General features: G+C 34.1%; 28 protein-coding genes and 1 non-coding gene across 58 annotated transcripts; 16 read left to right on the top strand and 13 right to left on the bottom strand.

Annotated features, from left to right (window-relative positions):
- Window positions 1-227: 227 nt before the first annotated feature.
- On the top strand, window positions 228-19428 carry LOC125048709 (probable ATP-dependent RNA helicase DDX56). 4 transcript variants are annotated; one of them, XR_007116862.1, is made up of 13 exons: window positions 228-463; window positions 2609-2833; window positions 2973-3235; window positions 3314-3574; window positions 3982-4177; window positions 4766-4915; window positions 5638-5735; window positions 13830-13971; window positions 14567-14791; window positions 15650-15721; window positions 16137-16167; window positions 17110-17202; window positions 19287-19428. XR_007116862.1 is itself a non-coding variant. In XM_047647544.1 (12 exons), exons 1-10 carry the CDS (start codon window positions 404-406, stop codon window positions 15713-15715), a joined length of 1686 nt encoding a protein of 561 aa, XP_047503500.1. In that variant the 5' UTR covers window positions 228-403; the 3' UTR covers window positions 15716-15721; window positions 16137-16167; window positions 19287-19428. The 4 variants fall into 4 exon arrangements, 2 of the variants coding, with proteins under 2 accessions (XP_047503500.1, XP_047503498.1); XR_007116863.1 differs by having other exon boundaries at window positions 17142-17202; XM_047647544.1 differs by lacking the exon at window positions 17110-17202.
- On the bottom strand, window positions 17044-17210 carry LOC125049258. The gene has a single exon (XR_007116980.1). It is a non-coding gene; the product is annotated as a U1 spliceosomal RNA (small nuclear RNA).
- Window positions 17569-18618, bottom strand: LOC125048891. The gene is made up of 5 exons (XM_047647845.1): window positions 18577-18618; window positions 18327-18482; window positions 18168-18263; window positions 17954-18096; window positions 17569-17777 (listed from the first exon to the last, which is right to left on the bottom strand). The coding sequence occupies exons 1-5, from the start codon at window positions 18616-18618 to the stop codon at window positions 17588-17590; spliced, it is 627 nt and encodes a 208-aa protein (XP_047503801.1). The 3' UTR covers window positions 17569-17587.
- Window positions 19187-22154, bottom strand: LOC125048710. The gene is made up of 7 exons (XM_047647545.1): window positions 21982-22154; window positions 21392-21577; window positions 21154-21249; window positions 20592-20794; window positions 19994-20125; window positions 19598-19790; window positions 19187-19379 (listed from the first exon to the last, which is right to left on the bottom strand). Exons 1-7 carry the CDS (start codon window positions 22015-22017, stop codon window positions 19266-19268), a joined length of 960 nt encoding a protein of 319 aa, XP_047503501.1. The 5' UTR covers window positions 22018-22154; the 3' UTR covers window positions 19187-19265.
- A 442-nt stretch (window positions 22155-22596) lies between these two features.
- On the bottom strand, window positions 22597-39504 carry LOC125049231 (sodium-dependent serotonin transporter). The gene is made up of 13 exons (XM_047648384.1): window positions 39391-39504; window positions 33988-34125; window positions 33722-33878; window positions 33172-33306; window positions 29314-29533; window positions 29006-29144; window positions 28800-28934; window positions 28552-28730; window positions 27856-28025; window positions 27665-27789; window positions 25197-25381; window positions 24467-24650; window positions 22597-24385 (listed from the first exon to the last, which is right to left on the bottom strand). The coding sequence occupies exons 2-13, from the start codon at window positions 34069-34071 to the stop codon at window positions 24314-24316; spliced, it is 1785 nt and encodes a 594-aa protein (XP_047504340.1). The 5' UTR covers window positions 34072-34125; window positions 39391-39504; the 3' UTR covers window positions 22597-24313.
- Window positions 39505-42694: 3190 nt separating this feature from the next.
- Window positions 42695-47402, top strand: LOC125048894 (odorant receptor 49b-like). Its single transcript, XM_047647847.1, has 7 exons — window positions 42695-42845; window positions 43234-43450; window positions 43813-43935; window positions 44587-44785; window positions 46390-46494; window positions 47056-47211; window positions 47281-47402. The coding sequence occupies exons 1-7, from the start codon at window positions 42695-42697 to the stop codon at window positions 47332-47334; spliced, it is 1005 nt and encodes a 334-aa protein (XP_047503803.1). The 3' UTR covers window positions 47335-47402.
- A 1618-nt stretch (window positions 47403-49020) lies between these two features.
- On the top strand, window positions 49021-52077 carry LOC125049213 (odorant receptor Or1-like). Its single transcript, XM_047648364.1, has 6 exons — window positions 49021-49137; window positions 50009-50207; window positions 50436-50612; window positions 51065-51169; window positions 51598-51753; window positions 51960-52077. The coding sequence occupies exons 1-6, from the start codon at window positions 49043-49045 to the stop codon at window positions 52017-52019; spliced, it is 792 nt and encodes a 263-aa protein (XP_047504320.1). The 5' UTR covers window positions 49021-49042; the 3' UTR covers window positions 52020-52077.
- Window positions 52078-52657: 580 nt separating this feature from the next.
- Window positions 52658-60852, top strand: LOC125048895 (odorant receptor Or1-like). Its single transcript, XM_047647848.1, has 10 exons — window positions 52658-52661; window positions 53695-53804; window positions 57481-57587; window positions 57667-57777; window positions 58086-58140; window positions 58549-58692; window positions 58799-58978; window positions 59294-59398; window positions 60007-60162; window positions 60684-60852. Exons 1-10 carry the CDS (start codon window positions 52658-52660, stop codon window positions 60744-60746), a joined length of 1035 nt encoding a protein of 344 aa, XP_047503804.1. The 3' UTR covers window positions 60747-60852.
- A 1792-nt stretch (window positions 60853-62644) lies between these two features.
- LOC125049153 (multiple inositol polyphosphate phosphatase 1-like) lies at window positions 62645-67512 on the top strand. Its single transcript, XM_047648283.1, has 7 exons — window positions 62645-63041; window positions 63533-63690; window positions 64080-64367; window positions 65187-65285; window positions 65785-65994; window positions 66174-66421; window positions 67127-67512. Exons 1-7 carry the CDS (start codon window positions 62876-62878, stop codon window positions 67368-67370), a joined length of 1413 nt encoding a protein of 470 aa, XP_047504239.1. The 5' UTR covers window positions 62645-62875; the 3' UTR covers window positions 67371-67512.
- Window positions 67513-68440: 928 nt separating this feature from the next.
- Window positions 68441-72521, bottom strand: LOC125049220 (multiple inositol polyphosphate phosphatase 1-like). Its single transcript, XM_047648370.1, has 7 exons — window positions 72224-72521; window positions 71837-71985; window positions 71183-71455; window positions 70631-70729; window positions 70236-70426; window positions 69327-69590; window positions 68441-68769 (listed from the first exon to the last, which is right to left on the bottom strand). The coding sequence occupies exons 1-7, from the start codon at window positions 72366-72368 to the stop codon at window positions 68604-68606; spliced, it is 1287 nt and encodes a 428-aa protein (XP_047504326.1). The 5' UTR covers window positions 72369-72521; the 3' UTR covers window positions 68441-68603.
- A 1698-nt stretch (window positions 72522-74219) lies between these two features.
- Window positions 74220-92915, bottom strand: LOC125048536 (myosin heavy chain, muscle). 25 transcript variants are annotated; one of them, XM_047647243.1, is made up of 25 exons: window positions 92625-92915; window positions 91968-92111; window positions 90575-90759; window positions 90235-90430; window positions 90062-90125; window positions 89809-89907; window positions 89011-89114; window positions 87749-87886; window positions 87387-87656; window positions 86910-87080; window positions 84997-85176; window positions 84666-84825; window positions 84099-84157; window positions 83055-83142; window positions 82485-82602; window positions 82040-82157; window positions 80709-80845; window positions 80494-80620; window positions 79874-80083; window positions 78497-79383; window positions 77873-77951; window positions 77116-77361; window positions 75156-76991; window positions 74980-75022; window positions 74220-74584 (listed from the first exon to the last, which is right to left on the bottom strand). In XM_047647243.1, exons 1-24 carry the CDS (start codon window positions 92829-92831, stop codon window positions 74999-75001), a joined length of 5847 nt encoding a protein of 1948 aa, XP_047503199.1. In that variant the 5' UTR covers window positions 92832-92915; the 3' UTR covers window positions 74220-74584; window positions 74980-74998. The 25 variants fall into 25 exon arrangements, with proteins under 25 accessions (XP_047503199.1, XP_047503197.1, XP_047503190.1 ...); XM_047647241.1 differs by lacking the exons at window positions 74980-75022; window positions 77873-77951; window positions 84099-84157; window positions 86910-87080; window positions 89011-89114 and adding exons at window positions 78138-78216; window positions 83756-83808; window positions 86221-86391; window positions 88270-88373; XM_047647234.1 differs by lacking the exons at window positions 74980-75022; window positions 82040-82157; window positions 84099-84157; window positions 89011-89114 and adding exons at window positions 81635-81752; window positions 83756-83808; window positions 88270-88373.
- Window positions 92916-105401: 12486 nt separating this feature from the next.
- On the bottom strand, window positions 105402-112942 carry LOC125048896. The gene is made up of 10 exons (XM_047647849.1): window positions 112919-112942; window positions 112084-112200; window positions 111247-111378; window positions 110268-110415; window positions 109606-109806; window positions 108952-109100; window positions 108256-108383; window positions 107528-107681; window positions 106926-107021; window positions 105402-105792 (listed from the first exon to the last, which is right to left on the bottom strand). The coding sequence occupies exons 1-10, from the start codon at window positions 112940-112942 to the stop codon at window positions 105637-105639; spliced, it is 1305 nt and encodes a 434-aa protein (XP_047503805.1). The 3' UTR covers window positions 105402-105636.
- Window positions 112943-115066: 2124 nt separating this feature from the next.
- LOC125048748 (protein yellow) lies at window positions 115067-130377 on the bottom strand. 2 transcript variants are annotated; one of them, XM_047647607.1, is made up of 3 exons: window positions 130244-130377; window positions 117365-117636; window positions 115067-116836 (listed from the first exon to the last, which is right to left on the bottom strand). In XM_047647607.1, exons 2-3 carry the CDS (start codon window positions 117627-117629, stop codon window positions 115734-115736), a joined length of 1368 nt encoding a protein of 455 aa, XP_047503563.1. In that variant the 5' UTR covers window positions 117630-117636; window positions 130244-130377; the 3' UTR covers window positions 115067-115733. The 2 variants fall into 2 exon arrangements, with proteins under 2 accessions (XP_047503563.1, XP_047503562.1); XM_047647606.1 differs by lacking the exon at window positions 130244-130377 and adding an exon at window positions 130137-130183.
- Window positions 130378-132394: 2017 nt separating this feature from the next.
- LOC125048674 lies at window positions 132395-134425 on the top strand. The gene is made up of 5 exons (XM_047647480.1): window positions 132395-132851; window positions 133084-133222; window positions 133400-133554; window positions 133995-134142; window positions 134268-134425. Exons 1-5 carry the CDS (start codon window positions 132697-132699, stop codon window positions 134415-134417), a joined length of 747 nt encoding a protein of 248 aa, XP_047503436.1. The 5' UTR covers window positions 132395-132696; the 3' UTR covers window positions 134418-134425.
- A 1097-nt stretch (window positions 134426-135522) lies between these two features.
- Window positions 135523-181696, top strand: LOC125048673. Its single transcript, XM_047647479.1, has 2 exons — window positions 135523-138781; window positions 180559-181696. Exons 1-2 carry the CDS (start codon window positions 136116-136118, stop codon window positions 180614-180616), a joined length of 2724 nt encoding a protein of 907 aa, XP_047503435.1. The 5' UTR covers window positions 135523-136115; the 3' UTR covers window positions 180617-181696.
- Window positions 181697-183289: 1593 nt separating this feature from the next.
- Window positions 183290-191211, bottom strand: LOC125048981 (ankyrin repeat domain-containing protein 13D). Its single transcript, XM_047647968.1, has 7 exons — window positions 190777-191211; window positions 189465-189777; window positions 187968-188665; window positions 187178-187564; window positions 186469-186578; window positions 185252-185461; window positions 183290-183906 (listed from the first exon to the last, which is right to left on the bottom strand). Exons 1-6 carry the CDS (start codon window positions 190876-190878, stop codon window positions 185254-185256), a joined length of 1818 nt encoding a protein of 605 aa, XP_047503924.1. The 5' UTR covers window positions 190879-191211; the 3' UTR covers window positions 183290-183906; window positions 185252-185253.
- A 1951-nt stretch (window positions 191212-193162) lies between these two features.
- Window positions 193163-343618, bottom strand: LOC125048843 (metabotropic glutamate receptor 2-like). The gene is made up of 19 exons (XM_047647762.1): window positions 343535-343618; window positions 304557-304578; window positions 266712-267334; window positions 266308-266450; window positions 262975-263061; window positions 259022-259105; window positions 247702-247846; window positions 235796-236047; window positions 235174-235348; window positions 216605-216711; window positions 215803-215952; window positions 210140-210273; window positions 209428-209594; window positions 205630-205788; window positions 204019-204181; window positions 201378-201591; window positions 196116-196267; window positions 195016-195121; window positions 193163-194090 (listed from the first exon to the last, which is right to left on the bottom strand). The coding sequence occupies exons 3-19, from the start codon at window positions 267259-267261 to the stop codon at window positions 193909-193911; spliced, it is 2970 nt and encodes a 989-aa protein (XP_047503718.1). The 5' UTR covers window positions 267262-267334; window positions 304557-304578; window positions 343535-343618; the 3' UTR covers window positions 193163-193908.
- On the top strand, window positions 212471-215213 carry LOC125048846. Its single transcript, XM_047647766.1, has 2 exons — window positions 212471-212893; window positions 214205-215213. The coding sequence occupies exons 1-2, from the start codon at window positions 212722-212724 to the stop codon at window positions 214795-214797; spliced, it is 765 nt and encodes a 254-aa protein (XP_047503722.1). The 5' UTR covers window positions 212471-212721; the 3' UTR covers window positions 214798-215213.
- On the bottom strand, window positions 212891-215563 carry LOC125048845 (protein ALP1-like). The gene is made up of 2 exons (XM_047647765.1): window positions 215211-215563; window positions 212891-214129 (listed from the first exon to the last, which is right to left on the bottom strand). The coding sequence occupies exons 1-2, from the start codon at window positions 215561-215563 to the stop codon at window positions 213253-213255; spliced, it is 1230 nt and encodes a 409-aa protein (XP_047503721.1). The 3' UTR covers window positions 212891-213252.
- On the top strand, window positions 242751-246937 carry LOC125048844. The gene is made up of 2 exons (XM_047647763.1): window positions 242751-243040; window positions 243754-246937. Exon 2 carries the CDS (start codon window positions 243787-243789, stop codon window positions 246163-246165), a length of 2379 nt encoding a protein of 792 aa, XP_047503719.1. The 5' UTR covers window positions 242751-243040; window positions 243754-243786; the 3' UTR covers window positions 246166-246937.
- Window positions 343619-389592: 45974 nt separating the features above from the next.
- LOC125049200 (nose resistant to fluoxetine protein 6-like) lies at window positions 389593-399830 on the top strand. Its single transcript, XM_047648347.1, has 13 exons — window positions 389593-389655; window positions 390243-390383; window positions 391478-391757; window positions 392483-392677; window positions 393241-393320; window positions 393784-393977; window positions 394727-394841; window positions 395672-395886; window positions 396415-396605; window positions 396986-397121; window positions 397968-398154; window positions 398741-398883; window positions 399692-399830. The coding sequence occupies exons 2-13, from the start codon at window positions 390257-390259 to the stop codon at window positions 399803-399805; spliced, it is 1977 nt and encodes a 658-aa protein (XP_047504303.1). The 5' UTR covers window positions 389593-389655; window positions 390243-390256; the 3' UTR covers window positions 399806-399830.
- A 1626-nt stretch (window positions 399831-401456) lies between these two features.
- LOC125049199 (nose resistant to fluoxetine protein 6-like) lies at window positions 401457-414801 on the top strand. Its single transcript, XM_047648345.1, has 14 exons — window positions 401457-401613; window positions 403088-403229; window positions 403864-404128; window positions 404829-405002; window positions 405372-405448; window positions 406316-406512; window positions 406865-406979; window positions 408098-408312; window positions 409360-409550; window positions 410389-410524; window positions 411373-411559; window positions 411892-412034; window positions 413935-414037; window positions 414686-414801. The coding sequence occupies exons 2-14, from the start codon at window positions 403100-403102 to the stop codon at window positions 414757-414759; spliced, it is 2007 nt and encodes a 668-aa protein (XP_047504301.1). The 5' UTR covers window positions 401457-401613; window positions 403088-403099; the 3' UTR covers window positions 414760-414801.
- A 2388-nt stretch (window positions 414802-417189) lies between these two features.
- On the top strand, window positions 417190-423876 carry LOC125048752 (putative inorganic phosphate cotransporter). Its single transcript, XM_047647612.1, has 11 exons — window positions 417190-417286; window positions 417660-417802; window positions 418586-418765; window positions 419207-419345; window positions 419526-419743; window positions 420829-420978; window positions 421424-421556; window positions 422273-422397; window positions 422654-422776; window positions 423423-423567; window positions 423762-423876. The coding sequence occupies exons 1-11, from the start codon at window positions 417256-417258 to the stop codon at window positions 423821-423823; spliced, it is 1449 nt and encodes a 482-aa protein (XP_047503568.1). The 5' UTR covers window positions 417190-417255; the 3' UTR covers window positions 423824-423876.
- Window positions 423877-427515: 3639 nt separating this feature from the next.
- Window positions 427516-445028, top strand: LOC125048751 (putative inorganic phosphate cotransporter). The gene is made up of 11 exons (XM_047647611.1): window positions 427516-427698; window positions 428357-428493; window positions 429250-429429; window positions 430972-431110; window positions 432231-432445; window positions 432881-433030; window positions 433637-433781; window positions 440953-441074; window positions 441535-441654; window positions 443896-444037; window positions 444909-445028. Exons 1-11 carry the CDS (start codon window positions 427623-427625, stop codon window positions 444950-444952), a joined length of 1470 nt encoding a protein of 489 aa, XP_047503567.1. The 5' UTR covers window positions 427516-427622; the 3' UTR covers window positions 444953-445028.
- On the bottom strand, window positions 435752-439126 carry LOC125048753. The gene has a single exon (XM_047647613.1). The coding sequence runs from the start codon at window positions 439055-439057 to the stop codon at window positions 438080-438082; it is 978 nt and encodes a 325-aa protein (XP_047503569.1). The 5' UTR covers window positions 439058-439126; the 3' UTR covers window positions 435752-438079.
- Window positions 445029-458719: 13691 nt separating the features above from the next.
- LOC125048750 (putative inorganic phosphate cotransporter) lies at window positions 458720-477317 on the top strand. Its single transcript, XM_047647610.1, has 11 exons — window positions 458720-458859; window positions 459496-459737; window positions 467324-467503; window positions 468107-468245; window positions 469263-469480; window positions 471393-471542; window positions 471777-471909; window positions 472544-472662; window positions 474807-474926; window positions 475808-475931; window positions 477230-477317. Exons 1-11 carry the CDS (start codon window positions 458802-458804, stop codon window positions 477283-477285), a joined length of 1539 nt encoding a protein of 512 aa, XP_047503566.1. The 5' UTR covers window positions 458720-458801; the 3' UTR covers window positions 477286-477317.
- A 13628-nt stretch (window positions 477318-490945) lies between these two features.
- LOC125048829 (putative inorganic phosphate cotransporter) lies at window positions 490946-500722 on the top strand. 2 transcript variants are annotated; one of them, XM_047647744.1, is made up of 10 exons: window positions 490946-491021; window positions 491706-491923; window positions 492194-492379; window positions 493009-493147; window positions 494901-495124; window positions 495505-495657; window positions 496350-496482; window positions 496967-497088; window positions 498450-498569; window positions 500464-500722. In XM_047647744.1, the coding sequence occupies exons 2-10, from the start codon at window positions 491774-491776 to the stop codon at window positions 500659-500661; spliced, it is 1425 nt and encodes a 474-aa protein (XP_047503700.1). In that variant the 5' UTR covers window positions 490946-491021; window positions 491706-491773; the 3' UTR covers window positions 500662-500722. The 2 variants fall into 2 exon arrangements, with proteins under 2 accessions (XP_047503700.1, XP_047503699.1); XM_047647743.1 differs by lacking the exon at window positions 490946-491021 and adding an exon at window positions 491033-491161.
- Window positions 500723-502294: 1572 nt separating this feature from the next.
- Window positions 502295-515892, bottom strand: LOC125048830 (putative inorganic phosphate cotransporter). The gene is made up of 11 exons (XM_047647745.1): window positions 515722-515892; window positions 513011-513243; window positions 512003-512182; window positions 511733-511871; window positions 509909-510126; window positions 508883-509032; window positions 508468-508600; window positions 506518-506636; window positions 503505-503627; window positions 502819-502942; window positions 502295-502444 (listed from the first exon to the last, which is right to left on the bottom strand). Exons 1-11 carry the CDS (start codon window positions 515765-515767, stop codon window positions 502401-502403), a joined length of 1509 nt encoding a protein of 502 aa, XP_047503701.1. The 5' UTR covers window positions 515768-515892; the 3' UTR covers window positions 502295-502400.
- A 6713-nt stretch (window positions 515893-522605) lies between these two features.
- LOC125048831 (putative inorganic phosphate cotransporter) lies at window positions 522606-539087 on the top strand. The gene is made up of 12 exons (XM_047647746.1): window positions 522606-522735; window positions 525950-526071; window positions 528430-528609; window positions 529923-530061; window positions 530226-530443; window positions 530843-530901; window positions 536505-536595; window positions 536857-536989; window positions 537294-537418; window positions 537711-537830; window positions 538390-538519; window positions 538921-539087. Exons 1-12 carry the CDS (start codon window positions 522699-522701, stop codon window positions 538947-538949), a joined length of 1383 nt encoding a protein of 460 aa, XP_047503702.1. The 5' UTR covers window positions 522606-522698; the 3' UTR covers window positions 538950-539087.
- Window positions 539088-541404: the final 2317 nt, after the last annotated feature.

The following is a 541404-nucleotide window of genomic DNA, read 5'->3' on the forward strand; positions in this document are numbered from 1 at the left end:
CAAATTAAGGGCTTTCGTGCAATAAGACCTTCTAAATTCGTATTTTACTAGTTTTATATAATGTACACCACAGATAGCAATGCAGATAATTGCCAAATCTTTCTAGTTTGTGATGACTACAGACAATCCTTACATTATTTATGTACAATCTGTGATCTATATAAATCTATTACCTATAATCTATATTAAATATCTGTCGGCTGACGGCTCACGCCTCACGGCTGTCCTTGAAAGTTAAAACGCAGAAGTAGTAAACATAGTAAATAGTAATGTTTTAAAAATATATTTAACTTCCGAATTATAACAGTTATAACTTTTACTGCTTAGTAATCAGATTAGTGTATTTGAATTTCTGTTGCTAACTATAAATTTTTACAAGCGTAGTAGTGAACATAAAATAAATATGGCAGGCGAAAACAAGGTTATGTTTCATGAAATGGAATTAGATGATCGTTTACTTAAGGTACGCTCAGCGTTATGATAAATACATACCCTTTTTATTAGGTAAAATGAATTAAACGACTCGAAAGAATCTTTTTATTTCGAATATGACAATGTCAAGCACATTTATTTTTTATATACATAAGGGCAAAATGCCACAACGTGTGTTATGAGTTCCTCTTGACGAAGGTAGCGCCGCTTAGCAAATTCCCATGCTTGTTCTTAGTTTCCCCAGCTGTCAGCTATGCAGCTGCTTTGTCAGAATATATGGTCCATATTTTCAGTGCATAGGTACTTCACGTCTATTACACCTTGAATCAAATTCCGGGTGTTATAAAGTTTTAAGTCGATATGTTTTGATTTTGACCTACCATATAATTTTGACTTAGCTTAAATGCTGCTTGGTTATCACTTAGGTTATCAATTATCATTTTTCCTGTCTAGTTACTCCAGTCGGCATCTGCCATCACATTTAAGCCATCTTTAATCTTTTTGAAAGTTAACTTAACTCTTTGTTTCTTTTATGTACTTGTTGCGCTTTTGAGATACTGTTCTCCGTAACAGTCACCAATTTACGACAAATGACTTATGGCAAACATTGTCTGATCTTGTGGCTATTGTTCCAATTATTAATTATTTTTTATAGGGAAGCAAACTTTTCTTATAATTTTCTGTCACATCAAGGGGTGCAGATGATATTTTAGCCTCACATTAAACTTCTTTAAGTTGTCTTGTAAGAAAGTCTTTAGGTATAATTTGATTTGTCTTGTGTAGTCCATACCAAGCAGTTGTTTCACTCTTCCCAAGTGTTTCATTTCTGCCTCTGTCCATCTCTCCCATATCCAACCATTAATGAACTTTTTACACTTTTTGTAAGTAAGCTTTGTCATTTTTGAATGTTACCTTGTTACATTATCACTGCCTTTATTTGTTGAGATTCCAACTGAGAGCAGATTTGTTGCTAAGTCTGGCACAAGGTGTTTTAAAAATCAACATTTGTGTTGTTATTTAGTAAAAACTGATCATTGTACAGAAGCAGTATTTAGGAAATCAAATTAAAAATACATAATATATTGAATGAATATGTCACAGCCTTCCACTTCAAAAGGAGGAAAACCAAAAAATTTAACAGCATCATTGACTCCGATACACTGCTGCCAATTAAGGATGCTAATAGGCCAACACTTTAACTCAAGCTTGAGCTCAAGACATTTTCTTTTCTTTCCTCGATAATTTACATGTAACTTTGGTTGATTAATAGTAGGTAGGTAGTGCAACCTACACAGTGAGAGCTAAAGCAGGCAGGAAACTATATTCTGAGTATTATTTTCCTTGTCACAATGTATATCTCTCTGGCAGAAGGTCAGAGAGGTAGAGACCAATGTGATTAAAAAGACGAAAGATGCAGGTCCAATACATAGCATATGGTTGACACTGAGAAAGTATATAATATATAACAAATGGATTGAGACATTGAGAAAGCACAAGAACTTCAGTTATTGCCATATTCCCTGTATCAACATGGACTTCATCAAAGTAACAAAAATTACGCTCTGTTACCAATTTGTTAGAATCACTTTATTACATTCATTTAAACATTATTAGAATGTGACAATGTCAAGCAAATTAATTTGAATATACATATATAGACAACATAGAATTATATGATTATAGCAAAAAGGTTGCAAGTAATGTGCCAGCTGTTATCAGCTACCAACATCTTTTTTATGAAATGAATATGAATACTAGTATCATTAATTGTACTTAAACTTAATTAACTTAATAAACTTAATTTATAATGGTAGACTAACATGTTTACCATGTTACAAAAATCCGATGTGGACTCTCATTTCTAGTATCAGTATTATGGTAAATAAAGGCATTATAATATCAGACAAGGCATTAACTTAATAAATTGCACAAAATTCAAAATTGGAATCTAAAAAATGCAAAATTCAATTTGTGTTGTGTAAACACATGTATATAACTGTACTGTGTAATACTGTTATAAATTAATATGAACTAGTGAAAATTTTGCATTCAATAATTTAAATTGTTTTGTCTTTTGTCTTTTGTCTACCCTTGTATACAATTTTCTTGCTGTATGTAAAACAAAGCAACATCATGGTATCTAAATGAAAATTATAGTAAGTTGAGTGTTTTCTAGGCAATATCACAGCTTGGGTGGTCAACTCCAACATTAATTCAGGAAACTGCAATACCTCTGCTATTGGAAGGAAAGGATGTTCTTATGAGAGCCAGGACAGGATCAGGCAAAACTGCAGCTTTTACTATTCCTGTAATACAAAAGATACTAAACTTAAAAAACACAAGTTTACATCAATGCATAACGAGTCTTATTTTGTCTCCCAGTAAAGAATTATGTGGCCAGGTTAGTTTCTTTTAATAATTCTATTGCTCTAAGTAAAAGTGCTTTGGGTAAGATTCAGAGTGAATACTTAGCACAACTTGATAAAAATCCACTTCCCATGTGAAAAAATTTGTGTGTGTATTTTTATTCATCATTTTAGATAGCTTCAGTTGTATCAGAGCTAACACTAAAATGTTCAAGAGAAGTCAGATGTATAGATATATCATCCAACACAAACACCCAAATCCAAAAGTCTCTTCTGTTAGATAAACCAGACATTGTGGTAGCTACACCGGCAAGAGCATTAGCACATCTTAAAGCTGGAAACATGAAACTTAAAGATGATTTAGCAATGCTAATTGTAGATGAGGCTGACCTTGTATTTTCATTTGGCTACGAAGATGAGGTGAAAGAGCTCTTGGGGTAATTTGCTATTAAATTATTTTCCCTATCCAAATTTAAATTAGCGCAGTATTATATAACCCTTTAATAATTTTACAGGTATTTGCCAAAGATTTACCAAGCTGTGTTAGCTTCAGCTACACTATCAGATGATGTAATCAACCTTAAAAAGATAGTTCTTAGGAATCCAGTGACATTGAAATTGGAGGAACCTGAATTGGCACCATCCTCCCAACTACAACACTACCACCTATTTGCGGAGGAAGATGATAAAGCGGCAATATTATATGCCTTGCTGAAACTTAATTTAATAAGAGGCAAAAGCATTATCTTTGTAAGAACTGTGGACAGATGTTATAAGTGAGTGTTAATTAAGTAAGAGAGCGTTCAAGTATTACGACACGCAATTTTTGGAGATTATTGACCCCTCCCCCCCATGTAACGCGCCGTAACGTTTTTCTGTACCCAATAGTAAATCGTTTCGTGACCACCCAGTCACTCTTTATACCTAAAAGTTACCACTATGTGGTGTAAAGTACTGGAAAGTCGAAAATAATATTAACAATAACGCGTAATTCAATCCCCGCCCCGCATCGTAACGTTTTACAAAAGGACCCCCCCCCCCCCGCAAAATTCGTTACATAATACTTGAACGCTCCCTAACCTTTTTCTAGACTTAATAATTATGTCATTTCTCTTTAAATAGTATTACACATTTAAAAACTGAATTCACTACTTTTAAATGATATAACTACTTTTCCTTTCAGATTAAAATTATATTTGGAACAGTTTAAAATTGGCTCTTGTGTTTTGAACTCTGAACTGCCAGCTGCCATACGATGTCTGTCTGTGGACCAGTTTAACCGAGGTCGCTATCAAATTATCGTGGCCTCAGATGAAAAAGCTTTAGAAAAACCCGATGGAGGATTACTTAAAGGAGAAGAAATTGGCAAGAAGAATAAGGTTAATACAATTGATTTTATCTCTTGACACACTTTTTATTTTGCCTCTTTAAGTATCTGTTTCCGTTTTATTCAGTCGGTCTGAAATAAGGGCTGTTGTTCCATTAGAAGAAATTTTTTCAAATTTAAAGGAGCGTTCAAGTATTACGTAACCTATTTTGGGAGAGGGGGGGTCCTTTTGTAAAACGTTACGATGCGGGGTGGGGATTGAGTTACACGTTATTGTTAATATTATTTTTGACTTTCCGGTTCTTTACAGCACATAATGGTAACTTAGGTATATAAAGATCACTGGGTGGTCACGAAACGTTTTACTATTGGGTACAGCCAAACTTTACGACGCGTAACATGGGGGGGGGGGGGTCGTGACGTAATACTTGAACGCTCCCTTAATACATTATTCAACATTCTATATTTTTAAAAATGAACTTTATACAAACATGATATGTGTTATTCAATCAAATTAAATACATTGGACAAAAGAATAACTATTATGATATGAATAATTTATGAATGGCCATGAAACAAGAACCTGTTTTCAGCTGTCTTTTCTGGTTTTAGTATTCTTTACAGATTTTTTTTGTTCCAGCAAAAATCTAAACGTAAAAAAGACAAGGAGTCCGGAGTATCTCGCGGTATTGATTTCCAACACGTAGCCAACGTCATCAATTTTGATTTCCCGCTGGATGTCACATCGTATGTACACCGAGCGGGACGGACGGCACGCGGACACAATCAGGTATATTATTTACCATTTATATTCATTGTTTTTAGGCTTTGAACTAACTAGCCCAGGTTGAAATTCCCACATGTAACCACTAGGGACGTGTTGCTTCTTAATATGATCTAGTGTTGCCTTATGTTAGAGAGGTAGACCCTTTTTTATGAAAATTTTATTATCATTGCCCCCCTTTAAGTAAAGTACCCCTTCATCTCTTTCTGTCTAGTTGTACTTACACTGTGAGACAAGAGACAACAATCATTAAATTACAAAATTAAGAAAGCCTCATGTACAAATGAATTGTGTGAATTTTATAATTTTACTAGTAGACTCGGCCAAGCGTTGCTGTGGCTAAGGTTTTTGTTATATTACATAGTAGTAAACTATTCAAGAGAAACGGCAGGAGAACACCAATCCACCATGCTTTTTTGGTGGTTATGCCATTAAATTGTAGCTTATGTGAAACGTTGGTACTTTCAACGCAGCGCCCTCTGTTAGAATTGTGACTATCAAATAATAAACAAATATTTTGCAATAAAATAATATTGCGGGTATAAATTGATATGTAAGCCTTTCTTTTAAGGTAGATCAAACTACACACGGTGTGCAAATTTGATTGATATCGGTTCGGTAGTTTAAGAGTCCATAGCGGACAAACAACGTGACACGTAATTTATATATATTAAGATTATCAATAATTTATTCAATTTTCTGTATCCTAATCAAAAAATTTTGTTTAGGGATCAGTGCTATCATTTGTATCAATAAGAGAGAAACCTTTACTAGAAGAGGTGGAAGCACACCTGTCCAAAGGGTTCAACAATCAGGAAGTGTTGCAGTAAGTTAACTTTATTTGCTACTATTATTTATATTTGTTCTTGGGATAAGCCTAACATTTTTGTTATGCTATTTTGCGTTAACTGCTTTTTTTTTTTTTTTTTTTTTTTTTTTTTAACTTGGGGAAATGCATTGCGCATACCCCACCATGCATGCGGTGCGACTGCTTAGTGCGGGAGGGTTATGTGGGACTCGCGAATGTGCATACCCACTAAAACCCCAAGGCGCCACCAACAATCGCCTTAGGCGGGATGCGGTAACAGCAGAGCCTTATCCGCTTCCCGACATGCGATGCGGCGGTTGTGTCCGCCTCTCCCCGCCCATTGTTGATTTGTGAAGATACTTGACACAGCAAGTATCCTTCACAGATCGGGCCATACGCTTTTAGGAATAGCTAGGGGAGATCGGGTCCAGTGCTTGCAGGGATGGATCACCATCCCTTCTTTTGAACGCATGGACCCCTGCTTCCCCGCTTGGGCACTCTTTAGGTGGCGAGGATTTGACGGGCCTGCGGTTTCTTTCGCCGCCGCGGACGGGTTCCGGGACAAAGCTCCCTGGTTCTTCCCGCTTCTTCTTTGACTTTCATGACCGACTCGCAGAAATTATAGAAGATTTTCCACGAGCCGTCATTTCCTGCGCTCAATATGGCTTTCACTACGTTTGGCAGAGTTGCGTCCTCGCCCTGGAGGGCATCTAACAAAGGTCTCCTTTCCGCTTCCCATGCTGGGCAGTCCCTAAGTGTATGCAGGGCGTCGTCCCGGCTGTCTCCGACACAGTGGTGACAGGTTGGTGACTCCTCACACCCTACTACTTTGTGCAGATAGCTACCAAAACATCCGTGTCCGGACAGCATCTGCACAAGTCGATAGCTGAGGTGACCCCAGCGCCTCTTTACCCAAAGTTGAAGCAAAGGTCTGAGGGCTTCGGTAGTATATTTACCGGCACTCGCATCCGCCAGCTCTCTTTCCCACTCGCCTAACAATTCCTGGTCTTCTAAGGCTCGCCACGCGTTTAATTGTTCCAGTGTGGGGTTATCCCCTTTTTCCCGAGCTTCGGCCCTCCTCCAATATACTTCGCTAAAAGCAGCCGCATCGAGATGCCATGGCGCGGTACCGGCTATAACACACACTGCGTCATAAGACACAGTGCGGTACGCCCTCGCAATCCTGGCAGCGACCACTCGCTGCGACTGCCTGAGTATTGTGCGATTGTACCCGGTCAGTTTGTCGGCCCATATGGGACACCCGTACAGTGCTTTTGCCCGGATCGCATTTGCGTATAAGAGGCGACACCCCCCACTCGGCCCGCCGAGGTTTGGCATTATGCGCGAGAGCATGTTTGCGGTGGCGGTGAGCTTAGGGGCAAGTGCCACGAAGTGTGGTCTGAAAGTCCACCGTGGGTCAAGGATCAGCCCAAGGTATTTGAGCGAAGTACCGACCCGGATAGATACTCCGCCGACGATGATGTCTACGTCTTGAGGTGGAGCTTTTCTGTGGCCGTAGAAGCATATAGCTTCTGATTTCTGAAGGGCGACAACAAGGCCGAGCTTCTTGATTTCCGAAACCACCCGAGCTACTCCAGCTGTCGCTCGGAGGCGCGCTTCCTTAAAATCTTCTCCAATAGCGACCACGAGGGTGTCGTCTGCATAGCATATAGTTGACACTCCAGGGACTAGTTTCGCTCGCAGCACCCTATCGTAACCTATGTTCCAAAGAAGGGGGCCAAGAACCGAGCCTTGTGGGACGCCGCACTTGATGAGGTGACTCCCTATGCCATTTTGTTTCGGGAAGATAACACGGCGGCCGTTGAGGTACGATGCTACACATTTTCTTATATAGGCCGGTAAGCCGTGGTGGCGAAGGCCGTCCGCGATACAGTCCCATGGCAAGGAATTGAAAGCGTTCGCGATGTCTAACGATACCGCGAAAACCACTCTGCCCCGTGACACCTGCTCCTCGCAGACGCTTCGCAGGCGCGCAATTGCGTCGATCGTTGACCTATGTTTCCGGAAGCCAAATTGAGCCTCATGTATGTTTGGTCCTATAGTTTCCAAATGATTGTAAATCCGACCGGCAATAATACGCTCGAAGAGCTTGCCGGCTTCATCTAGGAGAACTATAGGTCGATACGCTGATGGTGACTCTGTAGGTTTTCCACCTTTTTTTAGAAGAACTAGCAACCCAGTCTTCCATGTCGACGGAAAGAGGCCATTTCTAAGACATTTCGTGAGTAGGCCTCGAAAGCGCATGTCAAGACCAGCGTCGAGGGCCAGAGCTAACACTCGTCCGTGCATGCCATCGGGACCAGGTGCAGTTTTTTTAGTGGTCATGCGTGTTATTGCTGTCTTCAGCTCCGAAGGAGATACTTCAGACACTGTGACACTGTGTTCCGTGGTCGTCTCATGTGGGGAGCTCAGGGCGTCGCGTTCAGGAAAAAGTTCCGCAACCACTGTGCTGAGCAGTTCCGGCTCCATGTTTTTCGTGAGTGGCGGGGCCCACGAGCGCAGCTTGTTTGTGACAATCTGATACGGGCGTCCCCAGGGATCCCGCTCCAGGGTGTCAAGCAGTTCTTGCCATGCTTTCTTTTTTGCTTCGGCGATACCTATTCGCAGCGCCAGTTTTGCATCTCGGTATACGCTATATGCTTGTTTTTCCTCTTCTATGCGAATTGGTCGCCTTCTGCGAGTCCTGGTGTAGCCTCGACGAGCTGCTACACAAGCAATCCGCAACTGGGCGAGTTCTGCCGACCACCAGAATACACTGGTCCGGTGAGCTCCAGGGCGTCTTCTTTGCATTGCAGCATCCGCGATGCAAGTCATTGCGCCACGAAACCACTCTGCCTCTTCCTCTGGATCTACGGAGGCTGGGATCGGGCACCAGGCCTGCACAATCGTAGCCAATTCCGCCTGTTCCTTGTTAAGACTCCCAAGTGCCCATTTTGGGCCCAGTTCTGACGGGTCCGAGCTAGGATTGGCCGACGGAGAGAGAGTGCGGAAGCGGATATACCGGTGGTCCGAAAGCGTCTCAACCCCCGTCAGGACCTCCCAGTCCTGAACACGGCACGAAAGATGGGGGCTCGTGAACGTCACATCCACAATAGATTCTCCGTTTATTCGAACACACGTAGCTTCAGAGCCCCTGTTAGCCACTACCAAACAATGCGCTGCTGCCCAGTCCACCAACGCTTTTCCTCGTGGGCTGGACACCTGTGAACCCCAGGCCACAGACTTTGCATTCAGATCCCCAGCGATGACTAAATGTCTCGGATGGCTCCATTGCACCAGGCTTCCCAGTTCGTTTAGGAAGGCCTCAAATTCAGCCAGCGAGCGATTGGGGGAGAAGTAGGTACTCGCGATACACATTTTGCTACCCAACTTTGCTGCCACATAGCCGTGGCCTTTTCGAACTGGGCCAATGCAGGGCGAGCCATCTGCCGGTGTAACGATAATTGCGGCCAGACCGTCGAGGTCGCCAACCCAGTTCGTTTTTTCGGGTATTAAGTAGGGCTCGGAAATTATACCAATGTTGATATTCCACTGCGCTAGACTCTGGTACAGTAGGTCTTGTGCAGCAGCGCAGTGGTTTAGGTTGCTCTGAAGAAACCGTAGGGCCATGTTAATTTGCTGCGGTTTCTATGACCTCCATACGCGCATTGTTGCGCGGAGACTTTGCGGGCGTCTTTTTTTTAGGTGACGAGCGGCGCCTGGGTACTCTCACACTGGGAGCTGTGCAGCTGTTGCCACCTAGCCTGTGATCCGCTTTCCTACCGGCCTCGTCGCAGAGTAGGCACTTGGGTTTTTCACTGCAGGAGGCTGCCCTGTGACCGGCTTGACCGCAGCGAAAACACAGTTGGCTACGATCAGTATCGGACATGCAGCGGCTAGCTACGTGCCCGATTTGTAAGCAGCGAAAACACCGTAGCTCTCTTGGCTTTGCAACACTAATATTTGCCGCAACCCATCCGACAAAGAAACGCCCTGCTAAGAGTTTTTTGGCGGCCGTTACGGGGCAGTTAGCCCACGCTGCGCCAAGACCCGATCTATCTTGTCGTATTCGGCTGATCCTTATTTGATCAGCCGGGCACTCTCCCTTCGCCGCAATCGCCTCGCGCAATTCATCCGCTGTAATAGAGTCGTCCAGGCCAGAGATGCGGACATCGGCGCATCGGACGGGCCGTGTAATCTTGATTCCGCTGTCACTCAGTACTGTTTTGAGTCGGTTGGCTAAGGTATCGGCTTTTTCCCCACTGCCGGCTCCGGGGATCTGAATTATCGTGGCTCCTGTTGCCGCTCGGCGAAACTTAACGCCCTCAATTCCAGCCTCCTTCAGATCTATTTTAGCCCGTGCTTCTTTTAGGGCAGCGGCGTAGGTAACACCCTTAGCTTCAGCGTCTTTAGACAAAGTGAGCACAATTGCAGCGGTACGAGGTGCCTTTAGCTTGGGCAGTGTCCTGGGTGGGGGCTTTTCAGCCTTCGATGTTGCCGACTTTGGAGCTCTCACATTTTTTTGCGTCGCCGTTGCCGCCTTTTGCCTTTTTTTAGTAACCATCGTCCAATTTTCTTCATTGGTGGTGGTCAGCGAGGGCCAGGAGTGTGGCAATACAATGGCACTAGCGGGAGAGGAGACAGGTGTATTTCTTTCAAACATTTCCATCCTCGGCGCGTTTGCCAAACGGTTTTGCTCATTATTTCCAACGGCAAGCGTCTGCACGGTTGCCTTTCCCCGTTTTGTTTTCGAAGCTGCAGCTGACATCGGTGATTTGGAAGGTGGTTTCGCCTTACCTTTTTTGCTCTTTTTACTCTCAGTCGGAAGGGGAAGGGCTGGCGTCTCCAAGTTGGGCCTTGACCCGAGATCCTTAAATTGCGCATTGATATGCTCACCTACCTGTCGGAGGATCCGAGCCTCCAGTTCGTCTACATTGACAGCTGGGTGGTCCTTCGGAGCTTGCAAGATCGACCTCAGCTCGCGCATCTCGCCTTGTAGTAAATTAAGTTGTGCACGGAGGCGTTCATTTTCTAGCTGCAGAGCTCGAGTTTCATCCGACAGCGTTTGCACGGCCAGATTATCAGCATCCGTTCTGATTGCTACAACTGCCTTTTTAAGAGCGGCTACAAAGGTACCTTTTAGGTTCATAGAACACCTGGCCACTTTTTCTACGGCAGCCAGGTTTTCTTCGATGCGTCTTCTGGCGTTTCCAACCGTACCTGTCTCAGTGGGTTTCTCGTTAAGAGCCGCGAGTTCCGCCTCGGCTTCACTTTCTCTCTCTACTCTCCGGGCTCTTTGGTATCCCGCTTTCGTGCGTTCGTGCGAAAGGATAGGGGTGTCGCTGCAGCTACTCTCCTCGTCATCCTGTCTCGTTCTCTTTCGGGGTCGCCAGAAGCGCGACTTCTCCCCTGGGGTGCAAGGAGCCTCACCTAGTCCTCGAGGACTCTGTTGATTGTGTGTCGAGCTTATGCTTAACATGGAGCTTGTTGAGTCTGAGCTCATATTGTCAGCCATGGCGAAGGTCCAGGTTGCACTTCGCACCGGTGATGGACATGAAGTGCGCTGGACGATCTCATTGCTTTCCCTTATTGCGATCTCTCCTTGTGTAGAAGGTGTTGCAAAAGCGCCTGAGCACTCATCCAACCGCCCGCTACAGTCCGTAAGCTTGTTCATTATTTCCGTATTATTGCCAGGTCGTGGGTTTTTGGGATCTATCGCATGGTCGTGGTCCGCCCCCAGAATACGATGCGGACCGGATGCCATGACCACTTGGTCATGGGAGGGATTTGACCCTCCTGGGGTAGTCTTTACTTTTCCGTTACTTTCCATGCTTTGAGGTGCTTTTAATTTTTAAGGAGGGGTAGCTCCCCTCTTTAGTGCCCTAGTGACCGGGTTTAAACCCCCCGGTCATGCATCCCATCGCCGGGAACCAAAACTTGGGATTCAGGTGACCTGTATACGGACAAAGTAGACATAGAGATACACGTTGTAGTCATAATAAAAGCGCGGGTACGGCAGACCAATGTAGGCCGTGGAAGGGTCAGCCGCGCATAGGACGCACAGTATGAATAATCGTTTGTCCTCCACCTTGGCTTCGCATGCAACGAAGCAGCACAAGAACATTATACAGACGGACGTAAAACACCACTCTCCGCCAGCCCATTCAAGGGAGGAGGAAACTCAGATACAAATAACACCAATACAAGTACACACCGTTGCCGGATAAAGGGAAGCGGGTAATACAAATAACGAGCACGCACACAACGCTCCACAAACCAGCCTGTTGAGGAGCAGGGAGCACATTGAGACACGAACAAGACAAAACACAAAGCGCCGAAAAACGCCCGGACAGCTAAAGCGCCCTCTACCCGGCCGCATCTCGCGTGGTTCTTCTAAAGAGAACCTGTCGGGAGCGGCTAATAACGTCGTGGTGGTCCCATTTGCTTTCCAGCAGCACATTCAGGCTTACGCCCCGTGCCGCCGGTACTGAGCCCTCCCGCCACGACAAGGCTGGACCCCGCGGAACTACATAGTTCCGCGGTGGGAGGGGTGCGTTGCGGTGCGTTAACTGCTACCACTGTTCGAAACAACCATTTTTATAGTCGTAGTAGTAAATTTGTATGAAAACTTTAGACTAGGGATGCATCCGATACCGATGCCGATACCGATATATCGGCGATACTTTGGGTTTGCCGATATATCGGCATCGGCGATATTTTCATTGCCGATTCACCGATACTTTTCAAATTTCACGCTTTAAAAAAATAATGTAAACGCGCATTTTGTATGATCTAGTTTGTTGCAAACGAGCCACGGACTATTGTTGCCCGAGAAATCCCCGCGTTTTATTCAGTTTGTTGTCTCTATCTTTCGCTTGGGGACATAGCATTATTATTTATGTATATATGTATTTCATTTCGCTAATCACTATTTATTTATTAACACTTTGTTGCATTACAATATAAAAATTGAACATAATTAAATGAAAAGGAGGGCAAAAATTCATATTACATATAAACTAAAAAAATTCTACATGAAAAATAAAAAGTGCACATGAATCACTAAAATTTAAGATCAGTCTCACGTCAGTTAGTAGTAAGTACGAAAAACTTTTGTTGGATTGATTAGTAGAACAAAATTTTTACTCAAGTCAACTATCTTTGCCAGCGTATAGTTATTAGATATTATGGCTTGCGGGAGATCATTGAGACTTTAATAAACGTAGATTAGAATATCATTTAGTTGGCTTTTAACTGCTATCGCGAGTAGTATTCTTTTGATACCATATTTTATAAAATACAGAATTACAACAATGTTATCATTGTTAATTTTAATTATTAACAGTTATTTATTTTATTTTAATTATTACTCTTAATTTTAGTAACAAAACTTTTAAAATTACTCAAAGTTTGTGACTATTTTTTGTATATATATTTTTTAATAAAAATTATAAACTTTAACTTAACTTGATATATTTTACCTTAATTAAATTTAAATTCAATAAGCGTTAGTATCGGTATCGGTATAGGTATCGACGATATTCCTATAAGTGTATCGGCATCGGTATCGTATCGGCAAAAAAGCGTATCGATGCATCCCTACTTTAGACCTTAACTGTAATTTCCATACAAATTTAGTTTTCGAGTTTCTACATACACTACTGTTAAGGCATCTTGACTAAGGCCCCTGTTCACAACTTGCGTTAAAAATATTTTTATTATTAGATGAAATGCCAATGTTTAGATGACTTGGTCTAGCAGAATGTATAGATGCTAGCAGACCCGACAGCGTTGTCCCGTACACGTTTTAAATACATTTTTTTAAATAAGTTGTAACAATCTGGACCGTTTTGATGAAAAATAATTATATAATTTTAAATCGAAATATTTTCGAATCCGCTTTAACACACAAAAAATTACATCAATGGGTCCAGCCGTTTAGGAGTTTAATTAATTAAAAACATACGCACAGAATATTATAAATTAAGATTTTTGTTTAGCTATTACTGTTATTTTTTTGGTAAACGACTTTTTTAACTGTGATTTATTGGTGTATGGTGTACAACATCTATGATTTCAAAGGTTTTTAAAAGGAAATACACGATGTTGCAGAAAGTACTCATTTGCGTTAGAAGAAGTGGAGGGTTTTCGTTACCGGTCTAGGGATGCGTGGCGAGCCGTCACTCGCATCGCCGTGAGGGAAGCACGACTACAAGAGATTAAGCGAGAACTGCTCAACTGCAACAAGTTAAAGGTGAGTTGTTACATTTTACGGGACTAAATCGCGTTCGTTATCAAGTTGTACTTATTTATTTAAAATTACGTAATTATGAACTAATCCTCCGCCCAAAATTATTGTAATTAATGATTTTTTATAATGCGTCGTCGCGTGGTTTCTCGGGTTTGAAAAACTTAAGACAATGGTTTGGTCAAAGCAAGGCATTGTTTAGAAGCGCGGGATCCAAAATTAATCTAGCCATGATGATCGCCAACCTTCGCAAGGAGATGGCACTATAAGAAGTGGTTTCTCGAATAATAAAAGCGATATCGCAACACACCTAAATAGTTTGTAGACTAAAGAAAATTATTACATTGTAAAAAGACAATATATGAAAATATAATGTGTAATTTAAAATTGCTACGAATCTGGAACAAACACATGGAAGCTAATATTTTAAAGTTGTTTGATTAGAAATGTTTCACTCACTGAAAACTATAAAATTAATACAATGATGACAAAAAAGCACATATCTCTTTGATGAATGACTAATCTTCTCCCTGAGTTCAGACAAATTCTAACATTCAGTCAACTTTGTATGAGCAGGTAAGTTATATTATGCCATTTACAGGGATTCTTCGAGGAAAACCCGGCTGAGCTGGCGGCGATTAAACGAGACAAGGCCCTACACACGGTCAGAGTTCAAGAACAATTGGCCCATGTCCCAGAATATTTAGTTCCCGGAGCACTTCGACCGTCTGAACCCGAAGCCAGCGCAGACCGCCCGGCGCCCCCACAAGCACCTAAAAGAAAGACCCAACACAGTTATGGCAGCGCTAAACGGCATAAGTACCAGGTGAAGTAATAAAATTTACATTAGTAAAAGTGGAAATTTCAAGTCATGAATTGTTTATTGAAATTTTGTATATAAAACATTGGTATGAAACAGTTTGTTCAGTGGCAAGCATCAAAATGTGTGGTCACAATCTCAAACTTATGCCAAGTCATTAAGTAATTAATGAAGTTAATATAAATTTAAATCATTATAAACAAACGTGTGTATATAAGACACGCGTTCGAAGTTATACTTTTTTGGCGTAACAAGATAAAAATCTTTTCAAAAATTTTATTCTACGTTTGTAGAAAAACGACACTAACAATAGAAAAAATTAAAATGTTGACTATAGCTAACTTCAGGGTGTCGGTTTTTTGTGCGCGTGCATCGTAAAAATTTACTCTCGTCATTTTTTCCTAACGCGCCAAACGAAGTATAACTTCAAAAATGTGTCGCTTTTTTAATATTATTTTTATTTGGAAAGAGATAGATAAGAATTGAGATTGGAAAGATTAGATATTCATAATAAATTAAGGAACCTGATTAACTATTAACGATAACTTAATAATATTTATTCTTAAGAGTGAGTTTTATTTCATTAATTCTTTTATCGAGAAGAATTAATTAAATTATTATTATTATTAATAAGACGTTACCTACCCAGACTACCACTGTTTAAATATTATTGTTCCCAATATAACTTCTAAAATTGCCACAGGGACAAAAGGTTTTAAATTTATATAATTTTTATTTTATTTATCTTTTATTATTGTTATTATGTACAGCTTACAGTTAAGATTATTGAAAATATATACATTAATTTTATTAATAAGAACTGGCTACGTAATTAGTAATATTAACATAACATGTATATTTCAGGCGCGACGCAACAACCCGCTGCAGAGTTTCGAACTAAAGACACTCAAGAAATCGACAGACACATAGCCCTTTGTTAGTATATTACGAATAAATCACGATTTAATATTTTTATATTGAAGAAAGGATTAATGTATAAATGGACTAATGTTTTTGATAGGGAATTGAATATTATAATATTATATATTGGCTGAAATTATTAACTAATCTTCTGTCTCAGAATTGATAAGGATGGAAAGATGCATCAAATATTCTAGTACAAAAATTTTCTACCTTTAACAGCCTTTTCAACCCTGTTTATCTATTCTGTGACGATGTCGTTTTTCACATGAACATACATAAATGTTAAATTATATGGTTTGAAGTAATTAATTTATCCTGTTTTAGAAATGATTAAGCTGTTTCAGTTTTGAAAATACCTGTATTTTGATACACGCAATTGTTGTGTTCGAATAAAGTATGCCTGATGTTGTGTTTTCTTTCCACACAGTGCTCCGGTGCCGGGTCGCGCGTTTCTGTTGGTTAGTACTATATTAAAATCCCTGTTATATTTCAATATAAAGATTTTATTTTATTTCTGCTTTTATTTTAAAAAGATATGTATAATACAAAACCTCTTGCAATTTTTATTAATAGGGCAGAAGCGTCCGCATATGTTCAATAACACTTGCATCATGGGTCTTGATAGATTTTACGTGACTGATATAACTTGTGAATGTAATCAAAATATGTACGTGTCATTCGCGATTGAACGGTTCAAAAGAACCAGATCTTCAAATCCTCGCTAACGAATGGGTCACTTCGTTGAAAATGATTCGTTCGCTCAATGAGCTATAAGGTCGCGGCGAGCCGTAGCGATCCGAGGGAATGTGAGCTATGAAAGAAAAGATTAACGAAGTATCGAACGAACCAGTAACGAACGAACCAAGCGCAAGCCGACGCGTCGGCTTGCGCTTGGTCGCGACGCGACGATGCGGTATTTCAAATTTACGATAGAGCCAATCGAATATGACTCTTAAATGTAGGTACATTGGAGCTAGAATCTATTTTATTCCTTAAGTTTGCTTCTACTTCAGTTTAATAAGCTATTTTATGTGATTAATTACGAAAGTTTATCTTTTTTAAAGTAATAACAGTATACGTTTAGAGCTATTGATTTATTAATTAAATTATTTCAATAATTTATATTTGTGTTGTTCGTTCTTTTTACAACCGGAACCTTGCAGTTCGAACTATCCTTTAGTTCGTTCGGAATTGAATCAATCGTTCGATTGAACGGGTCGAACGAACCAGATCTTTTTGTCAATGGATCAGTATTGATTCAGATCGAGCGAACGACACATGCATAGATAAAAAGGTTTCAGTTACTATTATTATCAGTCGTCAGAGTTAATTTAATAGGAACTGCGCAGTACGCTAGTCCCTAACTACCAAAAATTACGCGTACGACGTACCCTACTTAGGATAGTCACAGACAGGCTTGTTCCAACCTCAGTGCAATGGTTGGCGCCGGCCCGGGGCAACCGCCTTCCTGATCACGGTACACCCTACGCAAGGTTAGTATGCCTTAAGTCATGTACTCAGGTCTTATATAGATTGCTGGATTCACACTGATAGCGCGTTTTTGTGGCTTTGATTGAAAGGTTCCTGACATCTATTGAAAAATTTCTAAAATAAAATAACAATTGCCATACTTAAAAACTTGAAAATGCATAGATGCTGTCAATTTATGACATATCTTAATTAACTTGGCCGTATAAACTGTATTAAAAAGCCACTACAAAAGGTTGCGTCGTGCTGTTATATTTAGTCGATATTATCGTTCAGAAACATATACAAAATTGACATCGATCTTGTACCAGTTGTCTAGGGCTCAATTTTTCATTTCCAAAAACTATGCAATGAAACTTCACAAATTCAGACATTCTTTATTTTACAATCCTACACAGATTTAGAGTTTCTTCTCTTTCTGGGAGGTTCTTTGATGATTGTTCTAGAGTCGCTGTAGGCTTTTCGGAGCGCGATAGCCTGTTCCCGAACCGTATTAGCAGGAGTCTCCAAGGAGGGTGGCCGATGTAAATAATACCCATAAGGACCCATCTCGCGCCGCTGCCAGGGACTTGTGGTTATCCTACAGATTTAATTAAATAAATATAACGGTCATAGTACTGTACTATTAAAAAGCTAAAGATGATGTTATCTCATGGTAGGAATAAGTACTTTTAGACACCTGATATAGTACTCGCGAAAGAGGTTTATTTATTTATACAAGTTATTGAGTAATTACTATCAGCATAAATAGTTAACCATATCATCAGTGGTGGTGACGAAGGTCTAGGCCTCGTGTGGTAGTATAGCGCTAGTGGAGTCGCCCCGCACAACCAGATAATCCATTGTTGCATCACCTTGCGTCCTTCCAGCTCTTCACGAGTTACAGTCTCTACTTGTTCCTGTGAAAGAGCAGAAATGGCTATCATTTGTCCCAAAATTACATCCATATTTTCAATAATAAACTACTTACGTCACTGTAATAATATTCAACCACAATTTTTATTATTTTGACCACTAATGTCCAAAAATGAAGACTGTAAATAACCATCCAAATGAAGATGAGGTGCTGTAATGTAAAGGTATAATTAGAAGAAAATCAAGGCTGCGGCCTAAAATTTGTAATACAAACCTGTAGAATGATTTCCCAAAGTGGGATCCGGCGAAACATGAATCGTTTGAAGAGTGACGAGACGATGCGATGTGCAAATGCAGCAGAGCCCACTGCCCATAGTATTGTAGGTATTACCGACAGCACGTTGTCTCCGCATCGCGCCCATTCCAACAACTATTAGGTAATAATTGTAAAAAATACCTTTATAGGAAACTTTGTTACCAAAACTTCCAAAGACAATATAAAATATACCTATCTAGTTATTTACCTGAACACACTGGAGATTTATGTAATTTATGGAATGGATCATTCTGAATGGAATTGCATACTGAAATATTTCAGATTTTGTTTTGATATTAAAATATATGTTGTGACTGCGTCATGTCCGTCACGTGATTATAATAATAAGGGAAAATTAGGACTCGGCTGCATAGATTAATTGGTTGCACTATAGACTAATTAGGATGTAATCCCGACATTATTTGCTGTGCTTCGTCTAGACTCTAGACGAACCAGTTCTTAAGCCATAATTAATTGTAGAACAAAAGTTGACTCTTTCCTTAATCTTTCGGTCTCAAAGTATTTGATTATATCTATTTATTGCAAGAGCATTGTTGGCCTTGTGGCTTCAGCGTGCGATTCTCATCCCTGAGGTGGTAGGTTTTGTTCCCGGCTGTGCACCAATGGACTTTCTATGTCGCATTTAACATTTGCTCAAACGGTGAAGAAAAACGTCGTGAGGAAACCGGCTTGCCTTAGAGACAAAAAGTCGACGGCGCGTCAGGCACAGTAAGCTGATCACCTACCTACCTATTAGATTGACAAAATATGATCATGAAATAGATACAGAAATTTGAGGCCCAGACCGAAAAAGGTAGCACCACTGATTTTTTTTTAATTTGCAAGAGGTTTAGTACAAAAATAAAAGTTACTACTATAATTTATTTAAAGAAGGAATCATAAAGCTCGTTTCTCCAGGGTGGTTCCAGCGAACGAGCCCGTCGCCTCGGTTCCAGCGCTAGCACCAGTGTCGCAGGACTGCGATGGATCGCTACACGGACATCTGGTTTTCTAAATGAAAATATTAAATTACTTAATAAACGAATATATTCAGAAGTTTTATTAGATTCTTACTCTCTCCTTTCGTGTTAGTTGCAACCGCTATTTTATATTTTTTATAATTAGACAGAGAATTAAATTATTTCACTTCAAGTGCTATTTGGTAACAACTTGTCGACAATTATTAGTGCCAAAATATAGTTTTTTATTGTATAGAGCGCGATCAGTACCGTAACATATGCTCTGAGTTGGTCAAGTATCTGCGCCGTGGTCTCGCTTGCCGAGCTGACCAGGCGGGCACTAAGTTCCCTGCGTAGCGCCTGGCGCAAGGACGGATCGCTGGCGGCGCGGGCACTATACGCAAACGACACGCGGCTTCCTGCTCCGCTGCCCTCCACCGACGCGGTGCTGCCCAGCCCACTTCTCTAGGTCACAACGTAACAACTATCATTTACGCCCCCAATTTAGTGTTGGAAACATAATTAGAATAGCTTAGTTTTATTACTCATAGCAGGATTTTTCTCACTAAGATAAAGTTAATATAATGAGAATAACGAATAGATGTCATTCCAAAAAGTTAGGAGGTTTCCTATACGTTGGTAACCTGTAAGATTGTTACTAGTTACGTATGTGTGTCTGCGTCAGCTGGCGTCTGCGTGTAGCCGCGCAGTCGTGTGTGTACAGCTCCTACGAAACTGTTCACTTTCTGTATGGTTTGATGCACGCCGCGGGAGGCGCGGGCGTGCAATTCGGCTTGCCTGAAAGTTCCTTTAATAAGTACGTCTATGATTACACCTATCAAGTTTATTTTTCAACTGTCACTATTGTCTCATGTAAACAACTTATTCGGCCTATTTATATACATATTTTACTATTCTCCTCTAATATAAAATTGCAAGTTATGGCAACGCCATAATAAATGAATATTGTATATATGCAATGGACGCTTAAATAAAAAAGTAGATTGCTACATTCGTAGCTGAAGTTTTAAATGAACCTGAGTAACCTAGCCCTAAGCCTGATGTCACGTAGATGTGATATCGAAATAATTAGATCATTATATCATACACTTATTCTATAATATAGGAGAGAGAAGAGGGGTGATGTCGGCCAACGTAAACTTAAAAAGATGTTATCAATTGGTTGAACAGTATACGAGCAATTGTTAGTTGATTAGGAAGAGGAGTTCTGATTGAGAAGTGTTGTTACTTGTCATTTACCAACCACTGCTCCAAGTACGGCATGTTAAAGCGCGTGCAATAGTGTTTGCGGACGTAGTCAGCGTAGCAGAGTGACAGGAACCAGCAGATTGTGATGTGGATTTGCGGCTGTTGCTGCTTTAGAAACCGCGTCAAGGGGCCCAGCGGTACCAGATCCGACTTTCCCAGAAACCCCGCCGTCGTCATCTCCAATAGGATGTTTGGGCTCTGACGAGGACCTCATTCTGTATTATCTGGCAACCTTTTATGGCAATTGTTATGGACAACAATTTTTATAACAGAACTTGGAAATGTAATATGTTTTGTTGCACCTATATTTATTTGATGACGGCTCAGTGCTCTAAAATTGTAACAACTAATTCATATACATTCTTGTACCTATGTAAACATTGAGTAATAGATATTATATTATACACATTCTATTCTGTGAGTGTATCTTTATGGCAATTTATGAGTCAGTGCTGAAACAATTTTAGTTGAGATTTCGCTCTAAACTAAAAATATCGTACATTAATCTTTTCAAAAAGTTACATCGGCTTCAATCTAGTTCAAATAAGTATACTAACGTCTCTAATAAGGGTGTCAAGGTAGTACTGAAAAAAGCGCATCGAACAGACCCACAGATGTACCATCAGAGCCAGCATTCCGAGGACCATCGAGAACTGAAATATTTTTAATATTTTTTTTTTTTTGGGATCCTAGTAAGTACTTATGCAGGCGAATTATTAAAAGTAGTAAATACGATATAAAGTAATTCAGAAATCGATCAACATTGAAATGAAATTAGTAATAAGGGTGACGTACGACGAGGGTTCTTTCGAGCATTGAGACGTGCGCATGGTCACCGGCAACAAATATGGTGGCCTGCAATTCATTGAAAAGAAAGAGAGCGGCAGCGCTGGCGAACACGGCAGTGGGGCCCATACCCCACGCTTCGCCGTTGCAGCTCAGCCATCGCGCCACGCTCTCCAGCTGAGACTCCGACAGATTCTGTATCATCACACACCTTCAACTTAGAATAAGTATAGATTGATTTTTAGTTAGGAAACTCGCTACCTATACAAGCTGGCATATTTAGTAAATACTCCATTCTTAAGTTTTACGCAAAGAAATGTAATAGGAATTTTCATGATTAAAATAATTTAGAAAATCCATACTTATTCCATTATAAATCTACTTTATTTAATAAGTTAGTAACGTAATATGATGTAGTAAAATAAAGTAATGTTTTATATTCAATATGAAATGACGTTTCCCTTCATTATAAAGTTGCGGAGAAATAATGGGTTTTTTTTTTGGATTCCCAGGATTTGAAGAAGATATACATAAATAGATACTGTTAATTACGGGCATATGGAAATGTAAAATAATGGTATACGATTTTTTTTACTTACGCAGTGTGTATTGAAGCTTACAGTTTTTCCCGCCATACGCGAGGAACCTAGAGCCTGGCTCCGTAGTTCTTAGCATCTTCTCTATTATGAATACATTACTTACATCACGAGAATTTTTCCATATTTTTGGTTTTATGAAAATTTATTGTCAATTTTAGACATTGATTACTAATACGTCTAGTTGGTCGTGACGCTATCTGTCGTTAGTAAAAACTTATTTTGTAGTTCTTAATTTATACAAAATATTTATCTGCATAACATAACAGTCTCAATATTTTCATAAAAAATGATAACACACGTTAAATGAGACATAATAAATAAATAAAAATGGTGACATTGTAACAGGCTTACACCCATGTTTTTTATTTTAATACTATTCGTAATTGCTACGAGTAGATTACCTATTCCTTAGAAAAAACAGATACGTATAGAACCTATTAGATTTGAGAACTGGCACTAAATGTAAAATTGGAAGCATTAATATGTATTTCTTTAATGACAAGTCATAAGTGTACAAAATGTGTTACCTACATGATTAAATGATTTTTGAATTTTGATTCGTCGATTATTAGACTGTACTGAAAAAAATAGGGAGTCAATAAATAAAACAAAAAATAATTAACAAGTGTTCAGAAGACCTGTAATGGCTGACACAGGCCACTTCTGTACATTTGTTTTTATTGAACTATTATTTCACTATCACGCACACATTCTAACTGCAGAGTAGTAATTCAATACGTCCAGTGCAAACTGATTTAATATTCTTCTCTCTAAATTCATTACTGAGAGTAAATAATATTTGTATACATATATGTGTACCTTTAAACCGTTTTGTGATCTTTACTATGTAACTCAATCGTTTCAATACATTTATATTTGCCGTGATATCAATTAACGCTATAATAGAGAATAAAACTTAAAGTCGATAAAAAAGGTTGTATGGCACCTATATTTGTGTTTTTGTTTTGAAAATCGATTGCATTTCCACTCTTAAAGTAATGGCCGCTACGCACGGTGTACAGAGCGTAGCATATAATACTACGTGTAGCAATAAGTTTACGATACGGTACTTTTTTTTCATTAAACCAGTTTGCACATATCGTGATAACATATAAACTTTGTAATATAATGGATATATAAGCGTCTATCAAGTACTCATCTACATTTAACCCTTATTCAACATGAAATTCTATAACACAATACAAAAACATACTAACAATGTGGGTATATAAACGATTTTATATTATATTATAAAAACACTTAGACATCATCAAAGTTTTCTACGATTTAAATATAATATTGAAATATACGATTAGCAATGAATATAATTAGATATAATTTCATTTAAACGTTCTACAAATATTGTGTTACACCACACAAATAATGTATATTACGAATAATATCATTTATTATAAGCGAGTACAACTTTATTTACACTAAACTGCTTTCAAAGAAGTTTCTGAAGATTACCTAAACAGCATCTATATTTTCTAAAGTATTATACAGAACAATGACTACATCCACAGAAAAAGTTTTTATTCCTATACATATGTATATCTTTTTATTTTTATATTCATTGCCCAAGAATATAAAAATAATTAGGTAACATTTGATTGAATCTAAATATATTGTTTATTCAAACCAAGAATCATCTAAATCTAATATACACTTCTTATCTATTATTTTCCTAGAATGAATTTATATAGAATGCTTATACAATAAAATGATAAATATTATTAATAATTTTAAATTATTAATCCAGTAACATAAACAAGCTTCAATAATCTTCTATTATAGTCTGTCCAGCAATAATTTCAAATGTACAGCGTTATTTACTAACTATGTACAAATAATTAAATCTATAGATTAAATAATGCGTGTGAAAGGTATATTTTGATTACAACTATTATCAACTAAGAATATATAATCTTTCGTTGTCGTAAATAACATACGAGCCTAACAATCATATATTAATATTTTTGCTTAAAGCTTATTTGTAACCCGCTCGATTTATTTTACACATACAATATGAATAAAATGATTATTATTATTAATTATATTGTAGAGTACAGTTGCTAAAGTAGGAACACACATACGGTTATACAAAGTTATATGTTTTACTGAAATTATTCAATATATGTTATTTGATATAGGGTTTCTATTAATTTTGATTATTTTATACATAGACAAATTTCAACGAGACTTCGAATGGTATGATTTAGACAAGCCACTCGATTGTGCAGGCTTTTGTGTGTGGATGTAAAGAGTAAAGATGTGGGTTTTCTGATGGTGAGGTCAGTGGGGGGTCGCTTGGGACTGTGTGCGTCTGCGGTCACAGCGAGCACAGTGCGTGCTCCGTCGGCGGTATGGTCGTTATTAGCGGACGTTTGATGGTCTTCAGACGCTAAAACACAGTATTATATTTATATAAAAAAAACTTTGGAATAATTATGTGTAGTGCGTTTAGTTAATCTGGTATATTTACCGTACAGAAAGAGCCGGGTGTGATTATGAACAGGTAAACGATGTAAAGTGGTATCAGTGAGACGGTTGTACCGGTGAGAGCCCAGCCCACGGAGATGGACCAGGGTGGGTACACATACTCCCCTCCCAGCATCTCCGAGTGAGACAATAGCGAGAACACGAACAGCACCAGCAGGAACACCGGGCTGTAGGAGTTGAAAACAAGTATACAGCTTTGATAAATTTATAATTGAATTTGAAGTAGCGTAGTCTTTTTTGACGTGATAACGTCTTTAAAATCGTTTTAGTCGGGTGACATGTTCAGAAACTTGTGTCACACCAAAACCTCACGAGCGCGATCGCAGGTATAACGAGAGAGAGACGGACCGATCTCCCGTCTCATCTCGAGCGCTGCCAGTCATTCCGTGAAACTTGTATGAAGAAAAATGTATATCATAGTCGAATAAGTAAGCTTGTCATTTTACACCCGAAATTTATCATCAAAAGTGTGAATAAAACGATAGATGTAATTTAAAATTTGAAAAATTGTTATCTTCATTAATTCCTTACTTCCCAAAAACTTATATCACCAATAAGACGTTATCACGTAAACATCTCGATCGTAAACCTACTTTACAAACAACCAATATTTTTATAGAAATATTTTAAAGAAATTAAAAAAAAAATCTGTAATACAAATTGAATTTGTATAAGCAATAGACTGTATACTCATTCTAATTAGATTAGGATACCTTATGTAGACCCAGCAAGCGCGCCAGAACCAGCCAGGCTTGTGTCCGAGCATAGATTTGACGTCGTCAGCAAACCGGTCCACGCCATACACCCAACATACGCCGGCTGCCTCTGCGAATACCACGAAGAGTATGGCCAGCCCTGGACCGTATACATTCAGCAAGTCCACCAGGTATACGCCGCCCTGTATCCATAAATATATTTAAGGTGATTACTGAAACTTGTGTGAGATAAAAAAAATCAGTGGCGCTACAACCTTTTAAGGTTGATCAGATTTCTGTAACTGTTTCATGATCATTTGTTAATCTAATTGGCAAGTAGGTGATCAGTCTCCTGTGCCTGACGCACGCCATCGACTTTTTCGGTCTAAGGCATGCCGGTTTCCTCACGATACTTTCCTTCACCGTTTTCGAGCGAATGTTAAATGCGCATATAGAAATAAAGTCCATTGGTTAACAGCCGAGGATCGAACCTACGACCTCAGGGATGAGAGTCGCACGCTGAAGCCAATACTGGATACTTGTGAGAGATACTCAAACCTAAAAGCGATTTTTTTTCATTATGTCACAAAAATCCGTTCGAATGAAATCAGTAAAACGGAAACAATTGAACAGGGAACAACTTGAAATAGTGGAGTAAATGTAGGCGAGTGATAAGGTTGGTCATCTAGCTGAGTGGCGCACGATGAATAATGTAACCGAATACATTCACTCGCGATAACGCCTCCATGTTTATTCACGCGTTGGCTCCTCGTTCACTTGTCTTGCCCTTATGTTTGTCGTGTTTTGTTTCAAGCACTATATGTAATAAATAATATATATATATACTAGCTGACCCGGCTAGTATACCCGGCAAACGTATAATAAAAAATAGGGGTTGATCGTATGGGGGTGACAATTAAGGGTTGTATGTATTTTTGTATGCTGTATCAAAAAAAAAAAAAAAAAGTTTTGTCTAAAAATTAAAAATAAAAATTTATCGGTGGGACCACGCTTGACATTTAGGGGGATGAAAAATAGTGTTGTCCGATTCTCAGACTTACTGAATATGCATAAAATTTTTTATAAGAATCGGTCGAGCTGTTTCTGAGGAGTATGGGAACGAACATTGTAACACGAGAATTTTATATATGTAGCGATATGTATCATAATTGACGTTACTGAAATATCTGTTTCACGTTTTAAGATATAATTATAATATTGCAATTCCTATTTTCGAGTTTGATGGATAATTACAAATTTTATGGTTATTAATAATCTTCATATAAAACGGTTTACAGCTGAAAAGTTACTGTTAATAACAAGACTTCTTGATGATACAAGTCATGCTGACTCAGCATAAAGCCGCTCTGAAATAAATGCACGCCAACCGCTATTAATTTGGCTACGGTACATTGGTTGAGTCAATGATAAGAAAAAGTTTTCCATGATAATATATAAATCTTTAGGACAAACTCTAAGTTACGCATTGCATACGTAGACCAGTGCAGATAGCCTTTAAAATAAATAAAAAGTGAAAAAAATAATAGTAGGATGAAACCCATTAGAAAAGGAGGGGAATATGATCAAAATGAAAGGAAAAATAACCCTTCCTTACATCTCTATGAAATACGAAAATTTTAGCCCATCTAAAGGCTAAAATTTTTTTTTAGGTCATTCAGGTATATATAAGTTATCTTAAAATAGTAATAAATAGGCATCTAATTATAATTTAAAGAAGATTCATAGAGAAGTAGGGATGGGGATGACGGGTCTGGGCGTTACTGCATACGATTTTTTGCATTTTCTGAGAAGATTTACTATGGTAATATATATATATTTTTTTACCATAGGAAAGTAGAGATTTCAACGAACTGAAAGCCCCCAAACTTTTTGAAAAAAGCTGAAATTTTGACCTCAGAATTTTCGATTGAAAATTAGGGTGCTCTTTTGATATTATGTTAAAATGAGGCGAAAAAATAAATATTTTTAATCAAATACATTACAGTGTATTTAGGACATAATAAGGTAAGTTTTCACCAAATTTTGTAGAAAAATTTTTTTTTTTTGAAAAAGATATAAATAAAAAACCAAAAACTTGGTTTTTTGAATTTTTCACCTCAATTTTGAGGTTATGTGAAAAATCTGCAAATACAAAAGTTGTAGATCTTTTTATTGCCTACCACTATGCCATTTAACTTTCTTAGATAGGACTTTTAGTTTTGCCGGAAATCGAGATAAACCGTTTTTTACCCTTAAAATCACCCCCCTTCCCTTCCCGACCTCAGATCGACCGTAATTTATTTTTCCTTTCATTTTGATCATATTCCCCTCCTTTTCTAATGGGTTTCATTCTACTGTAATTTTTTTTGGTTTCAAAAATTATCTACCCTGGTCTAACATGCTTACCATCCTTTGCAATTTATGTATGTAACATACTCGGTTTGATTTGTATCATTCACAGTAAATATTTAAAAAGCTACACATACGTATGTCGTAGTGGGCAGTGCACAGATATATATGAAGACTAGTAGACCGGCCACAAATAGTTCGCGATGTCTTCCCAATGCCCGTGGGTATTCGTCGCATAACGCAGTTGTTACTGCCTCTAGACCTGAAAATTATATTTTAATGTAGTTTATATCTAGACTTTTCAAATTTAATTCAGTAACCTCGCTACCTCCAAAAGTACTATCCAGTCCTAGTGTGATAAGCATCAAGAAGAAAATTATAGCCCAGAAGACGGAGCCTGTCATGGTCGCGATGGCCTCCGGGTAGACGATGAAAACTAGCCCCGGACCCTCAAGACCTACTTCTTCAATGCTTTTGTTCTGAACATGTGCCATATATCTGAGGAACAATAGCAGGATTTATAACAAAGAAAGTTTGAGTTGATTAGATATTTAGATAAAACTAAGACTTTTTTACACGCTTTATATTAGCTTCACCTGTATGTATGTAACCGACTCCTTCGGACTCGATTTTGACCCACTTTTAACGGACAGATTTAATTCAAACTTTGCGCACCTGTCAAAGATCGATGACAATGCAATAATCCGAAAAAAAAATGAAAAAAATAAAAAATAAAAAATTTATAATAGTTAAAAAAAACTAGAACACACGCTTTTATAGCACATCAAACTAAAAAGTGAAAAATAATTCCTAATTTAGGCTGAAAATGGTAATGAACAAAAAATACTGGTATTATTGTGAAAAAGCGTGGGGCGCTCTGTGCCATATTTTGCGTCTATCGAGCAACCCACGCTTTTTCACAATAATACCAGTATTTTTTGTTCATTACCATTTTCAGCCTAAACTAGGAATTATTAAATAAGTACCTACACAACAATCACCATAATTACAAATAAATACTAACCCCAAGACTGAGAAAATGACGAATCCAGCCAAAAAGCTTGTAAGACAGTTGATAGATGAAGTGATGATAGCATCCCTATAACAGTTATTATTGAATTTATTGTAACTTGATAGAGCCAGAAGCGTGCCGAAACCAGGACCCAGAGAGAAGAAGATTTGAGATGCCGCGTCTATCCACACCTATTTAAAATAAATTACCTTAATTAATACGAATTATACAAATACTTTTAATCGTAGAATAGTTACTACCTTAGAATTTTGTAGTTTGTGCCACTCAGGAGTGAGATAATAGCGAATGCCTTCTGTTGCTCCGGGAAGAGTAACACCTCTCGCGAGTAGAATTAGCAAAACAACGTATGGTGCAAGAGCTGTGACCCACACCACCTGTGAAATTAATTTGTCTCATTGATTAATAACTCTATTTATGTTAAGAAGTGGTAATGTTTCAAGTTTACCTTTCCAGCACTGCGCACTCCTTTCCATAGTGAGAAGTAGACCAACACGAAAACTCCAAAAACACACAGAGCTAGAGACGGTTTGATAGGACCCATATCATCCAGACCATTTGACCGTTGTTGCTCCAATACGTTGCGTCTGTTAAACGTTACGTTTATCAAATATAGCTTAATACTGAATGTATATACGAATTTAAATAATAATTAATTGAGTAATGCCATATATTAACGTTTCTATCTTTAAATTAAGTAATAAGTAATCTTGTCGATGATGTTGACAATAAAATTCTATATAAGATATGTCTCACTCAAAGAACTCCTTTGCGGGGGTGCTTGAGCTGATGTTCGCCAGAGGGGAAGTGACGGGTGTGCAAAGAGGGGTGTTCCACTCGTTGTCGCAGCTAGTCCAGGGTAGCTCGGAATTGATGGAGGCAAGAGAGGCAATCAGGTAATATACGGCCCAACCGATGATCGTGTTGTAGTACATACCCATATAGATGTCGATCATGCAGATTGCGTAGCCTACGCCTATATAGAATATTATAAAAGAAATAAATATTAGAAGCCAAAATACACATTAAGACAAGCGATATTAGATAATATGTAAATATAGTTGAAATTATATAAAACCATTGCCATAGCGTAACCAAATTAATTAAGAGTCAAACAATTCATCAACTCTCAATAAATCTCCAAACACTTTAAAATCAAATTAATCGTGTCTCGCGGGCGCCAATTTCGCGCGCAAACTTGTGAGGAAGTCGCCATGTTTGATCGAATCAGTGCCATCTGTCGGCGGTAATCAAATGATATCGCAAGCTCTAATTGATTTAGCTGTCACGCGATGCCACGATTTATTTGCATTGATAACGTATAAATTGTGAATCGAGTTCACTCTGCCGCCTTGTGAATCGTTATTGCTCGGCTCGAGGGTTATAAAACCCTATATGTATAATAATAAATTATTGCTTTAACGTTATATTTTTTCTCTATACGTACACACACAGTAAAAGTTTGTTTATGCTTGCAATACTTTTAAAATATTTTAATTATCTGTGAAATGTTGGATAAAGTTTATTCATAAAAACAGTAACAACGGGACAGAAATTTTAAAGAGTGCACACTTATATTCAGAAAATCGAAATCATAAACGAAACAATATCCCGAACTGTAGGTAGATTATTAAAGTTAAGCGAAATCTTGGAAGATAACTGCGAGGTATCTGATTGGTCAAATTATCGCAAGGCGTGACTTTTATAGCATAACGCCAATAGATCACGAACGACTGCTCACAAAAATAATAGCTCTGTATTATTTCCCACTAAAGAATATATTTTGCGATCCTCATACTATCCCATAGTACCTTTAGAGCCTTTGCCCTGTTGGCAATCTTTTACGCATCACACTTAACTAAGTTAATTACAGATCCAACTGAAATGGATGCAGCTGATGTGTAATTACGACTCTGTTTAGCCTAATAATACGCTCACTACACTTACTGAAATACACGCTAAAACTCATTTTAGTTTACATAAACAATTGCGAATAAATAATCGTAACAGTATATTTTATTTACAAAAGACTTTTTGAAAAGGATTCTATTAATTGCTTTAGCGACTATACTTTTCATCACTTAAATTGAATTTCCTATTTCCTTACAATCGGTTTACAATGAAAATGACAAATATTGACGCAAAAGCCTTAGACGAGTCGTCCATGAATCGGTACATGCGCTAAGATCTTCCTACGAATAGAGTCAATATTTTGATGCGATTTATTATGTAATGTCTGACTGTCTATCTGTACTATGATTGGGACGAAAGTAAAAACTTATAAGTACTCTACTCACTGGATGAAATGTTTACGTAACATTAAAAAATATACTTTATTATATTAGGTTTTAATGTATCGTTCTATGTATCTAATTAGGATTCTTTTATCCTAAAGATATTTCTATAGTGCTGTTTACGTTTCACAGTGAATGTTAAATCCGCACATAGAGAAAAAAGTCAATTGGAACACAGGGGTGTACCTACTAGCTCAATTGACAAGGTTCAAACCTACGACCTCAGTGGCGAGAGTCGCACGGACCAGCCACTAAGCCAACTCTGCTCACGAACGTGTTATCTATATCTGTAGATATTGGTTGAGTCTTATCCACGTGACGAAAATAAGATTAATATAAAGTCATAGAACTGAATTATTATTTCAATTGTTTTAAAAAAGAAAGCATTTTAAGATTTGGAAATTGCGGTTTTTTGACCTTTCATTCGACTAAGATTAACTGTATAAAAGTTTCTTAAATTCAGTCCGGATTCATACATTTTAATACTTCTTAAGCAGTGGCCGGCCAACATCTATCTTCGCTAAAAGCATTGGCTATTGTATATTTATAAGGTGCCGCTGTTGCCGTGTTCAAATCGATTACATTTCCATTGTTTATTGGCAATCATTAATGATGGGCAAATAATGTGTCTTCACACACAGACATTCACAAATAGCTCACATAGCTTGTAAATCGTTAGAAACTGATTCTAGAGTCATTTGATTCTTCTTATCTCGAAAACATTTACACCCCATCCATTTAACCTTATTTTTCGTTCTCATTTAAATATACGTGTACGTTTGGCACGATACAATTGACCTTGACAAAGTGAAATGAAAGATTGTAATCTATAAAAAAATCAATCATTAACTATGAGTAAAATATGTTATGTTGATTTAGAATAAAATCTTTTTATTTACAAAATAACCATATCTAGTCTAGTCAAACAGGTGAATTGAACTGGATAACAAAAGGTACATGTGTCAGAATTATATATGTTAACGTAAAATTGTAAACACCGTTAGATTGTAATCTATCTCGCGAGATTATAAACTGTCGAAAGATTGTGAACTTCAACGAACTGCTTACAATTTAACGTATTATTATTCGGTAGATTGTACTACACTAACTTAGTTATCATTCAAACTTCTTTGGTCAATTACAGATTAATTTTACTTCCCAACAATTTCATATAACTACCGAATAATACTACGTTAAATTGTAAGCAGTTCGTTGAGGTTCACAATCTTTCGACAGTTTACAATCTCGCGAGATAGATTACAATCTAACGGTGTTTACAATTTTACGGTGACATATATATTGCACCTTACAAAACAGCCGCACTACTACTCTTGCGTTCTGCCTTGCGATTCTGTAACTTACACAGCGGTTTTCGCAGAATCGCAAGGCTGGCATCAGATTTCTGTATCATTGTTTTTCCAATATACAAGGCAAGTAGATGATAGAACCTTCTATACCAGAAACGCCGTCCTATAATATGGTAGCTACGTGCCCAGCTAAACGGTCAAAACCGTTAAAAACTAGGTATTTCTTGTATTTTTACTTTAATTTGAAAACAGGACAATGTGTAATTATTAATGTACATGCATAAATAGAATGCAATGGCTACTTTTATTTTTAATTGCTTCTTTAAATCTCTTCCCAAGTGAAATAAATACGGGAAGTAAATTCTTTATTTGCTAAGAGGCAGTGTTTCATCAACAGTCAATAAAATGTCTCAGCTCAGGGCCCCAACCCTCCCAAGGGTCACCGCCAGCCACAATACAAATACCTACTTCCATTAAATATTCTTTGATGTTTTTTGTCACAGATTTATCAGTTGCGATTTTCAAATTTTTCCACCAAAAAGAAATATTCAAAACAACATTGTGATTGAAAATTGCTGATGGATTATCACGTATTTTAATATTTAAATTTGTTTATAGTTAATAAACGCGTAAAAGGCACTTATTTTCCGTAAATCGGAACAGAACCTGTTATACGCGCCAGGTACCGTTTTTTTTTTTTTTTAAAGACAATTCACACCAATTGACCTAGTCCCATGCTAAGCTGGTGAACCTTGTGTTATGGGTACTAGGCAGCGGATATACATACATATTATAGATAGATAGACATATAAATACATATTTAAACACCCAAGATCTAAGCACAACACCAAATGCTCATCACATCGATGTTCGTCTCAGCCGGGGATCGAACCTCATGGATTCGTAGTCAGGGGTACTAACCACTAGACCAATGAGTCGTCATATTATTAAACAGAACTCGTGTTTATATAAGCTTTATAGTAAACTTTTCTACAGTTTCTATACAAAATTACCCTTAAGAGCGGGGCAAATCCTCTTCCAAAGTGTGAGACACCCGCAGCGATGGTATTGACCGAGTGCCAGCTCCATAAAGAAGAGAGGTAGACCTCCGAACAACAGCATCACGCAATAAGGAATCAGAAACGCACCTGTGACATCATCATACATATTACAAGTGTAAAAAATATTGTATAATGTTTGGTGGCTTCGTAGCATTGTTTTGTTTTATTGTTACGACATCAAAGAACGCCTAAAGGTAAATAAATTGAGGACAACTGTGTTTTTTAAATTCTTGATTAAGTCGTGTTTTACGGTTGTTTGAATAAAAGATTCTAAAGAATGCTAAATTTTAAGATCGTATCGTAGCTTCAAGCTCAGACTTTGAGTTGAATGAATTCGAAAATCTCGTAATAAGCATACAATGTCTATTTTAAAAGATTATTTCTTGGTGATATGCAGATCATAAACTGATTCTAGGTGATAAGGCGAGCAGCCGTTTCTTGGCTATAGCAGTTGATAATCAAGAGATAAAAGTGCTTCAATATGACAAATAGTTGTACGTACCGCCTCCGTTTTGGTAACAGATATAGGGAAACCTCCAGACATTGCCCAGATCTACCGCGAATCCTACCACAGCTAACAAGAACTCTGCCTTCTTCGCCCATGTCTCTCGCTCTCGTGGTGGCGTCAGCGACACCACCATTGACCGGCTTTTAGGCAACTGGTGTGGTAAAATATAGTTCTATTTTTAAAAAGTCACATAAAAGTATAATAATATCGCCAACATATGGTGGCGAGATAAACGGTTACTTATCTTAGTTTAAACTTACTTTGTTGGTTGTGGGTTGCGTGTTAGCGGAAGTAGAGGAAGCGGATGTGGTAGCCTGAGCCGGCGGCGGTTCGGGGGGTTGCATCTCGCCCGTTTCTTCAAACTCGCCGCTACGCCGTTCGGGCACAGGGCTTTCGCCCTGATAACAAATATTGAACATATCAAACTAAGGAAACATACTCAACCATTCGTTAATAAAAGCTATACGGTTAACTTTAGATACTCAGAAAGGACAGTAAAATATCTAACTTACACGGCAGTGTTTAAATTACCGGCATTAAGTTTTGTCGTTAACCGTTCTTTAGACATATAATTATTAATCTTCTACTACAGATAACGATTCTCAGTAGGACTGATAGTAAGCAAAATCAATTAAAATGACCTAAAGCAGTATATAGAACGAGGTGGTATCAACAAGTATTAGTCGTAGCCGCTCCATCAGACGCGGGGGTGCGGGGCTGTACAAACACGCGGACAATTTGTCGTGTTTGCGGCGGCACTGCGCTGCAGATTGCTTGACAAATACCAATAATGAGAATGACCCTTCCGAGCTTACTCACTTCATTTACTACGACTTTAAACACGACGGCTTTTTAGTATCTAATAAAACAGGTTGAGAAGTTGCACTTTCTGCTTCAAAAGTTATTTAAGACACCAAAGAAATCTTATGAATAGAAATAAACTCATACAGAAGCGAAGTTAAAACGTAAACAAATCGCTAATGCATAGATCAATTGTAATGAACAGTTAATCATTGGATCAGGTTTATTTCCCCTTACGTGTAAAAGCCGGTTTATGTCCAATTAGTTTTGAAGTGAAGGAATCTCTGTAATTAAGATAGGCGGAAAGAGCTTGAAACACTTACTTAGACACCTTTGTTGAGCATCACGTTTCGGTACTTCTGCTGCTAATAATACGATTTGTAGTATAGTCAAATTAAAATACTGCTGTGAACCAGTTAAGCTTAGACTCATAGATATTTTTATTTCTTTATTCAATTAGTTCCAAGCCGTTAAGAGATTATGGAGTAGAGAGAATAGTTTTTAATATACGCGTTAAAGAAACTATGATCAATTAAAGTTAAGTGTAAAAACTCATGTACAACAAAAAATACACAACGAAATGTGTAGGCGTTCTTATAATTGAAAAAAAAACGGTTGTCTGTAAAGTCGGTTTACTGACGATAGTTGAACGTGACAACGTCACGAATCGCTCACTCAAGTAAGAGAGAGACAAATGTCGAACGCTGAAGAGCGCGGAGTCCGATTGTGCCTCTCTGTCGCTTCGCGCTCTCGCTTGCACTTCAAGCCTTAAATGGAACGCCTCAGAGCGAGGTAACGCCTCAGAGCGAGGTAACGCCTCAGAGCGAGGTAACGCCGCATGAGTCATGTTTTTTCGTGCGTGCAGCCGGCTCCATCGATTTATAAGACGTTGTCACGTCAAAAAGACATCCTTATCGGTCTGGACTTTATCTGTTTTAAGAACATTTATTTTTTCAAATAGATAAGTAGGTGATCAACTTCTGCGCCTGCCACCCGCTGACGAGTAGAGGCACGGCGGTTTCCTCAAGCTGTTCCTTCAAGGTACGAGCGAGACATAATTGCGTACAGTGAAGACAGCCGCACGATGAATTTTAATATCATTTAATATTACATTGAATCACAAATTTTACATAAAACGCATGTTTTTCAAAGTCACATCCGGGGTTTGATGAGCCATTTAAAATATAGGGATTATAGTATCGGGGCCAGGGGACAGTAAACGTAACGGAATGAGATAAAATGCAAAGATTTCGAGACCGCGCGGGGCAGGGTCTCTTTTGTAAGTTTACGGCCCCTCAAATGTTATTGACAATAAAGTAGCCCGAACACTGCTTTCATGGCTCGATTTAAAATTAAATACATATCACACACTCCTTATTTGCAAATTTTGTCTTAACACAAACATAACATATAGTTACTAAGGGTCTGTTTCACAATGTACTGATAAGTTCTACATAAGTTCCAAATTAGCTATTTATTACTTATTGGTAGGATAAACAGTATTGTTGCGTTTCACGACTGTCAGATAGCGCTATTCGTCACATAAAGTCCATCATAAGTTATGAGTCCGATGAATGTCAAATAGCACAATTTATCTTCCAAATAATTTATGTGTTGCATAGATATTTGGTACTTTATCCATACATTGTGAAACAGGCCCTAAGTATCTCTTAATGTCCTAATAACCGGAAATAGATATGAGAAGAAGTGTTTTAGACATGTAACAACTATTCATGTTAAAATACAATATTAACAAACGATATTAATACAACAAAATTGAGAATTACTATACGCTAATAGGTTATAAATTCAGTTAAATATGGTTCATACCATTATTCGGCTTCGCCGTCAGAACAAAGGATTGAAAATATCAAAATAAAATAGCAAGCCAGTTTTATCGAAATGTGTATCAATATTCATAGAAATAAAAATGTAGATGTATAAATATACTTTTATATGAATATTAAAAAAAAAACACAATGTTCCATTAATCTCAATTCAACAGAGCTTTTTATAACATCTTTTATTCATTTTAATTTCATTAAGTCAACAGATCAATTTATTTGAATCTAAGGGTTTTACCAATCCACCTAACTTTCAATTATAACATAAAATGGGGTTAAAGAATTGTATTTATAAGTTTTTGAATAAGTAATGTTATTACTAGAGAGGTACGTTTATTAATTTAATTTTAACCGACTTCAAAAAACCGAAGGGTGAGGTTATCAATTCGACGTATAACAAACAGCATTGGAAAGGACTACAATTGTTTTCAAAGAAAAAATGAAACAAATGAACGATATCCAAAATAGCGTGAATGGCTTGCTATATAACCTTTACAAGTGCCAATATTATTTCCTAGACGATACGTTTCCTATTACTAGACAGCGTGTGTGTCGGTTTATCCTAACTTAAATATAGTTTTAACAAGGTTACTGAATATACCCGTGACTCAGGGAGATATTGTACTGTTAAGATATAAATCCCTTTCTTCGCAAAATTTAACCAATCTTAACTAATTCTTTTTATATATTATGGTATGCACTGATGAAAAGACAATTGATTTAGCTAAAACCGTGAACAGAAAACGGATTTGTTCTAAATTTAATAATAGATTTAATAAAACATAAGATCATAAAAAAATGTTTTTTTAACATAAAACAGGTTCACCTGGTATTAAGTGATACTGCCGCCTAACATTGCCAGAAGGTTTGCAAGTACGTTGTTAGAGTTTTAAGAATTGGTGGCTCTTTTCAATCATCAGAATCATCATAAATCAGTTATAATCCAAATTAATTTGAGCATTTATCGAATATGAATAAGGTTACGCTTACAATTGAAACCTTTTTGCATGCAGACAAAGCCTTTATCAGCCCTAGCTGACTAATTTATCATAAATAGTAATTTAAATATTCCCATTTCTCTTTTAATATGTACTTTCGTACATAATATTCGCATTTTTTTGGTATTTATTTTTAACATGTTTAGAAGAGATCGATTATAACAATTTTCTTAAATTATCAGACGATAAATTATAACAGATTATTTATCCATTAATTAATTAAAATTTACAATATTTTTCATTTACAATACCATCAAGTATGAAGCAGTTTCTTGCAAAATTACAAATTATATAGATATGTAATGTATTGTTCAAAAATGTGTATTGTAATTAAATTAAACAATTCATATTGAATTTTTAGTACAAAATAGGTATTATACTTTCCCCTACCTACCCTGAATTTCTTTAACAATTTAAAATACTTTCAAAGTCCGAGAATAAAAATAACATCCTTTTATGTCACAATGAGATTTTTGTTTTATCTCGGAATGTGCGCTCATTTTAACTGGAAACATTTTTAGAATTTCTGACTGAAGTTGTAATCTTGAGTTTTCACGCTTTGCGTAATACTTTTAAAAAATGTGGGAAGTTATTATTTCAAACATTCAACTAAGTTATAGAATAAGTATGGTACACAAAATGTGTATGTTGCTGAATTTTATTTAATAAACTTCAGCAACATACCCGAGCATATTGGTGTTGCTTTGTGTCCAAAGGCGGTGGTAAGCACTACTTTCTAAGTGGGTACCCAGACATGATTACTCTATTGGTTTTGACTTGATATTCGATTCATAACCAAACCAAATTGTAAATTAAAATCGAGCAATTTTCTGATAGATACATTTTCGTTTTAATGATTTTGGTATTATGTCGTAATTTAATATCGATTTAAATTAGAACCACGGTACAATGGAGCACCGTTTATGATCTAGAATTCGTTATAACGAGTTCGATTCAATCTAACAAAAATTGATGTCGGCTATTATTTCTTGAACATAGAAATTTTATTGGCATGAATTATTTACTGAAAATTACTACTTAAATTAAAAATATTGTCAGCATTTTGATGTTTACAAGGGACACTCAAAGCATTTAGTAGAAATAGGCAACTTGTCTCTGTTTGTGTAACCGGTATTCATGGAATTAAAGGTCGTGTCCCTTGCTTCACTAATAACGGAAACTATTTTCTTTTGCCGTACCATTATTACATCTCTTGGTAGTTATATTTTGATATCTAATATATTCAAATCAAACAATGCTACATTGTGTTATACGAGGAACATTTAATGGAAATTCACGTTTCTTGATTTCAAATATAAACTATTACTGCCAAGAGGTTACTGTAGCCTTACTACGATATTACAATAGAATTATTAATGCGACGGAATAGTAATATTGAACTTGCGTTAGACTAAAAAAGTTTTGCTTATGAGTACATATTAAAGTAGTAATTTTCGAAATTAAAATTTTCCATATTTGCTAGTCTTCGTCGTATCTAGTTTTAGTGAGAGTAATCAAAAGAACAAGTTTTTGTAGGATTATGATAATGTTAAAACACAAAAAGTATGGAACGTGTAACAAAAAGGGTTTTTAAAAAGATTTTACTGTGATCTGTGATACTGTGTGTATGTGAATAAGCATGAATTTCCATGAACATGTTTGAGTAATGTAAGTTAATCTATAAGTTACTATACAACTTACTCAAAAGGCACGTATTTAGAATATTTACACGTCGTGTCCTAAAACTATTTACAATTTAAAATAAATCTGATATCAGAATGATAAGCGTTTCGTATTTCAACACTGAATTAAATTGGTGCCTTGAGGAAATCATAGGAATAAGAAATAATAAAAATTATTTTGTGAATTGTAGATAATTTTAGGAAATTCAATATAATACATGGTGGATTGACAGGTAATGTTATACTGGATCGTTGAGCCACTTTTATTATGAAATAAAAATTGTGTAAAATGAAAAGAATTGTGTAGAAATAATGTATAAAACAAGTATTTTTCTTACCTTTTGTTTGAGTAATCGTCAGCGTTCCGGTGACAGGAAGCTGACGTCGAATCGCAGAAGGTGCGTCATGGCTGAACAGCGGAGTGGCCAGGGGTGCAGGCTCGCCGACTGGCTTTGAGACACTGGTCCCACTTGGCCTGCCGAGGCAACAGGCGGCAAGGGGCGTGGCGAGGATACGCCCACAGCAACAGGTGCCTCCCATTTGATAATGCAGCATTCGCTGAAGTTAGGATGAGAACACAAAAGTGAATTTTATTTAAAAAAAAAAGTTTGCTGGAAGTCATGGAATTGAGTCGTTTAAAAATGTTAGAAATATGGTTTAACTATTACTACACTTATCTGGAATGCAAACAAATGCATTCCAAGGGAAAAAAGGACAGACCAAATCACTAGGTGTGTGTGAATCCAACGCAACGTCTAATTAACATAATGTACGTTGCTAAGCATGGAGTATTCTTAGTAGAGTAGTAGTCTTCATTAAATATTGTAAAGGTATTCATAAAAGAAGAAGATAAGTTACTTGGGACATGTGTTTCGACATGAACGGTACCGACTTCTTCAAGTAATCATGATGGGCAAGGTCAAGGGTAAAAGACGCGCTGGCAGAAGGAGGAAGTCGTAGCTCCGCAATATTAGAGAATGGACGGGAGTGGCCAGCGTAGAACAGCTGATGCGCTTGGCGAAAAATAAGAAGGAGAATGACGAGCTGACCGCCAACCTCCAGTAGTGGAGAGGCACTTCAAGAGGAAGAAGAAGAAAAGTATTCATTGATATAAATATAAATCGTCGACTGTGTATCCGGTACGTAGCGCTTCAATCTGTGAGAATCACAGATGAGACCAATCGAGCCGCCCCAGTCTCTTGAGGCTGCACTCATTAATATACGGCACCATTTCTACACTTTTTATTCTTTAATTTTCATAAAAGGTTAGGATTATATATAAAACGTAGTAAAATATGGGTCTGTGAAAAATTTAAGTTGTAAGCTGAAGTTGTAACTGTTTTTAAATTTTAATGAGTCCAAAGAATATATCTGATATATAAAATTCTCGTGTCGCGGTGTTTGTAGTTAAACTCCTCCGAAACGGCTTGACCGATTCTCATGAAATTTTGTGTGCATATTGAGTATGTCTGAGAATCGGACAACATCTATTTTTCATCCCCCTAAATGTTAAGGGTAGTCCACCCCTAAATTTTTTTCTTAATTTTAAGATGAATTTTTAATTTTTTTATGATAATATATGATACTATAGCATTAAAAAATACATACAACCCCTAATTTCACCCCTCTACGATCAAGCCCTATTTTTTATTTTGTAATATATCGTTTGTACGATATACATGGCAAAACGACGTTTGCCAGGTCAGCTAGTTTGCACGCTAGCGTTGCCCTGATGTGTGCATGCTTAATTAAAAACTTCACCTAAAAAGCTAAATGCTAAAGCTTTATGTAGGTTATAAAATGTAAGTCAAAAGGGAGGCTTATATTTATATCGTATGTTTTTATTAACTTCAACAAAATATATCTACAGTCGGATTTAAATAGTTTAATAATATTTTGATAATTCTTTGAACTAGTATCATTTGACCCGCATCACATGCCCCATCCCTTGTCTTCATCCCTTATCTTCTTCAAAGCTAGCGATAGCCAGTGTACAGTAAAATCTTAAATAACGTGTTTCACTTGCATTAATTTTATTCCAGTCCAACACTCCTTTGGTCGAGAGTTACTAACTACATATCTTTACATTCTTTTCGAAACTAAAATTCGTTAAAACTGTACACAGATTTCAAAATAGTCATAATATAAAATGTCGTAAAATATATTTATAATTATTCTATATTAAAAGCCATTGTTACACTATAATTCCGAGCTTGGTTGAAAGGGTTCTAGTAGTAGGAGCACTCTATCCTATCCAGTTCCACCCTACTGCACGATGACATGCTGCATAGGCCATAAACTCTGTTCACGTCAAGCTGGATTGGAAAACTCAACGAATTAGGCGAAGGCAAACAGAGTTTAACGTACGGTTTTTTTAACGTACGGTTTCAGATTAGCCAGAGAGTCGAAAAAACTTGGACCGTGGTAAATGCAAAACTTGGCACGGAAAGCTATGGACGATTACTGTGGACCTCCTCTGCCCCTTCCCTCTGGATATTCATGACTGACTTGCTGACTTCATAGTACGGCAATCATGCTTTGTGTGTACACAAGCACATAAGTACATATTAATCGCTTGGCCATTTACTTATAGGGTTGTTTGTTTGAGCTCCGTGAGCCCCTTCACAGGATGTTTTCGCACTCCTCTACTGCTTCATTTAAGAATAAGTTAAAACTTATAATGTCTTGAGCCTTTTTTGATAGCTGCTAGTTTGTTTGTCATTCCCCTAATTTATAAATTTTGTGCTGTCATGTTTTGTCTTGTTTTACTTTGTATTGTATTTTTTTGTCAGTGAAACTTTTTGTGGATATTATGTCCAATGTGTTTATTTTGTGTTTTACTTTCATTTTATTTTTACTGTATAGTGATGTATCTGTTTAGTTTCCTTAATAAATAAATAAAAAATAAAATCATTTAAAATTTAATAGAGAACTATATGAAAGCAACTTTATATTAAATTTTAAACATAAATACCAGGCATCACGGCATTAAACAAGCCAAATACACATTTAGTTCGGAAAGCTAACAGTTTGCTTTAGTAAACATAAAATTATTATTGTATAAGCAGATAATTGCATGTGTCGTTGCTTTTCAGAAGTATAACACATTTTGTAATATTATGCTACTATTGCTTGAAATTATTAAGAATTTTGGCATAACTGAATTTTTATTTATGTCAACTATTTTAAGTTTGGAAAGTTTAGTAAATCCTAAAAATTTTAAACGATTATTTTAACTGATTATTTCTGGTCAATTCAATAAATCTAAATATCACTTATGTCTTATAAATTACTTTCTTATGTTGCGATTGCTTTCTATATCTTCTGTAAAGTTATCTTGCGAAATTCTAAAAGTCATCTATTCCGTCAATTCCATTCTGTACTACCCTGTCTGATAAGGGCAGGGATATTAGAGATGTGTGGAGACGGCAGTTCAGAGCTGAGTAAAGGCACTTCATGCATGCAACTAAATTTCATGTAAATTCTGAAGGCCAACAAAACCGCCCCATATCGATTACTAGGGATTTTTTTAGATTATTAAAAGGTTTAGGATATCTGTTTGTATACCCTTTAAGACAAATACAGCCTATAAAGTTCTTTATTACAACTGACACGTTACGCAGTAGAGGTTTACCATTAACCATGGCTATAGTGATTCCAAATACAAATTTTTCGTTACGCTTTTCGTTGACATATTTGAAAGTGTTTGGCTTGTGGCCCGCCGTAGGAATTGCGGGATGGAAGAAAATTCTTTTCTATACCTATTCTTTATTTATATTTATGTTAATATTGGGTAAGATAATCAATACAAATTAATTAGTAAATTTCACGCATTAACAAAGCAATCAGTACACTTTAAAAATATGTGTTTGATTCTATTCTCATACAGTGACTTTCATCAAGAGACTGGGATCAAGGAACTTAGAGGTTTTGATTCTGAAAACTTTTAGCAACAACTAAATCCTGTAAAGGTTGCCTCTTAAATCAAATTTCCTTTGCCGACTATAAAATGATTCTATAGTTATCTTTACAGTCGCTAGCCACCACTCTTTGTGGAAAAAGGTTGCAGTTCTCAGGACTATCTATTGCTACAATGACTATGTGAATGTTAAACTAAATTTTCTTATATGCTAATGCCCTATTGCTGAATGATTAACATGGCTGAAAATAACACGGTTCAGGTACATACATAGCGATCCAGCTGGTAGACCTTTGGCAGAACTGGGGGAATTTGTCATTGATGACGTCAATCGCCTTTGTGTTGTGCACTAATCTCGTGCACTGTGTGAAGATCTTCAACCTACTGGTGAGGAGACGTCGTATAGAACATATCATCGACCGAAATAACTATGTCCTAAAAAATGCTACTGGACAACAGAAGATCGACATCATTCGAAGGTGTGCCTGTTTTATTTTATATTATTTGATATAGAACATAACCGGAAAAAACTAATAAATGAATATCTTAAAAATGGCTCTATTCCTAGCACGCTTCTATGATACCAGTATTGTAACCAACGTCAAACAATCTCGGATATCATTTGACGTGAGTTTCTCCGAGTAACAAAATATTCTCTCTCATTAAGTGATGCGGCTATTAGTTAACTTATTGCACTCCGTAAAAAGAAAGTTGGTTCATAAAAAAACCTTTTATATTTTCATATGCTGCAACGCAAAAGATATACACACGAAAACACCGTGTTAAATTCTTAATCTTCTTATCATATTTGTATTATTCTAAACAAATACTAAATTTGCAGTTGCAATCGGGGAACAACTCTTCACCTGATGACTTTTCTTACCCTCACAACAGTGACTCTGATAGGTTTCGCGGTGGGACCGGCTCTTGAGTCTCAGAACTTACAGTTGCCACTGCAGGCCTGGTGAGATCTAAATACCTACTTTATTGTATTATGACACTCCTTAAAATAAATATAAATCTTAATTTTATAATATTATTTAATTTTATAAATAAATTATCTCATTCTCTTCAATTTCAATTATATTCGTTAGCCTATCATCACTTTGTACACACAAATATAACGTTCTATTGTTATTTAAAAACCGTCGGATTTAGCAAAGATTTCTCACAAAATGTATTTTCCAAAATAATCGTTTAATTTCTGATTCTTGCTTTCGATGGAAATAACAAATAATTAGTTCCTTCATTTCCGCAAAAAATTAAAATACAATGATTAATCGTTCCAAACCCCTCCAAGTCGCTGGAGTGGCTTTATTACCTCCCACTCGTACTCAAATTAAAATATATAATTAGTTAATAAAAATCCAATGGTGCTACAGTTCTCTTTTTGGTTGGGTTTCAGGTGGGTTTTCCTCTTTAGTAAGTGATTAGCCTTCTGTGTAATTCGATTGAGTAAGATTAATTTCTGAAATACAGGCATAGAAAATTACACATATAGAAAATCAATTGTTACATAGCCGGGCCAAATCAAAAAACCATTCACACACACTATTCAATAACCCCGCTACTTAATGTTATTTATTATTATTTATCTATAAGGTTTTATCTGTAGGTATCCATACGATTGGAGTAAATCTCCGGCCTATGAGCTGACATACTTGCACCAGATATGTGCCATTTATGCGGCGGCCTGTCTCAACATCAGCAAAGATATGGTGGTTGTATCATTATTAGCACAGTGCAGGTGTAGATTCAAACTTCTAGGATACGATCTCAAAACTCTTTGTTTGGATATGAGTCCTGGAACGATGGTAACTACAAAAAAGTGTTTTTTTAATCCCATTATACATTTTTTTCACAAAAACGCCGACTGGTTTGCAAGTGCATTTTCGGCATCCAAAGGTACGCCCTTTTGTTGAAGGCCCCTATGTCGTTTCGGTCCGGGAATACGTGAAATAGCTGATTTTATAAAAAGGTGGTGTGTGACAAAATTTGCATTAAAAGCGTTCTATCGAGGAATCATATCGAGGAATAAGCCTTTTAAGTTACACAAGTAATATAAAATCCATATTACAGGTTTTACACCATATGTGTTAAATGAATAACGGAATATTTTAATGAACAAAACATGCAAGTAATTAAGAGAGCAACGGGTGACTTGATCGCTAACATCTGGTCTCTTCCAGTAGCAGCCACTAATAAGTAATTACAAAAATTTAAAATGATATTTAAGATTTTGACGTCTTAATATACGTATAGAATCTAAATTTGTTATGAAACCGTACACGAAAAAATATAAATCTTATACCTCTTATTATTCAATCTCGTAGAGAGGATGTATCATGTAAGAGAAGCTCTTTGGTACGGCGAACAGTAAAATGTATCTGCCCCATCTGTTTTAACAAGGTAAATCGTCGTAGCGATCACTACGAGGTAGCAAGCTACGAACCTTTCTACGAGCTGTAGATTGCCGAGAAGCATGTATAGGTGGCGTTGTTCGATACAAATATAATAAGAATAATATTGTATCTTTATAGATGTTAACGTAAAATTGTAAACGCCGTTAGATTGTAATCTATCTCGCGAGATTATAAACTGTCGAAAGATTGTGAACCTCAGCTTACTGCTTACAATTTAACGTATTATTATTCGGTAGATTGTACTACACTAACTTAGTTATCATTCAAACTTCTTTGGTCAATTATAGATTAATTTTACTTTCCAACAATTTCATATAACTACCGAATAATAATACGTTAAATTGTAAGCAGTTCGTTGAGGTTCACAATCTTTCGACAGTTTATAATCTCGCGAGATAGATTACAATCTAACGGTGTTTACAATTTTACGGTGACATAGATACTCCTTAATTATTTATGTACTTAAATTTAGACGAAAAAGAAAATACTTTTAATGATTTAACTTAGAACATTTTATTATTACTAGCAACGTATGTCGCAAGAACATGATTTGATGGTACAGGCCAGACTTAATGAGTGTATTCGCGAGCATCAAGATATCTTAGACTCACTGAATGAGCTACAACGCTGCTTCTCAGAACCCACCTTCGCACAGTTCACCGTCTCACTCGTCATCATTTGTGTGACCGCATTTCAGCTCACTAAGGTACGCAAAGTAACTAATAGTTATAATGAGTTCTAAGACATTGCCAAGAATGAGTTAGGATTAAATGTGTCTAATAATAATGTGTAGGAATTTTATGTTTATTTACAAGTTGTATAAATAACGGAATGTAAAAGAATATTATTTTAAATAAACTAAACAAACCGCGTGGGACTCCACGGCCTCATCTATAGGTCGAAATACAATAAAATGGTTACATCAGTTTAAAGTTTCCATAATATTATTCAAATCTTTATAAAAATTGTATTGCAAAATGTTATAATATTTTTAGCAAATCGGTAACTTTGTCAGAATGGCTTCCATTGCAACATACCTTTTAAATATGATGGAACAAGTTTTTATTTATTGTTATGAAGGAAACGAACTGGCAGTAGGGGTAAGTCTCCGAATGTTAATTTGTTATTAAAGCTTTTAGCTAAGTTTCATGTTAGTTTCATTACATCCAGGCAAATTAGCTTTATAAAAAAAAACTCTATGTTGGATAGTGTTGTGGCATTTTTACTTCACTATTAAAATGCAGTGTAGGCCTACTGGCTTCAGCGTGTGACTCTCATCCCTGCGGATGTAGGTTCAATCCCCGGCTGTGCACCAATTGTTTCTATGTGCGCACTGCGCATTTAACATTCGCTCGAACAGTGTAGTAAAACATCGCAAGGAAACCGACTTAGACCAACTCGACGGCATGTGTCAGACACAGGAGGATAATCACCTACTACATATGTACTAAGAAAAACAAATGATCAAGAAACATACAGTAATATTAGGCCCAGACCTAAAAAGGTTGTAGCACCGCTGGTATAATTAATTATTAAAAATTTTAAACTTTACGCAAATACCCTTCTACCGTCTAAGGCCGACCTACTTATGAGCTAACTAAAATTATAACAATGCGATAAGGCATCCTGTTGTAACCTCTATGGAGTAAAATGTATTGCAGAGTGAGAATATTTCCCGTTGTGCGTACGAGTGGCCATGGTATACGTGCAGCGTGCGTTTGCGTCGGTCAACGTTGATCTTAATGACGCGTTGTGGCCGGACCGCTATGCTCACTGCTGGGGGATTTACTACTCTCTCTCTGGATTCTTTCATGAGAGTGAGTATATTTTTTTATAAATTAGTTTTGAATTGAATTGGAATTAAGATTATCTTTGAATTATTGCAGATCTTAAAAGCATCGTACACATTTTTTACGGTATTACGCCAAGTAAGCGAATAAAAATATGGTCCTGAATTGGGATCCTATGTAGTATTTCAAACTAGTTTGAGTTTTATTATTTATTATAAATAAATATTATAATTATTACTTTTTGTTTAATTATTTTATATGTTCAATGATTAAAATTCAATTTATAAGTATTCAATAATTGATAGACTCGTAAAAGAAATATTTGTAAGTGTATGTGTATATGTGTGTATTTAAATTAAATTCAAATTATTTATATTCATATTTTGAAATATTGTTAGCTTTTGTTTCACAAATATAAACGAAATACATAATCAAATTAATTGTTTGTTTTCAATAAAGAGTAAAGGTCTGTGTATATTTAATTGTCTAATTGCAAGTGACAACGCTAGATTGAATTGTCGATAATTGATGAAAATCGCTGTGTGAGTTACTCAACTCTGGGAACGAAATGTAACAATACAAAAAAAAAATATTTTCTTTTTTAATTTTTTTGACTTTTTGTAACGATTAAAGATCTTTGTATACGATACTGCTTATTCTGTTTATTGAAAACCTGAATCACCCAAATCCGGAAAAACATTTTGTGTAATACATTAATTCCGTAGTGCGTTTTAGTACATTATTGCATTATGTTTCTAATAAATAATGATAAATACGAATTCTATGACCATAAATAGAACAAATATGTATTTGTAGCTCTGAAGATATATACTAACTTTAAAAAACATATAAAAAAATCAAGTAAAGATAAATTACATTTTTCTTTGTGTGTTACATCCCTGTATACACAAATTAAATCAATTTTGTACAGTTATGTAATTAAGTGTGCGGGTTTTCTTCTTTTGTTTCAAATATATTGTAGGCAAAACAAAAGAACGACGTATTTCATACTTAGAAATGAGTTTTGTCGTTAATAATACTAACTATTCCCTTCGGGTATCGCTCACTTGGCTGAGGATTATGGGGTTATGGGCTCCAGATAATTTAGGATGGAAAAGAATGTTATATACTTGGCATACGGGCTTTGTGTATATGCTAGTTGTAGGTATGACTTAATTTTTTAAATTTGTTTCTATGAATCACAAAATCTATTAAAAAATACTACTACAGCAAAGTTAAAATTACTTCTTTATTTTAACCCTTATAAATATTAATTACATAAATATAACTATATTTTGAATAATATGTTCAATCAAAGCCTATAGAATAAATGATTAATACAATCTTTAGGCACATTCATCATAATCCAAGCTACTGATTTATTCATTATCTGGGGAGATATACAACTAATGACGGCAAGTGCGTTTGTTCTGTTAACAAATCTGACTCACAGCTTAAAGATTCTCAACATGGTGGTGAGAGCTGCTCGTATCAAGAGCATAGTTAAAAAAAATTATAACGTATTGAAAATGCAAGTTACTGTTGAAGCCAAGAAAGCTGTTAAAAAGTAAGCTTAATAGTAGATTTAGTATTTATTGTAAACTTATTTCATTTTCTCGTCATACACAAATTTCAATTCTTAGTTGCTAGAAAATGTGCACTGCGTTATTACTATTTTTATATCTACTATTTGTCATAAAGGTATCGTACCTTTAAATTATTTATAAAATTGTTATAATAACGCGACTTCATCTTATAACCCATATTTTTTTAATTATAATTACTTACCTTCGCTAACTGAAATAAAAAAATATATGTTGTGTTTTACAGATGTAACCGCGAAGTCAATATACATTCAATGTTATATGCATTTCTGACCGCAACAACTATATCACTATGGGCTCTTGCTGCAGCGACAGAAAATCAAAATAAACAGCTACCTATGAGAGCTTGGTTAGTTAAATGTACTACATATTTAAATAAAAATACTCCCGTAGCAAGTATCTATTATATATGAAACTTCTAAATCTCATAATTCTTAAATGATTGCAAGTAACAAATTTGCTCTTTGGTATTTCTAAAACAAAGACCTTATCCTATATTACTACACTATATCCCAATTTTTTTATCCGCGAGAAATAATGTTTTCATAAGCAGCTATGTATTAATACTCTTAACACATTAAACAATACTTTTATGATCACATTTTTTCTATTCAACTATATATAAACAAAACTACCGAGAAAACCTATTAAGTAAGAAAGCTTTACATCTTAGTGATCTGTTTAAGATATCACAAACTCCCAGACACATCTAAGAACAGACGTTTTTTATTCCCGACGCCAAAACGAAGGACTGTGTTTGACCAACGCTTCTTTGCATTTAAGGGCCCCTTCCTTTATAATCAAATTTCCCATCTATGGATTTTGAGATAGTCAAACTATCCAGATACAAAGTCACGAACCACATAAAAAGCGCTAGCTGGTCAGAGGCCTTACTACGTATCTTGACTGACTCTGAGGTGCCAAAAACTAACAAAGACACAGCGCACGCTTATCACAATTCTTAGCTACTCTCAAATACATTCACATTTCACACACTCACACAATCGCACATACTTAATGTCTTGTGTTTGATTAGTTGTAACTAAACCTACTTTATCTCTAAAAACTGTTTATTTGTACCATGTACCACTGACTAATTTTTATCTACTTACAGTTCACAACACAGGGACTCCCTAGCGATATATGAATTTTGTCACAACCTTATATATCATGAATAAAGTTTTTATTATTTATTATTCTTATATATTCTAACGCCCCAGGTACCCTTTCAACGCGTCCCAGTCTCCAATGTACGAGATCGCCTACCTACACCAGTCGATGTCTCTGATGCTGTCAGCTAGTATGAACGCCAGCAAAGATATTGTAGTAATGGCGCTTATTGCTCAATGTCGCTGCAGATTTCGACTCATTAGTATTGCATTAAAAGGGTTGTGCAGAGATATGCATATAGTTAACAACGTATGTTTAACATTTTATTTATCAACCATAATATTTGCCTTATTTTCTAGTTTACCTAGTTATCTACTACCTTGAGTGACTTTACTACTTTCTTTATATATGTTAGTAAAATTATATTCTTAAAATAGGAGCAGGCATAGAGGCAGGAGCATAAGGTCAAACGTACGAGACAGATTCTGTGTTCGATTTGTATGGGGTTATCTCCTTGACTGTTTTGAGTTATTTCAGCGTTTAACTAAGAAGCAAGAGGAGATTGTGACAGTTCGCCTCGGTAACTGTATAGCTGAGCACCAAGATACCTTGGAGACAGTGAATGAACTAGAACGATGCTTCACGGAGTCGACCTTCGCGCAGTTTACCGTGTCACTAGCGATCATATGCGTAACCGGGGTACAGCTTGTTTTTGTACGTATATCAAAACATTATAAATATATACGTTAGAAACATATTCTTGAAAAATAAACATATTTTTAATTTTCGACACTCGTTCTTCAATATTAAATAGTGATAGTAAGACACTAGTAATGCTTACTACAAGTGGTAGTTGTATCTATCTAAGTATCCTAGTTGTATTTAGACTACAACTACAACTAGGATAGATGAAATCATATAAAATGAAAAAAATAAACATTTCATATGTTTTAGACACTCGTTACTCGATATTAAATATTGGTAGTAAGATAATAGTAATGCTTACTACAAGTTGCAGTTGTATATATCTCTATCCTAGTTGTAGTCTACAACTAGAATAGATAAAATCAATAATAAAAAAAGATAAAAACTATTTTGTATAAAATGACGCCGGGAAAACTACATACTTTATTCATAATTAATCCATATTCCAAATTATCTTGTAGCAAACCGGTAATATGCTTCGAATGCTTTCTATGACGTTTTATCTCCTAAATATGGTGGACCAAGTATACCTTTACTGTCGCGAAGGAAACGAACTTACTATTGAGGTATGTAGCACAGAAAATCTTGATTTTAAATTATTGACGAAATGTTGTATGTTTAGCTTAACTATTGCATAGATTTTTTCGCGAGCTTTGAGCGCGGCGACCGAATCGAGAAATTCCGTAACGAAAAAAACCTAACACACGATGACTTAATATAGGTGCGGCAAATACGCGTTAAAGTGGGACAGAACGCATACTGCGCATTCCCATCTCTCTGACGAGATCGGTGACGTAGCGTGAGCGCGGCCGGTGCAGCCGGTACGCGTTAGAGTGAGACAGACTATATAGGCGTTTTAGTCTGAGTGGTAGATTGAAATAATATCAAAGAAAAACAAATAAATAATTATAACTGCATAAGTTGATAAAAAATGCTATGCAATAGCTTTACCGCGGCAATCCCCGAGTGCAACACGTTTTTTTTATAATTGTAGAGTGAAAACGTGTCACGTTCTGCGTACGAGTGGCCATGGTATACGTGTAGCGTGCGCGTGCGTAGGTCCGCGTTGATCCTCATGACGCGCTGTTGCCGGACCGCCAAGCTCACAGCTGGGGGATTTACTACTCTCTCTCTTGCTACTTTTGTGAGCGTGAGTTTTCTTTTAATACTACCATGAATAAATATTAAATATCATAAAATCAGTTTCAATTAACGTTTTATACTTGTATTTCGAAGGTTAAACATTACGAAGTGCCATTTTAGCTAATAAAATCTATACTTGATAGAGTACATATTAATACTTTATTTAGGCTTAAGAATAAAAACGTTAAGTGATATAATACTTTCCGATTTCAGATTTGCAAAGCATCGTATTCTTTCTTCACTGTCCTCAAACAAGTAGACGAAGACACATAAAAATATTATAACTTTAATAAATGGTGCACTTGGATTAGTTAATAAAGCTTACAAAATTTTTATATCTTGTTCTTTATGGTGTGGAACTGCTTTTATGAAAATCAAAACATGACAATCTAACGTTGAAATTATTATTATATTGGAATCAAAATAAACCTACCGTTACTGTAAAGCTATAATTTCTCCCTAAATTGGTATGTTTTAAGTGTCGATGTGGTGATAATTACCGTGTTATACGAAACATTTAATAACCAGTAATCACTGAATAAACACATGAGTTGCAAACTTGGATCTTCATTTTTAAAATATATTTAAAATATAAAAAAAGATCACCTAAATTGTAAGAACAATAGTATAAAAAAGTTAAATTAAGTTAAAAGTTAATTATTTATAAATTATTAAATAAAATAAATAAAAAATAAAGTATGTTTATGGGGAATATAAGATGTATTACTTATTCCACGTCATAAAATTTGAATAGGTAGACATCCCTACTCATCGGCAAAGAAGAAAGAGGTTGTAGGCCGAGAGAAAAAGCCGGCGTAAAAACTCTCGGTACTCTTTTAAAAAAAATCTTATTATGTAGATGTTAACGCTTTTATTAAATGTAGCTACAAAAAGCTATTGAACAACTCGATATGGGTAAGGAAAAATTTATATCATTCACATGTAATTTTTAGATATTTTTATACAAATTGAGGCTTTGAGCTATAATTAAAGTATTTAACTTATATTTCACGTATATAGATTTTGTTCTGCATCAAAAAACGCGTGGAAAAGGCAACTCAGTTTTCCGATTGCAGTTTGCAGTTTTTTTTCTATCAAGCGAAGTTATTTAAATCGTGTATCGATCTTTCAAAATGGATACATAAACTACTCAACTCCACCATATATATTTTCCATTCTCCCTAGAATGAAACTCCCTAGAAATACCCCTATTCGTCACTTCTCTCCTTCAAGAAATGATTACGAAAAATGGAAAGAAACAATGTACTTTTTTGGAGTTTGGCAACCAGATCGGTCCTTAACAATTACGAGCACGAGATAAAATCGAGATTGGTCGGCTACGTGTGGCTTAAACTTAAAAGTATTTTTAGTGTATTGAAATGTTTGTTATATCTGCAATCGATATAGGCAATGTTGTTAAAATTTCTGTGTTATATATATAAGTACGTGAAGTACTCAAACTAAGCAAAATGAAGTTCTTCATTGACCACACTTACTACGGTCTAAAGTTCTCACTCAATGTACTACAATTATCTGGTTTTTACAAGCCTGATACGTTATCGGGATTTCGGGGAACACTATACGCTGTATACTGCATTATGTTTTATGTGTTTATTCTGGGTATTGTTTATTTTTTTATCTATACAAATTATTGTTACTTGTGATTTGGGATAGGATAAAGAAACTCTCGTTCACAATCACATTTATAGTAGACCATTTTAACCATGTGACATTGCTGGAATTCTAATTTTTTCAGTATGATGTCATCATCATAAATATCTATTTAGGTTTGGCTATACATTTTTCGGAAACTATATCAGATGACTCCATGAGGTAATTCAGTTTCATCAAAATCGGTTGATGCATGTGTAATAGGTATCTAGGTAAAAAATTAATTCATCTAAGTTACTTGTACTCGTATGTATTTTTGTATTACATAATATTAAAGGTACATATATCGTGATCCAAGCCGGGGAGGTCGTTCAAGTCTGGGGTGACATTCCGCTCATGACGGCCGCGTTTTTTCTTCTGTTTACTAACTTATCACTCTCCTTGAAAGTAAGTACAATGAACTTATAGTAATAATAATAATAAAGCCTCTTTAATGCCATACTTTACCTTTACAGAAATTACAAATCAAATGGGTGTTAGTTTTGTTATTATGCGCTTGGTCTACGTTAGTTGTTGTTATTTCCATTACTTCGTGTTGGACTTATGGACTCATTTTGGGTAAAGACCTCTTCCAGAACTTTCCATTTGGATCTTTTTTGCTTCCTACATCCGTTCCAACCTAGATATCTTTACGATATCGTCAGCCCATAGCTTTTGTGGTGTTGCCACGTTTCTTTTCCTTGGAGGTATCAAAATCTTCCGCCAGCAGAACATTCTTACAATGAATTACCCATTATAAGTAATTTCTAATATGGCATATAATATGTAATGAATTTAAACACCATTTATTAATATTGGTATTCCTTTTTTTAGAAATGGCTACCTGATACAATTTGAACGTACAAAATGGACCTTCCCCTCTAATATAAGATTTTTTTTTCATGATCATACTTTAATTATTTTATTAATAATTACTACTTTAGTGATATATTTAATGATAAATTTATAAATCGATTTCTATTAGAAGGTACAGTGGGTGGATTCGGCGGTCCATCTTTTATCTGTACACCTTGCAATACGGCCTGCTCATTTGGGTCAAACTCATGGGCTAGTTCAGGTTGAGGATTGTTTAAAAATAATACTTTTTTTATGCTGATATATATTTTGATATATTATTCACAAATATTCCTTCATTTACGTTTGCTAAATATGGAATTATTTAGTTACTAATTTGTTGAAAAAAAAGAAAAGTTTTAAAATGTCCCCTTCTGTGGACTGTTCGTGAACGTGGTAAGCACATTTTGACAAATGCTGTTCTTAATTAACAAGTGTTATCTCATAATAAATATTAATTATCGATAATATGTATACTGAATGTTAAAATGTTACCAAGTTACTAAATATATATCTAGCTAAACCTACACAATTAGCAATAAACAGTTGGTTATGCAAAATCACGTCTTTTCTGTAGACCTTAAATTCAATCGATTTTATCGAGCTAACTCAAAATACTATTTCACAATTATTTTTTTGTACTGGCCACAATACACGGCTGGCGTTTGCCAGTTTGGATTGAGTGACTGAGCGCTCGTAGTTTATTACAACAGTTTTTATAAATTTTACTGAGTTTTCATCAAAGATCAGTGAGTCTTTCCTGTTCCTGGTGTATATTAGTAAATAATTAATGAATTTACCGATTAGCATGCAGCCATCGTTTCTTATTAGGAGTGGTTTCGAAATGTTTTAAATTGTTTGTATAACGTCAAAACTGATCGAGCAATGCTTACTTTTTTAATAAAAGTCCTTCCTGTGGACATATTTTCTGTGGACTGAGAAGTCCACACGAGAGACATTGTCCACAGAAAAGAGCAATATTTATTTGGAAAGTAACGATAGTGTATTCTTAATTTGTAAAATAATGATTTTATTGCTCGTGCTTTAAGCCAAGCTAAGATAATACGTTATTCTACCGCTACTGATGTTGCCAGGGCTTTCTGCTGTAACAACACTCTCAGTGTTTCTTGCCTGGAAAGGACGTGTTTGCAATGCTCTGAGAATACAGTAAATTTTAATGTGATCAATGGCAATGATACAATTATTTACCAAAGATGGATCACTAAAAAGTGTTAGAAGTCATTAAAGGAAAAGAAAAGCTATGCCAAAAAACTATTAAAGAATCCGTTAAAACTACTCATCAATTACTCGTTAATATTTTTAAGACAAAATTACCTACATATTTTCAACATCTTGCAAATAAAACCAACACAGAGTTATTCGATCAATCAAACAAAACTTAACGCCAACAGATGGCTTACTTCCAATTGATTTTTCAGAAAATTATTGCTGCAAATATGGATCAGAAATTCAATCAGCCCATTTTGGCGGATCTAATGCACAACTTTCACTTCATACATGTGTGTACTACTCGTCAAATAATCAGCCACCAACAAACCTTACACAAACCACATGTCTTTGCACTGTATCAGAAAACTTAAGACACGATCCCGTGTTCATTTGTGCACATTTAAAACCTGTTATTCAAAGAATAAAGTTACTTACACCAGATTTGAAGCAGCTGCATGTACTCAGTGATGGGCCTACTACCCAGTATCGTAATAAAACAATGTTTCATTTAATAGCAAACTATCTTAGCAAAATTTCAAAAGCAGAAATCATTAACTGGCGTTTCAGCGAGGCAGGACATGGCAAAGGTGCTCCTGATGGGGTAGGTGGATGCATAAAACGGACATGCGATAATGCAGTTACAAATGGCCAAGATATATCGAACATTGATAGTTTTATTTCATGTTTAAAAGGTAACTGTAAAGGCATTGAAATTATTCGTATTGATAATGAAGTATCTAATATACAAGAAATTGCAAACGTCAAACTTCGTCCTTTTAAAGGGACCTTCAAGATTCATCAGGTTGCATGGAGTGCAAAAGCACCTAACATTATACGTTGCAGACGATTGAGCTGCTTATTATGTGCAGCCCATATTGAATGTACCCATTTTGAAATTGGACAAATAGAGGTTGAGGGCATTTCGTGTAATTTTATAGAAACACAACTTCTACAGAATTTTACATCTTCTTCAACCCCCAGTCCAGCAACCACTAATAACACTACATCAGCCTCTACAGCCACTGGACCGACAACCCCAACTCTGCTTGAACCCTTGTTTAATACACCATCATTGGAATCATCACCAAGCCCAACCCGTCAACCATTAACCCCACAAAAGCCAAATTTAATTAATACACACTCTGATGACTCAGTAACTCCTAATAAATTCAGGTTCTGTCCAACCCTTGATGTAAGTGACTTGGAAAACTCAATTACACCACCAAAAGTAACACCCAAAAAATCCAGAGTCCGTGCATTCCCAGAATACAGTGACTCTGACGACTCAAATGCACCACAAAAGAAATGTAAAGGCCGTTCATTTTTTGATTCGAGTGATGATATCTTTTAAAACCCTTTTTTTACTTTGTCTTGTTTATATGAATAACTTTTTAAGACTAACGTAACGATTGTTTTTGTTTTTTTTCTATTCTGTGGAAGTATGTCCCTTCAGTGGTCACAAAAAAAATTAAAAGTTTAATATTTCAGTCAAAACTGAAAAACGATCTTGTTTTATATTGTCATTTAAATGCTATGATTATAAGGTAATAAATAAGACTGATTTCGTAAAAGTTCTATGTTTTTTTTTCACAAAATTCTGACTCGTTTTGTGTATGACCCATTTATGTTTAGGCTGTAAGGCAAGGGTTAGCGCGTCGGTGATCTTAGGTTTCGGCTCACTTTGAATGTGTTCACTTCGTATTTTGTGAATCTTTTTTAGGATACTCCGCTCCATTGCTCTCTGGGCACTAGTCACCTTTGACTTCACGCTTTCCGTAAACGTCTAGGTTTGGTTCCCGTAGACCAGGCATGGGAGAATGGTAGTGTTCATAACAGGGTTTTTTTTAGTTCTAGGCTGTAGTTTCCTTTCAAAAGTTTTGACCTGCATGGGAAATAAGAAACAGCTTTAGCCCTTTTAAGTGTAAGAGACCACTGTAAGGGCTGTAAAAATGTAAGATATTATGCCATTTTTATAATTGATAATTATTTCAATTTTCAGATATTTAATCTAGTGTTGAAAAGGGAGACGATCAGGACCATTGTCAATAACTGTGAACAAGAATTAATTTGTGAGAAGAGAGAGACTGGAAAGAAGATAATTGCAAGGTTACCTAAAGCGTTGGTTTTATATTTATGTAAAATGTTTACGTTGGTTTATGTGTGTTTTTACGAAGTATTTTTTTAGATTTAATCGTCAGGCGAGACTTCAATTGTTCACATACATTGCATTAGCTGCGGGCACGGTATTGGGCTGGGCTGCCAGTGCGGAAAAGAATCAGCTTCCTTTGAGAGCATGGTACAATATTAGTTTTGAAATAATAATAAAACCGTTTTTATTTCCATATCCTTAAGTTCCATTTCAAATGTTGTTAGTATTTACATTCATAGCTAAATGTTAGTCACCTGTGGATGAAAGCCTCCTCCAATCTTTTCCAGATGTACTATCTTTGCCAATAGTCTGCCAGTCTTTTCCTTCTATTACTACGCCCACCTTCTTTTTGGCCTGCCCACTCTTCTTTTCCTGAGGGGTTCCTTTCATTGTGTTGTCTTTAAATTACAAACTGTATATTGGTCTCATAATTTTATATAAGTTATCAATTACAGGTACCCCTATGACACGACTCAGTCGCCTGCGTATGATTTGACATACATTCATCAGGTACCTACTATAAATCGTTAAATTTTCATTGTACGTTATTTAAGTGATTTATTAGAGGATTAGATGTTGGACGAGTACCTCTTAAACGTAGCGTTAAATAAATAAAAATAACTTCAATCTGTTTAATAAATATTATCTATGTTTAAATTTTACAAAGAGATTGATTAATTGATAATTAAACGAATTTGATACAAAAGTAAAGAAATCACGAACAGACATCAAATTTACTGATACGGATCATGAAAGTGACTACCAAAGGATTTCTGTCAAGTTTTCGGACGCCACTCTTGTTTCGAAGCTATTAAGTTATGAAATTGTTACTTTTATTATAAATCTTAGATTAGTTAGTAAGTTCGGCTCAAAATTCTAGCTGTTTAGATTTTGGCTATAGTAATTGTTAACTCGCAGTGCGTAGCAGTGGGACTGTCGGCGACTGTAAATGTCAGCGTGGACACGGTGGTGACATCCTTGGTGGCGCTCTGTTGCTGCCGCTTGCAACTGCTGGCTCTCTCACTGCAAACACTCTTTGATGACTTGCCATTACAAACTACGGTATATTTAACTATAAAATATATATACTATGGAGAACCTACATGGAATATTTTAAGTCCGCGGAAATAATTATTTTTTTGTATCTTTACTAAACTTGACTGTCCAGGGTCTACTTCATCCGTCAGTAGAGCCGGTAGCGTGGGACCGTCTAAGGGAGTGCATACAGCAGCACCAGACGACGCTAAAGGCGACAGTTTTCCTGCAACGATGCTTCTCTTTGCCTGTGCTAGCGCAGTTCACCGTCTCCGTGTTTATTATATGTGCAACCGCATACCAGCTTTCTGTTGTGAATATAAATATGATGAAGTTTACTTAAACATAGAATCGCTTGCTAGATTAGAAATTACTTGGGGTAATCTGGTCTGAACACTTTAATAACATAACATTCGTTAATATTGAAGGTTGAACTATGTAATGCCTATTGAGAATCAAGCTACGTTACTTAAACAGCAATTCTGCTTTCAATATTACATTGTCGTGCAACGTAAATTCAAATTTGTAACATAAGCCACACATTATACTAAGAGCAATTGGGTTTCATTATGTTTCGACATGTGGTAGTTTAGTAGTAATTTTTAAGTTTGTACTGTTTATGTTATAGGAAACTGCAAACTTTATCCGTACGGCGTCAATGATTTTCTATTTGGTCGTGATGATGTATCAAGTGTTCGTTTACTGTTATCAAGGGAACGAGATTCAAGTCGAGGTATTATTAATTTATGAAATAGAAAGAAAAATCTCTATTATACATAATAAAAAACGATGTTTAGTGAAAAAAGAAAGTGCACTAGCATCCTCCATAAACTACTGTTGCACAATAAGAACAATTTTCGTTTCAGCATTGGACAGGATGAGATTTTGTTTAAGATTAGTAGTGAATGTATAAAGTTTTCAATCGTAAGTGAAATCTTGAACTAGTTTCCACTGGATTAAATTAATTAAATACCTTGTTATTGGCTGATAAATGGCACGATAAAACCAATTATAGATTTCAAATTCATAAAATTTCGTAATAATGGCAGGATTACAGGTTGTAAGATAGTAATTTCTTATCAATGTCTGGTGTGCGTTAGGGCTAGTGAATGAGGTGTGACTTACACGTGTGAAGGCCGGGCCGGTAACAACAATATTTTAACATAACACAATCTAAGCGTTTTTATGATAAAATATATACTGTTTTATCATTAGTTCAGACGAATAAATTTTTAAATAACCCTTTTGGGCCAATCTGCTAGTCAATGGTTGGTCTTGTTGGGGTCCTCCTACAACACGTTTGTAAATTATATTAATGTATATTCATCCTTTTCTCTGTAGAGTGAGGCAGTTTGTGATGCGGCATACGTCAGTGAATGGTTGGTCTGTACACCGCGAATGCGCCGCGCCTTGGTTTTGTTGATGACGCGTACACGCTGCCCCGTCATACTAAGCGCTGGCGGGCTTGTAAACCTCTCATTGAAAACTTTCATGGGGGTAAAAAACCACTTGGATTTTTTTTAATGCCAGCTATTCAAAAAATAGTCTTAAACAATGGAAATTCCACTCGAAGGGAAAGTATATTAAATAACAGTTTATTGCAATTCTTTAAATAAAATGTTGTTTTTGCAACAAAATTCCTATTTCCGTTTGGGAGAACTTTCCTACAGGTCAGCATCGAAATTTTCACCGATTTTTTTTCTTTTTTGGTAAATATTTTAAGCTTAAGATTACCAATGTAAGTGATCAGACTATGTGATATATGCCTGTTAACATTAGATGAGAATTTCCTGTTCTATCTTATCACTAAGAAATGTTTGCCAATACAGCTATCCGTTACAAGAAACAAACTCATCTACCCACATATTAACATATTTATTACAGTTACCGTAACAACTTAAGTTAATGCAACTTAATCATGCCTGCATGAAATGCATCTTTACACAAATCAAACTGTTGAGCTATTGTATAATAAGAAATGAGCATGCTTAAACATCTGCATTTGATATTTTTTTCAGATAATTAAAGCATCGTACACATTCTTCACGGTTCTACAAGGAGCTGGTAACGGAACAAAGTAGTATCATCTCTTTTTACTAATCCCGTCCCGTATTTAATCTAATAAATAATTATTTTAATAACACTCGTAATGATAGTATTTTTTCGAGTCTTGTTCTACTAAAATGGCTTTCCCTCATCACGCTAAACACTAGCTCATTCTTGGGTATGTACGGCCTCCTCGTTTCAATAGACGCCTGTGGTTTTTACGAATGTATTGAAATTATTATGTATTACGACTCATTGGTCTAGTGGTTAGTACCCCTGACTGCGAATCCATGGGTCCCGGGTTCGATCCCCGGCTGAGACAAACATCGATGTGATGAGCATTTGGTGTTGTGCTTAGGTCTTGGGTGTTTAAATATGTATTTATATGTCTATATATCTATAATATGTATGTATGTCCGTTGCCTAGTACCCATAACATAAGCTTCACCAGCTTAGCATGAGACTAGGTCAATTGGTGTGAATTGTCTTTAAAAAAAAATACATTTTAAGCTGCATTCATATTTACTGGATCTAGAAAGATCGAAAATCCTTTGTCAAAAAAAGGCATTCAGATATCTAAAAATAATTAAAGAAATAAAAATGTGTTTAACTGTAAAGTATCTGAAATAAATGGCTTTTATTATTTTTATCTATTTTTATCAAACGCGAAAAACGTGCGAGCGTGATAGACAAGTGCGTACGAAGTGCAGTGTTATCAGACCAATAGGTCCAGCTATCTGGATCCAATGCTATCGACATCTTGTAAAGGTGTGTGTACAATCACGTATATTGCCAAACTTTGCTATATTTAATTTAATAACGTAAAAAGAGAAATTTTATAACAAACAGTTATAGTTCTATACAACGATATTTAAATGACAGTTTTCATGGCTTTGATCTATACTAATATTATAAAGAGGAAAGGTTTGATTTTTTGTTTGGTTGAAATGAATAGGCTCCGAAACTACTGGACCGATTTCAAAAATTCTTTCACCGTTGGCAAGCTACACTATTCCCGAGTGACATAGGCATTTTTAAAAAAAATTAGGTTTGCTTACTAAAACTTGAATAATCTAACCCAAGGTGTAAAAAAATAAACAAAAAAACTTCCTTCAATCGTGTGCGCTGCGAAAACTATTAATGATAGAACAAAATGATGTATAAAAATTTTTCAGGACACATCACTATCTATTAAAAATGTCGCGACAGCATGTCTCTATCTTTTATAGATACGTCACAATAAGCGTCCTTTTATTATTATTTTTTTTATTAAAATACCACCGCTAGAAAAGGCTCTTCATTAGTACCTAGGTATTGATCCTTATCAAAATATTTACCAACGTTTCACATAAGCTACAATTTAATGGCATAACCACCGAAAAAGCATGGTGGATTGGTGTTCTCCTGCCGTTTCTCTTGAATAGTTTACTACTATGTAATATAACAAAAATCTTAGCCACAGCAACGCTTGGCCGAGTCTACTAGTAACTTATATAGATGATAGATATCTATGCTATTTGATCTGTTCGATCCGCTTTGGTTGCTCTGGATTCGAATATCGAGGGAAATTCTTTTGTGTTATAAACTAGAAGTGTTTATTTCCCGATTATAGAATTGATCGTATAAACCAAATGTGATTAATACAAGCAAAAAGTATACTACCTTATTAAAGTAATCTTCTACAAATTATAATAGGTACATCATCACCTAACCATAAAATCATCAAATTAATTAGAATTAGCAAAACATATTGTTTTAAAAACAATCTCACGGTCTTTTATTATATGCTACAAATATATTTTTTCTTATTCTATACAATGATGCAATGAGAAAATTGGTATTTAAACATTACAATAACGACCTTCAGTTCATTGCTTCGTTGTACACTCGTTATTATCAACGACAATACTTAGTATATGAATATATCTTTTTATCAATTTATACAGTAAAACGCGCGTATAAACCTGTTTTATAGTTATGTATTTAACTGTTCATGTGTTATCGTATTCCCGTTTTTATTCTCTGTAAACATCGCGCTGGAACAACATATACTGTTCTAAAGAAAAAGTCACCAGTGTACAGTTATCTTTAGATACTTCTTGATTCGGTTTTTATCTTTGCCTATATAAGAGATGATAGTGTGTGTTCTTTAAGACGATACGAAATGTTGTTACGCACTGTGTTGGTAGGAGTTTTGTGTGTTTGTGTGGGTGTAAGCACGAAAGATCGGTCATGCTACTGGAGGGCAGAATGCCAGGAAACGTTATTTGCGACGAGGACTCCCTATGATGCTGTACGAGGGGATATACGGGACTGGCCCTTACTTGCGGGTAAGATGTTATTCTTGGTTCAAGACAGGAGTCATTTTGTATGTGTTAATTACACTATTTATGTTTTTTTACAAACATGTAACCAATTTTAGTTTTTTTTATTTGGGAGTCGAATACAGCATTTCCGAATTGAAATCATTGAAATAACTAAGATTACGTACGCTTAAGTTTAGCATAACGTACGTTGTGAACATAAGGAAAAATAGTTTGAGCAAAAAAACTTATCAAATAAATTGACAATGCATCGGGTTAGTATATAATTAAAATATATTTGTATAACTTGTACACTACCTGATACTTGCGACTTAATCTGGGTTTGATTAAAATACCGGTTAACGTTTCTATTCGTTAACGTACTTCTTAGTTACCGTTAGTTTTTATCTTAAGTTTTCTGGTTTTGTATTCTAACATTCATAATTCATAAATTTGTCAAGCTAATCACTTACAGTGAATTAAATTTTTCTAATATCGTCTAATCAATTTGGTTAAAGGTTGTGAAGCAATCAGCATGTGGGCACTAGTTCGTCATGGCAACCGGAACCCTGGTGATAAAGAGACTATCAACATGCGAGAACTGCAGGCTCGGATTAAGGATGAAATCATCGAGCACTTTGATTACGAGATGGGATCCAGCCAATTATGTGCACAGGTTAATCTTGATAAATTAATTCAGTGTGAATTGAGTGACTCTTGCAGTCTAACTTATATATGCACTATTAGCGTTAACTGCTTTTGTCTTTTCTGTCCCTTTCCTAATTATCTCTTTTTTCACAATGTAGATAAAGAGGGAAAGTGCAGCTTTAGTTACATCACTGAAATTTGTGTTTTCATAGAAAATGAAAGTCACTTGACATATAGTTTTCTCTATATTAAAGCCTAGGACAGATGTTTTTTTATTTAATTAGTGTATATAATGGAAACTACCTACTTTTGTCATTCTTGACTACTTAGTCACTAGCACACCTAACCTTTTAGCGTAAGATTTTGTCAATTCTAAGCTTAAAGACGAGTTTGATTTAGAAATAATTTTACACCTAGGATATAGAAAACTTTCGCAAATGGAAGTGGAACGCAACAATGGAGACATCACAGAAGTATCTCACTGGAATAGGATATGAGGAGATATACCAGCTGGGTTCTCGGATACTGCAGAAGTACCCACAACTTTTGGATTTCCCAAATTTTTCCCAATTTGATGTGTACGTGCGACCCACATATAAACAGCGAACTGTCACCAGTGCCATGGCTTTTCTTCAGGCCTTCAATGAGGGCAAAGAATTAAACCTGACGGCTGACGTGCCTAGAGAACAGGATGACGTATTAAGAGTAAGGATAGAGTATAAGAGTAAATATAAGGCATTGTACTGTGGATGTTTCTATTGCGAGATAGAATAAATAATTTACGAACAGTAAATAGTTTGAATCAAAAAAATAACACTAATATCGTAAAGAAGTAAATTAAGAAATGTTTGCAAGTAAAAATTACATAGGTCAATTTTTATTTCATCACAATAATATTTATACGAGCAGTGTTGATCTAGTGGATTCAGCGTCCGACTCTCATCCCTGAGGTCGTAGCTTCGATCCTCGGCTGTGCACCAATGGACTTTCTTTCTATGTGCGCATAAAAAATTCATTCGAACGCTGAAGGAAAACATCGTGAGGAAACCGGCTTGCCTTAGACCCAAAAAGTCGACAGCGTGGGCACAGGAGGCTGATCACCTACTTGCCTATTAGATTGAAAAATGATCAGGAAACAGATACGGAAATTTGAGGCCCAGACCTAAAAATACAATTTTTAATAATAATAATATTTAAAAATGGTTTATAGGTTACTTAAATAAAGTTAGGAACTTATGTATCTGTGGCAGCGTACCTTTAATTACAATTTCTCGCTGCATCGCAATATTTATTCGTTTAGCGAGGAACGACACCATCTAACAGGCGCCAACTTAGATATTTATTTAATTTATGCTATACAAAGTTCGTAAGCAGTGGACTATGTTAGCTAGAATTTCTGACTCTATTACATCTACCGAATTCTATAAGGCATGTGCCTTCCAAATTAAATTATTCTTATAACGTTTAATCTTATAAACACTATGTGTGTATTACAGAGATGATGAATAATATTATTTTCTACAGCCTTACGACAACTGTCCGCAATATAAAGACGAAGTGAAAAATGGACAGCTCCTCAGCGACCAGCTTGAAGCCTTCTTCAAAACAACTGAGTATTTGCAAGTAATGATTTGATTGTTTTCATATATTTAGTAATAGAACATATAGATGTATCTTTTTAGTTAAACGCATTGCTTTCGCAATTCGGGCTTTAACCCTCTTCAGCTTCTGTAATCAGCACAAGGATGGGACAGTTATAATTTCTACTTGTATTTAACTGATAATTATTAATTATAAAAATTGGTATAAACATCTTGAGATAACTTGAGCCTTTAAAATCATATTCATATATTAACTTCTGAACTAATTCGATAACGCTCATTCAAGATAAGAGCGTACCAATACTTAAAAGGCCAGCAACGCATTTGCGAGCCTTCAGGCATAGTGAGTCATTGGCGGCACTTAACATCAGTTGAGACTCCTGACCGTTTGCCCCGTGTTCTATAAAATAAGTTTAAATGTACTTTTTACAAAATTGAGTCACAACCACCATACAACAGTTATTATTTATTTTGTTCATTCAAAGAAAAGTTTTAGAATCTTATTAATATAACGATTACAGGTACAGAAAAGTGTCACAGAACGTTTGGCACTATCACAGACGTTATCTGTAGAAGAAATTTTTACATTATACGAACTCTGCCGTTTCTATCGTACATGGTCTCCAGACCTTAAGAGCCCTTGGTGCGCTGCCTTTTCCTCTAGTGATCTGCTAGTTCTGGAATATAGAGATGACGTTCGTCACTACTACAAGAACGCCTATGGCTTTCCGGTAAGGCTGTCAAATATCACCCTACACTTATCTATCTCTTCTTCATCTGGAGAGTTTGTAAACATATTATTACTCTGGAATATATAAAAGTAGCAACCTCGACTTCATCCCATAATATTACACATTTATCACCATATTAATGACAATAAATTTGAAATATCTGCGGCTTATTTTTTTAGATCAACGCAAAACTTGGTTATCCAGTACTGAAGAATCTATACGAAAGTTTAGAATTGGCCAAACGAGGAGAGGGCAAAAGCATAGTAGCATACTTTGCCCATGATACTCTCCTGGGTATGGTCTACAGTGCCCTCGGACTATATAAAGATGGCGAAACTATTACAGCGCAACATAGAAACCCTTACAGGACTTGGAGGACCTCTCACCTCGCTCCATTTTCCGCTAATATTATGGCTTACTTAAATAGGTGAGATTGGGAAGCTTTTTTTATAATTCCGGTTTTTTTATAATTAAGAGACAATTTGTGACCATCTAGCAGAACTCATATCTGGGTCGTTTATTAATGATTGATGAAAAGTGTATTTATATTTAAAACTCGAATTTAACAATATTATATCATTGCGTACAAAATATATGCGTGCTTAGTTAACCTACGGTTTCCTAGAAAAGCGGTGCCGTTATCTAACGGCCGTAATGTAACGTTGGGTGACGTCACCCATACGTTGTCTATAAATAACTTCAGAGTAGGTTTTCTAGAGAACGTTGAGTGTCACCGCAACGTCAAATAGCGGTGCTGTCATGCAAATGACAAACATAAACAGTAGTTCAATGCTTTTCGCGTGTAGCGGTGCGCATATTTAATTAATACAAAGACTTGGACGAGCAAAAATGATGAACAATTAATTGATTTTGTTAAAAATCATGAAGCTTTGTACAATATCAAATGCAAAGAGTACAGACAAGCTCACATGAAGCAAAATTTTTGAAACGGAATTGGAATAAAACTTCAAAAATACGGTCGCACTACTTTCTAACCACAGCTTGGCCACCGTAAAGACGGCCGTTAGTAACAACCGTAAAATGACGGCCGTTAGTTAACGGCACCGCTTTTCTAGGAAACCGTAGCTTTTAATCGACAAAAGGGATAAGTTTACATGACGTTAACTTTCAGATGTAACGATGGCTCCTACAAGGTACAAATATTTAACAACGAGAAGCCGACAATCCTATGTCCTCTTGAAGGTTGCACCTGGGACCAGTTTGCCTCCATCTTCCAAGCCTTCACTGACGCCAATCTAGACTTTTGCAAACTAAAAGAATTAGGAATTCCGAATGTCCCTGGAAGTGCTGCGGAATTTACGTCGCTAACTGGTTTACTTTTTCTGACGCTCTCCATCATCATCCTTCGAATATGATAATGGTTTCCAAATATATAATTAGTGAAATTTTTGTATATTTTATACTTTTTATTACAAAAATGTGTATGTATGGCGTGTTTAGTATGGTAACTTTAAGATTTACTATATTAATTTAATAATATAAAATTCTTGTGTTCAACTTGTTTTTATTTTTTGTTTTTTCAAACAATACCAGCCACCATTTACTATGTTATATGTATATGACCTAGAGATAAAGGAATAGCACAGGAAGGTCAAGTAGATACAGCCACGTGGATAAAGGAAGGTTGAAAGTCAAAAGCAGTAACTGACATTGATTGATACCAATATTATCGTTTAATGACAGAAACCGATTGCTGACAAAGCAGCAAATAAGAACATGTATAATGGCTAGAAAGTACGGTCTAAATATTAACAAAACTCGACCTGCTGATAAATATTTAAAAATTAGTTTGTTGGCATTGGCCGTTTAATTTGGACATTAGAGTCTAGTCTGTAAAGGACCGTACAAACTAGTGCCAGTATTTATAGCAACCTAAATTTGTGATAGACAAGTTTCCTGACATTACGAGAATTCGTTCCACAGCTGAACCGACTACATAGTCAAACTGACATTCGCGTTATTGCTCCGATAATTGTTTATCCATTTGTATCTCTATAGAGGCCTAGGAAATATATTAGTGGTACTACTTGAAGCTATTTTTTAAATAAAAGTACTATCTATATCTAAAGAAAAAACTTTTTACCGAATTAAAGTTATGTATTATTATAAATTTACAATTATTTGACATAATTTTAAATTTATCCGACGTTTCGCGTGCTTTACAGCGGGCGTGGTCACGGTGACTAAAGACAAAAAGTGTTGGATGTCAAAAAAGTATCACAGCTGTAGAGAAAGTTGCATTACCTGTATTTATTTCCCGGAGTTGGTATCGACTAAAAGAAGACCCTCCATCTTTACTTTACCTTAACGTCGGATAATTTAAAATTATGTCAAATAATTGTAAATTTATAATAATACATAACTTTAAACCGGTAAAAAGTTTTTTCTTTAAATGTGTAAAGGTTATGTTAATCAAAGACAATACTATACTATCTATATCCTTAATCTCATTTATTCAAACACCAAATAACATACGCCATAACTTAAAATATCTTATTAAGACAACAAAATTCTTACTAAAACATTTTGAATACGATCAATATACCACACTTCTGTCGTGCAGATAAAAAGCTATTTAAAACACCAATTTACGAAGTAACGAGTGTCTCGTTGCAAAAAGCCAAGTCTTGTGTGAAATTGTTGAACTTCCTGTAGAACTGTTGCCAAGAGCAAGCGCGACGGGAACACAGATGAACTTCCTTCTCATTTACGAAGAATTGGACTTTAAAGATGCTCCCTGACGGGTCGTTGCATCTGTTTATAAAAATACAAAATATGACAAATGGCAATTTTGAAATTATGTATTAATGTACTTAGAGGCCATCCATAAAGTACGTCACATGTTAATGGGGAGGGAGGGTATCACCGAAGTGTGACATCGTGTGATAAGGGGCATGGGGGGGTCAATACTTTTGTGACGTCACATGTTAAAATTTAAAATACTAAAACGCAAAGTTTGGATGTGAATTAAAAATTTTAAAAACTTACGAACTTGATCTATATTTATTAATAATTTAGCATTCTCGCTATGCGATAATCTCTCATGCAACGTCATTTAACTTCTAGAGCGGCGTTGTAATGCAAGTGAGACACTCAAATTCACTCAAATTTTGAATGGTAAGGATTTAAAGATAAATTTAAAAAATGTGTGACGTCACAATAGGAGGGGGGGGGGGGGTCTTAAAATTCGTGTGACGTACTTTATGGATGGCCCCTTATTTCTAGTCTATGGTCGTTTATTTCAAATAATGAATTATAATGTATAGCACATATAGTCGTAGTAAAATAGGATCTAAATATGTAATACGCACTTGTTCAACACAGCTACAAAATTAGCCGCGTATGGAGTCAAAAAGCTTGTTCGCCAACGCCTCTTCTTGATCCTTTCATACCCAGAAAGAGCTGGCCGGTCCACGTACAGGCCTAAGGCGGCATAAAGCATCCCCATCATCGTATCGTGGGAGAAGTATGCCGAGAATGAGGTAACACCCTGGGTTCCTAACTCAAACTTCTCGTACAAGTCCATTAGACTCGATGCGCCTAATTTACTGTTTATGGGGTCACCGTGTCCATTCCTGTTGATTTAAATAATATAAAAGGGTATTATTAGAAAGCGTTTATATTAAATCCTAAAATTAGAACTGACTAGAAATGTGATTATTTTATAAATAGTCTTAAGCCAAGGTTAGGTGGTGACAAATTTCCTGTGATTCATTTGAATTTAAATAGCTTGGTGGCATTTGATTTATGGATTGTCCAAATTAACACGATGAGTAAAAGTGGACTAGTTGGTGAATCAAGTTGGATTATCTCCAAAATCAAATGTACTTGGTGTTAAAGGTATATGATTTAACTATTTAACTCATAGGAGTTATATAAATATAGATAATATAAATATTTTTGGTAAGCAACTAAATTATTACTCGTTAAACGAAAATTAATCAATTAAGCTTTTTATAAATTTGAGGAATACTTAAATGATCCTAATCCTTGGGATTGATTTGCTCCAGTTCAAACAATACTTGGCGATTAAAAAGAGTGGCGGAAAGTTTCTTGCCAGTTCTTCTTACCCGCTCTACGTCATTGACTTGCGAACTGGTAGTAAATGTAAATTTACAATTAATTTAACATCTTTCTGACAATTCATAGGTGTACTTGTACCTACTTGAATAAAGATATTTTGAGTTTGAGTTTGAAATGCCATCAATAACTGATCGTACCTATAGTAATGTTGTAGATCTTCGACGTACTCAAGAATCTTAAGATCGTTATCACTAAAGAGGCTGCACCACGCATCTGTCTGTCTTGGTGAGATACTGCGATGATACCGGCAGACATCGTAAATCAGAAGAATTGTCTTTGGACTCAGGGGCTCTTCCAGGCCCGTCCGTTTCTGGATTGATGTTTGTACCTATAAGAATCGATTTACAGAAATTCATTTTATTGTTGCCATTACTCACTTATTGATATTTGCGTAAATTAAAGTCAATCTTTTTGTACACTGCGGTTTACTTGGCAGGTGTATAGTTCTATCAATAACTTCTACGCTATCCATTTTTATTTGGTAGGTAGTATAAAAGCACATCATATTCTTATTAAAAGGAATAGTTCTCACCTTTTTAAATTCATGTGATTGTAGATATTTATCAGTTTCCTGTGGGATCTTAGGGCCGACGAGGATGTCATAAAACCTTTTCTTACAATGTCTATAGGGCTGAAATATGATTGTATTATATTTAATTGATAAACTAGTACAATATTAACATAATATAGGCGCTTAGCTTAATATAAAGTCATCTATCAAAGTAAATACAAAATTTGAACTATAAAGATACAGAATGTCATTAATAATTATAAAAATAAATGATGACTAAAACAAGTAATTTTTATGAAATTCGTATTAAATCCGTATAATTTATGTGTCTAAAGCGGGCCATAGACGGACCGCATGTTGCAGTCAAGACCGACTGCAATATGCAGTTTGCTCAGGAACTGCTCGAGCGGTCCGTGTATTGCGAATATGAATTTAGTATGGAAACTGCAGATCGCCATGCGGCGACCGCTTAGAGCAGTCGGTATCCGCTGCAACATGCGTATATGGCCCGCTTTAATTTAAACAAATATTACATTAATTTGACTTACGTAAATTACAACTTTGAGTACTCACTCTGGCTGTCAGGTCGTCACTTAGAGAACTAGAAATGTTCAAAGTCTGATTGTTCCTCATCAGGCCATCTGCGAAAGCATTCGCGCTCTGCTGGGTCCTCTGTTCAATGGAGGCTCTGATCTGGTACTGCTGTAAGTTCTTAAGAACATTTTCAAACTTATGCCCGAACCTTTGCCCTATGCCCTGCATCTCACCAGTACCAGTAGCTGTCAGTTCTGATTGCGATGCATCTAGCTCTTCATTCCAAATCCATTTTTCCAAATTTTCGATATCCTATTAAGTTTAAGTCAGTTAAGTTTTGTAGATAGCAGTAAAAAAATTACGTACATACGTATACGTATCGAGAGAGATCGGGAGAATTATATGAAAAAAAGTAAATTAGAAAATCACTTTTTCATCCAAAAACAGTTATAAGTAGATATTATTAAACGATGACAGTTCTAACAATTTTTGAAGAAAATTCTCTAGTCGAAAAGTTATTTAAGAAATTGAGTTAATTTACTATTTATCTTCGGATATTATAACGTCAGACCTCTCGTATAAGTACTAAAATCTTGAAATCTATGTTATCAAATACGTTGATTAGAATGTACCGTCCACGCTACACGAAAGTGTTACCTTGTTGTTTTCGCTGTTTTACTCTTATTTTTGTACCTGTTCACACATATCCCCACGTCCCTCTCGGTGTGCCCGCACCACCTCTGGCGCAAGTCCCACCACAGCCTTCATCTTGTCCAGCTCCTCTTGTTCGGGACTCCTCGTGCCATGACGGATCATCATCCAAACGCTTACCGCCTCGCATTCTATATATATGATAACAATCGTTGAGTAAAACCCAAAGTAAAACAAAAGAAAATATTTGGGAATACGCAATTTAGTCAGATACATTTTCTTTACCCATACCAAATTGTTGCGAAGAAAAATGCTATCATTAGTTTTTGTTCACTCTAATAATATGTATATGTTTATGTTCGCTATTTTATGAGACTTCTTACATCATCTTCTCTTTTCTCACAATTTATATACGTAACAACTACTTACTTTCTAATACGGGGACATCCCTTATATCTCCTCTGACCACGTCGTACGGAGTCTTGGTACCGAAGAGATTATATGGGCACTTTCCATTCCAGTAGCACTTTCCTTCCGCTCCGCATACCGACAGAATAAGAAGTAGCCTCCACATGACGTCTAGCTGAAACACTGACTATCCATTATCCACACTGAGTCGTATTTGAATACTAGAACGCGTGCTTATATCGCTAATTGGATAGATTGCTTTGTTTTTACGGTTCATTACATACTGCTTATAGGTCGGCCGTACATTGTGCTACTTTTGTCGTATGCATCCCTATCTGTTTAATTTTCCTATAAAAAGTGAAAGCAAGTTAACGTAATCATCATATTTCGGCACAGTAATATACACTCAGTTTCTACTAATTATTAAATTATTTCCTTTTTGTATTAAATTTTTATTTTATACTAGCTGGCCTGGCGAACATCGTACCGCCTAACAGTCGTTTCTTTATTTTTATTAAATACTTATTCTGCTATTCGGGACACCGGTCTAGCTAGTAAGATAAAAAAAAGAAAGTTGATAAGACAACAAATACATTATGTCAAAAAATAAAAATTTACCTTCCCGGAACCCCTCCACTAACACTTAACTTTATGATATGGTATTAAAGTTCAAATTAACTTTTAAGTATTATTACGAATATTATGTATGGGAATATAGAAAAGTGTTGTTTTTAGACTTTTTCACTCCATTTTTTTAATTTTTCTCTCCGTAAGAACCATCCTCGTACTTCAAGGAATATTATAAAAAAAGAATTGGCCAAATTGGTCCAGGCATTGTTGAGTTATGCGCTTACCAACACATTTTGCGATTCATTTTTATATTATAGATTCTACAATCCCTAGGCCAGAATTTTTAATTTATAAAAATACTAGCAGACTCGGCCAAGCGTTGCTGTGGCTAAGATTTTTGTTACATTACATAGTAGTAAACTATTCAAGGAGAACACCAGTTATGGGGACCACCATGCTTTTTTGGTGGTTATGCCATTAAATTGTAGCTTATGTGAAACGTTGGTAATTTCAACACAGCGCCATCTGTTAGAATTGTGACTATCAAATAATAAACAAATATTTTGCAATAAAATAATATTGCAGGTATAAATTGAGATGTAAGCTATCCTATCTTTTAAGTTGGATTAAACTACACATGGTGTGCAAATTTGATTGATATCGGTTCGGTAGGTTAGGTTAGTTGTTTGTCCATAGCGGACAAACAACGTGACATGTAATTTATATATATTAAGATTTTCACAGATTTTTGACGGAGAGATTGCCGACTACGGTACGATTTTAATAATCGCAGAGCCGATAAAACGGGCAAATGTGCAGAAAATATGTTCCGCCCTGTACGAGACAGGTGTTTCGAGTATTTTTAGATCATATCTTAAACATATTGTACATTATTTTGTGGCAAGTGTGCGGCTGGCATAGCATTGTATGTGCGTGTAATCGTGTGTCACATCGACAGCGATAAGGTTCACTAACCTCCAACTCATTCACGGATGTTACGAAAAGCTTTTGTTTCTGCAGAAACGATCAATTATAAATTATATGATAATTATGGTAATACAAATTATATTATTTCAATATAATTAACACTTAACGTGTACTATAATTATATATGGAGCTTTTGGTTATGTTTTTAGGTCTATATTTCGTAAGATTGGGAACCTACAAAAGGCTCGTATATGAGCATTTTTGTTTCCGCAAGCTTTTCATAGTTTCTACATCTTTCTACAATTCACATCCCAGGAAACCTACTGAGCTCATAGAAATATACAGATTGTGCAAAATGTATAGTACTTCCGTGTCATAAATATATATGTAGGTATATTTTATATCTAATATACTTTAAAAACTTTTCTAAAAAAACATATGTGAGGTATGAAACTTGAATATGGGTTCTTTTATTAAATATTGTAAGGTGAATTGTAAAGAAATAAATAAAACAGCGAAATAAATTTTCTGACAACGATATCGCTTTATTTGGATGTAAGCAGAGCGGGCGAGCGGCGCTCGGCGGCGGTGAAGGGGATGGAGGGTGTGTCTCTTGGAGCTCGGCGCGCACGCACCGCTCGCTCGCTCGCGCGATACAGACGGTAATCAATAAATAAATATCAACAATTACAAAATACTTCGTAAAAACATAATGTATACAGTTTTCTATATAAATCCTAACAGTTCATCGTTCACGCGAATACACTGGTGTTACATTTACAGTCCGTTTTATTGTTTATGGAACGTTTAGAAATCTTCGGGCGCTAGGTCGAACCTTGGTGGGAAGGTGCCGAAACCGTCAAACGCGGGGCGCGAACGTGGGGGCTGAAAAATAGATACAACATGAATAATTTGCTAACTATTTCACTTTAGATGCAACTTAATAGGATAACAAATATTTTAATAGCAAAACGTAACATTCCATTTAATAAAGGAAATTATTTTAGGGTGAAAATTTTCCATGTCACATTTTTTGGGGCTCTAGGAATAAAAAGGAGTTTTACTAAGACCATAATTTTAAAACAAACATGTTGGAAATATAGCATGCCTGGTTTGGACACAGACTATCCTAGACTTGGTAAAAGTTTCTCATGCAAATTATGATCGGACGTGCATTTGAACTAAATATAAAATCACAATCTAGCTCATATAGTCCTAGTTAAGTATGGGCACGGTACTCAGTGCAGTTCTTAATATTTTTGTTGGTCAAAACAACTTACATTTACTGCGGTGATGATCTTAGATACGTCCTTTAACGGACGCCTGAGTAAATAAAATAAAAGCGTCTTAGTTAAAAAAACCTACTATGACTGAATTATGGGATTTGCATAAAATTATTGGATATTTCAGTGGAAATTTCCTGTCTCTTCGTTAAATAATAATTTTGTCAACTCACCGCCGGACTGACTCCTCTCGCAGTGGATCCCGCACGTCCCTTGCCACGGAATTTGCTGATGGCTTGCTCGGCGAGGTCGGCCCTTTCCTCGGCTTCTTCCAACTCCTGCTGCGCTTTGCGGAACTTGGCCAAGTTAAGAGCAGCGATTTCTTCGGCTTCCTCGATCTGCCTCTTGTAGGTCTTGATCTTCTGTTGAAGTTTGTCAACAAGGTCTTGCATACGTTCGTGGTTCTTGCGGTCCTCTTCAGCCTGGAACGTCAACTCCTTGATGCGTCTTTCGGCCTTACGGAGGTTCTTCTGTGCATCAGCATGCCTCCTCTGTTCACCATCCAGCTCAGTTTCGAGTTCTCGTACTCTCTGTTCAAGTTTCTGGATAGCTTTCTTACCGCCCTTAAGAGCGTTAGCTTCAGCTTCGTCGAGTCTCACTTGCAGTTCCTTGATTTGTTGTTCAAGGGCCTTGCGGAGTTTCTCCTGTGTTTGAGCATGATCCTGTTCAGCGCGGAGCTCGTCAGCAAGTCTGGCAGCGTCAACCATTGCCTTCTTTGCCTTCTCTTCTGAGTTCTTGGCCTCGTTAAGGAGTTCGTCAAGGTCAGAGTGAAGGGTCTGTAATTCAGACTCGAGTTTCCTCTTGGCGGCAGAGAGTGATGCACTCTGGGCGGACAGATCATTGAGCTGTTCGTGAGCGTCACCCAGTTCTTGTTCAGCTTGACGGCGGGCACGGTCAGCTTGTTCTAGGAGGGTACGAGATTCCTCAAGTTCATTCTGGAGGGCGTTAGCACGACGTTCAGAGATTCCGAGCTGTTCACGGGCATCATCACGGGCACGCTGTTCCTCTTCAAGAGCGGTCTGGAGATCCTTAATCTGTTGCTGGTAGCGTTTGATGTTCTTCTGTGCCTCAGCGTTGGCCTTGTTAGCGTGGTCGAGAGCGATCTCAAGTTCGTTAATGTCGGCCTCAAGCTTCTTCTTCATGCGCAGCGCCTCAGCCTTGCCCTTGGCTTCGGCTTCGAGGGAGGCTTGCATAGAGTCGAGTGCACGCTGGTGGTTCTTGCGGGTGTTTTCGAATTCCTCCTCCTTCTCTTGGATCCTCCTGTCGATCTCTTGTCTGACCTGTGACAACTCCAGTTGGGCGCGCAGAACCTTGTTTTCTTCTTGTTCAAGAGCAGCTTCAGCCTCTTCAAGAGCCGCCTGGAGTTCATCCTTCTCGGCTTCAAGACGCTTCCTGGCCTTTTCAATTTCGTGAATGTTGCGGCCTCCTTCACCGATTTGGTCAAGTAAGTCCTTGACTTCATCAGCGAGGTTCTTGTTTTCGCGACGTACGGCTTCGAGTTGTTCTTGACCTTCTTCGTAGGCACCCTTAAGGCGGAACAGTTCAGTAGAGTAGTTACGGCATTCCTTTTGGCTGGCATCAAGTTCAGCCGCCAGGTCATCAACCTTGAGTTTCCATTCACCAATGATCTTGTCGAACGCCTTCTGTTTCTTCTCAGCAGCGTTGGCGATGGCAGTGGCTCTGTCGACCTCGAGCTGTAAGTCCTCAACTTCAGTAGCAAGGCGCTGCTTCGTCTTTTCAAGAGCAACAACCTTCTGGTTGAGTGATTCAATGGTCTCCTCGGCTTCTGCGAGGCGAGCCTGGAGCTTGCGCTTGGCTTCCTCGAGCTCCTCGGAGCGGGCGACTCCCTCGGATTCGTACTTGGAGCGCCATAATTGGGCCTCAGCGTTAGCCTTGGACAATTGGCGTTGCAAATCAGCCTTGCCCTCGGCTTCCTCTTCAACTTGCTCGCGGATGTTGTCCAAATCGTGCTCCAAGTTGCGGAACTTGCCGAGAAGTGTAGCGCGTTCCTGCACACAAACATTGGATTATTATATAAAAAATTAAAATGCTTTTTATGTATTTTTGGATACGGGCCATGGTGAACTACGGGCCTGAATATTTTTTTTAGACATTTTTTTTAATCTGACTTACCCTGGACTCTTCGTCAGCAAGCCTCTTGGTGTCCTCAAGCTGTGTGGTGAGAGACACCTTGATCTTGGAAAGCTGTGAGACTTGGGACTCGGCTTCTTCGAGTTGGCGGAGCAGGTCAGAGTTTTCGATGGAGAGCTTCTTCTTGGCAGCGTCCAAGTCGTTGAGGGTACGGTTAGCTTCATCAGCCTTGTTCTGTACCTCATTGAGTTGGTGTTGGAGTTGCTTGACGATCTTTTCTTGTGCAGCCTGTGATATTTTAAAGCGGTTAGTTGTTGCCTTTAAATATGATTATACTACTCTTGGTTTAGAATTCCTTCACTTATAATAAATATGTTTTTAGTACGCCAAATAAGGTACTCTAAATGAAAAACTATTTTTTTTATTAGTGGTTGGTTTATAAATTTGCATTAATATTATTATAATGATTTGGTAGTAAGGCAAACAAACTTATGTTATGGATATAAGCTTATAATTTAAATCAACCTTTAATTAATATTACAAAAATTTTAGATAAAATCTGGTTTATGCATGCTTTTTCGTATTGTTATTAAATATTAATAAAACACACAATATAAAAGCGGCCTTCATGCGCTTTTCTTTAAATATAAATGTCTCTGTCAAATTATTAGGAAGGAGTTATTGATATTATTAGTTGGATATAATGATATGTATATATGAGAAGTGTGTCAATTTGTTTCAGTTTCAAAGCCTTGAAGCGCTGCAGCGGTGCGAACACCACATCTCCATTAATGTATACCTTATCGTTGGACAAATGGTCGAGACCGGCACGAAGGTCATTGACTTCGCTAAAGTATTGAGAGCGCTCTTTCTCAGCCCTGGATACATAGAATACAACAAAAGAATATTTAATAACAAACTTAAATACAAGAAAAGTGTGCTGCAGCGACCTAAATTTCAATCGATGCGATGTAAAAGGTATCATGTTTTGGTGTACGTAATGTCAGATTAGGTCATGCAGGTTCACCCCGAGCGACAGACAAGCCTCTCTCGGTGACATGTACCTTCTCTCTCGCTACTTGGTCAATAGCAGCACGCGTGTTGTTAAGCTCGTTGTAGCTTGACGCACGGTCGTGCTCAGCCCTGAATGTTACACCGTATTAATATCCTTTACTCACATTGCGTCACTCCATAATTTGGAAACACTTAACTATTTTTAGCCTGTTTTCATAGCTTTGACGGTGATAATGTGCAAAGTCTAGAAATTTGACTTAATAGGTTTAACATTATTCTGTATAAAATTCCTCAAAATTATATATTTAGTATCACAAGCAAATTAATTCCCTTTGTTTTTTAAAATACACTATTAAGTAAAGGACTCATACTTTTTTTATAATTGTACAGTAATAACGATTATACTCACTTAGCCTTGAGCTTGTTGAGCTGGTCAAGCTGCTCGCCCATCTCGGCTACGGCATCGTTGTGCTTCTTGCGCAAGCTAGCGAGGGTGGACTCGTGTTGGATGTTAGCTTCCTCCAAGTCACGACGCAGCTTGCTAAGTTCAGCCTCACGCTTCTTGTTGAGCTCGATTTGAGCAGAGGTGGCACCACCGGCCTCCTCCAGACGCTCACCGAGCTCCTCAAGCTCGCGTGCGAGGTCGGCGCGTTGCTTCTCGGCCTTAGCACGTGCTTGTCTCTCCGACTCCACTTCCTCTTCGAGTTCTTCGATGCGGCCCTGTAGTTCCTTGATCTGTTTCTGGAGTTTGCTGACCAGAGACTGTTCGTCTTCGAGCTTGGCAGTGAGGGAAGAGATCTCCTTGTCCTTGCGTTGGATGGTTTGTTCGAGTTCTTTCTTGTTGCGCTCCAAGTCAGCGACGGCCTCCTGAGTAAGCTTGAGGTCACCCTCAACCTTCCTCCTCTGCTTCTCGACGTCACCACGGAGTTTCTTTTCACGCTCCAACGAATCTTCGAGCTCGTCGAGGGTCTGCTCCAACTTTTGCTTAACCTTGTTAAGGTGGTTGACCTTGTCCTCGGCGGCTTGGAGCTCCTCAGATGTCTTCTGGGTGCTCTCACCCTGTAATTTCTTCTCTTTGTTCAACTTGTTGATGAGCTCATCTTGGTGGGCGATCTCATCGTTCAAGTTGCGAATTTGGTGATCCTTGGTCGCCTTGTCTTGTTCAGCCTTCTGGACGGAAAGCTCGAGGTCTTCAACATCCTTCTTGAGTCCAGAGATTTCCTGTTCCAACTTCTTCTTGCCCTGGAAGAGCTGATTGCGGGCATCCTCTTCTTGTGTAAGACGGTCTTGTGTGTCCTGTGTTAAAGTTATAAATTTAGACCGAAACGTAAAAAGGTATAAAATTTGCAACTAAGAATCTGTTTCCTATCTATTGGCACGTAATTACTTTACTAATAGTTAAACTTGCAATAAAACTGTAGATGTTGCAGACGTGCAATATTTTAAACTTCCCACGCCACCTTATGTAAACAAATCTTGTTTATTTAAAGAACCTCAGTTAAGAAAACATGTGCTCTGAAACATGATTCGCAACAGTGTTAACCCCTGACGAATCTCTTCATATTTGGTTCGGTGGATATTTTTGTTAAAAATCAAATAAAAAGCTACCTAAGCTGGTGCTATACTTCCAGGCTCTGTTTCCGTACTAAATAGTCATTTTTTTTAAACCTTTACGCTAAATTCACTTACTTTTAATTCAATTACCGAAGTAGCTATACTATTTATGCCCCACAGACCGTAACCTCAGGAAATTTTTTAATGACTATAGATATTTTTAACTACTTACCCTAAGTTGGTTCTCGAGGTCGGCCTTTTGAGCCTGCAGTTTGTTAGCGCGTTCCTGCACTTCGCTGAGAGAGCCCTTCTCTCCTTCCAAGTTGGAAAGAAGCGCCTGCTTCTCCTCCAACAGCTTGGCGTTGAGAGCCTCCACCTCCTTGCGGAGCTTTTCTTCCTTCTCGAAAGCCTCCTGGGCCTTCTGTGCCTTCTCCTCGAGTTTCTGCAATATCACTTCACTTTTATCTACACCGTCCCAAATGGATAAATTATTCGCTGCCATTATCAATTATGAATTTACAGCATCAAAATAAAAAACTATAATAGTTGGAATGCAATAACTATTTCGATTCGTTCGTGTGAAGTCAGGGGTGCGCGCGCGCCGACCGTCCCGCTACTAAGTGTGGCTGGAGAATTCCAGCGCGCGGTTTGCGCCCCCGCATCACTATTGTAAGGCCCGCTGGAGTGGGGCGGTTCCAGAAATGGAGGCGGCAGGTGCGGTGGTGTCACGTAACCGCCAGGTGGGCGCGGCTGTGCTATTTGTAGGGGCCTGATTCACGCTCTCTCCGCGCGAAATAATTTATGGGTCAGTGTTCAATCATAACGCGTCAGGTATAGGGAATTTGTACTCACCGCAATCTCGTCCTCGATACGGGTGACGTTGAGGAGGGGCTTGACCCTCTGCCACAACTTCCACCACGGCCAGGTGCGGAGCTGCAGGTATTTGCGCAAGTTGCGCTGGACAACTTGGAGAGCGATTCTACAAAAAGATAATTATTATTTTGAACTAATCTGTATTAAGATATACTTCACCGGTTGCGCCATAAAAGGTTTGTCTATTAATTTACCTCTGTTCCTGCAGCCTCTTGAATTCCTTACGTGCCAGGTAACCACGGATGTAGGATTGTAGCCAAGAAACAATCTTAGACAATCTGTCGTCACGTAACTCTTCCATCTGACCCAGAACTCCGGCGCGGAAGAATACCTGTTGTCCCACATCAAAAGTTATAGAAATATAAGCAATTTATAAAAATATCCATTATTTTTTTTCATATATAAATGATAAAATGGTGCAGTGTATAAATTTTATATCAAGCAATAATTACTAGTAATAATTAGTTATACGTCCTATTTCTTTATTGAAATTTGATTTTAATACATATAATATGTCTTTATATAGTATCTTGTCTTTTTATAAGTTTTCTGTTGTAAAGAATTAGGACGTCATCGAATTAAAGAAAGTTATTGTGCGTAAAGGATAACAGTTATAGTGATTTGGATCACTACCTTTGTCTTTCCAAGTCTGAAAGACTCCGAGTCCAAGCCGGTATGTTCGAGAATTTTCTCGCTAGCTTTCTCCGGTGAAATGGGTTCTTTAAGCAGGTTCGGGCACAGAATTTTGTATCTGCGTTTAGGAGCACACAAATCACAATAAAAAGGAAAATTATGCGATTATCAACAAAACGACATAAAACCCAACTTGAATCTTGAATTTTTTAATTTATAATATGTATATATTTGATGATAAAAAGACCGTACGTTCTTAAATAGCATTCAAGAGTGTATTATGTCGCTTGATATACGGGTTTATGGTAGAATGTAAGTTAATTCCGAGCCTAAGTAGCGAGGGCTCTGTATGATTGGGAACCTAAGTGGGTTCTGATGAATAAGCATTATCAAACTCTCAATAAGTCCTACGGGCAGGCACTCTAGAAACACATCGATAATTCTCATATTTCAGACCACAAACTACAGTCAATCCAATATAACATGCCTTGGTGTGACCCAGACGGTACGATTCGACATCCAAGTCAGTCGTTTCCAGGATAATTTGAGCGATTTTCTTAGGATCGGATTCCTTGGCAACTGCTTGCGGGGCCAGGATCTTGTAGCTACATTATTAAAACAATCAAGTCACAAGGTAAGGAAATGCATAAAAAAGAGACCATGAAAAACTCCAACGTATTCTGTCAACGTCAGATAATTGAGGTGGTTATATCCTAATATACCTTACCACGTGATATTCAAATATCCGTGTATTATGGTGTGAAACTGAAATAAACCTAAAACTAGAACATTTTTATATGTATAGTTGAACTCTATTCGCTAGAGCTTAGAGGTGCTAAAGAAAGGGGGTGGGCAAAGTGAAACAATAGATGGTCCGCTCGCGCGGCCTTGCCTTGGTGTGGCCGATACGATAGCTATCAGGGTCAAGGTTCACGGCTTCCAGACATTTCCTAGCTGCTTCTTTAGGATCTTTTTCTTGTTGCATGATGGCTGGCGCAAGAATCATGTAACTGTTCATTAAATATAACGGTTAAATAATTTTAAAGTTCGTTTATGAAACGCCCAGGTGTTAACATGCCACCATGTCATACACGTTTCAAAATAGTGACTCATATTCATATCTCAATGACGTCAGCATAGGCACCTGTTACAGTACCAAAATAAACGTCAAACACTCCAGAGCTAAAAGAATTTTGTTGAGAGTTGCGGCCAAAAATAATCTATTTATTGAAATATGAAATAAATTATCAATTTTATGGGCGTTTGCGCGCTTGAAGGTCGGTGCCAAATATATTTCGGGACCTAAACTGCTATGCTACCCAATGACAGAATCTTACCGGAGCTTGAAGTCGGGGTAGACCATCCTGTTGGGGAAACCTTTACGACAGATACGGATACCCTCAAGCACACCGTTACATGTCAGCTGGTGCATCACAAGGTGGGAGTCGATGAGACCTGCCGGGACACATATTGCATTAACAATTGTTACCATCCTATGTGACCTAATTATCCCTTTAAATCCAAAGTCTTTTTTTTTTACTAACAATATTACACTTGAAGCTTCATTTTCCCTATCATCTTATATATTGTTTAATCTATTTATCAACTCTCAGCACAAAGTAATAAGGGATAGAATCCTGCATTATTCCACATTAGGCTTAAAAAAGCAAGTATAAAATCCTTAAATATGTAAATATAAAAGAGGGACATAGTGTAAAGTCGTAGCTCATAGAATAAACTTGATATTAAGATGAGGAACGCTCCAAATATAGCTAGTCACCGGGAGTACCTCGCGCACGCTCATCGCACGGCGTGTAGGCGGCGTGTTTATTATAAATTCTTACGAAAGTTATTTTCATCTTTAACCTAAATCTGTGAAATAGTTTTGGGCGTAGCGTTGTACTTACCAGCCTGCTTCAGCTCGTTGGGGATGATACAACGTACGAAGTGAGGCTGAGTTGACCTCAGTGTCGCCATCAAATTGTTAAGTTGTTCCTGACATACAAATATATATTAGTCTACTATTCATACATAACACTTTTCACTGTAGTATTTATAACCATTGTATGAAAATGTAATTTGTTACAAATACTAACATATTAAGTTCTAAATCAATCTTTTCAATACCAAGCAATAATGTTTAAATTTTTTAAATATTTCAAAATATTAACTTTTATCGTATAGTTGTATAAAATAACTAAGCTAAACATATAAAGCAACACTCTAAAATGATATGCAACATGATAGTATAATGATGGGTGGGTAAACACGTATTAGAACATTGATCTGTTTGTTAGAAATACACTCAAAAACAAACAAAAATTAGTATAGTATTAGAAACGAGAATTGTGGTTTTTCCGAGATTTTCGATTTACTTTGGAGTATACACACACACATTATTTGTGTGTATGACTTGATATTAAATAAATTCTTCACACATGAATTATTAACAACATAATTGTGACAAAAGGCGATCGTAGCCCATTCGTTTTGGCACTGATGGCTATATCAAGTTTAGATATAGTAAAGTGTAAAGCTACATTTATGTAGAATTCTACACTGAGTGATAACAAATAATCAATTGATACTGATATAATAATTTTAATACCCTGTAGGCAGATGAGACAGTTGCGAAACCACCACCCTTCTTACCGCGACCGCCTGGATTACAAGTAACAAGCACAAGTTAATGCAAAGACGACCACAGAGACAAAATCTACGGGTCATTACCGACGATACCCGGACGCTGCACCAATTGCATACTAACAATTACGTGGACGGACATTTGCTAGACCCCAGGGCTACCAACGGTCCAGCTCATCTTGTCGCGTAAACGAGTTACTATATAAATAAGTAGGTAGATGCCATAGGAATTGCCAGCCCTGAGTTGAAACGAGGACAAAAGCCACGTGATACAGAAGCAAGTAATGACGATTCGAGTAGCTCGTTACCCTGTACAGCGATGATACAGTCTGGAAGGCGGAACCCTTGGCACGCTTGCCTCCAGCTCCTAGTTTGTAAACCAATATTATTTATTTACTCTTCTATTTTGTTTTAAATACGATCAGAAAATGGGAGATATCCTTATGCCCATAAATATTTTATTAAAACCAATGTACAACAACCAATGGTTGAATTGTATACAAGCATCTTCAACAATAATACGTAAAATTATACAAATAAGACTAATATAATATTTCTGGTCACACTAAAATAATACAATTCCTTAGAAGGGTCAACAATAAGTTAATAAGAATATATATACGTTACCCGGAAGGATTAAACCGTGGATACTTTAATCAAACCTAGGGCAGATCAATTATTTTTTTTAAATAATTCTAGTTTAAAGCAACTTGTTTAACCCTATTAATGAAATTATTTGTGAAAGTATCTTTCTTTCTGCTTTCAGGCTGATTCAGTTTTGTGATTTCTTGTCATATTAAGTCACCATTTTGTATAGAAATAGAGTTCGTGGAATAATATTATAATATCTATTTTAAATTTAACAAATTACGCACCCTTGCCACCACCACCAGCACCGGCATCTCCGGACTGACCAGGGTGGTCAGCGAAGATCTCAACCAACAGTTTGTTGCTTCCCTTCTTAAACTGGTCAACGACAGTGTCGTTCAAGGGGTCCTTGTTCTTCTCAAGCCATCCAGTGATGTTGTAACCGACCTGTATACCACAAATACATTGTTAATCGCAGGCATATTAATTGCCTAAAAAATGCCTGTAAAAAAGTTCATAAAAATTTTCGCACGTATTTCTCAACAATCTTTGTTGAAAAAGAGTATCTCAATTCTTAATAAATATAACCTAACCTAGTGGCAGGTCCAAGATACTTACATTACCGGCGTAGTGACCAATGGCGAAGTGAGCTGCCTGGCAACCGGGCTTGGGGGGCTTGGGCTTCAGGTAAGGTGGGGATTTACCCAAGTGGTTGTTGTTCAACTTCTCAACGAAGGTCTGATCGGTGGCTTTCGGGAACATAGACTCTTCCTCAAGAATGGAGAGGATACCCATGGGCTGTAATCACACTGATTGTATTAGAGAGTGAATTTTATATGGCGTCTCATGATATGCTTGTGGATTTTGTATAGTAAACTTGGTTTGAATTTTTACGTTTTTATAATTACGTTGAAAAATAGTTGAGTATTTATTTACTATGTAGTATCCTACACTAATATTTAATGGTGAAAAGAAAAAATTGTGGATGTTTTATAAGGTATGTAATTTTAAAAAGCACATATCATAAGACTTACTTTCATATTATGTCAATGTAAACTTATAAGGTAAGCGTTACGTCTCAAGCATCATGCAATATGTGTAGAATGTGTTATTTAAAATTGAATTGTTTTGCTGGTAATTATTAGAAATATTCGATCTTTTGCTTGATTAACTATTAGCAGTTAGGTCAAAAATATTTATTGGCATAGCGCATATTAATTAAAAAAAAAATCTATTATCAACGCCATTAAAAATCTCAGGGAAATGGTGATTAATAAAATATAGTTTCCTTTACTTGTGAATAGTTCTATAACATTTCTATGTTTTTGTAATGCAACAAATTAATATACTACAATTAGCGGCATTTTAATTGTTTAAACACTAATACTAAAGACTACGCCGCTAAAGAAGTTAAAATTTTTAATACCTTTTCTATTAAGTCTATAGTAGGTTGGAGGTCCATACCAAAATCAATAAATCTCCATTGAATCGCCTCTCTTTCATATTCTTCTTGTTCAAGAATAAACATGAAATGATTATAAAACTGTTGCAACTTCTCATTTGTAAAATTAACGCAAAGCTGATTAAATCCATTCGTCTGTTGGGCGCATGGAAACGAGATATACTTGTTAGATAAAAAAGTGTAGGCTAGTGGGTAATGTAGTGTGTGGGAGTTTCATAGCGTAGTGATTAGTGTAAAACATATATCGACACACAGGAACACTCAAGTACACACAACACAGGGTAGCTGCATTTGTATGTCCGAAGAGAAAAGCCTTATTAGACTTTGCTCTTGGACTATGGCGAGTTGCAAGCGTTCATTGCTGCATTACCGCCATCTACCTTTTCAATAAGGTCAATGCAATTTTGAAGGTCCATGCCAAAGTCAATGAAAGTCCACTCGATGCCTTCGCGCTGGTACTCCTCTTGTTCCAGTACGAACATGTGGTGGTTAAAGAACTGCTGCAGTTTCTCGTTGGTGAAATTAATGCAGAGTTGTTCAAAACCATTGAACTGCAGGGAGACAATTAAAACAAAAGGTTAGTGTTAGGAAACACGACTACGGATCACATTCCGCAGTTGTTGGTATTCGGATCACATTCCGTAGTTATTTCCCTATCCGAAATATCGCGCTAGACGCTGAATCGAAATCTATCTCCATAGACAATTCCTCTGTTGGCGGGGGCTGCGGTCGGCGGGCGCTACCACTCTCTGCTACTGTCGACGAGCATTACCTTCTCGATAAGATCGATACAAGCGAGCAAGTCCATCCCAAAGTCGATGAAGGCCCATGTGATGCCCTCTTTCTTGTACTCCTCTTGTTCGAGGACAAACATATGATGATTAAAGAACTGCTGCAGCCGCTCGTTCGTGAAGTTAATGCAGAGTTGCTCGAAACCATTATACTTTATGGACAATACGACCGATCAGACAATAGACACAAAAGAGTTAGGTAACATAATTAGTAGTAGAGTAAACAAACACCAGAAACATCCAAGACGAGAGAGGGTTCATCCACCCGGTGCGGATACCTTTTCGATAAGGTCAATACAGGCGAGCAAGTCCATTCCGAAATCAATGAACTCCCAGTGGATGCCCTCTTTCTGGTACTCCTCTTGCTCCAACACAAACATGTGGTGGTTGAAGAATTGTTGCAGTTTTTCATTTGTGAAGTTAATGCAAAGTTGTTCGAACCCATTGTACTAAAGATTAAGGTACCATTATTTTGGAGAAGTTTCAAATTAAGAAAGATAATACATTTAAAATGAGCTGAAAAAAATTTGATTATTATGCTTATCTAAGAATTTTTATAATCATTATCATTATTTTTTAATATGATATTTCATATTTAAAACAACCTTATGAGTTTAATAATCTATAACGTTATTTATATATGATACCATATAATTACGGTAGTAATAGTTCAAATTTTTATCTTAGGTAGATCACTCTAATTATATTATTATTATTATTAATATAATCATTATCTAAATATCACTGAAACTTACGTCGAAGATCTCGAAACCGGCGATATCAAGCACACCAATGAAGTGCTGTCTCTTTTGCTTGGTGTCAAGAGTCTCGTTACACTTCTTGACCAGCCACTTGAACAGCCTGTCAAACACACCCTTGCAGAGGGCACCAATGGAGTTGGTAACCTGGTCCTTGTTACGACCTTGGGTCACGAATTCGTTTCCGACCTTAATGCGGGGCTTCAACAAGTTCTTGTATAGGTCAGGGCAGTCAACACCGAACAACTTAGCGACCTTCTCACCATCCTGTTTATGAGAAAAATGGAAATATTATAATCGTGGGAACTTTTCCATTATGATGTTAAGAAGGTACTTATTGTCGAAGATTTTCAACTTGCCTCAGTGCCGTCAGCCTCAGCTTGCTCCTCACGACCCCTCTGTTTGAACTTCATACCACCCATGTGCATGACAGCAGCTGTGATCTTGTATACATTGTCTTTCTCCTCTTGAGTGAAACCCAGGATGTCGAAGGCTTGCTACAGTAGAACATAATTATTAGATTTTGTCATAAGCGGTAACATTATTGATATGTTACTTTGTTAATCTATAAATTCAATGGTTGTATTTCAATAAAATTAGCACACAGAATGATGATATAGCAGTAAAACAGTATTATTGAGTTAAAGCATTAAAAGAGCAAAAGCTATGAGGATTCGGTATTGAGCACAGGGTAGAGGTAACATTTAAATATCATATCAATCATTGGCAAATCTTGGGGCTTTCAGATATCAATCAGGTTTTCTAAATAAATATTCTTTTAATCCGATATTCGGATAAGGATCAAATCTCATCTAAAGGGCACGAGCATCACGGGGCATATCTTCTTGGGGTCATTCGATTGGTAGAGGTCACAACTTACGTCTGTTAACTGACATTCCTCTCCGTCGTCGACGTTGGGGATGGTAATCTTACCCTGTGCCACGATCATGTAATCGTATATGTCGTTTGACAACATACACATTTCTGCCGGTCAACAATTTATGATAAACACATTTCATAGAGTTCCCTCTGATAATATAACCTGCCTAGCTCCCTAGCAGTCTGTTTTGTGTCTGTGTCGGTGTACGGACTATATAAAACCTCTAATTGGGGAACAACCTGCGCTACATTAACGGCGTAATGCGTTTGTCAGAATTTTGAATCAGATTAAAAAAATATATTATTACATTTCTGCGGTATAAATGAAAACTGAATATCTGATTCAAGAAACTAACAAGCACACAGGCGACTCAGAGAATCGCAAGCAAAGCAAGCAACAGCTGAATAATGAGTGAAAGGCATGTGACGAGCCAGTAGTCATAATCTGGACGTACGTCTGTGAGTCTCATTTCCTCGCCGTCATCAACGCCAGGGATGATCGTCTTTCCTTGGGCGACGATGTTGTAGTCCATGATGTCGTTGGACAAAAGACATTTTGCTATAAAAGGAGACCAATTACAGTCAAGTAAGAATTGGTGTGGAAGTAATGGGAAGAGTAGAGCATGCTATCGGGCACCAAGAGTACTACAGATGAAAGGATATCTCGTTCCGTTATAGGTCGAGATTCGGCTGCCGGTTATATGCGGCGCGCCAGTTCTCTCTTGGATTGGGCTACACTTACATCGGTCAGTAAACATTCCTCTCCATCATCAACATTGGGAATTGTAGTTTTTCCTTGCGCAATGATGTGATAATCATTTACGTTGTCGGACAGCAAACACATGGCTATATTATAAAATCCAAATAATATGTAAATTAATTACTCATAATAGGGGTCACACATACATACATAAACTATTCATACTATTCGATACACAACTTAGGAGGATATGTGTATTTAAAGGTTTTGTACAAAATAGGGCTCTGTGAGTGTATTTATGTAACAGTAACTATTCAAAACACGTTCTTAATTATTTCAACATTCAATTTAACTTCTACGACCTATAGAAAATAAATCCTATTACTTTTGATAATTATTCAATTAAATTTTTGCAACCTATGTGTTGCATTTGAACCTCAGCTTATGTCGTATATCTTCTATGTTTACCTATTCCACCATTGTTCCAGAGGGCTAGCTTCTTTAAAGTAATAATAATTGTAATCTCAAATATCTTAATATGAAGAAAAATGTTTTTAGTTTCTTTTATAGAACTGGGGGCAAACGGGCAGGAGGCTCACCTGATGGTAAGTGATACCGCCGCCCATGAACACTCTCAATGCCATAGGGCTCGCGAGTGCGTTGCCGGCGTTTTAAGAATTGGTACGCTCTTTTCTTGAAGGACCCTAAGTCGAATGGATTCGGAAATACTTCAGTGGGCAGCTGGTTCCACAAAGTGGTGGTGCGCGGCAAAAAAACTGCCTTGAACTAGTTATCTAATTAAAAATCAGATTCAGGTTCTTTCTGGAAGAGGACGCATACCCTTAAGTCCATTGACGGAGCCGGACATCATCTGGTAGAAGATGTGGTAAGAACGTTCCAGCGCCTGTTGGGAGATTACACGAGCCTTCTCCAGCAGATCTGCAGATTAATAAGTGCATATTAGAAGAACAGAAATGTAGAACTTTCTTGTTGCTCATTCAACTCAAATTCAACTTCTTTAATCTTAGGCATATGTTATTCCGATTTAATAAAATTTATTTAGGGTCAGGGAGTTTATAAGTCCAATACTTACAAGTTTCAATGTCAGCTCCGGCCAGTTTTCCTGATGGTCCGAAGTGGATACGGATGAATTTACCCTGGAGAGTACCGAAATCATAATTTGATTATTTTATATCAACAATTTTGTGTTGTAATAAATGTATTTATAAGAAGGCCCTAAGTCGATAATCGTAAAAAAATACTTACGAAACGGGAGGAGTTGTCGTTACGGACGGTCTTGGCGTTACCAAAGGCTTCAAGTACAGGGTTAGTTTGTACGACTTGGTCCTCAAGAGAGCCCTTCTTCTCCTGCTTCTCGTCTTTCTTTTGCGACGCACCAACGGTCGCGAAGTACGCAATTACCTTCTTCGTGTTCTCAGTCTTACCAGCACCAGACTCACCGCTGTTAACCGAAAGTTTTCTTATTACACAAACAATCGATCGCAAGATAATTTTCAAATTGACAATAGTCATAATATTTTTTGGACTGTTTTTTTGATATTTTAAATAGACAATAAAAATATATAATATCAGAAATAATACGTACGTAATCAACATAGATTGATTCTCGTGGTTGGTTAACATGTTGACGTAAGCACCGTCGGAAATGGCGAAAATGTGAGGAGGCACTTCCGAGCGACGCTTGCCTCGGTAGAGCCTGGCACATCGTGTCGTGTACACGGGGAACCTCTTGTAAGGGTTGATAGCCACACAGAAGAGACCCGAGTATGTCTGTACGAATTAACAAGGGTCAATTGCATAGTCATTATAGAACTTAAAACAATTATCACGCTAATACGTAAGACAAATAGTATTTTTTTAAACAATTTACTATAAATAATTTGATGCTTTTGTTTTTAATATATATGTTTAATGTTTTTTCTTTGAACAGCGTGATAATTATTATTATTAAGAATTTTTGATAACTAATATTAACAGGGCGAAATCCCGACAACAAATTATATTGCCAATATAATTTGTTGGTTTTCATAATATTCTCACCAATTACTAGTTATTATCGGTGTGATCGGACACACATTAACTAGTTAGTTTTAGTTATCAAAAATTATTTTAAACAGAATTTTTGGTATCTATGTTTACTTATAATACTTAAAAACAAACACTGGTAAAACTTAAATCGTCGCCGAGAGAGTACTGTACTAATACTTTTTCTCCGCTGTACAAAAAATCATAGAATTTTCCACTTGTATTATTTTATCCAATACTTTGGTCATACGTTTAAATTTAGTTTTAGCAAAATGGAAATTTCTATGAACGATAAAAAATCTATATAGAAAAGATCGAGCTTGGACATTTTTCGATGCCTTTTGCTCCAGTTGTCCTTAAAGATTGATTAGATACAACATAGAACTAAATTCTAAAAAAATGTGTTAGTGACACGATGTGGTGACGCGATGCGCGCCCGCCGACTTGTCCTGAGTAAGAGGTTTCAAGACCGGCCTTAACGATTGCAGCAAGGTTCTGAGTGGTAATGGTAGGAATGTCGGTTTTCTTGGTAAAATTTTTTTTATAGTCTCTCCTTTATACTTGAACTATCTACATATTTTGATAATTATTACTAATAAATTCTACCTTTTTTATATTACTATTTAATTACATAATATAATTGTTCAATAGTATATGATATAATAGTAATCAAATAACTGTGTTCTTGCCTGCAAAGTATTGATTTTATGAATTATATTATGAATGAAACGGAACACTCTAAAATTGGAGCAACATCTAACAGATTAGAAATAGACGTATAACTTCAGAGATGTCGATTTATTTATAAACAGAGCTCCAATTGAACAATCTAGACAGTATAAATAGTAAATTAGTATCCACTTTGCGTAACCGGCATTTGGGGAAAAAGGTGAAGGGTGTTGGGAGGAGATCATGCACACTGCAACGCTGCAACTCCTTGCTGGCCGACTTACGTAAATGAGCTTATGGTAATATCTCTGCTTCAAGTTATACAAAACGGAAGCGTCGTTGAGGTATGTCAAGTTGGACATATCCTCACATTTTTCGTATTTAGGCGGGTTCACTTGAGTAACAAAGTCCTTCTTGAAGTCTTTCGTCTGCGAGAGAAGAATATTTATCAATTATAAGATAGTGGTAATGGCGCCATTGGCGCCTACTTACATAGATAAGTTTCGCATAGTATCGTTGTCGAAGGTTGTGAAGGACCGCGGCGTCGTTCAGGTACGTAAGGTCTGCCATGTCCTCGACTTTCTCGAATTTAGGCGGGTTTACTTGTGAGATTAGCTCCTTTTTTAAGGTCTTTTCCTGCTCATTTAATAAAAGAGTTAAGAATGGCCCTTTCAAAGATGCTTTTTTAATTTTACATTTTCTTTTTGGAAAGATTTCATTTGAAATCGCTTTTGATTTTATTTTGAATCAATATCCAATGTAAGGTTTACAATCAAGGTATAGTTTGGTTTTCATTCTAAGCTATTGTCAATATTAACATTAGGTATTTTATTTCAACCACTACCTACAGCTAATGGTTTCAGTGATACCTTTATCAAAGTTAAAGGTCAAGGTAGTTTGGTACCATTAGCTATAGGTAAGGTAGACGGATAGATAGTTACCTCGCCTCCAGGGAGGTTGACGGTCACCAGGTCCCCCTTGGTGGCTTTAATTTCTCCCTGTAGGAAGCCCTCTTTCTCGTCTGGTACCCAGCAAGCCTTCTTACCATCGTAGGGCTTGCTTTGGTCGATGCGCTTCTGTTCGAGTGATACGAACAGGTATGGGGTCGGATCGGGGTCCTCACCCTCTTGTACAATTGGCTTCGGCATTTCGGAGGGCTATCGAGACTTTGGGCTAGTTGAGACACGAGAACAGAGCCCTGGAGTCTTCCTGCGGGAAAGATCGGTTAGATAGAGTCGAGAGACGCGTCTATTTGCGGCTGTAACCCGAGTACAAGCCGTTTGGGCGCGTGCCAGGTGCCAGCGCGAGCGCTTTGCGTAATATGCTGTTGCTCGCGTTTTTATTGGATTACGCGGCCCTTCGCGGATGTTACGTCACAGGAATGCGAGCCTGGAGCGCCGCCAACCCGATAACCCGACCGCGGTTTGTTGTTCGCTTTTATGGCAATGGACGATTCAAGAATTCTGATCTGATCATTCTGATTGACATCGATTACGACAATTTTAATTTATTACTTCCGCACAAATGTTATTTATATCGTAATGTCTAAAAGGTTTGTACTTGAAATAGAACAATGCTTTTAGCAATTTTTATGCAATCTAACAATTAACTTTAAAAAAATGTATATTCTTAAATTTGAGTGAAATTATAAATCCTCGTATAAGTGTTTACTTTTATTTAAAGTTAAATTATACGTTTATATATAAAAGCTTTATAATATTTAATAGTTTTCAGTATAAATTATACCTTTTAATTTGCTTTGGGAAAGGCAATAAATATAGACTAGCAATTAAAAATTTATAATGACATATTATCACAATTGAAAGCTATTTCCATTCAACCTGGTTTAGGAATCGAACCTCGTTACAGGCTTGTTTATCACTTTAAAATTATGTTTGATTTATTAAAGACGATCAGATTTCCGTGAAAGTTGTCCACATGTCACTGAACAGGTCCATCACCATACAAGCAACAACACTCACAGGTGACACGAGGTCACGTGACACACTACACTCGCGATAGCACTGGCACTCGCACGATAGAGAAGCGTGCGCACTTACGTTTGAAGCCGTTCTGACCGGCGGCGGGGCGCCTTCTTGCTTTTTATACCAGCAACACGACACCAGCTCTCCGGATCACCCCATTTTAGGCGGATGCCGCCTCCCAGCCACGTTATACAGAGCCGTAGAGCTTAGCTTTCACTCGCTCTACGGCGCTCGTACCAGCGGGACGCTTTCATTCACTTAAGAATTTGTATGCTTTTGGAATGCTCATACTTTTAAGGAAAAGCCGATGTACCTACATCCATATGTAGTGGTCATTTATTAAACAAATAAAGAAACCAAACTATACATTTTTATTTCACATTTAACAATTTTTATCGTCATATAAAACACGGTACTATGTATGACTTTTACTAAATTGTGCATAATTAAAGCAAGGCTGTAATCTATGATAGAGGGAGCACTTATGACATTATCTTTATACATAAGTAGAATTTACAATCAACTAAATTAGATAATTTATTATAGATATAATAGCTAACACAAAGATGGAATTATCTACCTAGAGGTCCAAACCATAACTACAGCTGTGCTACGATCGCTACGAGCGTAGGACATTTATAATTATAAATCAAATATTTAATTTTTTAATAGCAATGTAATGTGAATTCCGAATACACATAAGATTTGATACATTGCAATCAAAATTATAATAATTTGTTTCATAATATTAATTAAAATACGTTTAATATCAAGTACGAATTACATCGTGGATTACAAGAAATAATCTGATAATTATTATTAATTATACGCTTTACATCAACGTAGGAATTTCATAAAACATCATGAACATAAAATCTACATTGATAAAGCAAATTAGACATGTGTTGAGTCTTGGGAATATATCGATCTGGAGAACTGTACATTTATTACTTTTAAATGAGGTGAATGAGATTTAGATTTGAATGTTACTGCGAGGCATTTATAGGTATTTGGTTTAATTGTTTCAAGACGATAATCGTGTTTCGATACTTTACGATATTAATAAAAACGTTATAGTTCATTAAAGTAACGTATCTATTTAAAATTCAGTTTTACTAAAATTAATACAGAAATTAGTTATTTATTTATTATATTTATATTTATTTGCTCAACGGTATTCCTACAGCTACTTACTAAACAATATTCAAACAATTACACTGTACACCAAAGCCAAAAACCGAATACACATTTAAACATACACAAAGCACAGTTTCACCTATACAAATACAAAAAATATACAAAGAATATGTGTATCTATATCTATATATATAAAAATGAAACCCGTTTTCCGTTGTCACGACATAACATGAAAACGGCTTGACCGATTTGTCTGATTTTTTTTTAATAATATTCCTTGAAGTACGAGGATGGTTCTTACGGAGAGAAAAATTAAAAAAAATTGAGTGAAAAAGTCTAAAAACAACACTTTTCTATATTCCCATACAAAATATTCGTAATAATACTTAAAAGTCAATTTAAACTTTAATACCATATCATAAAGTTCAAATGTTAGTGGAGGGGTTCCGGGAAGGTAAATTTTTATTTTTTGACATAATGTATTTGTTGTCTTATCAACTTTCTTTTTTTATCTTACTAGCTAGACCGGTGTCCCGAATAGCAGAATAAGTATTTAAAAAAAATAAAGAATCGACTGTTAGGCGGTACGATGTTCGCCAGGCCAGCTAGTTTATAATAAATTCTAAGTTCTAAGATGAATTTTTCATTATAATATATATTTAATAAAAAGGAAGAATAACAATATGATAATGTTATACTCGTAGTTATATACGATTATATGGTATATCTTTCTCATATCTTTGCGTTTAACGGTGAACAACCCGTTCGACGTCCGGTAAAATGATAATTGTTTCAGATTGGTAACCACAGGCTGATCACCATGCCTCGAACTGAAAACTATTGGTGTTGGATCGTCTATTTTCGATAGAAAAGCTGTATTACATCAGGCAACCCTGAAACCCTGTAGGACGATAGTAAAGGATATTTGCGATTTTTTAAAGTTTTTATGTCCTATTTTAAATCCAAGATAACAAGATTCGTGTAATGACTTGCAAATTATACTGTAAAATATGTAAGTTTAAATATGAGTAAAAATAATTAAATCCAAAGGGTGTCAGTGTAAGATGTTATCTCGTATTAAAATAGATTCGTCGCGAACGCTTGTGAATCATCGCAACATCACATATTATACGTTGATACACTCACTACATATGCACAGCTTGGTTTTGTACTATAGTTTTGGCCTATAGTTAGTAGGAGAAAGAATTTAAAGAAAATGACGGATTTGACACTTTTTTAGTTTAAATTTCTTCGATGAGAACTATTTTTTACTTTCAGAAACACTGGTTTCTCTTGTGAAATCTTCACGTTTTAATTTGTTTAGTACCTTGGCAATTTATAAAAAACTTAAAATTTTCCGTATTACTGGAATTATGCATTCTTGATAAACAATAAACTACAAGCTCCCACCTTTTCAGAATGCCAAATCATAAAATGACTGCTTCACGACTGATTTGAGAGCGACCGCCGATGCGAAAACCGCTGTGGAGTTCGAAAAGTGAGTTACAGAATCGCAGGGCTGTAGTGCACAATTCCTATGATTCCTATGACGGATCTATAATGGAAGCGTTTTAAGCAGAGAATATTAGGAATATTATAAAATTATAAAAATATAAAACAGAATAAACTATTGAATTGCAGTAACTATTAAGCCTATCTTTGTTCCTTTGATCTCTGAAAGCATTCTTTTTATCCTTTAAATATGTTAATTTAAAACTTTAACAGATTACTGGCCAAACCCGTTTACGACACATCGTTTAGAACAACATACCGATTATATTGACCAAAATCAAAAAAACTTAAAATTTTCCGTATTACTGGAATTATGCATTCTTGATAAACAATAAACTACAAGCTCCCACCTTTTCAGAATGCCAAATCATAAAATGACTGCTTCACGACTGATTTGAGAGCGACCGCCGATGCGAAAACCGCTGTGGAGTTCGAAAAGTGAGTTACAGAATCGCAGGGCTGTAGTGCACAATTCCTATGATTCCTATGACGGATCTATAATGGAAGCGTTTTAAGCAGAGAATATTAGGAATATTATAAAATTATAAAAATATAAAACAGAATAAACTATTGAATTGCAGTAACTATTAAGCCTATCTTTGTTCCTTTGATCTCTGAAAGCATTCTTTTTATCCTTTAAATATGTTAATTTAAAACTTTAACAGATTACTGGCCAAACCCGTTTACGACACATCGTTTAGAACAACATACCGATTATATTGACCAAAATCAAAGGTCCCGGCTGAATTCTATTGTATTAACTACTTAATAACTACGTCATCGCCATCGGCTGTTACGACTATCGGTTTTTACGACCAAATATGAGTAGTCCCTTCGATGTCGTTATAACAGATTTTGACTGAATTTGTTTCAAGTCGTTATCTAGATTACACCAAAGAATATCATATAGTGATACTTATTATGAGTTAACTAAACTTAATATTAATCAAAATAATATAAACATAAAGTAATATGTTTAAATTAGTAATGTGAGGTCCGCTATTTATGTTGTGCCTCACAACAGAAATAGCTTTTAATGTGTTGTAATAAACAATGTGGTAACTACGTGTCATTTGACGTCACCTACTGTTGAGGAATTTCATGAGACCAGCTGAACAACAAGGTTCATCCAAAAATTTATAAGAGGCATTATCGGCGGGTGTATTATTTTGTTGTTAATGATCGCTACGTGATCTTCAATAGTCTTCCTCAGTAAATGATTTTGTCAATTTATTGATGATCTCTCCTTGTGATTCAGTCACTTATTTATAATATTATCAGATAAGAAAATAATAATCTGTTAATTTAAAAAAAAAATTATCCAATTTGGTGTAGTCGTTCGGAAGTCATGCTTACATATATTTCAGCTATTAATTATTTATTATAAACATAGATGAAACAAAAAAAAAATGTCTTGAATAAAGTAATCTTGCATTTGACGTTAGAATGTCAAAGCAAATGAAGTTAGTTTGTCTTTTGTTCTCTATATTTTTATTTACATTTCAATTAATTTTTTCTACTGAATTTATGATGTATCATCTTTTATCTATATATTTTGTATGTATCTTTTCAAAATAAAAATCCAACAAAATAAATTTTATAAATAAAGTCGAGTTATAAATGCTAACCCGACATTGTTTTTATAGATTATTTTGGTTGATCTATTTTAATAAATAAACACGTAGTTATGAATAGAATAAATTAAAGATTCTACTCACAATTATCTTTGTTGATAATACTTAATTAGTAAACTGTTACGTTCTCTCATTTCATCCAGCATCTGAATTAAAAATATAAAATTACTACAAACTAATAAATAAAATAATCATATATTTCTAAGTAATGGCGCCAATTGTTATCAGTACTATAAACTGATTCAAGATTCATTGATAGAAAAATATAAAATGAAACGCGAAATTACAATCTTTTTGTATTGTCTCCACGACTCATTACAATTCTGCTATATATATTATGTTAGGTTTTAGGTAAGAAAAACTAATCTCCGACAGATAAAAGAGTATCATAAACGAAATCTATGATCATATAATTGAATTTGGATGTAAAATACGGGAAAAAGAGCTTTTTTCAGTTATGTTTTTTTTTAATTAATCTCAGTCGTTACCATCAGTCTCTATGATTGATATGAGTGAGCTCTCATATTGGCTGGACGCCAACAGAGTACCTGATTTCGATGTTTTTTAATTTTAAATAGAAAATACCTTTTGATGTCATTTTTATTTGTTTGTTTCTCGAGGTTTGGCATAGACTTAATTTTTAATATTAACTTCCTACTAATATTACAAACACGAAAGTTTGTAAGTATGGATGGATGTTTGTTACTGTTTCACGTAAAAACTACTGAATGGATTTTAATGAAACTTTACAATAATATAGCTTGTACATCAGAATTTATAAAGATATTGTGTGAATTGTCCAAAATATCAAGTATGTAGGAAAAAATCTACCATCTTCGAGCTATTCTGGCGTGCGCTGCCAAACCGCTAGAGTTAAACATATGTAATGTATGATGGAAAATGGAAATGTTTATCTTCAATAGACCTACAAAAAAGACCACAACAGTATATATTTATATCTTATGTGTAAGCCATTATAGCCAAAATAGTGAACCATAACTACAATAAAATAATGATTCCTAAATGAAAATAGGCACTTTTATCGTTTCTGGTATTTAAAGTACATAAAATATATCTTTCACGCTACATAATTTAGACAAATGTTATTTTTTTTATAGAACAGGGGGCAGACGGACAGGAGGCTCACCTGATGTTAAGTGATACCCCATGAAGATTCTCAATGCCAGAGGGCTCGCGAGTGCGTTGCCGGCCTTTTAAGAATTGGTACGCTCTTTTCTTGAAGGACCCTAAGTCGAATTGGTTCGGAAATACCCCAGTGGGCAGCTGCTTCCACAAAGTTTTAAAGTCTTTGTTCGAATTTATTCATATTAACATAGAACAAATTAAAGAATTATGTATTTTCCGTTCGTTAATATATTATTAAGTAAAAACATACCACTCCAGGCGTCAATATTAACCAATCATCCTAGATGCGTTTCAATGAAAAACGATATATTGAGACTAATAACGGAGGACTATTTGTATTATTGTATGTTGTAATGTAATATTTTAGTTTTTATAAGATTCTATAATATTTTTAGCTACTCGTACTGGTAGTGCTGACATTAGTTGAACGCTTTGTTAGGTTATTCTAATCGGCCATTATCAGCAAAAGTTCATGATATTTTTTTTTAATAATAACAATCAGATATTATACAGGAAATTTGTAATTTGTAATTTATATGTATGTACAATGTACATACACAAATTACCTAGGAATATACTATAAATAATAGTAACATTATCTTACCTCACATATTGTACAATCTAGGTTTTTATAACATTTTATGTAACCTAAAAATTAAAACAGTACATAATGTAAAAAATTACTTATTTTCATAGTACTTGAAGTGAAATTGGCGGGAATTATACATTATACCACAGAATGAATAATAGCAACAAACTTGACAGTTGACGTTAAAATTATGTAAAGTATATGAATGACAGCAATCAATTATTTTTTTTTGTTTCATGGCCTGGTGACAACATTCAAATGATAGAAGCATAGACAACAACTTTATATCTGACGAACGTCCTTTGTAGGTGAATTGTTTTTAATGGAACGTCGGTTAAAAACTATATTGTGAAACTTAATAGCTTAAGAGATTATTCATTTGCATTATTCTTAAACCCAGGTAACAATGCGGTCCATAGTAACAACAACCAGTTGGAAACGCAACAAGTATTTGGCGATCTCCAAGGTGCCAACAATCCGTTAAGTTTGTATCACGCTATTAATTGACGCCATTTAATTGATGGCTGTCTATCTTCTCTCCGTATTTATAACACGTTTTAGTCCCGTAACCATCAAAAATGAGCAAATAATAATAATTTATTTGCAAGGATATAGTACAAAAATGTTATGGTGGTACAATCTAAATTTCGTATATTCTGCCACACATAATGGCTTGCAAATTTGTCTTAAACGGAGTTTTACATAGAAGCTACATACATTATGAGTAATTTCATAATAGTCAATTCTTATATTATTTTATCACTACATGTTCAACATATAAATATCGTAACAATCAAATATACAGTAATACAATTTTCGTTACTACGTTGGTTAAGAAATAAAATTAATATTAATTATAATGTTTCACGTAAATAATCATTAATAGAATAATATTTTTTTAGAATAATAAACATTAAGTCGATTTTTGAAATGTTTTTGGTAAATTATCATAAACCTTGCATAAAGGTGCAAAAGGTGTTTTTCCTATACAATTCTATATTAATTTTTGGCACAGCCAATTTCTCCCCATGTTTACTTCGACATTGTGCATTCTCGTTGACTTAAACATATTTATGTATTATGTTTTTGTGAATAAGGTAATTTCTAGAATATACATATAGGGAAGAGATAAAATTGAGTAGCTTAAACGAAGGTACGTACGAAAATACATTTCCTTTAAGCCTTAAATACCCTATTTACTTTGACTGAATTTCCCCAAACTATAATTGCATATTTAAGTGTAGAGGAAGCATATGCATGATAAGCAGCTAATACCGTTTAACACATAAACGAAGCTGTCTATGTAGTTCTGTAATTTAAGGTTAAATAATAAGATTAATTTATATTATTCTTAAATAATGACTTTTTCTTATGTTCGCAATTACACTTGCTTGTATGGCGTTGTTAATATCGTGAGGAAATCGGTATGCCTAAGATCCTTGATGTGTATCATCGTCTGCTTATCTGTCTATATATCGATCTGCTCGTCTACTTATTTACAAAGAAAAATGGTTACTAAAACAGATGGCGATTAGGTCTGCCTTGCGATTCTGTAACTCACTTTTCGAACTCTCACAGCGGTTTTCACAGCGGCGGTCCCTCCTTTTTAGATTGCCAAATCATTGACTACTTCACGACTGATTTGAGCGCGTTTATATGACATATTAGAGGATACAAGAATTTTGAATTTAACCTAATTTACTTGTTTAATGATTGTGGTATTTAAATAAAACCCACAGATTCGAAACGGTGTAGGTTATGGCTTTGTCTCAGATTAAGAATTTCACCTTCTCAAATTCTGGAAAATGATTGTTTGTTAATTGTCTTATGTCAAGAAGGTACCAAAGGTGATAAATATCTCGTTGTGAACGAGATAATTAGAGTGTGAGGTTCCTTTCATCGCGTGATGGATGGGCGCAAGTTCTTGGTTGCACTAAGCTCCTAACTCTTGGCACTCGTTATTTTACTCATTTCCTTTGATTTTACACTAATTGTCAACTAATTTATAAGCTCGGCCGTCCTAATTATACGATTAATGTATATCATTTGTGCGTCGTCACTTATTTACGTACTAAGTAACTTTAGTCAGAGTGTTGAAGGAAAATAACTCAGATGAAAAATTACTATTTTGTTTAACATATGTAAAGTATGTTTACATGTTCAAATATCTTATAATGTTTTGATTTAATCCTTTTATATAAATGACACGATAGTTCTTATATTATTAAGCTTAGTAAAAGACTATCGGCTTTATATGAAATTTATTATTTTGACTCTGTAAGCTAATATGTAAGTATTTAGGATTTTTAAAGAATTAGTAAATGTCAGTAAAGTCGTATCCGCTATTGTAGAGAGGAATGCGACCCACATTACATCTTTGTGTCCACAAATAGCGCAGCTGAAACAGGCAGGGCGGGACCAAATTAGCGCGCCCACTGGCGCTGTCGTCCACCGCGCTGGTGGACAGTACTTTCTTGACCATTCTTATAGAAGGTAAAGGCTACCTCATGATAAACCTAATGCATCTGTGGCCGTAACATACAGATCTATCTATTATTAAAAAATAAGAAATGGACACGAATTCATAATATACGTTTCCAATTATATACATTTCATTTAAGATTTAAATGAAACATTAAATATTGTTTTCGTTTACTGTATACAATTCTAGTAAAAAATATTTTCCTATGCAAAATAGCTATGTGGCCCCGGTCTGTAGATAGTGATCAGCTAGTTGGCTCTGCTCTTGAGAGATCGTGAATCATCTGGGATTAACGATGCTAACGACCTATGCTTTAGGCAGATGGAAAAATTGCTTTAGGCAGAAGGAAAAAACTCAACTAATAAAAGCCTAAATGATTATTATTTAACATATTACAAATTTAAGGAAAGTATTTTTACATGCGCCGAAAATATGTGAGTATAGTATCACATATCGTGTAAAAATGATGGTTCAACGGTTAGCTAATAGCTAAAGTGTACCTGACAGTTCGCTGGACCAAATGACTCAGCTATTTTAACTAAGAAACCTAATATCGCACGACCGGCTCCGTCTGCCAAATCTATTCTTACAATCCTCATATCATTGTAGTTTTATTTGAAACCTTCAGCAACTGGACTGTAAGCTCAAAATACTCTGCTAATAACGTTTAAAAATAATTACTAAATTTAAATTTTCAGTTCAGTTGTTAAGGTTCACTTTGCAACGACACTTGTATAGAAGAGTATTCATTTCGGTCCATATGTCCACCCCTGTACCTCAGTTGTTTATTCGGTGCAATTAAAGCTAACTCATTATTTGAAAAGGTCGTTTTGGCAATTTTCAACAAGGTAGAATTCCACTGTATAATAAAACCAGATTATACCCTTGAGGTCCTGGTCTAATCCAAAAGCGTATTGTGAGCTAGTGGAATTCTGAAATGTTATCATGTACGAAATGCCTTAAGTAAATAAAATTCTTGTCCCCTTCGATTTTTCCTTAACAGAACCAGAGAACATGGTTTCAGGCAAGCGGCGCCTTAATCCAATTCTGGCTGGTCTAGAGCTGTAGTCATTCCATAAATCCGTGGCCAGCATTGCGAAAATAAATTTTCCCCTCGGATCAACAGATCGAATGAAATAGATGTATATTTTTATCGTTATTTACTATTTTACTAGTTTATAATTAAAATATTAATATATAATAATTAAAATATGCAGCATTTATATGTAATAACCATTCGATTAAAATACTGATATCAAACTATTATTATTATTATTCATATAATTTAAAAAGAGGAAACATAGATTTTCTGTCCAACATCCTGGTCAATATTATAAGAATATACACCAAAATTAAAGTGGGTGTATGGGTATTAAGAAATAGATTATTAAATTTAATCTAATACTAAAAACATTATCTACATAATACAGACACTGTGTGCAATGTCAATTGGATTGCTGGCGAAAGCCCGCATTTTTTCTCGACACAAATGTTAAAAGTTCGGAATCTACGCATTTAAAAGTTACATATAATGTTTATTTTTATAAAAATTCAATTTACGATCGCAATCGTTACTACTAATAAATATCATTTTGTTTATTTTATTACTGCTCTTAGACTGCTATTGAACGATCTATGAGCAAAATCCATGTTTGTTTTTGCAAAAATGTTTGCAAGTACCTACACTAACTATTTAAGCTATCTTACCAAAAAGTACACACGGTATTCTTTTGATAAACTTGTGTTTCGCTCTACGGTGTAGTGTTAAGTGCTAAGACCAAGAACTCACGATACGAGTCCTTATAAAGCTTTACCTTTCCGATACGTTCCTTCAAGTAAAATAAGTGAAGTTCAAGACGCGATATCATAAGAAAAAACATTTAAAACGCATTCTGAAACAACCGCACACATTCCTTTTACATCGCATTTAAATTTCTTGTAACTAAGAACTGTAATCATGAATATCTTTTGCGCAAATCGCGACGGATAAGGTCAAAAAACTAGGTGACCCAAAAATAGCATTTGGCGTCGTACGTGATGATTCACGTCGTCGTTTGGTCTCTTCCTGGCCCTTGTTTATTAATAGCGTAACTATGTCCAGCTATTTTGGGATCTGCGAGATGTCTGGATGGTACACCTGCGAATGCTTCACATTCATAAATAAGATGTTATTAATCCGACTGACGGTCGAGTAAGCCGTTAGAGACCTCTTGTTTCCGACTATCATCAATCAATCTAGACGAAACATTCAATATTGGGGTTAAATAGTCTCGTGAAATAACAAATTAACCGATTCTGACGTCATTGAATGAGTAATCCGTTTTTCTTTTGATATTCTGTAGATTGAATTGACTCTAATTCTGATCATTCTTAAAATAAGATTAGGATTTACTCCAGTTTCATATCGCTGTAGATATAATATAATTGTATATAAATAAGCAAACCATGCATGTATAACATTTTTTGTTTTATCTTATGAGAATAAAAATCCTTAATATTCTATTTGTTTCAAATACCATCTTAATAAAAAAAAAAGTTTTTTTTTTTCGTATCTTTAAATATGACAATTTTTCGTTGTTTTTTAGTGATGAGTCGAGTCAATATAAGGCATGCCGGTTTCCTCGTGAGATTTACTTCACCGTGAACTCCTTAACTAAACACTAACGCCTGCGTAAATATTATGCATGAAATATTACTGTGCTTCTGATGACACGCATCAGTAAAAAGTTTCATAGAAATATTTAGATATAGAGTTAAAGAATAAAGCGCAAGAATATAACAAACTACAGCATTTGTGCTTTAAAAAATGGAAATTCTTTGCTTTATAATAAGTAAAAAATGACAATAAGTCAATACATATATTCCATTCATAAATAACTTATTGAAAAGTTTTCATTTATTGCCAACTGACGGTAGCGGTATGTTTGACGTAAAATCCGGAACTACAGATAATAACACTATATACTGTAAGCTGTGCATCGATGCCCATCGGAATGTATTGACGTAACACGGTCGGTATATTTAACTTGAATAGATACTGCATCCGCTTATGTCTAACTATATCTGGTCATCCTCAAGATCTTACTTTCAGCCCTGCGATTCTGTAACTCACTTTTCGAACTTTTGAACAGCGGTTTTCGCTGTGGCGGTCGCTCTCAAATCAGTCGTGAAGCAGTCATTTTACGATTTGGCATTCTGATAAACAATAAACTACAACCTATCAGACTGATAAGGAGGGAGCTTGTAGTTTATTGTAACGACTGATTTGAGCGCGACCGCCGCTGTGTGAGTTCGAAAAGTGAGTTACAGAATCGGAAGGCTGGTCATCCTCGAGATCTTGCTTTCAGAACATAAAGGTGATATGCAGTAAAAGTTTAATAAATGCTTAAATTATACAAACTACAGTATAAACTTATATCTAGTACACAGTTGATTATGAAAACACCAGTATATATGTTATAGTATTGGTTAATAGGAATTTGGCCGACTTTTTCGAGGAGTAACTTCAACTGATAGAGGCCGAGGATTCGGCGTGGACGCACAGAGCAGTGGACGCAGCATGTTACTCCACATATTGCCTAAGATTCCAATCAGCCCGATTACTGATAGTCCCAGCAGGAAGCCCTGTAAAGTATTCTTTAGTAAATATGCATTAAATTTAGTTTTAAATACAGCTGAAGGTAAACTCAATTGTTTTACTAGGCACTTGAAATTATTTATGGACAGTTTTTATATAAATATGTATTTAGCCTCGATATTTTATTCATTTAATTTTTTATAATGCGCCACGAGATCGATAAGGTCAACATTCAAAAAATATTAGGTGCTTGAAATATTATGAATAAAGAGTATTACATATTTAATCGTAATACTCTTTATTCATAATATTTCAAGCACCTAATATCTTTAGTTTTTTTAAAGTATTATTTTACGTTCAATAGGTATTCCTGGAATGTAAAGATGGGTCCTCGACACTATCAAATATGATAAGGGTTCGAAAATTTTCTGTTCATAAAATCGTTTTATGAAGGCAGGGACAATGAACAAGATAGCAAAACATAAGCAAAAACAGCCGATACTATTTTGTTTTAAATTGTCTCTAATACTGATAAGAATAAACTTCCAAATCGAATTACTAAATTAAATGAATAACGCTTCAGCTATTTTAAACAAACAATCGGCTGTTGGGATGGCACTTCGCCAAGTATCAAGGAACAACTAATGAGCTGATATTCACACAGAAGTTATACAAATATATGGAAATGCCTAAAATACACCTTGTACGTCATCTGATTAATATTCTGCGTATATGCTTTTAAATCCATTCCTTACAAGACAACATCTATATAGACCGTTAACTTGCAGCTGCCTTCAATACCCCGCGACGGCCCAAGCCGAGGTTCGAGTCTCACAGGAGACGCCCTTGCGCTAGTCGCAGGAAAACCGCCCATGCAGGCCGAGCTACGCTCGCCAAAACTGCCCGAGCTTAGCTGTAAATGGCCTTAAGGCCAACAGCGAGATTCCATTCAAAAAAAAAGTAACGATGTCTATAACTTGCCGGCAACGCATTTGCGAACCTTCTGGCAGTGTGAGTGTCCATGGGCGGCGGTAGTACTCAACATCAGGTGAGCCTCCTGCCCGTTTGCCTCCTATTACATTAAAAAAATATAGTAACCATAACCATAGAGCAGCTGAAATTTTTGAGCAATAAACTCATAGAGAAAGAATCAATGCAACAATATAAAAGGCATACACACCACGCTGCCACCGAGGTCTGAGAGAAACACATTCCAGTCATAATTGTATTTTTCTTCGAACACCGATACCATCATATTGTTGAAGTGAATATAGACCTGTGTTTGTAGAGATCAAAATAAGTTAAAATCCTTTGCATTGTAAACCTAATAACATGACGTTGTTCACCTATGATTGGTCAGGTCATTCCTGCCATTAAATATATACTACTATTAGCTGAACCGGCAAACGTCGTTTTGCCATGTATATAATTTATAATAAAAAATAGGGGTTGATCGTAAAGGGGAGAAAATTAGGGGTTGTATGTATTTTTTAATGCTGTATCATAAAAAAAAAACAGAAGAAAATATCTAAAAATAAAAAAATATATTTAGGGGTAGACTACCCTTAACGTTTAGGGGATGAAAAATAGATGTTGTCCGATTTTCAGACATACCCAATATGCACAAACAATTTCATGAGAATCGGTCAAGCCGTTTCGGAGGAGTTTAACTACAATCACCGCGTCACGAGAATTTTATATATTAGATGAATAAACTAATGTCACGGATTTATTAAATAAATTCACTACTTACATAGGTAAGATAAACACATAAAGTATTACCTGTGTTTGAAGATTCGCTAGGCTAGAGGCAGTTGCCCAGACTTTGGTTTGAGAGTCCCAGGTGTAGAACTTCTGTCTATCGACGACGAATGCGCTATAGAGCAGAGAACGGCATATCCGCGGGCAACTTTCACAGGCATGATTAATATATTTACTGAAACATAATTGCAGAGGTCATGTAGAAATAAGTACATTAGGGGGCGTCCGTGGAGTCAAATCTCACTTAATCTTACGTTGGAGAGAGGGGGTCTCGGCAAATATCACGCAATTTTTTTTCTGATTGAAAAAAATAATAGGAAAAAGGTTGACCCTAAAGTCCATCTCCGCAACTTCCCGCTAACTCCATACCTAAACGCTCAACATTTCACTTATTTTGTTTTTGAGCTCTTCGAGCTCAATAGTACGAATTCTGTGTTATTTTGAGTTCTCCGAGCTCAAAAAAAAAGCTTCTTACGCGTTCACGTAAGAAATCCACATTTTGAAAAATCTCACGTGAGATTGGGGGATGGGGGAGGGGGTTGAATAAAATCTCACGACATCTCACCGGAGGGGGAGGAAGGTACAGAAAATTAAAAAAAAACACCTCACGTAATTTATGGACGCCCCCTTACGTGAGTTTGATTAATAAAAATCTCATTATATTTGTTCCATATGTCCCCAGTTTCAGTACAAACAATTTAATCTCCTAATTAGTAATTAGATAATAGTTAAACACATTAAATACTCACTCGATATAAGCAGATATAAGGCTTCTCATATCTCTGAAGTTATCACAGCGCTCTAATGAAATGTTCATCCAGGGTCCAGAACAGTTTACCTGTCTTCCAACCTCTTCCCATACGTACAATGCTGTGCACTGTAATGTTAATTCTAGGTATATATTTATTATGAAGTTATACATTATACATAATCTATTATATACATAGTAGTAGTGTATAGAAAACTTACCCTTCCTATACAGGTATGAAACTGCAAATTGTATTAACGTGTAAATACAATATTTTTAAATACAGTGTAATCTCTTTATAACGAATTTCAAAGGACCGGGAATTTATATTCGTTATAGAGAGGTTTCGTTATATGGAGGTAAGAATAATTCTTTTTACGTTATAGAAACTTTTTCGTTATAACGAATGATGTTATAAAGTATTATACTGTAGTTATTGAACAATTTCAAAAGCGTAGAAAAAGTTATGTTCGTGTTGCAATGTAAGTCCGTATTATTATTTAATTAACACACTGGCAGCTTTTAATAAGCTGATGCGCGTGTATTATGGGATTTAGAGAAACTTATCCAGTCTATTTTTAAAGATGTTTACAGATGGTGCACTGATCACACTTTCCGGAAGCCTATTCCATCGTATGCTATTTGTTTTAAAGGTAGTTGATTTTTGTAAATCTATAGAATATATTGCTTAACTAACATAATTAGCGCTGTAGCCAGGTTCAGTCGAGCAAGGATTCAGTTCGTCACTGATCATGACGTATTCGTTGACTGATAGCTTTACATCCAATGTCTCACCGGTGTTTACGTACAGATAGTCAACCAGCCCACCGTTGTATACTTCTACTTCTGTTCAAATAAACATATTAAGCTTTGGTGCATTTTTTATTATGGTGTTTTGAAAATTAAAAACCTGTTAAATTCGGTCTAGTCACACATTTGTTTACCAGTTTCAGGTATTTCGTGCACACACTGAAACATTCTGCCTTGCGATTCTGTGACTCACTTTTCGAACTCTCAAAGCGGTTTTCGCAGCGGCGGTCGCGCTCAAATCAGTCGTGAAGCAGTCATTTTATGATTTTGCATTCTGAAAACCGCTGTGTAAGTTCGAAAAGTGAGATACAGAATCGCAATGCTGATAATGAATGTCTTCATATTTTTATGATTTAATTTTCTAAACGATTATGAACCTAGGTTTCTTCTATACATAAAAGTGAGTATTGATTACATATTTACATCTTAACCTAACTAAACACAAACAGATCATATGCCTCGCTAGCTTTTGTTTTTAAAGTGACAAATTTTATACTCTCAATACAAACAATAGGTTTAAAGTTTAACAATAAACTCCGACCAGTATACGGCTCCTTCTCAAAATGCACATAGACATGGTAGCCAGGTGGTGAAATGCTGGTAGAGGAGGTAATGTCCTCTTGGGTGTGCTGCAGGGTGATGGTGTAACCACGAGCCTTCGTCGCTTGGGTGTCCTTAATACGAGGTGTGAGCGTATAGCAACGACCGTTCACGAAACCCATACTCGTTGTTAACTCCACGTCTGGTAAAAATAATATGTTGTGTAATTTTGGAACAAATTTCTTCGTATCATTGATATTTTATTAATGACCTACAAAGCTCATTTGCTGATAATTACTCCTAGTATGTATGCGCATTATCTATTTGCATCCAGTTAAAACACAAAGGTCATTCAAGCCACTAGGACTGGTTACGCGCAGCCTTGCGATTCTGTAACTCACTCTTCAAATTCTCACAGCGGATTCCGCTCTCATAGGTGTCATATTACACCGTCACGAGTGATTTGAGAGCGGAATCCGCTTTGAGAATTTGAAGAGTGAGTTACAGAATCGCCAGGCAGCTTTGACTAATTTTATAGAGAATTATTGACAACTACAAATTTTCGTTTCTATGTGAATGATTTGTATGATACAGGTAAGTTTCTTTATTAGAGCTATTAAAACAATGAACATTGAACATTGAAAAGGCAATTTAGATATTTACTGTCTGTAAGTGAGTCTAAGCCATACTGAACGAAGAAGTCGTCAGCGTCGTATGTGATCTCATCCCATAGTTGATCAAGAGAGATCGCAGAGAAGTTGAAGTCTCTCCAGGTAGACGTGTATCGAGGATGTGAAGACAGCCCATATTCCTAAAATAACCAAAACAATATCACTTACAAATTAATTGGAATTACATTTATTTTCTAGTTCTGCTGAAGTTGCAATTCTTACATCTGTTTGGATTAAACAGTATTACACGGATTCATATAAATATTCCAACCGTATCACCTAGACGTCCGTCGTTCCACAGCTGAGCGGTAATTAAGGCAGTTTATGCCGCGCATCACCAGTATGTGACACTATCGACATATTTATATGTTCGCAGAGTGAATTCACAGTAGCGATATTGTGTATATTATGTGTTTAATATAATATATATGTACCTACTTTATTGTATTTTATTAATTGTTTCTCGACATTATCGTATTGGCATAGTCTGTAAGGATAATAATGTATGTATTTCTGTAATAAATAAATAAATAAATAAATAAATAAATAAAAAAATATAAAAAAAAAAAAAAATAAATAAATAAATAAATAAATAAATAAATAAATAAATAAATAAATAAATAAATAAATAAATGTGGAACCACCTATCCACCGAAGAATTTCCGAACCAATTCGAATTTCAAAAAAAGAGCGTACTAATTCGTTGAGGGCTGGCTAGGCAGTTCCGTGCCTTCTGATATTGTATGTGTCCATAGACAGCGGTATTTTTTAAGTATAAAAAAAAAGGATTCATGGTGAGCCTCCTGCTTCTCTTAGTTTGTTTCGTTGAACTTGCTATCTGGACATCGATTTACTAGATAGTCCATTTATTGAGAAAGACTATCTAGCAGGACTTACGCAATGATTAGATTTAATATAACAGCTTAAAAAAATTACCTTAAAATTAATCAAATATTTTTATCCAGGCCTACCTTCAGCTTAGCATGTTTGTAGGGAGGTTCCCGGCAGAACGTGACACTTGGGTAGGCGATGGTCTTGTTAAAGTCGAAGTGCGTATGTGTTGTGACCGGGATATTGGTCAACTTCTGGATGCATGTTATAATCTGACGATCGACAAAAAAAATTAGTACCCAAACATAATGAGGAATAGGTCTTATCTTATACATAGGTACCCTATTTGGGTTTTTTGCTCAGATTGCATGCGTTTCCTTGATCATTTTTATTTCATAGAAAAGTAGGGGATCAGTCTCCTATGACTGACATATACCGTCGTTTTTGGGTCTTAAGCCATTTTTTTTTCTTATTCGTAAGAACGGTGACGGAATACTTCGGTATTCCGTCACCGTAGGCATGTTATAGATGCGCATGTAGAATGTCCTTCCGATGCTCAGACGGGGATCGAAACTACGACCTTAGGGATGAGAGTGACACCTTGAAGCCACTAGGCCAACACTGCTGATGTACACTGCTGATGCAACGATGTATATAATATAAACGTATCTAAGTCTCTGATAATTTTCATTTTCATTCAAATTTAGGCTGAACATAACAAGGTTTTAAATAATTTTCTCATAATAGGAAGAGAAAGACAATCTAACTCAGTAAGATATTTAATTTTAATAAATACAGGTTGAATTGTTAACCTCCTTCGGGGTTCTTTGAAATTGCTTAAGAACATCTAATCCGTCTCAGTGTAAGATGTTAAGATACCAAATATCTAAAGCATTTATATATTTAGTACTATAAATACTTAGATACACACATTATAACCCAAAAATATGCTACGCATAATTAATAAAAAATTGTACCTGATACACCACAATAATCAAACAAGCCATGACCACGATAGTTTTGATTAAATTGGGACCTTTGAAGCAATTGACACACTGCTCCCGGATCCTAGACACGTGGTCCACTTTTTCCTCCTAAACATACATCATAATGCGAATAATACAATAAGTTAAAATTTAGTTACTACGCATAGGGAAGTTATTTAATCCAACTCCAATTATTTTAGTTAAAATAATTAGACTTTAGCCCCGTCTCACCGCCCTCGGACACGGAAAAACGCCGGGGTGACCGCAGATCAGGCGGAAAATAATAAACGGCTCAAATATAAGAGTCTTTCCTCCAACTTCGATTTTGTTCCTTTTGGAGAAGAGACTCTCGGGCTGTGGGGTTCAAGTGCACAGGCGCTAATAAAAGATTTAAGTTGGCGCCTGGTAGATAGTACCGGTGACCCCAGAGCTGGTGCTTTCCTCGAATGAGTATCGCTATACAGCGAGGAAATGCTGTCAGCGTACACTACTACAGGGTCCAAACTTTTAAATTTGTTTTAATGTTATTTATTTTTAATTATTTTTATTATTACTATGTAGGTTAAAATTGTAAATACTGTATATTTGATTGTTATGTTTAGGTTTTAATAAACGTTATTTTAGTTAATATACATTGGTAGCTATATGTGTCTGACTCGGAGTCGAAATTTATATATTATGTCATTATAGTTAGCACTTTAATGGGGTTTGAAGCGAATCTTTTAAATATTCTAAATTATACCTCCTCTAAGTTATAAAGACGCCAATAAAATTTACGAGAGTGAAAAATAATATTGAAACAATATAGTTATAGCTTAGTACTTACAATTTCCTCGACTTTTACCGACATGTTAGTAGCACACTAAACACCGCGACAGTAGACTGTAGATGGATGTTGATAGTCCTATCTAAATTAGCTAATGTTAAGTGCAATAAATTACTTGTATTGTAGTCACGGGATTAACGAAAATTAAACACCAAAGTGTGTGTAAATCATCGCAGTACAAGGTCGAGGACTACGATTAAAACTGTTGTATGCATAAATACCTATTAATAAAACTTTACATCAGCCCCGGTACTGTGCAAGAGCGATTATACAAATTTTCAAAGTAGACGCAGCGAAGTTTGTGCCGCCCTCGCCGTTACAATTGTCATGCCCTAGATTATTTTTACAATCCAACAATTTCAAATTGCAGGTAAAATAATTGTTTGGATTTGATTTTTGAGCACAAAATTATACACAAACCATCCAGTTCGCAGCCTCCAACCAGTAGTAGGACTGACATGTATAAGTTGATAGGGGGAAGAGGGAAACACATTTTCTGCAATTTCAGTCTTTTCACTTAGGGACCGTTCAAGAATTACGTAACGAATTTGGGGGGGGGTCCTTTTGTAAAACGTTACGATGCGGGCCGGGGATTCGACTACGCGTTATTGTTAATATTATTTTCGACTTTCCAGTACTTTACACCAGATAATGGTAACTTTTAGGTATAAAGAGTCACTAGGTGGTCACGAAACGAAATACTATACTTGTGTCCAGAAAAACGCGCGTTACATGGGGGGGGGGCAATAATCTCCAAAAATTGCGTGACGTAATATTAAGTATTTACATGAACGCTCCCTTATACAAAGTGTAGGCTGAGGCTGAGGAGCGCATGTGGGGGGCGGCGAACTAGCTGTTTTACTCTAGATTCTAGAATATGTAAGTTTGGAACACCAAATGACTAGACTAGAGGGGAAAGTCATCGGCAAAACTTGTTGCAGATTACTAGCTGTAAAACATTAGAAAACTTCAAAATCTTTTTGATTTCTATTATGTAGCAAAAAGAACCACCACAAATTTGCCGCCCTTGGTTCCAGCCTATTCAGCAGTAAACAAAATTGATAGCGGTTGTGATCCCGACTTCAATGTCGATTTTATCATGCGACTTTTGGCATACCACATCATCGCTACGTATATCAAAATAATTATATCAGATGCCTAAACAAATTGCATACAAAAACGTCTCAACCGGTGCAAGTGGTCATGGAAAAATAATCGATGAATATTGAATATAACATTAAAATGTATATTTGGATGGAGTTTACACTAAATTGTATCATGTACTAAAATAACAAAAAAAATTTTTTTAAAGAAAAATTATTTACTACCTAATTAGTATTATTATAGTATAAGATCCTATATATTATTTTTTTATAATTTTTTTTAATCAGGGTAGTATTATATATGTATCACTATAACTTTCTTTTTTACTAAAGATGTATATATACTTTAGTGCCACATAAAAAATATACACATAAATAATTAATTGATTAAAAACAACCTAACGTTTTGAATATTCTATGGGCTTCATACTTTCGATTGGTATAGAATTTATCTAATAATCATACCGGTGAAATGTTTAAAAAAATATTTTTTTTTTAATATTAATTAAAATACTCTGGACTGAAATTTGCTAGGCAACCCATATGGATTATATTTATTGACATATTAAATTAAATATAAAATACGTTTCATTAAATAAGCATCTCGGTGAAGGTCGTTGTATATCGGGATCTTAGACCATTATATATGTATAAACTTTTATAGAAATATCCTATAGGAATAAAAATGGAATGAAAATATAAATGTCTATCCGAATGACAGGCTTCTAATTTAAAAGTCCCATGAAAAAGAACTATGAAATTAAATTCATTTTCTTTTTAATTGTGGTTACGCCTGTCAACAAAACTGTTTTATTATATGTTACGTATTTGGGCGCCATCTAGTGTAATAAAGCAGTACCTTTCAAGTCGTCGTCGTAGTGTCGTTAATAAATAATAGTTGTATTAAAATAGATGTCGCTACTATTATCAGTAAAAAATCGTATTCGTAAAATCCTTAAATTGCAAAACGGAATTATATTGTATTGGAATTTTTAATTCTAGTATTCCCATACTAGAATATATAATATAAATAAACGCAATAAAAAATATTTAAAATTTCATTTTTTATTGCATGTCAACTTAAATTAACACATATTTACAGAGAATGTCACAAACGATTATTACATAATCTTACGCTATGTTAACAACAATTACATATCACGGGTAAGGGCAAATACTAAGTACAATAACTAGCAAATAATTCGTAATCACAATAAATAATACGGTAACGTTATAAACAATTTTAACTGGCTCGGACTTTGTTACTTCGTCTATTGCACTCCATAGCCTTCAATGCGCTAGCACTTGAAATCAATTTATATTAATATAATTAACATGTTTTCTTTGACATACTTATTATAGTTTTTTCTTAGCTTCAACGCCATCTATAGGTGACAGTGGTAATGTAAGTGGGTTAGCAACCGCATATTTTTACTTTGCAAAGAACGTTGGTCAAATATATTTGAGTACAATAGAACCTCTTTTAAGTTTTAGAAAAACAAGTTTTGTGTCTATTTGATATATAAATCCATAAACTTAATTAATATGCGGAACAGTCACGTTCAATTTAGTCTTCATAATAAAAAAGTAATTATCGATTCATCGCCTACACTAAATTTTAAATCACAGACCGTATCAAACACTTATTCAAATGGCGTCTTTGCCAACAAATTATTTACATAAAATATCCCGTTTCGCTGACGATTATTTAATTAATAAACTGTTATAAAGCACAACAAACTGACAGTGAGCGTCAGTAAAGAGATAGGCGACGAAATCGCACTTGAATTAGGTTTAACTTTAGCGGCTATATTAACCGTCACATTCTTAATCTTATTAACAAACTTATCTAAAATGTCTGATCTGGGCGTAATATCGCATGCTGTATGACTGATCGCACTTAAAACTGGTGCAGAGAACACTCTGAAATTAACATCGTTAGAGTCCAACTTTCCATACATCCATATTGGCATTCTATTCGATAACACCCAAAGGTTCTCCTCATAGTCTACCTTTATATCTGTCGGGTATATCATTTTCTCGTCGTCCATATAAATTCTTCCTTGATTTTTCATGAGGTACTCCTTATTCGTGGTCCTCCAACACGCCACTGCGTTTAGATTCACAAGAGAATAGAACAACACTCCCGTTTTTGGGTCTACGAAGGACGCACTGGATTGGGCGTTAGGTCCCCTACTTCCAAGCAGCTTGAAGGCATTAAAGTTAGCATCTGCCACTGTCTGGTTTCTGAGGTATTCCGTAGAAACGGCGAACTCATTGTAACTCGCCATCGGATGGAAGTATAGAGTGCTGTAGTTATCAGCATTTGGCGCTGAGAGACTTAAACCAAAGAGAGCGTCTGTCCAGCTGAAGTTGTGCCCTTTAACGCTGAAATCGCAGGCCAATGGGTCCGGGTGGAAGTAGTGATGGGTTATCCTCCAGGATTCGTTCTTTTTCCAAGAGTATACGACTATCCCTGGTTTTCCCAAGTCACCGGCATACGCGTAAGTGTCCTCGCAGTCGATATCTTCGACAGCGATATTGGCGAAACCGGATTCTTCTTTGACCTGATCATCGGGAAAGACATAGTTGCGGAGGAGAGTGTCAGTTAGGAGGTCATATATGAGAATAGCTGGTGGGTATTTAACGGTATCGTTCTCAAGGTTTCCAATTTTTCCATTGTCGAGGATCCATAGTCGGTTGCATTTGTCAGCGCGCACCCTGAACGGCGACACTATCGTCGGTTTCCCATTATTCATGTCGTGCGCCGCCCAGTTAGGGTAAGGAATCAAAGCCGGTGATTTCGTTGAGTTATCTGAAAATAGTAAAATTTTTGAAGCTGTTACAATGTAGAATACATAAGCGCGTTGAGAAACCAATATAATAAACCGGTACCAATAAATGCATGAATTGAAAACTACGTTTTTGTGTTAAACGGAAGAGCTTAGTAATATCACGTTAAGAAATTTAAAGGAAACCGGAAAGGAATTACTTTGCTTAACTCAATGAAAACCTTAGTTTTTGTATGTTATATCAACAATTTAATTAGAAGTAATGAAAACGTTAAAATTTCTAAACAAACAGTATTGAATATTCATGTACCAGCTATGTTTACAGTTTATTTTAAAATAAATTTGTGTTTCACTTTTGTCTAGTCTGAACAAATTAATCAATACAAGTTAAGACTAACATAAAATTTCTCTTATGTTAAATGTTAGTATTATGACAACTCAATGATAGTCGTATTGTGTTACTTTTTAATATTCTTCATATAAAAGCAGGACGCCGTTAGAAGGCAAAATGTCAATTGATTGCACAAGTTAGCCTAGTTAGGACGAGTTACCATTTAAGTTGATGTAGGTGAGGCTAGCTGGTACTCCATTCCGCCATCGGGGTACTGTTATGAAGAGCCTGTCTCTATGTCTCTCTATACCCATAGGCATGCCATTGCCAGGTATAAATTCTCCTGATGCCAAGGCAGTATTTCGTGCCTCCTCACTGGGCCATTGGTAATCAAGCTGTTTCCACTCATACAATAAATCCAACTGTTCCATACAGGTGCCGATGTACACCACCTGAAGGATCACCAGGCTCCATAGAAGCCGCATCGCAAATCTGAAAATGTTAAGTATAATTGTCACCATAAAAATATAAAAAACCAGTTTAAAAATAGCATCACGCAATAATAGCGTGGTTTGTAAGAGCTGTTGCAAAAAACTATTGTAATAATAATCTTAATTGTATTATTAACAACCAATTACAAATCAATCGAGCCCAGTAGGAGGAAATCCGTGTTGGTAATAGATATAGTCTTTTGGATTGGAATTAATATAGTTTGTATATTTCCCACAGAAACAGACAGATTTTATTTAATTAGTTTTTTTTTAGTAATACGATATTTAAGTAAACTTTTAAGAGATTCAATTGGAATTACAAACAAAGTGATTGGTATTTTCGCTGCACCCACAAGATGTTTTTAATTATCATGAACGCATTTTATAGCTTTATAGTAGTATTTTTATATTTTCTTAAATATAAACATATATAACTTTTGCTAATGACACAAGCCTTTGATCTCAAGTAATTCATGCTTGAGTCTTTGTTTGAAAAATAAACCCCGATCCGGTTATATGTTAGTTCAGTGACATTGAGCTTTCCGAAGGTTATTATTTTAAGAATTCTACCAAAATTATACATTAATCTGAATTTATTTTACATCCAAAACTAGTAAACCTATTATGAACAATATTTCACCAATGTGGTTTAAAATATTAACGGTTTTAGCTGTAATAAAATTGAAACGACCATATCGAAGTGATAATTTCTTCGAATGGGCAATATACAGAGTACAGACCATATTGATAGCCATATCTGTTAACACTTATTTGCGTCGTTATAATTTAATACCCGTTAGCTTGGTATAATACTTAGTGTTAATCTGTCAATCTGTGACAGCTAGTTTTTCATACATTATGAATAAAAGGGGTTGTTTTATTTAATTTCTATTAGTCTAACAAAACAGTATATTTTTCAATTTTATTGACCGATATATTTATAGTGTACTGTTGGCCGTCGTAGGTTCGATCCCCGGCTGTTCATCAATGGATTTTATTTCAATGTGCGCATTTAACATTCGCTCGAACGGTAAAGGAAAACATCGTGAGGAAACCGACATGTCTAAAGACCCAAAAAGTCGACGGCGTGTGTCAGGCACAGGAGGCTGATTACCTACTTGCCTATTAGATTGAAAAATTATCATGAAACAGATTCAGAAATCTGAGGGTTGTAGCGCCATTGATATTTTTTTTAAATATTTGCATTGTATTTTTGTTTTCCAGATAAAAGGATGTCGATAACAGGCTGACACTCGCGAGCTTCTGTAATTATCCAAGGCCAACATAATCAACATAAGATGACCCCTGCCCGTTTGCGCCCTGTCATATGACAAATGAATTTATCTGTTTAATTATTATTATTCAATAATTTTACTTATTCCACACCTAATTAAAATTTTAATGACTCAGCTTATAGTAGATAAGCGATCTCTTTCACGCTGTCCGAACCTGAATTTTAATCAGCAATATTCTGGTAATTTAACATAATACATACTTTTTTACGTAATTATAATAATTTTTGAAGATTAAGTTCGAACCGGTCGCTAATGACGTCTTAGGTCAACAGAAATATATAGAAAAAGAGACACAGTACTTCATAGGTACTATGATGTGTTAACTTGCGTTTTATGACGAACCGTTTCTGCCATAAAGTTTAACCCACTTTCTTTGTGTATTTCTACAAACTCGCATGTAATATAACTATGTTAACAACGTGCCTACTTTTGCGCTTGCGTTTACCTAACGCGAAAAATTCTAAATTATTCTCGTTAATAGTGGCACTGTCATTATTTTATTTAAAGCAGTTTTTACTTTCATCACTGTTACGAAACTCACACATATTTTCATTTAAGTATATTATTTTTTAAATTAGAAATCGCACTAATACATTTGACTAATACTTGAATCAGCCAGTATCGTAATTCAAAATGGTAATCGTAAAACTTCGTCTATTTTTCTTGTATCAAAGTTTTTGTCATCGTTTAGCTTGAATACCTAATAAATTGAAGGTTTACAAGTAACAAATCATATAGTAGAGTTTTCGTGAACGAGGTTACGCGTATGAGCATAACCTGTGCTGACGGTGGCCCCGCAGAAGGTCATTCCTTTCTATTTCAATTAATATTATATCAGAGCCGGTGTAACCCGCCCACGGGCAAGCCCTGCTTCGTCATCATTTAGAATTGACACTATGAAAAAGATTTCTACATTTAGCTAAAAGTATTATGAATTCTTTTCGTTTGGTCGTTGATAAATATTAAAAACGGAGGATGAATTTTAAAATACGAAGTGATTAATATTTTTAAATACATATGTAGGTATTATTATACATATGAAAGTGCCTTGTAACAAACAGTAAGATTTATAAGTAAAGTTTGAAAGTACTAGGATTAAGCAGAATTATTATAGCTCTAGGTATTAAGCCATACGCATTTGTTTTAATAATATTCGCGACTAAACTTTTCAAAGAGTCTTCAATGTTTTATGGACAATAAACAAAACTACATTGTTGTCTACATTTATTGTATGTATTTTTAAAGAAACGACAATTAAAATAATTTCCTACTTAGAACTGGTTGTGAAATTAGTGATAAAGTTAGGCCTCAATATTTCTATATTCTGTATATCCCTATTAGCAACACTTCAATATCGAGTCATACATACCAACCGGTATCAAATTTGCAATAAGCTATTTATAGTAGATATGAAAAACAAAGTGTTGTTGAGAGATCTGTAAAAAAGATAGCTTTAAAAAGCGTCATAGAGTAAAATAACTCGTAAATAAACATTAGTTTATCAAAAAATTCTTATTCGTATTTAATAATAACAATTTGTATCGGTTCTATATCATAATAAATAATTTGAAATGGTTTTTAGAACCTTGTCAAAAGTAATTATTGATAAAACTACATTAAAACTGGGTACAAAAACTTAATAATTAAGTCGGGATTTCTATCGATACTAGAAATACAGAGTAGTGAGTACCGGCGCAGATAGTAGCTTGGTGATACAAGGTCCCAGAACGTGACTTGTCAACAGTCGTTAAATGCGTAGAAGATAATTCTGCGTTTATGTAGACTTTCTAAATGTGTATTTTTAATTATGTGTGATTTAAATTAGCTGTAGGATAACAAATAAAATAAATAAACTATAGTACTAATATGTCTTGACTTTATGATTCAGTGTCTCCGAGGCCAACATAAGTGCAAAAAGATTTTTTTAATACAAGAATTTCTCAGAATTTATCAGAAATATTTACACCTAAAAAATGACGTCTATTTGATGTACTTCTTCGTTTGAGGGCGAGCTTTTCACTCCCTTATATTGAGAGACGATTTAAAGAAATTTCAAAAAGGCCGAAGATCTGGCAGCTACCTCGGACAAAGAATGAGTCTAGCTATTCAATGGGGGAACGCTGCCAGTATCTTCGTAACCTTGCCTAAAGGGACTCCTTTTAATAATATATTTTAGTTATTATATGTTAAGGTTAGTTATTTATTTCTATGTATATATATCTTAGACTTATAAATCTTAAGTAAATTCTAACATATTTAAATACTCTTTACTTGGATGTCAATAACAAAAATATAAACTTTAGGCCGTCAAAACATTGGATATTTACAATAATTTCATCAGAGTTTGCTAAATTATACGATTTCATATCATACCTACAACAATGGCGCACTCACAGTATAAACTTGTTTTATCGCGGGTTTCTGTGTCATCTGTGTATATTTTACTTTTTATAACAAAATTATGACTGGTTAAAGTATTGTTTATGACACTGTATGTTTGAAGGCATAAAGCGCTGAGAACAGCTTAAATTTAGGTAAAACGATGATATTTTTATAAAAACGTTATCAATACAAAATGTCGGCTTTCATCTAGTCTCAATAAATGTAATTAATACATTTTTAATCCCCCTTATAAAAAGTTGTAAAATTGTACCGCTTTATTAGCGGTCTATCTGTCAGCGCAAATTGAATACAACAACAAAAAAAGTACTTTAGTGAAAAAGAATGCAACAACACTAATACACTTCAATGAATAAAGATAATAGTGTATATAAAATTATTTAAACCGAAACACATCAGAACTCACAATGATTTGACAATTGACAATCGTTTTATTACCGCAGATTACTTCAAAAGAACATATTTACGCCTGGAAGTGAAATCAGTTATATTTACGAATCGTAAAGTTATTTACTTATAGTTTGTATTGATGGCTTGGTTATAATGTTCGTAGTGCTCACAATTTTAATTTTGTTGTATTGCGTGAACAACATATTAAATATAACATGGTAAATAAGTTGTCAATTTGTTTGACATGCTGGTGGACAAAAACTCTTTGAATAGTTTGCACTACCACCACACTAGCTCCTTTTTTATAAACAAAAATAATATTAATTATGAAAGAGTATAATAAATATCTTAGAAGCGTGCAAGACAAATTTAAGAAAGTATAGGACTATGACTTTAATACCCTCCGATTGTATCTACTCTAATATAATAAACAAAACAAATTATTAATTTTTGTTTTTCATGTACCTGGATTTACAACACATTGCACTTGGTAAAAACCCCTACACTAAAACTTTAAATGTTTCCTTCCTTATGGAAAATTATCAGAAATGAGCGAAATAAATTAATGATTATTTCTTAACCGTTTAAATACGGATAAAACATCGTACCTCCTTAGGTTGTGCCCCTTGTAACGTTGAATTACTTAGAACAAGCTGTATTAGACTGTACCTAAGTCATAATCTATTACTACACTAGTGACCTTGGCTGACAAACATATTTCCGTAAACAATAATTTTGCTATAGTAATTGTTAAAGTAGAACAACTGACTACAAATCGTAGTTTTTTCTGAGCGATTCCTAATTTAAAAATATTCGAAATTTGATTTTAAAATAGCTATTTGGTATTGCAGCTGTGTTTGTGCTGGCAACACCGGACAGTGCGCAGCGACGCGGATTATATTTTTTTAATTGCCGCAGTCGGCAGTGATTATAGTCGTAATTAATTCACTGATTTGTTATTTAATCCTACTGGTTATGCTGCAATTGACTTATAGACAATTGCTTTAGCTAAATAATTAACGAATTATAAACGTCGAAGCTGATCACTATAACCATGAACGTTTGAAAATGGCCGCTCTTTACATTTTATGTTCTTCCTATTTAATATATTACACGCAATATCATCAATTTAGATTTTTTTTGTTTCGAAACATTTCTCTATCTTTATTAATATTTTATCTTTTTCCTATGCATGTAATATGTAAGCATGAAAATATAAAATCCATAAAAAGGAATAAAACGAAGAATGTGACCCATAATTGGAATGGATTATTATGAATATCACAAAAAAAGTTGCAGGGGAAGCCGAGTGTGTAATGACAGTAATTAAAATCCTTGCTCCATTGAGACATTCAGCTTCCGCGTACCATTTACTGCATTAAGGTCTCACGGAAAGGCCCCAAGAAATACATTGACATTTCCTGTCCAGTTCGCCTTGTTATATACGAGCGGATATCACCTCTATCCTCCTACAACTAGTGACTAATGTTCTATCAACAGCTGATATGGAGGACTGCGCTAGTCCACCATGACCCACAAGGATATTGGGGAACTAATATAGCGGTAATACAACGCCTCCAAAAATAACACGATAGTAAGGAAACTATTATAAGTATTTATATAGTCGGTACTTTGGATGTTACGTAATTTGTTCGAGCGAATTCCCATATAAATTATTAAAGAAATATATTATTGGCTATAAGTATATCGCTAATTGAATAACGCAGCAAAACCTTGAAGCAAGGTTGGTCTTGACAATAAATTGTTTGTAATATTTGGTTAGGTGGCCGCCGCAGTTTACCAAAACGCCATGCTAATTTAAATTATTCAGTTTAAATTATTATAACAATGAACATACACATAATACTATTTAATATGTATTGAATTGAACACCGGTTAGAAACCAATTTAATACGTGTATTACATATAATCGTGTCACTCATAAATAAATTTATAAGACCATGAACAACAAATTGTTTTTTGGTGATTACAATAACGATTGAATCGAGATCGGGTAATACCTGGAACTATTCATGATACAAATGATAGTATATATGAAGACCCGTAATGTCCTAATAGAGATTGGGACAGAATGTCAGTATCATCATAGATTATTATCCTTGAGGGGATCGTTCTGTTTGACACACATCCTCAATTTTTAGGTCTCAAATGAAAAAGTCTTTACATGGTCTTCCTTTATTGTACTAACAATTTCATACGTATAAAATCCATTGGTATCGGCCGTTCTAACGCAAGTAAAATGTACTAATTAGATGGGACAAAATATGCATAAAAGTCTAACTTCACCGTTTCACCTAATATGGTCTTCTACTTCTTTTCATCATGACAAAAACACAATTTGATAGAGAAAGACAAAAGAGTTTTAAAATGAAATTAGACTGATTTAGGTTTTATAAAGCAGTGTTGGCCTAGTGGCTTGAGCGTGCAGATCTGATCCCTGAGGTCGTAGGTTAAATCCCCGGCTGTTTTTTTTTTTTTTTTTATAAAACAGGGGGCAAACGGGCAGGAGGCTCACCTGATGTTAAGTGATACCGCCGCCCATGGACACTCTCAATGCCAGAGGGCTCGCGAGTGCGTTGCCGGCCTTTCAGGAATCGGTACGCTCTTTTCTTGAAGGACCCTAAGTCGAATTGGTTCGGAAATACCTCAATGGGCAGCTGGTTCCACAAAGTGGTGGTGCGCGGCAAAAACTGCCTTGAAAAACGCTCAGTTGTGGAACGGCGGACGTCGAGGTGATACGGGTGGAACTTCGTACTCTGCCTCGACGTCCGATGACGAAACTCAGCTGCAGGTATTAATCCGAACAACTCCTCTGAACACTCTCCATGGTAAAGGCGGTAGAAGATGCAGAGAGACCCCACATCTCTACGCAACGCCAAAGGATCAAGCCGCTCGGAAAGGGATTGGTCATCGACGATTCGAACCGCTCTGCGTTGAATACGGTCAAGTGGAAGGAGCTGGTACTGGGGAGCCCCCGCCCAGAGGTGAGAGCAGTACTCCATGTGGGGCCGAATTTGCGCTTTATATAGTTGCATGCGGTGGCCTGGAGTGAAGTACCGTCTCGCCTTGCTGAGCACACCAAGCTTTTTGGAGGCTAATTTAGCCTTTCCCTCCAAGTGACCGCGAAACTGAACGTCGTTCGATATGTCAACGCCAAGTATTCCAATGCTGGCTGTGGCTTTAAGAAGAGTGTTTTCGAAAAGAGGAGTAGCGACAAAGGGTGTTTTTTTAGCGGAAAACGCGCAAACTTGTGTCTTCTTGGGGTTAAATTGGACTAGGTTTAGTCTGCCCCAGTCTGAGACTCCACGTAGAAGAGTTTCGACTTCAGACACAAGTTTGTTCCGGTACTCATCGACAACTGCCCGAGAAATACCTGCCCGGCCAGTGTAAAAAGTATCCCCAGTGCTGTCATCCGCATAGCAATTAATGTTGCGAAGTTGCAACATATCATTGATATGCAGAAGAAACAGGGTCGGGGATAGAACACAGCCTTGTGGGACCCCCGCGTTCACGGGTTTAAGGTCGGAGCATGCTCCGTCGATGACGACCTTGATGCTCCGATCGGCCAGAAAGCTGGAGATCCAATCGCATAATTTCTCGGGTAGCCCATAGGCTGGAAGCTTCGAGAGCAGTGCTCTGTGCCACACCCGATCGAAGGCTTTCGCTATGTCCAAACTAACCGCCAGCGCCTCCCCCTTGGACTCAATTGCCTCTGCCCATCTATGTGTAAGGTATACAAGAAGGTCACCAGCCGAACGACCACGACGAAAGCCGTACTGATAATCGCTAATCAGCTGGTGGCCCTCTAGATACCTTAAGAGCTGGCAGTTAACAATGGATTCCATTATTTTGGAGAACAAGGAGGTTATGGCTATTGGGCGATAGTTGGACGGATCAGAGCGATCGCCTTTTTTAGGGATCGGATGTATCGAAGCGGTTTTCCAGCACTTCGGGACAGTGCCAAGCGAGTACAGGTACCGGAAAAGGCGCGTTAAGACCGGAGCCAACTCAGGAGCACAAGTACGCAGCACAATTGGGGGGAGACCATCCGGCCCGCTCGACTTATGAATGTCCAAGGAAGATAGTGCTCTGCGGACAGCACGTTGCCGGAATGTGATTTCCGGCATCGAAGAATCACACCGCGAAATGGTCGGTGGTGATCTTCCTCGGTCATCCAAAGTCGAGTTGGACGCGAAGAGACAGCCTAAAAGGTCGGCCTTCTCCTTCGCAGTGTGGGCCAGCGAGTCATCCTCCCTGTGCAGTGGTGGAATAGCGGGCTGACAAAAATTCCCTTGGACAGCTTTGGCGAGAGACCAGAAGGCTCGAGTCCCTGAAGGGAGTTGGGCCAATCTCTCGCCAAATCTGGCAATGTGCTCTGACTTTGCCTTAGTGATTTCCCGTTTGAAGGACCTGGAGGCTGAGTTATATGCTTTTTTAAGTTTGCTGGTATTGGCATCACGAGATTTCGCCGCTTCCGCCCATGCCCTAAAGCATTCTCGCTTTCGACACGAGGCCGCCTTGCAAGAACGTTTAAACCAGGGCTGAGACTTGCCACCGATCGGCACCGCAGAAAATGGAATAAAGAGTTCCATGCCCTGCAGAACCACTTCGGCGACAGAGGCAGCGACGGAATCTGGAGCTTCCGACGAAAAGCACATAGGCCTCCAAGGGTAGGACGCAAAGAAAGACCGCATCCCGTCCCAATCTGCTGACTTGTAGTGCCAAATACGGCGACAACCCAAAAAGCGGGGCCGTGAAGGGCGCGTAGAAGGCACAATACTCCGGACCACACAATGATCTGATGAACCCAATGGCGGGTCAACAGAGACTTGATAGTTCTCCGGATGTGAAGTCAGCAGAAGATCCAACAAAGAGGGTTTATGACCATCCACATCTGGTATTCGCGTAATCGCAGGGACCATTTGTGTCAGGTCGTAGGCTAAAGCAAAGTCGTGAAAGGATCTTCCCGCGTGATCGGTGGTATCAGAGCCAAGCCAATCGGCATGGTGGGCGTTAAAATCGCCAAGTATCACGATTTCAGCGGTAGGAACCCTTTCGAGCAGGGAATCTGTAGCCATTTGAATGTGCTCGATGAGTCGGTTAGTTTCGTCATTTCCGCTATGGGACCTATACAGGCACGCATAGAATCGCGGATGGTCATCGCAGTCTACGCGCAGCCAGAGGTTAGATAGGTCCCTTCCTTCAAGCGTCCCGAGGCGACGAGAACAGATATCCTCCCTGACGTACACGCAAACTCCCGCCCGCGGCACAAATGAATGTTCCAATTTGTACCCCGGGTAGGAGAGGTAAGAAGTATCAGCCGGGGAGGATATCTGAGTCTCAGTAAGGAAGAATAAGGCCGGCTTCGCAGTTTCTAAGTAAAAGTGAACCGCGTTTAGGTTAGTTTTTAGCCCCCTAACATTTGTAAAGTCCACCGTGAGCGTGGAAGGGGTTGCCTTAGGTAAATGCTTCCGTTTGCCCCGAGACCGAAACCTATTAATGCATAAGTTTTTAGAGCAGTTTTTGCCCCCCCCAGAATACGAAGGGCAGCCTGTGCATCCACCATCGAATACCAATTGTTCCGATGATGGACGCCCAGAAGGGGATTCTCCACAGCGTAAACGTGTGGTACCCCCCTGGGGTAATCTCTGTTTGAACTGCATCTTCATACTTATGGGGGGGGGGGGGGATTGATGGGCTCCGGGAGTCTCACTCACCGCACGAAACGCGAGTACAATAAGATGAACTTATTGCATCACTTCACGCCGGTTTTCTGTGAGACAGTGGTACTGTCCCGGTCGTGCCTGCCCATTTGGCTGAAGCCCTAAAGCAGCAGCATGGCACTCCCACTAGAAAACAACATTGGACTTTCTGTGCATTTAACACTCGCTCGTACAGTGAAGGAAAACATAGGGAGGAACCCGGCATACCTTAGACCCGAATCTACGGGCTATGTCAGGCAAAGAAGGCTGTTAACTTGCCTATTTGAAAAAATAAATGCTCACGAAGAAGATTAGAAGATAAAGGTTGTAGTGCCACTGGTTTTAGTTTATATTACTAACAACCTTTAAAACTAAGTTAACTTTGTATTATTTTGTAGAAAAACATTGAAATAATTACCTTGAAATAAATATTTAATTTATTAAGCCAATACAAATAACAAATTGGACATGGTGCCCGTTAATAATGGTGAGTCAGATGTTATTCAAATCGATTTCATTACTCGATGGCTATTAACGATAAGAAATGCAAACAATTCCTCTAAATCAGGCCAAGAATTTATGGATCGTAAACACAACGTCCTTTGAGAGAACGGAAAAACCAACATGCACACATTATTAGCCTCATTAGGCAAATAATTAATCGATTGACAGCATTGCTTAAATAGAAGACATGCTTAAGAGAAGAGCCTCCCGATATGCTTTGCACAGATTGCGTAGCATTAACACATTATACCGTACAAGGATTAATTACCAGAGACTAGTTTTTATGTTATATAACTTATATAATAAATATTTATGTGAGCAGTATTGGCTTGTGCGTCTCTAATACGAAGATTCGAACCGCGGCTGTGGACCTATGGACTTTCTATGTGCGCATTTAACACCCGCTCATACGGTAATTGAAAACATAGTGAGGAAATCAGCGTTATACCCAAAAAGTGTGTGTCATGCACGCTTATTAGGAAAAAACAAATGATGACGAAACGGATAAAGAAATTTGAGACCCATTTTACACAACATCTATTTTTTGACTGGATTTTTCTAATTCCTATTGACAAAATCAAACTATAAACGGATTTTTAAATTCAATTTTTCCGAATTAAATCCCTTTACATTTCGAAACACGACGGACGTTTAATAATTATAGTTCGGGTCATGAAACATGGACGTAATATGAATAATATTGATATAGACCATATTGTTTTGTAGTTTTTCGATAAAACAACAAAGATTAAACACAGCACTGATAAATACAGTAGATGTGTGGTGAAATTGTTTTAATTGTTAATGAACAGTGACCACAGTTCCATCGTCGATAAACTTCAAGTATGTCTTGCTCTGTTTGTTCGATTATTTAATAGTTTATTGTATTACACAAGTTATTATTATATATACGTATATTATACGTTTAATCCTTGTCTTTAAACCTTGATGACATACCATTTCATTCGTTGGTTTAAGAATGCAAATTATAAATGTACTTTTTGTTTGTTATCTACCGAATTTTGGATATTTTACCAAAGCCTAATATAGGCGTGTCATAATTATTGATTGAGCTTTGAATACCTTACTTTGATCTACATAATTATAAAATAATAACCTCGGGCTGGGGCCCGGGGAAAAGAAAATTCATGAGTCTTTTCTTGACTCTGGCTCAAACATGTTCAAAAAACCGAAGATTTTTAATTTTTTAACCAAATAAGTTGCAATTGCGGGTCACCTCAATGCGGCAAACAATACGAACACCATAATATAAAGAGAAAACTACAGCAAAAAATTAAAATATTAAAAAAATTACACAATACCTAAATATTTCTACAATTATTTGTTATTATACTCGAATTTTTTATTGATCAGCTCTATAAAATGTTACAAATTACTAAAATCGTCTTCGATCGGGAGTCACACGTTGTTTTCTAAAGCAAGTGTCGTCAATCATTACATAAATTGAAGCGTAATTATGCATCGACACTTATAAATACTTGTATTATGTATAATGAACATTTTATATAACATTCTTAGTTGTATAAAACAAGTTGCAGTAGGTTTAAAACAAGTCAACCTATTCCTAGTTCATACATTATTCAGGGTGTGTATTAGGGACAAATTGTGAATACATTTCATTCTTAAGATAACAATTATGCTTACACCTTTGTCTATTTGGAACTAGGATACAAAGCGATTTGAAGACAATACAATAATACATAATATACAGAAAAGTATTGAATTCCGAGTAAGTTTTATGCATCGTAATTCGTAACATGCTTTTCAAGGTCACTCCAATTTTTATTAATCAATTTTAATCCTATAGAGCGGATTTTTTAGTGATAGATAGAATAGAAGAAGACGCATGCTAAATACGTAAATTTCTAGATTTATGAATTAGTTTGTAAATAGAGAAGATAAGAACGACATTAAGAATAAGTAAATCAACTAATAAATTTGGTGCATCATTGATAAACCATTTCTACTAAATTATTTAAATTATTTAATTTAAGATAATTAATTTACTTTCTCGTCCTCGTTATACTTAAGATTATGCTTTTATAATTATGTTTGAGTTTTGGTTATAAATACTTTAAACTTAAGCGATACGATTTCTAGGATTTTGAATAAAAACTGTTCCATGCAGACGAAGTCGCGTCGGCTTATATTGAATGTTTTCACGTTACCTCTTAGAACGCGTCTCATTCAAGTCTCTCATTATTTAAGAATCCAAACGATTCGTTGAAATCCATCACAGTATGTCGATCGAGTGAAATGCAAACAATACACTCACCGTCAAAATATCTCCGGATTGCAAGTTTACGCTTCAATCAAATTATTTAATCACTTCTGCGCAAGAGTGCAGCACAAGCAACCTCTAAGGGGCGCTCAGGGAAACTGCTCGCTACTCGCTAGTCGCTACTTGATATCACACAAGCCGCGAGTCGCGACTGGCTAATCAACTTGAGTAGGGTCGCCACATTTTAGTTTAAGTAAATGAATAATTAACTGAAATATATATGTCACCGTAAAATTGTAAAAACCGTTAGATTGTAATCTATCTCGTGTAGTGTAGTACAATCTACCGAATAATACATATATACAATATACGTTAATTTGTAAGCAGTTCGTTGAGGTTCACAATCTTTCGACAGTTTATAATCTCGCGAGATAGATTACAACATTATGCAAAAATATGTACGATACAGATAATATAAGAATTGACTTTGACTAATAATGTAAAATGTAAAATTCTTAAGACAAATTTGCGCGCCAATGTATGTGGCAGAATATGCGAACGATTTATGACTGTACCACCTTAACATTTATGTACCATTTTCTTGCAATAAATAAATAAAATTTCCAGGTATCTTCTACCTCGTACAATTCATGTTTTAATAATAATGGATGTACTACAAAGATTTGTTACAAATATACGTTTCAAATACGACACACACACCACCGCCACTCGTGGTCAGATATAAACTCTCGCTAAAGAGAAGAGTTTTCTATTATCGCTATAATACAATACAGAGATATATATTTATTATTAAATGTTTAATTTTAGGTACCTACTTACAACTACACAGTTAAATGCGGATTTTGCTTCAATTTATTTTTAAAGGACCCTTAAAAATTTGAGGTATCCTATTCACTGAGTGTAAGAAATCATAGTCACTATGTGGAACTGGTCTGTTAGCAAGTTATCGCGAATGATGGACATTACACTGCAGGCCCACACTTGCGAAGTGAAGCAACGCCTCACGTGGTACGATGCCTTAAGTTGCAGAATACAAATATAAACAGCGATTTATCAAACCCGCAAAAAAAGATTAACATACTTTTAAACAAATAAAATGTTACAGAATACCAGTCTTTTACGTGTAATCTTAACCTGCTTTATGACATTTTGACCTTATAGCTATCTTAAAAACTCTATATTTGCACAGATTTTTATTCTCGAATGATAATCATTTTTATGTATGTTTGTTTCGAATGTTTGATTTTCACGGAGAGATGAAACAGTTAAATATCAATTTCACGTAGGTACATATAAAATTAGCTTATTTTATTTTATTGAATCAAAAACGTATATTCCGTAGAAGTTTTGTACGTAATCCTGACTGATTCGAGCGGTAAGTTTCATATTATAAACGTACACTTATACCATTCACTAAAAATAATTACCATAAAGATGTCGTTAGTGTAGTGTTAAATTGGCGAGCTTTTATTTATCTTAATGTAGGACGAATAGTGTATTATTTGTGGTCTGCATCAATATCTTTACTATTACTTCTATCAGTAAGTCAGTCCAATAGTTTAAGAAGAATTGTTGTCTTTAAGAATATGTATGTTTTAATTATAAAATCCATTACAAAGAAGGGGTAGACTTTTCTATGAGTATGGCTTTTAATTATCTGCTCTATCACATCAAGATAACATATGTATTTTTTAATCACGAATGGAAATGCAAATAACGTAGCCATGAACACAAGTTATTTTGATCTTTAAGTAAATATCTTTACTATTATTATTTCAAAAATTAATATTCATTATTACAATTATTTATAAATTTATCATGGGCTGGTCAAAAAGTATGCACATTCATATTACTTATGTCTCAAGTTGAGTTATTTAGTTTAGAGCAAATGTAGTGTTTAGGTACTGTTTACACCAATTGGTTTAAATTTGCATTACAGCAACTGTCAATCGGGTTTTCTTTCTACTTGACAGTCTTTGGAATAATTACACATAAGTTTTTCCGTGGGGTTTTCTAATATCTATAATTAACTATAGAGTTTGAAATAGCCTATTATTCGATCTATACGTTTATAAGCGGTCGGCTATTTATCATGTTTTGTTCCTGGACAGTTTACTCCTTTACTTGTCAATTCCCTAAGCAGTAAGCACAACTGACAACAGTCGACATCGGTTGCAGTAACATAATCTGTGCAGTGTGGACTGTGGACACTGGACAGTGTCGATTTTTGAAACTCGAAAACATTGATTAACACACCTGTGCTAAAATATATATATAAAAACATTATTAAGAATTAAACTAATGACTAACGTTCTTATTCGTAGTAGCAAATCTGTGAATATGAAAATAAATTCGAAACATCCGCGAATTCTGCAATGAATTTTTGGACAATATAATAGCATTGTAATTTTATCAGCGCTAAAAGTCAGACAAGAAAGAATAAAAAAAAAAATTACTGTTCCACCTGCCACCATACTAAGAAGTACATGCCATTTTTATCGGCGATGAATACGTTTAATTTACATTTCATTTTAAAGTGTTGCTGTATCCTTCTGTTTTTATTTGTGTATAATGCTACGACTACGTCATGTAATTTTAATATCAAATTAATTCAAACTCTCCACAATGAAGGGTTCCACAGGTGAATGCATTTAGAATAAAATAGTACCCGCAACTGTCTGCTAAAACTAAGGCAAATTATGTGGTATTTTCTCTTTATTTATGAAATTTTCTTCCATTAATAAAATATTGATTAAGTCAGTTATTGTTTAACTAATAAGCTTAATTTATAAACAAAGTTGACAATATATTTTAAGAGTATATAATATCATATGATATGTGTGACCATTGAATTGATTGAAAACATTTTCCAGGAATATAACATATGATATAGATTATGGAGCTTATGATGGTAATAAAGACTTTTACGAGGATTGCTCTGTGGGACTAGAGCAAGTACTGCCAGCTGGCCTTTTTGCTTCTCCTGATGAACTTGAAGAATTGAGATATAAGGTTGTGATTTTGTACATAATAGTCTTTAGTTATATTTATAATCATCCTTACATTTTCGACGAGTAGGTGATGAGTTTTCTGGGTCTTACTAAACTACATTAAATCTGTGATACCAACTATAGATCAGTTCGTATTATCAAGTTATATATAAATCTAACACAAATCATAAAATTTTAGACAAGAACAATATTCAAGAGCAAAGTGGACGTAGAAATATCAGCAGAATTGGCAAGTCCTATCACTGTTCATCTATTGGGCACTGTACAAAGTCACAAAACATTTCTATCCCTACCCGTACATGCTCGCTATCACAAATCAGTAGCTGGTGGAGGGTAAAGGACTTACTATACTAATTTGCAGATTTATTCTATCAATTGAGATATGCAGACAATATTAATGAAAGATTTATTTAATAAAGTTTAGTGATAATGCATTCTACAAATGCGTATAAGCACAAATAAACATAAAGTAATATTTAACAAATGTAATTAAATAAATGAAATCCTAAAAAAAGCTTAGTTTGTGGACTGAGTGATCATATTCCTTTTTAGGCAGTGATTAACTTTAACACCAACCCTTTAAAACAACTTCTAAACAATATGTTTTATTGTTCCAGATTTTGTTTTTAAGGTTCCCATACATGTAATTTGATGGTTAACTAGACAAGTTGCTTGCATAAATAGTTAGATTATCATTAGTATGTGAATAAATGAATTATTAAAAGAATAGTGAATATTTCAAAATAATCCAGTTTGAAATTATTGTTTTACAGGTATGTTAGTGTGGATATACCTCCACCACTTCTCTACATTAACTGTGGCCCCAAGAAATTTGGAAAGTGTAGCGGTGAATCACTTGTCAATAGCTTCTGTCCCAAAAATCTTCAATATAAGTGCCCCTGGATACAAGTGCCTGTTGGAGTAAGTTTGTGTTTAAAAAGTAGTTGTTATTTTTAATGATTTAATGCTAATATACTAATAGCTAATATACTAATAAGGCAAGCATCAGATAGTTCTCAACATTAAGTATGATTTATTTTTTGTAGGGCGGCGCTCCACTAAGTTGGAAGATACCACGTGGGAATACGCAGCATCATAACTTGGTTTGGTTTGGGACGGTAGCAGTTGTTTGCTTTGGTTCCTTATACATCTTGAAAGAAATACATTGTCATAAGTCTAGACAAAATAAACAATAATTATAAAATTGGATATTATTTGGTGCAGCGCCATCTATGGTGCAGCATGGTAAAATGTGTTTATGGCGTTTTATAATGCAAGTCGTGATACACCGTAATCTAAAGAATATTTACCTTACTAATTATTTTAACATTCAATTGATTTTGATATTCTATCGAAATTTTATGGAATATATATAAAAAACCAAAAGTATAAAAAATCGGATTACGTATGGTATTTTGGAACAATTAATCTAATTAAAAATAATGTCGAACTATCGACTAGAAAAGTGCCACCTGTCGGCGATTGCTTGTGTTATAAAGTAGTAAGTATTAGTTACGATATTTAACGCCTCTTCTTAAAACACTGGCATCTATTGAACTTGGCTTACATTATTTAGTGTAGTAGTTTTTTGCCAGTATTGATGTACAACTTTTTAGTTTGGTACCAAATTTATTGTAATAGGTATAATTAGTGAAAGTCCTTGGTAGTTGCATAAGTAAAAAATTTATGTACCAAAAAAATTAAAAACGTAACACAGTTCATGATAAAAATAATGTCTTATTATTTTATAATCCTACTCTAGTTTTTATTGGTCACTCTCGGAATAAACAGTGAGATTGAGGCAAATGTTTTTACATTGAACTAATGGACGTGGGAGCGCATCGCCCTCTTGTTATACTCGTATAGTTCCGAAGCGCGGAACGACACTTCAGTGCTCGCGTGTGCCGGCTGCGGCTCTTGGACCACCGCCGCTGCCTCAACTTCTAGGATGTATTGCACTTTCTTTAGACTAGTTCTAAATTGATAAGTAAAGAGAGAGTAGGGTCAGCCGGTGGGCGGACCGCACAGATATGGATTTAAGATTAACGAGGAGCCGCGGGGGTGTTTACGTGCGGGCGCGGGGTGGGTGCGGGGCCAGATCGATGGTGGGCGGGGCGCAGAGGCGCGGGGCGCGGCGCGGCGGGGCGCGGTCGGCCGCCAGTCCGCCTCGGGGCCGCGTCCGCGCGGTCGTCGCCTGAAAGTGTCTTGCGGCCGGAGTGTCTCCGCGGGCGCCTGGCGGCGGCGGCGAGCCTCGCGCCGCCCGCCTCGATGCAGCGCGCGGCCGCAGCGCTCCCCCGCCCCGCGTCCGCGCCACCCAACAGCTCTCCCGACGTGCGCGCAGCGCCGCACCCGCGCCCGCGCGCCCTGTCCCGCGCCTGCGCCCGCTATTTCTTTGGGCCCGACAGCTCGACGGCACTGTGCAGGAGGTCCATTGTGAAGACTACGACTCAAGAAACCGCATTCGCATAGTTCGGACTCCGCTCGGTTGGCGTGTGATCCCGCGCACTGAGATCTACAACTCGATTCAGGTCCCACCGCCGCCTGCGGCCCAACCTCGACGCCGCTATCCTAGAGATAGACGCCGGCGCAAACCTCGAGGTTTTTCCCGCCGAAGACCTCGCTCGAAGCACGTAGTACCTGCGGAAGCCTTGCCTCCCGCTCCGCCGAGCCCGCCGACCGGTGAACTGCAGTGGCTTGCGCCGGACCTCGAGTCTCATATCCCGTCGCACACGATCGCAGTGCCACGCCAGTTGCCACCGGAGGCTACTCCGCTGGATAACCTGCTCGCGGTCGCCGAGCTTGAATTTAATCAACAGCGAACCGAGAACTCCCTAGAGCCCTCCACTCCGCCTTCCTACGGGTTCATACCCCCCGAGGAACCTAGTCGAGACGTGATGTCTTTTGAAATAGAGCAGCCGAAGACAGCAGAAGAGATGTTCTATGAACGCAAAGCGGTCGACCGAAGTGACGTTGATTTCCCTGGCGACATGTCGGAGCACAAAGATTTATTCGAAACGATCAGTGAAGCCCACTACTTGCCCGAGTTAGGTGGTCCACACGATGAAGCATTGCTAGAATCGCTCGTAGAAAAGGGTTGTGAAGATAACCAGATCCTAGGGCAAGCGCTCGACAAACTGGCGCATCTCGTGCAGGGCACTGCGGAGTATCCTGAGGAGGAGGAGGATATGTTATTAGGCAACGCGCCGGTGTCAGATATCATAGAAACACTAGAACAATCTTTAGAGTCTCCCAGCCGCAGCAGTATGACTGCCGCTCAAGGACTCCTGCACCTTCACCACATTGGCGACCACTTACAGCAGGCTGACGCTCCGGAGATTGATAGCCACGGTTACATCTCTGACCGAGTGTTTGTTTCGGATGATTCCGCTCACTGTGCTCTCGATAGTTTAACCGGGACGGCAAGCGACGTCCAGGTCGACAGTGAAATTAAAAATATTAACTTTAATCACAATGATGAAAAGAGGCTAAATAGTGAAGTTGGTTTATCCGATGTTTTGTATACCGCACCAGTACCTGATTCTAACGAAACGTTCTTAAATAAACAATTTGAAGAGCCTCCGGCGCCGTCGTTGCCGGATCAGAGTGACGTCGTACTACCGAGTGAGGATGCAGAAGTGGAGGTAGAGGGACAGACATTGTGTAATACTGTTGTAGAGAGTTGTGATAAAAGTGAAGCCGAATCTAATATTGAGAAGATTGATAACAATGAATCTGAACAAAATGCGCCCGTAATTGAGATAAAACATGAGGAATCCTTTACGAATACCCACGATGACAGTAATTTACCCACAGACTTAAGCATTCAGAACGTTGACTCGAGTCCTTTAATGTTAAGTCATAATGAAGTCACAAACGGTTTAGAAGATAATGTTTCAGATAAAAGTGATGAACAACCCAAAGACTTAAGCGTTCACAAAAGGGTGATGACACCTGGCGCTTCACCGCGGTGTACGGAAGTGCCGCGCGCTCCCTCGCGGGAGTCAGATGCAATGCAGTCGCCACAGCCTAGTGGTATACCTGCCGTGCCTTCATCACCTGAGATATTTACGATGCCACTCACTAAAAGCAAACAAACGTTATTCCTTGAAACGCTTTTATCGTCCCCTTCTCCTAAAATGTACACATCAGAGGTAACTATCACAAAACAACAGTGTGAACCATTAAATCTAGGAAAACACAGGAAATCTGCGAGTCCTACAGTATCTAGTTGTTCGGATGAGATAAAAAAAATTAATAAAGAATTCGGAGAACCTCAAGAAAAAAAATCTAGACGTGAATCTATTGATGATTTAGCTAAAATTAGTAAAGTTTTTAATAAGTGCAGTGATGAACAGACATCGAAAAAATCTGACCGGCCCTCCAGTAAACCGAGTGATGTTAATACTCCTTTACAACAATTTAATATTTTAAAGTCTCGGTCAGATTACACACTCCCGGACCCTCTCCTCATACCTAAAGACAAGCTAGAAGCGATCCTGGCAGCTCCAGCGCGCGAGATCCCCGCATTGCTTATCCAGAGGCCTGAGCTACGGCTGCCGGCTACTTTCGCCTTTCCAGCTATTCTGCAGGACCCTGACATACTCGTAGTTTCCTTGACGCAGTTGGAACATGTCCTATTAGATAGAGAAACGAAACAGGTTATATCGCCTAGAACTAAAGAGCACAAAATACACTCCTCTAAAGGCGAAAGAGACCAGACGGCGCCACCGAAACCAATTCCCTCAATGGATGCCCTCGCAGGTGACATTGACGCTGCTACCTCCGCAGCGCTCAATCAAATGCTGTGGCTGCCTTACCTCAGCCAGCTTGAGGCCATGGCCGCTTGCTCGCAGAACATGGATTTCATTAAAGCTTTGAACTCAACCGGGTATGGTGGGCCAAACTATCCAGATATATCACAAATGTTTAATCCGTCCGCTCGATTTATGGGATCAGGCTTCCCTGCGACGCCTGCCATGCAGGAGTACGATAGTCGGATGCAGTTCGCGATGTGGCAGGAAGCAATGGCGCACGCTGCCGCAGCCCGGCCGAAGCCCTCCGCACCGCCTGACCAATGCAAGGAGGCGTCCAAATCGAGCGACGTCCAAAACCCCTACGTACACTCAACGAAGAGTCATGGCAGAAGTCATTCGGCAGCGCGCACGAGCCCAATTGCGACAAGCTACAGTGGAGGGCGCGCTCTTCACAACCCATTTTTGGGCGCCTACGGGCCGGCCATGCGGCCCAGTGCTCCTCCGCCAGGACTACAGCTGTCATACCTAGGGCCGCCTGCGCCCAGTCAACGATCACCGCGCGGTCAACAGAAGAGTCCGCCGTCACCTTATTTCCCTAACAACAATTACTTGCAAGCGGCACGGAGTGGAGCTGCGGAAGCGGCGCGGCCACGAATTAGTGTCAAGTCGCTTCAGAATCTTCTGGAACCGGGTGCGGCGGCGAGAGGTCGCCGAGAGGAGCCTGAGGTGGGCAGCACCACGCCTGCCGACCCTCGTCCTCCGCACGACCCCGCCGCGATGCACCTCTGGCACCCTCTCTTCGGCAAGTGAGTATATCTTGTAGCACGCACATTTGTTGTTGTTATTTTATAGATATGTAAAATATCTTTGTTATATTTAATAATAATTATGGTATAATTGGGTAAAATTCATTATACCATAAGTCAAAAGTATTCATGAAATTTAACCATACTCGATATCGAATTGATTAAAAATTGTATTATCGTTATAATTTGTTTAAATATTATAAAGTACAAATTAAAGTGTATGAATTTTATTCATTCCCGGCTTTTTAATAATAATCAATTTCAGAAGCCACAGAATTTCACACAACAAAAATGCTAACATCTATCTTTCAGTACTATTTTAAATTATTAAATTGCATTCAAATTCCACCAAACAAAGCGTATCGTTAACAATTGTTAGCAATGGGAGGCTAATTGAAATCGGAAGTACAATTATATCCCCAAGTGGGTAAACAATTACACGTCACTAGGGGAGCAAAACTATTGTTGCATCCAAACCCCACTAATCGTAGGTCTTTTAGTGGCGCGTGGCCCCTTTTTACTTCGCGGTTTTTCCTGCAAATCTTTTAGTAATTAATCACTACTATTAAGCAAGAAACGAAAGTGGTAAAATGAATTAAGTTTAATATTGCGATTTATAATTATTCTAAAATATAATATTAAGTTAGGAAATGTAAAATAATATTACACTAAAATTAAGTAAATCTTTCGGGCAAGCAATTAACAAAGTAAAAAATAACTTTGGCTTGTTCACTAAGTATTTGTGATTATCGGTACGAACATATTCTAACATGAATAATTACTTAAATATACGTAATATTTATATTACGTTGTATACAGCATTGACCTCCCATGTCATAGAAAACTTATGACGAAGGCTATTTTAATGTAAAGATAATGATAAAACGTTAAATACTTATTTTAGGAAAGATTACCACGAATTTATGCTATTTCCACTAGACATGTCTAATTGTCTATATTAGCTCGTCTGACCTACTGGCTGTAAATATTCGTGCCTCTATCGACGAGTTTAAAGATTTGTTTAGCTCTCAACCTACTTATACTATGATGGGTCTTGTCATCTAGCCACTTAAATGTCTATTTATATAGCAAAGCTCTTGAAGCACTTTGAATATTCAATAATTTCGGGCAGAGAAGCCTCGGTAAAAGCCAATCTGATTCTAAAGATTTTTTGAACATAGAAAGAAAATGTAATAATTCCTAATTTAGGCTGAAAATGGTAATGAACAAAAAATACTGGTATTATTGTGAAAAAGCGTGGATTGCTCTATAGACGAAAAATATGGCACAGAGCGACCCACGCTTTTTCACAATAATACCAGTATTTTTTGTTCATTACCATTTTCAGCCTAAATTAGGAATTATTTTTCACATTTTAGTTTGATGTGCTTTAAAAGCGTGTTTAAAGCACATCAAACGAAACGTGTTTTTTTATTATTTATTTTTTAGTTAAATTTTTTTTATTTTTTTTTTCGGATTATTGCATTGTCATCGATCTTTGACAGGTGCGCAAAATATGAATAAAATCTGTCCGTTTAAAGTGGGTCAAGATCGAGTCCGAAGGACATACATACATACATACATACAGGTGAAGCTAATATAAAGCGTGTAAAAAGTATGTGATTACTCTATATATAGAAAAAAAATTACAATTTTGAACAAAAGCTATATGTTGCGTTTAAACTCACTCTTGAAATATAAATGCACAGTCGTGCAAATAATCTATTAGAAAAATTCTATGCAATTCCGTTCACTACGGCGCTTTTATGTTTAAATTGTTAACAGTAATAATATTTATTGGAATAACAAAGACTAATCTTGAAGATTTAAATAAGCTTACTGCTGAAAACAATTACTTCCAAATAGAAACTGGCTACAAATAAAAGATAAAGTAATAACAAACATAAAAATTAAAAAGAGGGAGGTTTTTAGTTTTACCTTCTTTTTATGTAGTTAAAAATACACAGCAAAATAGGCTTTGATAACCTCGTGACATTATTGTAGTGTGACGTCAATTATATTATGGTAAGTGCTGGGGGTGTTGTGGGGGCTTGGGAGGGGGCGTGGGAACGCGAGCAACCCGCGTACATTCGTTACTTATTGATTTCACTAAAAGACGATAAGACTTACTGACATGTAACAGCCATGTTATGTATTTTATTGACTCGCTGTTGCCATTAGATGATTTACCGAAGGGTGGTGCAGGTTATCGAGATAGAGCGAGATGGACGGCACTGGGGAGGCTTATGTCAAAGTACAGCCTGACGCAAAAACTATTTCGTAGTTGTTAATAAAAATAGTTGTGAGAAATACAGCGCTAACATTATGTTTTTTGTCTGTAAATTGTCAGGGAATAAAGGTACTTTAGGGGCCTCATAGCCTAGCGGTCTTATTAAGTGGCAGCTAGGTGAGGGGTACCGGGTTCGATTCCCGGTTCGAAGGCAAGTTTTAATTAAATTTAAATTTGTTCTCGGCCTTTGGGAGGGTTGTGCGGTACCGGGCGAGTGCCTAAACCGTACATGGAGGACACGGTCGAATTTCTAAAAGACAAGCACGAATTATAAAAAATCCTATACTTGACGCTGGATAATGCACAAATCGTGCCAGAGCCATTAAAAAAAAAAGGTACTTTAAGAAATACTGCTGACATATTAAGTGATTAGGTCTCTATTAAGTTTGAATTCTGTGGTATACAAACCTTGTTCGATTAATTTAATGAAAGTTTTAGTTTTCTTCTGGTTTAAGATGAACCACGAAAACACCGATAGAGACCATTTCTCTATATTAAAATTAAAAGTTCAAATATTGCGTTTCAAAATAAGAATCAACAGAGCAGTGTTAACCAGACGTCTTAATCTAAGATCTTGCGTATCCTGGCTGGTCCCTAAACGGGTCTTTTTCTAAGTCTCTATCGAAATAAAACCATGACGTAGACCCAAGAAATACACGTCGTGTAAGAAGGCTCAACAATTTTGTCAATAAAACACGCGTTAACTCGCCCCTTGCCTAAGGAGGGTTACGAAACTGCAATAATTGAAATATCAAAAAAGTTTCGAACTCGAAATTCTAGAACGAAATATTTAAAATTCCAAATTTAAACTAACCCCACATGTACCGTCATGTTAATCAATACAGCAGTCAATTTTTATTGATGTTATTTAGGCGTTAATAGGACCGTTTTAAATGATTTATCAGACAGCCCAATAGAAAATTGTGAACTGCACTTTATCGTAAACAAACTACGGATGCATTTTCAATACACGCACTTACCCTTCATATGGTGACTTAAACTCACATTAAAGTAGACAGCCACGTAATGTCTTTGGAGTTGTTCTATATTTAAACGTCGGAAAATATATAAACAAGAAAAAGGCATAGAGCTTTCTTGTTTTCTGTATTTCTTCTAGAGATTAATCTAGCTACACAATTGTGTCATTTGGCCTAAAATGTTCTAGTAGGAGTTACTTGACGAATTGATGTCTATATATATATAAAAATGAAACCCGTTTTCCGTTGTCACGACATAACATGAAAACGGCTTGACCGATTTGTCTGATTTTTTTGTTATAATATTCCTTGAAGTACGAGGATGGTTCTTACGGAGAGAAAAATTAAAAAAGTTGAGTGAAAAAGTCTAAAAACAACACTTTTCTATATTCCCATACAAAATAATTGTAATAATACTTAAAAGTCAATTTGAACTTTAATACCATAACATAAAGTTCAAATGTTAGTGGAGGGGTTCCGGGAAGGTAAATTTTAATTTTTTGACATAATGTATTTGTTGTCTTATCAACTTTCTTTTTTTTATCTTACTAGCTAGACCGGTGTCCCGAATAGCAGAAAAAGTATTAAAAAAAATAAAGAATCGACTGTTAGGCGGTACGATGTTCGCCAGGCCAGCTAGTGTTTGATAAATCTTTGCGATATTTTCATATTATACATACTCAGGTAATATCTAATATATAAAATTCTCGTGTCACAATGTTCGTTCCCATACTTCTCCCATTTTTTAATTTTTTGACAATTCTTTTGGTTTTTTTTTTATGTTACAACATACAAAAAAAACCATACAACCCTTAATTTTCATCTACCCTCTACGAGGTTCCTCTCCGGTTCCGGAACCTCTTGAACTATGAGGTTTATATAGAGAAAAATCACAGAACAAATCTCTGGGGTAGCATAGCAAATTGTTCCATGTTGGTATGTACTAAAAAAGTAGGCTAAGTAAAATCACATTAAGAAGAAACGAAGTTCGCGGGGGCAGCTAGTATGTTATAAACTTCGTTCGCGCGAGAACTAGAATATATGTATTTTTAATTTTTATTGATAACATAATTATACATAAAACAATTTAAAAAAGATTAAGTTTTTAGCGAAAATGTGTCGCCTTATGTTATCTGCCGATCTCTTTCAGCATGTAGCAATATTTATACAAAACATTTGATTAAGTAAAAATAAAAAATGTATCAGCAGTATTATCTTAAAATAAAAAGCCAAGTTTGGCAAAGGGTTTGCGAATAGGGAAAGATTCGGAATCGAGACTTAGTTTGAGTTTCATAAACAAGGCTTGGCGCTATATGTGACTCCCGTATGTCAATTTTTTTTTGACTTCAACTCTCAAATGTCAAAATCCGATACATTGTTGTAAAAATCTTAAATTTATCGCTATTAGCTTGACGCGTATTTGTGTGAAACTAAACAGTTTTGTGCTGTAATATTTTTCTTAACTTTTTTCAGTCATTTTTAACCGACTTCGAAAATGGATATTAGTTGATGATCTTAGACTTCAAACGTTCGTACACGTGTGATAAATATCGGACATTAATCCACGTACTAATCAGAAACTAAAAGTTATTTCCATCGACTTCACTTATTTTCCAACTTGGGAACAGTCTAACATTTATAATTGCTTCAGCAATTTTTGAGATACGGGTTACCCATTTTTATGTATCATGTATGATTCATCAATATATCTTTATATACAATACCTAGGTAAATAAGGAAGTTGAATTTGTAATATTTTAATTACTGTTATTTACGTTACCGTTAAATATTTTGCCGAAGCTGGTAGAACTACGTTCCAAAGATTACCTTCACAAAATATACCCATAAATGTAGGCACAATTCTCTTAGGTTTAAATACTATGCCTCGTGGTGTTGCGGTCATATTAGGCGACTGCATCTGGTCCGAATCCCGGTTGGAGCGCAAATTTATTCAAGTTTAAATTTTTTCTCTACCTTGGTTAGTATGGTGCCGGAGTCGATATGTAAATTAAAGTGTGATGATTATAAATAACGCTATAGTCGACGTCTGTCAGAAATCGATCGTGTAACTTTAATGAGCCGTGTTCTAGTTACAGTTTATGGAAAAGCGATTTAGTTATTTTATATTCAGCCTCAAGGCCTCGTGGAAGCACTAATAAAGTAATGTATTCCCCCACCCTCCGCCACCCCTTTATGGGCCGTGTGTTTAATACTAGATACAATGTACCGGCTCTACATTAGTGTTCTGTTCATTCATTGTGTTTACATTATTGTCCTGAGTTTGATACTCTATAAACATTACAAATCTATAAAGTATAATCAACATATGTTATGCAGTTATCTTTGCATTATGCATGGCTTGCGTAGCGTCATCCCTTATCTATGACTACTAAAATGATCATTTTTTTTATATGTCTGTATATTATTAGTATTTTTTATCACGTTTTTTGTTTTATACTTTCTTGTACTCTACTCAAAATGGCTGTGCATTAAGTAGTATAATTATTAGAGCATAAACTACAAGTTCTTTAGAATACATTTATACAATCTTCATACATTCCCATTCGTTTCTCATAGTAACTATATCTTGCTTTAGATTAACTGGTACATTTTAATTTTTCATATAAATTGTGTTCGCATATCTTTAGAAAGATACGGTTTTATTATATTTTGTTGTAATAGTTCAGTTCCGTTACCCGCTGATAGTATAAATAAAAACGTATCAAAGAACGTCCAAGTAAATTTTTGACCTACGAAATAATTCGTGACGTTGCTCCATTTATTCGGAACAAAGTCTAAAGTAAACCATTTTGACCTTAACTAATTCCGCCGTGACCCGCGCCTGACTCATCGGCTTTCAGCTCGTTACACAAATGTCAAATAATGTCAACTACTACGACTAACAAAGCAGTTAAGCTTCTAAAAATATAGGTAGAAATTTGTTTCACTTGAATTATTAATCTTCTGGATGTATTCATAGTTTGGCTTCGCTTCGGCACTGTTGTTATAGAACGAAACAGGCATGAGCTACACCTGACTGATCCTGCCAAATGGCACGCAACTAAGAACTGGTACGCTCTTTTCTTGAAGGACTCTACAAGAAGTCGAATTGGTTCGACAATTGTTCAATAGACAATATGGTGGAGTGGATCGTTTACCACGTAACTTCAATAGCGATTCCAAATTTTTGGATTTCGAAATTGGTGTACTCGTTCTATGACATTGTAATTGTGGGAATATAGCAGTATCAAGATCAAAACGTGCTGTAAATTAAACTATTTTTTATTTAAGTACCTCGTAGAAATGGAATACATAAAATAGATATATTCAATACATCCGATGTATCCGACCACAAAATTAGGAAAAAACCAAAAATATTCAAATGGTACCGTCCCTATAATATTTAGACACGGCCAGCGATGTTTTAGATGACATTTAAGTATTGTTATTGATTCACCAATGGGAGGCCAAAGCCATCATACTACCATCAACACTAGACTAAAATTGTTTTTTGGTTCTACTCCATAAAGATTTCATATCTCGTCCTATTCAAGTCATAACTAATAAATCCACAATTTTTTATTATAGAAAATATATACTCAATACGCAAATGTGTGTCCCATATTCTGAGGACATGAGATCTGTCACAAAGAGGTCATTGGTACAATAGGAAGTGCCCCTTACCAATAAGTGACATGCGGGTTCCAATCACGTTTTCTGGGTCTCATTTGAATAAATTCTTTGTCCTTAATTCTCATCCATATTACGAATACTTCAGCATTAACCGATTTACATTATTTAATCAGTGATCGCGATAGATCCAATAAACCTGTAATATTTACATACAACTTAATACTTCTTTTACATTTCATACGTACTGAATTTTTTCTTATAAGCAATATATCTTGTTACCTTAACAAAACTATGAGCGAATTCGTATTGCGAGATGGAAATGCTCTATTTGTAAGGGATTCAGTGTTGCCAAAACACTCTCACACATTCAATTTGCTCAGTCTAAATGTTGTGTTTATATTGCTTTCCTCACGGACTCACCACTTCTGTTTCTCTAAGTTTAATTATCCACATAATTGGCTAGTTCAGGATCTGTCCAAGTCTACTATCTATGTCTACCAGCCCTCACTTTGTCAATCACACTCGTGTTAGCCCTTACAATTAATTATTATCCATTAACATAGTATGTCTTTGAAAATGTCGTTATTGTTTCTGTGCATCAAACGTAGACCTGTGTACAGCCCTGGCCATGGGATGATTACTGCCTCTAACGGATCTGACAGGATAGGAGTACATCAATAGCTTTTCACAATGTTAACTGCGTCTGGCGAGTGTTATGTAACATTGAATAGCAAAATTAATTAAACCCAGCTGCAGTATTGCGTATACATACGTCCCGCTCGCACGGACGTTCAATGTTTATGCTCTGTTCTGCTCGCGCACACGTCATTCACTCTAAGCTCCATTGATTGGCCGAGCTCTGCCCGGGACTGATTGATCTGCGACGGTAGAACCACCTAGGTCTAGACAAAAGCCTGCCGGCGTTACCTGTAAATGCTAATTAACATTTGGATGGCACTATTTGAGGTCAATACTCAAATGCAAGATCTAGATCAGGGCGTAACAATCTATAATACAAAACCTTGGCTTGTTTATTAATAATGATCGTATACTTCCCCATTACTACACTCGTTAATCCTTCGTGAAGTAATTTAAGCTCTAATTGAAAAACTATCCCAAAACAGCTTACACACGCCTCAAGTTTCGGGCGTAGTTTATCTATGAATAAGTTGTATTAAGACTTTTTGTAATCAATAAATTCAGCTTTAATTTAGGGCCACCAAGTACTAAGTACTTCGTGACTGGACTGTATACGGGATATTAGAAAGCACGTTGCGCTCTGTAGGCAATTAGAGTGGCGGCTTGAATTACATTTTCACTTTAATCTATTAATTTATAGCTCTCGTTCAATCCTACAAATTACTATTGCTAGCTATGTTTGGAAATAGCGGATTGGTTTGCGCTTGAATCAACACAATCATGAAATTTGTATTTTATCATAAATGTGTACCTGCGATGACTCCCTGATTGATTTAATAAATAGAAAACATGACGGTGGGGCACATTGAAAATCGGCGGAGGGGTCGTTTATACTTACCCAGATGGCCGCTGTTAGTTTTTTTTTATAGAACAGGGGGCAAACAGGCAGGAGGCTCACCTGATGTTAAGTGATACCGCCGCCCATGGACACTCTCAATGCCAGGAGGCTCGCGAGTACGTTGCCGGCCTTTTAAGAATTGGTACGCTCTTTTCTTGATGGATCGCAATTGACACCACATCCAATAATTTTGTATTTTGTCTCAACTGTTTAAATAGATAAGTATTTTTCGTGATTATGTATCTGTAAAAAATGGTTTTATCTTGTTTAGAGCTTCTGCGGTGTAGACTATTCAGGCATGGTGGCTAAACCTCATTGCGTCATTCTTAGCAAAAATTGTTTTGAATATACCTCAAACAATAAAAATTAACACCAAACATTTCGTCGCGTACTTTACTAAATTAGACGTAAATTTAAGGTCCAAATAATTTTGAAGTAATTTTAAAACCCTGAAAGCGTACCTTTCCTCTTTAGATAAAGAATTGGGTGCTTCTATTAATATTTTAAGATTTCTATAAAAATAAACTTTAAATCTATTTTAGAAATTAGAAGGTCTAGCTAGAGTATATTGTTTAATATGATATTTAATCTGCTTTGTATTTAAACAAACTTTAAACTTTTTGCTTGAGATCGCTGCAATAAGGCAGTCTGTAAATATTTCTTAATTATGTATATTTATTGTTGACAAATTTACTCTTAGTATAACCTAACCTTACCAGAAATTTGTGGAATTTTATGTATGTCACCTGTTGTTACTAAATTAAATGGACCAATACAAAATATTGGCAGTTATTTCTTGTCTCCATACTACAATGTAATTTAATTGTGTAAAATAACGACCAGTTGTCCGATTTAATTAACAATTAACTCGCACGTAACGTTCAACTATGTACGAATGGAAACCACCCGCATGTGGCGTGTCTATCTCACAGGGAAAGTCTGAAAGCTGATAACAATACCGTTATTTGAATGAAGTGGCGTTATCAGCTAGTATCGACGGTTATCAGTCCATTTAAATACTTACTTTTTAAACCGAATGAAAACCGAGGTCCCACAACTAAGCTTGTTTAAGGCGCTTTTAGCAGCGCATCACCACTATGTAGTACCAGCTGCCCATTGAAGTAGAACCAATTCGACTTAGGATCCTTCAAGAGTACCAATTATTAAACCGATCCTTTTGGCTGTGTGAGTGGCCATAGGCGGCATCACTTAACATCAGGTGAGTGCCGTATACTTTTGTTGACCGGCCACATCGTATACAAGACTTAATGAATATTGAAAATAACAGCACTAAGATTCAGATTTTTTAGCTCGAACTATGATTCCCGTATATCGAAATCATTGTTTTTAACACAGGAGTTACAGTTTGGGCTAAATCTCGTCTCCTCTAAACCCCACAAAGTCCGGCAACGCTGGCAGGGAAGTAAGCTCTCTTTTTTAAACTATTGGAGGTCTGGGATCTGGAGTCTAGGAGATTACCCAGGGAAGATCTCCACTGAGAGCCGCTTACTCAGTTCGCTACAACTTTACATATAAGATAGACCAAAAACGTGACCAAAAATTACCATATATGCATTACTAGTGTAGCTAAATGGTTTTAGTAGTTTCGGAAGCGTGACGACGACGAATGCCGAACTGAGCGCTGATTGTTGCTAAATTCGTTCCAGTTCTGCCGCTTGCTATTAGTCACAGATGTAAATTTAAATATTATATAATATACTACCATCCATAAAATCAAATACCGAAACGTTTAAATAACGAGGAATTAAATAATCTGTCTAGATATTCTTTTGATAAAAACATAGACAACAGTCCAAGACTCATCAGTCGGTGTTTGGAAGCTTAAACCGCATCATCCTTCCTAAATATTATCCAACAATACCACATATATACAAGTCATCCTTGACTGAAGTCATCCTTGAAGAATTGCTGTTAGAATTGTGACTGTCAAATAATAAACAAATAATTTGCAATATAAAATTATTGCAGGTATAAATTGATCCTATCTAATAAGTTAGATCAAACTGCACACGGTGTGCAAATTTGATTGAAATCGGTTATGTTGTTTAGGCATCCATAGCGGACATACAACGTGACGCGTAATTTATATATATTAAGATATATAAACTCGTGAAGTTATAATGTCAGTAAATGAATGTAATTTGACATGGTTTCATAATCATGACATTAAACTTTTCGGTTAAAAGAATTATTATAAAATGTACACGTGTTACAGTTACAGTAAAACTTAATTAGCAAATTTTGACAATTTGTTTGATCCCACTTTGCACAAACGAACTGTTTCACATGAAGAGAGATTTCCATGTAAAGTTTACGCCTTATCGTATAACTTAGAATACCTTAATATGATGTTTTACTTAGATCATATGCTTATATTTGCTATGAGAGGTAGACATATTTGACTTAGAAACTGTTCGCTTTTCGAAATTAAAACCTAAGTTCTTTATATTTTTTTTATAAATTTCCAATTTTATCACTCTATTAACAAATTAATAAAAAAATTGAATTGGTTCAACCGTCTTCGAGTTTCGCTTAGCAACATATATTGCGATTCATTATTATTTATATAGATTTTTATTAATATTCATAATATAGCAACAGTATTAACTGTTTTAATCGTAGTAGCATACGACGAAGTACGTTATAATTCGATGGATATTTTTTGTTAATTTCCAGAAATTTAACATGAGTGTTAGTAAAGCAGCTCTCTGCAGCTTTAGCGATTTCGATTACAATATTGAGTTTTCTTACTTAATTTCAAGTGGAGAACTTTGTTGGAGATTTTCATCAATTAAAAATTTGTATACAGAGTTACATGCTACTGTGTAGTACAGTGGCAGAGTTCAACAAACTTCTGCGGTAAACAACTCGCACTGACCTTACCGACCATTCTGCATATTCATCACTATTCGAGCTATGTCATTATATAGTCAGCTATGCCATAATTGACGATCTTTCATTAAAGCGATTTACATTTTTGTATTGTTACTCAAATAATTTACTGTAACGGAATTTTGATAATTTCATATATTTAGGTAATTAATAAATAAATGTATTACTTTGCGTGTTTTCCTGAATACATCTTTATTGACAGGATAGGTACTATAATTTATTTGTCATAGTTGATTTACGATTTGTTTTGTGTGTCGGATCTATTCTATATTTCAAAGCTATTCTCTTCATACTCTTTTTATGGTCAAATATATAGCCTTTCATACATTTTTACATCTTACAATTAGTAGTGACGTATGGCCAGTAACAGATTCTTAGATACTTTGTAAAGTTCTGCACATATCAAAAGGTTGAGTTTAAATTGATTAAAATTTCCCCCGAAGATATCTACGTCGTTTCGTCATGGAAATAATGGAGGGATTATATATTTTAAATATTCAATTTAATCTATCTTCTATTTCGAACTACTTAGAACTAATTAGAACTACTATTTCCATCACAGCGAACACAATCACACATTGTATAGAAAAAAATATAACGAATTTTTAACTAAAAACAGCGATATGAAACTCATTTTCTTCAAATGATTCAAATAATATTTCTACACGATGTGCTAGAAACATGATAACTTTTATACGGTACAAAGTACTATGACTTCCTTATGTCAAAATTCAATTCATTTCTGACGTACTGGAGTTAGTCTTAGCGCTTAGTTTCGTTTCTGAATCTTACCCATAAATTCCAGCTAAGATCAGTTGCGTATGTCAAAAACGAATTAGATTTCATCATTAATTTAACAAATGTAGAACTGGAGCAATTCCGTTTCGCAAACATATCTCAAATAACTGTTTACATTTTCAAAGTAGCGACTCAAAAATGATTACGGTGCTAATTGCGCTTATTAACTTAATTAAATGGATACGCGGAACAGAAAAAAATAACTAGTTCAAGTTAGTTATACTAGTTAAAATTTTTAACTATACAGTGATAAAGTGTATATATAATTTATATATGAATATTTATTCGCAGACGTATTTAAATGAATAGTGACTTAATTTTCAATATACAAAAACGTATTTCGTGTAGAGCAGTGTTGGCCTTGTGGTTTCAACGTTCCAAGAGGTCGTAGATTCGAACCCCGACTGTGCACCACTATGTGCACATTTAACACTCCGTCGTACGGTGATAACAGCGTGAGGATTGTCTGACACCCAACAAGTCGGCGGCGTGTCAGTCGCAGAGGGCTAATTACCTACTGGCCTATTTAAAAAAATCCCAAAATAGATACAGAAATCTGAGGCCGAGAACAAGGGTAGCAGCGCCATTGCTTACAATATCTTTTGGTGCCACTTGCAATGCTTTCATTACGTAAATAGTTTACTAAATTTTATTTTAAACGACGATTTCTTGGTCATTCAGCTTATTGAATGAAGAAAGAGAAGGGTTTTTTCTGTCTCCATTGGTATTATTCTTTTCCATATCTGAACTAGTACTGTTCGTGCAATGTAATCTGTGGTTGCGGCTACTCGGTACTCGTGGGCAGCTGGCTCAGGGCTCAAGAGATTAGCATAACGCCGTTAACGAGCGTGTGTCTGTCTGTCTCGTCTCGCTAGGCTCGCCATTGTTGTCTGACAACACCCAGCTATTGTTACATTACATTTGTGTCACATTTCAGTTTTTGTATGTACAATTTTGCATATTTGACTTTCTATTTGGTGGTCTAGAAGACGTCATTCTAGGCAATCGTACAGGCAGTCAAAATTGTGTTAATACAATACATATATCACTTGCCGTTGGAAATAAACGTTTCGATTTCGAACAGCGACTTATGAAATTATCTTCATATATTTTTTCAGGTCTGCATTTTGTATATAGTTGATGCTCATTTTTTTTTCAATTTATCTACACACAACCTACCTATATTACAACATACCTATATTAGAATGTTTTCTCAACAATGAAATGCCCTATATAGTAGGTTTTGGGGTCGTTCAACTATTACGTAAGCAGATTCACTGGAATTCCCCCCCTCCTCTTAGCAGTCAGCAAAAGTAAGCAAAGCTCGCAAAAATAATAGTTCATAAACGTATTATTTTTTTGTAGGAATCCTAGAAAATTCATTGCATTTTCAAGCATAGACAACGTTTGGGTAATATGTGTACTAAATAAAATATTACTGTTGACGTAATCACCAAATAAGAAAATCAAAGACCCCTCTCCCCCCTATAGTTAACTAATTCTTGAACCCCTTTCATATATTTTATATGAATGTAGTTATTTATAATATTAATGACACCTTTACTTTATTAATGAAACTCCTGATAAAGTGTGTTTTCAACGTGATACCCTCGCAAATAATATAATGCTAACCTAAAAACAACTAGACACGATACTAGGTAATTCACACGCGATCCCAAAGTTCAAACTCCAAAGTATTTAACCTTGTATCGATTTCGTGTAATATTTCGGAAAGTTTAACTGACGACATTTACTTAACAATTAATTTTTGAGCTAACGATTCACGTCTCGACCCGCTTTGACCCTTCTTCATGCAAAGGTTGATCTAAGCTTCATAACCAAGAAATGTTTGCATGCATTTATTTATATAAGCGGATGCTTCTTAGGAACATAGATATATTATACGCAGTATATGCTTTCGTCTTATTGTATAAAAATACATAAGTACGGAGCAATAGAAATTAACTATGTTAGTGGTTTTGGTAAATTTTTAAAAATAATAGTACAAGCTTTTAATTTCCCACTATGCTTATTATAAAAAACTAGCGGCCCGTCCCGGCTTCGCTCGGGTGGACATTTATTTTGTAAAAAAATTTTTTAGATATTGATATAGTCTTTAATATTGTGGAATATTTTTTTGTTCTATCATCAATAGTTTTCGCGGCGCATACGATGAAAAATATTTTATAGGCATTTTTACACCTTGGGTAACATTATTGAAGTTTTAGTAGGGATCCTTATTTTTTCTTGCAATTAAAATAGTCTATATTAATAGTAGCATTCAAATGGTGAAAGAATTTTTAAAATCGGTCCAGTACTTTTGAAGCCAATTCGTTGCAAACACACTGACATACAAATCTTTCCTCTTTATAATATTAGTATAGACATACAAAAAAGTAAAACCAAGTACAATACAATTATTATTAACATTAAGTTACAACTACATTAAATTATTTTATTATTCTTGATTAATTTTCGAAAAACATCCTTTTCACAAGGATAGATTTCCCCAACGGTTTTAGACATTTTATTAGGAAACAACACAGATACATCTCCTTGGAAGAATAATTCCTAATTTAGGCTGAAAATGGTAATGAACAAAAAATACTGGTATTATTGTGAAAAAGCGTGGGTTGCTCGATAGACGAAAAATATGGCACAGAGCGCCCCACGCTTTTTCACAATAATACCAGTATTTTTTGTTCATTACCATTTTCAGCCTAAATTAGGAATTATTTTTCACTTTTTAGTTTGATGTGCTTTAAAAACGTGTTTTTTTAAACTATATTTATTTATTTTTTAGTTATTATTTTTTTATTTTTTTCATTATTTTTTTCGGATTATTGCATTGTCATCGATCTTTGACAGGTGCGCAAAGTTTGAATTAAATCTGTCCGTTAAAAGTGGGTCAAAATCGAGTCCGAAGGAGTCGGTTACATACATACATACAGGTGAAGCTAATATAAAGCGTGTAAAAATAAAATATAAAGCTTGAGTTTTGGATTTAATGTATACTAAAAACAGTTTCTTAGATATTCATTACAAAGTCGAGTCATACTTCCATTGCGTTGGTCCATTTATGGCTTCAAAGCCTTCTTTTTAAACTCCAGTATTTGCCTCATGTGCGTCCTGCATTCAAGATTAACTTAAACTATATATATTATATATTTGATAAACTAGTATTAAAGTTTCTGTACGTATAGACATTGTTTTATTGATATCATTTATACTGCCGCTGCTAGCAAGGAGAAATTGCTTAGAAATTACTGTTCGTTCTTACTGCCTGTTAATTGACTTTAATAGATTAAATGTCGTGCTCAATTATTTGTAATCAAGCATGAACTTTTCTAATTAGGTTTTCCTAATTCCGTGTAAATTTTATTTTTTTTATTTTAAATTTTTTTCCATTCCCTCTAAATTTTCTTAACTAGTCCTGCAATTACCGACGGGTTATATTTTAATACGAATTTATATAGTTATATTTTTACATGACTTTGTTCTTATAGAAATATATCCCAGGAATTTTTTGGGTTGAAGAAAATCAATTCAAAACACAACATGAGAATTGTATTAAAAAATAATATTGAAATGCATACACAATGAGAACTCAATGTAATCTACACAATTACTACGGCTGAATAAATATTACAATAAATTTAATTGCTCCAGTTCATACTAATGTTTAATAATACTACGTGTTAACGGTTTCTATAGAATTTTTTTGTGAAAATGTCTGTGTTGAGTGAAAGCGGAGAGCTGCCGCAAGTGAGTGGATCGATACGCCACCATCTCTATGTACTACCTATGTGTCGGGCTCAGCCTCTGTGTGTGTACAGTACATATGGCGAGCAATAAATGGATTTAATTCTTGTTCGTCATGTCAACAGACCCCGGGGAAGGGATACGACTGTTGTGACTTTTGCACTAGCCCGGTAGACACAGTTTCAATGAATTTATTATTACAGAATATTTTATTTATAGAATATTTATTCCACTGTCCATTAGCTTACGTACATATTCTTATTTGATTTAAAGTTTTAAGATAATAGAATATGATGTTAAAACATAAAAGAAGTTATATTTTCAACTAAGTTTTTCCGTGTAATTATTCACATCTACCAACCATAGTTTTAGCCACTATCCATGCAGGTTTACTTAAATATTATACCTAGACTAGTGGACCTGACAGACGGTGTCCTGCATGATATTCAAGCAATTAGTAAAGCAAAGTATGAAAGTACCGACTGCAGCGCCATCTGGCGGGCTGATTTGTGAATCTGAACCATTCCCAGATCCCCATGAACACACACAAAAAATTTCATCAAAATCGGTCCAGTCGTTTGAGAGAAGTTCAGTGACATACACACTCACAGAAGAATTATATATATAAAGATTATGTAGCCCAAATGAAACGCTAGTCTTCTGCATTGTTAAATTCAATCGCAGAACTAATCCAAAGGTATGTGAATTGTCAGAATCATACAAAAAAAAATATTATAACGATTCTAATTAGCTTATATTTACATAGACATAATATGTAGACACGTACATGTTTAACCCACTTACAGCATAGAGGTGATTTTTGTTCAAAATTCAATTGAAGTCTCAAATTAGAGAACCGCACGTGCGCTACTAAAATGAGGACAGCCGGAAAATTGTCCCAAACTAAACCTTTTCCGAAGGCCCAAGTATTTCAGGCTTGAGTAATGTAGAATTTGCGGAATGGCGCGGGTAGGGGGGGCTCAGCTCGGTCGATCGCCTCTGAGGCTCGGCGGCGGCGCGGCAACGCAGCCCGCGCGGTTCGGCAACGGCGCGATCAGCTGTTGCGCGCTTATAAATTCAAAACAGGCGGGTGTCGAGCCAGCCGTCCCTCGTCCCGGGAGCGCCGTCAGCCGGAATGTAGGGCGAGGAGCATTGATTTCGGGAGGAAAGTAATAAGTTGCCGCATCGATCGCGCGCGACCTCGCTCTGTCCGCCGGGCTCAGGACGACGTGAGTCGTGAACTACATTCGCGTACGGGCTACGGGCCCATACGCTACGTAACCATAGAGCCTTTTGATTGATTAGATATTAGTTACGACATACAGCTTACTTTGCTGCTCCGTTTATGCCTTAAGGCCGATTTACATTATCTTAGTGTTTAGCAGAGTGCTTTAGGATAGTACTTTAGTTGAAACATGTAAACGCTACTTGCTTTAGTACGGTTCTACTTGACTTTTAAGTTGAATCAAAATAGAATCGCTTTTTATTCTTTTACTCTGACTGAATTGGGACAGTACTAGTACTGAGTTAACTTACTTAATTTGTGTGATGCAACAGCGGTGTAAAAGTTTCGTGATTATTAGAGGTTAAGATAAATCATTATTTATTAAGCGACATTTTAAAAACAACTTTAGATCCCCATATTCAACTTATAACATTGGCTTTCACTATTTCGTCTTTAAAATATTCGTGACAAAAATTTTGTCTCGTTTAATAAATCTACCTTACTACGAGTTTTGTAATTTCAAGAGATTTTATGCACTTTATAACTAGAGGTCAGTAGAGTGCAACGTCACGCTCCATTTAGCTTAATTGGAAAGAGGTACCCTTACATCCGCCGGAAATTAGACTCTCAAAGGTCACTTAGCTTTACTCAGTTATTAACTAAAAAGCTCGTCTTGCAGCAAAGTAATAAAATTAGCCTAATTACTTTGAAAGAATTTTAAAACTAGGATCAGATTGGTGAAACTCAAATTAGCGTTTGCTAACTATGTGAGCGAGGTGTTATTTTGTTCGTAATTAGTACATGACCATAAAGATCTGTTTTGCGTGAATATCGGGTTAGTGGAACTCTTTACAAATTATGAAAACTGAGATTCATTGCGAATTTATTTTTTAAATCAACTAAGTCATATACCCAATTATATTCCACTAATTAATTATGTCAATTTAAATTAATACACGTACTACTTTAATAGGTGTTAAATGCCATGCCAAATATGTTATTACTGGTGTGTTGGTTGCGTGATATTTGCATGTAAAAAACGTGAATTAGTTAAATATTTTACGTTTATGAATTAGCCATAAGCTGTGAGGTAAAGCAAAAATTCAGGTTAGTTAGAAGAGATTTTTTGCACATTATTTTATCATAATATGTGTACTTGAAACAAAGTAGTTTATATGAAATAATTCTTGTCATGTTTGTACTTGTCAGTACTAGCCTATATGGAAGGTTTCGAGATACGATCGAGCCTCAATCTAAAAGAGGAGTTGTCGGTTGTGTATCTGATCGCTAGACGACTCGAGTCTTGTTTCAATCGATACAATCGCACTCGGCGCAGATCCTGTACCTTGCCCTCTGGAGGCTCTTCGTACAACCATACATATAGGGTATCAAAAAGGAGCAAAGAGAAAAGTTCTCAGTTATTTTCTTCCCTGACTTTTTAGACGTTATGTGACGCCTAGGGCTCGATTCTCGGGATTTAATATACTTTGTTATTTGCTCTCCGCTCTGGAGGCGCTGTGTGGACGAATAATCAAACCCCTACATGGCAAATACGGTGAAATTTAACTGTTAGGTCAAAGATAATGTTGCTGATGAAAGATATAGCAATTGCCTTGTCGATAATATCCTTAAGCGCCTTAGGTAATATGCCTGCTTGTCAGAAATACTTTCGCGGGCTAAAATATTTCTTTCCCATAAATAAATTACATACTAAAATGGTCCCAGCGTTAGCTAAGCTACAAAATAACAAGTTCTCAACCGAATTTGTTTAGATGAACCGAATAGTTTCGGAAATATATCCATCAATTAATTCTGACGTGCATAATATTATCGGATTCGTCTTTACGACGTTGATAAATAGGAATAATATAAGATTGTTCCCAGTTGAGTTTTAAATGTATGCTAATATTTTACTACGCAATGAAAAATTTGTCATAGTCGTACTCGTACTGCGGTCGGGTACGTGATAAATTTAAAGTTCTGGGTTATTCCAGAGCACAACTATATGTATTTTGGCAATTTCTAACCTACATATCATACAATTTATTAATTGAATTGAATAACTAATAATTGTTTTGAATGAATTTCCAATTCAATAATGTCCTAATAATGTTCAAACCATGATTTAAATTTTGATATATAAAGTCGGGTTTATAAAGCTTAACATTTAGTATAACTTTTCAAAAATTATTATCAATTTGAAAATACATAAAATACGAGCCCGACAGACGTTATCCTGTCTATTTGTAAATCTTAACCATTCTCGATCTCGTAGTACAAAAAAAGTTATCTAAATCGATCCAGCCGTCTAGAAGGAGCTTAAATACAAACAAACGCACAGAAGATATATAAAAATAATATCAGAGCTTATATATAAAGCTTATATGTTAGGGGTTAGTAAAATAAAATAAGTCAGTGGTACTGGTGCTACAACCTGTTTAGGTCCGGGCCTAAGATTTCTGTACCTGTTTCTTGATCATTTGTCAATCTAATAGGCAAGTACCAGCCTCCTGTGCCCGACACAGGCTGTCGACTTTTGGACTAAGCAAGCCGGGTTTCTTACAATGTTTTCCTTCACCGTTCGAGAGATTATTAAATACGCATATATAAAGAAAGTCAATTGGTGCACAGCCAAGGAACGAACCTCGAAATGAGTGTGCGACTCACTACGCGCTGAAGCCACTAGGCCGACACTGCTTAGGGGTTAGAATGTATAGTAAAACATATAAAGTAACGACGTAGTATATAAAATAGCAATTAATACAAGAGGATTGCTCTGGCTCCAGGTGTATTGCATGATTGACAGCAAAAATATAATGGTCGTACGTTTCGTAGTGCTTTTAATATTATGTCAGACGGGGAAGAGGATAAATGCTGTAATTACTGCGCAAAGTTATGTCTTCATTGTGTGCCGAGATGGCTCCCACAGTCGCTTGGAGAAATGTCATATTGTTTCCCTGCTACGTCATTTTGATTGACTACTGACATAACATCTTAATATTAATAAGTAAGATAATTTTACAAAATATTTCCAGTAGCTATTATGAGCTCGTAAAATTCTCGTGGCCTTGCTGACAATTGTACACCTACAATCATAGTCAAATTTACCTAATGCCATCTTAGAGCATATTCATTATTTATCATATTTTTTACCAGTGAAACTTTTTGTGGATACATTCAATGTGTTTAATTTATGTTTTATTTTTTTAACTTTTTTTATTGTAAAAACATGTATCTGTTTTGTTTCCCAAATAAATAAAAAGAGATGAAGCTTGTTAATAATAGGAATTTATATTATTTCAATATGTAGTGCGTATTTTTACAAATGTTCCTAAGAAAAGTCTACTACTAATTTTGACTGAAACTTATCTGATTTGGTTTTGCTATGTAATGATATTTATTATATGCTAAGCTGTGAGAAACAAGATAGTAAATCGTATCCGGGGATATTTCAAAAGCTGTTTCTGTAATCTTTGGCCTCGTGAGAAGCTCTCGCCACTGGTGTTTTCATTCAAACTGTCTGATGACTCTTCATACGTGTAGAATGAGGATATAAAATAGCAAATTTGCCTTTATCATTTTAATGGAAATAAAATAAAAAGGGTGCGTGTACTTATGTACGCGCGTAAGAAGTTATACTTTTTTGGCATTATTAAAAATAGTTTTGATTGCATGCAAATAATTAATTACAATTAAATCATCAAAGACTGGAATAGGAGTCATTATAGCCAATCAAGTTCAGTTTACATTTGAAAAATTAAATAAATAAATATTTATTATTATTCTCTTACATTAAGTGTAACGTAAATTCTAATATTATTCGAATGTTATTTTTAAATTATGTCCAATGCCGTAGCATCTTCCGTGGGCATCTTCATACTGATAATTTTGTGTCACGGTACGCGCGCATCGTAAAATTTCACTCTCATAAATTTTTCATGATGCGCCTAAAGAAGTATAACTTCAAAAAATTATTTATCTTTTAATCCTGCCGCGGATGTAAAAATCGTTAATATAACCTCCCCTCCCTATTTCACGGATACAAACGAAATTGAAATCAATTTATAGCATAACTCAAAGTTTCGAGTCTTTTTTAGCAAGTTAACTAATTTGATTTGACAGACCCGCTGAAATGTGTAGTAAGATTCTTTTTTTGAAATCTGAAAATGACAGAAACCATAGACAATCAACACACAGTTTGTTTTTGTATTTAGAGTTCTAATTTTAGAGGATTTAATTTTTACCCGTATCTATGGTATCTATGTATATGTACGATAAATCTACTATACGAGAAGTCTTCAGAAAACGACACGTTTCTACTCTCTTTGTATCCCAAGGAATATAACGTTATCATTCATGGCTGTGCTCTTAAAATAGTCGTTCAATGTTCTGCTTGTCTAGTCACATGCTGCGCAGTTCGATGCGCAGTGCTGAGGCAGTCTAAAGTACGACTTAGTGATGTCGGCAAGGTCACTGTCGACCTCACGCAAATATCCTGCAATATGTGTAGATCACATATTGGATAATTTCTGTAAAATTTTCTTTTTAATTATGAAATAATTAATGTTTACAAATCGATTAAGATAAATTGTTGTAAGTGGGTTTAACCAATATATTATTAAAAAAAATTTTTTGAATGATTAAAGATCAAGATGTCTTTTTGATAATTTTTACGATTCATATGAAGTATAAATATATTTGCATATTTTCTTCAATTAAATTTACATTTTTTTTTATCCCAAATATTTTGGCATTTATATAATAAATCCGTCAGCTGATAATTAATAAATGAGTCCAAGGCACATTTAGCTCACTGCTTTTACTTTAATTAATAATGAATTTTCATAAATAAATCAGATATTCCCGACGCTACACCATTAACATTATTACGTGTAATTACAGATCTTATCTATCGCTGTAATCAGTACATCTTCGCAATTAGTTTAACATTATAAAGTGTAAAACAACTTGAATGATATCATTTATAAGATCTTGTACATAATTAGTTTTGTATGGATTTGGGTGACCCATACCTAAATAGTTAGGGCAAATATTGTAGACCCGATTTCAGTGATTTTTTTAATGGAATCTCACTTACGGGTCTTTATAGGTCAGCTGTTTTGCCGAGCATAGCTCCGGAATTAGATTTCGGTAAAACAATTATTGTTTTAAGCTCAGGCTACTTGCAGCAATCAATGGCATGGGATGCAGAAATATATTTGCCCCACCAGTTATTATGCGGTTTAAATTTTAAGTAGTTATTATGTTTCGTTATATCTTGGCCGTGCTTTACAACTTTTATTAGAAAGGACTTCTGACTTATAGAGGGTCCGTAGTGGGTTGATTCCCACACACATTAACGAATTCGTAATAGAAACTTAAATATAAAAAATGGGCGTTTTGAAATGAACAAGCAATGCGATGTCATCTTAAAGAAAATCTACTTTTATCGGATTTTATCGTTTGTAGCAACTTTAGATTGTTTTTAATTCGATTTAAATATCAAAGGATATCCAATGATATCATATCATATAGATTCACTCCAGTATAAAGACAAAACCAGAGAATGCATTAAAATATAAATGAATTTCGATGTTTCCTTACATAAGTAAGTACTTTTAAGTAACATGTCGAATACATCACTACATAGTATAAAACAAAGTTTCTCTGTCCCTATTTCCCTTTGTATGCTTAAATCTTTGAAACTACACAACGGATTTTGATGCGGTTTTTTTTAATAGATAGAGTGATTTAAGAGGAAGGTTTATATGTATAAAAACATCCATTAAATAGTGGAGAAGTACTGTTATTTTTGAGGTTTCTAATGTGATGTCGTCAATATTTACATTTTTTCCGCTTACATTGCAAACGCAGGCTGAACCCTACGAGTTTTATCAAAATAATGTACTAAGTATTGTACACATTGAAAACGTCTACAGAAAAGTCCGCGATGGCATATGTCTATCTCTTATGGATAACCCACAATAACTTTTTTTTGTCATTTACTTTTTACGACAAATAATGGTTAATTTTCGAAGCGATTTTAACCAATACAGCATTAATCCTTAACCAATTAAATACCTTGAATACATTGTTCATTTAATATAGATCTATATGGCCCTTTACACCGTATGATTTAAATGAATATTTTCGAAGATATTACAGATTAAAAAATTGCGGGACGTAGCGTTTGCGGCGGTACCGGCCGGCCGCACAGTTTTTCTATAGTGTATTTAGTATCAGCATTGCACCCGTACGAAGCCGGGGCGGGTCGCTAGTATCACAATAATTAGATACCCTGCCTAGCGAGGAAAATCCAAAGATAGAATAATCCGTTGATCAATCAATTTACTAATTTAATTACTAATATATATCAAACCGTTGCACGCACAATACGTAAATTGAACTGTTTACGTATCCCCTACTAATTGATTAGTAGTAAGTATTAATATCAAAACAAAAGTAGGAACAAACATCGCTCGATTATTATTCGTTCCATATAGGAAAAGCTTGAATTTGAATTCTTCGTAATTAATTGTAATATCACTTATAAAATATACAAATTTGACATTGTTGTAAATTTTATAGCACATTGATGTTACGCAAACATTGGCACGTATTGTAAGAGAGTTCTTAGTTGAAATGTGTATGTCGGCATTAAATTACACTGTAGGACATTAAACAAAGTTTCTATTCATAAATTGTTGTAATGAAATGTTTGTAGCGTAACCCGCCAAAGAGGCAGACACATTACTGCGTCTGTTTCAGTAAGGTCTGGAAAACAATGTTTCCTTGGTAATAGAATATACAACACTCGATTTATAGCGGTGCGTGTAAACCACTAAACCACGGCGGAGGGAGAAATGCAATGAAGATGATTTTTTTTGTATGCTATATGTTTAAGATAAATTTTATGATTTTTTTCTCATGTAACTATTTCTTCTTCATTAAGTGAATTACACACAAATACACATTTACGTAACAATTAAGAAATAAGTTTAAGTTGTAGTAAGTAAAATTTTTTTCTAAAAATTGTTCCTTATTTCCTTTAAAAATAACCTACCTTAGTACCCGATAAGCGCTTAGCAACGTTTTTTTTATATTGATCAGCCCATTCATATAAAGGTAGGTACCTAGCTTAAATCCGTTACCCGATTTTAAAATTAAAACAGCTTATAATTGTTGAAATAATGACTGGCTGTTCCCACACTGTAGACTTACCATTTTAAGACACTTTTCATCATTAACGGCCAAAATTAATAATGTATCCTCAATCTATGATTATAACCAATCTTGGACTGATTCATATCTAAAGACCGATCTCCAATCTGCATGCCAATAAACATTTCTGCTATCCGATTGTTTATTTGACAAAAGATTGACAGCAATCTTTTGCGTGATCCTTGCCTCTCGACCGCGTTTCGTTCAATGCAATATGTTGTGTTCAAGCATACCAAAAGTTTGCTGTTTTTGGAACGAAATAAAATAAGTAAGACTAATAGGGTCTGTTTCACAATGTATGGATAAAGTAGCAAATAGCTATGCAACGTTTTGTTTGTTTTTTTGTTACGAACAAATAAAGTTACAAAATTCTATAGAAAAACATAGAACCTTAACCTTTTTGTTGGTCATTTAATATTACTTGTAACGAAACGGGCTGTCATTTTCATATGGTATTTTTGTTTGTTAGGTTATTGAGTATTTTAGTACATATTATTACAAATATAAATTTTCTCTGAGTAGTTTGTGTATCTTGTTTTTGTGATTCGAGGTTGGTTCTTTAACTTAAAAAAATGTCTACGCAAAAACGTGAAAGAAGCGTCAATTTCAGCCGGGAAGAAGTTGACCTTCTAACTTCGCTTGTTGCTGACCATAAAAATATATTAGAAAATAAAAAGAGTGACTCAGTCACCTGGCAGGAGAAAGAGCAGTGCTGGAAGACGCTGGAGGCGCTGTTTAAAACCTCAAGACATTATATCCAAGTAGCACAAGTGGGGTAAACTTTCGCAGTGCTAAAGCTTAAAGAGGGCTACAAGAAAAAAGTCTGCCTTGATACATGCTGAAACATATCGTACAGGAGGTGGCCCTAGTGCTGCTACTCCTCTTACCCCGATCTCTATCGAGCAAAAAGTCAAAGACATGATATTGTTGTCTGTCGAAGGAAATGAAAGTCAATTGAAAGGAAGAGCTTCTAAATAAGAGAAAGCAATGGGCATTTGAAGAGGAAGAAAGAGAGCATAAAAGATAATTATGGGCCATAGAAAAAAATATATTGTTAAATAAATTAGAAAAATAATAGATTTTGTGCCTGGAGCGAGGATGTATTGTATTAAAAATTTGTATTTTTATTTAAATAAAAGCATTGAATTTTTATTTAATTTATCTCAAAAATGTTGTAATTTATAAAATATTATAGTAATAAAGCAAAATAATCACTTATAAGATTACTTCGCACACTTGCATTTCCCACGTTGTCAATTGCGCTTTGATCAATATCATCAGCTTGTTCATCTACTTGTTGCAGTAGTTCAAAATGTTCATCTCGCATATCAATAGCAATATTGTGCAACACTGCACATGCCACTATCACGGCTTGTACACGAGATACTTGAAGCAAAACCTTTTTTGACAAACCGATTTTGGGGAACCGATTTTTTCCAAACACCATATTATGTCCTTTCCACCACATTTCTGCTTCGTATTTGAGATTCGTTATAAAGATGTTCTGCTGGAGTCTTGAGGTTTTGAAGTGGATTTAGTAGGTAGTATCTATAGTAACAAATATTTTTGGTTGTAGCTAATAATTTTTTTTTTTTACAAAAGTTGATGAAAAGATGAAACCTGCAAGAAGTCATATATGATAGACATCACTTTGTGTAAAAGTGTCTCCAAAGCTTCTTTTGTTAAATGTGAATTCGGCGTCATTCAGGCCCTGGATATAATAAATTCTTGTCTTCTTATGTCTTCGCACAGAAGTACGTTGTCATCTTCCAGCTTCAGAATTACTATCCCAATCGGATAATTGCATTTAAACTTCCAAATCACTATCACTAGAACTGGAAGATGACGAAGATGAATAAATTTTCCCAATGAATATTAAGTTAGGTCGCAATCCCAAACCATTTGGGTTTGTACATACGAGTTTCACCGATAGCAATCCGAGATTGATTTGGCCAATCGAAGCACTGTCAAAATGGACAGATAGGTTGTTGGCATGAGTAAACATTCATTTTCATACAGAGGGCAATCTTCAATCTCTTATCCGCCCTCTGAACGATTGGTTGAATAATTAGATTGGTATCTCAGTCCATGTATTGAATATTGGCATGCTTTTCTTTAGAAATGGATTGAATTGTCAGTCTATGACAGCTAAAATTGGATTGAGATTGCATATTGGTTTTGGCCGTAAAAGATCTACGATCCGTTCATTCTTTCCACATCCTGTCCGTAGTGCGGGCGCCGCCGTGGGAACTCTTCAATATAACAAAACGGGTACATGTCTTCAGCTATATATTTTAAAATAAAACTGATTTTAAAACTTCAAAGTATAGTAACAGCGAGAGATATGGTTATTATAAGCCCATTTTATACTTATCATTAGTGTGTACGCGTAGAGCGTATACCTAGGTACGTACTGCGTGTTCGTTATATCCTTGTAATGTATCGTAAAACCCCGATAACCCCAATTTCGTACATAAAAGTTTATTACAAAAAATTTTATACCCTACGTATAACGAAAGTTTTATCAAGAAACCCAATTTAATAATTTTAGGTTAATTTAATGAATACTGCAAGCATTGTACTACGTTAAAACAACGGTTTCTAATAAAATATTTACATAGATTTTTTTGGTTTTTTGAATTTGTTAAAACATCCTATCAAACGTTTATCACAATTTAATAATTGTTTATAACGCATGCAGGACAATTTAATAAATTATTTACAAGTATAAATTAAAACCCGCGTACGTATTAAAAACTAATAGGAACAAAATATATTTACAATATTATATTACATATACTAATTATAAAGCGTTTAGCTCACCAACTAGTCGACGACCAATAATTCCGTAACAGTTAAAAAATACAGCTACATTAAATGATTCAGATACTTGTTTAAGTAATAGTTTCAAGAGGACTTTTATTTATCAATATAAAATCCCGATTTAACAACTAAAAAAAATAATATCCACGATAATTCTCGAAACAACTTTTTGGAATACATTGTATAGATTATGTAATCCTTTTAGCATAACATAGTCTAGTCGACAAGTTGAAAATGGAACAAAATAGAGATACTACTCTTAAAATTATGTGCGATAGCTCATTGGATCCGGAATGACGTCTAGAAAAATGTGCTAAAAGCGTGTATTAGCACATAAAAAATTGCAAAAGTTATAGACCATTAAAGATGAAAAAATAATGGCATTTAGTTTTTTGCCAATATTTAATAAACTATTAATATTTAAGAAATTTCAAATAAAGATTCTGAAAGAGGAGGAAATTTCTAATAAAAAACTCCTGACTCCCAGAACTCTATCTCCATTATTTATAATGTTAATTTAACGCTGAAAATAGGTCTGCGGTTGACATTTTTAGGATTCGCGCGTGGCGTCAAAAGCGACTACGGCACATTAATTAATTTATTTAAGGTATTGAATATTTTTTTTTAAATTTGAAAAAATTATGGTGTATTCTGAACACTATAATTAATTTATTCCCGTTGAAAATTTTACTTAAAGTTAATTTTTCAACAAGTTAAATAATTGGTAACTAACGAAATTTTCTCGAACGACCGTCTTAATTGTAAGTGAAAAAAAATGTTTAAATAATGGTCGTAAAAATATTTCGCTTCGTAGAGCCTTTCTTACATACATACTTAACAAGATCGTGCCATAAAAGTTAAAAAAATATTTATACTTTGTTTATAACAATTTTTTTACTTAAACAAAAACTTAAAAATCCATGTAATGATGTTAAAAAAAATTTTTTTTTTCTAAATCATCATATAATCGTTTTTTTAATAATACAAGATATTTATTGATTTGCAAAAAAAAAAATTCCCGCCATTTGTTGATAAATTTTTTTTAAACAAATTCATTAAATCAATATTTAAAAAAAAAAATTTAACACAACTTTATTACATTAAAAATTTTATGATTTTTAAAAAAAAATTTTTTCCTTAATAACAATTTTTGATTGTTTATAATCGTTTTTTTTAATTTTCTATTGTTTAAATAATTAGTTAAGAATTTTTTTTTTCCTAAAAATCATAATTGACAGTCTTCTATAAAGTAACAGAAAAAAAATTTTTTTTAATCAACAATTCTATTGTTTATTAACTTACCAATTTGTTATAAACAAATATTCAACTTTTGTTTATTTTTTTTCTAAAACTCCTAAAATTTACAAAAACAACCATATATAACAAAGTATAGAAAAATTTTTTTTGTAAATTTTTTGATTATCATGAATATTACTTTTATTTAAAATTAAAAAATTTTTTTTCTATACTTTGTTATATATGGTTGTTTTTGTTAATTTTAGAAGTTTTAGAAAAAAAATAAACAAAAGTTGAATATTTGTTTATAACAAATTGGTAAGTTAATAAACAATAGAATTGTTGATTAAAAAAAAATTTTTTTCTGTTACTTTATAGAAGACTGTCAATTATGATTTTTAGGAAAAAAAAATTTCTTAACTAATTATTTAAACAATAGAAAATTAAAAAAAACGATTATAAACAATCAAAAATTGTTATTAAGGAAAAAATTTTTTTTTAAAAATCATAAAATTTTTAATGTAATAAAGTTGTGTTAAATTTTTTTTTTTAAATATTGATTTAATCAATTTGTTTAAAAAAAATTTATCAACAAATGGCGGGAATTTTTTTTTTTTGCAAATCAATAAATATCTTGTATTATTAAAAAAACGATTATATGATGATTTAGAAAAAAAAATTTTTTTTTAACATCATTACATGGATTTTTAAGTTTTTGTTTAAGTAAAAAAATTGTTATAAACAAAGTATAAATATTTTTTTAACTTTTATGGCACGATCTTGTTAAGTATGTATGTAAGAAAGGCTCTACGAAGCGAAATATTTTTACGACCATTATTTAAACATTTTTTTTCACTTACAATTAAGACGGTCGTTCGAGAAAATTTCGTTAGTTAACAATTATTTAACTTGTTGAAAAATTAACTTTAAATAAAATTTTCAACGGGAATAAATTAATTATAGTGTTCAGAACACACCATAATTTTTTCAAATTTAAAAAAAAATATTCAATACCTTAAATAAATTAATTAATGTGCCGTAGTCGCTTTTGACGCCACGCGCGAATCCTAAAAATGTCAACCGCAGACCTATTTTCAGCGTTAAATTAACATTATAAATAATGGAGATAGAGTTCTGGGAGTCAGGAGTTTTTTATTATAAATTTCCTCTTCTTTCAGAATCTTTATTTGAAATTTCTTAAATATTAATAGTTTATTAAATATTGGCAAAAAACTAAATGCCATTATTTTTTCATCTTTAATGGTCTATAACTTTTGCAATTTTTTATGTGCTAATACACGCTTTTAGCACATTTTTCTAGACGTCATTCCGGATCCAATGAGCTATCGCACATAATTTTAAGAGTAGTATCTCTATTTTGTTCCATTTTCAACTTGTCGACTAGACTAACAAAAGCAATTATCTATCAGCATTTAGCAGCTCCCACATTTTTACTTTTGTAGATAGGTATATAAGGTATTACAAAAACAAGACAGACGACTCGCCTCGGTGCTTGACATAATTGTGCTACTATGCAACGGAATGTAGGCTCTATGTGGCGTTAACATAGCGTAAAGAAAAACATGACTACAAATACAATACCTAAATATTTATTGAGCAAGGTTCCTTATTTGGTGTCATATGTCTGATGAAACGTAGGTTTAAAGTGCAGACTATAGACACGTGATAGAAGCAATAACATTTATTGGTAATAAAATATAATAGTTTAAAAAAACTAGAACACACGCTTTTAAAGCACATCAAACTAAAAAGTGAAAAATAATTCCTAATTTAGGCTGAAAATGGTAATGAACAAAAAATACTGGTATTATTGTGAAAAAGCGTGGGTTGCTCGATAGACGAAAAATATGCACAGAGGTGGCACTTACATACAGGTGAAGCTAATATAAAGCGTGTAAAAAATATCTTTTACAATTTAAGATTTTTATAAGTATAATAAAGTAACAGATCAACAATATTGTGTAGTTGTCTTATATTTTACCGCTAGTTAAAAGTATTTTAATTTTCGAATATCTTTGATTGTTTTAGTCTGTTTTCTTGGCTACCAGAGTGAAATTTGAATTTAAATCGTAAATCTCATATATCATATGACAACAAAAACAATATGGAAATGTTTTTCAATTTCAGTGCCAAAGCCGTGCCAAGCAAAAAGCCGCATAGAAATTTCGATTTTTTTAAACTAAAAAGAATGTTTCAATGAATTTTAGTTAAAAATATTGCGTAAAGAAGTAATTAGTATGATTGTTTATAACAATTATGCATTTAAAAGTTTTAATTTGATGATACTGGTTCATATTTTTGATAATTTAATGCATACACCTAATTTTTTACTATCATTCGTATGAGACATGGCGCCGACACATTTTTGCCTCTCTTTCACTGAACATTGAATTTTGTAGACATACCTTTTCCGGCGTTTATCTCTGTACGCGGTTTAAACATTAAATTTAAATTATTATCGGTCATGGGTGACTCATGTTTCAGTAAAGGTTTCGCGTAAACAAAATACTTTATCGTACATAATGGCCTTTTAAGCATAGTGTATTTATATGGTTAAGTAGGTCTAAAAAAACGTCTGCAACGAGCGGAAACCACCGAGTCGGTCAGTAATGCGTTGCGATGAATTATTAACGCGTTCCTCGGCGACATTGCGCTTCACATCACTTCACACGACATTAAAGTCTACACATGGACGACTATCAACAGTAACTTTCTTCGTCTAGAAACATTTTAAAGTAGGAAAATTGGTAATTGATGAAGCATGGGCTTAGATGTATACAATGTTTTATTTACGCAGCCAACAGATTTTATAAAAACAAAATATTACCAAGACCTACCCTAGTAAAATAAAGTACTTATGTGTGTCTGGGCGTACGTATGTGTATATGTATGTGCTAACTCTATATAACTGAATAGTACTAGATAAACCCGCGTAAATTGTATGCCAACGTAATGTTATTTACGAGTAGGTACCTCTTCGGAAGTAGGTAGTTCATTGTACTGAGTCTTACTTTGTGTTCTACAAATCCATTCAATATCCAACAAGAATGAAATTACAAACATAAAATTATTTAGTTCCTTTCTAAGATAAGTGCGTTCAAACGTTATATTTTGAGATTGTGTGAATGGCCGTATTACCATTACCATTTTAACATGGAAATTTTTTTTTCCATGTTTTATATTACTGTCATTATTTCCAAACTCAAACAAATGTAACGCGCAATATTAATTACAATATTTACTAAGAGTAAAAACATAATAACTAAAAGTGTCTTTATTTAATTAACCTACGACCATGTAGCAAAGCACTCAAAATGCGGTTTTAATATAATTCAATTCAAAGTAATTATTAAAATGCATTTTAGTCCGTCAAGAAAATAGAAATATGCCCGAAAAGCTAATAGGTATGTTATAAGTGACAAACGATTTTTCGTTTTAAGTCATTCAACGAATAATTATCGCAATATGTACAGTAAAAAAATATTGCCAGCAAATCTTAAAATATTTATTTTAATAAAGATTGACAACCGTGAAAAATACATTAAGTAACTTAAATACCGTCACAATATCCCTCGAATAAGGTAAGGTATTAGGTTTTTATAGCTATTATTTAGAAAACTAAGGTGGGGACGAAATTCCGTGACAAATATAGGTCGTAGTTTTGATATGAGCATTAATTGCCGATCGTCTGTGGAACGCCTTACGATGATCATGTGAAACTACATTGTGCTCCGGTAACTCCATTTAATAGCTATATTTTTTTAAATATGTCTTCATATATATAATTGCAAGGTATGCGACATCACGCTGCAAATTACGAGTTATTAAATTGTTAGTGTTTTTAAACACTACAAATTCCATACGAGCGGACTTAAAAACCAAGAAGCTTTCTCGACTTGTTTTTATATAATTAGTTTACTATTTTGAACCACATAGAAATATAGCTAGCAAATGAGAATACAATAGAAGCAACATAAATTGTTACATTTTGTTTCAAACCTCTAAAATATCGACTAACATTGTAAATAAGGTTTTCCCGCCAAAACGTTCAATGGCGTCGTTGTAGTCTATGCTTGAATCGTGATTGACCAGGGAAACGTGACATACAGCCATAGATAATATATGAGCAATAAATAGCTCTACAAGACGATTCTTAGGGTTATATAGACTATTAATATTATAAAAAGACAGCTGGTACCAATTTAGACATAATTATTTAAACTTTTTTTTAATCTAATGTCAAACAGAGTTAATAATGATTACTTAGTAAATAGAACTACTTCATTTAAGTGATAGCTATTTTCGTCATATTTTATTTACTTAGACAACAGCATTATTAAGTTGAATTTAAAATTAATTTTTTTTTCCCTGTTTGGATTACCTTGGAGAATAAAACAAATAATGTAATAGACTCGCATGTATACTAAGATTTTATAAATAACAATGCTATTCTCGTTTTTTTAAATTTGGAAATAAATATAACCTTATAAGTTATATATAACTCAGGGATTTTCCAATCGGTCGGTAAAAAATCTGTCTAGTAGTTCATCATGTTACGTCACAAATTTTACAAACTACAAATCTTTTCTCTTTATATTCTAAGATCACGCTGCCAGATCAAAGAATCAAGTGACGTTAAGAATGATATATCATCGAGGCATACAAGCTTCGCTATTAATTACAAGTCAGACGGTCTCTTTGTTGGCTAGAAACTTAACCAACAGATAAAACATTTATTAATACGCCTTATATTTTTCAGTAGGTTTCAGTTCCACCAATTAATTTAAAAATGTCTGTATATAGTTGGCTGACTCTTGCACTTAACATTTACGATACAAAAGTATCGCTTGTTTAGTCGCCTCGATGTATTATTTACACTAAAAGAAAATCCGGTTATATCTTGCTGATTCCTTTGACAGTACACTAAAGAGTCAAGTCGAGAGTAAAGTTGTAAAGAATACCTAATGACAATTAGGGTCTGTTTCACAATGTATGGATAAAGTAATTAAATTAAAATAAAGTAACAAAGTATGCAACACAAATTATTTGGAAGATAAATTGTGCTATTTGACACTTCATCGGACTCATAACTTATGATGGACTTTATGTGACGAATAGCGCTATCTGACAGTCGTGAAACGCAACAATAGTGTTTATCCTACCAATAAGTAATGAATAGCTAATTTTGAACTTATGTAGAACTTATCCGTACATTGTGAAATAGTAGTGTATTAAATAAGTTAAATCGTGACAGAACATGTTGTAAGGAAAACTTGAGCAGAGCTCCGTCGGCGTTAACTTAATGAAAGCATGTCCTTATAATAGAATTCACGCACTATACATGTTTAGAAAATCTATAGGTTCGAACTATCTAAACACTGTAAACTTCGCGTATAGCCTATATGAGCAGCTTTTTATCAGGACTCGGTATCGAGCAAGCAGGCCCTGCCTGCAGGAATGCAATGCACGACCTTGACACGGCGCTCGGTCCGACCTGCCGTCAGACCCTCGTTCAGCATGACAGGTGAATGTTGCCAAGCGAGATTCGGCTTTACACCAAGGGATTAAGAGCCGGGGTAGGGCCCCAACCGCGGTTGAGGGGAGCGCCGGGAAGTAAACACAATTACAGTACGCTCGTTATTACTAATGACGGCTTTTTACACAAAGGAAGATATGCTTTACTATTTAAATCGTTATGTTGAGAGTCTTATATAAATTATGGACATTTCAAGCGCGACTCAGAAGTTTAAAAAATTTTCAAACTATTATTATAGGCTTCATACATTATTTTTTACGTTGTGCAAATGCATGTGATTTTTTTCTAACTATAAAGTTTGAAAATACTATATGAGTTACAATCTAGCCCTATAATAGTTTTGTGTTTCAAATTATATTAGACTAATTTATTAGTACATAAACTAATATAGCGTACTTTTATATTCTTACTATCCTTTTCCAATTTACTCATAAAATTGGGTAAGAAACTCTTTTTTAAATTTCCTTTGTTAGCAGGAGTTCATATATACAAATATCTTTAGCCTTAATCTGTGTCGGTCAATTGTCAATGTCTAAATAATTGTCTATCCCATGTTCAGTGTTATTACTAACGCGAACTCACTGCTACGTTTTTATCTATGACAATAAGCATTAAAGTCACTAAGCCTAAGACTATTGAAAATAATTATAGCAGTACGCCTGGAGGCTGATCTAGATTAATGTAGGCTTCATTTCCGGTCTCAGCGCTCGTCTGTAAAAGTACATTATGTACGAGTTCAATGCAATCACGCGTATTCTTTTAAATTGTTAAGTCGTCGTAATCATTAATTATATTATGTAGGTTAGTGACTGTTTGCTAAATACGATTTTCTATAAATCCTATAATACCCGTTGGAATCTTGCGAGGCGGCACATTGTGAGCTCATCAGTGAGCGATGGTTGATGGATGGCGATGCAAATGACACATAATTTTTTCGATTGTTTCTTTGATAAAAGTTTCGGTAAATATGTACCCAGCACCAGTTCGGTCTTAATTTTTGTTCAGTTGTTTAGAATATAACATTAGATTTCTATAGAATAAGCGTTGGGTTTAAAGAAGTCTCTCTTATTATAGATCTCTTTTCGTTGTCAATGGTTGCAGGTTAACAGCATCACTCCGCTGTATTATCGGATGTAAATACAGTTAGTTGTGGTCACTGGTTGCTGTACAGTTAGAAAATCGTGGTAACTGTGCTTTATCTCGCCATCAACCAATTGCTACATTGCATTGGCTAATCACTAGTCACTTCCGATCGGTAAAGCAACAGCCGAATGGTTCAAAATGTTTGCTTTGATATCTTGCACTTTCAACACGTGGTAGCTACGCTAAAAAATCACTTAGGAAAATTGAAATCTCCAAGTTTTTTTGAAATCTGAAGAACATTTTTAGTTAGACATGATTTTTTTTTGTATGTCCAAACATACCTCCTCTGTCTGTGGACCGATAAGGCTGATCGAAGTGGATTTTCAGCGAGTCGGTTCTACTTCTTTCAAAATAATTATTCCCTGAAGTTGGGAAATATATAATTGTGAGTTCTCCTGCATATTGCAATACGTGTCGAGGTTCGTAGAAAGGTCCGTGTCGAACTGAAAAATACATAATCTTTATTGCTTTGAAGACGAGGTACTAAGCAGTGGTATTTCGCAGCGAGAATTCTAGCGATGAATGGCGGCAGGTCATTGACCCGTCGCGCCGCCCGCACACACGGCGTGCCGCACGACACTTCAGTTAACACTCCAGACATTTACCATCTGGTTGTCATGACTATCTATCACGTTCTGTGATTAGTCAGCACAGACCTCAATTCACACTTATGGGTTATCTCAAGATTGTATGGATTTTAGTTTAATTGGCTCGCTTGAAGAGCTCTTAGTTAAAGTAGAGATTGTTATTTCAAGTAAATTTTGATTCAGCATAAATTATCATTTATTAAAGACTCCTTTGATCGTTAATATGTAAGTAGAACTTAGTTGATTATGAATCAAATGCTGAAATTCTATTGGAAAACATTGTTAATACAACGAAAAGCACGAAATTTAATATTGTCTAACAGTGTCTTTCCATTCTGATGGCTAATAAAGAATCCATTATCTCTGTTTCATTTACCTGTCGTATTTCGTATCATGTTACGTTAATTCACAATGCTTAGACATAGAACTTATAAGGGGTAGCTACGGATTACCGAATGACACTTATAATGAATACTCCCAAATATAAAAGCTATTTTCCCCCTTATTCCACGGTGCTAAGCTACATAATACAATGTAGTAATAGAGTAGAATGTGGCGCGCTCCGTACGAGGTCGGTCACCGCACTATGAAATATGCAATATTTTGAACATTATATTTGGGTCGCAGAGTTCACCGCCACCAAGTATGCAAGTGAATTAAATTGAAGAAATTGATAATTAATGCAAATACCTACTGGGGCGGACGCAGTTTAGGGTTTTAATAATATTTTATTTCAATCTTCTGTGCCTGACACGTCCATCTTTGAAGTCCTAAGCCGTTTTCTCACGATGTTTTCCTTCGCTTTACGAACACCTTGTATATTTTTCTTAGCTATAGAGATTTGAAAGCACAATTTCGGGGTTGAAAGTCGCACTCTTAACGAGGTTAACATAATATACCATTTATATAATTAATAAATATTTTTAACCAGTTTAAAATTTCTATCACAAATTAGACGAAAAATCCTGTTGTGTTGTGTACCTAAGCAGTGTGCATAGTCATGGCATCGTATCGAAATGTCGCGTGTATTTTTGTAACAATTTCAAAATTTACATAATTTGTGAGGGAACGACCGCGGTCGCGCCCGAGAACTACATAATATTCATTTGCATTTGTATCCCTTTTCCCTCCCTACAACCTCCACTCCACCTCTGGCACAAAGCTATGACGTCAAACATGTTTGAAATACGTATCTATACATTCTTCATTGGGTTAAATGGGGTAACGTCAAGTTAATAAGGAGATTTATTATAATACATTTTTATTAAGTCTCACACGTTCCTTCAATATTTTATTCCTCTTGCAGGAACAATTTCGATATACAATTAGTAAGTAATTTACTATCCGGAATAGAGTTTGGAAAACTACTAAGGAATAAATGAAATATCCTTATCTATAATTGGCATATGTAAATTAACAAGCATATCTTTATTTACTTTAATAAGTGTATTGGGAAATTCGTGTACGTATACACTAGATATGTTACAATGGCACGAAAACGCTTGAATTAGCGTGAACAATATGTAAAATAAATATAGTTTAAATTTACCCCTTTTAAAACTTTCTAAATTAAAGAAGACGTTTTATTTTTTTAATTATTGTGTACCCAAACATTGTACTTGGCTAAAATAACAATACAAAAAAAAAATATTTTTACAACTAATCGCGATCATCAGGAACTACCCCATTTAGAGGACTAATCACTAGTATTTACGTAGCTATATGTAACTTTTGTAATTTTAATTTAAATGTATTTTGTAATTATTAAGGTACCAATAATTAATAAAGAGAGTGGCGGATAGTTCCTTGCCAGTTCTTCTCGCCCTTGATTTGGGAACATAAATTTAGATCTTCCCTTTTTTAAATATTGATTTTATTTTCGTATCAATGTAGTTGTTATTATATGTATATAAATCGGTGTTACACTGTCATGATGTCATGCCATGTAAAGATGTCACATGGAGCATGGTGTAATGGAGCTTTTTACACTCTTTACCTTACAGATATTACTTAAACAAAAACATAGGGATTAAAAAGAGTGGTGTAGGGTTTTTTTCTATTGAAGAATATTTGATTTGAGAACTGGCAGTAAATGTGAATTTCAGAAGAAAAGAAATTCATTGATGTTCATTAAAGTGTTTCTTATATAAATATTATGTTCTGATTTGAGTTTGACGCAATTCGGCGCTAAGGCATTTAATACCACGTTAATGTCAGTACAATGTGCACGTTTTGGTTGACCATAAAGCATACATATAAGGTGTATACTATATACTTAGTATGTCTCGTCAGTGTACTGGTACCGAGCGGCGGTCGGCAACAGCCTTGACGGTTACATTGAACCTGACTGCGCTCGGAGCTTTCATATCGGCCGCCTACACATCGGAGCTTAGACATATACTTTTACAATTCCCGGATTAATGTTGTACATATACGTAACTTATTTAATACCTCCGACGACAACATAGTCGGGGAATTAGCTAGAAAAATATATATAATAAAAATAAATTACCGGTTTCAAAGGCGTTTAATTATGATATCATAATTAGTTATTTTCTAATTAAAAGCTGTCGTGTTCGCGTAAAGTATATCGCATATCAATAAGATATTTATAGCAAAATATATATACAATAAATACAGTCATATACGCAATTATTAAGTCATACGAGTTTTAGAATCTCATATAAATAATGTATTTTGAAAATGTTCAAGTACTATTTTTTTATACTACGCAGTGATGAAAGCGGAAACTTCTTTCATCTCAGAGAAAATAAAACTACTGACTTGAAACATCTGCATACTTGTACTGCAAGACTACATTCGCAGACTATACATCCATTTATAAATAAGGCTTTTGCTGATGCGTTTAAGATTTCCTTACATTAACTTACCTCGTAGTAAATCATATTTTATTTGAGAAAGTTTTCGCTCATGAAAACTAATACATAGTTATATCAGTAAGGATAATATTTAAAAAAAAAGATTTTACCGCATTTGTGATTTAATTGTAGGGTTTGATTCCAGCTAAATAGCGATTTAATCGCTAGAGATACGTATATAATATATACAGTTAGAAGGCTAATAATCATTAAAACATACGTAGCATTATGTAACAGAAATTACGTGTACCAGTTGATGCAATAACTACACTTAAGTAACAACGGTTTGTCAAAAACCATTGTTACTTAAGTTTGTCAAATGAGTTTTAAAAAGTATCAAACGATAACTGCCTTAATTATTTATTTCAAAATTATTAATTTTGCCCGCATAACATGCTCTAAGCTTTCTAAGAAATATATTTTACGCAGGTTAGTTACTCAGTCAAGCTAACGCAACAACTACATACATCCATTGGCACTACAACCTTTTATGGCTCTTGGCCTCATCCACAATAATCCTCAACTGGTCTCAAATCTCAATCCTTGGCGACTTTCCTCCAATTTGTAAACGTTCCCAACATTAAACCTTCTTAAACGCAATCAATCCATATTTTCTTAAGTCTGCTTCTTTTCTGCTGTGGCGTCCACCGAGTCATAATCCTTGGTCTCCTGTAATCGCTCCAGGTGGACTGGCCATCTCAGTCCTTGGGATGTTTCAAAATCTTTCTATATTTTCAAAGTTTATAATACGGTGTAGATATTTCCGTTTTACTTGACGGGCCTAAATATTCTTCTCACAACTATCCTTAGCCCGTTTCCTCTCTGTGTTAGCGTTCACTTACTGACAAAGGTAACTACGGTATATAGATAGTATACTTCATTCAATCCATGTAAGGAAAGCCGTCCTAATATAGCGTTTATAAAAAAAATTTAGACAATGATGTCGGTATATCTGTGGGTCTGTATTAAGCGCAGGCAGCGCCGGCGGCACAGATAGTATATCGTTACAAACGACATCCGTTTCCGTTCGCACATACATTATGTTATCTCTGTTCTTTTATAATACGCACCGACAGACAGGCGCGCAATGCGAACATGCCCATCATTATACTAGACCTATACACACCTATATTCATTTATTTCTAAGTAGAATTGCTGATTATAATTATATAATAGCCGGTGGAAAGCCGCTGTCCCGCTGTAGTCCCCAAAAATAAGTTGGTCAGAGATGCGAAGAAAGTGTTTGAAGTTTCTTCCTAAGGTGTACATGCAAAAGGAAACGAATATGGAAAACGAGTAAACGATATACATGGAGTTTAGCCATGGAGTAGGTTACACACCACACGTAATCTGGCTACGTTTCGAACACTATGTTTTTTAATATAAAATATTAAAATTGCTCTATCACATTTTGTTTATTATCTGATCGTTTAATATATTTTGATCAGTTTAATTAATTTAATAAGATCAATAATATTTAAAAAAATGTTTGTTAAAACCATACATCTTATTTAGAATAAATAAATCTATAATTTACTGACTGCAAATAGCAAAGACAATTTTTAAAATTTACCGACATTGTAGGAGATTACTACCAAGTATAACGTAGGATTATAAGAACTGCGACGTCCATAAAATTGTAGCTTCGAGTGAAGATATACATTTCTTTTTAATGGACCATTACACATTAATGGCTGCTGCAACTATTACCTAGGTAATAAAGAGAGGAGAGTGGAGACGGATTCGTAACAACGAGTTTCCTTAAAATCTGTACTTTGTGTTCATAGAGTATGTATATTGACAATTTCTTATGCTATTGTATAGAGCTAAGTGTCCTTTTTTTCTTATAATTATAGTCCTACACCTAACGGAGCTCCTTGTTTATACCATTTTGTCTTTGATGATAATTTTATCGTAACTCAACAAGATACGTGGGTAGCACCGAAAATGTTTAGAACTGGCCAGTTAGAAACATTGCTAATGAAAACTTTTTTTAGAACTCTTTGGTAATCTAATGTAGCATTCACTTGCTATTTGTTTTTGTGAATTGGAGGCAAATCTAAAACTCTTGCTACACGTGAAAATGAATCTAACGCTAGAAAATTTTCGGTCAGTGATGATCCGCGTGAGGGACGTCCTTTAACAGCGACTACTAAAGATAATATCAGTGCTGTGCGACGCATGATAGAGGAAGATAAGAGAGTGATCTATCAGCAGATACGGGCAAGCCTAGGTATTGGTATGAGTCAAGTTCAAAAAATATTACACGAACATTTAGGCGTCAGGAAGCTTTGTACCAGATGGACTCCCCATACTATAACCGACGACCATAAACACGCGTACCATTTTCTAAACATTTTCAGTGTTACGTACCTAAGTAACACTGAACCGTCGCATCGTACCTACAACAGAACAATGTAGTTTTAATTTTTATGCTCTGCATATACTTCACTACCTATTTAGAGAACCTTATTTCGCCAAGTCATAACTTGACACATGGTTGTTGGCATCTGACAGTTGACGATTGATTGATGTTTGTTAAGATGCTGTCGTTTAGATGTTGTTTCTCAAAGGAAAAATAAGTGAGCCTCACTAAATTTACTAGTCTCTTAAGAGAGTATTATTTAGTTTAATTAATAAAACATGGAAAGCCTAACACAACACAAACACCCCAAAATAATAACCTAAAAATGTACATACATGTACATGTACAACAAAATAATAATTATTTTTGTCAACTCAATATCAGTGGGTGTAACAGGGTGTGGGGAGGTGCCACCCCGTTCCGCCCCTCACATGGGGTGGCACTACACGTTCCTATTATTATTACATTTTGTTAACATGCCGAAATATTCCAAATAATTTATGAGAATATTTTTAACTTGTGAGCAAAATTTTTGTTTGTTAGTACTGTCAGAGGTTTAATATATGAATAAATTTTAAATGTTGACGTATGGTTAAATTTCTTATACAATACCTTTCTAGAAAGTTTTTACTAGTGGCACAGACCGCAATGTTTGTTGAAATAAAACTTTTTAAGAGACTGGAATAACATTACACTCGATGCTTTGAATGCTTTTCAGTAGTCGAGATACTCTTGCAAAAGCTGCCGTTATTTAAATTGTGATTTGCACACACGAATATAATTTAGTTTTAAAAATTAACAGTATTGTAATTGAGATCTTTCTCGTTTCAGCCAGAAAAGCTACAACAGTCCGTGGAGTTGGACGACGGTAACAGCAACCGGTGACTGACCTCGGGCCCCGCGCGGGCCTCCTCCGCCCGCGCACTGACCCCCCCAAGAAGACAAGTCAGCGTCGGGCGTCATGTGTTCCCGAGGGTTGAAATGGAACTCCGCTCGACGAACTGATCCGTCCGAACTCGACACTACACCCCCAAATCCCAATCTCTCACACACTACCTACGTTATATAGTTCCAAGATTATAAGCCAAATGAAATGCCAACAACGAACTTGCACAAATATTGTCACTATCGCATTGTTATTCTGCAAAGTTGGGGGCATGATTCTAAATTCTAGACCTTCAAGGCTATGAACTGTCCATATAATATAATCTTACTTTCAACAGAAGAGAATTTAACTGCTCGCTCAAATCGCGACGCTATGATATCTCGTAGAATTTTTAGCCCGGTCTCCGACGAGGTAAAGTTATCGGAAAGGCCAAACTGTGGTGTAGTCGTAATAATTTTTCATATAACGTCTAAAGTGTACTGAGAGTAAGTGTAGTGTGTAGAGACTGACTACCCCATCGAGAGGGCGCTCTACGCCCCTCTCCCAGGAACGATTCTACTATTGCAAATAAATAAATATTTATTTTCGTTATGTTTTAAGTTATCGATTATAATAATAATATTGTTCATGTTATTTTTTTTGGGAATATTTATGTATTATTTAGATAAGTATTGAATGTGCGGTCGAGTTCCGGCTGCCGCACGCACGCACACACCGCCGTAATGTATATTGTATAGTATAGCGCATCAAGTTATCGGTGTTAACGTTTCTAGTGTACATTTCCATTTTTTCTATTCCGAATTCGTGGCGTGCATGTGTGCGTACGGCCGAAATGAGGTGCACGCGTGTACGTGTGTATAAGTATTCGTGCGTACACGCTCGCCCCCGCGAAGGCAAAGTCCTTTGTCACTACTCACTATTCCAAAAGTTTCCTCGTGTAATTTATTAACTTGAATAAATGAAATTACGCTTCTAAAGTGTACTACATGTGTAAATATAGGACAACTAATATCTATTATAATAGTGAATGTTGTAATTTGTATATAAGTAATGAAAATTAAATTTTAAATACATAGATAATTACGTGTCTGGTTCTTATTTCCCCCTATTTCATACAAAGAAAACACACTGGTATATAAATAGGTATATTTATTATGCACAATCGATTTGATTACAATATATTTTGTGGAAGGATTAAGTCTTGGCGCATTTGCCGCTTTTTACATCTTAAATAGAAATATTATATAAGTATTTACAATAAGTATACGCACACAAATATAGTAGAAACCAATTGCAATTGATAAAGATCAATATTATGTTTGGTCAAACAAAAGGGTTTCAGGGTGTTTTACCCTGCCTTCCCTTCATAGTTATAACAGTAGGAAAGTTCAATACATTTCATTTAAAATTAAATGCTTATTTCTGATTAAATAAAGTAGGAATCAAATAAAGAGCTCGCTTAACGAATACGAACTCGTATACGTAATGCGTGCGACATCGTTAAGGGAGCGTTCAAGTATTACGTAACGTATTTTCCTTTTGTAAAACGTTACGATGCGGGGCGGGGATTAAATTACGCGTTATAGTTAATATTTTTTCGACTTACACCACATAATAGTAACTAAAGGGGGGGGGGGGGGGGGGAGGTCAATAATCTCCAAAAATTGCGTTATGTAATACTTGAACATAAAAATCTAACAATGTACAATCATCGTTAAAACTAAAGAGGTGTGGACAATGGAAGAAAAGTGAGAAAACATTTTCAAATCACTCTTGTAAAATATTTTATAAAAAAGTCATATGCAAAAATTATTTTCTTGCATATCTCATGGAAGACAGCACCGAAGTTATACAACACGACGAAGTACCAAATTACACCGATGACATATAAAAATTAGTTCTTTCCATAGACAATAGAGGGCGCTGTTACACTCCCGATTTTCTCTAATTGACACTGAACGTAACAAATATGTACGAAAAATACAAAATAGAATACAACCGAAACTACAATCAAATGCAATGATATCATACAATTGATATTTACAAAGATTTTTAAAAGTAATTGAGGATAATCGAGTATATGAAAACAAAATTAAATGGTAATAAAAAGCACTGGTGTGTTCTTAGGGTGTAAAACTTGACCTTTCGTCTAAAAAGGTCATATACGAGATCAAAAACAAAATTGAACCTTCGATTAAATGTTTGAATTGCATTTTGAACAAATAATGACACCAAGTAGCAATAGTGTTGACTATTTATATTACGATTCGATATAAACACTATAACACGTGTCGTCAGGCCCAGCACACCAAAATCGCACCAAAATATACTTAGAATTTTAATAAATAACTTATAACTACTTAAAATAAAATGCGACACAAGTCTATTCCGTTGGACATTTACGTGAAGCGGATAGGAATTCTTTGCAGTTTTTGTTCATAATTTGCTGGTTTAATTAAGCGGGCCATAGACGGACCGCATGTTGCAGTCAAGACCGATTGCAATATGCGGTTTGCTCAAGAACTGCTCGAGCGGTCCGTGTATTGCGGATATGAAAACTGGAAACTGCAGATCGCCGTGCAGCGACCGCATATTGCAGTCGGTCTTGACTGCAACATGCGGCCCGTCAATGTCCCGCTTTACAAAATTATTGTGAACTACCAAGTTTCATAGACAATTTTTTTTTTCTAACTTATTATTTATTCCGGGGACGTATTTGTTAATGCCTCTATTAGTTAATGGTCGAAACTTCACAACTTTGCAACAGATCTAGCGGAATTTTGAAAACTTTGCTAGTCTCGCCACAAAAAATATCTATATTACGGGAATCACTTCATTAGTGTTGCCATCTCCTGATTTTTGGCCAGACTAGGCTAGCTTAAGTACGATAATACTGTTCTTAAACAATCCAAAACCTTCGAATTGAGTCTGGTGAGCCGGTTGTTAATTAGTTTATAGTATACTAAAAACATAGTATTTAGTAGCTTTTGCTAACTAATGGTAACGGTCCAATGACGTCACAGGCACAGTTCCGCACATTGATAAATCAAAGATAGTAAGTTAGTTTCGACCAATGTTCTAATTACGTTGATATATTAGGACTATGAAACATTATTATGAGCAAAATAAAAAAAATCCGCTTCACGTGAAACTATCTCTGTCAAAATGTAGTAAAAAATAATTGTAAAATATGTAAGTCAAATACTCAAAATGAGATATTTATTGGAATACTGACCGTTTGATTCATAGCTTCAGACGATGTTCTTTACCGCCGCGACAGCTTGAATTTCCGGCTGAAAATATAAATATATATATCCTTAAAAAAATTGACCCCAACAATATTTATGTAAAAAGAAATCTAAGAGACTAGAGACCAAGACGGGTTTTAAAGTTTGTTACACCCCAACTGTGTTAGTCTATACAATTATATCTAAAAGAAATTTTACATTAAAATAGGTTAGTTGCAATTTTACCTCCAGGTGGAGCTTTTGCAAAAATTGTAATCAAATTTTAATATAACTATCAGGAAAACCTAAGATTGGATATCTAATATATAAAATTCTCGTGTCACAGTTTTCGTTGCCATACTCCTCCGAAACGGCTTGACCGATTTTGATGAAATTTTTTGTGCTTATCCGGTATCTATGAGAATCGGCCAACATCTATTTTTCATCCTCCTAAATGTTAGGGGTAGTCCACCCCTAGATTTTTTTTTTAATTTTTGGAAAAAAATTTTTTGTTTTTATTTTTTTATGATACAGTATTAAAAAATACAAACAACCCCTAATTTTTACCCCTCTACGATCAACCCCTATTTTTTATTATAAATGATATACATGGCAAAACGACGTTTGCCCGGTCAGCTAGTTTTATATAAGAATATTATTAAAAACCACCAACGGTCTTACAAAACGTTTAAGTACGGACATGTCACTATTTTTTTTTTATTATATTTTTTATTGGACAATTCACACCAATTGACCTAGTCCCATGCTAAGCTGGTGAAGCTTGTGTTATGGGTACTAGGCAATGGATATACATACATATTATAGATAGTTAGACATATAAATACATATTTAAACACCCAAGACCTAAGCACAACACCAAATGCTCATCACATCGATGTTTGTCTCAGCCGGGGATCGAACCCATGGATTCGCAGTCAGGGGTACCAGTAGACCAATGAGCCGTCAATACCACTATGGTTACGAAGTTATGTTATGTCTATACATTAGTAATGGTATGGTTGAACTTACCTTCGTCAACTTTTATGATATTTATTTAAATTTAAAATGTATTACACTGAATTGTTCTCACTAGCCTAAAATGTTAAACACAGTAAATTCAAGGATACTAAAATATACAGCCTTTGGAATAAGGAAATGTAAACTGGCTATTATAAAGTGTCATAAGTTTAGTGATACCAGAAAATAATTACAGCAAAAACCATATTTTTACTCTGTATTTGACTACAGCAGTGATCTATTACCATATTTTTCCACAGAATTCTATGCTTTTTTTCTTTCTATTCTTACGTACGCTTAACAACTAGGCACACTTAATTACATTAATTATGAGTTTGGCAGCTTAAAAACCGGTATTTAATAAATTATTATCTGGTAACACTGAAATACTTACCGCTATTTATCGTTCATCGATAATCGTAACACTTCGTCTAAAGCCTTCTGTTCGTCCCTTATTTGCGCTCGTCGCGCTTCATGTTCCGCTGCTGACAGCGCTAGAGCCGCTTTAAGCTCGTCATCCCCTTCCACAGTTTCCTCTTCCGGACTCTCCTCTTTTTGCTCCTCATCTGCCCCCGCTGCGCTCCGCAACGACTCCGCAATAGCTCTACAAAGAATACTAGCGCTACAGACGCGGATCCAGCTTAAATGGCCAGGCGATGTTCAGGAAAGAATTTAACCGTCCAACATTTTTAATTTGACGTTCAGAAAGTTTTAGTGCTCTTAGGTATCTAATATATTAAATTCTCGTGTCGCTTTTGTTTAAACTCCTCCGAAACGGCTTGATAGATTCTCATGAAATTTTGTGTGCATATTGGGTATGTCTAAGAATCGGACAACAACAATAATTAAGGGTGTTCCCATCCCTAAATTATTATTTTAAGCTTTTAGAAAAAAAAATATTTTTATTTTTCACCCCTCTACGATCAACCCCTATTTTTTATTATTGTAGATAATTATTTTTATTGAACTAAAAAAAATCTTTCCTAGAAATAATATACATGGCAAAACAACGTTTACCGGGTCAGGCGGTCATCTAGTAATATATAGATTTGATTTCCTTATACCGACATCTGTCGTTTGTAGAAAGATATATATTCTTGCACATTGTAATACAATAGAAAAATATTTGGATTCTTCAAATAACCCTTTAAATCTATACATCAAAACGCACTTACTCATAACAATTAATATAATTGTGAAACGAGTTAAAGTATATTTCTTACTATTTGCAATGGCATATAACTATTGTCGCTGAATATTAATAGCTTTATTAAATTGGAAAATGTGGATTCGGGACATATTATACAAAAAACTTTATGCCAGGACATTGTGATTATATTAAATAAGAGATCTCCATGAGACGTCCATCTTCACATTCAGGGCTGGTTCCGCGCTTAAAAAGTCCATTGATAGCAAATCTACAAGATGGTGCCAATTTTTATGTACTTTGGGAATATTTATTTGACTTGCAAAGTGCAATAAATAAATACAAAAATGAGATTTTGTACTTACCATTTTTTGTTCAGTCTGTGTTAATAACAAAACTTTCAATTAGATACGAAAGTACCTTTCTTTGTGACTATATGGTATAGGAAAATAAAGAATATTAACCTTTGCAGCATAGTCTGCTCCAGGTCTTCATCCACATTGACTGTGGAAACGAGGGCAGGTGGAGTGGGCGTGGCAGGGCGAGCTCCTCGGAGGGCTTCCCACACATCTACCTGCAATTTTGGTTGTGTTTTATAAGTATTGATGTACAATAAAGTGGCTTATTGTATGATGGCGTTGGTGAAGTCGGAGGGAAATGGAATTAAATGAACTTAATGGGCTGAGTCTATTTTTAGTCCTTCGAGCCAGAATATATACTGTATATAACTCGCAGACATGAATATATGTACATTTGTATAATGGTACAATTATAAATTCTTTAATTAATTATGACAAACAACGATTTGTGGATGGAAAAATTTAAAGCAGGTGTTTTCCAAATTTATTTGTATGTTCTACTATGTACGAGTAAACAAAACAAAAATTTTATTATATTAAATTAATTTATTCACGTTGTTGTTGTTTGTGGTCTGATTTCGATTATAAAAACTTTATGAGTTGTTAATGAAATTAATTAATGGGACTTGAATTATGTTTATTAGTCTGTGTTTTTCAAAGCATTTAAAGTTCAACAGAGGGTTATACACAGATATACTATAAAACAGAAAAATCAAGAAAGATATTGACAGTTTGTCAACTCTTACTATTGCAATACTCCACAACAAACATATTATATACTCTAGTAAATAAAATAAGTACATAATCTGTATACCTGGTCTCTTTGCGTTCCTGCTTCCATTAGACTTTGCTGTATGGCGTAATTCAGCAATTCCTCGTCATCATCAGCGATGCTGGCGATCCTGTCCTCTGATACGGGCCCAGCTTCCCGGTAGCCTCTTCCTATGGCGAAGCAAGTGTCATCTATGAGACATGTCAACCTATCCCCTTCGGGCACGCACTCAACGTATCGCACGCTCGTGTCGCGTGCAAATATATTTCCAAAACTAATTCTTGCATTGATCACGTGGAAGATTGGTATTTCGATTTTAACCGGAAAGCCCGATGGAAGTTGTAACTGTATGAAGTCTTTTAGCTTCACGAAGTGCGGGGAAGATATCGATGCCATGAGGTCAAGGATCGGCATTATTTGTTCCTGCAACTGAAAGTGTACAATGTTAATTTTTCATTCACTATGACTAAGGGAGCGTTCAAGTATTACGTAACGCAATTTTTGGAGATTATTGACCCCCCCCCCTATGTAAGTCGCCGTAACGCTTTTCAGTACCCAAGTATAGTAAAATGTTTTGTGACCACCTAGTGACTCTTTAGTTACTATTATGTGGTGTAAGAAAAAAATAACGCCCCGCAGCGTAACGTTTTACAAAAGGACCCCCCCCACCAAAATACGTTACGTAATACTTGAACGCTCCCTAAGCATGTAATTAGCATAGATTAATACTATTATCCAACTCAAGAGACATACAGTATATAAATCCTCTTTAAACTTAGTATTAACATTTTTATATGAAATGTTTAATAAATCCAACAAGAGCAGGACTTACCTCTAAGGGGTAGTCTTCGCAAAGCCATAACGTAGCTCGGAACTTTTTCACTTTTGAAGTGATTTCTCGCGGCCGACCAATTTCACATTCCTCCACACTCTCATCGAAGTATTGCTCCCAAGATGGATTTAAGTCGGGCATATCTGCGACATCTTCTCTATCTGGTGGCGGCGGCGGAGGGGCCCCATCATCATCGGCGGCGGCAAGGAGCCCTGCTAACGGCGGTGCACGCACAGTCCTCCTCTCAGAACGGGGCACGTGTTCCCACCGTGTCTTCGAGACAATCTCCACATTATTCGCGCTAAATACCTTGCACTCATACCCGTTGACATTTTCCATTTTGTCCTGACGCCAGCCCCAGATCCCACTTTTGCTGCGCTCAAAGCAGATCTTATCTGTATCGAGGTAGTTTATGTGGACAGGTGTGCGCAGACGATGACTCAGATGGGAAGCTTGTGGGAGTGGCCATTCATCGGCAGAGACGCTTCCTTCTACCCTTTCAGTCCATACGGTTCCGGCTATGTGGTCCAGCTCTAGTAATTTTGCTGAGTCACCCTGTCCTGAGAAGATGTAAGTCCGGTCGCCGCGCTCCCACTGGTTGTCATGGAAACCGAGTAGCGTTGTGTCGACTCGCACGTTTGCCCCTCGTTTGTATACACGATATGTGTCAAATGGACAGATCCGGGAGACCAGTGGAACTGAAACATGGCAGCAACAACAATACATAAATTTATAGCATATAACTGTTTTTATATAAAAAATCACTTTAATTCTCTTATATAAAATTTTATTATCAATTCCAAGTTAATAATCCAAGCAGATAATATCCTAGTCTAGATGCCTTGACAGAAGTGTATGTAAAAAATTTGTCAACACAAACTAGCATTTTCATAGCAGCATCATGACTAAGCCCTCAGATACACATATGATGCTTGATTTAAACCTGAGAAGGTACTAATTGATTGGTGTGGAAAAAAATATATGAAACATACAATACTGTGATTAATATATATCTACTAGCTGACCCGGCAAACATTAATTTAAATATTATTTCCACATAATAAAAAAAAATTATCAAAAAATAAAAAGTTGGAGTGGACACCCTTTATCACTTAGGGGTTTGAAAGATAGATAGTAGATGAATCTCAGACTCACTGAATATGCATAAAAAATTTCATAAGAATCGGTCAAGCTGCTTCGGAGGAGTATGGGAACGAACATGACACAATAATTATATATATTAGATCTACACTAAAGTTTTTTAGCTGAAAAGTTTGTTAGCATGAACACTCTTCTTGTAATGTATCGTTGTACATTGGTCAAGAAAGGTTACAGGCTATACAATATCACACACATAGAAATATATAAGGGTGTAATAGTGTTGCACAGTTACTACTTTGTAATGAAATAAGCACTTTTTTACCTAAAATATACTTTTGAAATCGTTTTAGTTTCTCTTTAATTTTATTGTTAATTTATTATGCTTCAAATACATACTCCACGAAGTAAATTCCCACTTCATCTCAACATAGAAGTCTGGTGCCAGGCTAAGTCGTCTCAACAGTGCTGGTAATGCAGCAACACGGGCAGCATGTCTAGCATGGTCTCTCCTGGCAAGGACTGCTGCTAATAATCCACAATGACCTCTCGCAGTTGCTTCTTGCACTGCTGTCCATCCATCCCGCTCACAACACACATTAACACCAGCATCAAGTAGTGCACGCACACATTCATTATAACCCAAAGTCACAGCCAATAGAAGCGGTGTTCGTCCACGTGGGTCACGAGTCTCTAGTTCCTCGGAGCTCCACTGTAAATAAAATTTAGGTCATGTTTATATTAATTATAATTATATTTTTAATTATTACTTCACTAGATAAGATAAACTGTTAGATAAAAATAGAATGAATTATATATACAATATTTGGAGTTGTTTTAATAAAATTTATTGTAGCCAAAAGCTTAGCTGACCGAAGTAGTTTGAGATTAAATTATGATATGGCATGTTTTATAATTTATTGTTAATTTGTATCTTTATTAGTTGTGGAATGTGATACATTTTTGTTTGAATCCTAAGATGGCATTGGTTTACTAAATAAAATTATTCTTCATGTAGCATAATAGGTACTTTTGCTAACACTCCAATTAGTATCTAATAAGATTTAGGCTCACTAGTTACTACTCATCTAACACAAGAGCAAATATTAGCCATACACCCACACTGTGAGGCTTCACACTTATCTGTAATGAGATTAGTCATGCCTTAATGTCAGTCATATTTAGACATTTTTGATTGTAATACAATTAAAGAACACCAAAAATTATCTAGAACACTTTCAGTTGTGTGGCTGTAAAAGCTTAATAGCATGATATTTTGATGGACATTGGGACTCAAACTACATAAGGTAGAGAGTTAAAAGTCCACCAATGGATTTTTAATTCTAAGTTTCTTTTGTAAGGTAAATAACAAAAATAGTAATGTTAAATTTGCTTTGAAATCCATGAAATGTATAACCTGTTATTGTGTATGCATCAATCAAATCCAGAGCAAGCTTTATTGGCATGTTATTATATTATTGTTATTAATAAATTAATGTTATGATATTGTTTAAGTCTAAAGGTGAGAGGTGATGAGAACCAAGGAGTTAATCCATCTATATCATAAGTTAAATGTGATACATTACTAAAGTTTACGAAACAGAACTGATTATTAGTGATAGAATTGTTGATCATTTTTAGACTTGATCTGATACTAAGCAGAGTATGTTTACTATATGAAGAATTATTATACCAATATTATTTTACGTACCTTTTTATTGTTTAAAGCAACACGTAGCTCTTCGTAATTATTGTTCCACACAAGCCAATGTATAGGGAACGTTTCCGAAACCTCATCTGCGCTCATCGGCATCTTCACCACAGCCTGCTACCCCTTAGACTCAACTTTAAAACATACACTAGTTACATGAGTTTGCCGTTAATCCACTCTAGAGTCTAGATGTCATAATAGAAATAGTTTGAAAAACAATTAACGCAATAAAACCAATTTAAATAGATGGGGCACCGACTATTTCATAGACTGATGAATGAATGATTTTCCGTCACACCTTAACACCTGTTATTGTCATTTAATTATAAGAGAGCTTGATATCAATACATAAAAAATAGCAATATCCAATGAACTTTATATTAATGTAGAGTGTAGACATTATTTTCATAAATTTTATTAAATATTGGTACGACTGACGTACGTCAGTCAATGTAACTTGACATTTATAAATGAACACTTGCTGTCAAACTTGAAATGGCTACAGACGTTTTTTTTATGTAGAGCATATGATTATATCTTCTAGAGTCTAGCTAATGAAAAAAGATAATTGAATTATTTTAAAACTTTCGGATGGCAACACAGAATGTCATTGAATTTCTTAGGTTAGTATGATTTATTGTCTTGATACTTCATGCAATGCAAATACATGCATATATTTTTTCCGAGTAGTTCACAGGTATAATAGCCTAAACTTTGTTTTATTTGATAGAATATTTCGTTTCTTTCGCAGGATTTGATAATTTCGTATATAGTTGTGTTTTATAATAAATGTAGTTTTAGTTTTCCATGCAATGCTAGTCATTTAAAGTATCAATAGTAAAATACTAAATACGTATAGTATTCAATTTCATAGAAATACAGTTACTTTCATTGTAAAAATAATAAAATAAAATAAAATATCAAGTAAGTTTAATCCACAAAATAAATCAAACTTTCAGGGATACCATACTATTTTTTTTTAATTTGCCGCGCTTTTTCGGTATCTTCTTTCATTAGCCAGACTCTATAAGCAAGTGTTCCCTAAACTCTTATTACAGCTACTATAAAATATTCATTCATGTTTGAGAACAAAATTTAGAATTATTACGTATTTTCAAACTGTTATTTAGGCACTTTTTGGGATCTAAAAATTTTCGAAAACAAACTGCTCAAAGGAACGAGATAAAAAGTACAACACCATTTATCATAACGACAATATCCGCGTCCTGACGTGGGTTTTATTATTATCTACGTTACAATTTTATATTCTAGCTACGGCCCCTATTCAGGTGTTTTTCAGATTCATAATCATGAAAAAGGTTGGATGGAAAAAAATTACACGGTTCAATGTAGGCACTTGATAGGTATTAAAATATAATAATATGATTACATTAAAATCCGCACTAAAATAGTCAAAGGAAGGACTTATTGGTGCTGTATTTTACGCTATTCTATTGCGTAAAACGCTGATAAAATTAATTTTAACGTTATTTTTTCTACGTAGATTGCCAATAGTTTATTAATAGATATAGATAATAGATATAGATATATATATATATATATAATAGATATAGATATAGATAGATTGCCAATAGTTTAACCGGGCTGGAAAAACTATTTATCACATATTTATGTTTAGTGTTTTTTTAAGTATTAAGTGGTATAAAAACCTTCACTACACCTCATGTATAGAAAAAGCTGTAAGGAAATTAAAGGTTCGAAGTGAGATACCTTAAACACTATTTTATAACAAAAACTAAATATACCGAAAATTCTGGTGCTAGTGGGATGGCGTCACTGATATGTGGACATCCATAATAACTGCAGACCATGATGGAAAAGATTTTCTGCTTTCTGACAACGCTAGACCCCTCACTGCAGTGACAGAGAACAGACTATCATTACCATTTTATTTTTATTTTTGGATAACTTCTTACAAGGTAAAAAATTCAACTCTGATGGGGGGCTCTCAACTGTGAAGTCGAAACCACTTTCAAAGATTTTATTGATTTCGGTCCAAATGATTTTTTTTAGTAAAGGGATCAATGAACTACATATAAGATGGCAAAAGTGCGTAGATAGCAATGGTACATACTTTAATTAAATATATTCAATTAACGTATGATATTATATGTACGATACAAATAATATAAGAATTTATTTATATGACTAATAATGTAAAATGTAAAATTCCTTTAAAGACAAATTTGCGCGGCATTGTTTGTGGCAGAATATGCGAACTTACGATTGTACCACATTACACATTTTTGTACCATATTCATAAATTATTATTTAAAAAAATAGTGGTCTGAGTTTTTGAGTTTTACTTATAAAAAATTAAAACACTTTCAACATCAATTTGTTTATTCATTTGAGTTAATAATACATAGGAATTATGTACGACATAAAATGATTAAATACATAACGGGGTAAGCAAAAGATGGAGTGAAAATACTTTTTAAATTACTTGAGCATTATATATCTTAAGTTCTATGCAATATAGTTTTATAAATACAAATTTACGTATAACACTATAAATATTAATTTACTATTTAATTTAAATATGGCGTGATTTTTCATAAATGTAGTTTTCCTTAAATTTTATAACTTTAAGAATATATAGAGATGTGATTATTAGTACAAACCCGCAATCCAAAAAACTCTGTGATATTATTTTCTTGTAATATCACATTGTGCGTTTAAATTTTTACTATATATCTCTGAATAAATTATAATATTAATAAGAATTTATTATTAAACAGTGAACAGATCCAACAATACAGTCAAAATACGGATGACTAAACATTATCTATAATAATAAGGGATACAGTATACAATTCTTACTTATCCTACGCAAGGGAGTTTTAAAATTTACAATTAATAATATTTTTCACTCCGTCCTTGCTTAGGGCTCATCCCCATTAGTATTTATTGATGAAACTGTACAACATATTTACAACATCACTATGCGTCTGTTCCTTTAATATTTACACAAAATATACAATATTTTTTACTATAAGTTTAAACAATGATAGGTTTTCGTTCACGTATCCTACAAGAACAACTTTTCTTTCTTAGAATAATATTATTTTTAATACATACGTCAGTTAAAGATTTTGACGTGGTTCGTTGCTATAAGGACTCAGATCTATCGTTTGATTTTAATTTATTATCTGAATCACAATTGGCGATTTTTACATTTGATTTCTTCTTATCTTCTTTTTCGTCGGCTTTCAGTAATACTGTTTGTCCGTTTGTTAGTTTGTTGAAGTCGGCTGCAGCTGTCTGTGTTTCTTTATCAGCACAAGGTGGCTCTGTCAATAAGATCTATGTTAATTTATATAATAAAACATAGTTTATCGATATAAGCAACAATGTACAATTATGAACGTCTATTAAAAAAAATAATGCTTCTAAATTTACATGTACTGCCAGTTCCAATTTATCATTACACCCATTTCAAAAATAGCCTCGCGTTAGGCTTTTTTTATTTTTATATAACGGGCAGGAGATCTGGTGTTAAGTGATACCTCTGCCCATAGATCACAGTACTAGAAGGCGCGCAAGGGCGTTGCGATTTGTATAAGAATTGTTTCCATCTTTAAATGAAAGTATAAGTAAGTCGTATTGTATGTGATTTGTACTGCATTAAGTTTGAAACCAAATCATTTTCATCGAAAGCATGGCCACGCTTATGTTTCTTCAGTAGCTCTATCTAATCAAATATTTGACGTTTATATATTTTAAGGCGTTGCGTAGAGATGTGGGGTCTCTCTGCATCTTCTACCGCATTTACCATGGAGAGTGTTCAGAGGAGTTGTTCGGTCTAATACCTGCAGCTGAGTTTCACCATGGGACGTCAAGGCAAAATATAAAATACCATCCGTATCACCTCAACGTCCGTCGTTCCACAACTGAGCGTTTTCTAAGGCAGTTTTTGCCGCGCACCACCACTATGTGGAACCAGCTGCCCACTGAAGTATTTCCGAACCAATTCGACTTAGGGTCCTTCAAGAAAAGAGCGTACTAATTCTTGAAAGGCCGGCAACGCACTTGCGAGCCTTCTGGCAGTGTTCAGTGTCCATGGGCAGCGGTATCACTTAACATCAGGTGAGCATCCTGCCCGTTAGCCTCCTATTACATAAAAAAAAAACTTTGTATACTCACGGTAGAGCTAAAGTTTGTTTAAAAAAGTGCGATTAATAACGCTTAACCTCATTACGGAGAGCGTAAACTCACTTTTAACGGCCGGATGGGGAAGGGCGGCCATCGGCTTCCGGCTGTAGCGCACCGGCATGATGCTCTGACGTACGTTCCTTTCCGGTCGTATGAGAATTATGTATAACTGAAATGTTAAAGGGATGGTATTTATTAATAGACCAGTGCAGATAGCCTTAAAAATAAATAAAAAGTGAAAAAAATAATAGTAGGATGAAACCTATTGGAAAGGGAGGAAAATATAATAAAAATTAAAGAAAAAATAATTTACGGGCGATCTGAGGTCGGGAAGGGGTAAGGGGGGGGGAGTTTTAAGGGTGAAAAACGGTTTATCTCGATTTCCGGCAAAACTAAAAGTCCTATCGAAGAAAGTTAAATGGCAAAGTTGTAGGTAATAAAAAGATCTAAAACTTTTGTGTTTACACATTTTTCACATAACCTCAAAATTTATGTGAAAAATTCAAAGGCATCTAATTATAATTTAAAGAAGATTCATAGGAAGGGGATGACGGGTCTGGGCGTTACTGCATACGATGTTTTGCATTTTCTGAGAAGATTTACTATGGTAATATATATATATTTTTTTACCATAGGAAAGTAGAGATTTCAACGAACTGAAAGCACACCAACTTTTTGAAAAAAGTTGATATTTTGACGGGTGAATTTTTGATTGAAAATTAGGGTGTTTTTTCGATATTAATTCAAAATAAGGTGAAAAAATAAATATTTTTGATCAAATAAATTACAGCGTATTTGGGACATAGAAAGGTAAGTTTTCACCAAATTTCGTGGGAAAAAAATAAATTTTGTAAAAGATAAAAATTAAAAACCAAAAACTTGGTTTTTTGAATTTTTCACATAAATTTTGAGGTTATGTGAAAAATGTGTAAACACAATGATTCGCAGGTCGTGTCCACATGTTATAGGGACGGCACCGCTTATTATATTTTTGTATGTATGTCAATTTATATCATGTGTTTGTCCTAATTTTGTGGTCTAAAAAAACTAAAAAATAATAATATGTCATAACTTTATTTAAATTGAATAATATATACGCTAGTGATTTTAATGGTTCATTATCTTAATAAAACTGATTTGCCGGTAAGAAGTGAAATACTTACTTTCGGAGAAAACAAACAGATGAGGGTGACACTTGCACTCAGAGATATGGTGACCGCCATGCTCGTGATGCGCAGTGGCACGTGACTCGCAGTTCCAAAGTACAGAGGCACAAATGCCAGCCAGATCACACAGGTCGTATACATGGTAAACCCTAAAACATAAAATAATTATATTAATCCTATATACCTGTAATTTCGTAAAGGTCTGTCTCATACATGTGTCTGGCTCAGTTAACTCAAAAGCTTTGAGAACAACTTTTAACTAATTTTAATCCATGACGAAAATTTATTAGAGAAGTGGATTACAATTCTCCTAAGCAGCTCCCTAAACCAGATGGTTCGCTTGGCTTAAAACAAAACTTAAAAGTTCCCAATTATATGTACGCATATTATTTATAAGACCTATAGCATATAACATTATTTCTAACACCACCAGGAGCCTAAGTATCTAGAAACCAAATATTATTATTGCTTGGTAATATTATTTGATATTTTCTAAGTTCATTCAGGGGTTCTAAGTACCAAAGGGTAAAGCAAGATATAATCATTATCATCATTATCATAAGATTATGTAAACAACATAAATATTTACACCCAGGCATGAAAACGTCTAAAACCCACGCCACAGATGGTAGTAGATAATAATTAGACGCAAGTCCCTCGTAAAAGCGACGTTAGTACTAACGCTGTCGAGCCAACCCTTACAGATTATTGGACTTAAAAGTCGAAAGCTCAGAGGTCGTTTTAGAAAATCTTTTCGGCCAGTATTTCGAAAGACAAACGTTTATTGGTTAACTGTTGAGGACAATTCCATACGTTTACTACCTTTGGTTTATTTATAGTTTGGAAAAGGTTTTTTAAGCACAAACAAAACGAACACGAGTTAGGCCTAATTTATATAATACTAGTAGACTCAGACAAGCGTTGCTGTGGCTAAGATTTTTGTTTTATTACATAGTAGTAAACTATTCAAGAGAAAAGGCAGGAGAACACCAATCCACCATGCTTTTCTGGTGGTTATGCCATTAAATTGTAGCTTATGTGAAACGTTGGTAATGCATGCTGTTACGAAATTTTTTATAGATAGTGATGTGTCCTGAAAAATTGAAATACATAAATTTGTTCTATCATTAATAGTTTTCGCAGCGCAAACGATTGAAGGAAGTTTTTTGTTTATTTTTTTACAACTTGGGTTAGATTATTCAAGTTTTAGTAAGCATCCCTATTTTTTTTTAAAATGAAACATATGCCTATGTCACTCGGGAATAGTGTAGCTTGCCAACAGTGAAAGAATTTTTGAAATCGGTCCAGTAGTTTCAGAGCCTATTCATTTCAAACAAACAAAAAATCAAACCTTTCCTCTTTATAATATTAGTATAGATATTTAGCTTCAGTCTGCGTCTCTCATCCCTGAGCACAAATGGATTTCACGTCAGTGTGTATATTTAAAACACTTGATAATTAACACAACACAAAAAAATATTTTTATGCGGTCAACAATTAATGTCAGATTTTTTATACCTTTATAGAGCTCGATCTTTGCATCACCTATTCTATAGATGACTCCTCGAACAATGTAATCCAAGCCATCTCGATAAATGAGCGGAAGAATCTTCATACCTTTTTATTGTTGGCTGAAAGCTTTGAAAGCAGACGACGCAACTTGGCATCTTATCGACTTTTAACGACGTAAAACATTTAAAACAAACTTTAAAACATTCGCGATAAAACACAACAACGAGATATTATTTCAAAGTATCGAATTTACTTCAATAAGAAAACGTAAAAAGTTAATTTCAAAGCAATATGAGTACTGGAGAAGTTTGGATAAACAGAGATTTACTACATACGGTTATACCGATTAATATTATGAATGTTCCCATTTTAATGTATAGTAAAATTATATTTTTACCATACCAATGCCCATATACATGTACATTAGTTATAATAAGATTTAAAAGTCTTCGATTTAAGTATATAAGATTCGAGTAGGTGACGTATGTACCATCGTATTGTTTAGATTATTTATTAGATACATAATACAAAACAAGACGTGGCAAGTTAGAAGTTCATTTTAAGGTCTTTTGTTACATGTTACAAGGTAAAAGTGCCAAGTTACGTCCTTCCTTAGTCACGTATTATGTAACGTAAATACACTCCTATCTAGTCTAAATATTTGTCAAACTATTTTCATCTATAATAATGATTGTAACTTGAAAAAAAGGTTTTGGAATTCATGTCTCACATACACGTATTACAATTTTAGGTCGTGATTACTATTGGCTTTTTAAAAATCATAACGAACAAATGTATTCTTTATAGATAGAGAGGTCTGGCTGCATACACATATGTATTTAATTTAATATGTTTTTACAACCGTCTGTATATAATAGTATTATACAATATAGTTTTCAACTGTTTATTTCTGGTCGTAATAAATCACTATGAAAATCAAAACGACGGTAATCCATTGACAAAGTCGGGGCCGCAAATAAATCAATTTCTTGCTTGATTCTGAATATTTTTGACAAGATTAATGACCAAAGATATTAATCGTTTACGCATAACAAAATTCATAACGGTTATCTACGCATAAAATGTATTATTTATAGCATTACTATATGTATACCTGTGTCTTCTCATTTAAATTATCATGAATAAAAATATATTTTTAGATTATGACGTCAAAGAATTAGTTTGATTTTCATTATGTTGTTGTTGGTCAAGATTTTAAAATTGTCATTAAAGAATGTCAACACTAAGTGTCGACTCTGGATGTAATCTAGGTATTGATTCAAATTATTGTTGATCTGTTTGATCCAGTTCCTTAAGAGCTTTTGAAAAAACTACCTGAATTCTGCACTTAGGTTTAAAGATAAATAAATCAGTGATACTACAATCTTTACATTAACGTTATATTACGATTTTTCTTTTAAAATCTTTTAAATTTTTTTTTTAAATCGCGATAGTAATGCAATGGAGGAAAAAATTTTCAGTGATGGAAATTTCGTTATAGATAAATAAGGCCTAGCTTTTGGTCTAATTTTGATGAAATCTATATTATTTTATTTATGTTATAAACTTGCCCTTTGGTATCTATTTCACGGTTTCGTTGATAGCGTTGCTAGTTAATCAATTTGCCATGTAGACATTTGACGATCCACTCAAGTCAGATTAGCAGCAAATTATATACATAATCCGCCGCTTATTTGCTTACTAATTGGATTAGATAAACACTTAACCACAATCCTTAATTACAATTCAATTATGTATTACGGTATCAGAAACAAGTAAATCGATGATAAATATTATCTTTCAATTACTGTTTCTAATTTAATATCAATTCCAGCTAATATTGTCACAGATATAATTTCCTTAGTTTAGCAATTTTAGATCATTCTGAATCGCATAACTTGTTTGTTTATTATCTGATTAGACTAATAATAAAAGATTAGATGACACGGGGAAGAAAAGTTAAATCAAATAGCAATCAAATCTAACCTTAAGGCTTTTGTCCTGGAATAAAATTATTTGGAAAATCAGTTTGCTAATTCCAGAAATTACTTCACGATTGGTCGTTTATGTCTATAATATTATAGTCGTTTGTTAATGATATAAAACTGAATTTTGAGAGAAACGTATATCTTGCTAAGAAAGCCCTCTAAACGTCGAGTTATGTAATGTAATAAATTCGCATGTATGTCCATTAAATAAGTTTTATTTACTCGAGTAAACTTATGGAAATATTATAGATAACACGGCTAAATAATTCTACCAAAAAATAATATAAACTTGAATAAAAAAATGTGTGCAAATCTGTCTATGAGTCGTTTATAAGTAAAAGCTAACAAAGGAACGACGAATTGATATCAGGTTTTAGCGAGATTAAAAATGAACGAATTTTCAGTAAAACTAGATTAAACAAAGGGTTTTAAACAATGGGAGCGGTGCGAGTCAGCCCTGTGAAAATATATCAAAAAATAAACACTAAGAGTTCACGATGAAAATGATTACGTTAACTACAACGCTTTGTACAAAGAGTTGTAGTTTCACATTTTATCTTTTAACTGCCTCAATTTTCAGCGCTTTATCGACTCTATTTATTACACACATCGGGACTTCCACGAGCTATTATACGAAAAATACAATATGTTTTGTGTGAGTACAATCATTTATATGGACAAGTATCACGCATAAAATAATAATTGTAAGCGCTTAATTTGCTTTTTACAAAATTGAGCCACACAGTACATTCGTTTCAAATTAGAATTAATTTTAGATTAGAGGCTTTTCATTTGTAACAAGAGAGACTAACAGCATTTATCATTACCGTAGCAGATATTGAGTTAACATATTATGGATCGCATATACTATAAATTGAAAAAACAATACTTTCTTCATTTTAGTAAGTAGGATGCAGTTGAGTCTTGCAGGTACCTACGGTAGTTATTACCACATTTCAGCAAACAAATATCCAACTTGTTAAAAAGGTTTTAGAGATGGGCTGAATTTTTTTATACAATTCGAGAGCAATACAACGATTATAGAGAGATATATTTTCATACGATTATTTTATAGTACGATTTGTCTTTAGCCTCAGAATAGGCTTCAGTTTCGGCGATTACCTCTATCAGCACAAAATGTCTGTCCAGCGAGCATTCTGATTTACTACGATTAGCTTCAAATACTGCTCAGAATCATCAATTCGTTGCTTTTGATCGATTGTGAGCTTTCGCACATCCAAATATTTATCTAGGATATGTTCAACACGTTCGTTTGATATCTTCAGGGCCTCAGCTATCTTTATCAACTTCACTGTTCGGTTATCAAAAATTATTTTGTGGACTTTTTTGATGTTTTCGTTGGTACACTTTGGGGCGTCTAATGCGTGCATCGTCATTTCGAAGTCATTTCGCCTCGTTTAAACTTAGCAAACCACTAGATTTATTTAATACTAGTAGTGCCATCTATGTCACCCTATCGCTTATGTCACCACAACAATCTAAGCGTCTAGGAAATTTATCAAATATTATTACTCGAAAGTCGTATTTTTTTCTATTTATCTTGTGGTGTTGAAGTTATAAACAATATTTTAATAGATGTCACATTTATAATTTAAAGAGCTGTGTTTTTTGCTTATCTAAGGTCTTGATCAACTCAGCTCAGCTTTTAATAAAAAAAACACAGTGGAGAAGTTAAACTCAAGACTTACTCAAGTGCGTGTAAGAGTACTATGATTTCATTGAGTTTTTCATTACTTACCAATATGCTTGCTCTCGTTGAATGCCTCGGGGATCTTCCTGGTCAGCACAGCATACACGGTACACACGAGAATGAGCACGATAGGGTAGAAGAAGGCGATCATGTATGATGCATCCACATATGAGTCGCATACCAGCATATTGTCTTCCCGTGTTGGGTAATGATACATAGCTCGGGCTGGAGCTACTATCATCCAGACAACCACGATCAGAACCTATGAAATAAATAATTTTGTCACAATAATATGGTAGAACAATATATTTCTTGCTGAGGCTCCAAACTTTATCGCCTATGAATAATTAGCTGAAAATGTTATGACAGTATAAACAACTGACAATCTAAGCAAATTTTAAAACATCGCTTAAAATTTTATCTTAATCGAACAATGAATAATCGCAGCCGCGACCGCTTTACGCTAGTATTACTTGCCTCTTCGATAATATTTGGAGTGCTTATGGCTCACACATATAAATAGAGGAAAAATATAGTATGTAAAATTGGTTAATAATAATAGATCAGTTCATATAATATAAATCAAAGTACGGCTGATAAATCAATAGCCTTGTGATACATATTTTTAAACGTTTGCTATCATGACATCAATTTGTGGTATAAATATTTTTATTTACCACATCTATACAATTTTTTTAGTTATTTTCACTATAAAGTTGTATGCAATATATATGTATGCAATTATAGTTTAACATAAAATCATAGATTTTTACTTAATTAAAAATTCCACTCAGTCTATAAGGAACTTTCTTATAAACCTAGTCCATACAAAAGCTTAATAAAAGTAACGAGCATCATTCCTAACTGCTCATAAACGAGATAAGGCCCTCAAGCGTATTACTAGAGATAACTGACCCGCAAAACTAATTTAAAGATATAATAGCAGTTTGTCTATCTCGTTAAAAGCTTACTTTATAGCGCCGTAAACTAATCTTAAGGTTAACCATTTATTGCAATATTCATTTAGTTGTTTCAGTTCGTCGTAAAGGAGGAATGGTAAAATGTTCAATATTAAAACTCATAATTTTAGTTACCCACAACACAGGGCCTCCCTAGTGTGGGCGATAGATTACTTTTGTCACAACCTATTTGTCATAAATAAAGTTTTTATTATTATTATAATTTAAAGAATTTTTTATCGTTAAACGAAAATTAATCAATAAATTTGAGGAATACTTAAATGATCCTAATCCTTGGGATTGATTTGCTCCAGTACAAACAATTTTTATGAAAATACAAAGAGTGGCGGAAAGTTTCTTGCCAGTTCTTCTTACCCGCTCTACGCCCTTGACTTGCGAACTGGTAGTAAATGTAAATTTACAATTAATTTAACTTCTTTCTGACAATTCATAAATTTACTTGTTTACCTACATGAATAAAGATATTTTGAGTTTGAGTTTGAGTTATCATTAAACAAAAGAATTTTGGGTTGCTAATAAAAAGTGAATCTTTGTTTTATAATACAACACAAAAGAATTTTAATTCAAGACAATAATTAAAATAGATCTCATTGGTTATGTAAGTCTATTATACAATTAAACAAATATTCGTTCTACTTTATAAATTCGTTCTAATTTAAACGTAATTTCAGAAACTTCATTTTTCGAGGCAATAAGAGCAATAAATTATTTCAGATATGTTTTTTTAATTGTAAAAATAAGTGTGACCCATTAAATTGTTTTTCACATTCGGATCGTAACCAGGAAAAGCACGTTAAAAACGGATAATGAACAAAATGCGAAAAAGGATTAGGAGAATAATCATTCACTGTTAAAAAAAGAAGTCTCAAAACCCTTTTAAAGCTGGTTCTAACAAATTATAGGTAAGTCTGAACCCGTACTTTAAACAAAGAAAGATTAATTATTTTTAAGCGAAGATTGATGAGAAATCGATTAGAGAACCAACGGGTAGGTTAGGTAGAAGTTAGGGCAACCGCTTTATCTAATTTATTGCCGTTTCTTTATTGATTTTAAAGGTTACTGGATATGTGTTTTCCAAAAAGCAATGATGATAAAAAAATTATAAAAAACAAAAACATTTATTGACGTTGAAAAATGCTAACATAATGGGAACTCCTCTGGTCTATAATCTCTGACCAGCCTCTTTTAACTCGGTTCTAATGTCTAAGACCAGCAAGTGTATAAAAATGATAATATTGAATTAATTTTAAGATATAATACTAATGTGGATTTATCGCCACATCCGAAATACTATTTTGTTGAGGAATGAACATTACTACCCAAGCTATTCAGAAATGATAGAAACAGTGATATAAGGAATGACAAATTGTGTTAAATTAATCTGTGAACGTAGACACGCCACAATGTTCGATTTTGGCGCGAAACCAAGTTTTGTCAAGAGACTAAAGTCATAATGGTTTCGCTCGAGTTTAAAATAACATTATAACCACATCTTGTTTAGTTTTACGCTTTCACGCTTAAATAGCTGAATTGATTTAGATTTAATGGTTTTAAATATTATACAAAAATGCTTTTATTTGGCAATATCTCATCTATGTTGTGACTGAAAATTTCGCGCGTATAATTTTAGTAGCAATTTTCTGTGCATAAAAGGAAACTGTATGATGTTTTAATTATAAGTAACTTTGTATCATATAAGATTTACTTACCTGTATAGATATAAGAGCAGTACATATAGCAAGTTGAGAGCTGGGAGAGATGAGGATAGGTCTTTTCGCAGAGTGTTTACTTGCGTTAAATATACGGGATATTCTGTTGGTCTTCGTCAGAAGTGCTGCATATACTACAGTGAAGCAAAAACCAGTGCCGAATCTGAAACAGATTACGATTTACTACTATTTGTACAACTTGTATATATGACGTTCCTAACAGGAAATCGGATTAACCGCCTCGCAGCTTTGGGAACGGTCAGTTGGCATTCGAAGCAACATAAACATAATATATTCTGATAAGTAACTTCCTCTTATAAATTTATCCGAATGTCAGCTTGTTACAACTACTTTAATTGTATTTGGTTTTTATTTAATTTGCAATGCAAGCATGGGAATACGCAATAATAAAATAAACATCAACAAATTTTAAATTTAAACACTTAAAAAATAACGGGACTATGAAAAACTTTAACACGGGTGACAATATGAAAATAATAAGAACCATAGCTGGGCTAACATTTGATTTTGTTATAGTATCTAAATATAGCGTGTTTGTTTGTCTTGCCGAAACTGAAAGCTTTAAAATTACATTACTATTACATACATAATGAGCCCAGAAGACTAAATTACAAAATTAAATCTGCTGTCTGAAGGCGACGCGCAATTGGCATAATAATTAAGATATCATGAAAATAAAAACGTTGAATTTTATGTTGTTTGATGTAAAAAAATGTTTTAGTTGGTACTGTAATTAATACGATAATTTAATATACTAGCTATATTATATAGGCCAAGAAGATCCATTATTATGTAATATAAAAAACAATTTTATAATATTTTTTTAACCAAATGTTAGATCGACCTACTTAGGAAAACTAACACAAACTATTTTCATAGAACATGAATAGGTCTTTATTAATAATTCTCATCCGAATGGATTCCATTCATTGAAACACAGTTGTCATTGAAGCGAATGTACGAATGAGCTCTTTATATACTTCAATAGAATCACGTGAAATAGTTTGTCTATGTATGTATTCATTATAATATATATAAAACATGTTATCAAGGGGAAGGTGATTGGGTTTTTGAAGTCACGGTGCTTCTATAGCGTAACTGAATACTTAGAACATAAGTTTAGAACATAAATTTAATAACGTATGATATTATGATATGTACAATAATATAATGATACAAATAACATAAAAACTGACCAATTCATATGACTAATAATGTAAAATGTAAAATTCCTTTAAATACAAATTTGCGCGCCATTGTGTGTGGCAGAATATGCGAACTTATGATTGTACCACCTGACACATTTTTGTACCATATTCTTGCAATAAATTATTATTATTATTATTACAGTTATGGAAGGTTATGTACCTTCCATAACATGTTTGTAGTTAAACATCAAACATCTTGGTTGTACTTTTTCACACACGGTTTTAATGGCCTATAAACTTAGGGTGATATTTACAGTCGAGACATAGCAATAAGTACAACTTCCGAATGGCAAAACGTATTGGATTTAAACGTGGTGGTCAAAGGCGATGACATATACGATTTTAACATAAATAGGGACCATACATATACAGCATCACATACCGTTGTATAGAACAAAGTATATCCGTGGGTCGAAAGACCAGAGCGAAGGTGACCAAGTAGCACATGAGGATTCCAGCGAGCAGGACGTATGATAGCTCTCTTCCACTCGCACGAACAACTGGAGTTGAACTATGCCGGACCCAAACACCGCAAACAAACCTGCAAAATTAACGAGTAGGAATGAGATAATTTTTAATTTCCTTACGTCTTTTGTCACTCTTATTTTTAAATTCACATAAGAGTGAGACACATTCAATTGCTTATCGTGCGGATAATAAGACGTACCTACTATTGGTTATTTGTTTAAAATAAAATCTCATAGTATGTGCGTAGCCACACTTCTGTAACTGCGTTATTGACAATTTTGGGAAACTAACAGACATTTTGCTCATTACAATTACAAGCACAATATTTTAAAGGCTTTTGATTTCACAGGAATCGAATCAAGCTCTAACAAATAATTGCCCTAACAAATAATCTATTTTACGAAATATATTAAAATATAAATGTACGTTATTTGCAATACAAATATTTAAAAATGAAACATGCTTGTATAAAACCAATTGTAAGTTTTAAATTTGGATCTTTGGGTATAAGCTAGAGTCCAGACGGAAGTTACATCTTGCCATTTGTAATCCTAGTGCAATAACTTAGTTCATTTGTACCAAACGGCTATTAAATGACTGAAGCGAATCTTAGATCTAGAATAAATATATGGCACTAGGTCCCCTTAACAAAGACGTTGCGCGTGCGTGCGTCTCCGAAAATATCATTGTTATACAGTAAAACCTCTATAAGTCGAACATCAAGGGAGACGCCAAAAAATTCGAGTTATAGAGTTTACAACTTATGGAGGATTTCGACTTAGGCGGATTTTGATTCGACATAAAGAGTTTGAGGTTTATTCTTATAAATTTTGAGTTAGACAAATGACTGACTTAGCTAAATTTCAAAGGGAATCAAAATTGAACACCTGACACAAAGCAAGCAAACACGTGTTTCCATGAGTCATAAATTTATTATTGTATACTCCTAAAATGTTTTCTAAGAAACAATAGTGTACTCACATTGTCGGCATGTTTTTAAAGTCGGTAACTTATTTTTGTTCGAACAATAGAGATAATAAATTCCAAATGATCAAGTTGTAAAGGTTGTAAAATAAAACGTTCCTATGTTCGAGATACAGAGGTCAAATTTAATTTTTCGAGTTATAGAGTGAAAATATGTACCAAAATGGCTTGGAGGGACTCGGTGATAATTTCGATTAACAGAGGGTTAAGATTTCAAGTAATGGAGGTTTTGGTGTTTTAAGGGAAGGGAACAAAACATTTTTTCGAGATTTGGAGGTTTTTGACTTATCGAGGTTCGACTTAACGAGGTTCTACTGTATTATGTTCGCAGAGCGCTTTCCCATTTTTTTCATAGAACAGGAGGCTTGGCGAGGAGGGCAATGATAACTGCCCATGGGCACTATCAACGCCTCTGGCGTTTGCGTATCAACTCGCGAGTGTGTTGCCTTCCACTTAACTCTTAAGACCGGCCTTTTACCTTTTTTGAATTGGTACACTGTTTTCTTGAAGAACCCCTCAGTCGACTATTACTTTTCTAATGTTTTTTTAAAATAATTGTTAAGATACATCATCGCATTGGTATAACTGTTAAAATAGTTGGTATATCTTAAACTTGCATAATTAAAAGTATTGGAATCATGCCGTACATAATTCAAAATACAGTACAGGCCAGTTTCAAATAAAATAATCTTAGATCACTCATTTATGAATGAACCCGGAGAGATTTCAAAATGCAAAGATCATTTTCTAAAGATTACAAAATAATATTTACTCTCCCTTATAAATGAATCCTAAATATTAATAACTTGAGCCGGATTTCTAATTACGAAGAACTTAATCTGGTAGTTGATTGTTAACGTCAAACTCGACAAATTATTGTTTCACGCTGCTGCCAACCTTCGCAATAATCTATATTAAATCAGCTACCGTACTCCGTAACATCCAATAGGTAGTATAACGTTGAGTTTTTGTACCGTGTGATCCCAGGGTCATCAGCGTTATGAATGAATGAAAAAATAGTAATAAATAGCGATCATGATAACAACCTTCAGTTAAACTTTTTTTTATTTAATAGACCATACGAGTCCTTTTGTCGAAATAATAAAGAACTAATTAGACTTAGTCTGTTATCTAACTAATAATTAAAATATTGAAAACATTCATTGTCGACTTTAAATAAAAAAAAACAGCTCCTAATGCTACTTGTATGACTTTTAAAAGGTTTATCATTTATTAAAACAAATACTAGCGTATAAAATAATGATATGAGAAATATGATATATCAAAAAATTCTGATAGTTATCAGTTATCTTACTATGATGATATTACGATTTTTTAAATAACTTTTTTTTTTTTTTTCTGCGGTTATTTGCAATCAGCCCCAAGGCTATGAGCAAATTTTTTCTGTGGTGCTGTCATGTGGAGTGACTTCCCATTGGAAGCATCTACTCATCTTCTGTCTAGAGCTACTGCCGGTCTTCTAGCTCTAGAATATGGTGACGTTTTAGTCGACTCACATACTGTCTAATGGTGAGTTGGCGAGCAAGTGTATTCGGGTGACAGCTTAGCCGCTCTTTGTACTTAGCTGCCAGTCTCCGGATTTCTTCTTTGATTGTTCTTATGTTGAGGTGCTCGTGAACTTCGTTGTTTGTAATGTACCAGGGTACTTTTGCAACTGCTCTTAGGATCTTGTTCTGTTGTCGCTGGAGTATGTTTATGTTGGTATCACTTGCGCTGCCCCATAGTTGGAGGCCATATGTCCAAATGGGCTTAAGGATGACTTTATATATAAGAAGTTTGTTATCTAGAGAAAGTCTTGAGTTTCTACCTAGCATCCAGTAAAGGCTGTTGTACTTTTTAAATAACTAAAAATATATTTTGTAAAAATTGATTGTGAAAAAAGTGTAAATAAAATTCTAATAACACAGTTCGCTTGAATTCTATTGAAACAAAGCCTAACATTGTAAATTTTTATTCGCGCGTAAAGAAGTCGATAGGAAATAGATTTTTTTCTAGTGAATAGTGCGATAAAAGTTATTTTGGTATAAAAAGTTTGGCAACGCCATTTGAAAACTTGCTTGTTAAAACTGAACGATAATATTTTCATGTGGTTTTAAATAAAACCCAGATAGTATAAAAAGTATCTCGCATTTCGTACCATAAATTAAAGTCCATATCCAAAGTTGGACTTTTATTTATATATTTTTATTTTATTTAAAAAATTAAAATGTTATAAAATATTATAAAAGAAGGAGGTCCCTCCATTTTTCTCTAGTGTCATAAATGTGTCAAAAAAAATTAATTAACGATTGTTCTTTCCTAATTTCTGTTTTATTTTATTCACGAGCTCAAGGTATGATGATAGGTGCACGATGACGCCACGAGGCCAACACTACGCCTTTCTTGATTTAATAAAATACTAGTACACGACCATATTAAGAAGTACGCAATGTCATTTTCGTTGGTATATGAATCTAATTCAATCACTCTGTCCTATAAATAAACGAATTTATTAAAGAAGGCAGTAACACCGTAATGTATGTAAATGTATGATATTTATAAATGGTCTGAGTAAGTGGCATAGATTAAAAGAAAATATTCTGTATTTAAAATTATTAAACTTCGGGAGCTGCAAAGACAATACAAATGTATAATAAGGCTTATTGTCTTTGAATTTTTGATCTGTAATGTGGACTGGTAAGTAAATATATATGTAGAATATACTTACGCAGTCAATAGAATTCCGACCGAAGAAAAAGACATCGCACCAATGGCCCAGGCAGAGTCCGGTCGTAGATACACTTCAGGTATGGGCCTGCAGTTTGTCCTGGTCACGTCTGGGAGAGTCCCACGAGGACAGACTATGCAGGCCGTCTCCACAAATGGTGATCGTATCTATGAAGAAAAATTCGGTATAAATCATGTTCCGATTTCTAAGTTTATTTTAAACAATTGTAATTTAATAATGTTAAGTTCATATAAATTTTTTAAGATTATAATAACATATTTGTATAGATATTTACAATTATATGTCATATAAATTAATTTTTTGAATAATTGGAAGTACCAATTTTAGATAGACTGAGATTATATTGCTTTTCTAATCATTATCCAGTCTTTACGTCGGAAAAATCGGGTTAGAAATGAAAATGAACCGAGAAAGCCAAATTTTGGATATTACGTGGGGGGTGGCTAGAAAAGCTTAAGTTCAAATTGTCGACCAAAATAACCTTGTGCAATTTCCGTCATCTTGAAAAAAGGGTTAAATTAAGTTTTTTTATCATAACTTGGTTCCCCGTTGAGATGCGATTTTTTTTGGAGAATACTTTGTTGTTGCTCTTTAGGTTATATACATTTTTCACGTATCGTTTTTATTTCCAAATGTATATAATGATAGGACAATCTTGCTTTTAGACAGCGTGAGAAAGATAATATGGTACCTCATACTGCGTGCAGTTGAAGCAGTGCCAGCAGCAGCTTTCTCCCTCCACGTACTGCTTGGCTTGGCCCAGCTCACACTCGGCACTGCATACCGACTCAGGTGGTTTCCGCTCGCCCCATTTAAATTGGATCGCTGGAAATATATGTACTCGTAAAGTATAGATTATGAAAATCCATTTTGAATGTACACTTTTAAATAAAACTAAACATTTCAAACACAATAAGTTACATTCTTTAGTCAGGCAGATCTAAATTAATTTAATCAGATAAAACTCTCGCATTCTGTAGATAAATGTAGAAGCTTAATTTAGTCAAACACCATGTGGAAATTTCATTCACACCAGGCGAGTATTTGCAGAATATTCACAAGCCGAACCATGTGTAACAAAGTTGAGTTCAATTATACCATTACCATCACATAGGATAAATAATTAGTGATAATTCGGTCATATATACGGTTATTATTATTCTGAAAACACTCGATATTTTTTAGTACATGTGTCTTTACTAAGACATCACGGAACATTACGATCTAGCCTAACTTAAGACAAATTAGTAGTTTAGATCTAACCTAATTTACTAATAAGGATATTAAATATGAGAAAGTCTCCAATAACACTACTTAAAGTCTCTATTAAAGGGAAGACACTCTGTTTTTGTGTTCTACCCATTTATTCACTTACCACTGTTTAGCACTTAAGACTAACGTGCACTAACACTAATTCAAATGTTTTTTTTCCTTTTCAGACTTCTCACTAGACCCGTGGTGTCAAGAATTTGAATAGCCATTAGATATTTTATTGAGACAAAAACGTATGTTTAAATTCATGATTTTATTCTTTACTAGTACTGTATTTTTGTTATTCCAGCAGTATAAATAGGCAAAAATCTCAATAGCTATACTTTTATTAGGGTATTCTAGCCTATTACTAGAAAATGAATTTTTGTAATATATTTGTTTGTCTTGGGTATGGTAGGATACAAATAGAGGTATCGAATTTCCCCGTACTAGACTATCTAAAGTTCTTTTTTGGGAAAAGGGATACTCTTCTTTAATAAAATCCCTGAGGCTCTTTTATCTCTGCCTTTTAATAAATTTAAGAAATGTATTAAAGAAAAGCTGTGTAAAAAGGCTTACTATAAAGTCAACGATTATCTAGTTGATAAAAAGGCCTGGGACTAGTGTTAGACAGGCTACTTCTAATTATTTTGCGATATTTGTTTTAAAATAAGTGTTGTTTGATGATTTGCTATTTTAAAAGAGTACCGAGAATTTTTTTACCGCCGGCTTTTTCTCTCGGCCTACACCCTCTGTCTTTTTTGCCGATGAGTAGGGATGCCTACAAATTCAAATTTAATGACGTGGAATAAGTGATACATGTATCTTATGTTCCATAATAAACATATATATATTTTTTTTAATGTTAAATAGGGACCTTGCTATAGCACTATATTTTATTAACGTCCTTAGAGGTAGTATTAATTACTATATGCGTTTGGGAAAATAATTTCAATATTTTCAGCTAACACGTAAGAGGCCACCAAAATTCCTAAAGCGTACGATCAATAATTAAAAACCTCTGTAAAGGGATTTGAGTGAAACTCAATTTGGGGAGTTACGTGAATCGTGACTGGAAAGCGTGGACGCTCTTTCAGGTGGCATCGATTGGGTTTAACGACTTAACTTATAACTTAGTTATATCTATATAACTTTGTGTTGGTTTATGCTCATCACGGGAAGTGGACAGATTAAATTCATTCAGTACAGGTAATCCTGTATATACATAATTTGTAATTTTAAGAACTTTATAAGTGAAAACTTCATTTTAAACTCGCGTCAGGACACGTGAACTGATCGAAAATTCGTAAGACGGATGGAGAGTAGACAGCTGGCACGGCGTATTTAATGTAATATAAATTGTCATGTTTGTGTACGATAGCGCAATAAATAAATACTGTATTCTACCACATCAATGATAGTACTTTTATAGTGATAATTAAAGCAATTCGTGCAAAATTATTCACTAACCATTCCAAAATATCAAAAATGCACAACGTTAATATTCAAGTTTTCACTTCTGCCGGCACTCCCGGAGTGCAACCCGTCGTTTTTTTTATCTTTTGAGCATGATCATTTGACAATATTTGAATAGATACGTATACTTTTTTACCAATGCTTTGGCAAGTGAGTAGATATTTTTGGGAATATTTTTGAAATACACGATATGAAAGCAACAAATGACCGTAAGATCAATTAATTCGCGCACATAAAAAACCGCTGGTGTATAGCCGAAGATTGAACGTAGAATTAGGCCTCCTACGCACTGGCGACCATGGTCGCCGCGACCTAGCCGCGGCGGCCAGTGAATTCTGGACTTTATATGGCAATCGCTATAGCCCCTACGCACTTAGCGGCCAGCGACCAGCGGCCACCGTTGGCCGCGGCGTCCAATTTGATGCCACGCGACCAGCGACCAATCGTGGCCGTCGAGAACATCACTTCTGTATTAAAATTCATCAGTGCTACCGCATCGGCCGCGGCGACCAGACGTGTAGCTAGCTACAGAGTGATTATTTTACAATGGCCAATTTCGACACGGAAAGGTTCATAATTGAAGTTGAAAATAGAAGAGGTTTATGGGATTTAGCATCAAATGATTACTCCAATAAAGATGTTAAGCGGCAGTTGTGGCTTGAAGTGGTCGATATATTTGGCGGTGAATCCATGGAAGATAAAGAAAAGGCAGAACTTGGTTAGTATTTTATTTTATTATGCCTAAGTAAATTAATAATGCGATGAACTACAATAAACGCAGCAGGTGCTGTAGTAGCATTCGACACGTATATGTGACATGAGTGATTTTTTTTTAAAGTTGTTCCGTTCATTCAAAATCTAAGAAATTTTAGCAAATAGGTAATTGTCAAAAGTATAACTATTTTATTTCTACTATTTTTCGCTTTGCACATGAGTTTTGACAATTATTTGCTAAAATTTCCCAGGTTTTCGTAATGATTGGAATAACTTTTTAAAAAGATTACTCATACCGCATGTGCGTTCGACGCCATTTTGTTTACGGCGCGCAATGGCGGCTCGCGGCGAGCACCCATATATTTACAAATTGTGCCAGGGCAAGCGACCATCGGTACTGAAGTAGTTTGCGAATATATCTCGATATTCGGTTGATGTTCTATTTGCTCTATTAGGTAAACATGCAGGTATTTCTAATAAAGCCTCTGGTACAGTTAACGTGTCCTTGAAATCATATCCGTCTCTTTCTCGCACAAAATTATGAAGCACACATAGAGCTTTTATAATCACAACTGCAAATTCTTTCTTGACGTTTAGGGGTCGGTGAAGAATCTGCCATTTATTGGCTAATATTCCAAATGTACATTCAATATAGCGGCGGGCACGGGATAGTCGATAATTAAAATTAGTCTTTACATTATTCAAGTTTCTCCCAGCATACGGTCGCATCATATGTTCCGATAGTGAAAACGCCTCATCACCCACTAAAACGAACGGCATTGATTGGCCATTTTCTTTGATGGGGTTATTGCTCGGAATATCGAGATCATTATTTAAAAGCCTATGATAAAATACAGAGTCTTTGTAAATTGACGAATCACTGCATTTGCCGTATGCTCCAATATCTACGTAAAGAAATTTATAATTTACATCACATATTGCAAGTAACACGATTGAAAAATAATTCTTGTAATTGTAATAAAGAGATCCCGAATGTTGTGGTTTGATAACTGTAATGTGCTTGCCGTCGATGGCTCCGATGCAATTAGGAAATTGGGCGTATTTTTGAAAACCTTCAGCCGTTTGAATCCACTTATCTCTGGTCAATTGTGGCATCACAATTGGTTTTAATATCTCCCATATTGCTTCACAAACATCAAATACTATTTCCGATACTGTAGGAAGCCCTATACGGTATTCATGACTTATATGAGATAAAGAACACCCAGTAGCCAAATACCTGAAAATAAAATTCACATTAATAAACATAATATTAGTTTTGTAATATGTACTACATTTATTTATTGATTTACAGGCATTACTCTCCAAAAAAGATGGAAAAACCTTAGAGACTGTTTCACAAGAGAGCTGCGCCGTCTTAAAGATGTCAAAAGTGGTTCTGCTGCAAAACGTAAATCACAATACACCTATTTCAACCAATTACTGTTTTTGAAATCAGTGCTGGACACAAACGCAACAGAAAATAGTCTCGAAGAGGCAAGTCAAGAAAATGAAAGTGCAAGATCTTCTGATCTTGAGACTCAACAGTCTGCATCAAAGTCGCTTAGAACAAAAAGGAAGAAAAAAATACCAAACGAAGAATCCGATACAGACCCTCTAATTTCAGTTCTGCATAAGACCATAGCGACTACACAGAATGATTCAAATTGTGACAGACTGTTTCTTTTATCCCTCCTCGAAAGATTTCAAACAATCCCTGCTGCAATGAAGACCAAAGCGAAAATGGAAATCATGGAAATTATAGAAAAATACCAACCGAACTATTCAGGTTATTCTACTACCAACAGGATATCAGATGATTCAAATTACAGCGATACTCATACTCATTATTCTGATATTTCTCAAAATTCAGAAATGATAGACCTATTTCCCAATTTGAATGATTAATTGTTCACAATTGCCATTTTTTAAGTTATGAAAATACAAATAATTTGATTATCTACTTCAGTTTTTTAATATTTAAAAACATGTTATAAGCAAGCCCTTTTCCTCTCCTTTTCAAAGTCGTAAAGTAGAATACTACTGAACAATAGTTCATAAATTTTTTAAAGTGGCAAAACCTTGGTCAATGAATTATACAGGTTGTTGTGAAAAACGCAACAGTGGTGGTTTAGGGTGATTCAGAATCAAGTCTTGTATAATTCAAATTTACAAAAAAATCCGTTTAGCAGTTTAAGTAAAAAAAAGGCCCTATCACATTATTTTTATTTTTCCTGTACACAATACTCCATTCCGAAACATCCTTTAAAATATATCACGTATTTTTTAAACATTCTGTATTTAAAAAAGAAAAAGCTTACCTTATTGTTATTACTAATTTTTCTTCTGCTGGAATGCATTTCCGATAGTTGTTACCAGTTCCAGTAATTTTTGGTTTTATTGTATCCAGTAACAGGTTAAAAGTATTCGTTGACATTCTCATGTAATTAAAGAATCTCTTCTCATACATTTTTAAATCCAAAAAATAAGTATAATATAATCCTTTAGTCTTTCTCTCGCAAAGTAATGGATGCACCCAAAACTGTCTTTTACGTGAAATCTTCCGTTTTCGTTTTCGTAGTAAATACACAAGCACAGTTAGCGTGATTATCTTCTGCACGTCCATCTTGACACATCCTTGGAAGTCGACTGCAAATTTTTCGGCCGTCCACATGTCGCGCTTGCCTACGCACCGGCGACCATGGCCGCGGCGGCCTGGCCGCGTCTATGGTCGCCAGTGCGTAGGCAGCCTTACCGTTGGGTTATAAAAGAATTTAATAATAGCTATAATAAAAACTATCTCAATTTATGGCCTATATATTTTACGCTGTATTATCTCGTTTGTAACGAAAAAAAAAATTTGTTTTTGATACATTGAATATTTGATTTGATATTTTATAACTATGTGTTTACCATTAATATGCAGTTGTAGTTCACCATCGAGGTACTGTCCCACCTTCACCCAGTCATAGACTCCTCGAGTGACCTGCTTGAAGTGCAGGATGTTGTAGCGGGCTGGACCATCACCGTTTGCATCGAAGTGGAATTCATCTCCACTCAAACCTGTACATACAAGAAAAAACTTTTTAACTTTATTTTATGATACGAAATATATTAAGTATAGTCTTTCGGTCTTTGATATTTCATTACATGGAAGTATTCATATTTAATAAAGGTCTAAGATAAAAAATATTAAATACGGCTAAATCCCGGCTTCGCACTGGTAAATAATTTGTTTTAAATATATTAGAAATAAATATTGCTTATGTTACTACTGTAGCATTTTAATGGAGAAATTTGGAAATCGATCAAGTAATTTTTGAGTTTGTCCTTTACAAACATACATCTTTCCAGTATTTAATATTGTTATTTCTATTCTACTTCTTTTCGATTTTCATTTCGTTGCTAGTTGATTTATAGTTGGTGTACGGTGCCTGGGTCATCGGGGTGCTCTAAATAATAGAGGATTTTAGTTTAACTCTATATTAACCACTCGCGTACGACAATAGAATATAAGCGAAATAATGAAAAGTTATTTGCTATGTAACGTAATGAACGCAAAGTAACAGTTGAAGAGAGTGCCTACGTCTGGCTATACTCTCGGGGCGTAACTCCTATGATTAAGGAAAACGCCACGCTTATAAAACTAAGAAAGTCTGAGTGAACAAAATGTACAGACTTTTCGTTTAGCCAACAGTTGGTTTATAGTTTTTACCAGTGAAGTTAACTTTTCTTAAGTATCTCAGTAATTCAGCTCCACTGGCCGGCCGCATTGCTTCGCATAGACCATGTCTTCCACCACACACAGCTGCATGCATATCTCTGTAACAACAATTAATTATTTTCGTTTGAGGTCAGATTTTTTTTTAATAGTATAAGTTATACCTAAAAATACATTGTAATGAATGTGTCTATTGATATATTCGTGCAAACGTTACTAAGGTTGACATCGCAAGCTATAGTCACTAGGCGAAAACACTTCACGTATAGAAGTAGACACTTCGTTCTAGTAATTAGAATAAATTACAAAGAAATTTCTTCATAGTGTGAAATTATTCAAGAAGCTGACTCAGGGCTCTATAAAAGCTTCTAACTCTTATAATAACGTAATGCTGAGTGAGTAATTAATCATCTTTAATTATCGCTAACGAATAACGAATTAAACAGAGTTGCTTTCAGCGAACAATTTTCAACGAATTTTGATCCGCTCACGCAATCACATCCGCTCTTCAAATAATTTGTTATTTATAAGTTACAAAAAATTTAAAATTTTACCGGTTTAACAGTTAGATTCAACCCCGTTTTTGTATTTAGACGTGCCGCAAGATAGTCTAAGATTATACTAAGCTTAGTGTTGACATAGATAAGTTTACATAGTTGTACTCAGAAATATTATATTGTCAAACGAACGTGAAGTCTTCTATGGCGTGTCTACAGCTTGCTAGTTGGTGGACTGTAAAATGTGTGTTTAAAATTTATATGTATTGAATGTCAGGAGTATCTGAATAGTCTATGTAATGTATGTATGAGCAAGCTGCACTAGATGACTAAATATACGAGAGGGTGGGACGTAAGAACCTAACAACCCTACGGATCCCTAAGCCCTACAGATGTACCCTAACACATATTGATTATTATCACACTAAAGTCATTAGATTTTTCCTATTCCTTTAAATCCACAATTTCCTCATATCTCCCTGTCGTCCCAAATACCTTCAATCTATCGTTAAACAGATGTAAATTTTCTTTGACTTTGCCGTTCCCAAAGCACTTCATTGAAGTATACAAAACGACTTGATTTTGAATACTTAAAGCGAGCTTAGTCAAGGCTGACATTAAAGAAAATGAAATGAGCAACTAATATTTCTGAGCACGACTCTGATATCATTTATAAAGCTTAATCCTGAAGCGATAATTACGAAAGGGTTTTGTACTCGAATGCTCCTCTGGGATTATTGAGGTTAATCTGTACCACCTGTTTGGGTCATCTTTCATCTTGATTGTTTCAAAGAAAAACGCTGCAGGTCCAATAAAATGTAAAGAACGATTTAATACACAATCTCTTAATAATATGCAATGATATGATATTGTTTAAACTTATTGCGATACAATATGTATATTTTCTTTAAAACAAATAATATATATTTTTTTTTTAAATATTTATATTATTATGTCAACTATTTCCCATTTCCGAATGAAATCCAAGTTGTTAAGAACTAACTACTATAGTAAAGTGTAGTAAATGGACTGGACCTACTGGAAAGAGACGTATAGGACGACAAAGGAAAAGATGGACAGATGACATTGTAGAACTAGCGGGGGAAACTGGATGGATGTTGCGCAGAACAAAGAAAAATGGAAAAATATGGAGGAGGCTTTTACCCTAAAAGGGGCCATACAAAAACCAGATATACAAAATAATAAATAAAATCTAACTTAAATTTTGTTAAAACTTACTAACTTAACTAATACTAATAAAATATTAAGGAATATAAACTAACAATTGTTGTATGTATGGATTAAATAAAGCTTTAATAATAATAATAATAACTACTATAGTCGGTTTTTATAAAATTAGTTATAATATTTTAGGTTAATTACATCACAGGTTCACAAAACAAATTTCAACTCAGCTTAACAAAATCAAACATGGCGCATTTCCCTTGGGACTCACCGGAGCGCAACACGATATTTTATAACAAGACTAAATTAAACATGTTTATTTGATGTCACGTTATAGATGTGTAATGTATAGCTAGAAATGTGATCTCTAAAATGTAAGGGAAACGCAAACATACCGTAGGATTAAAACCACAATACTTCATTTATTTTGAATTAATTCGTAAATTTCATCACTATCAAATTAAAAAGGGTGCGTGTACATATGTACGCGCGTAAGAAATTATACTTCTTTGGCATTATTAAATATTGTTTTGGATTGCATGCAAATAATTAATTACAATTAAATAATCAAAGACTGGAAAAGGAGTCATTATAGTCAATAAAGTTCAGTTTACATTTGAAAAATTAAATAAATAAATGTTTATTAATATTATAATTATATTTATTATTATTTTCTAATATTAATTAGTATTGATTTAAATATTCAATTTAAATCACTTCTGATTATAATTCAGACGCACATATAAAATTCGCACTTGTATAATGAAAACGAAATGAAAACACGTGTTTTAAATGTAGAAACTCAAAGCATGTGGATAAATATTATAAATATAAATACACAGTGAACAGAGGCGGCGTGCGTGCCATCATCCGACACTAACTTCATTCTGTTAATTTTGTGTAACGGTGCGCGCGCATCGTAAAATTTCACTCTCATCAATTTTTCATAACACGCCTAAAGAAGTATAACTTCAATAAAATGAGGAGTTAAAGTGGCGATACTTATAGACAATATTATATCAAAGGCCTTAGCATACTTATCATGCACAGATAATTATAATTTACTTGATATTATTCGTGTACTCAAACATATCTTTAAAAACCTTTTTTTATTCAAAATATATATCAATTACAATGGAAATAAGCGGCTTAAGAAATTAACTTTTGAATGCACATCAATAACAACTATATATATATATATATATTATATATATACTATACAATGTACATACAACTGTATACTGTGCGACAAGGAAAAAAACACTTTTTGTTTCGAGTCGAAATAACCATAAACAACTTTTTATCCACTTAGAATGGTAAAATCAAGGTGATGCGAAGCTAAATGTTTCTGAGATGTATTTGAATTAACCCACGAGGTTCACAAAATATTAAATGATGATATTTGCATGAAAAGCCTATTACGTTTCATCAGCAAAATGATATAGTTTGTTTGAGAAATTTTATATTTATTACGCTTCCTTAGAGTACATTAGAGAAGTATATCCCTAATGCACTCTAAGTATGTAGAGTAGTAATATCTAAAAGGAAGGTATTTCAAACTTAACAAGCTTCGTATAGAAAATAGTTAAAGTTCTAAGAGAATATTTCATACAGAGAATTTATTACGCGAATTTGTGTAAACTTTAACATCATTCATATAAACTCGAGTAATTAAAACAATACATCATACTGTAACTATTATACCTATATACTTATACATATATTATTTTTTTATATATATTATATATGTATATAAATTAAGATTACTTTTATCAAAGACATAAATAGTTTAACATTAATGAACTACTTTATAGACGCTAGACTAACATAAAATCGGTTTCGTGATCATTTGTTTTTCTAATAGACAAGCAGGTGATCAGTCTTCTGTGCCTCACATACGCCGTCGACGTTTTGGGTCTAAGGCATCACGGATTTCCCCCGATGTTTTCCTTCATCAAGCAAGGGTACGAGCAAGGGTTAAATGAGCGCATAGACAAAACTTCCATTGGTGCACAGCCGGAGTTCAAACCTTCGACCTCAGGGATGAGTGTCGCACGATGATACCACTAGGCCAACACTGCTCAGATGCTTGTCTTAAAAATCCATTCGAACTCACGTAGTAGGCTACTGACCATATTACCGACCGAGTTTAAGGCATTTTCGAAAAGATCCCATTGCGTCCGTGGTAGTTCCTGCTTTTCAACGAATAATAAACATATAACAAGACCAATGTTGTACAATATTTCTAATGATAAGGTAAGTTTGTACTATACGTACAAACTTATGTACGCGCATTTAACTTTCAAACAGCTAAAGTTGACTGTACATAATGCTAACAAAAAGTAGATGAATGTATCAAAGTATTCTTCTGTGCTTTTGGCTACGGTTTTAGTCGTAGAAAGTTTTTGTTCAATTATAACAATAGAATGCCTTTTAAACGGAAAGCCAAAGCGGGGCTAAATGAGCAAAAACGGGGTGCCGGGGTGAGAGATAGCAAAATATACGTTGAGAATTGTGTACCACATCATTTCCGTTTCTAAACGTGACACGGAGACATTTGTTTATGGTGTTTTTTTATTTATCTCCGCGTCTGTAGCCTCTAAGATGATTCTACTGTTCACATCAAAAACATAGTTTGGATTCTCATCAATATTGATATGATTATCCCACTCATCCGCATCACAGGTACTGGGTAACTCCTTAATAAAGTACCAGTGCCGGCTAACGTCGCATCATCAATATTTGTCGTCTAAAAATGTTCATATCTATTTTTTTCTATTCTATTACCATCATCAATGACTGTACACTGACTTTTGTGCTTAGCCTCCGAAGTATCTTTCACTATCGCAATCTATCTCGTGCTTCTTGCATCCAACGTCAAACACCTATCGTTTCGAGGCCCTGACAACAACCCACCAATGCAGTCTTGGTCTACCTGACGGCTCATTGGTCTAGTTGTTAGTACCCCTGACTGCGGATTCATGGGTCCCGGGTTCGATCCCCGGCTGAGACAAACATCGATGTGATAAGCATTTGGTGTTGTGCTTAGGTCTTGGGTGTTTAAATATGTATTTATATGTTTATCTATCTATAATATGTATGTATATCCGTTGCCTAGTACCCATAACACAAGCTTCACCAGCTTAGCATTGGACTAGGTCAATTGGTGTGAATTGTCCAATCATAAAAAAAAAGTTCACACCGTGTTTTCTCTAGGTTTCTCAGGTCGTGACTTCAGGAAGGACCTGGGGTCCGGTATTCGGTGCACATGTCCCAATCACGTGAATCTGTTGCATTTTATGAATTGGACGGTATTGGCGTAAAGGATGTTATAAAGTTCTTCATTGAAGCGAATACTCCAAACACCATCGTTACAAAAACATTTTCTTCCCTTCACTATAAGATAAGCTTTCAGAGCGGATTGGCGTTCTTAAAAAATACAAGGTTTTACATGAGAAGATTGGCGTTGTATTAGATATTTGTTTGCAATAAATGTCTCCACACTGAAAGATGCCTGTAATTGAAGGTGCTATTATCGTTATAATTTTTTCTGCAAAGTAATAATACAAATTATTAAAAACAAATTTAAAAAGTTTGGCCCCTTTGGCAGTGTACCTTTAACGCTGGCAGCATTTCCTCGCTGTATTGCGATGCTCATTCGTTAAGCCAGGAAAGCACCAGCTCTGAGGTCACCGGTACTATCTATCAGGCGCCAACTTAAATCTTTAATAAGCGCCTGTGCACTTGAACCCCACGGCCTAAGAGTCTCTACTTTAATGGGAACAAAATCGAAGTTGGAGGAAAGACTCTTATAGTTGTGCCGTTTATTGTTTTCTGCTTGCTCTGCGGCCGCCCCAGCTATTTTATTGTCCAAAGGAGGTGAGACGGGGCAAACGTGTCCACACAAGTAGCATCCCATACCAAAGCCCGTCCCATTTTCCAAGGGATCAACGACATCCCATCCGGCCGCTTGCCATCGTCTCTTGCGACGCCTTTTGGCTTCAAAATTGCTGGAACATTGACGGAGGCAAAAGAGCGGCGTATAATATCCTTGAGCTCGGCGTGGCGAGAAAAATGATCTGACCTCAGTGTAGGCCATGGTGTCCAAGGCTATTTACTTAGTTATAATTTAGATTTTTTCTTATTAGCTTATAATTGTACTACGGTACTGGGTCAAACATAAAGATATGATGTGGTTTTCAGGGTAAATGACGTCCTCCACTGTCAGAGGCAAAGCAAAGATGGCTCCAAAATATGAAATATTCGTAGGAAATGCGTAAACACATTAGACAGAGTCGTGACCTCAATGTTTAAGCTGACAGTTATGTGTCCTCATTATTAAGGCTTTTCCTGAATAACCCATTTACCGAAAAATAAGCTTCATGCTTGATGAACAATTTGAGGGTGAACGAACTAATCTTATATTTCTTATATCTTTCTATTTTGCTGTGAAATCTAAAACTAATTCGTGCAGACTATACATTATCTCAAGTTAGGGTAGGTTAGTTGGTTCGAATGCAAATTATACGGTCTCGTTTTCGAAATCCGGCGAATGTATAGTGCCATTTTTCTAACAAGAATGTTTGCGGTGTCAGAACACCACTGAGTGAGTTTGATGCTAAGCTGTCTATCTATCTATCTCGCAATGCTCCAGTCGTTTTTGAGACATCTGACAATTGACTTTTTTTATTATTATCAAAATAGCAAATATCGGTCTGGAAAACATGATTTATTTATTATTATTGACAAAACATGTTTGATAGCGAAAATCAAGAATTATAAATAAGTTATTGATTGATTCTTGAACTTGCAGACCTTTTTAACGTCTTCTAATTGCAGAAGCATCTTCAAAGATGTCTAATCTTCTTAGTTCATTTAATGCTTTCGTTATCTGTGACTAGCGAGCTTTTGATTTAATACTCGGCTTTATAACAAAGCGTAAGCTTAAGTAAGCTATTCGTGACAATTTAGTTAGCTATTTTCGCATTTGCGTACATTAGATGTATTTATTTTCGCAACATTTTGTTAAGTTTACAGCCATTTTACCTCTATAAATAACGCATATCTTAGCTATTTACTTAACCTTAAGGAAATTCTGATTGCGGGAAAAACATTTGTTTTAGGTACATTGAAATCTATTTAATACGTCTGATCGTTTTTTAAGACAGTTTTTGCCGCGCACCATCGCTATATGGAACCATCTGCCTACTTCAAGAAAAGAGCGAAACAATTCTTGAAAGGCCAACAACGCACTTGCAAGCCTTCTGGCAATGTGAGCGTTCATGGGCGGTATCACTTAACATCAGATGAGCCTCCTGCCCGTTTTCCTCCTATTACATAAAAACAATAGTGTTTAATTATTTATTATTAAAGATGGCTTTTTGAAGGAAAGACAGAAAAAAACAATTGCGCACTTAAATGACCAGCACGATCGAGCGAATAGGAATTATTTCCGTTGCCCAATCAGGGGACTGCTGCTATGCAATGCATAGTTAGTCACAAAAAGGTAGTCCTAAATCTTTATATATATAATTCTTCTGTGAATGTCACTGAACTTCTCTCAAACGACTGGACCGATTTTGATGAAATTTTTTGTGTGTGTTCAAGGGGATCTGGGAATGGTTTAGATTCACAAATCAGCCCGCCAGATGGCGCTGCTGTCGGTACTTTCATACTTTGCTTTACTAATTGCTTGAAATATCATGCAGGACAACGTCTGTCGGGTCCACTAGTAACTTTATACAAAATATGATTAATATAATAGAGTTTACCAAACTCTACCGCGGTAAGGCAATAGCGTGAACTTAAAATATGTTTGCATACTCCACACTAGTTTTACTTAAGACATTTTCACGGAAAATACGATATCACACAAACCTCGATTTTAGAAAATTTTAGATTTCAGTTTGCCTTTTGAGTTTATTCTGTGGATTGCGAGCCTTTGTGATCCCATCGCTTATGTTCAATAATGTAAGCGATAGGAAAATTGAATCCACCTATCTTTTAGTACGGGCACTTGAAAATACAGATTTATATGCAATGGCTTTTGCATACAAGAGAACCTTGTTTATCTTATCCCGTGAAATATCCGTTCATTCGATTACACGGGTTTGGTCCCGGGATAATGTGTCTATTATACATATATTAAATTTAAATATTACATATAAATGTGATGAGAGAAACAGAATTTCTGTAATATTTTGATACCTCTAAAGGTAACACAATAGTTAATTAATTTTCTCAAGCTAAACGTGTAAATTAGTGACGGATCTGACAAATAGTAAACTTTACAGGGCAGCCATTTCAAAATAATTTAACCATGTTAGATTTTTGGCATAACTTTTTTAATTCATATTCTGTAATAATTATGAAAATTGGCATACAAGCAAACAATAGGGTTTCTTTTGAAAAAAAATAAAATAAAATTACACAGTTTTCTAGAAAAATCAATGAGCGTCTATCAAATCCGTCACTTTACCGACTGATTAATTTGAATTTTTTTTAATGTAGCCGTAATATTTTGTCAATGTAGTATCCAAATAATATGATAAAAAATGGATTTTGAATTTTTTTTAATCCGATATTTTTCTACGATCATGGCGACTTATAAAATACACAATTCGTAGATTAAAAAAATATATAAATATATTCTCGAAAAAATCTAAATATAAACTTATAAATTAAATATGGTTTAGAAATAGCGAATTAAATGTACATTACTATCATTTAAAGATTAAGCGAGCTATACTAATCTGAATGAGGCATTCACTGTAGAAATGCGTGGAAAATGAGGTTGAGCGGTCCTTTCAGTCTCAATTGACGGGATCTGTGCCTGAATTGAATGCTTGCTCTGTGGGAGGCAATATACATCTCGATTATGTATTTCAGATCAGTCAACCTCACTTGTAAACTATATAGTGCGTAAATATACTATATAAGTCTTGCGAGCGAACAATTTGATGTATATATAAGTTATAAATAGCTTTGTAATCTTAAACATTAATAAGCAGGCGTCAGATTGAGGCGAAGACTGTGGGAATTGGTCTACACTCAAATCCCGCTGCTATTTAAAGAGGTTGTGACACACTACACAGTAAAAACACCTAAGCCATTCACACGCCCTTAAAAAGGGACTTTATTGGGCCCTATGTGGGATATACCCGGACGTATATCCCACATAGGGCCCAATAAAGACCTGCGGTTTCGGGCTGCTTGAGAGCGATTCTTCAGCCCCGAAAGGATAAGGGCATATAAGAATAAGGACTAACTTAGTAAGTAATTTTCCTTACATGGCGAAGTACTCACAAAACACACTGATTCGAGCGTACAGCTGTGTGAGTTCGAAAAGTGAGTTACAGAATCGCAAGGCAGTTGTAAAAAATATGTATTTTATAAAATTCTTAGAAAACAATTATTAAATCATTTAAGATTGTAGAAACTGTATTCTCTTGCATACAAATGGCTAATTATTATAGTTCTATTTAAAGTACTAATGAGATAGGGAGAAGATCTTGGAATAATGTTACATTACGAGCATAGAAAATATTTTAACTTCTGAGTTCAGACTAATCAGTACAGTGACGTGGGCAAAGCCTAGTAAGTTTGGGCATACCATTTTATTTATTTTTTTATTTAACAAACGGGCAGGAGGCTCACATCATGTTAAGTGATACCGCCGACACTCTCAATGCCAGAAAGCTCGGGATTGCGTTGTCTGCCTTTTAAGAATTTATACACTCTTTTCGTGAAGAAACCTAAATCGAATTGGTTCGGAAATACTTCAGTGGGCAGCTGGTGGTGCGTAGCAAAAACTGCCTTAAGAAACGCAATTACCCTATAAAATATTAGGTATCTAAATAAATAAAATATTTGTTTCAAATTAAGATGGATGTAAATTCAATAAATAAATTAAGTAAACTTTATTATAACAAGATTGTTTGTAGATAATCTGATTTGAAGTGTTTTAGTATTAGATTGATGAAATAACTACGGTAGATAATCTTGTTAAGTAAATGCAAATTATAAGCTGGGTAACGAGAAGCTTAGTAAATAATATGCATTGAATAACACGATATATTCTCGATAACATGTACTTGAGAATAATAACTAAGTAATCTGCATATTATTAACATGTATTTCCTTTGTATTAAGGTAATTGTTGACTAACGAGAAAAAACTACTAGTAGTTATTACAGATTAGAGTATTCCCTTAAATAAAAAGTCTTCGGTTTGACCTGAATGAAAATGATACTCAAAGCGTATCTGTTTAAGCACCAGTGCGTAATGTATGTTTGTTATATTGAGTTGTTATGTTTTAAGGTTAGTTATTGTTTTTTGTTATATTAATTTATGTTTGTTATATGTTTCGATGTTTGTTCACAATTTTCTTCGAAGCTAAAATACATATCGAGATTCCAACGTGTTACACTTAGGGAATAGTCCAGGATTCTATAAAATCGCTCCAGATGTTTTTGAGATATGGTTATCCAAGCATTGAGATATAATTAAGTTAGAATTTATTTGCTACAGTTCTTACATTTTATTTATTGTTTTAAAAAATTGTTGACAGGTATTTAAAGACAAATTAATTTTTATAAATTACGAATATTATTTGATAATATATATTACTTAAGAAGGTATTAAATATATTCCATAACTGCATACTCCTTATGATACTTCATTTTATTTAGAAATTTCTAGAAATGTAAATAAAAAGAATTTACTACATGGCATAGTAAAAGTGCTTTGTTAAAATTTGAATTGAATAAACATTGACTATGAAAATGATGTTTCTAGTTTTATATGAACGTCTTGTCTTAATAAAGCTCTAACATAATATCCTAAGATACTTGTGCGCTTCCGATATGTTTAATCACGCGTCAACTGAGAATGCAATAACTTGAATAAGGTTAAATTTTTCTCATTACTGTTGTTTTTACGAAAGTTTAACAGTAAAAATCTGAAAATATTCGAATTTTATTTACGAGTTACGAATATACTTAATAGTTTTCTATATCATTTACGACTTTGTCTAATCTACAATAATATAGATATTTAATCGTGTTTGAAGACATATTTTATGTATGTTATGTTTGAGGAAATTTTTCAGATCTCTGCCTCCGAGACATTTCGATTTAGAAAATAACGGGGAGAAGAAAATAATCCAACCGTTCATGGTAAATTTATTTATCCGCACAAAGCAAGGAATATGTATTTTATATCAAATGATAATCGATAGACTAATCATTATTTGTAAATAAATATATTTATATTTTATCTTTTTACATTGTTATATTTTTATATATTCGGCGTGATATTCTGAATATAGTACTGTCTACTTGGCTTGCCCGTCTGCTGTCATGTTTGTCATAATTATTATTTTTCTGTGAAACTATTGTAGAATACGTCCAATACTGTAACTTTATATAATATTGGTCTTCTTTCTGTTTCGATTAATGTGTTCTATATATTTGTTTACTGCTAAATAAATATACAAGAAGGTTTAGTAACTGTTTATATTCGAATTTCGTCTAGTATAATTAAACTCGTTTGGTCTTACTTACTTATAAAATTAAAGATTACAAATAAAAAACTAAGAAATACTAAAAATATTTATATTTTCTTTATTTCGTTTTTCTGTGTCTCAGCTAAAGATGTTATGCTCTTGAATAAATAAATAAAAATTGACTTAAATAAACGGTGGAATAATAAAATAATAAAAGCTAACTAAAATTCCCTCTTGAAGTTCTCTCTTAGGAGACCATTATTTCTATTCAAGTACCAATATCAGTTTCATTATAACTGAAACAAAACAAACTTGTCTTGAGGTAAGCCGATTTCAACGACTTACAACTCTTCGCGACTCTTGCAAGTTCTTGTTATGTGTTATTAAATCGAAACCTTAAGGAGTTTTGTTTTCATCTGCGTGTACCAAATGTGTGCTTTGAAATGTAATAATGGCATAGAGAGATTATAGCTGAACATACAGGAGTAGTTCTAGATAGTTTAATGGAGAAGAAATGAACTTCTTTTTAAATTATTTATTTATATTATAAGGTTTATGCAGTAAAGCATAGTTGTGAATAGAATACACATATACCTGCCTATCTTCCTTAAAATCTCTTTTCTGATTAGCTGTCCGAAAACTATGTTAATATAATTTAGAAATTATCAAGATTCATACGCTCTTTACATCTGTACATACATATATGTTGGTTTGTGTACGCTTCAAAAACTCAAAAAGTTCTGCACCGATCGAGCTGAAATTTTAGCATAATAATAATAAATTTTTATCACTTTTTTTCCCACAAGTATTGGAAAATTAAAGTTATATTAAATGTATTCTTTATTTTATTTCTGATTTCTCAACCATTCAATCACAATGTGCCACAGCGAAGCGTGGCGGGGTACAGCTAGTTGTCTATATTTCTTCACTTCTCGAGCTTTATCATATTTCTTTTCCTTACAATGGCTGCCTGGGATAGAATGCTTGAAGCGATAAGGTTGCCCGATGCCCTTCTAATAATTGAAGGGTCCGATTTAGATATGAGACTTAGCTCTCATTCCGGTACGTCAAAAATGTTTTAGATTTTGGCATACGGGGAACAAAGTTCGCACCTGGTCTCTTTACTGAATTTTACCCTAAATGTTATCATTGTACTCATTTTGTAGAGCAACAAAGTGTTAAATAAACAAACAACAATAAAGTTCTACGATGGTCACACATGTGGCATAAGTTTGAGCTTTAGTAGGTTGAAGTTTAATTACCGTTGTTTTTGGTCTGATTTCTACCTTACTTAAAAAAATAACAGACACAGAATTGTGTTTGTTCGACCTATTGGGATACACAAACAGTTCATCTATTAAACCGGATCAAAAGACATTGAGACGATTTATAAGACATAAGAAGCAAAAGTGCAATCGTTAAATAGACACAGAAATGTGTCTGCCCTTCACTGGAGGTTACTCACTCAACTTTTAATTGGAAGTCAAAAATTTAACACACACATTTAAGTTATTTTTATAACACAAACTAGCTGACCCGGCGAACTTCATTCCGCATAACAGTCCAATAATATCTTGTTAAACTTAATTTAGTATTTCATTAAGATAGGATGGTGACTTTGACTTTCTTATTTCGTTAACAGATGGCAACACATACTATTTGCATTCGTAAAATTAATTAATTAATTTATTGTTATTCGACAACTTATCCGATATTTTATTACTTATTTTGCTACTCGGAGCGGAGAAGAATCCACCAACACCACTAACATCGGTCCAGCCGATCTTGAGTTATAAGTGGTGTATCTAACACGACTTTTTAAGAAAAAACTTTTTAACCGGATTAAAGTTATGTATTGTTATAAATTTACAATTATTTAACATAATTTTAAATTTAACCGACGTTTCGCGTGCTTTACAGCGTGCGTGGTCACGGTGACTGAAGACAAAAGGTGTTGGATGTCAAAAAGGATCACATCTGTAGAAAAAAGTTGCATTATCTGTATTTATTTCCCCGGAGTTGGTTTCGACTAAAAGATGGAGGGTTTTGGCAGAAATGGCTCACGGCGTCCTCTATTTTCGCGGATTGTTTATATTGAGATTTTAATTTGGATATTATTGGATCCCAGGTGTTTGAAAGTTTTTTCTTTAAATGTGTAAAGGTTATGTCAATAAAAGGCAATACTATGTGTAACACGACTTTGTTTTATATATTTAGATATGATGTATAGTATAAAAACTTGAATAGCACTCATCGTCTTAATGCACGAGCCAGGTAATTCTAGGTGAAGCTAAAAGCTATTAGTGCTGACAGGAGGAAAAGGGTCACGTCAGGCTTACTGTAACTTAGTTTGCTTATGTGTTTCCAACGGGGAATAATCTAAGAGAAGTGAGACGAAAATAATGTTTTTTTGCAACGCCCTCGCAATTACTTAGTTGTTTTTAGTTGTTCTAAATGAAACTAATCTTTACTTAATTATTATAAAACTTTCCTTAACATTGGTCTCAAGAGTTTAAGAATGATATGTTTTTTTAAATACTACGAGGGTGACAGAATTGCAACCAAAATACATTCAAAAGTATTTTTTATCAAATAATTAATGTTTTTGTGTAACAAGGGGGTAATAAATAAAATGTATTTACACTTTATCGATCAATGCTACCTTGGTATATAGTATTTAGTTTTTTACCATGAATGTGTAGCATGTATGTAGGCAAAATTACTTTTTTAAATCATGCTTCTTTGAATCAAGGTAAATATAAAAAGTAGCCAATCTTTATTTAAGGATCCTAAGATTATGATACCGGCCCATTTCCACTTTAACTTTTTTGTATGAGTTACGACGACTGATATGTGTGAAAGGCTTCGTGTCACGTTTTTAACTTTGTCTTTAAGTTTCAACCGAAGAATATAACGCTTCAAAGCCCTTTGGCATACTCCAAAAGGCGGAGGATAAAGAAGGAAAATAATTTAAAGTTAATTTATTAGATAAACGTTTGTTCATCAATAAATGTTATTAAATTAATGATTCCGTCTAATAAAAAAGACCCAAAGAAGCTGTTACTGTTTGATCAGTCTTTTTGAGTTTAGCTAATTTCAGATACAGAGCCTGAATTGAATCCATCTATTGTCAGTCTTTAACCATATAAAATGCATTTCAATCTCGGATATATAAAAGTAAAACATATACAATTGTCAAAAAGTCAATAAAAAATAAACGTATTGCATTTCTTGTAAATATATCATTCGACAACTGAAATATATTGATGATTTAAAGCTAAGAAATGTTATTTTATTTCCAAGATTTTAATCCACCGGAAAGCAAGGTATTCTATTATTCAAATGCATGCATTTTATTCTCCTACAGGGCGCAGTTAGCACAAATTAAACACGGTAAATAAAAGTGAAATTTACTCAACGCGACCTTGTCACGTCGACTTAATGCAGGTCGGTATCACGTAACACTTTATCGTCCATTTATTATAGCAACACAGCACAATATTAACGTCTATATTTGTAGCATGAAATATTTTTTATGTGTATACTGAGTCGTAGGAAAGGAACTTTATTTAGTAGTTTTTAAAATAGTCTGAGGTCCTTCAGCTAAGCACTGAATCGCATAGAAAGTTACGTGCTGACTTTTGGACGTCAAATATTATAATAGGTACTAAAATCGACCTAAATCTCGCTTATAAGTGCTAAAATAAGATATTATATAAGTTATTAAATACCAAGCCAATTCAAAACGTTATGTCATTTGAACGATGTAAAAATTATATTCATGAAAAAATATCTATCTAACCCATTGATATACAAAAAACCCAAGATGCACAGTCTCGAATAAAAGTAACGCTCGAAAGTGTCCCGAAACACTATTTCTGTTCCTTTCTATAACAGTATGTCTATAACAGTATATGTTACAAGCATATATTATTGCAAAATCAACCTTACGCGAATTGCTTAAAGTTGTTATTACAACGCAGTTTATACGTACATAAAGCAATAAAATTTTACGACCGACCGTGGTCGGTAGGACAAGGTATTGAGTGGAGTCGAACATGACTTTTTTATTTACAACTATTTAACATAATTTTAAATTTATCCGACTTTTCGGGTGCTTTACAGCGTGCGTGGTCACGGTGACTGAAGACAAAAGGTGTTGGATGTTAAATAGTTGTAAATTTATAATAATACATAACTTTAATCCGGTTAAAAAGTTTTTCTTTAAATTAAAAAAAATTGTTAAATTGGCTACCTCCTGACCTACACTTTATATAGCGTAAATATATTTGTCAAAAACTACACACAAAAAAGTTCAAAAGTACATAAATTTATTTATAAAAAAAAACACAAATAAATAACATCGACTCCACTTATTACACGCGAGACTATTTGAAATGAGCGCACAATTTAGAATGTTGCGTTCATTTTTTGAGGACGTTTTTTAGACGTTGATTGTGCATCTTGGGTTTTTGTATATCAATGATCTAACCACTCGTTTGCAATACTCTTCTGTCTCTTTCTGTCAAATTGTGTTTAGGATTTTAAAAGAGACCAAAAATTACTCAATTTTTTTTAGTTTTTATGAATGAAGAGGTTAAACGCTAAAAACTTATGTTCGGGCTTTTAATTCCGTGAGTGCGTAAATATAAAAGACTTTATAAATTAAATACATTTTAATATATACGCATATCTAAGAATGTCAGCAATAATAGTGGCAGAAATCTCGACATTATCTCGCACTAACACCATTTCCATTTTAGTCACATAAATAATAGAAGAATGGAATTAAATTATGTAATTTATGCTTACACAGTCTGCTTTGTGTTTTTATAATTTATAAATTATTCTGAATGAGTGAAAGATAAACTTTCAGTGAAAATATAATTAACATTTAATTTTAATAAAATAATCTCATATAATTTATGTGCTAGATATTTTCTTGAATAATATAAATTTCCATTTATATTATATCATTTTACCAAACCGTATTTAGATTGATCACTCCTAAATTGAAGGAACATTGCTCACTTAAAAAGTACTTCGAGACCTATAAAATAGAAAGACAACTTTAGACCTGCCAAAGGAAGATAAATCATGTAGCCTTTACTGTCAAAAAATAATTAAAAGTAAAATGAAAATGAGTATAAATGTTATTATTTATAACATTACTTAACACGACATATTATGTGGTCCTACTTTTATATAAATAAGGATTCTGAGGTTTTGGCCAGTAAAATTAAAAAAAAGGTATATCTTGTGATACCTTTTCAATGACTTAAAGTCGGTCTTCCCTTGTAATGAACAAGCCATTCTCAATAATTGTTCCACTGATTTGACACCGATACTTTCGGATGTACATTTTGGTTGGTTTAAAATGGTTGGTTAAAAACGTTCTGTTCTGTTCTGGTTCTGGCAATTATAAACTAATGTTAAGTATTTCAGATTCCTATTTACTATGCGCCATGGCTAAGGAAACATATGTAGTCTGAGAGAAGATGAGTCGCATCGCCGCTCGATTATTTTATAAATATCTCTTATGTGTTCGTTCCCATATATACATACATACATACTCCTCAGAAACGGCTCGACCGATGTTCCATGTTGGTATGTACTAAAAAGGTAGGCTAAGTAAAATCGCATTAAGAAGAAATGATGTTCGCGGGTGTAGCTAGTATTATATATATTACCATAAATGCAATAAAAAAACTAATAAACCGTTAACTTCGTTATAACTCTAACGTGATTGCTAGTCACAAAGAAACGTCTCGTCACGGATCTATTCAATCAGAAGACGGATCGAAATAATGAATAAATTGAGGACAAAAATCTCATTTTTCCTCAAAGAGCAATAAGTAATTGGGACCGTATCTAGCTATCAAGTCATAAATTGGCCGGTTTTGTTATTTAAATCGCGTCCCAAAGGTTTTTCTACGTGATTTAACTTTAGGAGAAGATAAATTCACTATTAAAATGGAGAACTAATGTCGGTGAATATTGGAAGTTATTTTTTATTGTGACCTACTTCGATGGCAAAAAGGCAATTTGAATATCTCCTGTGAAATGAACTTGCTAAAGCTTCAATTAATTCACAATTCAATGCTCTTTTGAGGAGGGTTTCGTTTTTATTATAATCATATTAAGAAGTATTTAGTCTAAGCGATTTTTATGCTACTTTTCAGAAAGCTGTTAAAAACATCTTCTTGTGACTGGAGCTGTTGGGAATTGTTTTAGTTGAGACTATCTGTTGCTAAACAATTTAAAGTTGTTATTTATTACGTAGTTACTAAAATTTTACCTACATACTTACTACTACGTTTACCAATATACTTTTTATGCACTTTTGAAATGTTAAAGCCTCCGTAGCTCTTTTTCAAAATAAAATTTATATATTATTTTATACGAGCACTGTTTAGTAAAATGTCACATGTGTTAGAGCAAGAGCCCAGGACGGCCAGACCTTCGTTATTTAATAAAAGCTGAAAGTTCTTCTGTGCGCGTCCCCTATACAGGTAGGTACAACCAGAGACTATAGAGTTTGGGTAGTGGTTACTTGGGCAGGTAACAGGTAGTAAAGGTGTATAAAATAGTACCTTAAATTCGTCACCTGTTATGTGGACCGGAGAAAATGTTATTTTATATATAGTATATTTTTACAATCAAATGAGCAATATCAAAAATAATCTTCAATCGAAAATGGTAGAAATCTGTAAGCTTGAGAATTAATAGGCTTACGAATGAAATTTCAATTTAAAAGCGACTTTTCGTCCGAAAATTTCTTTCATAAAACAGTGTATCTCCGACAAAAGCGGTTTCATATTTTCGAAACAAGCTGAACGGTAGTTCAATTTTGTGAATCCTGTAAAGCCATTTAGCCTACGTTTGTGCTGAGGTTTTAAATTCTGTATGAATTATTTTACCTTCATCGCTATAAAAACGAATAAAGCGAGTTTAGAGAGGTCTGTTATTCTCGTTACTTCCACAGAATAGATGTGATTGTTTCGTTTAGAATTTCAAATATATGTTACGTTGTTTAAGTATCTATAATACCTCTTATTTATTTCGGATTAGTAATGATAATACTTACGGTCTAAGGATATATTTTTGGAAACGCTTTAATTTACTGTATGACATCTTTGCCATACACCTCTTTTATTTTCAAAGCAGACTTGTTTACTGCGCGTTCCTCTCTTTTATATGGTAAATAACTTGATAACCATACAACAAACATTACTTAAAATGTAATTAAATAATAAAACAGACGTATCTACGTATATATATTTATCCTACCTAGGTCGTGATGATTCCAAAACAATACTACGAAATGACAATGAAATAATATAGTAGAGTATCATCGTCACATATATAACACATACCTTATAGCATATGCGAAAGCCATGACAGCGTCACTAACAAACTGTAGCTGCCTTTCAAACTCCGTGTTCTCTACTGTAAGCCGCTCCAATCCTGAACATCTTCTTTTCTGGTGACCGTTGTAAGGGGTTCGAGGAGATCCAGGGTAGCGGCATTGGAAATGGTGTTCCCAGAATTCTGTAAAATATTAGCGTTACAATGACCGCCTCCGTGCTTGAATTGTTAACGTATGACCCGAAAGTTCTGGATTCGATTCCGATCGAAGCAATTATTTTTTATTAACTTATTTGGCTTAAGAAAATAAAAAAACAGATATGTATCTCCTTCATTGAACTCAAAAAATACTTTAATAATTTAATTGTTTTTATGTTCCCGTAACGTTATCATAATACATTTTTAAAATGAATACACATAATAGAAAAGGTGGGGACATTATAAATTTATTACTGTCTATAAAAAAATATATCACAAAATACAACAATTTGAAGATACTGTCAATGAGAAAAATTTTGTATAAATACAAATCATAACACAGACGCTTTGGGGCATTTATTAATTTATTTATTCACATCCTTGAAGCTTTTTTAAAGCATTATTTAATATTTTCAGTTAGTAAAAACTTACCAACAAACCAAGGATTTCGTCGATTATTCTTCATATTGAGACCGAGAAAATACTCCTTGAATCCAATCACATCATTGGCTTGAGGTTGCACACTAATGGTGCCCTCTACAGCTCTCTCATTACCATCAGAAACCAAGGTCCTTGCGCTCCATCCATCCGATCCAACCCAGGAGAATGAGTGAGTGGCGTTTGCTCTTTCTACCGCGCGCATCACCCCAGCCACTTCTTGATCTGATCCGAATATAATTGCTCCTAAAACAATACAATCTAGATTAACATCTTCGATAACGTTGTTTATTAAATACATTTATTTAAAAAAACAAAATGCACTAAATATATAAAATAAACATATTTATATTGATTGGTCTTGAGGAGAAGAGATTTCAATTAAGAAGTTATTAAATTATTTATATATTAAGATCCCATTAGTCATACTCTTTGAAGTTTTTAAATATGGACGTTGTGCGTTGCAAATTATACTATACACTCTATTTTAATAGTGAAGTGAAGGAAACCGGTATCTTAGTCTTAAAATCAAATGGCAATAGGAAGAGGAAGAAAATTAAAAAAGAAAACACACTAAGGAGTTACAATATAGATAAAATGTTTCGGTACAAAAACAAAGTCCTATGTAAAATTAGGGATAGATGATTGATACCTCAATAGGTATGCAAAGGGATTTTTTTATTCACAGACAATTAAAACACAAAGAAAAGAAAATAATCTGTGGTTTAAATTCTTGACTTAGGGGGTAAAAATGACAGTTTCTGTCGGCAAATTTTCATACAAATTTAGTTTTCGACTTTCTACATACACTCCTGTTAAGGCATCTTGAGTAAGCCCCCTAGAAGTTAAATGGTATTGATCGCCACTCTTACAAAATTTGTTAGTGTGTATAGATCTATTGTCACGAAGTATCTGTGGCATCATAACTATGAGAAAATATTTAAAAAAGCGGCGAAATGTATTATAAATTAACATTTATGCAGTTATTGCATATTCAGTTTATTTTGCTGCTTTACAACCACAGTTCAATTATTATTAATTGAAGTTAAATAGGCAAACGTTAATGGTATAATTGAATTATGAGAGTAATTACCATTTATATTTAAATATGTATTTATTAATATATTCCAAATACATTAATTTAAATTGTGTAAATTTATTATAAATTATTGTTTTTATTTAAGACAATATTAGGTAAAAACTACATTACAATAAATTCGTCAGAAAATGCCGTCATTAGGATACTTTGTTAGGAAGTATTTATAATAACATAGCTACTAATAATTGAGTCACTAAAATTGGAACACCTTTTGAAGATACCTCATGATTAAAAATCTTTTTTTCAGGCGTGCAATTGTAAAAGTAAATTATAATTGAAACGTTAAAACTGGGCCAATAATTTTTTATTTTTATTATTGAGTATTTAATGTATGTAGTTACTTAAATCTCCCATAATAGGAGAGGATCTGGCGCCGTGTGGCTATAGCCACACTATCTTGGTTATAAGTTATAACCAATTGTATCCGTCATCCTTCATCATGTTCCTATCGCGAAAGCAATTTCTCATCCATAACAAGCTTTGCCAGCCCTCGATTATAAGGTTTTTCTATAAGATATACGAAGGGTCACCTGTGTGAAAACTTTATTATTACTTATTTGTTTATGAGAGTTTCGATTGAAACAACGCAGGTTCTTCAACAATAGAAGCTAAGGCCTGCGGATTATATGCTACGTACGATAACTTAGATAATAGCGGTGTAAGATATATATTTCGTACACATAATTAAAAATCGGCATAAGTGTCTTTTTCCAAATTACTTTATATTACGTATGTATAATATCTCCTCATTCTGTAGCAGCTAACACTAGTACTATAGAATTCTACATACTCTTTCTCATACAAAGTGTGTTTCTTTAAAGAATTCATTTTATTCTTTACTAGAAAAATCTACTTTATAACTTACCTTTCTAAGTTTAACATTTTCCATTTTAAGACTTCCGCAACTTTAATTTTAATATTATATTCAAAATTACCTTTGAATAAAAGACCTCGTTGACACCAGGAAGTAAAAAAATGTAATTTGCAAAGATGCCACTGTTTTGTTTGCTATTGTTTATCTTTTATAAAGGGCTAAATTTCCTTTTTTAAATCATAGTAAAAGCGTTTCTTGCTAAGCGAGATTTAAGTTTAACTTAATAATAGACAGAGGGAGGTAACATGAATTTCTATATATGTATACAGCATGTTAGTAAATAATAAGAAAAATATTTTTTTTATATAATAGGGAGCAAACGAGCTTGCGGGACGACCAAAAAGGGCAGTCTACGCAGCCCATTTTTAGTGGGTGCGTTGCCGGCCTTTGAGGGAGGAGTAGACTCGCTTTTTAAACATTTGGAGGTCGTATCTCTGAGGGAAGTCGGGGAGTCGATTCCACAGTTCGCTAGTTATATTATAAAAATGCGATTAATATATGAAGTAATATTGATTAAACTTAAACCAAGGGAACGTATCAATAACAGTCAGCCAAGATCTGAATCTTTTATACCAACGATCCGAATGCGTTAATCCGAAAATAAGACGGTAACAACCAATATGCTATGTGACTCTCTATAAAACTCTTTTTTAATCCTAAAAATACAAACTTTAGATTGTACTACTACTTCAATATATCTGTGTAATAATTTAGGAGTGAAGGTTACCACTGAAATATTTAAAGCAAAAATTAAAGTTTTAATACCAGCCGCAAGTATTTAAAAGCGCTTTAACTAAAATTATACAGATTCTAACGTTTATTTATGATAAATTCCTCCGCTTGTGTAGGGGTTTCTTTGTATAGTGTGGTTTTTGGTTTTAGTGAAAACCTCGTAAGTTTCATATTAAACGTAAGTATGTTTTTTAAAGAAATCATCGTAAGTTTCATATTAAACACACCATTAAAAAGTATGTTTTTTAATGAAATAATTTAAAAAGCGACTATAAGATAACTTTTAAAGATAAGAAAATAATCATTTTATTAGTCGATATCAATTACTACTAATGAGCTCTAGCTCTAGTCTTTTCTGTGTTAAAATAAAAAAATTAAGTACAAATATTAAAGCTAGTAAAGTGCAGACAATGATTGATTGTATTAATTAAATACTAGCATTTAAAATTACACAAAAAGATGCTAACTAACTGAAATATATTATTATAGCGAGCAAGTGAGTGCGCAGAAGCACACATTCTATTACATAACTCTCGTACTTTGGTATATCGCCACTTTTTAGATTAAGAGCAATTATTTTGTTCTTATTAAAATCACAATAACATTCGAACCCGATACCTATATCCGCAGTCAAATATCCTAACTCTAGGTCAATGAGGGGATCCTATAGGTGATATAAGTGATCAGATTTTTTGAAACGTAGACAGTACATTATTTTTACCTGTGAATAACATCGCATCTATGACAACAGACACGGTGCTTTTATCTATATCTATAATAATATTATAAAGAGGAAAGGTTTGATTTTTTGTTTGTTTGAAATGAATAGGCTCCGAAACTACTGGACCGATTTCAAAAATTCTTTCACCGTTGGCAAGCTTCACTATTTCCGAGTGACATAGGCTATGTTTCATTTTCAAAAAAATTAGGGATGCTTACTAAAACTTGAATAATTTAACCCAAGGTGTAAAAAAATTAACAAAAAACTTCCTTCCATCGCGTGCGCTGCGAAAACTATTAATGATAGAACAAAATGATGTATAAAATTTTTCAGGACACATCACTATCTATAAAAAATGCACGGCAGCATGTCTCTATCTTTTATAGTCACGTGACAATAAGCGTCCTTTTATTATTATTTTTTTTTAATTAAAATACCACCGCTAGAAAAGGCTTTTTATCCGTACCTAGGTATTGATCCTTATCAAAATAATTACCAACGTTTCACATAAGCTACAATTTAATGGCATAACCACCAAAAAAGCATGGTGGATTGGTGTTCTCCTGCCTTTTCTCTTGAATAGTTTACTACTACTATGTAATATAACAAAAATCTTAGCCACAGCAACGCTTGGCCGAGACTACTAGTTCACTATAAAACGTCACAGTGTTTCCTTTAAAGTAACGCTGAATGTTCGATCTAACCGAAAACAAATCTCTCTACCCACGACCCTTGTGATAAGGAGCGTGCCCAGTTCAGCGTTCTAAACGTTCATGATTACTTATTGACGGGATTCAATTTGTGTAACCACTATAGCGAAAAATTGTCTCCGAGCACAGCTGCCGATTGGAGCCATTCAAACGATTTATCGGCTCGGGTGAAGGGTTGTGTGTACCCTTTCGCACAGATTCTGAAGGTCAACGGAGGACTTTTGCTAAGTGGCTTTGATTTGCGATTGTTTTTAGGACTTGAGATAAGGCTTATATAAATAAATGTTTTCTTTGTATACGTTCGTTAAGTATTGCACAGCACTTATATTAAAACAGGGAGAGGATAGAAAATATTAGAAGTTTTGAGGCGAATCATGGCGCATCAACTCACTAAAAATTCTGAAACTGTTAATCCAAGGTCGAGAACTTAAACTTCGGCTGTGCCTAATGGATATTTCATTCTATGTACGCTATAAACTGTGAGGTGAGAAAACTGACATGTATTAAGGCCCAAATGTGATAATTTGTGTCAGCCACAGCTGGCTATGGCCTATAGAGAATATTGATTAACTAAAACAAGAATTACCCTGGACTTTAGCCCACTGAGGTTTACGTTAGTAAGTACGTTAGTAAACCTCAGTTACGTTTACGTTCGTTACGAGTTACGTTTGAAATTATATTGGATTTTATTCGATCTAAAACTATCGATTGAAAACATTAAAAAAATGATATAATGCTCCACTTTGGATAAACTAGGGTAAACTACAAAAACTTGTGACGAAAAGGTCCGAGTATCGTAAATGGCAGCTGTTACGCTAAAATACGGACAAACTGGTCACACCGTACACGTTATGCGTAGTGTATAATAGGTTTCAGACGCCTTCGATCTTCTTGGTTAATTTAATATTTACACTAAGCGCGAAGCTATATAGCGATCGAAATAATAATGTATTACAAAAAAGTTTGAGCAGCGCTCCGTGGACGAATAAAGAACTAAAAATGTAATCGTTACATTAAACTCTGATTTTTCATTACGTAGAATTCTGTTTTTCATAAGTGTTGCTAAAAAGTGTTTGCCACCAAAAGGGACAAATTTGACCCATTTGAGGGCAATAAAAAATGCTACGTATTTTTTTATGTTTTACCTACAAAAAGGTAAATCTAAATATTTACTTTCTTAAGTGACCTAATACAAAAATAATAAGTATTTCAATATCACGAACAATATATCGAATTAACTTTAATTACTTTATTTTATTCATTCTGGCATCAACGCCTACTAATTCCAGGTCTAGTAAACCTTTTTGAAAAAATAAAATGTATAGACTCAGATATTCACACTCGTATTGAAATTGAAAAATGTGCCCGGCCAAAAAGGTTTGTAATCTCTGACATGACATGTCAAAAAATGATAGCTGTCAGAATTCTATGGAATTAAAAATCAGAGTATATATACATACGTTCGATTAGACCTCGTTATTATATTGACGTATATGAATACTTGACGAAGCTATAGCGAAGTTCGTATCCAGGACTTTGATAGCATAAAATGCGTGTGTTAGTCTGCATTTTGCACCTTTGATGCATTTTAAGTCCCGATCCGTTCATGTACCTTTGACTTAAGCTTAGGTTTCCTAGAAAAGCGGTGCCGTTTACTAACGGCCGTAATGTAACGTTGGGTGACGTCACCCATACGTTGTCTATAAATAACATCGGAGTAGGTTTTCTAGAGAACGTTGAGTGTCACCGTAACGTCAAATAGCGGTGCTATCATTTGCATGATGGCCGTCATAGCGGTGATAAACAGTAGTTCAAAGTTTTTCGCGTGTAGCGGTGCGCATAATTAATACAATGAGTGGAAACGTGAGTTGGACGAGCGAAAATGTTTTTTTTATTATGTTAAAAAGTAAAGACGGCCATTATTAACACTGGTAAAATGACGGCTGTTAGTTAACGGCACCGCTTTTCTAGGAAACCTAAGCTTAGCTTAAGGTAAAGCCAAATTAAGGTGTTACGAGAAAATTTTAATAGTAGGAAGCATCCTAATAACAATTACTGCGATTCCACTGACAATGAAAAACTTATTTTCCCTATACGAGGGATGTTATTCTGTATTAATCTTTAAAAGCCATGAGCCACTTATTTTATATAAAAAGCCTTGAATTTACCCTTGCTCAGAATAATGTATGTACCAGGAAATCATAGAAACGGAAGCAAGTTAGCTATTCACCCTTCGCATTTTTTTGCAAGGGTGTTGTTTGAGTGACGGATGTTTACCAGTAACAAAGAGTACGCTATTATAAGGAGTAAAAATATTATGCATTTAAGATTTTGTTTCTTTGTTAGAAGGTATGTACCTACATATACAGTACATTGTGTTTAATCTACGCGAGTACTATAAAAACGAAGATTTGTCGGAAATAAACGATGTTTTTACCATTAGAATGTAGACGTAAACAATACGACCTTATGTTTTTACACTTTATTTGCAACGGTTTAATTGACTGTCCTGACTTATTGTAGCTTTTACTATTTCACACCCCTTCTTCATACAATACAAGGCAAACTCAACTATTTAAAATTCCTCGGTCTAATACAAACTATTTACGTAACTCAGTCATGTATCATATACCTTCAGATTATAACACAAATTACCAGAAAATAGATATATTTAATGTAACTAAAATTTAAAAAAAAAAAAAATTAAAAAACTCTGGTATCTTTTATTAATAATGGCTTTGTTATTCTTCCTTTATATTATATATATATTATAATAATCGATGAATCTTAGAACTTAGAATTTAGAATTTATTATAAATACATATCGCACATCCGCTCAAATAACGTCATAACTCGATAAAATGTCAAATGACTTTAATTGTACCATTCGTATCAGAATAACACATACTTCATGCTCATAAATCGTCATAGACGTAGTTCAATTATTTGTCCCTAGATGGCACTTGTGACGTTCTATTGTTTACCGAAAGTTGTGCCGCGGCGAACATAAACAGTGTCATGTTACGACTTGCGCGAGGTGGTCATACGGGCGTTGTTCAGTAAAAGTGAATTGTGTCGAATCAAGACAGTCTTTGTAAACGAGGTAAGTAACATTTTATTTTCTTTTTTGCAACTAAACTGATGCTTGTCGAGTTATGCCAGTATACGTGATTGAAACAATTCAATTTACACATTTGTTAATCACTAATAATGACCTATGCAGAGTTATGGCGGTATACGTGATTGAAATTATATTATTAAACATGTTTGTTTATCACTAATACTGACCTATGCAGAGTAACGACGGTATACGGGATTGAAACAATTCAATTTACACATTTGTTAATCACTAATACTGACCTATGCAGAGTTACGACGGTATACGTGATTGAAATTATATTATTAAACATGTCTGTTTATCACTAATACTGACCTGTACTAATGTATGACAGTATATGTGATCGGGATGATGGCACAATATGTTTTATTAGATAATAAATCTGAATTATGTTGAATTTTGACTTTATTCATAAATAAAACGACTGAAAATAAAACTATGTGTCAGCAAGAAAACTGATTTGTCTTCAATTATGCTCGTGTTTTTGACTATGATTATTAATAAAGTGATAGATTTATTAATTTAAAATTATCGTATAGTGATAGTATAAAATTATTTTAGGTACTGTTTACGCATAATGTTTTTTTTTAATTCCCTGAGGCCACATTGTTGTTTTTTTTTTAGTTTAAAACCTTAAAAAATGTTTAGGTAGGTATTTAATTGTTTTTAACTAATTGTGTTGTTCATCTTGTTCTCAGGTGTTATTCGGTTTGGCGGTGTCACTTGTAACTATGTCCAGATCCAGAAAAATATTGTCATTATGTCTGGAACCCAATGACCATCATAACACAGTAACTGATGACTTGTCTATTGTGGCGGAAGATACGCAACCAAAAGATGTAGAAGAAAATTGTGACACGTCAAATAAAGAGAATACATATCATATAAATGAACCTACTACACACATTCCCAACTTACAGGTAGAATGTAATAGAATAGAGAATGAAGACTGTAATTTGCAAGAACCCGAATCTACGGGTGAAGAAACAGACGATTCTGTTAAAGATCGTGATTATAAATTGTCTTCCAAAAAGCGTAGCAAGAATTTAGTAGTTTCTCGTCAGCGATCATCTAGTACTTCATCTACAAATTCCTCTTCGTCTAGTTCATCCTCATCTAGTTCATCTTCATCTAGTTCATCCTCTTCTGATACTCCTTCGTCTAATAGAAATTCTCCAACATCTACCTCTGTACTATTGTCACTTAATAAACAAACAAATCAAGACAACAATGAATGCTTGCCTTCAACTTCCAAAGAAATTAACTTAAATAGTATTCATTCTCCAATACCAAACGAGACCGTAGTACAGGGAAATTTCAATACACGTAAGAGACGCCGTGGAGAGGCACAATGGAAGCAGAATATAACAAAAGTTTTACGAAACTCTGGATTACCCTATCAAACGAAGTCCGGACGAAATATTTCTAAGAAACAAATGAAACCAAGTTGTGGAGAAGGTTGTAGACTTAAATGCAGCTATTTTCTTACCGATGAAATAAGAATTCAAATCTTTGATTCTTATTGGGCTTTGAAAGATTTAGAGAAACAGAGACTATTCATTCACAAACACATACAACAGATAGAGATAAAGTTTCGGTCTACCAAAGCACAGAAAAATCGAAAAATCAACTATGCATTTTACTTTGAGGTTGAAGGTTCATTAAAAAGGGTTTGCAAAACAATGTTTAAAAATACATTGGATATTAATGATAGAACAATTAGAACTGTAACAGAGAAATCTACTGGAGGATTTTTGAAAGAAGATGAAAGAGGGAAACACGGTAAACATTATACTGTAGGTGACACTATAAAAAATGATATAAGAAATCATATAAAACGTATACCGAAAATTGAAAGTCATTATTTAAGAGCACAAACAACACGAGAATACATTGATGGAGGAAAGACTATATCTGACTTACATAGAGATTATGTGAATGAATGTAAACAAGATGGACGCAACTTTGGAAACTACGTAATGTACAGTCGTATTTTTAACGGTGAATTTAATTTAGGATTTTTTGTGCCAAAAAAAGACAGATGTGAATTATGTGTAGCTTATGAAAATGCAGTTCCCGAAAGTAAACTGTTGCTCAAAAAAAAATATGATGAACATTTAGTGGACAAGGTTTTATCCAGGGAAGAAAAAAAGCGAGATAAAATAGCCCTAAAAGAAAACAAAAACCTGATTGTATCTGTATACGATTTACAAGCAGTTTTACAGGTACCTCGTGGTGATGTTTCTGTTTTTTATTATAAGAGCAAATTAAATAATATGAACTTTACGATAAGCAAATTGAAAGCAGAAGAATCGGGAAAAAAGAAAAAAAGGCAACAGACTGAAGACGATAGTTACAATGGAGACACTATTGTAAATAACAGTATTACCGATTGTTATTTTTGGCACGAGGGTCAGGGTAATCGGGGTTCAGATGAGATTGGTAGCTGTTTGCTTAAATATATAGAAAAAGAATTGCATGATTACGAGGGTGACCAACTAGCTGATATAGTTTTTTATTCGGATAACTGTTGCGGCCAAAACAAAAATAAGTTTATTGTTGGATTGTACATGTATGCAATATTGAAGTTTAGTAATTTAAATTCTATTACTCATAAATTTTTGATAGCCGGACATACGCAAAACGAAGGTGATGCCATACATTCGGTAATCGAAAAGCAAATAAAACGTTCCTTGAAAACTGGTCCAATTTACGTGCCAAGTCAGTACGTACAAATAATTAAAGAGGCTAAGAAAACTGGGGAACCACTAAGAGTTAATGAACTATCACACACCGATTTTATTAATTTAAAAAGATTAGTTAGTGATCTAGGTATTACTACTTTAAATAAGCTAAAGATTTCTGAAGTTAAAATGATGATGATTACCAAAGCCGCACCAAATATTTTAAAGTACAAAACGTCGTACACTGACATTGAATGGTCTGAAACTAATTTACTTTCTCGAAATAAAAAAATAATAGTTCCTGATCTAAAGCAAGTTTATGCTGCTAAAATAGAGATTAAGGAACGGAAAAAGAATGACTTAATGACATTACTTCTTAACAACCACATTCCTAGTTTTTATGCCAACTTTTATAATAGTTTATAAGTTTAATTATTTTTTATTACACTGTCTACTCTCGTGTTATTGCACAGCTGATTGTTATAAGTACTTAAAGTATTTTATTTTGATAGAAGTTCATTTTTAGACTTACTGTTACAAATTGTGATTTTAAATAAGTATTGAAATACCTAGATTATTTAATTTTCATAGAGTGTTTATATATTATAGTGATAGAGTGTGAATTGTTTATTTTTCAGTTAAGACGTTGTAAATTATAAGTTCCTTAATTTGATTTATTTTTTCAATGCTATAGAGGTGTACTACCCTCGTTTTAATTAAACTGTTGATCGTTTTGAAGTACATAGATTATTTAATTTTGATAGAAAGTTGTTTTTTTTTCAGTTATAAGTTTGAAAATTTAATTGTCTTTATATAAAAAGGCATTTCAAAGTCTAATATGTGTGTAATACACGTTATATTAAAGAATATATTATTGTATTTCATTACAAGTTAAAAATACTTGTGTCATTATAATAAACAAATTATAATAAAACTTTGTATTTTTTGTACATATAGTGTCACAACCCAGATTATTTCAATGTTTTTTTCAGGATTTTCAGATTACTAATAATATGAATTTATAGAGCTTAAAAAAACATTATAACTCGGTGAAGAAAGTTTTCTTCTAAAATAGTTCCCTTTTTAATTATGATCCAAAAACTAAACAAATTAAGTTGGGTAAACTTTAAATGTCTTTCCTGAAAAATGTAGTTTTTGGAGTTGTGACGTTATTTGAGCGGAGGTGCGATATATACTTTGTATTTTTTTTTCGTATATATAGGTGAAACTGTGCTTTGTTTATGTTTGAATGTGTATTCCGTTTTTGGCTTTTGTGTACAACGTAATTGTTTGGATAATGTTTAGTGAGTAGCTGTAGGAATACTGTGGAGCAAATAAATAAATAAATAATTTTCTTTATTTGTAACTAGATATTATATGTATACAATATGTGTAAGGTTGTGGTACTTGTATAAATACATATCTACATAGGTACAAGTAATTATGGGTCAACTACACTTTGCAACTGGCATGTCAACAGCCACTCCGCAGTTTAAGCATACTCACTTTCAGATCACAACTACCTAAGGAAAATTCAAACCCTTGCATAAATTTCTACTTATTTAACCTGGCGATTACTATAATCAATAAATAAAATATAGTGCAATTTTTAAACTACCTAAAGGTGCCAGCTATTATTATTATTTATTGATGATCAAAAAACAACAGCCTTCCATTTCTTCTATAGGTTATTTAAATATGCTTAAACCCATATAGGTATAAGTCAAAATCAAATCAATCAAAATCGCAAGAATGCTGGTTGCATTTATCAAAACCAAAAATCGATGACATGTATCAGACACAGAAGGAACTGATCACCTACTGGTCTATAAAATAAAAATGATTGTAGAAACGGATGCATTAGATGCAAGAACCATAAAGGGCGACACTGGATTATTATTTAAAAAAAAAAACCATATTATTATAGCCTATATGCCTATAATCGGATACATAGACTCTCACCTCGTGCTCTGGGCTTAGTCAGAAGTTTCTGAACGATGTCATCGTAGGAGCTCTCATCAGCTACACCAGAATCCTTCACTAGCTTCTCCTTTACAGCTATGCATATTCCGTTACGCGCTAAAAGAGCCTCTAACTCCTCAAAAGCCTGAAACAAATTGAAAAGTATCTAGTTATGTGACAGGCAAAAAATAAATAAACTTAGCTTTAGGTACCCCAGAAATAACTATTACGTGTATTAGCCGCCTATATTAGTTGGCAGTAGCTCGGAAGTCTGGGGAATTTTCCTTTCAATGAATTTTCTAGAAATGTATGTTGAAGTACTAGTCTGTCAAAAGGCTTTAGCTTTGAGAGACAAAGAATGAGACAATAGACCAAGTTAAGCGCTCTTAACTAGGCAAAATTAGACTTCAATATTCCATCAATATTGGAACTTTCATCCTCTTATGCCCTTCCTAATCATTAGGTTTCTTCTTATTCATAAGTTTTATCATTATTATTTTTTTAATGACAAAGCACTGAATTACTATTTGATGTTTATTCTCCTTTTAAAAAGTAAGTCTGCCCACTTTCTGTATCACCATGACCGTGCTAGGACCATGTTAGACGAGCTATTTTTATAAAAATATCTGATACGTGACATGTTATAGCACGCTCATGTTATACGATGGTGTGGAGGGTACGGTAAGAATTGCAAAATTGTTAAGCTCTTTAAAGCTCGTGTTTTAACTCTAATGGAAACACAATTTTAAACCGAAACGACGCATACTGTTCATTGTCAGAAACGTTTCATGAAAAGCGTTTCAGTCCATTACTTTATTTAATTGTGACAATGTACTTTGCCAGGGTAGGAAATATGGTTTGTATTGTCAGTTTTTATGAACGTACAATGTGAGTGGAGCCAAAATACTCTGAATTGCCAGCGGTATTAACATGCAGGAGTGCATAAGGCGTAAAAAGGAAACTATACCACCTCTTTATGTGAAATTAACAATATGTACTATTCTGTTTAGTATTCAATAAAGTCGCTGAGTTGTAGCATGTCAATTACCAATATAATACAACGGGCACTAAGTTGTTTTCATCAATAGACTTATTCAGAAGAAAGATCTATAAACTCTATATGGTATAATGTATGACAATATATATATGTCGCAGCCAACTAACTTAATTAGCCGTTCAAATAACAGCCTAGCCGTTTAATCAGTGGCCTGAAAGATGTTCAGTCAGTTGATCAAACAGCTAGGCAAATGACTTGAATTGATGACGTTTAATTACTTGCCTAGCCTGTTGACTGTTTATTTAAATTTAATTCCAATTTCTGCCACTCTCAAACTTGAAAGGAAACTCTTCAAACTGTCAATATGGCGTAGGCAAACCACAACTTTGGTAGTGACAATAATAATGTGAATTTGACTTAAGCAATTAAATTTTAAAAGAAATATTTTTATGTCATAATATGTTTATCTTTTTTATTTCTGCCAAATAATGACTATCGTACGAATGGCCTAAGCATTAGCCAGCCAGTTTATTAAGGTGGGAACTGACCAACGTTACGAGGTGTAATGTAACATGTAATGTAATGTTACACAGCGAGCATTCGTGCAGTCAGTACGTCGTGTTACGGGGAAACCAACGAGCAACGAGCCGCTCGTTGCTCGCTTTGAGTGCAACGAGCGGCCGTCGGTTTTTTGGCGAATCCTTTGACTGTTACGCGGTTCAGTAATTACGGGTCGCACGTCGCGAGTGATCATGATTATGATTTTCTATAAATTGTGTCTTTTTTAAGTACTTTTGGTCCAATTAAATTCAACAGTTCTTCAAAATCGAGACCTGCGTACAAAGTTTTAATACTGTCCAGTAATCATTTGGTTTTTAATATTGCAATCAATAACAAACCACCTCATACGCCTTTGTGTTTTAAAATAAGTATTATGTCCAGTAACATGTTTTCTTCTTCTTAATTTGAATGAAACAATAATTAAATAGTATGAAAGATATCAACACGTCCTCACTGTCGGCCATCTCGTGAACACTGGCGGCGAAAGCGGAGCACAGAGTTTTTACGAACATGTTACGCTGATTTAAAAACACAGCGTAAAGGTGGGAACTGACCAACGTTACGAGGTGTAATGTAACATGTAATGTAACATGTAATGTAATGTTACACAGCGAACATTCGTGCAGTCAGTACGTCGTGTTACGGGGAAACACGACGTAACACGACGTACTGACTGCACGAATGCTCGCTGTGTAACATTACATTACATGTTACATTACACCTCGTAACGTTGGTCAGTTCCCACCTTAACATGCTCGATGCGTAATACGCTCGATGCGAATGCTACATTACACCTCGTAACTTTGGTCAGTTCCCACCTTTAAATGTTGTATCAAACGTTTCGGCTGAATATCTTTCAGGCCGCTAGTTAAACGGCTAGGCTGTTAAATGAACGGCTAATTAAGTTAATTGGCTGCGACATATATATGCTATAATGTGACAAGCGCAGTAATTAATAAATAATATACAGTATAAGATGTTCACATCAATTTTGGTAATACAATTCACAGCCGAAATGAAATACGCACAATGCTATGTCAACAACATTCTGTTGGACGTGGGATATTATCAAGTGCTCACTGAGTATAAGTGACAATTGAATTGAATGAAGGATCGATTTGATTGGTTAAGCCCTCTGAAGTTGAGTTTAAAAGTGCCAATAAATTTAGCTGACATTTTTTTTAGGCTTTCGAAAACTCCAAGTACTCATAGGCTTACGTACCTACACAATTTTTTGCCTTTTATCTAAAACATTGAGTAAACCTTGTAATAGTACGGGAGCTAGCAACGTTTGAAAAGAAAGAATTTTAGGTCAGCTGATTTTGTTATATGTCTTCCTTCTTGCACTTTCGGTTAGAGTCTGGGCTATCTGGCTGGCGGTAGCGGTTGGGTTCATTAGTGCGCATCCTACCTGTCCAGGTAATAATCCTGGATTTTAAAAGCATTTTAAGAAGCGTAATTTTTAATTTTTAAATAAGACTTATTTCAAAACGAAAAATTAAAAAGTATGTCAGGTAGACTTCTACCTGACATACTTTTTTTTATTGCCAGACATTTTTGACAACGCTATGTGCCAGACGTGATTTTAAGTTTTCTTTTTATAAAAATTTCAAAGTATTTTATAATGTCTGTAATTTTAATATTATGTTATTTAAATATAAGAAAACCTAAAAATTAATTTGCCAGACATTAATTCGATTGTTAAGCCTTGAATTAAAATGAAAAAGTCATGAAAAGTATTGCAGTATAATGCTAGTAGTTCGAGAGAGACAATTGCAGAATAAGTCGAGAATGAGACAGAGAACCATTACAAAAGTAAATTACTTGTCACTGTTCATATAATAATAATAATAATTCTTTCTCGAAAACGTTGCTACCTCCCGTACTATAACACTAGTAAAATGTCGAAAGTTTCCTTAAAAAGTCAATGCTGTCCATAAGATATTACTGTGTTGATAAAATACAATTCCCTGAACAGTCTCCGCTTGGAGTTGCCGGACAAAAGTTCCCCAAGGACACATACTGCATCCAAAAGTGCCAGCAGTCCGAATTCGCTGAAACTATTCCATTCAAGTAATGGCAGTAATAACTTCTACGCGGAAAGTTTTGAGACAAATTTTTACCTTGCTCTTAGAATGTGCCTGGAAACTTATATTTTATGTTGTTACTACCTCTAAATTAGCCTCCAAAAAGCTTGGTGTGCTCAGCAAGGCGAGGCGGTACTTCACTCCGGGCCACCGCATGCAACTATATAAAGCGCAAATTCGGCCCCACATGGAGTACTGCTCTCACCTCTGGGCGGGGGCTCCCCAGTACCAGCTCCTTCCACTTGACCGTATACAACGCAGAGCGGTTCGAATCGTCGACGACCAATCCCTCTCCGAGCGGCTTGATCCTTTGGCGTTGCGTAGAGATGTGGGGTCACTCTGCATCTTCTACCGCATTTACCATGGAGAGTGTTCAGAGGAGTTGTTCGGATTAATACCTGCAGCTGAATTTCATCATCGGACGTCGAGACAGAATACGAAATTCCACCCGTATCACCTCGACGTCCGCCGTTCCACAACTGAGCGTTTTTCAAGGCAGTTTTTGCCGCGCACAACCACTATGTGGAACCAGCTGCCCACTGAAGTATTTCCGAACCAATTCGACTTAGGGTCCTTCAAGAAAAGAGCGTACCTATTCTTAAAAGGCCGGCAACGCACTCGCGAGCCCTCTGGCATTGAGAGTGTCCATGGGCGGCGGTATCACTTAACATCAGGTGAGCCTCCTGCCCGTTTGCCCCCCGTTCTATAAAAAAAAAAAAAAAAAAAAAACCTCCTATTCAAGTTTACTTATGTATAAGGTTTATGTATAATGTTGACACAAGAATTGAGTCTTTATATTAAACGAGTTCTTTTTATTTATACCTATATACCTCCGTATATACCTTAAAGGTGTTGGCGATTTGAGTTGATAAATTAGAACAATCGTAATAGAAAATATAATTAAATATTTTTACATTTTAAGAGCTTTAAAAAAAGGTTCCATTTTTTTAAATTGAAGCAAATATGTGTGGTTTACACTAGAATTTTCAAGAATTAAATACTATTATAACCCTTCAATACTTTAATATATACAACTGTTTCTTAAATTCGTTAATAGCTTTCAATTATGAATGCACTTGATTAATGACGATTTTCAACTAACAAACATTATTGCCTGAATAGATTAAGACAAAAGAAAAAGTTGTGTGGTTTTACATAAATGAGTAGTGACTGAAATTAATTAAATTACTTGAATAAATAGCAATTATATTCGTAAATGGGGCGTACACAGTTCGTTAGACAATTCTATAGTTTCCCACAAATATTATATCATTTTCTTACATTTCCCCAGCAATATTAATTTTCTTGCGTCGTTAGCAATTTCCGAGGCAGATGTGAAAACGTGTGGTAATACAAATGTACATTTAATTACCAAAGTAAAACCGCGCACGATTTTAGTACAGTTCAACGTTGTAGCAATTAAGAACAAGGCTTTGAAATTTAAGGCTAAATAAAAAAGGGTCTAGGGTTAAACAAGAATTAAGAACAGAGCGCCTTTTTCATGTGTATTGGTACGTACCAAGGCAATGCACACTCAAACTCTCTGGTATTGTGTCTTAAGGAAATGCATAAAAATTTTTTAAAGATTTAAAAGATTCTAGTATGGAAATTGACTAGCTACATAATGAAACCTAGATGAAATCACTGAACAATTACAATTTAACGATATGCAATGCTAAAGTAACAACTGGTTTTATGGATATACGTAGGTCTGTACTACAATTGGTACGAACGGATTGGCATGAACGTAAAACTCATATATTCACTATATTTTTGAAAAATCGTGGGACAAGTAACAACCACACTTTTGCATCCGGGGTCAGCCGTCTTTCCAAATACTTATTAATAAAAATGTAAAATAGGTTTACAGATATTCAATATCAAATAAGATTACAATAATTGCTTACATGAGATTACATATCAACTTAAAAGGTTGTAGTTTATTGTTTATCAGAATGCCAAATAATAAAATGACTGCTTCACGACTGATTTGAGAGCGACCGCTGATGCGAAAACCGCTGTGTGAGTTCGAAAAGTGAGTTACAGAATCGCAGGGCAGTATTTAGATACCTATGTATTGCTTAAGGATTTCTTTTGAAGTTGTTTGGTGAGTGCACACACTTAAAAGTATTCGTAGAAGCTACGTTATACATACTTCCATTGCTAATTTAAAATTAAATTGTATTCGCACGTAAGTATTCAACATTACATTTATAGCGAACATTGTAAATGTTAAATACATTTTAGTAAATACACCAGTTTTCAATTTAGTGAGTGTTGCTTGTATGCATGTATTTAAAGCCATTCAACTGATTGCCCGTGATTTAATAGTATAATATTTATACATTAGCTCACCATTTACATCAATGAGTAATTCAGATGTTTATATTGAAAAAAGTATCATTTAAAAAGGAAATAATGTATATTTTAAAAGATTATACATTGAAATAAGCGTGACAATAAATCAGTTAGTAGTTTTTAGGTCTGATTAGATAGATATCTAAATCTGTTTCATGATCATTTGTCAGTCTAAAGGCAAGCAGGTGTTCGGTATTCTGTGCTTAACACACGCCGTCGAATTTTTGGCTTACACCCAAAAAGCCGGCCAAGCAAGCCGGTTTCCTCACGATGTTTTCCTTCACCGTTCGAACGAATGATAAATGCACACATATAAAGAAGACAGACTACACACACTTACAGACTGTAAGGGATGAGAGTCGCACGCTGAAGCCACTGCACTGCTTTTTAAGCATTGGGCGTATTAAAATAGTGTTTAGAAAGAGTTTTAAAATTAGCAACTGTTTTCAGATTTCATTATGGGGTTTTTAGCCATTTACTAACTATACATTAAAGGCGCATCTATTGACTAGCGGGTGACCATGAGCTGCGCTATTTATCTTTTATGGTCAACCGAAAAGAAGCGTAGCGGTATCAGCAACATTCACAAACAGACCATGAATCTTTTTGAAACGGTAAACTCGAAACCTTTTTCTATGAACTTGCCTAATAAGCACAAAATGCGTAAAGGTTAACCCTTGTCAAGTGAGCCTTAAACTAAGATCACAGCTAAGGTATTCCGGTCTTTCGGAAAATGCTTAATTTTCTGCCGATGTGGTAACAGGTTCAAACAGGTTTAGACATACCACCTTCCCGGACAACCTTTATAGTATATTACGTCAATTAAATCCATGAAATATGTTTATTTATTGTATATAATATTGTATTATTAGAGTTTAAAATCGTGTAGTGATAGTTCTTAAAAAGGAATGATAAAATGGTACTTAAAGTAGTGATAGTCTATAGTGGTTAAGCGTCGAGTTATACTTGTCGTGTATATGATTTGCAGTGAAGGATTTTCCATCTTATGTTGCTATCACTGTTGGTATGGTATGGCTGTTGGTATCACCTCCAAATCGTGAGAAACATTAATTAAAAAAAAAATATTTGGGTAAGAAATTAAAGAAAGTTTTGATTTTCAATATTATTTCCATTGTCAATATAATGAATTGTATAACAACTGCTTTTACTGATTAGGTCTACTTTTACTTACTAGTGGGACTCGACAGACGTTGTCCTGCATGATATTTCAAGCCATTAGGCAATTAAACAAAGCGCCATTTGCCGGGCAGATTTGTGAAATGTTAAGGGTGGTCCGGTCCACCCCAAATTTTTTATTTTTATTTTTTAGATAAAACTTTTTGTTTATATTTTTTTTATGATACGGCATACAGAAATACATACAAAATGAATTCCCCTAATTTTCATTTTTTTCACATTTTTACTTACTAAAAAAAAATCCTAGAAATAATGTACATGGCAAAACAAACGTTTGCCGGGTCAGCTAGTATTATATAAAAAAAACATGAATGAACGTATTTCTATTGAACATAGACGAACTTGCCGTCCAAAATATTAAACTAGATAGATCCCGGAAATGATTCAAGAACCCGATACAGTCAAGTTAACCATTGTGGTTATTAAATTTGGTAGACATACAAGTTAACAATCAGATTACGAAATAGCTAGTTCAAGACAATGGTTCAGAAGTTGTACGTGGCAATTCAATTACGAAGGAACTTGTAGGGAGAAGTCGTTAGTGTAGCTTAGATTGAAATTAAGCTATCTAAGCTACACAAATCGATCGAGCATCATGGGCCAGATTGTCAAAGGAACAAATTAAACTTTTTGTTATAAATTTACGAAAGTTTAAATTATACTCTAAACTCTTACTCAACCAATTTTTGTGTTCTTAATAGCATTTTAGTTTTATTTTATTGTATTCAGACTCGAATATTTTTTTAAAGATAAAAATAAAGTTAAAGCTTGGTGACGGTAATTTTACTTGAACTATATATGCACTAAATAATCGAAGGTTACTAATTGGTAAGGTAGAGAGAGTATTTAATTATAAGATACATTTGCAAGCCGCGAAGCTGCCTTGCGATTCTGTAACTCACACAGCGGCGGTCGCGTTGAAATCAGTCGTAAAGCAGTCATTTTACGATTTGTCATTCTGATAAGGAGGGAGCTTGTAGTTAATTGCTTATCAGAATGCCAAATCGTTGAGAGTTCGAAAAGTGAGTTACAGAATAGCAAGGCAGAACTAACGTAATTCATAACACAAGTTATAAGTGGCACGAGCTATGTATATTATATTCTAAAGTAACTCATTGGACAGGCTCGTTTCATATAACGTTTTAGCAACATACATTGTCTATCTACTGTGGTTAAATTCAATTGCTTTACTAAGCCGGCCAGCAATTGGCTTGGAATCAGTAGGTTTGCAATTCATCGATTGTATGACATCGCTTTGGTTAAATATTAAATCAGGTTCAAACGATATTGCCCTTTAACCGCAGAGTATATTTTAAATTATAAAAACAACAGATTTAAATATTAAATAGCTTAGAACGAAATAAATGTTATATTTTTTTTATATTGACCACGAAATAAACTATCATATAGTAGACCAGGGTCGATAATTTTTGAAACAAAAAAAAATTACAGTAGGATGAAAACCATTAGAAAAGCAGGGGAATATGATCAAAATGAAAGGAAAAATAAATTACGGTCGATCCGAGTTCGGGAAGTGGGAGGGGGTGGGTTTTTAAGGGTGAAAATTTTTTTATCTTGATTTCCGGCAAAACTACAAGTCCTATGGAAAAAAGTTAAATGGCAAAGTTGTAGGTCATAAAAAGATCGACAACTTTTGTATTTGCAATTTTTTCACATAACCTCAAAATTTAGGTGAAAAATTCAAAAAACCAAGTTTTTGATTTTTTATTTATATCTTTTTCAAAAAAAATTTTTTTTCTACGAAATTTGGTGAAAACTTACCTTAATATATCCCAAATATACTGTAATTTATTTGATTAAAAATATTTATTTTTTCGCCTCATTTTAACACAATATCAAAAAAGCACCCTAATTTTCAATCGAAAATTCTGACGTCAAAATTTCAGCTTTTTTCAAAAAGTTTGGGGGCTTTCAGTTCGTTGAAATCTCTACTTTCCTATGGTAAAAAAAATATATATATTACAATAGCAAATCTTCTCAGAAAATGCAAAAAATCGTATGCAGTAACGCCCAGACCCGTCATCCCCTTCCTTACATCTCTATGAAATACCAAAATTTTAGCCCATCTAAAGGCAAAAATTTTTTTTTAGGTCATTCAGGTATATATAAGTTATCTTAAAATAGTAATAAATAGGCATCTAATTATAATTTAAAGAAGATTCATAGAGAAGTAGGGAAGGGGATGACGGCGTTACTGCATACGATTTTTTGCATTTTCTGAGAAGATTTACTATGGTAATATATATATATTTTTTTACCAAAGGAAAGTAGAGATTTCAGCAAACTGAAAGCCCCCAAAATTTTTGAAAAAAGCTGAAATTTTGACGTCAGAATTTTCGATTGAAAATTAGGGTGCTTTTTTGATATTATGTTAAAATGAGGCGAAAAAATAAATATTTTTAATCAAATAAATTACAGTATATTTGGGACATAATAAGGTAAGTTTTCACCCAATTTCGTAGAAAAAAAATTTTTTTTGAAAAAGATATAAATAAAAAACCAAGAACTTGGTTTTTTGAATTTTTCACCTAAATTTTGAGGTTATGTAAAAAAATTGCAAATACAAAAGTTGTAGATCTTTTTATGACCTACAACTTTGTTTAGGACCCTAGGACTTTTAGTTTTGCCGGAAATCGAGATAAACCGTTTTTTACCCTTAAAACTCCCCCCCTACCCCTTCCCGACCTCAGATCGCCCGTAAATTATTTTTCCTTAAATTTTTATAATATTATCCTCCCTTTCCAATAGGTTTCATCCTACTTTTATTTATTTCAATTTTTATTTATTTTAAAGGCTATCTGCACTGGTCTAAGAATCTGTAAATGAATTTAAATTTAATTAATTGGTGATGCTATGCCTACAGGTTTGCTTATTCTAAGGCTCTCGAGGTACTGAAATTGCTTTGAGTGTACAGTGCAGATACAAATAGTTTGAAGTGAGTAACAATATATCAAAGTAACCACATGAGCGAGCCATACTGGATATACGATATCACACGCCGTGTTTTAAGAATAGTAATCTTAATATTGGTTATCTTTTATTAAACGTTTAGAAACAAAGTCGTGGCATAGAGAAAAACTAGGATTGTTAAATACGTGTTTAAATGTTCGTAGTGGACTATTGTTTAGTAGGTACATGCGTTGAGGACGCCTATGCCACACATATAAATAAATTTTCGATAACTAAAAGCGAATTTAAGTTGATGTTGAGTTTGTTGTTCTAGTTTCCTCATGATATTTTCCTTCACTGTAAAAGCGAGTGCTAAATGCGCACATAGAATGCAATCTATTGGTGCACAGCCGGGGATTGAACCTACGACCTCAGAGATGAATGTCGCACGCTCAAGCCACTAGGACAATATTGATCTAAAAACAAATTAAATGCTATATAAAAACTAATAAATTAATTATTTAACACTCAAAGAGTTAATATTCTACCTCACTTCAAGTATTAAGTAGTAAAGTTACTTACTTTCCACTGTTTCAAAGTTAAACATCCAAGCTTAGATAAAAATTCTAACTGAAGTAGTCTAGCTACTTAACGTGGCAAGAGCTTTTGAACTTTGATCTCCATTCTAAGATAATTCAAGATATTAATTGGCTTTGTTATAAGATAATCGATGACACACCAATTTTTAACGCTAGTTTCAAATAATATAAGAGCAGTGTTGGCCTAATGGCTTCAGTGTGCGACTCTCATCCCTGAGGTCATAGGTTCGATCCCCGGCTGTGCACCAATGGACTTTCTGTCTATGTGCGCAATTAACATTCGCTCGAACGATGAAGGAAAACATCGTGAGGAAACCGGGTTGCCTTAGACCCAAAAAGTCGAGGGCTTGCGTCAGGCACAGGAGTCTGATCACCTACTTGCCTATTAGATTAACAAATTATCATGAAACAGATACAGACATCTGAGGCCCAGACCTACAAAGGTTGTAGCGCCATTGATTTTTGTTTTTCAAAAATTATACCAAGTATTTACAGAGTTTTTTAAAATCCACATAGCTTTTCGAATATTTTCTTTACTCAATTTTTGTAAGGCATTTCATATGTCAGCTATTTCAATATTGAATGATCGCTCAGCAATAGCTCAGCAATACCTTTATTCCATAGCTGGATTCCTCGTAAATGATTGAAACGTAGCTCCATCCAAGCTTTTTCACAATTTCCACCATCGCTCGGACCTGCAATGAAAAAGAATTTGAAAAGCTATTCTTAACTACAGGTATATTTGAAGTTCACATACACATTTTCCGGAAGGCTACTCGACTGTGAATATAATTATATATATTTTCTAGTTTGGCATACACCTTTCACCTTTTTCATAGGTTCGGCAGTTTCTCTTCGCATTAAATTATCGTAGTGGCACATGTTTAATGTAAGTTTCAAGTTGTAAAGGTACTTAATATGACGTATTATAATTTGTTACTTAGTGATGACAGTATTCTAATGGTGAAGAAGTTTCTGAAATCGGTTCAGTAACAAATTTTTTTTTAAGACAATTCACACCAGTTGACCTAGTCCCATGCTAAGCTGGTGAAGCTTGTGTTATGGGTACTAGGCAACGGATATACATACATATTATAGATAGAGATATAAATACATATTTAAACACCCAGAGAATTATTATATATAATATTATCTGCAACTAATAATATATAGTTTAAAATGTATACCCTAAGGCCTTATTAAAGCGCAAAGCGTTGTTTGTATGTCGAAGAATCTCAGAAAAGTATACTTGTTCAGCATCGAATAGATCTGAACAAGAATACTTTTATTATACTCATCGATCTTTCGTTCCCTTGGGAGTCGGTATGATTGATCAGAGTATACATAATTATTGCGTCCCTCTATCCCAAAGGGTCTAGCTATTAGTAACTAAGTCTAATCATAGTAATCCCTAGATCTGAGATAGTTCTAATTCCTTCTACAATACAATAGTAAAAAGGAATGATTTTTTTTGGACTATAATTATGTACCAGTTTTATAAAATAAAACAATCAACATATTATACGACGTTTGTGTTTGGAAATATATATATATATGGTAGGAAGAATAAAAGAATTAAAGGAACTTTTTAAAATGGCAGCGAAACTTAAACTTGCCACCCATTGCACTCAAGATACTACTGTTTATAACTACCATGTATTGTTATAAATATTAAATTTTAAGCTATTGCATAACTTCCATCGCGGGACTTGAGCGTAGAGACCGAATCCAGAAATTCCGTAACGAAAATAACCTAACACAGGATGAAGTAACGTGACGTCTCACATCGGGTGCAGCCGGTACGCGTAAGATTGAGACAGACTATATAGGCGTGTTAGTCTGAGTCTGGTAGAGTGGTAGATTATGGAATTAATATCAAAGAAAAAAAAAATACTGCACAAATAAAAAATTAATAAATAATTGCATAAGTTGATAAAAAATGCTATGCAATAGCTTTACCGTGGCAGTCCCAGAGTGCCATACGTTTTTTTTTAATATAATAAAAACTACAAACAAATAACTCTAATTATTGAAAGCCGAAAGTTCCACTCGAAATAATTTGAGTATTGAATTTAAGCGCGTTACACGGTCGTAGTTGCCAACTTTCGCTCCGCAATCGTCACACTAACTTGCTACTTATTAATTCTATTCCAACAATCCAATTTAATTTGTGTCGCGTCATTGTACTATGTCACTCGAATGTTTATAATCACTCATTGTAAATGTTTGCGTGATACAAATGTTGCAAACACCGAATTTAGTCGGGATTTAATCGAGTCGTGGCAGAGACTTTTGAATCATTAACAATGATTTTATAATCGAATTAAGAGTTGCTCATTATCTCTTATAGTAGATAATAGTTATATGATACATCTCAGCTATACGCGATAAGTTACGACTGACTTAAGGAAACATTGTGTGCGAAAAACCATTATTAACGTCTGAATTGAATCTTTGAATCTATTGTAAAAAAAAGCTAAGTCTAATTAGACCTACAACGCACTAGCGGCTGGCCGCAATGCGGTGTGCCGCTGCGGCGGGCCGCACATCGATTATTACATGAAACCGCACGATAACAACGCACTGACTTGCGGTCAACCGTCAACCGCTCCGGTTGATCTGGAGCTGCGGCGAGCCGCACCGGTTGAATAATGCGGCGCGCCGCGTCCCTCCACGCACTCGATGCGGTTAGCCGCAAATACCACGTCCTACCCGCCTCAGTCATCGCTTGTTCCTTGCGCTAGACACTATGCGGAGATTTTTTGACGATATTTTCTACGATTATATAAATAAATAACTGCCGCAACTTCTTCAACGTCCACCATGCGCAATATTTCAAGAAGCACTGACGAGTGACGATTGCGGCAGACCGCAATACGACCGCAATAGGGACGGTTAGCCGGAATACGGCATGCCGCTACGGCAGACCGTATATACTGCGGCCTACCGCAGTGGCACACCGCATCACGGCCAGCCGCTAGTGCGTTGTAGGCCTAAATGCACGTGAGTACGGCTCTCGATTTATTATACATTAACTAAGGGTACAGAAACCCAAAGGGTACAGAGCCCACTAAGGGTTTGAACCTTTTTTATATAACAGGGGCAATCGAACAGGAGGATGTTAAGTGATATCGCCCCCGAAAGTGTACATTTACATTGCCGGAAGGCTTGCAAGTTGCCACCCTTTTAAGAATTGGAACACTCTTTTCTTAATGAACCCGAAGTTGAATTAGTTCGGAAATACCTCAGGGGGTAGTTTCTATATAGCAATGGCAAAAATTGCCTTAAAAATAATAACCATTAAGCATTAAGCTACATCACAGTACACATTCAATTACTTAAAATTAAAAGCACCAGAGAAATAACACATAATCGTAAATTAAAAGTAAATAAATAAAAAAAAATTCTTTGAAAATGGTTCTAAGCCATTGCGCGGAAATAGAATGTCCACATTACATGTACAAACTCTTAGATTAAGCCTTTGTGCATTTGCCAAAAAGTTCTCAAGTACCAAAAAACATTTTAAGTGTCTTTTAGAGGATTTTACGTGACCTGCATCACGTGAAATTGATTTTCTGTGGGCATATAGGTAAGAGTAGAAATGTCAACAAAAGATTTTTGCCGTGATTACATCGCTAGAGAATTGTTTAAACATTTTATTATTATTTCGAACTATCTTTAGGGTAACTCTATAACAACATTTATTCTTATTTAGATAAATTTATATTATATAAATTAAAATAGACTGGAATTAAGAACAAAAAGGCTACTAAAAGAACCAAAAATTATCAGCTTAGCCGCTAGTAGTATATTTGATAAAGCGTTTGTAACTTGGCACGACTGAGCTGCTATGCATAATAAAAACTCAGATGAAACCGTCATAGACGTAGAATAGTGACTGAAAAATAGTAAACTTTACAGGGCAGCCATTTCAAAAATTATATAATCATGTTAGTTTTTGTCATAACTATTTTAATTCATATTCCGTTATGAAAAATGGCATACATGCAAACAAAAGGGTTTGTTTTGAAACAAAATAAAAATAATAACATTAAATTACACAGTTTTCTAGAAAAATCACGTCATGTTTCTATCGAATCCGTCACTTTACCGACTGATTAATTTGAAATTTAAAACACATGGATTTTTTGTCAATGTATGAGTAGTATCCAAATATGATAAAAAGTGGATTTTTTTCAAATCTGACTATGTTCTACGATCATGACGAAACGTTTGAATATTTTCCAAAGGATGTCTTCAGGTATCATGACTGTTAAAAACAGTTTATTCTTACGTATCTATTTATACGTAAATTCTAAAGATAAATAATTTGAGCACGGGTGGCCACAAGTCTTGAGTCTGTAAAATATTTAATTGTTAACTTTAAAGTAAGTTTAAAGTGTGTTATATTGAAAAATGTCTATATTTGTAAGTGTTGCGCGTTCAATATATACGTAGTAACCTCTTCAGGGTGCTGTTGGGATTGCTTCATCTGGCCCAGTGCGTAAAAAGAACATTTTTACTCATAAATAATACAACTAACATACATTACAGTAATATTTACCTGATGTAAATCTGATGGTATGGTTCTGGTGAAGTATTCGAAGCGCGCTTTGTTGGAAAGCTCCGGAGATGTTGAAAAGAACGAAACCTATAATAGAAAATACTATATGTAAAACATCATTAACATATGTATTATTATTAGCTAGTCTTAGTATTGACTTACTTGTTAGAAAATTATTATTAAATTCCTAATATGTTCTGATCCTCCAACTTAATTATGAAATTCTAAAATTTAAACATAAAACTTCGTAGATTTTTCTTCCTATTATCGGGAAAATATCAGATTTTGGCCTATGATTTTTTTCTCGTTTATAACTTTGTACACATATTCATTTTATGAAGTTGTTGCTAGAAAGATAAATTGAAAATAAAATGAACTGATATATTGATAATATTAGTATATATGGATTTTTCTTAAAACTGTGCATTTCGCTTAAGCCATCTATAAACCCACACTAAATGCCTATGGTGACAATACCTTACCAAACTCTAAATCCGAATAAAATTGAGTTCATCGAGAAAAATCAATAATACTTTCCGTGGACAATACAGGCCTCTAAAGACGTTTGGTAAATTGAATCAACCCGACCTCAAACATACCTCACAGGTAAAACTAAGTAAAGGTTAGCGGCATCAACCCTCGGAAATTGGTACGCTATATAGTATTATACATATATAATGGGGTAAGTTACTTATATGGAAATAAAAATATATTTCTGCTATTTTAAGTATTGAATTTCAACCATTATTTGTCATCCATTGCGTTTGAAATACATATATGAGTTTAATACTAGCGAAAGAGAATAATTCGGATCGTGTATATACACGTATCACGTATAGTATACACACGTATAGTATACACACGTATAGTATATACTATAGCTAATGTACAAAACACTAGGTAAATTCTACATTCATTTAACAATATTTTCGATGTATATTTCCCAAAGTCAGAGTAGGGTAAAATTAGGTAATTCAGTCGCTAAAGTTTTTTTTCTCCCTGACTAAACAATAACAGTAACATTATACGTACATATATACGTAGTATAATGGTTTCGTAATGCTAGCTAGAAGTACATTATAAGTAGCTATATATATACTAAAACAAGCTATAATGCTCTAGAGTCTAGATGTATCTATTATTTGCCGATAAATAAGATTTGTATTAATTTAAGAAATCATTATTTTTGTTTCTTTCCTTCTAAGTATAAATTTAACTGCAATTAACTCGCGTACTTGTCTATCCGATTGTGAATCAGTAGTAAGATACAAACAATCTATCGGAGCTTACAGGTGACACTCATTATTATACAATAGACGGTATATATAAATGTAAATCAATATAATGTTGTAGCTGAGCCTTATGTAATTAAAACCAAACCCAATTTGCAATGAAACAAATGAAGGTCAACAAACCAGGAATCACGGTAAAAGATTAATCACTTTGTCTCTTGAATTGTCATTATTTCAAAAATGAATATTTTAATTAAATGAGAGGAAGCTCGTGACGGCAACGGAAATTGTTTTGCGGCTTGCTCTAATTTAATTATTTTGAATGACTATTTATTTGCACACATTTCAACTTGGTTTGTAATCTGTTTTGAGCTGGGTTACATTTACATTAGGTAGGTTATATTGAGACAAAGGCGTCTTTGTATCGTATAGTTGCAAAAGACTTTATTTATTTATTTAATTATAAGTAATCTTACAGCTAACATACATAATATTACAAAACAAATACTTAGACAGTACAGAAAGCCAAAACATATTACATAGATAAACAATATTTTATACGAAAAATGAAACAAATAAGCGCATCAATAGACAAAACTATATACAGAAAACTGAAATTTAATATTTAAAACAATAAATAATACTAAATACAACCTAAACAAAATTCGAGTCTTCCCGCCCCTTCAAATATTTTCTCACACGTTCTTTGGTGAGGTGGAAAATATCAATATCTTCATAATTAGTGTCATAGTTAGATAAAACCCGAAACATTGGTGAATTATGCAGGTAATTCGAATTCGTACGAGGCACATGGAACAATTTTGTGTGTCTTGTCGCATATGGAGAAGGAATTTTAAAATTAATTAAGACTTTGTTATAAAATAATGTAAGCCATGTTTTTTATATAGAATCACTAGCTACCCCCGCGAATTTCGTTTCTCCTTAATGCGTAGCCTATCTTTTTAGTACATACCAACATGGAACATTTTGCTATGCTACCCCAGTATGTTTGAATGAAAAGGGTTTTAGACTTTTCTGTAATTTTTCTCCACATAAACCTCAGAGTTCAAGTTTAAATAATTTCTTAACTAAGAAATAAAAATTAAGGGTTGATAGTAGAGGGTAGATGAAAATTTGGGTTTTTTTTTTGGTATGTTCTATCATAAAAAATAAAAACAAAAAATTTAGTTATTAAAAAATAATTGTTTTGGGGTCACCCCTTATCACTTAGGGGGTTGAAAGATAAAAAGTAGCAGATTCTCAGACGTACTGAATATGCAAAAACAATCATAAGAATCGGTCGAGCCATTTCGGAGAAGTATGGGAACGAACATTGTGACACGAGAATTTTATATATATAGAGAAGAGATATTAATGAACGATCATGAATATTACGTAAAACTAAGTCTATATAAGAGCAGTTATCGATGAGGGTGTGACTCTAAATCACCAACGCTATCATAGTATAACAGTCTACACTTCTAATAAAACGGCACAAACAGTCATTTCTTTAACTACTATATTAATTAACGACTATTGTGCTGCACCGTCATTGAAGAAGTCTATAAGATATATTATAACATCGCAAGACGCCTGAATGACGAGTGGGACCGCAGGGCTATCTAGTTAGGTTAGGACAGGGCTCCGCTGTTACCGTATCCCACCAAACGCTAGTGCCACCTTGGGATTTTAGTAGCTACGCATAATAGCGAATTCATAGAACCCCCCCGCAAGCAATCGCGGCGTGGGAATTCATTGCCCCACGTAAAAAAGGTCATAGCTTGTTATTAATGAAACTCTAAAAATAAATCTACTTCTAGATAATCTTACTTTTAAAGAAAAAACTTTTTAACCGGATTAAAGTTATATATTATTATAAATTTACAATTATTTAACATAATTTTAAATTTATCCGACGTTTCGCGTGCTTTACAGCGTGCGTGGTCACGGTGACCGTGTTAAATTATTGTAAATTTATAATAATTTGTTAAAAAGTTTTTTCTTTAAATGTGTAAAAGTTATGTCAATAAAAGACAATGGTATAATCATACTTTTACTAACTACTAGCTATTATTTGAATACTGTAATAAAAATATTTTACCTGTGGTATTTTGAACAATCTAAGTAAATTGGCGACTTGCACTGACGTAACACTAGATGCAGCACCGACGACTCCCGATATGACTTTTCTCATTGCAGTCGCGTTGCATGCATATTCTGCATCATCGATATTGCTAATCGATCCTGTAATTAAACTTCATATATTATTTCCTAGTGGCATGTTGAAAAATAATCATAACATAGGTCATACAGATACCTAATTAAGAAACAAAGAGTTATTTAATGTCAATTATTATGGAGTTTGCAATGTTGGTATAATATTAGATAACTAAGATTTGGCTACAAAGTTTTTTAGAAATTTCAAAAACAAAATGATTTTTTTTGAAATTAATTGTATATTAAATACGACGTATAAAACAAATAAATATAAAAATAATTTATCACCTTTAATAAAGTCAACAGCCATTTCAAGTCCATATGTATCTCGATCACAGTCATCTAAAACATGTGCTCCAATTACCACTCCTGGTATTAATTTTAATTTGTGGTTTATGATATCTAGAGTATATAGCATTGTCTCCAGCGGCTGCACTCCTCCTTGAGGCATCACAGGTCCACATGTCATATTCTCCGATCTCTCATGAACCATCATTAACCCGCCGAGTACTAAGTCGCCTTCGATCACTGCTTCTCTCTTTATGGGCCAATGTTGATGTTTCTTGTCCTTTAGCTCACTGATCTGGTCACTTGGTGTCTTAACCCATTCATTTTTACTTTCATTATCAATTGCTACAATATCAAAGTCTATGCCTTTATCTAAATATATATTTTGGAAGTCAGGTACTGTGTAGTAAGGTTTATATTCATATGTGTCGGCAAGTTTGTGTCTATGTCTGTGATGATGCCTGCTAGTTGGATCGTCTATGTTGTGTTTCATTTCTGAATGTTGAATAAAGAAAAGCAGCGTTGCCAACCAGGTTGGACAGGGAAGCATGTTAGTATCGTCTCTTTCACGCAATTTTTCTTAAATGATTCTTCCATATTGATCGGTTTTCCATCATTGTGGTCTGAAACAAAAGTGAATATGGAATTATAAAATATTAATTAGATATATTATAATTATTTTACTCATTAAGTTTTCGATTGTTTTTATTCAGTTTGTGATTAAATTTAACCCATTTTATAGTATATCTAGGTGAATATATACATATCAATAAAACTTTTACAAAGAACGAAACTTGCGAAACTTTTTTAAGGTTATAGTTTTAATTGAGAAAACTGTTTTGTATTCTCATAATTAGCGATTTTACGGATATTTAAACACAAGTGCAAGGTTCTAAATTTTAGATGATCAAGGGTGTGATTTTGCCAAAGATATGGAGTGTGGAGGAAGTTGTGTGGCGCTACTAACACGACCTTCAGCAATGAAGAAGGCGACTGAAGAAGAAGAGGGTGTGATTCAGAAACGAGACTAAGCACTATGTTTGATTTCCGCAGGATATAAATGTTCTGGATTTTGACACACGGGAGTAATAGTTTGCGCTAAGTTTCGTTTCTGAATTTCACAAGTTTTGAAAACTAGTTACGCGAAAGTTTATGCGTACTCTGCCAAAGGAACATCTAAAGTAGTAGAAGTGAAGAAAATACAGAGAAGAATATAAAACAACAATAAAATATTGAAATGCCTGGGCTGACCTGTCTACTCAAAACTATTAAAATAAAAAATGTTAATGCTTTTTTTATAAAGATATAAAAAGACAACTCGACCAAGTGAAAAAGTTATTGGTTTATCAAACTCTCAGACTGTATTATGAAAACTAGTACTAGATAGTAATAAATATTAATGGAAAGAGCTGTCAATGGACGGATTAATGGTTATTGATAGTGTGAGGTCTGTTCAATTTATAACGCAATACATTATTCTTTATGATACCAATATTTTTGAAATCAGCGTTTAATATGAACTATATTCTTATACAATTTAAAGAATAATGTTGTAAGTATACATTTTTAAGAAAAGTAACAGACACACAATATTTTTACTTCTGTGTAATTCTAGAATTATTAGAAATAAAACATTTTGACGGCTCATTGGTCTAGTGGTTAGTACCCCTGACTGCGAATCCATCCCGGGTTCGATCCCCAGCTGAGACAAACATCGATGTGATGAGCATTTGGTGTTGTGCTTAGGTCTTGGGTGTTTAAATATGTATTTATATGTCTATCTATCTATAATATGTATGTATATCCGTTGCCTAGTACCCATAACACAAGCTTCACCAGCTTAGCATGGGACTAGGTCAATTGGTGTGAATTATCAAAAAAAAAACAACATTGACCCCAAAAACCCCTTTTATTTGTGAATAGCATCCGTCCAGTGGATGTCTCGCTTTTCTGATGATGTATCCATTATATGTTCAAACACTTCATAGTCTTCGTAATCTAGTTACTAAGCTAATTTTGAGATTTAGATTAATAGTTACGTTCTCTGCCTTCCACTAGTGATGATGATACCGATCCCAACATTTAGATATGCTAGTTCGATGTAGTTATCTCAATATCTGTAGCGTTGCAAGGCTACCTCAGCATTCTAGGAATGCATTGCACCCCCCAGTCTACAAACCAGAGTGAACTTGAATAAAACCCTTGCTGTGCTGTGTTTAAATCAATTGGACGAAAGATGTACCCACTTGTCAGTCCCAGTGATAAGGGACCGATTACAGGAACAATAGGAAAGGTTACGCTGGTTATAATATATATAATTTGTAAAAACAAAAAGTTCACAGAGCAAAACACTCCCAAAATAATATTAAATATCGAAACAATTACATTGAGAATGTCTATCCGAAACAACACAACAGATAATGTGAATTAAAACGTGGCTATCGGCTGTGTCAAAAATTTTACGTTATTTATTTATTTAATTATTAGAAATCTTAGAGCTAACATACATAAAATAAAACAGAACACTCAGACAATACAGAAAGCCTAAAAAAGTCTTGTTTCGTACCTCTACATACCTTTTAATAATTTCTTCATAATCATACTTTCTTAACTCAAAATTACTCCAAAATAAAACTTTTCAATATGCGGAATATAAAAATTATAAAGTTTTTACTATATTGGACATACTATGTCCTATTAATACTGTATGAACTAGTTTTAATTAAAAAATTGAATTTTATGTTTTTGACTATTATTTGAATAATTCGATACAAATGAGCTACCAGTTAAGTTAAAGAACAAATAGTACCTAATTCAGAATCGCATATTCTGTCATAATTTGAGGGCTAGCGAGCTAGGCTAGTCCAATTTAGGTTCCGTCGCGAGGTCATGGTTTGAATTTTCATACAAATTGAATGAACGAAATCGATTACCTTTGAGATTACGTGGAAACCTAAATGGTTTGTTCGACGTTATGGTATGAATAAATGATGCAGATCCGTTGTAGGTTGTCATTAGGCAACAGAAGCTCATGGTAGGCCCCCAGTTATTGATTTAATAATAGTAGGGTAGATAACTCATATATTCAGAATCGTCACGAAGATGTGCAGATGTGTGTTTTTTGTCGAAGAAAAGGGGGAGAGCGATTTAGACCGATTGAGAGAGAGAGAGTGACAAGGGCGAATTACTTTATAGAAGTTATGTTTTTAAAATTAAAATTTCGTAAAGAGAATTTATGAAATAATAGGTTTTATATTTTATGCAGAATAACTAATTTAAATCTCATATGAACAATATTTATCTTAAACTTAAGATTTTCGAGACTTAGAGGGAATGAAAAAGGAACTTATCTTAGGAATTTAATGAATTTATTTACACTTTGTTGCATTACAATATAAAAATTTAACATTATTAAATGTAAAGGAGGGCAACTGGCGGCCTTATCGCTTTCGAGCGATCTCTTTCAGGTAACCTCTGTGCCAAACGAAAAAAAATGTATTAAATTAGATAATATAAATATAGTTATTAAGAAAAAAATTGACATTAAAATATTAAACGTGCCGATAATTAATACAAATTAAAAATTTATTTCTTCGATAATTCCACGTGTTTTACGTGGCATTTTAATTTACAATTCGACATTTACAGACTTAAAAAATAGTTTGCCAAAGAAGTTACACTTCTGACATGTGTACTTTGTACGCACGCACTTTTTTTCAATACCAAACTGCTATATTTTTTTACGTTTTACTATCTTCTCTCAGCTGATACAATTTTGGAAGTGCCTGTCACGTAGGCTAACAATCTATGAAGAAAAATGAATTTCACGAATAACGGCCACAATCAATATCCCAAAAACTAATACAATCTCAAAGTTTAGTCCGTAACAGTTTCAGTTCCGTAAGAACAATAAGAAAAGTGTTGAGTAACTTGCTGAAACAATCATTCGCGACTACGTTCGCTTTATGAAATTACCCAACTATCGGCTGTAGATGTTACTCATGCGGTATGATAATTCAGTATGGAGTATTTTATCTAAGCAGTGTATTGGTATATTATTACTTTTAGTCGACTTCAAAGAAGGGTTATGACTTTGTACTATATATTAGTATATTTGTTTAAGTATGATAATGTATTCAGGCTTTTAAGCACGTGTGCTAAAGTGAGTGTTTGTTTACAAGTTACTCAACATTCATATGATATCGAGATTAATTTAAATATTTTTTTATAGGATAGGGGAAAAACGGGCAGGAGGCTCACCTGATGTTAAGTGCTAATGTCGCCCATTGAAACTCTCAATGCCAGAGGTCTCGCGAGTGCGTTGCCGGCATTTTAAGTATTAGTACTCTAATACCAACCCAATAGCCTTAGTCCGGTCACATAAATAAAGCATTATTATTATAATAAATATTGTAAACAATGTTCAGGCGAGAAGTAATTGAAGTCAGCTATACTTTTTTTAATAACTTTTATAATCTATATATGAAGACACTTAGTTTGTAAGATATATCGTATTCATGAATTTTTATTTATGTACACTTCGTTGCAAGAAATACAGTACAATAAAAATAATTAAATAATAAGGCCAACTGGCCTCGGCGAGGTAATATTTTTTAAAAATTAAATAAGGTGAAGTGCAAAACTAAATAAGATATACAATTACTTAGACAAAAAGAATGGAACAAAACAAAGCAATTAAAATATATGTAGAAATGAAAAGGACTATAAAAAAGAAAATTGACAAATGAATTACGATAATTTCAGTAGTTAGTATTAAAGTTAGGGATACAATGCGGACAGGTTATGCTTGTGCACTAGAGATTTAAAGGAACAGAGAGGGAGCTATGCGGATAGGGACAGGTTCTATGTTCCTTTTAAGGTGAGGCTATGGCCTCACTGCAGAGACCTTTAAGGATTCTCCAAGAAAGCAAAAGTTATGTGATGGGATTTATAGCATATAGTTTTCTGAAGAGCGTAGGCTTTACCTTATGATCAACTATTTATTTATCATAGAATTTTTTGCAAACCCGGGGTCTGAAAGTTCGACCTCAGGGAGAAAGGTCATTGTTTTAATTGTCAAAGCTATACATAAAAATCGACCATTATCTAAAACAGAATTAATGGCGTCTATTATTGCAACAATGTCAAGCAACGTCTGTTGTTCCATCTCAAATTAGACAATGTATTCGGAAATTCATAGACGTAAACCGAAATGCAATCTGTTCTTGGCATTTCATCTATGAACGGTGGTTCGTTAGACGTACAAAATTTGCATAGCTCTCCAATTCGCTTAACGTAGAAATGACAGAAATAGGGATTTAAAATCATGTATCAGACTATAAATAAACAACAGGCGTATCGGATAGGGTCGAGATTTTTATTTCGATTAAAAATTGAGTCTTTGATATTTCGAAATTAATTTTTAGAGCGTTTTAAAAAATTCAATATAAATGTTTGGCATTCTAGTTTTATTACTTCAAGCAAAATTCCTTTCGTCTACCCTAGTTGGATGTTTTTAATTCTTTGAACTCGCCAATATTAAAACACTAAGTAAATTAAATATAAAAATGAGGGACGCGGTGGCTCAGTGATAAGGCGCTCGCGCACAAACGCAACAAGTACAGTTACGAGTAAACTACGAATAAATCTTATGCAGTTTAGACAAGGATTTTTGAAGTTATACTTCTTTTGGCGCGTTAGAGAAAAATGATGAGAGTAAATTTTTACGATGCGCGCGCACACCGCCACAAAAAACCGACACCCTGAAGTTAGCTATAGTCAACATTTTAGTGTTTTTGAAGTTATATGTAATTATGTAGAAGTGTAAGTTTTAGAGACAGAGTTAATCTTCGGTTACGTTAAACTTGGTGTGTCTATACGTGCAATTCATACCTAGGTAACACTGAAAATGTTTAGAAAGTTGCCAATACTTTTATTGTTTTTCGAAGTAAACTCCGTTCCTCTCTACACATCGTTGCATTCGATGGAATCACTGAGAAAAGCAGTGGGCCCATTCTTTCTTAGGGGTCTCTTCTATGGTATTTTCGTACGCTTTCACTGCATGTTGAGGGCTCGTAAAGCGAATACCTCAAATTTTATCTTTAGTTTTGGGTTTGAATTTTGTCTTTAGTTTTAGCTTTCATCACCTGTGACGATGTCAAATACAGGATTTGAGGCAACGCCGTTAAACTTATCTAATATTTGGCGACACCAGTCCATGCGAATAGCTGCTGATAGGTCAATCTCTTAACTTCCTCTATCATGCGTCGCACAGCACTGATATCTTCAGTAGTCGCTGTTAAAAGACGTCCCTCACGCGGATCATCATTGAGATTGCTACGTCCACGCTTAAACTCGTTAAACCAATTGTAAATAGTGGCACGAGATGGGGCTTTATTAAGCAATCCTAATCGCAGTCTATCATAGCTTTGTTGTTGAATAAGCCCACAACGAAAGTCATAATAAATCATTGACCGAAAATGTTCTCGCGTTAGGTTCATTTTCACATGAAACAAGAGTTCTAGAATTGCCGCCAATTCACAAAAACAAATGACAAATGAATGCAATATACATTAGGTCTAACTGGCCAATTCTAAACATTTTCAGTGTTACGCACGCATACTTAATATCTTTATGTTTTAATACATAAGTGCTTATATAATCTCGGTGCGTTTCTCTGCGTTAACTTTGTATGAACTTCTCAAGTGCTACAAAATCAGCTTTGACTTATAATAATCACGAAATAAAAATAAAAAAGTTATATAGTCTTGGCATACAATCCCCCGAACAAACACTTTGTTTACTGTAGAAGATTGTATCCGCGGTGAGGGATTGCTGTATTGTGTGTGCGCACTGAATTTAAATCGTTATTTATCATCGAAAATTGTGGATAAATATTCATTAATTTTAAATCGCCAATACTTATAGACGGATTGAGTTTTAATATTCAACCGCTAATTGTTTTTAGACTTTTATTACATTGACTGTGGTCTCAATATCCTTCGACGTGCCTACTGAAGGTGTAAATCACATGTTAGACTAAATTTGAAAATATTAAATGGTCATAAATTAATTAAAGTTAAAATATCAAATTTAAATATCTGAAATAAAACATACGCACAATGTTAATACTTGGATCAAACGCAGGCTGCAATTTCCCCGTACTAGACTATCTAGAGGGATATTCTTCTTTAATAAAATCCCAGAGGCTCTTTTATCTCTGCCTTTTACTAAATTTAAGAAATGTATTAAAGAGAAGCTTACTATAAAGTTAACGATTATCTAGTTGATAAAAGGGCATGGGACTAGTGCTAGACAGGCTACTTCTAACTAATTTGCGATATTTGTTTTAAAATAAGTATTGTTTGATGATTTGCTATTTTAAAAGAGTACCGAGAGTTTTTACACGGGCTTTTTCTCTCGGCCTACACCCTCTGTCTTCTTTGCCGGTGAGAAGGGATGTCTACTGTTTCAAATTTAATGACGTGGAATAAGTGATACCTGTATCTTATGTTCCATAATAGAAAAAAAAATTTTTTTTTAGTCTTTGTTTCTCCATAATGGGAAGTATCACGGCATCAGGAGAGTGAGTCTCTTGCACGTTTGCCGCCAAGTGCTGTGGGTACATTCATGTTAACTAATATTAAAATAAATCAGTTTAAGTATACTTATTAGCTTTTGTCTGTTTTCAATAGGCTTCGCTGGGCAACGTATGTCTCAAATTTCTCAATGGCAAGTGCACAGTAGCGAGAGAGCGCGAGTAACAAAGGGTTGTTCATGGGCTAGTAAACAACCGGCACGCCTACTTGTGTACTGACCTACTGGATATTCTAAAGACGAAGAAATGAAACTTTTGTAAATTGAAAAGGGATTTGTTGGAAATGGCATTTCTTGATATAATTCAAATATTTGAAGTTGATACGCCTTGATCGTACTTATCGCAGACGTAACAAAACCAACCTTTATATACTATCTAGAATGTTATTGATTTTATCTTGATTCTATATTAATACTAGCTGACCCGGCAATCGTTGTTTTGCCATTTATATTATTTCTAGGAAACATTTTTTAGTTCAATAAAAATACTTATCTTCTATAATAAAAAATAGAGGTTGATCGTAGAGGGAAAATTAGGGGTTGTAGGTATTTTTGTATTCTGTATCAAAAAAGAAACCAAACTTTATCTAAAAAATAAAAATTTAGGGATTTGAAAGATTAGTAGCCGATTCTCAAACTTTCTGAATATGCATAAAAAATTTCATGAGAATCGGTCGAGCCGTTTTGGGGGAGTATGGGAACGAACATCGTGACTCGAGAATTTTATATATTAGATGATGAATTTTTGTCTTTAAAAATAGGTACGTTTCTGGAAACAATGACTATAATCATACAATTAAGTGATAGACTTATATAACTTTTTTTATAAAACTAATAGATAGATTGTACATGAATACAATTTCTCATAACAAGCCTTAAGAGAAGATTGTAGTACTACTGTACTATGAAGACATTTTTTTTTTAAATTACAATTTTATTTATCAAGTTACAATAATACAATAAAATTACAAAACTATTATATGTACAACGAAACTGTATTTTATACAATTAGCAGAATACTTCAATACATTAATCTTTTCCAAGTACGCTTTTAAATCACATACTACTTCCTCGCCTACATTAAATCGCTGTCGCCAATGCTTTTCATTTGTTCTCCACCTTGAAGATACGTTTGTAAGGGTTATAAAGAGCTAATAAAATAAACACAATGTGATGTTATAACCCTAGAAAGCCGAATTACTGTGATATGAAATTTTATTATCGTTCTAATATTGCTTTATTTTATTGTTTCTTCTATTGCATTACTTGACATTGTACAAAGGCTCTTTACGAGTATTATATTAGTAATATCGTATTTGTAATTTTAACAAGATATGCGTGATAACGAACGAGTTTATGGTTATCAAAATATATATTTGTTTATGTATAACTAGCTGGCCTGGCGAACATCGTACCGCCTAACAGTCGATTCTTTATTTTTTTTAAATACTTATTCTGCTATTCGGGACACCGGTCTAGCTAGTAAGATAAAAAAAAGATAGTTGATAAGACAACAAGTACATACATTATGTCAAAAAATAAAAATTCACCTTCCCGGAACCCCTCCACTAACATATGAACTTTATGATATGGTATTAAAGTGCAAAATGGCTTTTAAGTATTATTACGAATATTTTGTATGGGAATATAGAAAAGTGCTGTTTTTAGACTTTTCACTCAATTTTTTTTAATTTTTCTCTCCGTAAGAACCATCCTCGTACTTCAAGGAATATTATTAAAATATCAGACAAATCGGTCAAGCCGTTTTCATGTTATGTCGTGACAACGGAAAACGGGTTTCATTTTTATATATAAGATAAGTGTCATATTTCTTTCTCTATTTATGCTCATTTTATGTAGATTAATTAATTGTTGGTGTTGCGTCGCTTTTGACGATTGATCTTCGCCAGTGATCTCTTTGCTAGAAAGGAGATTGGAAGGGTGGTTTGCGAAGCTCCGGTGATAATAGTGCCGTAAATTAAACCGTTAAACAGGCTAATTACTCTACTCAATAAGAGTTGGTTCACATTGAGACTAGGACACCAGATCTTGTGAGTGCCGTAAAAGCGAGATCTTGGATTGGGGAAAAGATTCGTTTCACGCAGTTTCCTAGGGAACTAACCAATGTGCCTAATTATATTGTTCATAAATTAACAATAATTATCTAAGTCCAATTACCCAAATATACTTTGATAAATCTATAAAGAAACATAATTAAACAAAAAGACGATAATGAACAAACGATACTAACCTTGGATTAAGTAGTCCGGGATAAATACGTTTCATTTTGAGCCAAATTATAATTTGGTGTACCTATTGGATTTAACGTGGGTTATATTTCATAATTATTTAAGTCAAAGTTATTAATAATATGTAGTACATTTTAATAAAATCATTTGAAATTAATTGTCGATCTAAGATACTTCTCATCAATAAAAGCACCATAAGCTTTAAATGTGTTTCGTTTTTCAAAGAAAAAACGGACAAATTATTCTTTAGCTATTTTTAGTGCTTACGAATAAGACCGGAAATATACAACGCTTCTTAAAGATAGACCACGAAGGATTCTCATAGAAACATACAACATTAATTCTGGCTAATAAAATTGCTCATATTATAGTTACTTTAAACGAGAATAAGTATTTCTAAGGTCATACTCAAAAACAGAACAAAGTAATGGTAATGCTTTAACTTCACAAACTTCTTCCAAACCTGTTTGGTGCTTCTGTGGAATGAAACCCCTGAGAATGTTTTCCTGTCCTCTTCACTTAATTTTATAAAATTATGTAGATCATTTCTTTGTGTGTTTCTTAAATAATAATAATTGTCGTTACTAAAAAATGTTACAGCGAGTGATTGTATGTTAAACTTCACTTTGTATGAACTAGATTTATAGAATATATCTGCAGCTCCATTCTCTATAATTACTAAAGATGCTGGATTTATACCCCTTCGTTGTTGACATCCCTAAATGCCGCACACAATTTGGATTCGTGGTTTGTTGTGAAAACAGCAAAGGAGTGGAAATCCTTGCCCTTCCGATCTTTCCTAATGAGTTTAACAAAATTCGATCAATCGACGGAAAAATACTCTTAGACATCTCCTGGACATGTGAGGCCGCTAATCAATTAACATCAGGTCCAGTTCTGTATAAAAAATGGACAGAAATGTTAAGATTACATTTAATGTTCGTATTGATACGCTTAATTTAAAATTTTCTGAAAGTAATAAAAATAAGTAATCAATTTGCCATTACATTAAAATTATAAAGAAATTTAAAAATATATAAACGGTAGTTTCTTTCTCACAAAATCCCTTTATAACCTTTGAACTAAAATATCACTGCACATGGGAACAACTATTATTTTGAAAATTTATAAATAACGTCAAACTTTAGTTCTCAATTGTTATGTATTTTCGCCTTATATGAGCTATGTATAATTTATTTAATACTAGCTGGCCTGGCGAACATCGTATCGCCTAACAGTCGATTCTTTAATTTTTTTAAAATACTTATTCTGCTATTCGGGACACTGGTCTAGCTAGTAAGATAAAAAATGAAAGTTGATAAGACAACAAATACATTATGTCAAAAAATAAAAATTTACCTTCCCGGAACCGCTCCACTAATATTTGAACTTTATGATATGGTATTAAAGTTCAAATTTACTTTTAAGTATTATTACGAATATTTTGTATGGGAATATAGATAAGTGTTGTTTTTAGACTTTTTCACTCAATTTTCTTAATTTTTCTCTCCGTAAGAACCATCCTCGTACTTCAAGGAATATTATTTAAAAAAAATCTGACAAATCGGTCAAGCCGTTTTCATGTTATGTCGTGACAACGGAAAACGGGTTTCATTTTTATATATATAGATACCAAATACCAACCAAATATTGTGTAAGAAATGTAAAGTACAGTATTTACTTACCGATAAGGGCAGTTGAGTGTGCACTTATTCAAATCTTTCATCAAATTACACCTTTGTTTGTTTGCGCTAAAGGTCAAGGGTATAAATACTGCATGAAGAAATCGCTTTTAACTTAAATCCTAACGGAACTAATATTTTGAACGTAAAAAAAGATTTATTTGTTACGCTGCGGCGAGTACTCAAATAATTTAATTTATCGGTTCCAAGTTTGCTTTTGAATAAATACCTTTCATAAAATGTAAACACTGTTAAAAACGTTCCTTACTTTGTTTATAAAGATCGCAAATAAACGATATAATGTAAAGTATATTTAAATTTTGGAATACTCTATTGAAATATGAAGAATGAACCTATCAGAGCTTATTTCTCTTGATTTCAAACAAAGCTCTTGAACATTTATAAACACCTCAGAAGCATATTGATTGATTTGTCTGAAGTCGTATCGCGGGAAAAAATAAAGGAAAAGTGGAGAAAAATGTCTGGCAGATACCGTTGGAATGTCATTGACAAATATATGCTGGTACGAAACGATTCATCTTGTTACCAGCGTATTGTACAAGAATTTTTTATACGAATTCACGGTAAACATTTAATATTAAAATATAATAGAATATTTTTTTAGGTTAAGAAAATTGTAAATACTGTATACTTGATGGTAAATAATAATAATTATGATTACAATAATTTAAAGAAATATAAAATTAAATTATAATATACTAGAATCATATCATATCGGCAATGAAAACCTTAGATTTTTTTAAGAAATTTCATTATTCGAAATAGACAATTATTATTGATCAATTACAACACATTATTAGTGATGATAAAAATCCAGCGGCATTGAACCTTTTAGGGATAGGCTTGTGATTTCTGTATCTGTTTCGAGATCTTTTCTTTTGTCTAAACGTAGATAAAGAGTCAATTGGTACACAGCTGGTGATTGAATCTACGAACTTATGAGGATCACAGGCTGAAGCCACTAGGAATCTCTGTTCCTACATTAGTGATATAATACTAGATAAAAAGTAATAATATTTTTTATTTGAAATTTGAATACAGTGTTTTATATAAAAGCGTAAGTATGTATAAATATATCATATATCAAAAATCGATAACACAGTAACGAATAGATCTCTCTGCTTAAGAATATACCCGATACACTTATTTAGTTAAGAAGCGGTTCAGGTGTAGCAAAGTTTTGTGTAAAATGTCAATGAATGTCATGTTATATAATATTTTATAAAAATCCATTTAATTATTTTTTTCGCGGATATACTATATCGTCAGTCTCAAAACATAGGACTATCTAAAAGCGCGTTGGCTTGACCATGAAGTAGCGCTACTAACGCTTGGTTGTTGCGTAATAATTCTCGATTTCCCTAATCTATTCTTTTTTTAATATTTGTGTTGACACGTAACTCAAAACGCCGCAACACGTAGTTATTTTTCGTTTATTTCGTATAGTATTTCTTAATGCATCTGTTCGTGTATAATAAACACTTTTTGCTAAACGAGTATTTTAGTAAGAATCTTTTAGTTTATTAGTAAGTGCTCGCCAAATATTATTACCGTTTTATTTGTACCTGTATCTTGGCTTTTTCAATTGAGGACTGGTCAAGCGCGTAGCCTGCGTGCGACACTCAAGAAGAAGGTGCGTTCGAACCCCAACCCCACATCGGGATTTCTCAATGAGTGGGTGAAATTCATACATTCTCATACGGTGAAAAATATATAGAGACAGCCTCATAAACGGAGGGACACTCATCTATTTGTCTATAAAGATAAACGATCAAGGAAAATGATACATAACTGGCACCAAGCGAAGAGCGCGGAATTGAATCAAATGAGCAAGTCTAAGTAAAATATCTGACGTCTTAGATTCGATAATTCATTCTTGCTACTAAATTCGTGAAAACTACGTCGACGTTTTCCGCAGTTTTCACTTACATTATTCATCGTGCGACGGTTGGAGCGTTCAGTTTACTTTACTTTTATTCACTGAATTATCGTTATATGTTGTATTGTCTCGGTTAATATTTTGCAGGTGTCTCCAAATTTTTCTATACGGCCTTGATATGAATACAGACATCTGAGCAACTGTGTGTGCTTCTCTGTGTGTTTTAAAGTTTTTCTAACAAATATGATTTTTTTTTAATTTATATTTTTATCAATTTAATTGACCTATAGTGAATTTATATTAATATTTAATACAAATATTGAATTGATATTATTTTGTCGGCAACGAGCACTGAAGCTTTTTGAGTTTGCCTCCTATTTTATTAACATTAACGTACCTAAATAATAAGAAACTAACGTTCTTTATGTATCTATCTACATGTGTATATAAATTGAAATGCAAATTTAACTAAAACACAGAAATAAGTTTTATTTTATACAGAAATTTCATTCTCTTTTAGTAGAATTCCTATTTAAGGTATAATAGAAACAATACGAAAGCAATTTTGCAAATATATTTGTTAATTCCAACGAATAGTTACCGAATTAGTGGTTTGCTTTGTCGAATTCAATTTGAACAATGGTGTATAATGTATTAGGAATTTCAATAGCTTCGGAAAATGATTCGTTTATTACAGTATTGTAGTAAAAACTATAAAAAAACTAGCTGATCCGGCAAACGACGTTTTGCCATGTATATCATTTATAATAAAAAATAGGGTTTGATCGTACAGGGGTGAAAATTAGGGGTTGTGTGTATATTTTAATTCTGTGTGATACAAAAAATATATCTAAATATTAAAAAAAAAATTAGGGGTCTACCCTTAACATTAAGGGGGATGAAAAATAAATGTTGTCCGATTCTCAGACATACCCAATATGCACACAAAAAAAAAACGTTTTAAACGTTCTTTGGTAAAAACGGTCAACTTTAAGATGCGCAGACAGTACTCTAAACTATTCGGTGCTTTTGTTAAACTTATACGATAAAGTATCGGCGGTACGATAAAAATTTCGTTCACGAATATATTCTTCATACATTTATCGTCACGAATTATATTGGAACGATTTATCAGGAGCATAAAGTTTCATACCATTTAGCTCAAATACACCCACGAAGTTCAAGTTTCCATAGAAAATATATCGATTCTACTGTATATAATGCTCTTAAAGAAGCAGATAAATCTGGGCGTATTAGCTAGTAAGTAATATCTCTAAACAAGTACAATACTGTAACAAACGTCAGATTTACGAGCAAGTGTTTACGACGAATATTTTTATAGTCTTTCCTTTGAAATGAGCGAATAAATTCGCATTATTGATAAAAGTATTCGATAACAAATTGCCTGAGGGCTGTTTATGGACACTTATCTTTTTATGTACTACTTCAGTCTACGAAATGTTTTTTCGTTTGAATAAATATGATGAGATTTTTTTATATACCACACTTTTCGCTGTGATTTAGACTTGGATGATGTTACGAGGATTGACTATGTAAAAGTCAAAAGGCTTGGTAATCAATTGGTGTGGAAATGCATATCGTGAGTTAGTAATGTTATGATATTTTTAAAGTATAATAAAACAAACACGCAAGCTAGCTGTACTTCTAACAGCTGGATGGATATCCATAGCTGCCAAAAATAGTAGACCTAAAGAGACAACTCCAGTCTTGAAATTGTATTTCTTCATCATCTGTGTAATCAGCACAGAATCTTGAAGACTATTATTATTAATTCTCTAATTCAGATAACCTTTTTCTTGAGTATTTTTTAATTTTCCTAAATTGACACATTTCAAATGAACGATGGGTCATATCTATTCGTAGTATCATATTAGTAGTATTACCAAATTAAAACTCAAACTAAAAATATCTTTATTCATATAGGTAAACAAGTACACTCATGAACGTCAAAAAAGAAGTTTAATTAATTGTAAATTTAAATTTTTTTTACAACAATAACATAAAATAACAGTTCGTACAAATCAAAGGGCGTACAGCGGGCAAGAAGAACTGGCAAAAACTTTCCGCCACTCTTTTTAATCGCTAAGTTTTGAGTCATACAAATTGTTTGAACTGGAGGAAATCAATCCCAAGGATTAGGATCATTTAAGTATTCGTCAAATTTATAAAAAAAAATTTTGATTAATTTACGTTTAACGAGGGCTTTGAATTTATTTAGTGACAATTCTCTAAGTTCACTTGGGAGTTTGTTGTAAAAACGAATACAATTTCCATAAAAGGAGTGGTTTATCTTCTGGAGCCTGGTTGGTCGTAAAAGAGCAATGTTAGAGGAAAAGCGCGCGATGCTCGATTCTAATTGTAAAGAAATGTATACTCACTCATACGGCAAAGCAAAACACTGCGTATCTAAGATTTTAAAAAATTTACGGCGTGTGTCACAGAGAAAAGCCTTTACACGTACTTGCTTAAAAAAAATTTCGAAGTTGAAGGAGAAATCTGACGCTAAGAAGAATATAGCTCCGTTTTATGGTAGGATAAGAGTTAAATTCTAGAATGGTATAGATGTAGATAACCCCTCAGAGACCGAAATGTACCAAAACACAAAATTAGTGTTCAGCAAACAAGTGGCTTTCTCTATCAATTAGAAATCTTGTTTCTTGTGTTTGTGCGAGAGTAATTCGACGCTTTGACGTACTCAGACGTATTTGCCTTGCGTAAATTGCACTTTGAAGACAAAGCTTTTCGAGATTTTTAAACACTGTTCACCGGCGTCTGTCAAGGCTAAAAGTAAATTTATTTATTCCATTTCTTAGTTACGGTGTTAGGGAGCTTCAAGTATTACGTCACGCAATTTTTGGAGTATATTGACCCCCCCCCATGTTACGCGCCGTAACGTTTTTCTGTACCCAATAGTAAAACGTTTCGTTACCACCCAGTGACTCTTTATTATACCTAAAAGTTACCTTTATGTGTAAAGTACTGGAAAGTCGAAAATAATATTAACAATAACGCGTAATTCAATCCCCGCCCCGCATCGTAACGTTTTACAAAAGGACCCTCCCCTCCCAAAATTCGTTACGTAATACGTAAAACGAATGCAGGCCATTTAAGATAAACAATAAGTCATACATTATAAACGGACGGCTTCTTTTAAAAGGGATATTGTACGATTTCACTTTGCTTTGAAAGTGAATATACTGAATGAGTGAGTTTAGAATTAACCGCTAAACAGAAGTAATGTTTCAATTACCAATTTCGTAGCACAACAGAAAGATACAAAATTCTTGTTGGTTACTACTACCATTTTGTCCTAATCCCCCCACTCCCATCCTGTAAACAATCAGATTTACATACGTACATTATTAAAAATACGAAGGACATGGATGCTATTGAGTTGAGTTTGAATTTGAGTTTATTTTATTTTTATTATCTAAGCTTCGCAACTCAATAGGTATCCGTACTACAATAAAAATGATCTAAATAAAACTTAAATACTAACGTACTAACTTAAATAATAAAACTTCATAATACTAATACTAACGCTTTCAATACATAATAAAATAAATCGCTGGCGCTACAACCTCTTTAGGTCTGGCCTCAGATGAATCTGTTTCATGATCATTTTTAAATCTAATAGGCAAGTAGGTGATCAGCCTCCAGTGCCTGACACACGCCGTCGACTTTTTGGGTCTAAGACGTGTCGGTTTCCTCACGATGTTTTAATTCACCGTTCTAGCAAATGTTAAATGCGCACATATAAAGAAAGTTGGTGCAAAGCCAGGGATCGAACCTACGACCTCAGGTATGACAGTCGCACACTGAAGCCACTAGGCCAACACTGCTCATAAATTCAAATTCAATAAATAATATCAAGATTTATTAGAGCAAGATAAAATATGAATCAAAAGGTACTGTATCCTAATTATCTGGATATAAACTCGCTTTAAATATGCAAGCAAATCTTAAGAAAAACGAAGTTAAGTCCAGGCGGAGTTTTACAACAAAAGACTAGTTCAGACGTGATTAAGCGCTTTGCGATTGAATTAAATCTAACTTCACGGGCTGCATTGTTTGCTTCTGTTTTCTTGAATATTCATACTTCTATTTCAATTTCATCCAGTGTTAAACTTAAAGAGAGTTTTATTAAATTACATCAGGTCAGTTTAAACAAAAATATTTATATTAATGTTTAAATAAACGCTTGAAAACTGACATTAACAGCGTTGCGATGAAAGGAATGCGCTTTATTTTACCAAAGACATCGTACTATTTAGTATTGCTTGGGAAATATTTCATACAAACTTATAGATGCAATGTTTTAATTATCTTTATATTTATCAAGTTATAGTGTAAAGTAAAAAGCTAAAGTACCCTTAACGCAGCCTCCTTTATCAGCAAAACGATAACATTAGCGATAGAGGCGGTAACATAACTAGGAGAGACATCTTTAAATGCGAACTATGTCTCTGAATTGCCTAGCCTAAATATTATCGCAAAACGGACAACTGAGACTGTTTTCAACATTAAAAAAAAAAACAAAACAAAAATTGCCTTTATTCGAGTACACTATAACTACAGTAAGTCCATGTCTTTTATGTTTTACACTAGTAGGTACCTCTGACGGAATCTGAAGGCCTCCTTCAGATTCTTCCAATTGTCCCTATTTGTTGCGACAATTTTTCCAGTTTTTTCCCGCTATCCCTTTTTTTCATCTTACCAAATTTTTGGCGGTCATCCTCTTTTTCTTTTTCCCACTGGGCAAGTAAGGGTCTTTTTGACCCATCTGCCATCACAAATGCGGATAATGTGACCGGCCCATTTCCATTTTAGCCTTTTTGTATATGTTACAACGTCTTTTATTTTTGTTTTTTCAATATTATATAATAGAATTCAGACATCCAAGGTGTATTAATAAATTGTTAATAAACATTTATTGTAGCTGTTTTTTACTATTATCCTTATTTACTCGCATCGGTAGACATAGCATCTTTATATTCCATCTGTATCTATGTTTTTAATGTGCAAGTAATCCGCGATACACATCATAAATTTTTAAGAGCTGAGCGTGGTTAAAAGATGGTCATCAGAGTTTACAGTATTTGGGGTTACCTGGAAGAGATAGCTTAGTAGCGATAAGGCCACGCGTTGGACTGTTGAAATGTTTTTTTTAGTTTAATTTTTAGTTTATTGATAATATTATTATGAAACTCTTGTGCAAAAACTGTAATTAAGTGAAAATATTATTATATTCATGATAATATTTTCATAATAATTCATTTCAGAAAAAAATCTATTGGTGCAGCCGGTTTTGAACGAGCTCAGAGTTACACGCACAATCACTCCCTGGCTTTAGTCTTGGCCAAAATTTGTATTATTATTTAATGCCAGGCCATTTTAAGCCGTAAACCATTTATGCGATACTAAAATTTTTGTGGTTAAAACCGCTGTACAATTTTGGTTCCGCGTAATAGGCATCAATTTTAAATGATATCGTGTAAAACCACTTGCAGGTAATGTTAGTTAATACAATTTGTCGTCAAATTTCCAACAGCAATTTAATTTTGTGCTGGATGCATCAGCCAGGTTAATAATTAATTTTAGTTTCCCGCATAAATAACCTGAACTGATGTAGCTTAGGACACTAAATTTTAACAGCTTTTATTTACTTATTTGTTTTTTAAATCAATGTTTATTTGCGCGAGAATTTCATTCATCATGTCGTATTTTAGTTTTACTTCATTCTATAAGAATTTAAATGCCAAATTTTGATATTTCAATGTTGGCATACTGTGTCTTATTAACGATTGCACTCGTTATATCATCATAAAATTATTGTTTTGTGTTCACAATGAAAGAAATGACTGACTTAAAAGTCCTATGTCCCACAAGTGGGGCAAACAATTTCCTTTTGTCAAACAATTTCGTTTTGTCTTGAGGATTTCAGCCGAGGGCTTGCTTGCCAATGTGACTTGGACTGGAGCATATGGCCCAGCTATTTTTACTTTTGGCATTTTATAGACTTGTCTATTGGCACCTCATTGCAAAGATCTCTAATGTTTAGTGATTCTCTCGGGCCTGAATATTCCAAGGATTTTACGAAGGCAGCACGAAGACCCGGAGTTGTTGTGTGATACAATGAAACAAATAACATAGACGGTATTTTTATAAAGGAATGTTAGTTATCAATTAATAAAAGTACGACCTGAGATAGGAATAAAGTAAATATTTATCTTTGATAGAATCTCAAACCACTGGAAAGCATCAAAAAAGGTCATAAGCGCCTTAGACATTTCTCACATTTTCAGTAACCAGTTGATACGGACTAGTTTTTTCTGTGTAGAATGGGGTAAGATATTCACGTTGTGTGTCTTTTACTTTGGGAATCAAGGACGAAGTCTCTGTTGCTAGTACCACCTATTTCTTGGGCAGTATTATATTCCGATAAATATCCGATACGTTTTTTTAGGTGGGGGGGGGGGGGCAAAAACGCCCGAGTGCCCTTTTTGCGGGACTCCCAAAAAGGGCAGTCATCGCAGCCCATAGACACCCATTTTTAGTGGGTGCGTTGCCGGCCTTTAGTTGCCATCATGTGTAGTATTATAACGCGCTAAGCTTTTTAATGTAATGTTTTGGTAATTAAAAGTTGTTCTTGTGTAATGTTATAAGAATAAACACGAAAACTCGAATTTTGGAATCCTTTTGAAAATTGAAAGGAAGTTTTTATATAATATGCTCGAGGCGTCAAAGGGCGAACGGTTTTCAAAATCGGCACTCCTTTGTGGAGAAAATTGTAAAGTTCAAAATTAAATTTGTGAAAGCCCCATGACTTGGATATCGTGCTGCGAGATAATTATATCGCTTCTGTACTTCATACCAGTATTTCAAAATATTTGTTCTTTGAAGCGTTTATGTGAAATTTTTGTATGTTATTTCATCTCTTGAATCATCATATAGAATTATACTATAATGTTTCATTTAATTTTTTATAGGACTGTTTTTTATCTTCATTTCTATCCTAAATAAGCTAATAAACAGTTCTAGTCGAACACAATATACCGATATATTTTATTGTATTTAAAGTCCCCTCAATAGAGTCCTTCAAATTTAGCAAATATGTTCGTGTTCACTAGCACTTAGCTCCGGGGTCTATTTTCACTTATAACTGCTAAACTCAATTAGCTCAAACGCTGTGGTCCTTTTGAGTCTTCATACTAGCCATGCGGTGAATTGAAAGCCTTCTGGCCTTTTCTTAACGTTTTTCTTAGTAACTGGACACTGAGAATGACGAGGTTTGATCAGGCCTCGTAGTATGCAAAAGAAACGAATCTTTTAAAGACAGTTAAAGATAATTACACTATTTTACAATAAATGACGTCCTGAGTCAAGTATTCAAGAAAAAGTACTTCAATTGTTTATTTAGTTGTTTAAATTATTGTGTTTTTATTTTAATGTATAGAAATATCACAAAAATATCTCCTTCTGTCCCCTAATTTTCTTATAAAAATTAAAATTTGATCACTATTATATATTAAATAGGTAAGCTAATATAGTATGTTAATAAATTGCGATGTAACATGATGCGATTCCTACAAAAGAGCGTACATGATCTTTCAAAGCTAGATTTGGCCAAGATATGAGCCGATTTAAATGTTCCATACATTTAAAAGATACTGAAACCGCTTGATAATTAAGTTAACTTCAGAGAAATTTATTAATTATTTTTATTAAAAAAAGTGATTATCCTATTCTACACGATATTTAGCACGAATTTTCATAAAAGGAATTTAGTAAAATTAATGGTTCTCACGTTTTAGCCATTCATCGTTTGGGTGCGTTCGTTGAAAGGGATGAATGAACTAAAGAATGGTGTGTAGGGATTGAATGATAAATGTAGGGTGGTGTCCATTAGGTGTTCACATCATATAATATACCGTATAGGCACAGATAATTTAAAACTAACTGCCCACTGAAGTATTTCCGAACCAATTCGACTTAGGGTCCTTCAAGAAAAGAGCGTACCAATTCTTGAAAGGCCGGCAACGCACTTGCGAGCCTTCTAGCAATATGAGCGTCCATGGGCCGCGGTATCACTTAACATCAGATCCTCCTGTCCGTTTGCCTCCTGTAACATACAAAAGGAAGGAAGGAGAATTATAACAAAATTGTGATCGGACATGAAGTGAGACCAGCGATGTCTTGGATATATTTATTTAAGTAAATATTATATTTAATTAAGATTTAATATAAATGGTTCTTAGAAGAGGACAAGCTTTTTGTCTCAACTCTACGTTTATACAGTAGTTCACATGTCAACCTGATTAAAAACTGTAATCAAAATTAATAGGGAACTATTCTATTACAAATATATTTAAACAAACATTATTATGAGTTCAACTGTTAAAATAAATGTTCACCTTATAACAAGATCTGGGACCATTTCCCAATTTAAGATCACTTTAGATTGATGGAGGGTCATGCCGAACCCTAATTAACAATATCAATTAAGCCCACAGACGTTAAGAAAATTTCGTTCCAAACTATACCTTCTTCATATTAAATAAAGTCTATTTTTCAGCGCTAATGAGACGCATTAAGCCATGTTCAGGTGGCAAAATTTTGACGCGCGTTTTCAAATCGCGACTAGACATCGTGGTATTTATGTATAACCGATCACATGAGCGCGCTATAAGGACCGATCTGGTCGCCAAACTCCAAAACAGTACATTGTTTCTTTCCATTTTTCGTCATCATTGCTTGAAGTAGGAAGAATCGATACACGTATTAAATAACTTTGCTTCATAGAAAAAAAAATCCAAACATCCCAGTTTTTGACACTTTGAATTTATTTTATGACTCAAATTTATATATAACATAATATTGAAACTTACGCGATATATTTTTCGCAAGCTAAGTAATCCATTTCAGAAAAAAATTGATGGCGTCTGCGGGCGTTCACGCGGTGCTCAGAGAAAAAGTCTCAAGACGCAGGTGAACGCGCGTTTTGATACGTATGTAACGTCCGTTTTCTAAGCTCTATCGAAACACTCACGAGCTCGCGCTCGCAATGTGCGTAATCGCTTATCATTTGAACTCTTTATACATTTGATCGCGCATTGACCTGCGTTAATACGCGTTACATGTGAACATGGCCTTAATCGAAATATATTAAGAAATCATCATTGGCGTTTATAAGTATCATAATTAAAGCGTTTAAATTTTAAAGCGTTTTATTAAAACTGCCCAGAATTGTGTTAAATAAGATACCACGTATTTCTTTACTAAAGTTTAGAACTAAAGGAAAGAAATAGTGTTTTTTATTATAGTCATACTATTAATAATAATTCTTGAAACTTGTAATTGTTGAATCTAGAGAAAGTTATGGTAACTGAAGATACACGATGACACGAAACCGGGACCTTACTTGAGACACTAACCCTAGAACCAAAAATGTATTGAATTGACATACGAAGGTCATTCGCGCTAAGTTTTGACTTTTAAGCTTGCTTGCTTGAAAACGAGTAAAGAAAAACATTGATGTGCAAATAATTATTTTATATCAATTTAAATTTCATGCCTTCTAAATATCATGCATTCACAATTTACCATGTTTCATTGCTTTGTTTCCCTCACTGCCCTGCGATTCTGTAACTCACTTTTCGAACTCACACAGCGGTTTTCGCATCGGCGGTCGCTCTCAAATCAGTCGTGAAGCAGTCATTTCATGATTTGGCATTCTGATAAACAATAAACTACAAGCTCCCACCTTTTCCGAATGCCAAATCATGAAATGACTGCTTCACGACTGATTTGAGAGCGACCGCCGATGCGAAAACCGCTGTGTGAGTTCGAAATGTGAGTTACAGAATCGCAGGGCTGCTCTGTGACATTACGAGTCACCTATATTGTCTTTTATATAATTTAGCATAAATTATATTTCTCGGAGAGTCTATATAGTATAGACTTCTAAAAATAACTATTATTATACCACAAACTTAATCAAACTAGATAAGGCACAAACTTGTACAGTATCATCAAAAAATGCTACTAAATATTCACTTCGTGTAACGAATAATCTTATAATATTTGAGTTGCCAAACTTCGCTATTAACATCCGATTAAGGCTGAACTTTCAGCTCATAAATTATTATTAACAAATTCTCTTCGACATTAAAATACCATTCAAACTCAACACTTCGGAGTTGTTCAGTTTTAGAACGTCGGGTGAATATAAATAGATCGCGTTAGTATGCTTTTAAATTGATGTTACAATTACAAGGTTTGAAGTCATTACTAGAAGATGTAATTTAAAAAAATTACAATTTTAACTGACTAGATAGTTTTTGTCCTGTCGAATGAAATTCAAATACTTTCGTATCAAAATATTTAATACAATTGGCATTTTTGACTCAGAAACAATTTATTCTTAAACGACTTAAAGAAATATAGTTTAAATATCTATGATTTTGTTTGTTTTTTATTATTGTCAATTTTTGCGTGTAGTTTTTTTTGCAAGGTGTTGCGAAAGAGAGATATCGAAAAAATATTATTTTATATATTAGCTTAATAGAGATGTATGTACAAACACCGCTTTTGTAAAGTTGTCCTGCCACAATATTCGTTTTTGTCATTCAGTATCCGTTGCCTATCGAGAGACTTATAGAATATACAAAGAACTTGTATGTTTAAACAATGTATAATACATATCCTGCGTAATTGTCTAGTATCAACACAGATTGCAGTCACGTCCCAATAGGTTGAAAAAACTATTATAAATTAATTTATAAGTTGTTAATAAGATGAATTTGTGTCTATCCATTTGTGCATATTTATATCTCTTGTCTAAAAGGCGGAGATGTCGTATTGCGGTGAAATCACTTTTAAAACTTATAAACGTCACTAATACAAGAAATATGACGGAGTGAGAGAGGTAAGAAATAAGGGATAAAAAATTGTCGAAGAAACGGACTGGCAAAGAACAAGGAAGGAGAATTATAACAATAACGAGAGTGCACGACCTGAATTTTAACAAAACCAGGACCTCCAAATTAATTATTTCAGATAATGACGTCGTGAAAAGCGTTGCTGACGTCAAAAATTAGGTTGTTGGCATCAGCCGTATAATTTAGACATTTTAGTCTACTTTGTAAAGGCTTCTGGTTGATTCGACCACTCCATCGAACTAAGGACCGTACCAACCAATATTTATAGCAACCTGAATTTATGATAAACACGTTTCGTGATATTTCGTGTGGGTACTATTACTAGCGACCATTAAATAGTAGAATAGACCATTATATAGATCTAGCGACATTGGCAAATCAAATAAACCCCGAATGTTAACAGTTTTGAACCAATTTGATGTTATTGATCTACAAGGTCTGTTAAATATTGAAGATGACTGCTGACATTAACGCCATTGCTCTGACGTAATAAATTATTTTGAATAACTAAAACTATGGAATTACTGGTACCATGCACTATCAAATAGTCGTTAATTTGTAGATAATAATATTGGCAAAAACAAGTCAAACCATTTATTTCAATTAGACCACCTAAAATGGCACCTTTGAACGTCAAATAAAATATAAAGAAGATTCTAGTTGCCCCTTCCAAAAGGTAGTTTCGTGTGGAGAAGAATGGGCAAGAAACTCCACACTTACTCTTTTAAAATAGGTTTACAATATTTCGAATCGAATAAACTAACAAGTATATATATAGGTTTTAAAATGACTTGACTTTGTTAGTTTATGAGCTCTGTGACATATAATGACATTAGTTGACAGTAGCGCTATTGCAGAGAAGTGTCATGTCATGAAATTTAGTACATAGTAATTATCAACTACAACAATGATTTAAAATGGTGCTTGAAAGCGATAAAGACGAACTGCTTGGTGGTTTGGATACAATATTTACCTTTTATTAAAAGAAATATTATTTGAATACGGAATAACATAGTATAACCCTTATCTGTTTGATTAAATTACAGCAAAACTTGGTCCCAAATTTTCCATTTAAGGAAATGACAGAATGTTGGATAATTACACTGGAATTACGGAAAGTTTTTATGGCTTTTATTTTAAGTTGACCGAAATTTTTCCTCTCCGTATAACTTTACTAATCATCTCTTGTTTAAGTCCGGGGATGAGTTCAGTGTTTCTTTTGACAATAAAGAGAATGGATTCAAATTGTTTTTCATGCATAGTCACATATAATATAGAACGCGAAAGTATGCTTATATATCGTATTTTTCATAATATTTCGATATAGGTTGTTAGAAGTAATCGGGAAAATGCTTAAAATTTAAATTGGTCCCAAGTCCAGTTCGTCTTTTTTATCGACACAATATTACAATATTAAGGCATTTTTATACAGTTCTTAATTAAGGCCATAAAATATAACGTAAAAGGAAAAATAATTAAGAGCCAGTTGCCCTCCTTTTCAATTATGTTCAATTTTTATTATTATATATAAATTATATTATTATTACAATTTTATTATTTTTTTTATTATTATATGTAAATGCTACGAAGTGTCAATAAATAATTAAATAAGTAATAGAAGGAAATTAAAACTTACAAAATGCATCACCATTGGTTGAAGGTGACTACAACATTGGATTTATCGGTGTCAATATTCATTCTGTACTTGAATAATACAGAGAAAAATTGTTTACCTGTATTACGTAAACCCATAATGCGAAGAAAGCTAAATTATAAAAAATAGGTTTTAGACAAAAAGTTTAACTGAAGTTTTTTATTTTATGCAAAACTTTTAATTTACACTACGCTGTGTATAGCGCATCTATGTAAAACTAATCCTTACAACAATATAAAGATGATATCGGAGATATTATGCACATCTCATAGATTTACACAATTTTATTCGTACTTGGAATAGTAAAAATTAAACCTCCAAGTCTAACTTATATGTTGAGTTTTCATTCATGCTCCGTGAAGATGAACTCAATCAAATGGTATGTAAAATTGTGATCACATTTCACTTTAGTAAAACGTCAAATCTACTCTATATTATTAGAGGAAAAAATTAATTACTAAATTAATAATTCATTATTATTTAAATTTAGTATTGTATTTTTAGAGGACATTTGGGCGCTGACAACCGCACCTGCTTGTTTCCATACAGATGGTTGGATGCGACGACCGTGTTATAGATAATTATTTTCTATGTATTTGTTTGCTAAATTAAATACCCTCCTGACCGTTAAAACAACGATTACATGTGTTACTTTCATAGCGATGGTCACCGCCTTTGCTATAATGACGGTCAAACACGGACAGATCTAAAGAAAACACTTTAACCGGATTGAAGTTATGTATTATTATAAATTTACAATTATTTTACATACTTTTAAATTTAACCGACGTTTCGCGTGCTTTACAGAGTGACCGAAGACAAAAGTGTTGAATGTCAAAAAGTATCACAGGTGTAGAAAAAGTTGTATTATCTGTATTTGTTTCCCCGAAGTTGGTATCGACTAAAAGATGGAGGGTTTTGGCAGAAATGGCTCACGGTGTCCTCTATAAAGTGTTTTCTTTAAATGTGTAAAGGTTATGTCAATAAAAGACAATACTACGCACAGATCTGTTTCATTGAAGATCGTATCAAACCAAAACATCATACGTGATTCCGTCCAGCTTTATAGGCAACGCAACTCCTCTGTTTAAATAAAAGTGACTTTGCGCTAAAGTTACATCGAATCCTTTCATCTAAGTTTATAGTCATTCCTCTTAATTTTTTGCGACGTAGGCGGGTACGGAATTTAGTTTTAGATTTTACGAGAACCTTTTTTACTGTGCGAATAAACTTTTTGAGCAATCGGCAAGTTTCGGATGGGGCTTGGAAAGATCGTGCTTGCTTGATATTAACTATTTATTTCATTTATTAACACTAAACATAAAAGCAATTAACTGATGGTATTGAAAAAACACAAAAAGTATGACGCAGCGCTCCTTAGCGATATTTTACAGATAATTTTAATGAAAGAAGAATTAAATATAATAATTGTGTAAGAAATGCGTTCCTGCAACGTAAATATTTGTATTGTCTATTATATAAAAACAAAACATATGAAGATAGAAGCTTTAATAAACTATAAATTACTTTAATCGGAAACGGAATGATTAAACAAAACTATATCAAACAAACAGAAAATTTCCCTAATCCTCTTCGTATAAGCAAATATTATTTTATTCGTTACATTAATGTTTACCTTCTAATTTATTACCCGTTCATATTAGTTTCAACTTAATTATAATTGGATATCACCAAACCAGAGTTTGCCTGAATAAATCAGGTAATTTGTTTTCCATATTATTTACATATGGTGTACTAAATTAATAAAATAATTTTAGTATACACACAGCTGTCAGACGGCATTTCTCGTGTTTTCAAAATGGCACGACGTTGCCACAAAAAAAATTTCAAGGTAACGTGTAGAATTGTAGTAAACAATTCGACAACCTTTTTTAGAGCAAAAGAGTTGTGATTGTAGATTAGTAATTACATATTTAAATAACGTTGTGGTTTATGACATTTTCCTTTGAATAATTGTAATGTAGAGGGAGGGTAAAACTTGCTGAGTTTCTTGCCCGTTCTTCTCAGAACAAGGCCTCCTGGTAGTTTTGCGAACGGATGGCGTAGTCTTGCTCTTTCGCGAATTTTGTAAACGTTTTTGACATTCATACGCATGCCCTAAGACGCATCTAAATTGAATAAACGTATTTTGATTTGATTTGAGTGCAGCTGCCAATTACCAATTATTAAACATTTACTGATTTAAGGAAACGTACAACATTTTAAGATGTTTTTACCTACGGGTTTCCTAGATGGGTTTATCGAGAAATTATTGAAATATATAAAATTCTGAACCAAGTCCATTATGAGACACGAGAAGCTACTACACTCCACCGTATAGAAGAATACAGAAACAATTGAGTAGCGATAAAATAAAAAGTAGGATTAAAAAATAGAAAGAGCAACAAAGATGAAAAACGACAGGAATAGATGCGGTGAAAATGATTAAAATACGTAACGAAATTTATATAATCACTCAGAATTGCTAGCAAGTATTTGTGATTCCAAATATCACACAACTGTCGTTTCTAGGAATAACAGTAATCTAGAGGCAAAGCGTGTTGTTTCGCTTGTACGCAAACTGAATTTGACCAAACCTAGGTCGCATAGTCCATATTAATCTGAGATCGGTACAGAATGTTCCAAATTATTTCTTGTTACTTTGATTGTGCTTGCTTGCCAATTTGATTTTTTAAAATATTATATATGCCTCTTTTCTTATATAATGTTAAAATCACAGTCACTATTTATAAATTAACATAATTCTTAATCTGAAAAGATAATTGCTTCCGGTACAATGTTAATTATTAATTTTAAGTTTTCTTTGTTTTGTACTGGAATCTCACGGGGACATCATTGGTGTTTATAGATTTGATGGTTAAAGTTAATTTTAATTAAAGAATATGTAAAAAATATTTTTATATGTATACTCACATTAGTGAAGTCTACAACTTTTTATTAATCGCAGTAATTAAAGTTAGTACTACATCCCACTCGAACTCCTAATTCGACCACCGAGTTTGAGCGCCAAGCCGTAATAAGAGCGCTATATAACTTCGTTCATTTTAATCCAAGCCAAAATCCCTCAGCCTATCGATATTCTGTAACTGGCAGCATAATATCTAAAACGAGACGAAGAATAAATTTGAATAATGTTTTTTCCCTGAGCCTATTTCAGTTACAGCAAAACTGATATATCACATCAGTAATTTGACGTAAGGGATCCTGAAAACCTTGAGTAAGACTTTCTATTTCGCATAAGTGGTACGTGATAGGAATTTTCAATAGGATTAATATTTAAAACGGGTAAGGTGAGAATGTCATAAAGGTTTTTTATGTTTTTGGGAATGCGATCTCCGTAATGGTGGCCGAAATAAAGCTAAATGTAAAGGCCGAAATAAGCAGTTTGAAAGAAAAAAGGTTCATTGTTAAAGACAAATTTCTATCGAATATTTATTGTCTGCGTCTTGTATATAGGATTTAGTAATGGAATAAAGGTAAAGCGTGCGACTATTTCGTGTTTTAAAACTGTTTGCTCTTACGGTAAATGGAATTTTAAAGAACACATATCTTAGATCTAAAATACGAGAATGAAATTCTCAGGCCAAGGTTAGGTTTGTTTCTATTATTTTACTAAATAACTACTAATGTGGTAGTTGTTGTTCTTAAATATCTAGTATATATATAGGATTAAATTTCATCCAAGCGAATGAAAGCCGGCATAATCTCTCGCCCTTAGGTTTCCGGACTTCGTATTTTCGGCAATTTGATGAATAATTCCAAATGAGTACTTGCAGTCAATAATAAATAATTACGTTGATAATTTCAAAATAATTCTCTGAGTGTTAGAGTATCACAAATTTGAGAAGTAAACAGATTTGTATGTTAATTGAATAATAAAATTAATTTTGTAATTATGTTTTATAATTTGTTGTAAAATATTACACTTTCTACCATTCATCATTTTCAAAACTCTCTATCAGAACTATTTTTTTAATCCAGAGACAACTGTTAGTAATTAAAATCTCGATTAATCGTTTGTAGTAAATACAATTGCTGTATAAATAAATATGTAGCGTTCTAATAAATTATTTTTCTCGACTTAAGAAATCTAGATTTCCTAAGAAATTGTTTATCCAATGAGTGTTTAGTATTCTATACGTCTGTGAATTATTGTATCGTCGTCGGCTGTAAGCGATTTTACGATCTAATCTTCACTGAAATGTGCGTCCAAACGTCAAGAGCAGGTGCTTTACGTAATGCCAACTTGTGTATTTTAGGAGGCTGTTTAGCTCCAATTTTACTTTTGCATTTCAGATATATTAAACGCGTATTTCAGATAACCTAAATTTATGTCTAAAGGAATATATATTATACTACGCGCACAGCATTTATATTGGAAAGATATGTTGTAGTTTTAGTCACAGTCATTTAGTTCATTCTCAATTATTTTCAAACTGTGTATATGTTAGTGTTTTTATGTCGAATTAGTCAGTGTTACATTAGGTTTAAATTATTCCTACTAATAAAAACTTATTCTTCTTAGATTCAATAGTATGTACAAACTTATTACATTTTTGGGAATTATTCATCTGTCGCGTGAAAACGTGGCTGTAAATTACTAACTACGCTGGCTCTCCAACTAACAAAGCTAAGCAACGCAGCTCAAAAAGTGTGTTGGACTCCGAAACGAGAATCTTCCAGCGCACCCTGTCCTGAGCGACCTTCAGCCAATTGCTGGTTTACAGCTGCAGCAGGTCTTCCTCCACTCTGTCGATCCAACGGTACCTAGGTCGACCTACTAATCTCCAACCACTCAGGCGTCCTTTACCACCCGATCCTGGCCATGTGTTGAAGGTGCCCCAGCCAACGTAGTCGATGGACCGTAAAGTTAACTAATAAGTTATTTTAAATAATGTAAGGATAAGAACCAGTGCAGTGACGCTACGATATTGGCCTTGGATTTCTTTGTTCCGTGATCGTTTTTCGTTACAGGCAAGTAGGCAGATTTGTATGCCGGATACACGTCGATTTTTGCTGTTTTTCTCCGCCACATGAGGAAATACAAATTGCAAACATGTATTGTGTATTTGACGTTCTTGATTTACATTTCTAGTGAAATTATATTAAATTATGGAATTTTATGCGACTTAGTTTTCTTTAATTTTTTTGAAGTTATTTGAATTGTTTTTGTAGCCTTGTGAACGCCTTCAACAACATTACATCTTTATGGTAATATAAAAACAATTTATTTATGTCGTAAAAAATACCACATAAAAACGGTATCGTAGGATAGTCCAAAAATCCTCCAGGTCATTGCAATGTTGTAGACTAGTTATTTGTTGTTATTTTTATAAATATCCTTTACTTATTTGTTTTATTTTGATAATGATTGCATTGGGGAACAGTTGGAGTTTGGACACACGACATCGGGATTGAGTACCGCACGTGACTAGACTAACACTACTTCTAATGAATAATTCGCAGATAGAATAACAGAGAAATAAATTTTGTATTTGAATTCAACAAATTCGTATAAAAGTTATTAATCGTGACGAATCACACGTTCTTATTGGCAACTTTTTTGCTTCAGCAAGGTGGATCATTAAAAGTTTCGAAAACATCACTTTTCTCTTTTCAGTATTTTAATGAGCAACTCAGTGACATCTCATGTGTGTGTAATCACAGAGTTATCTTGGATGATTTTTAATTTTAATGACCATCATATCATACCTTTGAAGCATTTAAAATAATTAGGTTTCCTTTCAACCGTTATCCTGGAATTGAAACGTACGTATTGATATGACATTGTAAATGTCTCTTATTCTAACAGACACAATGTGGATATAAGCACAGAAATTTGTGAAAGTTGCATAATATTAAAGCAGGCATAATATTTTTTCTTGTAGTTTGGGTTTAGAACAACTTTATTTCTCATAAGAATTACATACTTCTTAATTGCTTGTTTCTCAGTAAGTAAATAATTCACTTATTGAGAAACAATATTATGTAAAACTAAGATTAAAAATTAGAGCGCACAGATGTAGGTACGTATATAAAATAACAAAACAAAACAGAAACAAAAATGTGGGTAGACATAATAAACTTGATCAGTCAACCAAGCAAAACATAGATGTTTTTACTTGATGTGGCATTGATGGCATAGTCTGATATAGCAAGTTTATATTAATTATTTTCATAACACTATTTTATTTTTAGTTTTTATTTATATTTTTTGGGTTTATATATGTATTCTAAAACCGTCTCCGCGAATGACAGCAAGATTCAGAGGCGAGACATAGCGCAAACTATGACTCCCGTTTGAATAAATCCAATACGTTTGACAAATGGGATTCCTACTTGGAGGTTTAAACTGAACCTTATCCTTGGTGATAACGTTCGTGGCGTCAAATTTAAATATCTGAAGCGATTTATTTCCATCGCCCCTGTCTTATGCCACTTTCCCACAGTTACTGGCCTTCGGTTGCAACAGGTGCAATTGCAATGCAGATGTCGAATCGCCGTCATTGAAACCCGGTTTTCTGTATTTGGTTATTTTTGGCGTATATTACGAAAGCATAGTAGTTCCGTAGATTACCTTTCGATACTAGATGCCAATTCGTTCAATCCATCATCGTTTTAAGGGAAAACCTATTGGGGATACCCTTCCCTTTTCCCCTTAGGAAATTGAGTTAATTGGATTTATACTATTTAATATATATTTTTTTTACATTCACTTACATGAGAAGATTCACTACCTAATACAATTGTAAATTAAACGAAGTTATAAATCAATTGTGTATTACATAAGTAAAAAACGTCCGTACGTAGTAGTTACATACATACGTACAGCAAGAAACAAAAGACTTATTAGATAAAACTAAGCGTTACCAATTTTTAATTTAAAATTATAATCAGAGATCATATCTCTATATTAAAAAAAAAATATTTTTATGATGCGCTAACACAATCAACAAATAACGCTACGATAAATTGCGTAATGACTAGATGTTTGATGAGTTTTGGAGCAACTTGCTAGCTTCAACGCATTATTAGGCAGTGACAAATTATATTAAGTTCTTAGTTAACGTGATCAATAATAATTATATTAACAACGCTCTTCCCATGATTACGACGTTACGTATGCTAGTATAAATTATATGTTACAAGAGTTTATTATATAAGAGTTGCTTTAAAAGAAATACAAATTAAAACATTTGAACTATTCATACTACCATTCATTTAAGTTATTAATTACGCTCGAAATATGTTAGAAGTCTACGTGGAACGCGTGATTTCAAAGGTTTCAGTAAAAGTAGTGTAAGTTTTGAATAGATATTTTAGTGTGACACAAACTATGGACTACTATCATTTTACTTTAATTATGGGCAAATAGAAGCGGCCATTAAAATAATGAATGAAACACCTCATCGTCACGTATAAGATATAAAATGTTATATTTATGACGCTTTTGTTGTCATCGTTAACACAAACCATGGAAATAAGGTCGTTAAATTAATTAGGATCAAGTTAACTAACCAGGATGTGTGATGTGTGATATATACTGAGGTATCTATTAGAATTAATTTAATAGTGAAAATTCAATTTGATAGTATATAATTAGCTCATTCATACAACACAAAAAAAGTGTCATACATTCATAATGTTTATAGATATAAGAAGCTATTCTATAAATTTATATTTTTTAATATTTGACACGCGTTACAATTAAAATTTATAAACTAATAAATAAATGAGGATGGGTTGACAATAAATAAATGCATTTCAATATAGTAAAAGGATTATTAATTATAAATTATAAAGGGACTTAAAAATATAAGTACCTATTTCATATAATATTACGTTTACTTGCTACTTTGGAATAAAAATTAAGGCTACGGTAATGACATAGACATAGACAGAACATTTATTACAAACAAAAACACACACACATAAACACACAAAATAACAATACTTAAAGAAAACATAAAATAAAATAAGACATCACAAAGAATAAAAATTAGAAATTAAAATTAAGAAATTTTCTTTTGCCATTCGGTTCGCTTCCAGTGTGCAATGTGTGTGTACTGTGGTTGTAATTGGCCCTGTCTCAGCATTATGCTGAGGAGCAAAAAGTTCCACAGCGCTGGTCATTCTGCCAGAGACCACAGCAGCTAGTTTAATGAACAGTTTAATAAACCAGTAACGCAAAAACGCAACGCTCAATGTTTTGTACGTGTTTTCTTTGTCATTTTATTGAAAAAGGAAGTAGGTCATCAGCCTTCTGTGCCTGAAACATGCCGTCGATTTTTGGGAATTTTTGCGAAGTATTGCACTTAAATCAAAAAATTCATCGGCATTCAGGAGAAAAAGGGTAAAGTGCTTACCACCGTCCACAAAGACGTACTGACGACTCATTGGTCTAGTGGTTAGTACCCCTGACTGCGAATCCATGGGCCCCGGGTTCGATCCCCGGCTGAGGCGAACATCGATGTGATGAGCATTTGGTGTTGTTCTTAGGTCTTGGGTGTTTAAATATGTATTTATATGTATAACTATCTATAATATGTATGTATATCCGTTGCCTAGTACCCATAACACAAGCTTCACCAGCTTAGCATGGGACTAGGTCAATTGGTGTGAATTGTCTTTAAAAAAAAAAAAAAAACAACGCCGGTAGGCTTTTAGGTGTTTGGCCGGCCTTTAAGGGAATTAATCCTTTTATTGAGCGCCTCACGTCGATTCACTAATATCTCTCTATAGTTAAGTGATTAGTTCCACAAGGAGTTGGTGCAATAAGAAATTGTGGAGTTTATTAGTACTCGTTAAGTTTGTAGTTATTTAATATGCATATGCATATAGCAATAAATCTCAGTTTGTGGTATCATAAAATTAAATTATCAGGCATCGTGTGGACACATCGTAATGGGTTTGCGTTAGACAAATATATTGCTCTCATGCGGAGGGGCGCTTTACTGGAATTATTTTTACTCGCCATGAATATTAACTAGATTTTGCCGCACTAAAACGGATGAAAAATGATAATTGATTTTAGGGATTGCAAACCTTTGAAATTAATTTTCATAGCTAAAGCAAATTCAACGTTGTAAAAACGTCATTTCAGATAAAGATAAAGAGTTTTTCAAAGATGAGATGACGTGGTGTTAGAGTTAGTGAGTCGAGATTGCTTATTTAATATCATTATAGGTCGGACCTAGTCTAATAACATGATAAACGTAGCATCTTCATTTTTGTTTATTTGTTCTTATTCTTCGCGTGAAATTCATAGAAAGAGGGAAAGATAAAGACTAAACATAAATTTACAATTTGGCCTCATACAGTACTGTGGATACTCGGGCAACTGATTTTCAGTGAGGCTATTGAAGATACATGGATACGAACCTTTAAAAAGATACATAATAAGTATTAATTTTAATAAAAAGGTATGACCATTAATCACAGGTACAACGGAATGTGTTTTCTCTCTTTCACCATTTAATATTTATTTTTCATTTTGATTCCGCAAATATAAAACTCCACGTACGTACACCCCAGTAATTAAGAATACCGAGTAACAAACTGATTACTACATTTTTTCTTTCTATTATTATTATTTTTTTATAGAACAGCGGGCAAACGGGCAGGAGGCTCACCTGATGTTAAGTGATACCGCCACCCATGGACACTCTCAATGCCAGAGGGCTCGCGAGTGCGTTGCCGGCCTTTTAAGAATTTGTACGCTCTTTTCTTGAAGGACCCTAAGTCGAATTGGTTCGGAAATACTTCAGTGGGCAGCTGGTTCCACATAGTGGTGGTGCGCGGCAAAAACTGCCTTGAAAAACGCTCAGTTGTGGAACGGCGGACGTCGAGGTGATACGGGTAGAATTTCGTATTCAATATTACTATTAATCCAATTATTCTTCCAATTGAAAAACAGTGTTGTGCTATTTTATTAACATTTTAACTAAAAACCAACCGCAAAGTTATTGCAAAGAAAGACACGGTAAGAAATTGCAACGATTTTCCTCTTTACAAATCCTTTTCGCATTCGCACTTTATTATAAGAAAATAAACCATGTGTAAAAGAATGCCCCTATTGTTTAAATCTGGTTAAATTACGCTGCTTTTATTTTTCTCGTGTATTGTGATTCGCCCTACTTTAAAGAATAGAATTTAATGAATGTGTGAGGTATTGTTGAACTCGCACAAATGTTTTGGTTGCACCGAGACGGCAAAGAATTGTGTTATGGCTACGCGTTTCGTTAGGAATGAAATTTCATTGTAAAGTATTACTTCAAAGTTTCGTTTGTTTTGTGAGTGAATGGCTGTATTAATAGACATTATAAAGTAATTAGTGTGTATGGACGACACAGTACTTATAAACGATTATAAGTGAAATATACCGTATTCTTGGAAAGTCTATTAATATTATACAGTGAGGTTCATGTTCAAATAATATCAAAACACGCTTGTTACTTGATACGCTTTGGATTGACATATTCTCACATAAAAAAGGGTGCGTGTACTTATGTTCGCGCGTAAGAAGTTACGAGCATTCTTTGGCATAATTAAAAATAGTTTTTGATTGCATGCAAATAATTAATTACAATTAAATAATCAAAGACTGGAAAAGGAGTCATTATAGTCAATAAAGTTCAGTTACCATTTGAAAAATTAAATAAATAAATATTTATAATTATTCTCTTACATTAAGTGTAACATAAATTCTATTATTATTCGAATGTTGTTTTTAAATTATGTCCAATGCCGTAGCATCTTCCGTGGGCAACTTCATTCACTCTCATAAATTTTTCATAACGCGCCTAAAGATGTATAACTTCAAAATATTTATATAAATAAAAGTCAAAGATTCTTCTATAAGTTGATAAAAGTAATTGGCTGAATACATCCTGTCCCGGAGCACTTAGCCTATATCACTTAAAGAAACTCCCGACAGCACTTTAGAAAATTGTGCACTAAGACTTTGTAAACTGCACAATTTATGTCGGCACATCTTTATACAATTTAGAAGATATTGCGTGAGGCCGTTTTAACTGAATTAAATGGCACAAAGGAAAGGAAACTCTTTTCCTAGTACACGAAAAAATATTTTTAAATTTTATGCTTAGAGCATTATTATCTATTTTGGCTTATTTTGATTCAATTGTTTTTTTTAACTCAATAGAAGTCTGTCGTCCTACAAAACTTTTTAATAACGTCATCACGTTACACAATTTATAAAAATTAATATTGAAAGACCTTGAAATATATTTTTCGTAGCTTAATTGTTGATGAAGTAAATAAAAACTAAAAAGACTTGAGACCTAACAAATTGGCTACTTAATTAAGCTGAGCGCGAAACACCGCAAGTCAAGAGATGTAAACTTTCTCCTATGAATAAATCAAGTTTAAAGTTAATTCTGTCACCAGTGGCTATATATGTATGTTCTGAAAAATATTTCTCCTTAAGTAAGGGTTACAATTTTAGGTATAATTTAGATTAACACTCTTCCTAAATCGGTTATACATGAATCTCATATCGAGTATCATTTCTCCCTTGCATTGATCAGTTTTGTATAAGTTGAAGTTTCTGTTTACAAACTTCAAGTACGTCGTGTCCGTTATGAAGGCGATACAGTTGCGTTGCCATGGCGACCGTTTCTACTATGACCGCTAATCTATTGAGCTTAGCCATTTACACAGGAGATTATGTACAACTGTGTGCTCGATGCTACTTTAGAGGTATTCATTCTTATAAGTTATTAAACTACACTTTCAAACATATAAAAATCTTCGTACGTACCTTTAGCCACTTATGCACTGTTCTGTAACAAAAAAATACTATGATAGTTGGCATTAATTTTTACAGACACATTATATAAAAAGCCTTAAAAAAGATTAATTTTCGAACAAATCATTCATTACATTGATGATGTTTTTCTTATTTAGATAAATTATTAAAATGAATCTTATATGAACAGTCTATGGATTTGGTTTACGGGAGTACTATATATTTAAAACTAACTTATTTAACGGATAAAGACGTAATTCGCTTATCTGCATAGCTTGATGATTCTAGTACAGTAATTAATTAATAATTACATATTACATTACTAGCAAGCTATTGTTAGGTGGTCCCAAAGCCACCAAATCGTAATACCATAACGGATGACAATCGAGCGTTGATATAATTCAATTTATTACACATCCCTAATGGGTACAAGAGTAGCAATGAAGGCAAATATTATAGGTTATATCATGCTGTAATTTTCAAAGGACTAATCATGAAATTATTTGATTATAGCAACTTCATCTACGTAGAAACTGTTGACACGACTGCGACGATGAAGGACAGTCTACGTCCATAGCACAATTATATTTATATTAACAGTCTTAAAGTAATTTGCGATTTTGAGAGTTACAATGAATGTATTACTTTTATATTAATTCATGAGTTCATGATATAGCCACTTGTTTTAAGGCAATTTAAATAAAAATAACTTAATTCCTAATTGTTTCGAACTATTTCGTGAGTAGTATGATGATCATAATATCTCTTTCACATATACACACTTGGTAGAAAGTTAAAAGATAGCAAAATATCCTGCATATACCATCTATCCTGCGTCAGCTTCGCTGATTATTTTCCTAATGTAAGTAGGACTTCAGAGACAGCACTCCTACACAATAAACCATGTGTTTTATAATTTACCAAGAATACACCAAGAGATTAATGCATCGTGCATCTCATCATAGTAGAATATTTTTACAGAAATTAGAAGAGTCTAAGACAAACAGCATAAATCTATATTTATAATTGTTCGGTATTAAAAGTGTCAAGTAAAAACAACTTAAAGTTCGTTCGTTTTATAGCCTTAAAAATTCTATTACTTGTATGTTTTATTTTATTCTGAATTGGAACATCTTCAATATTGATAGGAATTTTGTTCAAATATCCCCGATATTTGCATATAAATGGGACATAAATACGATAATGCCATTTGAAACCCGATTAGGGTGACCCTGCTTTAGTAATTTATGCATACTACTTTGACCTCACTTAGCAAATGCTCGATGTATGAATATGTGAATACCTCCTTTTACAGGAGACAGGGCATGCGGGTTTCCACAAGATATTTTCCTTCACCATACGAAATGGTGTACACCCTGGGCTCGAATCTACGACTCCCAGGAATGAGAGTTGCGAGCTATAGCCACTAGGCCAACACTGCTCTGAGACAAATTACACCAATGCGTGCTTTGCAACGGTTGGTGTAAGTCAGGCAAAATGCCAGAACAGTTGCCTAATTTTAAATTCAAATAATTGTGATTTAATCCGGTAAAATGTATCATTATTTATCTGATAAAAAATAATCGAAATAAATAATTACCTATTGCCTAGTTTAAATTCAACAATATCCGAATAAGTTTTAACAACTGGTCACCTTAACCCATACAAACGAGATAGGCACGAATTTCTTTTATTAGCACGTTGAAGGAAGCTTTTGTTAAGCTTCTCATCGATCTACTTGTTGAGAGCTTTGTTGATGTTGGTAAAATACAGAACAAAAGGTAATCGAATTTGGTAATAGGCTTCGTACGAATGATATGTTTATAAAGGCTGTATAGTACGATGAGAGTAAAACAACAGAACTAAGAAACTGAATTTCAGACTATTGACACTTCAGTAACATTTATTAACGCTTAAAAACAAATAGGATGTATTGGGTAAAAATTAAATAATAATAATAATGAAATGAAATGAAATAAATGAAATGAAATGAAATAGTTTATTCTTGCAAGTAGGACTATATAAATCACTTTTACAATGTCATCCTAAACTAGATGAAGTCGACATTTCCTAACTGACTGCCCTGAGAAGAAATGTCGAAACAAACTCGGGGGTCTTAGTCTCTTTTATAGTCCAGATAATACAATAATAAATTAATAAATTGGTGTAAACAAATGCAGAGTATTTACTGGACTGGTCTTTGGAAGAAAGAACCAGATCGATCTGAGCAAGCCTGTGCCAGCAGACGGCTAGCATGCCCCGAATAGCTCATGCAGCTCAACCATTTTTAAGGGAGCTGCACAACCCGGTACACAACAATACCGCCAGTGGCACCATAAAAATATGTGGGGCAACAACTCACTCAGATCGCCAGCCCAAAATAACTATAGACTAAAATGTATCAAATTATAAATCAAGCAAAAGAGTTTATGATATACCCGCATAATGTTTACACTTACAATGGATACAAAATGTATTTTTAAGGTGTACCTTAAAGCAAGGAAAAAATAATGAAACTGAAAAATATAATCGAAATATAATCATTATTCACTTGGCATCTCAAAGTGTAAAATATTGTATGCAAAAGCACAAAACATGTCAGTATTGTAGAAAAAGAAAAAATGAATATGCACTAAGCACAAAACATGTCAGTAATATAGAAAAAAAAAAAAATGTAAAAAAATGAATATGCACTAAGCACAAACATGTCAATAGAATAAAATAAAATGCATATGCAAAAGCACAAGACATGTCAGATTGTAAATATGTACAACATGCAAAAAAAAAAAAAAAAAGAAGTGAAAGACAGCTTACAAAAACACAAGCGATAGCTGTATAAGCGAGCAGCTCAATCCCAGGCGTTTCTATCATTTAAATAATCGGATATCCTGTAATATCCTTTAGTTAATAATTTTGATTTAATAAAAAATTTAAATTTCTTAAGGGGAAGTTTACGAACATCCATAGGAAGTTTATTGTAAAAGCGTATACATTGACCCATGAACGAGTTGCTTATTCTATGAAGGCGAGTAGCATGAACTGTTAAATTATTTTTGTTCCTAGTATTTCGGGAGTGAAGATCAGACAATTTGACAAAATCCGGTTCGTTTTTGTAAACATAAAGTAAATTTTCAAAAATATATTGTGAAGTTACAGTCAGAATGTTTATCTCTTTGAATTTCTCTCGGAGAGAAACTCTAGGACCTAACTTATATATAGCGCGGACAGCCCTTTTTTGTAATAAGAAGATTGTATTAATATCCGCACAGTTTCCCCAAAGGAGAATGCCGTACGTCATCAAGCTATGAAAATAACTGAAATAAACAATTCTGGCAGTATCCACATCAGTAATTTGTCTAATTTTCCTTGTCAGTTCAGCTGCTTATGCTGTAGCATAAGCAGCTGAACTGAGCCTTCCAGACAATTTGTTAATGTGTGGGCCCCACTGTAGTTTGGCGTCAACAGTAATGCCAAGAAAAACAGTTGACTCAACAGGGTCCAACTCTACTCCATTCAGTTGTACATTGGTGCTTAACTGCCTCACATTAGGCGTAGAAAATTTTATTAATTTAGTTTTACTTGAGTTCAAAAGCAGATTATTAACATTAAACCAATGGACAACCTTAGATAGTGCCAAATTAACTTGGTCAAAATTTTCAAGTTGACGCTTAACTTTAAAAACAAGCGAAGTGTCATCCGCAAATAATAGGATTTTGTGATCATCCCTTACACAAAAAGGTAAATCATTGATATAGATAAGGAATAAGAAATAACCTAGAATTGAACCCTGCGGAACACCCATAGTTACCACAGATCCTTTTGATTTTTTGCCATTAATATCTACACTTTGTATTCTATTGTCTAAATATGAACTGAGAAGTCTAAGAGCCTTATTTCTAATGCCATAGTGGTGTAGTTTCTTGATAAGTGTGTCATGGCAAACACAGTCAAAAGCTTTGGACAAGTCACAGAATATGCCTAAAGCATCCTGTGAATTCTCCCAAGCCTCGAATACATTTTTGAGTAGTTCCACACCTGCATCAGCAGTAGACCGACCCTTAGTAAATCCAAATTGTTTGGAGTGAAAAAGATTCTGTCTGTTAAAATGCTTTAGCATTTGCTTTAAAATTATTTTCTCAAAAATTTTGCTCAGTGTAGGCAAAATTGAGATAGGGCGAAAATTCGTAGGATCGGTTGTACTACCAGATTTGAAGAGTGGAATCACCTTGCTAAACTTCATTAAGTCCGGAAACACACCAGATGCGACACAAGAGTTGAACACAATTGCCAGAAATGGGGAAATACATTCAATTATTGAGGATATTATTTGAACTGACAACCCCCAAAGATCGGTGGACTTTTTTACTTCCAAATCTTTAAATGCATCTAGAATGTCCTTAGCACTAACAACTGTAAATTCAAAACTTGTCCCACATTCTGCGACACAGTCTTTAAGTATGTTGTATGCGGAGCCGGAAGATGACAACAAAGTTTGAGTTGTTAATACAGGAATATTAGTGAAAAAAGATTCAAACTCGGTTGCCACCTCCAAATCCGCCCTAACATCTATATCATTAATTTTAAGATGAAAATCATTATTCTTGACTGTGGTTCTTCCTATTTCAGAATTAATAATATTCCAAGTAGTTTTAATTTTGTTTGCAGAAGATCGTATTTTGTTTTTAATGTGTAAAGATTTTGCGGCAGCACAGGCTCTCTTAAAAGTCTTAGAGTAATTTTTAACATACTCCCTAAACCTTTCACTATGATCATGGTTCCTTTCATTATATAATTCAAATAATCTTATTCTGCTTTTAAAAATACCTGGTGTTGCCCAGTCACTAAACAAAACTCGATCACTAACAGAAACTGATCTAGATGTAAAAACCTTCTTAAACTGAGAATTAATCATGTTAAATAATGAAGAGTAAGCTTGGTCAGGGTTATTGTGATAAGGCAAACCAGGCAGTTTTTCATTTAAATTATTTTTAAAAAGTTCTAAACGATAACTGGTTACTGGAACAAAATTAACATTTTTTCGATTTGCTTTAACAATGTCTTTAGTAAATGAAACCAATTGGCCACAGTGATCTGAATCTAACAGATTAATAATTGAGTAGAAAGTTGGCCTCACATTTGTAAAAACATTGTCAATACAAGTGGCACTGGTGGCAGTTATTCTAGTTGGCTCAAGGAAAATATTATATAAATTATATGATTTCAATAAGATTAAAAATCTATTAACAATACTAGATTTATCTAATAAGTTAATATTAAAGTCTCCACAGACGGCAACTGTTTTATTAGTATTAGATATTTTTATTAATACATCTTCTAGGATTTTTTCAAAAGTATCGTATAAAGTACTAGGGGGCCTGTATACACTCAATACAATGAACTGCTCAAGCTCAATACATGCTATCTCAGCAACTCGCTCAACAGACAGGCTCACTATGTCGGTACGTTCTTTAAATTCAAGATTATTCCGAGCAATAATTAAAGAGCCTCCACGTATTAAATTAACTCTGCTGAACGAGCTGGCTACCAGATGATTGTTGAAGCTAAACATGAACTGGTGGTCCTTTAACCAATGTTCAGTAATACATAAGATATCAATGTTATTGCAGTTCATGAACAACTCCAACTCCAATTCTTTACCCATCAAACCCTGAATATTCTGATGTACTAAATTTAAAATATGCTTATTATTGATTTTATTATTGACATTTAAGGAGTTTGATGGATCTCCTAATAAACAACTATGACTAGAACTATTGCCAGAGATCACCTCTTTTGTCTTAAAATCTAATTTAAATAATTACTTGGAACAAATTCCAAGGTATCTTGAGAAAAGGTACTATTATCTATCTGCTCAATAGGAGCAGATTGGTTAGCCAAACATTTGGCTTCGTTTAAAATACAATATGAGTAATAATAATAATATAGCCTTTAAATTCCAAAACTCTGTCGTTTTATATATCTGAACTTTAATATATTTTCACTCCAGTATATCTCGGAGATTGGTGTGCCTCTTGGCAAAGGCCTCCTCTAACTTTTAAAGTCCTAGTATTGAGCGATGCTATATATATATTATGTTTTTTTGTTAGAGGGTGGTGGTCTGATCTTCCCGCGGCGACCAACCGTGGCTTAAAAAAGTGGGAAGGAAAAATTAAATAAGTACACGTTAAATGTATATAAACATTTCAAAACAATTAGTTACAATTACCATAATTACACTCATGGTTATAAAACACCCGTCTAAAATTACTTAGAGTACAAATTACAGACTTGGTAAAGGATATGAAGCAACGTGAAACCTAATCACGCGTGAACTTCAAATTAACATAGTCATAGTATGAAGCTATATAGTATTAACGGCTTTGGGGCGCTCAGCTCCTTTCAATTACGCTATCCTTCAAAATACCTGTAAGTATTAATACAAATACAAGATGACATTAAACAGGAATGACATTTACATAAGCAAACAAATTTATTTTAGAAACATCATTAAATATGTATAAACTAATCATATAACGCATATTAGGGGAGTGGACTGAAAAGTTGTTTAGACTGCGGCTGAATTTTATCGTCGAACATCAAGGTGGAATGCGAAATCCCATTCTTTCCATCTCCACACCTGGTTCACAACACAGTGTCTTTTATAAGCCACTACCGCGCACTTCTTTTTGCGAAAGCAGCTGCCAGAAGAAGCATTTTAGAACCGATACTACTTAGAATGTCGACTACACACACACAAGCCCACCCGCGTTGCAGGTATCCATGGATGGCGATTAACACTTCACTTAAAGTAGGGTTACTTTGAGGGTATTAGGCTAGGGTTACGCCTGCTTGTTTGCCTGCTGCCGCATACAAAATATTTTTTTGGCGAGCGCAACTACCAATTTTCTCATTTTTGTGCAACGTATGTTATAAAGCGTATCTCAGAATACTGACCCAGATATCGCTGTGGTTAAATATTTAACATTTGCTTTTTACATATGCTTTTAAATAAATGATAATTCTGTAACGACTTACTGAAATTTAGTAATATTAGATTTGTTAATTGAGTGTTGATCAGTAGTGTTGCCAGTAAAATATATTTTATAATAGGAGTAGGAAAGGATGACGTCACGATTGAGAAGAACAGCAAAGCAGAGCGGCTACATAACAAAAAAATATTTTAAAGTTGATTGGAAAAAATGTCAGTAGAAGTGAAAAATAAAGCCTAAATTAGGAATTATTTTTCACTTTTTAGTTTGATGTGCTTTAAAAGCGTGTTTTTTAGTTTTTTTTAACTATTATTTATTCACATTATAGACATTTAACTAAAAAGATTTGGAATAATATTCCATTAAGGGTATCAAAATCGCTTTATCAATCTTAATGTTATACTTGGAAATTTGGAATGATAATGGGAAATAATAAAAGTAGACTGACTAAGTCTTCAACTAGTATTTTTATTGAACTCTGTGTCTTAGAGAGTACGACATACATAATACTTAACAATTATTTAGATTATATACACATATTAAATAATAGTCTATACACTACACGGTCAGCTGCTGCGAACTATAGGCGTTGGCTGCTATGACGAGCGCCTTTCACTTTATCCCTACTCCGCGGCCGACCGTCACGCGACACGCAATACACAGACGAAAAAGTTTGAGACGATGTAATAAAAAGTTCACTTTAATATAAATATAATTGAGTATAAATAAGGTTCTTCAATAAAAGTAATTACGCAATAAAGAGCACAGTAGAAGACGTGATCTACGTTCATTAATTTCTTTTAAGTATTTTAAAACAAAGAGGAAATAAATCATAATAACAACGCTTATTTATGAAGCAGGTTATTTAGCTAATGCTCGGGGGTCGTGATAAATTTGGTAAATTATTTATGAAAAATTAGCTGTCAAAGAACAAATAGAAGTGATATTAAAATGGGAATTGAAGTTATTTGAAAGCGTCTGTCGGTTTTAAATTATATTCTCTTGATATTTGGTACACGTTATTGTTTGTTTAACAAATTGCCTTGCTAATATTATATACTTTTATAAGAACATTCATATTTGAAACCCTATCAAAATATTTTATTTCTTACTATACGACTGTATGTTATATGTTAAATCTCATGTCTCGTAGTTGCTGTAAAAAACATTCACTTCTCAATAAACAACAAACAACAACTTCTCGAAGTTTAATTCTTGGACCCACACTATGAAAATGTTTATTTAAAAGGAGATCAACACGAAATAATATAAATAATTGTTATAATTTTAAGCGTTGTATTTGGTAAAACGTTCTTTAACAGAGTAATAACAATATTGATGATTAATAGTATAATAAATAATCAAACGAAATTAAAAATTATAATAACGTTTGCCTGAATAGAATGTTTTACATCATCCGGATTATACTAAAGCTATTGCAAGGAAAGTAAAGATACAATTTATTTTATTCATACAAGAATTACTAATAACTTAAAATTAAACACAAAATTAACTTGAAATAGAAATCTTCTTTTATATGTAAATTTTAATTGATATAGTAAATTGTACCTAATTCACTTATCGTAGAGTCGAGAATGACGGTCTACACTCGAATTGTATTACATAGAATTGGTTCGATACAAGAGGCCACCCTAATTGGTACGAAGAATTGTTTCAGGATAATTGGCCAAGATCACACTAGGGATCGTATTAATTTTGTTGCTTTGTCAATGTATATAATAGAAGTCACTTTATAGTCTAGTCGACAAGTTGAAAATGGAACAAAATAGAGATACTACTCCTAAAATTATGTGCGATAGCTCATTGGATCCGGAATGACGTCTAGAAAAATGTGCTAAAAGCGTGTATTAGCACATAAAAAATTGCAAAAGTTATAGACCATTAAAGATGAAAAAATAATGGCATTTAGTTTTTTGCCAATATTTAATAAACTATTAATATTTAAGAAATTTCAAATAAAGATTCTGAAAGAAGAGGAAATTTCTAATAAAAAACTCCTGACTCCCAGAACTCTATCTCCATTATTTATAATGTTAATCTAACGCTGAAAATAGGTCTGCGGGTGACATTTTTAGGATTCGCGCGTGGCGTCAAAAGCGACTACGGCACATTAATTAATTTATTTAAGGTATTGAATATTTTTTTTTAAATTTGAAAAAATTATGGTGTGTTCTGAACACTATAATTAATTTATTCCCGTTGAAAATTTTACTTAAAGTTAATTTTTCAACAAGTTAAATAATTGTTAACTAACGAAATTTTCTCGAACGACCGTCTTAATTGTAAGTGAAATGAATATTACTTTTATTTAAAATTAAAAAAAAATTTTTCTATACTTTGTTATATATGGTTGTTTTTGTTAATTTTAGAAATTTTAGAAAAAAAATAAACAAAAGTTGAATATTTGTTTATAACAAATTGGTAAGTTAATAAACAATAGAATTGTTGATTAAAAAAAATTTTTTTTCTGTTACTTTATAGAAGACTGTCAATTATGATTTTTAGGAAAAAAAAATTTCTTAACTAATTATGTAAACAATAGAAAATTAAAAAAAACGATTATAAACAATTAAAAATTGTTATTAAGGAAACATTTTTTTTTTTAAATCATAAAAATTTTAATGTAATAAAGTTGTGTTAAATTTTTTTTTAAAAATATTGATTTAATCAATTTGTTTAAAAAAAAATTATCAACAAATGGCGGGAATTTTTTTTTTGCAAATTAATAAATATCTTGTATTAAAAAAAAACGATTATATGATGATTGAGAAAAAAAAAAATTTTTTTAACATCATTACATGGATTTTTAAGTTTTTGTTTAAGTAAAAAAATTGTTATAAACAAAGTATAAATATTTTTTTAACTTTTATGGCACGATCTTGTTAAGTATGTATGTAAGAAAGGCTCTACGAAGCGAAATATTTTTACGACCATTATTTAAACATTTTTTTTCACTTACAATTAAGACGGTCGTTCGAGAAAATTTCGTTAGTTAACAATTATTTAACTTGTTGAAAAATTAACTTTAAGTAAAATTTTCAACGGGAATAAATTAATTATAGTGTTCAGAACACACCATAATTTTTTCAAATTTAAAAAAAAATATTCAATACCTTAAATAAATTAATTAATGTGCCGTAGTCGCTTTTGACGCCACGCGCGAATCCTAAAAATGTCACCCGCAGACCTATTTTCAGCGTTAAATTAACATTATAAATAATGGAGATAGAGTTCTGGGAGTCAGGAGTTTTTTATTAGAAATTTCCTCTTCTTTCAGAATCTTTATTTGAAATTTCTTAAATATTAATAGTTTATTAAATATTGGCAAAAAACTAAATGCCATTATTTTTTCATCTTTAATGGTCTATAACTTTTGCAATTTTTTATGTGCTAATACACGCTTTTAGCACATTTTTCTAGACGTCATTCCGGATCCAATGAGCTATCGCACATAATTTTAGGAGTAGTATCTCTATTTTGTTCCATTTTCAACTTGTCGACTAGACTATTATAAGACCTTTCTGTTTGATGTTTATCGAACTCTCAAAGGTTTTATTTTCGGAATGTTTTTATGCTTACGTATAAAATAGATCGGTTAAATGAATTTAATATAAACGATATTGCCTTAACCGGCCTTTATAAGTTACATACAACTTAACATCGGTGAGCAACAACTGAAATATTGTAATGAAACATGGAACATGGAATCTGTAATGTACAAAAAAAACACTTAAGTTTTCATCCTACATTTTACGGTTAATTACGTCATCAGTAATTTGTATACGTTTTACTTTGTTCAATAAAACGCAAACCTTTTCCTTAAATTCGTTTAAGGCTAAGAGGCTCGGAATTAAATGACTAGGAAAAAAGCCGTAATTTATTCAGATGCCATGCCTATACTTCCTTAAAAATCCTCATAAGACAGCCAATTACTGGGAATTACTTGACAGAATTATATTGTGAGTAGTCGTAAATACACAGATATTTATTGTCTCTGATAATAATTTAAGAAAATGTTACACTTAGGGACGAAAATAATTATGGCCTGTATCTGGTATGGTTACACACGACTGGACATTTTAAAATATTTTGGATATAAATATAAGGTATGTCGCCTAGCCTAAGGCTCAGGGGAAATGTTGCATGTGCAATATGATAGTGAAAAAAATTTTGAGGTCGGTCCAACAGCATTCGGGTTTATTTGTTACATACATACAAAGATACAGATCTTATCTGATTACGCTGAAATGTTTTGGTTATTTATTACTAAAATTACTTGAACAAACTTCTTACAGTGGTTATCTCCAAGAGATCTCTCGAAAGCGATAAAGCATTCAGTTGCCTTACTCTTATTTAATTATTTCAATTATAGCATTTGCTGAAACATACCATGAAAATATTTATAATTTCGATATAAATTCTATTAAGAAGTGTGCCTCTCGTGCCAATTTCTAATATAAAATAACGAATCTTTTCTCGTGTGTTTTCACGATACCACTAAGTAGGTCTGGGTGTGGCTGATAAGCTCGACACGATAATGAATGCAAGGTGGAGTGAATACTTACTGATTTTTACGAAGAAATCTACAACATAAATCTACCTCCTATAATGTAATTGACAGGTTAATTAATGACTCTCCTGTCATGCCATATTACATTATTTTAAATTTTCGGATAAGAGTTTTTGCTACCAGAGAGTTCTTCTTCCTATCCGGTACACTCTTGACAGAGCGGTCGTGATCGCTATGAAGTAGTGGTAATAGAAGGGGCAGATGTGATACACATCAAAACGATTCGCCATCGTTGCCTATTAGAGGTCATCCTGCTGCACTGATTGAGTGAATCTCCTACGGCAGACTTGATTTGGTCAGTCCAACACGTAGGTAACCTTCCGCGCGGTCTAGTAATTAATATCAGAGCGTAATTTGTATTAAATAAGTTCATATATGTTGGTTACACAGCTCAATATTTAAGTAATCTTAGACTACAGAAGTTACAGTATAGAAGTGAGATACAGCCCCGAGGTCGTGTGTTCACTTAACGCAAGGTTAAAGAAATCGAAGGCGGGTAAAGCGTGCAGGCAATCAAAATATATCCGCCACATGTTCCGTAAGGGGATTACAGGACTACATACGTACATACCCAAAAGAAGATAATACAAGCAACACGAACACGAAGAAAATAATACAGTTTATAAGTATTAAGTCTGCCTAATATAGTCTGGCTGATTAAGTAGATGATACAAAAAAGTCATATAAGGATAGTCATCAGTAACTACACTAACAGAAGGCCGAAACTTCCGCCGATTATATTTAAAACTATATTTTAAATATGTCGAAGGGAACAAAGACCGCAGACCTCAAAGTTTGATGTGACTTAAACAATGTTGTTGCAACAGTACTGCAAACTGCGCCGGATATTTTACAAAAGGAAATTGCGAATACAACTTAGAAAGCATTCTTTTTATGTACAATTCTATTTACTCTTACAATTTTCCTCGTGACTGTTTACATTTTCTTTCAAGATTACTGCGTCTTTATTAACATCTTGGTTCCTATTTTAAACCAAAGGTGTAAAGTAAATTTATTTTACACTCTTTGGTATAACAATTAGTAAGTTCATTACACAATTAAAAGGTTACATTCTAAGTTTAATGAATTAGAAGTGCAATGGAGGGCCATACTTAGGAAACAAGACACTACGATGTAATTGTAAGAAGCACTTCTTAAAGTTTCTTTTTCTAAAATAAATTTACGAAAATGTAAGTATAAAATGTAATTTAAAGCTTGGGATAGTATACTTACAATAAAGGTACTATGCAGATTAAGTAATGCTATTATTTCGTTGTATGTAGTAGAAACGGTAAAACCGAGAAAGTGTAAGAAATAAACTTTCGTAACTTTATAAGTGGGAAAGTTTCCACATTTTTTACTCAGTGACATTAGACGAAACCGAAAGGATCTAAATAAACTTTCTTACAACTGTACCACGTTAAAAGAGCACAGTAAATAATATGACAAGTAACATAAACATAGACTACCCGTTACTGGATCAAAACATTATTTGTTACCAATATTATATACTTTCCCTACAACACAAAGGAAAGTTTCACAATACTAAATTTAATCTAAGTTGTTTCTGCTTACAAATGAAATTTCAGTATGTGACATTTTTCTAAATAAAGTACATTTAAATCTGTGATGATTATTTTATTTTATTTTTACATTTAAGGTACAGAAACAGAAATCAGATTGGTTAAATACATACAGTTATTACAGACTAAACAACATTTATAAACCTGAAGTCCAATTAGATCTGTACACAGCATTTTAGTGGAAACTTCAGTGCTCGTTTACCAAATACTAACAATTACAAACAGTATATAATATGTACATTATTATATTAAACATAATGACAAAAAAATAGAAAAATTTAAATTTATAAAAATTACGTTAATGATGTTACCCATTGAAACTTTTACGTAAAATATGTTTCATAAATCATATATTATCGCAGGTTCTTGAGGTAGTGATGAAGTATATTCAAAGAGTTCCTGGTTACTTTCATGTGTTGCTAGTTACTTAAAAAGATGACACTTCAATAATCCAGAAGATAATTAAATTTGATTCGTTATAAATAATTTTTTGATTTTGCGATTGACGCTTATTTGGAAGGAAAGGCTAATTTAGCCTCTAAGAAGCTTGGTGTTCTCAGCAATGCAAGACGGTACTTTACTCCCGGCCACCACTTGCAACTCTAAAAACGCGAATTCGGGCCCACATACACTACTGTTCACTCACCTCTGGGCGGAAATACCAGCTCTTTCCGCTTAACCGTATTCAACGAAGAGCAAGTCGAATCGTCGACGACCAGACCTTCCGAGCGGTTTGATCCCTTGGCGTTGCATAGATATGTGGGGTCTCTCCGCATCTTCTACCGCATTTACCATGAAGAGTGTTTACAGGAGTTGTTCGGACTAATACCTGCAGCTGAGTTTTATCATCGGACGTCAAGGCAGAATATAAAATACCATCCGTATCACCTCGACGTTCCACAAGTGAGCGTTTCTTAAGGCTTTTTGCCGCGCACTACCACTATGTGGAACCAGCTGCCCACTGAAATATTTCCGAACCAATTCGACTTAGGATCGTTCAAGCGTACCAATTTTTTAAAGGTCGGCGACGCACTTGGGAGCCTTCTGGAATATGACTGTCCATAATTACTTATTGTACATAAGAAAGTGGCACGTCTAGCGTTCAAATAATAACTAGATACCCCACTTATTACAAATTCCCTTTTTCGTTGACAGTAAACGTAAAACAGGAAATTGGAAATTTAGCATAAACCTTTGACGTTCGATTATTTTTAAAATAGCCTCTTACCCTTTGTTCCTTATTTTTTATATTCTGTGAAGATAAGGTGCATAATAATAAATAATTTTCGTCATACAAAGATGATTCCTTTTGCGATATTCAATATTTTTGTGGCAAAAAGAATCATTTAAGTGACGTAACTTACACTTGTGAATGTCAAATAATGTATCGTGCAATCCATATATTATTATCTTGTGGTTATGATTCTTGGTCATCTCAATTCATCACAACGTAAACCTAATTTGACAGAATGAGTAGGTACTGTAGTTAATAGACTGCAATTCGACTTACTAATGAATAAGTTATATATATAATAGGTTGGGGAAAAAGTTTCTTCACATTTTTCAAGAAAATTCACAACATTTTTTAATATAGTTTATTTACATTTAACTAAAGTATGTAGGTACCATTTTGTTCGATAACTTTTTGCCATGTTGTAGGTAGGGATGACCCCATTGCTATAGAAATTTTGGGGCTTCTGATCAAAATACCGCGACAATTGGTTTTCTCAGTCCTCTCGTGATGTTAACCTGACACTGCCTAAAGAATTTTGAAAAGACCGAAACAGGTGGAAATCTGAAGGTGCAAGGTCAGGTTTATACGTCGGATGCATTAACACCTCCCAGCCAAGCTCTCTTAATTTTTGCTGAGTGGCTAAAGATGTGTGAGGTCTCGCTTTATCTTGATGAAAAACCACACCCCTTCTGTTGATTAATTCCGGCCGCTTTCTCTCAACTCCTTGCTTTAATCTCATCAGTGTTTCGCAGTAGAGTTCAGGATCGATGGTCAAATTTTTTTCGCGGCTTGCGTTGCATTTTTACCTTTTTTGTTGTAAAATTTTAAAATGTATCGAATTTCTTCATTAGATTCACTTATCTTGATGGTACGAAAAAGAAATAAAAATCACAAATTATCCTAATATGAATTTGGAATTATCTTCTTTAAAATCTCAACTTTCAATGATAACAAAAACAGGCAAATACATATAGTATAGCCAAAGAGATTTTATTACAAGTTCATACATAGTATAATGTGAAAAGACTTTTTCCCCAACCTAATATATTATATATAAGTAATGCTAAGTGACGTTTACAAGAGAGCTTGTAGCATATAATTTAGTTTTAGTTATGACAAGGCTTTTCACTTTTAAGGAGATATGCCTGATATCTCCTAAACTAAATACTAATAGAAATAGTGACACGAAGTCTGATGATGTTGTATGCAATTTCAATGTGATCTAAATATCGTAGCGCTGATGAAGCAACTGTGGAATCGAGCGGTACAAACTCAAGAATGAAGTTGGGATCGGAATCGCTATCTCTACTAGAAGTTATAGAGTTTCACGAAGTAATTAGAAGCTTTCTCAAAGCGATACTTACAATGTCATTTACGTAGTTTTTAACTAACATGAGTGTGAAAAGGACAAATAGTCAATTTGAGGCTCATACTTCGTATGGATAAGGAGCAAAGTAAAATCCTGTCAAAATCATACAGGAAGCATAAATTTAGTATTGAGAATAATATCTTCTTAGTTTTATTTCTTACTTTTATATTTATAACATCAACGTAATTTCTTCAAACTTTTTACTTTATAACAACATAAACTCAGCAGTATATTGTGGAAGTCTCGAGAAGTTGTAATGTTTTATATTTATTTTGAACAAGTTTAAAAATAGTTTCAGTGCCAAACAATAAATTTTCATATGCATAGTAACAATGAAGGAATAGTTTGAGGGAATAGTACAAAAATCAAGTCTAAAAAAGAAATGACAAAATACTGTAAAATGTACTGAAATACAAATATTTAAGACTTTATATAAGTTGGAGAAAATAACAACCACAAATACCGATTTGGTCTTAATTCAGAAAATTCTAATTTGCACCTAATATACTTAATAAAACTTGTTTTAAAACATTACAGCCTCTTCTATAAACACAGTACAGTAGGGTTTAAGTAGGATAGATAGATAAAATTGAAAGAGTAGTGTCAAAACAAGTAACGACTTACATGTTTTGCATATAAGTGCAACGGTTGAAGTCATATTGGCCAATTTTTTTTCTATTAAAAATTGGACTCACTCCGTATTATAACAGTATCCAGGCTATTTTGGTCACGGAGCGCGTTTCATCGCTTTTGTAACTAGCTAGGAGATATTTAAGTGCACAAGTGCGTGTGCAAAGATACTAGTGTAAATAATCTCTTTTCGATGAATTTCATCGTCTGGTGGGATGGATGTCTAACACGGAGTATTACTAAAATATACACAGGAGTGTCTACTTAAATAATATACCTATATGTAGTTAATATTTGAATAACTTTCGGGTAAAATATTAATTCACGTTTTAATTCATACTTCATTATTAAGAGTGAAATTGTAAAAATATACCCTAATGTAAATGTAGCCCGAATGTATACGAAGAAACAGCGTTTCAACCAGTTTCGAAGAAATATCTAAGCCAGCATGGAATGCGCGGAATGTGTTCTGAACGGAATACTTATAAGATATTACATGTTCCATACATACATTGTTACCTAAATATTCTAAGAACTGTAATATATATATATATAAATAAATAAATGTAACCTAAATGAATTTGTTCCGTAACCTCATTAAGGAACAAGCTTCAGTAATTAAATCTATAAAAATTATACGCAAAGTTGTATTCCTAAACAATGCTTTACAATATATACCAGGGGGACGTTATTAATTGCCAACCCATCGTTATCACGAAATTGTATCTCAAGATATTTAATATCGTATAGCCTTTGTGGCCTTTGTATTTATGTATGTAACATAAGCAACAAGGAACAAAGCCTTATATGTATGGTATATAACGAATATTTACCTATATTTTCTATAGTTAAAACGTCCATTACTCAGGTAGTCACTATTTGTATCCGTTCAGCGTGGAAACTCAGCATACTGGGGGAATAAAAGTATATAAACTCGAATTGCACAAAAAGCTCCTACTGGAAAAGAAATTACAGAATGGGCTGCTGAATTTATGAATAGATTTGGCCTTTAGAGTTTGTCGTAGTGTATATAAAATTATTTATAACTGATATTAAAATTATTGATATGAAAAAGAATTAAAAATACTATCATGCATGCAATATAAACACGAACAAAGTCACTCTACGAGTATTAGCATTTTTAATCTACTAATGTATGTTTTATTTTTAGCCTAATCCAATGCAAAATTATTAAACCTTTGTATAAAGTTGAAAAATAAACAGATTTAAACGATTTTTTACGTTGTATTATATTAAGTTTTAAATCAATCAATCAATATGCTAAAATTTATTTTATCAAATACGTTGTCCTAGATTGCTATCTCCAATTACAACACGTGCAATTAGAATGGAATAAATGCATACCAATGTGGAAATTAGCATCGTAGCACGTAGCATATTCGTAGCAGACCTGTAACGTGCTACGGCGTTACTCAAGCGTGGTTCGTAGCAATTAAGCGCTACGTGTGGAAATGCAATAGAAAGATATTCATTGTAAGAACGTTTTTAAAGTGAATTTGACACTACATGGCAAATAATTAAGCTTCATAAAAGCACTATTTTTCAATTGCTTTATGAATATATATTTTGTTAGCTTAATATACTCTTCATATTTCAAACAGCTAGACGCAACGTCTATATAAAAAAGCCTTGAAATACAAAACTCGAGACAATATTCTGATATCACTGCGTAAGCTCTACGAATTGTAACGTAAAATATAAAAAGGTGATTTGCCTTTTTGTAAAGCGCTATATAAAAAGTCGTAAAAGCTAACAATAGCAGAAATTCTTAAAGAACACATGAAAATGTTAACAAATTCATAGGAAGTTTCTTAAAGCATGATATTGTTGGTATGAGAGCTGTTTAGCTAACTTTTGTCTTACTTTAATTTAGGTTAAAGAAATTAACATTTTGTATATTCATACTCACTTGCTATACAAGTATAAGTTATATCAAGTTTTGTTTGCTTTATTTTAAAATGAGATTACTTAGTGTTATAATGTATGAAATAAATTAAATAATCAGCAGTACTCAGAGTAATTATTTCTTAATCATCAGTGTTATAGACCAAAATCACTAGATACTAAAAATTATTATAACTAATTATTGTTAAAAATGGTACAGCTACGTGATTTAATACCTGACGCGTCACCTATTGATTTTTAGAAGTAATAGGGCAATAAATAATAGTTGAAAAAAACTAAAAAACACGCTTTTAAAGCACATCAAACTAAAAAGTGAAAAGTAATTCCTAGTTAAGGCTGAAAATGGAAATGAAATTAATTTGGAATTGGATGAAATTAATTTTTTATTTTTAAGTTAATTTTTTTTTATTTTTTTCATTTTTTTTTCGGATTATTGCATTGTCATCGATCTTTGACAGGTGCGCAAAGTTTGAATTAAATCTGTCCGTTAAAAGTGGGTCAAAATCGAGTCCGAAGGAGTCGGTTACATACATACATACATACATACAGGTGAAGCTAATATAAAGCGTGTAAAAATAAACCTGTTTTAGCTACACTTTAGATCTATGGTTAACTAAAGTTTCACTCTTATTGAATCATCTGAGTTCAGTTGTAATTTTTAATTTTAAGTAAGTTTTAATATTTTATTAATAACTTGAACTTCTAATTCGATATTCGATAAAATATTTTTCCTAAATATCAGATCAATGATGAAATATTAATTAATAGTTTGACATGAAAATTCTACTCCAATCTGATTTAAATATTATGTGCGATATACGTCATGAAGGTTTATTTCCTTTTATTGTACTCGTGTATAAAACATAAGGTTTTAGTTGTAAAACATTAAGAACTAGTAAAGTACTAAATGTAAATGTATATTACATCTAGTGTAATACGAGCTTCACTTTGAAAATAAATTAATACAAAATTTGTATCTCAATTACATAAATGATTAATTACACTTATTGAGCATCTCTAATGGACTCCATTAGCGAAACTTTGATAACTTTAAGGTCGTTACTGATTGTATACATTTTAAATATCAAGGTTAAAATAAATTAGGTTTTCCAATAATAGATTTGCATTTAATATTATGAAAAAAAATACGGTATTAAGTATTATTGTTGTGAGTTTGAAATCCCTAAATCACTATCAGTTAAATATCAGCAAAATTAGTTAGATTCATTCTTTAGTGACTGGGCCTGTTAGTAAAACCAAAAATCTTCTTGTAAATATTGTATTATTTCTTCTATGCCTTTCGCTGATCCAGTACAATTAAAGTGTGGCACACGTCGCCACACCTTTTAATAATAATTAAATAAGTTGCGCCTGGTGAAAAACTTGTGCAATGACGCAACACTCTTGGTACGCCTGTCTACGTGTACTATCCTAATCAATAATTATTTCGCCAGGAATAAAATTTGAAGCAGATCACTGTTGTAAATCTCTAGGCCAAAGAGATGGTAGGAGCGTACGAATAATGTAACATTTTCAGAATACAACTTAAGGAATATTTGAGAAAATATACCCGAATATATTTATTACAAATAGAAGAAAATTTCTTACATAGAATTTCGTTCAATATCTATTTTTACAGCCTCACACCAAATACGAAACCTTTATTCCTTACTTCCCGTATTGGGAAAAAATTGTTATCTCGCGTGAAAATTAAAGTCGGGACGCGGAATATACCGAACAAAGCACCCCCCTCGTTTTCTTTTCCATTATATCCAACATTGTAATCTGTTCTGTGATTTTCGTGATTGATCAACCTACCAGTAAATAGATTAAAATGTTTGAAGGAATTATTTTCTCTAATAAATATTTTATTACATGCGCATTATTTTTAGTGCTTGATCACATTTTACCATGCCTACTACTGATTGAAGCTACAGGTATTTTAATAAGATTAATTAGTACAATATGTCACATGATTGCACCACGAGCATTTTATAACAAAAACACTTGGCTATTAAAAAGACGCGTTTGGTTTAAATAAAGCAGTACATTTATTTTCATAAATAAATTATAATTTCATTTCATTTGATTAGTGACCAATTTAAGTGAATATCATACTTTTTCGTCATTATTAGTCTAAAAAAATATGGTATTTTATACTGACTGTTTAGGATTTGATTTTCTAAACAAATGAGAATACATTTATATAGATAACTAGTGGACCCCACAAACGTAGTCCTGCATGATATTTAAAGCGATTAGGATATCAAGCAAAGTATGAAAATACCGACTGCAGTGCCATCTGCCGGGCTGATTTGTGAATATAAACCATTCCCAGATCCCCTTGAACACACACAAAAAATTTCATCAAAATCGGTCCAGTCGTTTGAGAGAAGTTCAGTGACGAACACACTCACAGAAGAATTATATATATAAAGATTAGCCCGTTGGGCATCAATAATTGTCACGTGTTAGTAGGCATTTAAAGCTTCCCTTTATAAGAAAAATAATGAATGAAATAGATTCATCCACAATAAAATATAAATGTATCTTACTTATTGAATCTTAGAAACTTCTTCCATACCGAAAAGAACAGTGTCTTTTAATATGTCCTATAAAAACAATACAAAATTGCCTTTTAGACTGAATAAATATAAATAACACGAGTGAGATGGGAGGTGACCTTCCATCCCGGTAAACAGTATATCAGATATGTCAATACTAATGTTGAATTATTTAATAAAACATATTTTTCGTACGATACGAAAAAATATTTCTCATCAAATAAGAAACGAAGAATTATATACCACATTTGTTTGTTTTGTTTCATAAACCTCTTTTTAGGCGATTTAAGTTATAAGTGAAAAGCGTAGAGTATAATATTTTACAATGCGTATGCGTAGTATCCATGATAAACTATTACCAACCCAATGCAGTAACTTTTATCGTACAACGTTTATTGATAATCTCTATATAGTCTAAGTAGTAATTGAACGTTTAATCTTCAGGACTCTCATGTTCAATAAATAAATAAATAAATAAATACGACAGTAGTGTGCCTTATTCAAGATTATAAAAATAACGTGACGAATGACGACTCATTGGTCTAGTGGTGACTACCCCTGACTGCGAATCCATGGGTTCGATCCCCAGCTGAGACGAACATCGATGTGATGAGCATTTGGTGTTGTCCTTAGGTCTTGGGTGTTTAAATATGTATTTATATGTCTATCTATCTATAATATGTATGTATATCCGTTGCCTAGTACCCATAACACAAGCTTCACCAGCTTAGCATGGGACTAGGTCAATTGGTGTGGATTGTCTTTAAAAAAAAAACGTTTAATGCATTCTTCTAATTTATATTTTACTTTATCCGCTACATATTTTCACTTGCCGTAAGAATATTTCCCAGACATCTTATACCATAATGGGAGCTGCGCACTCGATGGCACAATTTACCTTTCTTAATACGGGAAAGCTTTTAACAACCCGAGTGTAATTATTTGGCGTTGATATTAATGCTACTAGAACGGGAGGAAAAGGATTTGTGTAACGATAAACATTTAATGTATTTTATAAAGATATACGAGCATTATATAGTATATATTGTCCATACTTATAAATCAAAAAAACCCTGCATGAGGTGAGCATACCGTCCATTAATTACTTTTTTTTTAAATACATAGATTAAACTCTTAATTTATTTAAAAGCATGAAATACTCATTAAAACTGCATTAAAACCACTCTAAAAATGTATCTTCGCATCACGGTTTAACTTGTTGAAACATGTGAAACTTTAATCTCGCACTTGACACATTTTTACACTTGTCACGCGGATGTCACCCCGTCACGTAAGCCACGTCAGCGTGACAGGTCGTTGCCAAAGACTTTTTATATAGCTGAATTTAAGAAAAAATAAAACTGCGACGGCTGCCAAAAATCAAATGAAAACCCTCAAAATGGGTAGGATAAGGAGGGAGCTTGTAGTTTATTGTTTATCAGAATGCCAAATCGTAAAATGACTGCTTTATGACTGATTTGAGCGCGACCGCCGCTGTGAAAACCGCTGTTTGAGTTCGACAAGTGAATTACAGAATCGCAAGGCTGAACTATAATTATATTAAAATAAAACGCCTAACAATCTGTAGGATAGCTCTGTATCAATCGGAATGGCTTCATATATGTCGTCTATGTTTTCTGACCTGAATTCCATTCCTAGCGTATATTTCTGCTCACACGTTCAAATATTAAAGAAATAGTCGCAGAATCCTCAATAGAGAAGTTACCTGACCAGAAGAATGTATTTGTCACTACAATCTCCTCCTTTCCTAAATATATCAACACTGTCATGCAAAACAATTTAAATATACAAATGAAGTGTATTCAAGTGCTCCCTTGCTCATATTTCTCAGTAAAATATCTGATTCAAATCCAACAGCAGGTACGTAGTCAAAGATTCAGTACGTGCCATTTCCTATTTTCACAAGCGTGGAGAATATTCGTGTCATTGTATTTTATATACAGGAGTGGAAATCCGGTCTCAAAGAGGCAATAAGTTTTCAGAACACTCGCTGAAATGTTTACTAGCAATATCGCGATATCTTCACATATTGTGAAACTTGATTCCATATGTCATGCGTTAGTGGGCTGTTCCAGGATTAACGTATTACAATGTTAAATTTATAAGTCTGCTGAATAGTAATAATTATATCCGTGTGAGAGTTCTTATTTTTAGTACTAATTTACATTGCAATTAAACAACAAGTTGCGCATCAATTTAATACACGAGCAAATAAACTCACTGTCGGAAATTGTAAGATTTTAAGTCGTTTTCACTGACTTAAACGTGATGTGAAGAACCGTTCTAAAATTGAAGCCAGTCGCTGAATTAGGATTCTATAGGCAAAACTGAAGAATAAGCTTAGACTGTCTTGGGTCACGTGATCACTTCGTTAGCCTTATTTTTAACTGACTTCCAAAAACCCCGAAAAAGGCAATTACAATTCGATGTTCTTATTTCGATATTATTCAATAAATTTGCATTTATTATTATTTCAAAGAAGGTGCAACTTGTACTCATTAAATACTTTAAGAAATCATCAGTTCTACAACAATGTTATAAAGTCTAGATGGCATGATCGGCGATGAGAGTAAAAGAACTTCATGAAATGTATATGGATCGAACAATTATCAATCACGTAATAAACAAATATATATACGTATATAGTGGACATACTTTGACTCAGTACTCGGTTAACAGAGATAGTCTTCATCGTTTAGCATTTATCAATAAAACAATTTACACAATTATCGTTTCTCTGTACTCGTGTTTGTGTGTCTGCTTCGAAATATATAATTATTATTATTACTGATTTATCTATAATATTGAAGCATCTAACATATACCATCGGAGACTCTATCTTAGCGTTATTATTTTTAAATTATACTAATATTTCTTCATTTTGAAGAAATGCATTAAAAAAATACCTCAGCTATATCTAGATAAGATCTTCTATTACATTTATATATATTTAATTACTATTAGACATTGTATATACAGTAGAACCTCGATAAGATAAAGTCCAAGGGAAACACAAAATATTTTATGTTATCGAGGTTTTAAGTTATCAAGGTTCTATGTCAGGTAAAGGCTAATATAGAGGTATGTACATGTTTCTATGTACCCTTCCTCCCATTTTTACTTGAATGCATCAGAAGGATCGAAAATTAAATATTTAATCATATTTATTCACATTACTTACATTACATAAAAATAAAACAACAACTAAAGGTTTAGTCTACTTAGAAAAAAACTGTGATTTTCTTTTGTTTTAAAAAATTCACTGTTTATAATCGATTTGATTTTCAATGACAAATAGAGAGGAGAATACATTAACACATTAACTTATGATGCAAGTAAGTCGTTGTCACAAAGCTAACCGCCGCAAAGCTTTGAAGAATTTAGATAAAGCAAACAATAGGTAATGTATTGTTTACGTTAACAATACATTAGTAAACACGTGCAAGCAATAAATACCGAAACCATTTGTTTTGACACTCTTATAAAATGACTCATTCACAAACAATTTTATGTTATAGAGGTTGTGGAAACATTTCTTTTAGTTACTGAGGGCCTATACAGAGATTATTTATTTACGTTATAGAGGTTGCGTATTTTAAGTTATAGAGGTTTTGGGCTCTGATGGGAAGGGAACATAGTATTTTTTGAAGTAACAGAGGTTTTTATGTTACCGAGGTTTACGTTATCGAGGTTCTACTGTATTTGTAATCTAAATGTATAGGCATGTCGTGTAATAATCGTGTACGATACTCCGGGGGATATAATCTCTATCATGTTGTAAGATTAAGAAACATGCGTGCATGAATTATGTATGTTGTTACAATTATGATTATATTGGCGTACAACACAATCTTAAACATCGTATAATATGTAACTTAAGTATAGATTGACGCCGACGATCATCAAAACCAGTATTGCAATGTTTCGTCTCTTTCCGTCAAATTGTATAAACGCTGTGATTAAAAGAGATAGATGCTAGGGACGAAATTTGGAAGGGAAAAAAAATTGAATGGGAGGTGGACAAAATCGTTTGTATATTATTAAATTTATTATGGGAAAGCTATAGGGAAGGTCGGCCCTGTATTATTATCCCTACCCTTATCTATGCACTGATAAGATAAAACTGTTTAATTCTGGTAGTATACCACGATGCAAGTTATGACCACAGAGCCAAGGCCGTTCTACAACAGAGACAAGATAAAGAAACGTTTAACTAACTTAAGGATTCTAAAAAATATAATGTATTTATTCTTTATTTATTTTACTATAACATAATCGCTATTAAATATCACTTATTAGTTTCTAGGCGTGTTAAAGAACACGCTGGTCTGGTTTGAATCCAAGAAAGCTGAGTTTCTTTCTTCGAGCGATTTTTAGCGATACATTATATAACTTAAAAAAGATTTTTATTAGGAAGTACCTACATCTGTAAGTAAATAAAAAATAGGAGAAGTAGTAGGAGAAAACTCGAATATAACAAAATGTTGGCAGAATCATTTTCCTGTATTTTGCATTTCACATGCATACGCTTAAATCCAATATTGATTTATGATGACCACGTTGTATGATGATATTCAGCTAGTGAATTCACTGACAAACAGATGCATTTGATCCATATTTTCTATCATTTGTACATTATGCGTTGATAGGTCTTAGGGTTGTCACAATAATAATAATGGATCTTTAACAAAAAGGAAATATTAGATTCTAGTTTCACAAATGTGTATTCTTTATCTTCTGTAATGTTAATATATGTATTAAAGCCATAAGTTTACGCCATTTTGAAAATTAATTGTTGAACAAAGATACCTTCTAACTTAAAACTTAGTTCAGTATCTCGGGGGCAATTTCTGATTTAATATTGACAACCCTGGAATATCCGGTCCGATAGCGCCTTGATACTTGAAACCGGACTGACCCAGTTCCCGCGATGTGGGCTACATCAAACAAACCAGATGTGCTTCTGCGGAATTTACTACGTTTTTTCCAATACCAATATAATAAAAATCGTTTTTCGATACCTACGAATTCTTGCCCGTGTTACTGTCGTAATTTATGGAAGAATGAATTATCGTGGAGTTTGAGGAAAATATATTTTATAAGAAACTATGGGAAATTCTTAGAAAGGTTTCCTTTATTAATAGTTCATATCGTACAAAATTTAGGAAAACTTAAAGTCAATCAACACCAATTGCATGGCCGGGTTTTTTAACTTATTTTTCCCCGCTATTTTTCATAAATTATTCTCGATTAAAGAATTTTATGGTAAAAAGTCTGCTTTATCTTAAACTCCTAAAAAGTAGACACCATAGCCGTCGTAAGTGTAGGCACACAAATATGAACATCTCTTAATATATGTAACGGAATATATAAAAAACACACATGGCGCTACAAATCTAGATCTCAGGTTTCTTTATAATTTTTTTTAATAGGCACCTTTAAAAGTCACTTTCAATTTTTGACCGTGTTTCTGATCGTGACGACGGTCGTTCGATTAACGTACGTTTCGTACGACGTGCGGCTCTCAATTTTGACATCTTTGTCTATAAATAGTTAGTATAAAATTCTACCCTACAACCTACTTAGTAGGTCCAAACTTCTATTCATATAATCTCTGGCCACAAGGCTTAACTTGTATTCAACGTTGCTCAGACAATGCATAAGTTTGTGCCGATATCTGCATCATAATAGGCATGTTCACTTTCCAACTAAGTACTTCATATAATAGTTTACGGAGTACTTGTTTATATAATGAGCACATTTACACAATCTTCTATGAACGTCTTACCGAACTTATACTAAATTTACAGGCTCGTTTGGTGCATTATGCTTCTAAAAAAAAAGAATTGATTCAAGTAGGTACTATATCTTATTTTTATTAAATTTAAACCAAATGTGTACCTTAATTAATTGTACAAAACACTGGTGTATTGTAATATAATAAAGATATGTTGTGTGATAAGATTATACATAAATGTCAAAAAGTCTTTAACTAATACTTAGGGTCTGTTTCACAATGTATGGATAAAGTACTAAATAGCTATGCAACAAATTAATTATTTGGAAGATAAATTGTGCTATTTGACATTCATCGGACTCATAACTTATGATGGACCTTATGTGACGAATAACGCTATCTGACAGTCGTGAAACGCAACAATAGTGTTTATCCTACCTATAAGTAATAAATAGCTAATTTGGAACTTATGTAGAACTTATCCGTACATTGTGAAATAGACCCTTAGTTTTATTAATTTTCAAGCTTTTTTTTAAATTTTACTGATTTATTTACAGAGTTATAAAAATATTGTTATCTACTGTTGAAATAAATATTATTTTAAAAGAACGATTGTATTTCACTTCGCACTGTATATCAAAGCAACGGTCTTCATCTGCTCAGAGTATTTGTCACAAAACTAGATCTTTCAAAAGAAATATCTTTCTTTAATAGCACCATTATCGGATTCATTCCAAACGTGCGTTGGCTCGAAATGTGAAATTTTTAGACGAAGCTATTTTTTCTTGGATTTTTTTTGTGATCCTTATATAAATTTGTTCATTTGCGATAGGTATAATAAGATAGATAGGTAATGAGAATTCGAAATTAAAGTGATGATCACTCTCTTCGACTTCTAATTACAGTAGGTTCGTTGTGATTAATTACTGTGTTACGTATTAATAACTTGTTAGTGTATAAATTTTCATAAAAATAATAAACTTTCACATATAAATTAACTTTATTTATTGTTTCTGTCATCATCAAAAAATTACCTATTTATACAAAAATACTTTTCTGAAATACATACTGTATTTTATTGTGAGGGTAATAAATCGTTATAATATAAGAAAGTCACAGGGGAAATAAAGATGTGTGAATATGTTACAACATTTTTGACACAATTCTGAAACAGAAATATTAAAGGAAAATTGGTCCCCTGTATTAAACCAACAGCTCCAAACTATTCACATGAAAATTACTATTTCCATTATACGTACTGATTTGATTGGTATGCACCTCTATGGTTTCGGCAGTGGTATGGGCCGTATCACCTGGCATTTAGTTTGTTTCTCATTAAACAACCTAGGAAAATATTATATAATAAAATGAAATAATGAATAAAAAAAGAAAAAATGAAATATTCAGTTATAATATATAGGTAGGTTATATATATATTATGGCTGATAGGTTCGTTGTTTGCAGGGAACCTTGAGGGAAATGCCCGATAATTTTGAAGCTCGTGTGGTATTCGGGGGATTATTTTTCCGACCCAAATGTCGGCCAATAGAATTGCACCATGAGACGAAATGTACAGTTAACAAATAAGAATTTCATAATGAATAAAACAACTACTTAATACTTTTCTTGAAGCAACGACCAGAGAAAATTTTCACAAAAAATTATCAGTATAATACCATGTAGGTTGTACCACGTGACGTCGAATGGTGCAATTCTATCGGCCGATATTTGGGTCGGAAAAATAATCATAATAATTTGGCGTGTAGAACTATTAATTCCATTTTAGTTTTACAAAACAATTTTATTTGAGCACGTTGCTTCAGTTATACTATCTGTGTACGTATATAGGTATGCTGATCATCAACTAGCTTATTAGAATAAAACAAATAATCAGGAAAAAAATACTTGATCGATTAATTTTCTGGATATAAATCCACTAATTTTATACTTTACTAGCAAATAAAAAATAGGGGTGGATCGTAGAGGGGTTATATGTATTTTTTAATGTTGTATCATATAAAAAAAAAATCTAAAAATTAAAAAAAAAATATTTAGGGGTGGGACTACCTTTAACATTTAGGGGGATGAAAAATAGATGTTGTCCGATTCTCAGACATACCCAATATGTACACAAAATTTCATGAGAATCGATCGAGCCGTTTCGGAGGAGTTTAACCACAAACACCGCGACACGAGAATTTTATATATTTGATAAGGTAAGGTTTTCTAAACGTATTGAATGAATTGTGTGTCCCGAACTTCACTGTGGGGTTGAGAACAGCATACTTTAAATTAACTCATAATATGAACTTGTAATTTATTTGAACATAATCGTAAGCATGAGACTAAAAATCAATCAAACCTTCTGAAGATCCTAGCAAAAGGTCTAAGCTATTTTACAAAGTCTTTGAATAAAATGTTTTATAGTTACAATTTTCCTAAACATGTAGGCGTATCCTTCTATTACCCGAGCTCTATAACCATTGACCTTTATCAAAAATCGGGAAGTCTATATGACCCGCTCACTCACATGGAAAATGAAAAAGATAAACTGTGTATGGGGATAATCCTGGAGCAATGAAGTAGGCGATTCTTTTACGGGTACATTAAACATACTTAAATTAATGCAAATTCTATTAAAGTTATCTGTTCCTAATCAATTATATAAAGGTAGAGGCTGTCTAGAATTCCCTGTTTTTTAACTAACCTACTACTTTTGTATGCCAATTCAGTCTATCAGTTTTTACATACAACATATTTTTTTACCACACGCCATCTTATACATGACAGCCTGCAAGGTGCAGCTTTTAAAAGTTAGAACAACATATTTTTAACAACATGTTCATAGAGCAAAATGTGTTGTAAAAGGAACAAAAAATACTATAATATAATCTTAATATATATAAATTACGTATCACATTGTTTGTCCGCTAAACTACCGAACCGATATCAATCAAATTTGCACACCGTGTGTAGTTTGATCCAACTTAAAAGATAGGATAGCTTACATCTCAATTTATACCCGCAATATTATTTTGTTGCAAAATATTTGTTTATTATTTGATAGTCACAATTCTAACAGATGGCGCTGTGTTGAAAGTAACAACGTTTCACATAAGCTACAATTTAATGGCATAACCACCAAAAAAGCATGGTGGTCCCCATGACCGGTGTTCTCCTACCGTTACCCTTGAATACTTTACTACCATGTAATATAATAAAAACCTTAGCCACAGCAACGCTTGGCAGGTCTGCTAGTAATTATATATTTTTTAGAAAAAACAATTGCACTTTTCATTAAATATATAATTAACCGCCTACAGCGACTTACAACAAATGTGACTCAAGTAAACATTAAGTAAATAAGCGAACATTACACGAAAATTTTATAGCCTGTTTTTGGGACCGCCTGTTCAGCCAAGATTAGCGTTTATCTATCGTCACCATAAAATGCCATGCTCCACTCGTTTTTCTAAAAGTATCACCAACGCATACTTCGCTACAACGTATCTCTATTTAGTTTAAATAGTGGTCAATGGAAATGATAATGGTATATGTAATGCCATTCTCATTTCCACAGACAATCGTTGAACTATAGTAATAGAAAAATAAAAAATATTCAGCAATAATTTAAAATATAAGTAAAAATTTTCGTGACTTTACTTATGTTGCATATGTAAATACACCACCACCATTCCCCCATTTTTTATTAAATTTTGCTGAATGATAGTTTTTTATTCGTTCTTTTTTTGAAAATTTTCTGCAATGGCCTAGTCTTAAACGTCAGTTGTAAAACAATAATAGTTATTCTAATTACAGTTGTTGTTTATTGAATACCCGCGCCCCTTATAATAGGTACCCTGATATTTACATTAGAATAAAATTAACCCTTATGGTAATTCGAGTGCGGATAACATACGATTTTATACAAAAGATAGCCTGTCCTTAAATCGTTGTTTTTGGAAAACGTGAAAATTTTACGAATTTGAAATTACGACTACTATCAACTAACAAATGTAAACAATAATTCATCGTTGCAAATATAACAAAAAGTTACGGTTGGAAATGTTCGGTATTTTCGGGACTATTCACTCTATATTTAGATTTAATATTATAAATATACTAAATAATAACGTGCGATACGAACTCATTCTTATCTACAAATATTATATCATACTTAAAATCAAAATTAATATGAGGCTTTATATTACTCTCTTACTTTTCAGATGTGGTACAAAATAACGGGTCATTACAGATAGAGATCTAGTTTGTAAGTTTTTGTGTCCTATATGTATATGTTTGTTTTATCTGGATATATGCTTGTTTCTTCACTATCTAGACATAATGTTAAATAAATAAAATGTGCACGTGAAGGCGGTTACAGAATTCTATCTTCATCTGAATGAAGATAGAATTCTGTAACCGCCTCTCCATTCTGAAATGGAGAAGTCGCTCAATATGTCATTGTGCCTGAACAGTCAACTCACATTTTCAAATTCATATCAATAGTTTTTCACCACTCTTTAAATAAATAAACTTAAATATTAATGAGTTGTAAGTTAATAAAGAATTTAAAAATAAATTATTTCATTAAAAATATTATTGTAATAAAATACTAATAATATAATGATTTCTAACACTTATTATTATTAAAACTATGCTGTTCTAGTCCTAGCATTTAGTAGTACTACTATAAACTGTTTACTATTAAAATATAATCATTATTGGTTTGCGGTAAACCTGTGTTAAGGTAGGCGTAGGCGTATCTATGAACTAAATTTAAACAATAAAATTTTATTTTTGAGATTTATAGGATTCCCTGTATATCCATACAGTTTCTTTATAAACGACGAGATAAAAATATCGTTATACTGCAATTTCCACTTGACAAAAGTAACAAGATTCTTGCTAGTGGAGCAAGATATAAGTGCTATAACTTATGTCTGGGACATGTTATAAATGAGTGCGATTAATCAAGAGACCAGAGACGTGGGGTTTCCTTCATTTGGTCGGATTAACGGGATTATTATAACGTAATGGACGATTTACTACCAAACACAAACTTATGTATCAAACTAACACCAAGTTAGATTAGATAGAGCATGTTAAGGATCTCGAGTACTTTTTATACTGTATATTACTTTTTTATAATTTCTGAGAATATAATCTATACATGTAGTATATAATCTGAAATATTACTCTGAAGTGAGTACACAAAGAGATAAATTTGTTGTAGATAGAAATATTTTTTGAGTGTACAATCTAAATGTAATTCAAAAATAATTACCTACACTGATGTTAAAATATGATATGAATGAAAATGAGTGTCTATCATTGTTTAATGTACAATTTTTTTTTTTATTACATTCAAGATATTTTATTAATTATATAAACTCAATACAAGTTGTGTGCTGCGTTTTCATTTAGGAGATTGCCAAAATAATTTAAACTTGGTTTTTTAGAATTAAAAGTAATAGGTACTATAACCCTGGCATCTAGTGACCGAATTGAAGTTTTTAAACCAAAAAATACAACTTTTCCATCGGAATCAACGACATGCTACCGCACAGCTGAAATGAAACTGCATCAAAAACTTGCAAGAAAATTTTCTTTTTCTCAAAGAATTTAATAAAAAAAGTTAATTGCTTTTCTTTGAAATTGCGACTCTTTTTAATACAACTTGGAGCAAAGCCGAGTATTTGTACCTCGTACCTTGAGAATCGGCTTTTTAAATATTTTTACGCAACAGTTACTGAATTACTATTTTTCTTTGAAATATTATTGTGGATAACTTCGGTCTAATTCAATCATATTTTAATAAACTAACGGTACCATTCATACATTTAAAATTCATTCTTTAACTGATATTAATACTTAATACTAAACTTTATACTACTGATAATTATATATAAATATAAGTCGAGATTTCTAATGCTTTACAGCAGTACGTGATCAGCGAGAGTTTACTGTTTCGTTAAAAAAGTTTAAATTGAATGTATGTACACTCGTAAAGCAGAGTATGTTTCATGTATTTAAATTTCATTTAATTTTCTATTTTGGTTTTTATTGAAACCGTTGGGTCCGTCTCAACGGTTGATTATGATGATTATGTCAAAAGAATGCCTAGTCCAATCACACACTTGACTCGATCCGTCTCTTCTTTTGTCAAATCACTATTAACCGAAACGCTTCATCGTTTCGTCCTTTGTTTGCCATTCTCACGCATCAGATCTTTCATATCCCTTGATAATCAATAGAATAACACGTAATAACAATTAATTTGGCATCCATTTTCAGTACAGTATCTATAGGTGTTTCAGGTGTACCCAAACAAATCGAAGATATTTACGTGTTTCTCATTTCTAATGGCAGTTGTAATTGCTATGAATCATTTTTTAGAAAAACAATAGTAAAGGTTTGTTACAAGAAACACAAAGTTGTCCGTGTGTTATCTTATTTCACCAGAAACCAAGGATATAAGTTTTACACACCGTGTGCGTTGAAGAATTAACCACGAAGGCGCCATTAAAACTGGGTTGTATAAAATGAGGTACATTACGGGTCCCTCATAATTTCACAGTGTAAGCGTTAATTCAGCGGCACTGCAGACTTTATTTCATTAAAAATTAATTAGCACAGCACCTTTTAGAATTTAATTATTAGGCCTAACATTTAAAGCTACAGCTACAGTTACTTTAGCAAAATAATAGATATATGAGCTACTGGCTTATTTCGCGCTGTAAATTTAAATTTACAATGGCCGACCCTCTTTTAAGAATGTCGAATCCCGGCAATTAAATACACCTTAATTGTGTTTTATTTAATTTCATATCAATCATACAACAAGTGATAAAAATCAAATCTACACAGAACTCTATATTTTTGTTTACACAAGATGGAAATGCATTTACAGAAATTCCCCGTAAACGACTCGAGGATTCACTGATTAAGATTGGGAGTTCTACCAAAGACCGTCTGATATCAACTGGGAACTATAACGCACACACTCAACGATTTAAATCAAAATAAGCCAGCTATCTTATACCTTTGAATGGATAATTCTTGAAGATATATAGAAGTTATATATACAAATTGAAAACCACCTTATTTATATAAGTACAACTAAAATTAAATCTATTTTATTTTAGTCGTGTTTCATTACCTTCCCTAAATAGACCTCTATTTGTGGAACAAAAGCAGAAATGAATTTCCGCCAAATAGAGATAGAAATCTCGATTCCAGCAATAATGTTAATCCAATATTGATTAGTTTGTTCTGTACCAGGTGGGAACTAGATAAGCACACTACACATAGCACATAATAGAGTATTAATAGTTTGGAAAGGTAAACATGATTCAACTACTAAAATATTTCTGTCACTACTAAATGTTAGAATCTTACAAATTAAACAGTTATTAAACATAATTGTACAATTTTATAAATGTTCTAATCACGGCTGAGCACCACTGGTAATCTAATATATAAAATTCTTGTGTCGCGGTGTTTGTAGTTAAACTCCTCCGAAACGGCTTGACCGATTCTCATGAAAGTTTGTGTGCATATTGGGTATGTCTGAGAATCGGACAACATCTATTTTTCATCCCCCTAAATGTTAAGGGTAGTCCACCCCAAATTTTGAATTTTTTATTTTTAGATATTTTTTTTTTTTTTATGATTCAGCATTAAAAAATACATACAACCCCTAATTTTCACCCCTCTACGATCAACCCCTATTTTTTATTATAAATGATATACGGCAAAACGACGTTTGCCAGGTCAGCTAGTAATATTATAAATAATAAAACTTGCCTATTGGACAAAGGAACCGGCATGCATTAATGTCACGAAATCCAATCTTAAAAATCTAGGTTTAATACAATGTTTTACAACTTGTACTGGAAAACTTTTTTGTGCTGGATCTAGACTAACAGAAGTTCCAATTAACTCCAAAGAGTAGTTAAAGCGAATAGAATCCGTACGTGACCACATCAGTCGTCGGACGATTAAATTTTAATACCTTTTATTGTTATGCCTGAGCCCGCAAATGAACTTTCCTGATAGTTTTAAATATTCACGCAAGTTACAAAAGCCTTTTAGTATACATTATCCCGCGTTTTAATTGAGTTTATACAATGTCCCCAGGTAAATGACGTAACGAAAATGAAGCGGTGGTATATTGGGTAGATACTTGCGTTTATCACTCACCACTTTTGTTCAAAAGCGTCGAAGGGAATCTCGCTGAACACAAGATTAATTCACGTTTAAATTAATTAATTAATAATAATAATCAATGGCGCTACAACCTTTTTAGGTCTGGGCCTCAGATTTCTGTATCTGTTTCATGATCATTTGGTAATCTTATAGGCAAGTAGGTGATCAGCCTTCTGTGCCTGACGCACGCCGTTGACTTTTTGTCCAAGGCAAGCCGGTTTCCTCGCGATGTTTTTCTTCACCGTTCGAGCGAATGTTAAATGCGCAACATAAAAAGATCGTCCATTGGTGCACAGCCGGGGATCAAATCTACGACCTCAGGGATGAGAGGCGCACGCTGAAGCCACTAGATCAACACTGCTCACCATTTGTTTATTACGTTTTATTTAAATTATTTCACTCTTAATACTGATAACCAAAATATAACCTTTCAAAAACAAAATATGTTGCTAAGCGCAAAATTCGAAGACGGCAGCCAATTCAATTTTTTTAAAAATTAATAATTTGTACTCTGAAGAAGATTTTTTAGAGAGAAAAATATAAAAAAAATGTATATTTGGTTTCATTTAGAACTTAGATTTTTATTCTGGAAAAGCGAACATTCTCTATGAGGTTATATAGTAAACTGTTCCATATGTTAGTATGTAACTACTGAAAAGGGAATCTAAGTAGAAAAAACATATTACAGAGAAAGGAAGTTCGCGGGGGCAGCTAGTACCTAATTTCATTATGAGCAATTCAAATAAACAACTTTATTCATACCTACTTATTTGTTGGTACATTATTTAAATATAATTTATGTACTTGACTTGACTTCTTTTACTAAGTAACGCACAAAACTATGGCTAATCAAAGACGAGAAAATAAATGTATTTGTGTCTTGGATCTGTGTTTTTGATAATCTATTATTCACTTAAGAGCTTCCTATGAGCTTATTGGCTTAAGGAATTCAATTTCTCCTTAAGCAATACTTTTATATTGTCTTATATTTCCTTAAATATTCTATTATTTTGGAATTGAATGAAACTAAATGAATTCTTTATATCTATAGTATCTTTATCTATACTTCTTATTGTATAGATTAAGAGTTTGATTTAATTGATTTTGTGGTTTTCTTAAGAACGAATAGTCCAAATAGATAAAAACATTTCGTGTTGAACATTTGAGGAAGGTTAGGCAATAACCTCATGACGCTACAAAATACTATATGTTGTATAGTAAGTAAGTAATATGGTCTCATGAATGAGAAAGAAAAGAGGAAGGAACAATTAGGTCTTTTCTCATAACTTTGTCTTGTATAAAACGCCTTATTATGTAAACAAAGGGATGTTGGCAGCTATTGAGTCTTTTGAAAGCTCTGAAAAGTTGAGAGTAGAAGCTAAACGGCCGGAAGCGGAACCCACTCAGCAGAGCTTTAAGTGAAGCGCTACGCTGTTTATCGTTTTCTGAAAGCTTATCGGAAAGTCTTTAAGCTATACCATACATATTTGTATGTATGACTAGCTAATGCCCGTAAATTTTTCTGTGGCTATTTTTGAAGTCCCATTTCACTTTTTTTCAAGTTTTAGTGTATTTTTGGTGAAACTCGTGTCTCGTATCCTATTCTAGCCCACAGTGTAAGAAATAAAATTTATAAAAATAAATGAGTGTAGTATATAACAAAATTACAATTTAAATGCAAGGGTTGTATCAATATATTTCTTAAAATACATAAATTTATATTTATTAAAATAATTCAATCAATTCAAAAGTTTCCTCTACTTAATAAACTTAACATAAATACGTGTTCGAAAAACGCTTTAACTAATTAAAGTACATTTTAATTTAATATTACAACAATAATCGTAAACGTATATTAATGAGGTTTCGTCACGTTTATTTATTTAAAACGTAGTCAACATGGCAGTCATAAGTACAAAGTTTCTATAAATTGGTAAAATGGTAATAAATATACGTTAAAGAATAGAAAAATTTTAATACAGCTATGAGTCGATGTTTTTGTACAAAATAGGACATTTGCAAAGGGTCTTTAAAAACGTTGTACATCAAAAGCTCTGTTTCCTGTATGTTTCTGCCCTTGATGAAAAATAACCCAATATCAAGGAGAATGAACGTAACTTGTGTTAAGACTTAAACATATATATTTATAAGTCGTTTGTTTGAACTCCCATAGCAGTAGAGCATAAAGACGTATTCTACATCCCTTTCATTATTTTCCATTTTATTAAGAGCTAAAAATTTAAAATTATTGCTATCCAAAATAATACGAATTTCGGCAGGAATTTAACGGATAATCCTAGGGTATAACTCCAAATTGTTACGTAGACGGAAGTGTAAGCATATTTAAATTACCATAATAATAATACGAATTAATAATGATTACATAGGTACTTTGAAAAAGAGGTTAGGACGCCATTTAGTACTAATAATAATCAGTTTCAAGGAAGTAATGTTAAAAAGGTCTTTCTAATAAAAAGCTAAGTATGTAAGCTCTTGCAATCAAGTCTGAAATCAAGACACAACCGCACACAGCTGCCATCCGGCTGATTGGTTTGCGGTGCTTCGCTTAATTACTTCTGTTTCAACACATTTCTCAACACCAGATGTATCCAATGACGTTCTTTTAATCCAATTTCACTTTTTCATTAGGATTTCAATTTACATTCTAGTTTCATATAGATCGTTGTGTCTCGTGTAATGTAAATAAGGCCGGAGGCCGTAACGGATCGTTAAATTAGACTAATTAAACTTTTGAAGTTATACTTCTTTAGGCGCGTTATGAAATTGATGAGAGTGAAATTTTACGTTGCGCGCGCACCGTGACACAAAATTAACAGAATGAAGTTGCCCACGGAAGATGCTACGGCATTGGACATAATTTAAAAACAACATTCGAATAATAATAGAATTTATGTTACACTTAATGTAAGAGAATAATAATAAATATTTATTTATTTAATTTTTCAAATGTAAACTGAACTTTATTGACTATAATGACTCCTTTTCCAGTCTTTGATTATTTAATTGTAATTAATTATTTGCATGCAATCAAAAACTATTTTTAATATTGCCAAGGAAGTATAACTTCTTACGCGCGTACATAAATACACGCACCCTTTTTTTATAATGTGTGTATAACGTACGATATTAATTTACGCCCCAGGCGGATAGCACTGGGATCTAGGATCCCGATTAACTCTGCCACAGAACCATTTTAAATGTATAATATTATTTTAAATATATTAATAACTTTGATAGTATTTTAAGAGAATATTTTAACTTAGACAAGGAGTTCAAGGTTAGAATGACTTTCAGTTTCCATTCAGTTAGTTAATTAAAGCCAACCAGTAATCGTCTTAGTGAAACTTGAGAGTTCTATAGAATTCAATTGGATTCATTTTCAGGGCTTCTAGCCAATATCTTAGGCCTTTTGGCTTCGTCTGAGTAAATTATAAAGATTTTATTAAACATTTACGCTTTTTTATACTATGAGAAGTTATATTTTTTTGTATCGCATATTACTTTTTAAAGCTTTGCTTGACTGATTAGGCCTTAGAAATGTAGCAAAATTGAAGAATATCATTTAATCTTGTAATATTAAAATAAAAATAATAAGCTTTTATTGACAAAGTTAAATAGTACCAAAGGGAGTTTATTACGCTTACTAATAGCTATTGTGAATCCTGAGAAAGGTTTAGTTGAAGTTGAATTCGTGATTGTTTTATGTAAATTGATTAGTGTTCGCAGAGGTCGAAACCTTGTCATTGTATACGAAATCTAAGCAGGGGTCAAAAATACGTTTTTTATGTAAGTTAAGTTTTTAATTTAATGAACGGTAATGTACTAATAAGCCATATTTAAATTTAATAATAAGTTTAGAATTACATTAATTTACCAATGGAAAAAATATGTTCTTTTAGAAATAAATTTGTATAAATAATTTTAGTATGTACAAAATTAATAATATGTATCATTAGACTTTAAACTCCATGCTACATATAGTTTATAAAAGAGATGTAAATTAAATTATTTAATCACGAAAAGTATATATAGTTTACGCTTGACATATTTTTTTTAAGTTTAAATTTTTCTTAAAAACATATAATTTTACTGTGTCTAAATGTTTATATCTTACCTTTAAAATTCCATTGAAAATCGTAATGAAAAATTCACAACACTTCGACAGGAAGTTGGAAAGCGCGGGAAACCCACCCTCCAGACGCGTGAACCGATCGAGGGTTGCTAGAACACTGAAAGCTTACGCGGCTTACAAGATTTTCACAATTTTACACAAGGTTCAAATGAAACCTATCTCTGTACAAAAAGCTGACCGATGTTGTTAATCAACTGAGCCTCTATTCGTATATATGACACATAAATTGTATTTTTGAGTTTCAAGATTATTTGATAAAGTAATATAATAGTAAACAGTATTCATTTAAGTTATAATAGATTAGACGATTAATAAAAATCACGTTTACCCCGCAGGGTTACAACACGATGGGACAAATTTATATTTTTTTTATAGTTATTATTTATTTTTTTGTGGTTGCTTGTAGAATTTTTTCCCTTGCTAGTTTGCTTATGTTCTAATATATAATTGATGTGTATGTGTGTAAAATTTGTGATGTCATATTTTCTTGTATAATTTTATGCAGACACGTTGTTTTAGAACTTATAAATAAATAAATTTCGGTCTGTGACGTTTGTATTTCTTACAGCTTTATATAAAAGCCGCTACCTATGCGTAATTAAAATCAAAATTATCGCTTACTTGCCATGTGCTTTGTTTTTTGCATTAGTGCATGGCATGTATTTGTTTGAGCCTTATAGTATTTAAAAGTGTTAGATAGGGGCCTCATAGCTGTTGTCGGTCTTATTAAGTGGCAGCTAGGTGAGGGGTACCGGGTTCGATTCCCGGTTCGAGGGCAAGTTTTAATTTAATTTATTTAATTTGTTCTCGGCCTTTGGGAGGGTTGTGCGGTACCGGGCGAGTGCCTAAAACCGTACATGGAGGACTTGGTCGAATTTCTAAGGCAAAAAGCACGAATTATATAAAAATCTCATACTTGACGCTGGCTAATGCACAAACCGTGCCAGAGCCATAAAAAAAAAGTGTTAGATTGTTTTCTAAAGTTTAATTTTAGAAATTTAATTAAGTTCACTGAAGAGTTAAATTTTATTTCACTGTTTTCTTGATAAAAATGTATGTTATTTCAGGTTGAGTGGGAGGTTATTTCTCTCTTAAATATCTTTAAGTAAATGTCAATATGAAATACGTGTAAAAATATTATTATAGTGAAGCTAAATGTATTATTCTCGCCTTTTGACGTAGTCTGAGCCAAATTACATTTTCTTTATAACAAAAGACATATTTTCTCCTAAGTATACACATTACCTACAGAAGCCTTTAAACATAATTATTTTTATTTCTCGCTAGAGTTTTTATTTTTTATAGTATGATGGCATCGTGGTAAAAAAGAAACACCTTTGTTCGAGGGATAGATTTTCTACTAAATTGAATAATTTTGATGAATTAATGCAAACTTTCAAATCAAAATTAAATCTTAAAACACGAGTAAAGATAACTATTAATTTAATAGACCTTATAACTATATTTTATATGCCTAGCCGATAAGGTTTATATTTGTCTAAAAAATATATTATATATTTTTACTATCAAATTTGTTCTCCGTATCTTTGATCGCGTGAAATTACATCTATCTCACGGGAACTGTATATTTTGTATATTTTTATTATATTTAAATATTAGCCAAAAACGTGTTTCACCCCTTTTTCCAAGATGGCGGCCGGGGACAAGGGCGCCAACCCCACAAATTTGGGTTTAAGCTTGTAACCCTACTACCTACATATTCCATAAATAAAATTGCGTCCTCTAAAAAAGTTCAGCAAATGTAACATTTCAATGGACTTATTATCTATTTCTCAAAATTGTACGACAATTGTCAAATTTAAATACGTGTCTTTTGAAGTTATAAATCATATTAATTTAATATTAGTAGCTCTATCTATGTGTCCGCCTTCGAACTTTGTGTTTATTTTTTACTGGCATTCCCAATTATGCAAAATTATTACTGGGGAACATCCAAACACCAGTCGTGGATTGATTGGAAATCAATGTAAACAGATGCAACAGTACGGTTACCTTAATACTTTGAAAAGAAACATATTTTCGACTTAGTTTGAATTATTTATGTAGTATGAGATGTCGTTGAATAAAGAAAATATATTTCCGAAAGGAGAAGTGTATTCCACGCGTATCCTCTGGGTCCCATCTAGGTATCTAGACTACGTTTGAAGGCTGAGCCCGAATAGATAGCACTTTGAATTTTTATGAGATAGCTTTTTTCGAGAAATATAACAATATTTCACAATCTCATAAGAATTTATAATAGACATAATATCATTCTTGCGTCATATAAGTTAAATATAATATTCATATATATCGGTTAAGAAGGATTGTAAACTGTATATAAAATCATCGTAAAGGCTATTAATTTAAATGATCCATGAAAAAGATCGAAATATTCTGACAATAACTATATTTAGTTAATCCGCCTCTAATTAAATAGCTCCGACTGTATATAGAGTCAGCTTAGAACAGTATTATGGTAAAACCATATGGTTTTTCACAGTGTTAAGTATAACCGAAATGATATCTTTATATATATAATTCTTCTGTGAGTGTGTATGTCACTGAACTTCTCTCACACGACTGGACCGATTTTGATGAAATTTTTTGTGTGTGTTCAAGGGGATCTGGGAATGGTTTAGATTCACAAATCAGCCCGCCAGATGGCACTGCAGTCGGTACTTTCATACTTTGCTTTACTAATCGCTTGAAATATCATGCAGGACAACGTCTGTCGGGTCCACTAGTGAATATATATTGTAGGCTGTCTTCTTATCTTAGTTTGTATGTTTATGCTACTTATCTGCGACTCTCATCTTAATATTGTAAGATAAAATCTAAAAATACATACATTTTCTAATCTTGTTGTGTACCTCTTTGGTTTACGCGAGTCGTACAGTGCATATTAATAAACTCTTTTGAAAAATACTTTACAACTACTAAAACTTTACTTTACTCTACCTGAATAAATATTACAAAAGAGAGGTTTTATCAATTCGACGATGTATTGGCATGTTACTTGAAACAACCAAACATGATTGTTTCTTTTTACATTAAATACCACTTTCTACGCTAAAGTTATAGCCCTACTTAAACATTCGCGTTAAATATAGAATAAAATAAATCAGTGACGCTACAACCACTTTAGGTCTAGGCCTCAGATTTCTTAAGTAAGGCAAGTAGGTGATCAACCTTCAGTGCCTGACACACACCGTCGACTGTTGGGTCTAAGGCAGGCCGGTTTCCTCACGATGTTTTCCTTCACCGTTCGAGCGAATGTTAAATGCGCACATAGTAAGAAAGTCCATTGGCGCACAGCAGGGGATGGAAACTACGACCTCAGTGATGAGAGTCGCATGCTGAAGCCACTAGGCCAACACTGTTCATATAAATATAAGATCCTGTTTTTATTCCGAAGTGATTCAGGATGAATCTTGAAAACCTTGAAAAAGACAGAAAAAAAGGAACTATATGGCGGGTGTTTATTTCATTTTATTTCATATTCTTGATGTCATTTTACACATAACATACATTAAACGTTTACATCTGTATAGATTGTGTATGCATAAAGCCACAATAGGACCCACGGCACACACTAATCTGGGATGTTTTATTGCTCATTTTAATGGGGTAAGTGGTCAACCGTCTGTGCCTTTAGTGTAAGGCATTCCGGATCTCACGATGTCTCTTCTTCCCCATTAAACAATTATCACACTTATGCATTAGTCCACAGCCGGGCTCAACCACCCACCTCACAGGAGGTATGACCTCACACATAACATTATTTAAATTTTGAATCGTCGAGTAACTAAAGTTATTTTACATTTTCAGTAATTTCAATGATATTAATTATCTGACGTAGTCTGTATAATCGTGTAAATTAATACGTGTGAAGTGAATTCTAGCAAATTTGAATTAATTTTTGATGATTTTTAAAACGGCAAACACGACAAAACAATTACAATATAATGATCGGCAATAAAGACAAGAAGATTTAAAAAAATAATTTAATAAAGTTACAAATGTTAAAACCTAATAACAAATTTGACCTCAAAACAAAAACGACTCACAATTAGCCGCTGAGACACTTAAGTTTGCGAACAACCTTCTTTAAAAGTACAGTATTTAATTTAATTTGATTTGCACCACCAAATTGTATTAGAAATAAAGTATAGTATTTATGTTTCGAAGCCAATTTAATCATACTAAGTAAGACGAAATCCCAGTACAAAATAACAGTGAGGCCAGGAAAGAAAACAACGGTAAATGAAATTAAGCCTTATTAAGCAAACACAAAATGTTGCCATAAATTAAATTAAAGTCAAATAATCCAAACGAGTAATACAAATTAAATATTTTATTGCTACATGTTTGTCCGGGATTGCCAGAGTTTCATTGTTTTCTTTAAAACAAAAGTATTTTTAATTAATTTGGAATTTCCAAATACAGCTTTGTAAAATTTCTGTACGAAATTTCCAATCGTGCAAGTAGCCACAAATCAAATTAAATTCCGTTGTTAAAAGTAAATCGATTTCTCAACGAGGTACAACGGAGTTACAAATTATTTTTAACTACTTTCAATAAATTTAGGATTTTAAATGTCCTTAATTTTGTTCGCCGCAACGTGCCATGGCCCATTGGTAAGTTATACGAATTGTGTGTTCAATAACAATATTGAAAGGAGACGTGAAGAAACTAATTGAAAGGTTATTTTCTGTACTTAATATAGGCTTGGAGTGCATGCGTCGGGTTGTCTCTCTCCCTAAAATATGGCGAGGGGGCCGATAGCTGACCATGTTGTGGTGACTGGTCGTACTTGAATTCATGTATGCGGTGATGTTAGCTATTTCGTTCCCACGAGAATGTAAGTGCGTGCTCCTATTTCGCCGTGCCTCCTGCTGGTAGAGGACAAATCTTTGTTTTTAATTTATTTTTTATAATTTATTACTTAAGATGTCATGTGGAATATGGTGTAATGGTTGCAGCTCCTTACAGACGTTGTGTAAAAAAAAACTTGGCGATTAAAAAGAGTGGCGGAGAGTTTATTGCCAGTACTTCTCTTCCGTTCTACGCCCTTGATTTGAGAAATGGCAGTAAATGTAAAATTAAAGGAATTTAATGTATATTTCTTTGTTTGTAAGTGTACATTGTGTTACCTATATGAATAAATGATTTTTGACTTTTTTGACTAGGCGCCCTTATATTAATGATTTGATAAACAAAATCAATGTACACATTAAAATACCTACTCGTACACGTTTGTATGTCAAATATAATAGTGAGAACTTTGTAATAACAATACTTATACTGTTAATTACTACTCAAGTGTTGCTACAACCTTGTACCTTTTTGCCTCAGATTGCACTTGTGTCTGTAATTATTATAGCTTTTAGCCTTAAAGCCTTTCGTGTCTGACACAATATGTAGTCGATTTTTGAATGTTTGACTTTACCGAATAAATATAAAAAAGCACATAGAAATAAAAAATTGTAAAGATTGTTTAAAATAAGCCTCCTTCAGATTTTTTGAAGTCGTTATAGTTCAAAGTCGATAGAATTTAGAGAAAATGGGACAGTAGGTTCGGTTAGTACAGTTGAGGTGATTCATGCAGAATTATATCATGAGAAGTGACACTTAAGAAGCGAGATGAGGGCTTACTCAGTCCTTCACCTAAGTATACATTTCTTATGTCATTTTGATAAATACATTTATGTTCGACATATTTTATTTCGCGAAAAAATTTTTACGATCCTGAATAGGTTCATGAAAACATTCTTTAAATACAACATCAAATCATCGCATCAACTTTAACATTCATTTTTATTACAAATTTTATTTTGTACACTTTGTTTTGCAAGACGCATACATTCTTTACTAGACATGTTCCATAATTTCCTGTAATATCTTAAGTTAAATCTTAAAGTCTCTTCATTTCGTAGGATGTAATCGCAGCTGGAGAAGTGTTAGGAATAAAAGAAAATTCGTTTAATTCACGTCTAAATCTTAACGATTTATCTTGTATGGGTGCGGTAACACTTGGTAATGGTAGCGAGGCACGTAGAATGTAGATATTTACATAATATCCTGCATTGCGATGAAGATTACGTGTTTGGAAATTCACAAAATTTACAACAATGTTAATAGGTTTTGTATATAGACACAGTACTTGTCTGTTTCATTGATTTGATTTTATATAATAATAATAGTAATTTATTAATTCAAGCTGACAATCATATATTCAATATGGTTATTATTGTGTTAGTTACAATATTGTACTAAATATTATATATGAAGTTTAGCTTTAAAGTATATTCAATGATAAAATTAAAAATGCCACATGCAGTCCATTGCAATGAGTCATTTTTAGCCTTCAATTTTCCTTCAAAAATTAGGGCAATTTAGCCTTCCTGCAATAGCCCCATCAACATGACTGTATGATTGTTTTTGTATAGCAAAATGATGTACAATATGCTAGGGTTTCATATTCGTTGCGTGTTATCCTACTTAATAACGGGAGGATCAGGCACAGAAATAGTTTTTCAATTCCGTAGTTCAAAACTGAAGAAAGTTCTCAAAAAAAAAAAAAAATCCCCTTTCTACGATTTTTCTTTCATTTATGATCTTATTTACCATAATATAATATAACCTGTTTTACTTTGCTTTATATTGGTGAAATAATTTATGAACCAGCGTTAATCGAAATGTTATAAAATATCAATTTTTTCGAAGCAGATTATATTATATTGCTGGTATACTCTACTGTTATAGGCACTATATCTGAATATGTTTGGCCTAGGCCATTAGCCTTGTAAAATAGTCTATAGTAATAATTGTTTCTCCTAAACAGACGTAAATATAGTAAAAGGCGGAGCCAAGTCTGATAATAACCTTTATTTTTAAAAAGAATTTAAAAAAGGAATATGTTACTACCGCGAATAGAAAAGATACGTAAAATAATTTATTTTCAACTTAGAAGAATAAATAAACACAGAATCAACTATTTTAAATGTTATTAAAATGTGGCTACTAAGCCGTTTCAATGCGTTTAAATCCATTCCGTTTTATTGGACAATAAAGTCAATTAAAGTGTTTGGTAAGAATTTATACACAATTATTAATTGGATTCTAAACAATTCTGGATTCTGTTTGCGACCTTGTATAGAATTAAATTATATTATATATATGCTAGTTAAACCTCTAAATAAATTTAAAAAGTTTTAATAATAATTGAATGATTCATGCGGAATAATTTAATTGGTTGTGTTTTAAATATTAAGCCTAGATAGTTAAATCGTTTTTTAGATAAATTTTTACTCAAATATTTTAGATTTCAACGTCATTAAAAAGTCTTCAGCGGCATTTATCATCTCGAGACTTCCATGCGAATAAATTGCTCTTTAGTTCCTACAATAAATTTATTCTTCAACTTTGTTACGCTAAATCAACACTTAAAGTTTATTTAGACATTTTAAGTCATACATTTCAGGGAGTTTGTATATTGTTAAAACTGTTTATAAATTTATGAAGGCGGGAATATGTTACTTACTGTTTATATTTAGATGACAAAAACTCTTAGAAGATCACATCTTAGGCTCTTCTGGACTATTTTATAATAATAATAAACTTGTGAAGCTTTCGGAATACATTAAAATCACCTTCTAAGAGCGTACCAATTCCTAAAAGGCCGGCAACGCACTCGCGACCCCTCTGGCATTGAGAGTGTCCATGGGCGGCGGTATCACTTAACATCAGGTGAGCCTCCTGCCACTTTGCCCCCTGTTCTATAAAAAAAAGCCAGTTCTGAGGTTAAGTAACTAGTGAGTTACCAAACACAATAATACAATTAAATTTACAATTAATTTAACTTGACAATTCAAAAGTGTACTTGGTTACCCACTTGAATAAAAATATTTAGAGTTTGAGTTTGAATAATAAATTTCTTATTTAATAATCATATTTCTCAGATCTTGTGTTCGCTTTCACGTGAACGTCAAGACGTTTGTATAATGATGTGTTTGTAACACAATATTACAATTAAATAACATCGTTATAACATCACTATCAAACCTAAATGTTATAATTAAAGTAATAATGATTTATTACTATATAGAATATGTGTAATACTAACGAGCAAGGAGTTTTATTATATTTTATTGCTTGGAAGCGCGCAATTTCTATAGCCAATGACATAATATATATATACCCGTATTAATCTGTAGCTTTGACAGCTTTGGCGCCATTCATACATTTTATCGCATGAAACAACAGTCCATTAATTTAATTCCATTGTATAATATGCAATAATCATTTTGCAACAGTTGTATAAACTAATAAATTTAATAATAAAATACAGTGGCACAACAATCCTTTGTAGGTCTTGTCCTTAGATTCCATCCGCTTCTTTGATCTTTTTATTTTCTTTTGTGCCTGACACATAACGTCGACTGTTAACCCAAGGCCAACACTGCTTCTCAAATTTGTGGTGCCTGGTACTTTAATAACATAACATTCCTAGTCCTAAAACCTACTAAAAAACTTGATTATTCAAATGCTTTTTTGAGATTTAATAAATTTAATTGTCATTAAAATATTCAAAGTGTCGAAAATTACATACCTATAGATAGTGGTCGCAATACAATTTTAGCTATATTTATTCTAATTAAATACTTATAATAATAAAATAATATACATTCAAATAAATAACTAAACTTAACATAAACTAAAATATATCATTAAAAGGAGTCCCTTTAGATTTTTTTTTTGAGATTATGATTATGATTACTTGAAAATTACCTGTCATAGACTTATGACAAATTACAACAATTAAATAACAGAAATATAAAACGCCGAAAATGGAAGTGCCACAGGTTCCGGAAGAACAAGTCACATTGCCCAACCAGCTCTCAAATTCCCAAGACAAGAAACTTAGCGGCCTACCAAATCTGGCTGGAATGACTTGAAGTCGATGAGTGTGAAGTCAAAAGAGCTACCCAAGACCGATCAGGTTGGTATTCCTGGATGCCCTCTTCACCACATGGGGGACATATGACTTTGAATATCACAACTACATCGAAAATCCTCTCCTGTTTAGCGAATAAAAAATCTTTCGACGAAGTTATTTTAAAATCTAAAAGGCACATTAATCAGTGCAACATTTCCGAGTCAGCAGACTCAATAACGGTCGAAAGATGCGACTCGCAAGCATTGCAATGAAATGGAAACATGGACATTTTCAATGGAAAATATTTTCGATAGCATTTGCTGTTATTTATAAATATTTTTGGTTATATTTACAGTAAATGTTAGAACAGCCATTAAATAAATAAATAAATAAATAAATCCTTTATTTGCAATGATAGTGGTACAAAATAAAATAAAAACAACAACAAGAAAAGTCCGCACAATCAGCCATACAATAACAGGCATGCAAATGTCATAATAAGAAGTCATTTATGAGTAATTGTTAAACTTATATTCTAAATACTCGGTTACGCTGTAAAAGCACCTTGACTTTAAAAATCTAATCACATTCACAAACATTCAAGGTATAAAGAGTTAAAGGCATATAATATTATTATTAGAATTTAAAATTTAAAAATAATCTATGAAATAACGTAATATATATCAGAGCAATGGTGTTACTATCAGCTGTCATTGTCATTTTATGTCATAAACCTTATAAATTAACAACATCAAAGTCACATCCGTTAATGGCAGTATTTGTCAATTTTGCTAGTTCTATAAGTTAACAACTATTTAGTGGTCGATAGTAATAATTTGACGTTTTTAATTTATAATTTAGGCCATGACTCCGACATATATATTATAAAGTATTATTAAACTTTTATTGCTGACACCCAACTTAAACATTTGTTTAAGTTACATAACCTAACTTAATCTAATACATCAGATGTGCCGGTTTTGGTCATAGTATTCTGTGACAGGTCTCTAGGCCTCTTCCAGCTGCTTCTATTCTTTTCTTATGTTAGCTCTTTTTGTCCAAGTTATGCCTACTATTATCTTTATATAGTCTGCCCATCACTTTCTCTGTCTTCAAATATTACCTTGACATGACTAGATGTGGCAGAGGGCGGTCAGTCACCATCACTTTCAGTCTTGAGCCTTGTTGTCACTTTGTGCTCAAAGTCTTTCCGGCTTTCTTTGCCTCGTCTGCAACTGTACGGCGCCAGGTTTGCTTGGGACGGCCACGCTTCCGTTTAATTTTAAATATTAGAAATGTATAGAGTCCCGTAATGGGGCATGGAGCAGACATATTAACGTGTCTACTGTCATTCTTATTGAATTAATAAACAAATAATCAGGTTAAACAGGGAACATAACAATGTAACTTTTTTGATTACCGACCTAGAGTGCATATTAAAATATAATATGCAATAAGCTACGGTAAATGAATATTGAGTTAATATACAAGTACGTGTACAACTAATTCTTGGTTTGTGGGTATCTAATCTGAATACCAAAGTACTTAAAGCAAGTTAGACGCAATCTCAACTAGATCTTAGTTTGGCGTTGAATTAGTTCGTGTCCGAATTTCTGTTTGATTTCACGCCTTTCGACACGATTCTGCTCTCACCTGCACTTCCAGACTTATAACTATAGTAAACTGGTTCGTAGTTGACGTTTAGCGTATATTGTATGTTGGGAATATTTGTATTTATGACCTACAGGGAACTATTTCTAAATTTACTATTTATGCTGAAGTAATTGTATCTTAAACATAGTCAGTGGGTTATAACAAAATTTTATTTTTTTATATGCAACAGTACAACCTTGAAGAACTACTCGTATAAGACTTAGATGAACCTACAATGGCAATAGTCAAAGCTTGACAAGCTTTTAAAGGATTTCCGGTGAGCTGCAGTTGAACATATGCGTTAATTTTTTGTTGCTAATAAGATCTACAATACTTTTCTTAAATAAGTTACTGTTTTTAAATAGGTTACACGAGGTCGTGTCACGTGATCATTATGTTGGTGTAATAATAAACACTTCAATTATCAGCTTTTATGATCAATGTTAAGATACCATAAGTACTTATGAAAATAGAAACGATGGATGCTATCGTCCAGGACAGCGTGTGTTTTAGCCAATCATAATCGCTGTTCTTGTACATCAAATAGAATGCTAAATAAGAGACATCTAAGAATATTAAGAACTGAGTTTAATTGAACGTTATAACCTATCTGTAATCACAACTTTATGATTAGTTGGAATATCAAATATAATCTAATTCGACTCCTATTTTTTATTATAAATGATATACATGGCAAAACGACGTTTTCCCGGTCAGCTAGTCTAATATATAAAATTCTCGTATCGCGGTGTTTGTAGTTAAACTCCTCCGAAACGGCTTGACCGATTCTCATGAAATTTTGTGTGCATAATGGGGATGTCTGAGAATCGCACAACATCTACTTTTCATCCCCCTCAATGTTAAGGGTAGTCCACCCCTAAATATTTTTATTTTATTTTTTTATGATACATGTATTAAAAAATACATACAACCCCTAATTTTCACCTCTCTACGATCAACCCCTATTATAAATGAAAAACATGGCAAAACGACGTTTTCCGGATCAGCTAGTATGATATAAAATTCACATCTGCTATCAAAGTTTACAAACGTACGTTAGGTCCGTCTTTTAAGACATTAGACGCAATTTCCAGCCAAAAAGTACTCAAAGGTATACTCCAAGTTTAAGAATAAATCAGGAATGGTTGAAATAAGTCAGTGCCACAAAAGTGTAAGAAACAGCGATTAGGACCTTCTTAAATCATTCACTTCTTGCCTAAGTTCAATGAAGCGAATATAACTTTTTTCCTATCGTTCTCCGTAGTGAACGATCATTTTTTCTATTCTTTTTTATTCGTAAAGATTTCATTTGTATAGGCAAAAATAATTATTTGTATTATTAAAACGACTTTATTCTAGCCTCATAGAATAAGGATGTGATTCCTAACAAACGTAATTAATATGTTCATTATCCATAGCTAAGCCTTTAACAAAGATGGCGGGTGACCTGGCCAAACGAAGAAGGCAAAATACTTTTTCGTTAGCTTACTAAAGTTACTAAATTTTTTGAATAATAAATTCATATGCTATGAATACACTAAATAAACTATAATATCTTAAAGTTGTATTAAGTGATTATTTTTATGTTGGATATATTATATATCAAGGAGGTCTTTAAGCGTAAACGCGGGTGAAAATAATAAAAGGGACTACCTCAAGTCAACAATGCGTGCTTCGTGCAGAAAAATACTTTGTACAAAGGAAAAAAATAGTATACGCAAGAAGCATCATTCCCAGATTAATTCATACTTCATACGAAAACTTTTTATGTCGTCTTTTGTGGAAAAATTCTGTAAAACTAGCCAAGTGGAAAGCAAATGCCTATAGATAATAACCGTCTTCCATGAAATGTTTTGTCCCGTTAATTTATTGACAAAGTGACGTGGGGTAAAAAAAGACAGAACATTTAAGCTACTTGAGCTTTAAAGTACATTTATATATTTATACGGGAGTAAAATCCGATATGGTACATATGCCTATGTATTAAGTTTTTATACATCCGTTCGTATGTATCTTCTTAACCGGTGTATATACCTATAGTATTGTAAGCTACTTTGGTCATATTTCTAGAAGGGAACTGAATAGTCTCGACAAACTGGTCGAGGAGAAGCTGGGGTCGATCACCAAACGGTCAAATCACCCAACGGTGGTCAGTCTGACCAAATTTAAACAATAAGAGTCTCAACATCTATAATGCCCCGAGACAAGCTGAGGATAGAGTGGTGTGAAGGCATCAACTCGATGTATCGGTTAGGGCTTCTCAAGACAGACACGAACTTCAGTAATGAAGACTACTAGATCACGGACCCAACTTCTCTGTCATCGATGTCATGGATGTAAATCGATGATGATTCCCTCGCGAACTTCCTTTTCACTATATAAGCAAGTACTAGTTGTACACATACATATAAAAACCAATCGAATGCTTAGCTGCTAAACACAACGCGCCTAAAACGTACGTGTATTAACCTTAACATAATAATAAAAAGAAAAAAAAACCGACTTCAAAATTCACTAAAAAGTATAAAATATATTATATATGGCAAGATTTTTTTTGAAACAGGTACATAAATTTGAGGCCCCAAGGGTCGTAGCGCCACTTGTTTTATTATTATTTAAAAAGTTTTTAATACTGTTACTGTTACTAGCATTAAATTTAATTTCGTATAATCAACATTTTATAAAGTGTGAAGTTAAAAATGGTGAACAAAACTTAAATTAACCGTCAGGCCTCGTTTAGATCATTACTTAGACACCGACCGACCTCTAACAATTTCACGGTTTATTTAGCAAGTTGCCATCTTCCTTTACAATTCATATAATATGTTCGAAATAAAATAAATCGAGTTAAAAGGGCTTTATACCAGAAAGGCGCACTTTTTTTCACAAAGTTATAAAATCTAACAGTTATCAATTTTGTTTTTTTTTCTTGTCGACTTCCAAAAAAGACCCTTATATGATCTTCATACAAGGCTATTATTTATTGTTTATTACGTTTAATTCTCTTAAGACTAATGAAAAGAATAAGAAATATGTTTTAGTGCTTATTGGAGTCGATATTTCAGTTCCGTGCTAAGCGGAGGTTTAGACGACTTCATGAAAATGCCGGTGTTGCTCGCCATACTCTGAACAGTGAGTAAAAACAAGATAAATAATTTTAATAATGGTAATTTTATTAATCAATTACACTGTTAAATTTTTTACATCAATTATTGCAAGTTTGCAAGCAGTAAATATCAAAAATTAAAGGCAACGTCTAAACATATAATCAAAATAGCTATAAATTAATATTAAGATCCATTTCTCCATCCACCAACTAATTACATATAAGCATACTATTTTATTCGTGTCACAGATTGTATAATTTCTAGAATTAAATATAGGTAAGTTTTAACGAGAGCAGTCTTGTTAAAAATGCAATATTTTCGAATATGTAGCTTTAGCATAATATATAAGAAAAAGTAAAAAAGCACTATTTTTAAAATAGGTATATGAATTCCTACGCTTCAGTAAGCAACGTTAAATTTTAGAGCTCCTTATATAAAAATTTAAAGCTATTTCGTGAGTTATAACTGATGCGAATTTATAAATAGCTATGTACCTACCTATCTGTTTATATCATCAAATATCTTTTATCGAAGCACATACTGTCTTTGTCCTATCCATCTTGAATTTATAGAACCTTATTTATCATTTTCTTTTGTCCAAAGAATTGTAAATAAATAAATAAAACTGTACCGAAACACAATTTTATTACAATTATATAGTATTTGCAAACATGTTTGCTAATTTCTAATCTATTATAAAGTTACGTAACAAAAAATCTCATACAGATCGATGTACTGTTAGCATGTTGGTTTCCGCCAAAAAAAAAAATTAAGTTAGAAAGTACTGTCTTTATTGGTTTACTAGACTAGTCACATACTTGCTTGTCCTTTAGTTCGGCGGGACGTTTGGCGTTTGAAAGTGACTGTTGGCTCACCTAATAAGTGTCTAAAGAGAGACTCAATTAAACTTCAAAGCAAATCTATTACGTTATTTAATCAACTTGACGTTTGAAGTATTTATACAGTTGTTGTGGTATTTTTGCTCCACTGACAGGTTTTAACATAACGCTACGGAACCTGTTTGGTTGAAACGACCTACCCTTAGCCAATTTGTAAGCATCCAGCTGCACCGGTGCTTGTTTTTCTTTGGATTAATTAACATTCGTACTCATAAATAACGTCGCATAAATTACATTAATTACTGTGAATGCAGATGAGAACTACTTGCGATTGTGTACAATGTTCCTACAATGTTCTTGCATTTATTATTTCTTTAATTAATGACTAGATATTTTATTTATGAACGCCTCATTTAGATACTTGATGTTGCGAAAAAATTAAACAAATCTCTTTGAAGCTTTAATTTATATTACTTGGAAACATTTCGAACAGTTTGTTTCATTAAAATAATTATTCCGACAAACATCGTAATTACTGCGAGCTAATTTTCTATAGACAAATCTCGCATGATGACGCAATTACGACTAGTATTTGGATATGAAAAACGAAAACGAATAATAACGCCCGATTTTCTCTTAATATTTGAGTACGGACATAAGAAAGTACCTACTTCGTATCTAAGCCCAAAACACAGAGTTGAGCATAGATGGCGTATAACGGGTGAGTATGAAACTCAGGGTCCGTTCCCAACGAAACAAAATAATAATATTAAAATCTCAAAAAGAAAACCATCCGCGAAAATAGAGGACACCGTGAGCCATTTTTGCCAAAACCCTCCAAAAAAAGATGGTGATCTTTTAGTCGATACCAACTCCGGGGAAATAAATACAGATAATGCAACTTTCTCTACAGCTGTGATACTTTTTGACATCCAACACCTTTTGTCTTCAGTCACCGTGACCACGCACGCTGTAAAGCACGCGAAACGTCGGATAAATTTATATATTATAAATAATTGTAAATTTATAATAATACATAACTTTAATACGGTTAAAAAGTTTTTTCATGTGTAAAAGTTATGTCAATCAAAGACAATACAATAATAATATTGTTTTGGAATCCAAAACAGAAATCGCTTTCCGCTAAAAAGCACCCTTTCTTGCTGCGCCTCTCATAGAAAAACGCTCTCCTTAAAACCTCAGCCAGCATCGAAATAGTGTGATTTCACATGTCGAATGATCTTCAAAAAATCAAGGCTTGACTCCGGGCAACTGCTTGGAGCTGACTGTTCTGCAAAGTTCAAATTCGGGCATACATGGATTATTGTTTTCACCTATAATCCTAGATTCCTAGTAGCAGCTCCATCCACTTTCGGTATTCAACGAAGAGTAATTTGAATCGTCAAAGACGAGTCACTTTCCGAGTGGCTTAATTCCTTGGAAATCCATAGAGATATGTTTGAGTTGCCCATCATCTGAACTCGAGGCACAATACGAAATTCCACCCACATCACCTCGACGTCCGGTCAACTGAGCGGTTTTTAAGGCACCTTTTGCCGCGCATGACCACCATCTATTAAAGTATTTCCGAACCAAATCGATATAGGGTCCGTCAAGAAAAGAGCCTACTAATTCTTAAAAGGTCGGCAACGCACTTGCGAGCCTTCTTACAGTGTGAGTGTTCATGAGCACACTTATCACTTAACATCAGGTAAGCCTCTTACACGATGCCCCCTGTTGAATTAAAAAGGCCTACGTGGGAGTTGAACTCTCAAATATTTACTTCGCTATGTAAATTTTATAATCCTTCCGTTTGATGTTTCCGACTTCCGACAAATCCTGATGAATAATATGGAGTAATTAAGCTTGTGGAGGCTTAAGATAAAGATAGCTGTAGAATATTTGAGGCGCAGATTTTCATTAATAAATATTTAAAATATTATACTTGGCGTTACAACCTTTTAGGTTTGCGCCTCAGATTTCTGTATCTGTGCCTGACACACACTGTCGACTTTTAGGGTGTAAGGCATGCCGGTTTCCTGACAATGTTTCCTTCACCGTGCGAACGAGTGTTAAATGCACATTGCACACATATACAGAAAGTCTATTGGTGCACAGCCGGGGATCGAACATACGATACCCCAGGGATTAGAGTCCCACGCTGAAGCCACTAGGCCAACACTGCTCTTCTAAGATTTCTTTGATTACTATTGAACAAATGTTATTAAGTAAACTACTTCATGAGAAAGCTTCTCTATGTCAACAGTTCATGCAGTTATGAGATTATTTTTCAAGTACGAATTCAAAGTTCTTCATACAAGAACACGGGAAGCGGATATTAAGAAGTCATGTCAAGTCTTCAATTACATCACAGAAAGCAAAAATATTTCTCAGCGTCAACCCAAACTCGATTTTAAACCAATCCAATAAGGTCTATATTTATTTATTGCGGTACAGGCACTTGCAAGGACGGTATCTAATTACAATTTCTCTATTAATCTCTAGACCTTGTTTGATGAGAGGGTTCCATAGCTTGACGATTTGTCTTCAGATGAAGTACGTATAGAAGACACATGTAGTGTAGGTAACAAAGGTCAAGTAAGGCATTTGAACAGATATTATAAAATCAAAATCATTTATTTATATAGGCACACGTCTTATGAACGTCAAAAAAGAAAGATATATTAAATGCTTCTTACTTTAGATTTACTTTTTTTTTAAATTAAATGAATTAAGAATTATTATATAATTAGCTAAATTATTAAGAACAATTCCAGTTAAAAACGCAATAGAAATACAATCCTTTATTGTAAATGCAAAAATTAATCACACGGAAGCTGCTCAGTTATAGAAACAGCCTTGCGATTCTGTAACTCACTTTTCGAACTCACACAGCGGTTTTCACAGCGTCGGTCGCGCTCAAATCAGTCGTAAAGCAGTCATTTTACGATTTGGCATTCTTATCAGAATTTGTAGGGGAGGGAGTTTGTAGTTTATTGTTTATACTGCTGTATAACAAAATGAATGCCCTTAGCGCTATTCTGCCATTGATTTAATCCGTAAAGTTTAGGTTTGCGTTATAGTTAACAAGTTAGTGTTTTAATTTTGCCCAAAATGTATTCTCATTGTTTTACGTGCTCGCGTGTCTCGCGTGTATGCTTTAATTGTTTCGTTTGATTCTTATTGTACGAACGAGGAAACAATTGGTTTGAATCAACATATAATTGGATCACCAAGAAGGGCCAAGCTAAGCCCAAGGGAATCTACTTTATATTATATTTTAGAGGAGTTTTGTCGTTTTTTGGACCGTCATAACTTGGGGTGGGATTATTACAGATAAACAAAGATGTTTTTGTATCGAAACATCCATGCCACATATTTTAACTATGGGCGCGTAGAGTTAGAGCTTATTACACAGACACAAAAGTATAATTTTTATGCATACCATGAAAAGAATCTGCTTCTGCTTCACAGGGTCCTTTGCGACCTGTAGACAAGAGTTAATGTTTCACTAGCAACAGCACATACTGATTCCATATTATGCAATGATTTTTGTTGTTATCGAACGGTTGCCTAGAAAAGCTAAACTTTTATCTTTACATGCTGAATATTACTTTCAAATTTTACGTAAATTAGTTCTAAAAGTTAATGGAGTATCCTGCCTGAACAGAAAACACCGGGTGACTGGTTGCCTACGTACCTAAAACATAGCAATGACACCGACAGAGAAATAAATTTTTCTCATACCCAATAATATGAGTGTCTTATCTTACGCCATACTTTAGTGAGTTGTTGTAATTAGGATTTGATATGACAGAACGAAAGACCTCCGGCCATTTACAACGTATAAAATCACATCACTCCCTTTATTCCTAAGAAAAATATTATCAGGTTGCTTATTGCTTTTGAAACGTACTGTAGCAGGTATTGAACGGTATTAGATTTAGTATAGCGCTGCCCAAACCCCCAGCGTAGACAGTGCAAAGCCAGGGTGGATCGTTAGTCTTTAATAATTTGCAACCGATACACCAGATGTTCTCCAGATCTGGCTTAGCGCCAGATTAAATTCAAAGTATTATAAAGTGTAGGATTTCATTTCTTTTTATCTTAGAATTGCTATGATTATGTACTATAGTAATGTATAAAATCTTCACCGCTATTGAGGAAGGTTAATTGAATAACATTTTCCTTACTATTGTCTTTTATTGACATAACTTTTACACATTTAAAGAAAACACTTTTTTACCGGATTGAAGTTATGTATTTTATTTTTATTTTATATAATTTTAAATTTTTAATAATACATAACTTCAATCCGGTAAAAAAAATGTTTTCTTTAACATTTTCCTTTAATAATTACTAATCCATTGGTTACAATTTTACATTTATTTAGTTGTTCACAAAAAAAGTCGTAACGAAACTTGAAGTTTTGTTCGGTCCACCGGGTTGACAGGAAACTTATCTAATGAGATATTATGAGGTAAAATATTTTAATTAATTAAACAATTGGTAGATTAAATAAAAAGCTGATTTCTATTCCCTTAAGTTTTAGGGTCCTTGTTTATATTTGATTTAAACTTATTTAGAATTTGCTAGCATACATATGCTAATAAAAAGAAATTCAAAATGAGCTTAATGTAATTTGGTTTCTTACTCAAACGGAATTAAATATAACAAATTATTACCATTCCCGATTCGGCACAAATATATTTAATCCCTTGAACATTGCTAAGGTATTCAAACACTCGGTGAAGCAATTTAATAAGTAAATTTCTCGTATAATGGTAAAGGATTGTATATTGAATTGTTTTTCTAAATTTTTATTACTTTTCTTAGCTTTTGTGTAATTTTAAACTCTTTTTAGCTAATATGTCATAATCAACAACGTTATTATTTTAATTAGAATCGATTTAATTATATCATTAATAAACACTATGTTTATATCACAACACAGGTAAAAGTAATTATCACTAATAGTAAGTGAATAAATTAATTATATTATATAAAAAGAAAGTTGCAACTTAATTATGAATTTCGGTGTCAGATGTGTATGATGTGTAGGTACATTCATGAGGGATATAAGGAACATGTATATTACACGTTATTTTGAAAATTATTTTTTGAGAACTAATTTTAGTACCAACATTAACAACAAATAATAATGAAATAAATAAATAAACAGCTGAATCCTACACTTGCCTTCCATAGCCGACAAGCGAAACGCATACACTGCCAAACAATTTTCGACTGAGTACATCATTTTATTGGGGATACTGTTCCTATTGCCTCAAAATCTGCATAAAAATAATGCCGATCTTTTTCGACAGAATGCTAAATAAATTATACGAATAAAATTATTTACGAAAAATTCTGGAGTTAAATACGCTAAAGGGAAAAGCATTCTATTTTACACAAATATTTTTCAGCAGTACAAAACGACACCGAAGCGCGTTATGCAAATACGACGTAATTACAGTTTTTTAGCGGCAACGTGGGTCATTACTCTTTGAAAAGTTTTATGAAAAGGGTTTTGTATAACACATTAACTACGAATGAAGTAGGAAGTTCTTCGATTAGCTGCTCCTTGTAAAACCTATTTCATAAGTATACAGCTGTTTTTTTACTGTCTGAGTAGACGAACACCGGGCCCGTGTCTAAGTTCCTTGATAAACGTAAAAACGTGTTTAGAAAGACAAAAAAGATTAAAAAAAATTTTTTTTAATGTAATAGGAGGCAAACGGGAAGGAGGCTCATCTGATGATAAGTGATACCGCCCGTGGACACTCACATTGCCTGAAGGCACGCAAGTGCGTTGCAGGCCTTTTGAGAATTGGAACGCTCTTTTCTTGTAGGTCCCTAAGGCAAATTAAGTCGGAAATACTTCAGTGGGCAGTTGTTGGTAGTTCACATAGTGGTGGTAAAGCCTCCCTTAAGAAACGCTCGGTTTTGGAAATATTTAAACTACTAGAGAATGCATTAAACAACAACAAATTGTATGTCAATGTAGTTAGAAGTACCACATTATCATAGACAAGTTTCAATAGTTTAATATAAAGTTCTTTGACTACGAAGACTAATACTAGACTAGTATTATGTTGTATAATATTTCGCAAAGTGTGCACGACTTGCATTCTTATTAAAACCAGTCAAAGAGCAAAGATCGATAGATTCGATTCAACCTCGCACGAATGGAAATACCCTTCGGTTCAGCTGCTTGCTGCTCCTGTTATTGTAACAAAAAACTGTAAAACAATTCTAATTTTATGTATATAATAATTTAGTCTGTGGTATTAATTTTAAATTCAAAGTAGAATTGGTTTTCTTATGTAGGTATATTAAAAATTGAGTAAGATTTGGTGGTGCACTAAAATAAAAATAAAATAAAATAAAATATGTTTATTATGGAACATAAGATACATGTATCACTTATTCCACGTCATTAAATTTGAAGGCATCCCTACTCATCGGCAAAGAAGACAGAGGGTGTAGGCCGAGAGAAAAAGCCGGCGTAAAAAACTCTCGGTACTCTTTTAAAACAGCAAATCATCAAACAACACTTATTTATAACAAATATCGCAAATTAATTAGAAGTAGCCTGTCTAGCACAAGTCCCAGGCCCTTTTATCAATTAGATAATCGTTGACTTTATAGTAAGCCTTTTTACACAGCTTTTCTTTAATACATTTCTTAAATTTATTGAAAGGCAGTGATAAAAGAGCCTCTGGGATTTTATTAAAGAAGAGTATCCCTTTCCCCAAAAAAGAATTACTAACTTTAGATAGTCTAGTACGGGGAAATTGCAGCCTGCGTTTGTTCCGTGTATTAACATTGTGTGTATGTTCTATTCTAGTAAACTTATCACAATTTTTGTATACATACATAATATTTTCATAAATATATTGCGAGGGAAAGGTAAGTATATTAATTTCCTTGAATTTATCTCTAAGAGATTCCCTACATTTTAAATTATAGATTGCACGAATAACCCTCTTCTGCAGGATGAAAATAGTTTCGACATCAGCAGCATGACCCCATAATAATAAGCCATAAGTCATTAAGCTATGAAAGTAACTAAAATAAACAAGTCTAGCTGTATCGACATCAGTTAGTGAGCGAATTTTTTTAACCGCGTAGGCTGCAGAACTAAGTCTCTTCGCCAATCCGTTAATATGAGGGGACCACTGAAGTTTTGAATCCATGGTGATTCCGAGAAATACAGTTGTATCATCCAGATTCAATTCCTCACCGTTTATAATTGGTCTAGTATCCATAACCCTTGCATTTTTTGCACAAAATTTAATGCATTTTGTCTTTTTTGCATTAAGTAGAAGGTTATTCATACTAAACCAATGGACAATCGAAGACAGAGCATTGTTCACATCGTCAAAATTTGTTATTTGTCGTTTGATTTTAAAAATCAAGGACGTGTCATCAGCAAACAAAACTATCTGATGTTTTCTCTCTACCATGAAAGGTAGATCATTTATATAAACAAGAAAGAGGAAAGGGCCAAGAATTGAGCCCTGTGGTACCCCCATATCTACTGCCGACCCAGAGGACCTCTTACCATTCACTTCAACCTTCTGAGTTCTTCCGTGTAAATAGGAAGTCAGAAGATTCAGTGCGGTATTCTTGATGCCATAGTGGCGGAGTTTCCCGATTAAGGTCTCGTGTTGGACACAATCAAATGCTTTGGATAAGTCGCAGAAAACACCTAAAGCGTCATGCGACTCCTCCCAAGCCTTAACTATATATCTATATAACTCAACACCGGCATCGGCTGTCGAGCGACCCTTGGTAAAACCGAACTGATTATTATGTAATAATTTGTTTACGTTAAAATGACTTACCAGTTGATTTAGTATAATTTTTTCAAATATTTTACTACAAGTAGGTAGTACGGAAATTGGTCTAAAGTTACTGGGGTCGGACATACTACCTGCTTTAAATAAAGGAATAACTTTACTATGTTTCATTAGATCGGGAAACTCGCCACTTTTAATACAATTGTTGAAAATTATAGCTAGATGGGGAGCAATTACAGCAATTATGCTACTAATTATTTTTACAGAAATACCCCAAAGATCGGTAGTGTTCTTAATATCTATGGTTCTAAATATCCTCACTATATCGTCGGCACCAATGGGTCGGAATGAAAAACTGACCTTGCACTCGTTTACATTATCTTTGAGCAGCGATTCGGCGAGGGCGGGAGATGATTGAAGAGACTTAGTAGTCGAAATTGGAATGTCAGAAAAGTACTTATCAAAAACAATCGCTATCTCTTCGTTAGATTTGATTATAGTGTTATCGACACATAGTTCGATGTCTTGATTGCGATCCCTGACTCTTCCAGTTTCACTATCAATTATCTTCCAAGTCATTTTAGTTTTATTGGTACTATTTTTAATCTTGTTTTTGATATTTAAGGACTTGGCCGCGTAACAAACTTTCTTAAATAATTTCGAATAATTTCGAACATAAAGAATAAATTCTTCATTATGATTGTATGACTTTTCAGCGTAAAGGTCATACAACCGTTGTCTACTTTTATAAATTCCCGCTGTCGCCCAATCACTAAACGATTTACACTGCGAATGAGAGACTTTCTTTGGGGTAAAGATGGTTTTGAACTCTTTATTAATACAATCACTTAGATTGTTGTATTGTATATCAACGGTAGTACCTACCGGTAATAAAGGTAGGCGTTTACCTATATTATGTCTACATCTCACTATTCGCTTTTTATTTACTGGAACAAACACACTGCTCTTATTTACTTGTTTCACCACTTTACATTTTAGCGCCACTAACTGTCCACAATGATCTGAGCTAAGATCAGTTGTAATTGAGGTTTGCATTGCCTCTGCATCTGTAAATACATTATCTATACATGTAGCAGTGGAGCTTGTAATTCTAGTGGGCTCAAGAAACAAGTTAACAAGATTGTAAGATTTTAATAACAGATTGAATTTTTTACTAATGGAGGTATTTTCTAATAAATTTATATTGAAGTCACCACATACAATAATATACTTATTGTTCTTAAAACTAACTTGACACAAAATTTCCTCCAACTTTTCTTCAAAAAAATCGTAAGATGCACTTGGTGGTCTATAAACACTTAAAATAATGCAATTCTCAATCTCTATACAGGCTACCTCCAAAGAGTGTTCTACAGACAGACACACGATGTCATTACGCTCTTTATACTTTAAATTTTTATTAACAATAATCAAAGAGCCCCCATGAATCGCCGACAATCTGCAAAACGAACTTGCAACTTGGTGCTGATCAAAGTTAAAGATGATTTGGCATTCTCTAAGCCAATGTTCGGTAATGCATAGGACATCAATTTTTCTTGATTTTAAAAACAACTCCAATTCTAATTCTTTGCCCAACATACCTTGCATGTTTTGATGCATCAAGTTTAAACAGTTGTTGTTAGTAATATTACATGTTTGTGTTGAGCTGAGTTGTACTAAATTATTGCTAGAGTTTGCCTCTATTGTCACACTATCTAATTTAAATTATTAATACTTAATGAAGTGCTACTGCAAGTATCACTACATTCTCTTAAGCTAAGCTGCTCAATAGAAGCAGTTGTCTGAAAAGCTAGCTGCTCAATAGAAGCAGTTGTCTGAAAAGCTAAATGTTTAGCTTTAGTTGTAAATAAGACTATAGACTAAGAATAAGAAGCACTGCCGTGCTCTCCCATATAACTTCGTTATAGATAAAACTGGAAGACTGAATAAACATATAAATATTTTGGTTTCGACCCAGTTATCTAGATACACCAACTGCATAAATAATCCCATATAAATATTTAGGATTACAAAGTTTTGCAGTGACTGAATCAGTGTACCTATATATATGTATAGTTAATGGAATGCAGAATTTTTGAAGCAGTAGAGGGTACCGGAAAGGAAAGGTGGACTAGGAAAAAACGACTATCTCCGAAAAGAAATTAGATGTCATCAAAAAAAACTTGTGTCCACTTAAGGGACCTTATGTCTTAAGTTATTAGATACTAAATTAGCCAATTAACCTAACATAATATTATAGTGACCATATTAAAAATCTTTTATGTTTTAAACAATTAGATTGACTTGGAAATCGCACTAAACAATCTAATTAAATATAACATGACATGTGACATTGTGTTTGCATTTTAACAACTTAAGATAGAAGGTCTCTTAAGTAGGGAGTGAATAAATTTACCGACTTAGTATTACAAGGATCTCACAAATGCTTACGGTAGAAGAACTGTGTCGCGAGTATTGGGTTTTTACAAGTTATAGTTTTTATGGAATCTTTTTGTTTTGAAAGGGTTATAATATGATAATGATAATCCTACTACTACAATTTATATCGCGAGGTCAGGATCAGATTGTTGGAGTAATGTAAAATGTGTTCAAATTTTACAAACGCTTGATTTGAATATTTTAGTTACGTTAATAATAAGGTTTTGAATAGTAAAATTGCTGAATTCGAACTGAATAGCAGACCAAGGCCTTACAATACTTTTTTCGCATTTTAAATTCAATAAAGATTCTAAAGATCTTTTTATTTTTATTTTCGATAAATATTGCCAAAGTACATACTTATCCCGTTATGACATTTCAAATAACGTATACGGTATACAACAACAATAATAAAACTTGACTTTAAAAAAGCTAAAACACCAAAATACAGGCACGTACGTCATGAATTTGCGTCAAAAAGTTAACTGCACTCTACTTTATCCTTCACAACCCTTTACTCTATAAAATGAGAAAGGTCAAAACTTTATGAACTTAAAATAAACAAGATGTTACTTAATCTCGTGAAGGTATCGCGAAAATGCTTCCTAAGTCAGTTGTGAAGTCCAAGCTCGTTATTCACACCTAAAAAGCTTACAGAGTGCATAACCGTGAAAATGCACGTCGCCTGCTGAGCCACCCAGATATTATGAATTTATTAAAAGGTGACTGCAGATGTGAGTTTACCTTCTGAGAAGTGGCACTTCATATGAGATGCGGCTGGCGTTGTGATACAGTTCTCGCAACCTCAAAACAAGCGGAAGTATTTTTTGTTTAATAGGAGATTTAGTTTATAAAATAAAACCGGTATTTCACTGAATATAATAAAGCTTAACCTAAAAGGTCACTTGGTCGGGTATAGTATGATATGTATCGACTCAATGTGATATTTATCAGTCCAAAGATTATGACATTATCCTTCCAATCCATACCACAAATCTTGTAACGTGCTACTTACTCTTAAGATATTGAACCATTTTAATGAAACAACGTATCGTATCGTAGCTAGTGCAGCGCTTATTATGCTTAGTCCGAGTCCAAGGTTCGACGGTGTACAATTTCAGAAATTGAAAGTTCCTTTGAAAATTTTACGCATCGAGGAAGGGTAACCTGCTTTTATAAAATATAACTGTGTCTTTTATTTCTTCAAAGGAATCCTGTTTGAAATACTCATTAATTCAGATTAAAGATTACAAAATTCTATATCTATAGAAAATAAAAATGGACGCCCCGAAACTTCTGTAAATTCACACGCGGCGCTTTAATACGATGTGAAGTGGCAGACAATTTTTGCACGGCTATTTATTTTTACGCTACATGAGAACAAGCAGCAATGCAGCAAGCTCGTATTTTTAGGTTTCAACAAGCATTTGTTACCTCAGTGCGGGTTTGCAATCTGAAAAATTACATTTCATTTCGTCGTAAACAAAACAATATAATATATTATGCAATATAGCATATTATGCTATAAATATGAATATTGAAATTACCTTTTTTCTTCCTGATATTGCTAGCAATAATAAATTTAAGTAAAGAATTTAAAGTAGTTTAGCTTCTTAAAATTTAATTATAATGAGATTACGTGTACTGTGTGAATCTATTTTCACTAAATTAGTAAAGAATACTGGAAGAATTCAAACTTTAGTCTAAATACAAAATTGATTTTTTATGCGGTTATTGGTTTAAACAGATTTATATGTACGTATATAAGATAGATATATATTTATATTTTGTTTATACTTGGGACTGAGTATAGATTGACTAAGAGTCTTGCAATGAAAGAGCGAACCAACATTCATGTTTGTAGAAGGTCAATAAGCCTACTGGCAGTGTGAGTGTCTATGGGCAGTTCCCACATGTTTTATAAAAATCTATTTTTTATTCCCCAAAGTGACAAGTATTACCAATTTTTAAAATTATTATATTGGGTAACTTATTTTATGATTTGGCAAAAAAAACAATACAGACGTAATTTATATGGCAATCATTTAGTTAGTTACATAATGGTGGCCGTTGAGCCTTAAGGTACTTAATTGGCCTGTTTAATGGTAGATATATTCATTAGTTTATATTAATTAATACGACCAAAAACGTTCTGTCCAAAAAAATATGTGTATCTGTTTCATGATAATTTTTCTAGTTGATGATAAGCTTTCTGTGCCCTATATACGCCGTTGACTGTTTGGGCATACCTTGCGATGATTGCTCTCATTCACTTTAATTACCCTTCATCATTACTTGATTGTAAAAAAGAACTTGTAATTATTATAATTTTGCAGCACATTTATTTAAAGCAATCTACTTACAGCAGCCTTTAGCAGTTAACGACGTTAAATTATGTAACATTTTGCACTAACGAAGTTAAAAAGTAATCCTCTCTTGCTTGTAAATTAATTAATAAATTGTATATAGGGTTGTTTGTATTACACGACTACGAGAATTTTTGCTTCAGTGGGCTCACCCATACATAATGCAAGATAGTTCTTGGATGTATGCATTTTGATTCAACAATAAATCTAATTATTAAAAACTAAACATACAAATATTGGATCATAAAATAATTTATATATATAAGTTTTTTTACTTAACACATGATTGGTTTATATTTACAGGAATTTAAATCAGCGAGTGGTTTTAGGAACAATATTTATGAGAAAACTAGCAGATACAACCAAGCGTTTCTGTGGCTAAATTTTTTGTTATATTACATAGTACTATTCAAGGGAAACGGTAGGAGAACACCACCATGCTTTTTCGGTAGTTACGCCATTAAATTGTAGCTTATATGAGAAACGTTGGTACTTTCAACACAGAACCATCTGTTAGAATTATGACTGTCTATTAATAAACAAATAATTTGCAATAAAATAATATTGCGGCTATAAATTAAGATGCAAGCTATCCTATCTTTTAAGTAAGATCAAACTGTACACGGTGTGCAAATTTAATGGAAATCGGTTAAGTAGCAGTCCATAGCGGACAAACAACGTGACGCGTAATTTATATATATTAAGATAACTACGTAACGTCGTCTAAGTAGTCTACGTCTAATTGAATAAATAATAACTATAGATGTAATACTATTTTTCACAGAACACGAGGCAAACGAACAGGAGCTCACCATATGTTAAAACTCAAACATCAAAAAAAAATATACATATTTTATTATACATATTCAAGTATACCTTAAATGAAACTGTGATTACTGTCTACCCTAGTTAATGCCAATGTTAATAATAAAAATCGTGTCGCATCCTGCGTTGTAAAGGTCAGTCAGTTCGTAAATATAGTTCACAACTTGTTACAATGTAATCTTAGGCCTACCAAAACATCAATAATACAAGTATTATTTATTACAAGAATAATATTATTCATAAATAATTAAATATAAGTAGTAAGTATATATAATTATATTAATAAAAATTAATCCTGTATTCGACGCATTCATACAGACAAATTTAGCTTGCATAGCATTGCGGCTATTATATATATTATATACATACCTACTATAATTATCGCAATAATTAATTAATTAAAAAAATATAAATTCGGATAAAAGTAGTATTAATAAAACGCATATTGTAAAGTATTTGTAACTAACTGTATTCATTTCAACCGCATGCAATTAAACTTGCACATTATACACGCACGTGTATTAATTTGGATAAGAGTTATAACATGGTTACAAAAAGCATTCGCAAATGATGCCTTATTTAGCAACAAAATTGAAAATTGAAAAAAATGCCACATACTTAATACAAAATTTAAGAGAAACAGTTCCGTAATAGGTAATTTTTCGCGACTTATGGAGTTTACCCAGTAAACACGACAAAACCTCCCAATAAGTATTTATTTGTTTAAATATAAGTATAGATTAGAGTCATCAGTAAAAATTGTATAGTAAGTTTAACCATTATAATACATTTTATTATTGTTTCTACCCATAATAATGATGAGTTGGTAACATTTGAATCACTATCGCAACTTTAACATACGTGAAAATTGCCAACTTAATGAACTATTAAGTTTTATATTCAAATAAAATTATAAAACAGCCGACACCAAGTCAGCACCTCGGAGCGATAAAAGTGAATGGTCTTTATCGACGCTCCCATCCGGCATCTACGTAGGATCAATTCCCCAAAATCCATCTGAGCTTTCAGCGAAAGATATTATGTAAACCGCTTTAGAGTATTGTCTTTAAACTACATAATTGTTTTAAAACTGAAATATTAATACATTTTATTTATGCAAAACAACGCTTAATTAATGTTTGATGGAATTTTATATGTGTTTCCGCCAATGTGTGTACACTTATGAACGTCAATATATATATTTCTCATTTTTGCGTTAAGATAATTGAATGACATATTTACTTAAAAATTAATACCAATTCGACAGAAAATAAAAAATACCTATTAATCCACCTAAGCCTTTTCAAAACAAGTAATGGACACAACAAATTCTGAATTCTGCCAGTGTGTGTCCGCAATATATATCTACTGTATTTTAATATTATATTCTAAAGCTAGAGAGTTCTGTATTTAATTAAAGTAACCGCAGAAACGACGTCGCACCAGAAACTTATTTTTATGTTTGATTTATAACACGCAACGCAAAATTTCCCTTAACATTATTTATTGGAAAATAAGGTATCATAGTTTGAAAGTAAGTAAAATAGCTTAATCATAAAAGGATTGTAAATGTTTATGATTAAGTTTAGTTGTGCAGGTCTGAAATTAATGCGGGTGAAACAAACACAACCCATAATCTCTATTTTTATATTTTCACTGCAGCTAGGTAAAAAGCATATTTGACAAAAACAATATGGATAAAACGAACAGAGCCAGGTCTTTTTTTTTATTTTTTATTTTTTTTTAAAGACAATTCACACCAATTGACCTAGTCCCATACTAAGCTGGTGAAGCTTGTGTTATGGGTACTAGGCAACGGATATACATACATATTATAGATAGATATACATATAAATACATATTTAAACACCCAAGACCTAAGAACAACACCAAATGCTCATCACATCGATGTTCGCCTCAGCCAGGGATCGAACCCGGGACCCATGGATTCGCAGTCAGGGGTACTAACCACTAGACCAATGAGTCGTCAAAGTCCGTTAAACATTGGTTTAGTTTAACGGTATTTAAAAGTAAGATTTGACGCAGCACAATAAATTGAAAAGTGGCCGTCGGTGCCGGTTTTTAATCGAATTGGTGTACGCGATTCAGTCAATATTGGCCGGACCTGCTGATATTCAGATTGGCGCTGAATAGCTGTGTGGGTAATTTTAGACAACCCGAACACAAAACCTAAATTTTGCAGAAAATAGTTAATTATAGTTTGTATAATAATAAATTATTGGATTAAAAAGTCCGAAGAAACCCTTGCGTTGTTCTCATTCAAGTAAAATATAGTTTTTAGAATTCAGCAACAGTATTTTTTTATGTTCTTGAAATAGTAACCGCTGGGAACTAATTTAAATGCAGCGAAGTGAATGAATTGATTTTTTACTTCAAGATTAATAAGTTCTGGAGAGTTCGCCATTTGCATTATTAGAGAATTCAATTAGGTCGCGAGATATTTTACAATGGTTTTGTTTTGGTCCTTTGTATTTCATGAATAATGTTTAAAAATGTGTGGTAAAAATGATAGCTAGTCTTTAGGTCAATCAAAATTAGTTTTTATTTTCAAGAAATAATAGTACAGAATGTTCATTTATAATACACGTGTAAAAGTTCAAAATATGTCATAAAATTATGAACTTTTTAGGATACAAATAGCTATAAACAACAGTTTATAGATTTCCTACAATATACAAAATAAGATTAATTTAACATTAACATTAACTGTTATGATCAATAAGATACATTGTCCCTCAATACTCGCGTAAAGCAGACTTCATTAAAATCAATCATGTGAAATGAATGCATGTAATAACACAAAATTTTAATAACTTCAGTTCCCTTTTTGCAAGAGTTCCAATTCATTGTCATAGTAATTCACATAAAGCACTATATACATTTATATTAAATTTTATCTAATGATAAACTGACCTCAGAATATATGTATCAAAACAAATACTATCCCAAGTTTTGTTAAAAAACAACTTTAAGGAAAATAAACGTCACCGGGAACTTTTATAAATTATTGCAATCAGATTGAAAATAGTTATACAGCATCCGTTGCGTTCCGTTGCGAATTCGATTTTTTTTGTACGAAAAAATTGAGCAGTACGTATAAAACGTGAATAAAAAAAAATAGTTCTTTTTTTTTTTATGGCTTTTATTTGTGCCAACTGGGCACAAGGTACTTCGCCAGTGTCGTGTAGATGGAGAAGGCACGATGGAGATTGATCGGTGAAAATAATAATTAAGTTAATTTTGAATATGCACCTAAACAAAAACAAAATAGTTGCAATTCGATTGTTAGTTTTAAGACGGCACAGACAACACATATATGAGTGAGTAATAATAACATTATTAAATATTGTTTCTAGTTCAATACAGTACCAATAAATGTAATGTATCACTCTCCTTTTGACGTGTAAGATGATCTTGAAAAGTTACTGCCACAGGTTTATAAAGTCGCGAGTATCTGTGATTTGTATGCACCTGTTAATTATAAGTAGATATTTTGTTTTACCCTATATTTTCTTGTTGAATTAAATAGGAAAGTTTTGATTTATTGAGTTTAATTTCTTTAACTTTTTATAAGTCAATTATGGTATTGTAATTTTTTCACCCCTTACAATTACTATAAAAAATCGCGCCTTCAACAAAATTTGTGCAATACCGCAACAGGTTTCCTTACAATATTTAAAATGAATTGTACACATTATAAGTGTGTAAGTATCCTAATAATAGGCAAACATTGAGGTAATTAAAACGTCACGCTTTGTGATTGCACAAAATTAGTAAATGGGGCGCTGCATTGTACTTCACTGACTGTATTATATTCAATAGCTTGTAATAATTGTTCTAACGATCCGGATTTTAAATAATGTTCTGCTATCTATGTTTGCTTTTTTATGATATAATTTTTGTGTACTAGAGGGTATTTGATAATTAAGAAGCTGGTTTCTAATAGCGTCGTTTCGTAACATGGTGTCTGATATGATTTAAATAGGTAAAACCGATTGAAAGTCTTTAAAACTTATACATTATATAATACTAGGAAGTATGTATTAAATATCGGTGCATTAGTCTTCTGAAATTATACTAGAAAATTGAACAAGCGCGACCACCGTCGGATTTAAATACGGAGGGCGGACCATGGAAATGGTGGAGACAACAGTTCATGCTGTTCATCAAAGCATTGGGAATACAGAATCGTATAAAATCGAGTAAAATCCAATTTAAATTAATGGGTCCGGAAAATTCCCTGTTTGTCAAACTTTTACCTTTGTCAACGAGGAAAACAAAGAAAATTTCGACATATTGTTGCAAAAGTTCAACAATTACTTTGGTGCTAAACTGGCAAGAGGGAAGTTTTTTAGACACAAGTTAGAAGGTGAACAATTTAACAATAATATGTTACGGCACTGAGTTTTGAGTATATCAGGTGTCAGAGTTTCTCTATTATGATGTAAAACTGAAACTGTGTATTATTTTTGTTCTTGACTGCTTGACATTGGAAAAGGCAATTAAATCGTGTCAGGCGAACAAAGTCTGAGGGGTTAGTGATGTTCAGTTAGGTAACAGTTTTGAATACCATCGCACTTTTTTGACGATACTAATTATTTAGGAGTCTCGGAGGACCTTCATTGGAACACCTCCAAGTGAGTTTTGCTCCGGAAACGCGTCAAAAATTTTATAAAGATTTATAAAGTAAACTTTGCACTGTAAAACTAATTACCGCTAGTCTAGCATAAACCACATTCAAAATGGCCGATGAAGTTTATAAAATTAATAGGGATGTGAAAAATAATCGATTTTTTTTAAAGTGAAAATAGATTTTTGTATTCGATTTTAATATTAAAAATAATTGAAAATTCGGCGACCAAATATTCATATACTAACTCTAACCTAACCAATCTAAATAATATTTGTTTTTGTGGACAGCTCCGGCGCTACGGGAAATGCAGCCCCTCCACCCTTGCGTACCAAAGCACAGGCATTTTATTCAAGCCTCCGCAACCTCGGCTTTTTGGTCGCCTTCGGCGACCAGCCTCAGCCGCTACAGCTTTCATAATGCCTGTGCTTTGTTACAGCGCGTGGGGGCTGCTCTTCCTCCGCGCCTCCGATTATTTATATACACTCTAGGGGTAAGACAGACAAGACCACGTGGATAGTGGGGTGCTCTTCTAATTCTAGTAAAAATTAAATAATATAGAAAGTTGCAAACAATGAAATACAAGTACTAATTAGAAAATACAGACGAGTAGGTATCGATAATTTCAAAAAATTTCGGATTCCTATAATCTATCAACACGAAATTAGGTTAATTTCAATGTTGATTATTCTATAACTTTAAATTTCAAAAATGAGGAAATACCTTTTTTTTTTTTTTTTTTTTTTATAAAACAGGGGGCAAACGGACAGGAGGCTCACCTGATGTTAAGTGATACCGCCGCCCATGGACACTCTCAATGCCAGAGGGCTCGCGAGTGCGTTGCCGGCCTTTCAGGAATCGGTACGCTCTTTTCTTGAAGGACCCTAAGTCGAATTGGTTCGGAAATACCTCAATGGGCAGCTGGTTCCACAAAGTGGTGGTGCGCGGCAAAAACTGCCTTGAAAAACGCTCAGTTGTGGAACGGCGGACGTCGAGGTGATACGGGTGGAATTTCGTACTCTGCCTCGACGTCCGATGACGAAACTCAGCTGCAGGTATTAATCCGAACAACTCCTCTGAACACTCTCCATGGTAAATGCGGTAGAAGATGCAGAGAGACCCCACATCTCTACGCAACGCCAAAGGATCAAGCCGCTCGGAAAGGGATTGGTCGTCGACGATTCGAACCGCTCTGCGTTGAATACGGTCAAGTGGAAGGAGCTGGTACTGGGGAGCCCCCGCCCAGAGGTGAGAGCAGTACTCCATGTGGGGCCGAATTTGCGCTTTATATAGTTGCATGCGGTGGCCCGGAGTGAAGTACCGCCTCGCCTTGCTGAGCACACCAAGCTTTTTGGAGGCTAATTTAGCCTTTCCCTCCAAGTGACCGCGAAACTGAACGTCGTTCGATATGTCAACGCCAAGTATTCCAATGCTGGCTGTGGCTTTAAGAAGAGTGTTTTCGAAAAGAGGAGTAGCGACAAAGGGTGTTTTTTTAGCGGAAAACGCGCAAACTTGTGTCTTCTTAGGGTTAAATTGGACTAGGTTTTGTCTGCCCCAGTCTGAGACTCCACGTAGTAGAGTTTCGACTTCAGACACAAGTTTGTTCCGGTACTCATCGACAACTGCCCGAGAAATACCTGCCCGGCCAGTGTAAAGAATATCCCCAGTGCTGTCATCCGCATAGCAGTGAATGTTGCTAAGTTGCAACATATCATTGATATGCAGAAGAAATAGGGTCGGGGATAGAACACAGCCTTGTGGGACCCCAGCGTTCACGGGTTTAAGGTCGGAACATGCTCCGTTGATGACGACCTTGATGCTCCGATCGGCCAGAAAGCTGGAGATCCAATCGCATAATTTCTCGGGAAGCCCATAGGCTGGAAGCTTCGAGAGCAGTGCTCTGTGCCACACCCGATCGAAGGCTTTCGCTATGTCCAAACTTACCGCCAACGCCTCCCCCTTGGACTCAATTGCTTCCGCCCACCTATGGGTAAGGTATACAAGGAGGTCACCAGCTGAGCGACCACGACGAAAGCCGTACTGAGAATCGCTAATCAACTGGTGACCTTCCAGATAACTCAAGAGCTGGCAATTAATAATGGTTTCCATTATTTTGGAGAACAAGGAGGTTATAGCTATTGGGCGATAGTTGGACGGATCAGAGCGATCGCCTTTTTTTGGGATCGGATGTATCGAAGCGGTCTTCCAGCACTTCGGGACAGTGCCGAGCGAGTACAGGTACCGGAAAAGGCGCGTTAAGACCGGAGCCAACTCAGGAGCACAAGTACGCAGCACAATTGGGGGGATACCATCCGGCCCGCTCGACTTATGAATGTCCAAGGAAGATAGTGCTTTGCGGACAGCACGTTGCCGGAATGTGATTTCCGGCATCGAGGAATCACACCGCGAAATGGTCGGTGGTGATCTCCCTCGGTCATCCAAAGTCGAGTTGGACGCGAAGAGACAGCCCAAAAGGTCGGCCTTCTCCTTCGCAGTGTGGGCCAGAGAGTCATCCTCCCTGTGCAGTGGCGGAATGGAGGGCTGACAAAAATTCCCCTGGACAGCTTTGGCGAGAGACCAGAAGGCTCGAGTCCCTGAAGGGAGTTGGGCCAATCTCTCGCCAAATCTGGCAATGTGCTCTGACTTTGCCTTAGTGATTTCTCGTTTGAAGGACCTGGAGGCTGAGTTATATGCTGTTTTAAGTTCGCTGGTATTGGCATCACGAGATTTCGCCGCTTCCGCCCATGCCTTAAAGCATTCTCGCTTTCGACGCGAGGCCGCCTTGCAAGAACGTTTAAACCAGGGCTGAGACTTGCCACCGATCGGCACCGCAGAAAATGGAATAAAGAGTTCCATGCCCTGCAGAACCACTTCGGCGACAGAGGCGGCGACGGAATCTGGAGCTTCCGGCGAAAAGCACATAGGCCCCCAAGGGTAGGACGCAAAGAAAGACCGCATCCCGTCCCAATCTGCTGACTTATAGTGCCAAATACGGCGACAACCCATAAAGCGGGGCCGTGAAGGGCGCGTAGATGGCACAGTACTCCGGACCACACAATGATCTGATGAACCCAATGGCGGGTCAACAGAGACTTGATAGTTCTCCGGATGTGAAGTCAGCAGAAGGTCCAACAAAGAGGGTTTATGACCATCCACATCTGGTATTCGCGTAATCGCAGGGACCATTTGTGTCAGGTCGTAGGCTAAAGCAAAGTCGTGAAAGGATCTTCCCGCGTGATCGGTAGTTTCAGAGCCGAGCCAATCGGCATGGTGGGCGTTAAAATCGCCAAGTATCACGATTTCAGCGGTAGGAACCCTTTCGAGCAGGGAATCTGTAGCCATTTGGATGTGCTCAATGAGTCGGTCAGTTTCGATATTTCCGCTATGGGACCTATACAGGCATGCATAGAATCGCGGATGGTCATCGCAGTCTACGCGCAGCCAGAGGTTAGATAGGTCCCTTCCTTCAAGCGTCCCGAGGCGACGAGAACAGATATCCTCTCTGACGTACACGCAAACTCCCGCCCGCGGCACAAATGAATGTTCCAATTTGTACCCCGGGTAGGAGAGGTAGGAAGTATCAGCCGGGGAGGAAATCTGAGTCTCGGTAAGAAAGAGCAAGGCCGGCTTCGCAGTCTCTAAATGGTAGTGGACTGCGTTGATATTGGTATTGAGCCCCCTAACATTTGTGAAGTCCACGGCGAGTGTGGACGGGGGTGCCTTTGTAGGTTTGCTCCGTTTGCCCCGAGAACGAATTATGTTATTTTTTCCGAGCGCAGAATTGCCCCCCCCAGAATACGAAGGGCAGCCTGTGCGTCCACCACCGGGCGCAGAGTGTCCCGGTGTTGGACGCCCAGAGGGGGATTCTCCACCGCGAGCGCGTGTGGTACCCCCCTGGGGTAGATTCTGTCTTTTTTTCTGCACCTTCATATTTCTTGTAGGGGGGGGGGGGGGGGGGGGGAATGGGCTCCGGGAGTCTCTCTCACCGCACGAAACGCGAGTACAATAAGGCAAACTTATTGCATCACTTCACGCCGGTTTTCTGAGAGACAGTGGTACTGCCCCGGTCGTGCCTGCCCATTTGGCTGAAGCCCGAAGGCAACAGCATGGCACTCCCACTAGGAAGGGGTTGACTGATTGCGCTGATGAAATAACCTCTGTCACAGGTTATTTCACCAGTGGGCGATGGGGTCGTCACGTCCCGACGCCGAAAACACCTAATCGATAAATAAATAAAACGATTATTAACAATCGATAAATTAAAAACAAGATTTTTTTAAGTGAACGTCACATCACTTATAACCAATATAAAAGTAGAAAATGGCGGATTGTTTACAAATTTTAATACATTACACAAAACTTTAAATTTTTTATAAAAATATTTAGACGCGTTTCCGGAGCAAAACTCACTTGGAGGTGTTCCAATGAAGGTAATACTATGATACTAGATAATTAGTATCGTCAAAAAAGTGCGGTGGTATTTAACACCCAACCCTTCAGTTATGTTAGAATGCAAACAGAAGAAGTGGTTTATAGAGAAACCGTGGGAGGGCGCAGTGGCAAGCGGTGCGACGCGGTGCGCGGTGTGTCGCTTCGGTGTGTTTCAAATGCAATAACAAAGGAAAATGTATTGAAAACAATGGTGACTATGGATTATTTTATGTATCTACTATCGATGAGAAAAACGAGGAGTGCGATAAATGGTTTGAAGTATACAAAGTCAAATAGAGGACCTGACGTATCCGTATTTTATAACGTTTTGCGTTTTAGGTTCATTACGAAGTTTATCAAAATGACAAATGTCCACTAAAAACGTGGTCACAATCAAGAGGTTTGTTATTTATCTTGGTATTTTAGGAATTAAACTTTCTATCTTAGTTTAGTACATTTTATACGATTTTCTACATTCGTAAATTTTATTATATTACGGGAAAGATTCTACGATATTATTTATGTTTACTTGAGGGTAGTACGTAGTAAAACAAATAGTAAATCGTCGTCTGAAAGCGTCGTTTTAAGCAACATACAGTCACGGTCCGTGAGCTAAATTTCCCTGTCATACAGCATCTTTAGACAAGTTGGGTGCCTCACGATGCTTTCCTTCACTGTTGAAACAAGTGTTATGGTAGCTGTACACACTCGGCGAGACACCCCGAGACAGGCCGAGGGCGAGAGTGTACAGTAGAGCTTTTTTTTTTTTTTTTTTATAAAACAGGGGGCAAACGGGCAGGAGGCTCACCTGATGTTAAGTGATACCGCCGCCCATGGACACTCTCAATGCCAGAGGGCTCGCGAGTGCGTTGCCGGCCTTTCAGGAATCGGTACGCTCTTTTCTTGAAGGACCCTAAGTCGAATTGGTTCGGAAATACCTCAATGGGCAGCTGGTTCCACAAAGTGGTGGTGCGCGGCAAAAACTGCCTTGAAAAACGCTCAGTTGTGGAACGGCGGACGTCGAGGTGATACGGGTGGAATTTCGTACTCTGCCTCGACGTCCGATGACGAAACTCAGCTGCAGGTATTAATCCGAACAACTCCTCTGAACACTCTCCATGGTAAATGCGGTAGAAGATGCAGAGAGACCCCACATCTCTACGCAACGCCAAAGGATCAAGCCGCTCGGAAAGGGATTGGTCGTCGACGATTCGAACCGCTCTGCGTTGAATACGGTCAAGTGGAAGGAGCTGGTACTGGGGAGCCCCCGCCCAGAGGTGAGAACAGTACTCCATGTGGGGCCGAATTTGCGCTTTATATAGTTGCATGCGGTGGCCCGGAGTGAAGTACCGTCTCGCCTTGCTGAGCACACCAAGCTTTTTGGAGGCTAATTTTGCCTTTCCCTCCAAGTGACCGCGAAACTGAACGTCGTTCGATATGTCAACGCCAAGTATTCCAATGCTGGCTGTGGCTTTAAGAAGAGTGTTTTCGAAAAGAGGAGTAGCGACAAAGGGTGTTTTTTTAGCGGAAAACGCGCAAACTTGTGTCTTCTTGGGGTTAAATTGGACTAGGTTTAGTCTGCCCCAGTCTGAGACTCCACGTAGAAGAGTTTCGACTTCAGACACAAGTTTGTTCCGGTACTCATCGACAACTGCCCGAGAAATACCTGCCCGGCCAGTGTAAAAAGTATCCCCAGTGCTGTCATCCGCATAGCAATGAATGTTGCTAAGTTGCAACATATCATTGATATGCAGAAGAAACAGGGTCGGGGATAGAACACAGCCTTGTGGGACCCCCGCGTTCACGGGTTTAAGGTCGGAGCATGCTCCGTCGATGACGACCTTGATGCTCCGATCAGCCAGAAAGCTGGAGATCCAATCGCATAATTTCTCGGGTAGCCCATAGGCTGGAAGCTTCGAGAGCAGTGCTCTGTGCCACACCCGATCGAAGGCTTTCGCTATGTCCAAACTAACCGCCAGCGCCTCCCCCTTGGACTCAATTGCCTCTGCCCATCTATGTGTAAGGTATACAAGAAGGTCACCAGCCGAACGACCACGACGAAAGCCGTACTGATAATCGCTAATCAGCTGGTGGCCCTCTAGATACCTCAAGAGCTGGCAGTTAACAATGGATTCCATTATTTTGGAGAACAAGGAAGTTATGGCTATTGGGCGATAGTTGGACGGATCAGAGCGATCGCCTTTTTTAGGGATCGGATGTATCGAAGCGGTTTTCCAGCACTTCGGGACAGTGCCAAGCGAGTACAGGTACCGGAAAAGGCGCGTTAAGACCGGAGCCAACTCAGGAGCACAAGTACGCAGCACAATTGGGGGGATACCATCCGGCCCGCTCGACTTATGAATGTCCAAGGAAGATAGTGCTCTGCGGACAGCACGTTGCCGGAATGTGATTTCCGGCATCGAAGAATCACACCGCGAAATGGTCGGTGGTGATCTTCCTCGGTCATCCAAAGTCGAGTTGGACGCGAAGAGACAGCCTAAAAGGTCGGCCTTCTCCTTCGCAGTGTGGGCCAGCGAGTCATCCTCCCTGTGCAGTGGTGGGATAGCGGGCTGACAAAAATTCCCTTGGACAGCTTTGGCGAGAGACCAGAAGGCTCGAGTCCCTGAAGGGAGTTGGGCCAATCTCTCGCCAAATCTGGCAATGTGCTCTGACTTTGCCTTAGTGATTTCCCGTTTGAAGGACCTGGAGGCTGAGTTATATGCTGTTTTAAGTTCGCTGGTATTGGCATCACGAGATTTCGCCGCTTCTGCCCATGCCTTAAAGCATTCTCGCTTTCGACGCGAGGCCGCCTTGCAAGAACGTTTAAACCAGGGCTGAGACTTGCCACCGATCGGCACCGCAGAAAATGGAATAAAGAGTTCCATGCCCTGCAGAACCACTTCGGCGACAGAGGCGGCGACGGAATCTGGAGCTTCCGGCGAAAAGCACATAGGCCCCCAAGGGTAGGACGCAAAGAAAGACCGCATCCCGTCCCAATCTGCTGACTTATAGTGCCAAATACGGCGACAACCCATAAAGCGGGGCCGTGAAGGGCGCGTAGATGGCACAGTACTCCGGACCACACAATGATCTGATGAACCCAATGGCGGGTCAACAGAGACTTGATAGTTCTCCGGATGTGAAGTCAGCAGAAGGTCCAACAAAGAGGGTTTATGACCATCCACATCTGGTATTCGCGTAATCGCAGGGACCATTTGTGTCAGGTCGTAGGCTAAAGCAAAGTCGTGAAAGGATCTTCCCGCGTGATCGGTAGTTTCAGAGCCGAGCCAATCGGCATGGTGGGCGTTAAAATCGCCAAGTATCACGATTTCAGCGGTAGGAACCCTTTCGAGCAGGGAATCTGTAGCCATTTGGATGTGCTCAATGAGTCGGTCAGTTTCGGTATTTCCGCTATGGGACCTATACAGGCATGCGTAGAATCGCGGATGGTCATCGCAGTCTACGCGCAGCCAGAGGTTAGATAGGTCCCTTCCTTCAAGCGTCCCGAGGCGACGAGAACAGATATCCTCTCTGACGTACACGCAAACTCCAGCCCGCGGCACAAATGAATGTTCCAATTTGTACCCCGGGTAGGAGAGGTAGGAAGTATCAGCCGGGGAGGAAATCTGAGTCTCGGTAAGAAAGAGCAAGGCCGGCTTCGCAGTCTCTAAATGGTAGTGGACTGCGTTGATATTGGTATTGAGCCCCCTAACATTTGTGAAGTCCACGGCGAGTGTGGACGGGGGTGCCTTTGTAGGATTGCTCCGTTTGCCCCGAGAACGATTAATGTTATTATTACCGAGCGCAGAATTGCCCCCCCCAGAATACGAAGGGCAGCCTGTGCGTCCACCACCGGGCGCAGAGTGTCCCGGTGTTGGACGCCCAGAGGGGGATTCTCCACCGCGAGCGCGTGTGGTACCCCCCTGGGGTAGATTCTGTTTTTTTTTCTGCACCTTCATATTTCTTGTAGAGGGAGGGGGGGGGGGGGGAATGGGCCCCGGGAGTCTCTCTCACCGCACGAAACGCGAGTACAATAAGGCAAACTTATTGCATCACTTCACGCCGGTTTTCTGAGAGACAGTGGTACTGCCCCGGTCGTGCCTGCCCATTTGGCTGAAGCCCGAAGGCAACAGCATGGCACTCCCACTAGGAAAACTCTCGTCTCTCCACTCTCGTCTCGCCTCGCTTCCTCGCAGTCGGTCTCGCCTCTCTCGGTCGCCTGTCGGTTTTGTTGCGAACGAGTCAAAGGGTCTCGCGAGTAAAACGAGAGCGACCTGTACACACTCGTTCAATCATTAAATTTTGGATAATATTAAAACTTTATGATCCTAATTACCAATTTCTGTTGCGGTGTATAGTGACCATCTTCTTCTTCGCCATGGCTTCGTATTTTTTTTAATGGTTAACGTGAAGAAAAGTATAATAACTCATTGCACAAAGACAAACAGCAGCAGCGGTTGCCACGTCCATTATCAACGGTGTTTTAAATACAATTAACGTAACGAGTGTGTACAGGCTGCGCTCTTCTCTCGGTCCTCTCGGTCGAGACTCTCGGCGAGAAGCTCTCGCCGAGTGTGTACAGCCACCATAAATAGTACATAGCTGCTATCAATCGCACGATTTGCGTCTTTGTAAGTGTATATTACTTATAAAGTTTTTTACTCTTATCTACCTTATTTTTTTAAATCAATGTAGACGTCGGTGGCATCTCACCAGATAGAAAAATATTCCGAGTCACGCCATGTGTGATTATAAATTTATCGTAAATTTTGTGAAAATGAAATTTGCGCAATAATGTCTCTTGTATACTGATGCTTATCCGTCGACATCATCTAACAAGATTCGAATCGGGTCTGACCGAGCTATGCATATCTTAAATTTATAGCTTTACGCCAAACTCAATTAAGCTGAAATCGAATTCTCTAAGTTACGACAGTACAGAATAAATTATTCTAATCTATGCGTTTTAACAAATAATACCTTAATACTTTAGCGAGACAGCAGCAACGCGTAGGTCTAAACTCGATACTAAGCCTTAATTACTATTCCCGTATATCAATTACCCGTAGATGCGATCTTACTGTTTTTGTACTGTTACGACTTGGGGGCTTTCAAGAGAAAGCTTTTTTTGACGTGACAACGTCTTATAAATCGATGGAGCCGGCTGCACGCACGAAAAAACATGACTCATGCGGCGTTACCTCGCTCTGAGGCGTTACCTCGCTCTGAGGCGTTACCTCGCTCTGAGGCGTTACCTCGCTCTGAGGCGTTACCTCGCTCTGAGGCGTTACCTCGCTCTGAGGCGTTACCTTGCTCTGAGGCGTTCATTTAAGGCTTGAAGTGCAAGCGAGAGCGCGAAGCGACAGAGAGGCACAATCGGACTCCGCGCTCTTCAGCGTTCGACATCGGTCTCTCTCCTACTAGAGTGAGCGATTCGTGACGTTGTCACGTTCAACTATCGTCAGTAAACCGACTTTACAGACAACCGATTTTTTAAATATACCAGAAGTATACTTGCTCCTGGTGTTCCTCGTCTCGAAACTCGATCGCATAAAAAATTAAATTATTAAAGTAATAATATGGAGGGGACCAATTCGCTATTAAATAATATATTTAATTCAAACTAGTGAGTTAGTCTAGTGTGCTGAGATTTACATCCGATTAAGTTATCGATTTTGCTATTAGGGAAATAGCTTGACGATAACTGCTAACTTCTGGGTCTTTCATGTTTTATTTAAACAATGAACTTAGCCACACACGACTGAAATAATTTGATATAAAAACTATCCTCAATGAATACTTCTATATTAATATAAAGACAATTTTCAAATTATAATTTAAACGTTAAATGGCCGCTTTGTGATCATACTATGAAGCAAATAAAACAAAGGTTCAATTATCGGCGAAAGTATAATTGTATACTAAGCAAAGTATGTACTTTGTCGAAAGAATAACAAAAATTAATAAGATAATTAGGCGATGATTAAATTATATATACAATCAAAGCAGACAAAAATCAATATTATTATGTTGTATACAGATGTTTTTGTCAAGTAAATTTATCGTGCCAGTATTGGAAGCTTCGGATATATGATCGCTTTGTTTACTTAAGTTGAAGGCACACCGGATGTTATATTAATTTGTTTTTATTTATTCAGTTTCTTTAGTGCTATATGAGAGTTATAACATCTTTCAATAATTCAAATTTTTGTTTAGAAAATGCCATTCATTTACAGGAACAGAAGCTATTGGTGGCAAAACGCAAAATCCTGGGGCCGACAAGGAGGGAGGACGGGTCATGGAGAGTCCGATAAAATACCGAAATAGAAGGGTTGGTAGTCCAGCCCAACATTATAGGCGAATAGGAGGCCCATCGACTACGTGGGGCACCATGAGCGCATGGGCCAAGATTAGGCGGTGTAGGAAGCTTCCTTGAGCCGGACTAGTGGTCGAGGACCAATAGGTCGGCCTAGGTATCGCTGGATCGACAGAGTGGAGGACCTGCTGCAGCTGAAAGCCAGCAATTAACGGATGGTGGAAGTACTCATACCGGAATGAGTGAGTATGAGTAACGACTAACGCGTCATAGGAACACCATATACGAACTACTACTATAAACATAATATACTATGAACATCGTATATAAAATATCCACAGATATTTTTAATTTACTCAAAACGTCCAGATTATTTCCAAATTGGTTTTACTTGAGTGGGGAACCCGTTACAGAAGTTTGAATGATACACCCTAATTCATAAAATCATAATTTTTACTTAAGTATCTTTACGTCTTCCTGTACAGTTGCATCTACACTGTGTTGAGAGACAGAAAAGTAATTAAAATAAATTAAATTATTTTGGTGCAGTTTATTCTATAATTTATGTTAAATTTTTATTCTGTTACTCTGATAGGAAATAAGTTATCTTTATATATATAATTCTTCTGTGAGTGTGTATGTTACTGAACTTCTCTCAAACGACTGGACCGATTTTGATGAAATTTGTGGTGTGTGTTCAAGGGGGTCTGGGAATGGTTTAGATTCACAAATCAGCCCGGCAGATGGCGCTGCAGTCGGTACTTTCATACTTTAATATCCTAATAGCTTGAAATATCATGTAGGACAACGTCTGTGGGGTCCACTAGTGTATATATATAACCGGGCTGACCTGATGTTAAGTGATACTGCCGCCCATGGAAACTCACATTGCCAGAAGGCAATATGCAGATATTTTGAAATTGAAAACTTTGTTCCCAGTGTGCCTCTAAATCTAATTTTCATTCTAGTGCCCACTTGACGCTTGTTTTGAATTTGATAGGCGTTATCATCGAATATTGAGATCTAATGTATTTTGGAGAATGTGTGGGCGTTGGGAAATATATATAAAAGCGTTTTCGGTCTTGATTCTGTTGGATGTGGCATATAGGTTTTATATTCTATTAAACTAGTTATTTGATAATTCATTTATGAATAGGCGAAGGTTTTCAAGGGCTATCCGTCCGAACAAATAATGAAATAAAAATAAAATGTAGAATGGTTTGTAGAAGATACAATAACTATAGGCTCGATATTCATAAGTATTCAATATAATATTAAAACTCGGAGGTGTACAAGTATGTGCGCCAAAAACACAATATATTGAAGTCTATGCCTATAGATACATCGAACCCGACGTCTGTTTAAGCAAGTTTGATCTAGTTCTCCCAGTTTTCGTACCGCTGATGTCGCAACCTTGTGATTGCGCCGTACAAAAAGTCATTATTGAGATCGGAATCGCTGTCGTTAGAAGTTATAGAACAAGGGCTCAGGTGCAATACGAACTAAACTTCATTCAAGGCACGGCAGTATTCCGTGAGCCCGTTTTAACTAAGGCCATTGAAATGTTTTCTTAAAAAAACATTATTTATTCATAGAATAAAATTTTCCCTTTGATATAAAGTTCCAAGGATCATTCATGTAACAAACATCCTTTGTTCTGCGAATTGACGAACCATGTTAATACAGAATTAAACACAAATCAAACCGAGGCAAGGGCTATGCTTTGACATGTCAAAAACAAACGTTACAAAGACCAAATATGGGTGGAAGGGGTGACGTACGGCGTATCAAGAAAACTAAATATTTACATATCAATCAGTAAAACATGAAATTCTTATTTAACATACGTTTTATATCTTTTAACGTTTTTTCCACATCTGATTAAAATTTAATTATCTTTCCTCATCAAATTTATTAGGGAAAATAAGAAAATATTATGTAAGATATTAAAACATTTCTAAGGGTTATCGTCGTCGTAATAGAGTCTCACATACGTGTCCTCGTTCTACGACCGAACCCGAATCGACTAGTGTCAAACAGATTGATTGTCTTTAAGTTTCAAACGATTAAAGTTATGATAAATTACTTGAAATAACAATAATAATCACTAATATTATCGATTATTGAATAGTCGATAATTTATAAACCCTCCAACATTAGTATAGACTATCAAATAGTCGTTAATTGGTAGATTTAGTAATATTGGCAAATCGAATAAACCACAAAATATTAACGGTCATAAACTGATTAGACTTTGACGTTGTTAATTTAGGAGCTCTGTGACATATAATGGCAATAGCAGCTGACACCAAAGCCTTTAATCCGACATATATTTTAAAGTATAACTATTGACTATGGCGCCTCTCGGGTGAAAATGAAGCTAATAATTATGCATCTGACGAGTTCCGAACACACGAGGAATGCAAAAGCGACTCTGGTAGTATTCTAATGCGCTAGGGCACGATGCACTCGAGGAGTATTTTAGTGGATTTTCTGCTATCTGAGAAGCAAAGAGAATGCCTGGTATGAGTCGAGTCCCAGATTTCCTGGAGCTATTGAAATAAGGGGATTGCGTAAATAAAATTTCCTCGATTATAAAATAAACGAAGCCTACTTACAAAATTCATCGTGACGATAAAATAATAAAATACTTCGTGAACAATTAAAATAGAATTATTGAGAGATAATAATTTTAAGTTATTTTTAATGAAGCATTCACTACGAGCAGAGGTAATAATTGATATTTATTTTATTGCATGGTAATTGGAGTAAATAATAATAGTATTACATTGTTGTATTACATTAGTGACTGTTACCTTTAAATATCAGAATCCAGAATAATTTTAACCAGCCCTGCGATTCTGTAACTGACTTTTCGAACTCACACAGCGGTTTTCGCATCGACGGTCGCTCTCAAATCAGTCGTGAAGCAGTCATTTTATGATTTGGCATTCTGAAAAGGTGGGAGCTTGTAGTTTAATGTTTATCAGAATGCCAAATCATAAAATGACTGCTTCACGACTGATTTGTGAGCGACCGCCGATGCGAAAACCGCTGTGTGAGTTCGAAAGTGAGTTACAGAATCGCAGGGCAGTTTATTCTTTTACGGAGCGAGTCTCATTGACCACGTTATACGTACTAAAGTAATTTACCTAAGACTTAGATAATTTATATCTTTTTATTCTCATATAAAGCAAATATTGAAGAAAAGCTAACGTAGAAATATACAACCGTATGTAATGGATGCGTCAGTGAGCTTCTACTCAAGTTTTACTTAACTTACCTGGCCTTATATTTTGAATATTTTTTATTATTAGGTTACAACGGTGTCATGACATTTCGATTGTTAGCGGATCCGCGGAAGTCTTTTGACCAGGAGTTGTATAAACGTGTACTGAATTATACAGAATGCGAGAGGCAATTGAAATATCTGTCTAATAGCTCCTTGGCACTCCCATGTAAGTATTACAAGGATTTCATAAGTATTAAACAGCCTTGGGATGATGTAACTCCTTTTTCACTTATTGGTTATCAGAATGCCAAATCGTAAAATGACTGCTTTACGACTGATTTGATAGCGACCGCCGCTGTGAGAGTTCGAAAAGTGAGTTACAGAATCGCAAGGCAGTAACCGTTCTCTATAACTTCCAATAGCGACAGCGATACCGATCCCGACATTTTTGTCTATAGTTCTCTCAATATCCACAGCGTTGATGTCGCAACCTTGGGATCGTGCGGAACAAAAGCTTATTTTAAGAATCGGGATCTTATTAGAAGTTACAGAGTAATGGCCCTGAGGCGTATAGGAAATAAATTCCTTACAAACTTATGAACAACTCTAAAATGGTCCGAAAAGTCCAAAAATTTTAGAACATTTTGGAGTCGTTTTTATTTCTATTGATTGGTTTTATATCACCAAGCGTATTAAATATATTTAACTAGGTATAATTAATTTAGATATTGCACGCTACATTTCATTTACGATTATTAGTTTACATTACTAGGAATATGGAGATACTATTAGTCTGATTTCTTGGAAGTTGATCGGTTCACGGATGGAGGACCTATTCTTGAATAAACACAAAGAAATTGCATCTCGAATTGATAATATTCTCGTCTTGCACCCCTCAATCAATCTGCTAAGTTGAAAATTATAATTAAAAACTAAAGCAGCGACGTTCATTACAATACTATTATAATACTTAAAAACTAATATTATTATTTGAATTAATTACTAATTTCGCTATATTAAACAAAATAAGAAATTTAAAATACAAACAAGGCATTCGTTTACAATCTTAAAGTCTTAAGCGGGCCATAGACGGACCGCATGTTGCAGTCAAGACCGATTGCAATATGCGGTCGCCGCACAGCGATCTGCAGTTTTCATACTAAATTCATATTCGCAATACACGGACCGCTCGAGCAGTTCCTGAGCAAACAAAGAATATGTAGTAGTTTTTAGGAATATATTTGATATTATTGTCTGTCAGTTTTTCATGAAATGATTCTGGTACGGAGTGTATAGTGCAGGGTGATTTTTATTCCACAGTTATCGATGCGAGTGCCAAAATGCCCAGTGGAATTTTGAACATGAACATCAACGATTATGGTGATTACTACGAATGTCTCGACATAAATAAGGCCAGAGATGATATACACCTGGAAGGCAAATACTGCTTCATCAGAATACCATTCTCGCAGACTATAACCATGCCGACTTGGTACACTGTGTCTAAGATGGCCAGGTCTTTTACCGGATCTAGCGCAATTGATGGACTCGTTAAAGTCGAAAAGTTTGCCAATAATTTGAGGGATGCTCCTGAAGTGAAGTAAGTTCTGATACATTCATTCCAATTAGAGTTACTGATGCCCATTTAATTGGTCCCTCAAATATTTTTTCATCTACATTAGACCAAACGAAATAACGAAATCTAAAAAGGTCTTTACTACGCCCCCCCCTTATGTCGCGCTCTTCATTTCTTTGGTCGTGATAGTGTAGCCGCATTATTTCGTCCACGCCTTTCTTGATCGGTCCGGCGAGGTCTAGTACTCTCCACTATGCCAGCCACATAAGTTGTTCTAAATTTCCTGGACCTCTACGTGTTACAAATCCAAACACAAACAGAAACATAGGTTCCGTTGGTCGGAACAAAGTGTCGAAAGACGAGTTTTTACCTGTAACCGTCTTAATATGGGACCTAAGCATCCACCTCCACACCACATTTCCAGAGCGTCTATTTTCCTCTTTCAGATGTTTTAAATTTATTAGCACTTCAGGTATAAATTTATTAATACACCCTTAAAAATAATTAAGAACTGTGAATACACTTATAATAAAATCAGTCTTCCCGAATAAAAATCTTCGAGACTCGGTTGATTTTTTCACCAGGATAATTAATTTATATGTCAAACTGTACTTAAAATTACAAAAGTAAAATATACGTTTGAATTTAACAGCCAGTTAAAAAGTTATTGTCTTTAGTTCCAATCCAAATTTTCCAAATGTTTACTCTATTAGACTACCTAATATATAATATGTGATTCAATTTTGCAGATCATTCACGGATAGTTATCAAACAACGAATATGATGTCATTAAAGCTGGCTGTATGTATTCCAAAAGTTTGTACTGTCGATCAGGTTGCGGACTTTATCACTCCTCCCATTCCGCTACCACAAGTTGAGTTCCGGGAAACCGTTTGTCGATTGCCTGGTGATAAAATGTTAAGTACAGCTGATTATATTGCGTTGTAAGTATATTTCAATACTATATAGGTTGTTGTAAGGAACTGTTGTATACATAAAAAATCGGTTGTGTGTAAAGTCGGTTTACTGACGATAGTTGAACGTGACAACGTCACAAAAAAATATTGATGGGATGGTTGCATTTTTCAACAAAAAAATTAAAATTTATTTGTTCGATAGGTATTTTGTATGGATATAGAGAAGGAGGTAAATGAAAATCACAATTGAATTGATCAAGTTACATTTATTTGTACGCATAAATACAATTATGTCAATTTTAAATGGAACGCCTCAGAGCGAGGTAACGCCGCATGAGTCATGTTTTTTCGTGCGTGCAGCCGGCTCCATCGAATTATAAGACGTTGTCACGTCAAAAAGAAGTGTGACGTGAAAAGGTTTTAGTACATCTGATACTGGTTAAACAAATTTTAATTTTAGAGAATTCCATCACAAGTTGTAAAAAGATTTTACATTTAATCCAATTTAACAATGTAAATAGATACATTTTTGTTATCAAACTATTTCAATATTTTATCTTGATTAAAGCATCTGCATTTTCATGTTTCAGCGGAGTGCTTGGGACTGTAGTTCTCCTAACGATTCTCAGTACTTGTTACGATCTATTTCAAGTATTTATAAGGAAAAAATGTAAGTATAATATTGAATTGGCCCTTTAAATTATTTTCTCTTACTTCCTCACTTTACTATAATTTTATTTTTAATATTAAATAGAAAACACAAATTTACATTACTCTTGATTAGGAGGTAGTAATCCGTAAACATATTAAACCAGAAATATATAAAAGCCTTTCACGCTGTAGACACAACGTATCGAACGTATCGACTTTGTGTGTCACACCCTTAACACAATTAATGGGCTATATAGTGAAAAATAATATTCCTAGGGTGTCTTTATGTTGACATCAGATTTTTGTATATTTTTTGTGAACATATTTTTTTATAGAGTACACATCCGGAATTTGAACGCATGAACTTAAGTTTTAGATACGTAATATGATGTTACTCCTGAATATAATAATTTAATAAAGTAATACACGATTGCAATAGCAAAAACTAAATTTCTGTTAATTATTCTAATTCTTTTTTGCAGCTCGGTCCAATCGGCTATTGTCATGCATGTCAATATACACGAATACAATTAAATTACTTACTTTCAAGTCTCCAAAGTATGCGCTGCACTGTGTTGATGGTATTCGTGCAATATCCATGTTATGGGTGATTGTGGGTCATGCATATGTCTTTGAGTTGTTGTCTCCAGCTCACAATTTAATGGATATGAGAGAGGTATTTTTGAATAACATTTATAGCCCACATTTCATAACAGTCTACTAATAAGAAGCGGGACCAAATTCATATATAAATTGTAAATGTACAATTTGTTTCGAAGTTTCGAGACTTTAGCAAGACGAGTTTCAAAGTGAACTTTCGTATAATTTTTAATACAATAATCACGAGTGTAACTTTCTTATAACTTTAAGAATGTGAATTATATTTTTAGTACACTTTGTTGTTTAAAGCTTCGTAACTCTATGAAAGGAATAAGCACAATTCGGTGTCTATTTTATAGTAAAACAAATGCGTTAAATGTTATCGAACACAGGAGCACTGAGGCATACACGTCTTGCGTTAACCAATGCACATAGGCCATTTTACTTACAACAGTATAAAAACTAAAGATCAACATTTAAAGCCTTATCTAAACTATTATACACAAACTAATATAAAAATTCAGTGGTCTGATAGAAACTGAATTTTATCATTAGAATAATTTTACGAGTAAACTTCACTATACTCGACAATTTAGTGTTGCCCAAAATCGGTCTTGGTCTTGCAGTCTTGGTCTTTTTCTTGCATTTTCGCAAGACCAAGACTGAGAGCGCAATACCTAGAAAAGACCAGGTGTATTGACGCAAGACAAGACCAAGACTGGCCTAAGTCTCGTCTTTGGGCAACACTACTCGACATCCCATCTAAGTCGATGGCAAAAAGTATTCCGATTTTATGCAAATTCAATTCGGTTTTCAATATTTCAGTGGACGACTAATTTTAAAAGTACATGGATTAATGCTGCACCCCTAGTTGTGGACACATTTTTCATGTTGAGTGGCTTATTTTGCGTATACATTTTACCTAAAAGTTTGACACCATGTAAGTTTTGTTATATAAGTTTAACCTGAGTGGCTCCTAACGGCGGTGAGTGGGCATAGAGGCTGATATGCAACCGATAGACATGTTATTTAAACTTAAGTTCCCCTAAAGTGAGTAGTTGGTGCCGAGTGGAGTTCCCAAAGTTTAAGTTTCATTTAGAACACGCGTCATAAAACGTTTCGTTGCTCAAGATTTTCGTACGTGTTACAGCAATTGTGCTAATTTTTTTAACTTTGTATTTTATTTACAAGATGATGTTAGCCCAATTCGTAGAATTTATTCAATGACTAAAGCATCATTAAACAATTTTTTTAAGAAATGTCTTTGCGATACTTATTTTGAAACGCTTTCACAATGATCCTCATGGTATGATATACAAATATGATGATATGATGATATGATAACAAAAAATACTGGTTTCATTGTGAAAAAGCGTGGGGTGCTCTGTGCCATATTTTTCGTCTATCCACTTTTTAGTCCTAGCAGCAATACGTGTTGTCTCAATTTAATCGTATTGCTTTGTGGACTTAAAAAAAATTTCATTGTTTTTTTGAGATAAACCTAGGTATGAAATTATTATATTGTCGCTGATTCTTTATAAGTGTACAAAGTTTGAATTAAATCACTCCGTTTAAAGTGGGTCAAAATCGAGTCCGAAGGAGTCGGTTACATACATACATACAGGTGAAGCTAATATAAAGCGTGTAAAAAAGCTCAGCTCAAGCTCTCACTGTCTATCTCTATATCTATCTATATATAATATAAATTTGTATATAGCTATATTAACTGTTTTTGAGTAACAGTTTGTTTCCTCAATTTAAAATTTTCAGTGCGCTTCACGAAAACCCTTCACATATTTTACCTATACCGATACTTACGGACGTTACCTATTCTGGCAATGGCTGTACTTTTACAAGCATCATTCTTCCTTTGGATAAATGATGGTCCAGATTGGGATCGCATTGCGTATGGCACAGAAGCATGTAGAAGCAAATGGTGGGCTACGTTGTTGCATGTACAGAATTATTTAACACCTGTTGGAGTGGTAAGATTTTTATAATTTTATTTTTGTTTTTTATATTCGACATATTTATATGTTCGCAGAGTGAATTCACAGAAGCAATATTGCGTATATTATGTGTTTAATATAATATACTTTATGATATTGTATTTTTCTCGACATTATCGTATTGGCATAGTCAGTAAGGATAATTTATATGTAATAAATATATAATCTACACCTATGGTATGAATAAAATGAATAACTGCAAGGTACATTGTGTATAAGTTTTTCTGCTTAAAACATTTTTTGGTGTTGTTGCATTAATTATTTATAGAAGCCATTGTTTCGCTAAGTATATAAGATGTTCGAGACATTTGTTATATGCATTAATTACCTACGCAGATATGTACTAAAAAAATACTGAATTTAAATGACACGGAACTGAACCGAGAACCTGTTTTTTAATATTACAGTTAGTGATTACCAGGGTGTAATTAAATAACCTACTATTTTTATTAACCCGAATGGAGTATTATATAACACTAATTATTTGTATTATTTTCTTCCTAGTGCGTATTTCAATCATGGTATTTGACAGTGGACATGCAGCTGTACTTCCTCAGTCCTATTATCATTTTCTTTCTCTTATGGTCTGAGAGCGTGGCTTGGTTTGCCCTTACATTCTCTTTTCTGACGTCCATTGTTGTCATGGCCTATTATTGCTTCACATATCAATTTCCTTCAATTATAAACAGTCTATGGTGAGTGCTTATATTTATACTCCATCATACATATATTATACCTCCATCATACAGATTAACAAAAAAAAAACCCCAGTATAACCCATTAACATATTTTCGTTGAAAGACTAAATTTCTTTTAGAGATCACAATTTATTAAAAATATTAATATAATTTGTAATAGAGGTACAGTATTAACGCCGCTATTGCCATTTTCATAAAATTGATCGTATATTTGTGGTTAAGTAAAAAAAAACCAAAGAAATAAGAAAAACACTATCTCGTTAAAATGCATATAATACGCAAATTAAGATCGTTATAAAAAGTTTATTTTTCCATATGAAATTGCCCAAAAGAACAATTTACAACCAAAAACGATAGAAGAAATTTCTCTTTTACAGGTATTCAGATAATTTTTACGAATATTATAAAACGTTCTACGTAAATACTGCTACGCGAGCATCGCCTTTTATAGTTGGTTTGATATTTGGCTACATTCTCTGGAAGCACCGCGGGAAACAAATAATATTTTCTAAGGTAAGTTATACTTTCTAACTCAGAATCTTTCATTTTCAATATTTACTGGACCACAGGATCTCCATATATATGATGTTAACCGACATATGACCAAAGAAACACGGACTGAATAATTTATATAAATAGATACAGCTAATCGAATAGATAAATAATGAACGGGATTAATGTTGACGCCGCAAGTGTGCCGCAAGAATACAAAAACCTTTCTTCATTATCATTTATGATCAATTGCATTTAATACGTTTTGAAAGTGTAACAAATGGTCTAAGATCCGGCTGCAGGAATAGTGCGCTCATCTGTTATTTGCTAAAAACCAAATTTTTATGTTTATTTATAATTAGGAGAATGTATATCTACCAGGGTGCCTATCAAAATTTGAATCGAATCTCGTACTATGAAAATGGCACAAGTCAAAGCGTCGATGCCATTTTATAACAATTATGTTCCGTGCAAAAAACCCAGAATAACCCATGGCATTTTTTTCGTTGAGACTAAGATTTTTTTTGACATGATAATGTATTTAAATATTAATATAATTTGAATAGAGGCAGAGAGAGAGTATTATCGTCGTTATTGCCATTGTCATGTCTATAGGAAAGATTAAGAACACAGTAGGGAAACTATAATTGATCGTATATTTCTGGTTAAGTTAAATATAAATAAGAAAATTTTGAAATATTGAGGTTTCCACATGTGCTAAATATTAGAATGTACTCGTATGTATGAATGTTTGTCCACAAATTTTTCGGAAATTTCTCTTTTTTAAACATGTTCTAATCTGGCCAACTATATTCCATCAAAATTCAGTTCAGTATTTTCTCCCTGTATTTAATTCTTCTATTTTAGAGACGCATCATAGCTAACTGGACAGTGGCATTCACAGCAATGGCTTATTGCATTTTTATGGTATACCCGTTCGCCCAATTGCCCTATGAATTTAGTTTCCATAACAATTTTTATAACTCCATTATGAGAGCAATATGGGCAGCTTCAGTGGGCTGGATAATTTTGGCATGTACTCACGGATATGGGGGTAAGTTATTATTACTAGTGGTGCACGTTAGTTTTGAATGTTTGCGGTGTACAGCAATGTATGTCGAGTATTTATGTGACGTGTATCACAATAATATGATGTACTTAAATCACTTTAAAAATAGGTGTAAATGTATAGAGATAAAGTACGAACTTGTGCCCTATGGTGTATTACTTATTATTGATTCATTCAAAATTGAGTATCTAATATATAATATCTAAAATTCTCGTGTCACAGTGTTCGTTCCCAAACTCCTCCGAAACGGCTCGACTGTTTCTTATGATTTTTTTTGTGCATATTCAGTTAGTCTGAGAATCGGACAACATCTATTTTTATCCCCCCAAATGTTAATGGTTTTAAGTTTTTGTTTTTATTTTTTTATAATACATCATACAAAAATACATACAACCCTTAACTGTCACCCCTCTACAAACAACCCCTACTTTTTATTATACTAGATAGTTCTTTTTATTGAACTAAAAAATTTTTTCCTAGAAATAATATACATGGCAAAATGACGTTTGCCGGGTCAGCTAGTAATAATATAAAATTAAAATATTTATGCTAAAATTGTTTTATTTTGCAGGTCCACTGAACTGGTTTTTATCTCTCCCAATGTGGAAGTTGCCTTCTAGATTATCGTACGCCGTATACCTTACACACGTACAGGTTATCATGTCACACGCTAATAGTGTTTTGGCACCCCGGTATTTCACTGAAATTGATACAGTACGTTTTAATTAATTACCGTTTTTTGACGGCTCATTGGTCTAGTGGTTAATACCCCTGACTGCGAATCCATGGGTCACGGGTTCGAATCCCAGCTGAGACAAACATCGATGTGATGAGCATTTGGTGTTATGCTTAGGTCTTGGGTGTTTAAATATGTATTTATATGTCTATCTATCTATAATATGTATTTATATCCGTTGCCTAGTACCCATAAGACAAGCTTCATTAGCTTAGCATGGGACTATTATATTATTATTATTATATATTATATTGTGTAATAGGAGGCAAGCGGATAGGAGGCTCACCTGATGTTAAGTGATACCGCCGCCCATCGACACTCACACTGCCAGAAGGCTCGCAAGTGCCGGCCTTTCAAGAATTGGTTCGGAAATACTTCAGTGGGCAACTGGTTCTACATAGTGGTGGTGCGCGGCATAAACTGCCTTAGAAAACGCTCAGTTGTGGAAAGACGGACGTCGAGGTGATACGGATGGTACTTTTTACCGTAAAGGATTGTAACATATATACTTCAAAAGTTATTGAATGTTTTCTTATCATTATGTTTAAGTTACGCTTATTTACGTTTAGAAATAAGGTAACAATTCTGTTAAATATTAAGCCATCAAAATCATAACTTGAAAAAAAACAAATCTCGTAACTCAATTCTTTCTTTTCTATATAATCCCTCTTTAAGTGACCTTCAAGTAATAGTAAGTAATAACTTAAAAGAGTAACTCTTGTTTGTTATACAGTAATATTCATTTTTAGATGCCAATTTAATTTAAGAAAAAAATTTACATTTCAGTTATATTTCGCTGCAGGATATACTTTGTTGTCTTTGGTTCTTGCTTTCGCCATTTGTTTGTTGATTGACGAACCTTGTGCTACACTACTTAAGCATGCTATGGGTAATGTTTAAATTATAATCTTTATTGTAACGTATATAAGATTTATTAGAAAAGTGCCAAACGAGTCTATGGGACACCCATAAAGAGCAGCTACCGCAACCCACTGACACCCATTTTGTTAATGCAAGCGGTCTTTGAGAGTACGATCAAAATGCCTAGTGATGTAAAAGATTTCCAGCATTAAGGGGTCGATTTCAAGATACAACAATCAGTTGCATATGTGTTTATAAAGGTGGGAACTGACCAACGTTACGAGGTGTAATGTAACATGTAATGTAATGTTACACAGCGAGCCGCTCGTTGCTCGCTTTGAGTGCTCCACCCGGCTGTCGGTTTTTTGGCGAATCCTTTGACTGTTACGCGGTTCAGTAATTACGCGTCGCACGTCGCGAGTGATCAACGAGCGGCTCGTTGCTCGCTGGTTTCCCCGTAACACGACGTACTCACTGCACGAATGCTCGCTGTGTAACATTACATTACATGTTACATTACACCTCGTAACGTTGGTCAGTTCCCACCTTAATGTATTTATTTTTTGTTTTTGGTATTCTAAAGTAGTTTTTCAATTTCAAATCTATACGTATACTTTTGTAACATAATAAGCCTGAACTTGTTGGTTTGAACCATTTTACAATAAATATTTTATGCTTTATAGCTCCTTTATGAAATTACGCTACGAACGAATCGACAGACCACAGCTAGCATCATAAATATTGTATATATGATAAGTGTCAATATCCCGGATACATTTTTTTCCAGTGGTGGAATCTAGGATACACACAAAATAAAACTGGTAAAATCATATTTATAGTTTATCTTTCTTTCCAGTACGAAAACGTCCCCGATTGGACAAAAATACAAAAACATCAGAGGAAGAAAATAACGAACACAGAACAAAATTGTAAAATACTAATAAATATTTTCAAACTTGTACGTTTAATTTTATTTTCGTATTCATATGAATAAATTTATTAAAACCAGAGTAAATATGATATTTCAAATAAGTGAATGAACCGCTACAATTATTAAATCTCTATATGAATTGAATTCGCTTTACCCGTAATATTATGTAATATGATTGCATGATTGTATGTCTCTATCTAGCTAATTAAATTATTTGTGAGATAAATTATTATAAAGTAGGTACTATACTGTAGGTAGTAGAAAATAATGCTAAAGGTTATAGAAACACGCCAGTTTCTATTTGCTTTATTAGCTTTATATTTACAAAGAATAATAAATAAATAATTATTAAAATTATATACTTTACTTAAGTATATTGGTAATAAATAAAATAGTAAAAGATGTCAATCTCAGTATCCGTATCCGTAAAAATCGCTGGCTTTTCGATAACTCGATTTTCATAAGTCTAATCCTAGTGATATAAGTGCGAAAGGCAAACATTCATTGAAGCTTAAAGTACGTTTATAATGGCTAAGTACAGACTTCGTGTGTTAGTCGACTAAGTTGGTAACCGTGCGGATTTTAAATATTCGCCGGAAAAAATCATTTAATTAATTAAAATAATTCGAAGCGTCGTGTCTAGCTCGGGCGCTATTGTAAGTTGACACGACTTCAAACGCACACGAAGTGAATCCTTATCAGTATAATACTTGTTACTACGTCAATATAAATCACGATTTTTTAGTAAATCGTGGATATTTAAGGGCACATTACGATATGTGTAAATTTTTAATTCATATGAAATACGTGGCTTGTTCTAGTGAGGTGATCTAAAAAAAATCAAATGTATTATTAGTGTTATTATATTATGTAGATATTGGTGTTTGAATTCTTTCATCAAATCTAATTATTTCAGGTATGTTAAGTTATAAATATAATGCATTAATCTTCCATATATTTTTTTTGTGTGCAGTTCAAAAATTAGTTTTCAGATAAAGTTAAACAATCTCTATTATTCAGATTAATAAAATTATTTTTATTCAGATTACTTTAAATCAAACTATTATAGTTCATATAAAAAATGAATTTTCTATATATCTATGTTCAAGTGCAGAAGCTAAGAAATATTACTTGTCATAGGTATCCTAATATCTTTCCCACAAATTCAAAAGAAGCAATTGATGTACGCTTATTAAATTATGCTTATTTTATTATTATGCATTACAAAGTACAGCCTTGCGATTCTGTAACTCACTTTTCGAACTCGCACAGCGGTTTTCGCTGCGGCGGTCGCGCTCAAGTCAGTCGTGAAGCAGTCATTTTACGATTTGGCATTCTGATTAACAATAAACTACAAGCTCCCTTCTTATCAGCTTCACGACTGGTTTAAGCGCGACCGCCGCTGCGAAAACCGCTGTGCGAGTTCGAAAAGTGAGTTACAGAATCGCAAGGCTGGAAGCAAAACTTCAAGGGTTGCATTTGTTAGACACCCTTACAAATGAACGAATAACTTCATTTAAACAAGGGTTTCTTAACAAGCGAAGTTATAACAAGCTCTTAACCTAATTCTATATTTTCGCGAAAATGTCTTTCTAACAACCGCAAACTTTTCTAATTGCCGAAGAAAATTAATTTAAGAACTAAATTTCACTTTAATTTACAGCTTGTTTTTCGAAATTACAACGATTGTATATTTCACCGCAAATTGTTCGTTTCTTTAATTGTATTTCACACCAATTTTGATAAGGGTAGGTATTTAATTTATGCTTAATTTCACGAGTTATATGGTAAGCTCGGTAACAATAAACATCCAATGAGCATAACGCAACATGATATGTCGTAATATTACATTATTTCATCACTATCAATGCTTTCTTTGTCTCTGTAATTAGCAGATCATGTCTAAGCATCGTGGTTAAAGTAACATCTAGAGCGAACTATCCACTGGTTTCTACCATCTGCGAGGCGACAAGAGCGCCTCTGTCTTCTTATCGTGTAGAGTTTTGAGTACGATCATCACGACGAGTCTTTCACTTGATCATTTAATCGGATTGGTGAACCGCGGCACGATTTTTTGTCTTCTGTGTTATCAACCAAGATTAGTTGCAATTTATTTCCAACGATAAAGCGATATTCGTTGTCGGTAGAAAGTCGAGTCCTCTCATTTATCTCTTGTCTTTACCGTTAAGAGGGTAAGGGTACCGATCTGAGCGATGGGAATGTAAAACCATGTCGCAAGATTTTGGCCTCGCTCGGTTAAAATAGGACAAAAGGACGTTATAACATCACTTCTCATGTCACATGTCAACTCGAATTGGACATTACATCTTTATTTTTAATCTTACGCCCATGCGTTTTCATGTAGCTTATTCATAAAATGTAAATTGCAGATCATCAAAACAATGACGTCATTTCTAGAGTCATCAAACCCATTCAATGCATACAATAACCAGATGTACAGAGATGCCTTGAACTACGCGGAGTGTGAGAAACAACTGCATTTTCTTACAGATAGTTCAATGGTACTCCCCTGTAAGTATAAATGTCACATTTAAATCGTGTAGATATTTTTTTTTAAGACAATTCACACCAATTAACCGAGTCCCATGCTAAGCTGGTGAAGCTTGTGTTATGGGTACTAGGCAACGGATATACATACATATTATAGATAGATAAACATATAAATACATATTTAAACACCCAAGACCTAAGCACAACACCAAATGCTCATCACATCGATGTTCGTCTCAGCCGGGGATCGAAACCGGGACCCATGGATTAGCAGTCAGGGGTACTAACCACTAGACCAATGAGTCGTCTATATTCAATTGAAAGTTGTAAAAAATAAGTAGTCCTTCGCTAAGGGCTAGGTAGAAAAACCTACTTCAGTCTATCGGAGTATGCAATAAAATTTACTTATTTGTTGGGAAACATAATGAAGTGACCAAGCATCTGTTTATTTAGATAAATGCTGATCGCATTTATCTGACCTGAAATACGTGCTTATAATAATTTATTAGATTGAATGAAATGTAAATAATTCGTGATAGGTATTAGGTAAATTTACATTGGGAAAATTGGAAAACAACTAATAACTTAAAGTAAAAGGGTATGGACGGTAAAAAGAAAAGAAATGTTTCAATGTTTGGCGTGTATTTTGTTGTAGTCATTGATGCCAGTGCGAAAATGCCTAGTGGCATTTTAAAATTAAACCATATTGCGTATGGAGATTATTTTGAATGTCTTAACATAAACAATCAGGCAGAGGACATGCACATTCAAGGAAAATACTGCTATTTAAGTGTGCCTTCTATACAAAACTTAACCATGCCTTTATTGTATAAGTTGATGGAGATGCCTAACTTCTCCATTGCGGAGCTCACAAACTCCGAGGATTTTGTAAGTGATTTGATGGAGACCATAGAAGTTAAGTAAGTAAATTTACCTATGTAAGAAAACCAATAAAAATGATGATGATGATGAAATCAATGAATGCTTATTAGGAACTGATTCCGAGTGAGACAGCTTGCTCACTTGTGCTATTCATGCGTGTGTTATATTCCATGAAGTGTGAAGTATTAATAGAAAACGTTAATTAAAATGTTTGCAATTAAAATTACAAAAGTTTTAGTACTTTATATATTTGTCTACATTCAGTTTTTTTTTTTAAATAATCCTTTTTTTTCATGTAAAGGTGCGTACAGACATAACATGTTATACAACATTGCTATACAACATGTTTCAGATAATGTGGACACTGAATGTTATAATAACATGTTATTGATATGTTTGCTAGGACGAACCCAGCATCTACGTTTTTTGTTTTTCTTTTGTTATTTAAAATGGTTATATAACATTGTTATATTGCATTGTTATTCTAATGTGTACAGTATTGTTTTATGTTATAATGATGAATAACAAGGTTACATAATGTGGACGTGTTATAAAACACAAGTTATATATTATGTTACATAGTCTGTACGCACCCTAATACGTACCGGGACCTCCACTTTTATATTGTCTGTCGAAGAACAGAATGAAACGCTTATAATTTAAACGAGCCAAACTTTGTTGAAGGCGAAAGGCACACAACATATTTCTCACTGAAATCATTAATTTCCATTATTACAGGGATACTTCACTTATTTCTGTACGACTGGGTATGTGTATACCAAAAGTGTGTACGTTGAAGCAGGTGGGGGACTACATAACTTCGTTAGTGCGTGTGCCGAAGGTGGAATATATAGAGGGCGCCTGTCGTCTGCCCGGCGATAAAATGTTTACTACATCTGATTATGTCGCATTGTAAGTTATATTACTTAATAACTGATTTTTTTACTAAATTTATCACGAATTAGGTAAAAACGGCGGTATAGTAACAATTCCCGAATAGGCCCACTATTCTTAGAATTTGTAGTTGGTAAAACGTAAAATTGATTTACTCTCGATTTTCTGACGATTTATTCTAAGATTAAGATTTACTCTTGTTTGGTTGAATCGACCCTAAGAAGAATAACGTTTACGTTCAAAAGATTACTTATACACATAAATTTCTATCTCTTTATTCTTATAATTTATCAACGAATAATATGCTATTATTAATTTTTAAATAAATTAAGTCCAATATATTTTAATGTACATAAATATTAGTATCATAATATTGTTTGGTTTTAGTGGCGTATTTGGTATGCTATTTCTGTTGACGTTTCTCAGCACTAGCTTTGATCTATACAACAGGTTTATTAAAAAATGTAAGTACTTCTACTGCTTCCATAACTTTATTCAACTTTATTAAGCAATTATTACATATTTATAAAAAAAATTGTTACCGTGTGCCATGGGTAATAGTTTCGAATTTCGTCACACGAATTTGATGATACTGATTATGCAGGAGTCACGGGGGACCTTCATTGGAACACCTCCAAGTAATTTTTGCTGCCGGAAACGATTGCTGCCGCATATTGATTAAATAAAATAATAAATAATAATAATTATTATTAATAATAATTAATAATTTAATAATATACTAAATATTATTAAATTATTAACGTCAAATATTTATTATTAATTATTTAATATTAAAAAAAAATAAAGAAAGCCAAAGAAGTATAACTTCTTACGCGCGTACATAAGTACACGCACCCTTTTTTTTAAATAACTGTTCAACTGAAACTGATCAACTATGATTGATTTTCAATTATTTTTAATATTAAAATCGAATCCAAAAATCGATTTTCACTTTTAAAGAAATCGATTATTTTTCACATCCCTATTAATTTATAAACGCAAACGGCCATTTCGAATGTGGATTTTGCTAGAACAATGTGTGAATAGTCTTACAGTGCAAAATATCCGTTAGAAATCCGTTACTTAAAAAGCGATTTATTAAAAACACGATTTTTTAAAGTGAACGTCACATCTCTCATAACCAATAGAATAGTAGAAAATGGCGGATTGTTTCCAAATTTCAATACATTACACAAAACTTAAATTTTTTTTTAATACTTAGACGTGTTTCCGGCAGTAAAAATCACTTGGAGGTGTTCCAGTGAAGGTCCCCCATCAAATTCGTGCGACGACAATTAAAACCCTACACATTTATATTGACTCTGTTTTAGCTCGGTCCAAACACGTCCTTCTATCATCGCTATCAGTTTACACAAACACCAAACGATTACTAAATTTTGAATCTTCGCAATCTACAATTGATTGTGTCGACGGAATTAGATCTCTTTCGATGTTATGGGTGATATATGGTCACACTTATGTCTTTCAAATATTATCTCCCGCTCATAATATATTGGATTTGATGCAGGTATGTAAATTATAATTAATGAGAGCAAAGTTCCATTTAAACAAAATAATGGATAGGAAAATTATTTCTCGTAATTTTATAAAAATAACTTAATTTTATAATTTTTTTTTATTTCAATTTTGAAAATACATATCCTGATATTAATGTAAATATAACTATGCCTCCAGTTTAGTCTGTGATAATGCTTTATTATATCCCATTTTTCAGTTTACGAATAAACGACTATTCATCGAATTTTACTGGTGGACATGTATTTAAAAAAATTGAACGCTAACACAGCTTTAGTCGAGTTATATGAATTTGCTAATTTTGAACAACACTTTGCTTTTAATGAACCTTTATAAATTTACAGTGGACAATGCTGTTTACAAGTACATGGATTAATACGGCACCAATGGTTGTAGATACATTCTTTATGTTGAGTGGACTGTTCTGCGTCTATGTCTTACCTAATAAAATGTCACCATGTAAGTCGGTATTGCGATGGCATTAAAATTAATTTAAATAATTAATTTCCGCTTAAAGTTACGCAACAGCCGCCTATGGACACCTGGTATACGTAAGTGTTCTTCGGAACACTAAAATATTAAAATTCTTCGGTAATATTAAAATAAGATCACGATAGATAAAATAGAACAATTAATGCTGTGTAAACATTGCATTTCATCATCTGCGTTGAAAAGATTCTTAATTACACGCTTTATATTAGCTTCACCTGTATGTATGTCTCCTTCGGACTCGATTTTGACCCACTTTTAACGGACAGATTTAATTCAAACTTTGCGCACCTGTCAAAAATCGATGACAATGCAATAATCCGAAAAAAAAGAATAAAATAAAAAAAATGAACTAAAAAATAAATAATAGTTTAAACAAACTAAAAAACACGCTTTTAAAGCACATCAAACTAAAAAGTGAGTTGGTTGCTCGATAGACGAAAAATATGGCACAGAGCGCCCCACGCTTTTTCACAATAATACCAGTATTTTTTGTTCATTACCATTTTCAGCCTAAATTAGGAATTATTTTTCACATTTTAGTATGATGTGCTTTAAAAGCTTTTTTTTTAGTTTTTTTTAACTATTATTTATTTTTTACATATTAAAACAACTTATTATGCCCTCATACGTATATTTAAATATTATTTTACAAAGATAAATATTGTATAAGCTTCATCACTTATCAAATTGACGTTGCATTCCCTGACCATGACTATAAAGCATTCTAAACGTGGAGTTTTGAGTAGTTAATGAGGTTTATATGTTAACATATACCTACATACTATTTTATAAGAGAAACCTAACTATAATAAAGAACATTGCCGTGGGCATATAACAAGGAACATTCTAGCTAAGAATATGATAATATTAAAAAATGAAATTTCTTTCACGATTAATGTATAGCAACGTATTCGTGTTACGATACGATATTAGTGATTTATATATTAATTATAATTAGTATAACTATTAAAAAATTAATGTTTATAAATGTTTAAGATTTTTTTTGAACATAGCTAATTTTTTCGAACCAGTACAAATTTGCCTGTCAAATATATAATAGCGTTTACAACTATACATTTTTCCAGTACGCTTCCTTAAATCGATTCACATCTTCTATTCCTATCGAATTCTAAGGACGCTTCCGATTCTGGGGACGGCAGTCCTTCTCCAGGCTTCCATTTTTCATTGGATAACTGATGGGCCTGATTGGGATCGTATGGCGTATTGTGTTGAGGCCTGCAGAACCAGATGGTGGGCGACTCTGCTGCATATACAAAATTATATACGCCCAGCTGGCGTGGTAAGACAATATTATTAAAAAAGTGTGTAAAATTTTAATAAAAACAATCGCATATAAATGTGAGACTGATATATACTTAGTTGTACACTGGCTGAATTCACAAGGATTGCATTTTTCATAATCTATATACATATATAAAAATGAAACGTTTTCCGTTGTCACGACATAACATGAAAACGGCTTGACGGATTTGGCTGATTCTTTTATTATAATATTCCTTGAAGTACGAGGATGGTTCTTACAGCGAGAAAAATTAAAAAAAATTAGTGAAAAAGTCTAAAAACTACACTTTTCTATATTCCCATACAAAATATTCGTAATAATACTTAAAAGTCAATTTGAACTTTAATACCATAGCATAAAGTTCAAGTGTTAGTGGAGGGGTTCCGGGAAAGTAAATTTATATTTTTTGACATAATGTATTTGTTGTCTTATCAACTTTCTTTTTTTATCTTACTAGCTAGACCGGTGTCCCGAATATCAGAATAAGTACTTTAAAAAAATAAAGAATCGACTGTTAGGCGGTACGATGTTCGCCAGGCCAGCTAGTTTGTTATAAAAACATTTAGGGTTTCTTGTTTTCTTTATAGGTAATATTTTGTTCTTAGTTTAAATTTTGTATTAATAAGTTTTCTACTGCATTAGTATAAAGAGGTACTGTAAGAATTGAAAATAAGGAAATAAATAAAAATGAGTATATACTTGCGTATGAAACAAACAACTTTTATATCATGTCATGTTCGTTTTATCAAATTATAATAACAATTGCACCGTACATTTATAACACACGTGTCTTAGAATGTTCTGAATTTATTGAACTAACTGAAATTCATATTAACACATAATTGCAACTACGTTACTCTAAAACCATACGTACTAACAAACACTAAAACTAACAATAACTAGAAAAAGTAAAGAACTAAAAATACAAGTAAAGTAAATAGTTAGGACAAATAATAAGCAACAAAGAATTTCGGTAACTAAAATGAGTAGTGTCTGCACTTGCTGCCCTCCTTTAATGAACTGACCGTAAAATATTTTTTTCAGTGCCTTTTGCAATCCTGGTATCTGACTGTGGATACTCAGCTATATTTCGTGAGCCCTTTCGTGATTATCTTCCTGCTGATATCCTCGACCGCTGCCTGGTGTGCATTAACCATAACTTTCATAGCATCATTGGCTGCTCTGGCTTACTACGCCGCCTACTACGAGTATCCCTCAGTTTTAAATGGTTTATGGTAAGCTAAATTTTACCATTCCTAAAGCGGGCCATAGACGGACCGCATGTTGCAGTCAAGACTGACTGCAATATGCGGTTTGCTCAGGAATTGCTCGAGCGGTCCGTGTATTGCGAATATGAATTTAGTATGAAAACTGGAGATCGCCGTGCGGCGACCGCATATTGCAGTCGGTCTTGACTGCAACATGCGGTCCGTCTATGGCCCGCTTAAGAGTAAATATTATTTATTGAAGTGAAACTTCTTTATCGGGGTTGGAAAAAAAATTAGTGTAAAATTTTTTCGTTACGCGTCACATTTTTCCGTTACGCGCCATCTTTTGAAGTGAAACTTCTTTATCGACGTATGGGAGAAATTTTGTAGCAGGTTACGCGCCATGTTGCTTTTTGAAGTCAAACTTCTTTATCGGCGTTGGAAAAAAATGTACACACATTTGTCACATTTTTCGGTTACGCGCCATCTTTTCTTGTCGGTTCCACGATTGATCCGAAGAGATTCGAAGCCATTAGTAATAAAAATATATAATACGATAACAATGATAGTAATACTAATAATTCTATTACAATTAATGAAATTCTGTAATAATCTTAGTACTACATAGTAGTACAGTAATAAGTTAAAATGAATTAATTGTATTTGTATTCATGTCTATGATAATAAAAGCCTTTTGTTAAACTTTATCTAATTTAACTTTATTTAACCAATTTCTGTAAAGTTGCATATAGTAGATCATTTTTCGAAAAATAAGGTCATAAAGAAGTTTCACTTCTTACATGTGTACACCTAGTACACGCACACATTTTTTTTTCTAGTTTTTATGCCAGCTTTTTATTTATAGGCAGACACAAAACTTTGCGGATTATTACATAAACTTTTACATGAATACACCTACAAGGGCTTCTCCTTTCGTTGTCGGTATGATGTTTGGCTACATACTCTGGGTACATAGAGAAAAAGGATTACAATTGTCAAAGGTACATAATATTATTAATTTGCTTTTCGTTGGTAATGGACGCTTAATAGAGGATTCATATGTATGTAACGAATCAACTTAAAAACTACTACACCCAGGTCAATTATTGTAATTTAAGGGAATTTTTTTTACTTAATACATTATTTACTTAAGTCAAATTACCTTAACTATGTCAGCGAGTTTGTTTTTAAAGTGTACATAAGTTTAAATATTTAACGTGGCATTACAACCCACAAAGATTCAGTTTTTTTTATCTATTTCGTGACACACGTCGATGACTTTTTGAGTTTAAGACATAAATTAATATAAATTAACATAAAAAATAAATTTTTGTAAAAGATAGAAATAAAAAACCAAAAAGTTGGTTTTTTGAAGTTTTCACATAAATTTTGAGGTTATGTGAAAAATGTGTGAATACAAAAGTTGTAGATCTTTTTATGACCTACAACTTTGCCATTTAGTTTTCTTCGATAGGACTTTTAGTTTTGCCGGAAATCGAGATAAACCGTTTTTTACCCTTAAGCCTCCCCTCCCCCCCCCCTACCCTTCCCGACCTCAGATCGACCGTAATTTATTTTTCCTTTCATTTTGATCATATTCCCCTGCTTTTCTAATGGGTTTCATCCTACTGTAATTTTTTTCACTTTTTATTATTTTTAAAGGCTATCTGCACTGGTCTAACATGCCGGTTCCTTCACAATGTTTTCGCTCCGAACCAGCGAGTTTTAAATGCGCACACATAAAGCCCATTGGTGCACAGCCGGAGTTCCTACGACCTCAGGGATGAGAGTCGCACTTTGCCGTCGCACACTGCTCTTTAAATTTCACTACAACTTTTTGTAATTACAGAAATTCGTCACAATTTGCTGGACAATATCTTTCGTAGCATTAACCTATTTATATCTTACAACATACATGATGGTACAACTGCCTTACAAGTTCACGTACTATGATCTTTTCTTCAACGTTGTAATGAGAGCTATATGGGCCACTATCGTAGGCTGGATTGTATTGGCATGTAAACATGGTTATGGAGGTAAGGTTTTGACAGGCAGGAGTCATAATTAGCGCTAAGTCTCGACTCGGAATCTGTAATATGTATGTAAAGTTTTTCTAGAAAATATCTCTGCTCTAATTTCCATTACATTATATTCAGCTTTGTTTAAGTCTTGATGATAAAAAATTAATGTCAAATATTAAATACAATTATGAAACTTGTGATACTTTCAGCAAAATTTTAAAAATTGTTTAAATCAATTACATTTAATACATTTAAATTGATTAATGGAATAAATTGAAGAATATAGTTTTCTTAAACTTACATAGGAAAATGTATCACTATCAACCTCAATTACCCTGTGTTTTAAGGTCTTCTCAATTGGTTTTTATCATTACCAATGTGGAAGCTACCATCAAGAGTATCATACGGAGTATATATGATACACTTACAAGTTATTTTGATCAGTACCAGCGGAGCAGTACAGACACGATATTTTACCGAAATGAATACAGTAAGTTCTATGAACAATAATAAACAAATATTAATTCGTCTTTGTTAATGTTTTCGAATGCCAAAGAAGCATACGAGGTCAATCGGTCACACAATTTTGTTGGGCATGGTAGTTATACCATCATCATTAGAACGATAAATGTTTTTTTTAATTCTTTTGAACTTTAAAGATGTCTATTAACCTTCAAGCGGGCGCGCGTAGTCGAATCGACCGCGCTAAGTACATTTTCGTTCATATTATTATTATTACCCATCACGTTTATTTCTCATTTATAGTAGCCTGTCGCTATGTCATTGGGAGTAAAATAAAGAATAAACCGTTACTCGGGACGCTCCCCCCACTCCATAGATCGCAATTGTTTTCGTCCCAGTGCAGTCGTCGAAAAGACTACACGCGCCTGTCGTCGAAAAGGTTACGCGCGACGCTCAACGACACATACCCTCGTTCACGCTCGTTGTAGTTTTTTGGCCATAATTCAATAATATCGAATTAAGCTTGGATTTTTTTATATAAAATGATTCAGACGGTTACCACAAAGTGCAATACTCGAGGAATTACTAAGAGAAGACGAAGAAGAAAGGGAATCAGAGCTCGGCGACCAAGGCTCTGAAACTTCCGACCACATCGTTGCAGAGGAACCTCGATCTGCTGAGGAATCAAACCGCTCGGACTCAGGAGAGGATGATTTGCCAATTACAGAAATAAGTAGCTATTTTACAAGGCGCGATAAAGTAACGAAGTAGCAAAAATCTAACAATAACAGTCAAGTTCAAAATATTCTCGCAGAAGATAGCCCTCGTAGGAATGGTGTCGGGGTGGCCAGTAAGACTGGAGTTTATTCATTTCAGAGAATATTATTGAAAGAGTTGTTACATATACCAACGAAAAAAAAAACACCATCGTATAGCAGAATACATGACTGCAAACCAACAGATGCGGTGGAAATTCGAGCACTTTTCGAAGTGTTGTAGTGGGATCCTTGAAGACATCACATGTCAATTTAGAAGATTTTATATTTTTACCTATTTTTCCTACTACTATGTCAGTGAAAAGAATATAATTTCTACTGTATTCATTGCGGTTTGATGATGCTACTATGCGACAAGCTCGTCGTACTCTCGACAAAGCTGCGCGAACATGAGAAATTTTAGATATGTTTCCACAAAACTGTCTATTGCCATATTCAGTGGGAGAGAAAGTTGTAATTGATGAGATGATGATTGGCATTCGAGGAAAATCACCTTTCCGATAGTACTTGAAACATTTGTTTCTTTTTCATACTTTTAATCTATTTTTGACAAATCAGACTTTAAAGACAATGATAATATATATGAGTACAAGTAAATAAATAAATATTGAGTAATAAGTGCTTTCTTTCTCTTATTCATCCCATAGGTCTTTTCGGTTACGCGCGCCCGCTCCCGTTACTAATGACCGCGCGCCCGCTTGAAGGTTAACATTATTAATAAAACTAAACCGTTTTTTTAAACGCATTAACGTTTATGTTTGGTCTTCTTGTGCGACAGTTGTAACTTTGAATAAATACGAGTATATGCGGCCTTAGCACATCTACACGATAGATTTTTCAATTTTACGTCAATATGTACTATATAGGTACTATACCTTTACTTTTGGCAGTTTGGACGCATCGTTTCCTTATACAATAATTAGTATACAAATTCTGTTTTAATCCTGTCTCCGTTCAGTTCTTAACTGCTCAAATTTTATTAACAAACGATATCTTATATTGTATTTATTCATTGTATTAAGATTTTATCCTATTATAATTAATATAATATTATATTTGTTTTTTCTGTCCTTGTCGAAGAGGAACTATATTAGTTCCTCTTCGACAAGGACACCATATTGTGTAAAGCATATAATGGTTATTTATTTATAGGTATACTACGCATCGAACTACATTTTGATATCCCTTATCTGTGGCTGTATCTTGTGTGTTTTGGTGGACGGGCCGACATCTACGTTTCTCAAAATTTTGTTTGGTATGAATAATTTTATTACTAAGTATATCGAAAACACGAATTACTTTCTTAATAATTGCGACCAGCTTTTTACAAATCTGCGCTTACGCATTGAACTCTTGATAACTTATGTAAACGTACTGTTTTTTCTTGTATGTAAACAGTTGAATAATACTTATAAACGTTGACAACCATTAAATAGATATGAAAGCAAAATTATAATACGGAAAATAATGGCATCCCATTTTCCAATATAGATTAAAAGTCACTTATGTAAAATGTTAAGCTTTGGAAAAGAATAGCTTTGTAAAGTAAATATTCATTAGATATACGTTTTTAAGATTGAAGCCCATAGCCATTATAAATTGATGAAAATACGATATCCAATATTCGCTTAGGCATAGAACTAATCTGTATCATTCATAGGTATACAATTTTGAGTTTTTAATTTGCAATTTTCGTCTACGAAAAAAAAATTCTCGCCTTAATATTATGGGAAATACCTTTAAATTGCACTCCTTTAACTAAAGTTATCTTTCGACTCTTTCTGTTGTTGAATAATATTTACGTTGTGATGAAAATGGGGAGTTTTGGTTAAAACGTTGAAATAAGATTATTTTTTACGAATACAGTAGCGCTTTATTATAATTAATAAAAAATCGATTTCAGGCAAGAAGAAAAGGCGTTCTCGGACCCATGATGATTGTGTAGAAGAAAACGAGGAATTTAAAACAAAGTTATAATATTTGTAATATAAGATAATAAAATTTCTGTTAAATGATGTATCTGTGGTATTTTATTATAAGGGTCAAGTTCCCAAGTTTAATATAATTTTAATATTTGTACCTATTATTTTTGCAAAACTTTTGAAAGGAATTTATATGTTCTATGGCACTATCGAGTTACCACCAGCTCCCTCTATACTAAAACTTATTGTTGTCAAATAAGTCTTTAAAAATCATTTCTTGATATATTGACGAAATGTGAAAGTGCATCATGATTCGATTATCCTATGAGCCTTTTCATATAGTTTGGTATTATTTATTTATATATTTATTGTAAATTAAAATGCCACGTGTTTTTATTATCGAAGAAATAAATAAATTATTTGTATAAATTTTCGACACTTTTAATATTTTAATGATAATTAAATTAATTTAATTCCTAACATATCTTCCTTTTTCCCTCGCTCTAAGTATCGGAAATCTAAAGTTTTAGATTTGTATAAATATGAACAAGACTTAGAAATTAGTTTGCCAAAGAAGTTTCACTTCTGATATGTGTACTTTGTACGCATGCACTTTTTTAAAAAATATTAACAGCGAACCGCACTGATTCATTTGTTTTAATTTTTTAGTGACCATCGCTGTAAATACGAGAATTATTATTGCCGACCTTTTTACAGTGTATTTTTGTTTCTACTCACCCTTGACATACATCGCTCAGTAGCTTTAGCCATGTAGCTTATTAGTCGGTATTGATGTTTTAATAACAGAAGCTTGTATAGGCTTATAATACAACTTAAAGAACAATATTTTTTAAACAGCACTCGCGAAGTTATATCCCGAACTGTACTTACACAAGAAATATTGTATTTCTAATAAAAGTTTGTAAATAATTATTAAAACTCAAAGTTGGATTGAACTAAATATATTGTTTGTATTTCAATGAAGATAAATATATTACGCAAATTTCTTCAATATTTACACAAGAAGAAATCTTAAAAATGTAATTGGATTATATTTTAATATCTACTGAGTTGTATAAATTTTATCACTGTAATCATTTATCAAACAAAACATGGCTTGTGATTTTTTGCTAAAATTAACATACAAAAACTATTGAGCGTTTTTAAGGTAATTTTGGCCACACGCCACCACTATGTGAATTCTAATTAGGGTATTTTAAGAAAAGAGCTTAGTATTAGCTGGATCCAGAAGGTCTCTAATAAGAAGGTTCTTAAACGAGGTGGAATGTCGAAAAAACTTATGCAGAATATTAAATAACGCAAAAGTTTCACAGGACAAGACTTGCTTCAAGAGACTGACGGCCAACCTCCACTAATGGAGAGACACTAAATGTACAAGAAGAAAAGAGCGTACCAATTCTTAAAAGGCATTTTATTTTTACCTAAGAAATATTCCTAAATATTATATTTAAGTTTCTGAAAACTGATTTTTAGAAATCTTTTAAGTTGTTTCGTACGTTTTGTTTACAAGTATGACAAAAATGACATACCTATTTTTTACCTCCACACCAAAAGGGGATGTCTAATAACTTTGATATCTCGCGTATGTAATGTTTATTTACTGCACAATACATTTACAGATAGCTTTGGCATCCAATTTCTGTGTTTTATTTGAAGTTATACTAATTACGTTATAAAAAATTGATGAGAGTGAAATTGTACGATGCGCGCGCACCGTTACACAAAATTATCAGTATGAAGTTGCCCACGGAAGATGCTACGGCATTGGACATAATTTAAAAACATTATTCGAATAATAATAGAATTTATGTTACACTTAATGTAAGAGAATAATAATAAATATTTATTTATTTAATTTTTCAAATGTAAACTGAACTTAATTGACTATAATGACTCCTTTTCCAGTCTTTGATTATTTAATTGTAACTAATTATTTGCATGCAATCAAAAACTATTTTTAATAATGCCAAAGAAGTATAACTTTGTACGCGCGTACATAAGTACACGCACCCTTTTTATGTAATGTTTGTATCTTATATGATTATAACTTTATCCTTACACATCGATTTCGCGCACTGACACTATGTTTTTAAGACAAATCTAAAGATAGTATGACAAAGAGTTTCTCGTTAATGTACTTTTTTTTTGTTGAACTGCAACGCCGGGGGCTAGCGGTTGTGTTGCCGACCTTTCAGAGAATGGTAGGCTCTTTTCTTAAAATGTTTGTTCTAATCCTTCAAAAAAATATTATTTATGCCAAACTAGCCTTCTTAAATTGGTTTGAGTAAGTTCGCTGTTAATTTACTATTGACAAATGTATTAAATGTGCTACTTTATTAGCATAGGAATCATCAACATTATCTAATGATATATCTTAATGGTACTACTTATATAATCATGAAAAATAAGTATTATGCTTTGTTAGTAAGTGTGAAATTGCATTGTTCACATTGTTTGATAGTTGAAAACAGATCTGTCAGTCTGTGATTTCTGTTATGTTATAACTATAAATAATTAAGAAATACTTAACATGGAAAAGGCCGATTTAAAAAAGGAAAAGCGTAAGTTTATATAAATCTTATGTGTGTGTGTAATTAAACTCCTTCTAAACGGGTGGACTGATTTTGATTTTGTCGTGTGTACAGGACAACATTTGTTGGGTCCGACAGTTTTATATAAATATATATAATATAATATATTGTATTTGTGATTTTATATATTATTATGTATGTATAACGATGTATAAAATGTATGGTCAAAATTGTGATGTATAACATTTTTAAAATGAGAGTTAACAGTTGATTGGTGTTTTTGTTAATGTTAAGATATATTTTTATAATAATTCTTAATTAACACTAAACGATGTATCGAAGAATTAATTTGCATTACCACCTGGTCAGAATCTATAAGTAAAATTGTTTTTATAACTTATAGTAGAATATGGCATCGGTATTCGCCATCTTCAAATGTTTTGTATGGGACTCAACATGATAACACTATTCATCGTGAGAAGCAGTATGGGAGTTGCAGTATTGGCTATGACGGATATCAGCAGACGGCGGGATTCGAAAGTTGAGGTATAACAACTTTAATTTATTTAATGCTGATCACTAGATGGCGGTTATTGAATTTATGACGCGGTATTATTTTAGTGGATTGTTATTTTTACCCCACGACGGTCCAAGCAGAGGTCCGAGTCTCAGAGAGACGCCCTTGCGATAGTCGCGGGAAAATGCCCATTCCGGCCGAGCTAGGCTCGCCAATCAGCCCAAGCTGAGCTGTAAAGGTCCTTAAGGCCAACAGCGAGATATCCTTCAAAACAAGCGAGTGTTTAATGGTGCCTGTTCATTAAATTTGATAATTATTTTTCTCTTCTCGCGGACTTGGGAGCTTGAAAAGAAGACTAACACACTTGAAAGTATTTTTAATTATCAACTGCAAACAATAAGTCTAAGAAATGCAATGAAAAGTTTTTTCTAGTAAAAGAAATAGATTATATCGATAATTATTCCAATAAATATTTTAACAGGACATTAAAGATAAAAAAAGATTTTATTTCTAGGAAACGTTAAAAAGTTTTCTATCGTAGCTAGTTTTCATAACGTAAATCTTTTAGGCTACAACTACCTAGAAAGTCTTAAAATTTTGTTAAAAACTACGTACATTTAATTAATATTTAAATAGATAGAATCTTTTTAAGATCTGCTGCTGCTTTAGTCAGCTACCTCATTTTCTTCTATCATCTTGATTATTATTACGTCAGTTTTAAAACCTCGGACTGGAAAAACGTCACACAGTTGTTTACTCACAAAACAGCTACCGCTTCGACATAATTACTATTTATATTATTTCTCTTGCAGATATACGACTGGGATAAAAAGACCCAAGGTCTTATCTTATCGTCTTTCTTCTGGGGATACATGGTGATGCAAATACCAGCTGGTCTTCTGTCAAAGAAATTTGGTGGAAAACTCGTCATACTTGTAGCCCTGGTTGTGAATGGTTTTGTGTGTGGACTCCTTCCTTCAATTGTAAGCATTGTAAGTATTATTTTCGTGTTTCTTAATGCGTTTGGGACTTGAGTCTATTCTGTTATTAGAAATTTTTTTGATGTAACAGGGGCAAACAATGAAACTATGAATCACACGGCTTGATTTACACCTTCGGTGCGTTTGTGAGGGTAACATTACCATTTCGCTTTACATACATTAAAATGTTTATCAATTACGTAGTTTTGCTCTTAATAGTTTAATTATCACAATTTTTCAACGATAGAGAAAACTCTGTTGTACAGAGTGAATTTCTGACTGGAAGTTGAGCTTGAGATAATCTTAACGGCAGAAGACTGGACATGGCATATAACACAGTCTTGTCCAGTTTTTAAATTAAAATCCAGAATTTCGGGATAATTTTAAGTATTTATAGAAATGGGTTACTCGTTAGGTATAACGGTTTATTATTAATAGTGTTTTATTCTCTAGGGTGGCTGGCAGATAGTATGTGTGTGTAGAATGCTTATGGGGCTCACTCAAGCCTGTCTATTTCCGGCTAGTCATACTCTCCTGGGAAAATGGCTGCCTGCGCATGAACGTACTTCTTACACTGGTCTTGTTTATGGAGGTATATTTTCATTGTTAATCATATATTTTTTCAATTCCCTACGTCTCATTACATTGTAAAATTCGTTTTCGATATTTGAAATTAGCCTCAGAATGTATTGAAGGTTGGTCTTGGTATAAATTTACTGGAAAGCGGTCTTACATTTGGCTAAAAAGATTATGGTTTTTATCGTACTTTTAGGATGTCAATTAGGAATCGTCATAGCAATGCCTGTATCTGGACTACTCGCAGCTACAGATTTAGGCTGGAAGTTAATATTCTACGGTATATCAGCCCTCATGTTCGTGGAAGCGTTTATATGGCACTTTTTTGCTGCCAGCTCTCCGGGAGAACATAGACTTATAACTTATAAGGAAAGAGAGTACATTGAGAGCGATTTGAATTCCGGTGGTCCAAGTGTAAGTATTTATACTTATACTTATATATATATAAAGTAAGGCATATGTTAGTTATTTAGTTTCAGTTAGGCCCGTGAAACCAAGTCCCAGTTTTTATTCTTATGGCAGTTTCGATAGAACTATTTTATATCTTTATCTATGAAGTTTCAAAATACTCCAGAGTACGAAACATTGGCGTTAAAAACGACTGGGTAAAGTTAAACATCGAATAGTTACTTTCTCTTGGACATATCATAATTGTTTTGCGGAATAAAAACTTCGTAATAAGAAAAACATCACTGACGCAGACGAAAATTATTATACTCGCCTTTTGCACCTCTTATATTGTTTAGTACTTTGTACAAAACACCTACTAATAAATCTAAAGAATTACCTCAAATTGTTTAGGGATTATCAAGATTATGTTTGATTCATAACATTACTTTGCTTTGCATTTAAAGTCTACTGTACATAATGTATACAAAGATAATAATAAACGTATATTTGTTTTCCTCTGCGCAATTCTCTATACGATAGAGGCAGTGATAAAAATATTCCTACAAAAATTGGGATATACCTAAACCATGTCCCTTAATTGGCCAAAAATTCTAAGGCCTTGTCTTGATCCCTGGTGAAACTGTTATATTTCATAATGACATCTTCTGAAAGGTATTTTATAAGTAATTTTAGTCTAAGATATCACTTAGATCTAGATATCTCTTTCCACCTCTGCTTGACAATTCCAAACGGGCAACTCTGGATTATCTTAAACAGGAAATGTAATAATTAAATTTTCCATTACACTTTAAAAAGACGACGAAATAATTAACAACAATATAAATGAAACCTCCCAGTCAGCAAATCAAATTGATATGAAGAATTGAAAGATGTAGTTGCAAATTAAATCAGATTTTTTTTATAACCTATCGATTACCCTTTGCATACTCCCTTAACATTGATTTATGAATTAATTTCATCAAAAAAACAGATAGCTGCAGAATTGAGCGGTGGAAACCTGTACTATTATGACCATGATATATCTAAATACGGTTTATCATACTTCGTCACGCAAATCATTTAGGTATTTTATTAGATATTTTTTTTAGAATCTCCGCACTCCCTGGCTTAATATTTTGAAGACCCGCGGATTTTGGGGAACTCTTGCAGGGCATATTGGTTCATCTGTTGTTTACATGCTGTTTTTCGTGGATATGCCTACTTACCTAGAGAAAGGCTTGCAGATCAGTTTAACCAGTGTAAGTTTTAATGATAGGTTTTCTTTCATTCACTTCATTTCAAATCATAAGGTAAATAAGGTGGCCAGAATAAGTATGCGCGAATTTGTCTAAGTTTAACTCCAAACTTCATCATATATTTTTTAATTAAAATACGATAATCTGTTTCTTTTTTATCTTTAATGGTCCTATTCTATACAATATTTTTAATAGATCTTGCTAGTATAATTTGATGAGTTTATGTGTTGTTGTGTACTTTATTTTCTTGACCCACCAAAAACTCTGATTTGGATCGTCAGAGAAATAGTTTGTAAAGCACAATTGACAAATTAATTAGCTTACTTGTTAAAACATAAAGTAAGAGTGCATTAAAGTTGAAACATCTTTAATCTAAAACAGTTTACTTCAAAATTAAAAAAAAACTGTAAAAAAATATTTTATTAATTGTATATTATGTATGTTTCAGAGTGCATTCCTATCAGCTCTACCATACATAGGAATGGTTGTTGGCAACGTGGTGTCCTCTTTCTTATGTGAGAAAATGTACAACAAGGGTGTTTTTAGATTAGTCACATTACGAAGACTGTTCAATAGTATTGGTAGGTGGCTTTTTATAATCGATTCCAAAGCAATATTTTCTTACCTAATCATCAATTTTATAACTTAAAAGAAACCTTTTAAATTGATAATTTACCTGACCATAACTAATATAATTATTAGGACTTACGATACTGTTTATATCACGTGAACATGTATTGGGCTAACGGCTTACCCGCTTTGAGGTCGTCCGTTCGAACCCCGGGCTGTGAGCTGCTGATAATTATTTTTTTCTCACATAGCGCAATTAACTTCTGTTTGAAATAGGGATATAAAATAATGTCTTATGATCGATAACCTGTGTCAGGCGTGGAAATCCTATAAAAAAATTTGTCAAATAATGTAAGTGGCGCAATGTGTCCCATAGAGTATGGTAGCACCACTGGAATTATTATTCTATATTTAATGTAAATACATATTATATTCCTATAAAGTATAATATGTTTATTATATAAAAAGATAATCGAATGTTTAGGGCTGTGTTGTGTATACGTAGGCAATAGGCATGCTTCTGGCCATATTAATATTCAAGCCGTTTATTTCTGTCACCATATAATTTTTTTATAACCACAATACAAAATATTTGGTCTACAGCGTGTCCTGGGACACGTAGGCCTCTTCTAACCCTCTCCACTTATTTCAAATTAGCCATATTAGCGAAACATAAAACCAATTATTTCATTCAGCAATATCTATCTAATCTATCAAATAATTTCAGGTGTGGCTGGAGTGACCGTAGGTCTTTTAGCTCTCTCGTTTGCGAAGTCAGACAGCAAGACTTTAGCTGTAGGGATGCTTACTGTTACCCTATCTCTATGTGGGTTTGTATCCGCTGGATTTATGGTAAGTTTAGGAAATTATGAGTTAATTTATAATATTCGTTAATAATTAATTGAAAAACCGTATTTTTTTAAGTGATCTTCGTACAATAAATGAAAATACAAATTTATCAGAAAATAAAACGATTTATCGTTCTAATTTTAAAATAAAACGAAAGATGCATTATTTATACATTTACTACTGAAATCACTGTCACAATGAAAACATTTATATTAGTAGGCATGCAAGAACTAGTCAATTCACAAGATTATATTTTCAGATGAGTCATCTAGATCTTTCCCCGAATTACGGCGGTGTAATGTTGTCCGTTACCAATTGCATCACTTCCGCTGGTGCCGTTGCGATACCGATCACAAATAGTTTTATCTTAAGAAACGACCCTGTAAGTATGAACAACGACAATTGAATTGTCTATGGTTTGATGTAAACGTGTGTATTCGTATTTTAAGTTATACTTTTAATTGGGTGTAAATTGAAAACCACAACCACAAAATAGATTTCGTTGAAAGGGTTGCTCGATAGCAGAACCTACGTCGACACTTGGTCTTTTACTATTTCATATTACACATGCAAAATCTAAGAAATATTGTTATTTACCTACGGTGTCTAAATTACCCTTGTAAAGTTCGTAAATTTAAAAAGCAATCAAAAATATTGTCTTAGTACCAAACACGGATATTTTATAGACTCAGTACAATAAAACTATATAGAAACTTATTATTTTTAGATTGTCTAGGTATAAATAATGACGTAACGTATAACTTATGGCCTCTTTAGATAAGTTACTTTCTTTAGGTAAAAATATATGTTTCAAAAACCTAGCCCAAAATTTAAAAAAAAAACCTGGCATTTAAATAAAACTTTTTCAATGCTCACAGCAGGGGGGTTGGCAAGAAAATCTATTGGTGAACAGGCAGGGCTCGATCCTACAACCACGCACTCTGAACCCTTAGCCTAACAGTGCTTTAACAGCGTGTATAAATAATCATGATTATCAGATAAGGTAATATTGCTGTTTTTGTTCGCAGACAGATGTAGGGCGATGGCGTGTCGTATTCTTCGGAACAGCTGTAGTGGGTGTTGTTTGTAACGTTCTTTATGTGCTGCTTGTGAGCGCAGATAGACAGGAGTGGGATGACCCCAACTACTTGGATAAACAAAAGGCTGACCCGGGTATCACATTTATTAATTTCTTAGAATTAAGTCCCATTTATCTAGAAACTTCCATAGTGAGCCGATCCCGAGTTGCGGATTGTGCTGGAAGTAATTCCAAATCGCTGAAATATTTCTAAATATCAAAATAAGGTTTCGTGATTGTCATATGATAAAAGTCAATATCAGCCATTAATTAATTCAAATTCTTACAGAGGAAAGACAACCAGCATTGAACTCAAAGGAATTTGAAATGAAACAACTCGAACGACGATAATGGGCTACAGAAGATCTGACACATTTATTTATAATAAACACAAAATAAAAACAGTTCTCTTTCTGTTCCTGAATTTATACCTATAGAATTAAGTACTTAAATTCTGAATGAATTCGTTTCATTGTATATATGTGTGGGATTCCGCGTATACATAAAATTTGGTCCCACATAGTCTAATGTAATTGGATGTTCTTTAAATTGAAATAAAAGGGTTCGTGTACTTATGTACGCGCGTAAGAAGTTATACCTACTTCTTTGGCTTTCATTATTTTTTTAAATATAATTAATATTTAACGTAAACAATTTAATAATATTTAATATTTAGTATATTATTCAATTATTAATTAATATTAATAACAATTATTATTATTCTTTATTATTTTATTATATTATTAATTCAATTTAATAACTTGGTATGTTTCATAACCTATTAACTATGTAACAATAGATCTTTGTGGAAAAACATTGCTAAATTTCTTTGAAAAAATAATTAAAACTCCTTTATTTGTTTAAAAGGCAAAGCTGCTAACTTCACGCATATTCTATTTCTTTTTACTTGTCTTATTCCCACCTCGCTCGCGCACGCTATAATCACACTGACAACTTTGTGTCACGGTGCGCGCGCAATCGTAAAATTTCACTCTCATCAGTTTTTCATAACGCGCCTAAAGAAGTATAACTTCAAAAAATACTTTATCCATAAAAATCGCATCATAGCGGTTATTAAGTTGAACAAACAAACTAATGCCCTTACTGATAGGCTGTCAACTTCTTAATAATAACAATCCAGTGGTGATACTACCCTTATTGAGACTTGGCCTCAGAGGCCATGGTTTCTTTGATCATTTGTATTTCAAACACAAGTAGGTGATCAGCCTTCTGTCACATATCGTCAATTTTTAGATTAGAGACATGCCGGCATAGAACGTCCATTGGTGCATATCCGGGGGAGCGAAGCTACGACCTTAGGCATGAGAGTTGCACACTAAAGCCACTAGGACAACCTTGCTGCTTCTTAAACAGTACCTTAATATAATTTTCATCGATAAACCGACTTCAGCTTCAGCCCTGCGATTCTGTAACTCACCTTTCGAACTCACACAGCGGTTTTCGCATCGACGGTCGCTCTCAAATCAGTCGTGAAGCAGTCATTTTATGATTTGGCATTCTAAAAAGGTAGGAGCATGTCGTTTATTGTTTATCAGAATGCCAAATCATAAAATGACTGCTTCACGACTGATTTGAGAGCGACCGTCGATGCGAAAACCGCTGTGTGAGTTCGAAAGGTGAGTTACGGAATCGCAAGGCAGCAGCAAAACTTCCAAATCTTAACAAGATTTGGAAGTTTTAATGATTTGTTAAATTGATAACTTAATGTGTAATATTTAAAAAAGTCTGAGACTATTGTTATATTCTTGTTAAAGTATGTGGAACAGAAAAGTTAATTGAGCCCCACGATACAGTTTTATTAGCAGGAAAGCTTTGAGAGGTTTTATAACAGCATCGGTAGTTTTCATTTCATGTTGGTTTTTCATCTCACTTTGGTGCGACGTAAAATTAAACTTTATTAACACAATATCACACCTCCTTAGAATTTTATTATTCTACATAATTTATTACGAAAATGTTTCAATATCAAATATTAATTTATTAATACCTCGGAAATGACAGGCCGGAATGAACAAGTGACGACAAATTATGAACCCGTTCGTTTAATTAACGAATATACCTCACCAGAGGAAGGCTATATTTAAACTCCTGGTTAGGGTAATGAAGCGATCAACAATGTTTGAATAGTACTGATAAGCTGACGTCTCAAATCTACTACTAAAACTTAAACTGGTTAAAGTAAATTCAATTTTAAACCGACAACAAAATCCATACAAGTTTGTCTTTTCTACCATTTTTTTCGATAGGCTGTGTTGTTGGAATATATATGTATATATAACTGTAGGAATACTATGAATCAAATAAATAAATAGAATGAAATACAGATAAATTTATTGTGCCATACTTATGACCTGAGTTTTTATTTTCTAAGAAACACGCTGGACAAAGTGTTTGTGCTTCGTCACGCTCGAGTTAAACCGTTTTTGACGCCTATAAACATATTTGCGTGTTCATATAAGTTCTTGGTGTGAGTTGTGTAAACTAACATTAGTTAAGTTACATATATTTTATATATTTATATTAAGCAATTGTTTAATTTTTTTTAAATTTTAGGCAATCGTCGCACACTTGAAAAAAAATGAGCACTTTGGTTTATTCCACAGTCATAAATTGTAATACAACATTTTTGATTCCGATAATGGTCATCTGCACTTCTATTGATGGGTCACTTAGATTTATGATCTCTTAGATAAGCCAAGTTAGTTTTTGTTAGCGTCGCAACCACACTACCCCTAATTTTATGTTAGTCATAAGCTCATATTTTAAAAGATTATAGTAACACCCAGCTTCAGAGTGTTTCATTTAACAGTACAAGTTGGTAGTAAGTCAGTCTTGCATTTCATCAAGACATCTGTGTATTTTTATCACAACATGAATTCATATAAGAGTAAGAGCCGAATGACTACCTTAAAGGTTATGACACCCCTTAACTAGATTTGGCTATCATTCAGTAACATCATATTAATTTTGAATTCAATAACATTGATCTATGTGTCAGATACATATGTAATTAATAAAGCCTTAATGTGCTAATAATATAGTTGTACCTAATAGAAGGAAGGGAAATATTAACGAACAGAGTCCGATTAGGTAAGGGAAGTGCAGCAACGTAAGACTGATTTGGCACGAAGGATTGCCAGGGTAAAATCCGTAAAAGAGGCCTAGGTCGATGGACACGCTGTCCATCAGTAGTATCAATATTAATATTCAATACTATTATTATTTTAAAAGAATAGGTTAGTCAAGATTAAAAGTAAATAATTAATAGTAGAGATTGTTTTATAATTCCAATTATTTATTAAAAACATTGCAAGGGATCCCCTATTCCTTGTCTAAACAGGGTAGTAACATGTGCAGTCTAGAAATAAGTACCTACATGTGTTAAGTAGTTTATTATAAAACAATGGTTTACAGATTAATATAAACTAAATAAATTTATTTAAAAAAGTGGTTTATTATGGTATTATCAGCTCGAAGCATAGTTTTCAATAAAACAAATAGGTTTTCTTCAATAATCTATTGAAGTAAAAAGTTATCGGTAATCAATACATAAATTGCAGCTTTATTTTACAGGCTAAAATAAAGCTGTTATCACTAAGTCTGTGGTAACCTTTTTACAGTTAATCATGATAAAAGAAAACTATAGGGCTTATGCTACGACAAAGGCCGACTCGATGCCGTTTTTCATGCTCTACCAATGGACAAAGGCGGGGACCAGCTCGCAACAAATGTATCCAGTCTCTTATAAACATTTTTTAATCTCGCCTCAGATGTTTGATATGAGATTTTTAATTGTTATCTTTATTATAGTCTAGCATACGTGATCCTTATCAGATACTAATAAGACACTGACTATATGGAAAATGTGATTATTACCGACGCATTTGTATCTTGGACAAAATTAGATGAAAATTTAGCCTTGGCAATTTCGACTTTAATCACAAAACATAAAGTTACATTTACCATAGAAACAATATGTTGTAGACAGTTTATGTAGTGTAAATAATGTAAATGGAGTTTACAGAGGTAATGTAAGCAAGGTTGAAATTTTGTAAATAAAATCTTGTCTAGATAGCGATTGTAGTGTTGTTAGAATTGAAATTATACATTAGGAGTGCTCAAAGGATGAATGTTATTAAAAATGGACACAGAATTCTTGAGATTTAAATATGAAGACAGCCATGATGGTGTTATTACTAAAACAAGTGAGTATTCAAAATTTCGAATATTACTTTGTTATATTTAACTTTTACCTTTATATACGAACCGAAATATTATACTAAGTTTCATGATTAAAAGTAATGTTTGGAGTATTTTAATATTTATAACTTCGGTGTTAGCCCATTAAAAAACCTTTTTTTTTATAGAATTTATAGTAAAATATTTGTATAGATTGACTAAATGCGTCTCGCATATCATTAAAGTTGATGGATATAATATTCAAAATGGTATTAAGAATCATCAATCACTAAAAAAAAATTAAATTCATGTTTAAAACACTCAAATTTAAAGAGTTTGATCTATGGTAGAGATTGAAATTGAATATTGAAGTTTACGTATTCTATTGCGAATCGTCTGTTCTCTACTCTACCGCGCATTATTTGTATTTCTACTTTGTTAATACGACGCGTTTTGCACTATGCGTAAACGCGTGTATTTTGATTCATTTGACCAAATATAGTAATTATATATTGCTTATTTTTTACATATCAAAATGGAAACTTAGATATATGAGTACACGTTACATCTATAAGACTAAACGAAAGTTTACAATTATTTATAAAATTTTGGAGTCACGCGATATTTCGTTTATTCGATACAATTTGTGCAAACATGTTTATAAACTAATGACAAATTTTACAGAATTCAAAATCGGCATACGACATATACAAATCATTTATATGTTCATGAGTTCGGTTGTTATGGGCGCGATGAGGGGGAGTACTGGAGTGGGAATATTAGCCATATCCGATATGGATCATAATAGTTCCTATATTGAGGTAATTTCATACTTAATTTTTCAGGGCAGGTAACGTTAAAAAGTTTGTTTCTTCTTCGTTTGTTTGTTTCTTCTGTTTTACCTCAAAAACATTTTTGAAGTTAAAATTTCTTTAGCGGCGTTGTAGACTTTTTTTGGTAAGGGTAAAAAATGTTAAGGTCGGGTCAGGACACGTGAACTGATCGAAAATTCGTAAGACGGATGGAGAGTAAACAGCTGGCGCGGCGTATTTAATGTAATATAAATTGTCATGTTTGTGTACGATAGCGCAAGAAATAAATATTGTATTCTATCACATAAATGATAGTACTTTTATACTGAGAATTTAAGTAGTTAGTGCAAAATTATTCCCTAACCATTCCAAAATATCAAAAATGCACAACGTTAATATTCAAGTTTTCACACTTCTGCCAGCACTCCCGAAGTGCAACCCGTCGTTTTTTTATCTGCATAGTAACCAGAGCTCTGTATTTTTGTATTAGATAATATTAATAACATTGAACTTAATTAGTATTATCAAATGTATATTATAATTTTAATTCAAAATCGTTTTGTGAGCCAAAAATGTGTTTGAGTTTGCAAATTACGTCACGACAAAATATTCCTCAACTACATGAGGCTCACATACGGTAATTAATGAAACCATAAGTTTTATAATTACGTAAAATTAATTTATTATGAAAATCTAGAACACAACCAATTAAGTTCATGTAACAAAAATTTAAGCAAACAAAACTATTATGTGTTACCTTTACAGATGCATAATTGGAGTCAACGAATCCAAGGATTAATATTGTCGTCATACTTTTTCGGTTACGCACTCTTTTTGATACCAGCTGAGGTTTATTTGGCCCAATTTGGCGAGAAATTAGTTTTGACGGCTGTGTTACTTATAAATGGATCTATGTCTGCTGCAATGCCTACGATTGTCAATAAGGTACTTATTTAAATTATGAAGCACTGTTACCCTCATTATGAAAAAATACGTTTCGCATCTATTTTATTAACAATGTGTAAAGGAAAATGAAAAACTATGTATGAGTAATGCAAAAACTATATTATAATAAAATTATTGATATTCTTACATCAAACAGGTACACATTTGTACCAACTACTTCTAGATGACATATAAAATATAGAAAAGAAACTAGTAGTGCATCTACAAAAAAATGTAAATTTCGAAAAGTCTATGAAACATTCAATCGAGTACTGCATATTCAAAACAAAACTCAAGTACACACAAACCGTTTTGTGGAAGTAAGACGAATCACCCGGCACATTCACGAATTATTTTAATACTTTGTTGAAACTTCGACACTCGGTGTCGAAATTGATTTGAAATTAATTAAGCCGATTAGATTACAGCTGCTAAAGTTAAATTAATAACCAAAGTAACATGAGACGATCGTTCATGTTTCATTCACGGAATTAACGAAAATAGGAAGTTTGTACAATAGTCGACATTTATTTCTAAAAACAGACCTTAGGGATGAATCGATGAAAAATTTGATACAAAATTAAAGGCTACTCCTGTAGTTATAGTAAGAAAGTGTATCTTTAAGGTACTTAAATCCGACATACACGCCACATATACATATAAACCCTTATTTATTTTTTTGAGGCAAACGGCAGGAGGCTCACCTGATGTTAAGTGATACCGCCGCCCATGGACACTCTCAATGCCAGAGGGCTCGCGAGTGCGTTGCCGGCCTTTTAAGAATTGGTACGCTCTTTTCTTGAAGGACCCTAAATCGAATTGGTTCGGAAATACTTCAGTGGGCAGCTGGTTCCACATAGTGGTGGTGCGCGGCAAAAACTGCCTTGAAAAACGCTCAGTTGTGGAACGGCGGACGTCGAGGTGATACGGGTGAAATTTCGAATTTCGACGTCCGATGATGAAACTCAGCTGAAGGTATTAATCCGAACAACTCCTTTGAACACCCTCCATGGTAAATGCGGTAGAAGATGCAGAGTGACCGCACATCTCTACGCAACGCCAAAGGATCAAGCCGCTCGGAGGGGGATTGGTCGTCGACGATTCGAACCGCTCTGGTGCTGTTGAAGGAGCTGGTACTGGGGAGGTGGCCCAGAGGTGCGCTTTATATAGTTGCATGCGGTGGCCCGGAGTGAAGTACCGTCTCGCCTTGCTGAGCACACCAAGCTTTTTGAGGCTAATTTAGCCAAGTTCTCATAATTATTATTAGGAATACATAAAACGTTGGAAGGGATTGAGTAAACCCAAGCTTTATGTTTCCTATTATTTCATTTAACACACGCATTACGCAACATCTACGGAGTAGGGTTAATTAATCAAGTGGCCCTTACGATAGCGACTATTTGATTCCATTTAATGTTATTAATTTGTTATATTGAGTAATGATAATGTTCTTTTATGATCCCCTCTCAACGTCAAGATCTGTAAAAAATATAAAACCGTAATGTATAACAGATAAAAGAGATTTCCAAAATTATATTTCAGGGTGGATGGATTGCAACGTGCAACACCCAATTTCTTTTGGGAATGACTCAAGCTTGTATTACGCCAGTGAACCAGAAGTTAATCACAAATTGGTTACCACCACATGAGAGGTCAACATTTAACTGTATAGTTCAAGGAGGTAATTGAATATTTTTGTCTTACCCTCAAATTGAGAGCAGAGACTAAGTGTAACTTCGTCGTCTAAACTCTGAACAGTTCCCTAAATAAATATCAGACTAAAATACATCAAGAGCGTTAAGTATTACGCTAATTAAAGGGTTTAATTAGGTAGATTCTCTTTTGTGTGAAACGTATCAAATTAAAAAAAAAGTGCGTGCGTACAAAGTATACATGTCGGAACTTTTCAGTCTTATTCATATTTATACAAATGTCAAACTTTAGATTTCCGAGACTTAGAGGGAGGGAAAAAGGAACATATGTTAGGAATTTAATGAATTTAGTTGTTATTAAAATATTAAAAGTGTCGAAAATTAATAGAAATTATAAATTTAATTTTTACAAAAACACTTGGAATTTTAATTTACAACTCGTTATTTGAGATTTCAATAAATAATTTTACATAAAATATAACATATTAATATTTCATGAATTCTCTTTACGAAATTTTAATTTTAAAAATAGAATTTCTATAAGGTAATTCCCCCTTCTCACTCTCTCTCTCTATCGGTCTCAATCGCTCTCTCCACATCCACGCTGTACAACTTCGTGACGCATCCATAAAAATTATACCCTCCTGCGCCTAAAGAAGTTTCACTTCAATAATTCGGCTGGTTGCGAAGTTAAGATATCTTAAGATTTTTTGTCGATCAAAGTGCCTGAATTTAAGTTTTAGCAGATTATGATTATAATCAAGAAAAAATGAGATCTTTATAACGCATGTACGAGTTATTAAATATGTAATGTATAGTTATAAAGTTCTGTGACCTTTATTCGGATGCAGAGGATAAAACCAGGCGGATTACTCTTGAACAGTGTTGGTTTAATGGTTAATATTTATTTTAAAATCATTGTGAAATTCTTTAATCTAACCAAAATTTAAGAAGATGATTACTTTTTTTTGTGCATGAACGTTACGGCAACCACTAACGGTGTGTGGGAGTAGTCGTGTCGGAAGCAATGCTTCTACGACATAATTATTAAAGACAATTATTCCGTAATAAATCTAAAGTTAATTCAATTAGTAGGCTATTGCCGGTCCTTTAACTTATACCAGCATATTCATTCGCAACATTTTGCAGGTCTCATTTTAGGCATCATGATAGGCCTACCAATATCGGGATTAATATCCGAGGCCAGACTGGGTTGGGAGCTGGTTTTCTATTCCCAAGCAATGATGACGTTCTCCATGGCTGTTATTTGGGGTCTTCTTACTGCCAGCAGACCAGATAAACATAAGGCTGTTGGTGATTGGGAAAGCGAATTTATTAAAGAAACATCAAAATTTTATCGTAAGGTATATTTCGATTCTAGTCGAGATTAAATTTAGTCTAATTAATTGTAGCCCTAAGTTAGGTAGTACAGTATATATGTACAGTAGTTATACAGTAGATATTGCATTTATCGCCGAATCAGCTTAAAGCATTATTATCATATTTTAAATTTCAAAATAAACCATATATAGTATGTTCAGGGTTAAATCGACCATGTAGACCATTCACTCTTTAGATTTTTTAAGATATAACTTATATACCTACATATATTTTTAATTTCGTAATTTTAATTTTTGACTCAACCGGAGACCTTAAGATCTGCATTTGAACCTTCGTAACATTTATGTTGAACGTCATGAAAATATAGTTAATTGAAAAATAATCAACTATCATAAATATCAATACTATTTCAAATTATTTTTAGTTTGTATCATGAGACACACATTATAAACTTTCAGAAAACTTTAAAGAACCCTTGGCGGCGTGTTTTGAGAACACGACAATTTTGGGCCATCGCCGGCTCCCACGCTGTATCCAACGCCATCTTTATTTTCTTCCTCGTCAACATTCCTGCTTATTTGAAGGGTTTTCAACTGCCCTTGTACGAGGTACGTTTAAATCACACGGTACGCTTATCTAATGACACAAATGGTAGACGGTGTAACTGAAAATTACTGTTACTTTTAACTCTCTTTTATGGGTTACCTGGACATCGCTTATAAGAAGAGATAACACCGCCCGTTGCTGCGTAAATTTATCACTGAATTATAAGTATATTAATATAAGTCTTCCGTAATAACGCAAAATTATACTAAACTATACTAAAATTTTAGTAAGTTATTAAAAAGTTTAGTATATAAAATTATACTAAACTTGTTTTTGTCGGGGTTACCCCCCAAGCAACAGACAAAAACAAGTTTTGTCAGTTGACCTATAAATGGGTTAGAGAAGCAAAGTATGATTAGTTTATCTCTTGCGAGCAAATTAGGAATAGTATAAATTATGAATGTTACAAAATATACATAAATTTAGTTACACAGTGATAAAACGTATTCCACAGTCTATAACGAGAAACATCAAAGCAATCAATCGCCACTATAGCCGATACTATAAATTATTTATTTGATTACTAAAAACGTTAAAAATAAACGCTCCAGTGCGACCTCACGTTTTGACTACATTCCTAATTAAAATACATTAATATTATATTACAGGTAACGTTTCAAGTAATGCTGGCTTTTGCATCGCTATGTCTGGTGTACATTTTAACGGCACCTTCTCTTGACTGGGCTTATCGCATTGGGATCGTAGACCACTTCTTCGATATCAGATACCTTAGAAAACTTGTCAATGGATTAGGTGAGTTGCTATTTCCGTTCTAAATTTGATTTAGAGCGATTATATATAATGTTTATCTCCTGAATGCGTGACTATATGAGTCTCGGCAGCGATTACAGCGATTAACGAAATTCGATATAATTAGAGATAATGTTCACTGAATATTGCCTACATGCGACTTGTTTTGGCGCTACGGTTTAACATTTTTTTTAATGTTTCTCATATAAATTTAGCCTTTGTTACTCAGGGATATTGTAGCATTCCAAGCAGGTAGTTTCAGAGTTTATTAATAAAAAATCCTCCATACAATAGATAACTATATAGATAATCAAATAAGTTTCAAAATAAATATAATATACTTTTGAACTGCTACAACAAATTTGATAAAATATGGTAGATAAACATATTTTTGCTTATCTATTATACACAGAGGAAAATGTAGGCATAAACTAGTTAATATAAAACTACATAATTTTATTTCTACCAAGTAATTGTATGCATAAAATTATCCAGTTAATTAATTATACCTCAGAGTGAGTTGCGGCTATCCGCAGGAGTGTTGATTACACTGAGGGAAAATTTACACGTTTTCATAATAAAGTTTGCACTTTAATGCAAATGCTACAGGCCTGGGTCGCACTACGTTTACGATGAAATGTAACTTTAATTTCTCTTTAAATTTAATCTTTAATGTTTCGCTACAAAACTTAATTATTTTATTGATAAACAATTGAATTGTGTGTTTCAAGTTGTTTATAAAGCTTAATTTAAGTTGTTTATAAAAAAAGGTAAGCGTTTTAATTTATCTAGATAATGAGTGTTGAGATTAGATCTATTATTCTATTTAAATCATACATACGCATATGTTTAAACGCATAAAAATAAGGTTGAAATTATAGTCTGCCAAGGAAGTTAGTAAATCTAACGGACTATATTTAATTGAATAAATTATTAGCAAAATATAATAAACTATATTTATTTATTTATTTTTTTTATTTATTTATTCTATACATCATCCTAAATAGAAAAAAGTTGGCGTGGTGGAAACACAAACTGGACACAGTTTTTCCGTCCACCAGGTCGTCGAAAATATTTAAATAATTAATCTATTACACACTATTACACACTCAGGCCAGTGACACACTATACAATATAACACCCCCACCAATAAACCATAAAAATTGCACGAACAACATATACCAATTGAAACAATGACGCTCCACAGCCGATGCAAGAAACCTGTTCTTGACGAGAAATTCTCATTCGAATACAGGATGTGTATTCGAATTTACATATTCGAACATGAACTAAATGACGACATCCTACTTTTAGTTATGCATAATTTGTTATTGTTTGACTTATAAAGTAATTTTTTAATTTAAATTTGATATTGTTTTCTGTTACATTAGCAAATAGCGCAGCCGGTAAAGAGTTTAATAGATTTGGAATAATATAGTCTAATGTTTTTTTCCCATATAAATTATTGTATTTTGGTAAAAGAAATTCGTTTTTTAATTTTCTACGTGTTGTATAGTGATAGTGAGTTTTAGTTGTTTTAAGGTAATTGTCTGTAAAGTAGTTTTCATTTAATAATGCTAGCTGCACTTTCTCTTGTATAGGTATAATTTTAAAAAATGCAAATAGCTTTCTATAGTCTTCTTTATATTGTGATTTTATTTTGTAAGGAGCAATTGCTTTTAAAATACGTATTTGTAATGCAAATATTTGATTAAGATAGGTTTTGCATGTTCTCCCATAGCTTGAAAGTCCATATGTTATAATAGATTCTGCTAGTGCTTTGTATAGCAGTAGCAGAGTATTGAGAGGTATTTTATTTTTTATTATAGTGAATTTGGCAAGTATCGCTCTTAGCCTTTCACAGACAGAATTAATATGCATTTTCCAGGACATTCGGTCATCAATTGCAAGCCCCAGGTACCTGTGGCAATGAACCAATTCTAAGGCGTTGCAGTTACAGTTGATAGGGTACGATTTACTGGAATGTGCACAAATGTGGCTGTGCAAGACCAAGTGGGGTGCACGCGCGCCCAGATTGCGACTAGATCGGATATGCATGAACTTTGTTTTACCCGGATTTAGTACAAGTCCCACGTCGTGGGACCATTCAGCCAATGCATCGAAGTCGGCTTGCAGCTTTGTTTCTGCTTCTTGTATGTTAGCCCCAGCGGCTACTAGGCATGTATCGTCTGCAAATTGGAATATCTGGCAATATTTTATTATGTTAGGTAATGTGTTAACGTAGGTAAGGTAATGCAAGGGTCCAATAACTGAGCCCTGAGCCGTACCTTCTGTTATGGATATTGGGAAACTTTCTTCGTTGCACACTTTAACACGATAAGTTCTATCTTGCAGATAGTTTTCACACCACTTGAGCAGGTTTCCTCGTACTCCGCAGTCATTTAGGTTTTGTAGGATTACGCTGTGTCTTAATGTGTCGAATGCCTTACTATAATCAATAAACACTACCAGGACATGATCCTTTTTATTTAAGTGCTTATAAATAAGATCTGTGAATGCGGATAGTAATTGTGTGGTGTTTTTATTTGGTTGAAATCCGTATTGTTTGTTAGAAAGAATATTGTGTTTTTTATAATAACTTTGGATTTGTCCACATATATATTTTTCAATTATTTTGTTGATTGTTGGCAGTATAGTTATTGGACGATAATTATTATAGTTTTTTTTGCTACCATTTTTGTATATTGGTCGTACTATACCTGTTTTTAATAAATTAGGATACTGTCCAGTGTAAATGCTCGTGTTAATAAGATTAGCTATGGCTACGTTTATTTTATTGCATAACATTTTAATGTCTATAGTTCTAATTCTATCTGCGCCTGGAGATTTTTTGTCGTTTAATGATTTTATTATCTTTGCGACAGATTTAGGGTCTGCTGACTGAAATCTCATACTAGTATTTTCTGCTCGCCGGTATAAACTTGTATCCAACAGTGGAATTGCACAGTTGGTTGCAACATTACTGATACTATTGTGGAAGGTAGTTGCAAAATTATTTGCAATATCTTTACACGTAACATTTTGATTTTCAAATGAGTTTTGTATTGCTACGTCAATGGATGTTTTAATTTTTCCTGTTAATTGATTTAATATATCCCATAGATTTTTTAGATTGTTTTTATTAGCTTCTATATTGGTTCTAAGTGTTTTATTTTTAGTTTTATTTATTAATTTATTGACATAATTTCTGGTTTTATTATATTTTTGTTTTAGTATTAAGTTGTTTGTATCTTTTATATATTGAGTAAAAAGTTTATCTCTGTAATGACATGCTTTAATAATTCTATTATTAATCCAATGGTTACTGTTTCGATGAGTGTTAGATTTAAGTTTAACTGTATATTCTGATTTTTTATATGCTTGAGTTATGTTATTTTGTATGAAGTTGTATATACCAATAGGACACGTCATTTCTACTGTCGGCTTCCAATCAATTTGCTCTAGAAGGGTCGTTAATTTATTTTTGTCAATTAATGTTTTATATGTTGGAACATCCTGTAGCTGTGCTTTAGTGCAAGCGAGCACGATCGCTCGATGGTCCGCTAGTTTTGTGCCAACCGCTGCAGTGTATAGGTCGTGTGTTTGGGATCGAGCGTATATGTGATCTATGCATGATTTTGTAACGATTCCTTTGTATAGTTCTGCCCTAGTGTATGTTGTGATCCCACACATAAGGCCTAAACTGTGTAATGTGTTGCAATATTTATGTTTTATAGGAATGTCTAGCTTTAGGTTTATATTAACGTCCCCCAATAGATACAAGTCTATATTTTTCTGGCAGTTACTCTTAATGATATTATGAAGTTCGTCAATAAACAGGCTCTTGCTTAGGCTAGGTGGGCGGTAAATAGCACAAATATGCGCAGTGTATTTCGTCTGAGTTGTGATGGTAAAGAGTATATTCTCGAAATGTTGGCTTTTTACAATTTGTATACTAAATTTATGTTTCTTTTTTACATAAACTAAGATACCACCACCTTTCCTACTGTTTCTGAGCGCTGAGAACATTTGATATCCATTTAAATTGTACAAACAACTGATTCTATCAGAAATGTTAACCTCTGTAACAACAATAACGTCAATAGTGTTAGCCGCATATATACATTGCTCGAGGCTAGCAAAATATTTTATGATTGACCTTATATTTATGTGTACACACAACAGATTTAAATGTTTGCTGGGTATTTTACTCACGAAATCATTTATGTTTATACAGTCTTCTAATTCACAAATATCACTAGTTAAACTATCCATATTAATAATAATAATTTATATGCAATTTAATTTGGGCAGTTAATTGACATTCTGTCTTTTTTTTTTAACGCTTGTATATCCAATATAGATCTTAAGTTTTCTATTTTCGTGTTATCATCCTTTCTTGCACGAACCATACCGTTTTTAAACCAAACGTATTTATAGTTTTGTTTGTTCTTTAGTTCCTGCTTGGCTTCCCATAAAATGCTTTTGTTGGATTTAGTCATTGCTTCCCTGATGAATACTATTTTGTTATTGTTGGGTTCATAGGGGCAAACATCGGCCACCATAGTTTTAATGGTTTTTGCAGCTTTAATCCACTTTTCTTGGGTCGCTTTATCAGTAAGTTTAACTCGTATAATGCCGGGTTGGTCGTATTTACCTTGGTATCGCATTGAGTTACGGATACCGTCGAAGGGCTGTTTAAGTTTTAATGCTACATTTTCAACTAATTTTATCACATTCTCTTCGCTCGCAGGGGGGACGTTTGCTATTTCTATAGAATTAGCAAGTTTCTTCTGTTCCATCTCATGGAAACGCTGCTCCAATACGCCTACCCTCAATTCGAGATTGTTGTTTTTTTGTAATAGTTCCGTGTTTTTTCTTTCTAAAGCTTTTATGGTATTTTTAAAGGCATCAATACAACCTAATACTTCATCCAACTTCGTACTGTGAAATTGCAGAGATTGGTTAAGTTCGCTTATTTCCTTCTTTATAGTTTTTTCCACCTCCTTGGAGATTTTATGTATTAGCCCCTTAGTGTCCATAGGTATATCCTCCTCTGCATCCTCTGTTATAAACAAAGAGGAGTTTCGCTTCGGGGATTCCTGCTGGCATTCCATACAAGTCCAGTCTAGGCTTGGGGCCGCCTTTAATGCAGTTATCTGTTTGTTCGTAAGACCGCTGCATCTGGTATTTAGGTGTACCATTTTTTCACATCGGGCACATTCACATCCGGGCATCGATTTAGAAAACGTTTTATTACATTGGTCACACTTCGACATGATTAGATTGTCTTGATAAGCTCGTGCTAGGTTATACGCGTGTCACTCGCACGGCTGCGCTTCGACGACTGAATTTAAAATACTTATTTATAAAGAAACTAGCTGTTCCCTGCCACGCTTCGCTGTGGCACATTGTGATTGAATGGTTGAGAAATGAGAAACAAAACAAAGAATACATTTCATATAAGTTAAATTTTGCAATGCTTGTGGAAAAAAATAGATAAAAATAATCCTTGATGCGGATTATATATCATGCTAAGCAGCTCGATCAGTGCAGAACTTTTTGAGTTTTTAAAGCGTACACGAACCAACATAACATTTATATATATATTAGGTCCTTACATATGAAATTGGCGTTTTGTATGGGAGGAACAAAAAGTCGAATATTTTTAAATATAATATATTTAATTAATCAAAATATGAACCATTGTTTTCTATGCACTTTTGTCATCTCATAGATAGTTCATTGATCCTTTTACTAAAAAAACCGGTCGGACGGAAATCAATAAAATCTGTGAAGGCGATTTGGACTGCCCCATCAGAGTTAAATTTTTTCCCTTGCAAGAAGTTGTCCAAATTTCGAAAAAAAAGGTAATCTGTTGGAGCAAGGTCCGGGGAGTACGGAGGATGTCTTAGACATTCCAATTGAAGCTCTTCTAATTTGGTAGCCGTCTGTTGTGCAGTGTGCGGTCTAGCGTTGTCGTGAAGTAGCAGTGGCGTGGAGCGATTGATCAGCCTAGGTTGTTTAGCCGCTAGCTTTTCCATCATGGTTTGCAATTGCTGACAATAGACATCAGCCGTAATAGTCTGGCCAGATTTGAGAAACCTGCAATGAACATTACCGGCACTAGTCCACCAAACGCTTACAAGTAACTTTTTTGGGGTTAATTTTCGCTTGGGGCAGGATTTGGCTGGCTGGCCAGGATCCAACCATTGCGCTGAGCGCTTCCGATTATCGTAAAGAATCCATTTTTCATCACAGGTAATGATTCGGTTTAAAATACCTTTATTATTGTGCCGGTTCAGTAATGTAACGCAGCAATCGACGCGCGTTTGCCGGTTTGCTTCAGTCAATTCGTGAGGTACCCATCTTTCAAGCTTTTTAATCTTCCCAATTTGCTTCAAGTGAATTAAAACAGTTTTATCACTAACACGGCAGCCTGCAGTTAACTCGGACGTGGTTTGCGATGGATCCTCTTCCACAATAGCCTTCAAAACTTCATTATCAACTTGGGTCTCAGGCCGTCGACGGGGCTTGTTCTGCAGGTCGAAATTTCCAGAACGAAAACGTTGGAAACAAAAACGAACTGTTTTTTCTTTTGCAACATGACCGCCATACACATCATTCACCCTTCGAGTCGTTTCCGCAGCACTAGTGCCACGGCAGAACTCGTACTCGTAAATAATGCGATACTTTAAGTTTTCCATTTTGTAAAATGAGTGACGCAAACAGAAAAAAACAGAAGAAAAAAAACAAATGAATAACGGTCATCGAAGCACAAATACATGAGTAAATAGCTGTACAAATTTTAATTTGGAATTCTTAACCAAAGAGGAGATATTTGAGGTCAAAGTGGCCAAAACGTAAAACGCCAATTTAATATGTAAGGACCTAATATATATATATATTAGTTTCTTCATAACTATATATTATTACACGTCTAAACACTATTGCTTGTGAGACGGATATATTTAGTTGCACACTGGCTGAATTCACAAGAATTTCATTATTTATAATTAGTTATAAAATGGTTTAGGTTTTTAAGTTTTTACTTGTTATGGTTATATTATATTTTACGTTAGTTTTCTATTGTATTAGTATTAAGTTACTGTAAAAATAGGAAAATAGGGATTAAATAAATAAATATTTTTTGTAAAACCTTTGAATTTTCCAGGTATGATAGGTTTGGTTACTGGCCTAATACTAATACCAAATTCCATTCCTGGAAACCAATGGACTGTATTTCTTATGATGATAACCTTGAGCTCACTTAGTCTACAGTACTCTGGATTTCTTGTAAGTTAAAGTAATTTAGTTAAAGATTACCAACTCCGAAAATAAACCTAGTAGCTACTACTAGCTACAACTTTCTAGGTTGGGACCTAAGCTTTCTGTATCTGTTTCGTGACATTTGGTTTTTCTAATCGGCTAGTCACGCCGTCACTATCAACTTTTTGGGTCTATGGCATGCCGGTTTCCTCGCGATGTTAACGATCACTGAACAGCCGGGGTAAAATGTATTATCAGGCATTAAAACCTCACGTTAAATGCTAATACCACTTTTTTTTTTTTTTTTAACGTCAGGAAATGCTTTTACGCATATCCCTGCTGAATTTTACTCCAGCAGGGATTATGTGGAACTCAGACATAATATTTACACACCTACCCACTAAAACCTGACGGATGCCTTCGGCTAATACCACTAGGCCAACGCCAAGATATGAATAGAGTTTTCATGTACATTGTATTTTTTTAGGAAAACCATAAAGATATGAGCCAGAACTTTTCGGGAACATTACTAGTTATGACGAGCGCTGTCGCAGGAGTTGTTGGTGCCTTTGTGCCATTGATGACTGGAATGATTGTTGTCGATGTAGTAAGTATTTGAATTTTGAACCTGTTTTCGTGCCAAGATTTAAATCAGTATTTTAAAAGGTCTGCGAAACGTTTCTTTTTCATTGAGATAGTCTGTATCTTAAATATAGAATCGTTGACGTTCATAATTCGAATATTACCATATGAGATTAAATACATTACTTTATTAACTTCTTCTTTCTCTTTCTTCTTTGTTCACAAATCCTTAAATTATGTAATGTACTTAAAATGTATGTGCTTACAGAAATGTTTCGCACTAGTCTGTGTCATTTCAAATTGTCTCAATACGGGAAGAGGTAAATTTATAAGGGATAAGACCAGTTCTTAAATCAAAAAAGGGTTTACTTATGTACGTGTACTTATGTACGCCTGTAAGAAGTTATACTTCTTTGGCTTTCTTTATTTTTTTTTAATATTAAATAATTAATAATAAATATTTAACGTTAATAATTTAATAATATTTAATATTTAGTATATTATTCAATTATTAATTAATAATAATTATTATTATTATTTTATTATATTATTCATCCAATTTAATAACTAGGTATGTTTCATAACCTTTTACTATGTAACAATAGGTCTTTTTTAAAAAGCATTGCAAAATTTCTTTGAAAAAATAATTAAAGCTCCTTTATTAGTTTAAAAGGTACTACAAAGGTCATTCAAAATTCTTGGCATAGCTGCTAACTTCACGTATATTCTATTTCTTTTTACTTGTAGATTGTCTTATTCCCATCTCGCTCGCGCACGCTCGGCGCCCGGCTGGTTTATAAAAATTCGTTAGTGGGCAACTTCATTTTGATAATTTTGTGTCACGGTGCGCGCGCTTCGTAAAATTTCACTCTCATCAATTTTTTATAACGCGCCTAAAGAAGTATAACTTCAAAAATATAAACGACTTGATAATATTTTTCAAAGACTTTGAAGAAGCACTTATCTGACGCTAAGCTATTTGTAGGAGCATCGAGACCGGAATGTTTACAGTTTCGTATTGTGCCTTTGGGCGAGGAGGATGTCCGCTGCTAATTTTCCTCTCTACTGCCTTGGAATTTAAATTAGTGTAGCTGGTTGGTCAGTGGCAAATTATAGAACGTTTTTAAATTTCTAAAGTTTCTTTGCTTTGGTTTTTAATAAATTCTAATGGAAAACATTAATATAAAAACACTTCAAAGTATAACAAATTCTTATTTATACTCGTTGAAGGGGTTTTATTTACTTTAAGTGTCAGTATTTGTATAACACCTTTTGAACTATAAAATGTGAAAGCTTTTGTTTCCGAAGCACTTTGAAATTACTCTGTTATTTCATTACACGTAAAAGCCTTAACTTTTATTAATAATAATGTACCACAAAACTTGGGCAAGGTTGAAATTCCGGGGCTTTGAGTTAAAAAAGCTCTTCATTCGCTAATTAAAATGCTTACGATGAAGTTAAAAATTATTTCGAAGTGCGTGAGTTTATGAACTTTTTAATTTTATCTTCCTAAATATTTTAAGAGTCGAAGGTGAAGTTTCATTTGTTACTTGTATGATATTGATATGATATTGACTTACTTGATATGATATTTTGTAACATCTGTATGTGATTATTAAAATACAAGTAGCACTATAACCTCAGGCATTCTGATAAACAATAAACTACAAGCTCTCTCCTTATCAGAATGCCAAATCATAAAATGACTGCTTCACGACTGATTTGAGCGCGACCGCCGCTGCGAAAACCGCTGTGTGAGTTCGAAAAGTGAGTTACAGAATAGCAAGGCAGTTTTCGAATATAAATGTTCTCGGCCTCATAACATATATTTCGAAAATAACCATTTGTGCCTTACTTACATCTTCGATGGGGTCTAAGACATTCCGGCTTGTTAACGATGATTATACCTTCGCCGTCAGCTGTGTTTAATAAGCACATATAAGAATAAATCCAACGGTACTCAGCAGATATTTCAAGGCAATTTCTCTGTTAAGATTCATACAATACTCGTAAACCACTACACATTCCTCAGTAGTAATTACGATTATTTATATTATGTATATTCACAAAATTTCATTATCTTTTCCTTGTTCTGTCATTAGAACTATTGTATAAAATAGTGAGTTAAATATATTTCCAATTGTTCGTTTGGATGGAACTTACAAGGAAAACTTAATTGTGCCAGCTTAGTTCAGAATTAATTTACTTAATGGCACCTTATCTCCTGTTTGTAACGCGACGGAATTAACTCTCCTTTGTGTTTCAGACGGATCAAACATGTTGGAGAATAATGTACTTTATTTTGGCTGCTCTTGTCATTGTGTCTGGAATCTTTTACACCGCCTTTGGCGAAAGTGATCGACAGTTTTGGGATGACGGTCTGAAAAATAAATATGGATACACTAATGGTAAACTAGTTTGAATATTTTTAATTGCGCTAGCTGATTCAAAGATCTTAATGATTAGAAAATAAATCCTTTAGGAGACGCGCTTATTTGTTGTGTAAAAAGTGTTATTTTTAGTTACCTATAGTAATGAAAATAATCAAATGGCGCATACAGGGTATATGGATCTTGACCGCAGATAACGTCCGTTTCTTTGATTATTTGTTATTTTTATAGAAAAATTGGCAATTTTATGTGCCTGTCATATGTCGTAGATTCATTATCGGACGTTGAGGCAGAATACGAAATTTTATGCGTATCACCTCGGCGTCCGTCCTTCCACAATTGAGCGTTTTTCAAGGCAGTTTTTGCCGCGCACTACTACTATGTGAAACCCACTGATGTATTTCATTAACTAATTCGACTATGGGTCCTTCAGAACCCTTAGAAGAAAAGAGCGTACTAATTCTTAAAAGACCGGCAACGCACTCGCGAGCCCTCTGGCATTGAGAGTGACCATAAAAAAACATTAGAAAAAATGTTTTATAAGAAAAAAGATTGTTTGAGACCAACGATGTGTGCCATAGGTGCAAGAGATATTTGTGCACCTAGAAAGGAAAATACCGTGATTCGAAAGACTCACTCTTAAGCGGGCCATAGACGGACCGCATGTTGCAGTCAAGACCGACTGCAATATGCGGTCGCCGCACGGCGATCTGCAGTTTCCATACAAAATTCATATTCGCAATACACGGACCGCTCGAGCAGTTCCTGAGCAAACCGCATATTGCAGTCGGTCTTGACTGCAATATGCGGTCCGTCTATGGCCCGCTTAAGGCCACTAGGCCAACGCTGCTCTGCAAGTTTGTATAATAATATAATTATATTTTTTCAGAGACAACCAATTTAGAGTTAGATGAATTCGAATCAAATATATGAATATGGGCAAATGGATACTATAGATGTACATACCAATTATTTTTTACTTTTAAAAAATAAAAACCCTAAGGATAAATTTTATTGTATTTCATTTCATAGTTTAACAAAGTTTTATAATATAGAAACTTATGGTAAATAAAATACACTTTAAACATTTCTAGTATTAAATTGTGTATATGTCGTGGCCAGGTCTTAAACTTAATCATTTTTCGTTTATATTTGTGACACAGACTAGTAAAAATCAGGAATTGATGACAGATAGGTTAGAAAGTGTTGACGGGATTGAACATCAAACTTGCGCCGACACCTACTTCACTGCGATGACGTCACCCTGTTATAAAGTTATTCCGGCCCCTAAGGATATACTACCGCCAGAACAAGACTACTGAGGCGAGTCGAGCCCTACGCATCCTCGCCTCCCCCACACGGGCTATTTTCCCGCCTTAGTGCTGAATCAACAGGACGCGAATTACTCCTCCACCAGCAGGGGCTTTGCGCGAACTGGCTGATGTTGAGAGCAGCACCTTAATTCCTCCACAAACTGATATAGACATTTTATACCGGGACACTTTTTGTAATTTTTTGATGACAGTGACATGAGCTCCAAAGTAATCCCAACCTACACATACGAGTGTATCAAACACTAATCGCGCTCTCGCGCTCATACTCATAGTTGAGTAATTTTTGTGTTTAGGGGAAGTTTGGTCATTACAATTTGTCTGACTGATTAAATATAACTTTGTAATATTTATTTGAATAACATATTAATTAAGTTCATTTATTTTTTGTACAGCTTTAAAGCGTCTGACAAAAGTTCTGGCGCATGGAAAGCGTCTGACTCTTTTGATATTACTTCAGAGTAATATTCTACAAAATATATATCTAAAATCAGTCGTTAAAATTTTACTGAAGTAACTCTGATTTTTAGTTACCTTTCTCACCTGGTACCTGCGCAGGTGTCAAAGCCAACTCCACAAGCGTACAGGTAATAAAAAGTACACGAGAGACTACTTAGAACCGAAAGTTCTATGCTTTAGAAAATAAGTTGTGTCTTATCACTCTGGCATCTTGGACAGAATGTGAAGCCATATCATGGCTTAGATATAAACAGCGAACCAGACAACTTGGTAATTATGCCCCGTATTTAAAATCTGAATCCTCCGAAATTATTTAGTCTGAAGATAAACCTATCTAATGGTACCTCAATTTATCAATGTTGCCTAACAGTGTCGGATTACGGTTTTAAAACTTTTATATTAAATATAGGGTTTACTGGGAATCAACCTGATTTCTGAATAAATAACTGTTTACGTTTGGTAGACAAAGAAGCATGGTGACTTGCCTATATATGAGCATTGAAACATGTGAATGAAACAATGAAATGCGTTATCAATGGTTTCACGTGTATTTTAACTGCGCATGTAGCTTTGTACTGGTAAAGTAACAGGCCTTATTATAAAGTAATATTTGAAAATGTCTGACCATATAAATCTAAACAGACAATACATTTCTAAAGGCAACTATCCATGGTACTTTCCTATAGAAGTGTTACTATACCTCTGTATATAGATGGAAATATAGTAACAATTACCACGTCAGTCTATTTCATATCTACTAAAATCGTGTATAGTACAAAACGAAGACCTAAATTAATATTGACATAAGTATTAAAATCATAATAAATTAATAATTCATCTACTTCAGTGCCTAAAAACATCCCCTTTAAAACCCATGGTTGTTCGTTAGAAGTCCTGTTGTGCAGCAATAAATAGCTTTCTTTATATGTACACAGTTAAGCTCTCTCGATTAAAATGCCTTTTATCACAGAAAGCTACCGTCACACTCTATATTAAAATTATCAATCATATGAATAAGGGTAAAGGTAAAAGGTAAGTCGAGAGTGAACGCTAAGTATAACTACCGTATATGTGAAACGTTTTTTATTTCTTTGAATATTATATTGGCAGAATTCATAAACGGTTGTAGCACTGTCCTGCGATTCTGTAACTCACTTTTCGAACTCACACAGCAGGTTTCACAGCGGCGGTTACGCTCAAATCAGTCGTAAAGCATTCACTGCGACGACGACTGATTTGAGCGCGACCCCCGCTGCGAAAACCGCTGTGTGAGTTCGAAAAGTGAGTTACAGAATCGCAAGGCTGGATTCATTAATGCTTAAAACTAGATGATCATACCCACGTAGTATTCCGGGCAAAACGTTGTAAAAATTCACTTATCTGTTTGAGTCTATTCACTTAAAACTTGGAGGCCCAAAATCTTTGTAATACATCTCTGGCAATCTTGTAGGTCAATATTTTGTTAGCTTATCCTTAAGTCTTGATAAACGTGCTCTGGACAACCCTCATAAATCTAGTTGAAACGAGGTATAAAAGAAAAATTGGTTGGCTCAGGTCAAAGAGGCAGGTAACTTAATATAACGTAATGTAACTTAATGTTACTGAGGAAATATTCAAATATAACTTTTTTTGAGTTGTCCTCGCGTAAAACAAAGACCGTATTATGAAGATATTTGTTTTATAGACATACCAATAGATAGAAAACAACAATCTGTACTTTCCTCCAATAACCGATTATTTGGACGGATAAATTTCTGCAGCTGTGGATTTTTTTGAGCCTTCGAACTCGTTAATAAAGCTATTGCTTCGTCAGAAATCGGATCCTTTCCCGTACGTATAAATAGGTGCAACTAACCTTGCAGCCCATAAGTTATTAATAAATAAACACGGTATTGCAAATTTTCACTTCAGCACTCCTTCGTCTCTTTCCCTTAATCTGTGTTTACGCTGTGATGAAAAGTGATAGATGATATTTAATTAGGCCGATTCATCTATTATATATAAGGGGGTATGTTTCTTAACCTTTGACACTATTTCCTATAAGGTAATTTTCTATATTCTGTTAACTTGTCATAATCATAATATAGATACTCAATTCAAATATTCAGCTTAAAATTTACAGTTAATTACCTAATTACCTATAGGTATTTTTATAAAATATACAAATTTAATTTTTGATATAACTCGTGAAAGCTGTGGCAACACCGTGTTTCATTACGAAAACAATTGTGTTCATTACAAACAAGTGTAACAATTTCGTGCAAAAATGAAAAGAGAGCCAATGAACAAATTGTTCCGACACGCAATAAAACGGTATGTTTTAATAAAAACAGGGTCTGTAATTCAGCGGATATTTACAATTCTCTCTGGAAATATTTTAAAACGTAAATTTTTGTAACAAATTGCTGATGTATATGTACGAAATATATTTATGAACAAAATATGGTATTAAAGTGCCGCAGGTTGATAATTTTCAAGATAATTACGTGATCAACCTTTTCCTGTCATGCATTGTTGGGTAAACTTATTATATTTGACATACGACAGTTAAATTTAGCAGTTTTGGCTCACAAATTTACCCTAACTTTTCCGTAAGCATGTCTCTCATGCTGTTTACATAAAGAAACAAAAATCCATTACCGTTCAAATCCTTGCTGTGCAGCCATACGCACTATCTCAGAGTTAAGAGTCGCGCATGCATTTAATGGCATGCCACATTGCCGCATGCTACAAAGTTAAAAAATTCGCACATTGTGACAAGAAACGTGCGGCATGGCAACACCTTGCGTCATGTGAATGTCGCAGCTTGTATCCGAGCACAATGGATTCCATGTGATATTTTTTGTGCGTCAAAACAGTTTGTACTCGTAGGTTGTATTTGTTTGTATTTATTTTGGAAAGTGAGAATTATCGGTCATCAAGTGGTGTAACGAAAAATATTTAGACGTAAAAAAAATTATAAGAAAAAAGTCCTCAAAATCCTCAGTTGTAATTTTCTTAAAGTTACAACTGAGGATTATTAAAAGGCAACATCGTCTTGCTTCATTTTTGTTAGTAAGCTAGTCAGTGGGCCATTCTGAAGTAATTTTCTTTTCCACCAAAGACTCATCTTCCGTTGTTTAGCTGCATGGCTTAGTAGTACTAAATAAGCTGCTGCTAAAGTTCAGCTAAAGATCAGCCATATTCTATGGTGTATCCCGTCGATCAAACAAGTAGATAGACCAGTAACACTCCATAAACAGCACAAAGCTTTGGAAATTATCCAGCAACAATGTTGCCTCGCCGTATAATAGGCTGCCGTATATGCCGCAAATGCTTTCTATTTGTAGCATGCCACAAGGTGCCGCATGCCGCAATGTGTAGCATGCGGCACTGTCGCACGTTGCTGCCTCGGCGTAAAGCAACCTTAAGACTTTTGTCGCTTTAAATAAGGCCACTTTTAACCCTGTCACATTTATCTCTCTCTTACCCTTACGAACCCTTACGAATAATAGTTGAGTAGGCCATTGGATAAAAAACTTCGGCTATTTCATATTTTTTAATTTCCTGTAGTAACTATAAATTATACAGAAAATTAATTATATTTTGTTATGTATAAATTTTATTATTATTTAGTCCACAAAAACTGACTTTATCATTTCGATGTAAGGAATTTATTTTTAGGTACCATGGCTTGTGCTTTAGACAGTATAATAAGATCTCATTAAAGAGGAGTCTATATAGAAATGTTAAAGTTCAAATTAGAATCATTTTACAACCTTGTAACTGCACACATGGTGCAGTAGCGAAGGCAAAACCGCAAGCAAAAGTTAGTTCGACCAGCTGCTGTGGTGTCCAGTTGCATCTAATTTAATTTCGTCTAAACTTAATTTTTCAACTTTGTTAGTACGCATATATTTAGATATACGTTATATTTAATGTAAATTATATTGTAGGTAATTCAGTTAGTTCGGAATTCTGGAACTCCGATACTATTGGGAGTTCCAGAATACCGAATGTAACTAGAAATTTGGTGTCACTGATTTGGATAATTAATTTACTGTGTTGAATGTATTAGGTAACTCGTTGTTGTATTTACTATACTATAAGAAAATATGAATTGTTTGAATACTAGTTTCTTATAATAAAAACCAACTTCTCAATGCAAATATTTCAAATGAAATATAAATGTCTCATAGGAAAGTTGTACAGTCGAACTACCAGGAAATTTGCCAATTAAGGGAAATTCATTGAACCAAAGAAATCGTTCCAAGAAATTATACTTCTAAGGAATCCTCATTCGGTTGACAGTTATTGGATCGAAGTTACAATTGTATAAATGCGTTAATATACCAAGATATCGGCTTTGATGTTTTAATAACAAAAAAAGGTGAAGAATAAATTATCATTTGTTTTGCTAATGTGCTTACAATGTGAATTTTATTGTGTCCATACATCCGTGTTAGACAAGTACCAACTCTTTTTTACAAGCTCGTAATTTCAATTGTAAGCTGGAAGATGTTAATGTTGCACACACCCCGACCATCGTCATCACGTCGAGATCAGGAATGAAGCTCCAATACACGGCCAGGTTCTAGTATTTAATAGCGCTCATAAACCTTTTTAAGATGGTTATTCCATTGTATGAACACATTTAAATGAATCTACATGTTGTGTTTGAAGTACCGAAACTCAATGCATACTTTTCTGCGTCTGTTGTACTGATACTTCTTTAGATCAGCCTATGTAATTAAACAAACAAATATTCCTAATAGTGAATTTTCTTTTAAAAATTTATTTAATAAAAATTAAATTATTAATTATTGTACTTATAATTTATTGTCTATCAATGGTCAGCATTATTACTAACCATTGCTCCCAATTACTTAAATCATATATCAATTTGTACTTGTCTATTTAATGTCTTCAAACAAAACCCCTTAATTTAAAGCTAAACCCATCGGAAGTTAGTAACAAGTGCCTATGTCTCAGAAGCCTCACAAACTAACAAAATTTAATCAAAACCGACTTTGTGAGATCCCCTCGACATCTAACTAATTTCTAATGAAGCTCTGAACAAGTTGAGCTACGAAGCTGATAAATGCCCTTGTTTGGTGGACTACACATATGCTTGGTTATCATTTTCGCTATTTGTCATAACATAGGAGTTATAATTACAAGTTAAAGTTCTCGGAATATAATTAGATATAATATATATAATAGATATAATTAGATAAACTACATAAATAGAGCAAGAAATGAAACGAATCTCATCGTATCTCATATTATCATTTCAAGTCTTTTGTGCCCAAAAATTGGTATTAATACAATAATTGTATTGGAACTCAAACTAAATGCTATGTACAAAAAAAATTCTCCAACGCTGGTTATGTTTAGAATATAGATGGCACTTCTTTGTTTGGTTTCAAATGAAGGATTAGCAAAATTTTCAGATATAAGAGCTTTTCAAACTGAATTAACTACGGGGATCTAATTATTTACCGAGGTTAACCAAGAAATGCACTATTCTCTTCTTTTCTATAACTGTCATACCCTGACTGGACAAATTTACGACATGACTACATTATCGCGTGCAGAGGCCAACAATAGTTTTACGTTCTCATGTATTATTATGAGACATTAGTATGAGACATATTACATAAATGTTTGCTGATGTTTTAAGCGTTATCGGAGACCACTATATTATCATTATATATTACAAACAATAGAATAAGTAGACAACCAGTAGTTTTTTTTTGTTTTGCGTTGTAAAAAGTTTAAGCATGAATAGTGGTAGCTCGGCTTGAATGTACCCAAAATACAAAAGAGTTGCTCGGAGTCTTACCAAGAAATCTAGATAGGTAATTAGGCTCCCAAGTCATATATACCTAAAAAATCAGCGTGCGTTAGGCACAGAAGATTGATCACCTACTTGTCTATTAAGAAAACCAGATACAGAAAGACTTAGAGGTTGAAGCGCGACTGGGTTTTTTTATTGGGCATATATTATGCCCAGGTATCTTTATTTTCTCGTCTATTTGATTAATCATTTTAATTTAAAAAGAAGTATTGTATGTCTAACTCCCGGATAAAACAAAATCATTATTGTTACAGAATCAAACTCATGCACACAATAGATGCGTTATGTTAAACATGCGACAAATGTTCGTGTAAGATAAACATGTGTATTCTATAAGGCTAATATTAGTTTAAACTAAGGTTAGAGAAGTATGAAGAAAAAATATTTAATAGTTCTGCTATCACTAAACAAACAATATACATAACTTTCCGAGTAATTTTATTTTCCATGGAATAATATTTTCGTAAAGTCGAGTTTGGGATCATGATATAAATAACTCTGTCTAAAGAAGTGTCATCTGGTTCTAATGGGCTTTGACATGGACTTTTGCCTTAGATTAAAAGTAGATTAAAACTGAAATATGAAACACATATGGGATGAATTAATGGAACAAAATTCTAATTGGCTAAGATAACACAAACTTATGGTTGTTGTATACGAGGTCGCTATACCTACTCTTGTAATACTGTATTGATTCCTTATAACTCTCGTAAACATCTACTATCGAGAAATCTTACAGAATCTCTACTATATATCTCTAGAACATAGCTCTTTTCTGTTTAACTAAATAAAAAAATTGGTAAAAAAATATTAAATGCTTCTAAAAGTTACGTCTACTGCCAATATTCAAATCAAGGGCATAGAATGGACGAGAAGAAGTGGCAATTTAAAAGAGTGCTTACTCTGTTAAATCACAAAAAAAATTGCTTCACATAACCAAATACTAATAAACCCTTAACTTAAATTATATTGCTTTGTAGATCGATTTCAAATTCAAAATATTTTATATAGAATTAGTAAATGGATATCCAAAATAATTCCTAATTCTTCTGTGCGAAGCCGAGACAGGCCGCTCAATATTATTTTCATAACTAAACATTTCGGATCTAATACGGAGCTTAAACGAAACAATGCCACATATTCAATGAATGATTTTATCAATACCTATTAAATTAGGGTTGTCGCTATGCGTTTATTTTTATTTTTATAACGTTTACTTCATATGGGCATATAAAAACATTAAACCCGAAATAGGGAACTACAAACAGCAATGCATCGTTCATCTTCATTATTCAAATTCATCAATTCATCATTCCATTATAGCAGTTATAATTAATTAACAAATAAGTTTCGTGAAACGACACTTCAATATCATCACTTCAAGCATAATATCGCTTCGAACTAATTTCTTCTTCCTTAACATTATTATTAACAAATAGTATTGAATGCATAAATTATTGTATTATATAATGGTGTTAAACTGCAATAGTCGTAAGCGTATTAAACTAAGTATATTTGCGGTTTTCCGGATTAATAAATCATTAATTGGTAAATGGGAGAACGTGACAACCCTATTAATAATTCTATGTTTGAAATACTGTTTGCATTTGTAAATTAATTTGTATTCAAATTCACTACCAAATTAAAACGATTCTTGTTGTTCCATTAAAGGAATTATTGAGTACAGTATTGAATACAATATAATTTATTACATAAATTTTTTTTGTTAAAATAGTCTCATGATTATATGTCAGGTGCTTTTCCACGAACTACCCGCCAGGTCATTTGGGATTTCCTTTTTTTATATAGATGAAATGCATTTGCGCATCGCTTGCCCTCGAAACTAGCAGGGGTAAGTGAAACTTGACCCACACAAGAATCTCTACTTAAGAGAATGCTGACTTCTAAGACCGAGTGACCAGCTAGAATACCCATTAAAACCACCTTGGGTAGTTCCTACAAGGCCGTAAGCGAAAGCGACCCAGGAGTCTCTCCAACGCGGCCGCGTCGCCTCCTCCTGGGTCGCTTTCGTATTCTACCGGGGCCATAGGTTGTACCCAAGGCTAGGACGAACTATGGAATAATGGTAATTGTTACTTAGGGAGCGCAATTTTAAATAGCGTCCCTAATACTGTTAACAGTGTGCACTCACCTTTAAAAACATCATATAGGTACATATAGCCTCAATACTAAGGGTATTAAGTGCTACACAGGCACAAGCGTTGCTCACAAACAAACATAAACACATTTTAAGCATTCTATAATCTTTTTTGAAATATCTATACATTATGAAATTTGGAAGATTAAATAAATAATCATTTATGGCTCAATTAAACGCATAATTATCATGTATCAGAGATTCTCGTGCCTGCAATAGGTCCCTGAAAAGGTACTCAGGCACAGAACTCACTAACGATTCTGGCTGTTAATGATAATTGAAATACTTTAGCTGAAATCAACACACGAAATTGGTCTTTCAGCATTTTTCTACTAAGTTTGATATTTGCAAGCAGGGCATTATGTCTGAAATTAAGTGTAAAACTCCACTAAAAATAGTACCGGAAGTCCTTTAAATACTAATGGTTTTTGATTTTGGAAGTAACCTTAATCTATATCCACTTGAAATGTGAATTTCGATTCATCCAATTATTAGAGTTAATTTCTTATAAGTGTAATTAAAAAAATAGAAGTATATAAACTACTATAGGTCTTTATATATCGCTCTTTATATACAGCAACCAAATTAGAGAATACAAAAGTAATACTTAATAACCTTAAAAAATATAATATAATAACTAAAATATATTATTAAAAGGAGTCCCTTTAGCCAAGGTTCCGAAGATAATGGTAGCGTTTCCCCTTTGAATGGATAGACTAATTCTTGGTCCGTGGTAGCTGCCAGCTCTTCGGTCTTCTGTGATATTGACTAACCTATTTGCTATTTCCTTTCAAAGCCTTATATATATTATGACGATATTTTCGGAGTAGTTGTCGCCCGGGCCCGGCGGGAGACGCTAACCCTTTAAGGTAATTATGTCCCTTTTTAAGAAAGGGGAGATTTCGACACTCCCCTGCTGCTTAGCCACTCGGTCACATATCTGCCTGATTGCGTGTCTGATAGGCTAGGATGTAGGGGTCCCTGTTTATAAAAAATAAAAAAATAAAAAGCCTCGACACTGAATGAACCAAAATCATATTCGGAGCCTTTACCCTGTATTTGCATGCTTTAGGTTTTCAGCCGCTTCAATATAATAATTAAATTAATTTTCGATTTAAATCAACTATACAATTTTCACTGTAGTTACTAATGAGTTATTAATGTCAAGAAGAAGCTTTGTCATATGCCGGATACTACAAGGTTTACCACAGGGCGTTATTCTACCCGGAATGCATATATTATTTGCTAATTGGGTGCCACTCAGTGAGGGAATCTAACCATGTTTATACAGGTAGTCTTCATTGTAAATGTTAATGCAGGGAAAAGCTCTCCTAATGGCTGTAATCCCTTACGCGCCAGTATACTTGACTATATTTTAGTAACTAAACTTTGATATTAGCGAAAATATTATGTACAGTGTAGATAGATACATCGATATAGATTTACTTTATTTACTACTATCGTTGAAAATTGTAACTGCCATGCTAGTATATTTTTTGTATACATACGTGCTTTATTCATCCAACAAATGTAGCTTACAACAACAAATTAAGCCATGAAGTGCTAAGCTTTAAAAAAGTTAAATAACCAAAGAAACTAGTACAAAAAAACAAGTACAGCCTTGCGATTCTGTAACTCACTTTTCGAACTCTCACAGAGGTTTTCGCAGCGGCGGTCGCGCACAAAACAGTCGTGAAGCAGTCATTCTATGATTTGGCATCCTGATAAGGAGGGAGCTTGTAGTTTATTGTTTAAGAATCGCAAGGCAGCTTCAGGATTAGGTACTGTAATAGACTTTTTAGTAGTTTCCTTGCTTACAGATGCTTTGGCTGGCCTTGGACCTTCCTAACAATATGGTATGTTCTGTCACTTTAACCATATCTAAAACTACCCCATATGATTAATAATGTCAAAAACAATCCGCGGTTTGAACTCTATACAGCTGATTCTTATTCTGATTCTGATTCTGATTTATTGTTTATCAGAATGCCAAATCATAAAATGACTGCTTCACGACTGATTTGAGCGCGACCGCCGCTGTGAAAACCGCTGTGTGAGTTCGAAAAGTGAGTTACAGAATCGCAAGGCTGGATACAAAATTTTGCGAGCACTACGTACAAGTAGAAGGGTAAAAATATATAATTTTACAGCAAGCTAAAGTGTAGTGGAAAGCAATTTTCACTTCAACACACGTTTTGAGTGCAATCATAACTCATGTCTGGATTGCTTTGGCCTCACTTTCTTTATGCAAGTGCCGACTATGCAATATTCAAGATGTACTTATTCCTCTTCGTACTCATTTCAATTAGATTATGTGGACCAAGTCTCTTTGTATCCAACTTTTTAATATTTTTAGACAAAAAATAAATCAAAATTTTTAGTTTTTACCTTTAGGGCGTTAGTATAACCGTCAAAGCAACAACCACCCATCTAACATTTCATATAATTTTATGCTTTGTACACGATGTAGGAAAGTTATATTCTTAAATAAATATAGTTTAAAAAAACTAAAAAACACGCTTTTAAAGCACATCAAACTAAAAAGTGAAAAATAATTCCTAATTTAGGCTAAAAATGGTAATGAACAAAAAATACTGGTATTATTGTGTAAAGCATTATTTTTCACTTTTTAGATTGATGTGCTTTAAAAGCGTGTTTTTTAGTTTATTTTAACTATATTTAATTTCCACTTTTTAGTCCTAGCAGCAATACGTGTTGTCTCAATTTAACCGAATTGCTTTGTGGACTTAAAAAAAATCAATGTTTTTTCGAGATAAACCTATGAAATTATTAAATTGTCGCTGATTCTTTATAAGTGTACAAAGTTTGAATTAAATCTGTCCGTTTAAAGTGGGTCAAAATCGAGTCCGAAGGAGGCGGTTACATACATACATACATACAGGTGAAGCTAATATAAAGCGTGTAAAAATCTAAGGATGTCATTACAGGTTTTGGTATAAAACATGAGATGTTACTTAGTAAATAAGTTATGCAAATTAATCAGTGTCCTTTAATTTTCACCCTATGTATCATTTATTATCTGGTGCATATTCTTTGAAACTCGGTCACTCAATAGTTTATAAAAAAAGCCCTAGATATGAGTTTTGGATTCAGTTGAATAGATACCTAAGATTATCGTCTTTGGCCGTTTGAAGTTTTAATGAATGATCGTTAAATGTGCGCATATCCAAACTATCATTATGTACATGCTAGATGGATTATGACAATTTACCAGCAATACTGTTTTTCCATAATAGCTTCGATGTAAGATTAAGAATAAATTACGAATTTCCTGAGCTAAAAAGCCTTTTAGTGAACAACATTTCAAAATTGACACATGAATCCAAGCCTTCAAGTTTTATTACATTAAGAATTATCTCACAACTAAGGGTCGATTCGACCAAACTTCAATTTATACACGAGTAACTATACCACGAATAACCTATTCCATGATTTTAATCTCGAGTAAATCCATAGTCGTTTGTCCACGTAATCGATAGTATAATTGCGCTAGGAATAACAATACGCGAATAGCAAAGAGAATGGTGAACGAAAATAAAACTCGGCAAATAAATGTTGTACTACAACGGGACAGTGTAAGAGCATACATCATGTCAACTCGATTTTGCCGTATTATTTTGTGAAAAAGTAGCTTTTAACAGGTGTCAAACGCCAACAAAAAGTTTTTATTTGTTGTTTGTTTGAGGCTATCGTCTAAAAAGGAACTTCTGTTGAGCCTAGTTGAATTTCATTATAATATTATAGAAAATAAAAAATCTACAAATAAATAAATAAATAATAAATTGTTTAAACGTTTTATTATACAATGCCAGACTATAAATTTAGTACATTGGGTTGACTTGAAATTAAAACACAGAATACATATTTGTGAAATGACAGAAATCAGCTGATTGGACTGACTGACGCCATTAAATTATTCTAGGAATAGCTGTTATTCCGTGCGAAACGGCGGTATAGTAATAATCCCCGAATAGGCCCACTATTCTTAGAATTTGTAGATGGTAAAACGTAAACTTGATTTACTCTAGATTAACTGACGATTTATTCTAAGATTAAGATTTACTCTTGTTTGGTCGAATCGACCCTAAGAGATTAAGTAAGACATTGAATTGTTATTATTTTATCCCGAAATAAACTCCCTAACTGTCCAAAGTTAGACGCGTTGTCATTCTACCAAACTTTATTAAAGGAAAAAGTCAGTATCCAAGATATTTAATAACAAAAGTAAATACTACTACAACACAAGCTGTCTAAAACAGTAATTTCGAGTAAAACACTCGGAAAAGCGAAATTACTATTGTAGAACCAAATATACCTTTATATTAAACGTTGGAACTTGTATAGTGTAAAATGATAACGTAATTCACTTTATAAAATATTAAGGAATTTATATCAGCTTATGTGTTCATTGATAATTTTATTTGACTAGTTATAAAGATGAAGTAGCACAGATGCGGCAATTACTGTTAATACTCTAGTAGATATTATGTTTAAAAAGATGAGAAAATTTTTAATTTTGATTTTTTTTTAATGTATTAAAATGTATAAAAAAGTAAGAACTACTTCTTCATGACTGAGATTTAGCTGTTAACAACTTAAATTATCGGATATCCTTGAATAAGATGCCGGTCCACTTCCGTAAGGTCCATACCTCATAAGAAAATTCAAAACTGTATTGAAATCAAAAAGTAACCAAATAAACCTTTTACGTATACGCACAACGGACCAAATGGGCGTCTAAGTGATAAAACTGAGTCCACAATACATACATACTACCTAGTTACTGTTTTGCTGCTGTTTTAACCATGTATTATTCTTTGTTACATGGGTGGGTCTACATTTTCTAATCTTTGACACTTTCTTGATCTAAAGAGCACATCTTAAACAATATCATAATATTAAACATATACTGTAGCAGACATTAAATAACAGTGACATAGCGAGAATACGATATAACTATTTATACATACAAAGATGACGCTCGACGAGTATAAAAAAGTGCCTACAAAAGAGGTACTGGAAAATGGTGCAGGTACGTGTACATTTCACTATATTTAATTTTAAAGACTAAACCTAAAGGAGTGAATTCTCAATAATACTTTTTATGCTCTACCAATAAACAGTATTCGTCAAGAGTCGCTTAGAAGACTCTAAGAATAATATTCAGGGTGGAAACTTAGCGCTAAATATGACTACTGTATAGCAAAGATAATTCAAGTATTGTATTGTCTTTGCTTGTATATTGTATTATACGTTTTTTGATATTCGACAGACATATTTCGCGCTAATCTATTCTTATACCTATTTGAGCCCTTTGTATTATAGTAAAGAAAGATATTAGTAAGTCCAAGTGTTTGGTTTTCATCTAGGACTTGTGTTATTATTCCAAGACTTACTTTGCATTGCATTTTGTGAAAACTTTGTATATTACAGAGTTGATACTTATTGATCTATAGTTTCCAATATATGTGGTGTGGGTATATGTTATTATTAAATATTGGTACAAACAATCTGGTTTTATAATTGTTTTATTTGAGCCGTTTTTTTCTTGTGATTTCGCTGAGCAGATGTTTTTTGTATAAGAAAGTAAACTATTTCATAGAGATCACTTGTCGTTAGTGTTGTCGATTTATTATAAATAATTCCATTCAATATTTTTGTATTACAGAAAAGACTTCGGTCCCACCCGTGTATGGTTATGGAGTGCGACATGTTCAAGCTTTCTTTATGTTTGTCGCATACGCACTGGCTTACCTTGCGCGTGCGCATTTGGGTGTCACCGTGGTAGCAATGACCGATGAAGTTAAGAACATTAATGAAAATACTACTATAGTAAATGGAACGAACTTCACTTTAAACAGTGCATTAAATAGCAGCCTAACTGAGGATAGTGTATGGAATATTTATAGAGTAAGTGGTCTACTTAATAAAACATTCAATCAGTTTTAGTATACTGTTCAAGTTAAAGCAGTCGTTGTTATTTATTAAAAATAAAAAACAATCTAGTGGCATTACCACTTTAATGGGCCTCGGGTATCATCAGTTGTTATATTTTTTATAAAATACTAGCTGACCGGGCAAACGTCGTTTTGCCATGTATATCATTTATAATAAAAATAGGGGTTGATCGTAGAGGGGTGAAAATTAGGGGTTGTATGTATTTTTTAATGTTGTCATAAAAAAATAGAAATTGAAAATTTTGTCTAAAAAATAAAAAATAAAAATTTAGGGGTGGACTACACCTAACATTTAGGGGGATGAAAAATAGATGTTGGCCGATTCTCATAGATACCGGATAAGCACAAAAAATTTCATCAAAATCGGTCAAGCCGTTTCGGAGGAGTATGGCAACGAAAACTGTGACACGAGAATTTTATATATTAGATTTGTCGATTTAAGATCTGAATAATGCCAATTTCCTTAGAGTGTTAATTTTATGAGCCAATGGTAAAATGTCCAGGTTCGTAAGTGGAATTAAATCGGTCGACTGCAGGGTTGAGAGTTTCAAGCTCTTCTGTATTGATGTACAACATGAATATGATGTTACAGAAAGAGACGTTACTTTAGTTAATAATGTTGTTTATGATGTAATTAAACTAATCTTTTTAATTGTAAGATATCTTAAATAATAGTAAAATAACCTTTTCAAGACAAGTATACCACCAATGTTGAGGAACACTTCGATGAATGTTGCATAGTTATGCGCCTTGTAATCTTCTCTCTAAATTAATTTGCAAGCCATAGTTATGCATACTCTACATTAGTGAATTTCCATATTAATGCGAATAGTGAGTTAGCGTAACAACATACATTGCATTCACATATTAACAATGGCTAGTAAATAATAGCGGAGAGTTGATGTGGACTCGCAACCAAAACTCGCTATACACGGGACACGGTAACAGCGAAATCTTGTCCGTGCATTCTACCGTTCATCGTTGGTTCTCCGCGGGCATGTATGACCTTGTTACATCGGATCATTCGCAAATAGTCTAATCCGACTTGGTATATTGAGCTGGGGGAGGTCGACTCCAGTACGTCTAGAGATGTATCTGCATCTCTTTTAGATGCATGGATCCCGCTTAGACGTCTTTGAGCCTAGAAATTAGTAGGGGCGATAATTTTGACTTCCCTGGCCCTTTTCAATTTTTTTTATTCATGACTGTATTGCAATAGTTTTGAAAACTTTCCTGCAGGCTTCGTCATTTGCACCAAGGATCGCCGTTACGTCACACACTCAGTAAATCATATTTATGCTAACAAAGATAATAGTAATACCCTAAGTACCTACTAAACAGACATTACCTAATTACTACATAAAATAAATTCAATACAAAAAGATTACTATATTATTACGATATTAATAAAATATAATATACGGCATACAGACGTAATGCTAGAAGACTCTAGCATCAGTCGGCATGACAAAGGTTCTAAAAAGGATAAATGTTTCTATAGACACAGCAATTTGTCGGCTACGTGTCCCTTTTAACATCACTAAAATCACAGTATAAATGATTTTTAAGCATAATAGATAATACCTAACTATGTGCCATTATTATATATTAGTGTACGAGCCAAGGCTGTACATTTTACTCGCTCAGGCTTCCTTATTTTATAAGCTTAATTATTCCCTATGCAAGTACGTGCCAGGGCTCGTACATTCCGATCATCTACAACCGTGATGTTTTTATAAGTACGTGCCAGGGCTCGTACATTCCAATCATCCACGAGCGTGATGTTTTTATTATGTAAGTACGTGCTCTGGCTGTACAGTTTGATCATTTATAAGCATGACGATTTCCTACAATCGTCGGAGTCACGCCCCGAGAGTATAGCCCGACGCAGGCACTCTCTTCGACTGTTACTATGCAGTCATTCGTAATTAACTAAATCGTTGGAGTTTCAACCCGGGAGCATAGCCAGACGTAGGCACTCTCTCTGTTTGTTAGATTGCACTTATTATATAGCAATTAACATAATAGTTATTAATCCGCTCATATTCTATTGTATAACGCGAGTGATAAATATAGAGTAAGTTCAATTTATTCTATTATTTCGAACCCCTGATGACCCAGGAACCGTACATTTTGGTCCTTCGAGCTATCCGGGAATAGCGGGTCTTTCGCGTACAGTTGATCGCGTTCGCGTTTTTCTCCGTCATCCTGAAGATCGGCGCCGTGGAAAAACATCCCACTGCTGGTTTGTTGGGTCGTCAAGCAAGTAAGAAAATATCATCCGCATCAATAGAAAAGAGGAGAGCAAGGAGAAGGAGGATCCATAGCGGTCGAAAAGGGAGGTAAGCGACAGGAAGTCCACTCCCAGCATTTTTTAAGGACCCATAGCGGTCAAATAGGGAGGCAGGCGACAGGAAGTCCACTCCCAGCATTTTTTAAGGACCCATAGCGGTCAGATAGGGAGGCAAGCGACAGTGAGCCCGCTCCCAGCATTTTTAAGGACCCACAGCGGTCAAAAAGTATATCAGCGTCCTTTGAACCTAGAAGAAGGCAACGGACGTAAATCTTCAACATACGGAGGCATCTACAGTAAGTCCTTTCCATTTGTTTTGAGCACTATATTTCTGAGAATTATCTCATTTGTGAGCATAAATTTACTAAGAATGATCTGAAGCATTCATTGAGCATTTTATCACGTATAAGCATTTAAGAATTTATAATGCAATATTTACAAAGCGTTTAGTTAATTATTATATTAAGCATAATGGAGAATTTATTCCAAGCTTCGTTTACCGACGGTCTGAAAACCATCAGGCATTCAAGAAAAACCGAAGAGTTGCTTCGCAAACAAGCATATTTATTTAGGTCGCTTGATAAGATTTTTGAACTATCAAATGTATACTCCGAATCCGACAAAGATGAACTTGAAGGAGCGCTAGACGAAATAAAGTGGCATTGGGATTTAATTTTTAAAACCCATATCGACATACTTGTTGATCATGGCGGATCCTACTCTGAGTATGAAAATATATATTACGAGAAGCAAGCTATATGTAGGCGCCAAAAGAGAGAGATATATCTCAAATTAGAAACGCATATGGATTCACCGGTACTTTATTCACATAATTCGGAAAATTCATCATTATATGCCTTGGAAACAGCTAATAATCAAACCCGGGAATATTTAAATACAGAACAACAGCGACCTTCATCAAATTTTAGCATCAGCAAAAATTCGCTGTCAACGCATTTCGATTTACAAGGTCAAGGAAATGCAAATTTAAATTGTAATTCTACGCAAGCAGAGCAATCATTTCAATATAAATCGGACAAGAAAATCTCTTCGTCTTCGGCAATGGTGGAAGGTTTAGCAGAAAGTGGTAACAATCAGCAGATACCATCAAGCATAGCAACGATGCCAATACAGAAAACCACTGAAGTGCAGCAGGAAACATCGATAGTGGCCTCAGGAGAAGCCACCCGGGACCGGACACCGGTTAGGTAGTGCAAGGGACCATGAGCTATGGGACCTAGTGTTAGTGATAGTGCTGTGATTAAAAGTGTTAGCGTAAGCCTAGAGACTGTTAAGCATAATATAATGGATTCATCTTGTAAAGCACTACATATTCATCTTGCACTTTTTCCTGGGGGAGTATGTACGAGCCAAGGCTGTACATCTTGCACTTTTGCCTGGGGGAGTATGTACGAGCCAAGGCTGTACATTTTACTCGCTCAGGCTTCCTTATTTTATAAGCTTAATTATTCCCTATGCAAGTACGTGCCAGGGCTCGTACATTCCGATCATCTACAACCGTGATGTTTTTATAAGTACGTGCCAGGGCTCGTACATTCCAATCATCCACGAGCGTGATGTTTTTATTATGTAAGTACGTGCTCTGGCTGTACAGTTTGATCATTTATAAGCATGACGATTTCCTACAATCGTCGGAGTCACGCCCCGAGAGTATAGCCCGACGCAGGCACTCTCTTCGACTGTTACTATGCAGTCATTCGTAATTAACTAAATCGTTGGAGTTTCAACCCGGGAGCATAGCCAGACGTAGGCACTCTCTCTGTTTGTTAGATTGCACTTATTATATAGCAATTAACATAATAGTTATTAATCCGCTCATATTCTATTGTATAACGCGAGTGATAAATATAGAGTAAGTTCAATTTATTCTATTATTTCGAACCCCTGATGACCCAGGAACCGTACAATTAGTACTAGCTGGCCTGGCGAACATCGTACCGCCTAACAGTCGATTCTTTATTTTTTTTAAATACTTATTCTGCTATTCGGGACACCGGTCTAGCCAAGATAAAAAAAGAAAGTTGATAAGACAACAAATACATTATGTCAAAAAATAAAAATTTACCTTCCCGGAACCCCTCCACTAACACTCGAACTTTATGATATGGTATTAAAGTTCAAATTGACTTTTAAGTATTATTACGAATATTATGTATGGGAATATAGAAAAGTGTTGTTGTTAGTTTTTTTTTTTTAATTTTTCTTTCCGTAAGAACCATCCTCGTACTTCAAAGAATATTATAAAAAAAGAATTGGCCAAATCGGTCAAGCCGTTTTCTAGTCTAGTCGACAAGTTGAAAATGGAACAAAATAGAGATACTACTCCTAAAATTATGTGCGATAGCTCATTGGAACCGGAATGACGTCTAGAAAAATGTGCTAAAAGCGTGTATTAGCACATAAAAAATTGCAAAAGTTATAGACCATTAAAGATGAAAAAATAATGGCATTTAGTTTTTTGCCAATATTTAATAAACTATTAATATTTAAGAAATTTCAAATAAAGATTCTGAAAGAGGAGGAAATTTCTAATAAAAAACTCCTGACTCCCAGAACTCTATCTCCATTATTTATAATGTTAATTTAACGCTGAAAATAGGTCTGCGGGTGACATTTTTAGGATTCGCGCGTGGCGTCAAAAGCGACTACGGCACATTAATTAATTTATTTAAGGTATTGAATATTTTTTTTTAAATTTGAAAAAATTATGGTGTGTTCTGAACACTATAATTAATTTATTCCCGTTGAAAATTTTACTTAAAGTTAATTTTTCAACAAGTTAAATAATTGTTAACTAACGAAATTTTCTCGAACGACCGTCTTAATTGTAAGTGAAAAAAAATGTTTAAATAATGGTCGTAAAAATATTTCGCTTCGTAGAGCCTTTCTTACATACATACTTAACAAGATCGTGCCATAAAAGTTAAAAAAATATTTATACTTTGTTTATAACAATTTTTTTACTTAAACAAAAACTTAAAAATCCATGTAATGATGTTAAAAAAAAAATTTTTTTTCTCAATCATCATATAATCGTTTTTTTATTAATACAAGATATTTATTAATTTGCAAAAAAAAAAATTCCCGCCATTTGTTGATAAAATTTTTTTAAACAAATTGATTAAATCAATATTTAAAAAAAAAAAATTAACACAACTTTATTACATTAAAAATTTTATGATTTAAAAAAAAAAATTTTTCCTTAATAACAATTTTTAATTGTTTATAATCGTTTTTTTTAATTTTCTATTGTTTAAATAATTAGTTAAGAAATTTTTTTTTCCTAAAAACCATAATTGACAGTCTTCTATAAAGTAACAGAAAAAAAAAATTTTTTAATCAACAATTCTATTGTTTATTAACTTACCAATTTGTTATAAACAAATATTCAACTTTGGTTTATTTTTTTTCTAAAACTTCTAAAATTAACAAAAACAACCATATATAACAAAGTATAGAAAAAAATTTTTTTTAATTTTAAATAAAAGTAATATTCATGATAATCAAAAAATTTACAAAAAAATTTTTTCGATACTTTGTTATATATGGTTGTTTTTGTTAATTTTAGAAGTTTTAGAAAAAAAATAAACCAAAGTTGAATATTTGTTTATAACAAATTGGTAAGTTAATAAACAATAGAATTGTTGATTAAAAAATTTTTTTTTTCTGTTACTTTATAGAAGACTGTCAATTATGGTTTTTAGGAAAAAAAAATTTCTTAACTAATTATTTAAACAATAGAAAATTAAAAAAAACGATTATAAACAATTAAAAATTGTTATTAAGGAAAAGTATTTTTTTTTAAATCATAAAATTTTTAATGTAATAAAGTTGTGTTAAATTTTTTTTTTTAAATATTGATTTAATCAATTTGTTTAAAAAAATTTTATCAACAAATGGCGGGAATTTTTTTTTTTGCAAATTAATAAATATCTTGTATTAATAAAAAAACGATTATATGATGATTGAGAAAAAAAATTTTTTTTTTAACATCATTACATGGATTTTTAAGTTTTTGTTTAAGTAAAAAAATTGTTATAAACAAAGTATAAATATTTTTTTAACTTTTATGGCACGATCTTGTTAAGTATGTATGTAAGAAAGGCTCTACGAAGCGAAATATTTTTACGACCATTATTTAAACAACAATTATTTAACTTGTTGAAAAATTAACTTTAAGTAAAATTTTCAACGGGAATAAATTAATTATAGTGTTCAGAACAGACCATAATTTTTTCAAATTTAAAAAAAAATATTCAATACCTTAAATAAATTAATTAATGTGCCGTAGTCGCTTTTGACGCCACGCGCGAAACCTAAAAATGTCACCCGCAGACCTATTTTCAGCGTTAAATTAACATTATAAATAATGGAGATAGAGTTCTGGGAGTCAGGAGTTTTTTATTAGAAATTTCCTCCTCTTTCAGAATCTTTATTTGAAATTTCTTAAATATTAATAGTTTATTAAATATTGGCAAAAAACTAAATGCCATTATTTTTTCATCTTTAATGGTCTATAACTTTTGCAATTTTTTATGTGCTAATACACGCTTTTAGCACATTTTTCTAGACGTCATTCCGGTTCCAATGAGCTATCGCACATAATTTTAGGAGTAGTATCTCTATTTTGTTCCATTTTCAACTTGTCGACTAGACTATTCATGTTATGTCGTGACAACGGAAAACAGGTTTCATTTTTATATATATATAGATTATGAATTTTTAATCAGTGAACCTTAACAAATTATTTAGTAATTTTGAAATATCTATGGTGGCCAATTGAAATCTAATTTGATGCCAATAAAATAATTATTGTTGTCATTCCTGTAGTTAGTGAATTAAGTAGTAAAGAAATTGTTATCTTAAATAAATACTTAAGAATTTTCTGTTGGCATTCCTAATAAATATTTAAACCAAATCTTATTTTGCATATTATTCTTTTTATAAATTTGAGGAATACTTAAATGATCCTAATCTGTGGGATTGATTTGCTCCAGTTCAAACAATTTGTATGACAATACTTGGCGATTAAAAAGCGTGGCGGAAAGTTTCTTGCCAGTTCTTCTTACCCGCTCTACGCCCTTGACTTGCGAACTGGTAGTAAATGTAAATTTTGAATTAATTTAACTTCTTACTGACAATTCATAAGTGTACTTGTTTACATACATGAATAAAGGTATTTTGAGTTTGAGTTTGCATCCATAACTGTACTGCGTATATTACAGACGTACCAATGGCCAAAATCGACGCAGGAAATGGTGCTGTCTTCGTTTTTTGTGGGCTATGCCGTTATGACATTTGCAAGTGGGATAATTTGTCAGAAATGGGGTGGTAAGATACCACTACAAATTGCTATGTTTGTTAATGGAATATTATCGATTTTGTCGCCATGGATTGTTGCTTGGGTAAGATAATTTTGAATTATTGATTTAATTAAAAATTGTTTTGTATCTCAGTAGATTAATTCACTAAACTATTAGACTATCATTCTTTTGTCGTAAATTTAATCTATAGGTACATACGCTCAGAGCATTCAAATTATTTGTGACGTAAAACGCAACGCTGATGTGCTACCTCTACTTAGGGTCTGTTTCACAATGTACGGAAAAATTCTACATAAGTTCCAAATTAGCTATTTATTACTTATTGGTAGGATAAACACTATTGTTGCGTTTCACGACTGTCAGATAGCGCTATTCGTCACATAAAGTCCATCATAATCTATGAGTCCGTTGAATGTCAAATAGCACAATTTATCTTACAAATAATTTATGTGTTGCATAGCTATTTGGTACTTTATCCAGACATTGTGAAACAGACCCTAAAACTTTTATACTGTATTGCACGCTGTATTTAACACTATATGTATAAGATATTTGTATGCAATCTCACAGCGCTCGCGCTCCTAGTAACCACTGACCGCAACCGCGCAGTATAAAGAATTGTCTTACATAAATTAGTTTTACTTATAAAATGTTTTATTTACTTTAACAATATTATTATTTCAGGGAGGCTGGAAGGCACTATCAGTCTGCCGCATACTGCAAGGATTATCTCAAGGTGGTATGCTTCCAGGCATACACACGTTATTAGCTAATTGGGTACCGATAAGTGAGCGTGGTAGTTTAAGCAGCTACGTTTATACAGGTATACCAAGTTTTTGAATAAATTGCCTAGCATGTTTCAAATCAAATCAAATCAAAATACGTTTATTCAATTTAGATGCTTCTTAGAGCATGCTTATGAATGTCAACAACGTTTACAAAATTCACGAAAGAGCAGGACTACGCCATCCGTTCGCAAAACTACCAGGAGGCCTTGTTCTGAGAAGAACGGGCAAGAAACTCAGCAAGTTTTGCCCTCCCTTTACATTACAATTATTCAAAGGAAAATGTCATAAACCACAACGTCACAAAAAAATAAAAATCTGTTCTGTGATTTACCACATTCACCATTAAACACATATTCATAACACTTCAATGATAACAAATCAAATTATAAGAATATAATTAGAACTATTGCCAAGCGTTTTTATCTTCCAGGTAGTCATTGACTGTGTAGTAACCTTTACACATTAAGGTTTTTTTGATATGTGTTTTGAATCTGTTTAAAGGCAGTTCCAATATTTCACTAGGAATCATGTTATAGCAGCGTATACTTAGGCCCATAAATGAAGTATTTAGAACGACTATTAACTTAACTTTAGGAAACTGTTAACTTTTGTCTGCTTCCTTTAATCAATAATTTACTAATCTAGCTGATACCTGATGATCAAGGAACAATTCATGTACCTGATGCTCTAGATACACCGTTGTCGAGCCTCATTTTAATTTACGTAAATGACTTTGAGACGGCTGTAATTTTGAAATACACAATTCAGCGGTTGGGTTTTTGACGCGCGCGGCGGCTAATATACTTATATTATACCCCTTAGACTAGTCTCATACTGTTCTCAAGATTTCATTTATAAAAATATTACTTAAAATATATTTTTTTAGGAATTTATGGGTTGGGAGGGAAGAATTTCGTTTCGAGAACGACTTAAAATTAAAAATGTCGGAAATTCCTAATTTGCGTTTTCGGAAATTTTTGTATTACATAAATTGTTTTAAGTATTTCAAAAAATATTATTTTAACAGAATACTTAGTTATACTAATATTTAGGTTCAGGATTAGGTACAGTATTGGGCTTCCAAATCAGTGGTCTCCTGGCAAACAGTCGCTTTGGCTGGCCGTCAACCTTCTGGACAGTAGGTGTGCTCTGTCTGCTTGGGTTCACTCTTATGACCATATTCAGTTCAGCTACTCCGTTTGATCATAAAACCATTACGGAGGCAGAAAAGAAGTATATTATTGGTGACTCCGGAGAAGGAACGCACACTGTAAGTACCGTATAATAATATAGTATATAGCAAAGACTTCTTTGATTACAGATAATATGTAAGTAAGGGAGCGTTTAAGTATTACGTAATGCAAGTTTTGGAGATTATTGACCCCCCCCCCCCCCCGTGTAGCTCACCGTAACGTTTTTCTGTACCCAAGTACAGTACTGAAACCAAGTATAGTAAAATGTTTCTTGACCACCTAATGACTCTTTATAACTTAAAGTTACCATTATGTGGTGTAAAGTACTGGAAAGTCGAAAATAATATTAACAATAACGTGTAATTACATCCCCAACCCGCATCGTAACGTTTTACAAAAGGCCCCCCCCCCCCCCTCCAAAATTCGTTACGTAATAATTGAACGCTCCCTCATAGTGCCTAACTTAATTATGCTTGTATAGGACAACCATGAGAGGAACGATTAAAAGAAGATTTGTATTTAACATTTAATGCAATTTTCTTAAATTTAATAAGAAAGAAAAGTCATACCTATATTGCCTTTGATTTAATTAAAATGTGTACACAAAAAGTCTTCATCACGCCTTAAATTAACTTATGAAATAATCATAATTCATTTGCACACTTATTTATCTTGCTATATTTTGTTAGACAGAGTTAGATGAATCAAAAAGTTTATCTTTCGACTAACGTATTATAGGGTATATTGCGAGAACAAAAAAGCAAATTCATACAATTCACCCTCTTTCGAATATAATTTTAGATATGTGCGAAAGAGCTAAAACATATTTTGGTTCACCCCACACGTTGCGCCTACGCCCAACGACTTAATTGCCAATGGCGAAAGTTCACTACATCTTCGTAGGTTCTGAAACTAGAGGTCACAGTTCAGCCTTGCGATTCTTTAACTCACTTTTCGATCTCACACAGCGGTTTTCACAGCGGCGGTCACGCTCAAATTAGTTGTCAAGCAGTCATTTTATGATTTGGCATTCTGATAAGGAGGGAGCTTATAGTTTATTGTTTTGTACAGAATCACAAGGCAGTATTCGGTGTGTTTCCATGGTCGTTGTCTATTGGACGCACTTCAGACGCGTGCTATTTGTTAGTGATTTCATTGTGGTGTTTAGATTATTAGTTAGAAAATTATTATAAATGTCAATGGTGATAAGACTTTCATGAAAGTGCTTTCAAGTTTTGTTTTTGGACAATTCTCACCAATTGGCCTTGTCCCATGCTAAGCTGGTGAAGCTTGTGTTATGGGTAGTAGGCAACGGATATACATACATATTATAGATAGATAGACACGAATACATATTTAAATACCCAAGACCTAAGCACAACACCAAATGCTCATCACATCGATGTTTGTCTCAGTCGGGGATAGAACCCTGGACCCATGGATTCGCAGTCAGGGGTTAACCACTAGACCAATGAGCCGTCATGTTGGAAACGTGAATTATACGAAATATTAGACGCCTACATCTATTAAATTTTAGCAGTGTTGCTTATGAAAGCTAGACTTTGTTTTAATATGTAAGGTTACATTCAATACAATAGGTACACAACAACGCCCATAAACATGATTAAGTTAAACATCCTCATACAATATGATACGTATAATGGAATTATTCAAAATGGTTCATGGCATATAAATAACAGTGTATGAAAGAGGAATGTATACAAATTAAAATATCTATAGGCTTTCCGTCTATATGTTACTAACACAGAAACATTCCAGAATCACCGCAATTAGCAGTTCTTATGAACCAATTAAACTAAGCAGCTTTTCCTTAAGTTAAGCTTTTTCGATGAATATTTTATTAGATTATGTTGTGTTCTTCCCTTTTCACCTTGTATAATACGCTATATTGGACCTAAGGATAGAGATAGACCAATCTATTTGATCTTTGGTAATTACATGTTATTTATTAGCACATTAATTTTTCAGCAACCTACAATACCATGGAAAGCGATTTTCACTTCAACACCTGTTTGGAGTGCAATCATAACTCATATTGGGGTCGCCGTTGGCTATACTTTCTTCTTCATGCAAGTGCCGACTTATATGCATGCGATACTTAAAGTAAATGTTAAAAATGTAAGTAGTTGAATTTTTAAGGTATGTAGTTATATATAAATAGTAAATTCTTAATCAGTGCTGGCCTTGAACATTTGGAAAAATTATAAATTCCAGGTAACTCTAAAATTTTAAAATGTGTGATATCTACTCGCGTAATTGAAATTGAGTACTATAGATATTTTTGCCGTATCCCTAACACCCTAATCCATTTTTTACGTTAGTGTATCATCAATATTGTTTTTAATTTTTCAGAGTGGCCTTCTTTCATCTTTACCTTATGTATCATTTGTTATCTGTTGCATCTTCTTTGGATATTTATCTGACGTTCTTGTAAATAAAAATATTCTGACAATGAAAAATGTTAGAAGACTTAGCAACTCTGTGGGTGAGTAATGTTTGTGAGGTTGCAGGAAGTATATTTTTACTGCTTACAATGAAATATAATATTATAATTTTGTACGAAATGCCTGGAGTTTTAAGCATAATATCAGTATGTTTAATCTATGTCAAGTTTTTGACATACGGTAGTCACCTTTAGCTAGTCTTTGAATCTTAACCTCCAAGTGTCTATTAAGTAAAGTATCGGATTAACCAGGTTATACGTATATCTTGCCGATTATCGATATTTGAAACGTAACGTATATATTTACTAGGAAGGCTGTGAAATAGATTATAAATAATGTCGTCATCCTAAAATAAAAGGCATGTCATACAGACAATAAATATCATTTCTCCAAAAGATACCAAATACATGTTCATTAATGGTATTATGAAATTTACATAAAATGAGGGTACCTTCAAAATAAGCATATTATTAAGGTTATTTAGTTTGAATATTCAATGGAAATTCTATCGCTTGGGTTTGGAATTATGGAAAGTAATAATTATTGTCTCAGGTTGGAAGGCACAGAAGCCCACCACTAACTTGCCTAACTGGCATTAACATTTTACGTACATTTTGTAAACTTAAGTAACTTCATATAAGTCCCATAAAAAGTTAAGCATTTCTTTTAACTCAGGAACACTGGGACCAGGGCTATGTATAGTATTAGTGTCGTATACAGAAAACGTGACATTAGCCGTAATCTGTTTCGTGGCTGGTCTTGGAGCGCAGTCTGCAATGCATACGGGTTGGGTGGTAAGTATATACAAATATTGTAAGTATATGAATTGGTAATATTACCAAGTTCATTAGAGAAGGCTAAAGTCGGAAATACACTTACGTGTCGTGGCGTGTCGTGACGCGCCAGAAGCATATTGGTTTCATACATTTAATATGATTAGAAACATATTTGCATGTTGTGTCGTGTCGCAACACGTTCTGTCTATTCATATTAAAATATGCTTCTGGCGCGTCACGACACGCCACGACACGTAAAGCCGGGTCCACATTTGTAGCATGTTGACGTATCACGATCAGTCGTATCGTATCTAGTATCTGTATCATAAATATGGACGCTCATTTTTTCCATGTCGTATATTTAAGGCGTATCTTGTAAAAAACGCGTCCATACTTATCAAATGCTGTATCATGTCAGTGTATCGGCTTTAACTTTACAAATATAGACGCTTCACTTTTCTTCCGATGTATCATGATGCGCGTGTCTTTCAGTGCACCTTTCCCTTCTCGTAATGTTCAGTCATGTCTTCGTTCCCAAACGGTTTAGCCATGTCAGCAATTGCTCACAGTTTGGCGGTGACTAGCGCCTGTTATATTATCATTAATAGTATTTCAAAAAAAGTTAAATCTAGACGTAGACGGCGCTGGAAGTGTTTAGAAACCGAAACAAACATGGTGGAATACCATTGATGCGAGATTTAAAATTTCAGCATACCAGCGGAAAATACAAAAATTTCACTCGCATGTCACCCATTGATGTTGTGTATTCCCTTTGATGATCGCGAAAAAACCGACACAGGATGGTTCGCGGTGTATCAAGTATCGTATCGCGATACAGTATCGTGATACAGTATCAAAATACGTCCATACCACCGATCGTGATACGCGTATCGGATACGAGGTGTATCAAGATACGCGCTTAGTGCGGATCGGGCCGTATCCGATACGGCATGTATCATAAACGGGTATCATTTTGCGTCCAAACTAACGATCATGATACGCGCCGAAGCCACGCAACGGAGATACGATACACCGAAATGCTACAAATGTGGACCCGGCTTTAGTGTGTTTCCGACTTTAGAGTTGCAATCTTACCTTAAAATTCCTCGCTATCGCCAATCTAGTTCGTACATACATATAGTTTTTACTTTATATTAGATTTTGTGTTTTTTATTGTTACTATATAACATACATACAACATAAAGTGTGCTTTATGTTGTATGTATATTAAGCTGTGGTTACTTATTTATGTTTTATTAGGACATTTAAAACAATAATTAAATGAAAAAGGAATTTATTTGACAGGGCTAACATCGGACTCTGAGCAATGGAATAGTCTGCCTTATTGCCTAAATTATGTATTATGTCATTATGTGTAAAAGACGTAAGCCCGAGTAGACCAGTGCAGATAGCCTTTAAAACTAATAAAAAGTGAAAAAAATAATAGTAGGATGAAACCTATTGGAAAGGGAGGATAATATTATAAAAATTAAAGGAAAAATAATTTACGGGCGATCTGAGGTCGGGAAGGGGTAGGGGGGGAGTTTTAAGGGTAAAAAACGGTTTATCTCGATTTCCGGCAAAACTAAAAGTCCTATCGAAGAAAGTTCAATGGCAAAGTTGTAGGTAATAAAAAGATCTAAAACTTTTGAGTTTACACATTTTTCACATACCCTCAAAATTTATGTGAAAAATTCAAAAAACCAAGTTTTTGGTTTTTAATTTTTATCTTTTACAAAAAAAAAAAATTTTTAACGAAATTTGGTGAAAACTTACATTTCTATGTCCCAAATACGCTGTAATTTATTTGATTAAAAATATTTATTTTTTCACCTTATTTTGAATTAATATCGAAAAAACTCCCTAATTTTCAATCGAAAATTCTCCCGTCAAAATATCAGCTTTTTTAAAAAAGTTGGTGTGCTTTCAGTTCGTTGAAATCTCTATTTTCCTATGGTAAAAAAATATATATATTACCATAGTAAATCTTCTCAGAAAATGCAAAAAATCGTATGCAGTAACGCCCAGACCCGTCATCCCTTTCCTTACTTCTCTAAATAATATAAATAAATAATAAATAATGTATATATGAATAAAATGATTAGTATTGAATTAGACAATACAATATTTTCTGATGTATAACACCTAGATGTATATTTCAGGTTAACTACATCGATCTATCGCCCAATTATAGTGGTGCATTGATGGCTATCGGAAATGGTTTAGCGAACTTTTGTGTCTTGGTACTACCAATACTGGTTTCTAATATTGTCACAGACGTGGTAAGTAAATAATAATACAGTGATGCTTCAATCTCGTATGGATCTTGGCTTTTTGAATCTGATTAGTTAGTCGTATAGTATATACTTTTTTTGTATGTTTACCTATTTATAATTATTTCATGTTGTAGGCATCAAGTTTAGGCCCCTTAAGCGGTTAGTCGGTCTTGACTGCAACATGCGGTCCGTCTATGGCCCGCTTTAGTGTTTTTTGGTGTTTTTGTACTACATATTAGGTTATTTCTAATGTTTAAGTAGATAATAATAAAATAGATAAAAATAATGAAACACTTGTTCTCTATATATTTTTATATGAATCACTCAGGCCATTTAACGAGCATCTTAGCACAACGAAACCAAGACAATGACAAGATTGCATTATATTTATGATGACTATCATAATTTGATGGACTGTGAAAATAACGTCATAAATTGGTTTTATATACTTACTAGCTGACCCGGCAAACGTTGTTTTGCCATTTTTGTTATTTCTAGGAAACATTTTTTTAGTTCAAGAAAAAATAATTTTTACTATAATATTTTTATTATAGTAAAAATTATTTTTATAGGGGTTGATCGTAGAGGGGGAGATCGTTAAGATTATTATGTATTTCTGTATCATAAAAAAATAAAAACAAACAGATGTTGTCCGATTCGCAGCCCTAACCGATATGTACACAAAATTTCACGAAAATCGGTGGAGCCATTTCGGAGGAGTTTAACTACAAACACCGTGACACGAGAATTTTATATATTATATTTTATTACCCAGATCATTCGGGTTTTAAGGTTACAACCAAACGCTAATACTTACTATTCAGATGGAGTTAATGATTAGGTTTGAATTGGCACTACTTTCTTTATATAATTTACCCCAATTTCAGACAAATCAAATTCAGTGGAGGATTACGATGTTTTTAATAGGAAGCGTGATGATCCTAGGAAATATCATATTTGTCATCTTCCTTTCGACTGATGTACAACCCTGGAACGAAAGAGTATATACAGGTAATCTCTAAAACTAAGGGTATTAAAACTGAAAAAGGTATATACTAAATATTTTAATAAGGAGATCAGAAATCGTGGCTATGCTAGTCGGCCTCAAGCGCGCCTACGTAATTAGTAGTCAGTTTCTTTGTGTGTTATATCATAGTTAAGAGCACTTTATGGTAGACCAATTTAAAAAATACCTTTATGTATTTTTGTTTGTCTGCTTGGTTTTTTAACAAAAAAAATAACGGTTTCTTAGAAAGGGCGTCGTTAAATCTAACCTATCCATCATCGAAACAAAAATAGCGTGGAGATGATATAATAATTTGACCTATGAATTTAATTAGTAGTTTGTGATCACGGGCGCTTACCTTTTTATATTCTTTTTTTATGTCGGGAGGCAAACGGGCAGGAGGCTCAACTGTGCCCTGAAATTAGTAAATGTAAGTGGGAAAGGGTCAGTAAATAAATAAAATCCATGTCCGTTTAACCCTCGCTACCTCACATCAATCTCAATATATTGGCGATTTATCTAAACTCCTTCGAGACTATCGTTAATATAAAAATAATAATAATAAGTTATGCGTGTCAAAAGTCCTGCTATATCGAAGGTTTATTAACAGTTTCATATTAACGCGAAGTACTGAAAGAACAACTATTATTGACGTAGTCGGATAGGAGTAACAACATGATATCGAATCAGTAACAAGTATCTTCTAAGACTTACATGTTACGAAATACTTAACGTAACTATCGAAAGTTTGCTATGTGCTAACCTACACAATGACCGCTGGGTATTATTCTTAGAGTTATCTTATACTAACTGTGTGGTAAATTGCTACACTATTTTTATTTGACGTTAAGGAAGCAACGGTCAGTCTAGTAGTAGGTACTCAATCAGATTAAAACAATGATGCTCTACACATTAGTTTTTTGTTTTATTTGATCTTGCTTGCCTTTGTAGCTTTGTCAAGCTTTGCCATGGTAGTCTACCAAATGATTGTTGTCGATAGAAACGTATCACTCTCTGGGTATTGTCACGTTATATAGAATATATTAGCTCAGTGGAGGTAAGATGTAAAAAAAAGGTGAGCCTCATGCCCGTTTGCCCCTATGTTCTATAAAAAAAAATTTCGTGCAGAGCAATTAATATTACTTAAAATAATTTCTAGGCATTTAAAAACTTCAACTTCTGTGCCGGGAATTAGGTTTTAGTGTGTAAACATTTATCTTAGCTGCTTAACGTCTTCGATAAACAGTTTACAACTGGTTTCTTATGGTAAGGTTAAAATAAATTTAATTGCTATATATTTCAGATTCCAAAGATAACAAACTGAAGAAAGAAAAGGAAGTACTCAAAAGTAACTCATAATTAGGGGAAATACATCCAAGCCTAATAATATAAAGACATATATTTGTATTGTAAAAATATTTTGATTTTTAAATATTGTAATTTTGTGTTTATTGATACATGAAACGTACGTAGTCAAATCGCGACGGTATTCAAAGGTTTTTTTAAAAAGGAAAACTTTATTAAGTAAATTACACTTAATATTCTTAACTTATAGTCGATATGAGACTCTTATTCTAAGTTGGTCGATGTTAGACCCTAATCCTAAGGTGGTCGATGCAAGACCCTATCACTATGGTGGCCGATATTAGACTACCTTTAATATAATTATAATCTTACAGCTAAAACCCCTTACATGATAACTTTGATTCGTGGTACACAATGGAATAATAAGACTAAGCATTGATTGCATTAACGCTTACGGTGCTATTTGGGTATCTGTGTGACATTGTAACTTTTCCCTCCTTAAGCTCGAAATCATCTGAAGAACAATTTTTCGGAGGATGGTTTCGGCCTTGAAATATTATACATGTTTTTATCTTTTTGTATGCCAGAAAGGATATAAGACTTAAAATTAAAATTACATATAGAATTATTGTCCCTAAACTGACACTATTGGTTTTCACTACACTATCACTTTGATTTTCACTGTTTTGTAGGGCGTATGATAATACTTTTAAATTGGTTAAACCAACCCCATTCAGCTTAACAGGATTAATGTTGCTCTGGATACTGATCTTCAAATTTTCAGGTAAATTTACTAGCGGCAGCTTTTGAGATATAAGCTTCTCACCGTTACTGCTATGTATTCTTAAATTGTGATTTGCAATGTTATATTGGCATTTATCTTCTATGGTTAATAAGTAAGTATTTATGAGAGTGTAATGTAAAATTTCATTATCACAGGTTCTAACCAGATCAACAGGTGATTTAGAGTAGATTATCCATCGGTTAATCTGTAAAAGTTCTACTTTAATTTCTTCGAATTCTATTGGAATTTGTTTGCAAGAAACGTTGTGAGAATATTTCATCAGGTCCAGGATACAAGTGTCTTCAACAGGTACCATGGTCTGCAGCTCATCACAGAGGTATATTTCTTCTTCTATATTCTTACATGGTGTCGACAGCGATTTCGCTTTCAACCCCTTCGCAATAAGGTAAGGATACTTGGGTAATATTATTAAGGTAAGGTTTGTTTCAGGTTGGGTGATAGGTAAGGGTACAATTTTATAATAAAAATAAGTTTCTTTCTTAACTAAGGGTATTTCTAATACTAAAGTAATAACATTGTTCTTAAAATACGATTTCAATGTCATGGACTGTTCAATTCTTACAATATTTTCAGGAATTACTTTAAATATCAGCTTATCTGTTTTCTCTATGATTCTAAGTACATAAATGAGTTCATTAGTATTAATTATAGATTGATGTAATACGCCCATTCTACTGAATGCTAAAATGTTTTCAATCTCGGTCAATTTTGTGTAAATTATTTGAAAATTATGTAAGAAGGAATTATAGATATGTGTTATTTGGTTAACATGTGAAATAATTGAAATGTCTTTAATATTTTTATTAATTTTATTAATTGCATCACTTAATTGTTCGAGATTGTTTGTAATATTTATAGTAGAGTTTGCAACAAGTCTTATCATTTCGGATATAACAGTAGTTTTCTTTTCCAGAGAATGTTCACGAGATTTTAACTTGAAGCTTAACATCATTGAAGTATATTAACGAAGAGCTACTGGTATTTAACTGTAATTCTACTATTCTATTTAGTTCTATATACCTATGCATATTAAATTCTAATTCTTCCTTAATAAGTTTAATGTCTAATGTCTTAATTACTATCCACTTATCATACGTAATCATAGCGGTTCCTTCTCTAAGAGGGAGAACGCCTGGATTCTTCTCAACCTTTTGAAGTTGAAGGGCCCGGATCGTTACTGCTTGGGTCACTAGCAGGACGAACCTGTGGGGGACGTTTTATGTCTTTTATTGGAACATTTTTATCTTTTGTGCTAGTTTCTACCAATACTACATTTCTTTTTATTTTACCCTTAACTTTTGCTTTTTCATACCTGGGCTTATCCTTGCTTCTACGTCGATTTATGCCTTTAATAAAAACATTATCACCTTCATTTAAGTCAAAATTAGTTTCTCCTACTCTACTTTGTTGAACTTTTTCTTTCCTAGTTCCTATTTTATCGGTTAAGTATTTGTATAAGTAGTGAGTTCTTTTTGCATGATCCCTAACTAGTTGTTGAGTATATTCTTTATCAAAATTTAAATTGAATTGATTGTTACTTTCCGTGTGACCAAATACTACTTCAAACGGAGTGAGACCTGTTACTGAATGGATTGTTTGATTGTAAGCCATTATAGCATAAGTCATCACTGATGTAGCATCTGTGAATTTATGTTCATATTTCGCAAGTCTATATATTTCTAAAATTGTGGAATGGAATCGTTCTATTAATCCCATTGAGTTTGGATTGTTAGGGGTGCCTATGTGAATGTCTATTTTATATAATGTCATTAAGTCTTTCATGAGTTTATTATTGAATTCAGAACCAGGGTCTGAACTGATTTTAGTAGGTACGCCGTAGAATGAAAAATACTTTATAAGTGCCCTGACTACTTCAGGTGTTGATCTATCTGGGATTTCAAAAGCTTGTGCTAACTTACTAAATGCGTCTAATATGGTTAAGTAATATTTTCCTTCTATGGAGAATAAATCTATAAATAATTCTTGAAAAGGTCTTGATTGAGTTTGTGTAAGTTGTAATTGAGGTTTAAATGGTCTACGATCGTATTTCATACGTTTACAAGTGTCGCATGAATTTATTAAACTGGTTACGGTTTCTTCTAAATTTGTCCAAAAATAAACTCTTTTTAAATGAGAAATTGTTTCTTTAATACCTCGGTGACAGGTTTTGCCTACGTGATACTTCATTACTATTTCCTCTTGTTCTTTTTCGTCAGTGACATTAATTACTCTTTCAGTGCATTCATAAAGTTTTACGGTTTCTTTTCTAAATAATGAAATTAATACTTGTGTGAATAATTGCCGGTGTGCTTTATTTTCGTAATAGATAAAGTATTTAATTTTGGGTCTAAAATATTCTTTAAGAAATTTTTTTATTAACTCGGAATTATCTAGGGGTAAGTGAACCTCTAAAATCTTTTGCTTGGGATGTGAGCGAATTTTAACTGAAAGTTCATTTTTAAACCATGGGTATATTAATATTTGGTTTGGTTTTGTATCTATAGCTTCGTAAAGTATGGGAATGCCATCAGTATCCATATCTTCAGCAGAATGTGCTGTATCTGTACTAGAGTTTATTGTTAATGTACGTGATGATGACCTGGAATTAACTCGAGATGGAATAGTAATAGATGCTTCAGAAAAAGACATAGAGTTACTGTTATCATTTTCAGGTTCTTTACTTTGGTTGTTTTGTCCTAATCGTGTTATTGAATCGGTTAATTCTTGAATATAGTCTTCAAGATTTCTATCAGAGTTATCTACATTAACTACCATTGATTGATTATCTTTATCGTTTTTACCTAAAGCATTTAATTTAATACGTGAGAGAGCATCAGCATTGGTGTTTTGCTTTCCATTCTTATGAATGACTTTAAAGTTGTATTCAGCTAATCTGAGTTTATATCTAGTCAATTTACTATTTGGTTCTTTAAGAGAATCTAGCCAAGCTAATGGTCTATGGTCTGTATAAATTGTAAATTTTGTTCCATATAGGTATGGACGAAAGTGTTTAACTGCCCATACTATCGCTAATAACTCTTTTTCTATAGTACTGTAACGTTTTTCTGTGTCATTCAAAGTTCTACTAGCATATGCTATTGGTTTATCACTTCCTACTTGGCCCTGCGAGAGTACAGCTCCAAGTGCATAGTCAGATGCGTCAGTTGTCAAAATAAAAGGCTTTGTAAAGTCGGGATATTGGAGTAATGGTGCATTAACAAGAAGTTCTTTGCATTTTTCAAATGATTTTAAATAATTTTCATTAATTACAATTTTACTGTTCTTTTTTAGACATGCTGTCATGGGTTGTGTAATCTTTGAGAAGTCTTTTATAAATTTTCGATAATAACCAATAAGTCCGAGAAAGCTCTTAATTTCTGTCGTAGTTTTTGGTACTGGGTAATTAAGTATAGCGTCTATTTTGTCGGTATTTGGTTTTAGTCCGTCAGGTGTAATTGTATGTCCTAAGTAATTTGTTTCTTTACAAAGGAATTCCGACTTATCGAGTTGGACTTTAAGGTTGGTATTTCTAAGTCTATCGAATACTAGTTTTAGTTTTATTAGGTGTTCGTCGAGGCTAGATGAGAAGATAATTATATCATCTAAGTAAATTAAGCAATGTATGCCCTGCAGTCCTCTAAGAATATTGTCCATCGCTCGTTGGAATGTCGCTGGTGCGGTCTTTAACCCAAACGGCATTCGAAGGAACTCATAGTGTCCAAATTGAGTTGAAAAGGCAGTTTTAGGTTGGTCTTCTTTTTCTATTTCCAGTTGGTGATAACCACTAGCCAAATCAAGTACTGAGAAGTAACAGCTTTTACCTAGTTTGTCAAAGAGGTCAGTTATATTAGGTAATGGATATTTATCGTCTATTGTAATGTCATTCAGTCTTCTATAGTCAACAACCATCCTAAACTTCTTTTCACCACTAGCGTCAATTTTTTTTGGTACGAGGTGTACAGGTGCACACCATGGAGAATTAGATTCTTGTATTACATTATCTTTTAAAAGTTTATCTATTTGATTTCTAATTTCAACAGCTTCGGCTGGAGATTGACGATAAGGCTTTACGTAAATTGGGTCTTCATTAGTTGTACGAATTTTATGCTTAACTTGATTAGAAAAACTTAATGGTATATGCTCGCTGTAAAAAATATCTCTATATTCAAAACACAAATTAAAAATTTTAGTTCTTTCTTCCTCATTCATATGTTCAAAACGTAATTTAGACAAATTTTGTTTCAGAATTTTATCAATTTTATAATCATTAATTGTTTGAGTATTATTTATATTAATTATTTCTTCATTGTAACTTGTAACTATCAGAGGCTTAGTGATTTTAATTTCATAGTTTTTATCAGATGAATTTTGTATTATAGTGGTAGCATAACCGTTTTCGCATTTTACAAGAGCAGATGGTGTTCTTATACCTTTACCAAAATTAATTGAATTTAATATTGCTTGTCCATTATGAAGATTAACAGGAACCTTAACACGAGTTTCAGATCGTGCATCAACATGAATGGCAAATGGTGGACTATAAATAATTGGTATTTCTGTGTCACGAGTTCTTAAAATTTGATTTTTCATGTCTATATTAGCGTCAAGTTGTTTTAATAAGTCTGATCCTATTAAACCGCCATAATCGCTATCCACATTATAGATATAAAATTTATGATAATCTGTACTACAAAAAGTTTTAAAGAGGGGTATATAAATTACTTCGTTATGGTGACTCTGTGCGTGTGTACTCACGACTTCGAATGGTTCATAATATTTAAATTCTGACAAATACTTATTTACTATTTTAGGACTTATAAAGGATCGTGAACTACCAGTGTCTATCATAAACTTACTATTTATTTCGGGAATTTCAATATGTGGCAACTTTAAAGTACCGTGATGATTTAATTGTATTACTTCGGTTTGTCGGTTATTGAGGCTTGTGTATGAAAATTTTCAGGTTCTGAGGTGTCAACCGCTTCTTCTGAATTTTGTTCTAATTGACAATAATTATCTGGTGTAAAATCATTCGGATCTATATTATAATATTCATAGGGATAATTATCTTCGTGTGTATAAAATGTTTCATGATCGTCATCTGTGTAATTATTCATATCGTCGTTCATGTAATTTGTATAAAATAAATTATTTGATGTTCTTGGTGTCATAAAATTTGGCTTAGCTTGAGGCGCCGTTCGCATCGATACATCGTTATCATATCTATGTACCGGTTTTGGTTGATGATTTTGTGGGATACCAAATTTAAATTGTTGTTGATTCGTTGTTTGGGGGAATTGCCTGTATCCAAATTGAGGTGGTCCACCACCAAACTTAAATTGTGAATTATTAGGATTATTAGGATTATTAGAATTATATAACCCTTGCTTTTGGTTGGTACCGAATTTAAAGTTAGAGAAATTAGGTTTAAATCCTTGAGGTTGTTGTTGTGGTTGTATTCCGAATTTGAAATTCATTGGAGGCTTATTTTGGTATTGGGGTAATTGATTAAACTTATTAAAATTATTTTGTGAAAAATTATTTCGTGATAAATTATTTTGTGGTAAATTATTTTGTGGAAAATTATTTTGTGTTAAATTATTTTTTTCATTAATATTTTGAGTATATTTTTGTCTATTAACACTCCGTGATTTATATTGGTTAAGGAAATTTACTTCTTCCATTACTACACTGAGCGCGTCTTCTAGAGTTGTACATCTATGTAATCGAACAACGCGTATCATATCTTCGGGCAAATTGAAAAGGAAAACATTTAAACATGTATGGTTATATATATTCATCTTCGCGTTCTTAATATTCTCGTCCTCTATTAAATTAATTTTTGAAAATAATGTGCTACGGACGCTTTGGATTCGATTACAAAAGCTTAAATATGACTCGCCTTGATTAATTTTAATATTTTCTAATTCAATCGAAATACATTCTTCAGTTCTAGGATCTCCGAAATGTTGGATAAGAGTTGTTCTTAGCTCCTCCCAATTATTGATGTCTTGTCTCTCGCTAATCAAGTGACTTGCCTTACCTCTAAGGCGGCTTGTTATAACATGAAATATGTATATATCTTGTGCTATATTCGGACGTTCTGGCCTAAAGGCTCTAATGACATACTCACTTTTCTTTAAAAATAAATTTAATAGTTTTTGTTCCCCATCGAACTTAGGTATGATATTTAGAATATCAGTTGGAATAGTGCGTATTTCTTGCATTTTTAAGAAAAAAAATATGTATTACAATTAATTAAAAAAAAAAGTTTAAATTTATATTCTTTACTTACTTAATAATTCAATATAATTCTCTTTTTATTTCAATTAAAATCTTTATCAACTTAAAATAACTTAAATCTATTTTACACAATACACAGTCAAACGGAAATAAAATGGGACAGGTTGGAATGCGAAGAGGTTTACTCACATAAGTCTGCAACCCATTTCTTCTATTTATAACTGCTTCTGCTTCTTTCACTTTTTACCTTTTACCGTCGAATTACGCGATTAATAATGACTTATTTGTTTGGTCGTAAAATATCCGTTAAATGCGTAAAAACACACGCGCAACCCTATACTCAGACTGATTTTAAGTCTTCACAGGCACAGGATCACGACGGATATCCTACCGGCTGCGCCAGTCAAATCGCGACGGTATTCAAAGGTTTTTTTAAAAAGGAAAACTTTATTAAGTAAATTACACTTAATATTCTTAACTTATAGTCGATATGAGACTCTTATTCTAAGTTGGTCGATGTTAGACCCTAATCCTAAGGTGGTCGATGCAAGACCCTATCACTATGGTGGCCGATATTAGACTACCTTTAATATAATTATAATCTTACAGCTAAAACCCCTTACATGATAACTTTGATTCGTGGTACACAATGGAATAATAAGACTAAGCATTGATTGCATTAACGCTTACGGTGCTATTTGGGTATCTGTGTGACATTGTAACTACGTTGATTAAACCTTACTCTATGGAGTAGGTAAATATTATTATTATTTATTATATTTGTAAAGTTTCTGCGCTCGTAATGATTAGTTTATTAACTAATACACCTGATAATTTGTGTAATCTATTCATGCATTATTAAAACAAATCCATAGAGAAAGGAATAGTATTAATAATTTAACCTATATAACAAAAATATTTTAAAAGTTTTTAGCTGTGCTGATAATTAATTTAATAAAAAAATAAAAATTAATTTAATTTGTATTTGGTATTTCAAGGCAAATATTACCATCACTGCTCCGTTACTGTGCAAAGTATCCTGCTATGGAATTCCCTACCTATTGATATTAGACGAGCTCAGTCCTTAAATTTATTTAAGAAGCTCCTTTTTGATCATTTTCTATCTGCCGTAATTAGCTCTGCTGATATGTATTAATTAGTGTGACTCTGTTAACCTTTTGATTGTATTTTAAATTTTTGTTTCTACACATTTTTATTTATTATTATTGTTATTTTATCTTTTGATTTTACTTTATTTTATTTTGGTTATAGTAACGTGTTAATTTGAGTTTTTTTTTTGTTAATAATTTTTGCATTACTTGTACTCTACTCTCTGTAGGTGTTTCTTTTTCATTGTTCCACTTTAGGGTTGCCTGGAAGAAATCGCTTGTTAGCGATAAGGCCGCCCGTTGCCTTATAACTTTTGTAACCTGTTTTTTTTTATTTTTTTATGTGTTTTGATTAAGGTAATAAAGTATAAATAAATAAATTACGTAGAAATATAAGTACACTAGTCCAATGACTTAATTAACATTGTAGAGAGATTTCTAAGTTTCTTCAAACCGTTTAACTAGCTGTAAAAAACGTTGCCTTAGCAACGTTACGTTACGTTTGCGATATTTGTAATACAGCCACATTTAAAACAAGTAAATGTAACTTAATTATTAACTAATTGTGGCAATCATTTCATTTTATTTAAAAAACCTTTAAAAGCTTTTAAATATAACAGTGTACCCAACGATCATACAACTCAATAACAGGCAAAATCAAATTTTGCATAAAATGTAATCTGACTTCCTTTTTGAATAAAGACGATTTCTTAAAACAAGCCTCTTTTCTCTGGAATAAATATTCGTAGGGATTTGCGAGCCAAGAGCGAGTTCTATGCAAATTTAAATACATACCCAGTTAGAGTTAAGATTTATTTAATATCCTTTATATATTTTTATGTAATACTGTAGGTATTACATAAAAATATATAAAGGTTTGCGCTCATAGCATGTTGATACATACCCTATAAGTATAATAATATGTAATTATTTAGCAATATATACTAGTAACACTTTTAATTAGTAAACAATAAGACGCGTCACGTTGCGCGTCACGTGTTGCGTTTTTAAAATATTCCTTAATGAATAGATACCGTTTTTAAATATAAATAAATTTGAATTTATTTACGATTACCTCTTTCAACGAAAAAAACAATTGAAATTTACTGGGATATTCATTAGTTTATGCTTATACCTACGTTAATACACTTGCCTGAATCTAGATACTTCGTATAGGAATCAATGGCAGGTATTATAAAACTTGGTACATTCCTATTGTATGAACATAGAGGCTTATCCATTTGAAATAATACCTGTATAAATGTTGAGTATTTTTTCGAAGTCGCTGCTTCGCTTGAACCTTATAGACATTTCTATGAAGCCAAGCCAACAAATGGTATGTTTTTTATTTTAATTACAAAAGTAAATGTTGAAATTTGTAATAAAGTACTGCAAATAGTAGTTGTGTGTGATTTTGTTACCTACACCATAAGAAAATATTCCCTATATAGCAACGAACGGTAGTTTTACATGTTATATATAAAGAGCAACTATTAGTTTAAAAATTAATTCTGCGCAACACCATAATAGTAAACCTGCGGTGGTCCTATTAAAAACTTCAACTGAGACCTGGATTAAAATTGACGCCCCTCTAGATGAACAAATATTGCTAAACTAACTTTATTCTTGATCTTTTCCGTTTTGGTTGGGTTCCGCCTCGTTTTTGCCCACGGTGCAATCGCAACACTACAGCCGCCACTGCTCTCAGGAGAAGTCAAATGTTGAGTCTCAACCTTGGGATTGTAAAACAAAAGACATATCGATGGCGTATTTCGTTAGAATGTGATGGGTCAGTGGCTTGGAGGGATGTGAATACACGACCTCAGGGTGTACAATCTCACGTTTAACCACTAGGGAAACCGTATTAATGTTGATAACTGCTTGAGCAGTATTTACCGCCAGTGGTGGTGAAAAATTACTTTGTCCAATTTACGGTAGAACTACAAGGTCCCGTCTCTTATATTAAGTAATTATTTGAATCATCAATTACTTTTTTTTCATCATATTTAAATATGTTTATATAATTACAAGGTTATTGGAAGATAAAGGCTATTTACTTACACATTTACATTCGCATATCTATTTTTGTTTATCCTGTATGTCGATACCTCCTAAGTATACTGAGTCATCTAACAAATTTAGGTATTTTGTTTTTTTTATAGAAAAGTACATAATAAACCATGATCTTAATGTTAGTGTTATTTTTTTTTTTAAAAAGACCTATAATTACCGAGATAATTTCACGTATACTAAATCAATTTCAACATCAGTTAAAATCGTACATTGTATACTGATCCAAATAACATTGTATCAGTATTCGCGGGGCGTGAGGAGGGACGCATTGATACAAGTATATTATGGCTCAGTATACGATAAATGACGGCGAGGGCGCGAATTTTTTTTAATTTTCTCAATAATAAGGTGAATAATACTAATGATACAATTAGCAATATCTCAGGAATCTGTGATATAATGCAAAACAGGGATGAATATGGTAAGTTACATTGATATACTTTATTTATGTTACATATAGTGTGATTTTGCCATTTTTGTTTGATAATTGTTACACGTTGCTTAGTACGCCGTATACTGATACAACTATATTTACACCTGTTTACAACGAACAAACTTTATAAAGAAGACACTTGATTTATCTGGCTATAATAATGTACTAATTCAATTTTTGATGTATTTGTTTTAATTGTGGTATAATATATTTTTTTATGTGTTATAAATTTTATAACTTGATATTGGCACGTTAAATATAAAAATATGAATTCTTGTGTTTTTAATTGTTGTTTGTTTTAGAGTCTCCATTGCCACCGGATGCAAATTTTATGGAAGAGGAGCTATCAATACTTGATGATATTGATTAGAATGATAGCAAGGAAGTATCGCAGAATATCCCTTCTAATGCTTACATATTATTCCTAGATTATATTCTTTGCTCTTCGCCTTGGGTATCGAATGTTGATAACTGAACTCAAAAAGGAGATCGATCGCCATCAGTCATAGAGAACACTCCAGGTAATTCGCCCATCCAGAATAGCATTATAGAAAATTATTGTGATATTACTCCATAACCATCGCCGTGTAACTCTTTTGACTCATCTCCTGTTAATTTCTGACATTAATGACATCACATACTCATCGTCCAATAACGCCAAAAGCGCATTTCCATTGCGAAAAAAGATAAAGAAAGGCTAAGAGTTTTCATAAAAAATGTAAGGATAAGGAGAGGAAATATAAGCTTAATAGAGGATTGGAATATGTCAGTAGAAACGGAAGAGTACATGCTACGAGAATTATGAAAACTTCTTGCCCCTCAACTTGTCGGAAAAAATGCAGTGAGAAATTAACAGAATGTTTTGGATTATTGGACCACCGAAGACAATGGGTTTTTTGGCAAGATATGTTGTAAAAGCTGGAAAAAAATATTGTCGATAAAAAAGAGCAGTGAAGGAGATAATATTATTAAGACCACAAAAATATCGGTTTGCAAAACTATGTTCTTGAGAACCCTTTCTATTAGTTTTGATTTTGCTTATACAGATTTAGAAAAGTCCGATAAAGGTAATGGATTTATTAAATCAGATCAGCGTGGTCTTTGGATGAACATATAATCCATCCGATAACGTTCACAGTGTTATAGATCACGTTGAAGCATTTTCTCCTGTAGAGTCACATTACACTCGCCAAAAATCAGGTAAAAATTATCTGGAAGGCTTTTTATCCTTCCCAAAACTGTTCATGAATAGAATGGTTTATGGACTACCGTGAGACAATATCTATATATAGGTTTTATAAACCCAAAAAAGATATTTGTGAACAATGTCACATTTATGAAAATAACAAGCAAGTTCTGCGGGCAGATAAAGAAAAGCATGAAGAGCATTTAAAAAAAATAGAAAGCTAGAAAGATGAAAACAAAAGATAAAAAATCAGCGTTACAAAATAATGAAATCCTTACATCAGCATCCGATCTTCAAAAGTGTCTTAATGTATGTACCTCACGGAAGCGTGAGTACTTTTTATTATAAACGGAAACATTATTTGTACAATTTCACGATATTAATTCTGGGATCTCGCCAAGGTGATTGCTTTTGATGGTATCAACAGACAGCAAAGAGAGGTGCAATTGAAATTTCCAGCTATCATTTTAAGTTTATAGAAGATACGGGTGGTGAAGGTGTCAATGATTACCTGTTTTAGTCAGACAACTGTGGAGGCCAAAATAGAAATAGGATTTATTTCTTAATGTATATGTTAGGTAGTTTAAAGTGTAGTATAGCTATTAGCCATCGCTTTCTAATAGTGGGTCATTCACAAAGTGAAGGCGACAGTATGCACGCTTTAATTGAAAGACAGACAAAGATAAAAAGCTTTATATGCCTGATCAATGATATACAGCTTTTAGATACATACACAGTTATTGAAGTGTCTCAGGATTTAATAAAGGACTTCAAATCAAAATCAAAACTTATAAACAACTGGACAACTACTAATGATGGATCTATCTATCTATCTAAATAACTCTAATGGAGCAGAAGATAGTGATTCAGACTGATTTTTGATTCGTTCAACCTTTAATATTTTTATTTATTTTGTTTAACCTTATAGCAATTTTTTGAGCGTTAGAATTTCCTAGATTGTTAGATATTTATATTATTCATATCTATTATTTTTATTAATATTGTTTAACGTAAGTTACCATTTTTAGTTTCTATTATTTTTATTGATGTTTGTTACTTTTCAAGAAACTTTAATGATACTACATGCTACAAAAAAGGGTCCTACTTAGTATAAACGAAAAATACATCGTGATTCTTTAAATGTGTTGTTTTGTTAATGAGACTACTTCTTCCTAACCTTTATTAATTTCGTGAGGTATTCGAAATACCTAAAATGAGTAATTAAAAAGCCTCGATTAATTATATTAGTCCAGTATACGTTGAGGTTTTAACTACTAACATAGGTAAGTACTTTCCTAGTATAATGAGTCAAGTGATGTAATTTAAACATTTTATTATTAAGTGGGACAAAAAAAATCGAAAATAACCAAAAGTAGTATGATATTAATAAAATGATTATCATATTTCGTAATATTCTCGAGTAAGCCATGGATTTTCATGTACAACGTACATGAATATAACTGGTAGTTTAACCATTTTACTATTGAGTCCCGCCCGTGTATAATGAGTCATGTACATAAAATATCATTTAAAAACAAAATTCAGCAAAATCATGTTATACCAAAGGAAGAGCTTTCAATCTTTATTAAAAAAACATTTAATTTATTCCGAATTAGTTTGATTTCATTAAAATATAAACAATTTGCCTTAAAATGGCTCTCCTGTAAAATTACTAAAATGTCAGTTGACTCAGTATACTTAGGAGGTATCGATGTGATATCACAAAGGAATTTTTAAATGGTTTCAAAAATAGGTTGTAAATAAGGCCGTATATATTTGATATTTAATAATTTAAAGATTAATTTAACTATATAATCAAGCATTTTTTGCTTTGTTAGTTATATAAGATATTTAAATCAGTACCCGAAACCTTTCCTGAACGTAGGACGCAAAATGCGGTAGCTTTTATTTGATCAAGATAGCATTATCATTTAAATAGAGGTAAGTACCATTTATCAACATCAAATAAGATATAATTCTCATTCATTTAATAAACCGAGCGATGGAAAAGAATGATTATAACGACCAAACTAATTTGGAAGTTCAAAAAATGGAAATTTCGGCAACCAAAGAATTCAAAGGTAAATTATTTAAAATATTTCTCAACTTTTTTCACTCGATTAAAATCAGTTTCTGTGATAAATTAATTTGACTAAATGTTATTATAGAATTTGCGGGGCTTTATTTTTATATAAATTTTAATATTTCATACTTGATTCGACTTTATGTTGCTTCTTCAATGCCCTAAATGTGTGGGTGTACATTTTGTTAGATTATGTGGTGTGTAAATGAGATTTAGTAGTAATTATACAATTGTAGATAGTATATTTAACTACTGAGCAAATCCCTTGTCTTAACCAAGCGAAGATAATGGTAATAAAAATCGACGTCATCTCTCTATCATCTCATTTGGCCACGAATGATGTGGAATGGACCTTGGCACAGGAAGGGCCTTTCACATCGGCCAATTCACCCTGTTATATAAATCTGGGGGAGGCCCGGCCTCCCCCAGATTTATATAACCTCCTACAATGCTTGCAGGGATGCGTTAGCATCCCTTCTTTTGGACGCCTTCTTTAGCCCTATGTCCAATAATAGACCAACAATTTAAACGATGACTTTTAGTTGCAGGTTGGGGTTACCGACACCAGCAATGTATCATATTATTTTTAACATTAACAATAGCATATAGTATGCGAGCATGTATGGGAGTAGCATTGGTAGCGATGACAGATGTAAAGGAATCTCAAGTAAATTTGGATATAATAAATGGAAGTATTACTAACTCAACTGACTCAAACGAAGAATCTAACCTACTTCATAGTTTGTTGCTGATACCACCGGTGAGTGAACAGTTTTAATTTAGAAAAAAATCCGCGACGATTAGCGGAAACTCATTTTTTTTACCGAGAAATTTAATAAAAAGACTCTTTTATTATAAAATATTTTAAATGTCTTTTTGAAATGTTTAATGACCTTTAATTTATAAAAACTTAATTAGGGTTTTCTTGGAAAATATGAATTTCTACCTCTTCCTCCTCGCGATAGCACTGCTATATTTGTAAAATTCTTCCCTTCACAATTTAGATTCTTACAGTATCCAATTGTTTCAGTATCCCCGATTCAAGTGGCCTAAGAAAACTCAAGACGCAGTTATATCCTCATTTTTCTGGGGTTATATGTTGACACAGATCCCTGCAGGACAAATTGCGCATTTCTTTGGTGCGAAATACATGTTATTTGGCGCTTTGCTTATTAACTGTGTCGTGTCATTTTGTTTTCCTTGGGCGGCTTTTTATGTAAGTAAAGACTGCTAAGTAATAATAGTTTAAGAATATGGTGCACACCGAAGTTTCATATTACTCAAGAGGTTGAAAATGAGTAGAGTTTCATAAGATAACCCTTATAAATAAAGGGGTCAATGTAATGTAGGATACTAAGAGCATCATATGAATTTAAGGTAAAAACGGGCGTGGTCATAGATCGATGACAATAGAAACTCCTTGTGATACAAAACATCGTGACATTAAATTTTTACTGTATGGTATGATAAGATAATGAATATTTTATCTGAATTTTGTTTGGAAAGTGATACATATTTTTATTATTAACAAGTAGTAGTTATCATTATTTTTTTAGCAATTACAACCATAATTTCTTTAGTCCAAGATATTTTATATTTAATCGCATCCAATATGTGTGTTTGGGTCTCTATTACATTGCCCATTCATTAATACAAAAAATAAACAGTATGATTAATAATGTTTTTTTTTGGTTAAAAAACCCTTTGACCTCGTAAAATGTGGGATTTGTATTTCTATTAGATTAACTGAATGCTAAGAGTTTTCAGAGCGCCATAATCGGTATTTCTGTATGTTTTCTGTATCCTTGTTTTTGTTTTCTTTATTCTACTATTTGCATTTTTCAGGGCGGGTGGATCGTAACAGCATTATGCAGGTTTCTTCAAGGGTTGAGCCAAGCATGTATCATGCCTGGTCTTCATACGTTTTTGGGAAAATGGGCTCCATTAGAAGAGAGGGGACGATTAGCCGGCTTTGCTTTTGGAGGTAGGAAAAATATTTTATAGTAAACTAGTGGACCCGACAGACGTTGTCCTACATGATATTTTAAGCAATTAGTAAAGCAAAGTATGAAAGTACCGACTGCAGCGCCATCTGGCGAGCTGATTTGTGAATCTAAACCATTCCCAGATCCCCTTGAACACACACAAAAAATTTCATCAAAATCGGTCCAGTCGTTTGAGAGAAGTTTAGTGACATACACACTCACAGAAGAATCTATATATATAAAAGAAAGTCGTGTTTGTTACAGCACTTATAACTCGAGAACGGCTGGACCGATTGCCATGGTTTTTGATTTGTTGGATTTGTTTCCGTCCCGAATAGCAGAATAAGCAATAAAATATCGGATAAGTTATCGAATAACAATAAATTAATTAATTTTACGAATGCAAAAGCCATGTGGTGCCATCTGTTGACAAAACTACGCATCATTTTACGTCGAATTCGTGTCAGTTCAAGAAATTCCCATCTTGAGGTGAATGAGGAGATGTATAACCATGCTTTGATCCTGATCAAAAGATGTTTGATATCAGAAAGTGCTTAACATGCAGTTTCGCCATATTGACGCTAGAGAGAAGATGCCCAATGTGTAAAACTGCCATTCTTCTTTCGCAATGGCAAGCAATAAAACATTTCTGTATTTGCAAAAAAGTTGTATTAATGTAATACTTAACATTAATGAAATCCTAAAATAAGTTAAATTAAAGTAACAACGATATAATAAGGTTGTAGGGCGGAACGAAGTTAGCCAGGTCAGCTAGTTATATATATAAAGATTAACAAAAAAAGAAATATTTAGCCCGTTTATCCACCGCCGCCGTCACCGGGACGTCACCGAGAACGACATTATTTCGGGCCGAGTTTAAGATGACGTGACGGCGATCGTGGGTCCACCGCGCTGATATATCAGTGACTCAGTTCTAGAGGTTTATCGTGCGTGGTGCCATTTTGTTTTAATTTTATGATAGACAAAACAAAAACCGGGTGAATGGCGCGGTACGACAGTAGTGTGTGGACAAGAACAAACGTGTTTTGTATAGCCGGCACATCTAGGCCGGCGTTCTAGTATCAGGTTCAGTGTTGGCCTACTGGCTCTAGCGTGCGACTCTCATCTCTGAGGTCATAGGTTCAATCACTAGCTGTGCAACAATGGACCTATGTGCGCATCTAAAACCCGCTCGTCCGGTGAAGGAAAACCACGGTAGGACACCGGTATGTCTTGGACCCAAAAAGCCAACAGCGTATCACATGCCATGCACAAAGCCTGATCACCTACTTACCTATTAGAAAAAACAAATAGTCACGAAACAGATACATACATTTTAGACCCAGACCTAAAAGTTTGTTGATATTATTGATTGCAACTTTTTACACATAATTAATCTCCTGTCTTTCCCATCAGGATTACTTAATAAATACTCTTTAGCCTTTATCTTTATCTTTTTTTTTTAGCCTCAGATTTCGGAATCTGTTTCATGAATGATTTTTAAATCTAATAGGCAAGTAGGTCATCGGCCTCCAGTGCCTGACACACGCCATCCACTGTTTGGGTCTAAGTCGGTTTCCTCGCGATGTTTTCCTTCACCGTTCGAGCAAATGTTAAAAGCGCACATAGAAAGAAAGTCCATTGGTGCACAGCCGGGAATCGAACCTACGACGTCAGGTATAAGAGTCGCACGCTGAAGCCACTAGGCCAACACTGCTCATCAAAGTCCAAATATACTAATTTATTTTTCAGGTCAAGCAATCGGGACGGTTCTAGGACTACCAATAACTGGATTCATAGCATCATCCTCCCTGGGCTGGCCTGGTATCTTTAGGTTTTACGGTCTCGTTTCTGGTATAGTAGCTGTTTTTTTTTGGTGGCTCGCAGCAGATTCTCCAGGTAAACATCCGAAGATCTCAGTTGAAGAACGCACTTACATTGAGGAAGCTCTCAGCCTAAAACCAGAAGACAGAAACGTATGTTTAACAGAAATCTATATATATATTTATAAATGCATTACTGTTAGTTTTCCTAGCTGGGGAGGGGAATATTTTATATTTTTTGTCTTTTTAGAAATTTGTATTTCATAGCTGTAGTACGAGGTCCTATTTTTTTGTTCTGTTTTAAATATTTTGTTTGTTAGTTTTGACACGAATTTATGTAAGTGATATAAAATGGTCCGGGTCATAGTTTGAAACCCAAAAAAACCTCTTTTGCTAGCTTAAGAGAGAAATGTTGATCACTTCACTCCTTCATGGAGGTTTCTGCTACATAGATACCTTCTTTAACCACCTCGGGCAGTTCCACCGGGTCCGGGTCACTACCGCTTTTTAAATATAGAATATACATATTTCAGAAAGTACGTGCTGTACCATGGAAAAATATTTTAACATGTCCTGGGATGTATGCTATTATCATAGCGCATATAGGAAGTGCCTGGGGACAGTTGACATTATACTCAGAAGTTCCAGCCTTCATGGACAAAGTCATGGGGGTCAACATAAAAGCGGTTAGTACTATTAAATTACACCTACATTACCTACCATTAATATTCCATATTTACAGTTGTTTTTTAATGTGTTACTGATTTACGTCCGTATTCCAGGTTGTCACACTTTATTACGTATATAAACTATCTCGTTATTTCTAAAAAATCTAATTGTACTATTAAATAATGTACTTTTTCACCTCAATCCGCCAAGTTATGTTTACTCTGTGATGAAAAGAGACAGATGAAACGAAGTTAAAACGGTGTATTTAGATTGATTCATCTCTTATATGAGGTCTATATTATAAGATTTATATGCATTATTTATTTATTGGAATGAAGTTCCTTATCGCGCGTTGTGAAGGGGGCTGGACGGAAAAAATTCTTACGAAAAGTTGTCACGACACTTTTTTGCTATTTGCTATTGTAATACACCGGTTCTCGTCCGATCACCGAAGTTAAGCAACGTCGGGCGAGGTCAGTACTTGGATGGATGACCGCCTGGGAACACCTCGTGATGTTGGCTTTTTTTTTCGTCGTAAGATTGGTGTCGAGAAAATCTATCATACTGTTATGATACCAATTAACATATAAATTAATCGAAGATATTTCGTTCCATCCGGGTGTCCCTTGACACCTCTAAAGTTTTTTTTTTAATATTTTTTATATATTTTTTTTTATGCAGCTAGAAAAAATAATTCATATAATTGCAGAATGGGCTTCTCACAGCGCTTCCGTTCCTTTGCATGTGGTTCGCTAACTTTTTCTTCAGTTGGCTGACGGATATGCTCATCGTAAAGAAGATATTAAATGTCACACAAACAAGAAAATTAGCTAATACCTTAGGTGAGTTATTATACTAATATAGCTTGCCTTACACCCCTATATATCACATTTATGTTTAAGCAATGGCTTTATTATATATTTTTTCTTTAAACTAAGTAAATAATTTCTCCTGTTTCCCTTCATATCTGGCACAATCTACTCGATTTTGAGTCACTTTCAATGTAATTTAATATTATTGTATGTTCATCAGGAACAATGGAATTTTTCAAAAAGCGGTAAAGTAGCTTTCGAAACTATTCCATGCAAATAAACAGCCAAATATATCCTCTTTATAATATTAGTGTACGTCACGGCTTTAGGGTAGTTATACACCATTAACTAGGCTAAAACTAATGAAGTTTCACTAGTTTAATCTAGTATGTAAGTATTATATGACTAACAAAGCAAACAATTTAGAGTTTTTTGGGGACATTGCATGGTTCTTGTCCAATCGAGGTTAGATGGAGACAATACATACGAAGTATTTTTGATTATATAATTTCAGGATGTATTCCAGCAGCCATTGGGTTAATTACCCTAGCTTACGCACCGAAGAATATATATGTGGTCGAGAGTCTTTTGATTTTCATCTGTTGTTTCAAAAGTGCAGCCAGTTTAGGTTATCATGTAAGTTTTCAAAGCAGCATTAAGGCTGATTCACGCTACACCGTGTCTCGACCGGGCCGTGCCCCGGCCGGGGCACCTCACACTTCATTCAACCTCACTAAGATTTGACGTTGACTGCTCTGCGGGTGCCCGGGCGCCTACGTTCATGTTACGACGTGCCGGGGCCGGACCGTGCCGGAGCCGGGAAACAATACCCACCGACATTACAACGCCGTGCCCCGGCCGTGCCCCGGCCGGGGCACGGCCTAACATTAATGATATACTTTTGTATGAAGTAATTCATGCCTGACCGTGGCTCGGCCGTGCCCCGGCCGTGCCCCGGCCGGGGCACGGCGTTGTAATGTCGGTGGGTATTGTTTCCCGGCTCCGGCACGGTCCGGCCCCGGCACGTCGTAACATGAACGTAGGCGCCCGGGCACCCGCAGAGCAGTCAACGTCAAATCTTAGTGAGGTTGAATTTTTTCTATGTACGATAAATACTATGTGATTTTTACATATCAATTTATTATTAACCTGAGGCAGACTGCTAATCGTTCGATGGGAGATATAGGCTTTTGAAATCTTGTAATTTTTTTGGTTAGATCTGGTTTTAATTTTTCAAGTAAATAAGTAAAGCATTCTTTAGACATTCTAAAATAACCATAAAACTTGCTCTCGTCGTCTATTAATTCTTTGTAAAGTAAAGAAAATTCCCCTTCGCTTTCTCCAGGTTGGATGTACATTGTACACCCCATCTTCTTTTAGTACTTTCGCTTCGTTTTTCTAATACTTCGTCATCGATGGCAATTGCAATAGCTGCCAATTCAAATTGTGAAAATTGCATAATTACTTAAGCGTCAAGTCTATCGACAGATGAAATCACTAGCTGACGAAAACAGATATAGTCATGCAAACACGTACGTGCGTACACCCAAACAGCCCGGTGTAACATGAACCACTGTCCCGGCCGGCGCACGGTGGCCGTGTCCCGGCCGGGGCCCGGCCCGGTCGCGACACGGTGTACCGTGAATCATCCTTTAAGCTATACGTACTCTGAACTGAGCAAACGTTGATCTCTTCACTTAATAGGTCCTCCGGTCTTCGCTAAAATGAAACAGTGCTAATAATACTAGGAATTGTATAAAAATATAAAAATAATTTAATTCTATTTATAAATTTATGTTTTTGCAATATACTTTAAATTTCATTTATTTCATTGTTTTTTATATCACTATTTTCAACTATTACTTCATTTCGTAACATATTATTCAGGAAAATTTTATAAGGGACACCTCAGTTTTAATATTTTTATTTATATGCTTATTTTATGTTATATAATTGTGTTCCTTGATTTGTAGTATAAAAGTAATAACTGTTTTTAGGTAAACCACATTGATATTTCAAGTAATTACGCTGGCACTATGATGAGTCTAAGCAACTTCGGATCCAACTTGGTAGGCTCTCTAGCCCCTCTAGTAGCAGGCTACATACTTACGGACGTGGTAAGATCATATTATAAATCATACTTTAAATAATAGTAATAGGTAAAAAATTAATCAGTGGCGCTACAACCTCTTTAGGTCTTGGCCTCAGATTTCTGAATCTGTTTCATTATCATTTTTCAATCTAACAGGCAATTAGGTGATCAGCCTTCAGTGCCTGACACACGCCATCGACTTTTTGTGTCTAAGACATGTCGGTTTCCTCACGATGTTTTCCCAAGAGTGTACCGATTCTTAAAAGGTAGGCAACGCAATCGCGTGCCCTCGTGGTGACAGTGTCCATGGACGGCGGCATCACTTAACATCAGGTAAGTCTCCTGCCCGTTTGTCCCCTGTTCTATGAAAAAAAGGCAGAAATGTGCTTGCCCCATATCGGTTTACAACATTTAATTCTAGTATCTTCGATCAATCTAGTGGATATTACGAAAAAGATACAGAATGTATTTTTTTTCGAATTTTATTAAGAATTAGTAAAAAAAAGTCAATCTTATTATAAAACACAAAATAAATTATAACTCTGCAAGGGTTGAGCTTAAAGACCTCCCGTAGAACAATTTTTTGCAGCTGATGACCTCATCTATCCCGTATTTGCGTTTGATCCACGACTTTTTGGCCACCCTGTATAAGTAACGTACACACATTAAGATGCAAAAGTCTCATTTTAACTGAAGTGGTCAACATAACTAATGAAAATAATTAAGAATTGAAGTTCTAGTTTAGTTTATTTACGGCTAAATTTACAAACTCGAATACAATAACCTCCAATTTCGCTCGTGTCGATAGACAATCACCGTTCCATTCAGAGACAATTCTGTGCTATCTTTAAAATATTCCTCTGACGCGCCAATTTCTCCTTCAATATTTAATGAAGCTTTTATATCGTTTTCTTGCATTATTCGTGGCTTTTGAATATTCAATTTGTATTATTTTAATGAGTGCAGGAGATATTGCAAAATGTGCTAATACTTTGTCTAAAGCTAGATAAACGGACGTTTAGGATAAGATTGAATATGACATTAATGTGCAATAAACATTTTAATATGTCGAACACACTTTGTATATAAAAATACGCACTTTTTCACGATATAAAGTTCGTTACATTCTACTATTTGCACAATTATTTTAAGAAAGCGTTCTAAGTTTTTGCCTTCATGTATTAATATATTTAGTCGGTCGTATTGCTAAAGCTTTGTACATTTTCAGCTCAGCGTAAGTCAATTTGATAGAATAGATAAAAATGTGATTAAATTAAAACATGGAAAGAAAATATATTTTTTTATGAAAATAATATACCTATATAGTAAATTAGTGTCACAGTGTTTGTAACGAGAGTGTTTTAAAAATAGCTTGATCTTTTTTATGTATTATATTTTTTTTTAAATATATTAGGTATATATTAATTCTTAATATATAAATTTTACCTCTAGTGAATTATCACTTGGTAAGGTACTTAATGGTAAGCCACCATTAAGTATCTATTATTAAATTTATATAGCAACTTTTGCCAGGTCAAATTATTATAAAAAATCGGTTGTCTGTAAAGTCGGTTTACTGACGATAGTTGAACGTGACAACGTCACGAATCGCTCACTCAAGTAGGAGAGAGACAGATGTCGAACGCTGAAGAGCGCGGAGTCCGATTGTGCCTCTCTGTCGCTTCGCGCTCTCGCTTGCACTTCAAGCCTTAAATGGAACGCCTCAGACCGAGGTAACGCCGCATGAGTCATGTTTTTTCGTGCGTGCAGCCGGCTCCATCGATTTATAAATCGTTGTCACGTCAAAAATCAACTCTAATCATTTACCACATTACCTTCAAGTTAGATCTACTAAAAATTACCTATAGAAAACGTACAAATTATTGAATATAAACAAAATATCCTTCTTTCTATTGCAGACGGATGAACTATTATGGAGGAAAATCTTTTTTGTAGCAGCTGGCTTCTACTTAGTCACGAATCTATTTTATGTGATTCTCGGAACTGGGGAGAAGGCAGATTGGAATGACCCTCCTAGCGAGAAAGAGACAGAGTATCCTCAAGAAACCGAGGCCATGCTCTCAAATGGTAAAGAAAAGAGGAAATTGAGTTCCTAATTATTGTAGAAGAATGTTTGTTAGTATAAGTATTTTAAATAGAATACGGATAACGCTAGAACTACGTTGTATTATTTATAAACCCAAATCAATTTGTTCTCCATGATTGTTGAAAACCTCTCGAAACGTCAAGCATATAATTTTTAATGGCCCTTTTGATTATATTACAGACATTTAATGAATTTTAGTTCATTCTTTAAATATGTGCAATTTGTCATAATAATCTAAATGCATAAATTAATTAAATGTACTCCAGTATTCAAATTCGGAAACTATTACATATTAGATTTTAATTCATTATTTTTTTAAAACAAAAGAACACTGTAAGACTTTAATAAAAATTGCTATTCAGACAATAAACAATGTACATTTTAATAGAAATTACAGAGGATCGAGCGTGTAACTTTCAACCCCGTGCGTTCCAATCACGACAGCCCTGCGATTCTGTAACTCACTTCACGAACTCACACAGCGGTTTTCGCACCGGCGGTCTCTCTCAAATCAGTCGTGAAGCAGTAATTTTATGATTTGGCATTCTGAAAAGGTGGGAGCTTGTACTTTATTGTTTATCAGAATGCCAAATCATAAAATTACTGCTTCACGACTGATTTGAGAGAGACCGCCGGTGCGAAAACCGCTGTGTGAGTTCGTGAAGTGAGTTACAGAATCGCAGGGCTGCACTAATGGACTTTTCTTTCTATGTCGCTCGTATAGTAAAGGAAATCGGCAAAGCTTAACCCAGCCCAAAAACGGTGTGTGTCGCCGTGACGATAGCTGATAACCTACTTGTCTATATAGAAAAAAAAATATCGTTCGGGCCAATGTTTTTTATCACAGCACTATTGATTAAAGTATATAATATGTTGCTAATGATCGATTTTGAGTATTATCACATGTTTGATTTTAATATATTATATGTACATCCGTAATTACTGATGACACCGGATTGTAAAATACAGAAAACGATAAATAAGGATACGAAATTACATTTGGGCTAAAAGGGTCGACCTTTGATACAAAAATATAAATTTCAAAAGAAAATTCACTAAATAAACGTGTAAAGATTAAATTAAAAATCGATTGACTACCTACAAACCCATTAGGATATACGTAATGTTATTATTATTACCTCTTTATAATTCCAGGTATAAATACATTTAAATAAATAATCTTGTACGATATGAACAAATATAGAAGCAAATATTGTCAATTGTTCTTGTAAAGACACCTAAGTCTCGTCTCATCCTTCTCGGACAAAAGCTGGTGCGGCTACAGAACTTGCGGAAAATAAAACGACTACAATAACGTGTTTCCTCCGTGGCCCCTCTTGGGACGATATAGGTTCAAGTGCACAGGCGCTAATTTAAGATAAAAGTTGGCGCTTGGTAAATAATACTGTTGACCCCAGAGCTGGTGCTTTCCTCGCTCAACGAATATGTATCGCAATAGAGCGGGGAAATCCTGTTAGTACACTGCCAGGGACCAAACTTTTGCAATTTGTTTCAGTTTTCCATTAACCTATTTATCCATTTTTAATTATGATTTATATTTAGAAAACCAATTATAGAATATTGTAAATACTAGAATCAATAATTGGTTTTCTGTTCATTCTATAAAAATAAAAGGCCACCTGTAGCCAAATATTGTTTTATTATGACGATATGACAGAGAAAATAGAATAGGAAATAATTATACTAGAAAACAATACTTTTATTTTCTTATGACAAATAGAAAAACAATTAACCGTGTAGAGCGATTGTTTCATCTTCAGCCCCGGGCTCATCTACAGAATTAAAACTGTTAGTTATTTGGGTTTCCATATTAATACAGAAATGCTACATTTATGGAATAGAGTTCAAGGGTTACAAACTGGGTGAAACAGTAACTGTTTTGGTTTGGTAAGACTCATTTATTAAAGATTAAAGAAATTACTACCCCGTGCCTCATTAAGAGATTATTAGCGATAGAAGAAGCAAGACAAGGAGACACTAGACGCAGATATACAGATAACTTCCAAATGTTTAATTTAATACGTTTTTCATTTACAGAAGACAAACTAAGATACCAGATCACTTTGTATACCAAAAAGACTGGGTTGCTCAATAGTGAGTTATGGTATTTTCTTACAACTTTTATTCTTTACAAATTTTAACTAACCTTTGAAGCTTTTTTCATTCCATGGTTGTACTTCAGTTGATATAAGTAAAAAAAATATTATGTTCCCAAAAAGATTGATTGCAGCCATTAAATACATCATAATTCTCCATTGTATCTGATTTGTCTGAAACAATTTTATCTTTAAATTTTAAAAGAGTTAAATCTCTTTTTAGTCTTTAACAAAAATCAATCATCATCGAAATTTCATTCAAAATTTCAGGATCGGTAGTCGGAGTAATGGTGCTGTTCATAACAAAATAAACCAAATTTGCACATTCATACTTATTTTTTTAATTTTCGGAGGTTTCCTTACCATATATCAGAGTAGACAGTCAAAATATCTCGTTAAATTTTATTTAGCCAGAGACAAACTAATTTATGGTTATATTATCAAATAATGTGAATATAATTTAATTTTATGTTCCTTTATCTTTATATATATAATTCTTCTGTGAGTGTGTATGTCACTGAACTTCTCTCAAACGACTGGACCGATTTTGATGAAATTTTTTGTGTGTGTTCAAGGGGATCTGGGAATGGTTTAGATTCACAAATCAGCCCGGCAGGTGGCGCTGCAGAAGGTACTTTCATACTTTGTGTAATATCCTAATCGCTTGAAATATCATGCAGGACAACGTCTGTCAGGTCCGCTAGTAATGATATAATTGACAAGTTTTAGTACTCACGACATCCTTGACGATATTTGTGACCATTATAGGCAATATTAGGACACACATTAAATTCGCTGAACCATTTCCAATGGCCATTAGAATTCCACTGTAATTCGGTGATAAATCTATGTAGTTCACCTGAAATACTTAATCATGTTTTTGGTGTGTTTCAGGGTTAGATATTTATTTTACCTAAAAAGTGTATTCATATTTCAAATACCGGTATATGTGGGAAATATCTTGCAATTAATCACGCATATATATTATATTTTGTCTTCACTGTTTAAGTGCTTCTATTTTGCCCGCAAATTAATATAAATATACAGGGACTGATCAAGAGTTCTGACCGCTCTAGGCTATTTACCAGGATGCGCCCCCGCCAGGTGACAGGTGTATTACGGTCGGTCTAAACCAACCATGGACGTGGTCATCTAGTATGTGATGTTGCTTCGACTTAAGTGATTTTAAAATATTCACTAACAAATACACTTCTGTTGTTATCTTTAAAAAAGACGAGAGGAATCATACAAGTGAAACATTTTTTTTAATGATTAATGATTTATTTGAAAATTACAGTAATTACCTAATTATTATAAGCTTATACAAAAGGCCTTTTTCTTGCTTTAGAGTTTTCATTCATTTTTTCTAAAATTGCTTTTGCTTCTATTTTGGTCTCTTTACTTTTTTATCTTCGCAAATAGAGTTTAATACTTCCAGAACCTGTTTGTATGAACTGTATAAGGCTTTGCTTGCATCTGCTCGCGCACTCCATCGAGTTTTTGACAGATTTTTTAGTACCGTCGATTCTTCGTCTAATTTGGATACTAAAAGTTGCCATCTTCTTGTAGATCCAGAAAAAAAATTGTAAAGTTGTTGTTCCAGTGTAAAAAAAGCAGCTGACTCGTCACTACTTTCCGCGGCAGCTGATCCCACGAGTTGGAGAGAATGCGCTGCACAAGGAACAAAAGTAGCCAGAGGATTTACAGCTTTAATTCTTGACTGAAGACATGTTGCTAACATTATCATAACTTTGGCCACGACAGTCTTTAATATCAAGTTCCAAAGTTTTATTAATGGTCCTAAGAACAGCCTCCTCCATGTCTTCACCTTTATGATCGCAATTGGGTAAAAATGTAACAAAGCGTTCGACAGGTTCTCCGTCAGGCAAAATATAACGAATAATTAATGTCAACTGATCGTTGTGTGAAATATCTGGAGTAGAATCAATGCTTATCGAATAATATTTAGCTTTTTTTATTTCTCCTACAATCGAAAGTCGAACTTCGTCAGCCAGCAGTAAAATAAATTCATCGATTATAGAGGATGACAAGTAGGATGAAGAACCTCTACCTTTTTGCCCAAATCTTACCAAATGTTCAGCCATGAAAGGATCAAATTTAGATAATATAAGCTCAATACAGCCAAGAAAATTTCCGTTTAGTGCAGATACAATAATTTGATTTTGACCGTGAAATGGAAGCCCACGAGAAGCTAAAAACTTTATTGTTTCTATTACACGTAGTAATACATTTCGCCAATAAGTTATTTCTTCATTATATTGTTTGACTATTTGGGTATCCATTCTTTGTAAAAAATTTCCTCTTGATACATATTGTCCCAAACATTTACGATGATCCGGAGAATTGTCATGATCAGTTATTAGGTTAGCATTTTTCCAGTCATTAAATCCACTTTTGGCAAATACGGATGTTCCTCCATATAACTTGCAAGGACCACAAAACACGTGACCTGTGGATTCTGAATACACTAACCAGCTTCTCTTCACAATTTCGCCATTAACAAGCTTCATTTCGAACATGTTTTTAGATAGAAATCTTTTTGATTTTTATACTGCCTTTCTGATCTGGAAAAATCTATTTCTTCGTTTTGTTGCAGTCCTTTTTTAGCAATATAATCTCGAAATTCATTGTTTACTTGCCATATTGCAGGGTCACTTGACGGAATGCTTGACGGGGGATTTTCTTCTGTTATAATTTCGTTTTCATAGTAGATCATCGGCCTTATTGCTACTGTAGGGCTAGTGTTGGACGGAGAAACGTATACAGTACAGTCCGCGGTGGAGGGACCAGGGCAAGAAATCGCTGAAGATACTGCACTATTCGTCACCGTTTCGTTCCTTTCTGCAGAGCTTGTAAAAAATGTTTCGAGTTTACGAGTATTTTTTAAAATGTTTTCTAGCTTCTTTTCTTTTTCTTTTGCTTTTTTTCTGTATTATGCTCCACTTGGCTTTTTAACTATCAAACTATTCTCATTACCACTCATAGTCTTAAAAAAATACAGTAACACTTATGAAAGGACAATAAATATCACCTAAAACGAATATACGCGAGCTATGTTATGACGAACGAACTATTAGACAAGTGTAGTTGAATTATGCAGGGGATGATGCTCGCAAAGCCACGATTTCAGCGCACCTGCGCCCCCCTAGATCGTCGCGCCCTAGGCTTCAGCCTAATTAGCCTAAGGGTTAATCAGGCCCTGTAAATATATAATTTTATTAAAATATTTAATATGCCAAATGAAGCATGGCGTAATTGTTGCAGTTCCCTACTATTTCCTTGTAAACCAAGCATTTGCGATTTAAAAGAGAGTTTCTCGCCAGTTCTTATTCGCGACAAGAAGACCCTTGATTGGACACTTACAATGCCAGAACGCTCGCAAGTATGTTGCCGGCCTTTCAAGAATTGGTACGCTCTTTTCTTGAAGGACCCTAAGTCGAATTGGTTCGGGAATAATTCAGTGGGCAGCTGGTTCCACATAGTGGTGGTGCGCGGCAAAAACTGCCTTAGAAAACGCTCACGTTGTGGAACGACGGACGTTGAGGTGATACGGATGGTATTTTGTATTTTGAGAATATATAAATATTCTAAATATTCCTTTTTGTAATATTCACGTTCATTAGTGCACGTGTAGTACCAAACTGATACATAAACTTTGATTTGCTTTGTTTACTTCCTTATAAACACAAAACTGGGATATTTAATTACCTTTAAATAAACAAACTTACCAACCACCCGGAATGCATAGTTGCTTGGACACCTAAAGCTATTACAAACAATATGACGGCCACAGTCACTGACTTGGTGTAGGATACGAAGCATAGTGCTATAGCTGGTATGATAGAAGCTAGAAAAAAAAATACTATTATGGACCATATCTAATTAAGAAATCTATAGTCTAGTGATGTACTGGATTTGTTCACAAATAAATTTTGTGGAAAATAATACAAATTATATGAAAAACCGATGCTTTCGCGCTGTGTAAATAACATATATTACCAATATGTGTTTTATAGACTTATATCGTAAATACCGTGCAGTCTGAATCCTTAAAACAAATGATGCCTAAAATCAAATAATATCATAGGATAATATAGGTAATAGAGAACAAACGGTACATTTTCGGAAATATTAAAATTGTGAGCGCTTTTGTAACGTGACGGAAGCCATTTTTTCAATTAGAAGAATTTATAATTCGAATAAAATCCGAAGTAGAAATAATTTATAGACACAATTGAGCCGTGGGGTTCAAGAACACCTTTAACGCTTGTGGCACTAACTAAGGATTAAAAAAAATGTGCGTGTACACACGTTAGAAGTGAAACTTCTTTATGACCTTATTTTTCGAAAAATTATCTATATGCAACTAACTTTACAGAAATTGGTTAAATAAAGTTAAATTAGATAAAGGTTAACAAAAGGCTTTTAATATCACAGACTTGCATACAAATAATACAATTTTTTCATTTTACCTTATTACAACTAAGATTATTACAGAATTTCATAAATTGTAATATAATTTTTAGTATCATTGTTATAGTTATTATTAATTTTTGTTATTAATGGTTTAGAATCTCTTCGAATCAACCGTGGTAGGGACGAGAAAAAGACGCGCGTAACGGTCAAATGTGACGCGTAACCGAAACATGTGACGCGTAACCGAAAAACGTGACGCGTACGGCGTAACGAAAAAATGTTACACTAAATTTTTTCCAACCCCGATAAAGAAGTTTCACTTCAAAAAAATGTGTGCGTACTAGGTGTACACAAGTAAGAAGTGAAACTTCTTTATGACCTTATTTTTCGAAAAATTATCTACTATATGCAACTTAACGAAATTGGTTAAATAAAGTTTAACAAAAGGCTTTTATTATCATAGACATGAATACAAATACAATTATTTCATTTTACCTTATTACTACTAAGATTATTACAGAATTTCATTAATTGTAATAGAATTATTACTATCATTGTTATCGTTATTATATATTTTTGTTATTAATGGCTTCGAATCTCTTCGGATCAACCGTGGTAGGGACAAGAAAAAGATGGCGCGTAACCGAAAAACGTGACGATTTGCTACAAAATTTCTCCCATACGTCGATAAAAAATTAATTCTAACGCCGATAAAGAAGTTTGACTTCCAAAAGCAACATGGCGCGTAACCGAAAAACGTGACGATCTGCTACAAAATTTCTCCCATACGTCGATAAAGAACTTTCATTCCAACGCCGATAAAGAAGTTTGACTTCAAAAAGCAACATGGCGCGTAACCGAAAAATGTGACGCGTAACGAAAAAATGTTACACTAAATTTTTTTCCAACCCCGATAAAGAAGTTTCACTTCAAAAAAAGGTGGGAGCTTGTAGTCTATTGTTTATCAGAATGCCAAATCATAAAATGACTGCTTCGCGACTGATTTGAGTGCGACCGCCGCGCGCCGATGCGAAAACCGCTGTGTGAGTTCGAAAAGTGAGTTACAGAATCGCAGGGATGTTAAAGAAAATTGTAAATACTGATTATAATATATTTAAATTGTATATATTAGATTGTTATGATTTCTATTAAAAATTACTTATCCGTGTAGAACTATACTAGTTTAGAGCTATCAAAACCTGGAAGTTGTCATAAAACGAAATTATAAGCACATTGGTACAGAAGTAAGTAGTAATTCTTACCTACAGAATTTGCGAGCCGTCTTGCATTTTTAACCGTTATAACCTTTTTATTTATCAAAAGATCTGATAAATATCCGGAAACAATACACATGATGATAACGCCAAGGAATGGTAGAGACGATAGTATACCGCTCTGAAATGACAATAGTTAGTATTTTTAATTTAGAATTATCAACAGGTCAATTAGCATCCCTGTAGACAAAATATTATCTTTGACTATAGACGACTCAAATGAAACTATTTAAGCAGGTTTTAATTTTTACTTACCTTTGCCTTCTTTCGACTGTAAAGCATTCTAAATTCAAATTAAGTGAATAATGTAATAAATTATATTGCGAGTGAAAATATTATGAAGTTAACACGATGAGATAACTTGAACTGCCCGGACGGTGACCGTTAGATAGAAAATACTTACATTTCTTATATTAACTTTCAAGATCGCATACATATATGTTGGCATTTGCATAAATAAGAATGTATAACATAATATATTGCATATGTGGCTTAACATAGCCGCTAAAACATGTCTTGATGTAAGTATCGCTTTCCATGGAACTTTGGGTTGCTGAAAATGTAAACAGCATTAATGTTGCCATAGTGAGTTTAGCGTTCTACTTTCCTAAGGCTGTGCAATTTGTCTATGTGTGCATTTAAAATACACTCGAACGGTAAATAAAACATCGTGAGAGGTTTCCTCAGGTTTACATGCTTCATACCCAAGAAGTCGACGGTTTTTGCCAACGGCCGGATTATAACCTACTTTTATACTAATTACAAAAAATTATCTCGAAGCAGATACAGAAATCTGAGGCCTGAAAGGTTGTAGCGCCACAGATTTTTTGGAGTTTACTCCTTAAGAAACGATTTGAGTTATAAGGCCCGGTACGGAAATTTTATGAGGAGTAAAATTAAGTTGAGGCGTTATGTAGAAAGAGACAAACATATATATCTGTAGGATTGAACGTGTAAAAGAATGAGATGGAATACATTACACAGACTTTTCTATTTTGAATTCACGTTTTGACAGCCACATTACAACATTGTCAGTGTTGACAGGTGTAAAAAATAAAATTAGATAGTCTAGCGTGCCATAGAGTTTTGTCAATAGTAATGGTCAGTGAAATTAAAACTAAAAAGATTGATCAATCTTATTCTCCTCTTACTATAAAGGTAACTTTGGTCACAGAAAGAAAATCCTATTTGGGTATAGATGATGTAGGTACGTTTTATTACTACTACAAACATTTATATTATAAAAACATATATTTACCTTTAGTATAAAAATATGGTCGACAGCCACAGAACATTATCGCCATTTTATCGTTCGTAAGGAGTAAACTCCAATCGTGCGTCGTAGCTGACACACACACACTTTTTGTTTATTAAAAGACTTGATAAACTTGATACTTAATTGGGTTTGTCATTTTTTAAATTTACGTACAGTATGAGTTCCATAACCAGATCCACCAATAATATAGTTTCGCTCTTCTTCTGAAACGCTTTTGTGCTTCATCGGCGTGGCAGCTCCAAATAAGGTTATAAGAGTGAACCCAAGCAGGCAGAGCACACCTATGGTCCAGAAGGTTGAAGGCCAGCCAAAGCGACTGTAAGCCAGAAGACCACTGAACTGGAAACCCATTACAGTACCCAATCCTGAACCTAACGCATTTTATAACCACTTTTATAACAATTAGCCTATTGGAAGAAAATTAATTTGTTTCTAGTACAGAGTAGATCTATATGTTAATAATCGGAACAAACGCAAACTGCAATTTCCCCGTGACTACTGACTATCTAAAGTTAGTAATTCTTTTTTGGGAAAAGGGATACTCTTCTTTAATAAAATCCCAGAGGCTCTTTTATCTCTGCCTTTTAATAAATTAAGGAAATGTATTAAAGAAAAGCTGTGTAAAAAGGCTTACTATAAAGTTAACGATTATCTAGTTGATAAAAGGGCCTGGGACTAGTGCTAGACAGGCTACTTCTAATTAATTTGCGATATTTTTTTTTTAAATAAGTGTTGTTTGATGATTTGCTATTTTAAAAGAGTACCGAGAGTCTTTTACGCCGGCTTTTTCTTTCGGCCTACACCCTCTGTCTTCTTTGCCGATGAGTAGGGATGCCTACAAATTCAAATTTAATGACGTGGAATATGTGATACATTTATTAGTCTAGTCGACAAGTTGAAAATGGAACAAATTAGAGATACTGCTCTTAAAATTATGTGCGATAGCTCATTGGATCCGGAATGACGTCTAGAAAAATGTGCTAAAAGCGTGTATTAGCACATAAAAAATTGCAAAAGTTATAGACCATTAAAGATGAAAAAATGCCAATATTTAATAAACTATTAATATTTAAGAAATTTCAATAATATATGTAAGAAAGGCTCTACGAAGCGAAATATTTTTACGACCATTATTTAAACATTTTTTTTCACTTACAATTAAGACGGTCGTTCGAGAAAATTTCGTTAGTTAACAATTATTTAACTTGTTGAAAAATTAACTTTAAGTAAAATTTTCAACGGGAATAAATTAATTATAGTGTTCAGAACACACCATATTTTTTTCAAATTAAAAAAAAAATATGCAATACCTTAAATAAATTAATTAATGTGCCGTAGTCGCTTTTGACGCCACGCGCGAATCCTAAAAATGTCACCCGCAGACCTATTTTCAGCGTTAAATTAACATTATAAATAATGGAGATAGAGTTCTGGGAGTCAGGAGTTTTTTATTGGAAATTTCCTCTTCTTCCAGAATCTTTATTTGAAATTTCTTAAATATTAATAGTTTATTAAATATTGGCAAAAAACTAAATGCCATTTTTTTCATCTTTAATGGTCTATAACTTTTGCAATTTTTTATGTGCTAATACACGCTTTTAGCACATTTTTCTAGACGTCATTCCGGATCCAATGAGCTATCGCACATAATTTTAAGAGCAGTATCTCTATTTTGTTCCATTTTCAACTTGTCGACTAGACTATATCTTATGTTCCATAAAACATATTTTATTTTATTTTTATTCTTTTATGTGACGATAAAAAGTTTATTTGATGGTTTGAATTATATGTACCGTGACTTTTTCTATGACTTCATATTACAAATTTTAAAAGTGTATATCGTTGCTTTTTGAAATTAAAATAATTAAGCCATCCTTTTTTTTTTCAAAAATACCGTCTTAGGATTTGTGTTAAATTCATATTATGTAATTACATATATGTATTCCTTCTAATTATATGAGTAATAAATAAATTTACCCATATAAGAAAAGCTGCTAAGACTGGCTCGCTCATTGAGCGGCACCCAGTTTGCCAAAAGCGTATGTATGCCAGGCAACATCCCACCCTGGGAAAAACCTTGTAATATTCGACATACTGATAACGCTTTCCAACCACCCTGTAACAACAAAACCTAATAATTTAAATTGTATGCTGTAAAATTCTTTCCATCTATATTTCGATATGTTTATAATTTCTCATGAAAAGTTGTTATAGGTTCTCTTATTACTTAGAAGTAATAACACATACCCAAGCCACCACCCACGGCGATAATAGAGACACAATACCATTCACAAACATGGAGATTTGTATAGGAATTTTTCCGCCCCACTTTTGACAAATTATACCACTAACATACGTCATAATTGAGTATCCAAGGAAGAACGAGGATAGAACCACTTCTTGCGTCGATTTTGGCCATTGGTAAGTCTAAAAAATTATAAAAATATTTATTATTGGCTTAAAATGAAGTCTCACGTTTTGTAAGAAAATAAACTGGTGACTGGTGATGACTGGTCAAATTTAAACAAATAATTCTAAAATTATAATAGTAACGCTATTTTAATATAACAAAGAACTTAAGTATTCGTTAACGCTATAAAGTGTTTGTCGCCGATACTACGAGTACTATCATCCTCTATTTTATCTTAATTTGGAGTTTTGATTGGGATTTTGAGAAAATCATGTTTTTTAGGTTAAATCCGTATTAGTAATATAAAACGGCGCCTTTCTATTATCTATATTTAAGTGTATATAAAACATAGTCGTGTTAGTTACACCACTTATAACTCAAGATCGGCTGGACCGATGTTAGTTCTAGATCTCTTTTTTAGTGGATTCTTCTCCAATCCGAATAGCCGAATAAGTAATAAAATATCGGATAAGTTACGAATAACAATAAATTAATAAATTAATTTTACGAATGCAAACAGTATGTGGTGCCATCTGTTGACGAAATAAGAAAGTCAAAGTCCATAAAATATATCTGCAAATATGTCACGAAAGGGAGTAATATGGCGGTTTTTTGGCTTGGTTTTATTTTTTTCCTTTTTTTAAATATTTCTTATCTTTGAATTTCCTTATTTAAGTACAAGGTTAGCTAAGCAATTAGTTATAACGCGTTTAGCCTTATTTCGTAAATATCTATTATGTAAATGTATTTAAATAATAGATATTTATATATTTATAATAAGGTAATTAGTAATATTTTTGTCAAAAGTATGACATGTCACATTATACTTTTAGAGATTTACTTACTCTATAAATCGATTCTTCAGATTGTATCATTAGATGGTCTAATGTTGTATTTACTCCATTAATGTCAGTAATATTTGGTCTGGAACCTACAGTTTCAATTTCATTAGTCATAGATACAATAGTCGCACTTAAATGTCCTCTAGCCAAAAATGCTAGTGTCTGTGTGGTAAAGATAACGAGAACTTGAACATGTCGAACTCCGAACCCATGTTTTGGTGGAATCACTCTCTCATCTGTAAAAAATTATTTCGCATTAGTTTAATTACTCATTTATTCATGTTTACTTTACTGCGCTGTGCATTGCGCGAACACAAAATGGCGCGCTTTTCTTGGCAGATGGCTCTTGATACTGACATTTGAGGTACCTACGGCTGTTTACGTGTATTTATTTGAATTAAATTAAAATTTACTTAATCGTAAAGATCTCGATGAAAATCGTAAGTGTATTTTTTGAATAAAACACAGACATAATAATAACATTGATGCAAGAACTACATTAAACTACTCAAGGATTTCAATTTATTATTAATTTCAAACTAAATAAAATAAAAAATTTTATTGTATGTAAGTGTTATCCCAAAAATTAACATATTTTATTAGTATTTAACCTTGTATAACTACTAGGGTAGAGCGGGGCTAGTTGAGCATAGGGGCAAGTTGGGCAATCGAAATATCTCGTAAACTATTCACCTTACGCGGGAGTATCAAATAGCGAAAAGAAGGAGTCGTAGGAGGGGTAATCATCGCACGATAGCTAGTGGCAGCTGGACTAGTGAGTGAAGTGTCACGGCGTTTTGTTTATTATGTGACCAAAAAGTAAAAACATTGTTTATCGCAAGTTTTCGTCTGTCTTTGTCTAATGTTCTCTGTTTTCAATCAGGACAGTGTTAATCTTCCAGAAGATTATTGTATTTTTGATTTGTAAATAGGATTTGGTTCTAATTCTAGGCATTTTTTTACAGTCCCACTTTTCTTTTAAAATTCCGGGTTGGGGTAAGTTGAGCAACTATAGCTCAGCTAACTCCACGACTTAAACAACTGATGAGTAATGAATCTATTATTTTTGTTTGGATGCTTACAAGAGGAGGAGATGTTCTTACACTACTGAATACTTATATAATGCTGCAAAGGCTGTCCACGATGACGGAAAAAGTGTGAATACCGCCCCTCAACAATTCGGTATGGGTTGACTTTTAAATAAATTAAATGAAGGTGATGGTTCATTTATGGGCTATACAACACTGAGGGAAGTATATCCTCCCTCACAGGAGGACTGTTTGAAAAAATATTTGCTACAAATGGATTTTTTCTCCAAAAGACGACCATCGCCTTGCCTAAGAGTGTGCTGCTAAATTTGGCATTGAAATTCCACCCAGCTGAATTGCAAATAAGATGGCCGGAAAATAATAATTGATGATGTTTTTAAAACAAAAAAATCGTAGCTATCCATACAAAAACCCGAACCCACCAGCCTTGGTAATCTTTTTTAGAAATTATCGGAAGTAATGGATAGATATGGATGCTCATGTTTTGTTGATTCTAGTTTCGGGTAATTATACAAAGAAAGTTTCTTTAAGTTTTGTTGTTCTGTCAATAAAAGACTATAAATAAAAAGCTGATTGTCTAACACATATTTTACTTCATCTCAAGTTAACATAGAACCCATGGTTTGGCCTAGACATTCTTAGTGCTCAACTTGCCCCATACCCTTGCTCAACTTACCCCACCTATGGGGTACATTGAGCATACTTGACTTTCTGCATTTAAACATCTGTAGCTATTATATTGGACTTGTTACAAAAAAATACTATGGAACCTTTTGTTAAGGGATAATTTACTAATCCATCAGGACACATAACAACTCATTGAGACTTATCATTGAGGAGCTATATCCAAGCAAGTGAAAAATTGCTCAACTAGCCCCGCCCTACCTACTAGAAAATTACATAGAGAAAATAATTACAATCTCTAATGTTGTATGAATTAAAATCTAGCTAACGTTTTAATAAATTGTGTTATATTACTTAATCAGACTTTAATGCTAAGTAGCATGCACCTGAGCAATTTATTTTATAATATCAAAACAACTATTTCTTTTGTGATTCGAGTTCTTTTCAACACACATTACGCTCTTAAAAATCATAAATTGTACCAAATTTGATATGGACTGGGCAATTAAACCTAACATTCGGTCATGAGGCAGGCCGGACAGATCCAAGGGAATTGAAGGGATAACCTAAGGCTTAGGGCGTCGAATGAGTTGACTTGGAGGCACCGGCTATAACGAGAAACTTAAAAAAGTTTATATTTATTTATTATTTATTAACACTTCGTTGCATATACATTAATATAGTGCAATTGACATAATTAAATAAAAAGAAGAGCAACTGGCGGCCTTATCGCTTTCGAGCGATCTCTTCCAGGCAACCACTGTGAGAAAAAAAGTATTAAATTACATAAGAAAGGCAAGAAGTGCAAAAATACATGTATTACATTTAGTTATTTAGAAAAAGAAACTTATCAGGAACAAAAAACAAACTAAACTAATAAAGAATACATGAAAAAAATAATAATAATGATAATAAAAAGTGCATATGAATCATTTTTAATTTCCTAAATTAAGATCAGTCTCACGACAGTTGGTAGTGCCTATTATTAAAGTATTATATTATAAAAATGAATCCTAAAAATATAAATGCAAATTAACCTACCACAACAAATTTCAGTACTTCGAACTTTTGTATATTCTTCGGTCATATTTCACGTATTAATTAACACTGTGTTTTAAATTTTATATTAAATTCTTAATGAAGCCTTAACAACTTGGATATGTTATAGGTTTGACCAACTTTGTTAAAGTACTTAAACACGTCTAATCATTACTACATTTAGACAAACACTAAACTTATTTAGGTATTCGCGACAGTTAATTAAAATAAAATGTATTTCATTGTTATGGTAATAATGATATTTTGTGTGTGGGACAAATCGACTTTGAATTTTGACCACAATGTGTAAACTGTCGTGAGACTGATCTTAATTTAAGAAATTAAAAATGATTCAAGTGCACTTTTTTTTTTTTTTTTCATGTACTCTTTATTAGTTTAGTTTGTTTTTTGTTCCTTGTTTCCAACTAAATGTAATACATGTATTTTTGCACTTCTTGCCTATCTTATGTAATTTAATACTTTTTTTTCTCACAGTGGTTGCCTGGAAGAGATCGCTCGAAAGCGATAAGGCCGCCAGTTGCTCTCCTTTTTATTTAATTATGTCAATTGTACTATATTAATGTATATGCAACGAAGTGTTAATAAATAAAAATAAATAAATTAGGTGATCTAACATCTGTGCCAATCCGTCTTAAAATTTTCGGATCCAAGAGGAACGTTTTTGTAGTTGGCAAAGGCGCGATTTTTGTTGTTTTTTTGGTAGTTTTGTTTGTTGTGTGAGTTGCACGCTGAGGCCACTAGATCAACACTGCTCTAGTGGCCTCTCATCCTGAGGTTTTAGGTTCGATCCCCGGCTGTGCACAACGGGGTGCATCAGGCACAGAAGCCTGTTCGCCTACGTGTCTACTAGAAAAAAACAAATGATCAAGAAACATAAATCTGAAGCCCAGACTTCAGACAGAGCGAGGGCAACATCTACATAATGTTGCAAGAAGGTTAAGGAGCACACGTGGAGAAAGGAAGCCAGAAAGTCAAAGACAATTAATAGCAAATCCATCATTTTATTTTCATTATCATATGTGTTAGTTAGTGGTAGTGGTTAATTTGTAGAGCTAGTAATATTGACATAACGACTGGTTGTATAGTATTTTATAATGTGAATTTTCCTGTAGAAGGTGAAGGTAGAAGCAGAAGACAAGGATGGAGGACGGATCACGGAGAGTATTATAGGCGAACGTAAGACCCATCGACTGCGTTAGCAGGAGCACCTTAATCGCATGAGCCAAGATTAGGCGGTGAAGGAAGCTTACTCGAGGCGGCCTAGTGGTCAGAGACCAGTAAGTCGGCCTAGGCACTGCTGGATTGACATCGTGCAGCTGAAATCCAGCAATTCGCGGAATGTGGCACAAAACAGTCTTATAATAACTTATAAAATATATACTTACATGTTCAAGCATCTTAAGTTTTGTTTTTTGAGAGAATTACAGCAAATAGTTTTATTAATTTCTCTGCAATATGAGTATACATTATTCAGTATTATTATTATCAAACCACTTATATTTCTTTTACGAAGTATTATAATTCACGTAGAAATGGAAAGCTATGAGGTTTCAATGTATTCACCAACAGAAACTCGAAATTGCAATTAAATAATTTTGTTAATATTTAGTGATTGGGTATAACCCAGGCTATAAGTTCTAGTTGTGATACTTGATTATACTCCAACAGAGTCCTTGGCACGAACAATATGGAAAATAGACCAGCTCTCGTCATAAACATAGAAAAGTAATCACTCATTTTTGTATGGAAAACTTAACAAGCGCTCCGTGGGGGTTTTTGGAACTAAACGAAGCAGGTAGTAAGCATCTTTCGCGTAGTAACTTACGACTTGATATTATGTTCAAACTGTCAAAAACTGAAGTTCGACTTAAGGTGGGAACTGACCAAAGTTACGAGGTGTAATGTAGCATTCGCACCGAGCGTGTTACGCATCGAGCATATTACGCTGTTTTAAAATCGGCGTAACATGCTCGTCAAAACTCTGTGCTCCGCTTTCGCCGCCAGTGTTCACGAGATGGCCGACAGCGAGGACGCGTTGGTATCTTTGATTCTACTTAATTATTGTTTCATCCAAATTAAGAAGAAGAAAAATCGTTACTGGACATCAAACTTATTTAAAAACAGAGGCGTATGTGGTGGTTTGTCATTGATAGCAACAAGCGGCTCGTTGCTCGCTGGTTCCCCCGTAACACGACGTACTGAATGCACGAATGCTCGCTGTGTAACGTGTTACATTACACCTCGTAACGTTGGTCAGTTCCCACCTTTATACGAACGACAATGAAGACGAGAATGTGATTTGACGTTTGTCTATGAATATGTAAACGTTAAACGTGTAACATTGCCTTAATTATTTTGTAAGGATTATTTTATTATTAACACCGACTGTCATCCCCGAGGTCGTAGGTTCGTAGCCGGCTGTGTATCAATTGACTTTTTGTCTGTGTGCGCGTTTAACAGTCGCGTACGACCGTTAGTTTTCAGACGTACATGTAGTTGGCAGAAGAGCGATTTTTTGTTGTAGTTTTGACTTTTGCAATAAAATATATAAGAGCAGTATTGATCAAGTGGCCTTAACGTGCAACTCCCTGAAGTTGTAGGTTCGAGACCCGGCGGTGCACCAATGGACTCTCTGTCTATGCGCGCTAACACTCGCTTGCACGGTAAAGGGAAAACATCGTGAGGAAACCGGCATGTCTCAAATCCAAAAATCAACGACATGTCATTAGGAGGCTGATCACCTACTGGTATATAAAATAAAAGATGGTTAAAGAAACTAATGTAATTTAAGACCAAGAGCCATATAGGCGCCAGTGGATTATTTGTTGTATGTTTATTTTAATTACACATGCTGTAATACATTAACATTATTTTAATTTAAGTGAGAGTAAAATTATTGTTATAAATTTCTAATATCTATGATACACTAAGAAAAATCTGTTACGTTATCAAGAGAGAAGAATCCGCGGGGAATAACAAGTGTCTGAAATATAAGGTTTTCTACTGAAATGTCGTTTACATACGTCCCAGGGACATTTGGAATTAAACTCGTATATCACTGTCCGCAAAATGAAAATACTTGGTGAAATAAAATACATTTTCTAACACCTATCAACAATTGTAATATTTTACATATTTTTTTAATGTCAGTTTTATAAGCGTGGTTTCATAGCGGCCGACTGGCATTAGCACGATACATTTTTTGTTCAAAGAACTTTATTTCTCATTACAATTTTTTTTTTACATGAGTAACTTAATATACGATCGAGATACACATCGCCATCAGACACCCGTCCTAATTTTAGTCTACTAGGCTTATTCTGATATGTATTTTTAATACCCTTTTGAATTGATTAAAATTAACAATGAACAACTTGTGTAGCGTTTCTTGAGCCTCTTTAGAACTAAACGAAATCATGAACACACATAATATAAAACAGTCTACGTATGCGATATGTAAGAAACACATAGTTATATATTATGTATACGAAAGCTACTACATTCTGAAACGAAAGTGCTAGTTTTGGTTTAGTGCACTTTGATCAGCCTACGGTATCTTTTAAGCCCTCTAGAACAGACTATTATATCGTCACAATAACTCGCAGTTCCTTTATTTATGCAACAATATGTTTTAATTAAATTTAAGTAAGTACTTAAGTTATACGAGTATATTGCAGTGCATAAAGTCGAACTGAAATTGTGTAAGTTCCTTTATATTAAAGCTATTCCCAAGCTTTAGTAATATTGTTAAATTAAGTGCATTAAAACCATATAGATGCTAAATTTAAAGGTGTGTTTTCATTAGAGAATTTAATCTATTTATTTCAGATTTTATATTAGACAGAAAATACAATTTATTGCATTTTCTTGATACTACATACGTACAATTTGGTACATAACATAAGCCACTAAATACATAATTTAAAGATATGTACCAGAGAAGAAAAAGAATTTGTTTACCAACAAAAAAATTATCTATGAAACTTTGACATTAATTTATTTAGTCCATAAACGAAGTCCGATCCATAAACGATCATACTAGGACCATAAACGATCCTAGTATGATTGAGAAACAATTTAAATTATAAAAAAAGCTTTAGTAAGTACCCTGTATTGATCGGATACTTTTTATAATAGCTAGCCTCCATCTTGGCCTCTTGTTAAATTGTATGTTTTGGTACGTTTTCTTGCACTGCCTTCTTTAACCGTACAATCAAGTGTTAACTGCGCACTTACAAATAATAACTGAGTGCAAATAAAATTTGAAAGCGCAGCATCCGTGCGAAGAAGCATATAAAAACTTACTTTATAACAAATAAAATAACCTGAAGCATGTAATCGTAGCAAATGCTGTTAAGCTGTTTAAGCATTATATTAACAGTGGAGAGGAACCTTAACAGACCAAATTGCAGTATCCAAAACTACAGTTGAAGTTAGATGAAGCTTGACTTGGTTAATGAAATAGGTTCATTAGTTACTTAAGTTTAACTTTGACTATGATAAGGATGATTTCCTGCTACTCTTATTTATAAGTACTAAAAATATAATGCATGTTTTAAAATGCGAAAAAAATATAATTTTACACAAACAATAATTTCCTTACGTAGAACATTACATGTTAACTGTGTGTATGGTTTTGTTGGGAAGATGTGTGCGGGGTATTATTTTTATAATTAATTTTAAATTTTATCATTGAATATACTTTAGCTAACCTAGTAATATAATATTTAGGACAATATTGTTACTTAAATAAAAATAACTATATGGACAAATTATTTTCTGTTTTATTGTAACATCAAAATTATACAAAAACACGTAAATCCAACGTACCTGGCAACGTACATGGGACAGTTAAATACATATTTAATTAAATAAACAGTTCGTTAAACGATTTTAAATCATAGGACCTTTGACAAACAAATCAAAATACATATCATTTATTTATATACATGACAAAAATTTAATTATCACTGCTGTCTATTCCGTAGTTTTATAAGTTTACGTGTAAATAAACATTTAGTGAAACAAAAGAATAAGATGGACGGATGGATGGACATATAGCGCTTAAGGACAATACCCGATGACCCGAAGTTTTGAATTAAGACGAGGTTTGGATTGACGTCATCATGAAGCATGTAGGCTGGAAATGGATGCAAAAAAATTGCAGGTGGATTTGAACGAAATTCGAGAAAACTTACGTATAAAAATGAATATATCGAATGACGGGCCAAGAAAGTATAGCTATTTATAATTTTTTTGATAAAATAAGATACTTAATATTTGGAATTTAGCTGACAAATACATTAGTAAACTTCGACTTTATCAAGAATCTCCGTTATCCATACAGATAGTCTGACTGATATTTTACAATATTCAACAACTTATTTATATCAGGAAATTTTCGATCTTCACCGAAATAATTTTTTTTACGGCTTGAAACAAAATTTATTTATTATATACATAGTCTAAATAAAGTTTATAATGGTGTGGTGGAAACAAAATCTAGACAAAAATATCTTCCCCTTTACGGGTATTTAATAAAAACTAGAATCATTAATATGTTTTTGCATCTGTTTTAATTACTATCACCTAATGTAATAATTTAACAATATTAATAAATTCGTTTTACCCTATTTTATTAAAAATAGCAATCAAAGTGTAAACATGAAACTTTGCTTCATAAAGTGAACACAATTAAGCATGTTTGTTCCATAATTTCAATGCTCCAACTTTGATGTTGTTCCCTTTAGATTTGAGACTCTTGCGCTGCGGGTTTTAAGCACAGGAGCTACTACTAAGATAGTACCGGTGATCGCAGAGCAGGTGATTGTCTCGCTCTATGATCAACTATCGCAATACAGCCATGAATAGGTTTAATAAATTAAAGGCACTACTTTGCCACAGCGACCATTATAAATTTATGTATTATTTCAATTATTTTTTATCATTACTATTATGTACAGTTAAAGTATGCCTTAGGATAAGCAAACATAATGTTAATAATATTAATTAACCCTCATTTATTCCTTGAACATTTACGAAATATACACAATACACATACATAAGAGTATAGGTCTCCTTCAATTGGCTCCATCTCTCTCTGTCTTCTCCCAATATGGAGAATATTCCAAATTCCTCATGCTCATCAGCCCACCGTGACGAAGTTATTATTAAGATCGATTGTACCGATGCGCTCGTGTTAACCCGAGACCTATATTTATTAAGTATAAATATTGATATCAGCTGTTGAACAGACTGACCCTGAGAAAGCAACTTTTGCAAAGTATTCAAGATATTGCTTAAGCTTGATTCAAGGATTAGTGTATAATATATATGTTCCTATATAATATATAGCAACATAAGGTAATTATGTATTCGATGGCTCTACAATTGTTTTGCAAAGATTTAACTTATTATATTGAGGTTATGCGAAAATACACAGTTTATTCTATTCTATAAGTACTTTGTTCTTGTATTAACTTTGGAGTAAATTATCAGTATATTTAGAATTATTAATAATATAACATGTCGTTGGCTCGTGATGACAATTTTGAGACTTTCCACACTTGTAGCCCTCTGCTAGTCAGAGTTCAAAAGGTCGTACCTCCGTTGGCGCTCCATGCGCTTCTTAAATAGGAAGGCACCTATGCACTCACCCCAAAATAATCCCAAGCTAAATCAATACCAAATTGTGAAAGTTGAGCTAACTTTAACTTACACACTTCGTGTTTTGACACTACTTACTAAACATTATATTTTCTCTCGTAATCCTAACAACTTATAATTAAATTATACATTAAAGAAATTGCAACAAAGTCGATATTCGCATGTCGGAAATTAACTAAACTGCAGTAAGTTTAAATACCGGTTTTAAAAATCTCATTGTTTTGCCAGTTGACATAAAGATCGATTTAGTATCGGTCGTGCGCGTCCCATGATAAAAATTTTATAAAATAAAAATGGTTGTTAAATCAGAAGGCGAAAATCTTAGACCGCGTAAGTTACTAAATCGTTTTTTGAGAGTTTTGTACCTACTTTCACTATGTATAAATTTGAAAGAACTTGTTTGGCGGTTTCAATAACTTACGTATATGGTATATGATTGTTTTTGTTATGACATCATTATTACATATTATTTTAAAGACAACAGCTAAGAGTTGGAAAAAACATAGAGACTGCATTTACTTAATTAGAATTGCCTTAGTGACTATCATTATATTGATTATCATGATACTAAAGTATACAAACATACAATATACGTATATAACAAACATTTAAGCGTTAATTATTTATTTACGTTATTAATATTCTGTTATATAAAATAAATATAATTTATATTATTAGTTAATAATCAAATTTGTTCCTTTTGTTTCTACCGTCTAGCTTGAGCCCTTAATTTTTATTTCTACCGATTGTCTTAACAATTATTATTTTTTGTTTACTATTTTGACTCATTAATCACACAATATATTTCATTAAAATCCGATTTACATTACTGTGCAATTAAAAATCAATAATCATACATTTGGTTAAATTAATTTGGTAATATAAGAAGAATGAACTCGCAAATTTTAATAAAATAATGAATGAATAATAGAATGTCCTAAAATATTATGGAAATAAATGTAACTAGGTTAGTAAGGGATAGTGACCATTCTAATGGTGAAAGTTTGATATCAGTCCACTAGTTTTTGACTTTATTCGTTACAAACATACACAACGCTTATCTTTGCAGTATGAACCACTAGTACACGATATGTTTTAGATTGAATACATTTTAGTAGGCGATAGAAAATTGTTAACCAAATACTACTTTGTAATTAAAACCTGTATTTAATGTTTGCTATTGGAAATTGTAAGAATTCAATAAATACATTTCCTTTTGTTCAAATTTCCTCTTCATTTTTTTTTATTGAGGAAAATGTGAAATAAAGTATGAGCACAGTTATCAATATAGGTACACAGTTTTATCGAAGTATTATCATTTCCTTTTATATAGCTTTTAAAATTCCTTGACGACATCTAAAATAACTTTCAATTTAGTCAAACAAACTTTAAGATTTATAGTATATTATAAGTAATTAGTCTAGTCGACAAGTTGAAAATGGAACAAAATAGAGATACTGCTCTTAAAATTATGTGCGATAGCTCATTGGATCCGGAATGACCTCTAGAAAAATGTGCTAAAAGCGTGTATTAGCACATAAAAAATTGCAAAAGTTATAGACCATTAAAGATGAAAAAAAAATGACATTTAGTTTTTGCCAATATTTAATAAACTTATAATATTTAAGAAATATTCTGAAAGAGGAGGAAATTTCCAATAATAAACTCCTAACTCCCGGAACTCTATCTCCATTATTGTTAATTTTAATTTAACGCTGAAAATAGGTCTGCGGGTGACACTTTTAAGATTCGCGCGTGGCGTCAAAAGCGACTACGGCACATTAATTAATTTATTTAAGGTATTGAATATTTTTTTTTAAATTTGAAAAAAATATGGTGTGTTCTGAACACTATAGTTAATTTATTCCCGTTGAAAATTTTACTTAAAGTTAATTTTTCAACAAGTTAAATAATTGTTAACTAACGAAATTTTCTCGAACGACCGTCTTAATTGTAAGTGAAAAAAAAATGTTTAAATAATGGTCGTAAAAATATTTCGCTTCGTAGAGCCTTTCTTACATACATACTTAACAAGATCGTGCCATAAAAGTTAAAAAAATATTTATACTTTGTTTATAACAATTTTTTTACTTAAACAAAAACTTAAAAATCCATGTAATGTTGTTAAAAAATTTTTTTTTTTCTAAATCATCATATAATCGTTTTTTTATTAATACAAGATATTTATTGATTTGCAAAAAAAAAAATTCCCGCCATTTGTTGATAAATTTTTTTTAAACAAATTGATTAAATCAATATTTTTTTTTTTTAATTTAACACAACTTTATTACATTAAAAATTTTATGAATAAAAAAAATAAATTTTTTCCTTAATAACAATTTTTAATTGTTTATAATCGTTTTTTTTAATTTTCTATTGTTTAAATAATTAGTTAAGAAATAAATTCGCCACGCGCGAATCCTAAAAATGTCACCCGCAGACCTATTTTCAGCGTTAAATTAAAATTATAAATAATGGAGATAGAGTTCCGGGAGTTAGGAGTTTATTATTGGAAATTTCCTCCTCTTTCAGAATATTTATTTGAAATTTCTTAAATATTATAAGTTTATTAAATATTGGCAAAAAACTAAATGCCATTTTTTTTTCATCTTTAATGGTCTATAACTTTTGCAATTTTTTATGTGCTACTACACGCTTTTAGCACATTTTTCTAGACGTCATTCCGGATCCAATGAGCTATCGCACATAATTTTAAGAGCAGTATCTCTATTTTGTTCCATTTTCAACTTGACGACTAGACTAAATAAGTATATATTTAATATTTTTAAGAAAGGACAAAGTAAAAATTTCGAGTAAAATTAAATAGAAATCGAACACAAAATTAATAACCATGTTTATTTTGTTTAACTAATTTTGTTCTTACCAGATGAACAAGAATATTTGTGTTCTTTATATACGTATATTTCTTATTTACTGCCATTATGAGGAAAACGGCGTGTCTTACCCACAGAGTCAGAATCAAGACTCAATCCCTCAGTATTATATATATATATATTCTGACTCTGTTTAAACCTTAAAGTTTGTTTGACTAAATTGAAAGTTATTTTAGATGTCGTCAAGGAATGTTAAAATCTGTATAAAAGCAAATGACGTGGGGAGAAGTAGGAAATGATAATACTTCGATAAAACTGTGTATATTGATAACGGTGCTCATACTTTATTTCACATTTTCCTCAATTAAAAAAAATAAAGAGGAAATTTGAACAAAAGGAAATGTGTTTATTGAATTCTTACAATTTCCAATAGTATTTCAAACATTAAATACAGGTTTTAATTACAAAGTAGTACTTGGTTAACAATTTTCTATCGGCTACTAAAATGTATTCAATCTATATCTATATATATATATATAATATATATAATATAATCTTAATCCAAAAAAAACATACGGGAGTCACACTTAGTGCTTTCAGAAACGAGAATTAGTGCTAACACTAAGTCTGACCCGTACATCAAAAATGTTGATAAGAATAATTTGAATTTGATTGTGATTATATTTTTTAATATCGTAATGTTTTTTTAGGGGGTCTAGGTGTACGCCATGTTCAGACTTTCCTTTTATTCATGGCTATGCTGCTGGCATTCAGTATGCGTGTCAACATCAGTATGGCTATAGTTGACATGACCGATTCAAAAAATGCTACGGTAAGTTATGTTTTGTAGTTCTACAATAGAGAATATATCTGCACCATTGACACGAAGGCAAGGCTGATCAGCATCATATTTTTTTAAACGATTATTACACTGTCAGATAATCAACCGGTTCCTATATTAAAGGTACAATATTGCTTTGACCTAAACGGCTGTCAAATTTCCTCAAATGTCAAATTACGATGGGTATTTTGAATGTCACCCGGGGCGTAAAGGCGGAGACATTATGAATTTTACCTTTACTGTTTATTGACACATCTATATGTTTTAACTAAATACAAAAAATGATCTTTGATTAAAAGACCAACTATTTATAAAATTAGTTAAATATTAGTGTTCAAAGTTTATAAACATAAGTTTTTTTATCTAAGTTATTGCGACGTTCACATATTAGATATGAATAGGTTAAGCGTGGTAAAATCAAAGGTTATCATTTTAAAATTATGAGTGGGGATTTTACGACCTCAAGTATTAATTGCAAAACTTCCATTGATAAATGAAAATTTATTGACTTTTATCTTCGAATGGTCACAATATGGTGGCGCGGCCACAAACAAGCATCTTGTTCGTGGCTAAATGCTTGAAGCTAAATTCTTTCACTCACATACTTCGTTCTTTGATTAAAGTTAATAATGGTTTTGTGTCCATGGATTTGACATTTATATATTAAAAGTGCATGAGGTTATTTTTGTCAATAAATTAAATACACATTACTGTGTCATTTTTGAGGTCGGATTTCTGTGCAAAGGGACGAACTTATTGGGTGTATGGACTGTCTTGGCTCGGCATATCCATTTTTATCGCAATTTTGTAATTTATACATATAATATAAACTAGGTATAGTCAGCCAGACTACAACGCAATACTAATTTAATATTGATATACGTTATTCTATAAAGTACATACAAATTCAAAGATAATCGAAAAATAATGAAACAATCCTCCTAGTTGTAGTCAAACAGACATGAGTAACAGTAGATTAGAGTTTACGATGACTTTATCAAATTGGTCCCCTGCCTAAAAAACCAAATAATATCAGATTAGAGGTTTTCTCAAGAGCTGATATAATATCAAAACATCACTCAGATAATATAGGGAAAAGTGAATTAAAGGATAAACATCACGTGGATTCGAACAAACATTCAATTTTGTGATGTTGGTATGACAGTGTAAGTACTGTAGTTGAATACTCTTCAGTTTATCTAAAGTTGTGGAAATAGTAATTGCATAAATGCATTTACCAATATGCGCTAACCTTATGTTAGTCTATTGGTGAAGCGTCCAATAATATAATTAAAGCCATAAAATTAGTAGGAATTTAACAAATTGAGTTTTTTACATAAACATATTTTATTATATATTTCCTCAAATGTTGGTGTTTATTTGTTAACAGATTAGTAAGTTTTAATAGAAACAAACCTTCCGTCGAACATTACAAAGCCTAAACCAGGGTCAGCCGAATCCACCAAAATAAATATCGTATTTGCAAGCAAAAGAAAAAACTAAATTCAGATGTGAATTTCATCTGGCTAAATTACTAATAATAAAAATCGCATTTTATTTCAAACATATACCATATTGCCATTTCTTAACTTATCTGCTTGCGAAGTATTATAAATCAAGTATTTTATGGAGGTAAACAAGTTTGCAATCCTCGTGACGTCTAAAGGGGTCAGTCAATTGTTTATCATCAGGAGATTCTTATTTACAATGCACGTGAAATTTGACATGCTAACATAATTTGACCTTTCAACATAATAACGTATTCGACCCAGTTTTATACTGGTCCTCGCTATAACTCTAAAAGACATGCTTCTACATAATTTGAGTATGATGTTGAAATAAACATATAAACATCGATTGACCACGCTTTAATTTTGGAAAGAGACTGTAAACATAGAAAGTAGCGTTTTTATATAGATTTACTAGCTGAGCGGGCAAACGTCGTGTTGCCATGTATATCATTTACAATAAAAAATAGGGGTTGATCGTAGAGGGCCGAGGGGTGAAAGTTAGGGGTTGTATGTATTTTTTAATGTTGTATCATAAAAAAATTTAAACAGAAAAAAATTCAAAAAAAAAATTAGGGACTACCCTTAACATTTAGGGGGATAAAAATAGATGTTGTCCGATTCTCAGACATACCCAATATGCACACAAAATTTCATTAGAATCGGTCGAGCCGTTTCGGAGGAGTTTAGCCACAAACACCGCGACACGAGAATTTTATATATTAGATATCAGTTAAAACGTATAAAATTCATCCTGTTATTGTTAATATTCTTTGAAATAAATTGGCCGTAAAACCTACATTATTCGTTTAAATGCTTAAATTGTATGGTTCTCTTTCAGTATTTCGACTGGAGCTATAGTATCCAGTCTATGATCCTGTCATCATTCTTCTGGGGCTACGTGTTCCTGCAGATTCCTGGAGGTGAACTAGCGAGGAGATTTGGAGGGAAAGTGCTGATCACCATCTCTGTTTCTGTGAACTCTCTGATCTCATTGTTTATGCCAATTTTGGCGCAGATAGTAAGTTCTAACTTATTTAATAATAAAAAATAAAATAATAAAAAATATTTTAATCACATAGGTAACATAATGTTCACTTATGATTTGTCAGTAAAGAAATACATATTAATGCTTCTAATTTTACATTTACTGCCAGTTCTCAAAACAAGGGCGTAGAACGGGAGAGAAGATCTGGCAATAAACTCTCTTTAGAGCAAGCAAGCATTGAACAGTGTATGTAACACTGTTCGTCTGTACTTTGATGTTTGAAAGTACGTAGTCATAGCGTAGAATTAATAAATAATTATATAAACACATATATACACATATCTACCATATAAAAATAAGTCGGGTTTTCCTTCCTGACGCTATAACTCCAGAACGCACCAACCGATTTCCACGGTTTTGCATTCGTTGGAAAGGTCTCGGGCTCCGTGAAGTTTATAGCAAAGAAAATTCAGGAAAAATTTCAACACAAAAGCGGGATCACCAATCGAAATGTTACATAAAACGAAGCCATCTGGTGGCGAAACGGAGTTCGCCGAGTTTGCTAGTTTACTATATAAAACCCTTTTTTTCTAAAGCAATTTTCATTAGAACATTATGATGCTTTATAAAATCACTAGCGACCCGCCCCGGCTTCGCACGGGTGCAATGCTTATACTAAATTCTAAGTGCTATAGAGTATAGGGAGAACCACGGCCTCCGACGCGCTGCGTCCCGCAATTTTTAAATTTGTAATATCTTCGAAAATATTCATTTAAATCATATGCTGTAAAGGGCCATATTAAATCAACAATGTATTTAAGGTATTTAAATGGATAAAGATTAATGCTGTATTGGTTAAAATCGCTTCGAAAATTAGCCATTATTTGTCGTAAAAAGTAAATGACAAAAAAAAAATATTGTGAGATATTCATAAGAAATAGATATATACCATCGCGGAGTTTTCTGTAGACCTTTTCCATGTGTACAATACTAAGTAAAATTTTTTGATAAATCTCGTAGGATACAGCCTGCGATTGCAATGTAAGCGGAAAAAATGTAATTATTGACGACATCACATTAGAAACCTCAAAAATAACAGTATTTTTCCACAATTTAATGAATGTTATTATGCATATAAACTTTCCTCTTCAATCACTCTATCTATTAAAAAAACCGCATCAAAATCCGTTGGGTAGTTTTAAAGATTTAAGCATACATAGGTATATAGGGACAGAGAAATTGACTTTGTTTTATACTATGTTGATATAAGCTCGTTAACGCAACTTCCTAAATTTAAATTAATAATACCGTTCCATGTTATATTTATTTACTTTCATTATTTTTAGGGTGGATGGCAAATGGTCATTGTATGCAGAACTCTTCAAGGTCTGACTCAAGCTTTTGTTTATCCCTCTATGCATCATCTAGTCAGTCAATGGATACCAATAGAAGAGAAGGGAACATTGACAACAATTATTTATGCTGGTAAATATATTTATAGCTATCGTGACATATTTATTATCAGAATAATTGTATTACACTTGTACTACTATTGATTTCCTTTATAAAGAACCAGTTTCGTCCTAATTATGACGTTCCTAATTTAAAATTAAATCATAGTATTTTTAATTGACGATTTTAAATTTTAGGGGCTCAACTTGGTATCGCGCTACAACTTATGGCAGCGGGTTTCCTGGCAGAGGCTTGGGGTTGGCAGGCAATATTTTACACTAATGGAGCACTCGGGATCATTTGGACAATTATTTACTTATTTATCGGCGCTGGCAGACCTGAGGATTCAAAATATATATCTAAGGAAGAGTCTCTATACATTCGCACCTCTTTGGGAAGAGTGGAAGAACCAAAGGTAATATATATCTTTTCAACCAGTTCATACAATTTGTATTACACTAAACTTAGCGATTAAAAAGAGTGGCGGAAGTTTCTTGCTAGTTTTTCTTCCCCGCTCTACGCCCTTGACTTGCGAACTTGTAGTAAATGTAAATTTACAATTAATTTAACTTTTTAGGTTCATAAGTGTACTTGTTTACCTATAATATGAATAAAGATGTTTTGAGTTTGAGTTTCAATTATAAATTAAAATATTGTCTGCTAAGAGTAAGAAATATTTATCGAATTTAGTTGAAATACCGTATATTATTCGTAAAAGCGTAACAAATATCGCATCAATATAAAATTTTAAACTTCATTTTAACTTAAAAGTTCAATTTGACTGAGTAGTCAATGCTTTTAAATTACCTTCCAGCGAGTTAAGACTCCTTGGTCCAAGATTCTACTATGCTTACCGCTTTGGGCCGCAGTCATAGGGCACTGTGGACGGGTGCGCGTCGAGCTCTCGACCGAGGCGGACGTGTCTTTTGTGAAGCGCAGACGCTGTTATTGCTATGCGTTGACGTACCTACTTTTCGCGAGTATTGATCGTCTTTGGTTTGAAGAAATCGTTTGTGTCTTGAAGAAGAGGAGAGTTTGTGTCTTGCGTTGATTAATTTCCGCATTATTTTATTGGTTTTGGTATAATTGTTCAAGGTCATGCGTTGATTAATTTCCGCAGTCTTCGGATAATAGGTTTAAAAGTATTCGTGGTTCTTAATCTTTGTGTCGTTGTGTGTGTGTCTGTTGTTGTTTTCTATATATATATTATATTTTTTTTTTGTAATGATATCTTGGTTTGATAATAAGTGTTGTGGTTTTGTTCAAAATGGATGATTGTAGCTCGGAATCGAGCATATCTGGGGTGGCTAAGAACCGTAAACGGTCTTTCTTCAAGGAGCCTCTGAATGTCGACTGTATATCTGCTTCCGATACTGAGACAGAACAATCGGTTTCAAGGAGGGAAACTGTTAAGAAAAAGCCGAGTTCTCATTCTATTGGTGTTGGAAAAGCCAGGAAAGCGTTTAAGGAGGCTAAAGAAGAAGCGGCGGAAGTTGCCTTTGAGAGGCACTTACGGAGTAAGACTTTTCGCAAGGAAGCCGGAAAAAAGTCTCTGATTAAAGCGTCATATCTTCTCGATGAAGAGATTGAATCTCTGGGCGCAGTAGATATACGACAGAGAGCGGCGATAAGAACGGCTAAGCTTCTGGAGTTTGCTAAAAATCCAGGGAGTCTTACCCAACCTCATTCTGACGATCTGCAAAAGGCGGCAGAAGACTTGCAGGAGATAATTAAATCTTTAACGTCTCGTTCAGTGGCAGAGGAGACTCGCCGCCTGCAGGCGGATAACAAACGTCTGCGAAACCATGTTGCTGATCTGGAAGGATCTTTAAAGGCACTGCGAAGGGAGTTCTCTGAAAGATCAGCTATTTCCGAAGTTAACCCCTCACAAGACCCAAATTTTTTGAAGACTATAACAAATGAGATACAAGGTGAGGTCATGCGCTCGGTGGGTGCAATGATCGATGCCAAATTGGCGGGAATGGAGGACCGCTTATTACCAGCAAGTATTATTCGTCCGCCCCTTGCAGCTTCAAAAGAAAGGGAGCACGCGAGACCTGTGGGGTCTTCCATTAATGTGCTGCCTGATGCAGGTGCCACTGATAATCCAATTCAGGTGCTTGAGGGTCTTTGCCCTACTCCAAGTTGCTCCCAGGAGCAGGATGGTGCCTGGACGTCAGTTGTTGCGCATCCTAAGCGTAAAAGTAAGATATTGTCTACTCCTGCGGAGATGGCAACTGTGCCAAGTGCGGTGTCGAAAGCACGAAAAAAAGCTAAACTTTCTGCACCGCGATCTGCTGCGGTTGTCATTAAATTGCAGCAGGAGGCCGCAGATAGAGGTGTAACGTATGCGGGTATATTAAAAAAGGCTAGGGACAATGTCGTATTAGCTGACTTAGGCGTGACTGAAGTCAGAATTAGAGAGACTGCAACAGGAGCCCGAATTATTGAGATACCCGGAACTCAAAGTGCAGAAAAGGCTAGCCAACTTGCTGAGAAACTCCGCAGCGTTCTTGCAGAAGAGGTTAGGGTGGATACGCCGGTGAAGCGAGCAGCTCTTCGAATTGGGGGCCTGGATGACTCTGTGTCTGTCCAAGAAGTCATTGCAGCAATAGCTGCAAAGGGTGAATGTGAGGTGGATTTAATAAAGGCGAGCACTCTTGTAAGGGGCCACGGTGGAAACAATGTAGTTTTTGTACAATGCCCAGTCACTGCAGCTAAAAAAGTCACTGAAGGTCGTTTGCTTGTAGGTTGGAGTTCAGCTCACATTCAGGTGATAGAAGATGGCCCTCTACGATGCTACAAATGTCTAGGTTTGGGCCATATTAGTGTGAAATGTCCGTCAGAAGTGGATCGTAGCACTTTATGTTTCCGATGTGGAAAGAATGGTCATCAATCTGCAACATGTACAGCGGCTGTAGCGCACTGTGCTGTCTGTGGCGATGCTGGTAAGCCAGCGGACCACATAATGAGGGGAAGAAAATGTAATCCTCCTGTTGTGAAGGCAAAGATGGCGCATTTGGGTAGAGGGATCAGCACTGTAAATCAGGCTCAGGCGCGGGAGGCTGATATTATGTCTCAATAATGGGTAGTAGGGCACATATTAACTTTCTTCAGGCAAATATAAATCACTGCGCTAGGGCACAGGACCTTCTCCTGCAGACTAGGGCTGAATGGGATATTGATATTACTGTTGTCTCGGAGCCATACTTTGTACCTTCACCATCTCATTGGTTAGAAGATTTAAGTGGCCTCGTCAGTATAATTGCTCGACCTGGTGGATATCCTCTTATTTTAAAGGATCGTGGAATAGGTTATGTTGTGGCTGAGTGGAACGGTCTCATAATAGTTGCTGTTTATTTTTCTCCCAACAGAGAACTATCGGAGTTTCTTACTTTTCTGGACAACTTATGTCTCCCAATTCAACGAGCACAATTGCCAGTGATAGTATTAGGCGACTTTAATGCCCGATCTCAAATATGGGGTGATAGCCTCACTAACGATAGAGGTAAAGCTGTAGAGGAATGGTATACAGAATTGGGACTTTTTCTGCTTAATAGAGGGAACGTTCCAACCTGTGTGCGGGCGCAAGGGCAATCCTTGGTGGATCTAACATTTTCTTCACCAAGTTTAGCCTCCTCGGTGCAAAATTGGAAAGTTGCGGAAGATATTGAGACTCTGTCGGACCATCGCTATATTAGGTTCAATATTTTTAAATCCCAGAGACGGTATGAAGTGGGTGTTAATAGACAGGCATTCCCACGCTGGGTTCTCAGCAGTCTAAATAAGGATCTAGCAGAAGAGGCGGCTATTGTACAAGCCTGGTGTGCACCCGCTATTTGGCCTACAGACGTTAATGAAGCAGCTAGTCGTCTTCGTCATGCGGCAAAAGCAATATCAAACGCTTCCATGTCAAAATGGAGGCGCCAGCCATCACGTAAAATGGTTCATTGGTGGAACGAGGATATTGCTTATTTACGTGAAATGTGCAACAGTGCTAGAAGAGCATATCTTCGCAATCGCCGAAGACATCAGCGTGATGCTGCTCAAGAACAACGACTTCACTCTCAATTTGTAGAACATAAGAAGGCTCTACAACTGGCTATTAGTCAGGCTAAGGATAAGGCACATAGTGAGTTTCTCGAAAGTCTCAATCAGGACCCATGGGGGCGCCCATACCGTCTTGTACGAAATAAATTGCAGGCAGGAGGTCCTTCACTAACTGAGACACTCCGGTCAGACTTTGTCGCCAGAATTGTATCTGAACTATTTCCCGCTGACCCCAACATTGTTCCTCCACGGATGACATCTGATATAAGACCAGAAATAGAAGGCGAGATTCCCTTGGTTAGTGATGTGGAATTTGCAAACGTAGTGGATCGTCTAAAAAAGCGTAGGAGAGCCCCAGGTCCAGACGGTATACACGGCCGTGTATTGGCAATTGCTGTTGAATATTTAGACGGTGAAATGCGGGAATCATTTAATCTTTGTTTTCTTACTGGACAATTTCCGCAACTATGGAAGGAGGGTCGTCTATGTTTATTGCGCAAGCCCGGTCGTCCGCAAGACACTTCATCAGCATACCGCCCAATAGTTTTACTTAATGAGGTGGGTAAGCTTTTAGAAAGGATAATAGTTTGGCGCTTAAGTCAACATATATCTGTTGTTGGTCCAGATTTAGCAGACGCTCAGTACGGATTTAGAGTTGGGCGATCAACATTAGAAGCGATTGGCGCCTTGAAACATTTCACTATGGAGGCTGTCCGTAGTGGAGGTAAGGCCTTGGCAGTTTCCTTGGATATTTCTAATGCTTTCAATAGCTTGCCGTTTACAGTCATAATGGAGGCTCTCCGTTTCCACGGTGTGCCCTTATATCTTCAGAATCTTGTCAGAAGTTATTTAGAAGATCGTAAGATTCTGTATGTAAATGACTCAGGAGAGCTGGTTCGGTGGCCAATGAAGTGCGGGGTTCCTCAGGGCTCGGTACTGGGCCCCCTTTTATGGAACATTGGATACGATTGGGTGCTTAGGGGTACGTTGCTACCTAAGTTAAAAATGTTTTGCTATGCAGATGATACCCTTATTGTAGCGCAAGGAAGAGACTTTCAAGAAGTGGTACGTCTAGTAGAAGTTGGGACCTCTTTAGTAGTTGATAGGATTGGCCTACTAGGACTCAAGGTTGCTCTTGAAAAGACTAGTGCGCTCTTGTTTCACGGGCCAAGAGGTGGCCCGCCTTCTAGGGCATCAATTATTGTTAATGAAGTTAGAGTGTCGGTTGGTCGTAATATGAAATATTTAGGGCTCATTCTTGATGGTAGGTGGAAGTTTGAGGATCATTTTAAAGCCCTTGGTTCGAGACTAGTTGGTGCAGCAGGGGCACTAAGTCGTCTGCTTCCAAATATAGGTGGACCTGACGAACGGTGTCGGAGGCTTTACTGTGGGGTCATTCGAAGCATGGCACTTTACGGAGCCCCAGTGTGGCAAGACTCGCTCACTGTAACCAATAAAATCCTTCTACGGAGGCCGCAAAGGGTTGTGGCAAGAAGAATAGTCCGTTGTTACCGAACGGTGTCTTTTACCGCTTGTTGTATATTGGCTGGTACTCCACCTTGGGAGTTAGAGGCTGAGGCTCTCACTTTAGTATACAATCACCGGATGGAGTCGAGGGCTGAAGGTATTTACCCTGGTGTTGAGGAAGTCGAGAATTTAAGACGTTTGGCGCGATCAGCTACTATGCAAAAATGGTACCAAGACTTAGCTAACCCAGCAGCGGGGCATAGAACGGTGGAGGCTATTCGTCCTGTACTTAGTGACTGGGCAAATAGAAAAAGTGGTGCCCTTACTTTTCGTCTTGTGCAGGTATTGACAGGACATGGATGTTTTGGGCGATACTTGCATGACATCGTGCGGCGGGAACCATCACCGAGCTGCTTGGAGTGTGGCGCAAATGATGATACTGCACAGCATACGTTGGAGGATTGTCCGCAGTGGTCTCAGTTACGTCATAATCTTAGTTCTGTGGTGGGTAATAACCTTGCTTTGCCTTGTGTTGTACAAAAAATGGTCGGCAGTGACGAGGTATGGAATGCAGTGGTATCCTTCTGTGAGCATGTCATGCTACAGAAGGAGACAGCAGAACGAGAGAGGGAGCGCTTTAGAACGAATCCTAGGGGTAGAAGACGGGGAGTAAATAGGAGAAGATATGCCCATCTCCTACCTCCTATGTAGTGTATACTGCACCAGAGGTTTCTGAGTGAAACATGCCGTTGAGGTCCCGGTAGAATGCGACAGCGACCCCGGAGCCTCTGTAACGCGGCTTTGTCGGAACTACTCGAGGTGGTTTTAGTGGGTATTGCTCACCCAGTCTCTGAATAGCAGAGATTTTGGCGTGGGTCGAGTCCCACATACCCCTGTTCAGGGGATGCGCAAATGCATTTCCACCTCGGATATAAAAAAAAAAAAAAAAAAAAAAAAAAAGGGCACTGTGGACAAAACTGGGGTTTCTTTACCCTCATGACTGAAATGCCAACGTATATGGCCAAAGTTCTTGGCATGAATTTGACAAAGGTATGTATATAATCAAGTGTGTTAATTGCGGGAGACGACTAAAACCTAGGAAAAAACTTAGCCTTGGCCCCATAAACTAGACCTTTAGAGTTCATGTAGGTGCTTCTCTCCGGCGTCTTTCCAGCGATATTTAGGCCTACCAACATTTGAAATAAGACTGATCAAATTTTTATACAAAAAGTTTTTTTAATATGAACCAAATAAACAAGTTTACATCATTCTTGTCAAGCACCTCTGTATATTACGTCGTTTTATTTTCAGAACGGAGTACTATCTTCACTTCCATATCTAGCTATGTACGCGCTAAGCTTTCCTATGGGAATTATGACTGATATCATAGTGAGGAAAAAATGGTTGAGTGTTTCCAATACAAGAAAACTTTCAAATACTATAGGTATACACAAGTATATTATATAAGTTGTGAAATGTGTAAATTTGTATTTTTTATTGTCGTTAAAAAGGGTAACAATGAAGTTTCTTGGATATATTGTTTCGTAATAAAGCAATTATTTGTAAGTGAGTCAAAAGTTTATTTGATTAAAATTGGAATTACTAATCATGATCGAGCATTAAACAAATATTTTAAAAAATTTATTTCCAATAAAGTCAAGTGCTGTATGTAAATGTGTATATATAATATGTGTTATATGACCCTTTTTGACCCTGAATTGCGACGCTAAAACCATTTTCTACGACAGGTCTTTGGGGTCCCGCAGTAGCCCTGATTGGCTTATCCTATATCCCAGAAGGAAACTTGACATTAGCAGTAGTGATGCTTACAGTATCTGTGGGAGTAAATGCTGGAACCTACACGGGATACATGGTAAGACAATAAAATCCCTTAAAAATTAAATTTTTCAAAATGCACGAATAAGTAATTAAGAGAACTATTTACTAAGTGTTAGTTACAAATTTAATTGCTTATGTAGAATATACATATTAGATAATATTTAGATCTTCACTATAAGTATTGAAATACAGCCAGAAAGTGCTGCCAGCATAAGGTAATTCTGCCACAGGGTCGGAAATTTCCATTTTTTTTTATTATTATTTTTATGTGCAGTCCAGGTTAAGATTCTATTGTAAATAAGAAAATAATAATACTGACTTTTCAGCTGGTACTCAACGACTTGGCGCCAAATTTCAGTGCAAATCTTATGGGCATCTCAAACTGCTTTGCTAATATAATTTCAATCATTGCTCCACTAATTTGTGGTGTCATCATTCAGGATGAGGTAATTTTATTAAAGACAAAAAGAAAAAAAATACAAAAATAAACTTTTAGATACTTTACATCTATTTTATATTGACAAGCAGCTAAAAACAATGCTTGCATATTTTACAGTAAGTTTATAAACACTTAACAATTAAATAAGTGGTGAGTAGGAATAATAAGGTTCTTCCTTTTCATTAGGAACCTTAAGAAGTAAAAGGCGAGTTTTTCTTAATTCGAATGAAATTTCGAAGATCTAGGTTTACAAGATTTTTTGTAAACATTGAGTTATAATAGTTATCACAGATAAAGCGTAAAGCGTTTTTTTATTATATTTACAGCGCCAGGGCGCGTTCTCATACATTACGGTTAACTTAGTGTGTAAATAACCATGTTTTTCTTCAAATTAATTTTTAATTTTTTAATTTTTATTCATTAGCCGAAGAACAGAAACCGGTTTTTTGGGTTTAAGGCTTCGGTTGTAAGCCCCTATACCTATTTATTCAGATAAAGGTGTTAGAGAATGGCACTGTTATATTTCTTTATAAAATAAGCTGTGTGTACAAACACTTTTTTTTCAGTCGGACCCAACTGAATGGCGTAAAGTATTCTTCTTAGCATCAGCTGTCTACTTCTTTACCAATCTGTTCTTTATTTTATTCACAACATCTGAAAAACAACCTTGGAACGAATCGGAGGAAAATGATATTGGTAAGCGTACTTTTTATAAAAGCTTGTGATTTCTCACACTTTTACTTTTTTCACTTTTTCATTTTACGTTCACAAGGTTGTGGTGAACACTGAAAATTGGGACACAGCATTTGGACTCCCATAGCAATAGACACGCGAGGATATCGATCGAGGAATATCGATCTTTAATTAACTGTCTAGAGATTCAATTATCTCTGTGGTTTAACTCCTTAACTGCGACATCTTGAGTGTCTTTTGCTCCTCTGCCAGGGAGGAAACTTTATTGCATTTGTTTGATATTATATATATACTGTACTATTATTTCTTCGGAAATCTCCACTCGCTCTGACCTCGTGAGTTCTTAGAGCTTATGAGTTTTTGACTGCAGAAGAAATATTATGTAACAACATTTTTTTTTTCAGAAACCAAACCGGAAATAAAAGAAAAATGAAGAGTCTACTAGTATTTTAAATAGTATTTTGTACATGACTGAGTTGTTACAGGGGAAAAACAAACGTTGTTATTATTTTAAGACATTATGCATATTATATGGAATATTTTACTCTAAAATAAATACTGTGATTGTTTTAATTTATGCTAAACTAATAAATACGCAGAATTAAAAAAAAAACAATTGTAAATAAGGTCTTTGTATTCCTTGATGATATTATCTTCTTTTCAGGGCACTGTAGAGGCATTTGTACACTTGTATGCAACTATTTTGGTTTGATTTTCAAAAATATACCTTTACTATAATATCATAAACGTTTTTTAGTAAAAACTTGGAAAAATATACAATTACATGTAAAGAAAACCATTAAGGTCAGGACCTCAGATTGTTGTATCTTATCTCTATTCGTTATCATTTGTAAGTGTCAACCTTCTTTGTCTGACACTAGCCGTTGACTTCGTCATTCGTCATAATGTTTTCCTTCCGTACGAGAGAGTGTTAAATGCGCACTTAGACATAAAGTTCATTGGTGCACAGCCGGGAACTAACGTCCGTAGGGATGAGAATCGCACGTTGAAGCCACTAGGCCAACACTACTGCGGAATTACATATAAAGAGAAATTTTATGCACTGTAGTTAGACTTAAAGCTGTTACCAACGTATTAAAGACTTCTAGACCTGGAAGTATTCGCCAAAAAAAATTTAATTCGTGAAACGTTTTAATAGAAAGGAGGGAGAACAGAGAGCCGCGGTAGGCCAGGTATTGTCTAGTGCCTGTAGATATTTAAAGAATATTATATTTATTATACGTGGTCGGCTCATATATCTTGCAGCATCATCAAATATTGTAGACTTTAAATATTCCTACGTAGGTCAGGGGATCACTCTTCTAAGCATAAAAAACACATAGGCAAATAAAACTTAAATATAGTTTCAAGAGCTTCAATCCCTTTTTTCTGTACGAAGTTTTTCATGTTATTTCGACTAAGAATTTACCCCTTTGTATGAATATAAAATATATGCGTATAAAAGCACTGGATACACGCCATGCTCGTACATGATTCACACTAAAGATAAGGCAGATGGTGTAGTAGAAAATATTAGAGCCGCAAACGAAGCAAGAAAATAAATTTTAACTCCCTAGAGAAAGTATACTTTAAACTAAAGTGGAAATTATTTCCTCTTTGCAACAAACGAGAATAAATGGATGTTGAAAATATATTAATCTCAAAAACATGCGTGTAAGTTTCTATCAATATAAGACTAGTTTTTGTGAGCTACTCAGTTATAAAACCATTTATGAAATTACACTTAAATAGTCTAGATAAGTTGCCTAAGTAATATTAGCGATTATAAATCAAATCCGACAAAGTCATCCGACCAAATAATTGTGTATTATTATTATTCAATAGCCCTTATATTTTATGACTATTACATTTCGTCGGATTCGCGATATTATCACTTATATCGCATTTCAGCACTCAGAAAAATATTTTTAATGTATGTAATGTAATATGCATCATAACTAGATTTTAGGTAAAATATGCTACTACTATGCATATGTCTCTAATAATGACTATTAAATTCAATAAAGCAAAGAAACTATGCTGAAATTTAGATTTTTCCTTTGGTATTATACATTGAATGTACAAAGAGATGTACACGAATGCTTTCTCTTAATATAAACTACCTTACATGTCCAATGTTCTAGCCAACGTAAACCTGTATGATATATTTAAACGTTATGCCAAAAGGCTGTAGGCATAGGCGCATATATCATGATACAGATATTGGACATTTGAATGCAAATCGTTGAATTATTCGTGTCTGATTGCAACTTGAAAACTTTATACAAATATATATTATTAACACTTAGCAGTAGTAACCTGCTCCAGGTGGATAATTTTACAACTTTTATTGCTTTGGCTTAGCATAACATTTTTTTTAAGTTACTTTTATTGATAAAGCAGGAACGCTGCTAGTATCTTCGAAACCTTGCCTAAAGGGACTAGTAATTATATTTTAAGATAAGTTATTGTTTTTATCGCTTTCTTTGTATTTATAAGCTAGGTTATATAAAGAATTGCGTCTTTAGGAAAAGGGATCGAGTGGGTTCTTATCCCTTCACTTAAGTTACACTTTCCTAAAATAACCCCACATATTACTGTGAGATAATGTAGCAGAATGGGATGGGAATTAATATAATTATTTTGTATTGTTAAAGTAAGTATTTGACGAGCAAAATAATATATTTTTTTGAAGTGAAACTTCTTTATCGGGGTTGGAAAAAAATTTAGTGTAACATTTTTTCGTTACGCGTCACATTTTTCCGTTACGCGCCATTTTTGAAGTGAAACTTCTTTATCGACGTATGGGAAAAATTTTGTAGCAGGTTACGCGCCATGTTGCTTTTTGAAGTCAAACTTCTTTATCGGCGTTGGAAAAAAAATTACAC

This window comes from Pieris napi, chromosome 4, assembly GCF_905475465.1.
Source record: "Pieris napi chromosome 4, ilPieNapi1.2, whole genome shotgun sequence".
NCBI lineage: Eukaryota > Metazoa > Arthropoda > Insecta > Lepidoptera > Pieridae > Pieris > Pieris napi.

Bases quoted from the DNA above. Each gene is read 5' to 3' on its own strand.
- LOC125048709 (XM_047647544.1), top strand. From the start codon at position 404: ATGGCAGGCGAAAACAAGGTTATGTTTCATGAAATGGAATTAGATGAT. The intron at 2,834-2,972 runs GTTAGTTTCTTT...TCATCATTTTAG, and splicing joins GTAAAGAATTATGTGGCCAG to ATAGCTTCAGTTGTATCAGA. The intron at 13,972-14,566 runs GTGAGTTGTTAC...TGCCATTTACAG, and splicing joins TCAACTGCAACAAGTTAAAG to GGATTCTTCGAGGAAAACCC.
- LOC125048891 (XM_047647845.1), bottom strand. From the start codon at position 18,618: ATGATCCATTCCATAAATTACATAAATCTCCAGTGTGTTCAG. The intron at 18,097-18,167 runs GTAAGTAGTTTA...GCTCTTTCACAG, and splicing joins TTGAATATTATTACAGTGAC to GAACAAGTAGAGACTGTAAC. The intron at 17,778-17,953 runs GTTAACTATTTA...TTAAATCTGTAG, and splicing joins TCACCACCACTGATGATATG to GATAACCACAAGTCCCTGGC.
- LOC125048710 (XM_047647545.1), bottom strand. From the start codon at position 22,017: ATGGCGGGAAAAACTGTAAGCTTCAATACACACTGC. The intron at 21,250-21,391 runs GTACGTCACCCT...AAAATATTTCAG, and splicing joins TGCTCGAAAGAACCCTCGTC to TTCTCGATGGTCCTCGGAAT. The intron at 19,791-19,993 runs GTAACTAGTAAC...TGTGACCTAGAG, and splicing joins GCTGACGCAGACACACATAC to AAGTGGGCTGGGCAGCACCG.
- LOC125049231 (XM_047648384.1), bottom strand. From the start codon at position 34,071: ATGCAACCCCCCGAACCGCCGCCGGCTCAGGCTACCACATCCGCTTCC. The intron at 29,534-33,171 runs GTAATTTTGTAT...TATTCTATATAG, and splicing joins GATTTGCCCCGCTCTTAAGG to GCGTAGGCTACGCAATCTGC. The intron at 24,651-25,196 runs GTATCCTAATCT...CAACTCCTACAG, and splicing joins GCTTGCTGGGTCTACATAAG to CCCGGTGTTCCTGCTGGTGC.
- LOC125048894 (XM_047647847.1), top strand. From the start codon at position 42,695: ATGGCTATAGTGATTCCAAATACAAATTTTTCGTTACGCTTTTCGTTG. The intron at 43,936-44,586 runs GTGAGATCTAAA...TTTTATCTGTAG, and splicing joins CAGTTGCCACTGCAGGCCTG to GTATCCATACGATTGGAGTA. The intron at 44,786-46,389 runs GTAACTACAAAA...TAATATTTTTAG, and splicing joins ATATGAGTCCTGGAACGATG to CAAATCGGTAACTTTGTCAG.
- LOC125049213 (XM_047648364.1), top strand. From the start codon at position 49,043: ATGTTATATGCATTTCTGACCGCAACAACTATATCACTATGGGCTCTT. The intron at 49,138-50,008 runs GTTAGTTAAATG...CTAACGCCCCAG, and splicing joins CAGCTACCTATGAGAGCTTG to GTACCCTTTCAACGCGTCCC. The intron at 50,613-51,064 runs GTACGTATATCA...ATTATCTTGTAG, and splicing joins CCGGGGTACAGCTTGTTTTT to CAAACCGGTAATATGCTTCG.
- LOC125048895 (XM_047647848.1), top strand. The intron at 53,805-57,480 runs GTAAGTACAATG...TTCAATTTTCAG, and splicing joins ACTTATCACTCTCCTTGAAA to ATATTTAATCTAGTGTTGAA. The intron at 58,979-59,293 runs GTGAATATAAAT...TTTATGTTATAG, and splicing joins CCGCATACCAGCTTTCTGTT to GAAACTGCAAACTTTATCCG.
- LOC125049153 (XM_047648283.1), top strand. From the start codon at position 62,876: ATGTTGTTACGCACTGTGTTGGTAGGAGTTTTGTGTGTTTGTGTGGGT. The intron at 64,368-65,186 runs GTAAGGATAGAG...TATTTTCTACAG, and splicing joins AACAGGATGACGTATTAAGA to CCTTACGACAACTGTCCGCA. The intron at 65,286-65,784 runs GTAATGATTTGA...TAACGATTACAG, and splicing joins AAACAACTGAGTATTTGCAA to GTACAGAAAAGTGTCACAGA.
- LOC125049220 (XM_047648370.1), bottom strand. From the start codon at position 72,368: ATGTGGAGGCTACTTCTTATTCTGTCGGTATGCGGAGCGGAAGGAAAG. The intron at 70,730-71,182 runs GTGAGTACTCAA...ATCATATTTCAG, and splicing joins GTGACGACCTGACAGCCAGA to CCCTATAGACATTGTAAGAA. The intron at 68,770-69,326 runs GTGCGTATTACA...TTTTATAAACAG, and splicing joins TTTGTAGCTGTGTTGAACAA to ATGCAACGACCCGTCAGGGA.
- LOC125048536 (XM_047647226.1), bottom strand. From the start codon at position 92,831: ATGCCGAAGCCAATTGTACAAGAGGGTGAGGACCCCGATCCGACCCCA. The intron at 92,112-92,624 runs GTAACTATCTAT...CTTCTCTCGCAG, and splicing joins TCAACCTCCCTGGAGGCGAG to ACGAAAGACTTCAAGAAGGA. The intron at 90,431-90,574 runs GTACGTATTATT...TTCGGTTAACAG, and splicing joins AATCAATCTATGTTGATTAC to CGGTGAGTCTGGTGCTGGTA.
- LOC125048896 (XM_047647849.1), bottom strand. From the start codon at position 112,942: ATGTCGGTAAAAGTCGAGGAAATT. The intron at 109,101-109,605 runs GTCGGAGTTTAT...TTATTTGAACAG, and splicing joins TGAGAAGGAGCCGTATACTG to AAGTAGAAGTATACAACGGT. The intron at 107,682-108,255 runs GTGAGTATTTAA...ATTATGTTTCAG, and splicing joins CTTATATCTGCTTATATCGA to TAAATATATTAATCATGCCT.
- LOC125048748 (XM_047647606.1), bottom strand. From the start codon at position 130,168: ATGAGAGACTTGAATGAGACGCGTTCTAAGAG. The intron at 117,637-130,136 runs GTAACGTGAAAA...TAACATTTTCAG, and splicing joins AATGAGACGCGTTCTAAGAG to ATTTGCGATGCGGCTTCTAT. The intron at 116,837-117,364 runs GTAACTCGTCCT...TACTATTTTCAG, and splicing joins CACCTACATCAACTTAAATG to ATAACTCAACGAAATCACCG.
- LOC125048674 (XM_047647480.1), top strand. From the start codon at position 132,697: ATGCCATTTTTATCGGCGATGAATACGTTTAATTTACATTTCATTTTA. The intron at 132,852-133,083 runs GTGAATGCATTT...AACATTTTCCAG, and splicing joins CACAATGAAGGGTTCCACAG to GAATATAACATATGATATAG. The intron at 133,223-133,399 runs GTTGTGATTTTG...ATAAAATTTTAG, and splicing joins TTGAAGAATTGAGATATAAG to ACAAGAACAATATTCAAGAG.
- LOC125048673 (XM_047647479.1), top strand. From the start codon at position 136,116: ATGTCTTTTGAAATAGAGCAGCCGAAGACAGCAGAAGAGATGTTCTAT. The intron at 138,782-180,558 runs GTGAGTATATCT...TTCTCGTTTCAG, and splicing joins TGGCACCCTCTCTTCGGCAA to CCAGAAAAGCTACAACAGTC.
- LOC125048981 (XM_047647968.1), bottom strand. From the start codon at position 190,878: ATGCCGATGAGCGCAGATGAGGTTTCGGAAACGTTCCCTATACATTGG. The intron at 189,778-190,776 runs GTACGTAAAATA...TTTTATTTACAG, and splicing joins TTGCTTTAAACAATAAAAAG to TGGAGCTCCGAGGAACTAGA. The intron at 185,462-186,468 runs GTTAATATTCTT...TATTCTTTGTAG, and splicing joins GAGCAGACTATGCTGCAAAG to AGCTATTGCGGAGTCGTTGC.
- LOC125048846 (XM_047647766.1), top strand. From the start codon at position 212,722: ATGGCCAATTTCGACACGGAAAGGTTCATAATTGAAGTTGAAAATAGA. The intron at 212,894-214,204 runs GTTAGTATTTTA...ATTGATTTACAG, and splicing joins TAAAGAAAAGGCAGAACTTG to GCATTACTCTCCAAAAAAGA.
- LOC125048845 (XM_047647765.1), bottom strand. From the start codon at position 215,563: ATGTGGACGGCCGAAAAATTTGCAGTCGACTTCCAAGGATGTGTCAAG. The intron at 214,130-215,210 runs GTAAGCTTTTTC...TTTTATTTTCAG, and splicing joins AAATTAGTAATAACAATAAG to GTATTTGGCTACTGGGTGTT.
- LOC125048844 (XM_047647763.1), top strand. From the start codon at position 243,787: ATGTCCAGATCCAGAAAAATATTGTCATTATGTCTGGAACCCAATGAC.
- LOC125048843 (XM_047647762.1), bottom strand. From the start codon at position 267,261: ATGCTTCCCTGTCCAACCTGGTTGGCAACGCTGCTTTTCTTTATTCAA. The intron at 247,847-259,021 runs GTATTGCTGAGC...AATTTGTTTCAG, and splicing joins AATCCAGCTATGGAATAAAG to GCTTTTGAGGAGTTAGAGGC. The intron at 196,268-201,377 runs GTAAGTAATGAA...TTTATGTTTTAG, and splicing joins CAACGAGAGCAAGCATATTG to GGTTTACCATGTATACGACC.
- LOC125049200 (XM_047648347.1), top strand. From the start codon at position 390,257: ATGACATTTCGATTGTTAGCGGATCCGCGGAAGTCTTTTGACCAGGAG. The intron at 396,606-396,985 runs GTGAGTGCTTAT...TCTCTTTTACAG, and splicing joins TCAATTATAAACAGTCTATG to GTATTCAGATAATTTTTACG. The intron at 397,122-397,967 runs GTAAGTTATACT...CTTCTATTTTAG, and splicing joins AACAAATAATATTTTCTAAG to AGACGCATCATAGCTAACTG.
- LOC125049199 (XM_047648345.1), top strand. From the start codon at position 403,100: ATGACGTCATTTCTAGAGTCATCAAACCCATTCAATGCATACAATAAC. The intron at 405,003-405,371 runs GTAAGTTATATT...GTTTGGTTTTAG, and splicing joins ACATCTGATTATGTCGCATT to TGGCGTATTTGGTATGCTAT. The intron at 412,035-413,934 runs GTAAGTTCTATG...ATTTATTTATAG, and splicing joins ATTTTACCGAAATGAATACA to GTATACTACGCATCGAACTA.
- LOC125048752 (XM_047647612.1), top strand. From the start codon at position 417,256: ATGGAAAAGGCCGATTTAAAAAAGGAAAAGC. The intron at 419,346-419,525 runs GTATATTTTCAT...TCGTACTTTTAG, and splicing joins CACTGGTCTTGTTTATGGAG to GATGTCAATTAGGAATCGTC. The intron at 423,568-423,761 runs GTATCACATTTA...AAATTCTTACAG, and splicing joins TAAACAAAAGGCTGACCCGG to AGGAAAGACAACCAGCATTG.
- LOC125048751 (XM_047647611.1), top strand. From the start codon at position 427,623: ATGTTATTAAAAATGGACACAGAATTCTTGAGATTTAAATATGAAGAC. The intron at 427,699-428,356 runs GTGAGTATTCAA...CAAATTTTACAG, and splicing joins TGGTGTTATTACTAAAACAA to AATTCAAAATCGGCATACGA. The intron at 431,111-432,230 runs GTAATTGAATAT...AACATTTTGCAG, and splicing joins TAACTGTATAGTTCAAGGAG to GTCTCATTTTAGGCATCATG.
- LOC125048753 (XM_047647613.1), bottom strand. From the start codon at position 439,057: ATGTCGAAGTGTGACCAATGTAATAAAACGTTTTCTAAATCGATGCCC.
- LOC125048750 (XM_047647610.1), top strand. From the start codon at position 458,802: ATGACGCTCGACGAGTATAAAAAAGTGCCTACAAAAGAGGTACTGGAA. The intron at 467,504-468,106 runs GTAAGATAATTT...TTATTATTTCAG, and splicing joins CGCCATGGATTGTTGCTTGG to GGAGGCTGGAAGGCACTATC. The intron at 469,481-471,392 runs GTAAGTACCGTA...TTAATTTTTCAG, and splicing joins CCGGAGAAGGAACGCACACT to CAACCTACAATACCATGGAA.
- LOC125048829 (XM_047647743.1), top strand. From the start codon at position 491,083: ATGGAAAAGAATGATTATAACGACCAAACTAATTTGGAAGTTCAAAAA. The intron at 493,148-494,900 runs GTAGGAAAAATA...TTTATTTTTCAG, and splicing joins AGCCGGCTTTGCTTTTGGAG to GTCAAGCAATCGGGACGGTT. The intron at 497,089-498,449 runs GTAAGTTTTCAA...AACTGTTTTTAG, and splicing joins CAGCCAGTTTAGGTTATCAT to GTAAACCACATTGATATTTC.
- LOC125048830 (XM_047647745.1), bottom strand. From the start codon at position 515,767: ATGACCGAAGAATATACAAAAGTTCGAAGTACTGAAATTTGTTGTG. The intron at 510,127-511,732 runs GTAAATTTATTT...AAAATGCGTTAG, and splicing joins TAGCAGCTTTTCTTATATGG to GTTCAGGATTGGGTACTGTA. The intron at 502,943-503,504 runs GTGAGTACTAAA...AAATTGTTTCAG, and splicing joins CAAATATCGTCAAGGATGTC to ACAAATCAGATACAATGGAG.
- LOC125048831 (XM_047647746.1), top strand. From the start codon at position 522,699: ATGGTTGTTAAATCAGAAGGCGAAAATCTTAGACCGC. The intron at 530,062-530,225 runs GTAAATATATTT...TTTAAATTTTAG, and splicing joins GACAACAATTATTTATGCTG to GGGCTCAACTTGGTATCGCG. The intron at 537,831-538,389 runs GTAATTTTATTA...CTTTTTTTTCAG, and splicing joins GTGTCATCATTCAGGATGAG to TCGGACCCAACTGAATGGCG.